This window comes from Caenorhabditis remanei, chromosome V (genome assembly GCF_010183535.1).
Source record: "Caenorhabditis remanei strain PX506 chromosome V, whole genome shotgun sequence".
NCBI classification, from domain to species: domain Eukaryota; kingdom Metazoa; phylum Nematoda; class Chromadorea; order Rhabditida; family Rhabditidae; genus Caenorhabditis; species Caenorhabditis remanei.
Window position 1 is genome coordinate 3,855,524 of NC_071332.1, and position 422,916 is coordinate 4,278,439.

Sequence of the window (422,916 nt, forward strand, 5' to 3'; positions counted from 1 at the left end):
CGAATTTCGGATTTTCGGACTTTCGGAATGTCGGAATATTCCGATTTTCGGACTTTCGGAATTTTAATTGTTTCTTATTATTTCTCGAGTTTCTTCCAATTAGCCGATCTCTTTTTTTTTCAACAGACTGTCCCATTTACCCATATCGAATGCTGAAAACCGTTTTTTTGTTTTAAAAAAGCACTGCGAAAAGATGAAAATTTAAAAAAAAAACCGCCTGAAAACTGCGGAAAAAAATCTGTTCGAGACCCGTCATGAAAAGTGCGCATGCGCCTTTAATACAGTACTTTCTCTTCCATTCCGAATTTTTTTCGGAACGTTCCGATCGGAATTCCATTCCGAAAATTTTTTATCGGAATATTCCGATCGGAATTTCATTCCGAAATTTTTATTTCGGAATATTCCGATCGGAATTTCGTTCCGAATTTTTTTTTCGGAATATTCCGATCGGAATTCCGTTCCGAAAATGAGCCGATTTTCGGAATTTTTCGGAATTCCGAATTCCGTTCCGCACACCCCTGCTGGAAAACTACCCAATTTATATGTCAGCGAACAAGTTTTCCGTTTTGTTTCAAACACAAAATGGAACATTGACGATAAACATAAAAACGATTAAAAGAGCATATATTTGGACAGAAAAAGGGGAAGTGCTGACTCAATAGTGAAAATAATAAGGCGTTTTTTGATACGGAGAAAAAAACAAAACAAGACGAAAAGTTCATCGAAAGACTGTCAACTGATCATTTGATCATTAGTTGATCTCTGTGGTTTCTGATTTCCCCCCACGTGAGTTTTCGGAGAATAGACATGTGGGGGGTAAAGTACAGTACAGGCAATTTTCAGATGAAAATTAACAAGAGAAGTGTTCCCAAAAACTTCACCAAGTCTTCAGAACAGTCCAAAAAGGCAGACTTGACACGGGCCGGGCCGGAAACATTTTGAATTTTTGAACTTTTTTTGGAAATTTTTTGAAAATTTTTTTAAAGTATAGTTTTGGACTAAACATTTAATATTCTATCAAAAGGTGAATATGTATGATAATTTAAGCACTTTTACTCTAAATTTTCGAAAATTTTCAGAGAATTGTGTTTAAACAATGAGTACCCATTTTTGAATCCTGGCCGGGCTTGGCCCGTGGCGGGCGCCAATTTTTCGTCGAAAACCGACCGTACAAAAAAGTTGCCAACTACAAATGACTTGATCTACAAGCCTGTTGAGCTCGTGTGAATTACTCAAAGTTGCTCATTTTCTACTTCATGGTATTTCTAGTTGGAAAATGTTCATCTTCTAATCTCTAAATACATATTTTTAGACATCAATCAGCTTTCAAGAGAATCCATTCTTGGAAAAGTGTACAAATAAACAACAAATAATAGTACAATAGGGATTCTTTGGTGCTTTTGACAACAAACACCTGGAAACCGGTTTTCAAAGAATGAACTTTGATGTTGGAACAGAAAAGGTTTCCCATGATGAACACAGAGCATACATATTCATGAGGAAAAATAGTTTAACAGGTTGATTCAAACCACCACAAGTTGAGATGTATTGAAGCGTCTGAAATAATGGTGACTTTTGAGAAGCTGACATGACTTTTCCAGGCTTCCCAACGTTTCGATTTTTATATGGTTGTGTAGATCAAATCTAGAACTTAATTTTTGTAGTTGAAAACTTTTTGATAGCTAATCACGCTTTCGAGATACGCGCCTTTAAACATAGATAAAGGGGACGGTGAGAGGAGAAGAGGGCGCAAAGAAGCGAGCGTGTCTGCTTTCTCTGCGTCTCCCTGTTACATTCTAGGCTCGCATGCATAAGTATTTAGGTTTGATCTATCCCAAGTAAGAGCGCGCACGTTGGTCTGTATGCGCGTCTCTCTTTCACATTGTTTGTAGTTTGGTCAGAGTTCCCTATATAAGGGACTGACATACCTCATTCTAGTTCTTCCTTCTTCCCCAACTTATCAGTGACTTCTATTCTGTTATAGTTTATCTCCCTTGAATAAATCCTCTATCTATTCATCCCATTGTTCTTTGGACTACAACCCGGCTACAGTATGCCGGATCCCAAGGACACAACACTCCCCTTCCCCTAACTTCAAACCTTCGTATCTCAAAAGCGTGAATAGCTAATTAAAAACTGTCAACTAGAAAAATGTAGAGCTAGGCTTGATCTACACAACTAATGTATATTTCAACTATTTGAATTGATTTATAAGACAGGAACAAGGTATCAAAGTTTATCAATTTTTGTAGATGAAAAACGTTAGTTTTGGCTTGTGAACCTTGTAAAACAAAACTGGATGGGCGGGTTATTTTTAAAATTTATAAATTTCCAAATATCACTTTATAAATTTACTTTAAAAAAACAGAAAATTACAAAAAAAAAAGATAATCGAGCGGGGAAAATGACCTGTTGTGATCTGAAAATGGTGAAATTTATGCAAAACTTGCGCTTTCAATGTAATTTTTTGAAAGAAATAACAAATAATTGCAATTTTAAAACTAGAATGCTGTTTTTCTGAAAATTTTGAGTTGAAAATACATGTTCTCGGGTACCTAAATTGTTCAAAAATTGGCCAACTTTTGAGGTCTGTCACTACATTCCTTGGTGTCTCTGTAAATTGCATTTAATAGTTTTTGTGTACATCAAATTTAGACCTTTATTTTTGCAATTGACAACTTTATTATAGAAATCTTCCCTGGAGAGTTAAGAACGATTGAATTGACGCCACTCTCCCCAACGCGCTCACTCTTTGCTAAGTTTGAAGGCGCATACCTTAAAATGCTGCATAGCTATCTAAAAGTTGTCAATTATAAAAATGTAGCCCTGGTTTTGATGCACATTTTTCTAGTTGACAACTTTTTTGTTGCTACTTGCGCTTTTGAGATATGCTTCCTTTAATCTTCTCGCCTACAAGACAGAGGGAAGTGAGAAACGCAGAGAAATCAGACACTCTCGTTTCTCTGCGTCTTCTTTCTCTCTCTCTCTCTGTTCTGCTTTTAATGGTCCTATTTACTGATAGATCAACAATCCAAATTGCAACAAACAAAAAAGTTAATTGCCACTCTCCCATCTATTTCTATCTTCCCTCTTTTCCCTTAGATTCACATTGTAAAATGCTCAAAGTAATTGGCGAGAGAGTACTGGATCCAGTGAGAGACACACGTTTTTTACACTTTTCTGATGAGGAGGGGATGTCGTTTACTCCGGGGTGGAGAAGAGAAGACTCATTTCATTGCTTGTTGATTCTGGTGGTCAACAAGGCGGAGAAATGAAACCGGGAACGATTGATCCGGCGTTGGCCGAAATTGGAAAGAAGAACGGGCTTCTGGTGTGGCGGATTAATGTAAGTCGTATTGAAAATGTAGAAAACGCGCCTTACAGCATTTCGGTAGAGCGCTGTTGCATACTAGCTTTAGATACTTAAAGAGTTTTCACTTATTAACCATTCGCCGGTGGCTGACCACTCGTTCAAAGTTCGGCCAGTGGATGAGGAGTGGGTCTCGTAGCGATATTTCGATTTACCGCGGATCTCTACCGTACTTTACCCATAAAGAAGTTTTAATACTACGGTATTCGCAACGAGACCCACTCCTCGTCCCCGGGCCGAACTTTGAGTGAGCTACACGAGAGTCATTTACTTCTATGAAGGTCTCTCGCTATATCTGAAAAAATTTACCATTACGTTGAATATTTGAACTTTGAAATGTGTCATCTCCCACTTGTTTGTGCCAACTGACGTGCACTCAATCATATTTCAACATCCCATATATTTTTGCAGAAATTCGAATTGGAGCCGGTTCCGGAGCGGGAGCACGGAATCTTCTTCATCGGTGACGCCTACATTGCGTTGAATGTAAGAGAGGGAACTGGGTTTTGCAAGGGGTGGGAGGATGGGAGGTAAATTGGACACCGCTAGGAATAAACTCGAGCCGGACATCATATCGGAGCTTAACGATGCTCCAAGAGTTAAAGTTGTCACGGATTGCACAAAATCCATCCAGATAGGTACTGTAGGCTTAGGCTTAGAAGATTTGATATGGGACACTTAGGCTTAGGTTTGAAAGATGTCTCTGTCTTAAATTTGAAACCTCAAACCGGTTTGTCCGGATGTCCACCCAGTAAATCCGTGTCTAAGTATGACAACTGCTGATAAAGATGATATGGTCAAACTCCGACGTGATGCGATACGGCTTGACTTACGCTGTTCACAGGAACGAGGCACAAAAGGCGGTCTAGAATCCGTAGACACGTTTGAATGGCTCTAACGGACTAGAATTACCCAGAACGTAGCTCACCGGACGGGCCCACGACACCTCTAACATGTGTGGACACTGAAATCGGTGACGATACTGATTTGACAAACCAGCGGTGTCATCGATGGTTCAAAACCTATAAGCACGCGACCGGAGTTGAGCGGAATACGGTTTTTGAAATGGCAAAAGGCGGAAGACGGAAGGCGGAATTCCGCTGCACCCTGCACGCAACGCTTCCATCGGCATAGACTTAGTTGACACGCGACGCGTCGGAACATCTGACGGTATTGGCCCGTTTCTATTACTCGTACGATGTTCTGAAATCCCATAAACTCCAATAATCCAGAGACACGCGACGTAATCGCACCGCATCCCACCAAAACCAAACTTGACTATATGACCGCCACACACCGATCGGTCAAAACTTTAATCGCGACGCCTCTGACAAGCTTGAGCCCAAAAAGTACAGAATTGACTGTCGACTGATGTCATCGATGATCCAGAATCCATAAGCACGCGACGCCTCCGATTGGCCGACGCTCTAGAATCCAGAAGCGCGCAAAGGCATAGATCTGACCGGCATGGCACGTCTCGGATCCTAAGACACGCGACGCAACCGCGTCGCATCCCACAGAAAAAAAACGCCAAAAACCGTATTTCCAGCAAAAGTACGAAGGATGCTGGGATGTCCACTTCTGGCTCGGAAAAAACGCCTCGACTGACGAAATCGGTGTGGCTGCTATCAAGACTGTGGAGATTGATGATGTAAGTGTCCGCTCCCTTGTACCTATCCAACCACCATCTATCAATTTTCAGTCCCTCGGCGGAATCCCGACTCAACACCGTGAGGTCCAAAATTACGAGTCGCCCTTGTTCCTCTCCTACTTCACCGATGGTATCCGCTACGTCGCCGGTGGCTACGAGTCTGGCTACAATCATGTGGAGGATCAGTTCAAAAACTGGAAACCGCATTTGTTCCATTGTAAGGGAAAGCGTAATGTGAGATGTACTGAGGTGAGAGGGATAGAGCACAAGACAGAGCAGCACAAAGAGCACCACAAATTGTAGGTCGAGTGCGAGGTGGCCTCCCTCAACTTGGGCGACGTCTTCATTTTGGATCTCGGAAAGGATATCTACATCTGGATGCCACCTGAGAGTGGAAGACTGGAGAGAATTAAGGGAATGGCTCGTGCCAAGAATATCGCTGATGTGGAGAGAATGGGCGCGTCGAAAGTGCACATTTTGGATGATGTTGAGTGGGATAATGATCCGACGTTTTGGAGTTATTTTGGAGGGGTTAATGCGGTGAAGAAGGTGTCGAAGGGTGCAGATGATGATGATAACTATTGGAAGCGCTTGACCGAACAGATCACCCTCTGGAAGTAGGTGTCAACGATATAGAAGTTGCGGCAACCACTGAAATTGAAGTTTTTCATAAAAACCCATACATGCAAACCGGGCGTAACTTGCTTAAAGGAGGACTGAAGTCATATTTTTTTATTTCAGATTCTGATACTTCAGAAAATTCTGAACAACTTTCATCATTGGAGCATATGCTAAAAATCGCTCTAAAAACCCTAAATTTACGTTTTCCCGGCTCAAAAGGAGCCTAGGTGGAAGAGTTTTCCCATGCGAATTTTTGCCCCCGTGTAGTCCTCTCGGACAAAATTATTTATTTTTATTTCTCGATGTTTCGTTTTCTTGCTTTTTTCAACAAAATTTCGTGTTCTTGTCAACTTATATCGTAAAAAAGAAGAAAAAACACGATAATTTGTTGAAAAAAGCAAGAAAACGAAAAATCGAGAAATAAAAAGAAATAATTTTGTCCGAGAGGACTACACGGGGGCGAAAATTCGCGTGGGAAAACTCTTCCATCTAGGCTCCTTTTGAGCCGGGAAAACGTGAATTTAGGGCATTTAGAGCGATTTTCAGCACATGCTCCAATGATGAAAGTTGTTCAGAATTTTCTGAAGTATCGGAATCTGAAATAAAAAAATATGACTTCAGTCCTCCTTTAAAACGCAATATTATAAGCTAAAAAATATACCAGAATGTAGATCTCGGCGAGTTCTATGTTCCTGACTTACAACGACCGAATGGTTCATCGTTAATATGCCGCGAGCCGGGAAAAAGTGCCGAAAACGCAAAATTGGCCAAAAAAGTCATTCTAGCCCAGTCCGTGGCAGGTGACAGACATAGAACTCGCCAAGATCTACATTTTGGTATACTTTTCAGCTCATATGAGGCATGTTGTACAAGACCATGTATTTTTTAAATAGATTATTAACGCTGTTTGTCAGATATAGGAAACAATGTCGGGGACACAGTCGATTAGATGTTTGTGATGAAAAGCAAGCAAATCTAAACTGATTCAAAATACCAGTTTTTTGAATACACTTGTCTAAACTAATCTGTTCTACGTTCTAATCCTTTTTCAAAACTTTATACTCTTTTTTTTGAAAAAACAGAGTAAATTTAAGTTTGAAAGGTTGTAGGTTCTTTTTACGCTAATGGAAAGCATATGGGCAGCACAGACAATGAGATTTTTCATGAATCTGATAGTTTTATGTTTTGAAAATTGGTGGAGACACTAAATCAGACATTACGAACTATAATATGCAATACATTTCATAAGTTGATGAGGCTGTTCGCAGGTTATGACGAGTTGTGTCAGAGATTCGATATGTGTATCATAAGTGGTGAGAATAGAGTTGTACTGACAATGAGTATAAGATTTCTCGAAAATTTATTAGCGAAAAATTTCAAATATTCGCAGAACTACTAAATAAATAGAATATACAAAAATTTCATAAATTGGTCGGCCTGCTCGCGATGATTTGCTTGAATGCAAGCCTTTACAGAAATGATAGCCCCGATTTGCTTGTAGTTATCTCATTACAGTGTTTTTCCTAAGAAACCGCATTTTCCTTGTTTTCCAGGGTCTCCGACGTCACTGGCGCCGCCAAAGTCTCCATGGTTGCTCAGGGTGAAAACTTGAGAAAGGAGCAGCTGGACTCGAAGGACGCCTTCATTCTCGACGCCATCAATGGTGGAATTTTCGTTTGGATCGGAAAGGAGTGTACCCTTGAGGAACGTTCAAAGGCTCTCATCTGGGGACAGAACTACCTTAAGCAGCATGTAAGAAAACTAGTGGGACTCTGGAATTTTGATTTTTGAAAACTTTCAGCATCTTCCCCGTTGGACTCAAGTCACCCGTGTCTTGGATACAGCTGAGAATACTCAGTTCACGCAATGGTTCCGTGATTGGGTTGATGAGAAGAAGAAGAACACTTTCGAGCCGCTTCTCTTCCAGGTTTTGTGACAATGGCCTAGAAAACTCACCTCGGCCACCTCCAATTTTTGTAGGTCTCCGACGAAAGCGGACTCCTTCACGTTGAGGAAATCGCCAACTTCACTCAAGAAGACCTCGACGGAGACGATGTGATGATTCTCGATGCGCGTAACTCGATCTACGTCTGGGTTGGAGCCAATGCGAACCCGAATGAGAAGAAGGAGGCGTTGAATACTGCGAAGGCTTACCTGGAGAAGGATAAGATGCCACGTCATAAGAAGACGTCCATCGACACGATCTATCAAGGTCAGGAGCCACCGACTTTCAAGAAGTTCTTCCCCAAGTGGGATGATAATTTGTTCAAGAATGTGAGTGGGATGGGGAGTGTATCTTTTAGACTGTGCGTCGCGTGTCGGCGATCTTAAAACATTTGAATGCGACGCGTATCTGTTAGTCCGGGCACAGGTAGTCTGAAAGCTCTGAACAGTGAATGGGGTGTCTGGGAGCTCCTGACCCCGCGTTTCGTGTCGGAAGGATCCGGTCTATATGTGATAACAGGTAGATGATTTTCTAGACTGCGTGTGACGGTGATCTACGGTGCGCGTTTTGTATGTACAAGCTCAGATACTAAGTGTCCCATAACGGGTGGCTTAGACACGTGGTGGTCCGATAATTTTGAACAGTGCGTAGCGGCCAATAAGGTGCTCTACACCGCCCCCCAGAGGTAGCACGTCGCGTTTTTGGAGGCTCACGGTCACGTGTCGCCTATCAGTAGGCTTTACTATTAATCAGTGCGTGAGGTTTAGGCAATATCAAGACTTTTGTCATAATTTAATAAAGCGTCACGTGTCGGTGATTTTGAACGGTGCGAAGCTGCTCGGTAAACTTACAGTCATGATAAAGTGGGCCTATAAGCCAAGGGTACATCGAAAAATGGTACTGTAACTCTTAGGGTACATCGAGGAGCTATGGCCATGGGGTACATCCATGGGGTTAATCGAGTCAGAATTTTCATACAATTTTGAAAGTCTTATAGTTTTCTTCCTTTTTTGAGAAAAGCTTAACAGACGGAGTTTCTCGATGTACCCTACCCTTCGATGCAATGTACCTTATGATCACGATGTACTCTTTTTCGATGTACCCTTGGATTATAGGCCGATAAAGTGTTGTACACGGTTCGCCTAGGTATGCCTAGGAGCTTCTGACACCGGACATCCCTTCCCTTAAACAATATTCAATCATTTCTCATTTCAGCAAGTCCGCTCCGTTGAGAACATGCGTCGTCTCCTGTTCCACTGATCCCTTTTCTCCTACCGGATGGATTCTCTCCGATTTTCTTTTTTTTTTCTTTCAAATCTGTAAAATGACTCATTCATTGAAATAAACACTGCCGCCATTTAATGATCACTCAATTTTTGTAAAAATGGAGGAGGCGACGACGTCTTCAGAAGTCTCAGAAAAAGAAGACCGTAGCCAACACAAGATTCTTATCGAATCGTTCGCCCCCTTCCATTTTCGCTTCTTATTTATAAAAAGTGAAAACACACACATCGTTTTCGAAACGGACGCCGTCATCTCGTTTTCATTAGGAGCCATCCAACAGATTTCCTTGATGACCTTGAAACGGTACCCCTCAGTTCAGAACACACATTAAAAGATACCGATCTGTATCTGATATGGCATGTAAGACATCTGAACATTTACACATTGGCAGAAGGAAAAGAAGAGGAAGAAGCTATAGACGGAAAACTGGAAGACGTGGGATGAAGGTACATATACGATGCTTAAGAAAGCTTTTGATGATGAAAATTGTTTAAAATTTCTAGAAATACTTGATTTCCTTGGAGAAGCTTTTGAATTTTCGAAATTCGACGGTTTTGAAGAGAGTTTGGGTGAACGGTGCAAGTGCGCTCCACTGAACTTTTGGTGTAACTTTGTGAAAACGCGCCCCAGTAGACTTGAAAGTTTCAATGATCATGTCTCTAACACAAACAAATCCCCTACTATGAGACCCAAGATCTCTGGTCACACCACACGAAAACTGGATTCACTTGGAAGGAGAAAACAGATTGTTTATGCAAATGAGATTGGCACGCAGGTATCTGATTTTCACAAAAAATGATTTTAAAAAAACGCTCCATTGCACACAAAAAATTCGGGAAAAAAAGTAAAAAATTGGCTATTTTTGACGATTTGTAACTCAATCAGAAATTGGTCACATTCTATGAATTTATGATTTTTATATTGATCAGACCTAGATCTGAATTTTTGTAGTTGACAACTTTTTGCTAGCTCTTCACCCTATTGATCTATGAGCCTTCAAAGATTGCAAAACAAAAAAAACAGTACATTTCGAGAACGCGGTACGGCGCATCACGTAGCACCAGTGCTTCAAAATTATAATAGTTTTGTAGATCAAATCTAGATCTTCATTTTTTCAGTTGTCAACTTTTTGCTAGCTCTTCACCCTATTGAGATATGCGCCTTTAAAGATTGGTAGGCAAGAGAGAGAGAGAGAGGCCGCGAGACGCAGAGAAACGAGACACTCTAGCTTCTCTGCGTCTCTCACTCCCGCGGCGGCACATACCAATCTTTGAAGGCGCGTATCTCAATAGGGTGAATAGCTATCAAAAAATTGTCAACTACAAAAATAAAGATCTAGATTTGATCTACACAACTAATATAATTTTGAAGCACTGGTGCCAGGCCGCGTTCTCAAAATTTACTGTTTTTTTTTTGCATTCTTTAAACTGTTATATCTCAAAAGCGTGAACAGCTATCAAAAAATTGTCAACTACAAAAATGGAGATCTAGGTTTGATTTACAAAATCAATACAAATTTCAAATATTTTGGCATAGTTATGGCATAGTTTATAACCAATGAAGAAAGGAAGTCATGCGTTCTCAACGATCATGTCGTTAAATTCAAATTCCGAATTCCCTTATCGAATTCTCGAATCTTTATTAACCTTCAACCCACCATTGTCCTTTTTACATTGTAATCCCCCCCTATACGTCACCAAGCCATTTATAGCCTCCTGGTCCCACCTCCTCGAAAGAAAATGTCCGGTTCACCTTCCACTTTTCCTCTTTTCAAACAGTCCGCTTCGTTTTCTGCCAATTCGGCGCAGAAGCTATGGTATTCAGATGCGACGCGAAGATAGTGGTGGCGTCAAAAAGGCTTAGTACATCTCTCCATTTCCTTCTTGCTTCTTTTCTCATTATTTTATCGATTTTTCCCTTTTCTACTTGTTACTTTTTCCAGAAAATGGAGCTCGACTTGGGTACGATATCAGCCTCACGGCTGTTCGCCATGTACACCTCTAATCTAGTTTGGTCTCTGTTTTTGACGTCAACCGCTCTTCACGCAGTGGCACTTATCACTAGTCCTGTGTAAGACTCTTTTATTTGGCTGCGTAGCGATTCCTGATACGGAACAGTTCGAAAATTTCGAATTCCAAGGTTTTAAGGATCCTTAAACATTTCTTTTCACATTTTCAAATTTTGAATCAGAGAGGCTTTAAGGGTCTTTAAGCAGCTCTACAGTTTCTTTTTAACTGGCGCACCTTTGACGTTTTTGACGTTTCTTTTCCAGACAAGCAGTCTACAAATGGATTCGACGCCAGAGCAGCGACAGTGACACCCCCATACCATATATTTGTGCAGTTATTGGGTAAGCGTTTTTATAGATACAGTAAACCAAAAATTAGAAAAAAAAAAGAAAAAATCCGATGTTAGATTTTCCGCAGAAGAAGGCTTTCTTCTACATAGATTATTATCTTTTTTTGCCATTCCTCACGTATTTTGCTTCGAAAAATGTATCAAAAAGAAAACAAAAAAGATTTGCGGTAGTAGGGAATCGAACTTTGGTTGCGTGCGTGGCGGTCTGACTTCTTACCGGGTAGGCTATGAGAGCAAGATGCGGCGCGGCGACTCAAGGTGGTGATAAAAGGAATGTTTCCCCGGCCGCCACCTCTTGTCCACAGTCTCTACGCGAACAACCAGGGTTCGATTCCCTATACCCCAAAAAAGAGGTTTTTGGCATTTTTTAATTTTTTGCATTACTTAATTCCTAATAGTTATCATATTCAGATCCTCCTTATGGCTCCGATACTCTATATTTCTCCGTGATACAAAACTGATTCTCCTGCAGACTTACGCAGTATCAATGCAACTCTTCTTCGTAGTTGCCCTGATTTTCTACAGGACTAAACGAGTAAGTCTTTTTTCGAAAAGATCAGATTTTTAATAAAAAATTAATTGAACCCAAACTAATTAGTAATTAAAAAATTAATTTTGTTATTATGTTCCAGCGAAAGCTAATCCGTTTAATGACTGGAATCGCAGCAGCAATGTCACTTCTCTTCCTCTATATAGACAATCTAAACGATGAGGACGGGAAGGAAGTAAGTGTCTGCGTCTCTCCATTCTCCCCACTCTCTTCTTTCAGTTCACTGGCCGCATCGCCTCTGGCGCTCAAATCGCTGGGTCTCTCGTCTGCCCCTACCTCATAGTAAGTCGTCGGTTACTCCTCGGCCGGCGGGGGTATAGCTCAGGGGTAGAGCGCTCCCTTCGCATGGGAGAAGTCTGGGGTTCAATTCCCCATACCTCCAAATCTCTTTTTTTCTTTTTTAGTATACTTTTGGTTTTCAGTATAAAGCGGTAACATCGAAATGCATCGACTTTGTACCCCTAGCGCCGGTGGTTTTCACATGGGTTATGGAGTTGCACGCGATAGTGTACAGTATTGGGATTGACGACTTTTATATGCTGCTTGCCAACGTGATATTCTTCTGCATGGACGGCTCACTGCTCTCCATGTTCTTCGTGTACCCGACAGAGAAAAAGAAGAAGAATCTGAAGTCACCGATTCCGACGGTCATGTAACAGTACTGTATTTTGTGTCTTGGTCTAGACATCTCAGGGTTCCAATCATTTTCTCTACTATACCATTTTCGTTTCGTTTCTCTCCTCTCGACTTAATGATTTTTTCGAAATAAACGGGTACCAGTTTTCTGTTTGATTGATATTTTAATCAATGAATTCCAAAGAATAAAAAGGAGAATTAGAAATATCAGAAAAAGAAAAAGAAGAAAAAGAAGAAGATGTGACACTGCACGTTTATCATTTCGTCGCGTTAATCGGTCATTTACCGCTTTGTTTCAATCAACCCCTCCATCCACTTCTTCTTTTCCCTTCCTTTTTTTTTTGGTTTTTCTTTTTGTGATCTACACATTCGTTATTATGAATTGCTTCGCCAATAATAAACGCCATAGTATTTGTAACGACAAGTTGTATAAGAAGTTTGGTTTGAAGGTGAGAGAAGTTTATTTTGGCTGTTGTATGATTGTAACTGCGCTGTGATTTGGTACAGCATTTCAAATTTACATTTGTTGTGTAGATGAAGAATAGAGCTACATTTTCGTAGTTCAAAGTTTTTAGATAGCTATTCACGCTTCTGAGATAAGCGCCTTTAAAGATACTAACAGAGGGAAGGAGACGCAGAGAAGCGAGGGTGTCTGTCTTCTCTGCGTCTCTCTCACTCTCTTAATTTTCATTGAATTCAAATAAAAAACAAGAGATTTGCTGTAATTTTCAAGGTAGAAATTTCAAAATGTTTGCAAAGAATTTATGAAAAATATTTATCGACTTTGCAAGGTCGCCACGTGGCTAGTACTTTTGCTACTGGTTCGAATTTACATTCTTTCTGTAGATCAAACTTAGACCTTCATTTTTGCAGTTGACAGCTTTTTGATATCTCTTCACCCCTTCGAGATACGCGGCGTTAAAGATGGTAACCGGATATAGGGAGAGGGAGAGGGCGCCGACAGTCAGACGCTCTCGTTTCTCTGCGTCTCTCCATTTGGCAAGCGTTACAAGATGCGTTATATCTCAAAAGCGTGAATAGCTATGAGAAAGTTGTCAACTGCAAAAATGGACTTCCAGGTTTGATCTACACACCGATTGAAAAATTTTGTAGTTAGGACTGTTTGGAACAGAGTTACAGAATGTAAAACATGACCAATTTTTCAGCTGAAAAGTATGAAAAACGCAGTTTTCAAGCTACATTTTCACACTCCGAGAAGGGTGAAACTTGTTCTTCCAAACCAACATTTCCAGAGATTGTTTGTTTTTTTTCCGCATTACTTCACATTTCCATTCTTCTGCATAATTATAGAGGTCAAAACTTTCCCTCCATTCTGCCATTCATCCCTTTTCCACATTCAGTTCCATTTCTCCTTCTTCCGTACTTTTCTTTTGTACGAATGAGCTGTTTCACCTCCACTAAACTATTCGTTTCGCATCAGGAGCAACTCGTTCGAACCACTTCATTCGTTTCCTCCGAGGAGCATCAGAAGAAGATTCCAGAAGCTCCAGAAGCCCCCAAACCACTATCGGTAGATCAAACCGTAGATCACAAAATGGCCGGTGTCACCGCTGTAGAGATTCCACAATGGATTCAAGATAATCAGGGAGACTTCGTGCCGCCTGTCTGCAATAAATGCATGTTCTCGGATCAGCTGAAAGTGTTCTATGTCGGCGGACCGAATCAGAGAAAAGATTTCCATTTGGAGGAGGGAGAGGAGTTCTTCTTTCAACGAAAAGGAGATATGGTGTTGAAGGTGATCGAGAAGGGACAGGTTCGAGATTTGGTCATTAAGCAAGGTTGGTTTGATAAGATACAGAAGATGCTAATTGCAAAAATTTGATTGGAAAAGTTTAAAAATAGTTGGAATGTGTTCGAATCATGATAAAAATCAGAAAATAAAAATTTGAAAAAATGTTTCAACTTTGAGGAGGTGCCGTATGGTTCCAGTAGATCAAATTTATATTTGGCTGTGAGATCAAAAATAGGGCTACATTTTTCTAGTTGACAACTTTTTGATATCTCTTCACGCTTTTGAGATACAACGTTTTCCGTAAACCGTGCTAGTCGCTTACAAGGGTACCCTATCTTTGAAAGCTTATATCTCAAAATCTTGTAGACGTGCTAAAAATGATTCAACTACAAAAATGTAGCTCGAATTATGATCTACATTTTTCTAGTTGAAAACTTTTTAATAGCTCTGCATGTTTTTGAGATATGCGCCTTTAAAGATTGGTACCTAAAACGGCGCGTGGAAGAGACGCAGAGAAGCGAGAAGCTCTCGTTTCTCTGCGTCTCTCTCACCTAAATTTGCTATTTTTTAGTTAAAACGCAAAGTTTAGAGTACTGTAACCATGAAAATAACTAAAACCGTCAAGGAGCGAGATAGTGAGAGAGTGCAGAGAAGCGAGAGCGTCTGACTTCTCTGCGTCTCCCTTCCCTCGATTTCTGCAAGGTACATATCTTTAAAGGCGCGTATCTCAAAAGCGTGCAGAGTTATCAAAATGTTGTTAACTACAAAAATAAAGCGATATTTTTGATCTACAAAAGCTATATAAATTCAAATCTGAAAGTTAACATATTGGACCAGTTATCATTCATGGAAGTTGACCAAAATCTAGATTTAAATTTCTCATTCTTTTTATGTTTCGTAGCCCTCACTTCACAAAGAGGTTTGTAGTTTGTAGTCTAGGCTACAGTATACCATAAGACACTGCATGTAGCCCAGGCTACAAAATGGCAAATTGGACAAAAACGAAATTCCATTCACCATAAAAACGAAAATGAAAATTAGCACGGTACCCTTCTTACAACCGCGCTCTACCGAAATTGAAGAAAATTTTATGCGAAATTGAGAGACTCAGAGAAAAAGAGACATTTTCAAGGACATTTCGGTGGAGCGCAGTTGTAAGAAATGCACCAAACTAATATACTACGGTGTGTAGTACCAATAATACCAAATGATTCCAGGCGAGATGTTCATGCTGCCCGCCCGTGTCGAGCACTCTCCCCAACGGTTCGCCAATTCCATCGGACTCGTCGTGGAACGTGAACGAAAGAATACCGAGTTCGATTGTGTCCGATTTCTTGTCGGCTCCTCAAACGTCACTCTTTTCGAGAGATGGTTCTTTTTGACTGATGTGGTCAAAGATCTTCCGCCATTGATAAAAGAGTTTTACAATTCGAATGAGTTTAAGACAGGTTAGTTGTTGAATGAAGCAAGTACGCTCTACTGAACATTACCGTGGGGCACGTTTGCGCTACATAGAACCATCTCAGAATGTACAAGTTTTCAGGTAAACCGGGAAAGGGAACATTCGCTTGTAATGCTCCTTATGAGGCGAGATGGACGGATTTGCCTGTGCCAATCAATCGGAAAGAATTCATTTATGATCATATCAGTGAAGTCAAGTAAAACATCTAAAAGCTGAAAATTCATCTGAAATTTTAATTTTCTTGTAGAAACGGCCCTGTGAAAATCTACGGCGCCCCGGAATACAAAACAGAAGTGATGCTGTTGGGAGAGGGGTCTTATGACTTGGAAGCGGGTGCTGTGGAACTGTTGATTTGGTTGCAGGTAATAGTTTGAAAACTGGATCTACATTTTAGTAGTTGACAACTTTTTAATAGATGTTTTTGTTTTGGAGATATGAAGCTTCAAACTTTGCAAAGAGTGCGCGGAAGCGCCCTTGAAAAAGTGAAAAAGTGGACCAACTTTGAAGATGTGTGACAAAGTTGTTTATTATCCAGTTGGTTCAAATTTATATTTGTCTTGTAGATCAAAAAGAGTACTTTATTTTTGCAGTTGACAACTTTTTGATAGCTATTACCGTTTTTAAGTAATGATGGCTCAAAATTTGGTAGCATTCGGCTGGGGGAGAGAGGGCGCAGACAGTCAGACACTCTCGCTTCTCTGCGTCTCTCGTCTTCTTCCCGCAGTTTAGGATTAAAACTGTTCAGAACTTAGAAATAAAGTGATGAGCCCAATTTCAGAAAGATACTGAATATTTCTGTTAAAAAAATTAGGCAACTATGATAGCCTTTCCTGAAGTTACTTTTTGTCTCAGTTTATAAAAAGTTATATGGATATGTAGATCACAAAATGGACTACATTTTTGTAGTTGACAACTTTTTCATAGCTATTCACGCTTTTGAGATATAAAGGCTCAAAGTTAGGTACCTCCAACGGCTAGAGAGTGGGGGAGGGAGACGCAGACAGTCAGACACTCTCGCTTCTCTGCGTCTCCTCTCCCCGTCGCCTAACTTCAAGCCGTCGTATCTCAAAAGCCTGAATAGCTATCGAAAAGTTGTCAACTGCAAAAATGAAAGAATAAATTTGATCTACAAATTCAATTCATTTTCAAACTTTTTGGCTTCCATAGAAAAAAGTTATAAAGCTGTAAACTTTATATTTATATTTTTGTGAAAATTTAAAAAATTTTGTTGCTTCCAGGAAAACACGTTCGCCGTCGTGGAGGAGAGCGGTTTCACCTACGCTCTCAAATCGGAGACCATGGTTCGAATAAAACCCAATACCAAGTAAGACACCCTCCATCTATTATAACGGCACCCTCCAACCTTTCAGATGCCTTCTCAACGTCAAGGGAGGCTTCGCCATCACCATCCGTATGCCCGGATAACCTTTGCCCTGTTTTCACGCCCCAATTACTGCCAATTTCTGAAATTTAGGTTGATTGAAATGATTGTCTCTCTGTTTTACCCGTGATTCTGAATTCTTCTCCTCTGTCTTCTTCTTCTATTTCCTATTTTCTTCTTCTTTCAATTTTGATTTACAATGAAATGAATGACATGTGTGTGTCTATCTCCACTGATAACACTTACCCAATTCCGTTTCGTTATCATCACATTTTTCATGAAAAACGTTTTCTAACAGAATTTCTGACAGAAAAAAGAGAAAAAGTCTTGTCTCCGGGACAGCGTCCGGGAACGGCTTCTGCATATATACGATGTATAACCCGATGTTTTCAAATTTAATATATTTGTGTAGATCAAAAGTAGTCCTACATTTTTACAGTTGACAACTTTTTGATAGCTATTCACGCCTTTGAGATACGCGCCCTTGAAAGTTTGTAGGCCGTATCTCAAAATCTTGAAGCGATTTTAAAAAGTTGACAACTACAAAAATGTAGTCCTATTTTTGATCTACATTTTTGAAGTTAACAACTTTTTGATAGCTCTTCACGTTTTTGAGATATGCGCCTTTAAAGATCGACCTCTTGGAATGCCGAGATGGATGAAGAGACGCAGAGAAGTCAGACACTCTCGCTTCTCTGCGTCTCTTCCACACGCCGTTGCAGGTATCAATTTTTAAATGCGCATATCTCAAAAGCGTGAAGAGCTATCAAAAAGATGTCAACTACAAAAATGTTGATCAAAAATAGGGCTATATTTTTGTAGTTGACCACTTTTTGGTTTCAATGCGAGATTTGGAGAAACGCAGCTTCAAAGAAAATGTCTGAAAAACTGAAATTTTACTTAAAATCCAAAGATTTTTCAATTTCCTAAAATACTTTTTTCATAGTTTGGAGCTCACATAATTCCGTTTGTTTGAAGTTCAAACTACCAGACCCCTCCCTCTATTTTCTATAAGCCCTGTCACATGCACTCGACACTTTTTTTCTAATTTTGAAAGTGTTTGAACTAAATTTATACTCTTTCCTTTTATTTTTCTTGCTGAAAATTTGAAAATAAAAATGTTTTTACTGGAAAACTAGTGCAATTTTCAAGAAGTATAACTATTTCCACTTTTACTCCAAAGTACTGAATTTACATTGGTTGTGTAGATCAAAAATAGGGCTACATTTTTGTAGTTGACAACTTTTTGATAGCGTTGTGGGCTTTTGAGATATGCGCCTTCAAAGATAGGTACCTAGAATAGCGAGGGTGCGAGACGCAGACAGTCAGACGCTCTCTCTTCTCTGCGTCTCCTCTCCCCGTCGCCTAACTTCAAGCCGTCGTATCTCGAAAGCGTGAATAGCTATCAAAAAGCTGTCAACTACAAAAATGTAGCCCTATTTTTGATCTACACAACCATATTAATTTTGGAATGGTGGGATTATTCAGGGAATCCAAAAACACTTTCAAACTTATCCTATTTTTCAACTGTGCTATGACCTATTCTTTCCTTTGTTCATTTATGATCTGTCCCCCTAAAATGACACTTTTTATGTTCAATAACCATCTTATCACCTCTGTACTTTCTCTCAAGAAGGATTATAAGAAACGAAACTTGATAAACCCCACCGTTACACTATCACATGGTCTCGCCTAACACGCTCCGGAAACCCAAACCAATTCCTTTTTTTAAAATTTCATAGCCTACACTTTAGAAGGACCATAACTATGTCTTTGGTGTCTCTTTATCTTATCAGTGTCTCCTTGTCCTCTAAATTGACCAATGGCCACAATGTAGTCCTCCGTTCTTATTGTTATTTCCTCCCGGTTTCCTCATTTTTCCACATATTTTTTTTCTTTAAAGTCATTTTCCAGCCTCTTCGAAAAAAAAGATGCCTCACGAGTCTCCATACGCACCAGTGAAGATTCCGGAACGTCCGTACCATGAGCTTCTTCTTGACGCTATCGATAAAACGATTGCGGAAGGAAAGAATAAGATTGCATTCATTAGTGGAGACAACCCGAACTACACGTTGAGTTATGAACAGTTGAGAAAAGATGCGTTCGCTATCGCCATGTACTTGCATAGTATTGGATTTAAGGTGAGTTACAGTTACAGAGAAAGCGTTTAAATTTTCTACATTTTGAAGTAAAGCTGAATTTTCTAGCTTAAAATCTTATCGAGATACGGGCTGAAAAGGGGAAGGATAACTTTGAAGAGGCATATCTCAAACATTAGTCTAGCTACTGAAAAATAAATAACAGCAAAATTAATTAACTTAACATTCTCTACATATTGGTATACATTTGCAAACATTGACTTAAAAACGGGGTGAGCTACGGGCGGTCGAAGTTTGCCTACCTTCATAAGAAGAAAACGTTTTCCAAAACAAATATCTTCGAAACTAGCAGGGATAATAAAATGTTGTTAACTGCAAAAAATATTTACATAAAATTTCCTATATTTTAGTATATTTTGCAAAACTTTAGCTGTAAATTGGACAGATACGGGCGGTCAAAATATTCGCTTTTGACAAAACCATTTTTGAAAGCGCATATCTCCAAAAACTAGATTACATATTAATTTTTTATATTTACAATTATAATCTACAAAAAATTTCCTAAATTTTGATATATTTCACAAAATTTTAACTGTAAATTAGACTGAGATACGGGCAGTCATAATTTTCACTCCTAAAGTAAAGAGATTCTGGCAAGACCATTTTTGAAAGCGCATACTTCAAAAACTAGATTACATTTCAAACATTTTATACCAACAATTATGATCTACTTGAAATTTCCTACATTTGGGTATAAAACTCGAATTTTCTAGTTGCACAATAGTAGGCAGTCTAACTAAGTCTTGCTTAATGCAAATTTTGAGCCAGTACCGTCTCTAATCTTGCAGGAAGCGTAGGTCTGAAATTTGATAAAATTTAACAATTTTATTTTTACAATTTTATAGAATTTAAAGTTTCCTGCATTTTGGCATAAAAATCAAGTTTTTACCTAAAATACACGTCGAGATAGAAACGGTCAAAGTTTAGATGTGCAACAATTTTCGCTACTAATCTTTCAAAACGGATATCTCCAAAACTATAAAAGTTTACAAAAATTTGTAAATTACAAAATCAATACGCGTAAAATTCCCTATTTTTTGGTATAAAAATAAATTTTCTAGCTCAACTAGATGCTGAGATACACGCTTTCAAAGTTTACCCCTACAAAATCCAGGAAAGGGAGGGAGAGAGGGGGTAAGAGGGCGCAGAGAAGGTAGACAGTCTGACTTCTCTGCGTCTCCTCTCCCCGCCGCCTAACTTCAAGCCCTCGTATCTCGAAAGCGTGAATAGCTATCAAAAAGCTGTCAACTGCAAAAATGTAGCCCTATTTTTGATCTACACAACCATTTGTCCGTTAGGGCGCGTTTGCGACATCTTTCCATTATTCCAGAAAGACGTCGCCGCCGTCGTCCTTCCCAACGTCTTCCACTACGCCTCCTTCTTCATCGGATGCGCGATCAACGGTGGCGCCGTGTCAGGAGCCAGCGCTCTTTTCACGGATTGTAAGTTATCAGTGGAGCGCGTTTTCTACTTATCGATGCTTCAGACGAGCTCCAACGCCAATTCGTGGATTCCCGCGCGAAAGTAGTGTTGACCTACGAGGACTTCCTTCCAAAAGTGTTGCTCGCCGTCAAGCAATCGCCCAACATCCAAAAAATCATAGTGATCCCGAAACCAACTGGCTCCAACCTTCCCGCTGGAGTCGTCTCATGGACTGAGGTGGTCTCTACGCCAGTCACTGCCCCACCACAAGTCCCTATCGACGTTCATAATGATTTGTTGGTGCTACCGTACTCCAGTGGAACCACTGGACCACCGAAGGGAGTCATGCTGTCGCATTATAATTTCACATCGATGATCTCTATGTATTTGGCGTGAGTTTTGACTGATAAGAAAGGGTGTCAAAGTACGAAGTATGACGTAGATGCTGGTTTGATGTCATAAACTGTGCGAAAGTGGGCGGGGCTTAAAAGCTTAAAGACCTGGGGGATCAAATAAAGGAAATTTTATCTATCAAGAGCTTACAAACTTTTAAAAAAACTTTAAAACTCATAAAAAAGTGAAAAACATTTTTTTTAATTTGAAAAAAAAAAGTCAAGTTTGAAAGTTTGTAACGGGACTCCTTATAGTTCCACAGCGTCAATTTTATATTCCTTGGATAGATCAAAACTAAAACTCCATTTTTGTAGTTGACAACTTTTTGATAGCTATTCATCCCGCTGAGATACAGCGTTTTCCACTTTTTCAGTCGTTTACAGGGATATTCCAACTTTGAGGACGTATATCTCAAAATCTGGCATAGCTACTAAAAATGTGTACACTACAAAAATGTAGCTCTAGTTGTGATCTACATTTTTGTAGTTGACCACTTTTTGATAGCTATTCACGCTTTTGAGATACGCGCGTTTGAAAATAGGGCACTGGAGCAGCGAGGGAAAGAGAAAGGAGACGCAGAGATGCAGGCATTCTCGCTTCTCTGCGTCTCTCATTATGGCGCAGCAGGCTCGTGTTGCGGAAACCATCGTATCTCAAAAGCGTAAAGAGCTATCAAAAAACTTAAAACTACAAAAATGTAGGGCTGTCTTTGATCTACACGCTCATATAAAAATAAAAACTGGCTGACAAGTTCTAGTGAATATATGCTATGTCAAAGTTTATGAATTATTTGGAAATTTTTGGTCAAATAATCATTCCAGCATCGACAAATCCCACAACTTAGACGTCCTCGACCCCAACTGGGATTGCTACAAGGAGAAAGCCCTTCTCTTCCTCCCATTCTACCATGTCTACGGATTCGGTCTGCTCAATCACTGCATCCTCAAAGGAATGACCGGAGTTGTCATGTCTCATTTTGAGCCCAACAACTTCCTGACCGCAATTCAAAACTACAAAATCCGGGTGCTCTGCCTGGTCCCGCCCATTATGGTCTTCTTGGCGAAACATCCGATTTGTGCCAAGTTTGATCTATCATCGGTGCAAATGATTATGGCGGGAGCGGCGCCTGCTGGAAAGGATTTGATTGAGGAGTTGAAGAGAAAGTACGCGAATCTGAGATATATTCAGCAGGGGTACGGTATGACGGAGTGCTCGATGGCGAGTCATTTGCCTGATTTGAGAAATGATCAACCATTTGGGTCCGTCGGAAAGTTGGCGTCAAATTTGGTGATGAGAGTAAGTGGTGTATAGTGGGCGGAGCCTCATTGCATGAGTTTTAGATTGTGGAGCCAGGCACCGACCGTGAGCAACCTGTCAATCAGCGAGGTGAGATTTGTGTTCGTGGACCTACAGTAATGCTGGGATACCTCGGAAGACCGGAAGCCACTGCGTCAACTATCATCGATGGATGGCTCCATACTGGAGATATCGGATATATCAACGAGGATGGAAACCTTTTTATTGTTGACCGTCTTAAGGAGCTCATCAAGGTCAAGGGATTGCAAGTACCACCTGCGGAACTGGAGGATCTGCTTCTGAGTCATCCGAAGATTCGGGATTGTGCGGTGATTGGAATCCCGGATGCGAAAGCCGGAGAGCTGCCGAAAGCGTTTGTGGTTAGAGCGGATAATACTTTGACGGAGCAGGAAGTGAAGGATTTTGTGAAACGTGAGTTAGCAACATTTGATTTTTGGTTTAAGATTGGTTGAGATCGGTTGAGATCGGTTGAGATCGGCTACAGTTGAGATCCCGTCACGGCCTCCCTTATTATTCGATTTTAATCAAAAATATGTAGATCAAATTCCGTTCTCCATTTTTGTAGTTGATAACTTTTTGATAGCTTCTCACCCCTTCGAGATATGCTCTTTTGAACTTAACTAGTTGTTACTACACTCTTCAAAATAGGGGTACTTTGACATCCCGCCACGGACTTTTTCTTACTCGATAATAACAAAAATTATATGGTTGTGTAGATCAAAAATGGGGCTTCATTTTTATAGTTGACAACTTTTTGATAGCTATTCACGCTTTTGAGATACAGCTGTTTAAAGATCGAACGTCTAACCACGACGCCTGTTGAGAGACGCAGAGAAGTCAGACAAGCTAGCTTCTCTGCGTCTCCCCCTTCTACCAGCCTATCTTCAAAAGCGCGTATCTCAAAAGCTAGAACAGCTATCAAAAATTTTTTTGCTACAAAAATATTTTACATTAAATTTTCAACATTTTGATGTAAAAATCAATTGTTTTACTGCATTGAATGTGAAGATACAAGCGTTCAAACTTAGCTATTCTTAAAATCCAGGATAGTTATCAAAAAGGGTAAATATAAAAATTTTCTGCTTTACATTTTCTATATTTTGGTATAAAAACCATATTTTCAGCTTTGTGCGAACCTGAGATAAACACGGTTAAAGTTGGTGCCTGATGAGCGCAAGAGTGTGGACAACTATTTTTGGCGCCGCCCATCTTGAAAACCTGTACAGCTTACAAAATGGCACAAAATACTAAAATGATCTGCTTTAAATTTCCTACATTTTGGTATAAAAATCAAATTTCTAGTACTACAGTACCCTAAGTTACAAGGGTGTGAAGTTACAGATCAGAAAAACTACTATATCTCCAAAACTTAGAAGGCAATTAAAAACTGTTAATGCAAAAACAATCCACTTAAAATTCTCTACAAATTGGTATAGAAATCACATCTCTAGCTGCAATAGCCACTGAGATACAACGCTTCAAACAAGCAGAGAGACGCATAGAAGGCAGACAGTCTGGCTTCTCTGCGTCTCTCTCCTCCTCCTACAACTTTAAAGACGCATAACTCAAAAGTGGGCGGTGCTATCAAAAAGTTGTCAACTACAAAAATGTAGCGCTAGTCTTGATCTACACGCTCATATAAAAATTTGTTATATATTAGGTTGTCCCATAAGTTTTCGAACATTATTGAAATCAAATTTATTCAAAGCCAGAATATTACAAAAATCAAACATAGTGACCACCTTTATCCACGACTGTTTGCCATTTAGTAGGTAGAGATTCAATACCTTTTCGCCAAAACTCAGGCTGCTTCGAGTCAAAATACTTTTGCACCCATTTCTGGACCTATGACTTTGTTTTGAAGTCCTGCCCTTCAAGGGATCGATGCATGTCGCAGAACAGATGGTAATCCGAAGGAGCGAGATCAGGGCTGTACGGAGGGTAAGCAAGGACTGTCGAGTGGAATGTATCCAGGAGAGACTTGGTCGTCTTTGCGGTGTGTGGTCTTGGGTCGTCATGGAGGTTGTGGACTCTGTGACCGTGTAGAGGGGAGGTTTTCAGTTTGGACTTCACCTTTTGTAATTGAGAAGAATAGTAGTCGGCGGTGATAGTTTTCCCCTCCGGAAGCAGTTCCCAATAAAGCACTCCATGAACAGACCACCAGACGGAGAGCAATATTTTCTTAGGGTGTATCACCTGTTTGACGACATCCTCTGGCTGTTTATCAGCATCAACCCACTGGGCTCTCCTGTGGTGGTTTTCGTATAAGACCCACTTCTCGTCCGACGTAACCAAATGATCCAGCCAGTTGAAATTAGGATGGAGGGTTAGAAGTTGCAGTGACATGTCCACTCGGTGCTCAAGGTCAAAGTTAGGCAATTTGTGTGGTATCCATCTTCCCATTTTTCTAGCTTGCCAAGAGCTCCCAGTCCTCTTTCTACCGCAGAGTGAGTAGAGCCCATTACTGTTGCCAGTTCACGAATGGATTGAAGTGGGTCACTTTCCACTACCTCCCGTAACTTGTCAATGTCGAACTCCACTGGTCTTCCAGAACGTGCTTCTTCGGCCAAAGAAAAATCATAATTTATGAAACGATGGACCCAGCGGCTAATTGTTTGCCGTTGAGGGGCATTATCCTTTTAAACTTCAACCATACGTTCTTCAATCTCGTGATTTTGGAGTTAGATAGAAATAAAAATAAAATGACATGACGAATATGAAGTCGGTCGGGGACAAAGATTGGTGCCGCGTTCATTGAGAGGAGGCAGCCAAAAGAAATGAATGTTATTGTTAATACACCCGACGTCTTATATAATGGAAAACATGTACTATTTGGTTTGATTCTTGCTCTCTGTCCTATAGAAGAACAGCAAAACTATGTTCGAAAACTTTTGGGACAACCTAATATAACAACTGCTAGTCAAGATATACTATGTCAAAGTTGTCAAATCTGACTTCTCTACGTCTCTCCCCTCCCTCTCAATAGAGCGCGTTTTCAACAGTAATCTACTTATTTTTTTCAGCCAAAGTATCCCCATACAAACAATTGGAAGGAGGTGTCGAGTTCATCGAGGAAATCCCCAAGTCGGCGGCCGGAAAAATTTTGAGACGATTCCTAAGAGATCGATCGAATGCTAAGCTTTAGATATGTCTATATATTGTGTATTTTTGGTTTATATACAAATAATTCATTCAATTTTTTTTAATCTTTTCAATAAATTTATCAAACAGGAGTTTCACAAACATTACAAGTGACTGGACACGCGTACTCAATTCTCAATTTATCATCGGTCTCACATAATCCGGTCAACTTGTATTCCCCACAATTCGACAGACGATCCACACAACTTCCCGCCTTTTTTCCACAGAATTCACAGGTTTGAGCACAATTATACTTCATGATGGGCTGTTGGGAGGCGGAGCTTGTGCAGAGGTCGAGGGTCTTGAAGAGCTCACAGTAGGGGTGTAGATCACGACATTGGGAGGTCGTGAAGGGGATCAGGAGAGGGAGAATGAGAAGAAGACGATGCATGTTTAGGAACGGTATGAGAAGTTTAGGTCTTCTTCCTGGTTTCCTATGAATGTATTTAATGACCCAAAAACAAATATTTGGTTGGTGGTGTTCAGAGCGCATAATAACTTTTTATGGTGTCATACAATAATGGTTGTGTAGACCAAATCAAGGGCTACATTTTTGCAGTTGACAACTTTTTGATAGCTCCGCCCACTTTTGAGATACGCGCTGTGAAGGGGAGGGAGAGACGCAGAGAAACGAGACACTCGCGCTTCTCTGTGTCTCTCCCTCTCCAGGTGTCTATCTTCAAAGACGCGTATCTCAAAAGCCTGCAGAGTTATCCAAAAGTTGTCAACTACAAAAATGGAGAGCTTGGTTTGATCTACAAAAACAGCTAAAACTTAAGGAACTGGAACTATCATGAGCCTTAGGATAGCCTCTCGAAGCTCGGTGTTTCAGGAGTGTCTCAGTCATTATTTTTGAGATTCTTCAAAAAAAAAATGTTTTGAACATCTGAAAGAGGGGAGTTGTATGAATTTGAATAGGGGGAGTATTACGGTTTATCCGATTAGTTTTGCAACGAGTCCTTTATGTAATATTGTGAAATGAAGAATTTTTGATTTTTTTCAAACATTTTATTGCGAAATAATTTTTGTTTCTTGCGAAAAACCCCCGTTTAATTTATAGATTTCATTCGTAGACCTGCCTGCACAAGTTTCACGTCAACAGATTTACTGACGCGTTTCCGGATCTGCTGACGCATAACTCGTTTTTGCAATATTTTATTGATAGAGTGGGAAATCCGCATTTTCTGTATTTCTAAAAGTCGATTTATTGTATTTCTGTGTTTCAAATGTCTGAAAAATCTAAGGAGAAAAAACATCCGGCTGATAAAATTAAGGTTTGGATTTAAATCGTTGGATTTTTAGTTTAAAATTTGCAAAATATAGTAAAAATTGCACTTTTTTATTGAAAATCAGAGAAAAGGGTTTGAAAAAATCTATAACACAATGCTAATGATTGATTTGCACCATTTTCTTGTTAAAAACTACATTTTTGAGACCAAAAATGTTTTTTTTTTCTAATTTTTTCTGTTCCGCACCATTTTCCTTCTTTCTAATTCAAATTTTCCACTCAAAAATTCCAGGAAACGTTCGATAAACTGAACAACGAGATCAAAACGCTCGGAATGATTCTTGGTGTCAAAAATAATGAGAATCCGGCACCGCCGGCGGCTTCTGGATCCCCGAAAGCGTCAGATGAGGCGCCGAAAAGTGAATATCATGTAAATTTCTTTAGAATTATTGATTAATGACAGAAAATTTGAAATTATAGAAAGAAGTGACTGCCGAGGACAAAAAAGCGCGAAAAGCGGCGAAAGCTGCGGAGAAAAAGGCTAGAGGTATGGGAAAATAGCGAATTTTTAGCTAAAAATTCAGTTTTTTCTTGAAAAACTACTATTTTCAGTGGAAAAATCTGATTTTTTCACGAAAAACTACCATTTTCAGCCGAAAAATCACAAGCGAATAAAGCGGCGGCAGCATCTGGCGCTCCTGCTCAAAAGCAAGAAAAACCACAAAAATCCGCTCCAAAACCGTCAGAAAATACTGAAAAAGAGCTGATTGAGGAGAGAGATCGTCTGAAAAAAGAGACGGAGCAACTGGATGCACAAATGGAAAAATTGATAATAGTTGAGGATAATAAAGTGAACGGAGATTTGAAATCAGCTATCAAGAAATCGAATGGAGTGGAGAAGAACGTTGGACACGTTCATAATGTTATTATGCCATCAGCTGTCACTTTTGGTGAGGGATTGAGCTGAAAAAAGCTGAAAATTCGGCAAAAATCGAGATTTAGACCATTTTTATGGACAAATTTATAGATTTTCAGCATATAATTGCTCGTTAATGAATTGGAACAAATATTTTTCATAAAAATCGCTCAAAACATTTGAAAATTGTCTTATTTCCTTGAAAATCTACAAAAATTGAAGTTTACTTTCCAAATTTTAGATTTTAACACTTTCAAACACGCTGATTTGAAAAATTCGAGCGACTTTTAGCGAAAACTTCGGAATTTCTCGATTTTCAGTTGTTTTAGCTGAAAATGGTTCGGATTTTCGAAGATAGCAAGCTGAAAGTGTCTAGCAACAGATTTTTAATGTTTACACTAAAATTTCAAAAATTTCTCCAAAAAATCGCAAAAAACATGAAAATTGACGAATTTTTTCGATATTCCACAAAAATTTTTTTTTTTTTTCTTCAAAATCTTCAATTTAGACACGTTCAAATACACGAAAATTTATCGCTGACAATGAACCAGATTTTTGAAGTTAGCGACTTGAAAAGTGTAAAAATAACGTTTTCTGAACAAAAATTCGCTGAAAAGCATAAAAAATCGTCGATTTTTTCTCGAAATTCAGTAAAAGATCGGGGTTTTTCCCAAAAATTTGGATTTAGACACATTCAAACACGTTGATTTCAAAAATCATATATTTTCATCAGAATATTCTAGGAATCGATACTGAGACTATTTCAGAGGTGAGATTTCTCGATTCTCAGATTTTCAGCTGTTTTTTGCTGAAAATGGTCCGGATTTTTTGGAATTGGAGAGTAGAAGACAAAGATTCATAAAATTTCTACCAAAATTTCCGTATTTTCCCATGAGAAATCGCTGAAAAACATGGAAATTCAACAAAAATTTGAGTTTTTCTGTCTTAATCGCCGAGTCAGACACTTTCAAACACGGGAATTTCCAATTTAGTGTGTAAATCCAAGATTTGGTCAGAAAATCTCCAATTTTTTGTTGAATTTCAAGAAAATATGACAATTTTCATGTTTTTGAGTGATTTTCCATGGGAAACCACCGAAATCTTGATAGAAATTCTATGAATCTTTGTCTTCTACTCGCTATCTTCCAAAAATCGGACCATTTTCAGCAAAACCAGCTCGCCTCTGAAAATCGAGAGATCTCATCTCTGAAATAGTCTCAATATCGATTTTCAGTTGTTTCAGCTGAAAATAGTCCGGATTTTTGAAGATAGCGAGCTGGAAAGTGTCTAGCAACTGAAACACCAAAATTTCAAAGTTTTCTCCAAAAAAAATCGCTGAAAAACAAGAAAATTATCGAGTTTCTCGAAATGCAACAAAAAATCGAGCTATTTTCCAGAATCTTAGATTTAAAAAATTCGAGTTTTTCTCAGCAGAATATTCTAGGAATCGATATTGAGACCTTTTCAGAGGTGAGATTTCTCGATTTTCAGATTTTCAGTTGTTTTTGCTGAAAATGGTCCGGATTTTTGGAGTTGGAGAGTAGAAGACAAAGATTCATAGAATTTCTATGAAAATTTCCGTATTTTCCCATGAGAAATCACTGAAAAACATGGAAATTCAACAAAAATTCGAGTTTTTCTGTGTAAATCGCGGACTCAGACACTTTCAAACACGGGAATTTCCAATTTAGTGTGTTTGAAAGTGTCTGAAGTCCAAAATTTAGGAAAATTTCGATTTTTAGTTGTATATCAAAAAAATCGACAATTTTTTATGTTTTTCAGCGATTTTTTCATGGGAAAACACGAAAATTTTGATGGAAATTCTATGAATCTTTGCAATTTACTCTCCAACTCCAACAATCCGGACCATTTTCAGCAAAAACAGCTCGCCTCTGAAAATCGAAAAATCTCACCTCTGAAATTGTCTCAATGTCGATTCCCAGATTCCTAGAAGAACCTGCTGAAAATAACTCAGATTTTTGAAATCAACGTGCTTGAAAGTGTCTAAATCCAAGTTTCTGGAAAAAACCGCCGATTTTTTACGGAATTTCGAAAAAAAATCGACAATTTTTTTTATGTTTTTCAGCGAATTTTTGTTAAGAAAACGTTATTTTTACACTTTTCAAGTCGCTAACTTCAAAAATCCGGGCCATTTTCAGCGATAAATGCTGAAAATCGAGAATTTTCAAAAAACTCTAATTTTTCTTTCAGATCTGCCCAAAAATCAAGTAAAAATAGTGGCATCCGCATCGGATTCAGATGAAGGCGTCGCTTCGGAAATCGAATCCACAGCCATCTCTCAACTAGACGATGCCACGTGTCTTGCACACATTCATCCCGCATTTTTGACACTTTTGGCGACAGCTGAAATGGAGAAAATTCCAGATGTCGAGACTGTCTGTATCAAGTTTATTCAAGCGTTTAAGGAGGTGATTATACCGAAATGAGCCGAATTTTCAGACTTCCAAGTGAAATTAGCACCTGAATCTGAAAAATCTGGAATTTTCAGCATATTTTGGAAAATATCGGCATGTTTAGATAGCTGGAGACGTGAGAATTCTGGACATGAAATTTACAGTTTTTTCGGTTTGTTTAAAGTGCGATTATAACGTGAAACTGATCCAGATTTGGTCAAAATCTCATATATATGAATTCTGATGTAATTTTCTGAAGTTTGTGAGAAAAATGAGTGGAAAATCAATTTTCCTAAGCTGTATACAGCTAGAAGCTAAAATTACCGTCTCTATACCGAAATTAACCGAATTTTCAGAGTTTTCCCCGTGAAATTAGCCCCTGAATCTGTTTCAGATTTGTTTAGAATCTCAATCAATCAACATTTATAAGTTTTCAGTGTGACTACATTATTTCTAATGCAAATTTCTGAAAATTGTGAGAAAAATGAGTGGAAAATCAATTATCATAAAACTGTATGTAGAAAGCTGAAATTACGGAGATTCTGAATTTGTGATGTTTTGAATCAAACTCCGTAATTTCAGTTTTCTAGTCATATACAGTTTTTGGGAAAATCGGTTTTCCCCACTCATTTTTCCTACAAGTTTTAGAAAATTGCAGAGAAGAAGTAATCACACTGAAAACTTATAAAAGTTGATTGACTCATATTGAGATTCAAATCACATCTGAAACAGATTCAGGTGCTAATTTCACATGCAGAAAATGAAAAATCTGAAAATTCGCCTGATTTCGGTATAGAGACGGTAATTTCAGCTTCTAACTATATACTGTTACACAGATCCCGATTTTCTAGTAATGTTTGTCGTAAATTTCAGAAAATTGCGTTAGAATTCATATAAATGAGATTTAGAACAAATCTGAAACAGTTTCAGGTCATAATCGCACTTTAAACAAACCGAAAAAACTGAAAATTCATGTCCAGAATCCTCATTTCTCCAGCTTACTAGAACGATCGATATTTTTCGAAAAACGCCGAAAATTCCATATTTTTCTTCGTAAATTACATACTTGTCAAGGCCCGGGTACTTGGAGCCAAATTTCAAAATTCAAAATTTTTCGAATTTTTTGAATTTTTTTGCAAAATAGTGAAATTTTTGACTTCGGAATAAGAAGAAATTCTGAAAAATCATTGAAAATGTGAACATTTAAATAAATTCGATAAAAAAGTGAAAAAAATTTCAAAAAATTGGTTCATTTTTTGAAGCCTGGCATTCGGGCCTTGCCGCGCCGGACCGAAAATTTGCAAGTATGGAAATAAGTAGTCACACATGAAATTCGCAAAAATTGACTGATTTTGAGATTTGAACCAAGTCTGAAACAGTTTCAGATCATAATCTTATCTAAAAAAAATGACCGAAAAAACTGAAAATTCATGTCCAGAATCCTCATTTCTCCAGCTACAAAAAAAAATACTGAAAATTTCAGTTTTTTCTTCTAAAATTACATACTTGTCAAGGCCCGGGTTCTTGGCGCCAGATTTCAAAATTCAAATTTTTTCGAATTTTTTGAAATTATTCGAGTATTTTACGCGAAAAAGTCAAATGTTCGACTTCAGAATTAGAATAACTTCAGTAAAAATCATTGAAAATGTGAAAATTTTCAAAAAAAATTTCAAAAAATTGGTTCATTTTTTGAAAGTTACAAATATTTCCATTTCCAGTTCCTTCGCGATTGGTCTGCCGAACGCGAGAAAACGCATTCGGACGTCTCGACGTACGGTCACGACCTCGACCTAGCCATCCGCCCGCAACTCGCCCATTTGACACAAAACGGTCATTGGCCCCTCCCATTTGCTCTCGGAAATACAGTAAGACTGCTGAAAAGAACCATAAAACGAGTGGAAGAGGAGACGACGGCCGATTGTGAAGAGGCACTTCAACAGTATCTGGAAGACACGTTGGCTATAAATTTCAGTCATGCTTATAAAGCGATCAGTCAACTTTTGGTCCGAAAAATTCGACAATTCAAAAAAGTTGTCGTTTTCGATTGGTGTCCCGTGGTGAATTATGTGCTTCTTGACGCGAAAACTCAGATTTCTGACATGCAATTGTCTGTAATTGATGCGAATAATGGGGGACGGGGTACCCGACATGTGAAGAGTTTTGTGGAGAGAGGATATAATGTGAAGTATGTGACGATGAAGGGAGCGTCGTGGGCTTCGCAGGATGTGAGTTTAAGAACAGGGATTTTTGATTGAAAATTGAGAGCTTTTAGCAGTTTTAGTCGGGAAATTCGGTTTTTTCACAGGATTTTTGCTAAAAATTGGTTGGGCGGGATTCCAGCAAACTGAATTTGTTTCAAAATCTGTGAGAAATATATGCGTTCCTGATACTGAAAAGCCCTGAAAAATTAGAAATTTCAGCCGGAAAAATGTCCAAAAGTGGTTGGTGGCCGAACTCTTTGTTTTTGTGTTCCTAGGCCATGGGAAGCTCGTCTCCCGGTTGTTTGCTATTATCCTTTAAACTTAGCCGGTTTTCAATACTGATAAAAGGACGAGGAAGAACTTTGTGTGGCCTATAAACACAAAATCAAAAAGTTCGGATATCATTGACCAGTTTTGACCATTTTTAGGCTGAAAACTTACTGTTCAGGATTATTTTCAGGGTTTTTGGGCAAAAAATAGGGAAATTCCTATGATAATACTCAAAAGATTCCCAAAATGCAAATTTTCAGCTCTTAAATGCTCAAAATTGGTCAGTGGCCGAAATTTTTCTGTTGGGTTTCTAGGTCAGCGATCTCAACTTGAGATTTTGAATCGCTGGCCTAGAAATCCAACAGAAAAGTTCGGCCACTGACCACTTTTGAGCATTTTTCCTACTGAAAATTTGTCCTTTTTGTATTTTAAGAGTATTTATCCGAATTTTCACTAAAAAAATTGTTTTTGTTTTAATCCACCCAAAACCTCAAATATCTCTTCCAGGGCGCCGTCCTGATACTCGGATGCTCTGCAATCTTCGCCAATGGAGCAGTCGCCGCACAAAAAGGAGCACTTGCTGCGGTGCTCTGCGCTAATCACTACAATATTCCAGTCATCGTTGTCGCTGAGCATTTCAAGTTTATTGATAAGGTTTGTTCTTGATTTTCAGACTTTTTCGCTTAAAAATTTCAACAATTCACTAATTTTTACCGAAATTTTTTGAAATTTTACGAAAATTTAGAGTAAAAATGCTTAAATCATCATGCAAATCATCAAAAACTCATAATTTTTAAAAACGGGCCGGTACGTTTCAATTCAACTCTTTTATTTTTTGCACTAAAAATTCAGTATTTTCAGGTTTTCAGACGTCAAAATGGATGAAAAAAAAAATCCATCAGAATTGTAGAAAATAAAATTCTCTATTTTAAGAGCCAGAAAACGTGAATTTTGGTCAAAATTTGACTTTTTTGATATAAAAATCTAGACTTTCAGAAAAATGAGATTTCCTGCCAAAAAAGTTAAACTCATTTTTCTGAAAATCTATTTTTCTGCATCAAAAAAAGTCAATTTTTGAACAAAATTCACGTTTTCTGGGTCATAAGATAGAGAATTTCATTTTCCACAATTCTGATGGATTTGACTTTTTTTCATCCATTGGGACGTCTGAAAACATGAAAATACTGCATTTTCAGTGCAGAAAATGAAAGAATTGAATTAAAACGTGAAAAACTTGGCTTCACGTTTCTTGCAGTTCTTTTTTGAGGACTGGGAGACCGTGCCTTCTAACTAGGGAAGGCCCTCCTTGAGTCAGTGTGGAGATATGGGACGTGATTTGTGTCATTAGAAAGCTGAGAAAACGCTGATTCCAAATATATATTCAGTTTTTGCCCTCGAGGTCTGGTATTCGAGAAAAACGAGGTCAAAGTTTCGAGTCCTAACAAGTCGTTTACATGAGTAAAATATCGGCAGCGTGGTGTAGGTGGTAGCATAGATGGTCAATGCACAACCACTTTTTGGTTCAATTCCGTCCGGTCACCAAGTTTTTTTTTTGGTTTTTTGAATTTTGTTATTTTTGGATCGGGAATTGTTTTTTTTTCAAAATTCTGTTCAAATAGATAAAAAAGAGAAATTATAAAAACCAAAAAAAAAACTTGGTGACCGGACGGAATTGAACCAAAAAGTGGTTGTGCATTGACCATCTATGCTACCACCTACACCACGCTGCCGATATTTTACTCATGTCGGTAAGATAACGACTTGTTAGGACTCGAAACTTTGACCTCGTTTTTCTCGAATACCAGACTTCGAGGGCAAAAACTGAATATATATTTGGAATCAGCGTTTTTTCAGCTTTCTAATGACACAAATCACGTCTCTCATATCTTAAAACTGACTCGAGGAGGGCCTTCCCTAGTAAGAAAAGCAAAGATCCCCCCTCTAATTAGTTTAATTGACCAATTAAACAGTTTCCACTCGAATTGTTCAATGATTTGATAGTGTGTATCTGAATGTACTCTCATCTGAATCACATGGTTTCAATTCGGTTGGCACCACATTGTTTTTGGTTTTTTGTTTCGACCTGATGTGTTATTCGATCAGAAATAATAGAAAAGGAGAGGAATTCCGTGTCCAGCCACCAGCCGACCAACCGGTCCGGTAGCAAGGTTATGACACAGAGAACGGATAGAATGGAGAGAAATATTAGTGAACTGATTGGTCTTTACGTGCAGAATTTAGGTGGAAAAAGGGTAAAAAAGAGACATTTTTAGACTAGAAATGTTGGTTTTTGAGTGGCTGGCGTGCAACTGGCGCGGTTTTTCATAGAATAGCCAAAAATCGATGAACTTTCTGGAATTAGAATGTTTGAAAGTGTCTATACCATATTTTTCGAAGAATTCTGGCTATTCCAGTGTTGAAACGTGCAGAATTGGGAAGAGAAAAATATGGTTTTAAGTGGAAAAAAGTGAAAAAAACGAGATTTTTTTATTGTTTTTTTAATAAAAAACTGACAATTTTAAGATCTGGGGTGCCTTTGGCGCGGTTTATCCAGAAATCGCATAGGATTTCTACTCATAACTTTGAAAGCGATGAGAAGTCTGGCGCACCTTTGACGCGTTTTCTGAAAATGTGAAAACAAGAGAATTCTTGCTAGTTTTCGGGCAAAATTCAAAGAGCTGGGGTGTTTTTGACGCGATTTTCGAAAAAAATTCTTTTTTTTTTGAAATATAGCCTGAAATTCTGGGTCTGAAACGCCTTCACTGTTATAAAATCCAATGTTCCGATATTTTTTGAGTTTTTGACCCCAAAACATAAATTTTTATCAAAAAATTCAACAAAATAGAAAAATTTGCAATGTTGCAGAGTAAAAATCCTAGATTCTGGGTAAAAAATCTCAATTTTGACAAATTTTTACTAAAAATCGATGGGATTTTGTAGAATCAGCATCTCTAAAAGTGTCTATATATCATCACATTTTCAGAAAACGCGTCGAAGGTGCGCCAGCCTTTTCAACTCTTTCAGAGTTATGAGTAGAATTTCTATGTGATTTTTGGCAAAAATCGCGCCAAAGGCACCCCAGCCTTCAAAAATTGTCAGTTTTTCCAGAATATCTCGTCTTTTTTCGAGCAAATTCTGGCAATTCTAGGGTAGATTTTAAGGAAAATCACTAATTTTCATCTATTTCTGACTGAAAATTCATTAAAAAATCTTCATTTTCAGGGTCATGTCTACCAACGCGTCGCACTTCTCGGCCGTCAAAATATCGAAGTGATTCAATCGGATCTCGTCTCGGCCGTCGTCACCGATTTGCGGATTCTCGGACCGACGTCGGCGCCGGCTGTGCTCAAAGCGAAGGCGTTGACTGATATGGCTTAGGGGGAAGGAATCTTGTTGGAATTTAATTTTTTTTTTAATTAGAGAAATTGAAATTTTAGAGACTTTTTTTGCTGTAAAAACGACGGGTTCCCTCTCACGTTATTGTGTTTTTTTTTTCGTTGCATGTGTTCATTTTTCCATTTTTCCGTTAATAACCTGTTTACTGCTCTTGAAAATCTGAAATTATGCTGAAAATGAGGTTGTTAGCTAAAAAGCAGCTGGTGGCCGAACTTTTTCATTTTTTTGGTTTCTAGGCCACGAGTCGAAATTTTCTTCCATTTTGAGGTTTACTGCATTTTTTTAACGAAATTTCTAGATTTTTTCGTCTGAAATTCCAAAAGGTGGCCTAGAAACCCAAATTATGAAAAAGTTAGGTCACCACCCGTTTTCGTCTGAAAATCGCGTTTTTTCAAATTATTTTGACATAATTTCAGTTTTTTTTTCCCTTTTTTCGTGCTCCTCGTTTTTGAAAATCTGGATTTTTGGCCAAAAAACGAGAAAATCACGATTTGCAGGCCAGAAATTTTATGTGGCCGAACTTTGTGAGTTTCTAGGCCACCAGAGCAATTTTCTCCATTTCAAGTTTTACTGAATTTTAACGGATTTTCTCGAAATTTTCGTCTAAAATTCACAAAAGTCCACTAGTGGCCTAGAAATTCAAGTTAAGAAAAAGTTAGGCCATCGGATTTTCAGATTTTCAATGTTCTTGTCCCCATACGCAATTTTTTTTCCGTGTTCACTCATATCAAGTTATAAAAGTTTATTGTATCAAAAAATCAAAAAAAAAAAGAAGAAAATAACAAAAAACCCGTAATGTTATAGAATAGGTAAATAGAGGGACTATGTACAAATACAAGTGGTGTCTAGAACTTGAAAAAATCTAAAATAGGAAAATCACCGGGATTACGGTAGCCAAAAAAATCGATAAAACACTTCCAGCTCTAACAAGTGGTGCCTGTACTAGTTTAGGGTGGGTGATCGGGTGATCCGCCACAATATTACTCTGAGCAACGACATTGTCGTCTTCTCCTTTGGGCGGAGCCGATGGAGTCGGCATACGGTAGGTCTTGACGTCAGCACAGACCTGGGGCCATTTGGCGACCGCATTTGTATCCAAAGCCATCTTTTCCATACTGGCAAAAGAGCGGCGGGTTAGGTCGATGACGAGTTGCGCGGTCTCCGAATCGCATTCATGAGCAATGGTTGGCACGTCACAGTGCAATGTGCACGTGATGTATTCACAACCTTGAGCCAAATACTGCTCCGCGCGTGTCGTATCTCCACTGAGCACCAGATTCTTAAAGTTTTCGGTCATTGAGGAAACGGCGTCGTGGTGAGGGGTACAGGTTTTCACGCAATCCTTATTCGGCTTCATTTTGATAAGGCAGGGGAACTTCTCGCGGATTTTGTCGAAATTGTAGACACAATAGTGGTCGATTATCTCGGAACTACGCATTAGAAGTTGGTGTAGGAAGCCTGGCGTGCATTTTGATTCGCAGCTTTGGAAGTTGTGGTAGATTCTGGAAGAATGCTTTCTTAAGAAAAATGATTTTTATTTGCGGATTTTGGAGCAAAAAAATTTGAATTTCCCGCGGAAAAGTACCGTGGAGCGAACTTGCAATCGCAAAATTTTGAATTTGGCGCGAAAAAGTTCGATGGAGCGAGCTTGCAATCGCAAAATTTTGAATTTCGCGCCTATCGGTAAAGCGGCGCGGTTGCGTAGCGATTTTTTTTTTGGAATTTTGGGATTTTGAACCTCCCGCGGAATTAAGGATTGAGGATGCGACGCGGTCGCGTAGCGGTTTTTCGATTTTCTGGCGATTTTAGTGATTTTTTGAAAATTTTGAATAGTTTTGAACGAATCTCTATAGAGCGCTATTCGAAATTCAACTTTTTTTTTTGAAAATTTTAAATTCCCGCCAAAACGGTAAAAGTCCAATAGAGCAATCTTGCATCTGACCGAAGTTTGAACGCAAATTTTAGAAAATAATAACGTTTTAAAGTCAGCAAATACGCTCCATTGGAAATGAGCGAAAATTCGAATTTCCCGCGAATTAAGGGTGCGAGGCGGTTCATTTTTTCAAACATTTTTTAAAAGTTCGATGGAGCGCACTTTCAACTTTTTTTTCAATTTTTTACAGAAAAATTCTGAGTGCAATGGAGCGAACTCGCTATAAATCTTTATTTTCAATGTTTTTTATTGTAAAATCGTGTATTTTTTGCGGAAAACTTGAAAAAGTCCAATAGAGCGAATTTGCATACAAACACAGCGAAAAAATAAAATTCAATTTTTTTTTGAAAATTTTTTGAAAAATAGTTTCCGATGAATTAGTGGAAAAATATACTCATTTTTATGGAAATTTCAAAAAAAAATTGAAGATTTTCATCTAAAATCACACAAAAATGGTAAAAAATGGAGCGAATTTGCGAAAAAAAAAATTCGACTTTTTTTTTCAAATTTTTTATTTATTCTTCACATCAATTATCAAACAATTTTCCCCAATTTTTCCTTCATTTCCCTCAAAAACACATCAATCTAGTTTTTGTTAAGAGCCGATGCACCATATTCGTACCGAACGCACCACCGACGCGCCAGCTCCCAATAAACTGATAAACTCACTTGCAGAACTTCTCAAAGAAAGTAGTATTCGAGAAAGATGTCAAAAAGTCGTTGAAATTCAGTTGCATAAGAGAAGAAGCACGGTCTTGGCCGATTTGCGAACGGATATTGTCCATGAATTGGAATGCACACTGACCGGCGCAAGAGTCGGCGGATGAGTCGGTGGTATGAGGTCTGGAAGTTAATTGGGTAATTAACTCTGAAGGTAATTAGTGATAGTTACTTACGCCACTGTCGGGATAGCTGGGTCCAAAGTGTGGGTCGCTTGGGGGTCGAAGGCGAATGTAGTGGTGGAGAGGATTAGGAGCAGTCCTAGCAGAGCGGCGGTTTTCATGGTTGGGGGGGTCCTAAACTGAAAAGTTAAGAATATCTTGAAAATCGACGTCTTCTTATTCTGGTTCAGAATCCCTCCCCTCTGTCATTTTTTCATGGAGAACGCCCACTTTTTTTCTCCTTCTCCCCCGCCGAGAAGACAATGGTCGAGAGGGAAAAGAAGAAGAAAAAGAAGACGTCTTCTTCTTCAGAAGTTGTGTAATGAGAGAAAGAGGACGATGATAATGATTACAAGGTTACACAAGACATCGACACAAAACCTCTTCTTCTTGTTTGTTCGAGAATTGAATGAGGAGGTCAAATGATAAGGGACACGGAAAGAGTGGGAGAGATGAAGCTTGTTTAGGAAAATGGACAAAGATTCTGAAGGTGTGATGTGACATGCATTGTTTCAGATTTAGGTGATTGATGTCAGACAACCAAGTAGCGGAAAACCAAAGGCTATCGCCTTTGGTTTTTGATATTGGTTGAGATCGGTTGAGATCGGCGGTTACATTCGAGATCCCGTCACGGTCTCCCCTTTTACTTCATTTTTATCAAAACTACATAATCTGGTAGATCAAATCCCGTTCTCCATTTTTGTAGTTGACAACATTTTGATAGCTTCTCACCCCTTCGAGATATACGGCTTTGAAGTTAACTACACAGTTGAAACCTCACTCTTCAAAATCAGAATACTTTGACATCCAGTTACGGACTTTTTTCTTTGTTTAACTATAACAAAAATTATATGGATGTGTAGATCAAAAATAGGGCTTTATTTTTGCAGTTGACAACTTTTTGATAGCTATTCACGTTTTTGAGATATGCGCCTTTAAAGAGTCTAGCTTCTCTGCGCCTTCTCCCCTTTCCTTCCAGCTACCTATCTTTAAAGGCGCATATCTCGAAAATTTGAATAGCTATCAAAAAAGTTTTAACTACAAAAATGTAGCCCTATTTTTGGTCTACACAACCATATAGGTTTCAAACCGGTGGCAATAAAAGAGAAGCCCGTGACAGGATGTCAAATAGTTGAAAACTCACTCTTCAAAATTGGAGTGCTTTGACACCCCGTCACGTACTTTTTTCTTTTTCAACTATAACAAAAGTTATTTGGTTATGTAGATTAAAACTAGTATTATATTTTCGTAAAAAGTTTCGATTGATTATCGGAAAAAATTGAGATAAAATAGTTGATTTGGGCTTCAAAAAACAAATTTTCTTTTAAAAATTTTAGTAAAAAATTGTCTAACTTTGAAGTTGTATTACAGGTTTTGCTTCAGCCCTAGCTTTTTTATTTTTAGTTAAACTTATAGGGCAGCTCAAGGGCTATACTTTTGTAGTTGACAACTTTTTGATAGCTATTCACCCTATTGAGATATGCGCCTTTAAAGTCTAGCTTCTCTGCGCTCTCCTCTCATTCCTCCTTCTAGCAACCTATCGTTAAAGACGCATATCTCAAAAACGTGAAGAGCTATCAAAACGTTGTCAATTACAAAAATGAAAATCTAGATTTGATCTACAAAAAACATATAAATTCAAAAGTTAAAACCTAAAATTCAGCCTGTGACAGAATCTCAAAGTTATTATATTTTTCATCAAAAACTCAGAACTTGACTAACTTCAAAGCTCCATATCTCAAGACTCTATCTACGGTGATACGATGAAATAATTAATTACAAAAATGTAGCCCTATTTTTGATCTATTCAAAACATGTAAATTTGAAAATGTGGGAAAAATTCTGATTCCGTGAGAATAAGTCAAAGCCAGTCAATTTTAGGAAAAAAAAATTATTTTAATTTTTAAATTTAAATTCTTAAAATTTTTAATAACTCTGATCATTTATTCAAAATCAGTGAAAACGACCTCTCAAAATACCGAATTCAAAATTTTCAAACACTTTTCAATAGAACGCGATTGCAAGACCGAGAAATATACTGTAAAGCAAATTTCCAACTAAAAACTCAATGGAAAAATGTCAAAAACAGAAAAGAGCTCCTCCTGCTTACCCACAAAAAACAACAAGATTAAAAGAGAGGATACCGTAATTACTGTTTTATAACGGCACCTGTAATAGAACGGCACCTGTATTATAACGGCACCCCATCTATACTCAGAATTCATGAATGTGATCATCCCGGTGTCTTTTTTTGGTTATGATTATAAGCAGCGTGATTAGTAACTTCTTGATCGGCCGATAGAACTCCCAAAAAAATTTTTCCGGTAAATTTTCAATAAGTTTCTGAAACCACAAAATTTCTCTGGGACCCGGTTGAAAAATATAACGGCATGCCGTTATAATACAGTATTTACGGTAATAATGAAATAGAAAAAGAAAGAAATTTGAATTGAAACCGACTAGTGTCTAACCACCCATGCCCTCCCTCCCCCACTCTTTCTTCTCTTTTTATAAAGAGAGAAACTGGAAATTCAGAGAAGCTTTTCGGGTCATTTACTACTTTCTCCTCATCTCTTTTGTTTGAAAAACAGCGACTAAAAAAGAAAAAAAATGATTTGGTGGGGACAAAACCTGAACCACCGACCTGTTGGGTGAAAAAGCAGCGCACTGCCGACTGCGCCACCGATGCACACAGCTTAGTGGATGGGGAGGGCGTATAGAAAAGCAGTGGATTTTGATGGTGGGTCGCGCGGCGAAGGTGCGCCAGTCCAGAAGTAGATGAGGCGAAAGATTATGAAAAAAGCCTTTATTATGAAAAGCGGAAGACGTGATTCGATTTCTATGTAATACTGATGTCATATACATTACTTTTTTGACTGACTGACAACAGGAAGAAGAAGAAGAAGTGGAGATCAAAAAGAGAAAGGAGAGGGGATCGATTCATACAGAAAATCTTCAATACAGAATCTTTTTCAATTATTCTCCTCCAAACATTTTGAAATATCCGAGTTTCACACATAGATGGACTCCTTTGTTGGCTGCCGAGACGTCACAGACATGGTCTTCTTCACAGAGACAGGAGCGGGTACGACCCACACGACACGGTTCGTTTTCTTCGCAGGCTGGAAGAAAAAGAAAAAAATTTGGAAGGTTTTGATTGATCATCGGAATTAATTAAGGTGAAATAGCTGATTTGAGTTTTAAAAAACACAAAAAATTAAAAAATTTTGAGAAAAATTGACCACTTTGAAGGTGTGTTACAGCTTCTCTTTCAGCGCCAGCTATATTATTTTTAGCTGGGCTTATAGAGCAACTCAAGGGCTACATTTTTGCAGTTGATCACTTTTTGATAGCTACTTACGCTTTTGAGATACAATCATTCAAATATAGGAACTTTCGAGGCAAGAAAGGGAGAGAGAGAGCGCGCAGAGAAGACATCCGCTCTCGTTTCTCTGCGCTCTCTCCCTGCCCCACGGTGGAGTTACTCACTTTAACCCTTCATATCTCAAAAGCGTGAATAGCTATCAAAAAGTTGTCAACTACAAAAATGTAGCCCTATTTTTGATCTACATAGCCATTTAAAAATGGAAATGCGGGGTTTACAAGGAATTAAGTTACAACCTATTGAAGTTGACCAATTTTTCAACTGGAAATCAATTTTTTAGGTTCACCAAAACCATTATCTTCTAATCTTTCTGTTCTTCAAGTCTAGACAACCATTTTTTCTCAAGTACAGAACAATCTGGACCAATTTTTTTTTGTTTGAAGGAAAAAACCTGTTTCAGCCAAGTGGTCTTTTTGACCAAAAGTAGAAATTTATGACTTTCGAAACAAAACATTGACAAGAACGTTCCAGAACACTAGACTACGGCTTATCGTGTTTTTTGGTGTCTCTTTTCTTCGGGAATGAAAATTATTTTTTTTGCAAAAGAAAAGATGAGTAGATCAAAAATGACGTGATGATGGGTTGCTGTAAAAAAACAGCAAGTGAACCAAAAATGGGAAACGTTGACTTTTATAAAGGGGAATTGTTAAATATTGGAAAATTGGTTAACTTCAAAGCAGTGCAGCAGACTTCGCTATATTTCAATTTTGAACATTTTTATATGAACTGGTAGATCAAATCTAGGGCTATATTTTTGTAGGTGACAATTTTTTGATAGCTATCTTGGCTTCTGAGATATGCGGCTTCAAAGATTGGTAGGTGAGAGAGCGTGAAAAATGAGGAGGCAGTCTAGCTTCTCTGCGTCTCTCACCTTCACTCCCCCTCTCACAGGATAGGTTGTCACCTTTAAAGACGCATATCTCAACAGCTAAGATAGCTATCAAAAAGTTGTCAACTACAAAAATATTAAGCTATTTTTGATCTACAAGAAAAATATAAATTTAAAAGCTTCAGACTAAAACTGAGTCTGTGGCAGGCTCCCAAAGTTGTCCTATTTTTCACCAAAAACTAATAATTCGACTATGTTTGAAGCTCCATATCTCAAACTCCTTAACCGCTACGTTAAAATTGTTAACTACAAAAATACAGCCCTGGGTTTGATCTACACAGCCCATAAGAATAAAAATATTTTCGGATAACAAATAGTGTCCTGGCACACTGTCAAAATTAGGCTATTTCCGCTTCCGCTAGAAAAAGTGAATCCAAAGATCTCTCAAATCGTACATGACTTTTTGCTTCAAAACCAATTCCGTGACTTTTCGAAACCTATCCGTATCACAAGATCAAACTAATTTATCATGTTTCGAAACCCATCTCTTTCCAAGTGGCCTTCACTTTTTTCACGTTCACCGTTTGACGGTCAGTCTTCTTGTACCCCCAACGTCATCAGTCACTTACTATGTACTCCGATAACTTCGTAGGCACTCCGTTTCTTATGTAGATTTGTTTGGATTAATGGTTTGAATAACGGATCATTCTTTAGAAGATGTTTAAGATTGCAGGCGACACTTTCCTCGATTTGGTCAGAGAGAATGGCGATGATTGAACCTGAATTGAGGGAAATTAGCATGGTTAATTGGCCATTTAACTGTATAATTTGTTTTGTTTTGTTGTTTAAAAAGGGAAGATTGAAACCAGGGGGTTTCGTCGAGTTAAGGTTGTAGGGATCGGTGGAGATCGGCTACATTTAAGATCCCATCGCGGTCTGACCTTATTCTTCCATTTTTTACTAAAATTATATGGTTTTGTAGATCAAATCGCGCTCTCCATTTTTGTAGTTGACAACTTTTTGATAGCTTCTCACCCCTTCAAGATATGCGCCTTCGAAGTTTACGGCCCGTTCAAAATTGAAATACTTTGACATCCCGTCACACACTTGGTTCTTCTTCTATTTTTACAAAAATTATATGGCTGTGTAGATCAAAAATAGGGCTTCATTTTTGTAGTTTACAACTTTTTGATAGCTATTCACCCCTTGGAGATATGCACCTTTAAAGTTAAGCTTGGAGATGCGCGCGATAGGGAGAGAGGGTGAGAGACGCAGAGAAGCGAGACTGCCTCCTCCTTTTGCACGCTCTCTCGCCGCTACAACTAGCCTATCTTTAAAGACGCGTAACTCAAAAGCGTGAATAGCTATCAAAAAGTTGTCAACTACAAAAATGTAGCCCTATTTTCAGTCTACACAACCATTTAAATTTTAAACAGGTGGCATAAAAGAAAACGTCCGTGACGGGATAGAGAGATTTTGATCTACAAAATGGGTATAAATTTGAACAGGTGTGATAATAGGAGAAAGTGTAACAAGGCTTCAAAGTTGACTAACTTTTGATTGTAAAAATGGTTTAATTGCCGATCACTGGATATTCTGCATTATATCTTAATACCGTATCCTTCTTTTGCCATTTCAAGTTTTAACTTTTTAACTTTCTCAACTCTACATTCTCATTCCCTTAGCTAATCCATCACCTTCTCAAAAACTGAAAAAAGTTCTGGGGAACTTTTTTTTTAAATAAAAAATTTCCAGTGACTCTCGCGAAAGATTAATCGAGCCCCAGGGAGCATATCGTCACTTTTAAAGAAAAAGAACTAAACTCACACTCAATTTCTTCCATCCGCGAATCATCAACGTATGAGCAGGAGGCAATTGTAATGATGGATAGAAGAATGAGCAGCAATTTCATCTGAAATTATTTTCAAAAATTGAAAAAAATTTAATTGGTATAGAGAACGAACAGAAAATGTGGACTTAAATGGAGGAAGGAAGGTCGAAAAGCAGGAAAAGGGGAGCAAAAGTGGGCGGAGCCTCCTATTTCCCGGAAAACGGATATTTATTATAACGGGGGAGTCGAAAATTGTGGGGAAAATGGGAAAAGATTTAAAAATGGAAAAAAAAAGATTTTGGAGTCTTGAGGGTGTGAAAATAGGGATGGAATTGAAAAATGACACCTCTCTATTCAAGGAGAGGATAGGAAGGCGTGGGTTTTGACCTTTATAGGAATATTTTGATGATATGGAATGTGCGCTTTATTGAGAATGCTCAGGGGGAGGTGGAAGCTATTTCAGTAGAGCAGATTTGCATAACCCGAGGGGTTCTGAACACAAAAAATGACAAACGTTGATAACCACGTCCCGTCGTTTTTTGTTATTAAATTTGTTTTAAAATTATATGACTGTGTAGATCAAAAATAGGGCTACATTTTTGTAGTTGACAACTTTTTGATAGCTATTTACGCTTGCGAGATATTCGACTTCAAAGAGAACCAAAAAACTGATTTTCAGTTGGGAAATTGATCAACTTTAACAGGCTGTAACTTGCTTCTTTGTAAACCCAGAATTTCCATTATTAAATAACTATGTAGATCAAAAATAGGGCTACATTTTTGTAGTTGACAACTTTTTTATAACAATTCGCTCTTTCGAGATACAACCGCTCAAAGTTTGGCTATTTGGAGCGGCGAGAGAGCGTGCAAAAGGAGGAGGCAGTCTCGCTTCTCTGCGTCTCTCACCTTCACTCCCCTCTCGCCGGATAGGTTGCCATCTTTAAAGGCGCATATCTCAAAAGCGTAAAGAGCTATCCAAAAGTTGTCAACTACAAAAATGAAGATCTAGGTTTGATCTACACAGCCATATAATTTTTTGTTGTAGTCGAGTAAGAAAAAAGTATGTTACAGGATGCCAAAGTACTCCGATTTTGAAGAATGAGGTATCAACTGGACTGGTTAACTTCAAAGCCGCATATCTCGAAGGGATGAGAAGCTATCAAAAAGTTGTCAACTACAAAAATGGAGAGCGCGATTTGATCTACATAATCATATAATTTTGATTGGAAAGGAATAATAGGGGGAGACCGTGACGGGATCTCAAATGTAGCCGATCTCAACCGATGTCTAAAAGCAAAGGCGGCAGCTTTTGCTTTTCTTTTTTTGCATTAAAATGTTAATTTCACAGTTTTTGCGGCAGGTACACATAAGACGGTTACAGTAAATATAAAGAATAATGAACAAGTATTATTTAGAAAGCAATGCAAAAATGTGAAGAATGCCGATGCAGGAGGTTCACAGTCCGCTTTTCGACTTATTCCTCGACCGACTCTTCGGCAGAAAGAGAAATAAGCCGTTTAGGTTTAAATACATCACGAAAAAAGTCAAAGACTCATGATAACAAAGTTAGCATTTTCAGCCAATGGGCGGTGGTTTAGGCTGCTCGTTTGATCTACATCATGTTTTGAGTCAATTGAGTGGGTTGGTTGACGTATACGGTTGCGTAAAGTGTCATTGACACAGGGTGTGACCATTTTTTGAATAATTTTGAAATGTTGAGATGGCGGAGCGCATTGTTTACGGTAGATTTTAAAAAAGTTAGTGAAAACTGTTCCGCTCTTACTAATATGTAACTGACGACGATAAAAATGTGTTTGGCAGGCAATAAATCAATTATTTTTATGATAAGAGAGGTGGATTATGTGTATTTGACATGATCATAGTACTAAGGTACAGTCTAGCAAAAATGAATTTTATAGAAAATTTCGAAAAAATTGGTCGACTTTGAAAGCTTACCACAGCCTCAAAACAGTTCCAGCACTAACAATTTTTTAAATGAGCGTGTAGATCAAAAATAGGGCTACATTATTATAGTTGGCAACTTTTTGATAGCGGTTCACGTTTTTGAGATATGCTCCTCTAAAGATGGCAACCTATCCGCCAGGGAGCGAGAGAGGGGGAGACGCAGAGTAGCTAGACACCCTCCTCTTTTGGCGCGCTCTCTCGTCGCCTCTCGCCGCCTCAACCATCCTATCTTTAAATGCGCGTATCTCACAAGCGTGAAGAGCTATCAAAAAGTTGTCAACTACAAAAATAAAGATCTAGACTTGATCTGCACAACCATATAAATTTCAAACAGGTGGTGTTGCGAGGAATTGAGTGACACGCTTTCAAAGTTGACTAATTTTTAGTAAAATTTTGAAATTTTTTATGGAAATTCGAATTTCAAACTAAAATTGTTGCACCTGACCACAATAGAAAAGCACAAACGTCTGCATCAAAATTTCAAATTGAATGTGAGCGCATTCGAAATGAAATGTGCATAATAAAAATGTAGTGTGCATAAATGTGTCAACCTAAATTTTTATTAAAGTGCGATGGAGCACGTTTGTAATATATTATGAAAATTCATGAGAAAGGAGCAAGTGCGCTCTACTGCACAGAGCTCATGCTACTTGTCATTTGATACCCAATAAGACTTCCACTTCAAATTTTTTTTATTTGGTAGGTCAAATAACTATTTCCGCTTTCACCACATTCCATTTTCTTTTTAAAATGTCCAATTCCAGCACGTGACTCACAAAATTGTTTGCAAGCTGTTATTTGCCCCTCTCTCTCTGCATTTTCAGCGTCATAAAGATAGAAAATTGTTTCGATTTCATATGTTTTCTCGTTTTTTCCCGCACACTGATAACAATGGACTGCCCCTTCTTACACTCACTTTTTTTCGACGGTTTTCGAAAAGGAGAAATTTCAGCAGTGCTTATTGATAACATATACTTAGTTTCAGCACTATGCACATCTCGAATCTTGTGGTCAGAGAGCTCGGATTGACGAATGTCACCGAGTTGGAGCCGTTTGCGACGATTAATGGGGTGACTGTGGTGGAGTTGGATGTAAGTAACTTCAAATAGTTATAACTTTGTAAAAAAATCACTTGAAAAATTTGCAGTTAAACGCATTTTGTAGATCAAATTCAGCTCTACATTTTTGTAGTTGACGGTTTTTTGATAGCTATTTTAGCTTTAGAGATATGCGCTGTGAAAGGAAAAAGCTAGCTAAACTTTGAGCCACCGTAACAAGATCATCTGCTCATTTGTCATTTTCAAAATTGCATTTATCTTGTAGATCAAATCTTGCTCCACATTTTTGTAGTTGACAGTTTTTTGATAACTACTCACGCTTTTGAGATATGCACCTTTAAAGTTGAGTCAGCGAGTGGAGAGAGGGGGAGAGGGCGCAGACAGTCAGGCACTCTAACTTCTTTGTTCGCTCTCTCCTCTTAACTTTGACCTACCGTATCTCGAACGCGTGAAGAGCTATCAAAAAGTTGCTAACTGCAAAAATGAAGCTCTGGGTTTGATCTACACAAAGAATCTAAATTTATCATTTTCTGAAATTTTTAAAGGTCGGAGAATATCTTCAAAGTTAGTATATCCTATTTGCACCAAATTTTCTGATCTTCGCTCCAAAAGGGTGTGCCTATACCTTCCGTTGATAAAAAAGCAATAAGAAAATGACGAAACAAATGGACTGACGTCAAATTGTTTATAGTTTTGTTGATAGTTTCGAAAAAGCGAAAAGTGAAATTGGTCAACTTTGAAATGATGTATCTCAGACGTATTAAGACGAAAATGATTATAGTTGTAATGACTGTGTAGATCAAATCCCGTTCTATATTTTTGTAGTTGGCAACTTTTTGATAGCTATTCAGGCTGCCGAGATATGCGCTTTTAAAGATAGGTGGATGAGAGGGGAGAGGGAGAGAGACGCAGAGAACGCAGGCGCTCTAACTTCTCTGCGTCCCCCTCTCTCGCATCCATCTTTAAAGGCGCATATCTCAAAAATGTGAAGAGCTATCGAAAAGTTGTCAATTACAAAAATGTAGCTCTATTTTTGAGCTATCCAGTCGTGTCACAATTTTTCTGAAACTCCCAATTATAAATACAAATTTGGTGGTCACAAAATGAAATTCCAGGCAGCCGAGGGTCACTTCCGAGTGCACTTGGTACGAGACTCCCAATATATGAATGTGAAATTGGAGGAGGGCAGCAAGCTGGCCGCCTACTACAATTCTCTCTTCTGGCATGAGATATCCACGGCTGAGAAGATCTCGGTGCCAAGTGGACACTTTATAAATAGATTCCGTGTCAGTGATGGGGATGTTCAGCACTCGGTGTTCATTACAAGAACCGATGGGAAAGGAAGTGTTCGAGAGAAATTGGGAATGGAGGAGTTGAAACAAGTGGCCACTCAGATCGCACACTTACACGCTGTCAACTCGCGTGTCGTCAATGAGCAATTCGCGATTAATGTGGAGGAGAACTATCGGAATATCAAATCGTTCAGGAAGAAGATTCAGAAGGATGTCGTCGAGGTTCTGCAGTTGGCACTAGCCAACGAGGTGTCTCAATTCTTTATAAATCCGGCGGCGATCCTTCAAAAAGTGGGAATTCTGACGCATCATTTGGAGAATATTCATGAGGATGAGAGGGAGATATGGAATAGACATCGTGTGATTACTCATGGAAGATTGTCAGCTGAGACGTGTAAATTTGATGAGGAGGGGAACTTGGTGGAGATCACCGAGTGGGAGGTGAGTAGATCAAAGTGAGAGCTTCATTTTTGAAGGTGAAAGTTTTTTGATAACTCTGCAGGGCTTCGAGATATACGCGTTTGAAAATTTGAAGAGACGCAGAGATGCGAGAGTGTCTGACTGTCTGCGTCTCTTCACTTTGCTGCTTGTCTTTAAAAGTGCATATCTCAAAAGCGTGAATAGCTACCGAAAAACTGTCAACTACAGAAATATAGATCAAATCTAGAGCAACATTTTTGTAGTTGACAACTTTTTGATAGGGATTCACGCTTTTGAGATACACGCCTCTGAAAATGGGCACTTGGAGCAGATAAGAGAGAGGAGATACTTTGATTTTTATTTCGATTTGTAGATCAAACCAAGGGCTACATTTTAGTAGTTAACAATTTTCAGATAACCCTTATAGCTGGGAAGTTATATTCCTATAAAGATATGTAGTTGAGACAATGAGAATGGGAATACGAGGGTGAACTAAAGCTTGGGTGTCTGTGAGACGGGCGGTATCAAAATTTTTGAATTTTATATATTCCAATAGAACAAGTCAAGGGCTACATTTTTGTAGTTGACAAGTTTTCTCTAACTTTAAACGCTACCGAGATATAACGGTTTGAAGAAAGGCATCTAAAGTCCCGAGAGAGTGAGAGACGCCGAGAAACGAGGATTCTTGAAGATGACAGAAGTTCCACTATATTGATTTTTATACCGTTTTGTAGATCAATTTAAGGGCTACATTTTTGTAGTTAACAACTTTTTGATAGCTCTTCACGCTATTGAGATATGCGTCTTTAAAAATATCAATCACGAAAAGAAGAGAGGGAGAGACGCAGACAGTCAGACACTCTAGCTTCTCTGCGTCTCCCCCGTTTTTACCACCCCATATTTAAAGCCGTTTATCTCAAAACCGTGAAGAGCTATCAAAAAGTTGTCAACTGCAAAAATGTAGCCATGTACATTTGCAATAAAATGAATATCATTTTGTCATGGTAGGAAATTTCAAGACTTGCGAAAAGCGATATTCTTTGTCATAAAAATGTTTTAGAACATCCATCTCGGAAACCCGGTGGAGGATCTGACCAACTTGCTTGTCACGTCAGCAGATGTGGAGATTCGAAGAAAGAAATTTATGAAAGTGAGTCAACTTTTTTGGGACCATATGCTATTGGGATCAATGAAACAAATTCCAGATCTTTCAAGTCTACTTCTACGCGTTGGTGGACCTTCAACCACCGAATTATCAGCTCTTGGATTTGAAAAAGTGGTTTAAGGAGTACGAAGCGGAGGCGGTGCTCAATGGGTAAGAGTACAAAGTGTATAGCTATACTACTATACATATGTATATGTGTACAACTACAAAATTCTAGAAACGGGAAAGGAAAAAACACCAATTTTCTCCTCCTCGTCAACCTATAATTTTCTTCCGTTTTCTTCCAGAATCGAGGCACTTCTCCTGACTCTTTCCGAGAACCCGGATGACAAAATCAAACGTGCGGCGGCTCACCGATGGGAGACGTCGCTGGACGACACCGTGGATTTTCTGACTGGAAATTATGTGTCGGATGATGAGCACACGTTCTTCGCGCATAAGGAGGATGAATAATTGGTGTACGGAGAATAAATCTTTCTTTTTTTGCTTTTTGGGGGATTGAGTGACGTATAAAGATAGGTAGTTGAGACAATGAGAGGAGGAACTAAAGCTTGGATGTCTGTGAGACGGGCGGTACCAAGTTTATAAAATTTATATATTTGAATAGATCACGTCAAGGGCTACATTTTTGTAGTTGACAAGTTTTCTCTAACTTTAAACCCTACCGAGATATAACGGTTTTGAGATAGGCATTTGAAGCCACGAGAGATTGAGAGACGCCGAGAAACGATGATGCTTGAAACAGAAGGGTGGTACCAAATTTTTCAAATTTTATATATTCGAACAGATCAAATCAAGGGCTACATTTTTGTAGTTGACAACTTTTTGGTAGCTCTTCACGCTTTTGAGATACGCGTCTTCAAATATAAGTCTGAGAACCACAAAGGGAGAGATGCAGACAGTCAGACCATTTAGATTCTCTGCGCCTCTTCCACTGCGGGTAATTTTTAAAGGCGCATATCTCGAAAGTGTGAATAGCTATCAAAAAGTTGTCAACTGCAAAAATGTAGCTCTAGACATTTGCAATAAAATGAATATCATTTTGTCATGGTAGGACAAAATAAAGCGTGGGAGACGTCGCTGGATTTCCTGGAAATTATGTGTCGGATGATGAGCACACGTTCTTTTCGCATAAGGAGGATGAATAATTGGAAATACGGAAATAAATCTTTTTTGGGCTCTTGGAGTGTTGGCGGGGTGACGTATAAAGGGGGAACGGGGGAGATGGATCATTTTGAGACGGGCGGTTGTGACAATTGGGCGGATGACGTGAATACGAATGAAGAAGAAGAAGAAGGCAAACACTTGAGAAATGGGGGTGGAGATGAGAAATTGAGAAATTGGTTTTTGGATTGGGATCTACTGCAAAAATGGAACATTTTTGGGCATTTATTGGAAGAGCCCTTGGAATCTAGTTTTTGAAAGAGGTTCTTACAGCCGCGCTCTACCGAAACCGAAGAAAATTGTGTGCGAAATTGAGAGACTCAGAGAAAAAGAGACATCTTTCAAGAGGATTGCCATGACGCTGAAGTTACGAGGAATCTGGATCTGGTTTTATATTTTGCACAAAGACGATTTGAGCCGAGATGCATTAGAATTATGATGAGCCTTATTAGTCATTTTTCCCATTTAATGCGTAGTGTTCAAAACCTGAAGTTTTTAGACATTAATTATATAAATGAAAGCTGAAATCACAAGGATAACAAATCTGTTTTCAAAATTTCTGTAACGCCAAAATTACCCAAGTTACGCTCCTTTACTAACACGGTAGGACACCAAAATTTTCAAAAAAGTGGTAAACTTTGAGAGCTTTCCATAGCCTCAAAAATAGTTCCAGCATTCAAATTTTTTAGATAAGCGTGAAGGTCAATCCCAGCTCACTATTTTTGTAGTTGACAACTTTTTTATAGCTATTCACGTTTTTGAGATACCCGGCTTTAAATATAAGTGCTTGGAAGGGTGAGGGGGGAGAGAGCGCAGACAACTAGAGCGTCTAACTGTCTGCGTCTCCTTGCGGTGACGTCATCAACTTGCAAGCTAACCTATTTTCAAAGACGTATAACTCAAAAGGGTGAATAGCTATCGAAAAGTTATCAACTACAAAAATGGAGAATTAGGTTTGATCTACACAAAAATGAAAACGTGGGTTTGTGGGACAATCTGGGACGGAGCTACAGTATGTCAAAGTTGATCAATTTTTCACGAAAAAAACCATAAACCACCTACATAACCCCTCTTTATTCATTTTCTCATATGCTACTAAAGTTAGAGAGAGAAAGTAAAGAGAGCGCAGACAGCTAGAGCGTCTAACTTCTCTGCGTCCTCTCCTCCTCTCCTTTACTTTTTCTACCTGCAACCACTATCACCACCACCTACCGATTCATTTTGCACAGGTTTCCATTATTTACGACAATAACCGCCCAGGGCTTTTTATGATCGAACCCATAACTTTTCCCTTCCATCCTTCCGCTTCTTTTTGTTTCAGTCCGTGTCAGAGACTATGACGTCTCTAACAATATTCCTTCTATCCTTACAACTAATATCTATATCTGCATTTGATTTCATGCAGAATTTCGAGAACTCATTCTTCGAAATCCAAGTGGATCGAGATCATCCTGACAATTTGTACAAAGAATTTGAAGAGTTTCAAGTGAAATATAAGAGGCAGTATAAGGATGAAATTGAGAAGAAGTTCCGGTTTGAGCAATTTGTAAGGAGTCATAATCAAGTTGGCAAGTGAGTACTGTAGAGCAGGAAACGCGCTCTAACGAAACTTATGCAGAAAAATTGAAAAATTGACCAAGTTTGACAGTACGTCACAAAATTTTCCTAGACTCCACCTGCCCAAAAATTATATATCTGTGTAGATCAAACCTGCATCTCTATTTTTGCAGTTGACAACTTTTTTATAGCTATTTACGCTTTTGAGATATGCGCCTTTAAAGATAGAGGAGAGGGAGAGAGACGCAGAGAAGCGAGAGTGTCTGACCTCTCAGCTTCTCTTCCTCGTCCCGTGTGTTTAAAGGCGCATATCTCAAAAGTGGGCGGAGTTATCAAAAAGTAGTAAACTACAAAATTGTAGGGTTAAATTTTGTCTTTATATCTGTAAAAAATGCGACTTTTCGGACGGCAGGGTTGCGATCGAAGTCAGCCAAAATACGCGACGCAACCGCTCCGCCTCCCTTTATTACAACTTTCAAACACTTCCAGAATGAACAAAAAGGCAGAAGCGTCCGGTCATGACACGAAATTCGGAATCAACAAGTTCAGTGACCGTAGTAAGGATGAAATAAGCGTAAGTTGGTATCCCCCAACTGCTCCCCCACCAATCATTTCTTCCAGAGCATGTTCTCAAAAGTCGGACCGTCCAACATATCACAATCGAATATTCCAATGTTCGATATGAAAAACTTTCGTGTTAAACGACAAATGGAGGGACTTCCGAAAATGTTCGATTTGAGAAATAAGAAGATTGGAGGGAGATATATCATTGGAGATATTAAGAATCAAGGTATCAACTTGAAATCTCTGACAAAGTTTCCTGAAATTATGAATAACTTTGCAAGTGAAAATTTATATTCGTTAAATAGATCAAATCTGAATCTCCATTTTTGTAGTTAACAACTTTTTGATAGCTATCCACGCTTTTGAGATATGCACCTTTAAAGATAGCAACCACAGGAGGGCGTCTCGCTTCTCTGCGTCTCCCCCTCCCTCTCTCTCTGGCGCGTCTACAAGACTAACTATAAAGGCGCATATCTCCAAAGCGTGAATCCCTATCAAAAAGTTGTCAACTACAAAAATGAAGATCTAGATTTGATCTACAAGAAAGATGTAATATCAAAAGAGTGGGACCATTTTTGCGACAGGGAGAGACGCAGAGAACTTAGGGTGTCTGACTGACTGCGTGTCTTCCCCACACTGCATAACTTTGAGCGATAGTATCTCAAAAGCACGAATAGCTATCAAAAAGTGATCAACTACAAAAATGAAGAGCTTACATTGATCTACACAACCATATAAAACATATAATGCTCATACCAAACTACAGCCTGTTAAAGCTTCCAAAGACTAACTAACTATTTTCCAGGCGAATGCTCGTGTTGTTGGGCGTTCGCTGCAACTTCCCTTGCTGAAGTGGCGTATTCGGTGCATTTGAAGAAACCAGTGGTTCTATCCGATCAAGAAGTATGTGACTGTGCTGCGAAAGAGAGGCCAGGATGCTCGGGTGCATTACCGACTGACGGACTACATTACATCAAAGAAATGGGATTGGCGAAAGAGAATGAATACGAGTACTCTCAAGAAAGATCTACTGAGTTGGGAAGATGTGATGCAGAAAAACATGAACGAGACCTGAATCCGTTGATGCTTGATTATTATTTCATTGATCCATTCAATGCTGAATATATCATCACCCACCATCTCGTTCAACTGAATCTTCCAGTATCTGTAGCATTCAAAGTTGGAGAAAGTTTGACAGTTTACAAAGAAGGTATTCTCGAACTGACGGATTGTGAGGACGCTAAAGAACAACACTGGCATTCTGCAACGATCATCGGTTATGGAACTACAATAAGTTCGACGGGACGGAAAGTGAACTATTGGATTTTGAGAAACTCTTGGGATACTGATTGGGGAGATTCTGGATACGCAAGAATTGTGCGCGGAACCGATTATTGTAGCATGGAATCTCATGGAAATGGAGCACGAATTCCTGATGAATAACTTTTTTTCAAAAGAGGAGATTTCCTTGTTGTGAATGATTTGATGAATAAAGAGATGCGGTTTGTTAAGAAAAATGTGTTAATTGTAAAAAGAAAACAATACCGAAGTGTTGGAAACTTTTTCCGAAGCAAATCTGTGAAGCTGAGTTGCGCGGAATTCCGACTTCCGACTTCTGGGCATTTTTTCATTTCCGACTTCCGACTTCCGCATAAGGAGTTTTACTTCCGACTTCCGTCATTTCAACACTGTGAAATTTAGGAAGAAAACATTTCGCAGAAATACATGAAAAGATGGTCAAATAGGATAGAAAATGGCTTTTCTACAGCCAAAAACCAATTTTCCAATGATTTTAGCGAGTTTTATGATTTTTCTCTTGGAGTTTGGAATATTTGCGAAAAAAAATCTACTTCCGACTTCCGACTTCCGACTTCCAACTTTCAACTTCCGACTTCCGGGCGTTTTTTGAATTCCGACTTCCGACTTCCGACTTCCGGATTAGAAATTTTACTTCCGACTTCCGTTTTAGAAAAAATCACTTCCGCACAACTATGATGTGAAGTAATTATTTAATCTACTTTCACAGAAAGTTGTGTTTAAATCTTTCTCAATGATTCTTGACTTTTTACGTTTTTCGAAGTTATACCCAGAAAGTAATCCTTTTTTAAATCTTAGAATTTGGTGTCTACTCCGAAAATTCGAAAAACTTTTTTCAGGCAAACAAACTCATACCAGAGTTGCATGGAAGTGATTCCGGAAGTCGGAACTCGGAAATCGGAAGGCGGAAATCGGAAGTGAAATGTTCTTATCCGGAACTCGGAAGTCGGAAGTGAAATAACGCCCGGAAGTCGGAAGTCGGAAGTCGGAATTCGATTTTTTCTCAAACTTTCAAAAACCATTTTTCCATGCATTTCTGCGAAATTCACTTCTCGAAAATTCCACAGTTATGGAATGACGGAAGTCGGAAGTGAATTTTCTTATCCGGAAGTCGGAAGTGAAATGTTCTTATCCGGAACTCGGAAGTCGGAAGTCGGAATGGAAAAAATGCCCGGAATTCGGAATTCCAGGCAACTCTGACTCATACTGACCGAAAATGTGTGAACAAAACTTTAAGATCTGAAAATTTGGTGGAAAATGAATTTTTAGCACGGAATTGGTAATGAAAAACGGATAGAGCATACAAAAACTATAAACTAGCACAAAAACATAAAATTATGTCATGAGTATACGTTTACTTTCCTCCCATTTCCCCTTTCATTATCTGTTCAGTTTTAAAAAAAATCGTGACCTTTCAATGCACCGCATGGCCCACGTGTTCGTAGTAGCAGTTTGTTCTATTAGGATTTCTTATTTATTTCGATTTATCCATGACTGCTGAACGGCTCGAAAGACGATTAGGGATAATTAGGGGTAAGTAGAGGTAATTGTGAACTCTATTGGGGGTGGAATCTCGGAGTAGTTCCACATCCGTTCGCCCACATTTTCAGCCTTTCAGTTTTTCGACAAAAAATTCCACACTTTGAAATACTTCGAAAACTGCATTTTCAGTATAAACATTCGAGAATTTTTTAAAACATTTGGTGTGATGCAACTGCGCTCTTTTGGACTTGGGTCATTTTTTCAGCTAATTAGAAATTTTGAACACCGTGAGTCTAGGAAAAGATTCAATAAAGTTGATATTTGATCTACCTTTTTCAAAATTGAAATCTCGAAAATTTTTCATAATTTTTGAATTTCGAAGAATTTGATCTACTTTTTAGCTTTCAAATTTGAGAGTATTTGTCATCATTTTCGAATGTTGCTTTTTTGGCTAGTCTCCTCGTCTCCTATTCTGCTATTCCCCTAAAATCTGCGACTATTGATAGAACCGAGGTACGTGTTGGGGTATGGAGATGGGATTGGGAAAATCAGTAAATTTAACCGGCGGTGCTGTCTTTGTTCAAGTTTCAGAATCCCTTCATATCGAGGAAGACAACATCGACTTCAGAAGAATGACGAATTCAACGATCTTCGTCGTTTAACGCGAAGGTTTTTCATGCCGAACATTAGAATATTCGATGGCGGTATGTTGGACGGTCCGACTTTCGAGAACATGCTGTGAATCGGATGAAACTTTCGGTGGTGCTGGGGGATACCAACTTATTGCTCGTGATGTCAACACGAAGTCAAATTGGATTCAGATGAATCGAACAAATCACAAGTTTCTCTCTTCATAAATGTCGGATGAGTTTCACCATATGGTGGAGGTTTTGTCCCGCCTCCTAGTCTGATAGCAAGTAGTTGAGAAATATTTAAAACCCAGATTATTTTATTGATATGTTTTGAGTGTTGGATGAGCAAAAGAGGTACACGATAGTGGAAAGACGGGCTGAGAAACCAGTTGAACTGGGAAGAGAGATCGGGAAAATTAGTGAGAACGAAAAATAAATAAACAACAATAAATTGGGGAAACGGACACTTTTCGTTTGATTCCAGCCCTTGCTGTCCATCCCCTTCCCCTTTTGTCTTCTCCAGCTCTATTGTCATCCCCACCACAGAAAGACAACGAGCTATTGAAAACAAAGTGGATAACAGCAAGAGGGGAATCAAACGAAAGGCCGAGTAGTACTAGTGACTTTCTGGAAACTAAATAATCCGTGGGGAGCTAGTTTTCTGTGGATCGATGTCTTCAATTCGATATCAGGGACCCGGATTTTCTACGAAAAAACGAATTGTAGACATTCGATTTTTGGGGTCTGAGGGAAGGGATCAGACCTTGGAATTCACAGAAAACAGCTCACCACGGATCAGAAGGAGACCAGAAAATTGCTAGGAAAAGGGGGAAAAAGGGGGAAATGACAAGAAATAAGACTAAAATGAAAAATTACAGAAAAAGAAGAGAAAATCCATGGAGAGAGGGGGGTACAAGAAAGGGAGAGGAACAGCACACGGTCTCTCAGCGATGCGAGTGGAGGAATCATCACGCTGTCTGCCCTCACCCCTCCTCGAATCGTCGGAATGGAATTGCGAGATGAAAAACGAAAATCGAGGAGGCGACAGCGACGATTGGCATCGAGAGAGGCACGTGAGTTGATGAATTTCTAGAAAAGAGGTGCTCCGTGCTAGACTGTTCGTCTGTGCGGATGTTATCAATTCGATATCAAAGAGGAGGATTTTCTACGAAAAAACGAATTGATAACATCCAATATTTCAAAGTCTGGGGGTGAGAACAGACTTAAAACCACAGAGAAGAGTCTAGCACGGAGCATCTGAATAATAGAAATTCACCAAGAAAAAAGAGAGAAAAGAAATTAAAAGACAAGAAGAGGAAAAAGGTACAAAACTCAACAGACAAGAAGGAAGAAAAGAAAACAGAATGTAACAGACAGAGAAGAGGAAAAAGGTACAGAAAAAAACACGGTCCCCTGCCGATTGTCATTCGAGATAACGAATCGCTGTCAGCCCCCACCCCTCCTTGAACTTCAAATAAAGACTACACAACAAAAAAAACGAAATGAAATTCAAGGAGGTGACAGCGACAATCGACAGGGGACAGTGGAATGGTGATACTCTAGAAACCAGATGCTCCGCGGAACGCATTTCTCTGTCAGGATGTTATCAATCCATTATCTGGAAGGAGGATTTTCTATGAAAAATGGAATTGATAACATCCTATATCTCAAAGTCTGGGGGTGGGCGCAGACTTGTTGACACAGAAAAAGCGTTCCACGGAGCATCTGGAGACTAGAGAATCACCATGGAAAAGGTGAGGAAAGAAGGGACGCAGGGGGAGTAATCACACAATGTCGGCTTCTGGTCGGATTGGCTCTGGTGTTCTAAAAGTATGTTTGATATGCATTTTTCAGCACAAGTGATTACACATACCTAATTTTCAGTTCCAGCGTTTGTATCAAGTACCAACAACTAATAAACACAGAAGAAAGGGCTATTCCAATGCTCCCCACATGCACCGAACACTCCACGAAAGTTATGAAGTCATAAATTACGACTGCCATTGCACATCCCAAGTATCCACTTATAATTTCCAATCCGCTTGCAAGCCAGTCCAAGTGGATGCTGGCTCTTGTTTGTCCCATACTTAAAAAATTAAGATGGCTTAAGTTGCATATTTACTTCCAATAATTTTTGAAATATGACACTCGATAACTACGATTTCTCCCACTTTGGGAGGTTTTGTGTTTTTTGAGAAAATCGTGTTTCAATGTCGGTGATTTTTTAAAAATGAGAAAGTAACGCGGGCAAGGAGAAGAAGAATTTGCCTTTTTAAGGGGATGCCATCTTGGTGTGTGTGCATTCGATGAATTATCTACACAATCTTTTCGAAAACTGTTGAGTTTTCAAGTTTGTTTATGGTACAGGTTTGCTGTAAATGTGAATTAATGAACTCAACTTACTATATAGAATTGAGTAGCCTGCATTTGTTCCAATGATTCCTCTACTTACTGCTCCGAAAAAAACAGCGACGAGGGCAACACAACACACGAATTTTGTTGTCCGGTCGAGGGAATGGACACGAATCCTTGGCTCACCCGCGATTTGGTACTGTAAGAGAGAAAAGTTATTTAGTGTTTGAATAAGTCACCAAACCTTCAGCCCCATCATCAACAAGGTGAGGAAGAATGTCGGAAGAGTAGAGGCTGAAGTACCACTAAACTTCAAGGTTGAATTATTTTGTTCTGTAAATTTTTAATCTTACTTTACGAAACTGGGATACTGCCAAATTGTCGGTGAAGTGGTGTTTGCAATATTCTCGTATGCAATACCCGTTATGGACACAATCGACAACACACTCCACTTTCCAATACTGGAAAAATCACGATTGGGCTCATTCATGTACTACATACGACACTCACGATAGAATATATGGAGCTAAAAGCATCAGCGCTCTCCTAAACATTTTTCCTGTCTCCAGAAAGTCATTCAACATCGATTGAGCCACTAGTGCGCGTATGTCTCGTGGTGGTTGTCGAAGATCCGCTACTACCAGGGGTAAGTTGTCAAATCCTCGATCCATTTTTTGTTATTTTTGGTTGAGGTAGTCTGAAATATTTGTGATATCAATGAAACCATTGTGTAGTGAATCAAATTAGAAAACCGAACCAAAATCAGGAAAAATAGCTAATGCGCCGACCAACAATAAATGCAGTACCGACCGAAAAGTGCCTGTTGTTTCCCATTCCCAGTTGACCAGGTTTGGATGAATATCACAATCTCACTAGTTGCTTCTAGTTCTCAATTCTCTCAAAATATGGTCAGCAAAATTGGAGCTTCATTTTTCTAATTATTACCTTTTATGTACAGTACCGGCTAGAATAACATCATATTTTGCCTTTTCAGTTGAAAATGTCCAACTTTGAGAGTATGTCATAGGAAAACTTACTGCCTTACAGAATAAGTTTTTATGGATCATACAAATAAAAAGTAGAGGTTCATTGTTGTAGTTATTCGCTTTTCTGTACGGTCACTCTCTAAAGAGTTATGGTCATTTTTATGAAAAAACGCACTATTTTGCACTAAAATGGGTCGATCTGATGAAGAAATTATCTTGTCGATATGTAACTTGCTAGGGAGCGTCCGTACAAAAAAGTTGTCAACTACACAAATGGAGTTCTACTCTTGGTCTGTTTGATATCATAAAGAATTATTATGTGGGACAGTTAATTTTACTATGACACACTCTCAAAGTTGGGATTTTTCAACGGAAAAAGAAAATATGATATCTTTTCGGCTGGTACTGTATACATATGTCCTTAGAGATTTCCGATAAAAAAAGTTTGAGTTTGAGTAGTGAACCACTTTGACAAGTAATTTACTAAGAAATTACAATTCAAAAAACTATCAGTTAGGAAAATGGAGTTCTATGTTTTTTTTTAACTTCTACCAACAACTGCAAACTATAACAAATTTCTTGTGATATCTACAGTACCCTGGCAACTATTTACAACTCAACACTTTGGAAAATTTTTTTCAACAAAGTGAAACATTCGTGATTTTAATGAAAAGTGCAGAGACACGTGGAGTTGAATTTTATCAGACTTGCAACGGGCTGGGCCGGAAGTTCAGTACTGAAAAATTCAAATTTTTGTTGAAACTCTTCCAATTTTTTTGAAAAATAATACTTTATTGTAGGTTTCAAAGGATTTTGAGTAATATACTTGAGAAAAATACAGAAAATTTTCAGAACATAGATTTTTGAAAAAAATTTGTTGTGAAAGTTTCGAAAATTCAAATCCGGGCATTAACTTTCCGACACCCGAAACAAGTCTGATTTTCATCCCAAAAGCTGAAAAAAATTCAATAGTTTTTCAGTGTCGACAGCCGAGCTTGACCAATAGAAACGTGGATGTATGTAATCTCAAACAGGTGTTTAATTTTCAACTCTTCACATTGTGTTAACTACAGTTCCGTTTTTATAGATTTTGAGAAATGTTTAGAAAACAAATTACTGTGAGAGTGAATAAGGGTTTTAGATTGCTCCATAAAACATCAAAAATGTTAAAATTGTTTTGTGGAAATCAAAAAAATGTTGGAAAATTTTTTTTTTTGAACCTTGCCGAGCCGGGCCTTGACAGTCTACTCCCTAGTGAGTTATTACCAAAGAATGTTTTGATCCGATCCACAAACGTCAGAGATATTTTACACTATGAAAAATCCGAGACGACAGTTGAACATTACATCGGAAGAACAAAATTGACCCCCTCAGTCCATAAGGTACTCTCAAAATTTTTAGATTTAGATTTTTTCCACTGATGAAATGGAACGATGATAACAAAATTGTTCATTAGAGGTACTACATTTCGAATTCAGAATCAAACTTAGTGTAATGTTGCCAGAGTTATGTGGATAATTTTCACAATAAATTCAAGGTAAGAAAATAATTGCCGTAAGAGATTATAGAAACAAAACAGTCCAGACCGACAATGTTCACTGCAAATAGATTTTTACATATGCAATATGCAGGTAGATCAAAAAAATTTTCATTTCTGTCTTGCCCGCCAGACCTTTTAAACACATATTCAACGTTCGACGGCCTCCGTTAGAGATATGCGAAGAAACATTTGATCTATCCTCACCAAACAAATAGATAGAAAAAATAGCAGGTCTACAAATTTCTCTCAAATAATAACATTTTCCAAATTTCTCTTAAAAATAACATTTTCCTGAATGTTACAAATAGAAACAACAAACACAATATCTTCATTTATTATACAGTATGAATAAAAGTTTTAAATGCCTGTGTATGGTAACAGTTCTCATTTTTGTTAATCAAAAATGCACATTAAATGTTTTGATAATGGTCATAAAGAATGCGACACGTGCAGTTTTTTTTTGAAAACGACCAACTTTGTGACGGCCTCCTGATGGTATTACAACATCAATTGTTTATCAAGTGTATAGAATACAAGAAGAGCTTCATTTTTGTACACTGCTCCATATAATGATACGATCAGTACTCAAAAGTTCGAAAACATCAAATGTTTCGAAATTTTCAAAAATCGTGAAATGTACAAACACCATATTCAGTAAGTCCATAAAAGTAAGGGGTATCAAAATTTTGAGAAGTTGGAGCCATACGAGAAAAATCGAAATTTGTGAAAATCGCTGTTTTTAAATTCCATACGATCAGCTGACATAAATTGACTGAAACCGTCCAAACTTATGTAAAAGTAAACTTTCAGTCGATTTTCAGATCAAACAAGCATTCTAAAACTCAAATTCTGTGAAAATTTCAAGCTCGTCCATTTTTTAATGAGCAGGTGTCAAACTCGGATTTGTGATGCATTAAATGACAGAATTGACAGTGTTGAGCTCATGAAAATTATTTTTTCCTAAAACACTTAGAAATTCCGATAGACAGTGAATTTTTACACATCTGACATCAAGTTTCTACTTCTCTCGCGTTTTTAAAGAAAGTGAGAACAGATTTCAGGATGACAAGCTAACACCAGTGAGGGGAAGAAGGTGATGTTTGGGTTCGTGCGGGCCTTTAACTCGAATTTTATGTTTGACCTCTCTATGAAACTGACCAAGAATGAAACTTTAATCATTTATTTACAAGTAATTCAATTCGGGAAGACAAGAGATTTCACCCAAACGATTGGGACAAATTTGAAATTTATCCGGACACTACGAGGTTTCGAGTGATTTTTGAAGATTCAAAAGAAAACTAGGCATTTCTAAAAGTTTTTTGACTGTTAAAAGTTTGTTTTAAAAAATGGAAAGTTGTCCTCTAACTGTCTTGCCTCATAAACAGTCAATCATCCAGGGATTCTTCGGACGTTATTTTAATTAAGTGTGAATGTTATGTTCTGAATGTTCAATTCCAAGTTCCCAAACATTCCACTTACCTTTTTGCCTAAATAAATGATTAAAGTTTCATTCTTGGTCAGTTTCATAGAGAGGTCAAACATAAAATTCGAGTTAAAGGCCCGCACGAACCCAAACATCACCTTCTTCCCCTCACTGGTGTTAGCTTGTCATCCTGAAATCTGTTCTCACTTTCTTTAAAAACGCGAGAGAAGTAGAAACTTGATGTCAGATGTGTAAAAATTCACTGTCTATCGGAATTTCTAAGTGTTTTAGGAAAAAATAATTTTCATGAGCTCAACACTGTCAATTCTGTCATTTAATGCATCACAAATCCGAGTTTGACACCTGCTCATTAAAAAATGGACGAGCTTGAAATTTTCACAGAATTTGAGTTTTAGAATGCTTGTTTGATCTGAAAATCGACTGAAAGTTTACTTTTACATAAGTTTGGACGGTTTCAGTCAATTTATGTCAGCTGATCGTATGGAATTTAAAAACAGCGATTTTCACAAATTTCGATTTTTCTCGTATGGCTCCAACTTCTCAAAATTTTGATACCCCTTACTTTTATGGACTTACTGAATATGGTGTTTGTACATTTCACGATTTTTGAAAATTTCGAAACATTTGATGTTTTCGAACTTTTGAGTACTGATCGTATCATTATATGGAGCAGTGTAGTTGACAACTTTTTTGTACGGACACATCCAGGGTGCTCCACCGATACTTCAAAACCGATTAAAATCGGTTAAAATATTCGTCTGTTTTTAGAAAAATAAATCGATTTTTCACCGGGGAAAAATCGGAAGAAATCGATTTTCTTCGATTGTGTTTTGAAAAAAACCATTCGGTTTCGGTTTTCATCGATTTAGAAACCGATTAAAAAACCTATTGTTAGGGACCGCAATGAACGTGGGCGGAGTTATTCATTTTCTTCTCTTGGGACGTCATGGGGAGCTTATTGAAATGTTTCAGACTTGCAAGATTCCGGGCCGGGCCGAGAAAGCTCCGGCCCGGCCCGGCCCGGTCGGCCCGGATTTGAATTTTTGAACTTTTTTCACTACAATTTTTTGTCCAAAAATTTATTTTCTGAAAATTTTTCATATTTTTCCTCAAGTATATTTTTCAAAAACCTTCGAAACCTACAAAAAATTGTTTTTAAGAAATATTTTTCAAAAAAAATCGGGAAATTTTCGAAAAAAAATTTGAATTTTTTTCAGTACTGAACTTCCGGGCCGACCGGGCCGGGCCGGGCCGGGCCCTGGAAATTTTCATTCCGGCCCGGCCCGGCCCGGCCCGGCCCGTTGCAAGTCTGAAATGTTTGACAGTCTGCCCTAAGAGCCCAGAACGCTAAAACAGAATGAAAACTTTTGACCCCTATGTAATCGAGTACGTAGAATCCGATGAACACACTTTCGTTTCACCCAAATGTTTAGTTTTCTCAGAAAACTCAAAAAACGTTTTGATTTTTTCAGAAAAATGTCACGTTGAGATCGTTGTAGGTCAGACTCGCATCGTTTTTTTACTGTTTCTAGTAGTTCTGGACATACCCTAATAGGTTTTGAAAGAAAATTCAATTTTCGTGTTGTAGAATTTTTTTGGGAGCCAGCTGAACTTCGAGGCATCACTTCAAAAAATTTACAGTGATTACCTATATATTTTTGGACATATTGTTTTCGGAAATCTCTTCAGGTATCTGGGGTCAAAATTTGGAAGCTCATTGATTTGTAAAATGTGATTTTTTCGATGTCAGAAGACAACAGATTGAAAAAGAAAATCAATTTTCCCGATAGTTCAGGTTAATGCAAGTCAGACTCGCATCGTTTCTCGACGGAATCAGAATCTACACAAAATTTCGATCTAGACCCATTTAGAAATAAAAAAATCCGTATTGTAGAACTTTAGATATTTGATGATTTATCTCGAAATATGCTGAAAACCCTTCAAAAAATTCTCCTGAATTAAAAAAAAATCACGTCAATAATATATTCTCCTATTATCATCGTCACTTTTGTGTTCGTTTAGTTCAGTGGATAACACTCGGGTGTTTTAATCAAAGGGTTTCTGGTTCGAACTTTCCTAAATTTTACAAAAATTCGACGGATTGAACGTGAAAACAGAAAATATTTTTTGCGTGGTCAGGAAAACGAAAGAATTCCTCAAGAGAATTCAGTAGAAACCATGGCTGACTAAAAGGTCCTGTAACTTCGGAGAGTGTGAATATTTTCGGGAAAAATTTTGGGAATGTACTTCCATTTACCTGAAGAACAGGTCAAGATAGAAATTTTTATGAAAAAATGAGTTTGAAAAAAATGTTGCGGTCTCTACCTATTGTTCTTCGATTTTTACCGATTTTCATCGGTTTTTTTGAAAGTTTAAGTTCTACAGTAGTTTGCCACGTTTCTATCATATTTTGCACTGTTCTCAATTTAGATTGTACGTTAAAATGGTTAATTTCTCATCTTTTTTCAATTATTCAATAAAAATAGAAAAAACGTATGAAGTTATTGAAACGTGGCAAACTACTGCAGAACTTGAACTTTCAGAAAAAAACCGATGAAAATCGGCAAAAATCGAAGATTAATCGGTTTTTTAATCGGTTTCTAAACCGATGAAAACCGAAACCGAACGGTTTTTTTTTCAAAACACAATCGAAGAAAATCGATTTTTCCGATTTTTGTTCTGTTTCAAAAGTCACGTCTATTCGGGAGTATGCATCGGTGGTTCAGTGGTAGAATGCTCGCCTGCCACGCGGGCGGCCCGGGTTCGATTCCCGGTCGATGCACCATGTTCCGACGAAATAGGGATTTTACCCTTGTCGGGATATGGAGGCAAGAACAGAACAGTAGAAAGGGAAAAACACTTTATTCAACAATAAATACTGACCAATGCGGGGCACTTGAGGCTTCGATGCCTTCGTAGGGACGGCTGGAGCGGACGACGCAATTGGCGGAGGTGGAGCCGGAGTGGAGGGGACCGTTGGATCCACTTCCATGGAGAGCTCGGTGTTCGACATTTCGAGAGGAGACGATCGGCTTGTGATTGACAAGAGTGAGATTTTCCGTTGATTCCATTTCCTTATATGCACTATAAGTAAGGCAGATTGTTATCGGAAGGTCAGATCGTTATCAGTAGGGGAACCAAGGTCACGTCTATTCTTGAGTATGCTCGAAGTTGAAGAAGTCCAAGAGAAAGGTTGAAGGGTCACGTGGAATCGATCAGTATTCTTATTGAATTGATGTAGTCTAGTGTAGACTGTTGTGTGTGAAAGAGAAGGAGTGTAGTGGCTTTGGTAATCTTGCAAGGTCGTGGATTGGTGTTCCACTAATTCCGCGACACGGTTTTTGTTTTTGAAAAACCGGTTGAATTTAATCGGTTGAGGAAACGATTTTCACCGGTTGAAAAAAACCGGTTTTTCTTCGATTTTACCGCCGGTGGAGCACCCTGGACACATCCTAAGCAGTTACATATCGACAAGAAAATTTCTTTTGAATGGGCCCATTTCCATGCAAAACATAGCAATTTTTGAATTGTCAACTATATAAATTCAGATCTTCTTTCGTTTTGGATAATCTATGTATGACAAAAGATACATTGTGAACCAATCAGTATTACCATGGCATACTCTCAAACTTGGACGATCTCTACTTAAAAATACAAGATATGATATCTTTTTATATATCATAATACGGATATCATATTATTTGACTCACATTATTTGACTCACACAGTCTTGCCTATAATCTTATTTTGCAAGAGTTTTTCAACCATAATTTTTTTCAAATTGACCGGATTGACCTAAAGCTTTTGGAAAACATTTATTTAAAAGTTCACAGTCTCCCAGACTCCGAGAAAGAACTGCAAGGAAACTTTTGATCTACCCTCATGAAACGAAATATTTGAGAAATTAGCAGGTCTAAAACGTTATTACTTTAATTTTTAGCGTAAAGGTCAAGGTCAGAAGAAAGAAAATTTCAGTTTTAGAATCGTTCTGAGAGCATTATCCAACCATTCAATCTAAAAAATCCTGGTTTCAGGTACTTTTTCAAGTCGAAAAGGCAATTTTTCATTTTGATTTCGGAAAAATCTACGGGATTTGTTCATTTCTCAATATTATCCAACGAATGATAGCTCAAATCGTTCTCCGGAGATTTTTACACATTTCTGTAGGACGGTTTTTTAATTTGTTCATTAGTTTTTGAGAAGTCGATCAAATTCCGAATTTCTTTCAGTTTTTTGTTATTTTCTCGAAAACTAATGAGCAAATTGAAAAACCGTCCTACAGAAATGTGTAAAAATCTCCGGAGCACGTTTTGAGCAATCATTCGTTGGATAATTTTGAGAAATGAACAAATATAGTAGATTTTTCCGATCTCAAATCAAAAAATTGCCTTTTCGAAAAATTGCCTTTTTTTCCGATCTCAAATCAAAAAATTGCCTTTTCGACCTTTTCGACCAGGATTTTTGGATTGAATGGTTGGATAATGCTCTCAGAACGATTCTAAAACTGAAATTTTCTTACTTCTGACTTTGAGCTTTACGCTAAAAATTAAAGTAATAACGTTTTAGACCTGCAAATTTCTCAAATATTTCGTTTCATGAGGGTAGATCAAAAGTTTCCTTGCAGTTCTTTCTCGGAGTCTAGACAGACAAGTCTGGGAGACTGTGAAGTTTTCGTTATTTTTAATCAACAGGTCGATTTGATGGAGAAATTACTTTGTCAATACGTAACTCTCTAGGAAGTGTCCGTACAATAAAGTTGTCAACTACAAAAGTAAAGCTCAAATTTTGATCTATATGATCCATCAAACATTTACTTTGTGGGACAATCAAAATTACTATGACACACTCTCAAAGTTGGACAATTTCCACTGAAAAGGTCAATGTTTGTAACCTTTTGACGGATACTGTAATTTAGGGCTTCCATCCAGATAGAAGTCTTACCAAAACGATGTTCTACATTTTTCTTAATATTTTCACGAATTTTGATACTGTTTTCTACAAAAATCCAAGTTTTACAGATGTCTGAAGATCAAAACTCGATATATTTTAACTACAAAACTTAGACAGCCCTGAAGATATGGGTAACAAGTAGATAGTAGTGGTCCAGTGGTCAAAAAATAAATAAGAGTGTTTTCATTAGCAAAATTAGTATAAACATCAATTACACGTTCTATTTTTGATACACCGGTCATGGAAATATAAATATGCGATTTCTCGAGTTTTCGTGATTTTCGAAAATTTAAGACTTGTGAAACATGATTTTTCACCTAGAATGTTGATTAAATATAACGAAAACGCTATAATAATATGTTTTCCCAAAGTTTCCGATCCGACCAATTTGAAAAAAGTTATGGCCCAAAAACCCTTGCGGAATAAGATTATGGCCAGCACTGTATTAGGTTGGCAAGAAAGTTTTTCCAAATTTGTCGAATCTCGGGCCGGGCTGAGATTTTCCTTGTTGAAAAAATGGTTGATGCCATTCGATCCGGCGTCTCAAAAAACCTATAATGGGAAGCTTTTTTGAAATTTTCAAATAATGTCATCTGCTCTATCACAGGTTTTCTGAGAATCAGCAGCGTCAAAATTTTAGCGTGTTTTTCGATTTTGTGGCTAGGAGCTCAAAAAAAATAAAAAGAAGGCGATTATAATCAGTTGTCGCTGACTTAGTTCTGATACTTACTAAAATCAAAATTTATCTGAGAAACAGATTTTCTCCCGCTGAAACAGCTCAATTTAGCAGACTATTCTATGTAAGACATTTCCATGATTGTTATCTACTGGTAATTTTGTAAAATTGGGAATCCGATACTGAGCACTTATCAAAAATACACTTCTGGACTTTGTGGTTCATATTAGTAATCAATCAACCACTTTGAGGGTCATTTTCCATCTACCTGGCTCGATCAGCGTGGCTCCTTGAGATATGATTTAGGCATCAGATGGGAATTATGGCTGACAGCGGAACAGACCTTGACTTTATGGAACAGAAGGGAGTTTGGATCACTTCTTCTTTCAGATCATTTCTCAAATTGTTTCTGAGATCAGCAGTTATTCCAGATTTATTTTTCTCGTTTGATTTGCAAACCCCTCAAAACATGCATAGACTGCCTTTCTCAATTCTCAATATATTCTCAACGGATGCGACAGAGCGCGACTTCCTCTGAGAAAGGAGACGGGTCCTCTTGTGCAGCCTCTTGTGTGTAGCCTCTTTCTTACACCATCTGCCACCACCGACACTCATCGATTTTCCCCTCTAGCAAGGCCATTCTCCCTCTCAACCATGCTCAATAACCTCCGTGTCGTAGAAAAACCGTCCGAGTCCAGAGACTTTATTGCTAGAATTCTGTCAGTGGATGTCTCGATAATTGTTTGGATGTTCATCATTGGAAAACAGTATCTGTTGTTTTTCATTTGCGCATATTATGCTTTTAACGTGTATGTTAGTGAGAATCCACCACTAGAAGAAATTCGATCGGTTGGCTATTATAAAAGAAAAATAAGAATCGCAATTATCGGATCAATTCTCTATATAATCTCCCATGTTATCATTTTGAATTCGCTAGATTTGAGTGGATGGGTTAGTTATTTTCAAAATTTTGAAAATATTTGATCAATTTATAACAAATTGCAGACTTATTATACCATATACTGTCTTCTCAATGTGTTTTATCCGGTATTTTATATTCGATACACGTGGAAAGTTGTGGTTTTCAGCGGATTCAATTTGAAATATGGATATGGTATTGGACCTGTCATTTTTGGGATAATCGCTATTGTGATTCTTTTTTATCAGGTTAGTGGTATGTTTGTGGATTTCAAGCTTTGAAGAAGCGTCTCTCCAAAACTAGCAAAGCTCTCAAGAAACTGTCAATTGCAAAATTATAGAGCTAGTTTTGATCTACGTTTTTGTAGTTGACAACTTTTTGATAGCTCTTCACATTTTTGAGATAACCGGCTCTAAAAATAGGTTGGCAGAGGCGGTGGAGCGACGCAGAGAAGCTAGAGTGTCTGACTGTCCGCGTCTCTCCGTTTGCGGCTGTAAGATCCATTTTTAAAGGCAAATATTTCAAAATATGTAGCCATAGCTTTGATCTACAACACTTTTAAAAATTTCATCTTTCCAGAATCCCCAAGGCGGGCAGCAAATCCATGTCTGCGCATTGCTTCATTGTATCTACGATTTCTGTCTCACTTTCAAATATTTCTGTATCGAATTACCGGGTCCTGAAGAAACTTTATTGCAACGAATTAAAACTGAATGATGCATTTTTTGTTGATTTTGTAGAATTAATAAAAGATACAGTAGCGAGCATAAGTGAGCACCCCTTCATACTTTTATGTGTAACTCTGCTCAATCGTGTCCGTTTTGCAAAAACTTTTTTTTCAAAGGTAGCCAAAGTATTCATCAATAGGGATATATGTTTTTTGAAAAATTTCCATCACTGATTTTTTCGATAATCGATAATTCCTGATCTTGATTTGAAAATCCGAAAAAAAAACTTTTTATTTTTCTCTTGGAGTTATTGAGTTTTTTGTTTCAAAATGTTGGAAATAATCAAAATAAAATAAAAAATTATGTTGAATCGGTTTCTTAAACTCCGACCATCGTGCCAGAGCTCCAGATGTCAAAAGTAGTGGTCACGGGAAAGTCTTTATAACTCATCAAAAAATGCTCCAAATGTGTCGAAACATGTATCAAAAGACGTGTCTTGAGTTTTTCTACAAACCATCATCAAAAAGTTTTAATTTTGGAAAAAATAATTTTTCTAATTTTTTTCACTCAAAAATGATTTTATTCTTATTTTCTGATCAAAATAATACAGATATGTGTTTTATTATGTGTGATAAAGCACTTTGTATGCAGTTTTTGAAAAGTGTGCTCGTTTTATAGTCAGAAAATATCGGGAAATGGAGAGAAAATAAGAATAAAATCATTTTTGAGTGAAAAAAATTAGAAAAATTATTTTTTCCAAAATTAAAACTTTTTGATGATGGTTTGTAGAAAAACTCAAGACACGTCTTTTGATACATGTTTCGACACATTTGGAGCATTTTTTGATGAGTTATAAAGACTTTCCCGTGACCACTACTTTTGACTTCTGGAGCTCTGGCACGATGGTCGGAGTTTAAGAAACCGATTCAACATAATTTTTTATTTTATTTTGATTATTTCCAACATTTTGAAACAAAAAACTCAATAACTCCAAGAGAAAAATAAAAAGTTTTTTTTCGGATTTTCAAATCAAGATCGGGAATTATCGATTATCGAAAAAATCAGTGATGGAAATTTTTCAAAAAACATATATCCCTATTGATGAATACTTTGGCTACCTTTGAAAAAAAAGTTTTTGCAAAACGGACACGATTGAGCAGAGTTACACATAAAAGTATGAAGGGGTGCTCACTTATGCTCGCTACTGTATAAACTTATAAGTTCGGTCATACCTACACCCTCAAACCTTCCAGCTTTTCTACTTTTCTAATGTTCTTCTATTTCGGTAGAGCGCGGTCGTCTTGTGTGTCTTCTATCGGACCATCTGCCACCATCTGCTCCTCATTGATTCCCCACCCAATTGTCTAGTACGACCCTTTTTCTTGACCCACAAAACATGTTCAAAAAAATATTCGACCACTTCGATAACGCTCAATTTTTGTCTCGAATTTTTCACTGGATATCATTTTGAGTGTTATGTTGTTTATGCCTTCTGAAAAAGTGATCGATGGTTATGGTATTTACTCGCTGTGGCTAGTGTTTGCATACTTTGGTATCAACGGATACTTGACATTTAGTATCGAAGAAAACGCGATTCGACCGGTGAACTATTATAAGAGAAATGTAAGAGTGGCTATAATTGGGACAATTATCTATTTAATTAGTCACTTTATTATTTTGTACTCACTCGATCCGGATGGATGGGTAAGTTATTAAGTTATTTATATGTTGTAGAAATCGATAATTAAGTTGCAGACCCACTATACCATATTCTGTCTACTCAATGTGTTTTATCTATTATTTTATGTCCGATACACGTGGAAAGTTAAGGATATTAGTGGATTCAATTTGAGATATGGATATGGTATTGGACTAGCTGTTATCGGGATGATAAGTTATGCGCTTTATTGTTATCAGGTTAGTTTTTCTCAAAATCTGGAAAAATTATCAAAAAGTTGTCAACTACAAAAATATAGAACAAGTTTTAAGCTACATTTTTGTAGTTAACAATTTCCTAGTAGCTCTTTTAGTTTTTGAGATAAGCGACTTTAACGGTGCAGACTTCCGTCAAGTGTGGTTCATTTTCAAATCGTCCTATCTCAAAAACGTGAATAGCTATCAAAAAATTGTCAAGTACAAAAATGTAACCCTTGATTTGGTCTATATTTTTGCAATTGACATCTTTTTGATAGTTTCTCTAGATTTCGAGATATGCGCCTTTGAAGATGCGCCTTAAAACCACAAAGGGAGAGACGCCGACAGTCAGACACTCTAGCTTCTCTGCGTCTCTTTCCCCGCTCACCGTTTCAAGCAACCTATCTTTAGAGTCGTTTATCTCAAAAGTGTGAAGAGCTACAAAAAAGTTGTAAACTGCAACAATGTAGCTCTAGACATTTGCAATAAAACCAGTATACACATGTCATGGTAGAAAATTTGAAGACTTGCTGAAAACGGTCGGAAGACGCCAACTAGAGAAATCACAGCTGTTTTTCCAGAATTTCAAAACTATTCACGCACTCCAATTCTACACATTGCTTCATTGTATCTACGATTTCTGTCTCACTTTCAAATATTTCTGTGTCGAATTACCGGATCCTGAAGAGACTTTATTGCAACGGATTAAGACTGAATGATGCATTTTTTGTTGTTTTTGTTGAATTAATAAAAGTTATAAACTTATAACAATTGTTCTGTCATACCTACGCCCTCAAACCTTCCAGCTTTTCTATTTTTCTAATGTTCTTCAGTTTCGGTAGAGCGTGGTTGTAGAGCTCTATTGTGCGTCTTCTATCGGACCATCTGCCACCATACAATCATTGATTTTCCCCTCTAGTGAAACCATTCCCCCCTCTCAACCATGCTCTATGTTGTAGAAAAACCGTCAGAGTATAGAGACTTTATTGCTAGAGTTGGCTCACTGGATGTCATATACGCTATTTGGACAGTAAATACCGCATACGGAAATCATGAAATAATGGGTTATTTGCCGTTCTTAGTACTCGGTTATCTTGGTTTCAACTTGAATCTTTCTATCAAAATGCAACCAGATACAATTCGATCGGTGGACTATTATAAGGGAAAAATGAGAGTGGCTATAATTGGGTCAATTATCTATTTAATTGGTCATTTCATTGTTTTGTACTCACTCGATTTGGATGGATGGGTAAGTTATCTCTATGTTGTACATAAAAATCGATAATTAAATTGCAGACCCACTATACCATATTCAACCTTCTCAATGTGTTTTATGCATTATTTTATATCAGATACACATGGAAAATTGTGGATATTATCGGATTCAACTTGAAATATGGATATGGTATTGGACTAGCTGTTTGTGCACTAGTCACTATAATTGTTTGCTGGTATCAGGTTGGTTTTTTTTTGCTTTAATCTTTGAAATCGGTATATCTCTAAAGCTTGACAAGTTATCAAAAATATTCCAACTACGAAATTATAGAGCAAGTTTTCAGCGACATTTTTGTAGTTGACAGTTTTCCAAAAGCTCTTTTGGTTTTACAGCTATGCCAGAGTTGCATGGAAGTGAAAATTTCTTATCCGGAAGTCGGAAGTCGGAAGTGAAAAAACGCCCGGAAGTGGGAAGTTGGAAGTCGGAAGTCGGAATTATATTTTTTCGCAAATATTCAAAAACTCCAAGAGAAAAGATCATAAAATTGGCGGAAATCAGTGGAAAATTAGGTTTTGGATGAAGAAAAGCCAATTTTCTCTCTTTTGAGACCATTTTTTCAAGTATTTCTGCGAAATATACTTTTCGGAAATTCCACAGTTAAATATGGAATGACGGAAGTCGGAAGTGAAATTCCTTATCCGGAAGTCGGAAGTCGGAATTCCATGCAACTCTGAGCTATGCGCCTTTAAAATGACATGTTTTGTCAAATGGCGGTTTTACCCATCTTCAAACCGTAAAAAACCTATGAAAGCTATCAAAAAGTTGTCAACTGCAAAATTAGAGAGCTAGTTTTTTTCTACCGTAATAACAAAAATTGCAGACAAATGGTTGTCTACCCGTACTCTAAAACTAACATGCATTTTCAGAATCTTCGAAAAATGCGCATATATGAAGTCTACGCATTACTTCATTGTATCTACGATTTCTGTCTCACTTTCAAATATTTTTGTATCGAAATACCGGGTCCTGAAGAGACTTTATTGCAACGGATTAAGACTGAATGATGTATTTTTTTTGTTTTTTTTTTGTTGAATTAATAAATCTTTGATAATTTATTGAAAATATCCGGGCTCTCGATGTAATCATTCGGTTTAAAGCCACAAGTTTCTCATATCTTGAAGAGAAACGCTGAGTTCACATTCCTTCAGAGCTTTTTGAAATTTAAAGAAAAAAGAAAAACTAAAATTCAAAATCCCTCGCTTTTATTTTCCTGGCCGAACGCCGTGGCCGAGTTTCCGACATCCGTGTACTCCTCGTGGACAACTGGTTTTTATTTTTATTTTGCATTTTTCATGGAGCCAATTCTATCAGAATGGGATGATTCTCAATCAATTGTCAAGTCAAAAATTACTAATCGAGTAAGAAATTATCGATTTTTAGAGAAAAATAGATTTTTTAAATAGATTTTTGCATATTTCAGGCTTCAATCCGAATTTTGGAGCGATATCCACTGAAAGAAACTGATGTGGAGACACTTTTCGAGGCGGAAGAGATGACCGGTGGGGAGCCCGAAGAGCTCTATAAATTGGTAATTGAGAAGAAAAAAGAAAATTAATTTTTTTTTGAAAATTTGGAAAAAAATTATTTTTCAGTGCCGACAACTTCTAAACGTGTGGAAGTACGCGATATTTTTTCAGCCGAAGCCGGAAAATTTTGTGGAATTGTTGCAAGAGGTGGGCGGAGTCGAAAAATCAAGAAAAATTGGGAAAAAGGGGAAAAATCGCTGAAAAATCACTTTTTTTTTCTGAAAATTGACATTTTACATGTAAAAATCTAGTTTTAAGTATAAATATTGATTTTTCGGACGAAATTCTGGTTAAAAATTGCTGGAAAACCTTATGTTTATATTTACTTTTTCAAATTCAAAAAATATGCTTAGAAATTACCAAAATCCAGCAAAAACTTCCCGAAAATCGCTAAAAATGTGCGAAAAGTCGATTTTTCTAGCATTTTATGCTGAAAATTATCAAAATTCTCTTTTTTTTTTAATTTTCGAGACAAAATTCCGGTTTTGGGACTCAAATTTGTCAAAAACGCTGGAAAAATCAATTTTTCCAGAATTTCACGCTTCTTACAACCGCGCTCTACCGAAACCGAAGAAAATAGTGTGTGAAATTGAGAGAATCAGAGAAAAAGAGACATTTTTCAAGGGCATTTCGGTGGAGCGCAATTGTAAGAGCTGTGTCGTGCTAATATATTATTTCAGCTACTTTATGCTCAAAAATTTTTACCCTAAAATTGAAAAAAATGATCGAAAAATCAATTTTCAAAGTATTTTATGCTAATAATCATCAAAATTCTCATTTTTTGACTAAGACCGGTTTGTTTGATAAATTTTTAGCCAAAAACGCTAGGAAAATTAAATTGTAATTTTTCTCGAATTAAGATGGTTTTCTCAATTTTTCAAGCGTTTTATGCTGAAAATCCTCGAAATTTTCCAATTTTTGGCATAAAATTCACTAAAACACGTTTTTAAATTAAATTTTTGAGACACAATTCGGATTTAAAGACTCAAAATTACCAAAAACGGTAAGAAAATTACTTTTTTTACGCTTTTATCCAGAATTTTTCCCGAAAAATTAATTTTTCTAGTATTCGAAAGCTAAAAATTATCAAATTTCTCATTTTTAGTGGTTTTTTTAACACAAAATTCAGGTTTTGACACTCGTATTTGCCAAAAACTCTGGGAAAATCAATTTTTAACGCTTTCATCCAGCTTATTTTTCTTGAAATAAGCTATTAGCACGACATGCCTCTTACAACCGCGCTCTACCGAAACCGGAGAAAATAGTGTGCGAAATTGAGAGACTCAGAGAAAAATAGACATTTTCAAAGGCATTTCGTTAGAGCGCAGTTGTAAGAACTGGGCCAAGCTAATATTTTTCAATTTTTCAAGTGTTTTATGCTTAAAATCTTCAAAATTTTCTCATTTTTTCCAGAAAAACTACCCGCCACCGGTTATCAAGGGTCTCCTCGAAGCGTACACATCCGAAACGACGGCAGAAATCGTCGAGCACCTCGCCACCGCTTCTCACTCTGCCATTCCACGTGTCTTGTCAACAGATTGGAGTTGTCGTACAGTAACCCGACGGAATGACGTGGCGACGTCCGATCGAGAAGCAATTTTGACGTTTTCCACTGTCGACGGCGTGAAACGAATCGAATTGAGTGGGCGGGACTTGGAGAAGTTGTATTGGAGTGTGAATCGAGTGCAGACGTCGTTGGATTCCTTGTTGGAGCGATGAGAATGGAGAATTATTGATAAACTTTTTGAATTTTATGTAAATTTCACTGGGGCACACTTTAATAAGCTCCGCCCCTTTTTGTTCCATTGCGATAGCTTGAAATATTTTTTTTAAATGTGTGAAATGAGACCCGCCTACAATTATAGAAATAGGTGAAAGGTCGAAATTTCTGATAGAAAACTCTCAAAAATCGAGAAAAAACTATGATTTTCGTTAAAAATCGCAGAAAAATTAGGCTTTTTGAAAAGAATTTCGAAATTTTCTGTTAGAATTTTCGATAAAAATTGCTAAAAATCGATTTTCTAGCAGAAAATTGTCAAAAATCGGGAAAAATATGATTTTCGTGGAAAAATCGCAGGAAAATCAGTTTTTTTTTTTGAAATTCTAGAGCGAAAATTAAATTTTTCGAAATTTTTCGTTAGAATTTTCCTATTTTAGATTTAAAAAATTGAAAAAAAAACGCTCAAATCGACTTTTCGCTCAAAATGCGTATATTTTTCTGATAACAATCATAAAAATCTCGATTTTCTACGATTTCCAGTAAAATTTTTCTAAATTTGGCTTCAAAAATTACAAAAAAAGACACAATTAACAACAAAAACACTCAAAAATTAACAAAAAACTACAAAAAAGTGAACTAAGAATTCCTCAAAAATTTATCATAAGCAACGGGGAACGTCTTCGCCGCCAACATCGCGAATCCGGCATCAGAAGCATGAAGAAAATGTTCCAGTTTCACTAAATCAACGTGGGAATCATCTGAATCCTCGACGATGACTTCAGAAGCATCTTTCCGAGATTCTTTTTTCTCTGCCAACTGGTAGTGAGCCCTTCCCAATCGATTCAAAAAGTCGTGACGAGATTTGATGACACTCAGCGAGCAACGGAGGATGAACGGGTGCTCCAGAATCGTTTCGTTGTTGATTCGCATCACGTCACGAACGTATTTGTAGGTACGGGACACTAGTTTGGCGTCTGAAAATTTTGAAATTTTTTTCCAAAAATCCGTTATTTTTTGCTTGAAAATGCAGAAAAATCCAATGAAAACTCTCGAAATTCCTGGTACGGTAATCTGAGCAAGCGCGCTCTACCGAAACCAAGCAAAAATTGTTTGGAGAGACGCAGAGAACACGATTTCGATGGAGCGCATTTGTGAAAAGCCGAACTTTTTTTTACAACTGCGCCCCACCGCAAATCTCGCGCGCCGACACAGTTTTTGACCAATTTTCGCTATTTTTCATAATAATTTACCGGAAAAAAATGAAGAAAATAGCAAAAAATAGGTCGAAAACTGTGAAAATCTGTTCGGCTTTTCACAAACGCGCTCCACCGAAATCATGCTCTCTGCGTCTCTCCACACACAATTTCTCTCAGTTTCGGTAGAGCGCGCTTGCTGTGTGAATCTCAGATTACTGTAATCCACCTCACCTACCCATCATAAAAAGCCGCGGATCTACCGTAACCAAAGTCTTCAACTGTGTCTGACTGAAATTCAACTCTTTCGTGAACATTTTCACCAATCTCTCCAATGGACCCGTTCCAAACATTATGATTCTCGGCTCTTTCACAATTATCTCTCGTGTCGTTTTCGCATTTAATTTGAACTGTTGTTGGAGCCATCCGAGTCGCGAATCAATCAATTCCACGTTGCAATTCAACCAGTATCGATACTCTTTCACGATCTTTCGTCGCTCCGGTTTCGTGAATTTCTGGAGAAAGAAAATCGGAGAATACATTTTTTTAAATAAAAGTTTTCGGATTTTACATTTTTCTCGAAATCTTGTGAATCAAAGACGGTGTTCTGGCCTAGGATTCGTCAACTCGGCCATCGTGATCAGGGTTGGGAAATCCCGGGCCGAGGAAATGTCCGGCCCGGCCCGGCCTGGTCGGCCCGGATTCAAAAATTGTGCATAATTTTTTCACATATTTTTTCGAAATTTTCAATAAAAAATGATCAAAATGCTCCAAAATTCTCGTACACTTCAGTTTTTATCGATATTCCAAAACATTGTCGAAAATTCGACTTTTCTGCGAAAAATTCAACAAATTTTCAACAAATTTCAAATTTCTACTGTAGCCGGGCCGGGCCGGCGGGCTGACCGGGCCGGGCCGAGGAAAATTTTTTGGTCGGCCCGGCCCGGCCCGGAATTCCCCAACCCTGATCGTGATACTGTGAAAAAATAAAGTTTCGACAATGATTTTCAAACAAATTTTCGCGGGCTAAAACGCAAGGGGGATCGTGGGGCGGAGCTTAATCTGCAAGCGGCGCGGATATAATTCCAGCTGATTTTTAAACGAACAACAATGAATTTCAAGATAAATTTGGGTTTTAATTGATGTTTTCAACGTTTTTTGCATCGACTAAAACCCAAATTTGTCTTGAAATTCATCGTTGCTCGTTAAAAAATCAGCTGGAATTATATCCGCGCCGCTTGCAGATTAAGCTCCGCCCACGATCCCCCTTGCGTTTTAGCCCGCGAAAGTTTGTTTGAAAATCCTTGTCGAAACTTTAACAGTATCTCGCCACATTGTGCTACCGTAATACTTTGAGGGAAAATTTGAATTTTATTTCATTTTTCGTTTTTCTGCGAAAAAATATGATGAAAATCGCTTGTAAATCGCAAACTACTGCAAAATTTCCCCCCAAAACATTAACTTCAACCCATATTACTTTCATCTCCAAATAATTGAGTCTCGTCCGCATATCATTAACATCTTGTATCAAAAAGAACGGATTTCTTGTCAAATACGAGCCGATCTCCTCGTTTTCGAATCCAATTTCCTCCTGCATCAACTCGATTTTCAGACGGACATCCTCCATTTCAAGTCGTAACAAGTGCCGTCCGATACTCGTTGTATTCTCAATTTCAGCCAAATCCACTCCGATATCAACGAGAAATCGGAGAAGTGGCGAATGATTGACGAATGGAACGAGAGTTAGAGAGTGAACAGGAGGGAGATCCGATGGGTCGAATGGATGAGGATTCGATGGAGACGGCGGTTCGGAGAGATTCGAATTCGACAGTTCTCCACAGGAATAGTCGATGAGACGGTATCGAGGATAGCCTGGAAAATGGGAATTTGCGAAAAACTAATTCGATTTTTTTCGAAAGTGAGTATCGGCTGGGGTGCCTGCGGCGCTAAAATCGGCTGGGGTGCCTGCGCCGCTAAAATCGGCTGGGGTGCCTGCGCCGCTAAAATCGGCTGGGGTGCCTGTGGCGCTAGAATCGGCTGGGGTGCCTGCGCCGCTAGAATCGGCTGGGGTGCCTCCATCGCAAACGAGAGAGTATCGGCGCAGAGAGACGCAGAGTTTTTTTCTTTTTTTCTCGCGCCAACTCTGATTTTCACAGTTTTTGGCCTATTTTCGCTGTTTTTCATAATTTAAAAAAAAATTGTGAAAATCTCGTTGCGATGGGGCGCAGTTGTAAGAGAGGGGGGGGGGCTGCTAATATTAAAATTCTCAATTTTTCACGGATTTTCCGGCTAAAAATCCCATTTCTCCTCTACGAACCGGTCTCCCTCTTCAACCTCCTGGCCTCTTCGAAGACTGGAGCTGAAATTGTCTGCGTCTCTCGCATCATCAACTCTCTCTCATCCTTCAGCTGAATCTCCTGTTCGAATCTCTCGATAATCTCTCGATTCGTCTCGTTTTCCTCTTCTGAAAGAGCATTCTGAAGACTCGTCTCACTCAGTGTCTCCACTTGTTTTGATGCATATTCTGGCGGTTTTTTGGGTGTCATCTGGAAGAGAATGGAGCACTTTTGGAGCATTTTGAAATGGAAAATTTGGAATTTTTGGTTAAAAATCATATACAGACTTCTTACAATCGCGCTCTACCGAAACCAAAGAAAATTGTGTGCGAAATTGAGAGACTCAGAGAAAAAGAGACATTTCTCAAGGGCATTTCGGTGGAGCGCACTTGTGTAGTTTGAACGGAAAAAAGGAATTTCATAGCGTTTCTGACCGAAAAACACAAATTTCTATGATTTTTATACCTCAAAATCAGTTTTTTCAAGAAATTTGAAGTTTTTCAATAAAAAATAAACAAAAAACCAATTTTTCCTGCAATTTCCGTCAAAAACTTTTTTTTCAATTCTGGTGTATTTTGAACGAAAAATTGGGGAAAAAAAAGGAATTTCTATGATTAAAGTGAGAAAAACACCTATTTTTCTGTCTGAAAATAAGATTTTTTGAAGGAAATTTAAGCTTTTTTCGCACTTTTTTTAATGCACTTTTTCGGCTGTATAGGTTAAAAAAGCTCAAAATTTCACATTTTTATCAACATTTTCCAGTGAAAATTCAAGGTTCTTATTGAAAAATAGAATTTTTTTTCAGTCTAAAAATGCTGAAAACTCCATTTTTGTCTGAAAATCAAGATTTTTTCGTGTTTCATTACCATGACTACACTCCTTTGCTGTAATAATATCATTGCATTCCTCCGGAAGCATTGGACGATTCTGATGGGTGTCATTTTGTCTGAAAACGCTTTTTTTTCTGGAAAAAAGTGAATAATCGATTAAAAATAGCAATAGACGATGAGAAATCACAATTTTTCCATCAAAAACAATGATTTTTAGAGTATTGAATCATTTTCATATTACACGAAAAGAGGGAATTTGGGAAGGCATTGTTATCACAATTGAAAAAATAAAATACATCGGGGAGCCAAAAAATGAGGAATGTCGGGGGGAAAGTGGACAAAAACCGGAAATTCTAGCGAAAATAAGGGGAAAACGGAAGAAATTAATGAATTTTAGTTTTTTAGAGCGATTTTGAATGAAAAAATGAGCTAAAAATCGCATTTTATGTCGATTTTGAAGGTAAAAATTGAGAAAATCAAGAAATTTTCCGCATTTCTAGATGATTTTTGGAGAAAAATGGAAAATTTAAGCGAGTTTCCAGAAAATATTGAGAAAAAAAGGTTACAATTGGGGGATTTAAGTGAAAAATGCATGATTTTTGATAGGAAAATGCAAGAAAATGGGTCAAAAATGCGAAAAAAAATTATCAGAAAACCACTCACAGTAACTGCGCTCCACCGAAATGCCCTCTTTTTCTCTGAGTCTCTCAATTTTGCACACAATTTCTTGGGTTTCGATAGAGCGCCGTTGTAAGAAGCAATTTGGGTGGAAACACAGTAAAAATCTCATTTTCAGCCGATTTTAATGGAGTAAAATGTGGAAAAATGTGGAAAAATCATGAGAAAATCAAAAATTTAATGAATTAAAGAACATCTCTATCCAACAATTGATCCAACACGAATCCGATGGCATAATAAGTGGTCGGAGGTCCAACCAAGTGTTGTTTGTACAACGAAGCCAAATCATTGAATGGAATTCGAATCTCCTCGACGTCTTCGTCCTCTTCTTTCTCACACACTCTCGCCTTACTCACGTCGGCAGTGTAAATGAATTGAGTGTCACCGGATTGTCCGATTCCTGGAATACATTTCGCCTGAAGGTGGAATGATTCCTCTGGGAGATCGTAGCCGAGTTGTTTGACGGCGATTCGCACGAATTTACGCGGGTCCTCGTAGTCGGGGACACGATTCACGACGAGTTCCAGCTGAAAATTGTACAAAAATTGCAAAAATTGCCGTTTTAAAATCATTTTGGAAGTGATTTTCACATTTTCTGATCAATTTCGAATATTAGCTCAGAGACCCCGATTCCGAGGAAGAAAAGTTCACGGGAAAATGGGCGGAGTTTCAACTGCAACATCGCCGCGCTCTTTTTCAGCGATTTAACGTTTTATTTCATGGACGAATTTCAGTATAGTTTTTTCCGCAAATATATAGAATCACCTACTAGAAATCTTGTAAAAACGTTTTCAAGCCTCTCACTTCAAGAAATCGGCACATTTTAGACATCTAAAGAACCATACGGCGAAATTGCAGTTGAAACTCCGCCCATTTTCCCGGGAATTTTTCTTCCTCGGAATCTGAGGGGGTCTCTCAGCTCGACACTGTTCTTACAACTGCGCCCCACCGAAATGTTCTTGGAAAATGTCTCATTTTCTCTGAGTCTCTCAATTTTTTCACACTCTCTCTCTCTCTCTCTCTTCGGTTTCAGTAGAGCGCGTTTGTAAGAAGCGGATAGTTTTGAGCATTTTCAAACGAATTTCGACAATTTTTAAAGTCAATTTGAAAAAAAAAATGATGCAGGTCCAGCTCGCTGACCGAACTTTTCTAGTAGGGGTTTCAAGGTCACGGAGAGTTTTTTATTTGAAAATTCACTCAAAAAACTCTCAAAAATCGTTAGAAAATGGTAAAAAATGCTCAAAATGAGCTAAAAAATCTCGGAATTGGATTTAAAAATAGCTCAAAAACATCCGACACCTACCGTATACGCCATATTCGCATCATATTTCCAGAATTGAATCTCCTCCAACGATTTTCCAGTGTTCTCAGGCATTGCACGGCTTCGACCAATGAATACCGCTGGAAATTGGGGATTAGTAATACATTAAGCTCCGCCCACTTTTTAAAGAACTTTTCTAAGGAATCGTCCAAATTTTGGCTGTGAAAATGAGGTGTTTGAGCTGAAATAGTCTGAAAATTAGGTAGAAACTCGGTTTTTCACTGAAAATCGAGTTTTGGGCTCAAAAATTGGCTAAAAATGCTCTGGAACTTCACGAAAATTTGGTTTTCATTTGAAAAATTTGCCGAGTTTTTGGACGATTTTTAGATGATTTTCAGCATTTTTCACTCTAAAAATAATATAATCTATCGAAAAATGTGAATTTTGGCTTATTTTTGAGTATTTTTCGATCTGGATATGCTGAAAATCGCAGAAATTCCTTCTGAAGCTTCGTTTTTTTCGGTCAAAAATCAAATTTTTCAGTCAAAAAACCAGAAAATCAAATTTTTTTTCAAGCAGCTGCGAAAAATGGGCGGAGTCAGCCATCTCTTCTTAAATTTTGCCATTTTTCGTTCTGGAAATGCTGAAAATCGCTGAATTTTCTTATGAAAACTCATTTTTTTCAGTCAGAAATTCGATTTTCGACTTGATAATCATATTTTTCAGTCAAAAAAACGTGCAATTTTTTGCACGATTTGCGAAAAATGGTCGGAGTCAAAAATCTCAAGTCTCTTTGAATTTTGACACTTACGAGCTCTCATTTTCTGCAATAAAACGAGATGCTTCTTGGCCATATCCACAAGAATACACGTGGTGGTATTCGGACATAATGCGAGATCCCAGTTTCGAGTTATTCCGTTCTAGAATTAAAATAATTCAAAATTTCCGATTTTTCCTTCAATGAGGGGGGAATACCATAGTGAAAGTCATCCGTTTCGGATTGAATCCGTACTTTTTCTTGTCGAAATCCGTTGAGAATTCGATGCTGTGAATGGGTTTCGGATTATACGGTTTCCACTCGTAGTCGGTTGGTGGGCGAGCGATGAGACCTTTCTGGAAATTGTTGGATTCGGTCAGTTTTGACAATTTTTTTTGAATTTTTCACTAAAATTTTTGTGAAATTCCGACGATTTTAAGACATTTTCATAGGATTTAGAGGGGGAAAACTGCGACCCGAACCTCCGGAACTCAGCTTTTTAAAATAGGTGAAGAAACTTCAATTTTCAGCGAAAATAAGCACAAAATCGGAAAAATCTCGAGAGAAAGTTGATTTCGAGGCGAAAAATGATTGAAAATCACATGCTTCTCGCGTTTTTTTCCGGCAAAAACTGGATTTTCGATGAAAAACCGTCTCAATATTACATTTTCTACCGAAAACTCATCAAAAAACAAGACTTTTCACTTTAAAATCGTCTGAAAATCATATTTTTCATTCAAACTTCAAATGAAAACTATAATTTTCGTTGAAAAACATTCTAAAAATCCGATTTTTCCACTCAAAATTTGTGAAAACTCAAGTTTTTGATTTGAATTTCCGGGAAATAGCACAACTTTCCTATTGAAAAGTATCTTAAAATATATTTTTGGTCTGATTTTCAGATAAAAACTCAATTTTTCCATTAAGAACAGTCTGAAAAACCCAAATTCCACCAAAATTCAGATAAAAACTATTTTTCGATAAAAATATTCTTAAAAAACGGATTTTTCCACTCAAGTTTAGTGAAAATCATGATTTTTTAATGAAAAACCGTCTAAAAATCACATTTTCCACTTGAATTTCAGATAAAACTCGATATTCCGATAAAACGGCTATTCAATGGAAAACTGTCTGAAAATCACATTTTCCACACAAAATTCAGATGCAAAAAATCGATGAAAAATTGTCTGAAAAACCACATTTTTCCGTCAAATTTCATGAAAAAATGTTAAAAATCTGATTTTTTCTTTGAAAATTTGTCAAAAAACTCAATTTTTCGGTGAAAAACTGTCTGAAACCCCATTTTCCACTCAAATTTCAGGGGAATGACACAACTTTTCTATTAACAAGTATCTGAAAAACACGTTTTTTGCCCGATTTTCTCAATTTTTCAATGAAAAACTGTCTGAAAATCGCATGTTTCAGTTGAATGTTTCAATTCCTTGATTTTGAGCTTTTTATCCGAAAATCCTGAATTCCACGGTCATTTTAAGCCAGAATTCGAATTTTTTGCCGATTTTTGAGCAAAATTACCCCAAAGTGCTTTATTTTGCTCAAAATTGTGCTAGAAAACTGCTTTTTGGCTCAAATTTTTCACTTGCTCTCACCTTGGTCGGATCCAAAATAAAAAACCACCACTGGAATGCGAAGATGACCCCCGGGGGTCCCTTGACCTCAGCGTGTTCTCCTCTTCCCGGTCTTGCAATTCTCATAGCGTCTTCCAGAGAATAAAATACTTTAGTGATGACTTCTCCATCCAGAATATTACCTAGGTTATTATTAATTACCTTATTATTAATTAATTAATCACTAATTACCTCCTCCCTCACTAATTTTCATCGTTTCATCAATCTCCGCATAGAATAAATGTTGAGAATTTCCAGATTGATGAGCGCCCACAATGAATGTGACAATATGAATGAGATCATCTGAATCCACTCGATATCCACATTCCTCTGAAATCTCTTCCGATGCGATCTGACGAGGTGTCAGACCCTCTTTATCGATTAGACCCGCACACAGTTCAATGGTGAAACCGACTTCTGTATCGTAGCTTGTCCATTCGATATCCGAGAATTCTTTGCCGTGATTCTCGGGAAGATTCGCGATGTGAGAGGTGAATATTGCTGGAAATGAGGGGATTTTTCTGGATTTTTAGAAAAATTTGCTGAAAAATCAGGAAATTTTTCAGGTGTTTTAGAAAAAATGCATGGAAATTGGCATTTTCTGAACGAAAAAATAGACTTTTTGATCGGAAATTGATAGTTTTCAAAGTAATTTTTACATTTTGGTCAGTTTGAAACGGAGGAGAAAACACGATTTTTTACTAGTTTTTAGTGAAATTTTCTGAAAAAATGAGCAATTTTCAATGTTTTTTGATGAAAAACAAAGAAAATTGCTGTTTTTCGCGTAATTCCTTAAACTTTTCTTTTGTAAAATGTGTGTTTTTCGTGAAAATATCTGGAAAATAGTTTTTTGTTTGTATTTTTAAGACAAAAATATCAATTTTAGAACAGAAATTGAAGATTTTTGAATGTTTTTAAAACAAAAATCAAGAAAAATAGACATTTTTTAATCGAAAATATATATTTTTCAAAGAAATTTCAACATTTTGGTCTGTTTTAAGTCCAGATAGCTGGAAAATGGGTAAATTTTCCACGTTTTTTAGCGAAAATTGGGGAAAAATGAGAATTTTTCAATGTTTTTCAAACGGAAAATTGAAATTTTTTATCAAAAATTGGCATTTTTAACTAAAATTCGAATTTTTGTGAATTTTTAGCGAAAATGGCTGGAAAAGTGTCTGTTCTCCGTTTTTAATGATAAAAATGAGAAATTAGACTAAAAAATCAATTTTAGAACAAAAAGTGCATTTTTAAATGATTTTTGATGAAAAATAGACATTTTCGATCGAAGAATGATATTTTTTAATAAATTTGATTTTTCCGCGCAAAACATTTTTTGAACAAAAAATCAGTTTCCAACCGAAAAATTGCAAAAGTGAGGCCACCAATACTATTTTCTGCCGATTTTCAGCAAAAGTCGCTTCAAAAATGATCGTTTTTCGCAATTTTTCGACAAAAATCAAGTTTTCTTCCTTCAAAAACTTCAAATTTCCTGGTACCTGGTCTAAACTGGCGAACCAACAAGAACTGATTCCTCTCCTTATGAAACAAAAGGATCGCCACACTTCCCATTTTTTGATTGAACTCGCACACTCTCGACTTCCCGTCAATCACAAATGACATTTCCATTCCTTTCTGATATTTCGAAACGAATTCAGAGATATAGGAGACGTCACTGATTTTTGGGGAAGATGATGATGACGACGTCATCTGGATTATGGTGAAAAATGGGGTAAAGGGGTTATAGAGAAAAGATAATTATAGTTTCATGGATAAAACATTGAATCAGAAAGAATAGAAATTACAGATGGAGAGAAATGGGAATGAGAACGTTTATACACGTTTTTCAGTGGAAAAAATACGAGGAACAGTGGGGGGAAATAGTGTAAAAAGTGAAAATTTTAGCTTTTTTTTGAAGAAAAACGAATTCAAATGGACTAAATGATATCAGAAAGAGAAGAAATGGATGCAATTGAGTTAATCTTCGTGTAGAACACTGAAAGTGTGTGTCCTCTCGTGCATTGTCTCGTCGAAGTCTCGTTCTTGTTCCAAGTCAAGAGTCATCGCCGCGAGGAACGCCGGAATCGAGTTGCGTTCGCCAATGTATCTGGAAATTAGGGATTTTGATAGAGAGTGTAACCACTTTCAGACCTTTTTCAGAGAAAACCCTTTTTTGAATAAGATTTAAGTAAGTTTCTCTTTTTTTTTCATTTTTTTTTCAGATTAACACCATTATCGTCGAAAAAGGTAAATTATCGGCTAAAATAGTCAAAAAAAATTGAAATTTCCAGCTGAAAACACGTTTTTCTGAAAAAGATCTGAAAATTGTCAATAATCTCTATGTTTGTATAAAACCATTTAACAGAAAGCAGTTTTCACAGTTCCAGAGAAAAATCACAAAAAAGGCAAAAATAGGAATTTCTAGCTGAAAACACAAAAATCGCAAATAACTTCTAACTTTCAAATTGCTGTGAAAAACGGAATGTGCTTTCAGATTTTAAGCTAGATTATTATCGAAAATGCTATATTTTTGGTCAAAATTACCATTTTTAACAAGTTTTTCACTGAAAACTGGTTTTTCTACTTAAAAAAAATATGAATTTTTCCTCTATTTCAGATTTTCAGATCGGAAATTCTGAATTTGCAGCTGAAAACACAAAAATCCCAAACTTTTGTAATTTTCAACAGATTTCGAGAAAAATGTCGTTAAAACTGTGAAGACTGCGGTCTTTTCAATGTTTTCATACCGAAAAATGGAGATTTTTGACAATTTTCTGATCTTTTTTATAGAAAAAGCTTTTTGAATGAGATTTGATAATTTTTTTTTTCGGATTTTCAGCTAGATTATTATCGAAAAAGCTGTATTTTTAGTCAAAATTGTCATTTTCCTTCAGTTTTTCATTGAAAACTACGGGTTTCCCACTCAAAAATTCGATGTTTCCTTTATTTTAGCTAGTTTGGGTGCTCTCCCCCTCCCCCTCAAACTCACTTCTTCATCAACGGTTCCCACTTCTGAATCATCTCCTCCGACGCGTCACTCTTCACATCCAACATATCAATTCTGGGCGTTCCATAGAAGTATTTGAACACAAAATGATTATCCGAACCCCCTTCGTACTCACTCTGCACCGTACAAATACCCTCATCAGCGTCTTTCAGTTTGATCTGAAGACCAGTGAGTGCAATACAAGCTTGGCGGAATTTCGAAGCCAAATCTTTATGGAGATTGTAGCTATCTTCCAGAACTTTCTTCTCGCGAGTCACCAATTCCAGCCGATCCTCGAGCTCTGCCATCTGCTCTTCACGGAGTTGAGCTGCTCCATCTGGAGCATCCGTCAGTTTTCGTTTCTTGCTCTCTTGATACTCTGCCCGAGCTGCTTGGAATGGATTCATAGCCATATGGAATATCTTTGTGTTATCACCAGCGTCAGTCTCTTTGTCTCCTGGAGCCCCCAACGTCGTCGATGAGAAAGTAGGCTCTTCTGCCACCTTAACCGTTCGATTCATCACATCTTCCAGCTGCTCTTTGAGCCGTTCCACCTCCTCATTCTGCTCCGCAATCCTATCAGCCAACTCGTCTCTTTCCCTTTCCAACTCTTGGTTTTTTACCCGTTCATTCGAAAAAGCGTCCTCCAATCGCTCATTTCTCCGCTCACAATCCGTACTCTCTCTCATTATCTTTGTCATTCTCGACGTCGCCGCCTCGAAATCCTTCTCCAACTGATTATTCTTCTTGATGAGCTCTGTGATACGGTCGAGAAGTTGCATTTGTTTCGCAGAGTTGTCCGATTCAGTGGACACTTTTTCGTCGATTTTGAAGATGTCGCGGGCTCGGCCGATACGCAACGCCTCGATTTCTCCCTGGAAAATTGAGAAATTTGGGTTTTACGGGGTCAAAATTAGGATTTTAATGATATTTTTAGGGCTTTTGGTCTAATAAAACAAAAATCGTTTTTCATATCAGTCGAGCATTTTTATAGAAACTGCGCCCCACCGCAAACGAGAGAGAATCGGCGAGAGACGCAGAGTTTTTTCTTGCGCTGACACAGATTTCAACAGTTTTTGGATCAATTTTCGCTATTTTCTTCAATTTTTTCGGTAAATTAATATGAAAAATGGTGAAAATAGGTCAAAAACTGTGAAAATCTGTGTCTGAACGAGATTTTCACAGTTTTTGGATCAATTATCGCGATTTTCTTCAATTTTTTTGCTAAATTATTATGAAAAACAGCGAAAATAGGTAAAACTGTGTCCTCTATTAGGGCAGTTTTACAGCGGAATGACCAAAAAAATAACAATTTTCAGCTCAATAAGACCATTTTTTGGCCAAAATAAGTGAAAACTTTAGTTTTTGACGAATTTTACAGCTAAATGACTACTAATGAGCATTTATAGCTGAAAAAAGCGATATGAATGCTAATTTTCCAGTTTTCGACACAAATTCTATAGATTTTCATCATTTTTCTCATCCAATTCTCTCTGAAAACTAACAAAAGAGTTATCCAACTGCGATTGAAGTGTCTTCTTCTCGAATTCCAACGTTCTATTCTTCTCCTCCATCAACATTGACTTCTCCGCTCGTCCCATCGACACATTCAATCGGTCTTTCAGCACACTGTTCTCCAGCAGAAGACGTTGAATCTTATCGTCCTTCTCGTAATCGATAAGCGATCGATTCGCCGGACATCCGTCGGTCATCATTGTCTGATCCTCTTGCATCAGTGTGTTGTTGGCGGTGTCATCGAGAATGGTTTGGTTGGAATCTGGAAGGAAAATGGACGTTTTTGAATGGAATATTCGTTGAAAAAAGCTGTTTTTTATTCTAAAAAATCAGGAAAACTTCCATTTCCAGCTAATTTTAGTCAAAAATAGTCATTCACTTCGAAGTAATCCAAATTCGATGATTCTATTAGCACGACACGCTTCTTACAACCGCGCTCTACCGAAACCGAAGTGTTCGAAATTGAGAGAATCATAGAAAAAGAGGCATTTTTCAAGAACATTTCGACAGAGCGCAGTTGTATAAAAGAAACACTTTTCCAGTTGAAAAATCCTGAAATTTTTCTTGAACTTTGAATAAAAATTGCGAAAAATCTGAATATTTCCACTTTTTGGCAATTTTCAGCCTGAAAATTCAGTTTTTCAATAAAAACGTCCGTTTTTGGCAAAATTTCAATTTTAGCTGAAATGTCCAATTTTCTGAAGAGTTTTACTTGAAAAATTGGGTTTTTGAGTTGAAAAACCTGATTTTTTGTCTTGAAAAACGCAAATTGTCAAATTTTTCGTGAGAAAAAAACAGTTTTTCCCGGATATCGCTTGAAAACCGGTTTCAAACCTAAACAAATCTGTTAAAACCACATTTCGACCCGAATTTTTCGCGTTTTTTCCTGAAAATAACTTACGAGGAATAGTAAAATTCGCCGCCGACACATCCGCCCTTCTCACCGCCTCAACCACAGCTTCCGGCGATTCCGCACGTCTTCTAACCTCAAACTCGACGCCATCATACTCCTGAACACTTCCAGCACCCAACATTTCCACAGTCTCCTCCTCAAAATCAAAATTCTCCAGTGTTCTCAACATATTTCTAGGCATTGAGTTCAGCCGATGAATTTCCTCTTCGTTATCGAATTTTCCATCCGATTTCACATAAGTTTTGACGGCATCTAGCTGAGAACTGGCGAGATTGAACCATGTATAGTATTTCTTGCCGAATTGTGTCCAAATCTCCAAAGATTGATTGTATTCCTGCGCTGTTTCGTCCTTTTCCTGCTTCAAAAGCTCACATCTCTCTTGTAAATCGAGAATTCTCTCTCGATTCGCCTCGGAATCTATTGATTTCTCCGCCAGTTTCGCTTCTTTCGCCTTCAACATCTCTTTTAGCCTCTCGTGCTCTTCACGAAGAGAATTTAGCTGTCTTTGAGCGTTTTCTTTGTCGCTTTTTGCCTTGATAAGTTCGGAGGGCTCTTAAAATCGAAAATTTTGATGAAAATTGTTGAAAATTGACAAAAATCGCTGAAAATCCACGTACCTGGTGATAAAGTGATGTCGAAATTCAATTTTCTGGCCTCTTTCGGTGCGTGCCGCCTAAATGCCTCCTCTTTCCGCCGTTTTTCGGTTTCTGCCTTCAATGGGAACTCCTTTTTGAACTGTTTTTTCATTTCTGCTGCGAATATCATTGTCGCCTCCGACTCCTCGTATGAGTCCTCCTCTTCGATCATGTCATCGTCGGAATTCATGGCTGGAAATTTGGAATAAAGAGTTTTTGGATAGAAGACAAAAAATAATAATAAGAAAATCGATTTATTGAAAAAAATAGGGATTTTGAAGAAAAAATCGAGACATTTAGCCGGAAAAGAGGAATTTACGGGTTTAATCAAGTATTTAGAACAGTAAGAAACTTTGATAGAACGTAAATTGAAAAAAAAAAACATTTTTCTGAAAAAAATGATAGAATATCGCAAAAAAAGTGATTTCTGCAGAAATTTCTGACAAAAACTTAACGCATTCCATCGGTAAATATTGTTTTAAACGATCTCAACAATTTTCTCTCAGATATTCATGGTTTTTCAGCGTTTTTTTGCATTTTTGCAACATTATGCAATTTTTGCGACAAAAATCTGCATTTTTTGTGATAAATCTATTAAAAAACAACGTAAAATTGATAAAAACAAGAAAAAAACCATGAAAAAACCGCCAGAAACCGTCAAAAACAAATATTTTATTGAGTGAGAACATCATGAAAGTGTCGCCCCGCCCACTTTTCGCATGCGGCATGGTTTATTGCAAGCCCACCGCACACTCTCTAAGGCGGGAGTTCGGAGCGTCGTACTGGTGTATTTTCAGTGGAATAAATCGAAGAATTGACTCAAAAATAGGTTTTATTCCGGAAAAATGACATTTTTACAGTTTCAGACAAATTTTGGGATGACAAAAATATAAATTATTCAAAACAGAGTATCTTTCAAACGGGTTGTAAAGCGCCAACACATCCGAAACAATTATTCCTTGTCTCCAGCGGTCTTCTTTGGCAACAAAACGGCCTGAATGTTCGGGAGAACTCCTCCCTGAGCAATAGTGACTCCAGCCAACAACTTGTTGAGCTCCTCGTCGTTGCGAACGGCGAGTTGAAGATGTCTCGGTGCGATACGAGTCTTCTTGTTGTCACGTGCGGCGTTTCCAGCCAACTCGAGCACTTCAGCGGCGAGGTATTCGAGAACCGCCGCCAAGTAGACCTGGAAATCATATGAAATAGAAAAAAAACTCTATAAAAAGTCAGCTTACCGGTGCTCCGGCTCCGACGCGTTGAGCGTAGTTTCCCTTGCGAAGGATACGGTGAAGACGTCCGACTGGGAACTGGAGCCCGGCACGTGATGAGCGTGACTTGGCCTTTCCTCCGGTCTTGGCTTTTCCTCCCTTTCCACGTCCCGACATTATCGATTGATTGTTGATGGGCTGGAAATATGGAAAGTTCAAGAGAATTGGTTCGAAATTTCAAAAATTGAAATTTTCCAGCGAAAAGATTACGAAGATCTAATGAAGATGATACGCATTTGATCATCTTTGCGTCAGCTCTGGGATCGGTATCAGATCACTGGGCTCCCGAAAAACTGTGGTTAAAGACGCATAGAGACTTTTCCGGATATCAGTTTTTTACTGTCCCCGCTGAAAAAATAGAAGCTGGAAAAGATATACAGATCTCGGCGATTTCTCTGTCTGACATTGTTCGGGTCGGATGACTGGGTCCACGATTCGTCATCCGGCTCATAGGTGCTCACAACCATAGAGCTTTCCGAGATCTACGTTTTGGTATATTTTCAGCTCAAAACTTTTAGTTTTGAGCGAGTTAGGCACGTTTCAACCATCGTATTTCGCAACCCTATGATAGCGTCTTGCCATCCATAGCCATCTAGCCTGACCCGTGACTCTTTAACGTTCTCAGAGCCAACCAGGGATCAGATGAGTAGACTTCTACGTTTTGGGGTCTATTTTCTAAGCGAAAATGAGGTTTGTAAGCGAGTTTCTAGTGAAAAATAAGAGGAAAATATGTTTATTTTCCCTGACACCTCGAACATGTGAGTTGGAAGCGGAAAACTGAGAACAAATCGATGCAAAACGAGGTACGCCACGCGCACGCGCGCCCCGCTATTTATACATTTCGTGCGGTGGGGGCGGGGCCTGTTCTCCGGTGGCCGAGGGCGTCGCCACCGCTCGCCAGTATAAAAGCGGAGGGGCACGCGACGCGAAACGCGTTGTGTGAATCTAGCACATCTCATCGATTTCTCTCGTTCTTTTTCCCTTTTTGACCCAATTCAACTAAACTCATCATGGCACCACCAAAACCGTCTGCTAAGGGAGCCAAGAAGGCGGCGAAGACCCAAAAGCCAAAGACTGACAAGAAGCGAAAGCACGCCAGAAAGGAGTCGTACTCGGTGTACATCTACCGTGTTCTCAAGCAGGTTAGTTGGAAGTTTCAGACAACTTGTAGAGCGGAATGATGAAATATTTGACGAAACGTTTCGAAAAGGCGCGTTTACTCGCTTCAAGATGTAGATTTCAATGAGTTGAGTTCCAAGAACTGGAACCACAAATCGGAATAGAGCGGTCCAGAGCCGGCAGCTTTTTGCGGACTCGCGACTTTGTACATCGGGTTCAATCCCTCTAGCGCGATCTGTGGCTCAATAGCGAGACTTGCATTTCAGCTCATAGATTCGATTTTAAAGCCAAATTCCAAATTCTCCATTTCCAGGTCCACCCTGACACCGGAGTCTCCTCGAAAGCTATGTCAATCATGAATTCGTTCGTCAACGACGTCTTCGAGCGCATCGCTGCCGAAGCCTCTCGTCTTGCTCACTACAACAAGCGTTCGACGATCTCGTCTCGTGAAATCCAGACGGCCGTTCGTCTGATCCTTCCGGGAGAACTCGCCAAGCACGCCGTCTCCGAGGGAACCAAGGCTGTCACCAAGTACACCTCGAGCAAATAATTTTGATGCTGATGATCTTCATTTTGTATTTATTTATTCTTTGTACGTTTTTTGCACAATAAAAAAGCTTTAAAAATGTTGTGAGTCAAGTGAGACCAGCGGGTTTCGGAACTTTTTGCAGGATGAATGTTGGGCTAGAAGGATCAAAGGCTGGGTTCAATCTTATCGGATGATGAAGGGCTCTGTTTAAGGTAGTATAGAACATTCTAGATTTGTAGAGTCTATTTCTGCGTGAACGGAAGTAAGCCTTTTAGCCCGACGCCTTTAGCCTAATAACGATTTTGAACAAGATTCGGAGTTTGAGTTTTAGAATTGAAAATCTAGAACAAGTCTGCAAAAACCGATCCTACCCTCATCCGCCCTGACAGGCCTTTCCCAGACTCCGCCCAGCCACCGCACACGGCTATATAAGCGACGTCGGCACACCAGTTGTGCAACCAGTTCGTTTCTACACCAACCGCTCTTGCAAGAATGCCAAAAAACACAAAGAAAGGAGGAAATAAGAAGTTGCAATTGAGCAACAAACAATTCGAGGACTTGCTCAAGGAGGTAACTTATTTAAAACATTATTTTAAAAGATAATTCAAATTTTCCAGATCGGCGGCGGTCTTCCAGAAGGAATGGCTCTGGACCCGGCGCTTCTCGCCACCCTCCGCGAAGCCACCAACACTGAATTCAATAAAGTCGCTAAGGAGAAGTATGGAGACGTTCAAGTGGAATCTGATGACGATGGGGAGGAGCAGAAGTCATCGGAGCCGAAGAATGGGGGAGAGGGCAGCTCGAATAAGGCATAAATATCGGATTTTTATCGATTTTTTGGCGTTTTGAAGATCTCTTTTATCATTTTTTACCGATTTTTTTTCTTCTAAAAAAACTCATTTTGTCTGATCCTCACTGTAAATCTTTTTTGTCGATTTTTTCAAAAATAAATCTGTTTTCACTAAATTTACAGGGTTTTCGCTCATTTCAGACGGATTTTTAGAACTTTCAACCGATTTTTTCCGAATTTTACCATTTTTTTCCATCAGTTTCCTTCAAAAAATCAATCCGCCACATTCAAACTCTTCAATTTCCCGCGCTCGCCTCTCCCCTCGGCCACCTCGCTATTCGCCGTCCGTTTTCTCTCTCGATGTGTCCCGACAGGGTGGTTCAAACTGACTCCGCCCACTCCGCTCACTATAAAAGCTGCCCGTGTGTGACGTTTATTTACGCCATCTGCTCGATATCTCTTTCAGTTTTTGTTTCCCACTAATCCCCATCGCTAATACAAAAAATCGATAATGTCCGGACGTGGAAAAGGAGGAAAAGGACTCGGAAAGGGAGGTGCCAAGCGCCATCGTAAAGTCCTTCGAGACAATATCCAGGGAATCACAAAGGTGAGAAAATCCCGGGTTTCGTGAGAAAATTAGATTAAAAATAGCCTGAAAATCGACTTTTTCAACCCAAAAAGAGGTGAAACGTGGCTTTTGGGTCTCGCCACGATTTCGAGGGTTACTGTAGTTAAAGAATTTTAAAGAAGATTTTTCTCGAATTTTTGCGAATTTCCTGCCTAAAATTTCAATTATCTGTTCAATTCAATGTAAAAATTGATTTTAACTCGAAATTTCATCGAAAAATGACTGGAAATTAGCTAAAAATAAGTTATTTGGGTCTCGCCACGATTTCTCCGGATTACTGTAATTTTTTAATATGAAATTTGGATTTTTAGCCTATTTTATCGTAGTTTCAGCGAAAAATTGCCATTTTTCTTCAAAAATCATCGAAAAACTCGAGTTTTCAACAAAAAAAACCTCTAAAAACTCGATTTTTACGCTAAAAATCTAAAGATTTCCTATTTTCCAGCCCGCCATCCGCCGTCTCGCTCGTCGTGGTGGTGTCAAACGTATCTCTGGACTCATCTACGAGGAGACTCGCGGAGTTCTCAAAGTCTTCCTCGAGAACGTTATCCGTGACGCCGTCACCTATTGCGAGCACGCTAAGCGGAAGACTGTCACCGCGATGGACGTCGTCTACGCTCTGAAACGTCAAGGAAGAACCCTCTACGGGTTCGGAGGATAAGCCTCCAAGTTTTGTATTTATTTGAATCTCCACACGCTGTACTATACTTTGTCATATATTAATAAATGTTAATTACCAAAATATACTAATTACATTAAACGCTTAAAAGCCATGGCTACCTTATATCACACCACACATACACCGATTGCACAGGAAGAAAAGTGAATTAAATGCGAAAATCAATAATAAAAAATAGTTAGTTTTAGACGGATTCCTCTGCCTCTCCATCTCTTCCCAGAAGTTTAATCTCGTCGGATTTCGCTTGACTCGCCGGGGATGCTCCAGAATTCTTCTTATCCATAACTCGCTTCTGGACATAGGTGTAAGCTGCGGATCCGAATAGCACGACGAAGTTAGAAGTCCACCAGAGCATCGTCTTCACTTCAGAATACCACATGACAGCCATCACAGTCTGAGCGGCGGCTTTCGCAGTTCCAGATATATTATGAGTCAACGGAGACGTCGCCTGAATCTGCCACCCGGTGACGTAGCCCATCATGAATCCGAAGATTCCACCGAACGTCATCAGAATCCAGAAGGTAGTGTCGAAGAGGTTGTCAAAGTAGAAGACGGCGCCGAATTCTCCGTTGAAAAGCATCAGAGGGAGGAAGAGGACGAGGGCGTTCAAATTGTTGTACATCGTCAGACGCCACAGACAATCGCCGACCGAGGAGAGCACTCTGGAATTGATTTTTTTTATAGTGAAAAGCTGGAAAACTCAAATTTTGGAGTAAAAAATGGGATTTTCAGGGATATCCCATGGAAAAATCTGAATTTTAGAGCGTTTTTATTACGAAAATAGCTAATTTTCATGTTCTTGATGCTCAAAAATCTGATTTTCAAGATTTTTTCACTGAGAAAACCGAATTTTTCTATCGAAAATCTTCAGAAAATCGGATTTTCAAGCTGAGCATTGCCAAAAAAGTGGAAAAATCAGAATTTTTCAACTGGAAAAGTGATTTTTACTGAGAAAACGCAATTTTTCAATAGAAAATATTCTGAAAATCGAATTTTTCAGCTAAAACATTTTTCCGAAAATTCCCAATTTTTCACATTTTCGGAGTGATTTTAAAGCTGGAAATCGGATTTTTCAAGCAAAAAATTGCAAAAAAAAGGGCAAAAATTCAGTTTTTTAACGATAAATCGCATTGAACAATCCAATTTCCAGCTCAAATGTTTGTTTTTCACTCCGAAAATTTGAAAAATCACGAATTTTCGGCTCAAAACCATAAAAAAATCCGAAAAATAACGAATTTCTCAAAAAAAAAAAACGGGAAAATTTCAAGTAAAATCCGATTTTCTGAAGATTTTAGATTGAAAAATTGCGTTTTCTCGGTGAAAAAATCTTGAATTGCCAAAAAAAAAATGAACAAATCAACTCGAAATTTTGCCGAAAATGTTTGATTTTTCAAATTTTTCAATTTTTTTTCGAAAGCAAAACTAGATTTTTGAACTGGAAATTAGATTTTTCAAGCTGAAAATTGCTAATGAAAAGTGAAAAAATTCAGTTTTTAACGTTAAATCGCAATTTTTATATGACATTAAGATAAAAATCAGGATTTTCCTAATTTTGCCGTTAAAAAATGTGATTTTAAATCTTTAAAATGAGGTTTTCCAGGCTTTTCATGGATTTTTTCGAGCGTTTCATCTTGAAAATTGCAATTTTCATGTTCTTGAGACCGAATAAAACTAAGAAAACACAATTTTTCAGTTGAAAATCTTCTGAAAAACTTTTCATATCAGTTCGGCACAGTTCTTACAGCCGCGCTCTACCGAAATGCCCTTGAAAAATGTCTCTTTTTCTCTGAGTCTCTCAATTTCGCACACAATTCTCTTTGGTTTCGGTAGAGCGCGGTTGGAAGAAGCGTATCGGGCTTATACGAAAAAATTGCGTTTTTAGAGAATTTTTAAACAAAAAACGGTAATTTTTTAAAACAATTTTCCACCTAAAACCACTTACTTTCTTGTATAAATCGCGTTGAGCGCAACCGACAAACTAGCCAAAACTCCAAAAATGACACCAGTATACGATAAAGTTCCGGTGGCACCCTCCTGATCGACACCCAAAAAGAATCCAAATATAATCAAAGCACAACAAGCAATTGCCTGTCCGGACGTCTTCTGTCCGAGAATCAGATAAGTGCAGACGACGTTAAAGACGGTCGTCAGACTCCGACCGACATAGTAGAAACTGACACCGACATACTTCAAACACAGATTATTGAAAGAGATCATTGCGACGAAAACGACGGAGAGCGGAAGCACTTCTCGACTGATTTTTGCGTCGATTGGCATCGAGGGAAACTTGAAAATACCGTAGTTTTTAGAGATTTTTGAAAGAGCGAGACATAGGAAAACGGTGACGAGACATTGGTACCAGGTGATGAAGAGTGGCGCGTCGAGCTGAAACATGTTGGGAAAAATTTGACAAATTTTTGGTGAAAAATGAACAAAAATATGAAAATTGAGGCACCTTTCGTTAAATTTTTGAGGGTTTTCAACTTAAAAATCGGAGATTTAAAACATTTTTGGTTGAAAATAGACAGAAAGGAACGAAAATTGGTTTTTTAGCTGAAAAATCAAAGTTTCTATCGAATTTTAAAAGATTTTAGCAGTTTTCGACTGAAAAATCCAACGATTTGAGCTAAACATCACAAAAATGAGAGTAAATTTGACGACTTTTTGGTAGAAAATGAACAAAAATGTGAAAAATTGGCCATTTTTCGTTTAATTTTTCGCAGATTTCGGCTGAAAAATTCAAACATTTTAGCTGGAAATATGGAGGTGTTTTGGGAAAAATTCACTGGTGTCTTGTGAATTTTCGAAGTTTTTAAACTCTTTAAAAAGACCGAAAATTTGAAGAATTTGACGAATTTTCGGTTAAAAATAGACAGAAATGAGCGAAAATTGATTTTTTGGCTGAAAAATCAAAGCTTTCTGTCGATTTGTTTGTTTTTTTTTGGGAAAAATCAAAGTTTTTATCGAATTTTAAAAGATTTCAGCAGTTTTCGACTGAAAAATCCAACGATTTGAGCTCTTCATCACAAAAATTTTACAAATTTTTGGTGAAAAATAAACAAAAATGTGAAAAATTGGGCATTTTTTGATGAATTTTTGAGGGTTTTTAACTTAAAAATCGGGGATATGAAAAATTTTTGGTTAAAAATAGACCAAAATGAGCATTTTAATGTTTTTTGGCTGAAAAAGTGGAGTTTCCTTTCAAATTTTTTTTGTTTCTATCGATTTCAAATCGATTTTAGCAGATTTCGATTGAAAAATTCAACATTTTGAGATTGAAAATTGAGAAATTTGACGAATTTTTGATCAAAAATAGACAAAAATGAGCGAAAAATGACATTTTTCGTCAAGTTTCATCGTTCTTTGACTAAAAAATCAAACTTTTCTATGTATTTTTCGCTTTTTTCAACGAAAAAATCATGTTTCTATCGATTTCAAATCGATTTTAGCAGATTTCCGCTGGAAAATTCAAAAAATTTAGATTTTTATTTAAAAAATGCCGAAAAACTAGGTGATTTTCACTTATTTTCACTAGATTTGAACCGTTTTCTGTTTTTTAAAATTGAAATTTTTCAATCAAAATCTGAAAAGTTCGCTTTCGGCTGAATTTTTGAAGAAATAAAAGCATTAAATAGCAGAAAATTTGAATTTTTGATATTTTTTCTAGTTTTGCCTTTTATCCGGATAAATTTTCAGCTAAAAACTTTTTTTTCTGAAAATGTTAGTTTTCTGAATCGTTTCTAAAAGTTCACTCACCTTTACACTAGACAACAGATATTTGTTCAGGAACACCAACCCGATCGAGAATACCCTGCAAAATTTTCAATTTAGTCTTATTTTTCCAAAAACCAAAATTTTCCCCTCAAAAAACGCACCAATATGCTGAAACTGCGGTGATAACCTGTTTATAACTCTCCCATTTCGTTGGATTCTCTCGGTTTCTCATAATTTCAGCGGGGGATTCAGGAGGAACGGAGGAAATAATGTTGGCTTTCGACTAGGGAGGAGAGGGGAAATACACAATGCAAACACGCAAATGAACGTGGAAAACGCTGGCGGTGGAAGAGGAAGAGAAAATGGGGAAATGACGGCCAGGAGGCCATTGTTGAGAAGGGGGGAATAATTGCGCTGTGTAGCCTCTTTACTACCATGAGTTGTGTACACCTTTTGCTCTCGTCGCTTTATCGGCTTTTTTCCGTTTTCAAATGATTGATTTTTTAAAATTTTAATTTAATTTTGTAGGAAATTTCGTAATATTAAGGATTTTTAAGGTTTTTTATAGTTTGTGTTGAAATATTTAAATAATAACCGGAATACTTTTATTTCCCGTACTTTCCGTATATTTAAAAACTTTTCATTTTTCAGGAAAACTTTCAAGTTTAAATTGTAAAACGTGCTTAAAACACTAACTTCTTAGTTTTTTATTCAAAAATTTGAAAGTTTTAGTAAAAACTTGAAAAAATAAGCGAAAAATCGGATTAAATTGTTTTAAAGCACTTCTTCTTTTGCAAAAAGTAGTTTTTCTTCTGGAATAATATTAATTTTCTTGAGTTTTTCACTTTTCGATCAATTTTTTCTTTAATTTTTCCCCAAAAAATCCAACAAAAACCATCAATTCCACGCTGAAAAACTCTTTTTTGAGACCCCACAAATCGGGGAGAAACGTGGTGCGGGAAACACGAATCGGGGAGAAACAAATCGGGGAAATACCATTCGGGGAAATACAATTCGGGGAGAAAGGGGCGGAGTCGCGAAAAAACTGTGCGGCAGTTGCAAAATAACTTGCTCATGGTAATTTTTCCTCTTGAAACTACTGTAAAAAAATTTTTTTGCAACTGCCGCACAGTTTTTTCGCGACTCCGCCCCTTTCTCCCCGAATTGTATTTCCCCGAATGGTATTTCCCCGATTTGTTTCTCCCCGATTCGTGTTTCCCGCACCACGTTTCTCCCCGATTTGTGGGGCCTCTCTTTTTTTCTGAAAAAAAAAGCTGAAATTAATTTTTTCTCGAAAAAATTCCACGTAGCTCCGCAAACACCACCACGTACAAATACAGATTTCAGGATCTACCGTAGTCTATTTGTAATCGTGGGCTGTCGAAAAATAATTTTGTTCCGATTTTGCTCATTATTTAAGTTTTTGCTCAAATTTTTCCGATTTTTTAATGAAAAACTAAGAAATTAGTGTTTTAAGCATTTTTTATAACTTAAATGTTATGGATTTCAGGGGGAATTTAGGAGTTTTTATGAGAAAACACAAAAAAAACATTTTCTGACAAAAATGCGGATTTTTATGAATTTTCAAGTAACAATCCATGATTTTCTGCTGTTATTCGGTCTTTAAGTTCTATAAATCACTAAATTTCTCATTTTCAGCCGAAAAATGTCATTTTTGTTCTTTTTTCCCCACATTTTCTTTCCCTTCTTCACACTATTTTGTCTCTATTTCTATTTATCTCCATCACAAATATTCAGAGAGCACTTGAACTTTGACGGCAGAGTGTCGATACAATAGTGTAATGCTCAATGGATTGGGGCAGCTGACTACGAGAGAGAAAGCGAACACACTCGAAAAGTTGCAAAACCAGGCGATTTGAAGTAGAGAGAGACAGGCGGTGTCATAAATCTTTTTTCAAGTGAGACACGGTCTCTAGTGACCAATTTAACATGATTCGAGTAGCCAAACTGGGGATTTTAGTCGGAAAATGTGTCAAATATTTGTAAAAATCCAATTTTTGTCACTAAAAACTGTCGGATTTGGACTTTTCCGGCCAAAAACTCAAAAATTCGGGTAATCTCTGCTCCAGATTTCACATTGACAATAGAGCACAGTTGCATCAGTTATTTCTATAAGTTTTGCAGTGGAGCGCATTTGCAACAATTCCCCTTTCCAGATTTTTTCAATAGAGCGCAGTTTCATATCTTGAAAGTCGTTGATTCTTCTGGACAAGTTTAGATCAGTGATTCTGTGCAATGGAGCGCGTTAGCTTCTTCTAAAGTAGTCGGAGTCTGAAAGATTGTCGGTGGAGCACGTTTGCTCTGCTCGAGCTTATGGATTTTTAAATCAATTTTCAGTAGAGCGCGTTTCCAACACGGAGATCAAAAAAAGTTTTTGCAACTATTTTTCAGCCAAGTTTTGTAGTTTTCTAAGTCAAATTTTCCATTTTTTGAGTTTTTCGACCTAAAATATCGTGAATTGGGGAAAAATCTTAAAAAAACCAGATTTTTAGTGGTTTCAGCTCAATTTTGTCCAGTTTTTGACTGAAAAATAGCAAAATTGGACTATTAGCACGACACGTTTCTTACAACCGCGCTCCACCGAAATCTCCTTGAAAAATGTCTTTTTTCTCTGCGTCTCTCAATTTCGCACACAATTTCCTTCGGTTTCGGTAGAGCGCGGTTGTAAGAAGCGTGCCGTGCTAATACAAAATTCTAGATTTGATCTACAATGTGCATTAGAGCTTGTTTTTTCTTCTTTTGCTTTTGTCTTTTTTCATTCCGGATGCCATCCAATCCCCCTTCCAACACAGATAAATAACACACGCCTCACTCACATTCCGGAGCAGTTTCTCTCTCTCTCTCTCTTCTCTACCCACTCTCTCAATTCCCCATACTCTCTCGCCTCAATTTTATCAAATCTTCTCTCCGTCCAACCACCCTGCGCCTCCACTTCCCTCTTTCCTCCGACGCCTTTCGTTTTCTCCGCCGTCGGGTATTCGTCTTCTCACAGTCTCCAACATATATCCATTTCCGTACGAAACCACCGTGTGTGTCATTACTCATTCATTTCAGAGAGATGGCGGGTATTCTACGTCGATTGCGGCGGTCTAGCAAGAAGGCGGCCAAGTTTCGGTTCACTGTCACGCTTCAAGTGGGTTTTTGGTTTAAAGTGTGGTTTTACGGGCGTAAATCTACACAGAAAATGACTTATGGGCGTAAATCTACACTAGAAGTAGTTATTACCTCCGTAAATCTACACTGACAGGGAGCTTCGTAAATCGACATCTAAAGCAGTGCAGTGTAGATTTACGACCGTAAATCAACTTTTTGGCTTTAAAACAGGTTAAAAATGTGGTTTTACGGGCGTAAATCTACACATGAATCGGTTCATGTAGGATTACGCTCGTAAATCGACATCTGAACAGTATCCTGTAAATTGACGGTTGTAATTCAACTGTAGTTTTACTGGCGTAAATCTACACTGTCTTGAGTGCTTCGTAAATCCACACTGGAAACATCTCTTGTGTAGATTTACGACCGTAAATCCACATAGAAATTGACTATGGTGGATTTACGGCCGTATCTCTACAGAGACCTTGATTATTGTGGATTTACGGGCGTAAATCTACAATGTCTGGAGAGCTTCGTAAATCCACACTAGAAACACATCTTGTGTAGATTTACGACCGTAAATCCACATAGAAATTGACTATTGTGGATTTACGGCCGTATCTCTACAGAGACCTTGATTATTGTGGATTTACGGGCGTAAATCTACAATGCCTGGAGAGCTTCGTAAATCCACACAAGAAACACATCTTGTGTAGATTTACGACCGTAAATCGACATTTCTGAGCCGATTTTCTTCATTTTTCCACTGATTTTCTCTCACTTGTTTCCAGGAGCTCCAACTGTACACTGATGAGAAATGGAAACCCGAGAATCTCGTCGTGTCATTCGTTCATCGGTAAGCACGAAGGGAGGTGTCAATTTTCGCTTATCGCGGAGAAAATTGAACTTCTAAAAGGCTGTCAATCGGAAAATAGAGGCAAAATAGATTAAAAATCGGAAATATTAGAAAAGAAAAGATCGAAAATTGCTAATTTTTGGAGGAGAAGCAGAAGTTTGCAGAAAATTTCAAGTTTTCCGTCTGAAAATGTTAAAATTTGAAGAATCTTCAAAAATGCTTTTTTTTCAGTATAGAAATCGAGCGAGTACAGCTGAAAATCCCTATTTCGATCAAATTGTTATGATTTTCGACGAGAAAACCCTCAAAACCGTCAAATTTTCGAGATTTTTCAGATTTGAAAATGCTTTTTTACAATTTTCTGGCATCAAAAGTCATGATTTTCAGCAGTTTTTCATGGAAATTCAACAGAATTCTCAGAAATTTTCACATTCGAAAATCCAACTTTCTTCATTTTCAAGGCAAAAATTTCATTTTCAATTTTCCAGACAAAAATTTCAATTACTGATTTTCAGCGATTTTCAGAGGAAAAATTTTCAACAAAAGCTATCAATTCTAAGCCAAAATTAACAAAAATGACAAAAACCCAACAATTTTTGCGATTTTTGGTCTAAAAATGTGAAAAATAGCTCAATTTTTTGATATTTTATCTGAAATTGTCAGATTCCGCTTTAAAATCATCTAAATTCTTGAAAATCAGCCGAAAATCGTTAATTTTTGCTTTTAATCATTGAAAAATTACGAAAAATTACAGATTTTTCGAGATTTTGGTTATGAAATCAGTCAAAAAACCCATCAATTTTTGTGATTTTTGGTCTAAAAATGTGAAAAAGAGATCAAAGTTTTCATATTTTCAAGAATTTTATCTCGATCAAAGTTCTAAAAACCCAATTTTTAATAAATTCCAGCCGCCGAAAAGTGTCGTCCAAAGAGCGAAAATGGGAGCAATCGTACTCGGACGCGAATAAATGTGTGATAATGTGGCCGGAGCAAATGACAGAGAACGTTGATATCTTGACAACTCTCTACCGTATTCAAGATGATGACACATTTGAGGATAAGGAATGGACAATTGTCATCGAAGAGCTCAATTCGAAAGGAAAACGGAAATCGATCGCCGCGGTGCCCATCAACGTTCGCTTATTCATTCTTGATCTACCCGATCATAAAAGTGAACTGAAACTCAAGCTCCGCCCACTCTCACCTCATCTGAAATCGTGTAGTCTCATTATCCTTCTCGGCTCCACACTGATTTCAGAGGTGAGTGCTGGAGATGACGTGAGCATCACGTCGTCGGCTGCAAACTCGTCGTTTGTTGAGAAGACGCCGGTCACTGATGAGACTGATGCGACGAGTGATGTGAGAGGTAATTTAGAGGCAGAATCTGACAATTTCAGATAGGGAAACGAGTGGAAAATGGAAAAATGGAGCTATTTTTCTTATTTTTAGATCGAAAATCGCTAAAACTGATGAATTTTCTCACATTTTTATTACCACGACACACTTCTTACAACCGCTCTCTACCGAAATTGAAAAAATTGTGTGCGAAATTGAGAGACGCAGAGAAAAATATACATTTTTCAAGGAGATTTCGGTGGAGCGCAGTTGTAAAAACTGTGCGGGGCTAGAACAAAAATCGCAAAAATTGATGAATTCCTTACATTTTAGACCAAAAATCGCTGAAATTAATGAATTTTTGACCAATTTCCGAGCCAAAATCGCAAAAATGGATAATTTTTTCACATTTTTAAACCAAAAATTGCTGAAAATTGATGACTTTTTGACATTTTTCAGTTGATTTTGCTTTGAAATTGATAGTTTTTGTGGGAAAAACTGCTTTCTCGCCATTTGGAACCTGAAAAATATAAATTTTTTTTTTAATCGCTGGAAAAACATGCAAATCACGAAAACTGATAAATTTTGGCTCCGGGACATTTCGCAGCTAGACGTTTCGCAGCCGAGACATTTCGCAGCCAGACGTTTCGCAGCCAGACGTTTCGCAGCCAGACGTTTCGCAGCCGTGAGCTCCACAGCCTCAAATGGACCGTTTTTTCAGTGATAACTTGACTTTTTCAGATAATTAATTGTTTGAGAAGTTATATAGAACATTTTTTTGTGATTTTGAATAAGGGGACCACGAGAAATTTTGCCCAAAAAACCACAAAAAAAACTTTTGTTGAAAAATATGAAAAAATAGGTTTTTCTCGTAGAACTAGTCGTACAAACGGAAAGTTTAGTTTCAGAAAATGACGAAAACCACTACTTTTACGAGAAAACCCTATTTTTTCATATTTTTCAACAAAAGTTTTTTTGTGGTTTTTTGGGCAAAATTTCTCGTGGTCCCCTTATTCAAAATCACAAAAAAATGTTCTATATAACTTCTCAAACAATTAATTATCTGAAAAAGTCAAGTTATCACTGAAAAAAACGGTCCATTTGAGGCTGTGGAGCTCACGGCTGCGAAACGTCTGGCTGCGAAACGTCTCGGCTGCGAAACGTCTGGCTGCGAAACGTCTGGCTGCGAAACGTCTGGCTGCGAAATGTCTCGGCTGCGAAACGTCTGGCTGCGAAATGTCCCGGAGCCTAAATTTTGACCGATTTCCGAGCCAAAATACCGGAAAATCGGTCATTTTTTCGGGATTTTCTAATGATTAAAAACAGAAATTAATCATTTTCGGATTTTCGACAATTGAATTAGCTTGGTACAGTTCTTACAACGGCGCTCCACGTTGAAAAATGTCTCTTTTTCTCTGAGTCTCTCAATTTCGCACACTATTTTCTTCGGTTTCGGTAGAGCGTGGTTGTAAGAAGTGTGCTGTGTTAATATGTTGAAAAATGTTCCAGTTTTTCGCATTTTTCGTTCAATTTTTCCAGCGAAAATCTCTAGAAATCGGCCGTTTTCTCCTTTTTTCATACTCAATTTGGCATTTTTCAGCCGCCAGACAACAAATCGACTCCACGGCCATCAAAATTAAAGAATGGGCAAAAGAGAAGAAGGAGGAGGAGCCTCCTGTCATTCCATCACATCGAAAGCCGTCGGAAGAGGGCGGAGAACCAGGGAAAGGTAGGGTTTTAGATGGAAAATCGAACGAAAATCGTGAAAACCGGAAAATTCGAGTTGAAAAACCATGAAAATCGGCCGAAAATGGCATTTTTTCGGAGTTTTTGAACCGAAAAAATGTGTTTAAAAACTGAAAAATTGATTAGATTTGTGAGAAAAAGGGCAATTTTCAACATTTTCAAGCAATTTTTCAACGAAAAATAATATTTTAAACAATTTTTTGACCGAATTTTTCGTGGTTTTTCCCAACTTTTAAAATTGATTTTGTTCGTGTTCAGCAGGAAAAGTACTAGAAAATCCGAAAAATTTGCCAGAAAATTTTTGTATCTCAATTTTTCCCAATTTTTGACGTTTTCAAGCGATTTTTCATCGAAAAATGTGATTTTAAACCAATTTTTGACCGAATTTTGTGATGTTTCCCAACTTTTTGATTTCATTTTGTTCGTTTTTAGCGCGAAAAGTACGATTTATGTCGAGTTTTTGAAATTTTCTCTCAATTTTTTTTCTGATTTTCCATCTCAAATTCTCAATTTTCAGTCCGTCCCCAATGGAGAGTATCAGCCGAGGAGGAACAACGGACATCGGGACCCACAACTCCATCATCGGCTCCAGCAGTCCCCGCCCCCATCACCACCAATCGTCACAGTCGTTCCAGCAGGGCATCGACAGAAGAGAAGACGACAACTGAATTCCGAGTGGACGCCCACTCTCGGCCTATTCCAGTTACGGAGATGACTCCGATCAGGGCAACGCCTGCATATCTTAGTGGAGGGTCTATGAGTCGCGGGTGAGCATTTTTGAAAAGAAAATCCGATTTTTCACCGAAAAAATATTGGAAAATTTTGGGTTTTTTGAGCTAGAAATCTCAAAATTTTGACTTTTTTGTGCTGAAAATCGCAAAATTTTGAGTTTTTTGAGCTTAAGATCTCAAAATTTTGATTTTTTTGAGCTAATAATCTCAAAATTCTGAATTTTTAAGCTAAAAATCTCAAAATTTTGGATTTTTTGAGCTTAAAATCTCAAATTTTTTAATTTTTAGAGCTGAAAATCTCAAAATTTTGATTTATTTTTGCTAAAAATCTGAAAATTTCAAAATTTATGAGCTGGAAATGAGAAAATTTTGGATTTTTTGAGTTAAAAATGTGAGAATTTTTGTTTTTTCGAGCTGGAAATCTCAAAATTTTTGAATTTTTTGTGCTGAAAATGGCAAAATTTTCAATTTTTTGAGCTAAAAATCTCTTTTTCCACTAAAACTATGCTGAAAATCAGTTAAATGACATATTTTCAGCCGCTCCAATTCGCCGAGAGCTCCATCACGAGACGCCGTCCCTCAACCAGTTTCTGGAGAAACTCTGCTATCTTGGTGTCAAAGAGTCACTAATGGATATTCTCATGTCAAAATTCGTGATTTTACGTAAGTTTTTGAGGGGGAAAATTGAAATTTCAAAGCTAAATTTAGCATACTTGGGTGATTTCCAATTAAAAATGACCCAATAAATTGTGTTTTCTAGCTTAAAAACACTGAAAACACCATTTTCAGATACATCGAATCTCAGAAGTCTGAGTATTTAGCGCTGAAATTAGGCTCCGCCCACAAAAACTGAAAATTCCATCAAAATCAACAAATATTGCTTAATTTTCCTTGAAAAAACACTGAAAATGTCTGTTTTTGGTGCTTGAAACTCCGAAATTGAACGATTTTTACTAAATCCCATTTTTTGACACCAAAACCGTGATTTTCAGCTATTTTTCATGATTTTTTGATGATTTGATGATCATTAGAATCTGAAATTTTACCACTTGAAAAATCTGGAAATTTCACAATTTTCAATTATTTTAATTCGAAATTTTAAATCATTAAAAAATTATAATTTTTATATAAAAAATCGGCTAAATCTGTTGATTTTTTCATCGAAAATTGAAAAATTTTCAGATTTTTCAGTTCTACAATTTCAGATTCGGAAAATTAGATTCTGTTCATCAAAAAATCATGAGAAATAGCATAAAATCATGGTTTTGGTACCGAAAATTAGGATTTTTCAATTGAAAAATAGTAAAAATCATTCAATTTTTGGAATTTGAGGCATCAAAAAGAGATATTTTCAGTGTTTTTTCAAGAAAAATTGAGCAATTTTTGTTGATTTTTACAGCATTTTTTTGTTTTTGTGGGCGGAGCTTCATTTCAGCGCTAAATACTCGGACTTCTGAGATTCGATGTATCTGAAAATGGTGTTTTCAGTCATTTTTAATAGAAAACCACCCAAAAATCGCATTTTTGCCTTCAAAATTTCTCAAAACCCCATCATCCTTCTCTATTTCCAGAAAATCATGGGCAAACGGAAAATCCTTCAGTATCGTTAGAATCTGAAATTATAGCACTGAAAAATCTGGAAATTTCACAATTTTCAATAAAAAAATCCGCAAATTCAGACGATTTTAATATAAAAATCATGATTTTTCAACAAAAATGCCTAATATCGCATTTCTGGCTTTCAATTTCTGGAAGTTTTACAATTTTTTCAATGAAAAATCAACAGATTCAGACGATTTTAATGTAAAAATTATGATTTTTAATTGAGAAAATGTCGAAATATGCCTATCTTCGCTTCACATTTTCTCAAAAACTCAACATCCTTCTCTATTTCCAGAAAATCGTTAGTAAACGGTCTTTTTTCATGCATGAAACACTAATAATTTTCAAAATTGGATGAATTTTGGCTATGCTAATCTGGAAGTTCGACGTTTTTCTACAGGAAAAAATGGACAGAATGAGCCGATTTTTATATAAAACCCATACTAGCTCGGTGCAGTTCTTACAACTTCGCTTCATCGAAATTCCCTTGAAAAGTGTCTCTTTTTCTCTGAGTCTCTCAATTTCGCACACTATTTTCTTTGGTTTCGGTAGAGCGCGGTTGTAAGAAGCGTGTCCAGTTAGTAATTTTCAATAATTTTTGAACGAAAAATGCCTAAAATCGCATTTTTGCCTTCAAAATTTCTCAAAAACGTACCATCATCCTTCTCTATTTCCAGAAAATCATGGGCGAACGGACTCGCCCTATGCGCCGTCATCCACACGTACCGTCCAGAATTGATTGGAGATTACGAATCTCTTGATATCTCCAACAGTCTAACCGATCAGAAATCAAATATTCAAAAAGGACTGGACGCCGCTTCAATGATGGGTCTAACCGACATTCCCACGGTTTATTCGTTCGTCACGCCGGATCGAAAGGATATCGAACGTCTTCTACACGCTCTACGTCGGATTTTCGAAGGATTCGAGGATGGGACGACGCCCGCTTCCTTGTCGGATCATCGAATCTCTCGGACATTTGCAATCAATGAAATGGAGCAGAAAGTGGTCGCAGAGATCGCTGAGCTCCGGAATCAAAAGGATCTGGAAGATGCGGTGGACTATTCGAAGGTACCGGAAGAGGTGGCTCCGCCCCCAGTGACTCCTATTCAGTTGGCCAGTCGAAATGCTGCATTGAATCAACCCATCGATGGAGATGACGATGATGAGACGGCGAGTATGGGATTCGAGAGAAGTAATGTTCGGTTGACAATGGTTACTCCGGGAGTTGGCACTTATCGATCGTCGGTGGGTAGTTTTGTAGGGGGAAATGGGTGTTTTCCTGTTGGAAAATTGTGTTTTTTTAATCGAAAAATCCAGATTTTCAGCCGGAAATCGAATTTTTCGGTTGAAAACCCTCAAAATTCACTTTAAAAATGGAATTTTCCGACAGAAAGATTGTCAGAACACAGATTTCCAAATCATTTTTTGAAATTTCAGCATGAACTCGACATTTTCCGATTAGACATCCTATATTTTTATGACAAAAAACTGACTTTCAGCTTAAAAAATGGACTTTTCTTGATGAAAATTTAGTTTTTTAGTCAAAAATTGAGTATTCCAGCTTGAAAATATTGTTTTTTATCTCAAAAAATCAAGATTTTCAGCCGAAAATCCAGTTTTCCAGATGAAAATTTAGTTTCTGAAGGTAATTTCTATTTTGAGTTTTAAAAAAACGAGGTTCCCATTATGAAATCGACACTTTCGGGCTTAAAAATATTCACTTTTCTTGATGAAAATTTAGTTTTTTAGTCAAAAATTTAGTATTTCAGCTGGAAAACCTTGTTTTTTTAATCGAAAAATCAAGATTTTCAACCAAAAATCCAGTTTTTGAGCTGAAAATTTAAGCTCTTGATTCATCTGTTGAGACCCAAAAATATTATTTTGATTTTTTCGCAAAAAAGTCGAATTTTCGACTATGTTTTTACATATCGATAAAACTCCAGTATACATAGGATTTTTGACTATTTTTGATAAAAATTTCAAAAAATTTCGAAAAATTTTGTGAAAAAATTGTGCTCATTTTTTGACTCCGGGCCGACCGGGCCGGGCCGGGCCGGGCCGATATTTTGCAAGTATGGTTAAAAATGAGATTTTCAGCTAGAAAACTCGTTTTTCATGTACTCAACAACATGAAAAACGAGTTTTATAGCTGAAAATCGAATTTTTATCCCATTTTTTGACAAAAATCGACTTTTCGATCCAAAAAATTAAACAGAAAAATGATTTCTAAATCATTTATAAAAGTTCTACGCTAAAGTCCAGTTTCCCAGCATAAAATCGACAATTTCAGCCTTTTTTGATGTGAAAAACTTAATTTCAGCGTTAAAAGTTGTCTTTTCTTGAAGAAAAGTTAGTTTTTTAGTCGAAAATCAAAGTTTTCTATCGAAAAAATCGAGAAATGAAAGTTTTTCATCTAGACATTAAATTTTTGACTGAAAAAAAACACTTTTTTTGTTAAAATTTCCAGAAAGTTGATTAAAATCTCTTTTTTGGAACTGGAAATTAGAGTTTTAAAGCTAAAATAGGCTTTTCCACTCAAAAACAAGAATATCTGCAATAAAATGTGTGATTTTTCCATCTAGAATCGAAATGTCCGAACTTTAAAACTCAATTTTGGGTTTTTTGAGTTGAAAATTGACTTTTTCTGACTTCAAAAAGTACATTTTCAGTCGGATTTCAACTCAAAATTCTTAATTTTTACCATCTAGAACCGAATAATTCCAGAACCGTGCCTCTCCATCAAAACGAGATGAACTGCGTCAACGTGCTCGTGAGATGCTCGAAAAATCATCAGCAGCTGGAGGGAATTCCAACCAAATCACATCAACACCGAATGGTCGAAAGGGAAGTGATGAAGAGAGGCGACGCGAAGAGGTCAGACGACTTTTGGATGAGAAAAAGTCGACGGGTACGGTAGATTTTGTGATGGGAAGATAGCTGAAGGCGTGAGGATTCAGAATCAGTTTGAAAACGTTTTCTAGGCGGAAAATGAGCGGAAATATGGCATCTTTTGTCTGGAAAATGGGTATTTTGGGTCATTTTCCCCCGGATTTTGAACGGAATCCGAATCAGTTTGAAAACATTTTCTAGGCGGAAAATGAGCCGAAATATGGCATTTTTTGTCTGGAAATTTGAAAAATTTCCCAAAATGCCGGATTCTGAACCCTTACCGACAGTAGCTCTTGTTCTGTTCGGGAGCTGAAGGCGTGAGAATTCAGAATTCGTTTGAGAAATTTTTCTAGGAGGAAAATGAGCTGATATATGGCGATTTTTGTCGGATATTTTGGGTCATTTTTCTCTCGGATTTTCATTTTTTAAGTTAAATTTTTTTTAACGAATTCTGAATCCCCACGACTTGAGCTCTTTGCTGATTCCTTTTGTTGTGCAGTACAGTGTGAGTGTCTCCATCCCCCCATTTCAGCCATTCCCTCCACTTCATCCTCTCCCTATCCACAATTCCGTCGGCTGAATGGATCGAATACCGATTTGCGTCCGATTGGTTCGTGTCTTTTTCTTGAAGTGGTGGTGTGAATTTTAAGGAAAATCGAGTTTTTGGACGGAAAAATCAATTTTTAGACGAAATTTCGCCGAAAAAAGTTTATTTTTGACAAAGTTTAACCGAAAAAATCCATTTTCAGAGGAATTTTCACCGAAAAAAACCATTTTTAGGCGGATTTCCACCGAAAAATTCCATTTTTAGACCCATTTTTCAACGAAAAAGTCTGTTTTAAGACGAATTTTCACCGAAAAATCCATTTTTAGATAAGTTTTCATCGAAAAAAGTCCATTTTTCACAAAGTTTCACCGAGAAAATCCATTATTAGATGAATTTTCACCGAAAAGTTCCGTTTTTCGACGGATTGAAACGAATAAAATCCTCTTTTAGACCAATTTTCACCGAAAATTCCATTTTTAGACGAATTCAGACGAAAAAATATCATTTTAGACGAATTTTAACCAGAAAAAAAACCATTTTTAGACCGAATTCCACCGGAAAAATCCTTTTTTAAATAATTTTCATTGAGAAAATCTGTTTTTTTGACGAATTTCACCGAAAAATTCCATTTTTATAGGAATCTTCACCAAAAAAATCTGTTTTTAAACGGATTTTCACGGAAAAATCCATTTTTAGACGAATTCAGACAAAAAAAATCCATTTTTCAAAATCGTCAAAAACCAGATTTACCGATCGATTCACACCGTTTTTTTTTGTGATTTTTCCCTTAATTGATATAGTGAGTGCGTGCAGTGTTTTCTCATTTATTTCAGGTCTCGATGTGCACAAATTCAAGAAAAGAGATCCATCGCCGACGCTCGTCCGCAAACAATGTACTGTGTAGTGATGGTCGTTGTGCAGTGATTTATAATTAAAATTAATTTTTGAGATAAAATTCTATTTAATACATTTTCAGACGATCCAAATGACACACCACACGTACCGGCGATTGGAAGACGGACGAATGGAAATCGGGTTAGTTGAGAGAAGAAATTTTAGGCACGATTCTTACAACCGCGCTCTACCGAAACCCAAGAAAATAGTGTACGAAATTGAGAGACGCAGAGAAATAGAGACATTTTTCAAGGGGATTTCGGTGGAGCGCAGTTGTAAAAACTGAAAATATCGAAAATCAAGATTTTGGATATCAAAAAGGGGCTCCAAATTGATCTTTTTGATACCTAAAATCTAATTTTTTAGCAAAATTTGACATAAGCGAAAATAATCTGGAAATGTCTAATAGATGTCACTCATTCAACTTCTCATCAACGTGTTTTTTAATCATATTCAGTTGTACTCTGTTGTGTTCCTGCTTCTTCTTCTTCTCCTCTTTATTTCAAATAATTGTTGTGACTACTGAGTGAAAACTGAGTGAAAAACAGGATTTTAACAAGAAAAATCAATTTTTCGACTCAAAAATTTCTGATTTTGGTCGAAAAATTGTAGTTTTATACAAAAACACTAAACCTCGACTGGAATTTATAGAAAAAAACCTTGTTGGAAAAAATTGACTTCTTCAGATGGAAAATGTGATTTAAAGATATTTTATGGTTCTTCGGTTTGAAAAACACCATTTGCAGAACTAAAATCCGAAATTTTGGCTCCGAAACTCGATTTTTCCATATAGAGCGGATTTTTTAAGCTAAAAAAAGCAGTTTTTGAAAAAAGTTGCGCGAACAATATGATTTCTGAAAATTTCAGCCGATTTTTAATCGTCTATAGCGTAGATCGCCGATTTTTGGCCGGAGAAGGCCGATTTTGAAACGGACAGTTATTCCTATCTGCTCCTTTTTTCTAATTTTCTAGTTTCCATGGCTACTGTACCGGCAGTAGCCTTCTTTTAGTTTGATATTCGAATTCAGCGCGTCGAGAGCTTTCAGAAAAGTACCCACAAGCCAACATTCTGAGCGATTCGGGTCTCGACACGATTTACGGCGGGATTACTGTAGTTTTCGTCGTGGGACCCAAAGTGAACGGAACCAAGGCTTGTGGGTACTTTTCTGAAAGCTCTCGTCCTCCTGATTCCAATGCGTGGACTAGTTTTGGTTTTCTAGGCCACTGGACAGTTTTTTGTTTCTGCGTTGATCTTGTCGGCATCAAAATGAGCGGTTCTTGCTAATTCCTTTCCCAATTGGATCCAGTTCTTTGACGGAATAGGTGTAAGGAGTTTTCTAGTACTTCGACCGTTTCGAAACTGGCGGTTCTAACTCGAAACGGTTCTAGACCGTAACAATTCTAACTATAGAAATCTCTTCTTCTTCTATGTTTCTTCTTGTTTGTCTCTCTATCTCCACTGTGTTCGTGCTCTCACCGCCCCCAAAACATTTCAGACCGACGCTCCGCCCCCTCCTCCTGCTCCATCCACATTTGACCGTGTCAAAAGATACGGTAGTATGCGAAGTGCCGAGCTGAAAGAGTCTCTGCAATTGATGGCGAAACAATACGGATATATGGTTTGTGATGTTGTACTTTTTTGTAGTGTTTTGTGTGGTTTTTGTGTGTTTTCAGCTTTCATCCTAATCAACCTATATAATGTCTGAAATAATATCTGAAATTCTTTCAAAATTCTAACCAAATTTTTTCTGGGAAAAAATGGGGTTTTCACCAATTTAAACCCAATTTTTCCTAATTTTAGGGCGCCGACTTCGAGTCACAATCTTCGCAAGACGCTCTGTCGACACCGAGTAAAAAGTTCTCGTCTCAATGGGAGAAGGACGTCGACGACGTGCAGGGAACCGCCCAAGAGCTTGTTCGCATCGATGAACGCATTTCGGATATCACCGCACAGGCTGATGTGAGTTTGAAAGAGGAAAAATTAGGATTTTTGATCGGAAAATTGAGTTTTTGGCTTCGAAAATGCAATTTTTACTGTAAAAACGGAATTTTAGAGCCGAAAAGTGATATTTTTCACACAAAAAATGTAATTTTCAGCTCAAAATTCACCTCTTTAGGTTCCAAATTTGGATTTTGATTCTACAAAACGATGGCTTTTAAGAAACGAATTTTTTAAAAGGAAATTAAGTTTTTCCGGTCTGAAAACACCATTTCCATTACAAAAAACTGAAATTTGTACTCCAAAACTCGATTTTTCCATATAGAGCGGATTTTTTAAGCTAAAAATCATGTTTTCCATCAGAAATTCGAGTTTTTCAGTAAAAATTGCCCAAAAAAAAAAGATTTTTGATCGAAAATTTCAGTTTTTGACAGAAAATAACCTGAAATCTATCTCGATTTCAACTTTCTTAATCAATTTTTGCTTAAAAATCACTATTTTCAGCCTGAAAACCGAGCAATTGTTGTAATTTTCCGTCTTTTCTTGAAATTTAAGTCGATTTTGAATCGTTTATACCTCAAATTTACTCCCAAACCTCAATTTTATGATTTTTGAGTGATTTTTAGTCTAAAAAGTGAAATTCTATCTGCGAAATTGAGCAAATTTCGCAATTTTGTACATATGGTCTTAGAAAATGATTTTCTGAAAATTTCAGATAATTCTGAAATCCACTATACCTCAGTTTCATTTTCAGACTTTTTAATCAATTTTTGCTTAAAAATTGATATTTGTCGTTCTTTATTTTTTCTGGAAATTTCAGCTGATTTTGAATCGTCTATAGCTCAAATTTTCATGGTTTTTGAGCATTTTAAGCCATATTTTCTGAAAATTTCAGATAATTCTGAACCGACTATACCTCATTTTCCCCATTTTCAGGTAATCCAAAACAAGATTCGGGAGACAGAAGTTGGAAGTTCGGAGGAGGAACAATTGACCAATTCGTATCTCCAATTGACAAATGAGAGAAATACACTCGTCCATCGACAAGAATACTATAATATCATTGAGACGATTCGACAGACGACGTCTGAAATTGATGAGTTGAGGAGGCAGATCGACGAGGTCACACAGATTGCCGATGATATTCCGAGGACGAATGAGACGAAGACGGCGACGGATCGGTTGATGGAAAGGTTGAGTGATGCGATGAAGATGAAGAGCAATTTGGTACAGAAGTTGTTCGCCACAGAGGAGGAAATGTGAGTTTTTGATGGGGAAAAGCTGAAATTCGAGCAAAAAAATGTACTTTGAATTGGGCTTCGGGACATCTCGAAACCGGGACATCCCAGAACCGGGACATCTCGAAACCGGGGCATTTTAAAACTGGGACATCCCAGAACCGGGACATTTAGAGACCGGGACGTTTCGAAACCGGGACATCTCGAATACGGGACATCATAGAACTGGACCAGTTAGAAACCGACACGTTTCGAAACTGAAAAGTCCCAATTTTCTAACATTTCATAACCGGGACATTTTATAACCGGGACATTTCGAAACCGGGATATCTCGAAACCGGGACATTTCGCAACTGGGACATTTCGAAACCGGGACATCCCCTGGACCAGTTAGAAACCGACATGTTTCGAAACTGAGAATTTGAAAAATCCCAATTTTGTAACAGTTCACAACCGGGACGTTTCGAAACCAAGTTTAGCCGTCTGGCGTACCTTTGGCGCGTATTACAGATCCGGATGGGAAAATTTAGTGTCTGGGGCGCATTTGACGCGTTTTGCTACGAATTTGGATGAAAATTTCCAAATTTACACCAAAAACTCCACGTTTTTCACTGGGTATCAGAACCGTGCCAGTTGGAAAACGGGTACAATTGGAAACCGAGATATTTCGATTTAAAAAAGAGGCACATCGGAAATTTCCCGCTTTGAGACGGAAATTCTGAAAAATACGAATTTCGAAACTGAGACGTTCTGAAACTGAACAGTCTGAAACCGAGACGTTTTGAAACTGGAACATCTCGCAACCGGGACGTTTCGAAACCGGGATATCTCGAAACCGGGACATTTCGAAACCGGGATATCTCGAAACCGGGACATTTCGAGACCGGGACGTTTAGAAACCAGGAAATTTTAGAACCACAAAGTTACCAGAGACATTTTGAAACCGGGACGTTTGGAAACCCAAAATTTTCAAATTTTCAACATTTTCTTTGCAGCGAGGAAGACACGGATCGCCTGAAAAACCTGACACTCGACCGGGCGACTCGCTTCGTTCGCGGCATCGATCAACCCGTTTCGGCGTCGAAACGACTCATTCAGTGGTGGCGGCGTTAGACTTCATTTATTAATTAAAATCTCCTTTTCCGACGGGTCATTTTTCCCCCTTTTTATTTGAATTTTAGAATGAAAATCTAAGCAATCGCGCTCTACTGAAGTTCTATTTCAGATTTCTTTTCCGTGGAGCGCGTTTACCCTCTCTCATCCCCGTGCGTCTTAATTAATTATTTTCTTAATTATCAATAATTGTTTCCTTTCCAATCAAATTTAAATTCCTAATAACCCGCGCTCTATTGCACTTTTTGCGGTGGAGCGCACTTTCCGTTTTCTTTTTTTTTCTATGTGTATATTTTTGTATTCAATTGTTTTCCTCCTCCTCCTCGTTCTGCTCGGTGCACACAAATGCTTTCAGCTTTCTTTTTATGAATTTCTTTACACGTGGATGGAAAAATATTAGAGATCAAAATACAGAGAGATGGGGGAGAGAAGCGAAGAAAAGCTCGAATTTTCAAAATTTGTTTTGGGTGGGAATGTGAAAAATATTGATATGGATTTTAGGGAAAAATGGGAATTTTTGAATTTTTACACGTAGGGAAGGATTCAGAATCTAGAATCCAGAAGTCAGGCGGTACGGTAGGAGATGTCGGCGAGATCGTCGTCGTCAAAAACTTCTTCGCACGCCAAGCTTACCAAACCGATTTCCTCGTCGGGCGTGCTTCCGGAGTGGCTGGAAAAAAAAATTGGCTCCGCCCACTTTTGCAATAGCGCCGCACGGTTAGAGAGTGTCTAGCTGTCTACGTCTCTACGGCGGCGGCGGCGCTCTTGATGTCATGAGAGACGCAGACAGTTAGACACTCTCGCTTCTCTGTGTCTCTTCTCCAGCCGCCTATCTTTGAGAGCTCATATCTCAAAAGTGTGAAGAGCTATCAAAAAACTTTCAACTACAAAAATGTTGCTTTAAGTTTGATCTACATTTTTGTAGTTGAAAGTTTTTCGATAGCTATTCACACTTTTGAGATATACGCATTTGAAAGATAGGTACTCAGAAGAAGAGGCGCAGAGAGAGTGTCCGATAGAGCGCACTTACTAGTATTCGGTGCTTTCCGACTGTGGTCGACAGTCTTTGAGCATTGGAGGCGGTGGGTTGAGACGGGCGGAGCATGTCGGCTTCGCGTCGGCGGTCGGTGACGTGGCGACGACGGCGGAGACCGTACGCGGACGAGACGATCTTCTAATGAATCTGGTTAGGAATGGGTGGGGGAATGCGCGCTCTATTGATAACGAGGGAGAGAGAGGGAGACGCAGACAACGAGAGAGTCTAGTTGTCTGCGTCTCTCTTGCTGGCGGCGTCTCTCTAGGCGATGGTGAGAGAGATGCAGACAGCTAGACACTCTCGTTGTCTGCGTATCTCCTCAAAGCTTCGAGAGAGTGTGCTAGACGGAGAGACGCAGGCAACGAGACTGTCTACCTGTCTGCGTCTCTCATACTTAGAATTCTGGATTTTAGGCCTTTTTGAACTGAAATTCGCATTTTTTTTCGGGTTTTTTACTGAAAAATTACAAAATTGTCTGATTTTTCACGATATTTCATCAAAAAACCAGAAAAAAACCACGAAATTTTCCATATTTCCGAACCACGAGAGACGCAGACAACGAGAGTGTCTAGCTGTCTGCGTCTCTCATCATTAGAGAACGCGCTGAACAGAGAGACGCCGACAGTTAGACACTCTCGTCGTCTGCGTCTCTCTTACTCAGGAAGTATGAGAAATTCCGGGTTTTTTTAAAACAGTAATCATGAAAAATCGGAAAATTTCACGTTAAAAAACCAAAAAAGATTGGAAATTTCAGTTGAAAGAGACCCGAAATCGAGAATTCTAAGTATAAGTATGAGAGGCGCAGGAAACTAGACGTTCTCGTTGTCTGCGTCTATCTCTCTCACTAACAATCTGAGCGATAAGGAGAGACGCAGACAGCGAGAGTGTCAAACTGTCAGCGTCTCTCATTCTTGAAATTCTGGGGTTTCGAGAGTGCGCTCTATTGATAACCGAGAACCGAGACAGAGACGACAAGAGTGTCTAACTGTCTGCGTCTCGATGGCGACGGCGGCGCTCTCAATGCTATGAGAAACGCAGACAGCTAGACGCTCTCGTCGTCTGCGTCTCTTTTCCAGTTGTCAATTTTCAAATGCGTATATCTCAAGAGAGTGAAGAGCTATCAAAAAACTTTCAACTACAAAAATCTTGCTCTAAGTTTGATCTACATTTTTGTAGTTGACAACTTTTTGATAGCTGTTCACACTTTTGAGATATGCGTCTTTAAAGACAATCAGCGAGGTGAAGGACGCAGACAGGTAGACACTCTCGTTGTCTGAGTCTCTCTTATCAATAGAGCGTATTTTCCTTCCTTCCTCTTCCCCTTTTCCATCCAAAAAACTCACTTGCAAGTACTAAACAGTTTACTCCTCACACTTCCCCTCGGCGACGATAACCACTCGGCGGCTTTCGTCAAATTGCTGGAACTCTTCCTCCGACACTCGGCCACCGCATTCGACTTACAGCAACTATGAACAGCCAGCCCACAGTCCTTACACTTAAATCCCTGCCTGAGTATTCCCCACAGAAGTTTATTACAGTGACTACACGTCGTCGGCGTGAGGAATGTGGTCTCGTGGAAGTTGTGTTTGAAACCTCTTCTCAAATCCTTCGTATTCTTATTCGCCGCCATAAAATACGTCTTCAACTCGTCCTTCGAAATCTGACCGTCCATATCCACGTCGATGTTCACAAAGGCGTCGATGAAGGGGAAATTGCCGGCGATTAGTTGGAATTCTTCCTGGGAAATGAAGCCGTCACGGTCGTGGTCGTAGTGCTTGAAGACGGCGTCAACCATGGCGCTGATGTGTTTGGATACTGTAGCGTTGTCGGGCGCCACGGACACGCCGGATGCCCATTCGGCGAAGACGACACCACGCGAGGGTTCGAACTGCAAATATAGACAGGTTACAGTAGGCACCAAACTACAGTAACCTGCTAAAGGTACAGTAACCCGGAATCCTAATATTTGAAATTACAGTAATCCTGGTTACTCTATTTACTATCGTAACCACTAAACTCTCGGATCCTGACTACAGTAAGCTTGATCCTGAATCCCAGAAATGTGTCTACAGTAGTCTGGGTGAAAACTACAGTAATCAAAGTACAGTAACCCGGATCCCAATGTTTCTGGATCTGATATTATCTACAGTAACCGGACTACTGTAACAGCTTAGATCCTGGATCCAGACTACAGTAATCCCAAGGATCCGAACTTTTAGGATTCTCCAAACTACAGTAGTCCATGGGAGCTACAGTAACCACTAGGATCCAATATTTTTAGGCTACAGTAACCCTCAGAACTACAGTAGTCACCTGGATCCTGGATCTCGACTACAGTACTCCCTAGGACCTGAAACATCTGGAATACAACAAAACTACGGTAACCTTCCGCATTAAAACGTCAAATTTTTCATATTTTTGAAAAGCTGACGTCTTCAAAATTTTCAACGCTTTGTATCTCTGCTCCCTCTAGCTCTATTCAAAATCTGAAACCATATTCAGAATTCCCACGTCTTCAGGTTCCTTACATTCATAAAAGTTTTCGGTTCCCTCCTCAACGACAGCTCATAGATATCATCATCACTATATCTGATATCCAGGGACACTTTCAACGTGTTAATCAAGTCCATATTCATCTCCGGCAGGTTGTGTCCTTTCTGATTGAATACCAGAAAATTCGAGAGCAAAGTGGCGAGTTTCACGAGTTTCTCACTGCTGATACATTTGGTTTTTTCGAAATTCGCACCCGAGCAGTTGATTGCGACGAGGTCTTTCAGATGGACACCTCTGAAAATATAAATTTAATATTCGAGTAGATCAAATCTAGAGCTTCATTTTTGTAGTTGAAAGTTTTTTGATAGCTTTTCACATTTTTGAGATACGGTTGCTCAAAGTTGTAGAGTGATGAAAAAAGACGCAGAGAATCGAGAGTGTCTAGCTGTCTGCGTCTCTTCTTCTGGGTACTTATCTTTAAAGGCGCATATCTCAACAGCGTAAATAGCTATCAAAAAACTGTCAACTGCAAAAATGTAGAGCTATATTCGATCTACACAACCAATATAAATTCGAACAAATTTAACGTTACTAGCATATCGAAACAGGATCTAAAAACTAACATAATAGGAATGCGGAACTTCTTGTTGCATGCCGCCAACGCCTTGCGATACTCGCTGAAATTGTGTTGAGCCGAGAGAAGACTCGTCAGTTGGTTCAATTCCTTCTTGATATCATTCGACAGCACCGCATAAGTCTTCGCCAGCCGTGCCACCGACGAGTGGGTGATCCCTCCGACCACTGACATCAATGTGTTGAAATTATTGATTTTTCGAAGGTGCTTTGCCACGTGGACGAACTTTACGAGGATTTCGGCCCTCTCTTTTGGAGTCGTCTTGTTGAGGATCATACATTGAACCCAGTTGGAGAGATTCTGCAGATTAGGGTTTTGATTAATATCAAGGAGATTAAGAGGAATTGGTTTTTGGTTGATTAGAGAGATCAGTTGGGAGGAAAGAGTCTATTTTAACATGAAGACGTGAGGATTCTGAATCCGTTTTCAGATTTTGAATAGGGCTAGAGGGAGCAGAGATACAGGGCTTTGAAAATTTTGAAGACAGATTCAGAATCTTGAAGATGTAGACGTCAGCTTTTCGAAAATGCAGAAAATTTGGCTCTGTTCCAAAATCGGAGGCCCATAAAAAAATCGGAGGCCCATGGCAGAATCGGAGGCCCGTAAAAAAATCGGAGGCCCATAAAAAAATAAGAGGCCCGTAGCAGAATCGGAGGCCCATGGCAGAATCGGAGGCCCATGGTAGATAGAGAATGTCATCGTTTATAAATGATGAAAAACTCCCTTATAAGCATCTGAAGTAGTGCAGAAGTCTGAAAACCATGTTGTAACTACATGATGCGCAAAGCTTATTTAAATTTTATTTTTTCATTCATTGCTAATTATAACAGATCTTTTTTAACACATTTATTTAATGAATAACATATATACAATTATTTACATGAAAAGAAATAATACATAATATACAAGTAAAAATACAATTATATACATGAAGTTATTCAGGTGTTTAAAAAAAAGAGTACTCGGTTACATCTACAAATCCTATTACACGAAATTGAGTACCTAATTTGAAGTCCATGCGATGAGAATAAAATTTGTTCCAGTAATCGTTTAAAACCTCCTCCACACCTCTTCTAACGACAAAAAACGACGTGGACACAGAACATCCGCTGTTCCCTCAGTCACAACCTCCTTTTCTATGACTCCATCGTTGTCTTCTTCCACATTCTCTCTTCCGCCAACATCTGCGACAACACTATCTACATCAAACTTACCCTCTCCGACAACAACTAGACGAAGTGGCTACAGATCATCTACTGTATCTACACCTACTATCACAACTCGATTGTCGTTTATATCTACATCCACTGTTCCATCTGCCGGCACATCTCCCACCACTACGGCCACTGCGTCTACATTTACTGTCCCTCTGTCATCCACTGCAACGTCAAAAGTTACACCAACAGCCACGACACCTTCCCAAACTACTACTAAGAAATCCATAATTCATAGCCCCACTAACCCGCCCACAAGATCAAGACATGTTACAACAGGTTGCCCCACAACGACAAAGAGAACGAAAACATCCTCTTCGGGTTTCAAATCCCCTACAACTCCGAAGCCTCCAAAACTTCCAAAGATGCATAAGGCACCCAAAGTACAAACTGGCAAAGGCGGATAGTTGCTTCCCATTTTTTTCTTTTAACAATTATTCACATAAATGTGTCACTTTCTTCGGGTAAACAAATGTGTTAAAAAAGATCTGTTATAATTAGCAATGAATGAAAAAATAAAATTAAAATAAGCTTTGCGCATCATGTAGTTACAACATGGTTTTCAGACTTCTGCACTACTTCAGCTGCTTGTAGGGGAGTTTTTCATCATTTATAAACGAAGACATTCTCTATCTACCATGGGCCTTCGATTTTTTTATGGGCCTCTTATTTTTTTACGGGCCTCCGATTCTGCCATGGGCCTCCGATTTTTTTATGGGCCTCCGATTCTGCCATGGGCCTCCGATTCTGCCATGGGCCTCCGATTTTTTTATAGGCCTCCGATTTTGGAACAGAGCCGAAAATTTGACGTTTTAGTCTGTAGGATTACTGTAGTTTTGTTGTATTCCAGATGTTTCAGATCCTAGGGAGTACTGTAGTCTGCATCCAGGATCCAGGATTCCAGAGGTTACTGTAGCCAAGCACCAATGACTACTGTAGTTTTGAGGGTTACTGTAACTTTAGAACATTGGGTCCTAGTGGTTACTGTACCTCCCATAGACTACTGTAGTTTTGAGGATCCTGTGGATGTTTTTGGATCCTAGAGGATTACTGTAGTCTAGTCTGGATCCAGGATCTCTGCTGTTACAGTAGTCCGAGGTTACTGTAGGTAGGATCGTAAATTCAGGAGATTCCAAAAGTATGAAAAAGATTACTGTAGGTTGAACGAGTACTGTAGTTTGGAAGATCCTATAAATTTGAAGATTTTTGGATCCTGGGGGATTACTGTAGTCTGGATCCAGGATCTCAGCTGTTACAGTAGTCCGGTTACTGTAGGTAGTAATTAGGTTACTGAAAGACTACAGTATTAGGGATCCCAGGATCCCAGGAACCCGTTACTGTAGTTAGGATCCCAAAAAGTACAGTAACCTGGATCCAGATTACTGTAGTCCTGTTTATTGTGTATCTCGGCACATTTTTAACTTTTTCAATATTTGAAAACAGATTCAGAATCCTCATGTCTTCAGCTTTTTAGTAATATAACTTTTTTGAAGAAAATTTTTATTCTATGCCACCCACTCACATTGAACACAGAAATACTCCTCTCCAGCATCGGACACGACTTCAAATGCCCATCTTTCACGTATTGTTTCAGTTCGGTTATCTTAAAATAAAATAATTTTTCAAAATCTCAAAAATAATTCAAATTCCCACCGAAATCCTCGACAAGACGCGGTAGTCAATATGGGATAGTGACGTGGAGATGTCGCTGGCCGAGGCTTGAACAAACGATAGGGAGAAGGCGGTCTGAAATTTTCAAGTTGATAACCTGTAGATCACAAAAAAATCGATTAAAAAAGTACGAGTGAAAATTTTTTGTGTGCAATGGGAAATGGTGGAGGGGTGCCTGGTGTTGGGAGGGTTTCGAAACCGATTCGTATGGTTATCTGAAATTTTTGTAATGTGGAGGAAGTGCGCTCTATTGATAACCAAGAACCGAGACAGAGACGACAAGAGTGTCTAACTGTCTGCGTCTTGATGGCGGCGGCCGCGCTCTCAATGCTATGAGAAACGCAGACAGCTAGACGCTCTCGTCGTCTGCGTCTCTTTTCCAGTTGCCAATTTTCAAATGCGTATATCTAAAAAGAGTGAAGAGATATCAAAAAACTTTCAATTACAAAAATCTTGCTCTAAGCTTGATCTACATTTTTGTAGTTGGAAGGTTTTTAATAGCTGCTCACGCTTTTGAGATATGCGTCTTTAAAGACAATCAGCGAGGTGAAGAGACGCTCTCTTTGTCTGCGCCTCTCATGGCATTAAGAGCGTCGCCGCCGCTGTCTGCGACAGCTAGAGAGTTATCAATAGAGCGCACTTACCATTAAATTCAGCAAATCAGGAAGCAACTTAACCAGCACACACCTTTCCACACAATTTTTTTTCACAAAACTTATTATTTCTCAAGCCCGCCACCAGACCAAAACGACCTACCTGCTTGGCAAGCGGATTTCTTACAGACACAGCACGAAGCCAAGCGAATGATGGTCTGAAAATCTTATTTTCAGTAAAAAGTTTTTTTTATCGAACAAAAAAAACTCACAGCGAGCTTACGTCCAACCCATTTCGGATGCTCTCGTTCACATCCTCGGCTATCGTTTTCAGACGGACGACTTGAGCACACACTTGTGGTTGAGCATCGAAGTGCATTGGGAACTTCTCGATCCAGAAGGCGACGGCGCGGCATACCGCCTCGCGGTGTTCGATGTCTCGGGTTTCCTGAAATTGTATAATTTTGAGGGGGCGTATTGGCTTAATGGGGAGTTGAAACTGGTTCAAAATTATGTTCATTTTGTAGATCAAAGCCAGAGCTTCATTTTTGTAGTTGAAAGATTTTTGATAGCTATTCACACTCTTGAAATACGCGTCATTAAAGATTGTTACCTACGAGACGTGGAGCGAGAGACGCAGAGAAGCAAGAGTGTCTGCCTTCTCTGCGTCTCATCTCCCCTATTTCTTGATACCGCCCATTTTTGACGTCGCGTATCTCTAAAGCGTGAATAGCTATCAAAAAGTGGTAAACTACAAAAATGGAGAGCAAGGTTAGGTCTACAAAAATCGATAAAATTTTTAAATTTTGGATCATGGAGAAAAAAATTAGACTGTTGCAAAGTTGAGCGATTTTCGTTTGTTTTTATATGCAAATGCGCGCTACGGCTACACTGATTACGCGGGAATAGTTAAAAAGAATTATAATTATATTTTCGCTGGAATTTTCCGGGTTCTCATGACATTTTTTGTGTAGAAATTTTCTTGAAAATACCTTTTTTGTTGACATTTCAAATTTTTCGCTGCCAATATAATTGTTTTAAACCTTTGGACGTTTTCAAGAAAGAGGTGCATTTTTAAGAAATGAAGAAAAGTTTTGGAAAATTCTAGAATTTTCAGACCGATGCACCATGTTGGGGTTTATTGGCTCGAAGCACATTTATCTCAACTTTCAAAATTGCAAAGCTGGAATAAATTTGATTTTTGAAATCTACGTGTCAAAAAGTGTCTATTCACAAGTTTTAGAAACTTTTCGGATAAGGAGCCGGGATTTTTTCAATAGCTTTTTGACCGATGCACCATGTTGGGTCAAAATTTTACATTTGCCATAAATTGAAAAAATTTGAAATGTTACTTGACAAGAATCAAAAAATGGTGCATCAACTTCGAATTTCATCAATTTTTTGCAGATAACGGGTTTTTTTTTCGATTATACTATTTTGGCCCAACATGGTGCATCGGTCTGAAAATTTTAGAATTTTTCGAAAATGTTCTTTCTTGAATAAGTTCAAAAGTTTAAAACACTCATATTGGCAGCAAAAAACTTGAAATTTCACCAAAAATGTCATTTCATGAAAATTGAATTTTCAGACCGATGCACTATATTGTGGTTTATTGGCTCAAAGCTCATTTATCTCAATTTTCAAAATTCCAAAGCAAAAATAAGTTTGATTTTTAAAATCTACGTGTCAAAAAGTGTCTATTCATCAGTTTTTAAAAAGGAAAATATTTTTTCAACAGTTTTTAAAAACCATTTTCAGACCGATGCACCATGTTGGGTCAAAATTTCAGAAATCGGAAAAATCTGCTAAAATTGATGAAATTTGAAGTGTCGACAAGTCATTTTTCAAAAAGAGAGCCGTTAGATTTTATGTAATTCGAAAAAATTGACTGTCGATGCACCATTTTGTGGATTTTCTTAAAGAGGGGGGGGGGGGGCTTCGGAAAAGCCGGAATTTGGAAATTTTTAATTTGTCACTCACAAATCAAAGTTTTCTAAATTTTCTTGGGGGCACCCAGAAAAATCAAGAAATCGCGTTTTCTAAATAATTCTGGGAAATTTCGGGAGTTTCATCAGAGATAACACATTTTTATCCAAACATCTATTTATTCTGTGCTCCACTCAATTCCTATTCATAATGAGGCAAGCATTATAATCACTCAACTCCATTGATACGTGAACTTTATTCGAATATCACAAACACAGAATCGGCAACTTCGCCAACTCTGTGAAAACAAATGAACTGGGGGAAAAATATAAAAACACGTGAACTACACAGGGAGGAAAAGGATTCCCAGAATCGGCAAGCTTGCGGCAAGCTTGCCGATACTGTTAATTAAAAAAGATATTCCAAAACATTTAAAAACGTGAACTCGGTGACAGTAGAGGGGGTACTTGGTGGATAGAATCATCGGTCTTCGAAATCGTGAAAACTGTCGATAAGATAAAGTAGATGCAGACGATATATATGAAATGGGCGTCATTCAAGTCTAAGTTGTCTGCAATGATAATGATTTATAGAAAACTTTGTTTTCTATTACGAACCTTTGTAAAGTGTTTTTCCAATTGTATCAAAATAATCTCAGTGATAAACCAACACTTATATTTATTGATTAAAAAACAGATAAGCAAACTGATAGATTGGGTCCTGCAATATGAACTTGTGTAATGTATATATCTTACCTGTCTGCGAGAAGGACGCTTTTCGAATAGTTTTCCATTCAAATAATACAGAAATAAAGAACATTGCTACCGCTGAATGAGAAATGAATTTTCTTCGACTTCAAGTGAGCATCAGGGAATAAAGATCGTTGGAAAAATATCAGCGTGCCCTAGATTTATAAAAACACAGTTCTAGAGCAATGTTCTTTATTTCTGTATTATTTGAATGGAAAACTATTCGAAAAGCGTCCTTCTCGCAGACAGGTAAGATATATACATTACACAAGTTCATATTGCAGGACCCAATCTATCAGTTTGCTTATCTGTTTTTTAATCAATAAATATAAGTGTTGGTTTATCACTGAGATTATTTTGATACAATTGGAAAAACACTTTACAAAGGTTCGTAATAGAAAACAAAGTTTTCTATAAATCATTATCATTGCAGACAACTTAGACTTGAATGACGCCCATTTCATATATATCGTCTGCATCTACTTTATCTTATCGACAGTTTTCACGATTTCGAAGACCGATGATTCTATCCACCAAGTACCCCCTCTACTGTCACCGAGTTCACGTTTTTAAATGTTTTGGAATATCTTTTTTAATTAACAGTATCGGCAAGCTTGCCGCAAGCTTGCCGATTCTGGGAATCCTTTTCCTCCCTGTGTAGTTCACGTGTTTTTATATTTTTCCCCCAGTTCATTTGTTTTCACAGAGTTGGCGAAGTTGCCGATTCTGTGTTTGTGATATTCGAATAAAGTTCACGTATTTATTTTATCAATGGTATGAAGTTTCAGAAAACCTAAGCTTTATATTAGGTGGAACTGGAAACATCTCATAGTTGTTATTTTACTGGAACTCCTCAACAGAATTATCTTCATTTGCTCTGATTGCAACTTTTTCTGTCCAAAAACATTGAATTCTCAGGTATAATACAATTTTTTGCAAAAAAGAAGTTTTCCTGTGAGCAGTCACAGAAATTTTTAAGTTTTTCGTATTTTGTTAATCAAAATTAAAAATTTCCAAATTCTGGCTTTCTTATATGCTCCAAAATGAGTTTTCCAATAAATTAAAGACAAAAATTCATACATTTTGGATTCAACAAGCAATTCAGAGAGATTTTTCTAGCCGATGCACCATATTGTGACCATTTTCAGAATTTCTTTCAAAATTAAAGAAAAAAGTGTTCCTTACCTGATAATAATTCACAAAATGTGTGATGAGACTCAAACTATCACTCAACCACTGGTGACTCAAGAACAAGGCGTCGGCGAATTGGATGTCATCAACCTCGTCGTCGGCGTCGATGTCTTAATTTCGGAATAAATTATCGCCTGGAATACAGAAACATTCTCTTACCAAAACATTCGACGCATCTCGCCACAAGTTGATCCTCCGTCAGAAGTTCTTGCTGTGGCTCCTCTTCCATCGTCGGTGGCGCCTCGACGTCGTCTGGAGCCGTCGTCTGGGAGCCGGAACGACTCTGGCGAGAGATCTGAAACTTTAAAAGTGAAATGAAATCTGAAAAAATTGTTCTTCATAAAATAAAATGAAATGGGGGGGGGGGGAGGGGGCAAACGAGAAGAGACTCTCTTTTTCTCTATTTCGTGTCGTCGATGCGCTGTCCGTCCCCCCTCACGCGCTCCTCTTATATGGTGGTAGAGCGAAAAAAGGGGAAAAAATTGTGGAGCAGCACCCGTAGAAGAAGAGAAGCTGAGAAATCGATAGCCTACGGCGAGAAAAAGCTCCGAGAAGAAGAGAAGAGAGACTCGGGGGGCACGACGCCTTCTTTCTTTTGGAGGCGATAGAGCGAAAAGGGGGGACGGATGAAGAAGTCCAAATTGGGAGAAGAGACTTGAAAGGAGAAATGGAATGGAAAAAGAAAATTGGGAGGAGATGGAGATGCACTAATATCAGATGCTAGGGAAAGTGCGCTCTACCGCACAACAGAAAACAGACAATGTGAATATCAGTAGAGCATACTTGCTATGGATACCAGAAGAAGATTTGAAAGACCCTAAGATGTACCAAGTTGAAAATTGATCATTTTGAACACGATGTAACTCTGCCAGTTTTGGTTAAAACTATTACTATTTACATTCAGTGTGTAGATCAAAACTAGGACTTCATTTTTGTAGTTGAAAACTTTTTGATATCTCTTTTAGGCTTTAAGATATAAGCCTTTAAAGCTGTGCGCGCCGACAAGAGGAGACGCAGACAATCAGACACCCTCGCTTCTCTGCGTCTCTCCTCTTTTATCGTTCTACGTACCCATCTTAGAAGCTGGATATCTCAAAAGCATGAATTACTATCAAAAAGTTGTCAACTACAAAAATGAAGACCTATTTTTGATCTACAAAATCCAAGAAAGAAAAATTGATTTCGACTTTTCCTGCAGCCATTATAAGCTCTCAAAGTTCACCTTTTATTTAAATATTTTTGGAACTGATCTCTTCGAAAATGGCTCAAATTGTGAGAAAAAGTGTGGAAACAATGAAATTCTGCACATTTTTAACTAAAAAAATATTTTTTCAAGACAGGTAACAAGAAAAACGAAGCCATTTTCCAAAATTTGAGATTTCTGATTTCTAACAAGTAAGGTCTTCTCTCTCTCCGCCTAGAAGAGGTGTCTGCTTGTCACAATAACTCAAAAATTAAATCGTACCTTGTTATTAGCCATCTCCACTGACCGAAAACCTAGAAATTTTTTCCTTGATTTTCGATCAGTGATTTAATAAATATGATAGTAAATGTTAGGTGGTGTCTAAGAAATTTCAGTTACCGAGACGGAAATTGTTGTTTAATTTTTGTTGGATTCTTATTTTGTATCCTGACGTGACTACAAATTGATGAAATTCGAAAATAATGACGTGAATAGGAAAATTGACCAGGAAATTCGAAAAATCGGTAATTTCAGAATTCTAAAAACATATAATTACTCTGTAAAAAGGCCAATTAACTCGATTATCTGACTTTCGACATGGAAATGATTGCGTTTTTTAAATTCAGCGTGCTTGAAAGTGCCCGTCCTTAAATTTTCAGACTACTCGGAGCATTTTTAGTCGGGTTTTTCGAGCCGATGCACCATATTGAGGTTTTTTAGATTCAATAGCATTTGAAGCCAATTATCTCGTTTTTTCAATTTTTGACAAGGAAAATATTGTGTTTTTCGAATTCAGCGTGTTTTGAACTGTCTATACTCAAAATTTCTGATAATTTGAAGCCGATGCACCATATTTTGCGATGGAGCGCGTTTACTGAGCCATAAAACTTCGAAAATTTTGAAAGCGCTGGTTTTGAAGAAAGTTAGCTGTGGAGCGCATTCACTCAAACCCAAAAATCTGGAAAATTCGAAAAAAAAATTTTTTATTTTTTGAAAAACTAGCCATAGAGCACAATTACCCTCCCACAAAAAAGCAAAAACACGAATTTTCAATGATTAGCGGTGGGGCGCGTTTGCCCAATTTTCGAATTTTTGGAAAATTGTCAGGTAGAGCGCGTTTGCTAATTCACAGAAGCAATGGAGCACATTCGCAACAATGTAAATTCTAACAGTATAGTGAGTATTCTCATTTTTTCAAATTTTGTTCAATAGAGCGCGTTTTCTTATTCCCCCTCCGAATTTTCCAGAGAATTTTCAAAATCGCGTCAAAAGCGCCCCAGAAAGATACATTTTCGAAATTTTTTGAGCAAACACGGCGAAAAATTCCAAAATTCCAAAAAAATTTGCATGAAAACGCGTGGGAGGCGCGCCAGACATGCCAAAAACTAACCAAAATGACTGATTTTCGAACGTTTTACGGACTACTGAAAACGCGCTGAAGGTGCGCCAGACAACGGATTGACTGAATTTTCAAACTTTTGGACATCTGGAGAAACAGATACACAAACAGACAGACAAACAAACACTGATGAAGAAAATGCGTCAAAGGCGCGCCAGATCTTGAATTTCCAAATTTTTCCAACGCATGCCCCATGACTAACGCTTTCGAAAATAAAGAAAATAAAATAAAAATTTGCATTTCCCCACCATCAATGTGTCGTCGTCTCAAATGCACAATAGGAACTTTTTTTCCAAAATTTTTTTTTCAAAAAAAAATTGGCACGTCACCCCCTCTCAAAAGTGCTTAAAATGGACCAACAAGGTAAAGTCAATCCCCGCCAAAAAATCCAAAAATCCGTGGCGTCGGGCGGCTCATCTGGGGGGCTCCGCCACACACCTGTGACGTCATCTGGAGTGGATGATGATGAGAAGATAGTGGTGGGGGGGACCGCCCGGAAATAGCCCCACCGCTTATTTTTGAATTCGTTCCCCCCCTTATTTGTGTGTGTCCTATTTCTCCGTCCCGTCCATTCCCCACGTCATTCGCAATGAAATTTGAGAGAGAAGACACAAAAAACGGGGGGCTAAAATGAAGAGGAGCATCGTCTTTTTTTTAGAAGAAAAAGATGGGAGAAGATTCGAATTGTGGAGCGGAAATGAAGTGGTGAAGGAGAAGAAAGGGGGCGTGGCCTAGGCAATCATGGAGAAGTTTCTAGTGGAGGGGTTCTTCAGACAGCCCTTGGTGATTTATAGCCTTTTACGTTTTTTTTTGCTGAAAAATTGTTTTTTTTTTGGGTGAACTTTTCGACTTTGGAAAAAAAACTGGGAATGACGTGATAATAATGATGATTTCGTTGGAGCACGTTTGCTCTAGGACTGTGATACTTGGAGTCGATGCTCAGCGAATTTGAAATTCTAGAAAAAAAACCAATATTTTGATGACAACCATCAAAATTTAAACAGTTGTAACTTTTTCCTCTGATGTTTATAATGTTCAAATTTTGTACCAATCTGTAGATCAAACCTAGATCTTCATTTTTGTAGTTGACAACTTTTTGATAGCTCTTCACACTTTTGAGATATGCGCCTATAAAGATTGGTACTTAGAACGACGAGAGACGCAGAGAAACGAGGGTGTCTGACTGTCTGCGCCTCTCCCCTCTAGGGTGCCTATCTTCAAAGCCGCATAACTCAACAACCTGTGAGAGCCAAATCATATTCCTGATTCCAAATAAAAACTGATTTTTTCAAAAATTTATAAAAATCTAAGAAAATAACTCCCAAATTTGAACTAGTATAACTCTGTCACCTGCTGTCATAAATGTTTGAATTTTATATATTCCTGTAGCTGAAATCTATATCTTCATTTTTGCAGTTGACAACTTTTTGATGGCTCTTCACATTGCTATGATACGCGCCTTCAAATAGTGACACTTAGAACGACTAGGGAGGAGAGACGCAGAGAAGCGAGAGTGTCTGACTGTCTGCGTCTCTCCATCTCTCCCTTCAACCTTCAAAGGCGCATATCTCAATAGCGTGAGCAGCTATGAAAAAGTTGTCAACTACAAAAATGAAGATCTAGGTTTGATCTACATGAAAAACATAAAATTTTGCATTTTCACAGCGGTTTTTAAAAGAAAAAACAGATGGTGTTTTTCGCGGTGCGATTGAGCTAATTTCTGTTAGTGTCCTACTTTGCCGAGGTTCTTTTCAAATCCATAAATTTCCAACTGATACACATAAGTATATGATGTCAACACAAAACACAAAACACATGACCTCCTCCTTGAATAACAGGAAATAAGTGGTAGTAATGGAAGAGGAAAGTTTCATGGAAATCCAATTAGTGTTTTTCTCTTCATGATATGTAGAAAACTGATGGAATCAGAAGATTTATGCAAGCAGATTGATATCGGAAACGGCGATGTGAAAAGGGGCGGAGCTTCATCTAAATACATGTAAATATATCAAAACTGGTCAAAGAAAAAGAAGAATTACAAAAAACCAGAACTTTTTTGTTCAAATTTCACATTTTCAGACATTTTAAGACAACTTTGTGAGATTTTATTTTAAAAATATTCAGAAGTTGTCGAACTTTGAGAGTGTGTAATGGCGTTAGGAAAAGTCGGAATTTATTTTTGTTTTTTGAATTCTGTAGATCAAATCTAGCTCTTTATTTTTATAGTTGACAACTTTTTGATACCTATTCACGCTTCTGAGATATGCGCCTTTAAAGATAAGTACATTTGATGCTCAAGGAGCGGAGAGAAGGAGACGCAGAGAAGAGAGAGTGTCTCGTTTCTCTGCGTCTTTCCGCTTGTTCTTTGGCTTCTCAAACAAACACCTGTGAAACAACTTGTAAATCTCATTTCCAATTCCAAATAAAAAATTTTCCAATTTTTTCAAAAGTTCATCAAAATTATAGGCAAAAACCCCTAGGTTTGAACTAGTATTACTCAGTCACCTGCAGTTGGAAATGCTTGAATTTTATATATTTCTGTAGATCAAATGTAGCTTTACATTTTTGTAGTTGACCACTTTTCAATAGCTATTCACGCTTTTGAGATATGAGTCTTTAAAGATGGACACATTTAATGTTCAAAACGAATCAAGAAGGAAACGCAGAGATGCGAGAGTGTCTCGTTTCTCTGCGTCTCTCGCTCTCAACGCTTAACTTTGCAGCGCTATATCTCGAAAGCGTGAATAGCTATCAAAAAGTTGTCAACTACAAAAATGTAGCTCTGCTTTTGATCTACACAACTAATATAAATTGTCGGTATTCTGTAAAAAACTGGAATGGATACACTGCTTCAAAAATGATCAATTTTCTACTAAAGCGAAGAACAAGGGATTCGAAATCCGAACAAAAACCAGTGGATAATGATGAGCTAACACAGAGTGAGACCCCTTAATCGAGAACGTACAAATACACAAACACACACACAAAGAAGGAATTCCATGAAAGAACATACAACAAGTTTGATGAGATGAGATGGGAGAAGGGAACTGAATAAACAATAATATATCTATGCACTCATATACCCTCAGGAGGATGAAAACGACGTAAATATTGGGAAGGGAGAGAGAGTGAAAAAGAGATGAAATTTGAGGATTTCTCTTCTCTCCTTTCCTCAAATGTGTTATGTTTATATCAGAGAAATTTGAGGCGAATTTGGACTCATTATAATCAAATTTTTCCCCAAACCCAGCAGGTTTGTGCCCCTAGATATATAATTGCATTTGTATCAATAGGTCACGGGGAAAAATTTATTGGGAATTCAGAAAAATTGAACCTTGAAAACCTAAATTTAGGAAAGTTTTGCTCCGTATCAACTAGCACCGCTTCAAAATCCGCGCTTCATGTGATTTTCAGTTAAAAGTGACCAACTTTGAGCGTCTGTAACATTCTGACCAAAAGACTCAGTTTATTGAATTTAATATCATTTTGTAGATCAAATCTAGGGCTACATTTTTGTAGTTGACAGTTTTTGGATAGCTGTTCACGTTTTTGAGATATGCGTCTTTAAAGTTAGACACCGGGAAGAGAGGGAGGAGAGAGTGAGACGCAGAGAAGCTAGAGTGTATGTCTTCTCTGCGACTCACCCCTTCTTTCTATGACGTAACTGTACATGAAAAATAGATTTAAAATGACCTGAAATTCGAATTTCGAAGGTTTTTGAGTAAACTCCAAATCTCCATAAAAATGCTAACTTCGGAAGAGTGTCCTGGGCCTAAAAAATGTTGCACCGTTTTGATTTTATATTGGTCATGTAGATCAAATCTAGCTCTCCATTTTTGCAGTTGACAACTTTTTGATAGCACTTCACGCTTTTGAGATACGACAGCTTGAAGTTAGGCGACGGGAGAGGAGACGCAAAGAAAGCAGACACTCTCGCTTCTCTGCGTCTCTCTCTCGCCCCCACCCTCTTGTTGTTTCAGGAACCTATCTTTAAAGGCGCATATCTCAAAAGCGTGAATAGCTATCAAAAAGTTGTCAATTACAAAAATGTTGCTCTATTTTTGATCTACACGCTCATATAAAAAGGAAACTTTATTTGAGAGATGAAAACACTATATGACGATCACTTTGCAGGCATCAGCCGACGTCTTGCCACCTTCTTTCTCGGGCGGAGCACCTGAAAATTAATCGATAATCTTTATTTTTGATTTTCAACTATCCCAAAAAACTCACCACAAACGAGCACACGAGTTGTCTGCTCACTTGCATCACCGCCGCCGCATTATTAAACTGTCCACAGTAGAACGGAGCCGAGAAGATAGTGACGAGACGACGATTCGCGAAAAACTCGTAGCCGTCTTGAACGACTTGATGAGCTCGAACGACCATGTCGATTTTCAGCTTTTTCAGCGTTTTCCATAGAGCGTGTTTGCCAAAGACTACGGAGACACCACGCGAGTTCGGTCCATAATCTTTTTCGAAATTCGATGGGTCACTCCAGAGAACATCCATAGCGAGGGTGCCGACTTGCGGGTTGTCGAATGGGCGGCGAATGATACGAAGGTCTTGAAGACTGTTCATCTGAAAATTTTCAGATTTTTATATGGATGTGTAGATCAAACCTTGATCGATATTTTTGTAGTTGACAACTTTTCGATAGCGTCGCTAGATTTTCAGATATGCGCCTTTAAAGTTAGGCGCTACTAGCGGCGAAAGAGAAGAGGAGAGGGAGACGCAGACAGCTAGACACTCTCGTTTCTCTGCCCGCTCTCTCGCTTCAGCTGGAATCTTCCAAAATTCTACTTTCACAACAAAACCATTAAGTTTGCACAACTTTTTATGGAAAAATAAAAAATTTTCTGGCTAAAAATTGGCTGACTTTAACATTCTACTGTGAAAAAAATAAAGTTTGGCCAAGGATTTTCAAAAAAAATTTTCGCGCCCAAAACACTTTAGTGCATTTGTGAACTAAAGTGTTTTGGGCGCGAAAATTTTTTTTGAAAATCCTTGGCCAAACTTTATTTTTTTCACAGTATAACTATCTAATTTTTGATCCAATTTTTAAAAACTTGAATGATTTTTGTAGATCAAATCTCGCTCTACATTTTTGTAGTTGGCAACTTTTTCATAGCTATTCACGCTTTCAATATATTCGTCTCTAAAGTTAGGCGCTTCTAACGACGAGAGTAAGAGAGAAGAGAAGTGGGAGACGCAGGCAGCTAGACACTCTCGTTTCTCTGCGCGCGCTCTCTCGTCTCGCTGTAGAAGTGGAAGGCTTATATTGTCGAAATAAAAAAAGTGATACCCGGTGTTTGCGTACTTAGTGGAAAAATTATTAAAATTAGCAGTAAGTCCGCAAACACCGGGTATCACTTTTTTTATTTTGACAATACGGCAAATAAGATACAACCTTATAACAATCTCAGAAAGTTATGCCGAGAACATTGAAAAAAGAAACAAAATTTTTAAATTCTGTTAATTGAAAAATGGTAAAGTTTGAAACGCTGAAACTATCTTATTTGTGATCCAATTTTTAAAAACTTATATAATTCTTGTAGATCAAATCTCGCTCTACATTTCTGTAGTTGACTACTTTTTGATAGCCCTTCACACTTTCGAGATATGAGCAATTGAAGTTAGGTACCTCCAACGGCGCGAGAGAGGAGAGGGAGACGCAGACAGTTAGCCACTCTCGTTTCTCTGCGCTTTCTTCTTCTAGCCCCCAATCTTTGAAGCTGTGTATCTCAAAAGCGTGAATAGCTATCAAAAAGTTGTCAACTACAAAAATGGAGATCCAGTTTTGATCTACACATCTAATTGACTCACCTGTTTCGAAATGCCTCCATGCATGCACAAAATCTTTCCCCCGACGAGAGCAGTCAACGGCATATGTGTGAACACTTGTTGGAACGCAAACCAGACACCAGGCTTCTTATAACGACGAACCACCTCATCATAGAATCCGTACTGCTTATTGATGTTGGGACATTCGTGATTTCCACGGAGAAGGAAGAAGTGGTTGCGGAAAATCATTTTGTACGAAAAAAGGAGGAGTATCGTCTCGAGACAATGTTTCCCACGATCCACATAGTCTCCAAGAAACAAATAATTCGCTCGATGCGGGAATCCGTTTTTGTCGAAAAGCCGTAAGAGATCACTGAACTGTCCGTGAATGTCACCGCAGATATTGATCGGTGCAGTGAGTTCAACCATTGACGCTTGCTTCCAAAATACCGTTCTGGAAATGTAAGTTCGCTCTACAGTCACAAAAAATGACTATTAGCTCAGGAAAGGTCTTACAACTGCGCTCTACCGAAATCCCCTCGAAAAATGTCTCTTTTTCTCTGAGTCTCTCAATTTCGCACACTATTTTCTTTGGTTTCGGTAGAGCGCGGTTGTAAGAAGTGTGTCGTGATAATAACTCACCGAACTTGAGCCAGAAAATTCATACATTCATCGGGCGGAATAACGCGAGTCAATTCGTTGTCTGGATGCTTTCCACTCTCTAGAACACGCATCAGGATACTGTAAGCCCAGCGGACCTGAAATTTTCAGGCTGAAAATCAAATTTTTTGAAGAAAAAAAAATTGTGGTCGAGAGCTGAAGTTATAAGATTTTTAAATCTGCTTTCAACTTTTGTCTGGGATGAAAATGATCCGAGATATACGCGATATGCGCCGCACGATTTTAACACTTCAAATAGACTTTTTTGGAAAAATATTTATATATTTGAGAAGCTGAACTTATGAGAATTTCGAATTAGTTTTCAGATTTGATCTACCTCTAAAACTGCCCGAGTTACAGCCCTTCAAAACTGGTCAAGGTCAGCGCCGCGCTGCAAGTCGTGTCTGTTGCAACAGAGCGCGATTTCAACCTTACGAATTTGAATTTCAAAGAAAAATTTTGTACGAATGGAAAGCTACAAGAATTTTGAATCTGTTTATAAATTTGATCTACCATCAAAACTGACCGAGTTAGAACGATTTCCGTTTTGTCGCTTCAAACCGCGCCCACAAAGAGAATCCGCGTGCGTAAAAGCTGTGTATCTCGGTCAGTTTTGATGGTAGATCAAATTTGAAACTAGTTTCAGAATCCTCAGGGTAGCAGCTTTCCAACAATATCAAATTCGCCTGAATTGGAGTAGAGTGCGACAGAGCGCAGTTGCATTTTTATAGGCATCGCGCTCGAACTTCAATATAGCGCATTTGGCACCACCCTTTCGTGTGACCTACATGCTTCTTATCCTGTTCACTCAAAACCGTCTTATTATTCTTGGTTCGTGTCGAGACCACCGTCGAACGGACCGTCGCCTTCGACTTGCTCGCTTTTGAGTTTTTCGATTTTTCTGAATATTTTTTTGGAATATTTTTGGACCTTTGTGAACTCACTTTTCTTCATAAACGAGGGTTTTCCCTTCATTACCATTCTCACCGAGTTGATACAATTTCTTTATTGAATTTTTTAAAATCGAAATCTTCGTATTGGCAAGCGAAGAAAATGTTAAAATGGGAATGAGAGGGAAAATCGGGGGGAGAGATGAGATACCGACAGAAAAATTATGGGGGAAAGATGGGGACACGTGGAGAAGACAAAATAATATTAATTATTGATTTTTCAAACAAAAAAAATGACGTGATACACAAGAAATGGGGGAGGGATATGAGATTCTAGTAAAGTGTCAATAGAGCGCAATTGTCACTACGGGAAATCAATCAATAAATTATCTACTCTGCAAACAAATCATCGAGCATTGGAACCACCAGATCCTCGTAGTTCTTCACCATATCTTCGAATCCTTCGCCTTCGACTTGATTCGCGTTGAACGCTTCTCTATAGGTGGAGAACACCAGATTACGGAGATCCGCCTCGGATTTTCCACTGATTGCTTGCTCGAGATGGAGTTTCAGGAACGCGAAGTTTACCTGGAAATTTGAAAAAAACATGAAAAAAATAAAATTTTCAGTTGAAAAATTGCCAACTTTGAAGCTATACAACTTTTTTCTTTGTTGTCACATCATAAATCTTTTTAGGCGGTTTTGTAGATCAAATCTAGCTTTACATTTTTGTAGTTGGAAGTTTTTTGATAGCTATTCACGCTTTTGAGATATCACGGTTCGAAAATTGACACCTCAAGAAGGTGAAGGAGAGACGCAGAGAAACGAGACATGCTGGCTTCTCTGCGTCTCCCCTCCTCTTCGTTAAAGTCACAATCTTTAAAGCACCATAACTCAAAAGCGTGAAGAGCTATCAAAAAGTTGTCAACTACAAAAATAGAGATTTAGTTTTGATCTACAAAACCATTGAAAATTGAAAAAGATTTATTGCAAACTGAAAAAGATACAGCAATTCAAAGTTGACAGTTTTTAACTAACCACTCATTTTCAAAGACGCATATCTCGAAAGGTTGAAGAGCTATCAAAAAAGTGTCAAGAACAAAAATGTAGATCTATTTTTGATCTACACACAAATTACAAATTTAAACACACTGCACTCTATATGTTTAAGCTACACCATGTCAAACTTGTATCATTTTTAATTTACTCACCTCCGCCTCACTCATTCCAATGACCTCTCCCAACAAGAATCTCTCTTCAAAATCAATCTCTTGACTCATCAAGAATCTCTTCGCAATCACACGAAGCTGATATACTTCTTGTGCAGTTTCCAGGTTTCTGTTGGCAATTATCTCCTCCGGAATCCCTTCGTCAGTGTTGTCGAACATTCTGAATGCACGTGGGATGCGTGGATCATCTTCAGGTACTCCAGGAATGAAGAGATGAACCCATTTTGCGCCTTCCTCGCTGAAAAATCATGATTTTAAAAAATGCAAAAAAAAAGTGGGCGCGGGGGCAAAACCGAACCACGATCTATCAGGGCGACAGTGGGGAGCGCAACCTTTGCGCCACGCGGGCAGCAAAGAGAGTTCAGGGTGGGGTGGGTATAGGAAACTGTTGGATTCGAGGATTTGAACAGGAGGTGGCGCGTCGCAGGCACGCCAGACTCAATCTAGACAAATAACGTACCGATAAAGAATAGGCCTCCGATGTGCGATAATTTCGCCGGCTGTGGAATTCATCGCCATCTCCGCCGGTAGATCCAGAAGACGTGTGATAAGAAGAAGCGTCAGAATCTTCGGTGGCGGATGCTCGGGCATCAATTCTGAATGAACACGTGGCTTACAGACACGGGGAATTAGGCGCCCACTCTTTGGCCCGTTCGCTGATTTCTTCTGTAGTTTGTGCTTCTTTGAATGCCTTCTGCCGCCACGTTTCAGACGACGGATTTGTGGGTGGAGCTTGACTCGGAGTGGGATTGGCATGGGGAGCTTCTCGGCACGATCCGCTTGTTCTTGAAGTGCTTGGATGAGGTCGTCGAGTGGGAGGATCTCATTGATCTGATCGAGATCCTCCAGGATTCTTGACATTCGTTGATTCTCGATCTCCTCCAGACGTCTCTCATATGCCGCGTGTTCCAGAGGGCGGAATTGGAATGGTGGTGAGAATTGCGATGATTTTTTGTGATTTCCGTTGAAAACCACACCGATTTCTGGGCACGGGACCAGTGGTGACGTGGAGAGCACTCGACGTTTTCGATGTGGTGTTGGAGCCGCGTTGTGCTTTTCGATCATTGTTTGAAGGGCTCGGTTGATGGTTGATGGAGTCATCTGGACATTAGAACATTAGAGAAGTAATAAGATAATGATAAGGAAAGTGAAAGTTACGAGAGCGAGAGCGAGAGAGACAAAAAAAGACAAAAAAGTGATAAGAAACACAATGGCCGTTGAACATGTGGTTGACACCAGGGGAACAGCCGAAATCAAAATCATCACATTTATATCCGCCCTGTGGTGTGCGCACCGGATTTGCCACAGATGGCTCAACTGGTAACAACCCAGGCTAGTAAAAAAATAGTCTGGGGTTCAATTCTTTTTGGTTTTATTATTTTTTGCATCTTTTTAGGAGCAGATTGGTATAAAAATCGTTGGGAATGGAGCGATTTCGGTTGAGATACAGAAATTCAATTTTTTAATTTTTCGAAATTTTTGAAAAAAAAATTATGAGGGGTTTAGAATTTAACAAAATTAAAAAAAGGTTCATGGGCATTAGATTCAAAATCTATAATAACAAAAATTTGTTGATTTTTTCAAATTTTTTTTGTTGTTTTTTTGGTTTTTCAAAATTTAACTTATTGTTAGAAATTTAGATATTTTTCGAATTCTTACTTCAAAGAATTCAATCGGAAATTGAAAAAAAAAATTTTTAAGAGAAAAATCTTTCGAAAAAGCCAAATTTCGAATTTTCCCGCTGAAAATCCGGGTACCAAATTCGGTGTTCCACCTCGCCCTTTATATCGGCCCTCGCCGCCGCGACTCGACTTTACCCCTTTTGGTGTAACCGGTAACAACTCCGTCCGGTAATCTCACCTCCGGGGTTCAATTCCCGACTACCCCAATTATTTTTTGCTTTTTAAAACAAGAATATTAGTACAGAAATTATTGAAAATAGACAGATTTTCGATGAGATATGGAGAAAATGTGTTCAAAAATGTGCAACGAGCTGGAATATCACTAATGAATGATATCTGACAAGAGAACACATATCGGAGAAAAAAGTAGTAATAAGTATTGACCGAATGAGAAAAGAAGAAGACAAACAATACATGTTGCACACACACACACACACACACACTGCTTATGGACGGGGCCCCCCCTACAGTGTCTCCCCTCTATCCCTTATAATGAGTCACGTGGGGAAAGTGATGTCATCCGATTCCAAAGGGCATTGTGATCTACCAAGGAATAGGAACATATTTTGAAATGTGTTATTCTGTCTAACCGGTATCTTGGATATGAATGCTTTTGTTGTTTGAAAGAGAGAGAGAGGGGGAGACGGAGAGAATTAGAGAAACAGAGAAAATAGAAAGTTCGAGAAGTTTCGGGGGGAAGAGGGGGTTCTGGGTACGAATGAGTGTTTACATAAATTTAAAATTTATTTGAATTCAAATTCAAAGATCCTTCATCCCTGACTGCCACCTCATTTATATCTGTCCTTGGGGTGAGACGCTGTTTTTGACTCCCGTGGCGCAGCTAGGTAGAGAAGTGGGTGGTGGAAAATAGGTTGGGGGTTCGATCCCGGGTGGGGTGTTCATTTTTTTTTTGATTTTTTAGAAATGGGTATGGAGGGATGGGAATAGTTTTGGAGGGGTTGGAGATTGGTTTTGTTTTTGCAAAAACATCGAATTTTCACAATTTGAATTTTTTTCATAAATTTCGGAAAAAAAGAAGAAAAATTCCAAAAAATACAAAAATGAGACTCGAAAAACGATAAAATATCAAATTTTTTGAAAAAATCTAATTTTGAAACATTTTTTATTTATTTTCCTGACAACTCAAAAATCTCCATTCTTGCAATTTTTTTTTGTAACTCAGAAATTTGAAAATTTATAAAAAAAGACCGGAAAAAAGACTACAACAACTACAACCACTTTATTTTTCAAAATTCAAAAAATTCAAATTTTTCAAAACTTTCAAAACTTTTAAATGTTAGGCTCCGCCCCTAAATTAGTAATGGTCCGGCCATTTCAGTTACATTTTGTGGGCGGAGCCTAAATTTCAAAACATCGAGTCTTAACCACTTTTTTTAAGGAGGTGCGCAATATCTGAAGCATAAGTTTTTCCAATTAAAAAAAAGCTTAGAATTTTTATTTTTTTAAAGTTTTTTTTCAAAAAATGTTTTCTTATGGAATGAAACTAAACCCATCATATCAAGTCCTATTATCACACTATACATATGACTCTGAGGAAATAAGTGGAAAGAAGAGATAACAGAGGAAAACTTTCATAACCCAGAAAAAAAAATGTGGAAAGGTGGGGAACAAAGGTCAATATCTTATCTCTTTTCACCTCTTCTCCACACAAGTAACAAATCAAAAAAAAAGAAAAAAATACGTGGCTTCCCTTAAAACATGATGTACTCTATAATGTTATTTCATGAAATTCCAAAAAAAAAAGTTTTCCGTGGAAAATCGAAAATCTCAAAAATTATGTACACAAGTTGTTGTCAATGTATGTTGAATGAATGAGGAAAAGAACTCGTGATCTATTCTAACTTTTTCTTTTTTTCCCGAATTGATAATAATAATATGGGGAAGCTGAGAGAAGAAAACATGAAAAGGTGAGATTCTTGTGATGATGATGATTAGTTTCTTTTCATGAAGAATATAAAGGTTTTGCTGGAAAAAAAAGATGTTTGGTGTTAGAGGGCTTACTTGGCACATTTCGGAGGAAAAATTTAAAAAAAAGAAGGTTTTTTTGGAAAAACACAACTTGTGGACGAAAAACACAACTTGTTAGAAAAAGTCAACTTGTTGAAAAAAACACAACTTGTTGAAAAATCACACACAAGGTGTCGAGGAAAAAAGAAAACACAACTTGTTGAAATAAAAAACTTGTGGAAAAAAAAACACAAGTTGTTCAAAATCTTCTGCAAAAAAACATGAAAACACATGATTTGAGAAAAAAACACAACTTGTGGTAAAACGCACACAAGGTGTCGAGGAAAAGAGAAAACACAACTTGTTGAAAAAAAAACACAACTTGTTGAAAAACACAACTTGTTGAAAAAAACACAACTTATGGATCCACAAAAATTGTGAACAGTGGTTTGGAACCGTATGTTAAAACTTGTGGAAAAAAAGCAACTTGTGGAAAAATCAGACACAAGGTGTCGGGGAAAAGAGAAAACACAACTTGTTGAAAAAAAACACAAGTTGTTGGAAAAAGACACAAGTTGTGGAAAATTTCCTAAACTTTTAGATTTTGTGGAAAAACAAAACCTTGGGATGACAAATTGCAAATTTATGGACAAAAACCACAACTTATGGTAAAAAACCCACGATTTCATTTTCCCACCTCAAAACTCTTCCAAAATCACATATATACAAGCCAACACATCAAAATCAGCATTTCATTATACTCGTTATCATCTTTCTTCTCTGGAATGACGAAAGAGAGCTAAATACCACCACCACCTCTTATCACCAACCTATCTCTTTTTACACAAAATGTGGGAGAAATGGAATTTTTGTTTTGTGGCACATGATGATAGCTCTGGTACATACATATGTATGAATGACTTTACAAAAAAAGTTGTTTTTCTGAAAAGATCTTTGAGATTTCAAAATAATAGAACTATATAGTAAATAACTCAATTACAGTGCTTCGTGCTCAGAAAATCTTTCATTTTGTCGAAAAACAAAATGACGAAATGAGTAACAGATTGTGTGGTGTTTATTATCAGTCCCCCTTTTCTGCTTTCCCTCCGTCTCTATGTTCGTTCAGGACACGACGGGATGTTGGAGGAGAAGGAAGAGGAGGGGGACGGACGGAGGTAAGCCATATACATACAAAGTAACAGGAAGAAAGAAAAAGGAATGAAAAAGAGGAGGAAGGGGAAAAGGTTATTGAGAAGAGGCTTGGATGTGAGAAACGTGAAATGGCCTATATAGGTTTCAACCTTGAAAGGTCCTATTCCTAATCAGACCGTATAATTGTCAATTGGGCCGAAACGGGCCGACACGGGCCGGCGCGTAACTCGCATCAATCGCACTGTTATGAGCTGAAACATATACCAAAATGTAGATCTCAGCGAGAGCTATGTCCCACGGCACCTTATTACTCCAAAATCTACTTTTAATGTGTAAGCGCAAGGGAAAATCGTCAGAAGCCCATCGTGCGCATAACGCGATAAAAATGCTTTGAAAATGTTTTCACCGGAAAAACCAATTTTTGGAGATTACAAATAAGTTTAGGGGCAAGGGGCATTTTCGAAATTTTATTACTATAAAACACAAAACCTTTACGGAATTCGGTAGAAAACGGCTGATTGAGTAATTTTTGTTTACTATATGAAAACTTTTTTTCTATGCGCCTTTAAGCTACAGTAAGAATTTGCGCAGCCAAAGCGTCAGCAATTCGTTGGGTCATTCGGGTGCGTAGGGTCTCGTGTGTCCGTGATTTACTACGAGCCAGATTCGTTAATGTACTGCGGGCCGAGATAAAGTGCCAAAATTGCGAAAGCGGCCAAAAAAAGCTTAGCCCGCAGTACATTAACGACTAGCAATCCGGCCCGTATGGGGTCAAAGACATAGAACTCGCCGAGATCTACATTTTGGTATATTTTTCAGCTCATAATACTCAGTTTGAAGCAAATTACAGGCCGGCCCGTGTCGGACCATAAGGTTCCAACTACTATCAGTTCTAAAACGGGCGGTTCTAATTCATAACAGTTCTAAAACGAGATAGGGCGTTTCCAGGTAAGCCTCACTTTTCTTACTCTCCATAAATCCTTTACAATCATAGTTTTTTTTAAATTTCTAGGGCACAGATGAGCATTGGAAAATTTGCTCATCTGTGCGTTCAAAACTATAATTAAACATCTCTCTATATTTCTGGTTCTTAATAAATGTAATCTACAATTTTCTATTTTTCTAGTACATATTTTGTATGATCACACATTTCTGCAATTCTAATACTAATCCTGGGACTACGGTACCTAAAAATTAAAACTACAAATCCTTATTCTGGGAACCGGCTCCAAATTCCAATTGCCTCCTTTTCAAGGCTCGGGGCTAATAATAGTTGGTTACGACGTCATTTTCTACATTCTTTCTTTTTCACAAGATTAGAATCTACATAGGAGGACAAATGAACCTGGGAAAACACGTCAGAATGTTCAGAAAGGGATTTGAATTGTTTGGTATTAAGAAGATCTCAAAAAATTATATATGGGATTCCTAGTAACCTTTTAAAGAGGAAAATTAGAGATTAGAGAAATAAGATAAACACTGAAAATTCCAATATCTTTCGGAGAGCGATTTAGATTTAAAGAGTGAGAGAAAAAGAGAGAGAGCGCGCAGAGAAGTCAGACACTCTAGCTTCTCTGCGTCTCCCCACTCCCTTCCTCTCGCGGCCAGCGGTTCCTGACTGTGAAGGCACATATCTCAAAAGTTATAATAGCTATCAAAAAACTGTAAACTGCAAAAATGTAGATCAAATCCAGTTCTTTACTTTTGTAGTTGACAATTTTTTGATAACAATTCACGCTTTTGAGATACAACGGTTTTAAGACGACAGGTTAGGTGCGCTGCGAAAAAAATCTTCTAGAAGCTGTAACTTTTTGGGGAAGAATGCTATGAAGAAGTTAACAACTATAGAAATGAAAATTAGTTTTTGATCTACATAGACATGTTACTTTCAAGAGTCTGTGACAATTTTTGAGGCCGTGACGGGTTCTCAAAGTTAGGGAATTCCGATTATGAGAGCAAAAATTGGATATTCTTATTTCAACCGATTTTTATTAGAAGTTATTAAAATGTTTAGCAGTAATGTATCCAATATCATAACCCTATAGAGAGAGAGACGCAGAGAAGTCATACACTCTCGCTTCTCTGCGTCACTAGCTCTCGCCCAAGCTTTAAAGACGCAAAATAGTGAATTGCTATCAAAAAGTTGTCAACTATAAAAATGAAGGTCTATCTTTGATCTACACAAATATATAATCCCAAAAAATTGCAACCAGATAAGCAGTCCTAAAGCTGACGGATTTTCATTTCTCTGATTTCTCTGCGTCTCTCCCTATAACCTTTACTGGGATTCAAGACTTAGCAAGATTTCGACACACGCCTATTACTTTGAGATTGTAAATGCCAAATGTTGAAAAAACCGGCAAAGCCCCGCCCCCAAAAAGGTGTAACCTCTGTATCAGATTGACTGAAAAGATAGATGGACACGTAATGCTGACAGGCTAATTGGGGGGACCGAAGAAAAAAAGTGAAAAAGAAGAGAAAATGAGAGAAAAAGAGATGGGGGGAGAGCAATGCAGAATCATCTTTATTCCTCTCCTAAACAATGTTGAATCATATATGTATTGGTGGAGAGAGAAAAAGGGAACAAAAGGAATGGGAATATGTGTATTTCGAGAAGCAAACACGCACCACATTTTGAGATGAATTAGAAAAAAAGAGAAAATGAAATAGAAAAAGGAAGAGAGGACGCACTCTAATTTCCTGGTTTTGGCTCCATGACTTTTGCAGACTTTCTGCTCCAAATTTATACTTGTTGTGTAGATCAAATCCAGCTCTTTATTTTTGTAGTTGACAACTTTTTGATAGCTCTTGTAAGTTTTGAGATACGCGCCTTTAAAGATTGGTGGCTGAGGGGAGAGACGCAGAGAAGGCAGACTGTCTAGCTTCTCTGCGTCTCTCCCCTCTCTCCCGTCCAAGTGACTTGTCAACTACAAACAAAAATGTAGAGCGGGATTTGATCTACAAAACTAATATAAATTCGAAAAGATTGGGATTTTTTTCGGACTTCAAAATTGGTGTAATTTCGTACGGAAAATTCACTTTTTTTGGGATGCAATATGGAAAATGCACGCAAAAAAATGAACAAAATAAGACACAAAACATTCAACATGAACAATTTTTAAAAAGCAGGGCTTCAGGGCAGATTGGCTTCTCAAACAGATTATTCCAGACATCAATATCTCAAAATCCGATAACTTTGTCAAAAATCTATCAACTACAAAAATGTAGATCGAACTTAGGGCTATATTTTTGTAGTTGACAACTTTTTGATAGCGTTTTGGGCTAGCGAGATACGCGGCTTCAAAGGTAAGCGTTCAGGAAAGAGACGCAGAGAAGGCATGCACTTTAGCTTCTCTGCGTCTCTCCATATTACTGTCTTAGACACCGATCTTCACAGGTGCATATCTCAAGAACGTGAGTAGCAATCAAAAAGTTGTCAACTACAAAAATGTAGATCAAAACTAGGGCTATAACTTTGTTGTTGACATTTTCTTGATAGCTTTGCAAGGTTCCGAGTTACAGTAGTCACAAAAAGAGCTAAAAGAGAGCGGACGTCGATGAGACAAGCGAGGAAGGAATGAAAAGAAGAAGAAAAGAAAAGAAGAAGGAAGAAGCAGGTGTTCTTTTTTTTTGGGCAGCAGCCAAGACTACTTGGATTCTTGGTCGAAATGTACACAAACATAAAAGATATGAAAGTGTCAGAGGAAGGGGTCGTCGTCGACAAGAGAGAAAGAGTATGGGGAGAGTGAGAGACGCAGAGAAATTCATAAGAGACGCAGAGCCCCTCAGTCTCTACCGTATAGGTCATTGGACCTTTTGGTGTGATTCAAGAAATATGCTTGAGGAGAGAAGGGAAGAGAGAGAGAGTGAGAAAAAGATAAAAAGTGAGAAAATGCACGAAGAATTGGGAAGGAAAGAAGAATGGATGGGTTTACACTAAATTTTTTGGATTTTTTCTTAGTTATTTGACTGTCTAAGGATTTGCCAAGGTTGCCAAATGACTTGGTTTCAAAACGTCTAGTTTTGAAACGTCCCGATGTACCATTCTAGGTGGTGCCGATGCACCATAGGGTTGAAATAGCAGCTTGGACACATTTGGACATTCGAACATACAGATTTGAGGACAGACACTTGAAAACCACCCTAGTTACAGTACTTGCCACAGAGATTGAGCTATCAGTGTTCCTTTCAACGATTACATTTTTTTAGTGAAAAAACTGTTTGAAAAAGTCAAACTTTGAAGCGTTGTAACTCACGAAGAAATGGTCCCACTCTTTCGATATTATATTTTTCTTGTAGATCAAATCTAGGGCTACATTTTTGTAGTTGACAACTTTTTGATAGCTGTTCACGCTTTGGAGATATGCGCATTTAAAGTTAGGCTTGTTGACGCGCCCGAGAGGGAGTGAGGGGGACGCAGAGAAGCGAGACACCCTCCACTTTTTGCACGCTCTCTCGCTCTCCAAATTTGAAAGCGCGTATCTCAAAAGCGTGAATAGCTATCAAAAAGTTGTCAACTACAAAAATGAAGACCGATTTTTGATCTACACACATAACCAAAAATTTTGCCCATATGACAATTAATAACAGCAAGAGAGATTCTCGAAATTGGTCATGTTTAACTGAAAAATGGAAATCTTAAGAGTCATACTGTACCTGAAATTTTAGAAAATTTAAAATTATAATGTGGCCTAACTATCTCTCAAGTGAAATCCTAGGCCATTCTAGAAAAATCGGAGCAGAGATGGTCCATTCCAAATTGTGTAATAAACTCATTGTCATCAAAGTTCACAGGAAAAGAAGATATGCTCCCTCTCCCAGGTGTCCCCCCCCCCCCCCTTTTAACACCTACTTTGTTTACAAAGATTCAAATTCTTGTCTGTGTCTCTCACTCTCTCGCTTCAATTTGGTCCTTTCGAAAAAGCAACAGGAGTATACTTACCTATTAAACAACTCTTGATAAAAATAAATTTTCAGAATTTTTTCAGAAAATGACTGGTACACGAATCGCTGAGCATAATGTGGGTTGTCATCAGTCTAGACATTGTTTGAAAGTTTGGAATCTGGTGGGAACAAGAAGAAAGCAACAGATGACACATTTTGAGATAAATCAAGGTGTTGATGTTTGAGAATCCGTTTCTATATGATAGATTTGGCTGATCAATTTGAAATTTTATTATTTGGTAGATCAAACCTAGATCTTCATTTTTGTAGTTGACAACTTTTTGATAGCTACTCACGTTTTTGAGATACGAGCCTTCAAAGTTGGGGAGCGAGAGAGTGTGCGAAAAGAGGAGGGTGTTTCGCTTCTCTGCGTCTCTATCACTCGTCCTCCAGGTGGCTATCTTTAAAGGCGAATATCTCGAAAGTGTGAATAGCTATCAAAAAGTTGTCAACTACAAAAATGGAGAGCTGGATTTGATCTACAAAAATACTTTAAATTCAAAATGTTTGAATAAGGTATAAAAGAGTTATCGATGTTTGAAGTAGGTGATTTTTTTGGGCAAAACTCAATTTTCCAGAATTTTTTATTAAAAATCGCAATCATTAAAAAAAAAAGAATCACCGTATTTCAAAGTGTCCACATCATCAAATAACAACTCAATTCTGAAAAAAGATTTTCTTTTGGTTCTCCAAAAAAAAAGTCGTACATGTATTATACACTTTCTAGGAAAACAAGTAGTGAATGCTCGAATGAAATCTTTCAAAAAAAAAAAGAGAAAAGAGAGAAAATAATAGTAGACTCACTCTCTCTCTTTCTTTTGGAAAACAACAAATTGGTTCATTATTTCGTATTTTCAAAGAAGTTTTCTTTTTTCTTGTTAGTCTAATCTCGGAAAACGAAAAAAGACATTCTTAGAAATGTTGCTTTAATCCTGAGGATAGTGATTTTATTTGGACATTGATATCCGGATTTTGGGACAGACAGACAGACAGGCATACTCTAATTGAATAGATGGATAAAGGTGAAACGGTAGCTACAGTACTTTCCAATTTTCAGGTGATTCCAGTTTTCAATTCAAATTGTCTGTGAACCTATCTGTGTGTCCGGATGTTCAGCACATTCAATTTTGTCAGTCTGTACATAGCTCTCTTTGTCCATATGTCTCAGCACCATAGTATTGAACATCAGGATTCCGGACACACAGTTTTGTAAGTAGGGTGTCTTTGAAGTCGCGTATCTCGAAAGCGTGAGTTTCTATCAAAAAGTTGTCAACTACAAAAATAAAGATCTAGGTTTGATCTACAAGAAAAATATAAATTTTAAAAAGATTGAACTGTGTTTAACTATGTGGGGAGTTCACAAAGTTAGCCACTTTTTGAAAAACGAGAAATTACGAAAAAGTGTGATTCAACAGGCAACCGTCCAAATATAGCAAACTTTTTGAAATGATATCAAAACTTGAGGTTCGCTTTTGACGTTGACGTTTTCTAAACATAGAGAGAGTGCAGACAGTCAGACACTCTGGTTTCTCTGCGTCTCGCTCCCTCCCACTCACTCACTCCCGTACCTACCGTACTTCAAAGACGCATATCTCAGAAACGTAAATTCCTATCAAAAAACTTTCAACTACAAAAATGTAGCCCTAGGTTCGATTTACAATAAAAATGTAATTTTTCAAAAGTTTGGCTATATTTAATGCTGTGGCGACCTCTCAAACTAAAGCTATTTTTTTAAATAAAAATCCGAATCAACATCTATCTTTAAAGGCGCATATCTCAAAAGCGTGAATTCCTATCAAAAAGTTGTCAACTGTAAAAATGGTGCCCTAAATTTGATCTACAAACATTACTATTCAAAAACCTCAGAAGGCTCTCAAGAATACCATCGGACACTCTCAAAGTTGCTCAGTTTCAACTGGAAACTGCAAATGTCGTGATCTTTATGACAATTGACACCTGGATATTTGGGTACGCATTGAGGACACTTTAAAGCCGTGACATTCTGAAACTAAACATTCTGAGCTCCCGGTTTCCAGCTGTTCCAGTTTCAAATCGCCACAGCCTCTGAAACCGAATTCTAGACAAAAAACATCTGAAAACAGCTGGAAAAACAACTCAAAAAGCGACTTTTGTTGCCAGGAAACCCATTGTAAGTCTTTCTTCTTTTATACATTTTTAATATGCAAATTCACTTTTTTTCAGTTTTTCCAGAAAAGGTTACTTGCTCTATTGAACTCGTGGGATACGTCTATATGTATATACGTGGCAACAGTACAATAGAGCGCGATTCCCTGTTTGCTTTCCAATTTTTCCACTGTGTGGTCAGTTATTATAATAATAAGCAAATATTCTCTGTCCCTCCCCTACTGTCAGGGCACACATTGAAAATACAGCTCATTTTTTTGTATTTTTTTGTTGGATAGACTTACTGAAGTCAGGATTTTATTTGGAAACCATAATAATATAATTTTTTGATTTTACAGTGTCCCACAGAGCGTCTTTGCAACATTTATATTATTAAAAACCTTTAAAACATTTTTGGTGAAGAACTTTGTACCGCCCATAAAGTGTCAATCAAAATAAGGAACTGATAAAACAGCACCATCATTATTGTCACCTTATACTGATAATTTTATGAAAAAAACGAAAAAAAAATGAAAAAAAAACGACTGAAAATCATGAGGCCTCTTAAAATAGTCGATTGTGTGCTCAATTTAATATTTTTCTATTTTTTTCAGTTCTCAAAGATACCTGAAATATACCAACTCTAAAAGTTTGTCACTGATCACAGTGGTGTCCGATTTTTATACAATATGTTTCAAATTGTAGATCAAATCTTGATCTTTATTTTTGTAGTAGAGAACTTTTTGATAGCTATGTGAGGTTTTGAGATATGAGCGTTTGAAGACATCCTACTTCAAAATTTAGTGTAAAATTAACCAATTTCAAGAAAGTGTCACGGCTTTTCTTTTCAACAAATACTTTCAAATTTACATTTTTCTTATAGATCAAATCCAGCTCTCCATTTTTGTAGTTCACAACTTTTTGATAGCTATTCACCCCTTTGAGATATGCGCCTTAAAAGGTGGGGAGCGAGAGAGTGTGCAAAAAGAGGAGGGTGTCTAGCTTCTCTGGGTCTCCCCTCTCTCGCCCCCCTTTCTGCGGATAAGTTGCTGTTTTCAAAGGAGCATATCTCAAAAGCGTGAATAGCTATCAAAAAGTTGTCAATTGCAAAAATGTAGGGCTAGGCTTGATCTACAAGATAAATGTAATATTAAAAGAATGGGATCATTTCTAGATGAGTTACAATGCTTCAAAGTTTGCCTTTTTCTCAAATTTTTCACTGAAAAAATGTCTGTGCGGCTTCAACCCAAAATCCGCCACAAACAGTTTATTCCTCCCGCCAGTAGATTCCAGGATCTTTTTAGATTACAGCCTCTGAGTACTTTTGGCACACAGGACACCTGGAGGGGCGGAGTCTGAAAAGAGGGGATTACTGTTGCCCTATGAACTTTCGCGCCAATCTTATCAACATGTTTGCATAACCCATATCATCATCACCTCCTGTTATAAGTTCTCTCTCTCTCTCTCTCTCTCCATCCCTCAAAGATCAAAAAACCTCTTTCCCTTCCGCGCGGCGCCATTCCTTTTCATAGTTCTCTCTCTTCTGCTCGCGGAGCACACCCAACACAAACATCCGCTTCCGCGGTGCTCTTGCCACTTACTGCCCTACGTGTGTATATTTTTGTATGTGACGCGACGACGACGATAGAAAGTTCCAGAAACTATGCTGCCAATATTTCTATTTTTCTTCCTCCTGGTGGTATCAGCTGAACTTGACTACGGCTACCAGACCGGACATATTTCAATGAAAGATTCGGAGATTACTATCCTGATTAACTCCACTTTTGAGATTATTGAGGATTTTGATGTAAGTTGCTTTACTCTAGGGCACCCTCTTATTTTTTGGATTCAGAATGATACCGAAGTCACTTCCACGACTACAACAGGAACCACCACGCCGCCTGCCAAAATCCCAATGAGAATGAAAAAGTAAAAAAAAAAGAGATACCGTACTCTACCGTAATCCTTTCCCACATTTTTTAGACTCCGCCCCTCGAACACAGGTGCTCCCTGCCAAAAATACTCAGAAGCTGAAAAATATCAGCTCTTGGAATCCGCTGGCGGAAGGAATCAATTGTTCATGGCGGATTCTGTGGAGGAGGCCGCGCAAAACTTCGCGGACTCTTTTACCATCTCGAATCCTATTAGTGCTACTTTAGAGGATGCGGTTTTTGTGGACGGAGTGCAACAGGTGGGTTTTTGAAATTATATTTTTTGTGTAGATCAAAAATAGGGCTACATTTTTGTAGTTGACAACTTTTTGATAGCTATTCACGTTTTTGAGATATGAGCCTTTAAAGATGGGAAGAGGAGACGCAGACAGTCAGACGCCATCGCTTCTCTGCGTCTCCCCTCTCCACGTTTCAGCTAGGCGTCTTTAAAGGCGCATATCTCAAAAACGTGAATAGCTATCAAAAAGTTGTCAACTGCAAAAATGGAGATCTAGGTTTGATCTACACAAAAAATATAATTTTGAAAAATTTGGCTAAATTATTACTGTGTGGCAAGCTTCCAAAGTTGTCTAATTTTTTGAAAAAAAGAAGGAATTTTCGAAAATCCAGGCTGGTGTAGTGCAGCTGGGAATCATTCAAATCTAGCCAATTTTTTGAGATGGCATAACAAATTTGAAGCTTTTTTTGTAGTTGATGTTTTTAAATAAACACAAAAGTTATAGATAGATCGCAGACAGTCAGACACTCTCGCTTCTCTGCGTCTCTCTCTCTCTTTTACTCCTCCCTTTCTGTGTCAGTAGGGAATCTTTTAAGGTGCGTATCTCAAAAACGTGAATTCCTCTCAAAAAGTTGCAAACTGCAAAAATGTAGCTCTTGGTTTGATCTACACAAAACATGTAATTTCTAGCAAATTTGATCAAATTTGATGCTGTGGCGAGCTCTCAAACTTCAGTAAATTCAAATTTTTTTCAAAAAATCAGAAATTTTGAAAGATTGTTGTAAGATTCAGGAAATCGTAATCCTAAAGCTTTGATGTCATTTTTAGTTTGAAACATTGTGGTTACAAAGCGAGAGCGCAGACAGTCAGACACTCTCGCTTCTCTGCGTCTCTTTCTCTTTCTCACCGCTCTCAGCGTCAGCAGGCTATCTTTAAAGGTGCATATCTCAAAACCCTGCAGAGCTATTAAAAACGTGTCAACTACAAAAATGTAGCGCTAGCTTTGATCTATAACTTACTATAAACACTTTTTGAAATTCAACTCTTCCTCACATCCTGACGCCTTCTCAAACTTTCCAATCATTTCCAGCCATCCCCCAACTGTGACGCCCGTTGCCAAATGATAAAATCCGCCTTAACACAAGAGATCACTCGTCGTTCCAACCAATCCTCCACACCCTCCACATCTCCACTCCGTCAAGTTTTCAGCCGAATCCGTGCTTCAGTTTTCAGTGACGCCCCGCCCACCGGCGGTTGCTCACTGGGGAATTTCATTCCGGTGGGAACATGTACTGACTTGGGAGAGAGTGTCGACGGAGGGACACATGAATCGTTGTGTTCAGAATGTCGTGGATTGTATATGTTGAGTGCAAACTGTTTTCCGAAGATTTTCAACACGGTTCAGTGTAATTCACAGGAGATGGGATGCATTTTTGACACGTTCACAGATAAAGGTAAGGGAGTCGGAGGAGATCGATTTATATATGAAAATGTAGATCAAAACTAGTTCTCCATTTTTGTAGTTGACAACTTTTTGATAGCTCTTCACACTTTTGAGATACGCGGCTTTAAAGATAGCCCTCCTCCTTTTGCACACTCTCTCGCCCTCCCCATGTTTGGAGGCGCATATCTCAAAGGGGTGAATAGCTATCAAAAAGTTGTCAACTACAAAAATATAGTGCTAGATTTGATCTACAAAACTATCAAAAAATTGTAAAATATAAACAATTCTCCGTAGAGTTACACGCAAGCAAAATTGAGCAATTTTCAAATATTGCCAAAAACTAACTCTTTTCAACAACTTGTCAGAATGCTAAAAACTAAGAAACCTAAACATATTTTTATATGAAATTGTAGATCAAAACTAGCTCTCCATTTTTGTAATTGACAACTTTTTGATAGCTATTCACACTACCGAAATACGACGCTTTTAAAGTTGGGTAACCGGAATTTTGCGAGCGTGAGGTCACAATGTTTAAAGACGCATATCTCAAAAGTGGGCGGAGCTATCAAAAAGTTATCAACTACAAAAATGAAGCCCGAGATTTGATCTACAATTTGCAATAAAAATTTTGAAAATCGGACGTGAACCCACTAAATTACGTTTGTACCTAATTTTTTCAATTAAAAAAATTATTTTTGCTAATTACCTTTATATCTCCACGCCTAAACCAGCTATCAAAAAGTTGTCAACAACAAAAATACGCCTCTAGTTTTGATCTACAATTCAAAACAAAAAGATGCACCCGCGCTCTAATGTACTCTCTTAAAGTTACTAAAAAATTTCAGCCCATGGCCAATGCGGCGTCCAAACACTATCATTCAAAGTTTTGCGGAATAACGGCGACGAGAATTGCGAAGATTGGATAGTGGAGCAGATTCAGGTATAACGATACAACTGCGCTCTATTGAGAAAACCAAAATTTTTTTCCATTTTCAGCTCCCCGTCGCGTGTCAGTGCTCGCTGAGCAAGAGCTCATTCCTTCGAGCCAAACCGACAAAGGAGTTGTGATGATTTAGAGCTGAAAAACGCTGAAAACAAAAAAAAAACTCACTTCGCTGACATTCCAACCTACACACACACAGAGTCGGGTTGTCTCTATAATTATTGTTATTAATAAATTTTTTATATTTGACATTGTAATGAGTGTGAGAGGGGAGGGAGAGAGATTTCTAGAACAAAAAAAATTACATCCGTTTTAAGAAAATTTCAGCACGAGGATAGGGAAAAGGGAGTTAAAACATGAGAATGGGGAAAATTGGTATCACATGAAAACGAAACATTGGGAGACAAAAAATCAAAAAATTTTGTAAAAATTTACAGAAAAATGGGGGAAAAGAGTATCTGTTAGGAGAGGGAGTGATAGATCTGAAATTAATTGATTCGCTTATCTTTCTTTTCTTTATTACGATTTATTTTGAATGGTTTTGAATGGTTTTGAATGATTTTGAATGAATGAGAGTCAAATTGAACTGACTAACAACAACTTATTAGATTGATTAAAAGAACGAATGGAGAGGAGAATGGGGAAGGAATAAAACGAAAGAAGAAGAAGAGCAATTATAAGTAAAGGTGATACAATAATTAAATTGCAGACGATGAAGTTGACGGCACCGTGTTTCCGGGACGATTTGTGGCGGCTCTCGCGGCGGCGCCTCCAATCACAGCTCTCCTCGCTGCCTGCTCTTCGCCAACATTCTTCAACTTGTCCAAGTCGATATCCAAGTCGAAATCATGAAGACTCGACATAACGGGCGGCTTCTTCATGCCCATTGGCTTGGCAGGTGGTGGGAGAGTTGACTTCGGAGCCGACGATGGCGCGTCTTTTCCGGCTTCAGACACTGAAAAATTGAAGTTTTTGGTGAAAAATAGACGATTTTCAGGGTAAATTAGAGCGAATGGCCTTGTTATATCGAAATTGGCGGCGGGAATTGATAAAATTATCATTTTCAGCGATTTTGAGCTAAAAATACTGAAAATCACGGAAAATCAGACTCCCAGCAGTGTTAAGATCTATTTTTTCTCTAAAAAATTGCTTGAAAATGTTAGTTTTCCTATTAAAACTGCACAATTCTCGGAGCCGACGATGGCGCGTCTTTTCCGCCTTGAGACACTAAAAATTGGAAGTTTTTGGTGATATTTAACCGTGGAAAAGGCGATTTTCAACGTAAATTATCAGTTCGGCACCGAAATTCCCTAGAAAATTGTTTCCTTTGTCTGAGTCTCTCAATTTCGCACACAAAATTTCTTCGGTTTCGGTAGAGCGCGGTTGTGAAAAGCGTGCCGCGTATGGTCTCAATATTCATAAAATATGAAAATTGGTCACTGAAATTGATAAAAAATATCATTTTCCGGGATTTTGAACCAAAAAAAGATTGAAAATCACGGGAAATCAGACTCTTAAACCTATTTTTTCCTCAAAAATTGCTTGAAAATTTTAGTTTTTCTGTTAAAACTGCTCATGTCTCTCTGAAAAAACCTACAATTATTATTCGACGACGCGGCGGACGGTTTCCCGTCGAGTTTCGACTTCGATCCCGACACTACACGCATTCCACCCTTCTTCCTTGTGAACGGATCGTCCTGCGAGCTCTCCTCAATCTTCAACTTTCCACTCAACACCTGATCCTTGATCTGTGTTCGATTTCTGTGATTGATGAATGCAATCGCTCGGATCGATTTGCTTCTCTCCTTATCCAGCTCATCCGCGTGTCGTTCGATCTCGTCAATCTCCTTTTGAACTCGCTCCGCTTCTCGAATATCACCTCTCTGCTGAGCCAACTCCTTTTGTTTCGATAGTCCAGCCTTTGTCATTGCAAAGTTTCGAGTGACTTTTTGGAATTTCGACTTTTCTTTTATCATCAGGTCGACCTCCTTATCCGAGTACTTGTGATTTATGGCCTTTTCTATATCCGAATGCTTCTTCTCCATAATATCAACAGTTGGGACGGAGCCCTGAGCCTTCGTGGCATTACGCCATTCATCGAATTCAACTTGTTCGAATTCAGAGTTTGACACGAATTGCATACGGAATGGACGCTCGGATCGACCTGAAATTTTCAGATATAGATTCTTCGAAAATCATGATTTGCACACCAACCAAACTGGCACTTGATGCTCTTATTCGTCTTCTTCCCCTCTAAATCGTAAACCTTATTCGTCTGCTCCACACCGATGATCTTCCAAATTCGATACTTGCTCTGCGATCCACTGATCATTCCCTGTCCGAGTCGAACGTAACATCCGACGACAGTCGAATCGAAGAACGGCGCGTGAATCATCAGAGCCAATTTGTGTCGAGACAAACGAGCTTTTCTCAATTCTGCCAACGTCTCCACCTCCTTCTTCACCACTTTCTCCTGATCGGCATTACGTTCTGGAGACGATTCCCGAGAGCTTGACGAGGAACGAGAACTTTCGCTGGAACTGGAAGAACTCGACGAGCCGCTGTTCGCTCCGAACACCGCGTCGATCGAGAGCGCCGCGTTCTTCGCGTTTTTCTTCTCGATCTCCTTTCGTTTGTGTTTCAGAGCGTCCATCGCATTTTTCTCCTTGTGTTTGCGGTTTATCTGGAAATTTTCCGTGAAAAAATGAAGTTTAGAATGGGGTTTTGAGGGAAAAGGTATTGAAAAGTATTAATTTTCTGTGAAAATTCAGATTTTAGATCGAAAAACAAACAGATTCTTGGAATTTTGGGCTGAAAATAAAAATTTCGCGGATTTCCTACTAATTTCAGTGAAAATTCCGTTGATTTATGAAAAAGTGCTGCATCTATCAGCTCGACACAGTTCCTACAACTGCGCTCCACCGAAATGCCCTTGAAAAATGTCTCCTTTTCTCTGAGTGTCTCAATTTCGCACACAATTTTCTTCGGTGTTTCGGTAGAGCGCGGTTGTAAAAGACGAGCCGTGCTAATAACACTCCCGAAGAGGAAATTGACAAATTCTAATTGATTTGAGTGATTTTCTAAAAAAAAAAATTCGTTTGGAATCAGTGTGAAACCAAAAATTTTGATTACTTGGGATGGAAATTGCTAAAATTTTGATAATTTAAGCACCTCCAGATCAAAAATTTAACGAAATCGGAGAAATCAACTAGATTTCGAACAACTTCCGCTGAAAATGACCAAGTTTTTGAGTGATTTTGAGCAAATTATCTAGTTTTTTATGTGAAAAATCTCAAAATTTTCGCAATTTCTCTGTAATATTCGGTAAAAATTTGCTGTGTATGTCTCTCCTGAGGAGGATTTTGACAAATTCGAAAGTGGTTGAGTGAATTTGTTGCGAAAATCGGTGTGAAATCAAAAACTTCCGAATTGCACTGAAATTTGCCAGAATAGACATAATTCGGACTGTTTCGGTGAATTTTCATCAAACATTTCTTGAAATTGGAGAAAATCAACTTAGAAACCAACATTTCCGACTATTCGCGCTGAAAATGACTTAGATGACTTAGGTTTTGATTGATTTTGAGTAATACTTCGAATTTCGGCGATTTTGAGCTGAAAAAACGGAATTTTTTCACGACAAACTAACTTCACTGGGGTGATGGAACTCAGCGTCCATCTCGGAATCAGAATCCGATGATCCCTTCGCTTTCGGCGATCCCCCATCACTATTCATCTTTCGCCGCTTCTCTGTCTTCGCACCCTTCTCCGTGTTTTTCTTCGCCTTTTTCGCAAGTTGTTGGGCGATTTCCTCGCGAGCACGAGCACTCTCACGAGCCTCCATTCGTTCGAAAATCTCACGCTCCTTCTCCAGTTCGCTCAACCCCTTCCATCTCGCCTTGTCTTCTTTGTCAGTGAACAAACTGTCGTCCACCTGATCATCGTCGCTGCTTCCTGACGCCTTTCGCTTTCGCTTCGTCAACACCTTCTTTTTCGCAGGTTTTGCTCTGAAAAAGTGGGAATTATTCGAAAAATCGAAAAATTTTTGAAAAAAAACTCACTGTGGTTTCTCAACATCAGACCCAGAACCCGACGAATCGCTACGACCGCCACGTTTCTGGGTGGTGGGACCGCCCGTATCCGAATCGGAATCGGAATCCGACGTGGCGGGAGCTGGCGCCGGTCTTTTTTCTTCGTCTGATGAAGCCGACTCGGAGGAAGACATTTTTGATTGAACTGACCCTGAAAATCACATAAAATTAGGTTTCAAACATCGAAACACGATTTTTAATGTGGAAATTGAAGAAAAATGACGGAAAATCAATAAATGTGAGGCGAAAATTTATTTTTCAAGAATAGAGGGCACAAAACCTTAAAAATCATTGAAAATATACTATAAAACCTGAAAAAATCCTTATTTCTGGCAAATTCCACAATAAATTTACGAATTTCAACGAAAATATACGGAATTAATCAGCAGAAACTGAATAAACTGAGAGAAATTGAGTTTTCGAGTTTCTAGCATGTTTATCATGCAAAAATTTATATTTTAGAGCAATTTAATAATGAAAATACGTATAAAATCATGTTGAAAACGAGAGAATACAAAGAAAATCGAGAAAAAACGGTGAGAAACGAGCAAAATGAGCAAAATGACGTGCGCTCGATGAGAAAAATTGTCAATAACAAACGCCCCGCCCATTTTTGCAAGTGGCGCGCGCTCTTTTCGCAAGAATGCCGCACGGTTCTGGGAATTCGGAATTAGCGGGAAGTTGAAATAAAAGCTTTTTTTTCGTACGAAATTTTTCTTTTAATGATATTATCTTTTGGAAAATAGATATATCATGATACATATATATGTATAATTTCAATGATAATTCTGAAACTTAGAATAATCGCCGAAATTCTCAAAAAAAGTCGTTTTCTGGAAGGTTTGAGATCTAAATTTTTTTCCCAGTTCACGGTCTCCCAGACTCCGAGTAAGAACTGCAAGGAAATTTTTGATCTACCCTCATGAAACGAAAAATTTGAGAAATTAGCAGGTCTAAAGCGTTATGATTATAATTTTTAGCGTAAAGCTCAAGGTCGGATGTAAGACAATTTCAGTTTTAGAATTATTCTGAGTGTATTATCCACCTATTCAATGCAAAAAATCCTGGATTCAGATATTATTAGGGCCGAAATGGCAATTTTTCATTTTGATTTCGGAAAAATCTACGGGATTTGTTCATTTCTCAACATTATCCAACGAATGATAACTCAAAACGTGCTCCGGAGATTTTTACACATTTCTGTAGGACGGTTTTTCAATTTGCTCATTAGTTTTCGAGAAAATAACAAAAAATTGAAAAAAATTCAGAATTTGATCGATTTCTCAAAAACTAATGAGCAAATTGAAAAACCGTCCTACAGAAATGTGTAAAAATCTCCGGAGCACGTTTTGAGTTATCATTCGTTGGATAATGTTGAGAAATGAACAAATCCCGTAGATTTTTCCGAAATCAAAATGAAAAATTGCCATTTCGGCCCTAATAATATCTGAATCCAGGATTTTTTGCATTGAATAGGTGGATAATACACTCAGAATAATTCTAAAACTGAAATTGTCTTACATCCGACCTTGAGCTTTACGCTAAAAATTATAATCATAACGCTTTAGACCTGCTAATTTCTCAAATTTTTCGTTTCATGAGGGTAGATCAAAAATTTCCTTGCAGTTCTTACTCGGAGTCTGGGAGACCGTGCAGTTTTAAATATTAGCAGAGCATTTTTGTTGCAACTGCGCTCCACCGCAAACGAGAGAGTATCGGCGAGAGACGCAGAACATTTCTCGCGCCGACACAGATTCTCACAGTTTTTGATCTATTTTCGCTATTTTCCATAATTTTTTCGGTAAATTGAAGAAAATAGCGAAAATAGGTCAAAAACTGTGAAAATCTGTGTCGGCACGAGAAAAAACTCTGCGTCTCTCGCCGATACTCTCTCGTTTACGGTGGAGCGCATTTGTAAGAAAAATGCTCTGCTTATATGCTTTCAGAAAAATTTGAAAAATCTCTCAATTTTGTATGAATGCAGCCGCGCTCTATTGAGAAGGATGGCACATTTTTTGCGTCACGGTGAATATTCGAATTTATATAGCCGATGTAGTAACACGATCAATCGAAAGCTTATCATTCTTATATATAAAAGACAAGTGGTGTTTGTCTGTCTGTCTGAGGCACTGTCCGCAGCGGTTTTGGAAAGAGAAGAGAAACTGAGCCAGCGGGCAAAACCGAACTGTCGTGCTTTGGACAGCGACAGCCGCTTAAGACCACTCGGCCATGCGGGCACGTTTGAGAGAAGGTGGCCACGTGAATGAGGAGAGGCCAGCCGACTGAATCGCCGAAGGCGAGGCAGATAGGCTGGTCAAACAAATAATTCTTTATCGAAAAACATTCATTAAAACAGTAGTAAACGTATGAACCGATTCATTCTATATTTCGATTTCGTTGTATTCCAAAAATCCAAGAACAAAACAGGCACCAATTGCCATGAAGATGCTTGTCATAGGAATAACGACAATAGCAGAAATTATCTCATCATGGTTGAGTTCTTTGATAGCCTCCATGGTGCCGTAAAATGACAGGGTCCATGTGTTCATTAAGAAAATAGACATGCTGATTATAATCTGAAAAGTATTAAAACGGTATTTAGAAAGTATTTAGAAAATATACCAGAAGAAACACACGATTGTCCAGTGTTCTGGCTTCTTCCTTCAGTGGCATTACTTCTTTTGAATAGAAATCCATGCATTTTTCTAATTGTTCGCTATAATCATCGTTCATCTTTTCTAAGACAACCTGTCTTTCCGGACCAAGCTTTTTTTCCGATTGTTTTTCAGCTCTGGAAAATTAGTTTGCAATCCGCTACTTTTCATAAAAACTTACATGATTCGTCGACGGAGTTTCAGAATGTTGAACAAAACAACCAAGGAAACAAGTATCTCCATGATAATAACTAATCGATACCAAGTGTAATTCACCGCTAGAATTTGTGAAAAACAGATTGTGTAGACAACACAGAGGAATGTTAATACCAATAGCAAGATAATTTTCTGGAAAAATCTGTTGTAACCATCATGTATTTCAAAATAAGACTTACAGCATAACAAACATAAACCTCTCTGTCTCCAATCGAATCTCTTTTCTCTTTCCATTGGGTATTCAATGTATTCCTTAGATTCTCCAATTGCAGACTCTCTTCTTCAGTTGGTTTCGAATCTTCACGTAGTTTTCCGAACTGTTTGATAAGGAGTTTCGATAATGAAACTACTTGCTGTTGACTTCCTATTCTGGAATCATCCAGTGGGACCCTTTCAAATAGCGTGAATATCAGACCAGGTGCTTCTTCCTTCGGTGGTATCAGAATTTTCATGACGTCTACTTCTGTAAGTTAGAAAATACGGTGGCGAGTCTTGGTAAGGTTTTTGTGTATTTGGCGAACAAATCGATAGAAGACCCGTCCGATGAATGCCCTCCTCCAATGACCTCTACTGTTGTACGCATTAGATGGTCCGTTCGATAAATAGCTGGAGGCCCATTCTTGGGTACACAATACACGGTATCCTCCTCCCTCGTTCCCGTCACAAGGGCCTTCATTAGACGGTCTATCTGTCGGAACGGTCTCCATTTTCCCTTTTTTATGTCACTATTATCCACGTCATCTTTTCTCCTCCGTTTTTGAACAATTTAGGAATAAACCTCGTTACTTTTTTTTGTATATCAGCTAAACCGTGCCCGATTGATTAAATTTTTGAAGATAACGAAACCCACCAATATTTGTCACAATATATTCTAACTTACAGATCTAGAAGTCATGAAAATTCTTATACCACCCAAGAAAGAACAACCGAATCTTATATCCACGCTATTCGAAGAGTTTTTGCTGGAAGATTCTAGAAAACGAAGTCAACAACAAGTAGTTTCATTCTCGAAACTTCTTATCGAACAGTCTGGAAAACTACGTGAAGATTAGAAACCAACTGAAGAAGAGAGTCTGCAATTGGAGAATCTAAGGAATACTCTCAATACACAATGGAAAGAGAAGAGAAGTTTAATTGGAAAAAGAAAGATTGGCAAATTAAATGAGAAAGGAATAATATGTATTTAACAAAATGACCAGATGAGATAATTAATTAAAACCGGGTAATGGCAGAGTCAAGAAGATGTTCAAATTGGGAAGGGGAGAGGAAACTACTAACATTGGCAACGATGGCATTCCAGATGGGAAGGATAAAAGAGAAAAAATTGTCGGAGAGGGGGGAGAGATAAATGAGGGTCATGGGTCTTCGTGGAGAACTTGACAGTCTGATAAAGGAATTGAGATTGGGAAAATGAGACGCGCCAGCTATAAATTTATACAGGAGGAGTAATTGAGCTTTGAGTCTACGGTGTCTTATAGAGTAGATAGAGAGAAGTTCTAGACGATGCGAATAAGATGAGAAAGCGATATTGCATCGTTGGAGAGTTTTCCTAGAGTAAGTTCGTAGAGTGGATTCAAGAAGTCTGGAGAGGGATGAGGAGGGGGCAAGACAGAAAATGACTGAAGCGTATTCAAGAATAGGAAGAACATATGTTTTGAATAGAAAAGAGTAAAATGCCGGATTATTAGACTTGAAGGATTTGAGGATTTGGGAAGAGCGAAGACGAGCTAGAGATACTGACTTTTTAATGTGGGCAGAAAACTTGAGGTCAGGTTCAAAGAGAATTCCTAGATCACGAACCGAGTTGGAAACCAGAATGGGTGAGCCAACAATGTGAAACTGGTAGTGGGGGTTGAGAGCACCCAAGCGGAGTAAACTAAATTTTATCATTATCTTGGAGATACTTGTGTCTTTGGTTTTTTTGTACCGTCTTCTGAAACTCCGTCGACGAATCATGTAAGTTTTTATGAGAAGTATCGGTTAACAAACTAATTTTTCAGAGCTGAAAGTCAATCAGATGTAGAGCATGGTACCGAAAAACAGATTGTCTTAGAAAAGAGGAATGAATCTATGCTGTCTTACACCGAACAATTAGAAAAATGCGTTGATTTCTATTCAAAGGAAGTATTTCCACTAAAGAAAACAGCCAGAGCACTGAGCAATCATGCGTCTCTTTGGGTATGTCTTCTAAATAATTAAGTTCACCAATTCACCAAAAACTCTAATATTTTTCAGGGTATACTCTGCTTCTCTATAATCATACTAAACGTGTCGATCTTTCAATTTTATTTCATCATCGAGGCTCTCAAACAATTCAACAATGAATCGGCCATCGCTCTCCATGCACTTGCAGATGCTTTCCCAATGCTTCTTGGAACGAGTCTCATCACTGCAATAGGTTTCATTTTTGTTGGTGCGTTTCTGAGTAAGAACGAAGTGGCACTGTAGAATGGATCGGTTGATATGTTTCCTTCTATTTTTTTGAATGTTTTATTTCTCACAAATTCAATTGATGTAGTAACATCAAAGCCAAAGTATCCAACTTTGAATTTGTTTTGTAAACTAAATCTAATGAGTATATATATATTCCAACTGTTAATAACGTTTCTTTGTTAATTCAAACATTTTCCCGCCGATTTTCAACGGATTTTGATCTCACAAGAGCGTTGAATTCTTATTAGCCACCGTGTTGAATGAATGGGTTAATATGTTTACTAATATTTTTATGAATGTTTTAATTTAAAAAAATTCGTTCCAATTGAAACATTAACAAGTTATCGAAACAAAATAAATCGTGATGTCCACTTTGTTATCAATCATCACTTACAGCCAAAACAAATCTGTCCAAAGATAAAATATTGGGGGGAGCCAACTCCTACCGATTCAAAAAACTTTAGCATCACCGGCGGTTACAAACGATTGTCAGTCCCTGAGAAAACAACGGCATGCGTCAGAATGCATGGAAACAAGAAAGACATGAAACAACCATAATCAAAGTTCCTGACATGGGATTGACCCAAAATGAGATTTCTTAGTTATTTTGGGAAATGATAGGTCTTATCCCAACTAGAACAAAACGAAAATCGGCTCAATTGGCAAAGAATGGTCCCAACCGCAAAGAACGGTCCCAAAAAATAAAAGAACGGTCCCAAAGAATTACATGGTCCCTACCGCAAAGAATGGTCCCTCAAAATTGATACGAAAAACTTTTCACCATTCTCTTAGGCTTAGGTTTCTTAGAAATTGGGAAAAAATTGACAAATACGATTAATAACCGATTTTGTCAATTTTTTCACCAATTTCTAAGAAACCTAAGTTTAAGAGAACCAGTCGGTTCACGTCGCCTAACGGCGACTAAACCTCCTTCTCAACACCACCCTTCTAGGTGTTACAGTGGATCGTAATTAATCCGAAAACAGACGACACGTTTGGAATCTCCTGTTTATCTGACTCTGACGGTGACAAAAAATCATTCATATCGCCTCTGTGGATCAATCCGGAAACGGACGACACGCTTTGAATCCTCTTTTTTCTATATATATATCTGAATATAAGAAAAAATATTCCATGTCCCAACATGGGTTTGATACAACTGACTACAGTCAACGTTGCCGAAATTGACAGATCGGGTTCTTGAACGCACCGATCTTCGCCATTTGAAAGTCGAACTTAGCTTTGAAGTATTGCCCCTCGCAATATGAACAAATTTGATCCATCCTTCTGGTATAGTGAGAGCTCCTTTCTTCTCGCCGTTACACCATCGGGCTTTTCTGATCGTCTGGCAGCTGCCCGGGAAGCTACTGAAACCCTTCTAGATTATCTTCGGACTTTTTTCGCTGCTGTTTCCAATTTTTACTGTTGGTTCTGTTGCTGTTCGACTTCTCAGTGTCAGACTGTAGAGATCGTCTGTCTGCTGTATCAGCTGCCATGATTTTTAACCTCAATTTTGTGTCACCCTGACAGCTTTTTGTTTGGCTACCATGCGATTTGAATCAGCAGCTTCATTTTTCTGAAGTTAGTAAAAGTTGATCTTTTTCTCTATAAGCGAGGTTATAATAATAATAATAATAATTTATTACGTCCGCAAGGGTACGTGATTGATACCAATATGCATGAGTTCAATTTGCCCGTGTTCCAGTTTCTTGTATTCGTAGCACTAATTCAACTTTTTCTTTTTCTTATTTCTTGGAACAAATGCTTCTTCGAGGATTATTGGAGATAAATTTGCATCTTTGTAACTCTTAAACTTGATCCCCAACAGTTCAAGAGATACTATTTGACAGGGAAATATCATAACGAACTCTCGGAAAATTATCCATGTCCTGCGTCTATGTCTCTTAGTTTTCTTCTTACGATCTTTCCGTTGTTGTTTGCGTTGTTTCAGCTTCTGCTTTCTTTGCTGTTCTGCCTTTGCCCGCTTTTCAACCCATTCTTGAATCTGCTCACTCACATTATCCTTGACTTGCTCTCTTAGTTCAGCTATTCTCATCCGTTCGTGTTGTAGGACTTGTTCGCGAAATCGGGGGTTTTCACGACACGCCTTTTCCATAGCTTTCACCATTCCTTCTGCGATACGTCTAGCGGCTTCATCGACAAACTTTTCTATATTCCAATCATCCAGTCCCATTTCGTTGCTCGTTTGATTCCTCACGTTTTGCTAACAAATGCTCGCAACATTTGCCATGGATTCTGGACAATCTCAAGTCCGGATAGCAGTGCCCGACGTCTTCTTTTCGTCGTTTTTCTTCACAGACTCCTGTGTCATGCGTTGAATGTCCTGTATCCCATCAACTCCTCCGAGCTTCAATCTCACATCTGATTCTGAGCGATGGAGCATGAAGAGTTCAAAAGAATGTGCTTTACGTGGCCCCAATGTCTGGACTTCATGCAACTTCTGCTTTTCACTGTATTTTACACGAAAAAAAGTAGGCGGAGCTAAAACCGTGGTAAGAAGAAAAAGTAAATGTTGGAAATGAATCCATCCCCTTTTAGCTTGAATCCATCCACAACTTATCCATCCCCTTTTAGCTGTCCCCAGAAAACTGCCCGTATGTGTATGATATTGATCAATCTGGAGAAAAACGATACGGCTGGAATCATCAACTTTTCTGAATCTTATGATACCAAAACATCTTTCACGTCTTCGCTTTTTCGAACGCGGACCGTATTTTTCCTTATTGGAAACAGACGACACGTTCGGATATCTCTTTTTTCCGAATAAAAAAAAATATATATTAAAAATCTTTCTTCGCCCTCTGGATCGAACTAATAACTAACTGTAGTCAACGACGCATAACTTGCCAGATCGGACGCGTCGACACGCCGCCCTCAACCACGCGGCCCACACAGGTGAACCGCTGGGGAACACATATGGAACCGCGCGGTAGCGTATGTGCGGCTAAAAAGAATGAGGGTTGGACCCTATATGTGTCTACGTGGATCACCGCGCGGTCGGCCGAAAACGTGGGGAGCATATGGAACGCATATGGATAGCATAATCAGCATTAATTCTACCAACCGTATTTGGTTGATTATTCTGTATGAAACACTAGAAAGGCCTAATTCATTGTTGTGATTGTTATATAATGCTATCATGTTGTTTCACTTTTCTTTTTTCCAACTTGTTCACTTCCCATTTCTCGGACTTGTATATTTTTTTCTATTTTTCTCGAAGTTCTTTCCTTTTTTAAACAGATAATGGCAATACTTTAAAAAAATTGAAAATCACACACGATTTCCTATAAAAATCATATGTTAGCTTGGTGATTATAACACAATCTTTGATTCTCAAGCTTTTCTTTGAGCTCTGAAAGAAAATGATACCCGTCGAAGAAATTCGAAGTCCGATATTTTGACTTTACTTCGGTATGACAAATACTTACCTTCTTACCTTTAAATCAATCTGAAAAAATATAATTTCTTATCATACCGAAGTGAAGCGGAAAATGGGCCCGGACTTATAGAAAAAAAATGTCGCGTCGATTTACGGTAAACAACACGCCCACGTGTAATTCCGGAGTGTCGTTGCGGCGGCCGGCCGCCACCCTCAAATATGGACCATACATATGGGAGCTATATGGGTGCACGCGCTGCCAGTACACAGAAAAGACGACCGCACATATGCGGCACACGCGCGATCCACTTTTCATTTATGGACACACATAGGGCGCTATTCTGGCACCTTCACATATAGGATTCCCAGCGGTTCACCTGTGCACTGAAAATGCAAGCCGAAGAAAGGAAAGAAATGACGACGCTTAGGTCGACAGTTTCACGCCTCTTTTTCCGTTTTTCATTCCCCTATGCTTTATCAGTGTTTTTGGCTCAGAAGGTGTCATTTCGAGAATTTTGAAAAAAGAAAAAGACGGGCATCATGCGGGGGAAATTTCTGATCTTTTGGTCCATCTTTGAAGGAAATCGGTCCAGTAGGAAAGGCTGTGGGATCGGCGACACACACACAAACATACAGAATCTGGTGTTTGTTAATAGTAAAGATGGTGAAAAGTTTTTCGTATCAATTTTGAAGAACCATTCTTTGCGGTAGGGACCATTATATTCTGAGTTTCCAGAAAATGGCAGACACATTTTCCTTTTTTTTTCGACTTTTTTGAGTTGAACCACTTCGAGACATTATAGCTCAGCCAATTCAAGAGCTATATTCCCAAACTAAAGTGCAATCGCAAGACATAGACCAAGGCTACATAAGAGGTAACAAATTCATGTTTCTAGCTGTGACTCCCGAACTACTACAAATAAAAATGTGAAAATTTGCACTTCTCATTAAATCAGAAAGTGGTAATTTTCGAAAAAAGGTATTTGGGAGACTATGCCTATCCGATTGCCAGTGTCAAATAAGGTGTACATATGCATTCAAATATATGTCTCGCCTTTCATTCCAGAAACTTATTTTTTCAATTTTCATGTTCAACTTCATGTATAGGGTTACGTGTGATTTTTCAACTGCTGAGTTGATCGTTCATTGAGATTACGGTAGATCGAAAAGATGCGTTGAGGACGCGTGCGTTATTTACTTCTTTTTTTCAAACTCAAACTTCTGACATTTTTCCGATTTCTTTCTTCGTATCAAATTTTCTAACAAGACGTGTCCCTGTGTTTACTGAGAAATGACTAACGGAATATTCTGTGTCTCACAATATCTCTACCGAAAGACCTTACTCGGTTTTTCCGTCAGTCTTATTACTTAGTTGTCCTACCGGAATGGACAACATAAAATATTGTATATATCTGATTTCTATTAAATGCTAATATTTCCATCTTTTCTATTATTTGATTGCCTCACTGAAATGATTGATCTCTGTATTTTTGATTTTTATTGAACTCATAAAGGTATGTCTCAACATTTTCATTTTTTAACTAGGAAATTTTTATTTTTTCCAGTTTTTTGCCTTCATTGAGGAATACCTTTTCGGTGAATTCCATCGAATTGAATGCCGACAAGATTGGCCCTATTTTATCTATTGTCTTCTCATTTTTCTAAAAATTTTTTGCGGTCGGTCGTACGGTCAGCTTTCCGTCTTCCACTGATTCCTTTTTGATTTCTTTTTTGAGTCCTAGTTCCTCCTGAGTTTAGGTTTTGCCTTGATTTTCTATTTCTATGTTTTTTTTCCTTTTTGTTGCCTATCGTGCCGCGTCACCTTATGCATTTATACGTCATTCAGTGGGAGAAAGAGAGACGGTCCCAATACATGGCCACGCCCCTTGGGGGCGAGTGCGAGATTGTTTCATTCTTTCCTACCATTCTCCACCAGAAGCTGGTATCAAAAGCTTCTCCCCTTTTTCTCCCCCTTTTTCCCCCATTTTTCCAATTTCTAGGAAGTTTCATCAAGAAGCTTCCTCTTCACCTCACATCCAATCTCTCTGTGAGACTTCACAAGAAGTCCTCACAATTCTCATACCTCATCACCAATCTGGTGAGCTTCTCAAGAAGCTCACATCCTATTGTTTTATCTTTATTGATTAACTCAAATCTCTTTATCTTTTACAATCATAATAAATGGTTTAATTATTTGATTGACAAAACGTGATCCAGGAGTGGGAGCAGAACACCCTTTGTTACAAGTAGTAAATATATGAACCAATTCATTCTATATTTCGATTTCGTTGTATTCCAGAAATCCAACAACTAAAGCGACACCAAGCATAGTGAAGATGATTGCCCCAGAAAGTACAACAACCACAAATGGTGAATCATTGTTGAATTCTTTGAGAGCCTCGTTGATGCCGTAAAATGTCACGGCCCATAGATTCATTAAGAAAATAAACACGCTGATTATAATCTGAAAAGTATTCAAACGGTATTTAGAAAGTATTTAGAAAATATACCCAAAGAAAAACACGATTGTCCAGTGTTCTGGCTTCTTCCTTCAGTGGCATTACTTCTTTTGAATAGAAATCCATGCATTTTTCTAATTGTTCGCTATAATCATCGTTCATCTTTTCTAAGACAACCTGTCTTTCCGGACCAAGCTTTTTTTCCGATTGTTTTTCAGCTCTGGAAAATTAGTTTGCAATCCGTTACTTTTTATAAAAACTTACATGATTCGTCGACTGAGTTTCAGAAGACGGTACAAAAAAACCAAGGACAATAGTATCTCCAAGATAATAACTAATCGATACCAAGTGTAATTCACCGCTAGAGTTTGTGAAAAACAGATTGTGTAGACAACACAGAGGAATGTTAATACCAATAGCAAGATAATTTTCTGGAAAAATCTGTTGCAATCATCATGTATTTCAAAAAAAAAAGACTTACAGCATAACAAACATAAACCTCTCTGTCTCCAATTAAATCTCTTTTCTCTTTCCATTGTGTATTCAATGTATTCCTTAGATTCTCCAATTGCAGACTCTCTTCTTCAGTTGGTTTCGAATCTTTACGTAGTTTTCCGGACTGCTTGATAAGGAGCTTTGATAATGCAACTACTTGTCGTTGACTTCGTTTTCTCAAACCTTCTAGCGAACATTCTTCGAATAGTGTGAATATCAGATTCGGTGTTTCGTTTTTGGCTGGTATGAGAATTTTCATGGTTTTAAGATCTGTAAATTAGAATATATTGTGACGAGTATTGGTGTTAGTGTTCTTTCCGTGTGTGTCTCATTTGTAACAACTTCACAAACAAATGTTCGGCAGATAGCTAGAGATACACTCCTCAATTGTAAAGAAAATAGAGAAAAAGACAATCCGATAAATAGTCCGTCTGATGAAGGTCTTCCTCCAATGACCTCTACTGTTTTACGCATTACATGGTCCGTTCGATAAATAGCTGGAGACTACTGCTTTGTTCACTACTCACGGCATCCTCCTTCCTCGTTCTCCCGCCACAAGGACCTTCATTGGACGGACTATCTATCGGATCGGTCTTCCCTCTTTCTCTTTTTTAATGTCACTATTATACACGTCACCTTTTCCCTCCGTTTTCTTACAATTGATGAGTGTAGCTCTTTATTTTTCTATCTATCTCACTATCCATGCCCGATTAATTACAAATTTTGAAAGAGAACTGAAAATTAAAAATAATAGCTATGATAATTTGACTTCATGATTCAACTATCTGCCAATGACATTGTTTGCAAATAATCTTGGTTTTTAACAAGAAACACACAAAATGCAAGCATAAATAATCAAACTTATAGATCTAGAAGCCATGAAAATTCTGGTAATACCGAAGAAAGAACAGCTGAATCTAAATCTAATCTCCACGCTATCCGAAGAATTTTTGCTAGAAGATTCTAGAAAACAAAGTCAACAACAAGTAGTTTCATTCTCGAAACTCCTTCTCAAACAGTCTGGAAAACTAGGTAAAGATTCGAAACCAACTGAAGAAGAGAGTCTGCAATTGGATAATCTCCGGAATACATTGAATACACAATGGAAAGAGAAGAGGGATTTGGTTGGAAAAACAAAGATTGACGTTTGTTACGCTGTGAGTCTTTTTTGAAATACATGATGATTACAACACCTTTTCTCAGAAAATTACCATGTTGGTCTTGACGACGATAATCTATGCTAGCGATACAGTATGTGTTTTACAAACTCAAGCGGTGAAATACATTACAGATTTTATTATCATGGGGATACTTTTGTCCTTGGTTGTTTTGTACAACCTAATGAAACTTTGCCGACGAATCATGTAAGTTTCTATAAAAAGCGCCGGATAGCAAACTAAATTTCCAGAGCTCCAAATAAACTGGATGTCGAGAATGGTACCGAGAAGCAGATTTGCTTTGGAAATATGGAGTTGTCTTTCATGGAACAGTTAGAAAAATGCGTGGGATTCTATTCAAAGGAAGTAATGCCATTGAAGGAAGAAGCCAGAGCACTGAGCAAGTATTCCTCTCTTTGGGTATATTTTCTAAATACTTGAGAAGGGCCTTTCACCAAAACTCAAATACTTTTCAGATCAAAAGCAGTCTGATTGTTTTCGTACCGCAAGCTGTGGCTATGACAATTTACTGCATCATCGTGGCTTTCAAACTACTTGACAATGAATCAATAATAGCCGCTCCCCTCTTACTTCTTGGGTATCCCTTCATAGCTGCAACAGCTTTCATTTTTATTGTTGCGATTTTGGAAACAGCTACATTTTACATAACGATTAGTGAGGGTGCAACGCTCATAATACTTTGATATTTGGTGGAAAAAACGACTGAATTAACAAGCAAACGTTATTAATAGTTGGCACATATGTATTAGATTTAGTTTACTAAATAAATTTCAAATTAGATATTTTGGCTTTGTTACAAGTATTCAGACGTTCGATGACAAAATCGCATGTATTAAAGCCAAAGTATCCAACTTTGAATTCTTTTTGTGAACTAAATCTAATGAGTATATATATATTCCAACTATTGATAACGTTTCTTTGTTAATTCCAACATTTTTCCGCCGATTTTCAACGGATTTTGATCTCACAAGAGCGTTGAATTCTTATTAGCCACCGTGTTGAATGAATGGGTTAATATGTTTACTAATCTTTTTTATGATTGTTTTAATTTTGAAAAATTCGTTCCAATTGAAACATTAACAAGTTATCGAAACAAAATAAATCGTGTTTTCCACACTGTTATCAATCATCATTCATAGGCAACTTAACTATTCAAAAAATAAATTATTCGGGTGAACCAATTTCCACCGATATACTTATTAAATCGTGTCGAGACCCAAACTTCTAAATTTCAGAGATTACGGTAGCTCTGAAAGATGCGTTGCAGATGCGTGACTTCTTTTTCAAACTCGAACTTCTGACCTTTTTCAACAATTTCTTTCTTCTCTTTCACACTTTCCACGATTTCTCCTTGTGTTTACTGACATGGGAATCAGGGCTGTGCGAAGTTAAAGGTTTTTTTGGTGGTTTTCGAAAAGTTTGAGGCGAAAAATTTTTCGTGCCAAATTTTCCGAAAAATTTTACGGTCTAAACTTTTCGAAAAATTTTGGAAATTTATACTGAAATTTCAAAATTTAAGTTACAAAAATAGTGATTTTTCGCTTTTTCCTGAAATTCTGTACTCAAAAGCGGTTTCTATCAGTCTTTCTTCGAAATACTTACTGTTTTCACACAAATTCAAGATTTTTGGCTCGAAAAACACATTTTTCGGACATTTTTCTGGAAACTTTTTTTTTCGAATTTTTCGGTCAAAATTTTTCGAAAAAAAAGTTTTTCGATTTTTTTCGGTCCGAAGTTTTCGAAAAAATAAGTTGTTCGGTTTTTTCAAAAACTTTTTCGCACAGCCCTGATGGGAATGACCCAGGGTGTCTGGGATTTCTTAGATATTATGATGATAGCCTTCACCCCAACTAGAACAAAACGAAAATCTTACGTGCCCCTTTTGAGTTTCCAGAGAATGGCAGACACAATTCCATTTTTTCGAATTTTTCATCGTAACTCGGTCAATTCAAGAGCAATCTTTTCAAACTGAAGTGTAATCGCAAAATATAGACCAAGGCTTTATAAAAGTAAACAGAGTCATGTTTCCAGCTGTGACTCCCGAATTACTACAAATCAAAGTATGAAAATTTGCACTTCTCATGAAATCAGAAAGTGGTAATTTTCAAAAAATGTATTTGGGAGACTATGTCTATTCGATTGCCAGTGACAAATAAGGTGTACATATGCATTCAAATATATGTCTCGCCTTTCATTCCAGAGACTTATTTCATCAACGAGGCTCTCGAAGAATTCAACAATGATTCACCATTCGTGGTTGTTGTACTCTTTAAGGCAATCATCTTCACTATACTTGGTCTCGCTTTAGTTGTTGGATTTCTGGAATTCAACGACATCGAAATATAGAATTAATTGGTTAATGTGTTTACTACAATTTTTTGTGAATGTTTCTATTTCTGATAAATTCATTTGATGTATAAACAAATTTCCAAAATAACAGGCATTTTTATTAACAGATAGCTGAAGTATAAATAAATGCATAAGGTGACGCGGCACGATGGGCAGCAAAAAAAAAAAAAGTAAAAATAGAAAATCAAGGCGAAACCTAAACTCAGGAGGAACTAGGACTCAAAAAAAATCAAAAAGGAATCAGTGGAAGACGGAAAGCTTATCTTACGACCGTGAGTGTAAAGCAGCTAGTTGAAAATAGACGGTAAAATGTTTGAATGACACAGAATTTTCCGTTAGTCATTTCTCAGTAAACACAGGGTCACGTTTTGTTAAAAAATTTGAAAAATATAGAAGACATTCGAAAAACCGGTTGGAAGTTTGAATCTGAAAAAAAGTCAATAACACACGCATTTGCAACGCATCTTTCAGAGCCACCGTAATCTCTGAAATTCAGAAGTTTGGGTCTCGACACGATTTAATAAGTATATCGGTGGAAATTGGTTTACCCGAATAATTTATTTTTCGAATAGTTATGTTGCCTATGAATGATGATTGATAACAAAGGGGAAAACACGATTTATTTTGTTTCGATAATTTGTTAATACTTCAATTGGAACGAATTTTTCAAAATTAAAACATTCATAAAAATATTAGTGAACATATTAACCCATTCATTCAACACGGTGGCTAATAAGAATGCAACGCTCTTGTAAGATCAAAATCCTTTGAAAATCGGCGGGAAAATGTTTGAATTAACAAAGAAACGTTATTAATAGTTGGAATATATATACTCATTAGATTTAGTTTACAAAATGAATTCAAAGTTGGATACTTGGGCTTTGATGTAGTTTTTTCACCGAATATCACAGTATTATGAGCGTTGTACCTTCACTAGTCACCCTGGAACATGTAGTTTCGTCAGAAAACGCAACAATTAAAATGAAATCTATTGCAGCTGTGAAGGGAATCATAAAAAGTAAAGGGAGAGCGGCTATTGATTCATTGTCAAGTAGTTTGAGAGCCGCGATGATGCAGTAAACTGTCAGAGCCACAGCGTTCAGTATGAAAACAATCAGGCTGCTTTTCATCTGAAAAGTATTTGAGTTTTTGTGAATGATTCATCTCAAGTATTTAGAAAATATACCAAAAAAGACGCATACTTGTCCCGTGATCTTGCTTGTTCCTTCAGTGGAAATACTTCCTTTGAATAGAAATCCACGCATTTTTCTAACTGCTCGGTGAAAGACAACTCCATATTTCCAAAGCAAATCTGTTTTTCGGTACCATGCTCTACATCCGACTGATTTATAGCTCTGAAAAGTTAGTTTGTTATCAGTTACTTCTTATTAAAATTTACCTGATTCGTCGAAAGAGTTTCAGAAGGGTGTACAAAACAACCAAGGACAAAAATATCCCCATGATAATAACAGATGAATACCAAACAAAAAATATCGTTTGAGTTTTAAAAACAGATACTGTGTCGCTAGCATAGATTATTGTCATTAGGACCAGCATGGTAATTTTCTGAAAAAAGGTGTTATAAGCATCATGTATTTCAAAAAAGACTCACAGCATAACAAACGTCAATCTTTGTTTTTCCAACCAAATCCCTCTTTTCTTTCCATTGTGTATTCAATGTATTCCTTAGATTCTCCAATTGCAGACTCTCTTCTTCAGTTGGTTTCGAATCTTTACGTAGTTTTCCGGACTGTTCAATTAGGCGTTTCGAAAAGGAAAAAACTTGTTCTTGGGTTCGTATTCTAGAATCTTCCAGCAATAACTCTTCGAATAGCGTGGATATCAGATTCGGTTGTTCTTTCTTGGGTGGTATAAGAATTTTCATGGCTTCAAGATCTGTAAGTTAGAATATATTGTGACAAATGTTGGTGGGTTCAGTTATCAGCCAAAACATGTAAACAATCTGGCATGGTTTAGCTGATAGTGAGATACAAAAAAGTAACGAGGTTTATTCTTCAATTGTACAAAAAAACGGAGGAGAAAAGATGACGTGGATAATAGTTACATAAAAAAGGGAAAATGGGGACCGATCCGATAGATAGTCCGTCTAATGAAGGCCCTTGTGACGGGAGAACGAGGGAAGAGGATACCGTGTGTCGTGAACAAAGCAGTAGTCTCCAGCTATTTATCGAACGGACCATCTAATGCGTAAAACAGTAGAGGTCATTGGAGGAAGACCTACATTGGACGGACCTTCTATCGAAGTGGCCTCCTCTCTTTTTCCTCATTTCTTTACTGTCAATACCATAGACGTCATCGTTTTCTCTTCTTTTCTTTACAATTGAGGAGTGTATCTTTATTCACTTCTGTGCGTATCTCGAATCATCTGAATAATGTCCGTTTTGACAAACGTTTTTGGACAGGTAGCAGAAATAATTATATCTGGAGTTATTGAGTTTTTTGTTTCAAAATGTTGGAAAGCCCCTAAATAAACAAAAAATTATATCGAATTGACTTTTTAAGCCTAGAGCATTGTTCTAGAGTTCCAGAAGTCAAAATCAGTTCAGCTTTTCTACAGACAATCAGTGAAAATCTTATTTAAAAAAATAAAAGTTGTCAATTTTTTCTCACTCAAAAATTATTTTATTCTCCTTTTTCTTCATTTCTGGTATTTTTTGACTATAACACGAACAAGGAATACATATGTAAATGTGTTTTATTATGTTTTAAATAACACTTTGTATAGAGTTTTTAAAAGGTATATTCGTGTTATGGTCAGAAAATACCGGAAATACACTATCTACATATAGAAACGGTCTTCATTTTCCTTTTTTTATGTCAATATTATCCACGTCATCTTTTCTCCTCCGTTTTTGTACAATTGAAGAATAAACCTCGTTACTTTTTTTGTATCGCACTATCAGCTAAACAATTCCCGACGGATTACATTTTTTGAAGATAACCTTTTTAAAGAAACCCACCAATATTTGTCACAATATATTCTAACTTACAGATCTAGAAGTCATGAAAATTCTTATACCACTCAAGAAAGAACAACCGAGTCTGATATCCACGCTATTCGAAGAGTTATTGCTAGAAGAATCTAGAATACAAACCCAAGAACAAGTTGTTTCATTTTCGAAACTCCTTATAAAACAGTTCGGAAGACTACGTGAAGATTCGAAACCAACTGAAAAAGAGAGTCTGCAATTGGAGAATCTAAAGAATACATTGAATACACAATGGAAAGAAAAGAGAGATTTGGTTGGAAAAACAAAGATTGACGTTTGTTATGCTGTGAGTGTTTTTTGTCTGAAATATATGATAATTAAAACACATTTTTCCAGAAAATTACCACACTGGTCCTAATGATGATAATCTATGCTAGCGACACAGTATCTGTTTTTAAAACTCAGAAGATAATTTTGTTTTTTTATTCATCTGTTATTATCATGGGGATACTTTTGTCCTTGGTTGTTTTGTACACCCTTCTGAAACTCTTTCGACGAATCAGGTATGTTTTTATGAGAAGTAACTGATAACAAACTAACTTTTCAGAGCTACAAATCAATCGGATGTAGAACATGGTACCGAAAAGCAGATTTGCTTTGGATATATGGAGTTGTCTTTCATGGAGCAGTTAGAAAAATGCGTGGATTTCTATTCAAAGGAAGTATTTCCACTGAAGGAACAAGCAAGATTACAGGGCAAATATGCGTCTTTTTTGGTATATTTTCTAAATACTTGAGATGGATCATTCACAAAAACTCAAATACTTTTCAGATCAAAATCAGCCTTATTGTTTTCATACTGAACGCTGTGGCTCTGACAGTTTACTGCATCATCGCGGCTCTCAAACTACTTGACAATGAATCAATAGTCCTTCTCCCCTTACTTTTGATGCTTCCCTTCATGGTTGCAGTAGATTTCATTTTATTTGTTGCGTTTTTTGACAAATGCATTTTACAGGGTGACTAGTGAAGATACAACGCTCATAATACTTTGATATTCGGTGGAAAAACGATTGAATTCACAAAGAAACGTTATTAATAGTTGGAATGAACGTATTAGATACAGTTTACAAAAGAAATTCAAAGTTGAATTCTTTGACTTTGACACAGGCGTTTAGACGTCCAACACAAAAATCGCTAGTGCGGCGCAGATAGTCGACGTCGACTTTGTTCCCCTAACTTCTGTAGGGCGGTCCAGAGAGCATCGACCATGTTGTAGGTGATTAGCCAGGAAAATGAGAGAAAGAATGACTTTTGTTGATTTTGAACTGTTACGTGGCCAAATCTAGTTGAGAGATAAAAAAGCAACAAAAAATTCTTCAAAACCAAGTTTTGGTAGACCCTGAGTTGATTTTCGCTTTTCTACTGAAAAAAAAACTAATGAAGTTCTACCGTCAGATGTCACCGCGGCCATAGCATCGCAGTTTTTGAAAAAAAAGCGGTCATGGTCCTAGTGACGTTCTGGGGACCGCACAGGCGATGTGGTCAATGTGTGTCTGAAGGCCTGTATCAAAGCGAAAGTATCCAAATTTGAATCTTTTTGTAAACTAAATCTAATGAGTATACATACTCCAACTATTAATAACGTTTCTTTGTTAATTCAAACATTTTCCCGCCGATTTTCAAAGGATTTTGATCTCACAAGAGGGTTGATTTCTTATTAGCCACCGTGTTGAATGAATGGGTTAATATGCTTACTAATATTTTTATGAATGTTTTAATTTTGAAAAATTCGTTCCAATTGAAACATTAACAAGTTATCGGAATAAAATAAATCGTGTTTTCCACTTTGTTATCAATCATCACTTACAGCCAAAACAAATCTGTCCAAAGATAAAATATTCGGGTGAACCAATTTCCACCGATATAATTATTAAATCGTGTTGAGACCCAAACTTCTGAATTTCAGAGATTACGGTAGCTCTGAAAGATGCGTTGCAGATGCGTGACACTGACTTCTTTCTCAAACACAAACTTCTGACCTTTTTCAACAATTTCTTTCTTCTTTCTCGAATTTTCCACGATTTCTCAATGTGTTTACTGAGAAATGACTAACGGAAAATTCTGTGTCTCGCAATCTCTCTACCCAAAGACCTTACTTGGCTTTTTCGTCATTCTTACCTCTTAGTTGTCCTATCGGAATGGGCAACGTAAAATATTGTATTTATCTGATATTTATTAAATGCTAATATTTATTTATTTCTATTATTCGATCGCCTCACGGAAATGGCTAGTCCCTGTACTTTTGATTTTTATTGAATTCATAACGGTACGTTTCATCATTTTCCTTTTTTAACATGGAAAATCTTCTTTTTTTCCAGTTTTTCATGCCAAATGCCATCGTCATCCAGGAAAAGAAAGATAATTTCATTGAAGGACAAGACGAACACGGCTATCATCATAGACCATTGATAAATTTTTAGAATTAAAGGTCAGAAAGTCGGCGGCTTTCTGGCTTGCGTGTGTAAAAAAGTGTTAGTAAGCACCTTTGTCCTTGCCGCTAGCTGCTTTACACTCCATCCTTATTTTATCTATACCCTTCCCCCATTTTTTTATGAAAGTTCTTGCAGTCGGTCGTACGGTCAGCTTTCCGTCTTCCACTGATTCCTTTTTGATTTTTTTTGAGTCCTAGTTCCTCATGAGTTTAGGTTTCGCCTTGATTTTCTATTTCATTTTTTGCTAGCCAACGTACTGTGTCACATTATACATTTATTTTTGTCTATGAAAAATCAATTTTCACAATTTTATGCACAAAACACGAAACATCTGTACCATTTTTCGAACTAAATTTATTGTTTTTAACCATATAATTTTATTTACAAAATGATCAGCAAAATTCGAAATGTACAGAAAAATAAATAAAACATTCACACAAACAGTTGGAAACATATCAATCGATTCATTCTACATCGCCACTGCGTTCTCTCTCAGGAATGTAACAACGAAAATGAAAGCTATTGCAGCGATGAAGCTTATCCCAGGAAGCATTTGCAATGCATTTGCAAGTATTTGGAGAGCTAATGTCAAATCTTTGTTGAATTGCTTGAGAGCTTCGATGACGCAGAAAATTTGGAATATCGATACGTTTAGTATGAATATAGAGAAGCAGAGTATACCCTGAAAAATATTAGAGTTTTTGGTGAATTGGTGAACTTAATTATTTAGAAGACATACCCAAAGATATGCATGATTGCTCAGTGCTTTGGCTTCTTCTTTCAGTGGCATCACTTCCTTTGAATAGAAATCCACGCATCTTTCCAACTGCTCGGTGTAAGACAACTTCATGGTTTCTAAGACAATCTGTTTTTCGGTACCAAGCTCTACATCTGATTGACTTTCAGTTCTGGAAAATTAGTTTGCCATCAGTTCCTCTTCATAAAAACTTACATGATCCGTTGACGGAGTTTCAGAAGGCGGTATAAAACAACCAATGACATCAGGATCTCTATGATAATAACAATTGGATACCAAATGTCATTCACATTTAGAATATGTAAAAACCCCATTGTGTAGCAAACAGAGACGAGTGTTAAAATGATCAGCAAGCTAATTTTCTGGAAAAATGTGTTGCAATCGTAATTTATTTCACAAAAAAGACTTACAGCATAACAAACGTAAACCTTATTTTCTGCAATCAAATCACTCTGCTCTTTCCATTGGTTATTCAATGTATTCCTAAGATTCTCCAATTGCAGACTTTCTTCTTCAGTTGGTTTCGAATCTTCACGTAGTTTTCCGGATTGTTCAATGAGGAGTTTCGAGAATGAAACGACTTGTTGTTGGCTTCGTTTTCTGGAATCATCCAGCAAAAACTCTTCGAATAGTGTGGATATCAGATTTGGCTGTTCTTTCTTCGGTGGTATCAGAATTTTCATGGCTTCTGGATCTGTAAGTTAGAATATACTGTGGCGAGCAATAGTGATTATATCAATGGAACATCAGTTGGAACTGGTTTATACAGTTAACAAATAATTTTGAAACAGGTGGTTTTCAAATAAATACGGTCTAAAAACTTCAAAACGGCTCCTTTCGTAATAATGTTTTCATAGTAGTACCTATCTGTTGCCCGCATAAAATCAAATTATCCAGGAAGGTCTCTTTGGTAATAACACAGGTAAATTGTCAAAAAAGAAGAGAAAAAGGTGACGTGTGTGGTATGGACAGTAAACAAAAGAGGAAAAGAGAGAAGGCCGGCTCTACTGCTCTACTCTACTCTACCTCTACTGCTGTTTGCATTCGATGGTCCGTACGATAAATGGCTGCTTCGTTCGTTCACTACACATGGTATCTTTCTCCCTCGTTCTACCGTCACTGATATTTCTCGTTAACACAAATACAATGTTCCGTGTCTACAGAACACTACAGCAGTAGAGGTCCTTGGAAAAGAACCTTCATTAGACGGTCTACCTATCGGATCGGTTTTCCCCCCTTTCTTTTTTTGCGTCATTATCTCATTATCTATTATATAACGTTCCATCTTTTTTTCCTTACAATGCAGGGGTGTACCTTTTTTAAATGTGCTTATCTCACAATCACCTAAATCATGTTCGATTGATTACATTTTTCAGTATATTTCAATTTACAGATCTAGACGTCATGAAAATTCTGATACCACCCAAGAAAAAAGCACCTAATCTGATTTCCACGCTATTCGAAGAGTTTTTGCTAGAAGGTTCTAGAAAACAAAGTCAACAACAAGTAGTTTTATTTTTGAAACTCCTTATCAAGCAGTCCGGAAAACTACGTGAAGATTCGAAACCAACTGAAGAAGAGAGTCTGCAATTGGAGAATCTAAGGAATACATTGAATACGCAATGGAAAGAGAAGAGAGATTTGATTGGAGAAAATAAGGTTTACGTTTGTTATGCTGTAAGTCTTTTTTAATAGATGATGGTTATAACAGATTTTTTCAGAAACTTGGCTTGCTATTCGTGTTAACATTCCTCTGTACTTTCACTATGGTCGTTAAACAAATTCTAGCTGTGAATTGCACATGGTATCCATTAGTTATTATCATGGAGATACTTGTTTCCTTGGTTGTTTTGTATCGGCTTCTGAAACTCCGTCGACAAATCATGTAAGTTTTTATGAAAAGTAACTGATAGCAAACTAAATTCTCAGAGCTGCAAACCAATCGGATGTAGAGGAAGGTACCGTTAAACATATTAGCTTTGGAAATATGGAGTTGTCATACACCGAAAAGTTAGAAAAATGCGTGGATTTCTATTCAAAGGAAGTAATGCCACTGAAGGAAAAAGCCAGAACACTGGACAATCATGTGTCTCTTTGGGTATAGTTTTTCAAAACTTGAGATAAATCATTTACAAAAATTTGAATACTTTTCAGGTCATAATCAGCTTTATTGTTTTCCTACTGAACGCTTGGACCCTGATATTTTTCGGCATCATCGAGACTCTCAAACTACTTAACTGTGATTTGTTATTCATTTTTTATATACTTCCTTCTGCAATCGTCTACACTGTAGCTGGTTTCGGACTTGTTTTTTGGTTTCTGAGAGAAAACGATGTTGCAATGTAGAATGAATCGAATGCTTTTATTTCCGACAAATTCAATTAATGTAGTAACAAATTATTGAACAAACGATTGATAGTTCCTGAGAAAATTGAATGAGATATAATGCAAGAAGACACATAGAATAGTTACAAACAATAGTTACACGTACTCCAGTTTGTGAACTTTTGGGTTTTGACGGTCATCAGGAATTGAAATGGATGTAACGATGAGAGTTGGTATCATGAGCTGCACCTCTCTACCGTTTGCCCCTCTAAAGACGGCTGAAATCACGCTATGGATGAGAGCGATCCACACAAATAGAAGGGATATTCGCGTTGCGGTTCTTTCCTGGAAATAAGATCAGTTTTTTTAAATTGACATTATTATGAAGCTGGGTCAAGCCTTCAAGATTTTCCCGGCGATTTTTGACAATTATGCCTTTCTCCCCATCGGTCACTCTCATCACCAGTATATTTGCTGAGGACAGTTGTTACAACTGCGCTCCAACGAAATCCCTCCGAGAAATGTATGTTTTCCTCTGAGTCACTCAATTGGGTAAGCAGTTTTCTTTGGTTTCGGTAGAGCGCGGTTGTAAAAAGTGTTTCGTGTTAATAAGTAGTATTACAAAAAAACTAACCCATAGGTACTTTTGATTATCCATCATTCTAATCTCTTCTTTCAAAATCGAAATTTCTTTTGATTTGGCATCGTTGAATTCCTTCAATTGTTCCTTATAAAATACCGAATATTTCTCATTTCCTGATTTTTCCAAATTGAAGACCACTTCTTTAATTTCTTCCCCAATTTCGATATTTTTATCATTCGCTTTCCTTTCTAATCTGAAATTGTAAGTTTATTTAAATCTGTAGATTCTAAGAATTAGATTCAGCTCACTTCTTTTTTAGTCGTCGCCATTCAAAATAGGACATTTGAAAAAGGAACATGAAGTAGAGAACGCAAAAAGCTGCTTTGATCGATCCATCCAGTCCGATACATTGTTCAACGGCTATAAAACATGTGAAGAACATAATAAATGACCAGCATATTTTCTGAAAATTTTGGTATTATAAACTTTAATAAAAAATCACAACTTACATCGTTCCGAAATTCCACTATCTCGTCTTCAAGTTCGTTCTTGTACTGCCTCCATTTCTCGATCAATTCTTTATTACTATCCTCCAACCGGATAATTTCTTTTTCCGTTGGTGTCCAAAATACAGAATTCAGGGGATTTTCGTATAGGGAATCATTTGAAAGCCGTCGATAATCATACATGGTTATTGAAAAGACTCTGAGAAATCGCAGAATGACAATACCGAACAAAAAGGAAAGATTGCGTTGCGTAGAAGAGACGCAGACACCTGGACCGCAAGATCTCTGGGCAGGTTTTCTATTTATACACTTCTTGAAGACGTCCGATACTGTATGTATACACGAGCGACCCCCACGGGGGGCAAAAGATACGCGGAGAGCGGAAGCAAATCTAATGGCAAAAAGGGGCGCCGGCCATAACTGTTGCCAAAAAGGTCGCTGAGGCCTGTCGCTACGCATCAGAAACAAAAAACCAGTTTTGAGAGTGTTTCATTGTAATACTGATTGCCTCATCAAAAATTGCACTATTTTGCACTGAAATGGGACGTTTTGAGAGAGAAATTATTTTTTCGATATGTAACTTGCTAAGGAGTTCCCGTACAAAAAAGTTGCCAATTAAAAGATGGAGTTATATTCTTGGTCTGTTCGATCCATAAAAATTTATTCTGTGGGACAGTTAGTTTTACCATAGCGCTCTCTCAAAGTTTGGCATCTTCAACTGGTAAAGTTAAAATATGATAGCTTTTTGGCCGGTACTGTACCATGAAGATGCCATTAAGACAAATATGTTATAACTATTCTTCAAACTGATTTTGAGACTCACAGCCGACAGAACATAGTCTACGCTATCGAATACAATAAAACGTGTTCTCTGTAAGACTCAAGCATCCCCTGTATGTAGGGGCGTAGAGCCCACAGGTAAGATAGTGTTTACCCAGTTTGTGTGCTTTACCCAGTTTGTGTGCGTAACCCGCTCTTTGCGTTTCTTCACCCTTTGACACTCTCTCGTCTAAACGGGAATCTCCCGAAAACCGTCTCCAAGTACTATATTCAGACCTGATTCCGTCTAGTTTTTGCGTCTCTTCAACGCATCCAATCATTTATTCTTGCCATCTATAATGATACATTTCCACTTTTTTTTTCGATTTTTTCAAACTATAATCATCAAAGTTTTCAGAACCAATGTTCGATTATCATCGGTTGACAGTTCTTGATTTACAACCTCTAGTACATCTAGATCCAAAGAAATTGACACCAATGAGAATAAAAATTGATCGGTTGGAATCTAGCAATGATAAGTTGGTCAAGGATTGGAAACGGTGCAAAAAAGAGGTTGGAGAGAAGATGCTCGATTTTTCGCTTTTGGTAAGTAATTTCATTTTGATTTGGAGGATTCAATTGCTGTAAATCCGCTATTGGGTCTGGCGCAACCAGGCTACATATTATTATATTTGGGGTCAGTAGGAGATTTGGGCCGATTTTTTTCCCGGAGCAACTTCCTTAGGATTAAAGCTAGAAGACTGAAATTTGGCGGGCATCTGATAGTGAGTTGGCCCACGATAAAACAACTTTACTAACAGGATTCTTTATGGGAGCCCCGCCAGGTAGGGAGGCGCAAAGTTTCCAGTTGACTAGAGTTATGTCTTGAAACTTTAAATGGGGATGGTGAGATAAGATTTGTTGTATAGTGTTCGAAAGCTATATTCAGTCGGCTGTGAGTTTGAAAATCAGTCTGAAGAGTGTTTATAACATATTTGTTCATGGCAATCTTAAAATTGCAGAAAATCTTCATGGCAGTCATGTTGCTATACACATGTATCGTGGTTACAGGAGAAGTAAACCTATGGATCAAAATAAGCCTACCGCGAATGCAAGCAGCTTTGGTTGCTGAGATACTCATTTTCCTTTTTCCAATAGTATATCTTATATTGCGCCGGCGACAAGTCAAGTGAGCTTTCATTATTAAAAAAACAATATTTGAAACTATTCCAGAGCAGCGATAAAAGCGAAAAATGAAAATATTGAACATGAAGGAGACATTTCAAGAATAATTTTTGATTCTGAGAGAGAAGATGATGAGCAATATATGATGTTTTATAAAAGACAATTGAAGGAGTTTAATTCTGTCAAATTGAAAGAAGTCAAGATTTTGGAAGAAGAGATTCGGCTATTGAGAAAAAGGAATTTCCTCTGGGTTGGTGTTTTTTTAGAACTTTTAGAAAAAAATTCTAACAATGGAAGTCTTTGGAGACGCCGCTTTCAAACGACCTAAAAAATTGGTTACAGGGATTTTCGACCACGAGAAATCCATTTCTGCAGTCAAAACCTGCTAAATGTCTCTGCAAGCCGAGTTATGAGCTCTCAAACTTTTCATATGGTCAAGTTTTTCACATGGTCAAGCCAAGTCGGCCGCATGTACATATGATACCGCGCTGATCCATTTGTGTTCCTCAGCGGTTTACCTGTGCTCGGGCGGTGCAAAAATGAGAAAATCTTGCGTATACTACTCGCCGATTTGAAATTGCATGTGGAAAAGCTAAACCATATGAAAAGTTTGAGAGCTTATAACTCGGCTCGCAGAGACATTTAGCAGGTGTTGACTGCAGAAATGGACTCCCCGTAGTTGAAAGTGCCTATAACCAAATTTATGGGCCGTTTGAAAGTGGCATCTTCAAAGACTTCCCTTGAAGTACATAGTTTTCTACTTTTCTTTTCAGGAAACTACCGGAATGGGAATACTCGTTTTATCTTTCCTGTTTCATGTCATTCATTTGGTAGTTATAGCTGTCCATACTGGCAAAGACGAAGACATTCTTGAGGTCAGGAGAAACGTGCCTTTGCTTTTTCCGATGTCACTTGTATGGATTGTTAGATCTTGCCCGTTAGTTCTATTTTCCCCTTGCTTGCTTTATGAGAAATGTTTTCATCGTCGTAACCGATATACTCATAAATCGGAGGTCGCATAGTTATTTTTTGTGATTATTTTTTTATGTTGTCATTAATTACGTCTCAGGGATTCATTTGTATTTGCTTGTAATAGATTGATTAAATAAAACTAACATTTTGACAGAAGGAGTAGCTGTATGAATACCGGGGGCTATAAAACAGGTGTTTTTTCAGTAAAAGGTTGACAAAAATGGTGAAATTTTGCGAAACTTTCTGATCCGGAAGTCGGAAGTTGATTTCCACGCAAACATTCAAAAACTCCAAAAGAAAAAATCATAAAATCCATGGAAAATTAGTTTTTGGCTGAAGAAACGCCTATTTTCTGATCTTTTACTAGGAAAGGCTCCCGAGTGATCGTGGAGTTATAGGACGTAACCGATATATTTGGAAAGCTGAGAAAACACTGATTCCAAATATATATTCAGTTTTGGTCCTCAACGTCTGGTTTTCGAGAAAAAAACTAGGTCAAAGTTTGGACCGTTGACAAGTCATAACCTTACCGGCGTGTGAAAAATATACGCAACGTGGTACCCCTTGACAGCGGTTCAAGCTTTGAGCTCGTTTTTCTCGAATACCAGACATCGGAGGCAAAAACCGAATAGATATTTGAAATCAGCGTATGCTCCACAGTTATGGAATGACATAAGTCGGAATTAACTTTCCTTATCCGGCAGTCGGAAGTCGGAAGTCTGAATTCCATGCAACTTTGTTGCTGGTGTTACAATGAATACCGACGATCATATTTGCTTGCTTCCGCCTCTGCGTCTCTTCACCCCTCGAAGCTCTCTAGTCTAATTGTATACGTCATTTCTCCAAAGAGGTCCTCCCCCCAAAGTATTTAATTCAAAGACCTCCCGGAGGTCTCGTACGCCATGTGTCTGCGTCTAATCTATGTCCAGCACTATTTCTTTTGTTGTTGCAACTTGTTATTATTATCGGTTCACGAATTCGTGCCGGAAAGTGTTAAAAGTGCATCTAGTTTATTGGGAAGTTCGCGGGATGGTCTCGTAGTTGAAAATGATCAAACTCTTTAAGCTTTGATGGTCTGAAAAGAACGGCAAATCAAGTTTTCCGTTTCGAGACAATTTCGTACAAATTAAATGCGTCTTTAACAACTAGATGCGCCTTTAATAACTCCGGACAAGTGTTAATTTACTACGATTATTCGTCTGCCAATCGATTTTAAAACTCTCAAAACTGATAACTTCGGCCAGCGTTGCCCGAGTTGCACCTCTTGTGCTCTCTGCGTCACCCCATCCCTCGGGAGCACTCTATTCTAAGGACGCCCTCCAATTCCCTCAAGACCTCGTGCCTCATGTGTCTGCGTCTCTTCTAAACATTGTACTATTTCTTTCGCAACTGTTTACAAGTTTACACTTTCCCGTAGAAATTTTCTACGAGCTTTTGTCTGTCATTGGATTTTTATTTCCAAAAGTCATACGATTTATTAAATAATTCCAAATTAAATCTTACTAAATATCTCACCCTCAACTTTCATAACTTCTAACATGTGCCCTTGGCATAAATTATAAACTTTTATAAACTTTATCTTGATGTAACATGTCAGTGTATTCCTCTTTCGTTTCGACCAACAAATAAATAAAAAATAAATTTCATATTTCCAGAGCCCATGTCTGATTATCAACGGCTCTCATCGGATGTTTCAGAAACTAAAAAGCCTCCAAATTCTGAAGAATTGACACCAAGGAAAAAGGAAATCAAAAAATTGGAGGAGAGCAGTGATGAATACATTAAAAAATGGAAAGAGCACAAGAAGGAAGTGGGAAAAATGACTGTTGATTTTTGGGGAGCTGTGAGTTTTTATGTTTTTTGTTTTTCAAAAACGAAAAGGATCCGAACCATAATTGTCAGGGTCCGGCCTTTGCCGGGAGTCGGTCCTTGACAAATATAATACAAACAATCTTGCAGAAAGTATACGTGTCAGTATGTATGATGGGCTTCTGTTGCATAGCTACAAAAGAAGTTTCCCTATTTGTCACCATGAGTAGCCAGTTGCGTTCAAGTCTTTTCGGCATCTGGATTGTCATTTTCCTATTTCCAATAATCTATCTTTTGATACGTCGACAACGAGTAAAGTGGGTTTTTATAGTTGGTATTCCTCATTTAACTTTTGAAAATTGTTTCAGAACAGAAAACAAAGCAAGAAATGAAGACATTGAGTGTGAAGGAGACATTGGAAAGGTTATTTTCGATTCTGAAAAAGAAGGGAATGAAGAATACGTGGTATTTTATATGGATCAATTGATGAAGTTTAATGATGTAAAATCGAAAGAAGTTTCGATTTTGGAGGAAGAGGTCCGGCTAATGAGAGAGAAGAATATCCGCTGGGTTAGTAATTTTGATCACTTTCTTTCTGAAAAATTTCAGAGATTTAAAATATTATGCGACTGAAAGAGTGTGTAGATATACAGTACCGGTCAAAAGTGTATCAAGTTTTCTTTTTCAAAAAAGTTGTTAACAACAAGAATGCTCTATCTTTCTTATGTATGATCCATTGAAAAATTAGTTTGTGGGACAATCAGAATTACTATGACAGGTTTTCAAAGTTGGCCGTTTTCAGCTACAAAAAACTATATTTTTGTCCTACACAAGCTTTGTGAAAATTAAAACTGTGTAATACAAAAAGACACAACCGAGAAATGTGATTTTCAGGAAATAACCGCAATCTCAATACTCGCGGCATCCTGCTGGATTTGCTCAATTCATATGGCTTTGATAGCACTCCACACTGGCAAAGAAAAGGACATTAAAGATGCGGAGAGTCAGCACGTAGCGACTGCTCAAGTTTCTTTATTAGCTTTGCAGAAAGTCATGCCTTACATCTCTTATATATGTTGTGCCCCTTGCTCTCTGTTCAGTGCTTGCAGTCGTTCAATTCATCGCTGCTGGACCCGTCGAAATCAGATAATTCACAAATTGCAGCATGTATAGTAACCTCATTATGCCATTTTTTGTAACATCATGCATTCTACCTTATCCAATATTCTACCTCATCAAATATTTTCTCAGGTAATGTAATTAAGACTCTCTTCTGTCTTTCATGATTTCTTACATTTTACCTCTTTTTCAATTTATTCTCAGGGACTATGAATCATTTGTATTTGTTTGTGATGTATTTTTCAAAAAATATGATAAAGTCTATATCCGTTAATTTTTTAATCTAAAATTGTTATGAACGGCCAAAAATGTTCGAAGACTATGAAGGCAAACCCTAAAATTGTTTTCCAGCAAAGCGTCGTGGTGGCCTAGAACTCCCAACGTTTTCGGCAAATGTCTAGAACCCACAGATCACAACAAGAGCGACCTAGAAATCATACTGAAAACTTTCGGCCAGCACAAATATTATTCAATTGTCATGAGAGACGCGAAGTTGAGAACTTCGGCCAGCATTGCCCGAGTTGTGCTCTCTGAGTCTCTCTAGCCCTTGGGTGCACTCTAGTCTATGCACGCCTTCCAATTCTTTCAAGACCTCGTGCGTCATGTGACTCCGTCTCTTCTACACACTGTACTCTTTCTTTTGCAATTCGTTACTAGGCTACACTTTCTACGAGCTTTCGTCTGTCAATCGATTTTTCAAAAGTCATACTATTCCATATTTTCAGAACCCATGCATGATCATCAGCGGCTCTCATCAGACGTTTCAGAGACTGAAAAACCTCAAAATCATAAAGAATTGACACCAAGGGAAGTGGAAATCAAAAAATTGGAGGAGAGCAGTGATGGATACATTAAAGAATGGAAAGAGCTCAAGAAGGAAGTGGGAAAAATGACTGTTGATTTTTGGGCATTTGTAAGTTTTTTTGTTTTTTTGTTCTTTAACAAAAAAAAATGTTGTGTAGGAACGCCTACGTAAAACCCTGGCCCTCTTTATTTTAAGTATTCATTTCCCGAATTTCTTCCACCGTGTAGTCCTTTCGGACAAAATAAATTCTTTTTATTTTTCGATTCCTCGTTGTTCAACAAAATTTCGCGTTTTCTCATTAATATCGTAAAAAAAAAGAGAGAAAAAACACGAAATTTTGTTGAAAAAAGCAAGAAAACGAGGAATCGAGAAATAAAAAGAAATAATTTTGTCCGAGAGGACTACACGGGTGCGAAAATTCGCGTGGGAACACTCTTCCACGAAGGTTCCTTTTGAGCCGGGAAAACGCGAATTTAGAGCGTTTAGAGCAATTTTTAGCACATTCTCCAATGATGAAAGTTACTCAGAATTTTCTGAAGTATCAGAATCTGAAATAAAAATATATGACTTCAGTCCGCTTTTAAAAAAGATATAAGTAAAGAACCACATCGAGCCGTCTCTCTTCGAATAGCAAAGTAGCATAATCCGAGCCAAAGTTGTCAAGGTCCGGTCCTCGACAAATATGATCCAAAAATTCTTGCAGAAAGCATGTTTTACATTCTGCATGATGCTCGTCTGTGGCATGGCTATAAAAGAAGTTTCCCTATGTATCACCATGAGTCCACGGTTGTTAGGAAACCTTTTGGTCGGCCAGTTTGTCATCAGCCTATTTCCATTTGTATATTTTTTAATACGTCGACGACAAGTAAAGTGAGTTTTTATAGTTGCTGTGCCAAATAAATCTTTTGAAAATTGTTTCAGAGCAGAAATTAAGGCAAAAAATGAAGATATTGAATGTGAAGGAGACATTGGAAAGATTCTTTTCGATTCTGAAAAAAAAGGGAATGAAGAATACGTGGTATTTTATATGGATCAATTGATGAAGTTTAATGATGTCAAATCAAAAGAAGTTTCGATTTTAGAAGAAGAGATCCGGCTATTGAAGGAAAAGAATATCCGCTGGGTTAGTTCTTTTAATCACTTTCTGTCTGAAAAAATTCAGATATTCGAGAATGAAGATCAAATCTAAAGCTCCAATATTGTATTTGACACTGGTGATTCCTGTAGAATTATAGTAACTCTCCAGGAAAAAAGATTTCAGCTACAAAAAAACTAAATATTTGTTCTACTCAAATTTCAAGAAAATTGAAACTGTAGGATATAAATATACCCAACCGAGAAATATGATTTTCAGGAAATAACCGTATACACAATATGCGCTATAACCTTGTGGATTTGTTTCATTCACGCGACGTTGATTGCTTTCCACACTGGCAAACAGGAAGACATTAGAGATGCGAAGGGTCTTGTCCTAGGGACTATTATGATAACTTTTATGTTCTTAATCAGAGTTGTTCCTTACATTTCTTGTGCTCCTTGCTCTCTGTTCAGTGCTTGCTGTCGATCAATTCGTGGGTACTGGACCCGTCGAAACCGGATAGCTCACAAATTGCAGAATCTATAGATATCCCTTGTAACCTCTTTATACGATATTTCTACCTTGTTCAATTTATTCTCAGGTTATGTAATTAAGACCCTCTTCTGTCTTTCATGATTTCTTACATTTTACCTCTTTCAATTTATTCTCAGGGACTATTTGTATTCAGTTGTGATGCATTTTTCGAAAAATATAATAAAGTCAACATTGTGAATGTATACATTATGCATAAAGTTAGGGCATAAAGTCATGCAAGAAAAAGCATGTATTTCAAGGGAGTATTACTAGAGAACAGACAATTGGACCATTAAAATATGTAAGATAAGAGATAGTTACAATGAAAAGACCGGGCTGAAAAAACTAAAGAACTGTGCCAGGATGACTAACTTTTTAGAATTTCATAGTTGAAAGAGTTCTGTTAATAAGAAAATGATTTAGTTTTTTAGTTTTGTTACATTCGTTTATTTTTCAATCTAAAATTGTTATAAACGGTCAAAACTGTTCGGAGACTTCAAAGCCAAAACTACAGGTATTTTTCAGCACAATCAAAACTGTTCGCGCCTCATTTTGCCTCACTATGTATCAGATTTACCCCCTCTTTTTGCGTATCTTTACCCCGCGGGAATCTCTCGTTTACACATTAAGTCTAGGATATCTCTAAGGTCTAAATGAATACAAAGACCAGTACGGAGACCTTCGTCTCCGTCTCTTCTACGCATTACAATCTTACCGTTCAATCTGGACCACTTGTTATTAGTTTGTATACGATTTCTCACAGTTTATTTCAGAATCCATGTATGATTATCGACGGTTTTCTTCCTCTTCTTTATCATCTAGTGTTTCCCAATCTGAAACTTCTGTGATCTCTGTATTTCCGACACCAACGGAGAAAGATTTCTTGTTGTTTCGCTTGGAGAATAGTAATAAACGATTGATCGAACAATGGAAACGGTGCAAGAAAGAGGTTGGCGAGAAGATAGTGGATTTGTGGTCGTATGTAAGTTTTTTCTCGAGGGTTTTATTGCTGTAATTAAAAATCCGATAATTGGCTTGAGTTACAGCTCGGGGCTGGGGGAGGTGACATAAGATGTGTTGTATAGTATTCGAAGACTTTATTATGTCGGCTGTGCGTCTCAAAATCAGTTTGTAGAATGTTTATAACATATTTGCCCATGGTATATTTAAATGATTTATGTATAAAACATGTATGCCAAATACTAATTACTAGGGAAGGTCATGAAGTCAGTTTGAATTTATAGAACGTGACCTATATCATTGGAAAGCTGAGAAAACGCTGGTTCCAAATATATATATTCAGTTTTTGAACTCGATTCCTGGTTTTCGAGAAAAACGAGGTCAAAATTCGGATCGCTGACAAGTCATTACCTGACTACCGCCCACACCACGACTTGTCAGCGCTCCAAACTTTGACCTCGTTTTTCTCGAATACCAGACATCGATAACAAAAACTGAATATATATTTGAAATCAGCGTTTTCACAGCTATCCAATGATACCGGTCACGTCCTAGAACACCACGGTTACCTGGAGCCCTTCCCTAGTTAGACACGGCTCAGCAAAGTATTACCTGTTTCTTGACTTCGCCATGTTGAAACACCATCCTTGTCAACAACTTAAAGTTTAAAATATTAAAACTTGCAGAAACAATGCGTAGCAATGTGGACGTTGTTCACATGTTTCATGGCTACAGTAGAAGTTTATCAATGTATCGAAATTCGCGGAATGGATGAAGCGTTACGAAACTCAGCTTTTGTTGTTGAAACAATTATTTTCCTTTTTCCAATTGGATATTTGTATTGGCGAGAACGACAAGAGAAGTTAGTGGTTTTTACTATAAACTCCCATGCTCTAAATAATTGTTTTAGATCAAAAATGAAAGGGAATAACAAAGATATCGAAAATGCAGAAGAAATTAAGGAAGTGCCCTTCAATTTGGAAGAAGCTGAAAATGAGGAATATTTGGAGTTTTATAAAGATCAATTGAAGAAGTTTAATTCGGTCAAATTGAAAGAAGTTTCGATTTTGGAAGAAGAGATTAGACTGATGGATAATCGAGGGTATCGCTGGGTTAGTTAATTGTAAAATTCTCGAATTCCCTGCCAAAGATTTTTTTCAATACCATTATATTAGCTCCGAGCAATTCTTACAACTGCGCTCCATCGAAATCCCTTGAAAAATGTCTCTTTTTCTCTGAGTCTCTGAATTTCGCACACAATTTTCTTCGATTTCGGTAGAGCGGGGTTGTAAAAAGCGTGTCGTGCTAATATGACAGTGTCTCGTTTCCAGAATATAACTGCGATGGGATTATTCGTTCTATCTGTCTGGATTGTCTTCATCCATAGCGTATTAATTGATCTCCAGTCACCGCCATGTGCAAAAGTCAAAGTGGATCCGTTGCCATTCTTCTGTCTAACTTTTGGTTTCACTCTTGATTTCTGTTCTAAAATTTGCATTCGTCGCTGCGGATACCATCGAAACCAGAAAGTTTACAATTTGGAGAAGTTTTAGTAATTAATTATTGCGGTAATGTAATTAAGATTCTCTTATGTCTTTCAAGATTTCTTACATTTGACCTCTTTTTCAATTTATTCTCAGGGACTACATATTAATCGTTTGTACTTTTTTGTAATGTATTTTTTTAAAGATACAATAAAGTGCTCCTCCGTTAATTCTAAAATTTCATGAGCGGTCAAAAATGTTCGGTGACGATAAACCCAAACCCTAAAGATGTTTTTCAGCAAAGCTAGAACCTCTAAATGGAATTTTCGGCCAGCAATTCCCCAGTTCTGAAAGATATAATGAAAATTTCCTTATATCAGCAAAATTCAAAAAAACTTTTTAATACGTTTGCAGAAAATACACGCAACAATATTCGGTCATGTCGAAGTTGAAGTTATGGAAGCCCCATGCTAACCTCTCACAAGGGAAGTTCATGACGAGTCGAGTTGAATTTTTTCAATAAATTGGCCCTCTGATACTTTCGACCATGCTGATTCCGTAACTGCAAGAAAAATCAACCAAATGCACACGTGGACCGGGTTATGAGCCGTCAAACTTTTACTATTGAAAAGTACTTGAAAAGTAATAAAGTATTGAATTGAAAAGTACTACATATTAAATAAAATTGCTATTCAAAATAGCTTTTCAATAGTAAAATTTTGACGGCTCATAACTCGGTCCACATGTGCATTTAGCCGATTTTTCTTGCAGTTTTGGAATCAGCAGGCTCGAAAGTATCAAAGGTCCAATTTATAGAAAACGTTCAACCCTCCTCGTCATGAACTTCCTTTGTCAGTTAACTTTGTGAAACTAACTAACCAGGAAACTTTACCGAGTCAGTGCAGAGATATGAAACGTGACTAAATTCATTAGAAAGCTGAGAAAACGCTGATTCCAAATCTATATTCAGTTTTTGCCCTCGTTCCCTGGTATTCGAGAAAAACAAGGTTAAAGTTCGGAAAACACACGAAAATTGCAAAAAAAATGGTTTTCGCGTGTCTGAAAGGTAAAAACTTGCCATTTTTCCTAACTTTGACCTCTTTTTTTTTTTGAATACCAGGCCTCGAGAGCAAAAACTGATTATATATTTGGAATCAGCGTTTTCTTAGCTTTCCAATAATATAGGTCACACTCTACAACTCCAAACTGACGCCATGACCTTCCCTAGTAAACATTGCCACATATTTTGAACCAGGATTTGCAACAAGGCATCTTCATGGTACAGTACCGACCAAAAAGGTATCATATTTTGCCTTTACCAGTTGAAAATGCCGAACTTTGAGAAAGCGCTATGGTAAAACTAACTTTCCCACAAGATATAATAAACCAAAAGTAGAAATCCATTTTTTGTATTGACAATTTTTTTGAACGGACACATTCTAGAGAGTTACATATCGACAAAGTAATTTTTTCCACAAATCCGATGTATATTTATTTTGATTAGAGATGAAGGGCATATCCACTGATACAACCGAAGACCCATTTCAGTGCATACTAGTGCTTTTTTTGAACTGTCCACTTGAAATTACTATAACTCTCTAGGGTGCGTCTCTACAAAAAAGTTGCCAACTACAAAAATGAAGTTCTACTCTTGGTCTATTTGATCTCATAAAAAGTTGTAAGGCAGTTAGTTTTACTATGACACACTTTCAAAGTTAGCTGAAATGGCAAAAACTTAATACATTTTTCATCTAAATATGGCAAAGCTTTATACATTTTTGGGCGGTACTGTATACCAAAGTTGCATGGAATTCCGACTTCCACTTTTGGATAAGAAATTTTCAGTTCCATGCAACTCTGAAATATACAAATCCTGGAAAAGGAATTTCACCCAAGAGTTGGAACAGCATAGCTGTAACTCTCCAGAAAAAAAACTTTGAGCTACAAAAAAACTCTATTTTTGTCCTACAAAAACTATGTGAAAATCGGAACTGTGGGATATAAAAAGACACAACCAAGAAATATGATTTTCAGGGAATAATCGCAGTCTTAATATGCACTGCATCCTTTTATATTTGTTCGATTCATATGGCGTTGATAGCATTCTACACTGGCAAAGAGAAGGACATTAAAGATGCGGAGAGTCAGCACGTAGCGACTGCTCAAGTTTCTTTATCAGCTTTGCAGAAAGTTATGCCTTACATCTCCTATATATTATGTGCCCCTTGCTCTCTGTTCAGGGCTTGTCGCCGATTAATTCGTAGCTGCTGGAAACGTCGAAACCAGATAATTCACAAATTGCAGGATGTATAACCTCATTATGCCATTTTTTGTAACATCATGCATTCTACCTTATCCAATATTCTACCTCATCAAATATTTTCTCAGGTTATGTAATTAAGACCCTCTTCTGTCTTTCATGATTTCTTACATTCTACCTCTTTTTCAATTTATTCTCAGGGACTACGAATCATTTGTATTTGTTTGTGATGTGTTTTTTGAAAAATATAATAAACTCTACATCCGTTAATTTTTTAATCTAAAATTGTCATGTACGGTCCAAAATGTTCGGAGACTATGAAGGCAATCCCTAAAATTGTTTTTCAGCAAAGCGTCGTGGTGGCCTAGAACTCCCAACGTTTTCGGCAAATGTCTAGAACCCACAGATCACAACAAGAGCGACCTAGAAATCATACTGAAAACTTTCGGCCAGCACAAATATTATTCAATTGTCATGAGAGACGCGAAGTTGAGAACTTCGGCCAGCATTGCCCGAGTTGTGCTCTCTGAGTCTCTCTAGCCCTTGGGTGCACTCTAGTCTATGCACGCCTTCCAATTCTTTCAAGACCTCGTGCGTCATGTGACTCCGTCTCTTCTACACACTGTACTCTTTCTTTTGCAATTCGTTACTAGGCTACACTTTCTACGAGCTTTCGTCTGTCAATCGATTTTTCAAAAGTCATACTATTCCATATTTTCAGAACCCATGCATGATCATCAGCGGCTCTCATCAGACGTTTCAGAGACTGAAAAACCTCAAAATCATAAAGAATTGACACCAAGGGAAGTGGAAATCAAAAAATTGGAGGAGAGCAGTGATGGATACATTAAAGAATGGAAAGAGCTCAAGAAGGAAGTGGGAAAAATGACTGTTGATTTTTGGGCATTTGTAAGTTTTTTTGTTTTTTTTGTTCTTTAACAAAAAAATGTTGTGTAGGAACGCCTACGTAAAACCCTGGCCCTCTTTATTTTAAGTATTCATTTCCCGAATTTCTTCCACCGTGTAGTCCTCTCGGACAAAATAAATTCTTTTTATTTTTCGATTCCTCGTTGTTCAACAAAATTTCGCGTTTTCTCATTAATATCGTAAAAAAAAGAAAGAAAAAACACGAAATTTTGTTGAAATTTTGTTGCTGTTTGCATTCGATGGTCCGTACGATAAATGGCTGCTTCGTTCGTACACTATACATGGTACCTTTCTCCCTCGTTCTACCGTCACTGATATTTCTCGTTAACACAAATACAATGTTCCGTGTCTACAGAACACTACAGCAGTAGAGGTCCTTGGAAAACAACCTTCATTAGACGGTCTACCTATCGGATCGGTTTTCCCCCCTTTCTTTTTTTGCGTCATTATCTCATTATCTATTATATAACGTTCCATCTTTTTTTCCTTACAATGCAGGGGTGTACCTTTTTTAAATGTGCTTATCTCACAATCACCTAAATCATGTTCGATTGATTACATTTTTCAGTATATTTCAATTTACAGATCTAGACGTCATGAAAATTCTGATACCACCCAAGAAAAAAGCACCTAATCTGATTTCCACGCTATTCGAAGAGTTTTTGCTAGAAGGTTCTAGAAAACAAAGTCAACAACAAGTAGTTTTATTTTTGAAACTCCTTATCAAGCAGTCCGGAAAACTACGTGAAGATTCGAAACCAACTGAAGAAGAGAGTCTGCAATTGGAAAATCTCAGGAATACATTGAATACGCAATGGAAAGAGAAGAGAGATTTGATTGGAGAAAATAAGGTTTACGTTTGTTATGCTGTAAGTCTTTTTTAATAGATGATGGTTATAACAGATTTTTTCAGAAACTTGGCTTGCTATTCGTGTTAACATTCCTCTGTACTTTCACTATGGTCCTTAAACAAATTCTAGCTGTGAATTGCACTTGGTATCCATTAGTTATTATCATGGAGATACTTGTTTCCTTGGTTGTTTTGTATCGGCTTCTGAAACTCCGTCGACAAATCATGTAAGTTTTTATGAAAAGTAACTGATAGCAAACTAAATTCTCAGAGCTGCAAACCAATCGGATGTAGAGGAAGGTACCGTTAAACATATTAGCTTTGGAAATATGGAGTTGTCATACACCGAAAAGTTAGAAAAATGCGTGGATTTCTATTCAAAGGAAGTAATGCCACTGAAGGAAAAAGCCAGAGCACTGTTCAATCATGTGTCTCTTTGGGTATAGTTTTTCAAAACTTGAGATAAATCATTTACAAACATTTGAATACTTTTCAGGTCATAATCAGCTTTATTGTTTTCCTACTGAACGCTTGGACCCTGATATTTTTCGGCATCATCGAGACTCTCAAACTACTTAACTGTGACTTGTTATTCATTTTTTATATACTTCCTTCTGCAATCGTCTACACTGCAGCTGGTTTCGGACTTGTTTTTTGGTTTCTGAGAGAAAACGATGTTGCAATGTAGAATGAATCGAATGCTTTTATTTCCGACAAATTCAATTAATATAGTAACAAATTATCGAACAAACGATTGATAGTTCCTGAGAATAAACTGACTGAGGTAGAATGTATAAAAACATGAAAGACGTGAAAAACCATAATTGCAGTTCCTGAGAAACGATTGAATAAGATACAATGTAAGAAAATATGAAAGACATAAAATATTAACAAACAATAACTACACGTTCTCCAGTTTGTGAACTTTTGGGTTTTGAAGGCCATCGAAGAATTGAAATGTATGTAATGAGGAGAGTTGGTATCATGAGCTCCACCTCTCTACCGTTTGCCCCTCTAACGACGGCTATTATCACGCTATGGATGAGAGCGATCCACACAAATAGAAGGGATATTCCCGTTGCATTTCTTTCCTGGAAATAAGATCAGTTTTTTTTAATTGACATTATTATGAAGCTGGGTCAAGCCTTCAAGATTTTCCCGGCGATTTTTGACAATTATGCCTTTCTCCCCCTCGGTCACTCTCATCACCAGTATATTTGCTGAGGACAGTTCTTACAACTGCGCTCCAACGAAATCCCTCTGAGAAATGTATGTTTTCCTCTGAGTCACTCAATTGGGTAAGTAGTTTTCTTTGGTTTCTGTAGAGCGCGGTTGTAAAAAGTGTGTCGTGCTAATAAGTAGTATTACAAAAAAACTAACCCATAGGTACTTTTGATTATCTATCATTCTAATCTCTTCTTTCAAAATCGAAACTTCTTTTGATTTGGCATCGTTGAATTGCTTCAATTGTTCCTTATAAAATACCAAATATTTCTCATTTCCTGATTTTTCCAAATTGAAGATCACTTCTTTGATTTCTTCTCCATTTTCGATATCTTCATTACTCGCTTTCATTTCTAATCTGAAATTGTAAGTTTATTTAATTCTGTAGATTCTAAGAATTAGATTCAGCTCACTTCATTTTTAGTCGCCGCCAATCAAAATATAACATTCGAAAAAGGAACATGAAGTAGAGAACGCAAAAAGCTGCTTTGAACGATTCATTCAGTCCGATACATTGTTCAACGGCTATAAAACATGTGAAGAACATAATAAATGACCAGCATATTTTCTGAAAATTTTGGTATTATAAACTTTAATAAAAAATCACAACTTACATGGTTCCGAAATTCCACTATCTCGTCTTCAAGTTCGTTCTTGTACTGCCTCCATTTCTCGATCAATTGTTTATTACTATCCTCCAACCGCACAATTTCTTTTTCTGTTGGTGTCCGAAATACAGAATTCAGGGGATTTTCGTATAGGGAACCACTTGAAAGCCGTCGATAATCATACATGGATATTGAAAAGACTCTGAGAAATCGCAGAATGCCAATACCGAACAAAAAGGAAAGATTGCGTTGCGTAGAAGAGACGCAGACACCTGGACCGCAAGATCTCTGGGCAGGTTCTCTATTTATTCACTTCTTGGAGACGCCCGATACTGTATGTATACACGAGCGACCCCCGCGGGGCAAAAGATACGAGGAGAGCGGAGGCACCGGCCATAACTGTTGCCAAAAGGTCGCTGAGGCCTGTAGCTACGCATCAGAAACAAAAAACCAGTTTTGAGAGTGTTTCATTGTAATACTGATTGCCTCATCAAAAATTGCACTATTTTGCACTGAAATGAGACGATTTGAGAGAGAAATTACTTTTTCAATATGTAACTTGCTAAGGAGTTCCCGTACAGAAAAGTTGCCAACTAAAAAATGGAGTTCTATTCTTGGTCTGTTCGATCCATAAAAATTTATTCTGTGGGACAGTTAGTTTTACCACAGCGCTCTCTCAAAGTTTGGCATTTTCAACTGGTAAAGTTAAACTATGATAGATTTTTGGCCGGTACTGTACCATGAAGATTCCATAAAGACAAATATGTTATAACTATTCTTCAAACTGATTTAGAAACTCACAGCCGACAGAACATAGTCTACGCTATCGAATACAATATACCACATCTTATGTCACCTACACATTTACAGCCTTGAGCCAAAAAAGTATCGAGCAGTCCGGATAGAAAAATATGACGGGGACATTTACTTTTAGCACCCCCCCCCCCCCCCTAATTGAAGAAGCACCCCCCAAAAAGCACCTTAGAATAGCCCCCCACCGCGAATATCAGAAAATATGACCTCAGCATAGAATAATAAGCCCCCATCATTGAACAATTGACCCCCACCATAGAATAACGGACCCCCACCATTGAACATTAGCCCCCCCCCTCCATTTTATTTTTGCAAAAACTGATTCAATATTCTCCAAATCTTCAGGCTTAGGTAAAAATACTGGAGAGATGCGTTCTGGGGGCCTGTCATTCTATGGTGGGGGCTTGTTGTTCAATGGTGGGGGCCTAATGTACAATGAGTGGGGGACGGATGTTTAATATTGGGGGACGGATGTTCAATAGTGGGGGCTGATGTTCAACAGTTCAATGATTACAGTTAAATGATTTCCTCACGTGGTGGGGGGCTCTAGGGGTGTGGGGGCTATAAGTAAATAAATAATACCAAATATGACCTTCCCAACTCAACATCACCTCCTTCTTCCGATAACCTGCGTTTCTTCACTCTTGGACACTCTCTCGTCTAAACAGGAATTTCCCGAAAACCGTCTCCAAGTACTATATTCAGACCTGATTCCGTCTAGTTTTGCGTCTCTTCAACGCATCCAATCATTCATTCTTGCCATCTATAATGATACATTTCCACTTTTCTTTTCGATTTTTTCAAACTATAATCATCAAAGTTTTCAGAACCAATGTTCGATTATCATCGGTTGTCAGTTCTTGATTTACAACCTCTAGTACCTCTAGATCCAAAGAAAATGACACCAATGAGAATAAAAATTGATCGGCTGGAATCTAGCAATGATAAGTTGGTCAAAGATTGGAAACGGTGCAAAAAAGAGGTTGGAGAGAAGATACTTGATTTTTGGTTGTTGGTAAGTAATTTCATTTTGATTTGGAGGATTCAATTGCTGTAAATCCGCTATTGGGTCTGGTGCAACCAGACTACATATTATTATATTTGGGGTCAGTAGGAGATTTGAGCCGATTTTTTTCCCGGAGCAACTTCCTTGTTAGGATTAAAGCTAGAAGACTGAAATTTGGCAAGCATCTGAGTTGGCCCACGATAAAACATATTTTCTGATGGGAGCGGCGCCCGGTAAGGGGCCTAAAGTTTCCAATTGGTTTGAGTTACGGTTTGGGGCTTTAAACGGGGAAGATGAGATAAGATTTGTTATTTAGTATTCGAAAACTATATTCAGTCGGCTGTGAGTTTGAAAATCAGTCTGAAGAGTGTTTATACAACATTTGTCATGCTATCTTTATGACATCTTCAAATTATGTATAAGATATGTATCCCTTGCAGAAAAAACTTTCATAGTCAAAATAGTTTTATCTTTGCTTTGTAGCAAACAATAACTTTAACTTGTCAAAAAGTCTATAAAATTGCAGAAAATCTTCATGGCAGTCATGTTGCTATACACATGTATCGTGGTTACAGGAGAAGTATACCTATGGATCAAAATAAGCCTACCGCTGATGCAAGCAGCTTTTGTCGCTGAGATACTCATTTTCCTTTTTCCAATAGTATACCTTATATTGCGCCGGCGACAAGTCAAGTGAGCTTTCATTTTTACTTCAATTTCATGTACAAAAATGTTTGAAATTATTTATTTCAGAGCAGCAATAAAAGCGAAAAATGAAAATATTGAACAGGAAGGAGACATTTCAAAAGTAACTTTTGATTCTGAAAAAGAAGGAGATGAGGAATATATGATGTTTTATAAACAACAATTGAAGGAGTTTAATTCTGTCAAATTGAAAGAAGTCAAGATTTTAGAAGAAGAGATTCGGCTGTTGAGAAAAAGGAATTTCCTCTGGGTTGGTGTTTTTTAGAACTTTCAGAAAACAACTTCTTACAATGGAAGTCTTTGGAGACGCCGCTTTCAAACGACCTAAAAATTAGGTTACAGGGATTTTCGACCACGAGAAGTCCATCTCTGCAGTCAAAACCTGCTCAATGTCTCTGCGAGCCGAGTTATGAGCTCTCAAACTTATCATATGGTCAAGCCGCATGTATGATACCGCGCTGTTCCATTTGTGTTCCCCAGCGGTTTACCTGTGCTCGGGCGTTGCAAAAATGAGAAAATCTTGCGTATACTACTTGCCGATTTGAAATTCCATGTGGAAAAGCTTGACCACATGAAAAGTTTGAGAGCTTATAACTCGGCTCGCAGAGGTATTCAGCAGGTTTTCACTGCAAAACTGCAAAAATGAGCGCCCCGTGGTCGAAAATACCTAAAACCAAATATATAGGTCATTTGAAAGTGGCATCTTCAAACACTTCCCTTGAGGTACATAGTTTTCTACTTCTCCTTTCAGGAAACAACCGGAATGGCAATGTGCGTTTTATCTCTCCTGTTTCACGTTATTCATTTGGTAGTTATAGCTGTCCACACTGGCAAAGACGAGGACATTCTTGAGGTCAGAAGAAGCGCGCCCATGCTTTTTCCGATGTTACTTTTATGGATTGTTATAATCCTAAATCATAGATCGCATAGTTATTTTCTGTAATTATTTTTTATGTTGTCATTCATTGCTAATTTTTATCTCAGGGACCACATACCACGTCTCAGGAATTCATTTGTGATTGTTTGTGATAGATTCATTAAATAAAACTAACATTCTGACAGAAGAAGTAGCTGTATCAATGCCGGGGGCTATAAAACAGGTGTTTTTCAGTAAAAGGTTGACAAAAATGGTGAAATTTTGCAAAATTTTCTGATCCGGAAGTCGGAAGTAGATTTCCACGCAAACATTCAAAAACTCCGAAAGAAAAAATCATAAAATCCATGGAAAATTAGTTTTTGGTTGAAGAAACGCCTATTTTCTGATCTTTTACTAGGAAACACCTCCGAGTGACCGTGGAGCTATAAAACGTAACCTATATAATTGGAAAGCTGAGAAAACACTGATTCCAAAGATATATTCAGTTTTTGCCACCGAGGTCTAGTATTCGAGAAAAAAACTAGTGTAAAGTTTGGACCGCTGAAAAGTCATTGGTATCCCTTGACCTCGTTTTCCTCGAATAGCAGATCTCGAGGGAAAAAACTGAATAAATATTTGGAATCAGCGTCTTTTCAGCTTTTCAATGATATAGGTCACATAATATAACTCCACGGTCACTCGGGGGCCTTTCCTAGTTAGACACGGCTCAGCAAAGTATTACCTGTTTCTTGACTTCGCCATGTTGAAACACCATCCTTGTCAACAACTTAAAGTTTAAAATATTAAAACTTGCAGAAACAATGCGTAGCAATGTGGACGTTGTTCACATGTTTCATGGCTACAGTAGAAGTTTATCAATGTATCGAAATTCGCGGAATGGATGAAGCGTTACGAAACTCAGCTTTTGTTGTTGAAACAATTATTTTCCTTTTTCCAATTGGATATTTGTACATTCGAGAACGACAAGAAAAGTTAGTGATTTTTACTATAAACTCCCATGCTCTAAATAATTGTTTTAGATCAAAAATGACAGAGAATAACAAAGAAATCGAAAATGCAGACGAAATTAAGGAAGTGCCCTTCAATTTGGAAGAAGCAGAAAATGAGGAATATTTGGAGTTTTATAAAGATCAATTGAAGAAGTTCAATTCGGTCAAATTGAAAGAAGTTTTGATTTTGGAAGAAGAAATTAGACTGATAGATAATTGTTTCTTGTATTTCTCCGATATGTATTCTTCCTAAATTCCACAGTTATGGAATGACATAAGTCGGAATTAACTTTCCTTATCCGGCAGTCGGAAGTCGGAAGTCTGAATTCCATGCAACTTTGGTGCTGGTATTACAATGAATACCGACGATCATATTTGCTTGCTTCCGCCTCTGCGTCTCTTCACCCCTCGAAGCTCTCTAGTCTAATTGTATACGTCATTTCTCCAAAGAGGTCCTCCCCCCAAAGTATTTAATTCAAAGACCTCTCGGAGATCTGGTACGCCATGTGTCTGCGTCTAATCTATGTCCAGCACTATTTCCTTTTGTTGTTGCAACTCGTTATTATTATCGGTCACGAACTCGTGCCGGGAAGTGTTAAAGGTGCATCTACCGTAAATACTGTAATATAACGGCACCTGTATTATAACGGCACCCCATCTATATTCAGAGTTCATGAATATAATTATCCCGGTGTTTTTTCTTAGTTCTGATTAGAAGCAGGGTGATTAGTAACTTCTTGATCAGCAATTAGAACGTCCAAAAAAGTTTTTTTGTTTAATTTTAATGAGTTTCTAATATCACAAAATTTCTCTGGGAAACAGTTGAAAAATATAACGGCATGCCGTTATAATACAGTATTTACGGTAGTTTATTGGGAAGTTCGCGGGATGGTCTCGTAGTTGAAAAAATTATGTTTATTTAATTTACTACGATTATTCGTCTGCCAAGAACTCTCTAAACTGATAACTTCGGCCAGCATTGCCCGAGTTGTGCCTCTTGTGCTCTCTGCGTCACCCCATCCCTCGGGAGCACTCTATTCTATGCCCTCCAATTCCCTCAAGACCTCGCGCGTCATGTGTCTCCGTCTCTTCTACACTTTGTACTATTTCTTTTGCAACTGTTTACATGCTTACACTTTCCCGTAGAAATTTTCAACGAGCTTTCGTCTGTCATTGGATTTTTTTTCCAAAAGTCATATTATTTATTAAATAATTTCAAATTAAATCTTACTAAGTATCTTACCCTCAACTCTCATAACTTCTAACCTGTGCCCTTAGCATAAATAATAAAATTTTATAAACTTTATCTTGATGTAACGTGTCAGTGTATTCCTCCTTCGTTTCTATAAACAAATAAATAAAAATAAATTCCACATTTCCAGAGCCCATGAATGATTATCAACAGCTCTCATCAGATGTTTCAGAAACTGAAAAACCTCTGAAACATGAAGAATTGACACCTAGGGAAAAGGAAATCAAAACATTGGAGGAAAGCAGGGATGAACACATCAAGAAATGGAAAGAGCACAAAAAGGAAGTTGGAAAAATGACAGTTGAATTCTGGGAAGCTGTAAGTTTTAGTGTTTTTAGTTGTCAGGGCCCGGCCCGGATAATCGGCGCCAAAATCCGGGTCTTGTCGGGCCGGTATTTGACAACTATGGTTCAAACATTCTTGCAGAAAGCATACGTGTCAGTATGTATGATGGGCGTCTGTTGCATGGCTACAAAAGAAATTTCCCTATGTATCACCATGAGTAAACAGTTATTTAAATACCTTGTGGTCCTCGAGATTCTCATCATCCTATTTCCACTTGTATATTTTATAAAACGCGGACACCTAGTAAAGTGAGTTTTTATAGTTGGTATGTCTTATTTAACTTTTGAAGTTTGTTTCAGAACAGAAAACAAAGCAAGAAATGAAGACATTGAAGCGGAAGGCGACATGGGAAAAATAATTTTCGATTCTGAGAAAGAAGGGAATGAAGAGTATTTGGAGTTATATATGGAACAATTGAAAAAGTTTAATGATGTCAAATCAAAAGAAGTTTCGATTTTGCAAGAAGAAGTCCGGTTGATGAGGGAAAAGAATATCCGCTGGGTTAGTTATTTTTATCCGTTTCTGTCTGAAAAATTTCAGACATTTAAAAAAATATGTATGTAAATATACACCAGAGTTTCATGGAATTCCGACTTCCGACTTAAAAGTCATATTTTTGACCTAGACAAACTTAGTGAAAATTTTAACTATTGGATATTAACCATCCGCCGATGGCTGATCGTTTGCTCAAAGTTCGGCCCGGGGACGCGTTCGGCCCGGTCGGTCTCGTAGCGAGTACCGTAGTATTAAAACTTCTTAATGGCTAAAGTACGATAGAGAGCCGCGGTAAATCGAAATTCCGCAACGAGACCCACTCCGCGTCCCCGGGCCGAAATTTAGCCTGCGGTCAGCGACCTGCGGATGGGTAATATGAAAAGACACAACCGACAAGTATGTTTTTCAGGGAATAATCGCAGCCGTAATGTTCGCTTCATCCTTCTGGATTTGTCAGATTCATATGGAGTTGATAGCACTCCATACTGGCAACAAAGTGGACGAGGAAAAAGCGGAGAATCAGCGCGTAGCGACTATCCCAGCAAGTTTAGTGGCCCTTCAGAGAGTTGCGCATTACATCATCGATTTTATATGTTGGCCCTTTTGCTTTCTGTTCAGTGCTTGTAGTCGATTAATTCGTAGCTGCTGGAAACGTCGAAACCAGATAATTCATAAATTACAGCATGTATAGTAACCTTTATAGGCCACATCATACAGTAGCGGTCAAAATATGTAAACCTTGACCGTTTTCAATTGTAATTGTCCAACTTTGAGAGTGTACTTGACAGCTCAAAAATCGCACTATTTTGGACTGAAATCGGTCGATTTAAGAGATAAATTACTTGGTCAATACGTAACTTGCTAGTGAGTACTTGTACAAAAAAAGTTGCCAACTGCGAAAATGGAGCTCCACCTTTGTTCTGTATAATTCATTAACAATCTACTTTATGGGACAATAAGAACAACCATGACACACTCTTAAAGTTGGATAATTTCAACTGATAACGGCCAAAGTTTACAACCTTTTGACCGGTACTGTACAAGCTACCTCTTTACTACTTTTTGCTTTTGTACATCCCACCTTATCCAATATTTTCTCAGGTAATGTAATTAAGACTCTCTTCTTAAGACTTCTTTCATGATTGCTTAAATTCTACCTCTTTTTCAATATATTCTCAGAGACTATGTATGAATCATTTGTATTTGTTTGTGATATATTTTTTGAAAGTTACAATAAAGTCTACATCCTTTCATTTTCTTAAAGCCAAACCCGACAGGTATTTTTCAGCAGGACCTAGAAACCCATACTGAAATCTTCGGTAAGTTTAATTGTATCACGTTCGTCAAAATCAGATGAAACTTCCGACCACGCCTCATTCTGTCTCACTATCAGATCTCTCATCAGATGATTCAGAAACTGAAAAATCTCTAAATCTTGAAGAATTGACACCAAGGGAAAAAGAAATCAAAAAGTTGGAGGAGAGCAGTGATGAAAACATCAAGGAATGGAAAGAGCACAAGAAGGAAGTTGGAAAAATGACAGTTGATTTTTGGGGAGTTGTAAGTTTCGGTATTTTTCTGTTTTTCAAAAACGAAAATAATCCAAACGTTCTTGCAGAAAGGAATCGCGACAGTCTGTACGATTTGCGTCTGTGGCGTGGCTATAAAAGAAGTTTCCCTATTTATCACCATGAGTAACCAGCTATATGATTACCTTATGGGTGCCGTGATTGTCAGCATCCTATTTTCATTAATATATTTTGTTGTACGTGAAAAACTAGTAAAGTGGGGTTTTATAGTTTTTTGTGTACTGCTTCATAGAAATCGTTTCAGAAGAGAAATTTGAGCAAAAAATGAAGACATTGAATGTGAAGGAGATATTGGAAAGATTATTTTTGATTCTGAAAAAGAAGGAAAAGAAGAGTATTTGATGTTCTATATGGATCAATTGAAAAAGTTTAATGCTGCCAAGTCAAAAGAAATTTCGATTATGGAGGAAGAAATCCGGCTAATGAGGGAGAAGAACATGCGCTGGTTAGTTCTTTTGATCACTTTCTTTCTGAAAAATTTCTAGAAATTTGAGTATGAATCGCTGTAACTCTCTTTAGAAATAAGTTTTAAACTACATAACAGAGAAACATGTTTTTCAAGAAATAACCGCAGTATTAATATTCACGGCATCCTGCTGGATTTGTCCGATTCATATGGCGTTAATAGCACTCCACACTGGCAAAAAGGAAGACATTAAAGATGCGAACAGTCAGCACGTAGCGACTATTCAAGCAACTCTTTTCACTTTTTTGAGAATTGTACCTTATATTTCGTGTCACCCTTGCTTTTTTTTCACAAATTGCAGCATGTATAGTAACCGTATAATGCCATGTTATCATACATTGTACCTCATCCAATATTTTCTTAGACTCTCTTATGTCTTTCATGATTTCTTACCTTTTACCTCTTTTTCAATATATTCTCAGCGACTATAAATCATTTTTATTTGTTCGTGATGTATTTTTTGAAAGTTAGGTATAATAAAATCGTAGTAAATCGGCTTTTGGAAAAAAGGAATTTCCACTGGGTTAGTGTTTTTTTTAAATAATTGTTAGAAAAATAAATTGTTTTCTACTTTTCCTTTCAGGAAGCAACCGGAATGGCCATATGCGTTTTATCTTCCCTGCTTCATGTCATTCATCTGGTAGTTATAATTATCGGTTCACGAACTTATGCCGGGAAGTGTTAAGAGTGCATCTAATTTAGTGTTTTTTGAGCCTTGACGGTCTGAAACGAACTGCAAGTCCTGATGATGAATTATGTTTATTTACTCGGCTTCTTTCCGCTACAGTTCCACCGCAATAACGACCAATCAGAACATATGCAACAGTTATGCAGCTTTCACGGCATTGCGACAGCACCCAAACTGAAAAACTTCGGCCAGCATTGCCCGAGTTGTGCTCTCTGCGTCTCCTCATCCCTTGGACGCCTTCCGATTCTTTCAAGACCACGTGCGTCATGTGTCTCCGTCTCTTCTATAATACTCTTTCTTTTGCAATTCGTTACTAGGCCACACTTTCTACGAGCTTTCGTCTGTCAATCGATTTTTCAAATGTCTTACTATTCCATATTTTCAGAACCCATGCATGATCATCAGCGGCTCGCAGCAGATGATTTAAAAACTGAAAAGCCTCTAAATTCTGAAGAATTGACACCAAAGGAAAAGGAAATCAAAAAATTGGAGGAGAGCAGGGATGGATACATCAAGGAATGGAAAGAGCAAAAGAAGGAAATTGGAAAATTAACTGTCGAGTTTTGGGAATTTGTAAGTTTTTTTGTTTTTTTTTGTTTTTCAACAGAAGACAGTGTTGTGTAGGAACGCCTACGTAAAACCCTGGTCACGTGCCCCGGTGATTCTAAGTATTCACTTCCCTTATATGGTTATTCACCTTCGGAAAAAATGTTTTTTCCATCAATTCATTCGCCGAAAAAACGGAAAAAAACAGTTTTTTCCGGTAAATGAATCGATGGAAAAAAACGTTTTTCCCGGAGATGAATAACCCCATTAGAATCTTAAATAAAGATATAAGAATACTTGCAGACCGCGTCAATCCGGGCCGACACGGGCCGTCTCGTAACTCGCGTTAAACTCAAAATTATGAACCGAAAAATATACCAAAATGTAGATCTCGGCGAGTTCTATGTCCGTGACCTACTACGGGCCGGATGACTATTCGTTAATATGCCGCGGGCCGGGCTAGAATAGCTTTTTTGGCCATTTTCGCGTTTTTGGCACTTTTTCCCGGCCCGCGGCACATTAACAAATGGCCATCCGGCCCGTAGTAGGTCACGGACATAGAACTCGCCGAGATCTACATTTTGGTGTATTTTTCAACTCATAATATTGCTTCGAGCCGTCTCTCTCCGAATAGCAAAGTAGCTATACAATAAAAAAATTCCGAAACTGTCAAGGTTCTGCCCTGTTGATCGGCGCCAACATCAGGGGACTTGCCGGGCCGGTCCTTGACAAATATGATCCAAAGCATTCTTGCAGAAAGCATACTTGACATTCTGCATGTTGCTCATCTGTTACATAGCTACAAAAGAAGTTTCCCTATGCATCACCATGAGTCAACGGTTGCTTGCAAGCCTTTTGGTCGGCGAGATTGTCATCTTCCTATTTCCAATAATATATTTTATGATACGTCGAAAACGTGAAAAGTGAGTTTTTTTAGTTGGTATGCCTTGCTTCAAATAAATTGTTTCAGAAAAGAAATTAACGCGAAAAATGAAGATATTGAGCGTGAAGGAGAAATTGGAAAGGTTATTTTCGATTCTGAAAAAACAGGAAATGAGGAATATTTGGAGTTGTATAAAGATCAATTGGAGAAGTTTAATGCTGCCAAACTAAAAGAAGTTTCGATTTTGGAAGAAGAAGTCCAGCAAATGAAGGATAGGAATATCACCTGGGTTAGTTTTTTGTGGGATATAAAAAGACACAATATGATTTTCAGGAAGTAAACGTAGTCTCAATATACGCTATATCCTTTTGGATTTGTGAGATTCACATGATATTGATTGCATTCCACACTGGCGAACAGGAAGACATTAGAGATGCAAGGGATCATGCCGGAATGACTATTTTCGCAACTTTTTGGGCATTAATTAAAGTTATGCCTCACATTTCTGACATTTCTTGTGCCCCTTGCTTCCTGTTCAGTGATTGCTGTCGATCAATTCGTCGCTACTGGACCCGTCGAAACCGGATAGCTCACAAATTGCGGAATCTATAGATATCCCTTGTAACCTTTTTATACGATATTTTGAAATATCATGCTTTCGACCTCTCACAATATATTCTCAGGGACTGTAATTAAGACTCTCTTCTGTCTTTCATGATTTCCTACCTTCTACCTCTTTTCAATTTATTCTCAGGGACTATGAGTCGTTTGTATTTGTTTGTGATGTATATTTTTGAAACAATAAAGTCTACATCCATTTTATACTAAAATTCTTATAAACGGTCAAAAATGTTAGGAGACAAAAAAGGCAAAGGTGTTTTTCAACAGGACAAGAGCGGCTTAGAAACCCATACTGTAATCTTCGGTCAGGATGGGTATTATTCACCCAAAATATGAGTAATTTCCGACCACGCGTCATTTTGCCTCACAATAAGATTTACACGATGAGGATAGGACTACCAATGCTGCTGCACTCTATTGACAAGCATGGTACATTTTTTGCGTCCCGGTGAATATTCAAACTTATGTACGTACTATACCGGGGCTATATAAGTTCTAATGCTCACCGTGACGCAGAAAGTGCACTATTCTTGTCAATAGAGCGCGGCTGTATTGGTAGCCCTGGCCTCATCGTGGATTTGCCCCGCTCTTATCTTTACCCCTCGGGGATCTCTCGTTTTCACATAAGGTCTTGGATGTCTCCAAGGATGAATAAAGAGACCTGTACGGAGATCTTCGTCTCCGTCTCTTCTACGCATTACAATCTTACCGTTCAATCTGGACCACTCGTTATTAGTTTGTATACGATTTCTCACAGTTTATTTCAGAATCCATGTATGATTATCGACGGTTTTCTTTATCTTCTTTATCATCATGTGTTTCCCAATCTGAAATTTCTGTGATCTCTGTATTTCCGGGTCCAACGGAAAAAGATTTCTTGTTGTTTTGCTTGGAGAATAGTAATAAAAAATTGATCGAGCAATGGAAACGGTGCAAAAAAGAGGTTGGAGAGAAGATAGTGGATTTGTGGTCATATGTAAGTTTTTTCTCGAGGATTTTATTGCTGTAATTAAAACTCCGCTAATTGGCTTGAGTTACAGCTCGGGGCTGGGGGAGGTGACATAAGATGTGTTGTATAGTATTCGAAGACTATATTATGTCGGCTGTGAGCCTGAAAATCAGTTTAAAGAATGTTTATAACATATTTGCCCATGGTATCTTCAAATGATTTATGTATAAAATATCTATACCAAAATACTAATTACTAGGGAAGGTCACGAAGTCAGTTTGAAATTATAGGACGTGACCTATATCATTGGAAAGCTGAGAAAACGCTGATTCCAAATATATCTTCAGTTTTTGTTATCGATGTCTGGTATTCGAGAAAAACGAGGTCAAAGTTCGGATCGCTGCCAAGTTATTACCTGACTACCGCCCACACCACGACTTGTCAGCGTTCCAAACTTTGACCTCGTTTTTCTCGAATACCAGACATCGATAACAAAAATTGAATATATATTTGGAATCAGCGTTTTCTCAGCTATCCAATGATACCGGTCACGTCCTAGAACACCACGGTTACCTGGAGCCCTTCCCTAGTTAGACACGGCTCAGCAAAGTATTACCTGTTTCTTGACTTCGCCATGTTGAAACACCATCCTTGTCAACAACTTAAAGTTTAAAATATTAAAACTTGCAGAAACAATGCGTAGCAATGTGGACGTTGTTCACATGTTTCATGGCTACAGTAGAAGTTTATCAATGTATCGAAATTCGCGGAATGGATGAAGCGTTACGAAACTCAGCTTTTGTTGTTGAAACAATTATTTTCCTTTTTCCAATTGGATATTTGTACATTCGAGAACGACAAGAAAAGTTAGTGATTTTTACTATAAACTCCCATGCTCTAAATAATTGTTTTAGATCAAAAATGAAAGAGAATAACAAAGATATCGAAAATGCAGACGAAATTAAGGAAGTGCCCTTCAATTTGGAAGAAGCAGAAAATGAGGAATATTTGGAGTTTTATAAAGATCAATTGAAGAAGTTCAATTCGGTCAAATTGAAAGAAGTTTCGATTTTGGAAGAAGAAATTAGACTGATAGATAATCGAGGGTTCCGATGGGTTAGTTTTTTGTGAAACTATTATACTCAAATGCCCGAATTCCCTGCTGGCTTCTTTTCAAACTTTTTTCAAAACCATTATATTTGCTCGGCGCAGTTATTCCAAATGCGCTCCACCGAAATCCCCTTGAAAAATGTCTCTTTTTCTTTGAGAATTTCGCACACTATTTTCTTCGGTTTCGGTAGAGCGCAGTTGTAAGAAGCGTGTCGTGCTAATATGACACTGTCTCGTTTCCAGAATATAACTGCGATGGGAATATTCGTTCTATCTGTCTGGATTGTCTTCATTCATAGCGTGTTGATATATCTCCATTCGCCGCCATGTGCAAAAGTCAAAGTGGATCCGTTACCAGGCTTCTATCTAACTTTTGCCTTCACTCTTGATTTATTTTTTAAAATTTGCATTCGTCGCTGCGGTTACCATCGAAACCGGATAGTTCACAATCTGGAGAAGTTTTAGTTATTAATTATTGCGGTAATGTAATTAAGATTCTCTAATGTCTTTCATGATTTCTTACATTTTATCTCTTTTTCAATTTATTCTCAGGGACTATGAAACGTTTGTATTTATTTATGATTTTTTATATAATAAAGTGAAAATCCGTTGATTTTTTAATTTATGACTGGTCAAAAATGTTCGGTGACTATGAAGCCAAACCCTAAAGATGTTTTTCAGCAAAGCAAGAACCTCCAACTGAAATTTTCGGCCAGCAATTCCCCAGTTCTGAAAGATATAATAAGAATTTCCTTGAACTTCAGCAAAATCCAAAAAAAGTTCGAGTTGAACTATAAATTGGGCCTCTGATACTGGCGACCATGCTGATTCCGAAAATGCAAGAAAAATCAACCAAATGCTCATGTGGACCGAGTTATGAGCCGTCACACTTTTACTATTAAAAAGTACTTGAAAAGTAATAAAGCATTATTGAAAAGTACTACATATTCAATAAAATTACTATTGAAAATAGCTTTTCAATAGTAAAGTTTGACGGCTCGTAATTCATTTGGCTGATTTTTTCTTGCAGTTTTGGAATCGAAAGTATCAGAGGTCCCCTTGATAAAAAAAAGTTCATCCCTCCTCGTCATGAACTTCCTTTGTCAGTTAACTTTGTGAAACTAACTAACCAGGAAAAGTCATCGGGTCAGTGCGGAGATATGAAACGTGACTAAATTCATTGGAAAGCTGAAAAAACGCTGATTTCACATATATATTCAGTTTTTGCCCTCGTTCTCTGGTATTCGAGAAAAACAAGATTAAAGTTCGGAAAAATGACAAACGACTGCCTCTTTAACACACGAAAATTGGTAAAAACTTGTCATTTTTCCTAACTTTGACCTCATTTTTCTCGAATACCAGGCCTCGAGAGCAAAAACTGAATATATATTTGGAATCAGCGTTTTCTTAGCTTTCCAATAATATAGGTGCACACTCTATAACTCCAAACTGACGCCATGACCTTCCCTAGTAAACATTACCACATATTTTGAACCAGAATTTCAACAACAACATCAAGAATATATTTTGTGCTCCCAGTTTCCCTGTTTTCATTGAAAATCAACACAGCCATTCACAATTCCCCCTCTATGAGCAACGTTATTGTCTTCTCTCAATAAATTACATTCATTTTGTACATTCCTTCTCCCAACACTGTTTACTCTCAGCTCCCTTCCTTTGTTTCAATCTGTACGCAGGGGGACACTGACATATGTTTCATCGAGCTTTTTTTTCATTTCATTCATATTGGAAATGACGTTTCTTTTTTTTCATTCTATTAAATAGAGTGAGCCCATCCCTAAACCAATTTTTATCAAATTCTGTGACAAGAAAGTACGAAAAAGTGGGGGGAAGTGGAATGCAAACAAGGTCGAAGACGTCGTTTATTCCAATTGATGGACGTCTTCCTCCCCTCTCTCTGCTCCCTCCATCTCCCTCCTTTTCATCTGTTTTCACACAGATCAATGCATAGAGAAAAGAGAGAGAGAGAGGTTGTGAGTGCCTGCGTCTCTATTAGAATACACACTCTCTCGGGGGGTCCCTGGCATTCGAGGGAGGCTCTAGTTACGTTGAAAGCTTGTGTTGGGGTCCCGAGGAACATTTTGATTTATTTCATCAACTTTTTTTGTGTCAGCGGGATAATTAGCTCATGTTTTCAAGGTACTATAATTTTTAAGCCGTATTTTTAATTTACACGACCCATTTGTTATCTTATATTCCAATTATATCTCATTATTCTAATTATATCTTATCAACTTTGGTTTACTATCTTTTCTAGAACCGTTTTATTGCCAGTTTGATGCCTCTGGCATACAATCTGCCAAATTAACGGTCCCATAATTCTGGGTCACACCGATTTTCCCCACATTTTTTGTATTCCCACAGTTTACTACCTTACCTCTCCAAACTTTTCCCATATTTCTTACCCATTTTCTTACCATTTGTTCCCACGACCCTTTGATTTCTTTTGCTTGTTTTATCATTCTCACTTTCATCTTCGAATCTTTTCACTCAATTCGAAAAATAATAGAGTCTTGTGGACACTGAGGGACAACAACAGGTGTTAGGGATTACTTTTTCTTATTGAAGTTCTCAAATATAGATAAATTTTGGTTTTTTACAAGATTTAGCTCAAAAAGGAACATTTTTAGCAAGTGAAAGCGCAGAGAAGCTAGAGTGTCTGACTTCTCTGCATCTCTCACCATCTCTGCTCTGGAAGTCTATCTTTGCAAGCTCATATCTCGAAAACGTGAAGAGCTATCAAAAAGTTGTCAACTAAAAAAATAGAGATCTATTCTAATACAATATTTTTGTAGTTTTTAACTTTTTGATAGCTCTCATAGTTTTTGAGATACGAGCCTTTAAAAATAGCTAGCTGGATATGCGAGAGAGGGCGCAGAGAAGCGAGAGTGTCTGACTTCTCTGCGTCTCTCTCTCTCTCTATTTTCTTTTTTTTGTTACAAAAATACAACAAATCGTGATTTTAGAGTAAAGTAACTACTTGTTTTTCTAGAAAATATCACATTTTTCGTAATTTTTACCGGAAAATGTATTTTTTGGTTTGAAAATTTATTGTTAGGGTTTTTGCATTTTTCCCATATTTTAACAATTTTACCAGTAATATCTCTAACTATTTCCAATATTGCCAGTACCATGTAATCGTGCTCCACCGAAACCCTCGCCAAGCGTTTTTCCAGTTTGAATGGAGCGCAGTTGCAACAACAGCTTTTTACAGTGAGACCCTGCAAATTCCGTGGAAAATGGGCGGATTCTGTTTTTGCAACTGCAACATAAAATGCGAATATTTTTTTATAATTCTGCCGGCATCTTAGCAGGTACACTTATTTGTAAAAAAATTATAGCGAAATCCCTTTGCATGAAAAAAACATAATTCGGGAGAAAACTATGTTGCAAAGCAAACTCCGCCTATTTTGGGATCTCAATGTTCAGAATCTTCCAGAAAATTGATTTCATTTTATTTCAATTTTGATTAAAAACCTTATTTTCAATGATTAAAGTCTGGAACGTTGTTTACATGATGTTTTCAAAGACCGCCCATGTTTTCTCGAATTCTTTCATACAAAATTCATGAAAACTGACCTAAGCCTGTCCCCTACGTGTTAATCCTTTCCGTTTACCTACTTCTGTTCTTCACCGCCGCTTCTTCTTCTTCTTCCCTTTGTTTGCTCTTTCTTTGGTCCTTCTCCTCGCCGACCGTTTCACTCTTTACATTTTTCTCAAGTCTCACTTTTTCTTATATATTTTTATATATTTAAGTATTCTTTTAGGTTATGCAGTTCAGTGGGACCTAATCTGGCACAAAAAAAAAGAATAAAAATTCAAGATGGTGTTGGCCGCTGTACTTTCCATGCTACGCTATGTAGCAGGTAGCGATGACCGTGATTTTGTCGATAGACTTCACTCGTATTTTACATGTAATTTGTTAATTGGGTTATCAGTACTAGTATCCTTTAAGGTTTGTTAATAACTTATTTAATTACCCACTAATTTCCATTCCAGCAATTCGGTGGAAAACCGGTGGAATGTCTGGTACCCGATATCTTCAGTAGCAGTTGGGAACAATACGCGGAGAACTATTGCTGGGCCAGTGACACGTATTATGTGCCAACGAATGAGCCGGTCGCAGGGCTCCATATCGATGAAAAGAGACAGAGGAAGATTAGTTATTATCAGTGGGTGCCGTTTTTCTTGTTGCTCGAGGCTGCCTGTTTTCGATTACCCAGTTTGCTATGGAAGTATTTGGCGGGGCACTCTGGTAAGTTTTGTACTTTTTTTTACAAAAAAGTTGTGTAAAAATAAGTTTCAAAGAAATTCAAACATCAATTTCACAATTTCACAGTGATGTTACGGTGTTTGCACAGTTGTTAGCTTCAAAAATATTTATTTTGTGTTAGAGACTTTTTTATGGGGACAGCACAAGGTATGAAAAAAAAAGAAAGTTTTCTTAAAAGTTGGAACTGGAATTGTTAGATTTATAACTGTTTATAACTAAATTTAAAAAATGAGGATAAAACGCGATAAATGACAAATTACTGAGTGCAGAACGATAATGAATGTCTGGCGCGTCGTTGAACCGTTTTGAGATGAGCAGTTAGGCTGTTGCTACTGTAGAAAAATTCCACTTTTTGGCATTTTCCGGTTGTAAAAAAAGGTCAACGAGAAAAAAAACAAGATTTTCTCTCTTGATTTTCTGTTAAAATTGGACAGTTTGGATGGTGCGTCCCGGCATCGCAAATAAACTAAATATCTAAAATTTTATATGTTTCATATTTATCAAATCTAGAGCTCCATTTTTGTAGTTGCCAACTTTTTGATAGCTATTCACGCTTCTGAGATATACGACTTTAAAGATAGGTACCTACAGCGGTGGACAAGAGGAGACGCAGAGAAACAAGAGTGTCTGCTTTCTCTACGTTTCTTGCCCTCACCCTCTGGTCTTAGACAGCGCGTATCTCGGCAGAGTGAATAGCTATCAAAAAGCTTTCAACTACAAAAATGTAGCCTTTTTTTGATCTACCCAACAAATATAAGAATAAAACTTTCCAATCAATCGTAAGAAAGTTACGGGGTGTCAAAGTTGAGTAACTCTTTCATTATGTGTTTCCAGAGCTTCGTTTCAAAAGGAATTGCTAGAGCTGTAATGTTAATGCTTGTGTAACGTCGTATCTTTAAAACTAACAAAGTTAATAAAAATTTGTCAACTACAAAAATGTAGACCTTGTGAGAGAGAGAAAGGAGATGTAGAGAAGTCAAACGTTCTAGCTTCTCTGCGATCTCCCCTTTTCTCGCTTGCAATCTTTGAAGGCGCAGAACTTCAAAACTCGAAATGTTGTTAAAAAATTGCCAATTACAATAAGAAAATTTAATCAAAACATTTTTCCAGGCATCAAAATCAACGAGATCGTAAAACTCTCCTCCGACCCGAACAACATCAAACCCGACATCAAACGAGCCAACATCAAATCCCTAACCGTCCATCTCCAAGGAGCCCTCCGATTTCACCGTCGTCTCCAGAAGAAACAAATCCGACCGCATCGTTTTCTATGGCTATTCAATTTACCGTACTCTGCGTTCTTCGTCACTTCCATGTACCTCTGCACCAAGTTCTTCTACCTTGCGAATGTCTGTCTCCAACTTTTATTTATGAATCGCTTCCTGGAGACCGATAAGTACAAATGGTACGGGTTGGGTGCTCTCGTGGATTTATTGAATGGCACCACTTGGGAGCAATCCGGAATGTTCCCTCGTGTATCATTATGTGATTTCGATGTACGCGTTATGGGAAACATGCAAGAGCATACGATTCAATGCGTGCTGGTCATTAATATATTTAATGAGAAGATATTCATATTGCTTTGGTTCTGGTACCTGGCTCTTCTAATTTTCACCTTTGGATCTTTCTTCTACTGGTTGATTGTCTCATTATGGGGACACTTAAACCAGCGGTTTATAATAAGGCACCTGGAAATGAGTGACATCCAATTTGACTCTTCAGAAGACGGTGCCCCGGAGAAAGTGACAAGATTCATTGATAACTATTTGAAAAGTGACGGTGTCTTTGTGATACGAATGATGACGTTACAATCTGGAGTGATATTCGGCACCGATTTGGTTCAAGAGCTCTGGCGGAATTTCCACGGAACAGAACCCCAATTAAAACGAAGTAACTCTGCGCCTCGAATCGAGGAACGGGAGCAATGGTGGCCAGCTCCCCCTTTAGTGAATCCAATCAACCCGTGGAGATATCGAGACGAGAATCAGGCGAACGCGTTGAGATGGCGACGGGCTCTCGGAGCAAACGTTGATAACACCATTGCGACGCAGGATTTGATGGAGAAGTTGTTGCCGCAGAATGCGCATTTGAGACCGTCCGACGATGAGTTGTTGTGAGTTTTTTTTTGAGCGGGGAGGGAAAAACAGACTTGCAAAATATCGAGTCAAAAATGTGCACAATTTTTAAACAAAATTTTTCGAAAAAAGTTTTTCAAAAAAGGCAAAAATCCTATGTATGCTTGGGTTTTTTATCGATATAAGACGGTCAAAATTTCAAAATTTTTTGCTAGCGATTATATTTTATTAAAAATTGAGAAACTCTGTACTAGCACATATTCATTTCTCAGCTTTGATTCCGTTGAAATATGTGTGAAAAATATCATGTAAGCACAAATCTGCTTCACTTTTGTCTGTTCACGTCATTTTCTGTTCTTTTTTCAAAGTTTATTCGAAAGTACAGAATCGGTATGGATACCGGTTCTGTACCAAGAAACTCCTCCAGAATTGGTATTCATACCTATTCTGTACTCTGCATAAAAGATCACGTGAAAAAAGTTTTTTCTCCAAGTTTATTCGAAAGTACAGAACCGGTATCGATACCAATTCTGTACCATTGTAAGTTCTGTATAAAAGGTCACGTGAAGAATTGAAAATCCACAATTTCAAAGTGTCAAATTTTATTTATGATTATTTTCGCTTACGTGGATTCAAATTTGATGTTCAACTAGTGGATAAACTGGCCAAAATGACAATTTTTGAGGAAAAGTTACCTAGATTCTGTAATTTGATTTTGATCAACTTCACCTTTTCTTATTCAACAACATTAAAAACGTCCTTTTAATGAAATTTGCATAAAAAGGTTTGAAAATGTGTTTTCTTTTTAAGTAAGAGAAGGTAAAGTAAGTTGATCAAAACCTAATTACAGAATCTAGGTAACTTTTCCTCAAAAATTGTCATTTTGGTGAGTTTATCCACTTGATGAACATCAAATTTGAATCCACGTAAGCGAAAATAATCATAAATAAAATTTGACACTTTGAAATTGTGGATTTTCAATTTTTCACGTGACCTTTTATACAGAACTTACAATGCTGTTGTTTGGTACAAAATCGGTATCGATACCGTTTCTGTACTTTCGAATAAACTTGGAGAAAAAACTTTTTTCACGTGATCTTTTATGCAGAGTACAGAATAGGTATGAATACCAAATCTGGAGGAGTTTCTTGGTACAAAATCGGTATCCATACCGATTCTGTACTTTTGAATAAACTTTGAAAAAAGAACAGAAAATGACGTGAACAGACAAAAGTGGAAAACTCTGTGCTTCACGTGCAACTTTTTCTAGCAATTGCCAGTTTATTGCAAAATCGTTCAAATTCAGGGAAATGCTGTATTTTCAGTACAGATTACTCACAGAAAACCATTTTTCAACTAGCTAGCAAAAAATTTTGAAATTCCAACCGTCTTATATTAATAAAAATATTCGAAATTTTGAATTTTTTGGAAAATTTTTTTACTGGTAGTGAGACCCGGTCCGTTGCAAGTCTGGGGAAAAATAATTTTTCAATAATGTAAGATTTTCAGAAAATTGAGTGTATTAGCTCATCATACTGATGTAAATAACCGAGATAATCAGTGTAAGGGATTCGATATGTGGAATGTTGTGGTGTAGTTGTGAAAATTAGGCTCCGCCCCTTTTTGCAAATTTTTCACACGGTTTTCAGGAAAGTTTCAAAAAAGTGTGCGTCGGAATTGCAAAAAGTGGGCGGAGCCTGAAAAAAGAAAATTTCTGAATACCTGTGCAACATTGTGGAAGCTGTTGTGCATTTAACAGAATTAGGCTCCGCCCCTTTTTATTTTCGCCCCACGGTTTTAAGAATTGATGAAAACAATGCGAAAAATCTCCTGTGGCGAAATTGCAAAAAGTGGGCGGGGCCTAAAAATGGAAATTTCTGAAAGGCTGTGCGAAGTTGTGGAAGTTGTGGTGCAATTGAGAGAACTAGGCTCCGCCCATTTTCGCCAATTTTTCGCACGATTTTAAGAACTGGAAAGCATCTTTAAAAGTGTGCATCAGAATTGCAAAAAAATGGGCGGAGCCTGAAAACTGTGAATTTTGGAATGACTACGACGTTGTGGAAGATGTGATGAAACATTAAAAATTAGGCTCCGCCTCTTTTTGCATTTCTGCCGCATGGTTTTAAGAACTGGAAAGTTTCAGAAAAGTGTGCGTCAGAATTGCAAAAAGTGGGCGGAGCCTAAAATGGAAAATTTCTGAATGACTGTGCCCTTTTCGTTGTTTTTGAGATCCCCTTTGTTATGTAAATGGCCTAGAATTCCCCGTCGTCAAATTCTAGGCCACCGATTTTGAATGCCCATGCATGCCCTCGTACGTCCTAAAGCATCTAAATTTTTTCAGAAGACGTTATCCGATTGCCGTGAAAGCGTCCTACATCGACGACGACCAGGAGAGTCAGAAGACGTCAACGGAGCAGAAGAATCAGAATTCTGGTCCGCCTCCTCAACAGCCACCGTCTAATCAATATTCCACTTATTATCGATCCCCCAGTTTTTCAAAACCCCCGGATAGCCGCCCGGTCTCCACGGCCACAGAAAATAACGACACCGCTAAGAAACCCCCGATGAGCACGTTTAAGTAATGCAAGTTTAATTTATGAGGAATTTGCGCTAGAGCGCATTTGCTAACATGACCCATTTTTTGATCATCTGCAGTTAGGCAGTCTAAAAACTACCTCACGTTTCCCTTTTTAGTGCCTTTTTGTTGTATTTGATACCTTTTCCCCGGTTTTTTTGTGTATTCATAATTCATAATCCGTTATTGATTTCATATCTCAAAAATTTTCACTTGTTAATATTTTATGCATAATAAACATAATAATAATTACTTGGATTGAAGTGACTTGGCAAATCCGACACGTTGGGTTCCAACATCGTAGATCTGAAATTAAAATTATGAATAAAGAAACCGCGGCTCTACATTTAGACGCCCCAAAAAAACATTTGGATGCCCCAAAAAACATTTGGACGTCCCGAAAACCACCGTTTAGACGTTTCAAAACCCGTTTAAACGTTCCAAAAATGTTTAAACGTCCAAAAATACATTTAGACGTCCCAAAAAACGTTTACAACGTCCCAAAAAACGTTTTGACGTCCCAAAAAACGTATAGAACGTCCCAAAATACATTTAATCGTAATTTTGGCATCCAAAAATGCTCAGAAAAGTTTAAACGTCCCAAAAATGTTTAAACGTCCCAAAAAACGTATAGTTCGTCCCAAAAAACGTATAGAACGTTCCAAAAAACGCGTACACGTCCCTTGAAACACTGAGACGTCCCTCAAAACATTCAACGTCCTTTGGGGTTCCAAAAATGGTCAGAAATGTTTGGACGTCCCAAAAAACGTTTAGAACATCCCAAAAAACGTATAGAACGTCCCAAAAAACGTATAGAACGTCCCAAAAAACGTAAAAGAACATCTAAACTGGAATAGAGTCAAAACCGCTTGCGAGCCCAAAAACTCACATTACAATACTGACGGATGAATGGATCTCCGAGAATCCATGATGGTCCGAAGCCTCCGCTGCTGAATGGGAAGATGGCAAAGATGCAATTGCTGCTTCCATCTCCCAATGGGATAATCGTATTGGAGGAGTCAATATTGTACACCTGCGCTCCGATAGTGATATCAACAGTGTTGATCTTGGCGTTACATGGGATGATGTACACTCCATAGTCGTCTCTCCACGTGGCTCCGACGGCGTCAGCGATTCCTTGCACAAAGGCTTTTGGTCCTCCGATCAAAGAAGTTCCGGTGTCGGAGATAACCTGCCATCCCTTAGAAGATCGATAGCTTCCTGATCCGATAGCACTCATCTTGAATTGATAATAAGTGGCACTGGACAATGGTTGATAAGCGATCACTGGTCCGCAGTTTGTTGTGTCAATACCTCCGTAGGTGTAGATTCCTCCTTTCACTCCGTTTTGATCTCCCTCATGCTCCAAGAAGACGGTGAAGACTGGAAGGTCGACAAGGTTTTGGTTGATGGCGTTGATGAATGGAGGTGTGATTTGATCTACAGCAATCGATTTGAACGCGAGTCCAAGGATTCCGTCGAGTGGTTGACCCTCGAAGAAGGCAGCCAAAGAGGTTGCTTGTCCGAAGATGGTGTTTGGCACGGCGAGTTGTGGCTCTCCGATTCCTCCGAAAGTGATGGTGTCCTGTCCGAGGAATCCTCTAGCGGATCCAGTACCGTACTCGATGATGAAGCTTCTTCCGTTGGATTTATAGGAGGTCGATTTGGAGGCGTCGAATTTCGCCTGGAGGAGACAAGAGTCGGTGTAGTTTGGTCCGGCTCCGCAGCATGCTTGGTCGTCGCACTCGAATTGGCACAGGACTGAAATAAATTGTGTTGTTAGTGAAACAGGAAAATCATTAGCTTCTTATCTTTACTATTGTAATAAAAAGTTTCGTGAACAGGATTCGAAAATTTTTATTACGACTGACCGAAAATACATTTGGGTGGGCAAATACGTCACTATCTACAAATTTTATCGTTAGAACCGGAGCTATGTAGATCAAAATGTCAAATTTTGATCAATTAATGAACAGTTAAATGGTCAGAAATCTCTTTGTTTTGAGAAAATCACAGTATCTGTGGAGACGCGGAGAAGCTAGAGTGTCTCGTTTCTCTGCGTCTCATCAAGTTGCCTTGTTGTCGGATAATTTGATATTCTGTCAGTGTACAGAACAGGTGTAGGTCTTTATTTTTGTAGTTGATCACTTTTTGATATCTCTACTAGCTTCCGAGATACAGGCCTCTGAAGCTACGCTATCGAGGCAAATAGAGTGAAGAGACGCAAAGAAGTTAGGGGGACTCGTTTCTCTGCGTCTCCTCGTTTAACGCTGTTGTCTGATAGCGTTATACTTGGTCAGTGTACAAAACAGGTGTAGCTCTTTATTTTTGTAGTTAATCACTTTTTGATATCTTCGCTAGCTTTCGAGGTACAGGTTTCAAAACAAGCACACAGAGAGGAGACACAGAGAAGTTAGAGTGTCTCGTTTCTCTGCGTCTCCTCAGGTAGCCTTGGTGTCTGTTGGTTTCATATTTGGTTAGTGTACAGAACAGGTATAGTTCTTTATTTTTGTAATTGATCACTTTTTGATATCTCTGCTAGTTTTGGAGTTACGGACCGTAAAAGTTGACTGACAGAGCACAGAGGGGAAGGAGACACAGAGAAGCTAGAGTGTCTCGTTTCTCTGCGTCTTTTCTCCTCTCGCTCCACTCTTCAATACCGTGTATTTCAAACCCTAGCAGAGTTATCAAAACGTGGTCAACTACACAAATGTAGAGCTATTCTTTATCTACAAACTCACTTCCATGGCAAGTTGGAACAGCGGAGCAGTTCTCTGGCTTTGTTCCACAAGTGATATCAGGAATCCACAAGTTGGATGATCCAGTATCCAAGATCACCTTGAACTGTTGTTGTGGGGTACCAATGGTGATGTTTCCGACGTAAGCCTCATCCTCATAATCGTTAACGTATTGTCCGACGGCGGCAGCGACTTGTTGCTTATCCATCATGAATCGACGGATCTCACGCTCCTTACGGTACTCAACCCATCTTCCCTCACGGATCAGACGGTTTCTGTATGGCTCGATTTTCATGAGAGGGATTTGGACGACGGCGGCGAGGGCGCATGCCACAAGGGCCGCTAACAAGATGAGGTTCTTCATACCTGGAAATATACCGTCTTGGATCTTAACAATATAAAAAAAAGAAAGGAAAAAGAAACCGGAACACAAAAAAAGTAGTAAAAAGAAAAGTGAAATCGAAATGAGTTGATGCTGAACTGAAATGAAATTGCATAACGCAAGCAAAATTGGTTATCTAAATTAATAAAGACGCTATTAAAATTGGTGATAAGCGCTTCATAATGTGTACGATAAGGGTGCCGATTCCGGTGTCTTACAAAGTACAGTGACACGCGAGGAATCATATTAAAATGATATCAGTTTTGGCATTATTGGTGGGTGAACAAATGTACATTAGGTTTGATGGCTTGTATCAGAAAGAGAAATTGTCGGATTTGAGAAATTGTTTGGCTCATTGTATAGGAATGATCTGGATATTCATTTTTGTAGTTGACAACTTTTTAATAGGTCTTCAAGATTTTGAGATAGGCGCCTTTAAAGTTAGAAAGACGGAGACGTGAAAGAGACGCCGGCAGTCAGACACTCTAGCTTCTCTGCGCTCTCTCTTTTGACCTGACGTTTCCAAACTTTGTAAGTATATAGTATTGATCCATATCTTTATTTTTGCAGTTGATAACTTTTTGATATCTCTTCTAAGTTCTGAGATATGCGCCTTTAAAGTTCGAGGGATAGAGTGAGAGAGGGTGCAGAGAAGCTAGTGTGTCTTTTTTTCATTTTTCATGACGGATGTTGGGAATATTGAATCACAGAGTTGTTTTACCACAGACTTCTCAAAAATCGGCTCGGAATCAAAGATAGCTACTAAAAATAAGATTTTTAACAATTTTGAAATTTATCGAAAATTTTGAGTAAAAGTGCCGGACCGGACCGGCCGGTGACATTTCTTGTTTTTTTACAACAAAATTCTTCTAAAACTACCTTACAATTAGTCGATTTTGAAGACATATAGTCAGATGTGTCCTCATATTCAAAATTCTTGACTTTGTATTTTTCAAGATCAGATCTTCATTTTTGCAATTTACAGCGTTTTGATAGCTGCTCTAGGTTTCGAGATATGCGCCTTTAAAGTTAGGCAATTTTAGGAAAGAGAGAGCAAAAGAGAGAGAGGGCGCAGACATCTAGAGTGTCTGGCTTCTCTGCGTCTCTCTGACACGTCTCAAGTTTCAAAGCGTTATATCTCAAAAATGTGAATAGCTAATTAAAAACTGTCAACTACAAAAATGTAGAGCTAATTTTGATCTACACAACCAATATAAATTTGGAGCCACTTGAAGATTAATGTTGCTTGCAATCTTTATATGAAAACTATTATTTTTAAACAACAACTTCAATTCATATGAGCCGAGAATCCCATTCTCTGCCTTCCCATATCATACAACGAGCAATATTCCCGATGGAACGGGTCTCCAAGAACCCAAGACGGTCCGAACCCATTATTCGACAGTGGAAGGATAGCGAACATGCAGATATATCCAGTTTTGTTGGCTGAAAATTGGAAATCACTGGTATAATACAGGATACAAAACTTACGATAAGGCACAATAAGATTTTCAGCAGTCACCGGGTAGATCGTCCCACCAATCGTGAAATTCACCATTTGAGTTGTGACCTTCGGCTCGCAAGGTATCCAGTAGGTGTCCGTGTAGGTGTCCCATTTAGCACCCACTGCATCAGCGATCCCTGCGATAACTCCAGCGGGTCCGGTGATGAATGAGTTTGCGGTGTCCGCCAAGGCAGTCCATCCTTTACTAGAGTAGTATTTGCCAGCGGAGACCAGTGTCAGCTGAAATTATTTATTTTAATTTTTAGTTTTTTGATTTTCCGGAGTATACTCTAGTCTCTTACATAAAACTGATAAGCGGCGTATGTAGTCATCGGGTGGTATTCATTGACCACTTTACAATTCGTGGTGTCACGTCCTCCATACGTGATTTGTCCGGCGCCATTAGGACCCTTCTCGAGGTACACATGGAATACAGGGGCTACGATATTCTGGAAACCAGAAATTCAAAGTTGTCTAGCCGTGAAAAGTTACATTTTCATAAGCATTGACAAAGGGTGGCACTATATCTTGTTGAGCGTTCCATTGGAAACCCAATCCCATGATACCATCGATATTGGTCTGCTCAAAAAACGTTGGAAAGCATACTGCTTGCGCTACAGTAACACCAGGTACCACCAGCTGGTTATCAGACATCCCTCCGAAGCGAACCGTGTCATAGCCCAACAAGCCATTGGCATTGTCCACGCCGTACTGAAAATAACTGTATCTGATCGGCAAAAGTCTTGCGGAAACTCACATCAAAACGGAATGAGTTCCCAAATTTCACATAAGAAGTAGATTTGGAGGAATCGAACTTGTTTTGAGTAGTGCAAGAGGCTGTGGTGTTTGGACCGCCGGGGACACAGTAACCTGTAGATCACAAATAATTTTATATTTTTGTAGTTTACAGTTTTTTGATAAGAGTTGTAGTTAGCGAGATAGAACGGTTTAAAATTGGCGGTGCCGCCGCGAAAGGGAGAGAGAGGGAGAGGGCGCAGAGAAACGAGAGTGTCTGACTGTCTGCGTCTTCACTCTCATTCTTCATAAAAGGGTTTCGTAGTTATAGATAGAATTTAAAAGAAAACGAAAGAATCACTTGTAAAAAATGTACTTCAGTGGAACGAATTTCCAGAAAAGGGTGGTGCGCTTTTAACAGGCCCTACATATATCCAGACTAGTATCGGCGGATTAAATTTATAATGACTGTGTAGATCAAATTGAGATCTTCATTTTTGTAGTTGACAACATTTTGATAGCTATCAACGTTTTTGAGATATGAAGTCTCAAAGTTTGGTTGGCGAGAGTGAGAGACGCAGAGAAAGCAGACACTCTCGTTTCTCTGCGTCTCCTCCTCCCCTTTTCTCAACAACCCAACTTTAAAGGCGCATATCTCGAAAGCGTGAACAGCTATCAAAAAATTTCCGACTACAAAAATGTAGAGCTAGATTTGATCTTCATACCTAACTGCAATTTTTGTCCCTTCAACTCACTCCCATAACAAGTAGCATCTCCAGACACCGGTCTTCCACACGACAACGGCTCCATTCCACATGTAGAATCTGGGATCCAGAAGTTCGACGACCCAGTATCCATCACCACCCGAAATTCTTGTTGGGGTGTGCCCACGGTAATTTTCCCAACGTATCCAGCGGTTTCATAATCGAAAAGGCTACCGGAATAGGCGGCGGAAAGGCTTCGAATTCTGTTTTTGAACTCCTTGTAGTCCTTCCATTTCCCTTCTCTCATAAGCTTGAATCTCAGGGATTCAACTTTTTCAAGCGGGATTTGAAACAAAGAATAAGCTGCTATAATAGAGACCAAGAGAATCAAAAACTGAAAATACATCATTTTGAGTTGTAGATCAAACTATCGGTCAAACTTTTATACGCAGTTTAGTTCACATAGATAACAATAAAAATGACGACAAATAAATTACACAATATGTGACAAATGACTAGAAAGTGTAAACTAGAGAAGAGTTATAGTTAGAGAAGATCAAAAAATTCCGGTGTGAATAGGCGTTTTCCGGATTGCGGGTACAGAATACTGTCGAGAAATATCATCTTGCGAGGCGAAATTCTGTGGAGAGACACAAATTTCTCTGATATCAATGAGCCATTCTGGAAGAAGTCACATATTTGGATTTAGGCCCCGCCCCTTCCCCTCTTACCCTCAACGGATAGTAATGATAGCCTGCTGGCACCTCTCTCATCTCACTCGGTCTAAACGGCACAAATCGATGGAGCCCATTTGAATCTCTAGTATCTGCTGGAAGAATCCCCATTGAAGCAAGACACCGTGCCATCCCACGGTCCTCCGCCCAGTCGTATGGACAGAGTTGCTCGTCGTGATAGAGGTGCTCTACGAATAAGCGGACGGCGGCGTTGGAGAGGATGTATCCGGAACCGCCAGAGTTGTAACCGCCTTCCTGGAAGAGGGTTGGGGATAGATTGGTTCGTTGGTATACGTTAGTTCTTCCCCGGGTTACTGTAGCTTCTATGGGTGGCTGTAGCTACGAAGCTACATTACTGTAGCCTACCCTGGTCTACGATAGCTAAAAAGGTTACTGTAGTTTTTTTTCTGATTACACTACGGTATGTCGGTTTTGAAACGATTTCCGGGTTATATAGATCTTGGCATTGCTGAAAAAACTTTTGGTCCAGGTTTGACTAGGGTAGGCCCAGAACTTTCAGGTCTTAAGGGTTTTCTTAATGATAGAAAGCTTAGATCACGAGGATTCTGAATCTGTTCTAGCGGTGGACGGAGCCGAGATACCAGGTAGCCAGGTTTTGCTCTGAAATTGTTGGTCCTTCCTTTTAGTTAATGAAAATTACATCATTAACAACTTGAAATCATGAAGATTCTGAATATGTTTCCAAAATTTTGAACATGAGAGAATAAACAGAGTTACGGGGATTTTTGGGAGAGAGGGGTGGGGCGTATTTAAGTGAAACATTTGAATTTTCCCCCAGTTGATTCATTTAGCCATTGCACAATTTTTCGAAACAAAATCTGAGTCTCCACACGGTCAGCAAACTAAACATACCGATCTTACTCCAGGTAGAACCATCTTTAACGGTTCTAGCCAAAAAATTAACTAGATTTTTGAAATCCTTATTAATTTTTGGACCTGTTCATCCAAATTTATTTCCCGGCGGTTCTGTTTCGATAGAGCGCGGTTTTAAGAAGCGTGTCGTGCTAATATGCCCCTCAATCTCAAATCAAATCAAATCTTTCCATTACCTACAGTACCGGACAAAAAGGTATCAACTTTCGCTGTTTTCAGTGGAAAATGACCAACTTTGAGAGTGTGTCATAGTAATTCTGAATGTCACACCATAAAAATTTTTATTCAATCATATAGATTGAACGTAGAGCTCCATTTTTGTAGTTGACAACTTTTTGGTACGGACGCTCCCTAGAGAGTTACGGTCATTTTAAGACGACAGCTCAAAAATCGCACTATTTTGCACTGAAATAGCTCGATTTGAGGGAAAAATTACTTTGTCGATATGTAACTTGCTAGGAAGTGTCCGTACAAAAAAATTGTCAACTACAAAAATAAAGCTCTACGTGCAATCTATATGATTCATTAAAAATTTTCTTGGTGTGACAATCAAAATTACTATGGCACACGTTCAAAGTTGGTCATTTTCCACTGAAAACAGCGAAAGTTGATACCTTTTTGTCCGGTACTGTAAGATATCCTAAACCTTACCAAAAAAGGTTTCATCCTATACCCTAAAAACAGGGGCTCCGTCGCATCCAGTGTATCCAAGTACTCTTTCAAATGATCCATCGCAAAATAGTTATCATCATCCGCCTTCAGATACCAATCGAAATCCTTTGAAATATAAGCATAAGAGTAGTAAAACCCGAGAAGTGTCTTCCGGAACAAGTCGTAATACGAGTCTTCCAGATTCCGATAAACCGTGGTAAATGGCATTTTAGGGTCAGGCAGTGGGGTTTTCGAGAAGAACCGCCCATTGTCACATCTGGAGAGCCACGTGGCGGCTACCGATGGCACACGATCCTTGTAATATTTTTCAGAGGTCTCCACAAAACATAAAAGTTGTCCAGTCTTTGGTAAATTATAAGTGGAAGCAGAGTTCTCAATGCCACGTGTCAGTTTGTTAACGTTACGGGATCTGGAATCATCGGACGTGTGGTAAGGATTACTGTAGGGGCACAAACCTTGGAAAATATTCTCTAAATGGATGAATTAAAGCGGGGAAATGAGTATAGAGATCGGCGGGGATTCTGAAAATTCTGTGTACTGAAAATAGTACCAGGAATTTAAAAAAACCTAAGGACTCACAAAAAATTATGGTGAAACGGAAAAACTATCAAATTCATCAGAGCTGCTCCCAATAAAAAGTACAAGGCGACTCGATCCAATCGATCTGCTTCATGTTTTCTCATGACCGTATATTTTTGAAGAACAGAATAAGGGTGTGTGTATAAGTGTCTTGAAAGAGAATACCGACATTTCGAAAAAAACATTTGGGTGTGACCACACTTTGTGAGGGAAGAAGGACATCAAGATATCCAAGCATCGGTTTCTCGGAAATGTTCATTTATGCAAACCTATTAAAAGAAGATGGATGATCATAATGGGGACTTGAAACGAAAAGTATATGGAGATTTGGGTTAAGTGGTGTTCAGAATAGATGTAGATGTCATATGTAATGCGTTGGAGGAGGTTAATAACTAGAATTCAAATATATACGAAAACATCTTTAAAAACTCAAATTGAGGTGCCATTAGCAAAGCAAATTTAACACATTATATTTTTTTTCTAAAAAGAGATATCAAAAAGTAGCCAACAGACAAAATATAGCTGAATATTTATAAAATATTTCTTTAGTTGGAAAAAATTTGATAGCTCTCAAGGCAGTTGAGATATTGTGCTCTAAACTCTTCCTTCTGCGGGTACCTCTATTAGAGGTTTTGCGGTAAACCAGAAAAACAAATGGGGTTTATTTAATCATTATCAGTTGAAGCATGCTGAAATTAAAGCCTTTTTTGAATGAATTAAATGAAAAATGGACCAATTTAACTGCAAAATTAACGAAGTCCCCAAGCGGCAGTCTTTGTGCAAAAAAATCATTGAAATATCTAAAAACACCCTCTGACGTCAGGTATAGAAAAGAAAAATTCTACTTTTTCCATTTTTAACTTATAATCTTCTGAATTTGAAGTCTCCCAACTAAACAACAAATGATTATATTATTACAAACTTATGCTAGTTGTATAGATCAAACCTAGATCTTTATTTTTTCAATTGACAACTTTTTGATAGCTATTCACGCTTTCGAGATATGCGCCTTTAAAGGTGGCCACCGATGCAATATGAGAGAGAGGAGGGCACATAGAAACTAGAGTGTCTTACTTCTCTGCGTCTCTCTCTCTCTCTCTCGCCCACCAATCTTCGAAGCCGCTTATCTCAAAAGCGTGAATAGCTATCAAAACGTTGTCAACTGCAAAAATGTAGCCCTATTTTTGATCTACGCACTCATTCTAATTTCGACACCGTGGGATAATTGGTGTTGACATAACCCACGTTCCAATCGAAGCTGTTATTAAAAACTACAATCTTCTGATTTATCTTCTGATTAACCCCAAGGGCTTCAAGTTCACTATACGATTTTCTAAAACGATTCCTTCGTAGATCACAAGATTATACTTAATATAATTATCTATTTCCGAGTAATTCTCATATTTCTAAAAACACGAAAACCTTAGGGATTACCCACCTATGTATATATAAACCCTGTCAACTAGACTGGAGGCGTATTCCATTTTTATTATATCATGGACTTGTCCGTCTTCTCCTCCTTCCTCAAAATCACTCAAACTATTGGAACATGTATTGCAAACCCTTTAAATCTCTTTTTGATCTACCTTATCTGTACAAGATCCCCAAAGAAAATCGGGAACTATAAGTATCTTATGATCTACGTCTCGTTCTATGAGATATTGTTTTCTGTGATTGCAATTGTGACGGAGCCGGTAAAAAAGTACCAAAAGGGAGGTCTGGAATCGAATTGTTTTAATTCAGCTTTTACACTCTTTCACGACTCGAGTCATAGTTATCGTCAAAGCGAAGGGATCAATGTTCAGCAGAGAGATATGCTCGATTTTGGATTGTAAGTATAAATTGTCAAGTGCGCTCCACTGAACAAAGAAAACAGTTCGGTAGAGCGCACTTGCTATTTCATTTTTATGAAATAGCTGTTACAGGTTTGATGTGTGCAATGTATGGAAGTTCTATGAATGTGTTTGCCCTTCATTTTTTATATCGATACGTTTCTCTTTTTCCGTAAGTTTTTTTAAAATTTAATTTTTACAATTTAGGTCGGTCCTTACTGGCCTGGCCTGCCACAAGTCTGCCGTCAATTGTTTATTATTTTAGAAAAGCGAGACGAGTGTTCGACGGAATGCGAATTATCTTCTGGCTTCTAATCCCCCAGGTGTATGGTGTCGTCTGGCTTGTCACCTACTATTTGGTGTTCCGTGAGACTCCTGAATACACACAATTCATTCGGAAAGCGATTCTGGAGAATTTGGATATTGATGTGGATGATGTGGTGTATGTCGGACCATATTATTATATGGAGGATAAGGATGGGATACATGACTTGGATTGGACAGCGTTCTGGTCGATGGCGATTGTGTGGTTTTTGATAGTAAGTTGGAGAAAGTATAGAAAAAGTTTGAAGCTACACTTTTGTAGTTGACAACTTTTTAATAGCTCTTCACGTTTTTGAGATATGCGTTTTGGAAAATTAATGAGAGCGCAGAGAACCTAGAGTGTCTGACTGTCGCGTCTCTTCTTCTATTTGTACAACTTTGAGCGACTGTATCTCAAAAGCGTGAAGAGCTATCAAAAAATTGTCAACTACAAAAATATTATTGAGATCTAGATCTCCGTTTTTGTAGTTGACAACTTTTTGATAGCTATTCATGGTTTTGAGATACAGTCGCTCAAAGTTGAACAGTGAGAAGAATAGACGCAGATAATCAGACCCTCTAGTTTCTCTGTGTCTCTCTCATTGTCAGTTGTTGCACAGCAAGCATTATTTAAAGGTGCATACCCACTTCAAAGATTGTGGTATGCGCCTTAAACGATTTATAAGTGAGGGAGAGAGCGCAGAGAAGCTAGAGTGTCTGACTGTCTGCGTCTCCTTCGCGAGGCGGCAACCCATCTTCAAGCCGTCATATCTCAAAAGCGTGAAGAGCTATCAAAAAGTTGTCAACTACAAAAATGTTATTCAGATCTAGATCTTTATTTTTGCAATTGTCAACTTTTTGACAGCTCTTCACGCTTTTGAGATGCGGTCGCTCAAAGTTATAAAGTGAGAAAAAGAGACGCAGCCAGTCCGACACTCTAGCTTCTCTGCGTCTCTGGATGCAACCAAAACTATAAAAAGGCTTATCTCAAAAGCGTGAACAGCTATCAAAAAGTTGACAACTACAAAAATGAAGCTCTAGTTTTGATCTACACGCCCAATTTAATTTTCGTACTATGGGTTCGTGGCACGTCTTCAAAAACTGACAATTTCCAGATGTCCTCAGCGTTCACCGTTTTCATTTGTGGCTACGGCTGCTACGTGAAAATTGTCATTGGTCTCGCGACTTCTACCAACTCCTCCCAAACAAAGTCAATTCAAAACCAATTATTCTACGCCTTGGTCATCCAGTCAGCAATTCCCTTCCTCTTAATGTACATCCCCAGTTCTATCGTCTTGTTCTGCACTTTAATCCAACAAAATGTGGGGAGTGCCAGCTTATTTATCAGCTATTCTATAGCTATCTATCCAGTAGTTGATCCCCTTCCCTCACTGTTTATTGTCAGGAATTATCGGAAAGCGATTACAGGTAAGAACAGGAAAATATTTTTGAAAAACTTTGGGCGTTTCAGAAATGTTCACCTGTATCTGTAGTTGTGGAACCAAGAAAAATGAGACCAAGGAACCAACAGTACAATTGGCTATTAGAAATCGGACACAGATGTCATCAAGGATTTAGGATTACTGTAGAATTTGGAAAGTGTTTAGCGCAACCACTAGATGACTTATTATTCCAAGTTTTGTAGAGTGAGTAGATCAAATCTAGAACTTTATTTTTGTAGTTGACAACTTTTTGATAGCTATGTATGCTCTTGAAATATGCGCCTCCAAAGTTAGGTGGCTAGAAGCGAGAGAGGGCAGAGAAGCGAGAGTGTCTACCTTCTCTGCGACTCGTCGACACCTACCAAACTTTGAAGACGCATAATTCAAAAGCGTGAATAGCTATTGAAAAGTTGTCAACTACAAAAATATTGTTGAAATCTAGGTCTTCATTTTTTTAGTTGACAACTTTTTGATAACTCTCCACCCTTTTGTGATATGCGCCTCCAAAGTTAGGTGGCTAGACGCGAGAAGGGAGAGAGAGCGCAGAGAAGCGAGCGTTTCTGCCTTCTCTGCGTCTCTCCGACACCTGCCAAACTTTGAAGACGCATAACTCAAAAACTTCAATAGCTATCAAGAAATTGCTAACTACAAAAATAAAGCTCTATTTTTGATCTACACACCCATTACAATTTCAAAGCGGTGGGATAACTGGTATTGCCATGGCGGATTTTTAAATTTCGACAACCTTCTCATCAATAACTTTTTTTAAACGATTGTACATACCCCGAACATGCATGTTTACTATGTTTATCTGTCTCCGTCTCTCCTTCTTATCACTATCTCTCCAATTCTCCGTATCATCAATTCTCTGACCCGACACGTTGTGTCCACTCGGTTTATTATCAACAACAACTATATATCGATCAAATCAATCGCTCCTTGTTTCTATCATTTTTAATACCAAAATATGCCGGATTGCTCTGAAAACTTGTCAGCTGTGATAGAGAATCATGTGCCTAGTTTGGAGGAGTTAAAGGAGGTAAGTATACTTTTTGATGACACAAAATTATAAATATCTTGCCTTTTCCAGGTTTTCCAAAAATCCCTGGACGCTAATTTCGAAACGGTCCAAGTGGACATCGTGGACTGCCCCAACCTGTCTGAGCCACCATTCCATCAAACATCTTCTGGCTTCGGTCAAAACCTCAAAATCGCAGAAGTCGGAGGACCAGGCAACCTCTACCCCGGTTTCCATACCGATCATCAATTTGATATAAGAACTATTGGAAAAGTATGTGAACACCCTGAGGCATCGGTCTTCGGACCAGGTGCCGGTCCATGGCCAGTGGTCAAGAAAAACTGCGAAATGGTGGCCGATGTCAATTTGAAAACTGGAAAAACTGCCACAAAAATCGCGGAAATCTATCAGGAAAAGTATAGACAAAAGATAATTGAGGAACCAAAGTTCAGTTTGATGGCTAACCTGGCGTTGTCAGATGCTGATAAGTCGGCCAAAGTTGGTGCGTATTTTTCTGTTTCAATGGTCGCATTAAAAATCAAAATGTATTCTTTTAGTTCATTTCAAAGCGTCGGTGAGGACTGGAGAGAAGAATGTGACGCATTGTATCAGAGATGGCTTGCAGGAACATTTTGGAGAGAGGTGAGTTTTTTGGTGGCCTAGAAAAGTAAAAAGGTGGAAAAGTAGTCCCTCAAGCGATTCGTGGCCTATAAACCTCCATCAAATCGACACACGGTATACTCCGCTAGAAACATAATGATAACCGATTTGGTGGCCTAGAAAACAGAATTTGGATTTCTAGGCCGCGAGTCGGAAAACTCGGCCATGAACAAAAATCGACTTTTTCAGTGATTTTCACGCTGAAATTTTTCATAAAAACGCTAATTTCAGGCTGAAAAATAGGCAAAATCACTCACTGTCTGGCGCACCTTTGACGCGCTCCTTAAAAACACAATTTTATAAAAATTGACGTATTTAAACACATTTTCATGTGTCTGTCGCACCTTTTACGCGTTTAGCAGTGAAATATTACAAAAAATCTGTATTTTACTTTAAAAATACCAGGTTTAACTATTTTAGGTGTGTCTGGCGTGCCTTTGACGCTTTTTCAAATTTGGGAAAATTTGAGCGACTTTCGACCATTTTTGGGAGGTAAAAAACACAATTTGGTGGAACTGTCGTACCTTTGACGCGTTTAAAAGAAAACCCGGCGTTTTCCAACTGTCTGGCGTGTTTTTGACGCGTTTTTCTCCAACAAACAAGTTACACTGACAATTTTTCTCTTTAACACTGACATTTTAAAAGTTGACAAATTTTTATAAAGTTACAGTAACTAAAACTCAGAAACGTTTAATGTTGGTTAAAATAACTGTAAATCCCAAATTTTAGAACATCTTCAAATCTGCCTAAGCTTGTTTTCCAAGCCCTGAGTTTACTAGATCACCCAACCCCCTCCACTTCCAAAAACCAAAATTTTGCATCCCAGTTCCCAAAATAAATACCCAATCCATCAGAACATTCCAGACCCGTCTCGCTCGCCGGTCAGTTCATAATCCACACCGGGCAAGCAAAGCTTCACGTAATGCCTCACTTCCCGGGGTGCCCGTTTGCAAACAACGAGGAAGTCGACAAATGGCTCAACTATTTTACGATGGATGCTCCTTTGGTCTGTGCCACCGTCATGCATTCTTATGATCCTGGGCACAATCTGAGATTGGAGCACACTCATTGTTATAGTGAACATGGGGATGCTGGACATTATCATTATGATGTGACACCTGCGACGGTGGCTTATGAAGGATGGTTTGCACCGGCTGGGAAGGTTTATAGAATTGATGAAGTCGCGAATAGATAATCCCTCTGATTTACTGTTTCCCACGTTCCTACTATGCATACAAATAACTTTATTTTTAGACAAAAAATATGAAAGCAAATAAATAAGATGTAAGTCAAGTCACACGTTTCAAAAATATCATGGAATCTCAAGTATGATCAGTATAATCACCGGGTGGCTTAAAACAATAACATTCCAACAGCTTCATCGCTGTCGGCTTCAACCTTCGCTTCATTTGAGGCGAGTAGAAAATGTACAAGTAGAAGAGGAAGGCGTGATGGGTGTAGAGGAAGACATGGGCACCCAATGAGATGGCGGTCATGAGGGAGTTCTGAGAACAAGATTAAAGGTTGTTGGCTTTTAAGTTATAAGGCACGATGAGGCAAAAGCTACCAATGCAGTCGCGCTCTATTGACAAGCATGGTACATTTTTGCGTCACGGTGAACGTTAGAATTTATATAGGTATAGTATGCACACAAGTTCGAATATTCACCGTGACGCAAAAAATGTATCATACCTGTCAATAAAGCGTGACTGCATTGGTAGTCTTGGCCTCATCGTGATAAGGATTACCTGCTCCGGGACCCCAAACAATATACTGGCGATTCTATATCCATAATTCGGGATGTTAAGCAGAATAAATGCCCAAGTCACAACCAACAACGACCTGGTCAACTGAATATCAGTATATCTTATTCCCTTCTTCTTCTTCTTTGGTGTCTTCTCCACGTCAATCGAGAATCTGCTGGAGATTCGCGTATAACTCTTTAACGTGCTGTTCGGAGCGGATGTCTGGGTAGTCAACACAATATCTGCGGTGTTGAAGGACACAGCAGGCGATCCGGGGTTCTTTCTGAAACTTTTTTCATCACAATTTTATCGCCTGAATACCAAAACTCACTTAATATGACTGTTCAACTTGCTGACCACTAGACAGTTGCACGCAATAATCAATACAGATGGTACGAGCATACAAACAATTGTCTCTACAATTGTCATTGTCTGGTACATCCCAACGTACTCCAGTTTGATGTCACATAACCCCCCGGGTTCAATATCCGCGACGAATAGGATCCAACTGTTGAAGATCATGGCAAAGCCGAGGAGGATGAAGACTTGGGCGCGGGCTCTGGAAAAAAAGGACGGTTAGGTGGTTTGCGTAGTTTTGTCAAGAACTCACGGAATCCTAAGCAGCTATGTTGTAAATATAGTCTAAGATTGGTATCATTGAGTTTGATCAAGCTTGGCTAAGACCTACTCGAGGAATGCCCTAGGTTCGGTAAGCCTTATCACAGATACGCGGAAGCTTGGCCTAGTCTTGCTAACACGTTTTCAGAGCAATATCCAGACAATTCAAAATTTGCTCAAAGATTGCCGGAGAGGCTTGCTTACAGCGTTAACAATGATTAGCTAAGAGTTGCCTTAAGCTTGCCAAAAGCGTCACATCGCTTGTCTCAGGCCTACCCAGTATAGTCAGAAAGATTTCGAAAGAAGGCCCGAAGCTGCTCCTAAGCGTGGCCAATTTTTGGCTCAGGTTGCTCAAAACTTCCCAATGCTTCCCTAAACCTTATTTTAGGGTACCGTAAATCTTAATTTAGGGTACCGTAAACCTTAATTTAGGGTACCGTAAAAACCTTCTTTAAAGCTTTCCCCATTTCTTGCCCAAACTCACTTCTCCACTGTCAACCCTCTTGTCTTCCTGTACAACAGTAGCAACCGCTCCATTCCAACCAACACTATCAACCATACCGACGCGAAATCGCAGACATGCGCCAAGAACGTGTTGAATATACAACTGTAGTATGAGTTCCGAAGTAGAGAGTCTTGGAAAATGTCCTGCAAACAAAGAAATATTAGTTATTTGATGTGCTGAACCGATGAGGAGGATTAGTTGAGATGAGTGCTTCTTCATGCCAGAAGGATACCGTACCAGAAGGGAATTGAAAATCAGAATAATCAGAAGGAAGATGTCGTGCTTATTAGTTGTGGAAATGCCCCGGAATCCGTGGAAAACAAAAGAGACGCAGACAACAGAGGAGTAGACTTTTTAGAAGAGTTTTGGATAGTATTAAGGGAGTATGTAAATCGAAAAGAGCGGTATATTTAAATAGCTGGAAATTTTTTCCAGGTTTTGAGATATGAGAGGGAGAGGGAGAGAGAAAGAGAGAAGCTAGAGTGTCTGACTTCTCTATGTCTCTCGTGTGAAGCCGCAAAATTAACCATGTTCAATGACTTACCACAGCGCCCAATAATGTCCGATTAAGAAAATTAAAAAATTTAGAAATATTTCAAATTTTAATTTATATTTTAACAGTTGGAAGTTTTTTGATAGTAATTCTGGGTTATGAGATATACGTCTTTAAAGATAGCGCACTGAATCAGCGAGAGAGAAAGAGGAGACGCAGACAGTCAGACACTCTCGCTTCTCTGCGTTGCTCACTTAACCCTTGCCTAGGCGCTCATCTTTAAAGGTGCATATCTCAAAAGCGTAAAGAGCTAACAAAAAATTGTCAACTACAAAAATGAAGCCCTAGTTTTGATCTACACAACCAATGTAATTTTGGCCTAGTCAGATTTCAAATAGAGCCAGTGCCAGGCGTTGGAAAATAGCTATCCAGAAGTTCAAAATGTCCCCCTCTTTTGTGTTTTGATTGTGGCTCTACAGCGAGGGTTCCAAGAATCAAAAAGAATAAAAAATTAGCGTGTTGTCCATATCCCTCATCCTCCAGAAAAATCTTCCCCCCGCCAATTTTTTGTGTCCTGAGAAAAGACAGGAAATCCGATTTGCCTTTCAATGCGCTTCTTCTTCTCAGCTACTAAACAGATACTAACTTATTTTTTTGAAATAGAAAGAAAATGGAATGGACTAAAGGTGTATCTAGGAAAGGGTGAATGAAAGATGGAAAGAGTTTTGTTGTTGTTTTGACCGGTAATCTCGGACAAACATGCACGTACATAGAAGTAGATATATGCGACCTCTTCTATCCAAAACACGAGTAACGAGAGCAAAAAGATGGATGACATTGCCGCGAGACACAACAGATACACGTTCGTCGGTAGTTTGCTGAGCATTCGGTTGCTTCTGAAAGAAGAAAAAACATTGAAAAATATTTGTTTTTGGACATTTTGTCATTCATGATGTATTGCCTCTTTTGGTTAATAATTCATTTGGGAAGATCTTCCCCGTCATTTCTTTTGAACATTTCGTGTGGGTGAGATTTTTTGTCACATCACGTATATCAAAAAATCTGTTATGAATAAGGTGAGTGCCACCATAGCAAACAAGGTTATGGCGCCGTGAAATTTGATTTGGGAACGAAAAAGCACAAAGGAAGACGTCATGGAAGAAGACTGCTCAAGAATCGCCTCTTACCATTCAAAATGCTTTGAAAAGTCCCTAACTTTGAACGCTTTTTACCCACTTAAATTTTGTTCAATTTCAAAAATTTTAAGTTTTCCTGATTTTTCAAATCGAGCTCTATATTTTTGTAGTTGAAAACTTTTTAATAACTCTTCACACTTTTTAGTTATCCGCCTTCAAAAACCGGTAAGTAAAGCGAGAGAGGGGGAGAGACGCAGAGAAACGAGGGTGTCTGACTGTCTGCGTTTCCTCCCTCTCTCTGTTATCGGTACCAATCTTTGAAGGCACGTATCTCAAAAGCGTGAATAGCTATCAAAAACTTTTCAACTGTAAAAATGAAGGCCTAGGTTTGATCTACACAACCGTAGCAATTTTGGGGCGGTAGGCACGGCGAACTTTTGAAAATTAACCATTTTCAGCTTACTATTAGACACGCTACAACTCAAAAACTAGGAATGCGATCAAAAAATTTTTAACTAGCAAAATGCACAAAAGTTTATGTAGATAATTTTCGTAGTTGACAACTTTTTGATAGAATCACTGGATTTTGAGATACGCTTCTCTAAAGGTAGGTACAGTGAAATAGGGGGAGAGCGCAGACAGAGAAGCGAGAGCGTCTGACTTCTCTGCGTCTCCTCTTTCTTTCTACTGATTGACTTTAAGTGGTCATAACTCAAAAGCGTGAAGAGCTATCAAAAAACTGTCAATTGCAAAAATGAAGCCCTAGCTTTGATCTACACAACCAGTATAATTTTGGCATAGTCAGATTTTAAATAGAACCGTGCCACGCGTTCGAAAATGAGCTCTCTTAGCCCTCTATTTTTTCAAAAGTCCTGTATAGTTTCGCTTTCAAAACTTCTAATCCTCATATTTTTGTTTTCCACTACCAAAGTCCGTTACGTGACATCCATAAGTTAGCCACCGTCCCCCCAATAGTACACTTTCCCAGAATATATTTCCCCTTTTCTGAAATAATTTCTATTCCGCATGAAAGGAGTGAGTGAGGCGGGGGAGAAAAACGGAAATGGACTTCTTCTCTCTCTCGAGCTGTCCTAACTAATTAAAATTCTTCTTCTTTTCCTTCTTCGTACCAACCAATAACCTCCGGACGAACCTGATCAAAATCCAGACCATCGTGTTGCCAGTGAGTCCGACGAAGACACAAAACGGCATGTAGAAGTAGTAGAGGTTTTGGATAAGGGATCTGGAATGTTTCTGATTTATTTCTTTTTTTTTGTGTCCCTGGTGGCATTGAGCAGAAAAGAATAACAAAAATTGTTTAGCTTCCTTTTTTCCCCTCCTTTTTTCATTCCAGTCACATAGACACATTTCCAGAAAAGAGGAAAGGGAAGAGGTAGAAATAATTAGATGTTGGATGAGAGGGGGGTTCAAGGAATTCTGGAATTCCAGCTAGAACAATGAAGGTGTTCACAGATCATTAGAGGTTTGACTTTTTATTTTTTATTTTTCAAGAAAAAGATATTCAATCCCCCCTCTGAGAAAAGAAAACCGAACACTAATTATAATAAATAGTATGAAATCATGGTGAGAAGGAAATATGATTTTTTCAGACAGACAGAAAAAAAAACTAATAAGCGCCTACACCTCTCCCTAATTAGCAGTTATGTTTTTGCAGACTAGAGACAGGAAGTAGATTTTTAGCAAGGTTAATGTATGTATGTTAAAAATGACGAATTTGGAAGGAACCAACATTTTAAAAACAACAAAATTTGACAAAACGTTGTAAAAATGAGATTTTGGGGTCTCACCTGTCGTCCCAAATGTTCAAAACTATATTATTTGTGTAGATCAATTCTAGATCTTCATTTTTGTAGTTGACAACTTTTTGATAGCTCTTCTAGATTTTGAGATACGCGCCTTGAAACATCGGTACCTATAACAGCGAGATTGAGAAACGCAGAGAAGGCAGACACTCTCGCTTCTCTGCGTCTCTCGGTTATACTGCTTATCTTTAAAGGCGTCTATCTCAAAATCTGGAAGAGCTATCTAAAAGTTGTCAACAACAAAAATGGAGGTCTAGATTTGAAAAATTGGAAAATTTAAGAATTTTTTAAAATCGGACATAAACTGGCCTTGTGACGCAACCTCAAAGTTCGGTGACTTAAAAAAAATGTTTAAGCCTAAGCCTAAATGTTATCTAAGCCTAAGCCTAGAGGTTATCTAAGCCTAAGCCCGCAGATTTTTTTCAAAAACAGGCAACTACAGCCAAAAAACATCAAAAAAACAAAAATCTCACCTGCCGGGTGTCGACTCCATCGCTGGAACTCCTTGTAGAAAAAACGAGTCGTTCAAATTCCGAAAAGACTCGACCTCGCTCAAAATATCCTTCACAGTCGCATTGACACCATCTCTCGCCGCTTCAATAAGACTCGCATTCAGATGATAAAGTAGAAGCGGATCGTCGACGTCTCGCACCGCCGAATCCAGTAGTAGTTGAGCCTGCGATGACATGTTGTCGAGAAAAGTGGGCGTGGCACACCGCCGCCGCTGGAAAACGCTGTGTGCACGCTCTCCGCTGATAACGTGCTGTCTCTCTGAAAACAAGATGGGATAGTGTGGGGACGGAGAGGAGACGGAGGAGAATTTGGAAGATGGAGAAGAAGAAAAAGAAGAGCCGCCTGTGACATACGGGGAGAAAGACGAGGAAGGACGGACATTCCTTTAGAGGATTGGTGGAGGCAAAAAGTAAAAGATTTCGGAGACTTTCGGGAATTCTTCGGTTTCGTCATTTGGGGACTAGGGAGGGAGGACAGACAGCTGTGTGAAATTGAAGAGTTGAGGAATGAGACAATAACATGTCAGGAAAAGATTTTTTGAGGAGTAAACTTTTTTTATAGTTTTTTGGGAGAGTAGAAGAGATCTCTGGTTTTGTCTTAAAAGGAAAGTGGTTGAAGGGACAAAAAGTTTGGGTAAGGTTGTCTACGGGAAAACTTCCGGAATGATCCCAGGAGGCGCTCCTAAGACTTTTCAACATAAAAATTGTTCCCGAGTCGTCCAAAATACGCATAGAAACTGATCGACATGCCCATAAGTCGCTAGGCTGGGGTGCCGTTGACGCTTTTTTCAATTTCACTTAAATCGGCTCAGAAACGTCTAAAATCTCGTCTTTGGTGCGTTTGTTTTCTGGGAAATACAGTAAGTTTCTACTAGGAAGTTCGCCTTTTAAATAGTTTTCAAAAAACTTCCAAATAGCTTTCAGTAGGCTCTTTAAGGCTCTCAAAAGGCTCAAGTCATGTTTCCATTAGATCCCATCAGGCTCATCCTAGGACTCTACCACAAAGTTTTGGAGCAAAGTTACCGGAAGTTTGTATTAGGCTCCCATGAAGCTTATAGGCTCACAAAGGTCTTTCAGAAAACTGCCCCATGTTTTTGTGAGGCTTCAAGAAGACGGTTCTCAGAAGGCTCGCGCTTCTATTTACAATATCTCACAGTGTTTCTAGAAAAACCTGAAAAGAATCTCAGAATGACTTCTTTGAGGTCCCCAGGACGTGAAACTGTTCCAGAAGGACCCTTCAGGGTTCTCACAGAGAAGGTTTCTACAGATCTTTTCTGTACGGTCCTTTTCCCCAAATGGCATCAAAAATCTTCCACACGGTTTCCAGAAGTTATCCTTAAGGCTCCGGTCACCAAGGATCTCAAAATGTTTCTGAACAACTCCTGCAATTCTCCTATTCCTTTCTCTCCAGACAACACTCTCTCATGTCTACTTCCTGATTATGCAAAAAGTGTCACATAACCTACATAATAATATCTCCTCATCTCTCAGAAAAACAACCCGAGGTGAAAAGAAATTAGAATTGCTAAACCGTCAAAAAAAGTCAAAACAAATCGTCATGTAATCCGGAAAAGGGTTCAGAAAAACTTGATCTGTTATGAGATACTGTCCAAAATATCGAATCTCTCCCACACAAGCAAGATTTTCAGAATTTTTGAAAATCTGAAAATCCGAAAAAAAAATGTTATCCCGGGATAAGCTAACTTAAGGCTATCAGCACTCTTGGGAGGAAGGATTTGGGGATAATGTGATTATATATGAGAAAAAACAAAAATGTTAATATCAGGGGAACATGTGATAGGGATATGAGGAAGTTTAAGAAGAAGGGACGAAAAATGCCCGATAATGCCTGATATTGAAATATCAAAAATTTTCTAAATTTTCAGCTCTATATTTTTGCAGTTGAAAGTTTTTTGATAGCAATTCTGAATTCTGATATATGAGCGTTTAAAAATAGGAAAAAAGTGGGAGAGACGCAGAGAAGCTAGAGTGTCTGGCATCTCTGCGTCTCCTCATTCTACGGCCTGACTTTGAGCGGTCACAACTCAAAAGCGTGAAGAGCTATCGAAAAATTGTCAACTACAAGTAATAGACATATGAACTTGATCTACACAACGAATATAATTTTGGGGCATTGATGAGTGATATATTTTGAGATAAAACATTTTAAAGACGCAAACAGTCATACATTTTCGTTTCTCTGGGTCTCTCTCCCTACCGCTAATTTCAAAGGCAAAAATAGAGTTCTAGATTTGAAAAATTGGTAAATTTAAGATCTTTTCAAATCGGACATAAACTGGCCTTGTGACGGAACCTCAAACTTGGGCGATTTTTAGATGGTTTATCGTTAAAGACTAAGCCTAAAGGTTACCTAAGCCTAAGCCTACACCACTTTTTTGTTCTTTATTCAAATCTACAGTAACCAACTTTTTTCCCTTTACTCGACCACCAAACAAAACCAACATAGAACTAAACTTTAAAAGTTCTCATCCCCATCTCATATCCATTTCTCTCTTTTTTCGAATGCCTATTAAAATTTTATGACCCCCCCCCCTCCTCATGTTTCATGCGTCAGAAACCATATTGTTCTCCTCTACTCCGATTCCCCTGCCACATCATTTTTCTTTAAATTTTTTCTTATGTTTGGCAAAAAGGAACCTATCCTCTTATTCCCATACTCAATAATATTATTCCACTTAACTACTCCTAGCATAACCACATTTTTTCGTGTGTTGACTGCAATTTTTCAGAAAAAGAGAAAAGCTGTTTATATCTCAAAGGAAAAAAAAGTTCGTCTAACTTTAATTGCTGTTTTATAATTCGATCTTTCTTTGAACTTTTTGTTTTTCTAGCTCATTTCCGTCCTCTTGCTCAATTTGTTTTGTCCAACTTGAGACGGGAAAACGATTACTGAGAAATTCAATTTCGAGGTGATATCCGTGTCTGACAAACGGAAACGGATATGAACTAGGTTCGGGCCGGAAATAAGTTGGGTAAGGGGATGACGACATTTTAGGGAGTCGTGTTCAGTTTACGCTCTGAAAATTTTTTTAGTGTACGTCAAAGGGCAGTGACTCTTCACTGATTATCAGTTTGCTAAAAAAGTGTTGAAGCGGAAGCCATTGTGACTTAGTAAACAACATGACGAAAGGTTTCAGTCTTAGGAAAAAGGGGATTAGTGGAGAAATAGTGCGAACACAAAAGTAGAGTCCTCGGTTTGATCTACGTACCCTACGTGATAGGATACGTAAAGACATTCATACAGTATGGCAGTTCAAGGCGGTCCGAATAAACTTCACAAATCATAAACTGAACCGAAATCTAAAAATCGGAATGTAAGAACGAATTTCAAATAAAGGATAGTGATGGTAATGGTAAAGGATAGCGAAGGCAAAGGATAGTGATGGAGAAGCTTAGTTCTCTGAATCTTCAGGTTGTGGTCTTGGAATTGGTCTCAGAATTTCAAATTTAAGAAATGAAGCGACTGTTTTCAAAATCTAAACTCAACTAATAAGATCCTATCTACCCTTCCACGCTTCCAAAAGTTTATACCCTAGATCCTGAACTTTGAGTACAGGGGTTTGAATCCTTCAATCTGGATTCCTAACTGAGAACCTAAAATTCTAACAAGGGAAGTACTCGAAGTGTCCTCTCTCAAACAACCCAAGAATTTGGTCCCTGGTACTTTCGAGGCTGTAGATTCCGAATCTGAAATAAAATTCTGCTAAATGTCTCTGTGAACCAAGTTATGAGCCGTCAAACTTTCCCTATGATTAAGCATTTTTTGCGTGACACGCGGTCTGCCGGAATGTCTACCCGAACATATCCTCCAATTTTCCAATCATCGGTGGTTCAGGGGTTGTGGGCGCGTCTTGTAGTCGAAAGGCTGTGGGTTCGTCTCCCTTGCAATGCAAAATTTTTTTCAATTTTTTATTGCATTTTTTGTGTTTTTTGGCTTTCTTCCCATTCAATAGATAGAACCCAGTGGCTTATGTACCATATTTTCCAGTTCTTGACGTAATAGTACAAAACTTGCAGAACATAAATGCATGAATAAAGTATGGAATGGAAAACAAACAAGTAATTGAAGAAAAAATTTCAACAAATTTTTCGAAAATTTTTCGCAGTCACTTGGTGGAGAAAAGTGGAGTTGGGACTCAAAAAAAAGTTGTTGCTTTCATTTGCTAAATCGCTTGATTTTGATCACATCTTCACCGAGTGCATAAACAAATTACTGAAAAACCATCTGGGAGCCAGATATGGAGCCACAAAAAATGCAATAAAAAATTGAAAAAAATTTTGCATTGCAAGGGAGACGAACCCACAGCCTTTCGACTACAAGACGCGCCCACAACCCCTGAACCACCGATGATTGGAAAATTGGAGGATATGTTCGGGTAGACATTCCGGCAGACCGCGTGTCACGCAAAAAATGCTTAATCATAGGGAAAGTTTGACGGCTCATAACTTGGTTCACAGAGACATTTAGCAGAATTTTATTTCAGATTCGGAATCTACAGCCTCGAAAGTACCAGGGACCAAATTCTTGAGTTGTTTGAGAGAGGACACTTCGAGTACTTCCCTTGTAAGTTCATGAACTTTTAACTCAACTCTATGAATAAATAATTCATTTTGAACCCTCAATTCTTCATCTAAAACCTCCTGATCTTTAAATCATGGGTTCTCCACAGCCACCACTAAGACCCCTCTTTTAAATCCTGTGCCAAGGTTCCTGATTCTGAACTCAGGACTCAGGGATTCAGAATCTATGGCTGTGTGCTCCGACAGAATACATAGATCCTCTATCCCTTTTCTTTTTACTACTTGACCATCTCCGGAAATGTTGCTTACTTCCCGTCCTAATTGACCTGATTACATTGTATATCTCATCTTAAGAAGCTTCTTATTATAGTTTTTTTGTTGCTGCATATACTGACATCATAGCCTAAAACGAAACATGTGGTCCCTTTCATTTTATATTTATAGAGGTGGTCTCGTTTATTTTGAGAACAATTTTCTAATTTTAGAACAGGTTACTTTAACTTTAGAACGTTTTCCTGAAGTCTGGAACTACTTAATTTTTATAAAATTTTATTTTTTGAATAGCTCACATCTAGACCTCCAATTTTGTAGTTGACCATTTTTTAATAGTTTTTGAATATTTTGAGATATGAGCCTTTAAACCCAGACGTCTTTAAAGGAAGAGAAAGGAGGGAGCGCAGAGAAGCGAGAGTGTCTGAATCCTCTGCGTCTCTCTACAGGCCTCGTCGTTAGACAACCGATCTTTAAACGCTCATATCTCAAAAGCGTGAATAGCTATCAAAAAGTTGTCAACTACAAAAATGTTGTCCTAGCTTTGATCTACACAATGAATATAAATTTGGAGTGGTAAAATAATAGGAGCGGGCGTGGCACATCTTCAAAGTTTGGCAGTTTGGCAGCTTTCACCGTTTTCAGTGATTCGCAAGAACGATGGCGTTTCAACAACTTTTTGCTTTTTTTTGTTGATTCTTGACTTACATACATTGTTTTTTGTTGTAGGCCGTCTTGTTTTCTCAAAAAGTTTTCTTTTCCTAAAGTTCAAAGATGTTCTCCTCACGAGTAGTGCTCGGAATTTCTAATTTCTAAAACTAAACCCGAGTATTCATTGGTTCAAAGACAGATATCAGAATTTGTTTCTAACTTTTTGACAAAAAATGATAAAAAACAATGATGACGCGTTGTTTTGACGAGCACAAGCGGTTATGAGGGGCAGAAAAAAAAAGGAAAAATGAGAAGGAATATGCAAATGACATAAGGAGATGGAAAGACTAAATGTGCAATTGACAACTAACATAATGAGGGAAAAATGAATCAACTTTTTGTCTGTCCCCCCTCCCACTCAATTTGGACCCCCGGCCTTCTCATCAGTTAGTTCTCGAGTAATTGAGTCACTTACTGGAACTAGAAAAGAGAAAAAAACGGGGAAAACACATTTGGTTGGAATGGAATTACCCTGTTTTGATCTCCCTTCCTGGCGAACATAAAATGTGAAAATTGCTGTTAAAAATTCCCGTTTTTTCTTAGAACGCCATAAAAATGAGTAATTGAGTTGTTCTATTACACTTTACCTTTGTTAGAGATCGCTATGAATATTAAATTTCTATTCTTTCCTATATATAAAAAAAGAACCGCATGTTCCAGTGATGTTAGAATAAGAAAATGTTCTCTCGTCATCTGTAGAAGTTTGACAGATTGTCCTGATTTTAATTGATGTCTAAAGTGTTCAAAATTATATAGGTTGTGTAGATCAAACCTAGTGCTTCATTTTTGTAGTTGCCAACTTTTTGATAGCTATTCACGTTTTTCAGTTATGAGCCTTCAAACATAGCAATTATTGAGCGGGCGAGAGAGTGTGCGAAAAGAGGAGGGTGTCTAGCTGCTCTGCGTCTCCCCTCTCTCGCTTCCTATGGCCGGATAGGTTGCAGTCCTTAAAGATTCATATCTCAAAAGCGTGAGAAGCTATCAAAAAGTAGTCAACTACAAAATTAAAGGTCTAGATATGAGCTATTCAAATAATATAATTTCATAAAAATTTAGTAATTCCAGACTTCAGGGAAAAGCTTCAAAGCAAGACGATTTTTCGGTTAAAAATGAAGTATAAAATGAAAGGAACCACAAGTTTCGTTTTAGGCAATGATGTCAGTTAATGCAGCAACAAAAAGCTATAATAAGAAGCTTCTTAAAATGAGATATACAATGTAATCAGGTCAATTAGGACGGCGCTGAAAACGCTTCCGGAATGGTAAAGTAGTGAAAAGAAAAGGGATAGAGGATCTATGTATTCAGTCTGAGCAAATAGCCGTAGTATATTCTGGAGACATTTTATACATATATGCACTTTACGCGCTAGATTCTGAATCTGTGAGCCAAAATACATGAGCACCGTCAGACTGATCATAGGTCTCAGGCGGGATTTAGTGCAATTTTCCAATGGTTTTTGGTTAATCTGTGTGTCCAGGCAGCCGGATGTCCAAATAACATCAAAATACAAAAAACAAAAAAAGTTTGACCCCAGGTGGGGATCGAACCCCGGTAGATTTCGTGCAGTGGTGGCGGTGTCTACATTCACTGGGGAACACGAGGGTTTTTGACGGAAAGCGCGGTATTTAGAGCATTTTTCGGGTTCTTAGGGGTGCAGTTTAGGAGGATTGAGGGATTTTAGAAAATTCAGAGTGCAAAAAACTTTGAGATTTGGCTCTAGGCCGTTAGTCTCGACCCTAAACCAGGCTCCGGTACCCTATCTCCAAAATTCTAGCTTCTAAGCTCCGCCCCTTCCTCAGAACCCATTTCGTCACCTAAAAATAGCCAAAAAAGTTGCCATTAAAGTTGTAAATACACCAATCAACTAGTCTTTGAACACCCTTAGTAGATTAACGAGCCCTTATTTGTCTGAATTCTCTAAAATGGGCGGCGCCAAAAGCTAATGGTCACTGATGACGAATGGAGACACAAAACACACAGAGAGATATGTGAATACATCATAACAAGAAAAAGCGACTTTTCGTATAAAAAGAAAGAAAAGAAAAGAAAAAAGGTGCTCGGCGAGCAAAACAATATCTGGATGAAAGTGAAATAGATTGGTAGGAAGGTAGTAGTAATCAGATGAAGGGAGAGACAACTGACACCAATTCACACGTCTGCGTCTAAAGTACACGTGTCTAGAACATGATATGTTATCATTGAAAGCTGAAAGACTTGAACACATTTTTGTTGCTCAAAAAGATAATCCTTGGCGTCATATGGAGAGGAAATTTGAATAGGGATTATGAAAAGGAGGAAACTGCTGATGGGGCGGGGCTTAGGCGCTTTTTGCAAGAGCTTTTCTTTGTAGCCATAGAAAATATATGAATGTGAGAAGAAGGAGCTCTTTTCAAATAATTAGAGACCGTGTCATGTTCACACGCTTTTCAAAAAACTTCAAAAAATAAAAAATTGACAAGAACTCGAGGGCCTCCTAGTGTTTACACTTTTGTTGAGAGAAAACAACTTGAGCGGTGAACGAAAGAAAGAAACACAACGGATCGGGGAGGTTTGGTCTTTGGAGAAGGTTTTAAACAGACTTGCAACGGGCCGGGCTAGGTTGGGCCGAAAAATCAACAAAAAACGGCCCAGTCCGCCCGGAAATTCAGTGCTGAAAAAATTTTTTTCGAAATATTTCCGATTTTTGTTGAAAAAAAATTCTCTAGACTGATTTTTTGTAGTTTTCAAAGGTTTTTGAGGGAAATACATGTAAAAAAATATGGAAAATTTACGGGTTTCACGGATTTTCGGGTTTTTACGTTTTAAAGTTATCAATGATGGTGTGTTGACCTTTTAGAAATTCGAAAATTCTATCATTTTGATATCCGTAAAATTAAAAATTGTGTATTTGTTAATTGAGTATTTATAAAATGGGTCACGAAGACGTGTGGATTCTGAATCCGTTTGGAATTTTGAGTCAAACGTTAAATGAAGCGAAATGTCGGGCTTTTAGACAAAAGCGTGGATCGAAATTAGGAAAACATTGCAAAACTTCAACATGGATTCTAAATCCTCGCGTCTTCTGCATTCTACTGAAAAGCTGAAGACTTGAGGATTCTGAATCCGTTTTCAAATTTTGGATAGAGGGGGATGAACCAAGTTATGAAGTTTTCTAACAAAAAAACCTGAAATTTTGACTGAAAATTGAAAATTCCGTGTCCTAAAAATACTTTGTCTGAAGGAAAAGTTGTTTTAATAGAAAGTTAAAACCATCAGGATTCAAAATCTGGTTTCGAAATATTTCTATGTCAAAAATCCACAAAAATCTCAATCTAGGTAAAAATGATCATGTATCTCGGCTCTAACCCGACCTGCCAAAAACTATTTAAACAGATTCAGAATCCTCACGTCTTCAGCTTTTCAGTCATATTGTAAGGTATTCGGATGAATCCCTTAGGCCTGCTCGGCTCTTTGTCTAAAGCCCACAGTTGTTTCACCAAATTTGACACTTTCAGAAGTCAATAATTTCGCGTCGAAACTGCTCGCCTCCGCTCACAGTCTCGTCGCCACAATTCCTAGGCCTGCAACTGTCATCGCCGCCGTCGTCGTGTCTGCTGCCTCTCTCGTCGCCAACGCTCTCTCGCCGCCACCGCCACAACGACACTCCGCCACCACGAGGACTGTTTGACCTGGCGCTCAACCGCCATGGCGCCAACCTATGGATTTACTAACTCCGCCCCCTTTTCACCACTATATAAGCTGAGAATTCCCTTTCTCTTGGCAGTTCTTACGGGTGAACTTGCACCAGTCCCTCTTTCTCCATGTAACTTGTTTTAACCCATTCTCTTGTAACATTTGAGTAACTAATAAACTAGTAGTTGAGTATAAAAGTCTTGCGTTGCTTACTATATGTACAAAACTTATGCGAACTACGCATACCTCTAGATCCCACTCTTTCTACGTCAGCGGCAAGCACCATACTGTAACCTTGAAATCAAAATCCCTGATGCGTACTTTCTTATTAAAACTCATTAAAATCAGCTATAGATGCGTGAAAAATGATCATAGTGTGTATACGTAGTCATATCTTTGCAAACTGAAATTTGTTTTAGAAAACTGAAAAAAAGGGGACTGTGAAAACAAAAAATGTTGGCAAACGGAATATATAAGTGTGAAAACTTATCATTCGAGAAATGAGATAGCTAGATGTTCCCCGTAGAAAGAGAAAAAGAAACATTCCATCGGAAATTTTTTCCAAATAAAAGAAACAAATAATGATATGAAAAAAAATCACATGCCACCATATCAGATCATACGTTCATTATGTTCATATCTTCTATTTTTTTTTGTTTTCGGGTAGATCAAATCTTTTTTATAGGTTTCAAGATATGCGCCTTTGAAGAAAGATTCTTAAGGGGATTGACTGAGAGAGCGCAGAGAAGCGAGAGTGTCTGACTTCTCTGCGTCTCTTCTTCTCACTGAGTAATTTTGAGCGACCGTATCTCAAAGGTGTGAAGAGCTATCGAAAAGCTGTCAACTACAAACATGAAGATCTAAATCTGAATAATATTTTTGTAGTTGACAACTTTTTGATAACTTTGCAAGCTTTCGAGATATGCCAGTTTGAAGATAAGTTGTTTTACAGCAGAGACGCAGACAGTCAGACACTCTAGCTTCTCTGCGTCTCACTCTCTCGCCTCTCGGCAGGCCATTTTCAAAGTCCCATATCTCAAAAGCATAAAGAGCTATCAAAAAGTTGTCATCTGCAAAAATGAAGAAATATGTTTGATCTACAATTCCCATATGAGAATTTGCAATTTGCATAACATCTAACACTCAATTTCACCACAGAGCAAAGGCTAAATTGAATTGCAAAATTTTAATATCTATCCGACATTTCTCATATGAAAGTTTCGGTGTAAAACTAAAGGAGAGAACTTTGCTCTCTCACTCTCCCTTGCTACCCAACAATTATATGTATTCCGCCTCGCGCAACTCTCTTGAGAATGTCAAAAACTTTTATTCTCTCTCTCCCTATTTTACTTCAGTTGTTCAGAGATTACTCACTAAATTTGTACTCCTATTTGGACTAGAAAGAAAAACTTCAAAGAATGAAGAAAATGGGTAAAGAACGGGATGTAACCCTTCTGCCTTAATTAAATATGTGCATATTTTTTGAAAAGTTTTTGAAATTTCAGAACAAAGAAATGGCACAACATAAAGTGCGTTACAGTATACATTTCTGAAAATCTGAAAATCCCAAAAGGATTCTTCAACACACAAAAAGAACTGAAAAGGTCAGTGAGCACAGGAAGAACAAGAATAGAAAATATGGACCCGACGACGCAAAGTGGCGATGAAAAGCAACGGGCCAACGGATGCGGAAAACGGGAAGAAGAGGAGAGAGAGAGTGTGTGATGAGGAGAGACACAGAGAAATGGTTAATCCACTTTTCGAGAGAAAAGACGAGGGGGGGGGCTCCGGATGATTTGTAGTGGTCAAGTTGTGTAGGAGATGGAACGTGACAAGTGGGAAAAGACTTTTGATATTGTATATGGAGGTGATTGGGTATAAATGGGCAATGGAGGCAAGAAGATTCTGAATCTGCTTACAGAAAGTATGAAAATGATCACTCAAATATCACTGTGGTGAGGTGAACTAGAAAATTTTTGTGTCAAGGAACTTTTAAAATATAACACGGGAACCAGAGTTGTCCGGATTCCGGATTCCGAAATTCCGGGTTTTTTGGCATTCCGATTCCGGATTCCGGATTCCGGATTTCGAAAATTGGATTCCGGTTCGGGATTCCGTATTCCGGAAAATGTAAAATCTCATTCCGGTTCCGGATTCCGGATTCCGCAAACTGAAAAATGGCATTCCGTACAACTCTACCGGGAACCGAAATCGAGATGATTGGAAAGGGTAAGACGTCAGGATTCAAGACTGTGGTAGAAAATTAGGTTGGATAGAAATTTCAGATTTAGTCTGAAATCTGTCCTTGACTAAAATTGGCTTAAATTCTTGCTGAGCAATATGAGATTTTGACTCAAAATATTCAACCGACTGAAACTTAGACTCTTAAATTGTGGTAGAAAGTTGGGTTGAATTGAAATTTTCAGAGGGAATTTTATATAGCCAGAAAGGTGAAGACGTCAGGATTCTGAATCTGCTTGCAAAATTTTTCTAGGAAGCGTTCTTGATGAGATACGTGACCTTCCGTTTGAGAATGCCATACAAGTGGAAATATAGTTGGCTAAACGGTGGTCAAGACATGGACAGGTTTAAGTTTTCTGAAAGATATTTTATGTTATCAAAAAGCTAAAAACCCGAGAATTCTGAATTTCTATTCAAAATTTTTCTAGGACCTGTTCTTGCTGAGCTATTTGAGATTTTGGCTCAACGTGTTAAACTGACTGAAATTCATATTGTTAGGCTGTGGTTGAAAATTGTATTGCTCTGGAATTTTCAAAATATATGTAGTATTTTCCGGAAGCTGAAGACGTCAGGCATCTGAATCTGTATTCAAAATTTTTCTGGGATGAAATTGAACCGAGATACACTACTTTGAACAAAAAACTCAATGGTCTTTTTCCTAAGTCGCGCTACTTTTTTTGTTGTTTTGTTGATACACATACGTTGTGACGCTCCGGGAGATTACAGAATCCAGAAATCTTAAAGGATTTGGATTAACCTTATTAGTATAATCGCAAACTAAGGTTTCCAGAGAGGAATAGATTATAGTGCTGGATTTTTTTTTGCATTGATGTTTGTACATAATGGAAAAGTCTAGTCGATAGTTTAGGGACAAGCGTTTTTTTCTTTTTTTATTGAAAAAATTGAAACTTTGCGTGGGGAATAGATAAAAGTGCATAATGATGTCAGCATTTTATTATTTTATATGGGAACGAGAGCTCAGGTGGCTGGCATTGTTCCAATTGTTACTGGGTTTATTTAACTTTAACAAAAATCTATTTTCGTTTCGATGTGTCAACTTTTTGGCTATTGAAACTTATCCCAGAGAGCAAATAGAGGATCCGACAGGTTTAATATTACCGGTAGCGGGAAATAACAAAAAAAACTTGGTACAGACTTTTCAGGGACAAGAATGAACCGAGATACACGGGTATTAATTGAAAAAATTACAGTAAATCTACACTGAACCCAGTAAATCGACACTGAACCCAGTAAATCGATTCAGATTTCTCGTAAATCTACAGAGCCCAGTAAATCGACACTAACCTCTGTAAACCAAAACTAACATCCCGTAAATCCACACTAACCTCTGTAAACCTAAACTGAGACCACGTAAATTCAAACTTACTCGCAGTAAATCCACATTAACCTCTGTAAACCGAAACTAACATCCCGTAAAGAACAGGTACTCCCGTAAATCCACACGCACCTTCTCTTATCCGAAATCTTTACTATTAACAAACACCAGATTCTGTATGTTTGTGTGTGTGTCGCCTATCCTACAGCCCTTCCTACTGGACCGATTTTCTTCGAAGTTGGACCAAAAGATCAGAAATTTCCCCCGCATGATGCCCGTTTTTTTCTTTTTTCAAAATACTCAAAGTGACGTCTTCTGAGCCAGAAACACTGATAAAGCATAGGGGAATGAAAAACGGAAAAATTGGCGTGTAACTGTCGGCCTTAGCGTCGTCATTTCTTTCCTTTCTTCGGCTTGCATTTTCTGTGTGCCGCGTGGTGATTGCCGGCGTGTCGCCGCGTCCGATCTGGCAAGTTATGCGTCGTTGACTACAGTTAGTTTTTAGTTCGATCGCGGGGCGATGAATCATTTTTTGAACTTTTTGATAGATTCGGAAAAAATAGAGATTTCCGAACGTGTTGTCTGTTACCAATGAGAAAAAATACGGGCCGCGTTCTAAAAAGGGATGACGTGAAAGATGTTTTGGTATTATTGGATAGTGGTAGTGTAGTCTTTTGGTTTTGGTATCATATGATTCAGAAAAGTAGAGGATTCCAACCACATTTTAAAAAGTATTAATAGCCAATCTGGCTTGCATTTCCCTTCTTCTTCTTACCACGGTTTTAGCCTACTTTTTCGTGTAAAATACAGTGAAAGTTGTGTGAAGTTCATACATGGGAACACATAAATCCCATTCTTTTGAACTGCTGATAACTATCATTTTCCTATTTCTTTCATGGCTTTACTACCGTTCCTACCGACAATTTAGTGGATGATTATGGTGCTATTTCTCCTCTTTCCGGTGAAGGTGTGTTGGAGCAATCGGATGGGAGATTGAAGCTCGGAGGAATTGATGAGATACAGGACATTCAACTCATGACACAAGCGTCGGTAGACTGCTATCCGGACTTGAGATTCCTCGGAATCCATAGCAAATGTTGTTGACCTATCGGCAGAAAGAGACGAGATGAATGTAGTAGGGATATCAGCTTGGATCAAGGGTGCCGTACGGCCCGCCGGGGCTTTCAGGGCCGTCAAGACCGCGTATTAAACAAATGGGCGGAATTTTTGCATATCGGCTAATCTTTTGGTCCTCTACAAGGCCGCCTGAAGAAACGAAAATTTTCCATGGCTGGGGGCATAGATATAAAATCGCCCAACGGCCTTTTTGACAAGCTTGGCTCGGATTCAGATATGAGCGTAGAGTTTAAGAAAAAACGCATAACCTCGCTTTAGAGAGAGAGAGAGATATCAACTTTTACTGAAAAATAAAGCTGCTGATTCAAAACCAACACCAAAAAATTGGAAGCAGCAGTGAAAAAGAGTCCTAAGATGATCTAGAAGGGCTTCAGTAGCTTCCCAGGCAGCTACCAGACGATCAGAAAAGCCCGATGATGTGACGGCGAGAAGAAAGAAGCTCTTTTCGGAGTAGCTACTACTGATGCGCAGCCTAATCTTCACTACACCAGAAGGGTGAATCAAATTTGTTCATATTGTGAGGGCTATACTCCAAATCTAAGTTCGAATTTCAAATGGCGAAGATCGGTGCGTTCAGGAACCCGTACTGTCAAGTTCGGCAACGTTGTAGTCAGCTGGATCAAACCCATGTGGGGATGGGAAATATTTTTTCTTATATTCAAATATAGAAAAAAGAAGATTCGAAACGTGTCGTCCGTTTCCGGATTAATAACGATTTACTGTAACCTGGAAGGGTGGTGTTGAGAAGGAGGTTTGGTCGCCGTTAGGCGACGTGAACCGACTGGTCAATGCAAAAATGGTGGAAAAAAACATGAGAATTGTGCCAGAACACTCATTTTATACACCAATAATTGTATGTTTAGAACATGTGATTCTAGAAATTTTTTTTACATCTGAAACTACATAAAAATTCTTTCAGATACATATAATATCTGTACAAACAACAAGAATGACGTTGGGCGGGGGGGATGATTGAAACCTATAACTAAATATATATATATATATATATATATATATATATAATTGCTGGAAAAGTCACAATAACATATAAATGAGAAAAATATAGCACTTGAGATGTACGATTACATAAATGAGAGATCGGTGCTCTTCACTAAAGTATTAGATTTCAATATATAAATATGAGAAGGGGTGAAAATTGAAAAAGAGGAAGAAAAAGTAAGCAATAAAGAGTGAAAAAAGTTTCAGAAGCAAAGCGTGACGAATTCTTAAAAAGTGTGGGAATGTCGTGTGCCCGGAGGCGACTTGGGTCTTTGTCTAGGAATTTGAAAAAGAGTAAGAGAGAGTTGATGCAATTTCAGATGGGAAGAACACACTGCTAAATTTCAAAAGGTTCCCATTTCTTTGCTGATGTAAAAAAGTAACATCTGGATTTGAATCCTCCAGACTCCCTTGCAACATGAGAAAAATGAATTATTTATTGAAAAAGTGGATGTTTATTCAACCTTTGTTTCTTATTGCAACGATATATAAACAGGGGGAGACGCAGAGAAGCTAGAGTGTCTGACTTCTCTGCGTCTCCCCCTCCTCTCTGCTCGGAGACACCTGGGTTTGAAGTCCCGTATCTCAAAAGCGTAGAGCTATCAAACAGTTGTCAACTACAAAAATAATCTTCAGAAAATTTCACACATTTTGATAGTTTATAACAGAGTTGCGCGGAAGTGATTTTTTCAAATCCGGAAGTCGGAAGTCGGAAGTAAAATTTTGAAAACGGAAGTCGGAAGTCGGAAGTGGAAAAATTTCCGGAAGTCGGAAGTCAGAAGTCGGAATTCCGCGCAACTCTGGTTTATAACTATTTGATAGCTCTTCACGCTTTTGAGATACGGGTCTCGAAAACTATCAGAGAGACACAGACAGATAGACACTCTCACTTCTCTGCGTTTCATCCCCTCTTTTTCTCAACTTCAACTTTGAAGCCCCGTATCTCAAAAGTGTGAAGAGATTTTGAGATAGACACTCAATTGACTCAGCACAGTTCTTACAACTGCGCTCCACCGAAGTACCCTTGAAAAATGTCTCTTTTTCTCTGATTCTCTCGAATTCGCTCACGATTTTCTTTGGTTTCGGTAGAGCGCGGTTGTAAGAAGTGTGCCGTGACGATAGCTTCTCTGCGTCCCCTCCCTCTTTTCCATATCAGATTATCCTCTGTGATCCAATAAATGTTACAAATTATTTTCCCTCCCCTTTATCATTCCGAACGATTGAACAAGCCCCCCTCTCATTTTCTCTATCCTCCGATCAAGGAAACTGGTCTCCCCCCACTATTCTGTAGACGTCGTCCGCGCGCGGCCCGACATGCGTTGTGTCACCGCGTAGTCACTCGTAATCCGTACTTCTTCTCTCTTTCTTTTCTTTTTCTTCTTCTCTGATTCTCCCGGAAAGTTTTCGGGATATCGGGGGTAACGGTTTATTGATTGGAGAGGAGATTTCTTGAGCTTCCTTTATTCGAAACTTTCTTCAATTTCAGAAAGTTTCTAGAAGTTTCTTCTCCGAATTAATGACTTCTCCGAATTAATGACTCATTAGGTTCAGCTTTTCTGTCTGTCATTATAAAACTTTCACTTTCTGCTTTACAACAAAATACAAAAAAACGCACGTCATTATGTTCTTTGTGGTGGTTTGTTCAGTTAAATAGCGCTAGTTATGCGATTCTTTATGGTTATGTCTAAACTTTTTGAAATTAAATTTCTTCTGTAGATCAAATCTAGATCTTTATTTTTGTAGTTGGAAATTTTCAGATAACTCTTCTAGGTCTTGAGATATGAGGGTGAGTTAGTAAGCGAAGTGGAGAAAATCAGGAGACACAGAGAAGCGAGTCTGTCTGACTTCTCTGCGTCTCTCTCTCTCTCCCTTGTCTCGTAGGTGTTAGTCTTTAAAGGCGCATATCTCAAAACTGTGCAGAGATATCAAAAAGTTGTCAATTACAAAAATATAGCTCTAAATCAGTATAATATTTTTGTAGTTAACGATTTTTTAATAGCTGTTCTAGGTTTTGAGATATGCGCCTTTAAAGTTCCGTAGCTCTAATTTCAGGGGCACATTCCTTCAAAGGAGCATATCTTGATAACTAAAAACGCTATCCAAAAAACTTCAACTATGAAAGTGTAGCCCTCAATATTCTCTACAAAACCTATATACTTTAAACCGCTTTACTCAACTTCAATAGCCGTATTCCATCCTCAAACTCCAGATTCCAGAATCCTTCCCCCACATCAGATGAGTTGAACCAAAAATGGGTTGGTTCGATGACAAAATCCATGAAGTTTTTTATGAAGTTGGAGTGAAAGTTCACAGAGTAAGTTTTTTAGTCTTTTTTCCAGATATTCATTTTCAAATTTTCCAGTTCCGCCACTACTTCCTACTCCTCTCTTTCGCCATCCTCACCTTCTGTTCATTTGGATTTCTTTGGTTTACAGAACAGGTAAGCTCCGCCCATTTTCCACTAATCAATGTATCTTTTCTAGACAACAAATGATCCACAATACGTGTTCTCCCCTGCAAACGCACCGTGGCGGTATGAAAGAGCAGTGCTCACCGAGCACTGGCCTCTGGACGAGGAGAAATTCTGGCCGGGAAAAAGTTATGACTTGCATGGATACGTAGATGTGATAGCGTCTGGAAAAGTGCATCCAGACTTTGGGAGACCCAATATTCTGAATATTCGATATTTGGATGAAGTGGCAAGGATTAATGATTATATCGTACATAATTTAACAGTGCCGGTGGATATCAATGGAAAACATTATGATGTGAGTGAACGTTGAGTTTGAAGAAGTGTCTTAGGGTGAAATAGGAGAAGAATGTGTGATAATTTTATATGAAAAGATAGATAAGGATCTGATCTTTATTTTGTTAGTTGAAAAATGTTTGATAGCTATTCAAGATTTCGAGATACAGGGCTTTGAAGACAGCGATCTGATGAGGCGCTAGAGAAAAAAGGGAGGGAAACGAGAGTGTCAGACTTCTCTGCGCTCTTTCACTCGCTATCTAGCCTTGAGATTGTATCTTTTGGGAATGATTGATTTATCTAGAGTATACAAATTTGAGAGACATAGAGAAACTAGAGTGTCTCGTTTCTCTGCGCTCTCTTCACTCCCCTTAATCTAACAAGCTAACTTTAAAGGCGCATAACTTGAAACCTATAAAAGCTATCAAAAAATTTTCAACTGCAAAAATATTGTACAGATTGCGAGCTTCATTTTTGTAATTGATAGCTTTTTGATAGCGCTTTTAGTTTATGAGATAAACCAGCAGAAAGATAGAGTCCTGAAAATCTATGGAGGAAGAGGCGCAGAGAAACTAGAGTGTCTGACTTCTCTGCGCTCTCTCACTGCCAAGCCGTGAACTTGAATACTTGAATACTGAGGAGTTAACACAGTCCAGTTCAGTTGTGAAGTGTGAGAGACGCAGAGAACACAGACAGTCTCGTTTCTCTGCCTCTCTTGCATCTATCAAGCTAACTTTAAAGGCCTATACCTTAAGACCTATGTAAGTTATCGAAAAATATTCAACTGCAAAATTATTTTACAGATTGTGAGCTTCATTTTACTAGTTGAAACTTTTTTGATAGCGCTACAAGATATCGAGATAAACGCATACTTCTTCCAGATCGCCTACACGGATCTCTGCATGCGCTACGACTGGGCGTGCTTCCTCAACGACCACATCACAATGCTAATGCCTAAAACTCGTTGGGGTAACTTCTCCGGTCCATTTGCCGAGTTTGCATCCGACATCATCAATACCCAAGTGAACATCACCTACCCAATCGGCTGGCGGGGAACTGAGCCAATTTATTTCGGCGCTCTAGTAGGTGCACCAAATTTGGTAGACGATGACGGCCACTTTGATTTCGCCACTGCCATCCGATTGACATATAATACAAGGGAAGGAAAAGTGGATGAGTATGGAATAGAGTGGCGGAGAAAACTAGCGAAATGGCTAACGGATAAGGAGAACCCGGTGTCAGAGCTCCTCGAGTTTGGAGTCAATCACAATATGACTCTCCCTGAAGGTCTTCAAGATGTCGCAGACACCCTCGCCCCGAAATTCGTAGGCACCTGTGCTATTCTCTTCACATTCTCCTTCCTCGTGTCTGTAGTTTTACGGAGACATAGTGCCGGGCAAGTAATGATCGACTGGGTTAGAAGTAAGCCTATCGTCGCAGCCGCTGGTCTGATGACTCCAGTGATGGCTACTGTAACATCATTCGGGTTGATTCTATGGTGCGGTTGTCTTTATAATGCAATCGTCAATGTCTCTCCATTCCTGATTTTGTGCATTGGTATCGATGATTTATTCATCATGTCTGCAGAATGGCACAGGACGAATCCAAAGGATTCAGCGGAGAAGAGAATCGGACACACGCTGTCAGAAGCAGCGGTGGCGATATCAATCACCTCTATCACGGATATAGTGAGTCATTTTTTCAGATCTGGGTTACTGTAGTTTTCGTGGTGGGGCCTCATGGTTATATTTTTCTGAAAGCTCTTGAAACGGTGATTTCAAAACTGTAAGTCTAATTGTCACAATGCCAAAACCGGCCAGGTTACGGTAGAAAACGTGACTTGCAGTTCTGGGTTACTGTAGTTTTCGTGGTGGGACCATCATGATTACACTTTTCTGAAAGCTCTTGAAACAGTGATTTCAAAACTGTAAGTTTTGTTGTCACAAAGGCAAAACCGGCCAAGTCACGGTCCTTTTTGTGGATTCAAGATTTTCGAAAGCTTCGAAAATCTTCAAAACCCTGTAACTTTCTCATTTTTCAAGTTATAAATTTGATTTCCGCCTCAAAATGTTCAGAATTTCCACTTCAAACTGACAGAGTTACGGTAGAGAACCTGACTTGCAGTTCTGGATTACTGTAGTTTTCGTGGTGGGACCCTCATGATTATACTTTTCTGAAAGCTCTTGAAACGGTGATTTTAAAACTGTAAGTTTTGTTGTCACAATGTCCAAATCGGCCGAAAAATTTCGAAACAATGTAACTTTCTCATTTTTCAAGCTATCGATTCGATTTCTGGCTCTAAATGTTCAGAATTTGACCAATTCCAGACCACCTTCGCTGTTGGATGCTACACAACGCTACCCGGTGTCCAAATGTTCTGTATGTACACGGCGGTCCAATGTTTCTTCTGCTACGTCTATCAAATTATATTCCTTGGTCCAGTCCTGGCATACGCCGCCGAAATGGAGCAGAACGATCAGCATGCTCTGCTATTCCGGAAGGCGGTGGACCCGGAGAAGACGAATAGCAAATTGAAATTATGGTTGTTGTCAGGGTCGGTAAATCGGCAGGTGGTTAGGAAGCGAGTTAGTAAGAAGGTGACGCCGGTGGAGGAGGAGGGAAGCGAGAAGAAATCAAAGTTAGGAGAGATGGTGGCGAAGTTGGAGCATACTTTGGAGCAACATGATGAGGTACATATTTCTTTATATAAATAGGATACCAAAATCTGTGAGGTTTTAGGACCCTGGACACAACGCTGAGGAGACATTAGTCAGTAAGATCTTCAGGGAGATCATTGGTCCGTTCATTTTGCAGAGGAGTACCCAGGTGAGTTAGGATTTGGAAATTTGGTTAACTGGGTAGATTGACTTTATTTTTGTAGTTGAAGTTATACGCCTTCAAAGTTACATTAGGGGGCAGAAAAGCTAGAGTTTTTAAAGGCGCATATCTCAGAAGGTGGTAGGAATGGCAAAAAATAGATAATTAAGAAAATGAAGCCCGATTTTCGTTTTTTTGAAGTTGGCGATTTTTCAATAGCTAGTCAGGGTTTTGAGATATGCGTCTTTGAATTCAACAGTCTTAAAAGGCTTGAGAAGACGTGACGCAGAGAAGTCAGACAGTATCGTTTCTCTGTGTCTCCTCTCCCTCAAGGCTATCTTCAAAGTCGCATATCTCAAAGCCTAGAAGAGCTATCGAAAATTTACCAACTACAAAAATGTAGCCCGATTTTTGTACTACATTTTTGTAATTGACAGTTTTTTAATAGCTAGTCAGGGTTTTGAGATATGCGCCTTTAAACTCAAGCGCCTTGAAAGACGGATGAAGGAGAGACTCCGAGAAGTCAGAGACTCTCGTTTCTCTGCTCCTCAAAGCCGAACTTTGCAGCCGTATAACTCGAAAGCGTGAAGATCTATCAAAAAGTTGTCAACTGGAAAAATAAAGCCCCTAATTCCAAAATTCCAGATCTGCGCTCTGCTCCTCTACCTTGTCTACATCTCCCTGGCTATCGGAGGCTGCTTGAACATCAAAGAAGGACTCGACCCGAAACTCCTTGTTCGTGAGAGTTTCTACCTCTCCAAATTCTACGAAATCATCGATGAAACCTTCTGGCGAGAAGGTCTCCAGATGCAAGTCGTCGTCAACAACCCACCGGATCTTTTCAACCCGGACACCCGAAAAGGGTTCGATGAGATGATGGCAGATTTCGAGGGCACCCAATATACAATGAATCCAAATGCCACAATGATTTGGCTCAGAGCTTATGAGACTCATCTGGAAACCGAAGTGCACGAGTTGAACATCCAGAAGCCAAATAGCTCGGAGGACTGGTACAGGCGGTGTCGGGACTGGTTGATAGTAGCCGGTGGGCGGAGACTATGGCAGATGGATATGGTTTGGGCGAACACAAGTTTCGAGGAGACACCGAAGATCACGGCGTTCCGATTCCAGCTGGGACTCCGTAACTACCGTACCCCCACCGATCACACGCATAGTTGTAAACTGATGCGAGCGATAGCGGAGAAGCATTCGAAGTTCAATGTGACAACGTTCCATGAGTACTACCCGTTTGCGGATCAGTACTTGGAGTTGACACCTTCGCTATTTCAAAACATGTTTATGGATCTAGGAACCATCCTTCTCGTCTCAATGGTCATGATTCCTGAATGGCGTTGCGCCGTTGCTATCGTCCTATCGATCGCCAGTATCAATGTAGGCGTGTTGGGATTCATGTCCTTCTGGGGTGTCAATTTGGATAGTGTCTCCATTATCACAGTAATCATGTGCATTGGGTTCGCCGTCGACTTGAGTGCCCATATCGCGTACGCCTTCTCCCAAAGTTACGGTAACTCGCACACCAGAGCTGTCGCCGCTTTGGAGACACTCGGTTGGCCGGTCTTCCTTGGCGCTTCCTCGACTGTGCTCGGAATTTTGTTGCTGACACTGGTAGACTCGTATATCGTGCAAATCTTCTTTAAGACAGTGTTCCTTGTTATTAACTTCTCGATTTTGCACGGTCTTATATTCCTGCCCATTTTGTTGATGAAGTTTGTCAGTGGTGTGAGGGTAAGTTGGTTAATGATGGGCGGAATCCAAAATTTGAGAAAAAAAGATAATTAAAAAATAAAATTTCAGACTCGAGACGGAGAGGAGGACAATAAAAAGAACGCGCTGGAAATGGAGGCTCAAGTCGCTGCATGATCTATAACTCTTTTTTGAAAATTTGAATGATACGGGTATTTTTGAAATTAAATTATTGACTTCTGGTAATTAGAAATAAATTATTTTTAAATGATTTTTTTGCCGTTTTTGCGTCTGGAAGATCTAGAAAAGTTTCAGGTTTTAAGAAAAATAAACTTTTTCGATGCCATTTTGTATAGAATTTAAACAAAGATAACGACTAGAAAGAGATCGTTGATAAGGGAAGTCTGGGGAACGAAATGATACAATAAAAGTAGGCAGTTTGTACAAAGAGGGCGAGGTAATGAGAACCCGTTAACAACCGAAATTTCGTGAAAAATCCGATAGTTTTGACATGATTTTGTCGGAAGTGGACGGTCGGATCGTGCGGAGGGCTTGGTCGAAGTCGGAGGCCTGGAAGAAAAGGGATTTTTGTATTGTATGGGAAATGTTTGGCGAGCTGAAGACGTCAGGATTCTGAATACGTTTGGAATTTTGAGTAAGACGAAAATTTTGATTGAAATTAGGAAAAATTGTAAACTTTTAGCAAACAAAATGGATTCTGAATCCTCACGTCTTCTGTTTTCTTTCGGTTTTTGGAATGACTGGAAAGCTGAAGACGTGAGGATTCTGAATCCGTTTTCAGATTTTGGATAGAAAAACCAAAAACCTGAAATTCTGACTAAAAATTGGAAAAATCCGAGTTCAAAAGAGTGGTTTTTGGAGAATCTGATATGAAAAGGACGCTGATGACGTGGGGAATCTGAATCCGTTTTCAGAATTTGGCTAGGAGCCAAACGTAATGAAATGGAGGGCTTCCAGACAACAATTTATGTAATTCGACTCAAATCATTCTTATTGTTAGATGAATTTCGAGAACGGATTCAGAATTCGCACATCTCCGGATTTCGATTCCTGACAGATTCTTTCAGAAAACAATGTTCAAATTGCTCGATTTTCAGTCAAAATTGCAGAATTTTTTCTCTAAAAACCTTGTATCTCGGCTCATTTTTCTCCAATTCAAAAATTTCAGGTAGATTCAGAATTCTGACGTCTCCAGGATTCAAGTCTTGTCCGATTTCCAAAAATCTATTATGCCTAGAACGCTGAAGAAGTGGGGATTCTGAATCCATTTTCAGAATGTTTCTAGGAGCAACATTTCTAAGGTTTTGATTAAAAACCTATTAGTTTCGCTTCAAACCAATCGGATTCAGAATCTTGACGTCTTCAGGCTCCAGAATTTTCAGCCGAAATTGAGATTTTTCAGAAAACGATATATGTTGCTCGATTTTCAGTCAAAATTGTAAATTTTTTCTCTCTAAAAACCTTGTATCTCGGTTCATTTTTCCTCGATTCAAAAATTTTGAACGGATTCTGAATTCTCACGTCTCCAGCCTTCTGCTCACGTCAGATTTTAAGAATCTGTTATGGCTAGAAAGCTGAAGACGTGATGATTCTGAATCGATCTGTAATATTTGTCTAGGAAACCGAGATATGAAGCTGCATAGACACTTCTCGGCTCATTTTCCTCCGATTCAAAAAATTCAAACAGATTTAGAATCCTCTCGTCCTCACGTCTCCGGCTTTCAATTCCTGTCAGATTCTTTCAGAAAACAATGTTTACAATTCAAATTGCTCGATTTTCAGTCAAAATTGCAGAGTTTTAACTGTAAAACTCTGTATATGTCTAGGCGTTCCTCCGATTCAAATTTTTTAGATGGATTCAGAATCCTGGCGTCTTCAATCTTCTAGTCATGTCCGATTTTCAAGAATCTGTTATGCTTAGAAAGCAGAAGACGTGGGATTTCTGAATCCGTTTTCAGAATGTTTCTAGAAGCAACATTTCTAAGTTTTTGATTAAAAACCTATAAGTTTCGCTTCAAACCAATCGGATTCAGAATCCTGACGCTTTCAGGCTCCAGAATTTTCAGCCAAAACTCACTCGAATTCTTCTCAATTTATCACCATCCGTCATCGACAACTTTGATCGATCTATCTCTCGAATCGGCGCCATCGCCGCCTCTTTGCACAACGCTACCAGATCCGAGTTGGAGAATCCGCTGGTGTTCGATGCCACGTATCTGAAAATGAATTTTTAGTTTTTTGGTTGAAAATTCCAGATTTTCAGCTCCTACCGTATATCACTCGACGTCAATCCCTCCATCATATTATGCCTCTTCAACGTCTTCGTAATCAGCTCTCTTCTCGCCTCGTTATCCGGCAAATTCAGCATAATTCTCTTCGGGAATCGTCTCAAAACGGCGTCATCCAATTCATACGGGCGGTTTGTGGCGCCGATTACGAGAATTCGATCGTCCGGAGATGAGGTGGCACCATCGAATTGGATGAGAAACTCGGTTTTCATACGACGTGACACTTCGGCGTCTTTTTCCGAACGCTCGCAGAGAATCGAGTCGATTTCGTCTGAAAAATGAGAGAATTCATAGATTTTACACGATTTTTTGAGTTTTTTTGAGCTCTTTTTCATTTTTTCAAGAGATTTTCAGAAATTCAGGGTATCGGATGTAATCAGACGCGCAAATCACTAAAATTGCATGATTTTTGATCATTTTTGAACAAAAATCGATCATAAACCCCATTTTTCGAGAGATTTTCAGAAATTTGGGGTGTCGGATGTAAAATCCCTGAAATTTGATCGAAATTCGATGAAAAATGTCTTTCAGCTCAGAATTCACTCATAAAAATGAAGTTTTGAACAGTGAGACGTCGATTCAGGGCACATTTTCGAAAATTCTAGACTTTTTCAGTCAAAACTCGTTTCAGAGACAGTTTTGCATGATTCACTCTTGATTTTCAGCAAAAATCACTCTGGAAGTCGCATAAAACATAATTTTTTGGATGTTTTTCATCAAAAGTTGCATTCAGAATCGAAAATTGATCAATTTCAGGACAGAAATCGCTTGGAAATTGATGTTTTAGAAACAATCTGACGAGATTAAGACTTTAGATTAGAAAATGTTAGAATTTTCAAAATTTTTCAGTCAAAGCATGTTTCAGAGTCAATTCTGCACAATATTCAGCAGATTTTCAGCAAAAATCGGCGTTTTGAATACATTTTAGTCTGAAAAACTATAATTTGCTTCAAAAACTCAAAAACTTTGAAAATCGCAGTTCCGAATGATAATTTTCGGATTTTCTGAAAATTTCAGCCAACATTTTTCAAAAGTCTCTGAAATCTTACGATATTTTGAGCATTTTCGAGCAAAAATCGAGTATAATTCTCATTTTTTCGAGAAATTCAGAAAATCACTAAAAAACACGTTTTTATAAAATTGAGACATCAAATTTTGATATTATTCAGTCAAAACACGTTTCAGAGCACAATATTCTATATATTTTCAGCAAAAATCGGCTGTAAAACGATACATTATGCTTTGTTTTATGGAATTTTGAAAAAATAGGAGTTTTGAATACATTTTAGTCTGAAAAACAAGTAAATTGCAGTTCCACATGCGATTTTTACTGAAAATTTTAGCTGAAAAGTGCTTGAAAACTCGTTTCAGCTCTCGATTTTCTTACCAATAAAAATAATCGATGATTGTCCATTCCTCGCAATCTGAAACAGTCCTCGAATCGTCTTCTCCGAGTCTCCAACCCATTTCGACGTGAGCGATGAGGCACTTATATTGAAGAACATCTGTTTCGACTCTCCAGCGACCGCCTTCGCCAGAAGAGTTTTTCCGTTTCCAGGCGGTCCGAATAGAAGAATTCCTTTGACTGGTTGACGGAGTCCTGAGAAGAGATTCGGGTTGAGAGCGGGGAGAATCACCGCTTCCTCGAGAGCCGCCTTCGCTGAGTGACAGCCGGCGACGTCGTCCATTCGGACACCTGTGTTGTCGAGAATCTGAAAATCAATTTTCAGAAAATGGTCAATTTATTTGATAGGAATGGGAATTGGCATGTTTTTGGGGTAAAAAATACTGAAAATAGCAAAATTTTCGGTGGAAAAGTGCTGAAAATCGTCAAAACCTGCTAGACATCAATGTTTTATATCATTTTAAAAGTTCAATTATCACATTTTGAGCATTTTTGTCTGAAAATTGAGAATTTAGTCGGTAGGAATGGGAATTGACACGTTTTTAGGGTGAAACGGACTGAAAATAGCCACTTTTCCGTAAAAAATCGTCAAAAATTTCTTATAATCAGTGTTTTATATCATTTTGAAGAGAAAATTTCCAATTTTTGCGATTTCCGACGTATTCCATATTCAATTCTCAGATTTTGAGCTTTTAATGTTCAAAAACTGCTAATTTCCCCACGAAAAAAAACGGCTGTAATCCAGAAAATCATCAGATTTCGAGTTCTATATTATTTGATGGCTGAAAACCAAGAAGTCCTCCGTTTCAATCATCTTCCAGCTGGAAAATTACTCTTCCAGATTCAGAAATTGCCTATTTTTGCTGAAAATCGGTGTAAATCAGCTCAAAAATGCTCAAAACTTGACTCAGTTCTAAAAAAATGTTGATTTTTTGCCATAATGACTTATTTAGCCGCGAAAAATGAAAATTTTGCTGAAAATTAGCTCTAAAACGATAAAATCGATAAAATGTTCATATTGGAGTTGATGCTGAAACTGGAAATCAGAGCATTTTCAGCTTTAAAATGATAGAAATTTGGTCATTTCAGCCTTTTCTTTAGCTGAAAAACGTGATTTAGAGAGTAATTTCATAAAATACAGGCTATTTTTCGGCTGAAAATTCGATTTTTCCAGTTTTTTCCACGATTTTCCGTCATTTTCCTCCATTTTTCGACTATTTTCCCCGGAAACCGTCACGAACCTCATCGAGCAACCTCTCCCCAATCACTTTATCGACTCCTTTCAGTAGGGCGGCTCGATTGACGGCTTCTTGTTGTGCAATGGCTAGTGGTGTCTGGAATTATTCTGATTTCCTTGATTTCGAAAAATTAGAAAAAGTTATGTTTTTAGGGACGCTGGGGACAATTTTTCATGCATTTTCACACAAAAAAAAACTCGTAAATTATAAAACTAAACACCTTGGACGCCACTTTCAGATTCTCTCTTATTCCTCGAGTATTCACTGTTCTCGCCGTGGCTAACGTCTTCTTTACGGGCGGTGCGGTCTTCGCCGTCGGCGGGTGATGCGCTCCGCAACGATCTCCGCGCGAGCAATGGTGTCGGTTTTCGTCGTTTGATGGTGGTTTTGGTGTCTTTTTCTCACCCTATACACAGAAACACGATAGTTAAGAAGTACAGGTTTTACAACTGCGCTCCACCGAAATCCCATTGAAAAATGCCTGTTTTTCTCTGACTCTCTCAATTTCGCACACTACTTTCTTTGGTTTCGGTAGAGCGCGGTTGTTTAGAAGCACAGGTTTCACAACTGCGCTCTACCGATGTTTCGGTAGAGCGAGGTTGCAAAATCTGTGATAAATTAGGAGGGAAGTTGGGGGAGAAATTAGAAGTAAATAGGAGGTAGAAACCAAGAAAAATGACGGTTTTCAGTGAAAATCTAGCAGGTTTTTGCTGAAAATCGAGTTTTTAAAGTCGAGATAGTGCTATTTTATGTGGAAAACTAGGAAAATCGTGTGATTTTAGAAAAAATTCGAAAAATTGGATCAGAGTGAGATAGTTTTCAGACTTTCGAAAATTTCTGAATGCTGCTGCTTCTATCTGAGCTGCTTTTATATATTTTGGTCTGAAAAATCAATATTTTGGTCTAAAAACCATTTTTTTTGGTCTGAAAACCATTTTTGGTCGGAAAAACCAATTTTTGGCGTGAAAAACATAATTTTAGCTGTTTTTCTAACTATAAATTAGAAAAATTGGCCCAGAAACTGACTTTTCTAAGTAAAAATACCGATTTTGTGTAAAAATTCGATTTTTAGACAAAAATTGAAAATTTTCGAATTTTAAACATTTCTTTGTCAAAATTTCGATTTTTCCAGCAAAAATTCATAATTTCCACCAAAAACCGTCATTCTCCTTCTAAAAATCCAAGAAACTCTAACCGGTGCCGTCGCTCTTGTGGGTCTCGGTGTGACTCTGGCGGCTCGACACGGCCCCGCCGTCTGTGCTCGTTTCATATTCGGATCAACTTCGTTGCCTAGAAAAAACAATTAAAAAATTTTTTTTGGCAAAAATCGATACAAATTTTAATGAGTCTCTCCTGCGCGCTCTTCTCCAAATTCAGCATTTTCTCTCGTTTCTCTCGAACTTCTGCTCGTTTCGACTCGGGAATATCCATAATATTGAATTCATTCGCCTCTTTCAGCATTTGTCTCGCCTGTTTGTATAATTCGGCTGTCTGCAGCTTTTCGTCTGTTGTGCCGTCTAAAAAATCAAAAAATCAATAATGTTTGAAATTTTTTATTCAGAATTTCAGACTTGTCTTTGTAAGCTCATCCATTTCGATGGCCGCTCTCAATTTATTGGATCCATCTTGAAATCGTTGTGTGACACGCTCGTATGTGGAATTTGCTGAGGGAGCCTTGGAAAAGACGAACATTTGGCTGGAAATCGAGTGAAAATCAGGTTTAGAGTGTTGAAATTATCAAAAAATCGAAAAAAAACTGGTGATTTGAACTGATAAGCGAAGAATTTCGTGACTAATTTGTGAAATCATCACGAGGTTGCGAAATATTGATTTTTCATCACTTTTTACAGATTTTTTCCGGTATGAAATGTGTTATTCATGAAGATTATGAGTTTTCTACTATTTTTCAAACAAAAAAAATCATTTTTTGATTGTGAAATCACCTGAAATAACCCGAAGAAAATCGAAAAAATGCGCTTAAACTCAGAGAGACGCAGTGATGCGCCAGTGGCGTTAGCGCGCTATGTTTAGCAGAAGTGGAATTTCGGAGTGTCGTACTAATGGAAAATCGTGTTTACGGTTTGAGTGGCAACTTTCCTCCATAATATCCGTTTGATTTCGTGATTTTTAAGATAAATTTTGAAGGAAGAAGATAACACAGCCTCCTGCGAGTGAAAAAAGTCGGAGAAAGTATCTGAGCGAGGAGAGAAGTCAAGAGGAAGACAAAGAAAAAGTTTAGGGCGATGGTACAGGCTCAGAAATTGAGCAAATGTTTTGAAACTTTGCGTTTGAATAGATCAATCCTTGTACTTTAATTTTGTAGTTGGTCGTTTTTTGATGCGGGTCTCCCCTGGACAGTTGTACTACATCGAACGTGTCTGAGTCTCTATAAGCTACAGTAACCCAGGGAGGGGTCCTACAAAAAAGTGACCAACTAAGAAAATAATATGTTAGGTTTCATCATTGTACTCACAAAATTTCATGTTTATGGGTCCATTTTTGAGCTCACGGCAAGTTGCAGAAGTGAGAAACGACTATTTCTCTATACATTATTGCTGATCGACAACTTACCGTGAGCTCAAACATGGGCCGGTAAACATGAAATTTTGTGAGTACAATGTTGAAACCTAACATATTATTTTCTTAGTTGGTCACTTTTTTGTAGGACCCCTCCCTGGGTTACTGTAGCTCATAGAGACTCAGTCACTTTCAATATAGTACAACAGTCCAGAGAAAATCACGAAATCAAACGGATATTATGGAGGAAAGTTGCCTCTTCAACCGTTAACCCGATTTTCCATTAGTACGACACTCCGAAATTCCGTTTCTGCTAAACACAGCGCGTTAATGCCACTGGCGCATCACTCCGTCTCTCTGAATTCAGCGAGTGGGAGGTGGAAAACCTTTGCGTATTAGTGGACGGATAGCCCGTGCGTAAAGAAGATAATATAATTGAATGCTCAACATTTCAAATACAAGGTTTTGGTACACATATTTGTGGTTATTATAGTCTTCTAGTTTTGAAAATGCTTGAAACTGGTGATTTTCAAAAAGTTGTGTTATCTTTAATTTAAATTTTGTTGAGTATCAGTTTTAATCTCATATGTTTCATGAGCGATTAAAATCAACAAATGAATTATTTGCAAAGAAGATAATGATCATTTGAAGTAGTCTAATTGTCTCTATCCAGGCGTGTTTAGAGTGTGACAGAAGGAGACTTTCACTTTCCGTCTCGAAATGTTTTGGGTTGTGAGCGAGAAACAGGTTGATCGAATGGTTCTCTTCCTTCCTTTATTTCAATCTGGTGGCTGTACATAGTAACTACACATTATATTATTACATTAGAATCGAATATTATAAGAATTGTTTATATTCCCTCTCTAATAGTTGACTATCGCTGTTAATATTTGTTTCGCTGCACAATTCACACGTACTTCTATTACGTAAATGCATTAATACACTACTTATTTTCAGGGGAATATATGAGGAAAATACTTGCCATTTGTCTCAGCCTTGCGACCCATTTACATGCAGGTATGACCACCATAATAATTAGAATAGACGGTTGCAAAGATGCATATGTCATGTGCTTAACTAAATAAGGTGTCTACATGAACACATACATACACTTGTATCTTTCAGGCAGCACCAACAATGCTACTTACTTCTCTACATCAACGGCTTCTTCGCTAGACAGCTCTATCTCCTTTCTAGAGGCGACCGCTCCATCTTCAGCCTTTGACATGGACGAACAGTTGGCTAAGATAGCTGATATCTGCCTGACCCTTCGAGAGCACGAGCAGCTAACGGGTGACATTCTTCGACACGGAATGGCGCGAATTTTCAATGTAAATTTGGTGAACGAAGCGCAAGCTGTCATTGGTCTTGAGGAGCTACGTGCTGTGTTAGGCTTTGCCCCACCCGGGAATTGGACAAACTATAAGGAACCCAGCAGAGAGGAAATCGCAGCCGCCCTCACTATCGAAGAGTACTACGAGCTAAGGGAACCACGCAGTAAGATGCGTAGCCTTAATAGCACGCTATTCTTTGAGAAGAACTTCCCTCCCGCCATAGCGTTCTTGGACATGCGAATGCCAGCCATTCGTGCCATTTATCGACTTAAGTTTGAAGAAATTCGTCGTCATCATGGTCCAAAAGGCATAGCAGACAGGAAAGAGATTGATCGCATGCTTGAAGATTTTCGTACCACTTCTCTCCGTATCGACCGTGCATTTCAACAAATCTTTCTTAGAAATTCTCTATGCCTGCTAGCTAAGGGAATGCTTCACAATTGATAAGATTGTTATATGCATAATACATTGTATATTGTTTACTAATATATTTTATAGTGGAAATAAATGCTTTTATCGAATTTTTATTTCTGCACGCATTAATATCAAAACTAAAATTGAGTCAAAGTAACAGATGGATCAAGTCATTCCTTGTCAGCTAATTACTTGCAAGACATGACATCTTCGCACACTTTCTTTATCTCCAACTGAAATGTATTGATTTTAATATTCATTTCAAGAGGTAGGAAATACCTTTCCACGGAACATTTTTCCAACGGCGCCTACGATTTCCACGATGTCGAGGAACTCAGAACGGCAGCTTTCAGGAGCACCAACGCACAGTATGTCAGCGGCTGCTTTGTTAAGCTTGTCAATCGGGTTCTTGAGAAGCTGAAAGAAAAAGAATGGATTTATTGACATCTTTTGACAAAAAAATATGCTCACCGTAATGGTAACGTTGAACAGCGTTTCACAACTTTGGCAACTGAACACGTTTCTCGGTAATTCGTGACCGTCTGCATCACTAAACACGGTACATTTTATAGGGATGAGAAGCACCGCTAATTGTGACAAACGACTTACCGATCTTCGCACATTCTCAAAACATGGGCGCATGAGAGTGACCTATTGACATCCTCTGTCTTTCTGGGAAATATCATGTCGTTCACGCTGTATGCGATGTCCTTAGCCGAGAGAAACAGTTTCAAACAGTTTATCTCCGTCTTAGAGTTCTGTGCGCAAATGTGATTAAAGAAGCGCTCGGCGGTCTCCCATGCGAGTCTCATGTCCTATAATGTTAAATACTTATAAAAATGTCCAAAAACAATTTCTTTATGACAATGCTCGAAAATAATTACCGAGCCGGCATCAGCAAGGGCTGCGGGACACTTCTCGCACTCCGGAAAACTAAAAAAATAATATTAAAATAAAATGATAGAACTATAGAAAGCGGAACTTACTCGAACCACGAGCACTGCGCTCCGACAAAGCAAACAACAAGCAGCGTCACCTTCAACATGTTTGGTTGGTGGGGACAACTGCCGCTCAAGCCTTTTATGAGCTTTCGATTGTGCAAAGGCTATTCTGTTTATACTGATAAAGTTTCTAGCTGTCCATCACAATGCATTCCAAAGTGCCTGTTAATCCAAAATGAGTCTCCTGATCGCCTGATTTTGGTCTTCATATGCAATGCTTCAATCATGTTTCAATCATGTTTCAATGCTTCAATCATGTACTTTCTCCTGCATCAGCTGTCAGAGAACCATCCATTGTGCTTGTTCGTACGTTTTCACTTCGATGACTATCAATATGACGAGCAATGCATAGAGTGCCAAAAGAACGCCTCTCCCTCTTTTTCTGCACGCCGAGACATTCTCCTCATCCTCCGAGATACCCTTTTGGAGCAGATTCGCCAAAATGAGACCATGCTTGTTGCAGTAGCAGCTGAAAGAGAAACATTAGACTGTAGTGTTGATTCATTGGAAGGAGAAGTTAGAAAAAAACTGGAAGAGCTTTTGAAGAGCATTGGCTGTGACTTGCGCACCTGGTACCAGCAGCTTACAGATAACCAGGCACGCTCACTTCTTCGCGAGGAAAATATTCAAAAGCTTCTCGACATTTTTCCACCGGATGCTTCCATCAACATCCAACCAATGAAGATTGTGATGCTCAGTTTGAGTAAGCTGATGAGTTGCGCAAACAACAAGGTCAAAAGTGATGAAGAGATTGAGGAGCTGGAACGTGTGTTGGACAATTTCGTTACCAACTTGAAATTGGCTCAGCCCAACGCTACAGTCACTTCTAAACTCCACATTCTCACTGCCCATCTGATCCCCTTCCTCAAGAAACACCGAACTTGGGGAAGCATCACGGAGCAGGGAGTGGAGCATCTTCATGCGATCATCAACGGACTCAACAGGAGACTGGCCTCGGTGCTCAACACTAGGTTCAAAGCTTCGTTGGTCGTCAAAGCTCTCTCCAACTACAATTTTATTTTTGACGTAAAGTCTATCTTGGTTTAAAGTAGATTAGACAAGACTGTTCATCTTTTTGTTTCTTTTTTATCCGATTTTCTCAAAATAATGATATACTTACTTATTTTTTGTTTCATTTTCATCCTCTTCCTTGTATTTTTGAATATTCGCTTCATTAGCGTTCTTCTTATAACTCCTTTCTCTTGTTTCCACTTGTCTCCGATTCGTCATTCATCTTTCTTCTTCACTGTGAATTTTTCGCTACCCGCTTTCTGTAAACAGATGCACTTTATCGTAGATCTCACTGAAATCGCCGAAGTTGGCTTCGATTCAGAGAGATTTTCAAATTAAGTACACTGTTAGACAGAAAGCGAGTGGCAAAAATCATCGGAATTCTTCTGTTTAATGTTTCTTTTGTTTGATTCCTCTTGTTTTTTGCTATAATCTTCTTTTTTCTTTGTTTCTTGTTAGATCCTTCTTCTTTCTTCTTCATTTTCCCCTGTTTCTTGTTAGTTTCTTCTTTTTGGCGATAAAGTTGACATTTCTTGAAACACCGCAACCTATTCTTCTTGAAACCCAGAAATATACAACGGAGAAGAATTTTGTGTTCATGAGCGACTAACCGCAAGTCGTGAGAATCCATAAGAATAATGACGCGAAGACAGAAGACTATGGAGTGATTGACATAGCTACAGCCCTCGAGAATCGTTTCAATCTGAAAATAATTCTTTCGAAAAATCATTTAGAATAAAAAAATACCACTAAATCTAGTCTTGATTGACAGCAAATGCAGACGGTGCCTTCCGGTGATGATTTTTTATATTGTTCTCTTACGAATATTCTATGTGTCCTGAAACTTATTTTGGCGGAGAACAATGTGTGTTTTTCGACAACGTTCGAATAATTATTCGAAAATTTATTCGAATAATTATTCGAACATTTTTCGAATACTGTTCGAATATTTTGTTCGAATACTTATTCGAATATGTTCGAATAATTATTCGAACTATTCGAATAATTGTTCGAACAGTATTCGAAGGCAATTTTATTCGAACAATTTTCGAATATCGTTTCTAATAAAATTTGAAAATTTTTACTGTTTTTCAAAAAGTATTGTTTCCCGACGGAAAATTTTCGCAAGAATTGCTAGTTTTGTGGATAAATTTCCCCACTCGTGGCAAAACTTCTTTTTTTTTTGTTTTTTTGTTTTTGACATTTTGGTACCAATCTGACAACCGGGGTTCGAACCCCACTCGTGGCAAAACTTTTTTGTTTTTTTGTTTTTGACATTTTGGTACCAATCTGACAACCAGGGTTCGATCCCCTCTCATGCCAAAACTTTTTTCTTTTTTTGTTTTCGATTTTTGACTTTTGGTAACTATCTGATCACCACCCTCCGGTGTCAAACCTTTTTTCATTTTATTTTTTGCTTTTTGGTACCAATCTGAAGCCATTTCAGAACCAATAAAACATTTTTAAACCTGTTCTAGATTACAAGTGTCTCTTTTCAGAACGGTCTTTCTCCGAAAAGGCAACTTTGGTCATCAGATTGGTACCAAAAACCAAAAAATAAAATGAAAAACAGCTTTGACACGAGTGGGGATCGAACCCTGGTTGTCAGATTGGTACCAAAAAGTCAAAAGCATATCAAGTCATGTTTTCAGTTTATATGCTAGAAAGCCGCGGCCGGCCGAGGCTTTTTGAGATTTTTAAGAAAAAGCCGCGGCCGGCCGCGATTTTCAGCAGCCTTGGTTCGAACGAATATTCGAAGGAATATTCGAATAGTCATTCGAATATTCGTTCGAAAATTCGTTCGAATAATTGTTCGATTAAAATTTCGAACAACTGTTCGAACGAATATTCGAAAAATTATTCGAATATCATTCGAATTTTTTTCGAAAATAGATATTTTCGAATAAGAAATTTCGAAAAACACACACTGGCGGAGAAGTATGTATCTGTTCAACCCACTAACCGCTTGTTGAAGAGAGAGAGAGAGAGAGAAGATTTCCATCGCATTGAACCGTCCTGCTGTTTGAAACCGTTGAAACGATCTGAAAAAATAATTTTTCTACACGAAAAACACGAAAGTGACGAAAAGGTGACGCAAACACGTCGAAAAGAATATTTCTGTACAGACGTTGTAAATAATCCGAAAGCCAAAACACAACGCAACGTATAAAAATGACGGAAAATTAGAGATTTGTTGCTTCAGAGATGATTTAGTGTTATTCCTTTGGATTTTTACCGCCCCGCATATAAGAAAAACACTAAATTCGCGGGAAAACGATTTATTAGACCTGAAAATTTTTTAAAAATTATTGAAAAACCAAAAAATATGAAAACGAGCGGTAATCATCGTTCCAATTTCATTATAATCAGCTCTAGTATTAGCGCCTTTCTCGTGCACGGTGCCGAGAAACGCGTCAGATACGTTGAAGGCGTATTAGTGGACGGATAGGCTCAGAGAGTCGCAGTGACGCGCCAGTGGCATTAACGCGCTGTGTTTAGCAGAAACGGAATTTCGAAGTGTCGTACTAATGGAAAATCGGGTTAACGGTGCGAGTGGTAACTTTCCTCCATAATGTCCGTTTGATTTCGTGATTTTTGTGATAAATATTGAAGAAAAAGGACAACGCATCCTTCTGCAAGTGAAAAAAGCCGGAGAAAGTATCTGAGCGAGGAGAGACGTCAAGATGAAGACAAGGAAAAAGTTTAGGGCGATGGTACAGGCTCAGAAATTGAGCAAATGTTTTGAAACTTTGCGTTTGAATAGATCAATCCTTGTACTTTAATTTTGTTGTTGGTCGTTTTTTGATGCGGGTCTTCTCTGGACTGTTGTACTATATTGAAAGTGACTGAGTCTCTATGAGCTACAGTAACCCAGGGAGGGGTCCTACAAAAAAGTGACTAACTAAGAAAATGATATACCAGGTTTGAACATCCTACTGACAAAATGTCATGTTTATGGGTCCATTTTTGAGCTCAGGGCGAGTTGTCGTTCAACAAAAATGTATTGTAAAATAGTCGTTTCTCACTTCCACAACCTGTCCTGAGCTCAAAAATGGACCGATAAACATAAAATTTTGTGAGTAAAATGTTCAAACATAGCATATCATTTTCTTAGTTGGTCACTTTTTTGTAGGACCCCTCCCTGGGTTACTGTAGCTCATAGAGACTCAGTCACTTTCAATATAGTACAACAGTCCAGAGAAGACCCGCATCAAAAAACGACCAACAACAAAATTAAAGTACAAGGATTGATCTATTCAAACGCAAAGTTTCAAAACATTTGCTCAATTTCTGAGCCTGTACCATCGCCCTAAACTTTTTCCTTGTCTTCATCTTGACGTCTCTCCTCGCTCAGATACTTTCTCCGGCTTTTTTCACTTGCAGAAGGATGCGTTGTCCTTTTTCTTCAATATTTATCACAAAAATCACGAAATCAAACGGACATTATGGAGGAAAGTTACCACTCGCACCGTTAACCCGATTTTCCATTTGTACGACACTTCGAAATTCCGTTTCTGCTAAACACAGCGCGTTAATGCCACTGGCGCGTCACTGCGACTCTCTGAGCATATCCGTCCACTAATACGCCTTCAACGTATCTGACGCGTTTCTCGGCACCGTGCACGAGAAAGGCGCTAATACTAGAGCTGATTATAATGAAATTGGAACGATGATCACCGCTCGTTTTCATATTTTTTGGTTTTTCAATAATTTTTAAAAAATTTTCAGGTCTAATAAATCGTTTTCCCGCGAATTTAGTGTTTTTCTTATATGCGGGGCGGTAAAAATCCAAAGGAATAACACTAAATCATCTCTGAAGCAACAAATCTCTAATTTTCCGTCATTTTTATACGTTGCGTTGTGTTTTGGCTTTCGGATTATTTACAACGTCTGTACAGAAATATTCTTTTCGACGTGTTTGCGTCACCTTTTCGTCACTTTCGTGTTTTTCGTGTAGAAAAATTATTTTTTCAGATCGTTTCAACGGTTTCAAACAGCAGGACGGTTCAATGCGATGGAAATCTTCTCTCTCTCTCTCTCTCTTCAACAAGCGGTTAGTGGGTTGAACAGATACATACTTCTCCGCCAAAATAAGTTTCAGGACACATAGAATATTCGTAAGAGAACAATATAAAAAATCATCACCGGAAGGCACCGTCTGCATTTGCTGTCAATCAAGACTAGATTTAGTGGTATTTTTTTATTCTAAATGATTTTTCGAAAGAACTATTTTCAGATTGAAACGATTCTCGAGGGCTGTAGCTATGTCAATCACTCCATAGTCTTCTGTCTTCGCGTCATTATTCTTATGGATTCTCACGACTTGCGGTTAGTCGCTCATGAACACAAAATTCTTCTCCGTTGTATATTTCTGGGTTTCAAGAAGAATAGGTTGCGGTGTTTCAAGAAATGTCAACTTTATCGCCAAAAAGAAGAAACTAACAAGAAACAGGGGAAAATGAAGAAGAAAGAAGAAGGATCTAACAAGAAACAAAGAAAAAAGAAGATTATAGCAAAAAACAAGAGGAATCAAACAAAAGAAACATTAAACAGAAGAATTCCGATGATTTTTGCCACTCGCTTTCTGTCTAACAGTGTACTTAATTTGAAAATCTCTCTGAATCGAAGCCAACTTCGGCGATTTCAGTGAGATCTACGATAAAGTGCATCTGTTTACAGAAAGCGGGTAGCGAAAAATTCACAGTGAAGAAGAAAGATGAATGACGAATCGGAGACAAGTGGAAACAAGAGAAAGGAGTTATAAAAAGAACGCTAATGAAGCGAATATTCAAAAATACAAGGAAGAGGATGAAAATGAAACAAAAAATAAGTAAGTATATCATTATTTTGAGAAAATCGGATAAAAAAGAAACAAAAAGATGAACAGTCTTGTCTAATCTACTTTAAACCAAGATAGACTTTACGTCAAAAATAAAATTGTAGTTGGAGAGAGCTTTGACGACCAACGAAGCTTTGAACCTAGTGTTGAGCACCGAGGCCAGTCTCCTGTTGAGTCCGTTGATGATCGCATGAAAATGCTCCACTCCCTGCTCCGTGATGCTTCCCCAAGTTCGGTGTTTCTTGAGGAAGGGGATCAGATGGGCAGTGAGAATGTGGAGTTTAGAAGTGACTGTAGCGTTGGGCTGAGCCAATTTCAAGTTGGTAACGAAATTGTCCAACACACGTTCCAGCTCCTCAATCTCTTCATCACTTTTGACCTTGTTGTTTGCGCAACTCATCAGCTTACTCAAACTGAGCATCACAATCTTCATTGGTTGGATGTTGATGGAAGCATCCGGTGGAAAAATGTCGAGAAGCTTTTGAATATTTTCCTCGCGAAGAAGTGAGCGTGCCTGGTTATCTGTAAGCTGCTGGTACCAGGTGCGCAAGTCACAGCCAATGCTCTTCAAAAGCTCTTCCAGTTTTTTTCTAACTTCTCCTTCCAATGAATCAACACTACAGTCTAATGTTTCTCTTTCAGCTGCTACTGCAACAAGCATGGTCTCATCTTGGCGAATCTGCTCCAAAAGGGTATCTCGGAGGATGAGGAGAATGTCTCGGCGTGCAGAAAAAGAGGGAGAGGCGTTCTTTTGGCACTCTATGCATTGCTCGTCATATTGATAGTCATCGAAGTGAAAACGTACGAACAAGCACAATGGATGGTTCTCTGACAGCTGATGCAGGAGAAAGTACATGATTGAAGCATTGAAACATGATTGAAACATGATTGAAGCATTGCATATGAAGACCAAAATCAGGCGATCAGGAGACTCATTTTGGATTAACAGGCACTTTGGAATGCATTGTGATGGACAGCTAGAAACTTTATCAGTATAAACAGAATAGCCTTTGCACAATCGAAAGCTCATAAAAGGCTTGAGCGGCAGTTGTCCCCACCAACCAAACATGTTGAAGGTGACGCTGCTTGTTGTTTGCTTTGTCGGAGCGCAGTGCTCGTGGTTCGAGTAAGTTCCGCTTTCTATAGTTCTATCATTTTATTTTAATATTATTTTTTTAGTTTTCCGGAGTGCGAGAAGTGTCCCGCAGCCCTTGCTGATGCCGGCTCGGTAATTATTTTCGAGCATTGTCATAAAGAAATTGTTTTTGGACATTTTTATAAGTATTTAACATTATAGGACATGAGACTCGCATGGGAGACCGCCGAGCGCTTCTTTAATCACATTTGCGCACAGAACTCTAAGACGGAGATAAACTGTTTGAAACTGTTTCTCTCGGCTAAGGACATCGCATACAGCGTGAACGACATGATATTTCCCAGAAAGACAGAGGATGTCAATAGGTCACTCTCATGCGCCCATGTTTTGAGAATGTGCGAAGATCGGTAAGTCGTTTGTCACAATTAGCGGTGCTTCTCATCCCTATAAAATGTACCGTGTTTAGTGATGCAGACGGTCACGAATTACCGAGAAACGTGTTCAGTTGCCAAAGTTGTGAAACGCTGTTCAACGTTACCATTACGGTGAGCATATTTTTTTGTCAAAAGATGTCAATAAATCCATTCTTTTTCTTTCAGCTTCTCAAGAACCCGATTGACAAGCTTAACAAAGCAGCCGCTGACATACTGTGCGTTGGTGCTCCTGAAAGCTGCCGTTCTGAGTTCCTCGACATCGTGGAAATCGTAGGCGCCGTTGGAAAAATGTTCCGTGGAAAGGTATTTCCTACCTCTTGAAATGAATATTAAAATCAATACATTTCAGTTGGAGATAAAGAAAGTGTGCGAAGATGTCATGTCTTGCAAGTAATTAGCTGACAAGGAATGACTTGATCCATCTGTTACTTTGACTCAATTTTAGTTTTGATATTAATGCGTGCAGAAATAAAAATTCGATAAAAGCATTTATTTCCACTATAAAATATATTAGTAAACAATATACAATGTATTATGCATATAACAATCTTATCAATTGTGAAGCATTCCCTTAGTTAGCAGGCATAGAGAATTTCTAAGAAAGATTTGTTGAAATGCACGGTCGATACGGAGAGAAGTGGTACGAAAATCTTCAAGCATGCGATCAATCTCTTTCCTGTCTGCTATGCCTTTTGGACCATGATGACGACGAATTTCTTCAAACTTAAGTCGATAAATGGCACGAATGGCTGGCATTCGCATGTCCAAGAACGCTATGGCGGGAGGGAAGTTCTTCTCAAAGAATAGCGTGCTATTAAGGCTACGCATCTTACTGCGTGGTTCCCTTAGCTCGTAGTACTCTTCGATAGTGAGGGCGGCTGCGATTTCCTCTCTGCTGGGTTCCTTATAGTTTGTCCAATTCCCGGGTGGGGCAAAGCCTAACACAGCACGTAGCTCCTCAAGACCAATGACAGCTTGCGCTTCGTTCACCAAATTTACATTGAAAATTCGCGCCATTCCGTGTCGAAGAATGTCACCCGTTAGCTGCTCGTGCTCTCGAAGGGTCAGGCAGATATCAGCTATCTTAGCCAACTGTTCGTCCATGTCAAAGGCTGAAGATGGAGCGGTCGCCTCTAGAAAGGAGATAGAGCTGTCTAGCGAAGAAGCCGTTGATGTAGAGAAGTAAGTAGCATTGTTGGTGCTGCCTGAAAGATACAAGTGTATGTATGTGTTCATGTAGACACCTTATTTAGTTAAGCACATGACATATGCATCTTTGCAACCGTCTATTCTAATTATTATGGTGGTCATACCTGCATGTAAATGGGTCGCAAGGCTGAGACAAATGGCAAGTATTTTCCTCATATATTCCCCTTAAAATAAGTAGTGTATTAATGCATTTACGTAATAGAAGTACGTGTGAATTGTGCAGCGAAACAAATATTAACAGCGATAGTCAACTATTAGAGAGGGAATATAAACAATTCTTATAATATTCGATTCTAATGTAATAATATAATGTGTAGTTACTATGTACAGCCACCAGATTGAAATAAAGGAAGGAAGAGAACCATTCGATCAACCTATTTCTCGCTCACAACCCAAAACATTTCGAGATGGAAAGTGAAAGTCTCCTTCTGTCACACTCTAAACACGCCTGGATAGAGACAATTAGACTACTTCAAATGATCATTATCTTCTTTAAAAATAATTCATTTGTTGATTTTAATCGCTCATGAAACATATGAGATTAAAACTGATACTCAACAAAATTTAAATTAAAGATAACACAACTTTTTGAAAATCACCAGTTTCAAGCATTTTCAAAACTAGAAGACTGTAATAACCACAAATATGTGTACCAAAATCTTGTATTTGAAATGTTGAGCATTCAATTATATTATCTTCTTTACGCACGGGCTATCCGTCCACTAATACGCAAAGGTTTTCCACCTCCCACTCGCTGAATTCAGAGAGACGGAGTGATGCGCCAGTGGCATTAACGCGCTGTGTTTAGCAGAAACGGAATTTCGGAGTGTCGTACTAATGGAAAATCGGGTTAACGGTTGAAGAGGCAACTTTCCTCCATAATATCCGTTTGATTTCGTGATTTTCTCTGGACTGTTGTACTATATTGAAAGTGACTGAGTCTCTATGAGCTACAGTAACCCAGGGAGGGGTCCTACAAAAAAGTGACTAACTAAGAAAATGATATACCAGGTTTGAACATCCTACTGACAAAATGTCATGTTTATGGGTCCATTTTTGAGCTCAGGGCGAGTTGTCGATCAACAAAAATGTATTGTAAAATAGTCGTTTCTCACTTCCACAACCTGTCCTGAAGTCGTGTTGCTTCAAAATTTATCTAAAAAATCACGAAATCAAACGGATATTATGGAGGAAAGTTGCCACTCGAACCGTAAACCCGATTTTCCGTTAGTACGACACTCCGAAATTCCGTTTCTGCTAAACATAGCGCGTTAACGCCGCTGGCGCATCACTCCGTCTCTCTGAGCATGACGCGCACGCGTAGCGGGCCAACAAAAATGCACGGTTTTTCAAATGGGATTTTTTGAATTAAAACGATTTATTTGTTTTAATGCTTCATAAAATCATTTTTCGAATGTACAAACACAGGAATTTATCGAAAAATTAATTGTTTTAATTCCTACAACACTGATTCCCACACTGTGCATAATTCGGTTGACACTGACAGCTACTCGAGCTAGCCGGCATACAAGACACAGTCATCGGCTGGCATTGGGTAACACAACTGGTTTGACAGGCCTGTGCGCATTGTTGGACACTTTGTTGTTGAGATTGACATTGGCTTTGACAAGTTTGCTCACATTTCGGCTCACATTGGGCACTATTAAGGACAGAGGAGTGGAGGACGATCTGAATTTTTGAAAAGAGCAGTGGAGCGAGTTTGCAACACAAAAACTTTGAAAACCTACTCGAATAGTCGGTGTAGCTGTAGTAGTCGTTGGCGCTTGTTGGAAACTACTGCAGGAGTCCATCTGGCACTGCTGCTGGCACTGTTGGCTCGCGGAGCCCATGCTCGAGCACTGAGATTTGCATTGAGATGCACATTGAGCACAACACTGACTACCACACTCCATAGCACACTGTCCGGATGACTGGTTTTGGGATACACATTGTTGCTGACACTGTTGTTGGCATTTTGGGGTGCAGACTTCTAAACGGATCACCGTTGGAGCCTTAGTCGTGGTATTGGCTCCACATTGAGCTTGGCATTTGGCTTGGCACTGAGTCAGACAGTTATTCTGAGAGTTACATTGCTGGGAGCACGATTGCTGACACGCCGGAGCGCACTGTTTGGTGGAGACTTGAATAGTGACGGGCTTTTGGTCACAGTTACAGTTGTTTTGGGTGGAAAATCCGGTATTCTGACAGGTGCAGGTTTGGGATTGACTGGCGGTGTTGCAGGAGCACGATGGAGCGCAATTGCATTGTTGGCGTTTGGAGCGAAGGGTGTTGGTGGAGGCCTGGAATGAAAGAGTTGTATCTCAAAACCTAGCAGCGCTATAAAAAAGTTTTTAACTACAAAAATGTAGAGCACACCTAGAACTATATTTTTGCAGTTAAAAACTTTTTGATAGCATTTTACGATCTGGAGATATGCGTTTTTAAAGCCACTTATCTCTAAAGACTCCTATATCGAAACCTGGAATAGCCATCGAAAAGTTGTCAACTACAAAAATGTACCGCTAATTGTGATCTACATTTTCGTAGTTGACAACGTTTTGATAGCTCTGCAGGCTTTTGAGATACGCGCGTTTGAAGTTGGCGCCGACGAGAGCGAGAGACACAGAGAAGCCGACACTCTCGTTTCTCTGCGTCCCTCGCTTTCTCCCCTCACAACTTCATAGACGTATAACTCAAAAGCGTGAAGAGCTATCAAAAAACTTTCAACTACAAAAATGTTGAGCTGTTTTTGATCTACACGCTCATATAAAAATAATTACTGTCTGACGGATCTGAGAGGTGTTATTAGCTGTTAAAGTTGATGATGGATTATCAAATTTTCCAACCTAAAAGTTCCCCCCAATTACCATTGACACAGCCACCATTAGAAGAATAGCAATAGTGCGGTGCTTCATATTCAGCGACCAAAAAATTTTTAGGTATCCGAGTCCCCCATTGCCTCTTTTATAAGATACCGGCTCTTTTGTCCATTCCTTGTTACTAGTCCACTAGTAACAAGGAATGGACTCTGACCGGTTCCCCCTTTCATAGCTACCTGTCATTTCCATAGAAAACTAACTAAGAGAGCAAACATTTGAGTTTTCCTGAAAACATTAGATACTTGTGTCAATAAGAGTGAGATGGACAACACGAGATGGACAACTTCGATATGAAACTGATAACATGCTGTTTCCCCCCAACAAGAACAAAAACCGTAGTTTCCCTGTTTTCCCTACAAACTAAATTGATCAAAAACTAGTTTGTCTTAACAGAAAGACCTCTTCTCATTGGTTTTTTCGAACGTGTTTTGCCTAGAAACCCACAAAATAATAGTTAACTTTGAAGACCCGCAACTGTGCCAGGTTCAATTCAAAACGTTTCGAATTTGTGTAGGTTATGTAGACCACAACTAAATCTTTATTTTTCCAGTTGTCAACTTTTTGGTAGCTATTCACGCTTTCGAGATACAACCGCTCAAAGCTTGATAGGCGACAACGCGAGAAGAGGAGACGCAGAGAAGCGAGAGCGTCTAGCTTCTCTGCGTCTCTCGGGGTAGCGCGGCTACTTTGAGCGCGTGTATCTCAAAAGCGTGAAGAGCTATCAAAAAGTTGTCAACTACAAAAACAAAGATCTAATTCTTATTTCTATTTTTCTAGTTGACCACTTTTTGATAACTCTGCTAGATTTTGAGATATGAACGCTCATTTCCTTTTGACCACAACTATTTTGTCATCCACATCAATCATGTGATTTTTATTCTCCTATTTCACTTCTAAACTTGTTTATTCTCTTCTCTCTCTCTGCAGTACACAAAATAATCCGAAAATTGCCCGGGTCATTCATCTATGAAATCGTATCGTCCTATTTTTGTCATAAAATTTTGTGGTCTTGTAGTGTCTCTTCTCTCTTTTTTAATCTTATCTTTTTTTTTGATTTTCTGGTCATTCCCCCCTTCCGTTCTCATTTTCTTTCATTCCTTTCATTCGCCTTGTATTTGCTCTTCTAGAATGCCGCCTGGTATATTTTTCAATGTGAATGGGAGAGACATTCATGAAGAGAATGTGGATCCAGAACTCACTCTTGCCTATTATCTAAGAAATAAGTGTAAGTTGTTACCTTCTCACATTAAATTGCTTTCATTTCCCTCAATTCCAGTAGGTCTGCGTGGCACAAAACTCGGTTGCGAGGAGGGTGTCTGCGGGTCATGTACAGTAGTCCTCGGGACGTGGGATGACGGAGAAAACAAGGCGGTGTATAGAGCAGTGAATGCATGTCTGGTACCTCTGTTCCATGTACATCGAACGTTTGTGATTACTGTGGAGGGAGTTGGAAGTCGGGAGAAGATTCACCCGATTCAGGATCGAATGGCAAGAGGACATGCGTTGCAATGTAAGTTGGAGAGTGTTCATGTCACACCACTAGAAAGTCAAAATGTCAAATTAAAAATGCTGAAATATGGAAGATTTTGAATTTGTTTATAAATCTTAGCGAATATGAAAGTGAACCGAGAAGTGAAAAAAACCGGGGAAAACAACTACGGCTTGAGAGCTGCCCTGCGAATTAGCGATTTTTGTTTCCCGATTCAAAAACTCTCCTCAATTTTCGTAGGGTAACAAAGTGTCACTTTGTAGTCCTTCATCATCTCACCATTCATCTTTTGAACACTGATTGAGAATCCTCACTATACCAGCTCCCCAGTCATATTAATCAGATTCTATGAAAGCTAATCTTTTCCAGGCGGTTTCTGCTCCCCTGGCTTCGTCATGTCTGCATACGCACTCCTCCGTAACCATCCAGACCCCTCTATCGAACAAATCAACGCAGCTATCCGTGCCAACCTCTGCCGATGTACCGGCTACCGTCCCATTCTGGAAGCTCTTTACAGTTTCAGTCCAGAAAGTGGAGGGTGTTGTGGAGGGAAAAAGAATGGAGGAGGGTGTTGCAAGGATCAGAAATCGAGTGATGACGATGAGGGATACGACGATAAGCTGCTGAGTTTCAATGACTTCCCAAAGTACGATTCGACGCAGGAAATCATTTTTCCACCGTCACTCAGGGTTAGTGGATGGAAACGGGGAAGTAATGGTAATAGTCAATTTCAGACATATGTGGATTCTGGTGACTTGGTTACCCTAAAAGGTGACCGAGTTGAGTTGGCGATTCCGAAGAATTTGGAGCAGTTTAAATCAGTGAGGGCTGACCGGAATGTAATCTCATCGGGATTGATAACAAGATTCGTGACATCCCGGAACCCAGCTGGTTTCTCACAGAAATGGATCACCACTAGATATGTGAAGGAGTTCAATGAGATCAAAATGAGCCAGGACCACATTGAGATCGGAGCAGCTGTGAGCATTCAACGACTCGCCGACACACTCTCCGCCAATCTTTCCGACAACATTGCTCCGGAAGTGGCTGCTTTCATCCAGAAGTTCTCTTCTCCACAGATTGCTAATTTTGCGGTAAATTGAATCTGATGACTTTCAGACAATTAAACATTTCAGACCTGGTCCGGTGCAATCGTTTCCGCTGCAAAGTCATCTATCTCTGTCAGCGACGTCTTACTTCTTCTGAATGTTCTCGAGGCTCAACTCACAGTCCTATTCTCTGATGGAAGTCTTCAACAAATCCCAATCGAAAAATATCCTCTTGATAAGCTCTATGAGACAGGAACAATTGTCAATGTGCAAATTTCCAGAAATGATGTAAGAAAGACCCCTAAAACTCTCATTTTGATAATGGAACAAATTTCAGACCCGCAGACTGTTCTGCTTGAAACTCGGGGAGACAAGTGAGGAAGACTCCACCAACTTCAATTTCGCAGCTTTAATTGGTGATAAGAAACAAGAATCTAGAATCTTTGTGGGATTGGGTGGCCAGCCGAAACGGCTGAAGGAGCTCGAGAAATATGTGGATTCTGGAGACTCTTATGAGTTGGAAGAGTTGTATAAGGTGTCTGGATTAGAGAGGAACAACAACTCGGCAGTTGCATTGACAAGGCTTATGAGTTTTTTGAAAGATGGGAGAAAAGTGGAGGCAAAGGAGAATGTGAATTATCTGCAGTATTTTAAGGTGAGCGATGGAACGTTGGAGCTTATTTCTTGAAGTATGAATGAGGGATCCTGAACTTAGACACGTTAAGTGCTCTGGCAGATCATTGCCAATTCAGCACCTTATATCTAGTGCTCAGCAATTGACTAACTCTGAGTTTGAGTACCCTCATCCGAGGTATCGAATTGTGCTACCTCTGAGTTTACCTACCCTGAACAAAGCACCTTCAATTAGTCCTTGACATCAAGATTCTGAATCCTACGCCTCTTCACCAACTCTTTTATTTTCCAGCCCACTACCAACGAGTCTGCTGGTCGACCCATCGCTAACTACTTCAATGAACGTGCTATCACGGGAGAAGCCATCTACGTCAATGATATCCCGGCTTACAGTAATACTCTTTTACTTTTTTCGTTTTCTAGACCCTCCTATTTTCCAGACGCCGTTCATCTTGGCTTCGTTTTGTCAACAGTCCCCCATGCAGATATTGCAAAGGTAGACTACACGGAGGCGCTGAAACTTGAAGGCGTAGCTGGCTACTTCGGTAGATTTGATGTTATTGGCAATAATAAACCAGGTCTTCAACAAGCAAATATGAACTTCCCCGATGATACAACAGTTTTTGCAGAGGGAAAGGTAAGCATAGAATACGGACTACAAACTACAAAAAATAACAAAAATAATGTTCAGGTTGAATGTGTCGGTCAAGTTATCGGAGTCATTGCTGCTAACGATGTGGTTCTTGCTCGAAGAGCTGCTAAACTTGTCAAAGTTGAGTATAAAAAGCTAAAGCCTTTAACCAATTTTAAAGAAGCCAGGGAAGCTGAATCTTATCTTGGACCTGTTCAACATTTCGGAAAAGATGAGAAAATTCTCAGGGAAGCGTTAGAAAAATCGAATAAAGTTTTGGAAGGAGAAGTTAGCATTGGTGGGCAGGAGCATTACTATCTGGAGACTCAGAGTAGCTTGGTCGTGCCAGGAGAGGGAGATGAGTTGTAAGTTTATAAGTTGTTGGAGGGATCTATTTAAACTGAAAATTGCAGAGTGGTGCATTGCTCAACTCAAGGTACAAGTTTTACGCAGTTGATGGTGGCGGAGTTCATGAAAGTTCCAGCTCACAAGGTTATTGTTAAAGTAAGTGTTTTGATGTTGGCAGTTATCGTAGGACATGTTTCAGACAAAGCGACTTGGTGGAGGATTCGGAGGAAAAGTGAACAATGCCTCGTGGATTGCATGCATGTGTGCCGTAGTGGCTCGGAAACTGAACCGCCCGACTTACGGATTCCTCTCCAGAGCTGATGACTTGGCTATCACTGGAAAACGTCATGGAGTATTTGCGAAGTATAAGTAAGGAGTTAACTAGACTTCTGTAAGTAAATCATACAATCTTTTTTGAAGAGTCGGAATAGATGCCGAGGGAAAGATTCAAGGAATTCATTATGAATCCTGGCTAAACGGAGGATGGTCTAAGGATCATAGTGAAGGCGTCACAATGGTTATGGGGATTATGGTGGATGATGTATACAATATGGGAGTGGTCCGTTTCGATGGGTACCCTGTAAAAACCAATTCGAATAGTAATACTGCCCTAAGAGGATATGGAAATCCACAATCGAAATTGGTCAATGAAGGTGTTATGAGAAGAATCGCCCGGGAAGTTAACAAGGATGTGGAGGAAATCAAGAAACTGAATTTCGCTTTGGAAGGAGATTCTCGGTTTTTGGGTGCCCGTATCCACAATGACGCTCTGGCGGAGTGCTGGGAGTACTGTACGACTTGGAGTGAATTTGAGAAGAGGAAGCGAAAAATTGAGCAATTCAATCGTACCTCTTCTACGGTAAAGAGGGGTATCGCAATGTCATCTGTCAGATTTGGATTACCACATCCAGGACCAGCAGGACATGGAATCGCGAGTCTTCTTGTAAATCTAGATGGGTCCGTACAACTCTCAATTGGAGGCACAGAGATGGGACAAGGATTGAATCAGAAGATGTTGCAAGTGTGTAGTCAGGCATTGAAACGGCCGATTGAGACTATCACCATAGTGGATACCAGTACTGATAAAGTGACAAATGCTCCAGAAACCGGTGGGAGCCAGAATGCAGATACAAATGGGTTGGCCGTCTTGGCGTGTTGCCAGAAGATTATGTCAAAATTCAAACCTATTCTGGATAAAAATGAAGGAGATTGGGAGAAGTCTGTTAGAGAGGCCTATGGGGCTTTTGTTCCATTGCAATGCACGGAGTATGGAGTGTAAGTTGAGATTGGCTGCCAAATTTGCTCTAGTGGCATGTTTTCAGTGTTGAGAGAAATAAGTTTGGAGTCGGCGACATGGAATCCCCATACAACACCACTGGCGCCTGTGCTGTAGAAGTTGAAATCGATACTCTCACCGGATACAACAAAGTGCTCCGTGTAGACATTGTGATGGATGTTGGTGAGAGTCTCAACCCAGCCATTGACATCGGACAGATCGAGGGAGCCTTCATGCAAGGATATGGGTTGGTCACTTGTGAGAAGATAACTTTCAACAACAGCACGGGATTCCTCGAGCAGAATTCCGCTGGGAAATACAAGATTCCAAAAGCAAGTGATGTTCCAAAAGACTTCAGAACCAAGCTACTCGGAATCAATAAGGCCAATGGAGCGCAGGTGTATTCATCCAAGGGAATCGGGGAGCCGCCATTGATGATGTCATGTGGAGCCGTGCATTCTGCTATCATGTACTGTGTGGATGATTGGAGGAAGGAGAATGGAATCGAGGAGTTTGTCGATACAATTTCGCCGTTGAGCGCTGACAAGATTCAGGAGTTGTGCTCGAAATGAACCTGTTTAAATTAGTTGACAATAAAAATTGTAATTATTTTTAATCTTGCAATATTTTAAATTTCAGTCATAATAAATTTTGTAAATATGCACTAAAAATTTGTTTCAAATAACACATATGTGTTTCAACTCCCGTGTCATTCATTTACTAAATTCTATTGGCCACCACACTACATTTTTTATGATTAAGGTATTATCGAATTATCATCTTGACGTAGTGTCTCTCTTTCAACGTTATCTATTTGTGAATTTATGGCTGGTCATTCACAATCTGTACTTATTTTCTTTCATTCGTTTTAATTTATTTAATTTTGCTCTTCTAGAATGTCTCCTGGTATATTTTTCAATGTGAATGGGATAGACGTTCATGAAGAAAACGTGGATCCAGAACTCACTCTTGCCTATTATCTAAGAAATAAGTGTAAGTTGTTACATCTTCACATCAAATTGCTTATTTTTCCCTCGATTCCAGTAGGTCTCCGTGGCACAAAACTCGGTTGCGAGGAGGGTGTCTGCGGGTCGTGTACAGTAGTCCTCGGGACATGGGATGACGGAGAAAACAAGGCGGTGTATAGAGCAGTGAATGCATGTCTGGTTCCTCTGTTTCATGTGCATCGAACATTTGTGATTACTGTGGAGGGAGTTGGAAGTCGGGAGAAGATTCACCCGATTCAGGATCGAATGGCAAGAGGACATGCGTTGCAATGTAAGTTGGAGGATGGTTCATTCAGAATTCTCCTTGCCCCACTCATATCAATCAAAGTCTGTCGTACCTAATCTTTTCCAGGCGGCTTCTGCTCCCCTGGCTTCGTAATGTCTGCCTACGCTCTCCTCCGTAATCACCCAAACCCCTCCATCGAACAAATCAACGCAGCAATCCGTGCCAACCTCTGCCGATGTACCGGCTACCGTCCCATCCTAGAAGCCCTCTACAGTTTCAGTCCAGAAAGTGGAGGATGTTGCGGAGGGAACAAGAATGGAGGAGGGTGTTGTAAGGATCAGAAATCTAGTGATGACGATGAAGGATATGATAAACTGCCAAATTTCAATGACTTCCCAAAGTACGATTCGACGCAGGAAATCATTTTTCCACCGTCACTAAGGGTTAGTGGATGGATACTACACTGCCTCCCACAGAGGCCCTCTCAAAGTACTGTGCGCAGTGCATTGAGAGGGCCTCCGCTGGAGGCCGTGATACTAGAAAGTACGGGTGATAGTCAATTTCAGACCTATGTGGATTCTAAAGACTTGGTTATCCTAAAAGGTGACCGAGTTGAGTTGGCGATTCCAAAGATGTTAGAGCAATTCAAAATGGCGAGAGCTGGCCGGAATGCTATCTCATCGGGTTTGATAACAAGATTCGTGACATCCCGGAACCCAGCTGGTTTCTCACAGAAATGGATCACCACTAGATATGTGAAGGAGTTCAATGAGATCAAAATGAGCCAGGACCACATTGAGATTGGAGCAGCTGTGAGCATTCAACGGCTCGCCGACACCCTCTCCGCCAATCTTTCCGATAACATTGCTCCGGAAGTGGCTGCTTTCATCCAGAAGTTCTCTTCTCCACAGATTGCTAATTTTGCGGTACCCGGCTCTTTTCCTAACTAAAAGAACCTATTCTTGTTCCAGACATGGTCCGGAGCTATAGTCTCTGCTTCCAAATCTTCCATATCTGTGAGTGACGTCCTCCTACTTCTCAACGTTCTCAATGCTTCTCTCGTTGTCTTATCTTCGGATGGAGATCTTGAACGAGTCAGCCTCGATACGTTTGTTTTGAATAAATTATACGAGACTGGAACGATTGTCAGCTCACAGTTTTTGAGGAAAGACGTACGTTCTGTCCTAGGAGCCTCAGTATCTTATTGGTGACAGTTTCAGACCCGCAGACTGTTCTGCTTGAAACTTGGAGAGACTAGTGAAGAAGATTCCACCAACTTCAATTTCGCTGCTTTGATTGGTGATAAGAAGCAAGAATCTATGATCTTTGTGGGGTTGGGTGGTCAGCCAAAACGGTTGGATGAGCTTGAGAAATATGTGGATTCTGGAGACTCTTACGAGTTGGAGGAATTGTATATGGTGTCTGGATTGGAAAGGAACAACAACTCGACAGTTGCGTTGACAAGGCTGATGAGTTTTTTGAAAGATGGGAGAAAAGTGGAGACAAAGGAGAATGTGAACTATTTGCAGTATTTTAAGGTGAGTGACGCCAAGATGACTGTCCAAGGCTCCTTTGGATTCTAGCCCCCAGCTTAGACACCCATGATCTGGTCGCCTAATTTAAACCTTCCTTTCTTCAGCCCACGTCCAACGACTGTGTTGGCCGTCCCATCGTTAACTACTTCAACGAACGTGCTATCACAGGAGAAGCCATCTACGTCAATGATATCCAGGCATACAGTAAGAATATTTTACTCTTCCCGATTCATAGACCCTCTTAGTTTCCAGACGCCGTTCATCTCGGCTTCGTTTTGTCCACAGTCCCTCATGCAGAAATAGTACATGTGGACTTTTCGGAGGCGCTGAAACTAGAAGGTGTTATTGGCTATTTTGGAGCTTCGGATATCCCTGGGTGCAACACACCAGGTCTTCAAAAGACAAATATCATGTTCCCTGATGATACCCCAATTTTTGCAGATAAGAAGGTAAATATAGGATTCATACTACAAACTATAAATATTTAGTTCAGGTAGAATCAGTTGGTCAAGTGATAGGAGTCATTGCTGCTAACGATGTGATCCTTGCTCGAAGAGCCGCTAAACTTGTCAAAATAGAATTCAACCTGCTGAAACCGTTGACAGATTTCAAAGAAGCAAGAGATGCGGAATCCCTACACGGACGTGTTCAACATTATGGGAAAGAGGAGAAAGAATTGGAGGAGAGCTTCGGAAAAGCTCAGAAAGTGTTGGAAGGAGAAGTTAGCATGGGTGGACAGGAACATTACTATCTGGAGACTCAGAGCAGTTTGGTGGTGCCAGGAGAGGGGGATGAGTTGTAAGTTTATAAGTTGTTGGACGGATCTGAACGGAAATTTGCAGAGTTGTTCACTGCTCGACTCAAGGTACAAGTTTCACGCAGTTGATGGTGGCAGAGGTTTTGAAGGTTCCAGCTCACAAGGTTATAGTGAAGGTAGGTCAAATTTGTATTGACTGTATTGAGAAAGTCAAGAGCTATATTTTTGTAGCTTTTTTGATAGAGCTGCTAAGTTTTAAGATATGCCTCTTCAAAGTTATGGCAGACACTTTCGTTAACCCACTACGTTGAGTGTTTTTCAGACAAAACGTCTCGGTGGTGCATTTGGAGGAAAAATTAGTAACCCGGCGTGGATTGCATGCATGTGCTCCGTAGTCGCTCGGAAACTGAATCGCCCGACTTACGGATTCCTCTCAAGAGCCGATGACTTGGCTATCACTGGAAAACGGCATGGAGTGTATGCCAAGTACAAAGTCGGGATAGATTCCAAAGGGAAAGTGCAAGGGATCCATTACCAAGCATGGTTGAACGGTGGATGGTCTAAGGATCACACTGAACCGATTACCATGATTATGGGGACTTTAGTGGATGATGCGTACAATATGGGAGCGGTCCGTTTCGATGGGTACCCTGTGAAAACGAATTCGAATAGTAATACTGCATTTAGAGGATATGGAAACCCGCAAGCGAAGATGATTAACGAAGGTGTTATGAGAAGAATCGCCCGGGAAGTTAACAAGGATGTGGAGGAAATCAAAAAACTGAATTTTGCTCGAGAAGGGGAGACTCGATACTTGGAGGATCGGATCCTCAATGATGCCCTGTTGGAGTGCTGGGATTACTGTATAAAATGGAGTGAATTTGAGAAGAGGAAGCGGGAAATCGAGCAGTTTAATCGCACCTCTCCTATTGTTAAACGTGGAATCGCAATGTCATGTGTAAGACATGGACTGCCTCTTCCAGGACATCAAGGACATGGAATCGCAAGTCTTCTTATAAATCTTGATGGGTCCGTGCAATTATCGATTGGAGGAACTGAAATGGGGCAGGGGTTGAATCAGAAGATGTTGCAAGTGTGTAGTCAAGCATTGAATCGACCAATTGAGACTATCACCATAGTGGATACCAGTACTGATAAAGTGACGAATGCTCCAGAAACCGGTGGAAGTCACAATTCGGATACAAATGGGATGGCTGTCTTGGCGTGTTGTGAGAAGATTATGTCAAAGTTAAAACCGATTCTGGATAAAAATGAAGGAGATTGGGAGAAGTCTGTAAGAGAGGCCTATGGGGCTTTTGTTCCATTGCAGTGTACGGAATATGGATAGTGAGTTTGTGATTTTATACTGGTTGTGTGACAAATGTCTTGAAATACATTTTTTACTACGGAAAAGTTGTCAACTACAACAATGAAAACTAAGACATTCTCTATTGAACGATACTAAATTTGATACAAGAAAATATTTTGAAAGTGGTTTTTTTTCAGTGTCGACAGAAAGAAGTTCGGATTCAGTGACTTTGAGCCTCCTTACAACACGACTGGCGCCTGTGCCGTGGAAGTTGAAATCGACACTCTCACTGGATACAACAAAGTGCTTCGTGTAGACATTGTGATGGATGTCGGTGAGAGTCTCAACCCAGCCATTGACATCGGACAGATCGAGGGAGCCTTCATGCAAGGATATGGGTTGGTCACTTGTGAGAAGATAACTTTCAACAACACCACTGGATTCCTCGATCAGAATTCCGCTGGAAAATACAAGATACCAAAAGCAAGTGATGTTCCGAAAGACTTCAGAATCAAGCTACTCGGAATCAATAAGTCTAGTGGAGCGCAAGTGTATTCCTCCAAAGGAATTGGGGAGCCACCATTGATGATGTCATGTGGAGCAGTGCATTCTGCTATCATGTATTGTGTGGATGATTGGAGGAAGGAGAATGGAATCGAGGAATTCGTCGATACGATTTCACCGTTGAGCGCCGACAAGATACAGGAGTTGTGCTCGAAGTAAATATATAAATCAGTTTTGTTGTGAATAGATTTTTTTTAACGTTTGGAATCATGCCATATAGTTTAGTAATAAATCTTATATTGGTTTTGAATCAGAACATCCCGTTTAAGAACTAGGACGGACTAGCATCTATAAAAAGATTTGCACAGAAATGTGATAGTTCCTGAAAATTGGTGGAACGTATTGGAGCCGCGAACCCCGACAGATTGAAGACCAAACGCAACAGTTTCAAATCGTACGGTTCTAATTTGGTCCAGTTTGAGTAAATTTACAGATTTATCATTTTATTGTAAATACAACTTGATGAAAAGAACAAAAAGAATACAATTATTCATTTGAAAATTCTCCAGCACCTCACGATCTACTCATCATGACGGTAGAAGCTAGTCGTCGATGTTCCACTCTTCGACACGAACTGAATCTCCGACTCGAACACCTTGATTTCTGTAACTTCCCCATCATCCTCTGATCTCAACGTATGCTTCTTCCAGTCAGTACCAGCCGCTCCGGTTCCAGAGCGCCACGACTCGGTGAAGTCATCGCCTTTAAAAAATTTCAATTTAGGCATTATCGTTACGTTACCTATAATAACTTACTATCCTTATCTTTCTTCTTCAGCCCATGAACCTTCCAATTATCGGTTCCAGTTGTGAACACTCCAGTATTAAAGTTCACCTTCAACACCGTCAGTTTCTGGTTCGGTTTCAGAATATGCCATCCAGAACTCTGGACCTCATGTCCGGTATATTGGTGCATGACTTCCAGCTTGAAAATGTGTCCCGACTTGTTCTCGAGTGCAACATTCGCCCATCGTTCCGTAAGTTTAGTAATATTTAATGATTGAAGGACCAAAGGCCGCTTATACATATCAAGGTAAAAATATATATAGGAAGTAAAAATACGAAACATTAAAAGTTAAAATTGTTGAGAATCAGAAAATTGTCAAAGTTATATGATGCAATATGGGATTTGAAAACAATAGATGAGGGACGTTGGGGGAAAAAGTGAGAAGGGAGGGCATTCCAACAACGCAAAGTTCTGTTAATGAGAAATTGGGAACCTATTTTAGAGGAATTTGACAGGAGAGAGCGTATATGGAAATTATGCCGACGTAAATTAGATACATTAGAAAATTTTACAAAAGAAATGTTTGGAATATTATAATTATTTCTTTGGAGACAAGGAGTTTATACATGAAAGAAAGATCTAATAATAGTCTGCGCCGCTCTAGCGACTCTAAGTGACAATGTAAAAGTGAGTCAAAATAAGAGGAGTAGTTGATATGAAATTTTTTGAAAACACGAAAAACGAAAGATTTTTGAAACGATTCTAATTTTCTAATTTGTTCTTTTGTGATAGGGGAGGAAATAATTGTGCCGTATTCTAAAAGAGGCCTAATATAGATTGTGAAACATTTAATGAAAATTTCGAAACAAGCATTTTTAAGGACATTAAAAAGAATATTTAGTTGTGGTGGTGGTGGGTCAGATGCCATTGCTTCCAGAACTCTCTGCACAGATGGAAATCGTACTTCTGTTGTTCTCTATAAAAAGAAAACAAAAGTGGGCGGAGTCTCACGGTGTTTGTGATTATTTTGTTTCAAAAGCAGTTAACAAAGATAAGAGAAACCTTTGATCTATGTTTTAGCCAATTTCTCGAGAGCCACATCGTTCTGACGTAGAGAGACCAATATGATGGCAATATGGGGCCACCGTTCTTATCAAAAATAAAACGAGAACTTCTGATCACAGGTTTGAACAAGGCTAGAATATTGTTGGGTACGAACTGTGTCGAAACATTTTGGAAATGAGAGAGAATAGAAGTGTGATCACTGAAATGTGTTTTGGTACGGTATATTTGGAATCAGGAAAAGAGAAGGTCCTCCAAAAGTTGAATGATTCAGAAATACATCGTACTTAATAGAAATATGTGGATCATATCTGAGTTTTGCAGCTCTTTGAGTTCAGAGTGAACGGCGGAGGATCATGTTTGCAGTAAAACTGCTTATCACGATGAGACGTGTTCGAAAATCCAATTTTTCGAGGGCACCTTTTCTTGTAAAATATTTGGATGTTTCAGTACAGTTATATGTTTGAAACTCTCCCGACGCCATGCATAATTCCAATTTTTGAAGGATTTAATAGATTAGACCAAGGCTGTCAAAAAGGCCTTGGGCCAATTTTATATCGGAGTTCCCAGCCATGGAAAATTTTCGTACTTGAGGCGGCCTTGTAGACGACCAGAAAGAATATTAGTCGATGTGCAAAAATTCACACCGTTTGGTTAATCCGCAGCATCGGCGGCCCTGAAATCCTTTCGTTTTTCAAACTCGGCTACTTCTTTATCAGTGACCTAGTACGGGCCAGATAGAGAATCGTTAATGTCCCACGGGCCGGGCTAAAATGTCGCATCCGGCCCGTAGTACCGACATAGAACCCGCCGATATCTACATATATTTTTCACCGGAGAACATGCTTGGAGCGAGTTATGAGCTGGGCCGGTTTTCTGGTATGTTTTATTTGTACGGGCCTTCTGAGAAAGTTAAACTTTTCGAAACTATTTATTATTGTCAGATAGATTTGAGTACTTCAATTGTAACTCTCTACAATGTGTCTTGCTCGAAAAAGTTGTTAGCTTTTTTAGTAACTTTCATTTCAACGACACAATTCGTACAAACATCAAAACTTCGAATTCCCTCCCCCACCCCCCCCCCCCTTTCGTTATCTCCAATTTGTTATCTCCATTACCAAACCACAAATAAACAAAGAAAAACGCAAAGATTATGGGAAGTATAACTTGAACTTGGTGACTCCTCCCCCTACCGAAATCAGTTTAAAATGTCTCTCCGTGTCCACTGAGAATCATCCATCTGCCTGAAAAGATGAGCTCCGATCCAGCACCGCCACAAGTCACTCGTCGTTCTGCCAAAATCGATATCGACAACCAGACTGGCACCAACTTCAGATTCAAAGTGCAACATCAGTATACAGGATGGGAAACCGATGTTTCGAAAGAAGTAAGCTACAAACCGAATGAGCAGAATACTATCTTTGACAACGTGGAGTACAACACTGGATTCCTGACAACCGGTGTTGACAACTGGATTGTAGAGGGAACGAAGCTAAATCAGGAGACCGGTAAGCCATGAGAAGTTAGAAGAAGAAGTTTTCCAAAATTATAATATCGTTTTCAGTAAACGGAAAGAAAGAGCTTGTCGATGGAGCCAAGTTTCGTAGTGGAACGGGGGCGTTGTCATCGTGGAAGGTACACACGCTGACTAGTGAGGATGATGGAAAAACGACGGTTATTCGTGTGTTCCCAACGGAAATACATTTCATTTCGCCGAGTGGAACATCTACGACTTCTTTCACTGTTGTAAAGGATTGAAATGCGTTAATTTTTTTGAATGGATAATGATTAAAGTTTCATTTTAAAATTTGGTTGAGATTTCATACTAACCGCTAAAAATTGAAATTTTTACGACCCTCTGGCGTACCGTTGACGTTTTGCAGCTTTTTGCATATTCTAGACACTTTTTACGCTCACTTGACGCTCTTTTACATCAAAACTTGTAATATCATGTCGAAAAAAAGCAAAAATTATGACACTTTAAGCTCAAAAAATGCGTTTTTCAGGTGATTTTGAGTCGGAAATCATGTATTTCTAGTCGAAATTGTTGAAAAATAAAACTTTTGCCACTCTGGCGTACCATTGACGCCTTTCAGCCTTTTGATTATCCAAGACACTTATTACGCTCCCTTGACGCTCTTTCACGTCAAAAATTGCGACATCATATCAAGCAATGACAATAATAGCTATTTCAGAACGAAAATGATGATTTTAAGCTCAAAAATGAGTTTTTCAGAAGATTTTGACTCGAAAATCATGTATTTCTACTCGAAATTGCTGAAAAATGACACTTTTGACTGTTTGGCGTGCCTGCGACGTGTTTCGGTCAAAAACCAATCCGATACGATATTTTTCAGACTTGCAACAGGCCGGGCCGGGCCGGGCCGGAATGAAAATTTCCAGGGCCCGGCCCGGCCCGGCCCGGTCGGCCCGGAAGTTCAGTACTGAAAAAAATTCAAATTTTTTTTCGAAAATTTCCAGATTTTTTTTGAAAAATATTTCTTAAGAACAATCTTTTGTAGGTTTCAAAGGCTTTTGAAAAATATACTTTAGGAAAAATATGAAAAATTTTCAGAAAATAAATTTTTGGACAAAAAATTGTAGTGAAAAAAGTTCAAAAATTCAAATCCGGGCCGGCGGGCCGGCCCGGAATCTTGCAAGTCTGATATTTTTCGATCTTCTGGCGTACCGTTGACGCCTTTCAGCCTTTTGGGTATTCTAGACACTTCAGACGCTCACTTGATGCTCTTTTACATAAGAATTGCGATATCATGTCAAAAAGTGACAGTAATAGCTATTTCAAAACAAAATTTCGGATTCGAGCTTAAAAAAAAGAGATTTTTGAGCTATTTTGACTCAAAAATCATGTTTTCGAGAAAAATCCTACCTAGAACAATTATTGATAAGAATTTCCTAAATCGGGACAACAATTTGTACCAAAAACTTACTGCACTAAAATGAATATCAGAACATGGAATCTACATAAATCAGATAGCTTCCAAGCGATTCCAGTTATAATGAGTTCAACCTACAGTACCCTGGTTACTGTAGCTTAATGTCTTCAGGACCATAGATCATACTTTGAACATTTTCGAACATTTTTGTGTTCATTATAATAAATTGTGTCGATTGTTTCAATCTCTTTCATTTTTTCATTCGAATTCCAATCGGTGTTTATATTTTAATCATCAGAAGAGGCGTTTAGTTTCTAGGGGATTAGCTGTGTGTCCTCCCCGCTCAGTGTCCCCTTTCTTTCGACACTTTTTTATTGATCCCTCCACCTCTCACATAGTTCATTTCATTTGTTTCAATTTGAGAATTCATCGGAGGCGAGACGACGACTGTGGGCTCGAAATGCTCCAATGAGTCAGCGTTGGGTTCTCTTTTTTCTTTTTCCCTTTTGTTTTGGCACTCAGAAATATGATATGCCAAAGAAGATAGATTTGTTTAATGATATTATTTCACAAACTACTACTCCAGCGGCGCCGAAGGTGAGTGGCTCATTAGGTGAACTTTAAGGCCTTGTCACCAATTAGTGAGACTTTGTATTGCTTGAAATTTATAATAGTTGTGTAGATCAAGTCACAATTTATATTTTTGTAGTTGACCACTTTTTGATAACTCTTATAGGTTTTGAGATACGCGCTTTCAAAGATAGTTAACTTAAACTTTAGAGGGGGGAGAGAGACGCAGAGAAGTCAGACGCTCTAGTTTCTCTGCGGTCTCTTGATTTTTACAAGATGCGTTGTGTGAGTATGCATATTGTGACAAATAATCCAGGAGATCTCAAATAAAAACTTAAACACATAACTCGATAATCTCCGACAAGTCATTTTTGCTTCCAAATTTCGTAAAATTGGTCAACTTTGACGTTCTTCCGTTGTTTCACGTAGAGCCCAAATGTGTCAAATTTATGATATTTGTGTAGATCAAGTCTCAACCTACATTTTTGTAGTTGACCGTTTTTTGATAACTCTTAAAGGTTTTGAGATACGCGCCTTTAAAGCTAGAAAGAGTGATGCTGGAGTGTCTGCCTTCTCTGCGCCCTCTATCTCTCCCCCAAGCTTTGAATCCGCTTATCTCAAAAGTGACGTGCTATCAAAAAGTTGTCAACTACAAAAATAAAGATCGATACTTTTTCTTGTCGACCAGTATAAATTTGATCCCTGGACACCCAGCGTTAAACCTCCCTCCCCGGCTTAAAACCAGACCAACACATTTCGAATGTTTGATCTCTAAATCCATTTCCAGTGCCAATGCCTGCCACCTTCCACTCCAACCACCCCTCCCAACTGTATTCCGTATGACTCCCGACTCCAGGCGGCAAGTCTCGAAGAAGCCATCGTCGCGTTTCCAGATCTCACCATAACTCGACAGGAGAAAACACAGTCAGCGGTACCCCTTTGGATTCTTGGAACCCATTTTTATAAAAAGTGTTTCAGATGCAGACAGCGACACTCAACAACTGCAAAACCAAGCAGTGTCGGGATTGCTATAAGGACTTGAGAAGTCAACTTCGAAAAGTGGGTCTTCTCCCTGGAACCATCGACCAAGTCTTCCATAACCAACGGAACTTCACGACGTGCCAGAAGTACAGATTTGCAAGACAGGATAAGGGAGTTTATGAGAAAAAGAAGAAAGCCAAACAACACTATGATTGGGATTATGCGGATTGTAAGGAACATTCGGCGTTCTCATTTTTTCCTAAAATTGAAAGGTTTCAGATGATAATGACGATTCGGATTATTTCTGGGACGGAATACTTTGGAGGGAGAAGGATAACAAGTTGAGGAACAGGATCAAGAGGGATGTGGAGGCGACGACGGCCATCTCGCAGCCGCCTAACAGTTCTGCGCTGAACTCCACTGGTATTATAGGTAGGTTGGGTAGAAAAGTACAAAATACAGTTTTTGTACTGATCAAAAGATCAAAATGTTTATTTTTTTGGAAATTGCGACTTCTTGCTAACCGGGTAAGCCGAGTTTAGTTTTGACAGATTTAACAAAATTTGGGACTGAGACACTTCAAAACTGGGACATTTCAAAACCGATACGATTTTGACAGCTGGACTTTTTTCGTGTCAAAATGACTTGGTTTTGAAATATCTTGGTTGCAAAACGTCTGGAAGTCTGAAATTTTGGAACCTATGTAATTAAGCCGGTTACTTTACAATTGCTGTCATTTCAACAAACGGAGATGAAGAAAAGATAAAGAATCGAAAACAAAGTTTAGACAGACAGAAAAAATGTCTATCTCCAAAACAACAGCCCACATTAGTGAAAAGCTGAAATTTCGTGAATTCTGAATCCCTGCTCAAATTTTTTTAACGTCAAAATTAAGGTTTTTCTGGAAGTCTGAATTTTGACATGCATCAAAATTAGCAGAAATTTACAAGATTGTAAAGAATGATATATTTTTGCAATCTGATGATAAACGAATAAAAAGCTAAAATTTGAAAATTCTGAAAATTCAAATCTTAAAAAAAATGTCCTAATCGCGCCCAAGGTGCACCAGACATTCTACTTCCAAATAGTTTTCCTTTTCTGATTTCCCGCTCCTTTCATTCGTTTCCTTCTAAAATTAATTTCCGGGTTTTCAGATTTTCACTAATAGTAAAGAAAAGAGAAACAACCTCTCCTGTTGGGAGGTCATCATCCCAGTGAAATTCCAATCTCTTCTCTCTTCTCATTCTGATGAATCAAACATTTTCAAATTACTGACACACCAATGTTCGATAACGGCATGCAACCTTGAGAATCCCTTCTCCGTTGTAACCTTCGTTAAACCTTTCGCCCTCGCCGCTAGTCAAACCAGATGTAACAAAGAATGCGCTTTTTTTGTTCCAGGCATCCGATTTCCGATCTCTTGCACAACTCGCGGCATCACCCCAGACGGTCTGGGCACTGTCTCATTATGCAGTACGTGTTGGGTGTGGCGACGTCTTCCGAGTACCTACTATCCGGCGTATCTCAACGAAGTGGTGTGCGATTATGCGGACACATCGTGTCTTAGTGGTAGAACACCGATCACATAAAATAGAAAGAGAACACAGTTTTTTTCCAGGATACGCGTCATGCCAAACTGGAACCCAACAGCTGAATGTGTTGCGTAATGATAGTGGAAAGCTGGTGCCGGTCTCGGTATCGGCTGGCATCAATTGTGAATGTCGATTGAGTGTTGGGTCGTCGTTGGAGTCACTGGTGCTCGGGAAGGGAACGTCTTCAGCGATGCCGCCCGTTGGCGGGACATCAAGTACAAATGCGCCACCGCCGACAAGTACAACAAGCCATCCGTAGTTTTGGGTTTTTTGATGAGTAGTGGATTTATTTATTCTTTTTTGTTAGAAACTTGTGAATAAATGTTTGATACACACTAAAATCACCATTTTTGTAGTTGACACCTTTTTAACAGCTCTTCTAGGTTTTTAGATATGCGCCTTGAAAGTTTCCAGTATGAAACTTTGACAGCGTATATCTCAAAAGCTAGATGTTTAATCGAACAACCGTAATTTACAAAAACAAAGTTTTAGTTTTAATCTACATTTTTGTAGTTGACAACTTTTTTATAGCTCTTCACGCTATCGAGATATGCGTCCGCCAAAGAACCGGAGGGTGCAGAGAAGCTAGTGTGTATGACTTCTCTGCGTCTCTCATCTCTCGGTATCTGAAAACGCCAAAATATTTGAATTTATTCTAAAAACATTACACAATTCAACTATCCTCCTTGTCCTTTTCTTTCCCCATTTCCTCCACTCAGCCGCCAAAAAGCGCGTCTCCCTCCGTTATTCAAGGTGAGATTATAGCGATAAATGAATGGCATTCGTGACAAAACCCTTATGAAACGAAGAGGGTGTTAGACACTCCGAAGACTTCCTATAGCTTCTGAGAGAACGACCTTGGCGGACCGGCGACGAAAACGATTTCTTCCCCGCTTGCCACCCCGGTTGTTTTTTGCTTCGCTTATCAACATCTGCTGAATTTTGTTACGTGCGTTAGGGTACCGCCTACTTTTACTATGGAATTCGACAAGAGACTGTGTAGATTGGAGAGACACTACTACCGGTGGCAGAAATGATTTGGGTGGTATAAAAGGGAAGGGTAGCGCCGTAGAAGGCACCAAGGCTTTCAGTCATGGAGAAGATTCTTGTAACCCTCTCAACCGGAGCTGCCTCCATCGCCGTTCTCGTCGTTCTTTTCACCATCCCATCCCTCTACAACACCATCAACGAGGTTCACGATGAGGTAAACTACTTTCTTATTTGGTTGGTTCAATTTCCTAACTTTCTGATTTCCAGGTTCTCGATGGAGTCTCTGTCTTCCGTGTTGAGACTGATTCCGCATGGACCGAGATGATGGACATCCAGATCACCGTCACCCCACCAACCAAGCCACGTGTCAACCCATTCAACTCGATCTTCCGTCAAAAGCGTCAAACCTTCTCCGGACTTCCAGCCTGGTGCCAATGCGAGCCAACTAAGCCAACCTGCCCACCAGGACCACCAGGACCACCAGGACAGCCAGGAGCCCCAGGAACCCCAGGAGCCCCAGGACCAAAGGGAGAGGACAACACCGCCACCTACGCCCCAATCACCTGCGCTCCAGTCTCCCAAGACTGCGTCAAGTGCCCAGAAGGACCAGCCGGACCAGCCGGACCAGCCGGACCAGCAGGACCAGCCGGACCAGACGGACAACCAGGAAACCCAGGAGCCGCTGGAAACCCAGGAGCCGACGGACAACCAGGAGCCCCAGGAGACAACGGACAAGACGGAACCCCAGGATCCGATGGACAACCAGGAGCCCCAGGACAAGACGGACAACGCGGATCCGGAGCCCCAGGAGGACCAGGAGCCCCAGGAAACGCTGGACCAGCTGGACCAGCCGGACAAGACGGAGCCCCAGGACAAGACGGACAACCAGGACCAGCTGGACCAGCCGGACAAGATGGAGCCCCAGGAAACGCTGGATCCGACGGACAGCCAGGAGCTCCAGGAGGACCAGGACTTCCAGGAAACGATGCCGCTTATTGCGCTTGCCCACCAAGATCCGCTGTCTTCGTCTCCCGTCATTAAGCAGCAGCTTCTTTCTTTTTACACTCAAAATAAACCATTTTTATTCCAAACTTTTGTTTTCCACTTGTTGACTCACCTTTCAGATTTTCAAAACAAAAGAGTCATAATGACACTTAACATTCAAAAAGCCAGATGAAAGTCTCTTTGTACCTCAGCCACCTATAGAAATGGTTACAACGGTTTTCGTGACGGAGAAGACACTTGATAGTGTAATTGAAAAATGAAGGTGAAATTTCCATTACAAAGGAATCGTGTCATGAGAGGGTGAAACCTGAAATGCAAGGTTTTTGATAGTAGAAGTATCTGTTTCTTGTTGATAATAGTTAGGGTGGTCAATTTAAATCGTAGAAGGTCATCTGAAGATATTGGTACAGGTTGGGTGTTACTGATATTGTCTTCAGTTTTCGGAACTGGGGATACTTTGGATTGTGTTTAAGGTCTCGTCGTCTAATTTCATGGGGGAACAGTTAAATCTATTGCGTTAAGTGCAATGGATCAGTTGTAAGTAAAACTAACTTTGGCCATGCATGTTCCTGGGGCGTGGTTAAAACTTTGAGTATGCTCATGCACTGATAAACAATGCGTACTAGAAAAGTCTGGAAGGGAAGTACAACTTTGATAAATTCCTCAGATTACCAGTAATTTGTCAAAGTTAAACACAACTCAGTAGACATGATGTTCCTGCAAACTTTGGTAATGCAGACAAACTTCTCAGATCTTAAGTTTCAATAAATCCAAAAATACTGCCATCCGAGTGTACACAGCTAAAAAGTATTATAATTTTGTTTGAGATTCCTGGCGACAAGGGATCAATGAATGTGGAGTTAACAATGGAGCATATACATGGACCTGACTCAATGACTGTTAAAAAGTATATGCCTCATTTTACAGTAATTCAACTCCATAGGAAACCACTTTCTCAAAAATTTTGAACAATTTTGAGCCAGCACGGAAACCCAGAAGACGTCCGCCATAGCAGACAGACCCGCTCACCATTTCCAAAAATTTGTGTTCGGCGAAATGAGTATTTCCATCAAAAGTTATGAATAAATGAGACTACATACAATAATATCAAGGCCAGAAATAACTATCTCGTTTCTTTTTCAGAATAATTTATCACAAATTCAAATGATCGCAACTTTATCACGCAGCAACTAGCGCCTCAAGACAGAGAAAGCTGCCAAGTGAGAATCTCCCACAGACTTCGTTTCCTCCTCACCTACTGCCCTATTCATCTCTGCCCGCTTACGCGCCCACCATTACTATCTTCCTCGTTTGTGGCTTCTGAATGAGGAAGTTGAGGGAGGGAAGAAGGAGGAAGAAGAATAGAAAAAAGCAAGTTCATGGAGACAAATGGAATATTGCATTACACATTTTTCAATGAGTAATGCAATAGAGATGGGTATAAAAGGATGGAAGTTGGACGAGAAAAGGCACCAAGGCTTTCAATCATGGAGAAGATTCTTGTAACCCTCTCAACCGGAGCTGCCTCCATTGCAGTTCTTGCAGTTCTCTTCACTGTTCCATCCCTCTACAACACCATCAATGAGGTTCACGATCAGGTAATAACTTTCTTTTTAGAAACCTTCATTACTTTGGTATGTTATAGGTTCTCGATGGAGTCTCCGTTTTCCGTGTTGAGACCGATTCCGCATGGACCGAGATGATGGACATCCAGATCACCGTCACCCCACCAACGAAGCCACGTGTCAACCCATTCAACTCCGTTTTCCGTCAAAAGCGTCAAACCTTCTCGGGACTTCCAGCCTGGTGCCAATGCGAGCCAACTAAACCAACCTGCCCACCAGGACCACCAGGACCACCAGGACAGCCAGGAGCCCCAGGAACCCCAGGAGCCCCAGGACCAAAGGGAGAGGACAGCACTGTCACCTATGCTCCAATCACCTGCGCTCCAGTCTCCCAAGACTGCGTCAAGTGCCCACAAGGACCAGCTGGACCAGCCGGACCATCCGGACCAGCAGGACCAGCAGGACCAGACGGACAACCAGGATTCCCAGGACAACGCGGAAACGACGGATTCCCAGGAGCCCCAGGAGCCCCAGGAGACAACGGACAGCCAGGACAACCAGGACAAGACGGATTCCCAGGACAGCCAGGAGCCGATGGACAACGCGGATCCGGAGCTCCAGGAGCCCCAGGAGCCCCAGGAAACGCTGGACCAGCCGGACCAGCCGGACAAGACGGATTCCCAGGACAAGACGGAGCCCCAGGACCAGCTGGACCAGCCGGACAAGATGGATTCCCAGGAAACGCTGGATCCGACGGACAACCAGGAGCTCCAGGAGGACCAGGACTCCCAGGAAACGATGCCGCTTATTGCGCTTGCCCACCAAGATCCGCTGTCTTCCTTTCCCGTCATTAAGTTTCCAATTTTTCTGTTTTTCACTATGCCATCCATGTCTTTCAAATAAACATTTTGTATTTCAACATTTTCTAAGCAGTGTAACACAAGTAACAGGAAAAAACAATAAGATAACATCAAGGGTCACTCTGGTCATCAAAACATTTATTGGGTTGTTGTCGCGGACAACAACAAACAACAATTCCTAAAATGGACTCCTTTTGGGAAGAAAGCCGTTCAAATTAAGATTAGTCGATCACAACAATCCAGTTTCGAACACCGCAGGTGGCAAATAGATAATGTTGCGGAGAAGAGGAAAGGGAAAATGATGAGATGAAAGTTTTGCGGAGAAAAAAAGTTGGAGAGGAGGATATTGCAAGTTTTTGGATAAAGAGAAATGGTAGTAATCAGATAGGGTTCCTTTTGAGTTCCAAAATTCAATGGCTTAAAAGTTTGGTGTGAGATCTAAAGAGCTGGTAGCCGGCTCAGGCCTTGTTAAGGGTATTTGCAAATTAAACAATTTATGAAGGCAGCAATTGAATTAGCTGAGTTTTTTATGAAGAGCCAACCCTGGTTTTGTTCCGGAGGTCTACACCACAAGCCGGCTGCTGTCCTGTTTCAGACTACCAGAGAAAAAATTCCAACTAGCTAACCATGATCCACTGAAATGAATTTCTAACAAGGCGCTTGTTCCAGTGATCTGGAATTTTTCAAATGATTCGAACACCCCATTTCGAACCAAAAATGTATAAACACTGTTTGACAATCTCCAACAAAAGTTAGTGGCCAATTTTCAGCATTCTGTAGAACTAGTCATCGAGTACATCGAGACCTCCAGATTCTTATCTACGTTACACAAAGAACACCATCCATGTCTTGTTGAAATTTCCAGAAGCACCATTGTCTCCGATGACGTAACCTCGATGTGTTCCATCGAAGCTTCTCGAATATATCTACGCAACACTCTATCTGATCAGGTTCAAACACTACATATATCGCGCCGTCCTTTTCAATCAACTATTATCCAATTTTTTTTAGTTTCTTTCTCCTCTCCCCGCTTTTTTTTCATCAGATGTCCTTCTATCATCGGTTTTCTGCCTTACAAGCAGATACCGCCCATATTACTAGCTGTGAGAGAGAAAAGAACATTACAAAATAGGTAGACGCATACATCACGTTACAACACATTGGCACGTCTGAAGAATGTGAGAGACGCAGCAATGACCTTAAGAATCTGGGCGGTCTGAGTAGATAGGTATAAAAGGGTTGAGTGAAGTGGGAAAAGGCACCAAGGCTTTCAGTCATGGAGAAGATTCTCGTTACCGCCTCAGCTACTGCTGCTACCTTCGCTGTTTTCGCAGTTCTCTTCACTGTTCCATCCCTATACAACACCATCAACGAGGTTCACGATCAGGTAACATTTGTCTTTTTGGGAACCTCCATTACTTTCTGATTTTCAGGTTCTCGATGGAGTCTCTGTTTTCCGTGTTGAGACCGATTCCGCCTGGACCGAGATGATGGACATCCAGATCACCGTCACCCCACCAACCAAGCCACGTGTCAACCCATTCAACTCGATCTTCCGTCAAAAGCGTCAAACCTTCTCCGGACTTCCAGCATGGTGCCAATGCGAGCCAACTAAGCCAACCTGCCCACCAGGACCACCAGGACCACCAGGACAGCCAGGAGCCCCAGGAACCCCAGGAGCCCCAGGACCAAAGGGAGAGGACAACACCGCCACCTACGCTCCAATCACCTGCGCTCCAGTCTCCCAAGACTGCGTCAAGTGCCCAGAAGGACCAGCCGGACCAGCCGGACCAGCCGGACCAGCAGGACCAGCCGGACCAGACGGACAACCAGGAAACCCAGGAGCCGCTGGAAACCCAGGAGCCGACGGACAACCAGGAGCCCCAGGAGACAACGGACAAGACGGAACCCCAGGATCCGATGGACAACCAGGAGCCCCAGGACAAGACGGACAACGCGGATCCGGAGCCCCAGGAGGACCAGGAGCCCCAGGAAACGCTGGACCAGCTGGACCAGCCGGACAAGACGGAGCCCCAGGACAAGACGGACAACCAGGACCAGCTGGACCAGCTGGACAAGATGGAGCCCCAGGAAACGCTGGATCCGACGGACAGCCAGGAGCTCCAGGAGGACCAGGACTCCCAGGAAACGATGCCGCTTATTGCGCTTGCCCACCAAGATCCGCTGTCTTCGTCTCCCGTCATTAAGCAGCAGCTTCTTTTGTCTTACAATCAAAATAAACCATTTTCATTCCAAACTTTTGTTTTCCTCCTGTTGACTCATCAGTTCGTCAAATTACACCAAAAACGCACACACACAGAGAAAAAAAACGAAAAATAGAAAGATGTCATGAATGATGATAAATTGCACAACTGAGAATTGCAGTAACATGTTTGCCCGCCTAAATTATTAGAAGAGCATTCCGTGTTCTGTAAAAAAGCGAGCGATTGGATATTCATTTGCTTGTGAAAGAGTGGAAAGTTAGTACGTCTTGCTTTTATGATATGTTTTTTTTCATATAAGAAATTTGGAGATCTTGCTCCTTCATCGGACCATAGGGTTGATGTTTTCGCACGAAAGGTTGTAAGAAAGAGTTTGTCAAAAATCGGTGACACCAGGGTGGAATCGAACCACCGTCTACAGATTAAGCCTCCGCAGCACTACCACTGTGCTACCGGTGCGCCCGAAATTCGACTCTCTCTTTCTTAACATTAACCTTATAGAGCACAGTCGACGTCCGGCAACGTTCGTTGATTCCTAGACGCGAAGCTCGAGTTTTTTTTTGTTGTTTTGAAGTGTGGAATTCCAGATTTGGTCCTAGTGATTATTTGAAGTATTATTCAGAAATGTTTTTTTTCGAAATTCAAATGAGAGCGTCACTGAACCGTGGAGTCTCTCAGTTTTCTTTCAGAAGGGATGTTGCGGGTTCAAAAGTTTCAGAATTACATTCGAGTGGTAAACTATTGCTGACTAGGGAGGGATCTCGAGTGAAGATGGAGTTACCGATCGAGACTTATATGGCCGGAAAGTAAATCGGCTGGGATTTCCAAGACTATTTTTGAATTTTGCTAAACGCATCCAGGAACCGAGAAAATTGAGCTCATTTTTCTCGATCCCCAGAGGCGTTCTGCAAAATTTGAAAACAGTTTTGAAATCCTCAGATTTCGAACTATCCAACCATGTTCAATGTGCCGCGGTTTCAGAATTACCCGGTTTTTTAGTATCTTGATTTCATTTTTACAGTATCTCTGCTCATTTTCATTTTTCAAAAATCTTTAATACTGATTTAGAATCTTTAAGTTATCAGCTCTTTAACCATACAGCCTTCTTTTTATTGGGCACCCTTAGACTGCACTAAACTCTAGAATTTTCCAATATTACTCTTTTCCTCATTTTCATAGCAAATATATTTACTCTTCCAAGAAATAAAATTCGAAATAAATTTGCAATAAATCTCACCCCAATAGCACTCTTTCGAAATTCCGAATTTCACGAAAACATTCTAGACGAAACTTCATTTTCCCTCAGAGCATATTTTGACTTCAGCTTTTCCTTATCAAATTTTAAATTCTAAACTTGTTTTGTTTTCCAAAAAGAAGTGAACTTTTTTAAAGGAGTGTATGTACTCTCAATTGAATTTTTGAATTTCCGAGCAATTGCAACAAGCAACTTTTTGACCACCCCCCTCATAGAATAAGATTCTGGAGAATTCCTGACTTCTCTTCTCCATAAAGTTCCCTTCTCCACTCGTCTATCCAATTAGACTCATCATTTGCATATTGCTTATTCAAGAGGGGGACCTGACAACAAGACGCAGACTGAAAAATAGGAAAAAGGAAAGGGCGGAGAACGACGTTTTGGCACCCCATGGAGGAGCTCAAAACATCTTCATGCCTCAACTCATTTTTTTTCTTCTCATTCTTTTATTTTTTCCTATTCTTACAGCAACACCACCTCTTGTTCTGGAAGACCCCCTACTAATCCATTATTCACGTTATTTTCAGTTCAATGAATTCATTGGGGAGGTGTTGGCTTTTTTTGCTATTCTTGGGTTTTTTTTGCTAGCACTTTCTTTTTGAAACAAATGGATAGGGTGGTAGGTTTTCAAAGCTTATTGTTTATTGTGACGTAATTTAATAATTAGGTAATTAACAAACTAGATAATTGTTTCATGAAATGTTCTAAATGCAGTTTCTGACTTGATGCTTCATGGTCTTTTGTATTTTGGTACCGATGTTTGTTAAAAATTTTTAATTGTCCAATTTTTAGGCAGCCTGACAATAAAAAGAGAGCAGGGAGGTCAAACAGTTTGGCTTCTCTGGGCTCTCTGTGCATTATTTTGACGTTTTTATGTTTTTACAGGCGCCGAACTATACAAAATTGTCAGTGACGAAACGAATTTACCATTTTGCTGAAAAAAACTTTGTATTTGAGCTATTTTCGAAATCTTTCCACGACTTCACAGATATCTATTCCACAAATGAGAGGGAGAGAGTGCGCAGAGAAGTCAGACACTCTAGCTTCTCTGCGTCTACTCTCTTCTCCTCTCACTCTCCCTCCCTGGTACCTAACTTTGACGGTGTGTATCTCAATACCGTGAAGAGCAGTTGAAAAGCTGCCAACTACAAAAATAAAGAACTATATTTGAGCTATACGATCGTATTAATTTTTTTTGAAATGGACTAATTTTGACTGAGATACTTAGGGTCAAATTCCTACAAGTTTTTTTGACTAACACTTTTTGCTTTGTCATTATCTGAGTTTCACCACACAAGTTTTTCTAAACTATCTTGAATTTCTGTCACAACCAGTAACAATCTTTATTTCATGACTTTAAATCTCGAAATGCATTTTTCACTTTTACTTAAAATTATTTAATTATGTTATCTTAACCCAATTCAAACTAATTACTAACATAATCTAATTATCTTGCATTCTTCAAAACAACGTTTTCCTTCTCGCCGTTCTAACATTTCTATTCATTTTATTTAATCTAAATTCCGTATCTCATTCCTCAAACTACTTGTGATTTTGACAACTCTCTTCAAAGTTCACTTCCAGATCCATTAAAGTGAAAATAAAAAGAAAAGGAAACAATTATGAGTCTACGAGTCCACCCTGTCATTATCTGTCTTTCCATTGTCTTTTTCATATTGCCGCCTCCAGCAACTTCAACGGTGAAGTGTTTTAAAGGTGAGAGAGCAACCATTCCATAAAGAGCAATAGTGGCGTGACATTCAATTTTTGAAGGGTTCTCTGGAGATGGGCGGCCGTTCAAACAACGACTTTGTCAGACGGAATATTGCATAAAGTGGGTTTTCGGGAAGAGAATATATTAGAAATGCTTCTCTTTTTTTTCTGCAGAACGACTGAACCAACTGGCGGAGCTACTTACGGATGTGATGACTTCACGCCTTTTTGTAAAGTGGGTTAGAGGGGAAGAGAACGCGGTTGAATGGGATGGAAGTATGGGGGGAAGAAGAATGGGAAGAGACGGAAAAGTTAGAAAATTAGAATGTGATTAGAAACAATTAAAAGTGAAAATGAGAGAAAAGTGTTTGGAAAAGTCCTGGTTCCGAAACATCCGGTTTTGAGATGTCTGAAAAATCTGCAATTTAAAAATTGTGATGTTAAAAGCAGGTCATTTTTGTCCTAGCGAAATTTTGAATACGTATTCAGAATCCTCATGCCGTCAGCTTTTGGTCATACAGGTTTTGTCAAATTTTGTTATTTGGTTTGTCAGGAATTTGGTTAAAGAGAGAAAGTTAGAAAGACAGTTATTTGAACTCTGAAATTATTGGATTATATATGATTATAGTGTTCAAATTTCAAATTTCAGCTAGGGACGAATAAAACAATCTGAAATTATTATTGAATTTAAAAATTATTCAGCTACTTAAGTGGAAAACATTTTTTGCATACTTGTCAGCCGAACCGAAACGGGCCGACACGGGACAGGCTCATAATTTGCTTCAAACTGAGTTTTATGAGCTCAAACATATACCAAAATGTAGATCTCAGCGAGCTCTATGACTGTGGCCTAAAATTGGGAAAATGGCAAATAAAGACATTATAGCCCGGTCCTCGGTACACTAACGGTCATGCGGCCCGTTATAGGTCACAGACATAGAGCTCGCAGAGATCTAAATTTTGGTATATGCTTTGTTATTTTCGGAAACAATCGAGTTTCCTCTAAGAAACTCATGAATTCTGCCAAAATCTGTTTTAAAAAATCTGAAAAAAAAAGCCTAGAATCCTACCTGTGACAAACCTTTCAATTATAAGAGACACTGAGAATCAAACTCATCAAGTTAAATCAATTAACTGTTAATTTTTGCGCAAAGTGTGTTGCAATACCATTTTTGAAAAAATTTAAAAATCTCTATCGATCTAACTAAATTTCATGAAAATCAACCCATTACAAAGCTAGTTGTGACGTAAACTCTGAAATGAAGCAATAGTCTTACAAATCCGAAAATAATTTTCCATTGTATTTGCCAAGTGCCAACAAACATTATTCTCTAAACAACACGTCATTTCCTATGAATCTGCAAAAAAAAAACCATCCAATTGTTTCCCCTAATCACCACTTCTCTCCTGTTTCAGGCCGACGAATGCGTGGTCAATTCGAAACAAAGCAAAGTGTGTTGCTGTAACACTGACCTGTGTAATTCAACCATCTCATCTCCACTCTCTTTCTCAATCAGTCTCATTCTCATTTGTGTATTTTTTATTTCATATTTTGTTAGTTACTAGAATGATACTTCCCTTCCAGACGGGTTCCTCTAATGATTCACCTTTTTCTTAATTCACTTTTTAATTTTATGTATAAACCAAATAAATATTGATGACCAATGTACCTAAATAAGTTGGCCAAACCAATTGTGAAAAGAAAAACGACTAATTGAGAGAGAAGACACGACGTACCAGTTGCTATCGATTGATCTATACACTTGTGTGATAAGGAAGTAAACTTTTGGTTTTCGTCGAACAAAGATTCATTTTCTCTCTTCTTTTTCTCAATTTGCTCTCAGTTTTCATTTTCAATAAATGAAATTGAATGAAAACTCGGTTAGATTTTTCTATCAACTGTTCTCAATCCCTTACTAATAAAAGTTCATCAAGAAAACTGTTGTTTGTATATAACACGACTAACCAGTTATGTATATTGTTTACCTTCTGTCCCTTTTCTTTTCTCCTCCTCAATTCTTTTTCTTTCCTATTACCGAACACATTTTTCAATTTCCGGTATCATGAGAACTGCTCTTCTACTCCTAACTCTTGGACTATGCCAAACGAATGCTCTTTTTGGGGACAGGTTGTTGAGAGCCAGGTTGGTTTATTTAAATTTTTTTGAAGGGTTTTTGGGTTTCAGAAAATTATTTTTTAGGTTTGTAATGGGGTTATTCAGGTCATGTAAAAATTTATTTTAATACATCTTATTCACGAACGGTGAAAAATGTATTTTTGAAACATGTTTTTTTCCCATTTTTATACAACTTTTTTCACCGTTTTTTTAAAACAGTTTTCCGTCATCAATTCGGCAGTAAACATCAAAAAGATGCCGTCTGCGTCGAGATATCCAAATTCAATAATTTAAAGTGTCTGTAAGTTTTTTGGGGTTCACTGACGAAATGATAACGGACAACTGTAGAAAAATAATGATAAAAGTGTTGAAAAAGGGAAAAGTAGTAGATAAATGGGACAAAAACTTGTGAAAAAGTACATTTTTACCGTTCGTAAATAGGGTAAAATATGTTTTTTCATGACTTGAATAACCTCATAACATTTCTGTTATTCCTGGAAAAATCTTGATATTAAGAATGTACTCTAATAAACTCTAATTTTCGCATTTTGTCTTTGTGTATATAAATTTCAAATACAGATTCAGAATCCGCATGACGTCAAACTTTTATCCATATCTGTTTTGGAAAATTAGAAATCTATACTTCTGGTGAGAAAACTGATCTCTTGACTAATTCTTGATTAACTGAGCCAAAAAATAAAAACATTTGAAATTCTTCCAAGTTGCATTAAAAAAAAGTTTTTTAAATATCTTATTTTTGAAAATACCGGCACTTGCCTAAGTTTCTAGAAGTGGAAAGTTCTTAAAATGGTTTTTTTGTTCTCAAGGACAGTTCTGAAACCAAAAATCATCACAAAATATCCGTCGAGAAACTATCATCACTTTTTTTCCAGAAATCCCGCTACCGGCCCGTGCACATTAAACAACGACGGATTAAAGTGCAATGAGAATGGTTAGTCATTCCCGCGCTCCAATTTTCTCATATTTCCCAATTTTCAGGATACTACGAAACAGTGCAATGCAACAAAGAATCATGTTATTGTGTGACTCCACATACCGCTCTGGTTGCCTATGACACAAGAACGAACAACCCAAAAACAGCGCCAAAGTGTGGAAGTAAGTGATCCACAAAATCTTTTGAAACATTTTCATATCTTTTATTGTTTCAGCCTGCCTTACCTACCTCCAAAAACTATTCGCTAATGGAGATCCACCAGAAAATAGCTTCGTGCCAAAATGTGACGTAGGCAAAGGGGACTTTGAGCCAGTGCAATGTGACAGTGCAAAGAATCAATGTTACTGTGTGGACACCAATACGGGAAGAGAGGTACCAGGGTCCAGGAAGCCATTGAGCAATACTACAAAGATGAATTGCATGAAAATTGGTAGGTCATTTTAACCGTACTTGCAAACCTGGCCGAATAGGGCGTAGCTCGCTCAAAACGCAACATGATGCGCTGAAAAATAAACCAAAATGTAAATCTCAACGAGTTCTATGCTTGTGACCTACTACGGACCGGATGGCGGATCGTTAATGTACCACCGGCCAGGAAAAGGTTCCAAAAACGGGAAAATTACCAAATATTGCGTTTTAAGCGAGCAACGCGCTGGCCCGTGCCGGCCCGGTTTTCAAGTTTGATTTTAACTGTGATATAAGCATGCTCAATCTTCAGACTTCTCAATCGACTCATTTGTTGACTTCCCCAAATTCGAAAAATCCGACGCTATAAAACCAAAAACCGACCAACCAATCGGAAAGCCATGGTGTGCAAGCAACAGAGACGCTGGTCACACTTGCAGTCAGAACAAGACCACCATCCGCTACTGGTTCGATGTCGAGACATTCCTCTGCTACCCATTCGAATATAAGGGATGTGGAGGGAATCAGAATAACTATAGAACAAGTAGCGAGTGCTCGTTTGATTGTGTCCTGCAAGACTACTTCTCATGTGCCATGCAATCGCAGCCAGCCAGAAAATCGAATGGTCAATGGTATACATGTGGAGATGGAGGGGCTCCACCACTACCACTAGGTATGACCACTACTACGACACCTGGACCGAAACTTACTTCTGATGGATGTCCCAAAGGATACTCCTGCATGATGGGCGCCTTTTTTGGAATGTGTTGTGAGGAGAATCTTACGAGTGAGTTAATGAGCAATCGATGAGAAAACACTAGAACAATTTCAGACCGATACTATGAAGCATTCAAACCAAAATGCAAAAACAACAAGAATGTATTGGAGACAAAACATGACGAGTACTCGAGTGCTATGATCGGAAAGTCGTGCTCCGATAAATTCTGCCCGAGTAGTCATACTTGTGAACGGAACGAATTTTTCGCGTTTTGTTGTCCGAAGTGATTTTCTTGCCCCTTCCCCCTTTTTCACGTGCCCATTCCAATTCAGGTTGTAATTAATAAACAAATCAGTTTTTTTGTTTACCAGTTGTAGTTGAACATGTGATGGATGTTGTCAAGTTAGTTTTAGTTATAGAATCTTCTACAAGTTTTCGTCTTACATTTATTATAACATGAAAACCATTCTGTTCCTGTTCGTTCTAGAAGTCTACTGGACGTTTGCACTGCGAAGAGCCAGGTAAATGATCATTTGCACAGGGGTGCGAGGCGTAAGGTCTGCAACGAAAACTTTTCAAGTTACTTCCCAAGTCGCGCTGCGTGCGCGTCGCGTTTTTCATTGAACGATAAGACAAACACACGCTAAAATTATTTTGGCACTCAAACAAGTCTTTTTTGGCACCATGTCAACCACTGTGCGACGGAGCGCTTTCACGCGATTTTAATCTTCGCATCCCTATGCATTTGCGGTCCAATGACACATGCCTAAGCATTTCAGAAACTCTTTGTACGGTCCATGCGCTTTGAATAATGATGGAGAGAAGTGTGATAAGAATGGTATGCCCACAACCCTCCCGATTCCAAACTCATAAGTTTTTAGGTTACTTTGAAATAGTGCAATGCAACTTGGAATCCTGTTATTGTGTGACTCCTCATACGGCATCCATTGCTCAAGGCACAAGGACTAATAGCTCAAAAACAGTGCCAAACTGTGGAAGTTAGTACTTTCCAACTATTTCTTTCCAACTACTTCTGTGAGACCGTCGAAAATTCTTAATTCCAGCATGCATTACTTACCTACAGAAACTGTTTGCTAATGGAAATCCACCGAAGAATAGCTTCGTGCCAGAGTGTGATGTAGACAAAGGAGATTTCGAACCAGTTCAATGTGACAGTGCAAAGAATCAATGTTACTGCGTGAGCACTAATACAGGGAAAGAAATCTTCGGGTCCAGGAAGCCATTGAGCAATACGACAGAGATGGAATGTAGTATTGGCATTGGTCAGTTTGATATAATATGCTTATGTACAGCATCGGCCAAAAATATATCCTATTTTGCCCTTTCCAGTTAAAAATGGCGAACTTTAAGAGTGTGTCATGGCAAAACTAACTGTGCCACAAACTAACTTTTCATGGATCGAACAGACCAATAGTAGAACTCCATTTTTGTAGTTGACAACTATTTTGTACAAACGCTCCCTAGAGAGTTATGGTCATTTAAAGACGACATCTCAAAAATTACTCTATTTTGCACCAAAATTGGTCGATTTGAGGGATAAATTACTTTGTCGATATGTAACTTGCTAGGGAGTGCCCGTACAAAAAAGTTGTCAAGTACAAAAATTAATCTCTACTTTTGATTTGTATGGTTTAAAAATAATTTACTTTGTGAGACAATTAGTTCTACCATGACACACTCTCAAAGTTGAACATTTTCAACTGAAAACGGCCAAAGTTCATAACCTATTGACCGGTACTGTATATGCTTCAGATACCTCCAACAAGACGTCTATAAACCACACACCACCATATCCAAACCCCTGGTGCACAACTAACAGGGACGCCGGGCACACTTGCAGTCAGAACAAGACCTCCATACGTTACTGGTTCGACCCCGAGGCATTCCACTGTTTCCGATTTGAGTATAAGGGATGTGGTGGGAATCGTAATAATTATAAGACTAGCGGGGAATGTTTGAAAGATTGTGTTGCTGGTAAGTTGAAGTTTGAAGTTCTACTGAAAAATCGATTGATACGGATTTCAGCGAACTACTCCAGTTGTGCTATGCAATCAGAGCCAGCTCGAAGGGAAAACGGAGAGCTGTACAAATGCTCAGAATCCTACGGATGCCCTCAAGGCTACTCTTGCTACATGGGTGTTCTTTTTGGAATGTGTTGTGATGACAAAATTACAAGTATTATAAGATTTTCTGTTTTTTTTTTCAAATTCTATATATTTTCAGACCGATATCATGCAGCATTAGAGCCCAAATGCCAAAACAACATGGATGGTAAGAGAGAGTATTCAGGACCATTGATTGGGAAGTCTTGTTCGGATAATTTCTGCCCGAGTAACTTTACTTGTGAAAGTAACGAACTTTTTGCGCATTGTTGTCCAAAGTGATGTGTTTATTTAACAGTAAAATTTCAGATGTACATAAGTAGTGAATAAATGTATGTGCTTAAAAACAATTATTGGAGGTCACCAATGTTTAATAATGTAGAAGGAAGTAAAATAGGAGATTTTCGTTGAACAAAAATCTTTCCCTTTTCATTTCTTATTCAAGTCTTTTACTTCGTTTTTGATTTATACTGATTTCCAGCAATTTCGGAATGCTCAACATTTTCCTACGTTTGATTCTTTTTCAGAAAAAAGCTTTTCCAATTATGTCCCTTAAAAACTTTTTATTCCCATTTTCTCATTTTCCGATATTCCCTTGCTTTAAAACGAACGTACCATTTGGAAATTAGGAAAAAATGGGAATAAAAAGTTTTTGAATGAAAAAAAACCGAAAAAAATATTTCGTCTGAAATTGTAATTTTTTAATGTTGGTTTGTAGAAAAATTCAAGATACATGTTTTGTTACATGTTTCTACTAATTTGGAGCATTTCTCTTGTTTTTACAGCTGGATTTTTGGAATTTGCTGTTTTGAGATCATTTTTGACCCATGTTTCCTATAATTTTTTTTCTTCACTATTTCAAAAATGTCCCTGTTCAAATCATGACAAAACATATTATGAAAAAACCTCTACCCATCCAGTTCTATTTCTGTTCCTTATTGTCATTACTCTCCAACCAGACAAGTCGTCGGCGCGCTCTCTTTAGTTTGGTTTTCTGTTTCACAGGTGCGGTGATTATTGATGCCCAAGTAATAGGTGGCGTGTCTATAAATCAGGTATGGCAGCTGCAAGGAAACAAAGTACAAGAAACCTAACTAGATACAACTTTTTGTGTTTAAACAAATTCTCGATGAATTAGCGACATGTCCCTGATTAGAACGGATGTTTCAATTCCAATGAGATCATAGTTTCCATTCCAAAAAGTCAAATATTCTAGACAGACAGTCTCGTGTAGACAAGATGATCGTAGATCAAGAAGAAAAATGCAAAAGTTGTCGAAGAGAGATGATGAGAGAGACAAGAATCTAGTGATGATCTGATGACCCGTTTTGTCGTTCTTTTTAACGAATAAGATTGATTTGGGGTACGGTATGGCGGGGGTACCTAGAATTGACTTGATATGTACTTGACGAATCAAAAATTAGAAGATCGGCGGGGAAAAAAGATTTTGAGAGAGAAAGGAATGACGAATTAGGAGAAATGGTTCGGTGAATTGGGAAGATGAGGTTAAAGAATTTTAAATTAGTCGAGAATCGCTTCAAACTCAATATTATGAGCTGAAAATTATACCAAAATGTAGATCTCAACGAGTTCTATGTCTGCGATCTACTGCGGGTCGGATAGCAGAGCGTTAATGTGACGCGGACAGGGCTAAAGTACAAAACATGGGAAAAAAACCCATTCTATTCCGACCCGCGACATATGACCGATTTGATCTTCTACCCGTAATAGGTCACATACATATATCTATATTTTGGTATATTTTTCACCTCATAAGGTTGAGTTTGAAGCATGTTACATCCGGTTTGCAAATAAGGAGTCTGCCGATCCACCTCGATCAAAAAAGTCTAAAAATTTCAGTTTCAGTACCATCATCTAAGTGTAGATAAGCCATGAATCGTGTCCATACAACAAATACAAATTAAATTGACAGGCTTACTGTAGATATGTACCACTCCCAATTCGTCATTCCTATATCGTCTTTTCCTGATCAAAGTATTTCTGATCAAGATCTTTCCATTAATAGTGCAATTTTTGATTCTTTACATACAAAGTTTTTGTTTCGGAAAAGAAGAAAATCCCATGATAAACCACATCCCAGCGCATTGATATGCATGTTGTGACGATTGGCTAGGAGGACGGCACTATGGATACAGTATACCACTGGTGGTGGAGGAATTGTGAAGGGCTTTTGGGGCGGGCCGGGCCGGGCCGATTTCCAAAATTTCACCAGCCCGGCTCGGACTCGGGTAAAGCAACTTTTCCCAAAAAACATGTTTTTTCAGCAGTATCGAAAAGTAGTTTTTGGGGCATTTTGTGCAAAAATTTGATTGAATTGACGAGTTTAAGTAGTTCGACAGTGAATTTAGGGATTAAAAGTACTTGAAAATTATTTTTGTGCTGTAAAAATTCAAAGCAATTGACAAGTATGGTGGGAGAAGATTGAAAAGTATGGTGGGAGAGGTTTCTAGATAATTATGTTGCTCAAGGTATATACTGTTGAGTTTAGAAAGTTGTAACTTGCAAAAACTAATCAAAATTTGAAAAATTGTTGGAATTGAGTTAAACTACTAATATTTTAAAGCTGGTGTGTGCCAACATGTTCAAACTTTTATTAGTTGTGCTTATACTGGTTTCAAGCTAAAGGATAGGTTTAGAATGATCAAAATCAACATAATCTGCGGCTCAAAAACTGCACAAAATTACCTATCATTCACTGAATATCAAGAAAATTCTAATTCGCCGGGAGCACAGAGTAATCCTTAAAATCTATAGTTTCAAAGTGTCAAGGAATTTATTCAGCTGGCTAAAAAGGTTTTTTGAAAGAAAAGCTGTGATTTAACCTAATTTTTAATAGAGCATGACATTTATATAATTGAAAAACTGGCGCTGTGAAGGTTCTGAATTTATTGTCAAACTTGATAAAACAAACAACGTAAAATAATAAAAGAAATATGTGCATTGAAATCCCTTTTGACTGAAATTATAACTAAACTCTGTTAAGATCTGTCTGTACTAAAAATTCAGAACGTAGTCAAAAGTCTTTAGATTTTGTCTACAAATTCCAATTACAGAATTATCCAGTGATTCCTAGAACATTTCGAAAACTTTCACAGCAATATACAATCGTTAAGCAGAATCGTCAAACTTTTTTTTTTTCGAAATTTCGGCCGAGACAAGCCGACACGGGCCGGCCTGTAACTCGCTTAAAACGCAATGATATGAACTGAAAAATATATCAAAATGTAGACCTTGGCGAGCTCTACGTTGCTGATCTACTCCGGAGTTTTTTTGATAATTTTTGTGTTTTTTCGCACTTTTGACCGGCCCGCGGCACATTAACGGGGAGCCATCCGGCGTGTAGTAAATCACAGAAATAGAGCTCGCAGAGATCTAGATTTTGGTATATTTTTCAGCTTTTAATATTGAGTTTTAAGCGAGTTACGCCGCGGCCCATTTTGGTGCAAATTGCAATTATGGCTTTTTCAGACAGTAAAGAAAGTCTATATGCAATTGGTAAATTCAAACATTGAGTTAGCAAAGCAGACAGTATATGCTCTCCGAGTTCCTAGAAAGCGGTTTAATTGGTATCCCAGATTTATATGGTTGGAACTTTCTGGAAAATAAATGACAGTTGTTAGTAAACAATCTTGACCACTAGATGAAGTACTGTAACTTTATCTCTAAAAATTTCCATTTTTCACAAATTTAACTACTTCTGGTTCGAACCTCTACCAAAACGCCTGGGTACTGTAAAGACCAAAAACCATTAAAAATCGAAAAAGGGAGAAGAAAAAAAACTGACAAAGACGAAACTTTCTTTTCTCAAAATTGTAGGTGTGTGTTTTGTACTATTTTAAGGCAAGACATCCAAAACACACTGGCATTGCAAAAAGACTAGATTAGAATCTTTTGTTCAAACTTATTTCAAAGTAACATCTTTGGAAATTCGTGGGAATTTGTGTGAATTCAAATTCGAAAAGTGCAACTGATGTGTAATGTCAAAGATGCAAAACTCTTGATGCTTTGATTTCAAAGTGTGCATAAAATGTTGCCGTGCATTTTCCAGAGTTTTATTGCCTGTTCAAACTAGAGACACATTTCTTCTTTGCTCTCTCTCTCACTTTGCGAATTTGTTGTTGATGATTACTCTGATTACTGTTTAAAATACACACAAATGGTTTGGTTTTGCAAGAAGATTCTCCTTTTCGGGTGGCGATACTTGGTACCACGACGTGAAACAACAAGTCATATGGTGGGAAGGGATGACACCGAACAACACTTAACCGCAAAACAGGAAATATGGTATGCTCAAATCATTGTTTTTCGTATTTAGTTTGATCAGTTTCTGCTTTGTGTGTTTCGAAAATAGTCCGGTTCTTCTAGGTGGCTTGATACGTGATTCGCTGCGACAAGTGTCGAAAGTCCTCTCCGTGATAAATGAGAAAATAAATTGCTTTTGGAAAAAAGAAATCCACAGTTTTTGTGGTTGATCTTGTTTCGTTGCTGTTCAGTTGGAAGTGATAAACCGTCTCTAGTATGATTCTCACTGACACAAACTTTAATGGTAGATGAATTGCATGCATGTGGCGTTAAAAACGCTTATCACTTTTCCGGGTTAGATAAAAGAAATGGAAAATTAAACAATCAATAGAAAATTGTGGAGAAGTCAGGATATCTTCGAGATATCCTGGCAATGAAATCCGTAGAAATGAAACGGATTTCTGAGTGATATGAATCTTTCCCTGTCTTGACCAACGATACACATCCATAAATAATTATTCGATTGGTCAAGCGAAATCCTGAATGTATTTGTACGTACATATCTATAGATTCTATAAATCTATTTCAATCTTTAAAAAATTCTCAGTACCCCAGTTCACGTCAATAATTATTACGGTTACGAGGTGATGTCATTTTGGGGGGAAGTCACACGATCTCTTCATCTTTTTTTTTTTTTTTCATTTTTTCAATGATTATATGATACTAAAAAGGAAAAAAAGGTGTTCGCGATGTAGCAAGTTGTTTCGATAGTTTTTTCTAATAATTATCAATGTTCTTCAAAATTTGCAATTTGAAATGACATGTAATGGTCAAAACTAAGCCTCCCTCATTGCTCTGCTACAATTTCGTAAGACGCGTTTCCGGTAGACGTTGAGCACAGTTAGATACGAATTTTCGAGAAGTGCACATATGTATGACATCGAGTACATAGTGGAAGTGATCAGCACCAGGAATCAGAAGATTAGAAAGGGGGGAGGGGTGCTTAAAATAGGTATTGAGGAGAGGTAAATTTGCAGAGAAGTACAGTAATCTGTAGCTGATACGTACAGTATAGTAATAAGGCCCAGAATATATAGAACTGGTCAAAAGGTTGTCAACTTTTTCCGTTTTCAGTTGAAAATGTTCAACTTTGAGAGCGTGTCATAATAATTTTGATGGTCACATCTAACAGATTTTTAATGGATCGTACTGAACAAATGTAGAGCTCCATTTTTGTAGTGAACAACATTTTTGTACAAGCACTCCCTAGCAAGTTACATATCGACGAAGTAATTTCTCCCTCAAATCGACCAATTTCAGGGCGTCTTGAAATGACCAATACTATTTAGGGACCGCCCGCACCAAAAAGTTGTCAACCACAAAAATGGAGTTCTACTCTTGGTCTGTACGATCCGATAAAACGTTACTTTGTGGGACAATCATAATTACCATGACACACTCTCAAAGTTGGACAATTTCTACTGACAATGTTTACAACCTTTTGACCGGTACTGTATATGGTATAAATTATTTATAATTGAAACCAAGATCTGAACTTTTTTAGTTGTCAACTTTTTTATGTACTTTATAAATTTAAGCTCCACAAACTGCGCCAGTCTCTAAAAATGCACTTTAATATCTCCCTAGGGAAAATCTCTGCAAAACGATTTTAACGAAGAAATTGTTCATCAGAAACCACTAAAACTTGTACACCAATTTCTCAGATTTTTGACAAACGCAACTTTTAAAAGTAACCCTTAAAATAAATTACAGATAACTAAAACTACAGTACACCGAAACAATTTCCAATTAAGGAACAAAAAAGTAATTACAATTAGTGACACAAAAAACTATACAACATTGATCTTTGTTGCTAGACAGTCATCAGGCAAATACAGGCGTCCTCTGATCGAAAGTGCTTTTGCAATTCGAGACAGACAGACACAGTACGAAATGATGAATTATCTTCTGCAAGCATCTCAATTTGCAGGTCTTCATTGTCTTCCCCCTTCTGAATAGATAATAATCTCATTTTCTTCTTCTCCGCAGACTTTTCGCTCTTAGAATTCGGGGATAGGAGAGGTGTCCTCTTAGGAAATCTCTTCATCAAAAGTTGGATGCTGAACATTGAACCGATTCGGAAGACGTCGTGACGTCGTGAAAGGCCCTTCATTTTCATTTCACATCAACCTTTCTACAGTATGACATGTTTCCTACGAAAGGCGGAGTCTCGCGCCGCCGATCATACTAGATACATGTTCAGTCACAAAATATGGTATGGTGCGCTACAAAACACTCTCCATTCTATACACTATTTCCAGGAGAAGTGATAAGTGAAGTGTTTGATAAGAATGGAAAGGAGGAGGGTCGAGGATGCCTGCTATCATCTGAAACACACATACGCGTCAAATTGGATTCCGCCTCTTTTGAGTAAGAAGCTATATAATGGGTTGAGTGGAGAGGCACTTTCATCATTCTACTTTTTGAGTTATCACTTGGATAATATTTATTCGTTTTTATTCATAGTCCTCTATCTATTCATACATAACTGTTATCTATAATTCCAGATCATGGAAGTCCTAACCCAAAACCTTTACGTGGCAAAAAACCTCCTGGTAACGGAGCTTCAAAAATACAACCCGATTGCTCTGGTTGCCACCACATTTTTTGTGACCTATGTGCTTACTAATTTGCGACATATGCAACTTGATGATATGGGTAAGTGTCTTATCAGTACGGACCCTTTGTAGTTTGTAGTCTCCATAGTCCTGGTAGTTTCAAACACAAGACAATAAAAGGGCATATCCGTGATATATTCGGGAATATTCAGGTCACAAACAATTGGTCAGACTGATCTCTTTTTCGTCTCTAGTTTGATTAGTCAGCCTCAATGATCACCCCTTACCCAGACTGATAAAGTAAAATGTCAATGATTAAACTTTGTTCTTTTCTATTCCAGGCATCCGAAAACGCATCAGCACATGGTTTTTCACCACAGTCAAGCGAGTACCTTTCATAAGACGAATGATTGACGTGAGTGAAATAAAGCATAAACTGATAAAATGCTGCCATTTATAGAAACAACTCGACGAGGTGAAAGTGGAACTTGAGAAAAGTTTGCAAATCCCGGACCACACTACAGAGTACTTCCGCACCATCCCAGTGAAGTCAGTTGGTAGAGAAGAGGTTCTCCGGCTAGCAACTATCTATGACCACCTCGAGGGACCCGCTTTCTTGGAGGGAAGAGTGTCCGGTGCAGTCTTCAACCGTGAAGACGATAAGGATGAGAGAGAGATGTACGAGGAAGTGTTCGGGCGGTTCGCGTGGTCTAACCCACTCTGGCCAAAGTTGTTCCCAGGAGTAAGAATTATGGAGGCAGAGGTTGTTCGCATGTGTTGTAATATGATGAATGGTGATGAGGAGACGTGTGGAACCATGTCTACCGGTGGATCCATTTCGATTCTTTTGGCGTGTCTGGCTCATCGTAATCGTTTGTTGAAGAGAGGAGAAAAGTACACCGAGATGTAAGTATCAATGATTATCAGACACAAATCACAGCAGCTAAACCTACACCCATTGGACTTTCGCAAACGAGAATGATAATGATGAACATTAATTTCTTCATTTCAGGATTGTCCCGTCATCCGTCCACGCGGCATTCTTCAAGGCTGCCGAGACATTCCGCATCAAAGTCCGCAAGATTCCAGTCGACCCAGTCACCTTCAAAGTGGACTTGACTAAAATGAGAGCTGCGATAAATAGCCGCACTTGCATGCTCGTCGGATCCGCGCCTAACTTCCCATTCGGAACCGTTGACGATATCGAAGCAATCGGACAACTTGGTCTAGAGTACGATATTCCAGTTCATGTTGATGCTTGTCTCGGTGGTTTCTTGCTTCCCTTCCTTGAAGACGACGCGATCAGATATGACTTCCGTGTCCCAGGAGTGTCCTCGATCTCGGCAGACAGTCATAAGTATGGGCTAGCACCGAAAGGTTCCTCGGTCGTGTTGTACAAAAACAAGGAACTCCTTCATAACCAATATTTCTGTGATGCTGACTGGCAGGGAGGTATTTATGCGTCTGCAACAATGGAGGGATCCCGAGCTGGACACAATATTGCTTTGTGCTGGGCAGCTATGCTATATCACGCACAGGATGGATATAAGGCTAATGCGAAGAAGATCGTAGAGACTACAAGAAAAATTCGAGATGGATTGGCTGGAATTAAGGGGATTAAGCTGCAAGGACCAAGTGATGTATGCATTGTTAGCTGGACTACAGATGATAGTGTGGAGTTGTATAGATTCCATAATTATATGAAGGAGAGACATTGGCAGTTGAACGGGCTTCAATTCCCATCGGGGTAAGTGAGCTTAGAACTTTTTTCTAGATTTTTTTTCGATCTTTCAAAATACTTATTTTTCTTTATTATAGTGTTCACATCATGGTCACCATGAATCATACCCACCCGGGGCTCGCCGAGGAATTCATTGCTGACTGTAAAGCCGCCGTCGAATTCGTCAGAACGAAGCCAGTATCTGAATCCGATAAAAAGAGTGAAGCAGCCATCTACGGCCTGGCACAAAGTATTCCGGACCGTTCATTGGTTCATGAATTCGCACATAGTTATTTGGATGCGGTTTATGCTTTGCCGGAGCAGTCGAAAAAATCATTTTAAGCAATTTTATTCGAAATTTTTTTTGTATGTTTCCCCGCCTACCTCTCTCAGCCGGTTTCTCGAAACGGGTACCTTTTGAATGTGACATCGAACCGATTGATTTTTTTTTTGAATAATTATTATGTGTATCTTTTCTGATATTATTCGGAAATAAATATTGTCTAAATTGAAATATTTCATTTTTCAACGCAAAAAAAAACCGATCCAAAACATCAAAAAATGCCCCCAAACACATATTTTCCAAAAACGAGTCAAAGGCGCGCCAGACTTTTTGAAAATTTGATAAAACGGTATTGCATTATTTTCAACAAAAAATTGTCTTTAAAAACGCGTCAAAGGCACGCCAGACATCATAAAAATAGAATAAATAAATAGATGACAGTCTGGCGCGCCTCGGACGCGTTTTTGGAAAACTACAATGGTTACGTTCTGGCGTGCCGTTAGCGCGTTTTTAAGATTTTAGAAATGTCCCGACATCCAGACATCCGGAAATCCGGACAATCAGACAAACTGGCGCGCCGTTAACGCGTTTTTCGGGACATTGAAAAAGTCCGGACATCCGGATATCCGGACAATCAGACAAACATGAAATTTCCAAGAAAAATATTTTTTTTAAAGTGGCTGGCGCGCCTCGGACGCGTTTTTGAAAAGTTCCAGTTTTTGCGTTCTGGCGCACCTTCACCGCGTTTTTCAGGATTTGGAAAAATTCCGGACATCCAGACTTCCGGAAATCCGGACAATCGGACAAACATGAAATTTCCAAGAAAAATCAAAAAAAAGTGTCTGGCGCGCCTCGAGCGCGTTTTTGAAAAAGAAAACTCTAATGTTTGCGGTCTGGCGCAGCGTTAGCGCGTTTCTCGATAATTGGAAAATGTCGAGACATCCGGACATCTGGACAACCCGACACACCTAAAGTTGAACGAAAAAAAAATTATTTCTGTCTGGCGTGCCTTTGGCGCGTTTTTAGAAAAACTTTTCTGCCGTGCCTCGGACGCGTTTTTGGAAGTTTCCCAGCTTACATATGGTTTCAGTTGATTATCAATTCTTGTGTTGAAATTTTCCTTTTGTAAATAAGGACTCAGGGCACCCTAAACAACGCCTTACACAACAACTCCCATTGTTTGTCCAGACTGTGTGTACTTTTTGTTTTTGTCGATGACACCGAACCATGTATCAAGGTCATCTCAAAAGTGCACACCTTTTGCAGTGTGATCATGTTTTTCGACCTTTGGACTATTTATCGCAAAAAGGATATGAATAGTCTATTCCGTTTTGTTGTTTTCTTCTCAGTCATCCACACAATACGCATTCTTTCGGATATAATGCGATTGAGATATGAGTGGAAACCCATGATTGTTGAACATCATCACCACTCCCCACTAATTATTCTACAGAAACAAAGAAACACAGTATCACAAATGCAACAGATCACATCACTGGGAGGGGAAACCCGAATCGGTTTGCGTTTAGTTTCTCCTCTCCCCCCATCATCTTATTTAGGGGGTAAGAGGAAGAAGAAAACCAAAAAAAAAGTAGAGAAACGTGTATTTGTACTTGAGATTACACATCTGTATATAAAGACATCACTGTTAACATTTTACGAAGATCAGTTGATAGTCTCCGGTCACAAATTTCCACAAATTGGAGCAAGAGAGCCGAAAGTGACCATCGGAAAAGATTCAAGTGTTTGCATTGCACGAAAAAGGAAAACAGGGTGGAGTTGAGGCACAAGGAACACAAAATTTCGACAAAAGAAGAGAATTTGGACAATGGAACACATTCCAAACTTATGATTTTGGTATATTGAATTCGAACTTACTTTTTCTGTTTTTTTTTCTGGAAACTGGGTATAAATCAAGGGTTGAAAATGGCAAGTCTTCCTGTTTAGTCGTTGCAAGTTCTTTGAGTTTCCCTGAGCATTTAATTAAACTTTTTGAGGTTTTTGTTGATTTCATCCACGGATTTTGGACGCAACGTGCAAAACATGTGGTAATTGAGATTCTTTGCGGTAAATTTTGATAGTATTTGAGAAACCGATGGGTTCAGAAAATTCTATGGCTCCAGAATATTTTTAAATTTGCTTTATTTATAGTGTTTTTCTTACAGCACCTGTTTTTCAGTGTTTTTTTTTAATGTTTTCTGGAAAAATGTAAACTTTAAAAATTTGTCACAGTACCATTTATTGTCAAGTGGATTTCAGTTTAGTACGACATGTATATCAAATCTATAAGCTATAAACAGACTTGCAACGGGCCGGGCCGGGCCGATTTGAGAATTTTCACCGCCTAGGCCCGGCCCGGTCGGCCCAGGCTACAAAAATCTGAAATTTTGACTACAAAAATCTGAAATTTTGAAATTTCTAAAAAGTTTTTGCTTTTTTTTTGCAAAAAAGTCAAATTTTGTCTACGCTTTTGAATATCGATGAAACTCAAAAGTACATAACATTTTTGACTATTTTTGAAAAAAATCGAAAATTTTGGCACATTGTTTGACTCCGGGCCGATATTTTTCAAGTCTGACTGTAACTTTCCCGTGACCACTCGTAGAAATAAGTTGTCAACTACAACTAAATGAGATCTACATATTCAACGAATGACAGTCTCCTATAGTTTGTTATACTTTAAACCAGTACTGTAAATGAAATTGTGTCAAAATCCAAAATGTACCCCATAGTTTCCAGTCGTGATTTTCCAAAATGTCACAAATTATCCGATAGCTAGCAAAAGTGTGATTAGTGATGAATGATCTTTTAAACCCCCACTTTTGATTTCTTGATCTTCTTCATAATCTTTAAAAGAGGCCACGTCTATCAAATTCATATCATATGGATCAAGGAAGAATTTCTGATTTTCTGATATACTAATCAGAGAGTGATCGTACAAAAAAAGATCAAGTATAAAAATGAAGATCAAAAATGGGTACGATTTACGAAAAATCGGAGTGATAGAAATACACAGTACAGCTCAAAAGGTTATCAACTTTTTCTGTTTTCAGTGGAAAATCACCAACTTTGACAGTGTATTTCGGTGTCACCTGATTGTTCGATGAACTCAATTTTGTATGGGCTGAACTGAGTCAAAATATCACATAATTTTTGTAGTTGATCATTTTTTTGTATGAACACTACCATGAAAGTTACAGATTGTCAAAGTGAAAAGCTGAAAAAGTATTCATAGCTATCCCTGAAACCGACTTTTTTAGCTTTTCACTTTGACAATCTGTAACCTTCATGGTAGTGTCCCTACAGAAAAATGATGGTCAACTACAAAAATGATGTGCTATTTTGGCATTGTCTAACCTATACAAAATGAAATACGTCGGACTTTTAGGTGACACCGAAATACATTGTCAAAGTTTGTCATTTTCCAGTGAAAACAGCCAAAGCTGATAACCTTTTGAGCGGTACTGTATCTGCACAGGAAAAACATGGAATTTTAAAAACTAGTTCTCAAAACTTTTGAACTTTCCTATAAAGAAAACAACCATTAAAAATTTTATTATAAAAACCAATTCCATACATAAATCCCCCTATTGACATAGTCAGCCTCAATAAACAACCTTGTCTGTTTTTCCCCTTGCCGTTCAACTAGTTGAATTATCCGCATTTCCGTATCCTCTCCTCCCTTCATGCTCTATAATTTTGCCGAAAAAAACACATTTACTCATCTTCTTTTCCCATCGTTCTTTTCTTTATGTTAGTGTAGAGCATGAAAGAAAACAAATTGATATGTACATACAACATATCGGGAGAGGGGGGTATTCCGATTGTGTGTCTGTCTTCTGTCTATTTGTTGCATTCCTTTAAAGACCTTTTTATCAGTCGTATGCCTACACAAACTATGATTCCGGCATACACATGATGATTCAGTTCATTTATGATCTATGCATGTTGATTCGATCAAATTATATTATAAATGAAATGGAAGACTGGTGACCATGCAGGAAAATATACATTAAAATGTGTGTGTGTTTTCAAAAAATAAGCAATAAAAATAATGGAATAATATAACGGTATAACATGATGAAAATCTTACAACACAATGTTTTTATAATAGTTTTTCTATTTTTAACTTTTAATTCAGCGTAGACACTCCAACTTCTCATAGTCCTAGTACATGAAGCTATCTTCTAAGGCTTATATCGAAAAACCCTGCATAGCTATCAAAAAGTTGGCAACTACAAAAAGAAAGATCTATTTTTGTACATAATTTTTGTGCTTGATTAGTTTTTAATAGCTACTTATAGTTTTGAGATATAGACGTTTGAAGATGAGCACTCCACAGTTCAAGTTGACAGTCTTTGAAAACTCATAACTCTACAATTTCTAGCATGTCAAAAAAAATTGTCAACTACAAAAAAAGTGATAAAAGTATTAAGAACATTTTTGTAGTTGACAAGTTTTTGATTGCTCTTAACGTTCTTGAGATACGCGCGATCAAAGAAAGGCAGGTCTTCCGAAACGCGTCAAAAGCGCCCCAGCCAATAATCATTTTTTGAACTTTACATCCAAGGTTAGTCAAGATGCCCGGATGTGCATGTTGCCCGTTTCTAGTTCTCAAAAACGCGCTAAAGATACGCCAGACACGTTTGAAAATCAGAGATTTGTTTTCCTAAAACGCGCTAAAGGTGCGCCAGTCCATATGCACTCGGATTGAAAACATAATGCGTCAGTGGCGACACATTTCTTTCTATTTTTGATCGTGTCTGGCGCACCTTCGACGCTTTTTGATCTTTATTTGACTACTGTCCATTTGCTATCAAAAATTTCTTATGGGCACGGCACGATTTTTACAACCGCGCTCTACCGAAAGCGAAGAAAATTATGTGCGAAATTGAGAGACTCTGAGAAAAATAAACATTTCTGAAGGGGATTTCGGAGGCGCGCAATTGTGAGACCTGTGCCAAGCCAATAACTACAAAAATTGAGAGTGACTTTGTACTATTCAAAAAAAATAAATATTTTTATTTTTTGACAGATCATATATCCGTTCCAAACCTAATCCCCTCCTCCCCCTAATCCTCAAAAATTTACCACTTCCGTACCCCGGAACGCCTTCTAAATCATGATTTCTGACTAACCTACAGAAAACGTCACTTTCTTGTTCGAAACTTTCAAAACAAACTGGTTCTTCTTCGTTTTTATTGTCAAACAATTCTGATCTTTTGTATATTTTTCAAAGACACTCTACTCTTTCAGTTGATCACTCGATTCCTCTTTTCATCACAATCGTCACTTTTTAATTTTCAATTTACAAACACATGTGAGACACGAAGACCTCCTAATAAACTTTTTCCTAATGGTCTTCGCCTAAACTATCAAAAATCGGCTTATCATCATGTCGCCTATTTACTTTTTGCTGCTCACTTTCGCGTCACGCATTCTATGACATCTCCTCTTCCGAATAAAACCACCCGGCGACCAACTCTGTTTGATATAAATGTCACAGAGAACTACCATTTACTTGTCATGACAGAAATAGACGACCACTTGTTTTCTTTTTGATCTTTGAAAAAAATCATAATTTTTATTCGTATTTTCATAAGTTTCAGACATGGACACCACAACAGCCCTGTTGTCTGACATCACTACTACGGTCGCAAATTTTGATCAGGTATAATATTCATATTTTTACTACAGTAATCTTTTTTCGTTTTTAGAGCTCTGTACTATGGGCGCTTATCGTCGGTATTATCTTGGCGTTCCTGCTGGGAGCGGGTATGGGTGCCAACGATGTGTCAAACGCGTTTGGTACTTCTGTTGGATCCGGCGTGGTCACTATCATCCAAGCCTACATAATGGCGTCGATATTCGAGACTCTTGGATCGGTACTAGTCGGGTGGAGTGTGATCGACACGATGAGGAAAGGTGTCGTTGATACTTCACAGTATGCGGATGATCCGAAAGAGTTGCTATTGGGACAAGTCGCGATTCTTGGAGGTATGATGCCTGGATACATCAGGGTTGAGATGACTCAGAACGGGGTCTGGTTTTTAAAAAAGTGAAGAGTTAGGAGTAATGACGTCAGAGGGTCGTTTATATTTAAAGTACCGGTATTCAATTGAAAATTCTGAATAGGATTCAGAGGATAGAGGAAGAGTACTGTAGTTGAGTCATTCTATCCATCCAAATTATTGATATGTTGTAGAACAAACCTAGATCTTCATTTTTCTAGTCAACAATTTTTTGGCAGGACGCCACTCTAGCCAGTTACAGTCCTCTTGACTCCAGAAACTGGGTTCATAACATTTATCAAGTTTTTGATACCTACTGTACCTCTCAAAAGTATATTGAGCTTTGCCTTTTTCAGTTGAAATTGTCCAACTTTGGGAGGGTGTTACGGTATCAATAATTGTTCCAAAAAGTAAAATTTTTTATGAATCCTATAGAACAGAGGTAGAGCTTCATTTTTGCAGTTGACTACTTTTTTGTACAAGCGCTCCATAGAGAGTTAAAGTCATTTTAAGACGACAGCTCAAAAATCTTACTTTTTTGCACTGAAAGTAGTCGATTTATGGGAAAAATGATTTTGTCGATATGTAACTTGCTAGGGAGCGTCCGTACAAAAAAGTTGTCAACTACAAAAATGGAGTTCTACTCTTGATCTGTTCGATTCATAAAAATGTATTTTGTGGGACAGTTAGTTTTACTATGACACACTCTCAAAGTTAGCCGTTTTCAACTGAAAAATCAAAACTTAATGTACTTTTGAGCCGTACTGTAGCTTCCTAAAACAGTTTCAAACAAAAAAGTTGTCAACTATGTGCAAAAATGTGGAGCTGTTTGCCATTTTCTATAAAATCTCTTCCAGGATGCGCCGCCTGGCTTATGATCGCTACCGTATTCCATATGCCAGTCTCCACCACTCACTCATTAGTCGGAGCCACAATCGGTTTCTCCGTCGTTCTTCGTGGATTCAATGGTATTCAATGGATGGTTATTGTCAAAATTGGTATCCATCATTCCTCAATTTCTAACAGGATTCTAATTTTTCAAATTTCAGTGGCCTCCTGGTTCATCTCCCCAATCCTCTCTGGAATCATCTCCTCTATCATTTATATTTTAGTAGACCACACTGTCTTGAGAACGGCCAACCCAGTGAAAAGTGGTCTCCGGATTCTCCCAGTTTTCTATTTTGTATGCCTTGCCTTCAACGCGCTCATGATCTTCTGGGATGGATCGAAACGTAAGAATCTGCATTTTCAATTCTTACAGTAATCCTGTTTCCTTTCTAGTGCTGAAGTTCGACCAGATCCCAGCTTGGGGTATTGTTATCATCGTCATCGGAGTGGGACTGCTAGCTGCTGCCTTTGCTCATTTCGTCTTAAAACCCCGGATCCGGGCAAAGATCCAGGATTCAGAAGTGCCACCAACTCCACCAATCTTCTCTGATATTGAATCCGGTCGTGGGACAACGGAGCTCAAGGAATTTGCAGAAGGAGAAACCCAACCGCTCCCACCAAAACCTGAATCCGAGCCAGGAAAGATCAGAAAGTTTTTCATGTGGCTCATGCCAGACAGAGCTCGAGTTGACAGTCGTAGCACTACACAGTTGTTCTCTACTATTCAAGTGTTCACAGCGTGTTTTGCTGGATTTGCTCATGGAGCAAATGATGTCAGCAATGCTGTCGCACCATTGGCAGCGTTGATTTCAATTTACCGGTATAAGTCAACGGAACAGAAGGAATCGGTGAGTGGAGCGCCCTTTAAAAATGGTCAAATTTGAGATGTTCTCTTGGTGTCACAAATATGTCCCGAATGTTCCAATTTTATATTTTCTTATAGATCAAGTCTAGCTTTACATTTGTGTAGTTGACGACTTTTTGATAGCTCCGCCCACTTCAGTGATATGCGTCTTTAAAGAGGACCGGACGAGAGAGTATAGCTGCTTTGCGTCTCTCTCCCTCTTGGCCGCCTATTTTTCAAAGCGCATATCTCAAAAGCTGACGTGCTACAAAAAAGTTTTCAACTACAAAAATATTTGTCTGTATTTGATTAACATTGTTGTAGTTGACAACTTTTTGATTGCTATTCTAGTTTTTGGGACACGCGTCTTTAAAGAAAAGAAGTGAGAAGAACGAATGAGACGCAGAGTAGCTAGGCACTCTAGTCTTCCTCTTTTCACAAACTCTTGAAAAACCCCACGTTTTCAACTATTCTTTTTTTCAGGTCCCAATCTACGTCCTTCTCTACGGAGTCCTTGCCATCTGTGTCGGTCTCTGGTGTCTCGGCCATCGCGTCATCAAAACCGTCGGGCAAAAAATGTCTGAAATCAACCCAGCCAGTGGTTTCACCATCGAGTTTGGAGCTGCTATGACTGCTCTTCTCGCCAGTAAAATTGGTCTTCCAATTAGTACCACTCATTGCTTGGTAGGTCAAAAACATGTTTTAGATCAAATTTTCCTTCAAAATGTTTCAGGTTGGTAGTGTTGTCGCCGTCGGTTCGATACGTTCCGGTGAAGGAATCAAGTGGTCGATTTTCCGAAATATTGTGATTTCTTGGGTTGTGACGTTACCCGTTGCCGGTCTGATATCAGCGGGAATCATGTTGCTCATCAAATGGATTGCTCTGTAAATAATATTACCTGGTTCACTATCAGTTTTTGATCTCTTCTTCAATTTTCATATTTTTTCCCTGCATTATGTGTCTGCTTTTGACGAATTGTAATATAATGACATAACTGAGTAATAAAAACATGAGAGCTTTATTTATAGAAAGGAAAATTTCAAATTCATAAGATTCGCACAGGGGTGCAAACCGCAAGGTCGCATAATCGCGCTCCGTCGCTCAGCGGTTGGCACGGCGGCAAAAAGGACTTGGCTGAGTGTCAAGTTCAAGTTTAGCGTGTGATTGTCGTATCTTTCAATGAAAAACGCGATACACACGTATCGCGACTCGGCCGGTAAAATCAAAACTTTTCGTTGCGGACCTTACGCCTCGCACCCATGTGGATTCGTGAGCTCTTGGGTTTGGATGGTTGGGATTTTAGACATTACAAGATTTTTTCTAAAAAAAAAATTAAACTTTAAAAAATTAATAGAATAAAATCCTTCAAACATTATCAACGTTCCAAATTTCTTCTTGATACCATTTATTGTCCAATTTCAGCTCGTCTTCACATTGCCATCCTTCCGGTAATTCTTTCGATTTTTCAACGTTTCTTCTAACCACTACATGACAAATGATTCCATCAATTGGTAATTCAGTTTTCATCTCGTATTTGAATGTTCGGTGCTCGCATAGCATATATGTGTCAGTGAAGAAGCACGAATAAGCATCAATACAAAATACGAATGAAGCGATTAGAAGTAGTATACAGACTGGCCAGATTTTCTGTAAGAATAATAAGAACTAGTGAAAGAAACACATTTCTCTAGAATTACCGTAATGTAAACCGTTGCAACGCCAACCATTGTATGAAACACTCCGAATAGAAAAACGTAGAGTTTGAATCCAGAGAAAGGTTTGTTTTCCGAAGGTAGACGAATGTACAAATTGGTCAAAAAGTTGCAAAACGAAATGTAAGAAAAATACATAGCAAGTGTAAAAATGTGATAGATAAAGATGGCAGCCTGAAAAACAATAAAATTATATAGGTACTCAAAACTCACAAACAAACCGTCTTATAAAACTCAAATCTCCATGCAATAAGACATCCATACATTACCCAAGTTGATAGGATCATTCCGAATAGTCCCAAAATTACTTGATCCATTGTTTGAACTTTCCCTTTGAATTTCGTCAGAAATATTTGAGATATAAAAAAAAGAACTACCAAAATCATGAAAGTCACAAAAAAACAGTAAAAAACTAATAAGTTTTCTGACTTATTGTAGTTTTCCATAATACTGAATATTATAATAGAACCATAAGAGAAAATTAGTGCAATGTGAAAAGTGGCAAAGTTTGTTAACCAAAACGGAGAAAAATTGGTATATCGACTATGTAGCTCAATGTAAAACCAGAATGCACAGAAGATGAATTTCAGCAACATTCGAATAATATCCCATGGATTTAGCTTTTCTGACGTATTTGAACGGGGCATTTATTGATTTCCACAGACAAAATTAACGAGAAGACAATGGAGGGTGCACAGGAGAACACTGTTCACTAAAAAGAGACGACAGAGAGACAGAGCAAAATGTCATCCTCGGATTACCACTGCTGGGGTGAAGGGTAAATAGCAGAAGGATTGAATTGTCTCATTATTTATGTGCGGTAATTGTAATTTCAATGAAGACATCGCTCATCATACTTTGAAAATTTTGGCCAGGTCCAAACTGAAAAAAAAAACATTGGTTCATAAAAATTGTTTGAATACATTTAAATAATCACCGAATGCCAATTAATTAATGTAAAAGTCATGATAAACGTCAGACAAACATGTGAAGCAAGGCTGTGCGGCAACAAGTTGCCGGTTGCCGAATTCGGCTACTCATGTTTCGAAAACTCGGCAACAATTTAAATTTTTTATTTATGACAAATTTTTGTAGTTATAGGAAAAAAACTGTGAAAAAAAATCTTGTTTTTGACGAAAAACATTAAATTCATGGAAAATAGTAGATGTTTTCACATTTTTATTATTTTTTTTATTTTAGTCTGTTCTATATTTTCACAGTTTTATTTTGTCACAGTTCTATTCTTCCGAGTTCTAAAGTCAAATACCCCTTGCAGGAGGCCTTGGATATTTTCCGGTCTATCACTTTTTCAAAAATTCGCGAAATTTTTTAAAATTTGATGTGATGCAACTGCGCTCTTTTGGACTTTTCAGCGAATTGGAAATTTCGAATACCGTGCAGGGCGACACGTCCTTCACATACGCGCTGCAAAGATATTTCACCTTTCTCCTTTTTCTCAGAGCAAATTCATGCAAGTACCCGAGATAAGATAGGTATGATCGATTAAACTATAAAAAAGGGTCGGTCATAGCAAACATCGTTAATCTGTCTAATCTGAGATGCATTGTAGTGTGACACATCATTCATATACACACACTGCATTAGTCACATACACACACGGCATTAGTCTTCTTTTCTTCATTTCAGCGAAATACTGTTATGCTATTTTTGAAGTTTCCGACTCTGGTTCAGAAAGAAATACTTGTGTATCTCAAATTGGAAGATCTTGTAATACTATCATCATGCTCTAACCGGACCAACAATCTAATCCGAGCAATCCAAACGTCTCGTTTGAGTAAAATCAAAATTATCAGGTATGGTTTATCAGATTCTGAATCAATCGATATCTGTGCCTTTTCTGACACTGTTGAAATGTATATCGGTATAGGATATGATACCTGGGAAAGGCTAGATCTTTCTCCAATGGAAGTGTTTGGAGTTAGCCGAGTAGACACGTTTCGGTGAGTTTTCTCAAATTATTTGTTTTGGTGCTAACTGCTAAAGGCTCAGAAAAAGCTAGGCATAAAGCCTGAAAAATAATGTGGATCAGGAGCTAAAAACTTATGAACAATAATCTTTAAAAACTTTCAATTGAACTGTTATTTTCTCAGGCCGAACAATTTCTCTGAAAAGGAGGAATTCGATACAGTACGGAGAACAATCATAATCGAAGGAATTCACAATTGTTTACTTGATTTATTTGGATCTTCTGTGAATTACGAGCTCAGATCATATGATCGTCAATTGCCACCGAGTCTGAAAAATATCAAGTACAGTCATATTGCATCACTTGCTGTAACAGATGCAGAGAAGTTGGAAGCATGTTTCAGAAAATCTCCACATCAAGAATACATTGCACTCGATGGAATGGGTCCACTGAAGTTGTGTCGGAATTCAGTGATTAATCAGACTGAATATTTGATTGTCTCTTGTTTCGAAACTTGTGGAGATGACATTCTAAGAAGTTTCGAAGGGAAATCTCTCAATTTGATATCAGTGCATCTTCAACAATCTACAATTATCAAGTTTCTGTACGACTGGAAGTCTGATCTCGGATTCCGAAACTTGAAATTTCTTTATATTTGTCATTCTTATAACGAAAACTGGGACATGGCCAAAATAATGGAAGATTCTGGTGCTCGACGATTGCTAGACTATACTGTCCTCAAGTGGAAAGAAAGGTTTGATTATGTTTGATAATACTTCAATGAAGAATCTCTTCGTTTGATTTTTGTAAAATTTGAACATTCGAGAATTACTTACTAGTAAGTTTCACAACGATTAATCACGGATTCCAAAAGTTGAAATTTTTTTCAATACTTTTTTCTGAAGGCGCAAATTTTGACATTCTGATGTTCTGAGATCTCGAATCATTTTATTTAAGAAAATAATTAATAAAGTTCCATTACAGAAGATTGTCAACAGTATCAAGTGGTCATAACGAATGGAAGGAGAGACGTATAGTTACTCGCAAGTACGTGGATAGAGATTCCGATGGAGAAAGAGCTTTTGTTCATAATTCCCCGAGAGAATTCTATTTTATTGTCGGGAGTTCAGCCGAAATTACAAACGGACGTTGATTCAACTAGCGATAGATTGTGTCTCTGTATTATTTAAAAAAAAACTTAACTTGATTGATTTTCCTTGTTCTAAATCTTGTTATAACTCTCTAAAATGAAAGGTGAGCCATATATTTGAACATGTATGTGTACCTCACTCAACACGGGAAATCGAATAGACATGGTCCCCCAATACCTTTTTTTCGAAAATGGCAACTTTCTGATTTCATGAGCACTGACAATTTTCACATTTATGACTCGTATCTTTATAGGTTTTAGTTTTCGTAATAGTCCAGTTAGCTTTTTTTTAGCCCACATCTTTTCCTTTTTATAACATACTGAATTTTATAAAATCCTTCAAAATGAACAAAGTTACGATGTCTCAAAGTGACTCGACCAAAAAATTTCGAAAAAATGAAAAATGTTTGCCATTCGCTGGAAACGAGTTACTTAGATTTATTTATTTATTTACTTTAAAGTATAAGAGACTATAAGATACAAAGAAGACTTGAAACATATCCCTCAGTTTGTTGCGCTTAAATCATATAGTGTTGTTCTAGTCTCGGTAAGGCCTATTTTTGGTGAAAACATCGTTGAGAAACTCGGGTCACACTCAGGGTCATTCCCTTGTTAGATCCTTTTAAGTCAGTTGACTTGGTTGTATTGTAGTAGGGATAGCAAAAAATTCAAAATGAATTAATGTTTTTCATAAGAAGAGGTTTAAACTTGAAAGGGGGAAAAAGCAAGTTTTGTTGATTTGAATAGATCACTGAGAAATTTTCTGGATAGAAAAAACATGTATATTTTGAACAAGTAGCATTGGAGAGAGTTGGACTCAAATGATTTCTGCAGTTTATTACGCCACCAGAAAGATAAGACGAGAAACAAATTCTTCTAATAGTGAAAAGCTTGTCATTCACCAACATTCGTACAAAATAGTCTCAATTTTTGGCTCAAAAGTGTTAAAAATACTCAAAAATATATAATTGTTATTATCTAATCATTGAGTCGGTAAACCAGCCAGTGGTTTCACCTTTGAAAAGTTTAGAAAACATGGAGAAATTGAAAAAAGTGCATATTTATTTATTTACTTCAGGAAAAAAGTTGGAATATTGGATTTGTGGCCTTAAAAAAGGCCGTTGGGGTTCGGTGGGTTGGTCTTAAAGAAGACCGTTGGGTGTTTATCAAGTTCTGATAAACTCAGTACTTGATAATCAAATGATCTCCTCGAATTCTCCTTGCCAATTGCATATCCTTGGGGAGAATCGTGACTCGTTTGGCGTGAATCGCACAGAGATTCGTCAGCTCGAAGATCTCCACGAGGTATGCTTCAGAAGCTTCTTGCAACGCCAGGATTGAAGCGGACTGGAAACGAATGTCGATCACCCATTGTTGAGCGATTTGCCGGACGAGTCGTTGAAACGGCGCCTTTCGGATGAGTAGCTCCGTCGACTTTTGGTATCTTCGAATATCTCGGAGAACGACAGATCCTGGGCGGTAACGATGAGGCTTCATGACTCCTCCTAAGGCAGGTGCGGACTTCCGGGCAGCTTTATTGGTAAGTGGCATTGACATCATCGGACGTCGTTGAGCGATTTGTTTGGTGCGCATCGTTGCAGAACTTCAATTGGATTGAAATGACGAGAATGAGGGAGTAGGGTGATCCTTTTATACTTTTCTCCGGTGGCGGGGCGTGGCGTATCAAGACTCCGCCTCGCCACAGCAGGATTGAAGTGGGTCAAAAAAATATTTTCGATCTATTATCGAAATAAACAAGTTCCGACATTTTTTCCTCGTCGGTGTTTGCGGACTCAAGCCAAAATTATCAAATTTTGGCTTGAGTCCGCAAACACCGAGGGGGAAAAAATGTCGGAACTTTTTTGTTGCGACAATACTGTCTCCGATTAAAAATTTTCCTACCGCCCTTCCTACTGAACCAATTTTCTTCAAAGTTGGACCAAAAGATCGGAAATTTTCTCTTAATGATGCCCGTCTTTTTATTTTTTCAAAACGTTCAAAATGACGTCTTCTGGGACAGAAAGAGCGATAAAGCATGCGGGAATCGACAGCCGAGAAGGAGGAGAGACGGTCGGCAAAGCGTCGGCTCTTCTTTCCTCGCCTCGGGCGCCGTTTCCCTTGGGTCGCGTGGTTAAGGTCGGTGCGTCGCAGCGTCCGATCTGGCAAGTTAGGCAACGTTGACTACAGGTAGTAGGTTGGAACCCATGTGGCCACATGAAATTTTTTTTTGATACCATATGATTCAGAAAAAATAGAGGATTCCAAACGTGTTGTCCGTTTCCGGATTGAGCCACGTCATAAAAAGACACGGGCTGTTCTCTAAAAAAAACGAAGTGAGAGATTTTTTAATATCAATGGATTCAGAAAAAAATACAGGATTCCAAACGTGTCGCCCCTTTCCGGATTAACAAAGATTTACGCCGTCAGGCGACGTAAACCGACTGGTGTTTTGAAAATAGGATTTTTTGGATTTGTTCCCGATGGGTTCTGCGGATTGGTCTTAAGGCGAATATTCTTCGAAAAGTTCAGAAAAATGAAGAAATTGAAAAAATATTTATTTTTTTATTTACTTCAAGAAGAAAGTTGGATTATTCAGATTTGTGGCCTTAAAGAAGGCCTTTGGGGTCGGTAGTTGGTTAGAGAATTGAAACGGTCTTAAGATCCAAAAATGGAAATTCAAGCACGCTCTCCTCGGATTCTTCTCGCTAGCATCATGTCTTTAGTCATGATTGTGACTCGTTTGGCGTGGATGGCGCAGAGATTCGTTAACTCGAATATCTCGACCAAGTACGCCTCAGAGGCTTCTTGCATTACAAGAATGGAAGAAGACTGGAATCGGTAGTCGATCAAATAATCTTGAATGATCTCTCGGACAAGCCGTTGGAATGGGGCTTTCCGAATAATAAGGTCCGTGGATTTTTGGTACCTTCGGATCTCCCGGAGAGCGACAGTTCCTGGGCGGTATCGATGAGGCTTCATAATGGCTCCTGAGGCTGGTGCCATCTTGCGAGCACATTTGGGTGTCCAGATGAGCATCTGGGGAGGACGATGTTGTGCGACAGGCTTTGAGCGCATCGTTGTGAAGTTCAATTGGATTGAAATGATGATAATGAGGGGGAATAGTGTTCTTTATATACCGGGTTCTGGTGGCGGAAGGGGCGTGGCCTCTCCGCCCCGCCACCGCAATGAAGAGAAGGAAGAAGGAAGATGGGGATATTGAGGTAGTATCGGGTAGTAAAGAGAGAAAGAGAAGAACTGAGAACTTCAAATTTAGGAGGATACTGTATAATGGATGCTTGGCACTGTATACTGGATGCTTTGGCCGGATACTGTATACTGGAGTTTAGTTGGCGGAAACTGGAAATAGGGTTATCAGAAAATTGGGAAACGAACCTTTTCAAACAACAAAAGTCGCATTTTTGAATTCCTCAACAAAGTTCAAAAAAGGTGTATTTCCTAGGGAAAGTTTCCGGAATACTGTAACTTCTGGATTACTGTAGCAGACGATTTCATAGGTCCTCAGTGATGGCGTTGTTGTCCAGGGGAAAACTTTCTAAAAAGATCAGAAAACATGGAGAAATTGAAAAAAAAAACCTATTTATTTATTTACTTCAAGATAAAAGTTGGATTTTTGGTATTTGTGGCCTTAAAGAAGGCCGTTGGTGTTCGGTGGTTGTCTAGAATCGCTCTCCTCGAATTCTTCTGGCAAGTTGAATATCCTTTGGCATGATTGTCACTCGCTTGGCGTGGAGGGCGCAAAGATTTGACAACTTGAAAATCTCAACCAGGTAAGCCTCCGAGGCTTCTTGCATTGCCAAAAAAGCAGAAGTTTGGAAGCGTAATTCGGTCATATAGTCTTGAACTATCTCCCGGACAAGCCGTTGGAATGGTGCCTTGCGGATGAGTAGTTCCGTTGACTTCTGATAGCGTCGAATCTCTCGGAGAGCGACAGTTCCTGGGCGATAGCGGTGAGGCGGCTTGACTCCTCCTGAGCATGGTGCAGAAATCCGGGCAGCTTTGGCGTATAGAGAAGGACGATGTTGAGCGACAGATTTCGAGCGCATCGTTGTGAAATTCAATTGGATTGAATGATGAGAATAGGGGGGTAGTGATCGTTATATACCATCTTCCGGTGGCGGAAGGGGCGTGGCATATCGGAGACTCCGCCCCGCAACCGCGCGCGGAAAGTGGGCGAGGCTAGATATGTACATAAGTTATGCTTGGAGAAAAATTGTCGGAGAACATTAGGTGATACTATCACAGAACGAAAATAAAAGAGAAATATAGACTTGGCTTTATCTGATTAAATTGATAAAATAGGAAATGTCAGAGATCACTGTTTATAAGTCGTATGGATTTGTCCGCAGCTAATCGGCCGTCCGCCGTACGGAGAATTCTGCTCGTAGTTGTTGTAGGCTGGAGGATTACTGTAGATTGGAGCACTTGGTGGTGGTCCGAATTGCTGGAATCCTGGTGGTGGAGGGGGTCCTTGAGTGGTATAGCTATGGGTGGTTGTGGTGGTGGTAGCGATGACCGGGATTCCAGTGGTAACTACGGTCTCATTCTGGCAGTAGCCCTTTTTGTTGCACCAGGAGCACGCGACAATGAGCAAGACAATTCCCACAATTATGACTCTGAAAAAATAAGTCAGAAGGGAAAGGTGAGTAATTTCTAGACGCTTACATAATTGTTATCCATGTCGAGGAGCTGGTACAGCACTCCAGTCCACAACAAGATTCTGAACTTTTGCATCCAAATGTGAGAGTTGTTGGTTTGGTGCCATTTGAGAATGTCACCTGAAACATAATTATAGTTTATCGAGTTTAAAAAGTGATGTTTCTCACATTTCTCAACTCCTGATCATCATCTGTAATCGTGTACTCGCACTGTTGAGGTCTCTCGGGTGTATGCACATAGTGACCTCCCCAGTAATAATGATAGCTGCCAAAGCTGAAAACGGAGACAGGTGTTGTTTTAATCAGGGTAGCAAACTCACTAGAGCGGTGTGACCGGAGAAATGATGACGTGAGTGTGTGTCAGTGGGGAGTAGGAGAACATAGTCGTGGTTGTGGTGGTATGGAACACATTTTGACGGAAATTGGTGTTGTATTGGGCGTTGCCGGATCTGGAGAAATAGGAAAAGTTGATAGTGAAAACTATTGGAAATCACAGATAGAGACGGACGGATGCATACCTATAACTGCTAGTCCCAATGTTTGGTCTAGAATATGATGAAGAAAAGCTTGATCCAGAAATGGAATTATGGGTCCCGGAGCTAAATGAGAAAAGTACTAACTCAGAATAGACTTGGGCAAATCTACGTACCTATAAAGGTTAGTTCCGGTACTTGGTTTAGAAAAAGAGCCTCCGGATGATGATGAGAATGAAGAACCGGAGCTACGGGACCCGGATCCGGACCCAGAGCTAAAGCGAGAACAAAACAAAATAAGCCTAACCATAAACCCACTTACCTATAACTGCTTGACCCGACACTTGGCCTGGAATACGACCCTCCTGAAGACCCGAACGATGAGCCGGAGCTTCGTGAGCTCGAGCTGAACGAGCTGCTACTCCTGGCTCCACTTGATCCACGACCTCCACCAGAACTTCCCTTGGCATCGTATTGATTCAGAAGAAAAGAGAATAGGAGCAAAGAGCTCCAAAAAAGGCGACGACTCATTCAAAAGAGAGGAAATGAAAGCGGGAGCCGGAGCTTTTGAGCAGCACAAAAAACGGGCGGCGTGATAGTTGTCTAGGCAACGGGGAGAGTTTTCTCACGTGCACAATGAGAGATTGGTGATAGAGAAATAGAGACTTGAGTGTAGTTTAGACAAAAAGAGCTGGATGGCGTCAATGGGAGGCTCGAGAGGAGGACAGTGAAATGGGAAAGTTTGTATATTACGTAAGAGATGAAATGTATTTTTGAATAGTCTAAAAACAGAAAAATGAAAGGATTAGAGATCGAAATGTGATCGGTTTAAAGTTTGAAAGGGGAACAGGAACAAAACAAGAAATAAATTTTTAGACAGACATCAACGGTGAGTCATGGAAAAAATTGGAACGGTTTAAATTAATGTTTACCTTTAACAAAAATTGAAAACACAGGTATAAGTAATATTGAAGTCGAAATGTCAATATTTTGATATGTATCAGACTTGTCACAGGCCGAAATCAAAAATAGTTAAATTTTGAAATTGTTTTGAAAAAAAAGTAGTTTTCAAAAAATAATTAATATTCAGTCAAAAGGGAATGTGTATGATAATTTAAGCACTTTTACTCTAAAGTTTCAGAAAGTTTCAAAAAATTTTGTTAGAAAATTAGTTCCCACTTTTGAATTCGGGTCGACCGGGCTTATTTTTGATATATATATATATATATATATATATATATATATATATATATATATATATATATATATAGAGTCGAGTTTTAGCACAAAAATAGGAAATTTTGACTTTTTTGCGTTTTTTTTTTCAAAAAGTCAAATTTCCGATTATGATTTCAAACTTCATCTAGAAGTCGAGTGTACAATGGATTTCTGAAATTTTGTTAAAAAAATTGTGCACAATTTTGCATCCGTCCCGACGGTTCTGAGCGTGTTCAAGACCGGTCCAATTTCAAATTCCATCCCATTATTTCCTTGTTCTTCATATTCTTGTACCAGCTTCAATTCCTCTCCTTCTGACCTCCAAACTCCATTTTCAAATCTTCTCATGAAGAAATGACCGTCAAAACTTCAGAATGTTTATTTCTCATAAGTTTTTCTTTGGCGGCAGGTGTCCAGTCTCCCAAACACTTCTATGTTTTTCTTCGGAGACACACTTCTTGGGTGTCTATGACGCAATAACTGAGTAGGTTGTCTTCTTGATATTCTGTGGAAATTGGGATAGGGGTCGCCGTGCATATTGCTGTTGCGCAACTAAAGCGTGGAGAAAACTGTTCGGTTTCTCTCACCTCTTCGGGGAGAGCAACAGGATGGGAAGGAGGAAGAAATCGGGGAAGGGAAGATAGAGGGAAGACACTAAGATTAGAAGGGGGAGTCATTAAACAAGGCAAGTTTTGATCGATTGACTGAAATAGCTACAGCCATAAAAATTAGACTCGTTCAAGTTTTAGAGGGTGTTGAAGTTCTGGGATGAGTATTGCAAATTATCAAATGTTAATTGGTTGTAATTGTCAAAAGTAGAGCTTTGCTTTTGCAGTTAACAACTTTGATCCTTAACTAGTTACAGCCAGGAATATGCGGAACTAAAAATATTGGAAATCGGAACTTTTTGGCCGGTTTTGCAGCAATTTCTTTTGAATCTGCACAAATTCCTTTTTTATCATCATGACAATATACGAAGTTTCGGAAATTTCGGAATCGAAATTTTTTCGTAAATCAGAATTTTTCCGACGGAAAACAGTTCCAAAAAAAGTCGGAAATTTTGAAAATTCAGGAAACTTTGGATTTCTCGATAAAAAATATATAGCTTTAGGTTCTTTTTAGCCGACGTCTTCTACCCGTTAACCACGTAGCACATTCGTTACTTTCAGCTCACTACTGTAAATATTAACGTTTCTGCGTTTCTGTTTGCTATCCCCTTTTTCATTACCTGCGCCCTCATTATGGACCATCCGACACCTAGCTAGCTACAGTACCGGACAAAAACTATCAATTTTCTCCGTTTTCAGTTGAAATTGAACTTTGAGGGTGTTTCATGGTAATTCTGATTGACCCATCAAGTACATTACTAATAAATCGTAGAGATCAAAAATATAACTTTATTTTTGCAGTTGACAACTTTTTTGTACAAACACTCCCTAGCAAGTTATGTATCGTCAAAGTAATTTCTCCTTCAAATCAACCCATTTCAGTGCAAAACGGTGCGATTTTCGAGCTGTCGTCATGAAATAACCATAACTCTCTAGGGAGTGTCCGTACAAATAAGCTGTCAACTATAAAAATAGAACTCTTCTTTTGATTTGTACGATCCGTTAAAAATCTAGTTGATGGGACAATCAGTATTAGCATGACACACTCTCAAAGATACACCTTTTCAAAAGAAAAAAATCAAAACGTAATATACTTTTGAGCGGTACTCAAATTTTTAGATTCAAGATTAGCTAATTTCAGTTTCACATTCTTTTTAATTGCCCTTTTCTGCCAGTCCAAGCGATCCGTAAAATCCGTAACATATATTGCTCTCCCCTCTCTCATTACCTGCGCCCTCATTAGGGGGACCATCCGACACCTAGCTAGCTAATTATCTGCGTATCCTCATTCTTTCAATATTTTTTGACACGGGCGGGCTGATCAATACGATCACGGGATAGGAAACGTTTATGTATAACGCTGATACAGGGAAAGAGAAAATGATGGAAAGAAGACGGGACAGAAAAACAATTATGAATTAAAAAGTTCCTCTACCAGTTCAATAACCATCTTGGAATAAATCGTGCACGAAAGAACAAGATATTGGTCACTCTGAAAAATCTTATTAAATTTCAATCAATAATTTATCACTCACATCACAATAAGCAGCTTGATCAGTTGAACGGATAAACAATCCTCATCGTCATCTTCTATTCTCACGAGAGCATATTTAGAGTTCGGGGAGTAAAAGTTTGTAAAACTAATGAAGAACAGGAAGAAAATAAGGACAATTATTTCGAGTATGAGCATGATGGATTTATAAAAGAAAAAGTTTGGATTCAAGGGAAGAGAGAGTGTATGCGATAATTATAGGGTGGGGGTAACCAGGGCAACCGGACATTGAACGATGTTTCTTTATTCAAACAACTTTTCAAGGAACTCAAAAAATAGAAAACATTTAGAAGCTAATCAATATTTCACCGTCGCTGAGCATATAGACGCATGTTTACGTATAAAACCAGAAGAAATCCAAATCTGAAATTGTAGTTTGTAGTTTACCTCAATTCCTAAAAGATTTGAAAACTCACATTGCAAAATACCTCTGAATCTTCATATGCATAAGACTTTCTTCAAGAGCTGTATTAGAATCTTTTTTCTCGTTTGAGTGAAAATGAGTATCACTTACAGTGTTACTTGAATTGCAGTCGTATATTATTGATAGCACTATGAGAAGCTTCTGGAGCATTTGCACTTCTAGGAGGTCGGATTGGATAAGCATAAGGGATGAAAAAGAAGTAGGATTCAGTTAATTATAGATTATAAGAAGGGTCCCTAGGTTAATAGCAGGGTGGGCGTTGTCTTGACAACATGGTAATAAAATGCGAGAAAAATTGATTCCCAGTATATGATAGCACAAGTTTTATGTAAGGAATTTTGTGTTTTCATCGGCAGGCTCATAGCTAATTGTTAGGTTCACAGTTTCCACTTGAATACTAAATAATGATACCTCCTCCTCCTGGTCCTACTGGGATTGCTGCTCCTGGTCCTACTTGGATTGCTGCTCCTTGTCCGGGCAAGTATTCTGAAAATTTAGTTGGTACTATTTTTAAATAGAACACCGCAACTCACGCATTAAACCAGCAAAGCCTGGAACTTTCGGAGCGTATTGAACGGCGTGGACGTCGAGCTTGTCGACTGGCAAGACGTAGAGTGGCGCGTTTTTATATTGGAGCTCTTTCGTAGTCTTCTGTCTCGATTCATGACGTTGTCCCGTTGATATATCCACGAAGCTCCGATGTTGTCGTAATCCGACATTACTCATCCACATCAACTTGTCTTTCAATCCGCCAAGAGGAACGGCATTAAAAAAGTCGGTTCGGCATCTTTCACAGTCCTGATAGATGTGGTCGTACCATGCTTTGATACCAACAGCCATCGGAATGATGTATTTGTGTGCAGTTTCTTCCACTCGCATGTTGTGAGCATGATTCCGGTGGTTGGAACTATCAACGACGCTCAACGCCATTAAATCCGCGAAGGTGACGTCCGCGTCAATAGCATCGATTGCAGCGTTGGTGATGGCGTCGAGTTCGCTGAAAGATGTGAAATATTCCAGACTTGAATGAAAATGGGGTTTTTATAGAGTGTTTTACAAGAAAATTGATTTTATTTATAACATATTGGAATCAAAACTAGAAAAACTCACTCAAAAGTGTGGTTCGGTCCGAGAAGTTCGAATTGATTCTTGATGGTGTGAATCAACTGCATGAGTTCGACAGAAGATTCTTTCTTTTCGAACGCACTTCTGTCCTGATCCTCTGCACGTACCGATACACTTAACATCGATCCACTAGCGACTGTCGAAGTCATCTGGAAGATGGGTTTTGCACAGATTCGTGTCGGATCCGGATATTTGTGGGTGGAGTTAGTTGCTACTGCTTGAGGCAGATGGAGGCTAAAAAGAACATTCAGATTCTCCAAAAAGACGGCTGGATTGATGAGAAGGTGCGGCTGCATCAACTGAAGCTGCGAGACTGGGATTCCATTCCCGACGGCTGCTCTTAAGACTGTTTCCATCATTGTGAAGAGTTTCTTATCTCCCAGTTCCAGTTGACCCATCATCGCTCGAAATTCTGGATGCTCGAACGCTTCATTCTTGTAGACATCCTTGAAGGACTGGAAGTCGCGTACCTGAAACATTGAATAATAAATATACAGCAAAGACAAGCTGGCGCTAAGTGAGTTGAGGGCACTCAAATTTCGAATGTTTAGGCAAATACAAAAACAAAAATTGACAACTTAGTCGTTTTTTTCCTCATTGTAACGATAATAATTTACAATTTCATCGGTTTTTCTTCAGTTTAACGACAACAATTTACAATTTCATCGGTTTTTCTTCAATTTAACAACAAAAATGTACAATTTCGTCGGTTTTTCTTCAATTTAACAACAAAAATTTACAATTTCATCGTTTTTTTCTTCAGTTTAACGACAAAAATTTACAATTTCATCGTTTTTTCTTCAATTTAACGACAAAAATTTACAATTTCATCGTTTTTTTCTTTAGTTTAACGACAAAAATTTACAATTTCATTGTTTTTTCTTCAGTTTAACGACAATAATTAACAATTTCATTGTTTTTTCTTCAGTTTAACGACAATAATTAACAATTCAGTCGTTTTTTCCAATTCGGCAACAAATATTAACAACTTCATCGATTTTTCTTCAATTTAACGACAAAAATTGACAACTTAGTCGTTTTTTCCTCATTGTAACGATAATAATTAACTCTCTTAGCGCCGAAAAACTCAAAAATGAAGCAAAATGTCTTACGATCTGAAGTGGCGGTGGTGGGAGAGCTTGTTGAGCTTGCTGAGCTGGTAGTGGTTGTTGAGCTGGCTGCTGAGCGTCGATGTCATCGTCAGATGAGTCATCCATTTTTACTGAAAATGAAAATGATTTTGAAAAAAAGCGAAATGTTTAATATTCACGTGTTAATCGTATTAAAAATAATTAAAAAATATCTTATTTAACAAACATTGCGGTGTTTGCGGCCGGTTGCGTACCGCTGCGTACCGTACTCCGTCGCGCCCCTTATTCATTGTTCAGTTCATCGGCAAAGTGAACAGCGCCAATTTTAGCCAACCGACGAAAGCCGACGATTGTAGAGTAATAATCTGAATTAATATAATAATTATAATATATCTTTCGCTTGGCTGTGTTAACTGTGTGAGCTTTCGCTTGGCTTATAGTTTTACTACTGGATTCTACTGCAGTAGTGGATTCCACCACAGTTAAACTGAAGAAAAAACGATGAAATTGTAAATTTTTGTCGTTAAATTGAAGAAAAAACGATGAAATTGTAAATTTTTGTCGTTAAACTGAAGAAAAAACGATGAAATTGTAAATTTTTGTTGTTAAATTGAAGAAAAACCGATGAAATTGTAAATTGTTGTCGTTAAACTGAAGAAAAACCGATGAAATTGTAAATTATTATCGTTACAATGAGGAAAAAACGACTAAGTTGTCAATTTTTGTTTTTGTATTTGCCTAAACATTCGAAATTTGAGTGCCCTCAACTCACTTAGCGCCAGCTTGTCTTTGCTGTATATTTATTATTCAATGTTTCAGGTACGCGACTTCCAGTCCTTCAAGGATGTCTACAAGAATGAAGCGTTCGAGCATCCAGAATTTCGAGCGATGATGGGTCAACTGGAACTGGGAGATAAGAAACTCTTCACAATGATGGAAACAGTCTTAAGAGCAGCCGTCGGGAATGGAATCCCAGTCTCGCAGCTTCAGTTGATGCAGCCGCACCTTCTCATCAATCCAGCCGTCTTTTTGGAGAATCTGAATGTTCTTTTTAGCCTCCATCTGCCTCAAGCAGTAGCAACTAACTCCACCCACAAATATCCGGATCCGACACGAATCTGTGCAAAACCCATCTTCCAGATGACTTCGACAGTCGCTAGTGGATCGATGTTAAGTGTATCGGTACGTGCAGAGGATCAGGACAGAAGTGCGTTCGAAAAGAAAGAATCTTCTGTCGAACTCATGCAGTTGATTCACACCATCAAGAATCAATTCGAACTTCTCGGACCGAACCACACTTTTGAGTGAGTTTTTCTAGTTTTGATTCCAATATGTTATAAATAAAATCAATTTTCTTGTAAAACACTCTATAAAAACCCCATTTTCATTCAAGTCTGGAATATTTCACATCTTTCAGCGAACTCGACGCCATCACCAACGCTGCAATCGATGCTATTGACGCGGACGTCACCTTCGCGGATTTAATGGCGTTGAGCGTCGTTGATAGTTCCAACCACCGGAATCATGCTCACAACATGCGAGTGGAAGAAACTGCACACAAATACATCATTCCGATGGCTGTTGGTATCAAAGCATGGTACGACCACATCTATCAGGACTGTGAAAGATGCCGAACCGACTTTTTTAATGCCGTTCCTCTTGGCGGATTGAAAGACAAGTTGATGTGGATGAGTAATGTCGGATTACGACAACATCGGAGCTTCGTGGATATATCAACGGGACAACGTCATGAATCGAGACAGAAGACTACGAAAGAGCTCCAATATAAAAACGCGCCACTCTACGTCTTGCCAGTCGACAAGCTCGACGTCCACGCCGTTCAATACGCTCCGAAAGTTCCAGGCTTTGCTGGTTTAATGCGTGAGTTGCGGTGTTCTATTTAAAAATAGTACCAACTAAATTTTCAGAATACTTGCCCGGACAAGGAGCAGCAATCCAAGTAGGACCAGGAGCAGCAATCCCAGTAGGACCAGGAGGAGGAGGTATCATTATTTAGTATTCAAGTGGAAACTGTGAACCTAACAATTAGCTATGAGCCTGCCGATGAAAACACAAAATTCCTTACATAAAACTTGTGCTATCATATACTGGGAATCAATTTTTCTCGCATTTTATTACCATGTTGTCAAGACAACGCCCACCCTGCTATTAACCTAGGGACCCTTCTTATAATCTATAATTAACTGAATCCTACTTCTTTTTCATCCCTTATGCTTATCCAATCCGACCTCCTAGAAGTGCAAATGCTCCAGAAGCTTCTCATAGTGCTATCAATAATATACGACTGCAATTCAAGTAACACTGTAAGTGATACTCATTTTCACTCAAACGAGAAAAAAGATTCTAATACAGCTCTTGAAGAAAGTCTTATGCATATGAAGATTCAGAGGTATTTTGCAATGTGAGTTTTCAAATCTTTTAGGAATTGAGGTAAACTACAAACTACAATTTCAGATTTGGATTTCTTCTGGTTTTATACGTAAACATTCCTCTAGACCACTGGAAGATCCTCTAGACCCACTGGATCCACGACTGCCACCAATGGTTCCTTTCGCATTGATAGTGTAGAGGGATAGGAGTAAATATGCGAGGAAAAGTTTAAGAAACATGGGGGAAATGGGAGCAAACTAAAAATATGTGCTGCTTTGTGAGTAGAGTGTTGTCAAGACAACTCACGCGCACGGGGGATTTTAGACCATTGATTTTTATATGTAATCACTTATAAATTTGATATACTTTTTAGCACGTACAAAAAATCCAAAGGTTTAAAGGGAACAGTTTTGGTCAAGAAAAGGAAAAAGAATTGAAAAGTTGAAGAGCATCATGAGTCATTTTGCAACTGGACATCTCGTAACTGCTCTACAGACATAATTAACAATTGAGCTGCTCTAGTAATCATTGCCAACTTTAAAAACATGATTGTTTTAAATTGTATACAGTTAATGTTGATCCCACTACCAGCGATGTACATGCTTTACTGGAACTGAAAATTTTCACGAGATATTTTATATTCTGTTAAATCTGTCTTTCCTGGTCCAATAACTCCGAGTATCAATTTCAGATGACTTGAGAGCCCTTAATTTTTCCTTTTGCAGTCCTTTTTGCAGTCTTTATTCATTGACGGTATTCCTCGTCTTCCTTTCTTTTCTATGATCTATTGCGTATATGTTTCCGACACTCTTTTACTACCGTTCAACACTGATCCACTGTTTCTTCTTACCCCCCTCATTACGTCATAATCCGTGTTACGTAATAACTCTGGGTTTCTCAATTTCCTACACACTCTAATCACCCACCTGTGAATCTTCGGGACCAGTTGGCCCTTCTTTTCACCGTTTTTCTTGCGGTCTCTTTCTCTCTCACTTGGCAAATATGCGGTGTCATCGATATAAAAACAATTGACTTTTTGAAGGGATAGGGATTTATGTCATTATAGAGATGAAAAGAGTAGGGTTTTTTCTCAAAACATGTATTTTTCTTACGTTACAGGACTCACTATCCATATGACACGTGTTTCCCTACAGTTCAATTGCACATAAAATCCAATATTCGAATATGAACAAGATTAGAAGAACTAATTTCGAAGCCAGGATCCTTTTGGAGAACGTGGATGAAATACGAATGATTTTTGTAGTCAAGGTGACTGAGATTTCAATTGTTGCTTCTCGTTATTGAAAAAACATTTAATTAAATCCGTAAATCCACACAAATCTTAAAGGCGCATGCATTTTAATTAAGATATCTCGCCACGATGTGCACTTTAATTCGCTTTTTAACGCAGATTAATTCGAATTAAAGTGTTTTTTATGCACATTAAAATGCATTCGTGAATAGCATTAAAATGCAAAATGTGGCATTTTAATTCGCACTTTTTCTTCGTGAATAGGTGCATTACAATTCACAAATTAGAATAAAATGACTTTTGGTAGTAATAGAAATGGAATACAGAGTATTTCAGTTACAAACAGTAAGGCAATCTAATAAAACTTGAAATAATCTCAATTGAATTTTGAAGTAAAACAAATTAATTTGTAGTCGACACTATGAATTGACGGAAACAGCTCATCGCCGTCGATTGGCTCTAACTCTCCCACGCTCCTCGTCCATCTGCGCTCTATTGTTGTGCACCAGGAAATTGACGGTTATTACTATTCTGTAAAGTTTAACATACTTTACTTTCCAACATTTTCTTTCTTACATCGTAGTGAATATTACCAACAAAAAATCGCTCAGCACTCCATCTTCTTTCTCAACATTTTCAATCTTAGAGTTTGATGGGTTATCCATTGGATAGGAATAATGGAGGAATAAAAACAGTATAAGAATCATTTTATAGAGCATATTTTTCTGTGGAAACAGATTAAACAAACAATAATTTTTGAGAAAAAAAGAAGGAAATTTTTTAAAATGATATATTTGATAGTGTTGCTAGGGGCAACAATTCGCGGAGAGAAGGAAAATGTTGGTAATGTTTTCTTTTTCAAACGGACTCATATGTATACTTTTTAGAGTTACTGATCGGGACCAAATCGATGAGTAAAATCGTCAGAACCTAGATATAATTAGAGTAACGTGTCGATCGCTATGATCATCGATAGAGTCGACGATAATCGGGAAAATCATGTCGATTTGATCTAACTTTAGTTTAGTCGATGACCAAAAAATGAGTTGAGACTCGACGATAATCAAAAAGTCATGATTATCATCTCAAAATTATCGATGACTATCGACGATCATAATCACTCATGATTATCGATAATTTATCGACCGGCGATTATCGATAGTCGGTCGACGATTATCGATAATCGTCGATCGTCGCGGCGATCGGCGATTATCGACGATTATCGACGATTATCGACGATAATGAGCAAAAATAAAAAACTCTGGAAACGGTTTTAAATGGCTCAAACTGGTCAAAAATGGTGTTTTGATAGTCTTGTTAGAGTCCTCTATTGATTCCATCCAAAAAATTTAAAAATGAAAGAAAATTTTTTTTTCAAATTTTTCAAAAAAAAATGAAAAAAATAATTTTGTTTAAAATTTTTTTTCTTGGTGTAAATTGATAGAGTAGCTTCAGAATTCTATCAGAACACCATTTTTGACCAGTTTGAGCCATTTAAAACCGTTTCCATAGTTTTTTATTTTTGCTCATTATCGTCGATAATCGTCGATAATCGTCGATAATCGCCGATTGCCGCGACGATCGACGATTATCGATAATCGTCGACCGACTATCGATAATCGCCGGTCGATAAATTATCGATAATCACCAGTGATCATGATCGTCGATAGTCATCGATAATTTTGAGGCGATAATCATGACTTTTTGTTTATCGTCGAGTCGCGATTCATTTTCTAGTCATCGACTCGACCACCTATCGACTGTGATCTATCAATTTTCGATTCAAAAATCATCGAAAATTCGGTCGACACGTTACTCTAGATATAATTAAAAATTTACTTTAGCTGGAGATAGGTTAAAAACTTGTATACAATAAGTTACTGTTATTATGATGTATAAGAAGAATCGCCTCAATCCCACAAAAATGAATTTCAAGCTCAGCCTCGGATGATCCGCAGCAACCAACAGTTGAATACAGATAGGGTTCTGAAAAACAACTAAAAGACATTTTCACACCATTTGCATTCTGGAACTCATACATTAATATGAATGCAGTCCACGCATTTCCGCTTGCCTGCTGGTGATGTTTTTGCTTAGATTCATGTACTTCTAGTTTATCGAAACAATATAGAACAACGTATGTAAAAATCATCAATACTTGAAGTAATAGGTCAATCATTTTCAGAAGAAATGGAGGAGGAGAGCCTGGATTCTTTTCGGACTGTTGCCAGGGCAAAAAATGGGCGAAGAGTTGGAAGAGGAGTTTAAGCTTTCAATTTTCATCTACTGCTTTAGGAAAGCGCATAATGATATAAATAAAGTCAAAACCAACATAAGTTCAGCTTAGATTGAACCCATGACATTTCACTCTAGGAAAATCAAAAGAATTTTTGATTAAAAGTCTGTGTCTCCCAATCCCTCTCTTGATTTAGTACTCCGTTCTATCTGAACACTGAAACTACCCGTATTAAAACCGATCAGAACCACCTGATGGAAAAAAAAACCGTTCTAAAACGGGAGGGAGAAAAAAACTGGCTCGGAAAATTACAAGCTTATTTCATTTATTCAATAAAAACTATTTAAAAATTATGTATTATTAATACCGTTTTCCGAAATATCCAGTTTCTCTTTTACTGAACCTTCTTTCCTGTCATAATTTATCCACTCCGTCTGCACCCATAAATGCATGCAAATGAAGCAACAATAGAGCGCAGGTAGACGAGGAGCGTGGGAGTTTTAGACTCAATCGATGGCAATGAGCTGTTTCCATCTATCTACAGTAACGACTACACATTTATTTCTTTCATTTCAAAATTCAATTGTGATTCTTTCTAGTTTTATCACATTTTTTGAGATTCCAAACTGATTGTGAGAAATACTCTGCATTCACTTTATTTAGTATCTAATTCCATTTTTTCTAATGGTGAATTGTATCTGAAAATATGAAATTTCGAATTACCGCCCATTTTCTTATCTGGAAATCTATGATGACAGAAAAATGACAGCTGTTTTTCAATACTCACCCAATCAGAAAAATGCATGGCAGACAACTTTTTTTTCAAAATAAGGTACGCTGAATTAAAACATAGCTAACTGATCAGAGTTGAGCGGAATGCGGTTTTTGAAATGGCGGAAGGCGGAAAGCGGAAAGCGAAATAATTTTTTTTGGAGGAAAGCGGAAAGCGGAAGGCAAAATCGAAAATTTTTCGGCGGAAAGCGGAATGAAAAAAAAGCCAAAAGGCGGAAGGCGGAATAAAAAAAATTCGGCGGACCTATAATAGTGGTGCACTCACCAGCAAAAGTTTTAAGCATAACATCTCGACTTGTTTTAGCTGCAACATTTTTTAAATTAAAAATATATTCTATAAAAATCTAACAATACTTTGTTAGTTGACAACTTTATGTTATCGCTTTTGGGAATCAAGAGGTAGATGTTTGAAAATTGTGGGACCAAATCATAATGACGGGCCAGGACTGAAAGAATATGCAGTTTTCCGAAGTCAGAGCACATAAATTAACGAATCAAAAAAACAAAAGAAAACAATTTGACCTTTCATTTCTACCTCTGCTACACTTTCCTGACAACTCCCTGCCCTACTACCCCACATTCAACATTTCTTGTTCATTTTTAACATTTTAATCCAAATTATTGATTTTTCTCTCGAGATTGTTATCAGCAAAGCTAGAGGACATCACATTCTGCAAACTGGTCTTTGACCCGCAAAGTGTTCATAATGAGTAAGTAGACTGATGTGGAAAACACACTTTTATTATGAATTTCAGAACCAATAAATTTAATAATTTTATTGATATTGGTCGGGAAAGGATATGGACTGGTTCCAGTGTACGGGAGACAATTAGTTGGGAATTGGTCTCGTTTTCAGCGTGCCATTCATGGTAAGTGGCTTTTATCTGTTGGAAACTAAAAATTGAAACTTTCAGAAGAATTTGCGGTCTCTCTCAAACAGATGGAAATGATTGCTCATATTGCTAACGGTATTTACCTTCAACAAGGACTGATGAAAGGAGCCATTCCACCCGCTGAACTGATTTCCGAGATTTTAAATTTGGGAGCTGTCAGACCTTCTGATATTCATAATATGAACAATGGAAAGCTGAAAGAAGTTGTGAATACAGTTGAAGGTCTACTGAAGTCTTTGGACGGTACTGTCGGCGCAATAGAGGACAAACTTCTGAAAATACATACTGTTGTGGAGAGATCGAATGGAGTTGAGAGTTTGAGCCAGTTGGGTAATGAGTACTTGGGAGAAGTGGTGAAGATGAAAAACTTAAAAAAGAGCTTCAATAGTTATTATATAGCTAAATTGGGAGACTTTCTTCAAAGTTCACAAGTTCTAGAAACGCAATTGGACCCCGGACTTGTTCAAAACAAGTTAGAAGTGATTAAGGCCAGTATAACAGTAATTAAAAGTAAGAAGTTCGCCGATCTTGTTAGCTTGACCGGATCGAAAGTGATGGAATCTTCGATGAAAACGTTCACACCTCTTGTCAATTTCCATAGGAGTGTAAACACGTATTTTGGTGATGTTCAGATTCTGCAGAAGAATGACAGTGTTGATGGAAAACTTAAACAAATGATTGCCAATGCCCAAGCAATTGGATCTCTGATTGACGCTGTGAAGAACAGTTCGTTGAAATTCAACCATTTGAAACAAGTGTTAGTTTCACGAAAACAATGGAGTGCCCAGACGCTATCAGCTCACACCCCTGGATTTCCAAATGGGTATTCGGGAATCGTATCTCTCACTGACGATCTGGCTGATAATTGGACAAAAAACATGGTTGCGGGACAAGCTGATAACTTGATTAAAGCCCTAGAATCGTTGAAAAACATTGGGAATATTGCGAAAGAAGCGGACAACTTGTTAGGAAAAAGTTATGAAGGTCTGGAAGATGTCTCCGATACGTTTTTAAAACTTTCTCAACTCTCTAGTGCTAATACAACTGCGCTGGCTTCGAAGCTATCTGAGATTCATGCAGCAATTCAAGACAAGACAGTTATTCCGAAGAATACGGAGAACTATGTCAAGCTCCACACAGATATCCGCCTATTGTTCCAACAATTGAATGCAATAGCCGAAGTCGCTGCTGTTTCAGTCGTTCTCACTTCTCAGGAAAACGACAAAAAGTTAGAAAACATAATGGCGTTGGCAGAAGTTGTAGATGGCGACGAAATGCTACAAAAACTATCAGAATTGAAGAAAAACAAGGACTATCAAGATATTTGTCAGGTTTTGAGGAATATTAGTAAGTCAGTTGAACTACTATCGGAAGGAGACGTTGTTGTGACGCCTGCTGAAGACATTGTCAAATCTTTTGGAGAGATGGAAACGTATGTGAAGGATTCGGATCGATTCTTGAATATGTTGAAAGCATTGAGAGGAATCAAAGAATTTGAGTATCTCGCTTCTTTTGTGAATGCTCGGAAAAGTTTTGACCTAATCGATACGGATAAGGTGAAGAAGTTCAGTTCGGTGTCCGATAACATTGAAAATGCTAAACCGAAGTTGAAAGAGTTAGAGAAGGCAATGAATGATATGAATGGGTTTACAAGTTTCGAATCGAATGCGTTGACTCAGTTGGGAGATTTAAAGAAAGATTCAGATACTCTCGGATCGGCGACACGTGGAATTTTAAAGATTAAAAAAAGTATCGATGAGAAAGTTGACACTGTACCGCTGGATTTCGCTGAGATAATGCTTCCAGATGCGCTGGCATCTACCAAAGTAAAACTTTCTATTGATGAAGAAAATAGTGTAATTAAATTGAAAGGATTGAGCGACCGGCTAAAAACTTCATACAAAACGATTGAGGATTATATAACTTCATTCCAGTCTTTGAAACCTGACAAACTTGCCGATTACTCTGATATTTTCACAAAGGCTTCTTCTCTCCCAGATATTTCCGAAGACTTTCATTCTATGATATTTTCAACCGAGAAATTAGCTTCAAGGGCTGACCCGTTATATCAAGCTTACCTGGTGGGTACTGTGAAAACCCTTCAAAAACTTGATTCTCTGCATTTGGACTTTTCCAAACACAGAAAAGACTTTGCTCTCGCCAAGGCTTCTCTCAACTCTCTGGATCTCACATTTGCAAAACTCCCTCAACTCTTCACTCCAACTACAACACCTGCAACAATCACAAAGGCTCCGAGTGGAGGTCGATCGAATCCATCGAAACCAGGTGGACAACAATCCGGAGCACCTGGTGATCCAAATGTACCAGGAAGTCAGTCAGGATCAGAAGAGGAAACAACTACCAATACAACGCCTACATGGTGAGTTTTAAAGCTTAAATCTAAAATTTATTTGTATATTTTTAGGCTAATAATCTTATATATTCTCATTCCTTTTTTCATTATCGGAGGGATTGTATCGATCGTAATTTACTGTTGTTGCTGGGGAAAAGTTTGTTGCAAAAAAGACATTCCACCTCCTCCAGACGATGTTATTGTCGATGGCAAACATAATAATTCTAACAAGAAAGTCCCAAATAAACCAGAAGAAACGACCAGTCAACCAGTGAAAAAGACAAATACAGTACAAGAAAAGAATGATGGAAATTCTAAAGATAAGATCATCCCGAAAGAAGATGACAAATCGGAGAAAAAGACGGGCAAGATCGAAGAACAGGTACCACTCCCTCGTAAGTTGTGGTGTTTTGAGAATGTGTCAACAATTAATCAGAAATTTTTTTTGATAGAAATCTATTTTCAGCTCCCACGATACTCCCAGAAGTTGGGTTGAAGTGGATGCTTCGGTGTCAATCGCAAATAGACAAAAGTGTTTATAAACCCCCTGTACCCTTGGACATCCAGTATCAGCAGGAATTCTTGGAGTACGATTCGGCAGGCATGAAACCATCTTATCGTGAACCGTCTGGAAGTGAAATATTTGACATGATGCGGTAACAAAAATTCATTTATTCTCCGAATAAAACTATCAGTCAAATTTCAGAATGGGTTTGGAGAAGCCTATTGGACACATGCAAAACACTCTTAGTACGAGTGACTTTGATATCGGCGAGGGCGAAAAGTACACAATGGCAAATGCTATCGGACCTCCTTGGGAAGGACGCTGCTCCGACGGATTCGGTGATTGTACAATAGGAACTCACTTCCGGATGTTGCAGCAAACAGGTATTCGACGTATCTGTTGGACCTTTGACACTTTTCGAGGAGGTGAGACAAGATTGAGAATTATTATGACTTTATTATATTCTTAGATTGGAAATCCGGCAAGTCATTCATTTCAATACTAGTTGGAGATGTTAAGGAGCATAAGGAGTAGCAATCGACAGTTGAATACAAATAGAACTCTGAAAAAACAGTTTTTACTCAATTTTCACTCTCCGATGCATATATCAATATAAATGCTGTCCACATACTCTCTCTTGCCTGCTGGTGATGTTTTTGCTTAGATTCATGTACTTCTAGTTTATCGAAACAATATAGAACAACATATGTAAAAACCATCAATATTTGAAGTAATAGGTCAATCATTTTCAGAAGAAATGAAGGAGGAGATCCTAGATTCTTTTCGGACTGTTCCCAGGGCAAAAAATGGGCGAAGAGTTGGAAGAGGAGTTTAGGCTTTTAATTTTCATCTACTGCTTTAGGAAAGCGCATAATGATATAAGAAAGCCGGAATTTGGAAATTTTTAATTTGTCAGTCACAAATCAAAGTTTTCAAAATTTTCTTGGGGGCACCCAGAAAAATCAAGAAATCGCTTTTTCTAAATAATTCTGGGAAATTTGGGGAGTTTCATCAGAGATAACATATTTTTTCCGAATATCTATTTATTCTGTGCTCCACTCAATTCCTATTCATAATGAGGCAAACATTATAATCACTCAACTCCATTGATACGTGAACTTTATTAGAAAATCAGAAACACAGAATCGGCAACGTCGCCAACTCAGTGAAAATCAAATTAACTGAAGGAAAAAATAAATAAAAACACGTGAACTACACTGGGAAAAAAGGATTCTCAGAATCGGCAAGCTTGCCGACACTGTTATTAAAGAAAGATTCCAAAACATTTAGAAACGTGAACTCGGTGTCAGTAGAGAGAGTACTTCGTGGATAGAATAATCGGTCTTCGAAATCGTGAAAACTGTCAATAGGATAACGTAGATGCCGAATATACATATGAAATGGGTGCCATTCAAGTCTAAGTTGTCTGAAATAATGAGGATTTATAGAAAACTTTGGTTTCTATTACTAACCACCTTTGTAAAGTGTTATGCCAATTGTAATCAAAATGATGTCAGCGATAAAACAACACTTCTATTTAATCATTCAAAAACAGATAAGAAAACTGATAAATTGGGTCCTGCAATATGAACTTGTATTATGCATATATCTTACCTGACCGAGAGAAGAACGCTTTTTGAAAAGTTTTCCATTCAGATAAACCGAAAATAAAGAACATTGCTCTAGAACTGTGTTTTTAAAAATCAAGGGCACGCTGATATTTTTCCAGCGATCTTCATTCCCTCATGCGAAGAAAATTCATTTCTCATTCAACGGTAGCAATGTTTTCATTTTTGGTTTATCTCAATGGAAAACTATTCAAAAAGCGTTCTTCTCGCGGACAGGTAAGATATATACATAATACAAGTTCATATTGCAGGACCCAATTTATCAGTTTTCTTATCTGTTTTTGAATGATTAAATAGAAGTGTTGTTTTATCGCTGACATCATTTTGATACAATTGGCATAACACTTTACAAAGGTGGTTAGTAATAGAAACCAAAGTTTTCTATAAATCCTCATTATTTCAGACAACTTAGACTTGAATGGCACCCATTTCATATGTATATTCGGCATCTACTATAAATTATCGACAGTTTTCACGATTTCGAAGAACGATTCTATCCACGAAGTCCTCACTCTACTGACACCGAGTTCACGTTTTTAAATGTTTTGGAATATCTTTTTTAATAACAGTATCGGCAAGCTTGCCGATTCTGGGAATCCTTTTCTTCCCAGTGTAGTTCACGTGTTTTTATATTTTTCCCTCAATTAATTTGTTTATCACAGAGTAGGCGATATTGCCTATTCTGTGTTTCTGATATTTGAATAAAGTTCACGTATTTATTTTATCAATGGTGTCAAGTTTCAGAAAACGTAAGCTTTATCTTAGTTAAAACTGGAAACAACGCATAGTTGTTATTTTACTGGAACTCCCCAACAGAATTATCTACATTTTGTCTGATTGCAACTTTTTCTGTCTAAAAACGTTGAATTTTCAGGTATAATGCAATTTTTTGCAAAAAAGAAGTTTTCCTGTGAGCAGTCACAGGAATTTTTAAGTTTTTCGTATTTTGTTAATCAAAATCAAAAATCTCCAAATTCTGGCTTTCTTATATAAATAAAGTCTAGACCAACATAAGTTCGGCTTAGATTGAACCCATGGCATTTCACTCTAGGAAAATCAAAAGAGTTTTTGATTAAAAGTCTGTGTCTCCCAATCCAACACACTCTCTAAACTTTGTTATATCTGAACACTGAAACTACCCGTATTAGATCCCATAAGAACCACCTGATGGAAAAAAAAACCGTTCTAAAACGGGAGGGAGAAAAAAACCGTCTCACAAAATTACAAGCTGACACATTTATTCAAAAAAATACGATGTGAAAATTATGTATTATCAATACCGTTCTCCAAAAATTCGAGTTGCTCAGCTACTAAACCATCTTCGCTGTCATAATCCATCCACTCCGTCTGCACCCATAAATGCATGCAAATGAACACCCTGTAAGATTTTTCATATTTTTTCTTCCCAAGATAAATGTTTGCTACATCATAAAAATAGTGAACATCATCATCACCACTTGACCGTTTCCACTGAAATAGTATAGACCATAGCCACATAACAGGAATAAGAACATGACCAGAGTAATAAGAAGCTTGAATTTCCAAGTCATGTTACTTGAAATGTGTCGGAAGAAGGTTGGGGAGCTGACTAGTTGAGAAAAACCTTTCTCACGCTTGGTATGTTATGTTGAGCTTGTAGTGCACAACATCAGTAGCACAACTTCAATATTAAATTGATTTTTGCGGTGGTGTGAGACTTGATTGTCATGTTTAGCCTTGCTTATGTACGGTACCGGTCAAAAGGATGTAAACTTTGGCCGTTTTCAGTAGAAATTGTCCAACTTTGTGAGTCTGTCATGGTAATACTGATTGTCCTATCAAGAAGATTTTTAATGAATTATACAGAACAAAGGTAGAGCTTCATTCTTGCAGTTGACAACTTTTTTGTACGAACATTTCCTAGAGAGTTGTACTAATTTTGAGTGGACATCTCTGTTTTGCACTGAAATGGGTCGATTTAAGGGAGAACTTACTTTGTCGATATATAACTCTCTAGGGAGTGTCCGTACAAAAAAGTCGTCAACTATAAAAATAGAGTTTTACTCTTGGTCTGTTTGATCCCAAAAAAATTTCTTTTGTGGACTGTTAGTCTTACCATGACACACTCTCAAAGTTGGACATTTTCAACTGAAAAAGGTAAAACATAACATACTTTTGACCGGTACTGTAAAAAAGGTAACGCAGCTTTAGAAATCGGAACTTTTGATTGAAAATTCTGTGAAAATTTCAGAAAATAAATTACGTGACCCGGCACATCAAAAAGCGAAAACCGACAAGAAAAAAACAAAGAAAAACAACAATTTCCACGTGGCAGCGGGGTAGCCCAGCTTTTGTAAAGGTTAGTCTAGTTCACTCTTTTTCTCACCTTTCCCCCCGGGAGAGAATTTATTCCCTAATCACAAGGCACTAGTTGCTCATTCTTCCGGAAGATATATTCAAAAGGTAAGTTGGGGGATTCTGTAGAGAGTAAGAGGACCAAAGGGTATCTGTAGAAGAGAGCGCAGTGAGAATTTCGGCTCTGGGACAGCGAAACCAGACACTTGGCAACTGGACACTTGGCAACTGGACGTTTCGCAACCGGGCGTTTCGAAACTGGACATTTCGAAATCGGTACTTTAAAAAATAAACGCCCGGTTTTGAAACGTCCGTTTTCGAAACGTCCGGTTTTGAATCGTCCGGTTTCGAAACGTTCAGTTGCGATATGTCCGGTTTCAAAGACTCGGAAACGGCCTTTCGAAAAAGTTAATTTCTCGAGAGATGTCCGACAGATTGCTCAAAAATCTCTCGAGAAATCTTTCGAGAAATCTCTCTAAACGGTCTCGAAGATAAACACTGGTTTTGGATAGAATTTCTAGCGCCGCGGAGCTCTAGTGACTAACTCTTTTTTAAATTTCAGAAATCATAATGGTCAACGAACCTCTCACCGACACGGCTAAATTCATCCATCGCCACATGAAGGTGACGAAGTGGACCAATTATCGAGAGGTAAGAGAGACAGTCCCATTGCATCTAACAACTCTCATAATCATTTTCAGCAATCCTATACCAAACAGGAACTGATCAATTTGGCGTTGGATGCCAGAGGCGAGTTCAAACGAAACATGGACGAAAGCGGGAAGGTACTCGCCCTCGCTGAGATTGATCCGCCTGTATTGGTGGTTGGAGACATTCACGGACAATACGCTGACTTGATGAGAATACTCAACTCAAGTCCAACTAAACCAGCGGAGAAAAAAGATGAAAGACCAGCTCCAAATAACCAGAAGGCCGGTTTCTTCAACAACAGATTCGTCTTTCTCGGCGACTACGTGGATCGTGGAAGCCACTCGGTCGAGTGTATCTCGTTGATGTTTGCTCTCAAAGTCCACTATCCGAAGCGATACGTTCTGCTCCGTGGAAACCATGAGACCAGAGCAATCAATTTGAAACTGACACAACCCAGCAGCTCCAAGACCAAAATTTCCCCGAAATGAATGTATGAGTGAATTACTAAAAATAAAAATATTGATTGTGAATTTGTCTTTGTCTTACACAACCAGATAAGAGGGGCTCTTCAATAAAAGGTAATTTCAATTCGTCTATTTGTAGATGAGCAACAGAGGTCCATGAAATTCCGACTTCCGGATAAGAAAAGATACTTTTCTCTTCCGTTTATCACAAAACTGTGCAATTTAGCAATTTAGCAATACAACAGTTTGCAGAAATACATGAAAAAATGATCTACAGTTCCATCCAGTAAGATATGCAATTTGACTTTTTTAAGTTGAAAATGGCCAACTTTGAGAGAATATTACGGTATCACTGATTGTCCTACAAAGTAACGTTTTTATATGAAACACAGATCAAAAGTAGAGCGTTTTTTTTGTAGTTGACAACTTTTTTGAACAAACTCTCCCTAGATAGTTATGGTCAATTTAAAATTTGCACTGAAATGGGGCAGTTTGAGGGAGAAATTGCTTTGTCAATATGTAACTCTCTAGGGAGTGCTTGCACAAAAAAGTTGTCAACTACAAAAATGACGCTCTATCTTTGTTCTGTACGGTTTATACATAATTTACTTAATGAGACCATCAGTCATACCGTAACAACCAATCAAAGTTGGTCATTTTCACCTGAAAAGGCCAAGTTGTTTATCTTACTGAGCGGTACTGTAATTGGCCAGAAAATAGGGTTTTCTTCAACCAAAACCTAATTTTCCCCTATTTTTGCAAATTTTATGATTTTTTCTTTTGGAGTAGTACAAAAAAATTTGAAAAATCACTTCCGACTTCCAACTTCCGAAGAAGACATTTTCACTCCCATGAAACTCTGACTCCTTTATTTTGCTCATTCGTTTTTTTCCTTATAACTTCTGATTCTTCATGTTTGTCTTCAGAAGATTTCAGATCCCCTGTGACTTCTCTAAAATTGTAGATTTTGCTCCCAAAAGGTTATTGGAGGTTCTAGGAGCCCTAGATTCAGAAGCTATTTGTTTCAGAAAAAAACTAAGAAGGCCAAAAATGTAAGTTGTTTGAAACATGGTGGTCTCTTTCTGAAAATCGTCTTTGAAACTCCTAGGATGTTCAGGATTGGACAAAAAACACGAAAATGAGGCAAACTTAAAAATATGTATATACACAAAAAAGAGAAACCATAAATCACTTTTATTTGAACCCAAATCATCAAAATTCGAAGGGACAAGAAAATTAAGCAAAATACAGCTTTTGTAGCTACATAATGAAAATAACAAAACTTCAATTATCAATAACTTAAGGTACTTCAATTAGGTGCTATGCACAAAATAGCCGAGAGTATACACCTGTAAAACACAGTACTGGCCATAAAGAATGCGACACTTGCAGTTTTTAGTTGAAAATGGTCAACTTTGTGACTGTGACACGACCTCCCTGATAGTCCGACAACATTTATTTTTTATGGAGTGTATAGATCACAAATAGAGCTTCATTTTATAGTTGACAACTTTTTTGTACCGACACAACCTAAGAAGTTACAGGCAGTCTATGTTAAAAGCTCAAAAATTTCTCCTTTTAGCACTGAAAAACGGTAAAAATTGCGAGAAATTACTTTGACGATTGATAACTTCTTAGGATGTGTCCGTACAGAAAAATTGTCAACTACAAAAATGAAACTCTATTTGTGATCTGTACAGTCCATAAACAATCAATATTGTAAGACTATTAGGAAAGCCGTGTCACAGTCGCAAAGTTGACCATTTTCAACTAAAAACTGCAAGTTTCGCATTCTTTATGGCCAGTACTGTATATGAGTAGTCCGCGGTGAAAAAATTCAGAGCCAGTAGGCTAAAAAACTCACATCGTAACGCTTGCCCACATCAACGACTCTTGTCGTTTTTCTTCAATTTCTCTCTGAGCAATTTCTCTTGAGCTTAAAGGGAATTCGGAGGAGAAAGGGAACGCGTATTGAATATAAAGAAATAATAAAACACTGACAGTCAGAAATGCCAGAGGGTAGTTCATTATAGTATATTTGAAAGTTTGTAGGAAATATAAGTAAGTTTGATTGACAAAATTGATTTCTCACGGCAGGTACACATGAGTAGAGATGTGGGTGTGAGATTAGTTCCAAGTCTCTAAAATTGACATGATACTAAGTGTCATAAATTGAAGTGGGATTATAAGAAACGAGACTTTTCGAGATACCACATAAGTCTCATGGTTCAGTGCACATGACTTGTTCTAGAGTTTTACGGTAAGAGTTTATTGTTGACAGAAAATTGAAACAAATTAAAGTTAGCTCATTAGTTCGAGAAAACGGAAAACCACCGAAAAGCATACTTGTCATCCGGGCCGAAACGGGCCGACACGGGCCGCCGCGTAACTTGCTTAAAACGCAACGTGATGAGCTGAAAAATATACCAAAATGTAGATCTCAGCGAGTTCTATATCCTTGATCTACTCCGGGCCGGATGGCTATTCGTTAATGTGCCGTGGGCCGGGCTAGAATGGCTTTTTTGGCCATTTTCGCATTTTTTGGCACTTTTTCCCGGCCCGCGGCACATTAACGAATAACCATCCGGCCCGTAGCATATCACGGATATAGAACTCGCTGAGATCTACATTTTGGTATATTTTTCAGCCCATAACGTTGCGTTTTAAGCCAGTTACGCGCCGGCCCGTGTCGGCCCGTTTCGGCCCGGATGACAAGTATGCCGAAAAGATCATTCTGTAAAATTTAAATATTTTAATTGCAACTCAAGGGGCCTAAACTTACAGCAACACACAAGTCAACACCAATAACTCATTTTGACTCTCTTCAACAAAATACTGCAGATGAGATACAGTACTGGCCATAAAGAATGCGACACTTGCAGTTGTCAGCTGAAAATGGTCAACTTTGTGACTGTGAGACGGCTTTCCTAATAGTCTTACAATATTGATTGTTTATGGACTGTACAGATCACAAATAGAGTTTCATTTTTGTAGTTGACAATTTTTTTTGTACGGACACATCCTAAGAAGTTATCAATCGTCAAAGTAATTTCTCGCAATTTTTGTCGTTTTTCAGTAAAAGGAAAAATTTTTGAGCTTTTAACATAGACTGCCTGTAACTTCTTAGGTTGGGCCCGTACATAAAAGCTGTCAACTACAAAAATGAAGCTCTATTTGTGAACTATAAATTCCATAAAAATCAATGTTGTGAGACTATCAGGGTGGCCGTCTCACACTCACAAAGTTGACCATTTTCAACTGAAAACTGCAAGTGTCGCATTCTTTATGGCCAGCACTGTATGTCAGGGAAAATTTCATGACATTTAGCAAAAAAAAATAAATATAATGATATTTAAAAAATTTCCGTGGGGAAGTTTCTCACGGTGAGTAATTGTAGTATGTCAAGCAGTATATTTCACTCTCAGTTCCCCCCTAGGCCCATATTCTGGAAATTTCCGAGCGCATTTATAGTAGAGATACAGAAAGAGAAATAGTATCATAAAGAGAGCAATGATAAGGAGCCATCTGGAAAATTTTTAGTTTTGAAGCGGCTGTTGAAAAATTAATTATTTTCAAATCTTACCCAATGAAATGTTTAGTTGACATAGGTTCGCTGAAATTATTTTATCCTGTTGAGCTAACATTATGGACGACTAACCTATAAACTTTTTGTCTATCAGGCTCTGAAGCCATTGTGAATTTGAATGAAACCACTATATTAAAAATAAATAATAGAAACCGCATCGAACGGAAGGTAGATCAAACCAAAAAAATAAATCAGAAATCCGAAAAGCGGATGTAACTTGTCATGGAGACACGTCAAAGTGCCCACACACACACACATTGATGTTTCAAAATCACGCTATTTGTTTATAACATGAAAATCAGGCAAAGTTCGAAACATAACTAGAAAAAGAAAAAGAAAAATCATAAATCTCTTTATTTGAACCCAAACTCCAGTTTATTTTGAGATTATCAAAATTCGAAGGGAAAGGAAAAATTTTTATATAATACGGCTATAAAACTGAAGTGAAATATTTGATACAATTGAGCGAGAAGATAAAAGGAGAGTCTGACTATAAAACATTTCAAGATCACACAATATACTTCACACTTTTTTCAGCAGTCTCCAGTTTTTTCTCACTGGCAACCCGACAAAATCGATCTTTTATCTTCTTCTTCTTATCCCATAAACACTTGAGAGCTATAACAATTCCAATAGCTGAAAAGCAAATGAAAGTAACTCTGAAATATAAATTATGTTCTTCAATAAAGTCAAAAACTAGCTTACATTAAACATTCAGACACAGACCTTAGTGGTCCCTTCGAAGCCATAGAGTTTCCTCCCTTCTGCATGAAGAGAAACGCAATTCCTGCATTGGCAGGTCTAGATGATAGAGTTAACAGGAGGAAAAGTGTGAAAATTGTAGTCATAGTTTAAAGAATAGATGGGGGGTCAGAAAAATCCACACCTGGATGAGAATCAGCACAAAAAGTTTATGTGATAAATATATCCTCTCGTGCGTAAGTCGGTGAAATATCAAAGATTATACTTTATTTCAATACTCTTTCTACTAAAAATAGCGGGATGACGTGCATGAATAACAAAATGATTATATTCTCCGATATTTTTAAGTATAGAATCTCTGTGATGATATCATCCTTATCCGGGTAACACTTTTACACCGTGTACTGAACACTTCTTTGAATATCCTGTGACTTCTTCCCTCCACAATATTCAGCTCTCAACTTTTTATTGCAGCAACATCCGATAGCTAACATTAATCCAACAGCTAGACAAAAGAAAAACATGATTCTGAAAATCTTTTAGATATGAATACAATACAGAGAAATGCTTACAAGAAAAACCAAGAAATTGGTGGAGCAGGGCCTCTGAAACTTACGAAAATTTCAATTAGAGTATAAAAAAATGGTAACTTACTTCGAATGATGTCCTCCCATTATCATGGCAACCGACTGGGCAAGTCCAATTAATAATTGGATAAGAAGAATAGTCAAAGCTGCTGGAAGCATTTTAAGACACTTGTTCTCAAAAAATCTTATCGCTGTCGTTGTGTGGTTGTCTAGGAGACAGCTTCCAGCTGGGAGGAATGATGTCATTTGAGATTATATTGGTCAGCCAGGAGGGAATTTTTGCATTTATGTTTAATCTGAGTGACCCGGACTCCAGATAAATTTCATAGTTGTCACCGGGCCGGCCCGGGCCTTGGGCGTGCCTTGAGATAACTCGCTTCAAAATGACAATTAGGAGTCGATCAACCTGTCAAATTATCATAGTTGTCAAGGCCCGGGCCGGCCCGGCAAGGCCCGGCAAGGCCCGAAGGCCCGGGCCGGGCCGGGCCGGGCCGGTAGAAAATTTTCAAGGCCCGGCCCGGCCCGAAGGCCCGTCTTCAAAAAATGACCCATTTTTTTCCAATTTTTTTTTCGAAATTTTTTCAATTTTTCATCGGAAATGTGACCATTTTTGACTATTTTTCAGAATTTCTTCTAATTCTGACTGATAGTCGAAAATTTGACTTTTTCGCGAAAAAATTCAAAAAAATTCAAAAAAATTTTTAAAAAATTTGAAAATTTGACTTTCGCGCCAATTTGCCCGGGCCTTCGGGCCGGGCCTTAAGCCCGGCCCGGGCCGGGCTTTGACAACTATGCAAATTATAGATCTCGGTGAGCTCTACTCGAGTCTATTTTCATTTTCACTTTGAGTTTAGTGAGAGCGGCTGTAAAATCTGTTAAGTGTCCGGGCCTTAAACAGCCGGGCCATCTATTTAGTGGCGGGGGCTTGATTCAAGGCCCGGCTGTTTAAGGCCCGGACACTTAACAGATTTTACAGCCGCTCTCACTAAACTCAAAGTGAAAATGAAAATAGCCTCGAGTAGAGCTCACCGAGACATACAATTTGACAGGTTGATCGGCTCCTAATTGTCATTTTAAAACGAGTTACCTTAAGGCCAGCCCAAGGCCCGGGTCGGCCCGGTGACAACTATGATAAATTTAGTAAAATACAAATTACATCAACAAATAATTCTTTATAAATTTCAACTAAAATTGTATCAAACTTTTGGTTGAGAATCCCTTTCTTCCGGAGTTGCTCTCTATTACATTTCCATTCATCCCTTATCTCTTTCTTCGTACAGTATCCAATCCAATACATGATAGCTAATACAAGACAGAAGAAGAACATGATTCTGAAAAAAACTCGTTTTGAATTGCATTTTAAGATATTCCAGACACTCAGATAGTGTGGGTATATTACAGACAACATGGTATTCAGACTCACACAAAGAACATCCATAGCGGGAGAGGTTTACCACTGAAATTCTTTCATTTAGTTTATTTTCTTCTGGTTTTGAAATCTTCAACTCACTTTGATTGACTTCCTCCCATAACTGGCATGAACACGGCAGTGTTGACAAATTGAATCCAAGAAATTAGGAGATATATAAAAATAGTAGAGTTTTTCGACATCGTGGTAGACTTTGTTAAGTAATGAAACTCCTGAAATTAAAAAAAGAGAGCTAAGAGAAACTTTTTTGATCGTTGTCAAGGAGACCACTCAAGACATTGAGGGCAGCTGGTTTTAACAGGCGGAAGTTTGACTAAGGTTCAATATGTTTGTGTGTTGAACTTTGGTGACATTGTTTCTTACATTCGGAACAGAAAAAAAACGCAAAGAAAGAAATCGAATTTTTTAAATTTTAATTCTTGAAACGGAGGAGCAAGTCACTAAATTAAATAAAGTAAGATGAGATTTTTAATTTAGGCCGAGGGTAAGATATTTAGATAGAATTAATTGGAAAATATTTAATCTGAAACATACTTGCAAACCGGGCCAAAACGGGACGACCCGGGCCGGCTCGGAACTCTCTTTAAAGTGAATCTTATGAGCTGAAATATCTACCGAAATGTAGATCTCGACGAGTTCTATGTGACCTACTACGGGCCGGATGGCTATTCGTTAATGTGCCGCGGGCCGGGAAAAGGTGCCAAAAAACGCGAAAACTGCCAAAAAAAATCATTCTAGCCCGGCCCGCGGCACATTTACAAATAGCCATCCGGCCGTTGTTACATCAGTGACATAGAACTCGTCGAGATCTACATTTTGGTATATTTTTCATCTCATAACATTGCGTTTGAAGCAAGTTACGAACCGGCCCGGGTCGGCCCGTTTCGGCCCGGTTTGCAAGTATGATTTGAAACAATGAGAAGAGATTTTAACAGAAAAGACATGTTCAAGGAGTGGATTCTAGAAATTTCCTGTACGGATTCCAATAAATTGTAAGAGTTGATGTGAATGACGTCTTTTTGAGAGAGCACCGAATATAATGCTTAAATTGGAGACATTTGGGTTATACGTACGGAGATTATCATAAGGGAAGATTTCATCAGATATGAGAAATTTATATATGCACAATAGGTTATTGATAAGTCTTATATATTCTAGCAATTCCCGCTTCTTAGTATTCAAGGAATCGAAATACCATTCATATTCCATAAAAAGAATTTCTGAAAGGATTCCATCTTCCAAACCATAATTTTCAAAATGGGTGAGAACACTACAGTCGTACATTAAATAATTAGCTGAATATACATATATTAGAAAGAAATTCAAAATAACTTCGATGTTTGAATATGTTAGAATTTTTAAAAGTATATTAATACGTATGTGACACTTTCTAATTGTGATGCTTCGAAAAAATAGTTACAAGAAGGTTCAGCAATTTATTATCAAGGATATTAACAAAAAAGTTCAATCACACTCGAATTTTCTGCTCTTTGTCATTCTTCCAATACTGCTTTACTTTTCTGATGCAGAGCCCGACGCAACTACAAATCGCAGGAAAGAACTTCCATCTGAAATCTTTATTTGTTTTTCATACTATACATTGATAAAAATATAACTTACAGGGAATCCCAATTAAAATGATATCCCCCAAAACTCTTTACATCCAATTTAACATTAGGAAATGGAGCAAGACCGTCAAGTTGAGAACGACCGGGAAGAACCGAGAAGGTGATGAGGAAGAAAATAGGGGTTTGAAGAAACATTGTGTGTCTTGAAAGTACTAACAGACGGAAATCTTTCTTTTTATACATTAAATTGTTGTAGTCATGACGGATAAGATCACAGAAAACACGTGTAGCAGATGGTTATGAATTTGACATGCGCAGGTAAAAGTCATTGTAGTTTGGACAACGGGTAGTCTTGCAACACAGGTCTGAGTTGTATCATGAATTGACATTGAATCCAAGAAATTTGAAGGTATATAAGAATGGTAGAGTTTTTAGGCATTGTGATAGTTTTTGTTAAGTAATGAAACCCCTAAAATGTTTAAAAGAGAGCTGATAAAAACTTTTTGATCGTTGTCAAGGATACAACTCAAGACATTGAGGGCAGCTGGTTTTAACAGGCGGAAGTTGAACTAAGGCTCAAAATGTTTGTGTGTTGAACTGTTTGTGTGTTGGAACAGAAAGAAGTGAACGGGACGTTTCGAAACAGAGTTATAATATGTAGTTACAAGAAGGTTTAACAATTTATTATCACAACGAAAAAAAATTCAATCACACTTTGTACTGAACAGTTTGTATAGTTTGCATTCGTTGCGCTCCCTCATTTTTGCAATCCTGTATTGCTTTTCTGATGCAGAGCCCGATGCAGGCTCCGATGCAACAACCAAATAACCAGGCAAGCTTATAGCTGAAATTTTTTAATACTATAAATTGATAAAGACAGAACTTACATGATATCCCATTTAACCGCTTCTGATATCGCAAGAACGGGAAGAACTAAGAAGGTGATGAGGAAGATAATAGGAGTTTGAAGAAACATTGTGTGTCTTGTAAGTACGAAAAGAAGGAAATATTTATTTTTAAGTAATACATCAAATTGTAGTCATGGAGAAAAAGATCACACAAACCACGTTGAGCAGATGATTTTGAATTTGACTTGCGCAGGTAAAAGTCATTGGAGTTTGGACAACGGGTAGTCTGGCAACATAGATCTTAGCAAGGACAAAAATAGAATACTCGAAAGCTGTGTCATGAGCACTCTACTAGACCAGGAGCATCTTTATCAATGGAGCGCGGTTGTAAATCCCGTGGAGTTCCCATAAGATTTTCTGTAATTGCATTCTGCGTACCCTTAAAGCGGATGAGAATGAGCGGTACCACTTGTATGACAGGTTAAGGTTCACTTTTTTCTGAACAAAGATTTCAACACTATTTGATATAAAAATATGGAAAACTAGTATAAAATTTTATATAAATATGGCACAATGAGGTCAGATTTTTACATAATTATTCAATAAACCCGTTTCATCAATTCCTGAGATGTATGCATCTACATATTATCATATTCATTTCGGAAGTAACGGCTTCGTTTTTGCCTTCCTCTTGACATGCCGCACAGGTACCGGGTCTACACTTTTCGTAGGTCCCTCCATCTCTCGTTGTTTGGCGTACCAAGCGATGAGAATGATTAGGGCGATGAATCCGAACACGAAGAGTCTGGAAATCTGATTTTGTACCTAGAAGTTATAAAATTAGAAAGCTTACAGCTCAAACCACTGTCCAAAGTCATGACAGCAGTACATTCCACAGCAGTCCACTTTTCCTTTGCATCCAAAGAAGATGGATCTGACTTGGGTCCCATTTATGAAGGTTACCTAATTGAATGGTAAAATTTTTGAGCGTACTTTATGAAAACTCACATTCTGCAGTTCTCCGTCGTCTTCTCCAAACACATATTCACAAATGACACCAGGGTGAGTTTCATTGTTAGTGGACTTTGCCAAACCGTAGCTCCAGTAGTAGTTTCGGTTGTCATAGCTGGAAGTACAATAGTTTTTCACATTGGTGTTTCGATTTACGCCGTAAATCTACAAACTCACAACAAAGGTTTTGTCGCTGCAAGGATGACAAATGGGTGTCCAGGTCGAACTTGAAGATCCGCGTTATGGTAGAAATGTGTGGAGCGGAACGATTGGGATCCGAAGTTTGAATAGGAGGACGTTTTGGACTGTCTGGAAATGTAGTAGGTTTAGATTTACCAGCATTTCCTATTTTTTTGGTTTAAATATTTATAAAACGGAAAATTGTGAAAATGAGGGACTTTTCAAAACCAAACGTTTGAAAACTGAGCCGTCTAAAAACTCAGACTTTTTATAACTAGACGTCCGGAAACCGGGACGCTTCAAAACTGTGACAAGTTGATACTGAAAATAGGAAAGTAGTCAAAAACAAGACAATCATTTTGTCATTATTTGATTATTTTCAAATTTTTGGTGTTAAAAATGTCTCAGTATTAGGGCTGTTAGTTGCGGCAATCACCGGCAAGCAGGCGCCGCTTATTTTCACGTTAATTGCCTAAAAAGCAATTTCATTTCCGAAACTTGCTTCCATTGCCGGTTTCATTTCCAAACCGGCGTCAAACGCCGTTTTCATTTCTGAACCGGCGTTATTCGCCGGTTTTCATTTCAAAAAACGGCGTCAAACGCCTGTTTTTTTCGTAGAAAATATACTGGAAATGAATAAAAATGCTGAAAAACCGGCGTCATTCGCCGGTTTTTATTTGAAAGCGGCGGCAATCGCCGGTTTCATTTCCGGCGTGTGTGACAATCGCCGGTTTCATTTCCGGTGTTTGCCGCAATCGCCGGTTTTATTTTCGGCGTGTGCGACAATCGCCGGAAATGAAACCGGCGTTGCCGCCCGAAAACGCCTGTTTTAACAGCCCTACTCAGTATTAAACCGTCATGTTTCGAATTGTTCCGGAATTAAAATTTTCTAAAATTGACGACTTTGGGATATTTTGTTGCTGTCACGTTCTTTTCACAACTAAAGACTTTCAGCTTTATTTCAGAACTATGACGTTGTAAAACTGAGTCGTTTTGAAACTTCGTCGTTTTGAAACGTTTGGGTTTGGAAGGGAATCGATTTTCAGCCGATTTTTTCAATTACCAGATCGATAAAAAAACCCACGTCTTATATCCATACGCTCCAGACCGTACACCTCCCGAATACGAACTACTGCCCCGAATTCCACTTCTCATCGACGCCTTCCCTCGGGATCCACCATTTCCACGTGAGCCACTATGTCCTCTGCCGCGTCCGCGTCCTCCACGTCCGCCGCCTCCTCTTGCCAAAGTGTCATCGAATAGTAGTAGTAGTAGTAGCAAGAAAAAGAATTGCCATGTGACTTTCATTATAGACAGGGAATATTGCTAGTTTGGAATAAATGAAAATGTGTCGAATTTATAATAATAATAAAAAAATAAAATATCGGATTAAGAAAGCATGTTTTTCTAGAACATTAATGAATAATCGCTGGAAGTTGTGATAAACGAGAGCAGGCTTCTGTTGAGGCGAGTGACGAATATTCGAGAAGCGAGAGGCTTTGAGCAAGAGAGACGCAGACGGTTAGAGAGGGATGATGAAAGGAGCCGAGTAGACGTGAGGGGACACAGAGAGGAGAGAGTATTTTTCTGGAGTAACGCAACACAATTGCCGTGGCATGCATTAATGTGAATTAAACTTTTTTGATCATTGGTTATCCATGAAATTGAAGAGTGACAGCATTCCTATCCTGAAACTGACCGGGAGTAAGCTTCGTTAAATAAATTTGATTGTTTTTCAGATTTTCAGGGTTTTCAGACAATGAATCATGTTTTTGAAATTCGCCATGATTTATATGATTATATGTTATTGCTCAGGTGAAATTGGAGTGAAGCACTTTTGAATTGGTTTCTTGGAAATAAGTTATAAAAATGAAACGATGAATAAGATTTTTTAAATGTAGGAAAATAATTGTAGCGAAGCAGAGGGGAAAAAATTTTCCGTGGCCTAGACTCACAAAAACAAAAAGTTCTGCCAGCACTGATTTTTTTGAAAAATTGAGCATTTAAGGATGGCAATTCACGGCTTGTCATAGGAATGTCTATATTTTCCTGCAAATTTTGAAACATACCCACCTCATGTAACAATTTCCTTCTCTAACGTGCACATAAACATTTCAAGCAACACATAAATATCCATAACGCTAAGAACAAAAACACCGTCGAAAATCTGGAAAAAAACTTATTTCTTATTTTAAAAACCAAATATAAAACATACGCCTTGAGGTAATCCACAATATTGCCCGTATAAATCATGTGAAAACATGACATTCCACATCATCTTTCATAACTTTCACATCCAAAACTCAGAGACTTTGGGGATGTTCCATCAGCAAAGAATACTTTGGACAGATCCCCATCGTTCTCAGTAATCGCGTACTCACAATATGTAGGCTCTCTAAAGCTCTTTGAAAAAAGAAAGTAGTAGGAATTACCTCTTGATCTGAAATTTCAAAGTAGTGTATTTAAAGCAATTTTCGCGGGGCTGTGAATTATACAGTAGCGGCCAAAAAGATATCATATTTCCACTTTTACTACTTTTTTGTACGGACACTCCGTAGCAAGTTACATATCGAAAAAGTAATTTCTCCCTCAAATCAACCCATTTTAGTGCAAAATAGTGCGATATCTGGGGTGTCCACTCAAAACTGCTATAACTCTCTAGGGAGTGTCCGTACAAAAAAGTTGTCAACTGCAAAAATGAAGCTGTACCTTTGTTCTGTATGGTTTACACTCAAAGTTAGACATTTTCAACTAAAAAAACCAAAATATGATATTATTTTTGCCGATACTGTATTTAGTCTAGCTATCGAAAAATTTACTGAATTGGAGTCGCCGGATCTTTGATGATATAAGAGTTACCGTGGATTCCACCGCGTGTGAAAAACAATTCCATTTCATGAGAACTGAAACCATGGACATGTGATGAACTGGAAATATGAAGAATTTAAAAAGGAGTTTTGACTTTAAAATATTTAAAACCTGTGATGTAGATTATGTAGATTAAGCTTTTCATGAGAATAAGTATCTCTGATGTGACTACTCGCTTCATTGTTCTTTCTCCTGTGTTTTCTCCTGTGTTTTCTCGCATCAGTCTCGGAGAATATGAATATAAAACACAGAACTATGAATGAAAAAACCTTCATTTGATAGAAAAATTCACCGATCTCTCTGTTTTTCCTCTAGTTTTATATACCCTTTCGGATTAGTTAATTTGAGAAATCAAAGTGACATAATGCTTCGCGACAATAACCAGTTTTTTGATATATCGTAGGACCCAAATGAGTAATATTGCTCATCTTTACTTACTTTGTTTTATTTCCTGCGGAAATGTATAAAATAGAACTAATTTGTTTATTTATAACACAAAAAACACTCGAGATTGTTTTATACTTTTTTGTGGTTTCAAGAATGATTTCCTCTTCTCAAGTCCATTCAGTTCTTACAGCAGCACAACCAAATGGCCACGCCAAACATCGCAAGCCATATTATTCTGAAACAAATACAAATTAATGCATTACTCAACCTCCCCAGGTTTACTCACGTTCCAAGAAAATCCCCTAGCATACTACAACACGTCATCCCGCAACATCTCTCATAATGTCCACATCCAAAAGTAAGAAATTTCGGAGATGTTCCATTCGCAAAAGTGACATTTCTAAGTTCTCCATCTTCATCTCCTATAGCGTATTCACAATAGGTTTCTTTCTCCGGACGGCTTCGATAATAACCGTGCCAGTAGTAGTGATGGTTGTCGTATCTGGAATGGGAATAAGTTGAGATAGGTTGGAACAATCTGTTTTTACTAGGGAAGACCATCAAGTGACCGTGGAGTTATAAGACGTGACCTATATCATTGGAAAGCTAAAAACACGCTGATTCCAAACATATATTCAGTTTTTGCCCTCGAGGTTTGGTATTCGAGAAAAACGAGCTCAAAGTTTGGACAAGTCACTCGGAGGCCTTTCCTAGTTAGTTTGAATCATGAAACATATTATTATGGTAATTGTAAAGTTCAACAATATTTTAGTTACTCAGCTAGACCTTATTGAAACCACTTACATTATGGGAGTCGCCGGCTGACTAATAATATAAGTGTTCCCAGTGGTCCCTCCAGTCGTGAAATATGTACTCGATCTCGATGGCGTGAACACATTCGAACGGAACGCAGATGAGTCGAAATTTTGGTATGTAGTTTGACTTGAGCTGAAATTGAGTAGATCCCAACTTAAATTCTTGTTCTTAGATAGAGCAGTATTAAATTTTTTGAAGTTATGGAAATTCCCAACTATTTTTAATTGAAAACTAGAGACTTGATTCTTCTAGGTTGAGATTTACAAGGTATCTGCTTTTCAAAAAAGTTTTCAAAAAACCATAGCCGATAATTTCAGATGTATATGGGATAGCTGTGAGGATTATAAACCTATTTCTTCAAAACTTATGTTGTACCTTACCCAAACAAGACCTTATTATCTCAGTCAGTTCTGAGGTTAAGCATAATTTGTAAACGGGTTCTGAATCCCAACGCTGTCAGGTTTACAATGATATAAGATAGGTATTGATAACTTCATATTAAATAGCTCGGCACAGTCCTTACAACTGCGCTCCACCAAAACGGCCTAGAGAAATGTCTTTTTTTCTCTGTGCCTCTCGATTTCGCACTCAATTTTCTTCGATTTCGGTAGAGCGCGGTTGTAAGAAGCGTGTCGGGCTAATAGTCACTTAAACATTTTCTTAATCGACCCTACCACAAAATGAAATTCACCTTGAATGAAACTTTCCACCTCCAGAAGATCCAGATTTCGAAAAAGATCTGCTCGAACTTCTCGCTCCGCTGCTCCCCCTCCCTCCACCACCTCGTCCCCCTCCACCACCACTTTTTGCATTGATTTCATAAAGAAGAAGTGAAGAAAACAATAAAATAAAAGAAGAAATGTTCATGATTGAGAAAAAAAACAAGTGATCTTATTCCCCGACGGGTCGTTTAGAATCATTTAGAAATAGGGGAAATTGAAGTGACGCAGGGTGTTAGACAGTTCTAATTTGTGTTTTAATCGAATAAGAAGATAGTGTATAGGTCATGTCAAAAGAACGAATGCCAGAATTTATAAACTGAGTATCATATATCCGATCAAATCTTCTTGCTCCTCCCTTGTCTTCATACAGCAGGTAATCAACGCTACGAACAGTAGTATCCACAGGAACCTGAAAAATTTCAAACTTTACAGACATCTTTTTTTTAAACTTACAAGGTAGTCTTCCAACCACTGAAAACATTACAACACGACATTCCACAACACTCCTCAAACATTTCACATCCAAAACTGACAGATTTCGGAGCTGTTCCATTGGCAAAAGTGACATTTCTAAGTTCTCTATCGTCCTCACCAAAAGCGTACTCACAATAGTTGTTTTGTCCTATAATGCTTTGGTAGTAGCCGCGCCAGTAATAAGGACGGCTGTCGTATCTGGAAACATTGAGGTATTGAGAAAGAGCTAGGTGGATTAGGGGTAGGACTGGTCCAGGAAATATCAGATATTATCCATCCGCAGGGGGCCGACTCAAAGTTCGACCAGATATGGTTCTCGTTGCGGAATTTCGATTTACGGCGGCTCACTACCGTACTTTAACCATAAAAATTTTCATACTACGGTAGTCGCAACGAGACCCACACCTCGTCCCCAGGCCGAACATTGAGTGAGCGGTCAGCCACTGACGGATGGGTAATACTTCAAATCCGGTAAAAATCAACTTTTTTTGTTACCCAGATTCTTCCCTCAACATTTCTAGATAAGAAACTTCAAAAGACTTACATTATCGGAGTTTCCGGTTGCCGAATAGTATAACTTTTCTCATTTGACCCTTTATAAGTCATATAAAAATTCGATGGATCAAAAACAATTGAACGAAATGCCAATGAATGGAAAAAAGCGCTTCGAGATCTGCAATGAGCTTTCATAAAATATCAACAAAAAAATTATTAACACAAACCTTGAACGGTGGTAAGATCTTCGACTTAAAAATACATATGTATTTCCAGAATACCCAGAAAATCCTATTGATGAACTTCTTGCTCCACTAACTCCTCTACTAAAACCACCGCCTCCTCCACGTTTTGCATCTGTTTTATTTATAAAAACAGTTGAAAAAATCAATAAAATGGAATATAGAATCTTCATGTTAATTTTGAATGAAAGATGGCGTCATATCGTTTTTTAGATCAATTGGCAGCGGGTGAGAAAACGGGATTCTGCGGAAACGGGTATGCAATTAATAAAAATCTGCATATTGTCCTTTTCGACCTTGAAAATTGCTGACTCATTCTTTACAGCAAGCATACAAAATTGCCACCGTAAACACTACGCACCAAATAAATCTGAAAGAGAAACTTCATAAATTTACCTCAATTTTGAAAAAAATAAAACTCACAATCCAACCCAATTGCCTGTCGAACTACAACACGTCATCCCGCAACACCTCTCATAATATCCGCATCCAAAACTAATCAGTTTCGGAGATGTTCCATTCGCAAAAGTGACATTCACAAGTTCTCCATCGTCCTCACCAATTGCGTATTCACAGTAGGTTTCTTTCTCCGGACGGCTTCGGTAATAGCCGTGCCAGTAGTAGTGATGATTGTCGTGTCTGGAAGATGTGAGGATTGAGGTAGAGTTGGGCTTAACCACGGCGTAAATTTTTGAGAATAGCATTAAGATTACAAGGGTTTTACTTTAACAGTCAAAACCAGCTAAATCCTAGCAGGCTAACTAGGGAAGGTCATGTAGTCAGTATGGAAATATGGGCCGTGACCTATATCATAGGAAAGCTCAGAAAACGCTTATTCCAAATTTATACTCTGCTTTTGACCCCGAGGCCTGGTATTCGAGAAAAACGAGATCAAAATTTGTTCTTTTTCTACCGTCATGAGGGTAATGTCATTTTTTCTAACTATAACCTCGTTTTTCTCGAATACCAGATCTCGAGGGCAAAAACTGAATATATGTTTGGAACCAGCGTTTTTTCAGCTTTCCAATAATATAGGTCACGACCCATATCTCCACACTGACTTTATGACCTTTTCTAGTAAGTTGGAAGCCCGTTTTGTACTTCTAATGCAATTGGAATTTACAATATCGCATTTCGCTGATCTATAACTAAAGCTCTGTCAAACTTTGGACAATATTGATTGCAAAAATGAAACCCACATGGTCCAAATAGTATGAAACAACAGTTTTGAACAATAGCGCCTAATTTTTTTTTAAACAAAGCTATGAATGGTTTTTTTGTTGTCAGAGGATTGATAGTTGAAAAACTTAAAGATTAGGCTGGGTAAGGCAAATTTAGTTCTTAACATTTAAATTGTTATCAAGTCTAGTGGAGCAAGATTTTTCACTCCCAAAACCTATAAAAACTCACATTACCGGAGTCGCTGGCTGACTAATAATAAAAGTGTTCCCAGTAGAACCTCCACTGGTAAAATAGGTGTTTGACGTGGATGGTTTGAACACATTCGAACGGAATGACGAGGAGCCATGACTCACGATTGAAGAGCGGCTCCTTGAGCTGAATATTAAAATGTATTTTATGGAAAACTGGCGTTTTAAACCTCGAATGATGTTTCGCACTTCCGGATCCGCCGGTTCGATGCTTTCCAGCACCTCCACTACCAAAAAAACCTTTTCCAAGCGAAGATGAAGACCCGATGGAACCTCTCGCCCCACTTTTTCCTCTTCCACTAGAGCCACCACCACGTTTCGCACTTATTTCATGTGAAAGAATTAGTAAAGAAAATAATAGAATAAAATAAGAAATTCTCATGTAAAAGTGGAAGAATTGTAGGAGGAAAAAGTGGCGCTTTTCTTATACTATCAACCATCGAAATGAAGAGAGATGGAAGAGACGCAGGGACAGTTTTAGTTATCTAATCAGCGGAAATGGAAAAGAAAAAGGAAACTTTCATAAGAGGAAATTAGTCATCACGGATAGATTCCTTTTTAGAAATGCTTATTAAACAATATCATTAATAACTGGAAGTCATTATTTTTAAACTTTAAATGCATTTTTAACATTACTGATTAGTACCAATTTGAATTTTTGGAATGTTGAGCTTTTATATTACCTATCTGGATAGCGCCTTGGTTTGTTCTAGATATGTCATAGTTGTATAATTATTTATTAAAAATCCAGAAAAGTTGAGCAATGGCAAGAAATGTAAACATTTCAAAGACAAAATCTTTTAACTGCTCCAACACCCATATGCCAAGGCCACCACAACAAAGAACATGCAAATACTCCTGAAAAATTTCAGTTTTTTCTCAGTCAGTCACATTCCCACTCACACTGCAATCCATGTGCCTAGCGTACTACAACACGTCATCCCACAGCACGTCTCAAAACTTCCACATCCGAAAGTTATAGATTTGGGAGAGGTTCCATTGGAGAACGTCACATTGAAGAGCTCCCCGTCTTCCTGACTGATTGTGTATTGGCACACCAGCTTATGTGAAGGATGGCTATGATAATACCCATGCCAGTAATAGTAGTGATTGTCGTATCTGGAAAATTTGACTTTAAAAACTTGAAAACTTGACAAAAATTGAATCCAGCAGGCTTACATTATTGGTGTGGCAGGTTGACTAATAATATAGGTGTTTCCATGGGTTCCTGAGGAACTAGAAAAGTAAGAGTTAGAAGTGGATGGCTTGAATACAGTAGATCGGAATGCTGAAGAGTCATGATGTATATATGAAGAGTGGCTGGAGCTGAAACTTCAAAAAATGTTTTTTTTTGTAGATCAAATCTAGTTCTCCATTTTTGTAGTTGACAACTTTTTGATAGCTATTCACGCTTTCGAGATATGCGCCTTCAAAATTTGAAGGGTGAGAGAGGAGAGACTCAGAGAAGCTAGAGTGTCTGACTGTCTGCACCCTCTCTCTTTCACCGAATTTTTTAAAGGCGCATATCTTAAAAGCGTGAATAGCTATCAAAAAACTGCCAACTACAAAAGTGAAGGTCGAGATTTGATCTATACAACCAATGTTATTTTGAGCAATTTAAAATTGCTCGAAGTTTCCCAACTAACCTGGAATGAAACTTCCCACCACCGGAACTATGATACGACGATCTCCCTCTCGCTCCTCCACCACCTCTACCACCACTTCTCGCACTACATTTCTCCTTGAGAATAAGTAAAAGTAAAATAGAGAATATCGGCGAGACGTTCATGATGAAAACAGAAAGGCAACACAATTATGTTGCCTTCTTCATTTCGTGTTCTTCGGTGAGAGAGTATGGGGAATGGAGAGACGCAGGTTTTCAGACGATTTGTTTGTTTCTTGATCTGTCGTCAATTTTCTAAATTTGATATTGGCTGGACAAAATTGTTGAAATTTTGAAACTTCATTTGAGAACAAACGAGTTATTTATGGATTTCGATGAATCATAGACACGGTAATTCCTAACCAAAATAAAAGACCCCGAGTACAACTAGAAACATGAATGCAATACAACCCATCATCACCAGGAACCCCTGAATATTATTACAGCACTTGAATCCACAACATTCATCCCATTTGCTGCATCCGAAGCTTATTGCTTTCGGACTCGTGCCATTTTCAAATCTGACATTTTGAAGTTCACCATCTGCCTCTGTTATTCCATATTTACAGATTTTCTTAGTGGTTTCAGAAGTTTTTTCGTAAAACCCATGCCAGTAGTAATTCAGGTTGTCGAATCTGAAAATTTTAAAAGTAAAGTTAGAAGTTGGAGGCTATGGGCTTACTGAACAGGTGTTGAGGGTTCCTTTATTGTATAAGAATGAAAAGCAGCTCCTGGCTCAAAATATTTCGACCAGATATCCGAGGAGCCAAACAGGTAAGCCCGGAAGTCGGTTGTATCGTACCGAACTTTATGAGAGCGCCTGGCAAAGCAACCGTCAAGGATTACAAGGAAATATGGCAGGTAAGTGTACATTCTTTTTAATGGAGAACAGAAAAAAACAGATTTTTTTCTTTTTCTTACACCATCAAGGTTACGTCATCAAAAAAACAAGAGACATAGACGTTGTGATTCAATGTAAATGGGAGATGGTCAAGTGGTAAAACATGATCTTTATTCTATTTGAAATAGGTGTTTCTTGAGGGCAACATCTAAGAAAATAGTTACGTATACTAGGTAAAGAAACAGTTCCAAAAGGGATCGATGAAAAAGTTTTTGATTTACATTAGCTACAACTAGGAATCGATGTTCAACGAATTGAAAAAAGGCGGTAAAAATAATTTTATCATAGATCGTACTGGGTAAAATTGTCTTACAAGGGAACTTCTTTCACTAAATGTGTGAGAATTCACTGCAATTTGGCTCGTAACTAATTTCGACCGTTCTGAACACGATAGTAACAAAATCTTTTGCCCATTCCAGCTCCTGAGCTCTCAAAAAACGATTTAAAAACTAACAAAGCAAAAAGTTTTGTTAACATCGTAGTCAGAATGGGCGAAAGTACCTATAAGCCAATTTTCAGCAAATTCTCAAACATTTAATAAAAATGGATTATCTTTATTCATTCATTCATTCTTCATTTACATTCATTATTCGCAAGAGCTTACGGAATTTGGGGAAAATAAGAAGATCTAATATACAAATTATTATAGCAAGAAATTTAAGCGAGGAATCTGGGGTGAGGCTTGTTTAGCAGGGAAGCGGAAAATTGGAAAAATTTCAGAAAAAAGATACTTAGACAGCATGAACTTCAATATTTGTGTCATCGAGCAAGGGTTGCAAAGCACTATTTGTGGTGGCCATTGCCATCTCGTCGCTTTTTTTGATCTGGTATCTTTGGTACTTTTTATAACCGACACAGGAAGCCAGGGTGACCAGGAAGATTCCACTGTAAAAATGTGTTAAAGTTCCAGTCCTTAATACATTTTTTACCAAATAAGTACAGTAGAAGTCCGACTATCACCACAACACTCCAAACCACAGCAATCTTCATAGTTGAGACATCCGAATTGCAGGGATGGTGGCTTCGAGCCGTCCGGATAGGTGACGTTTTGAAACTCTTTGTCAGCAGACAGGTCGATTGGATATTCACATTTCAGTGGGTGACTCGCGTCGTACACATAGTTACCGTACCAGTAGTAGTTGATGTTGTTGTATCTGGGATTGTTTTTAGATTCATTAGGGTACTGTAGCTATACCTGATAGGAAGGGATGGCGTGATGATAACCGCTGCCCGGGTTGATTGACGGAACACGTAGGCTCTCGCATCCCGGGTGTACAATGAGTAGCGATGGACGGAGCTGAAGACTTGGTAGATCAAATTTCAATTTGGAGTACGGTAGGTTACCTGACTAGCCGAGTCGCTCTACGGTACTGGTCCTGGATACTTTGGCTTTGAACCCCCACGATGAAAAGGGCAAAGAGAAACAATATAACAGAAGACTTCATTATTATTGCGTGATGAATTGAATAAGGGTTGGGACAAATGTCGGATGATGTTGAATTAGACACAAAAAAGTGGGGTTTCAAATATAAAATGGGTGAGAAAAGAATAAGAGTGGGGAGTCTTCTAGAAGACGTTTTTGTGGATTTTCTAATTTCCGGGGAGGTTTCTGGGGAAAGGAAATTATGGTTAGGAACAAGGGGAGACAGGGCATTTATAATTTTCAGATGAATTAGCTGGAAGGAGATAGTGGAAAAAGATTAGGTGTGTACATACGAATATCTGTGAATAAAATGGTCTGACTAATAACTGTCGTCAAAGTATAAATAGTTATTTGAAAAGTATATTAAAATGTAGATCTCAATGATTATATTTTTAGAATCACTATGACCAGCTTTTCACATAAAAGTTCAACGTTTGACACCGTGGTGTCGCTCTAGACCTTCAGAGGTGACGAAGAGAGAAAGAGGATCTGCACCGAGGGTAGAAAGGGACCAACTACAGAATTTCAAAAATAAGCTGATCTAAAATTATCCGACCCCTGAAGAGAAGAAGTCATTTACTTGTGATCTAATACATATGAGTGTCATGGGTCGTCTGTTAGAGTTGGACAGTCTGACATAAGAGTGGATTTCTGGAAAGAAAGTGACGCCGCAAATGATGCTATAGAGGAGAACTAATTGAGATTTAAGACGACGGTGACGGAGGGAGTACAAGTGAAAAATCTCGAAACGGTTTAAATAGGAAGTATAGGGAATGTTACATCTTTGAAGGACGTTCCTGGTGAAAGATCGGAAAGGTTTTTCTAGTTTATGAGAGAGCAAGCGGACTTCTGGAGGCCTGGCGCGCGACTACGGTATCAAACTTTGATTTTTTTTGTGAAAAGCTATTAGTTATGAGCAGGCCCATCGTCGTTTTCAAAAAAATTCATAAACATCCGGATCGCGATCCTGAAAATATCCATGTGTTATTACTAAATAAAAGAAGGATCTTACAAAAGCACTATTGTTGCCAACCACATTTTAAAATTATCTTCTCTCTCGAAATCTCCATGATCATAGTTTTCGTTTTCAGAGATCGACAAGGTGTCGCTTGAATAGGATTTACAGTAAAGAAGGGAGAGGAGAAGGAGCACTTTTAGAAGCATGGGGAGACTACTCGTGATGAGAGTAAAGTTGGTTAATGAATGAGAAACGAGCAACACGCGGGGTGATACCTAATTCAAATGCAAATGAGGATGCGTTGTCAAGGTAACAAATAGATGGAAAAGTCGAAAAGATAAGCTTTCCATTCATTTTATTTCGAAAGTCAATGTGAAACACAACAACAAAGTTTATTTCTTCGTATTAAGTTTTGCTCTGATCACATCCTTCTTCACCCGCGCCAATTCACTCAGTGCAAGTTGTCCACCGTACCAGTCACAGTCATCACAGAAGCAATCGAACTCGGATTCACAGACCCACAGGTTGCACCCCTGGAAAATAAACAGATATTTGAGAAGATAAAAGTTATATGATGTGGAAGCTGAGGGCTCTGAATCTGTATTTTGATTTTGTCCAGCATCGAAATGAACCAAGTTACAGTGCCTTGAACATTCTTGAGCGGCATAAATCAGTTCATTTTCACATTAGATAAATTCTAAATTCAGAATTATCACGTCTTCAGCTTTCCAACAACATATGTATTGTTTAGAATAGTTTTGATCTACATTACAATGCTTTGAGGATGGCAATGTAGATATTTTCAATGTAGATGTGAACTTAATTGAGGACAATTTTCAGATTTCGGCTATAACATTTTTGTTTAAAACTCACTAGAAAATCAAGATGTATAAGACGGCGACGTTTTAAAGCCAAACGTTTTGAAACTATGTAATTTTTACACTAAATGACAAACCTTTTCAAAAAATAGCCGTGTGTAAAAACTTGAAGCTTAAATCTAGAAAGTTTTACTACTGAAAATCTCTTTGTTCCAAAATTTATTTGTTCTAAAACGGTTCAGTTTTAAAACGCCTTTGTTTCGAAACGTCTCGGTTCCCTGGATTCCCACCAACTCACACTATCAATACACTCCTCTGGACAATAATCGAGACACGCAGTGACGTATCCGACGATGAAAACAAAAAATAGAACAGTTTTGAAATTCATGACTGAGCGACTGAGTAGGTCTTACTCGATGACCTACCTATGGTTTTTATATTCAAAACTTTTTTATGACAGGTTATAAAAATGACAACTTCAAAATGTATTATGTAAACACATCCGATGAACATTAAACTGAAATAAAATCTGTGTTGTGTGGTTGGAATAATATTATGACAAATATGTAGTATTATTATTATCACTTTGTTTGTGACTCAACCACGACGCCTCCACCGGGCGACTGGCAGCAATCGGAACTCATTTCTCATGAAATGTTCGATTTCGAATCCCAAGAGACGTCTTCTGTTGAGGCACTGGTCTCCTAGAAATAAATATTTTCAATATCTACTAGCTCGGCACAGTTCTTACAACTGCGCTCCACCGCAATACCCTTGAAAAATATATCTTTTTCTCTGAGTCTCTCAATTTCGCACGCAATTTTCTTCGATTTTGGTAGAGCGCGGTTGTAAGAAGCGTACCGTGCTGATATGTAAATGAAACTAACGCAATCTGTTGTATTCCTCATCGCTAAGTTCTTTTAGTATAATTCGTCTGACGAATGGAACAACGTAGGAAATTATAAGGCATCTGGAAAATAAATTAATTTTGAATTTAAGGGGACAAAAATCTACTATCTTACGTAACAAAAAACCAAATAAATGTTTGTTGAGTTGAAAGAAATTTCTGAAATAAAAAAGTCTAAAATTTTCCGCCCTTGAACCTCACCTTAAAGCTAATCCATTTCTCCAGAACATATCCTTTGTAAGTCAGTTTAAAACGGATTCCCACTCTTTCAGTTTTTCTGAATTTTCGCTTAAGTTTTATATTTACTCATCTAGTATTTAGGCTCACTTCCCATCCGGCCCTTCATATAACTCTACAAATGTTATAGAATCATAATCCTCGTTACTTATGAGATCCGCGTCTTCTTGAGTCTCGCTGAAAGTTCATGGTTTTATATGAGTCATGGGCGGTCTGTTTTTGAACTCGCCGCCAGGTTTCCAAATCAACTAAACATTTCCAGCCAATGATGAGAACTGGTAGTAGAAGAGCGCAGGTCAGGCGGGAATACATTTTGGCAATGGGAGTGAAAACTTTAGAAAAGGGGATGAGGCTCAACGTAAAGAGTCGGTAGCTTGGCAGCGGTTACTAGGTACATTTAAAAAATGTTTGTTTTGAAGGGTACAGGAAAATTTGGAATGGGAAGTTTGACGTTTGACAGGTACCTGACTAAGAATGTTATTTTATTGAAATAGGAAATAAATTATGATTACAAAATGAATTGCTAACTTGGAACTGACACAGAGAGATATTTCATGTGTTATACATAATTGAGGAGCTGAGGTTTCAGAGGTCTGGTCAAAATGAGAAATGATATAGAATACAATGCTTGATCAACCACGTCGCCGCCATGGACCGTACTGCCGACGATACTCATTTTCTGAAATTATTCAATAAAAACTGAAATTTTATTAAAAAACTCACCCTCCAAATCTTCTTCAACATCTTCCATTTCTCTAGGTTGATGTAATTCTAGGTATCTAATGTATAGTGGGTAGAATATGAGGAAAAGGCTGAAAATATTATAGAAGAGGACGTGAGAAAAATAGGAAATAAAATTAAACTTACAAATAAGGAATCGTTACTTTTCTGAGTAGGTTTACAATGAGTGCCTGTAAAAAAACCGAGGGATTTTTGGTGTTTGAGAAGAATTCCTACCTTAATGGGACCCGAAGGAGCTTCAACACTGTTCGAATAATAGTTAGCCCAACAAATGCATAGAAAAAGTGTTATCAGAGCAACACTCTTGAGGGAAACCATCACAAAACGGAAATTAGAGTTTAGAAGGAGTGAAAGGAGAATATATAAATGAAGAGAGGTGGTCGCATGGCAACGGCACTCAGATTATGGGTTTAAAATGTTTTAAATAAATATGAAACCCTTGTGAAAATAGGTAGAGAAATGAAACGATTGTGTTAAAGTTTGTTGTTGACAATTTAAGGCCGTCGCGCCTCGGACGCTCTATTTTTGCGACTTTTTGGGAAATAAAGTCAAATCTGGAATCAACCACGACGCCGCCAAAGACCACCGCCCCTTCGTAGTACTTGAAATCTCCTCCGTCGAAATAGAGGCCTGATCTCCTCTGTATAAATCAAAATCCTAAGTTTATAAATCTTGATAATCTAACTTACGATCATCTCTCAAATTGTATTCGTACTCTAAAACTCGTTGATATCTGATATCTCGCCTGGATCGCACCGATCTTATTCTTCTAATCGTGTCATATATGCCATAGGCAAATATGAGAAGTCTGAAAAAATAAGTTGAAACGGAAATTTTTTTTTTTTTAAAAACTCACACAACAGGAACGCCGCTCCACCTAATGATTGTCTGAAAACTTTGACGAAAATTTTGAGACTTTCAGTTCAAACTACAGTACCTTAACATAAGGCCATACTGCTAACGTGTTCACTGCAGTACTGAATTCCAGATCTTCTTCAGTATCGCTGTAAATTCAAGACTGCACTCATTTTCAGCATTTTCAGACTCACTTCCCAACTGCCAATTCTTCTGAATTTACCCAACTAACAACAAGTAGTAGTAGAGAAAAGTTTATAAGACGAAACATTACAAAATGGGTATTGAAACAGAAAAGGGAAGAAATGCTAAAGGGGGCAGTTACCTGGCAGCGGTTCCCAGGTACCCACGGCTAAGGGAGAATGTTTTCTAACAAATGGAGAGGTATAAAATGACTGACTACATTGTAGTTACAAGATTGCCTCATTATATAAGAACATATACGATATAGTCAATGAAACCGATTCCTTCTCCTCTGAATCGCGGCCATCAATTGTTGAAGATCTTGTCTCTGGTTCTCGGTGTAGTTGTCTAAAACAACAAATCACACTCAACGGTCTGCCTAAAAAATTAAACTTACCATTAGCAAATCTTCGGAATTCCTCACGGATTCTTCTTACTCGAACATTATAGTGAATCAGGTATACCATAAAGATCATTATCATCAATCTGGAATCAAAAGATATGGAAAATGTTGGAAAACAAAAAAAAAACTCACGTTGATAAGAGAATAGTCAATCCGAGAGTCAATGAGAGCTTTTTCTGAAAATTCAAAGTATGACCGGATAGCTAAAACCCTGAGGACAAAAAAATGACTCACTTAATGGTTGGAGAAATGCAACATGATATATACCTCCGGAAAGCTGACGTTTCCCTGATTCAGAATCTATATTCAGTTTTTGCAGCGGCCCTTTCAGTTTTGAGAAATTCAGCTTCAAAGTTTCGGGAAAACCATTCAACCGTTGATTTTTCTATCCCAATGGATTTACGTCTTGAGGCAACACGCGGGTTGGTAACGTTAGTTTGCACTAAAATTTACTCAAACTTTGGAGCTGAATTTCTCAAAACTAAGAAGGCCACTGAAAAACTGAATGTAGATTCGGAATTAGTGAAACATCAGCTTTCCGGCAATATATATCATGTTGTGTTTCTCCAACCATGAAGTGAGTCATTTCCAGGTAAATATGGTTCCAGAATTTTCAAAATTTCAGAACTAGCCGAGATAACTCACCCTAGTATCCCTCCAATGAGCCGTATTCAACAAACTCTCTGCCTGCTCCGCTTCGAAATCTCTATTCTCTACTTTCAGGTGTTTTAGCCTGAACTCTAGCGCCTCCATTTGGCTGGAACACTTTCTTATCGTTTTATCTCGAGTATCCCAAACTTACTATCCCAGTGGAGATCGGTGGGAATCCGCAAAGTCGAACCGGATTATGAATAAAAGACATAAATGAAGAATAAACCTCATTGATGCCAAAGGAAAATCGAAAATGAAATAAGGGGACCGAGAGGGAAAGAGAGTTAAGCGGAAAACAAAAAAAAAAACTCTCGGGTTGCCTAGCAGCGGTTCCCAGTGGGTATGGGAAAGAGACCACGTCAATGAGAATGTCAGAAAATTATTATTTATTGAAACGAAATAAAAACGACTAATAATTACAAGAGTTATAACAAAGAGCGAAAGAATGCTTGGCAGTTTATGTGATATAAAATTCATAAAATTTATAAAATTCATAAAATTAATTTAAAATATAATTTGTCGATTCATTTTATCGAAGCTCACAACATTTCACTCTGTCGTGGTGTTTCGATGGAGAAAGCGCTTGTCGTCGTTGGCTCCGCCCCTTTCGCCTAAAACCAAATTTTTAGTTGAAGATCGTTAAAATCTTTATACCTGCTTCTCCTGAGTAACCTTTGTCACATGGAAGTAATTTCCGGGATTGGCGCCTGGGGGTCGGACCACTAAGTCAGCAGTGGATCGGGCTTCTCCAGCGATATTTTCAGCGAGGCATGTGAATTGTCCACTATCTGCACCCTCTACTCGAACGATTACAAGAGAATGGTAGCCGTCGCCGTGCTGAAAAAAAATGAAAAAAAATGAAAAAAATGAATGGGCCGAACCGGGGATTGAACCCGGGACCTCTCGCACCCAAAGCGAGAATCATACCACTAGACCATTCGGCCACAAATTCTTATTAATCTGGAGAACTTACATCAACAATCCGCACCTCCTCGCAATCCGGTATCTCATATCCATCACGCATCCAGATGACCTTGGGCATCGGGTCTCCCGTCACACGCACTGTCCATTTCAATTGACTTCCTTCCTCGATCTCCTCACTGATTAGTCGTTGGATAAAGTCCGGAGCGATGGTTTTTGCTGGAATTTTAAGATTTTTGCTTCCTAATGAGGCCCCGCCCCCATATCTATAACTTACGTCTCACTACCAACTGCGCACTGCTCGTCGCCACTCCACTATTATTCTTCGCTGTGCACATATACTTTCCAGCGTGTGACAACTGGCAGTTCAAGAAATTCAACGAAACCCGTCCACCGATATTCGACACCCTGATATCCTTCAAATCAAGGGGCCGCCCATCAATAGTCCATTCTACCGTCGGAGCAGGCCACCCAGTGACAATTCCCTCGAAAGTGGTATTCTCCCCTTGAGCAACTACAGTAGACACCAGGGTTTGTGTGAAGTGAGGGGGATGTCCATTTGTCTTCTTTCCTTCCAAGTCATACGTTTCCAAGTGCTCCTCATCCTTCTTATGCTCCAACTCGATTCGTTTGGCAGGTGGTGGAGTGGATAGCTTGGATGCTTCGTGCTTCAAAGGTCTCCTCTGCTCATATTCGAACATTGCAAACTCCTCCTCCACAGTGGTGTATTCTGTTGGAGCATTGCTACGGGCGGCTTGTTGTTGTTGGAGTCTTGTCTCCTCTTGTCTCTTCTGCTGATAAGTTTGGAGAGATCTCGGGCGGACGTGGAGTACGGTGAGGGATTCGGTGACTCCTCGCTTGTTCTCAGCAATCATTTTGTAGTAGCCAGCGTGTTCGAGTCGAGCAGGACTGATGATGATAGAGTAGGTGTCGTTGACGTGGCAGATCTGGAAACAATAGTTTGACAGTGTCCATTAAGTTAACAACTTTTTGATGACTTTATAAGATTTTGAAATACAGCAGCTTGCATTCAGCAATCGCAATGACAGAAGAGACGCAGAGAAATGAGAAACTCTAGCTTCTCTGCGTTCTCTCCTTCGCGAGGACTTTGATGCCATTTATCTCGAACTTCATAAAAGTTTTCTAAATTTTTTCAACTACGAAAATGTTCATCTGTATTTTTGTAGTGGACACATTTTGGGGTTATCTTAAAAGGCGCATATCTCGAGAACGTGACTAGCTATCAAAAAGTTGTCAACTACAAAAATGTAAAGCTTGAATTAATCTACATTTTTGTAGTTAAATTTTTGATAGCTCTGCTAGTTTTTGGGGTATGTAGAAACAAATCAGGCGAGAGGGGAGAGGGGAGAGAGACGCAGAAAAGTTAGACACTCTAGCGTCTCTGGGTCTCTTCCTCTCATTTTTACCAGTCTCACCTTCAAAAACTCGGACTTCTCCGTCACTTGCTTATTGTTAAAGAAGAATCTCGCCGCTGGTCTTGGATTTCCCACCAAAATACACTCAATCGCTATCCTTCCTCCTTCCTCAACGGTATACTCTCTCTCGAACGCCTTAATAAACTCTGGCTCAGTAGTAGTTCTTGACAACCCGATCCTCTGCATGTTATCCTCGGCCGTACTTCTATGAATCGGTTGGGGTGGTGGTGTTGGCGCAGAGTCCGTGTAGGCACCATCAGTCCAGAATCCTTCGACATCTGATGCTTGAATGAAACTGTCTCGTTGTCGGACAGATGACTCCTCATCAGTCTGTCTTCTATACTCGTTACTAATCGGTCTAGCGGTTGTCTTTTTCGTCGTCTCTCCATCAATACCTAACTTTTTCACAGTTACAGTAGAGCTATGTGGGTGTGCTGCATCCATATGAGTGTTCTGCACCCATCCCTCTCCAGAAGTCGTTTCAGTGACAGTGGTAGTGGTCTTCGGCTCTCTTCTAACAGGAATTCTAGACTCATTCTTGATTCTTTGGTTTTCCTCTTCCTCTTTTTTTGTGGTAACCACTTGCTGGTTTCTTGTCTGCTGGGTGTCATGCTGCACATGTTCCCCTCCTTCAATATCAAGCCGTTTTACAGTAATCGTGGATTGCTCTGGTCTCCTCATGTCCTGATGAACATCCTGCACCCATCCTTCTCCAGAAGTTGTCTCAGTTACAGTAGTCATGGTCTTTGGTTCTCTCTTGATCGGGATCTTAGACTCATTCTTGATTCTCGACTCTTCCTCTTCTTCTTTACGTGTTTGAATGGTTTGTTGCTGTGGCTGTTGTTGTTGGGCTTGGTAATTCTGTAGCAAACTTTCTTATAAACAAAAACGTATCGCAGGGAACTTACCACATGATGTCCCTCATCAATATCCAATCTCTTCACCGTTGTCGTTGAGAGATGTGGGTTCTGGAAGTCTTGATGAGTGTTCTGAACCCATCCCTCTCCAGAAGTCATCTCAGTCACTGTAGTAGTAGTCTGGGGCTCTCGCTTGACAGGGATTCTAGATTCCCTGTGGATGTCCTCCTCGATTTTCTCGGTGACCACGTTCTTCTGTTCCGGTTGGGCCGCGAACTGAAATAAAAAACTCTTAGGTCAGGAAATCCCAAAAAGAGAAATAAGAAAGAAAAAGTTACCCTCTGCTGATTAACATTCTGCGACTCCTCAATATCCAACTTCTTCACCGTCACCGTCGACTTATGAGGCTCCACAAAATCTTGATGTTGATGCTGAACCCATCCTTCTCCAGAAGTCGTCTCAGTCACCGTGCTCGTGACTTGTTTTTGCTTCTGTTGTTGTTCTTGATACTTCTTCTGAAACTTAAATATCTATCATGCTAAAAAATGTAAGAACTTACATCAACATCACTTGTGATAACCTCTGTCTGCTTCACTACAGTTGTCACTTTCTCCTCACGGGGAACTGATTGGATATCATCGATTCTGTCGATTTGTGGAGCTTCCTTGATGATCGCCTGACGGTCAGGTTGAGTTGGCGCGTGGACTTGCTGAAAATATTCAGAATTTTTAGAGAAGATTCATTCTAGAAAAGCACTTACAGCAATATTAGCAACCGGTTGCCCACCAGACATTGTAGCTTGATAAGTCTCTGGCTGGGAAGCCTGTTGGTACTTGGCAATGTTCTCCACTGACGGACTTCTCCTGGTGAGTGTAGATCGATGAGTCTCAGGAACTGGTGACTGTCGGATCTTCGCAACATTCTCCAGGGATGGTGCCTTGGAGATCGAGGACTGATGGGTTTCTCTAACTGGAGTCTTTCTGATAGTTGCTACATGCTCCGACGTTGGCCCAGGAGTGGTTCTAGCTTCATGAACTTCTCTTTGTGGAGATTGTCTGATAGTTGCGATATTCATTGTCTTCACTGTCTCATTAGATGACGTGGATCTTCCCATAACTGGTTGAATTGGTTCGTGGGATTGACCGATGTGAGAGATATTCGTTGTGGTAGTAGTAGTGTGGTATCCTTGTGGACGTGGAGATGGCTCATGAACATTATGAGAGCTATACTGATCCATTCCTGATACTGTTCGAGTCTCGGTAACTTCCACATCCCTCACTGGTGACCAAATCTCATCAATGGTATCTATCCATCTCTGCTGGGACTCGGTCTTCCGGACTTCTCGGATTTGTGGAACTGGAGAGATGGAACGTTGGGAGAGGTGCTCCTCGAAATGTTGCTCCACGAGCTCTACCCATCTCTTCTCATCAATAATCTTCTCAGGCTCACGGGGTTGTGGAAAATCTTGGCGTTCTCTAGTCTCCATTTCCTGGTGCTTCTTGGTAATGACAGTTTGTTGAATTGGTTGTCCGATGTGTTCATTCATATCCTCTTGCAAATGATGCTCCGTGGTTACCACTCGTTTAAGAGACGGCTGCACATGAACAGTGGCTCCAGTCACGGCTTCTCCAATCTCATTCTCAGCAACTACCGTATACATACCAGCGTTGACAGGGGAGATTTGTTGGATGGTGAGTCTTGACCAACCATCCTCCTGCTCTGAAATCTGCACTTGACTATTCGTTTGGACAGGAGAGTCGTTGAATTTCCAGTGAACTCTTGGCTTAGGCTCTCCATAAGAAAACACTTGGAGTGTCGCTGTCTCTCCTTCCTGCCATGTTGTATTAGTAAGCGCTGGCTGGATAACCGGAGGTCTTTGGATCGGAGTCCTTGGCTTTGGTGGTGTTTGTGGCGGAGCTTGTTTCTTTGGTACAACTCTCAACTGACAGAAGTTTGCAACCTCTCCATGAACATTCTTGGCACGAACTGTATAGACACCGGTGTCCAATGGAACAGTCTGATCGATGACCATTTGACAGTGATCCCCGGAGAATGTCAGATGGACTCTTTGGCTTTCTTTGACAGCAGTTTCCTCCTTGAACCAAGTCACTTCTGGCTCTGGTTTTCCGACGACTACGCAATCCAGACGGGCGGTTTCACCCTCGTTGACTTGCACACTTTGCATTTGTTTCACGAATCTTGGTTTGTCTTCTTCAAGGATAGCAGATGACATGGCGCTTCTAGACTTCACAATCAAGTTAGCACTACTTGACGCTGACCCTCCCACATTTGTAGCCTTCACGGTGTACTCCGCAGTGTCCTCAATAAAACTCTCCTCGATAACCAACGTGGCGACACCATTGACATATTCCTGACGGTAGTCCATGTTACTTTTCACGTCGATTCCATCCTTGAGCCAAGAGATTTTGGGTTCAGGTTCTCCGTTGATTCTAGCGGAGAACTCATAGCGGCAGCCTTCGTCGACCTCATCATCCTTCAATTGAGTCAGAATCTGCGGGGCTTGAACTCTCTGCCGTTCTTCTTCTTGCTTCCGAATCACAATGTTTTGAGAGGCGGCCTAAAAAATTATGTGTGACTCAATCAAAACAAATGTTTGACCTACCCTTTCATGAAGCTCCTTGACCAACTGTTGAACTTGCTGCTGCTTTGTCATCGTTTCCTGCACTGTCTTCGTGAATGTCTCATCTTTGGTGAACCTCGACGCATCCTCAATTCTTCTAGTCTGCGCCTCCACTGTCTGATGGATCTCGTTGATTTTCTTCACAAGAGTCTCGGATTCTTGAATTGTTTTTGGAGTTTTGTCAACCAGACGGATAATCTCGATGGTTTCCTCTTGCCACATTTGAATCTCCCCAATGATCTTTTTGAGAATCTGAAGTTCTTGCTTCTCTTCCGGAGTCAATGTAATCTGAGTTTGCTCTAAACTAGTCAGCTCAATGGTTTTGGTCTCCTCGATAGTTTGCTGTGGTTGGGAAAGCTCGAATGTGGCCGATATGGCTTTTCGCTCCAGATTCTCGGCCATTTCTCTGATAACCTTTTGTTGCTCGACAGCTTTTGCAATCTGAGTTTTAACTGAGATTTCCTTCGCTTTGGATACCACCTCCTCGATTTTCGGTTGCTGAACTGCAATTGCTTCCTTGACAAGCTTCACCTTCTCCTGGAGTTCTTGGCTTTCCTGAAACCATTTAAATTAGTTTTGTTAGTTTTATCTGGTCTCACCTGCACCGTCTTCATTGGAGTGCTATCAAACATCTTGATAATCTCAACCATCTCTTCTTGCCACATCTGAATGTGCTCTGTGACTTTCACTAGTTTCTGCTGTTCCAACTTCTCCTCCAGCTCTACAGTAAGATGCTTCAACTGCTCCTGCACATGCTCAACCTCTTCCATTTTATGAACGAATTCCGGTACTTGCGACATCTTTTTCACCTCTTGAATCCTCGAAGACTTGTGCTCAATAGTCTGTTGTAGATCATGGACCCGATCGATCAACTCATTGGCCTCCTGGATATTAGCCGGTTGGGTTCTATCTAACATTCTAATAATCTCAATAGCCTCCTCCTGCCACATCTGAATCTCTTGTACCACACGGATCAGTTTTGATATCTCCAGTTTTTCCTGGAGCTCAATAGTGGTAAGACGGATCTGTTCTTGGTTTTGAATGGTTTTGTGAAGTTGGGTTTGGAAGGTTTCGTCTGGAATAATTGAACGTGAAAATAAGTTTTTTTCTCCAGTAAACTCACTTTGAGAAAGTGTCTTGCACGCTTCCAAATGCTCACTCTTCTTCTCCACTTCCACTTTCAAGTCTTCAATCTTCCGTCTCAAATGCTCAAACTGCTCCTGATTATTTGATTGTGTGGTCACTACTTGATTCATATTCCTGATAATCTCCACCATTTCTTCTTGCCAAATTTGCACATCCTCCACAATTTTCAGAAGGGAAGTGAGCTCAACTTTATGGCTGAGCTGGTCAAGACGTGTTTTGATGTAGTCGTTCTTATCGATTAGCACATTAATACGACTGATTTGTTCTTCGTTCTTGTTTTCTTCTTTGAGGGTTTCCAGAGTGGTCTTGTGCATGTCCGCAGCGTTTTTGAAGGAGGAGATTCTCTTCTGGATTTCTTCCACTTCCTGAAAAGAGAACTGGATTTACTATACTTCTGCAAGCCATGCGCACACCTACCTCTTTTTTCGTAACGCTGGAATTATCAACCCTCCCGATAAACTCCAACACATCTGTCTGCCACATCTGAATCTCCTCCATCACACTTTCCACTTTCGTAGTTGAATTCTTATCCATCTGCCATTCAGTCCACTTGTGTTGCACATACTTGAATCGGTTTTCATGATCGGTTATCATGTTTCTGACAGCTTCCTGTGCACGCTGGATATTGAGCCATTCATCAGATTTTCCGATTTGTGTGGCGTTCGAGATGAATTTCTCGCCTTGATGCTTCTCCTGACTCAATGTCTCCAGAATCATCTGGAACACATTTGAAATCTGTGCTGCCACTTTGTCATTTGTATACTCCTGATTGTTTTCCAGTAGTGTCTGAAGAGCATCGAAAGATCCTTCGAGATCCTTTCCGAACACGTGAACTTGTTCATAAGTAGTTCCGATTTGGATGCGATTCTCCAGAATCTCCTTAACCTTCTCGTACTCCTTCACGAACTCTGTCAACTGTTGCTCCTCATCTGGAGACATTTGTGGCTTTCTAGAAAGGAGTGTCATAACATCAGCGTCTCTGTTGATAAGCTCAGTGGCGAATTGCTTGTGAGCCACAACGAAGTCACGGGCATCGTTGAGATTTCCTCCGAGATCACCTTTCTGGGCAAGGAACGCGGCGGCTTGACCGTCGAGCCAGGCTTTGATGTTGGAGAACTGTAACAAGTGGTAATTTTTATCAGTGTACAAGAAGGGGGGGGGTTGAGAGGACGCAGAGAAGATAGACACGGTTCTAATGATACTAAAATGTTTTGGCTGGGGTGATTTTTACGCGTTTTACAGCGGTTCAAAGTCTAGGACTCCCACAAGGAGAGATTACTTCTTTAGGACCTCCTCTTCAAATCAAGAACTTGACTTTTCAAATATATTCTAATACCAGCAAATAGCTCTTTTTTAGACGGTTCTAATAAGACCACAATTTCCCGGCTGGGGTGACGTTGGCGCGTCTTACAGGAATTTCAAACTATGAGGCTGACCCAATTGTTACCGAATCCGATTCACAACTCGTCGAAATAAAAAAGGTTTCCACCCATTCTATAGCTCACGAACCCTTCAAAAAAACTTACATGAGACGTAGTTTTTCCAGATTCCTTCCTCTGTTTGGCAAGTGACTCGATCTCCTTCAACTTCTCCGACAAGTCCTCCACATACTGTCTCACCAGTCTCTGCTCTTCATAGCTCAACACTTCCTTGGCTAGAAAATACAAATAATTCACAATAATTAAATTCAGAAACTCACAAGCAATATCTTTTCCTTCATGAATCAACGGTGAAGCCTTCTGTTTGGCGAGCGGCGCCAACTCTCCAGCCATCGCCGCATTCGCACTCTTCATATCCTCAGCCATCATATTCAACTGAGATAACATCGATTTCGCTGCTTGGAGGAAGCCGTGGATACGTTGAGAACGGTTCATTCGGGTTTTTAGGTAGTGCAGGAATTCCTCAATTCTTCCGGAGAGATGGGAGATACGGCCGCCATCGGAGGATGGGGTGTTAGCAAGTTCGCGGAGGCGGTGCACGTGTTTCTGGAATATTTTCACTAGGTAAAAACAAAAACTAGATACTTACATTTCCCTCTGAAAGCACATTCTTCTGTCCAGCTTCATTCAACGCCTTCACCTTCTTCTCTGCATAACTAAGCCACTGCTCAATAACTACCAACTCATCCTCTGTAGTAGTTGTAGTCCTTGAGACCCCCGACTTCCTTTCTTGCCACAACTGCTCAGATCTCTCCCAATCGGATGCAACTCTCAACATGATGCTCTCAATTTTTACAGAAGCATCTAGAATCTCTTGTGGTCTTTCTGGATTGTCATCGAGCTGGCCTAGCGTTCGGATTTGTGAAATTACAGAAGACCCGAGGTCCACAACAGAGGCTGTGGTGTCGATAATGTCTGAAAAGATACAATTATATAAAAATGAGATAATGAGAGTTGAAAAAGGGAAAAAACTCTACCATTGATAAGCTTATCGATTGATGATTGAAGCTGTTGTGAATTCTGTTCATTTATTTGTTGCACGATTTCAATGGTTTTTGTGGATAGCTGAAATTTGTTCCATTTTTCAGAGGGAAATTTTTTAACTCAAAAATACCTTCTCATGACTCTCAGCCAACGTATAAAACTGCACGGTCTCTCTAAGCATGTAGCCACGCAGCAGAAGTTGACGATTCAAGGATCTCCACGTCTGAAGATGCGACATTTTGTGTATAAGTTTGACTAAAATCTATCCGGTCGGATCTCATTCCTACACTACTACGCATTAATGTGATAATTTATGTGCAGCTGTGTAGAAAAAATACTAAAAAATACGCATACAAACCTCCCGCAAACTCTTCGCCATCTCGTCGTAAACAATCGCTTCGTTCGGATTCGTTTTCTCGGCTCCAAGGCTGTCGGCGCGGCTCAGTAGAGCCACGACTTGATCGTCTTTTTCCTGGAGTCGTCGGATCAGGTCGTCGTGGATATTCAGTAAATCTTTCGCTTCTTGTGATGAGTTTCCGATGGAGAGGAGTTTCGGTTGCATCTCGTCGACACGGAGTTGGATGTAACCGGCGCTCTGAAAAAAAAGGGGGTTAATTAATTCAGGAAGCTTTGAGCCAGGATGGAACCCTTCATTTGCTTTATTGGCTTTTGACCGTGGCTCAATTTTGGTTGAATCGCTAAGGAGTTCGGCATCAGCTAAGCTACTGGGCATGCAAAGCTTTATGTTGAGCATAATTCCTGGAATTCAGGGAAAAAAGCTTACCGTCGCGAGCTTTTGAGCTTTAAATAATAAGATTTAAGGAATCAGAATTATATGCTAATTATCCAGAAGTTTGACACTAGTTAACTATAGAAGGATCTTTCCTGTGGGGCTTCTCCTCTGTCAATTTTGGCTATTTCGCGATGAAATAGACTTTTTGCTCCCTTTTCGGGCGGTCAAGATTCAGCGTACTCTTTTCTTGGCCAAAATCCTTTGATTTAGTGTTAAAAAACCAAAAAAGTATGAAAACCTTCAACTCACTTTCAGCAAGGCCACAACTATCGAAGCATTGACACCAGCTTTCACTGCAATTGTTGAGAGTGTCGTCGTTGATTTATCCGGCTCCTGACCTCGCGCCATCTCCGTGAGATTGGCGTCGTTGGGCGCCCCTCCTGGCGCCATTTTTCAGATGGTATAGTTGATCTTCTGAAATTTGAAGGAATGTCAGAAATATATGTAGGGAAAAAAAACAACTCAAAAACTAAAAAGTAACAAGTACAACAAGACAAAAAAATTAGTATAAAAAGTGCCGCCAACGCATCGTCTCTCTTCCTGCCGGGTGCTCTCCTACTATTACACACGTTCTGGAGGATCCCCCTCAGAGGAGGAAGAGTGTAAAACATCGAGCCAAAGCACATCGGGAAGACGATGAAGAAGAAGCTGAAGGGACGGAAAAGAGAGATAGAGATAACAACAACACAAGCAAATGCGGGCGGAGAAGAGGTGATGAGGATCGAAGAGGGCGAGAGAAGGAGCAAGATCAGATCGATGTGGGAACAGAGAAGGAGGGTGATGGAAAAAAGAGAGAGGGGGAATGATCACTTAATTTGATATGTTGTGTGTATATATATTAAATATCGAGGTTTCCAGTGATAAAATTGTGAGAGAAGGCGAGAAAGAACGGTTTCCCAGGTATGAATCATGGGAAAGTTGGTTTACTGCAGAAAGTTACAGAAAAAAACGGTTAGAAGGAGAGGGAACCTGTGAAAATGAGAACAACAATTGGGTTTCAGCATCAAGGAATATAATTCTATAAAGTAACAAAAGGGTGTCAGAAACGGAACCTCCGCTTACTAGATTTTTTCGAAAGGTAAAAAAAGTGTTAAAAAATGCAAAAATTACGTGTAAATAACTTCTAGAGCTTCACTTGTAGTTGTCAACTTTTTTGTAGCTTTTTGAGTTTTTGAGGCAGAAGCCGTTAAAGATAAGTGAAGAAAAAGTCGAGGTGCAGAACTTTCTCGGTTCCAGAAACCTATTTTTGCAAGCACATATCTCGGTGGAATGAATCTTTATAGAAAATTGGCAACTTTTTGATAGTTATGTTAGCTTTTGAAATACGCGCCTTCAAAGTCTGTATGCGAGAGTTAGAGACGCAGAGAAGTCAGACACTCTAGCTTCTCTGCACTCTCCCACTCTCTCTGTTTCAGTACTTTAATTTCAAAAGCGCAAATTTCAAAACTCAAGATGTCAAAGTGATAGGTAACTGCAAAAATGAAGACCTGGAATTGAATAATACATTTAAACTATTTAAAATGTTGAAAATTGAAAAAGCTGAACTCCATGAGATACTGCCGAAACTTGGTGGAAAAATAATGCAAAATAGACTGAAAAAACTAAAAATGGCAAGCAGTTTCATTCACTTATTACGCGAAAACTATAAAAATCCTTCTTTTTTTTATAAAACAATTCAATTCACACATTTTCTGAACAACTATTCAGATTTCAAGCTATTTTGAGAGTCTACCAGTAGAACCCGCTTAAAATTTTTTACACTTAACACTCAAAAGCCGAAAAAAAACAAGTAAAAACACCCCAGATGTGTTTTTATCGGTTTTCCCAGAGCTTTTTATACCACAAAACTTGTTTACAAACTAAAAACCGCAATATGATATTATCATGAGTCAATAATGCATATTTCTCAATAATGTTTTATAAACAATTCCATCTGACCAATGACCTCCGGAAATGTGAAAACATTAAAAAATATTTCTTGAAAAAAGAAAAGATGCACTCTATCCAGACACTTCGGAGGCGCCAATAGTTATTGGGTGTCTTCTGGCGGTGGGGGTGATTCGAATGGTGTGTGGTCGAGAGATATACTTCTTCTCCCCCGTCCGGTTGTTTCTTATCCGCCCCATTACAACGTATTGGAACACATCTCAACGGGGGGACCCGGGTTAGCTGGAGAGCAGCTTCTTCATCTTTTGCTTCTACTTCAGCATTTGTTTGGTGCCAAGTTTTCTTCTCTGTTACAGAGATATATCGCACCGACCAGGAAGATATATCGATATGAGTGCCGATGCTTGGATTTAATATGTAACTGGAGATTGATGAGGAAAAAGAAAAAAAAGCTGGAAAGAAAGAAAAACAGGTGCTTCCGGGGAGTAGTCTGGAATAGTTAGAATTTTAGTAGGTAAACTTTGAGAACACGTTTCGACGCCCGAGTTTTTCTTGACTTGGTTTGCGTGTTGATTGTTCTGAACCATAAAAATATAGCAAAAAAAGAAATTCCTTACAGTATTTAGAAGACGATATTCTGAAACATGACTGCTGTATCAACTTTGATTGCGCGTCACAAACAACAGATAGCTTACTTGCAAAAACTTCAATATAGGTGTTTTACACAAGTTTCGGCTTTTTTTTGTAGTTGATATTTTTTATAATAACTCTTTTAACTCACAAGGGAAGTCTTTGGAGACGCCACTTTCAAACGACCTAAAAATTTGGTCATAGGTATTTTCGACCATGAGGAGTTCATTTCTGCACTCAAAACCTGCTGAATGAGTCTGCGAGCCGAGTTATGAGCTCTCAAACTTTTCATATGGATAAGCTTTTTCACATAGAATTCGAAATCGGCCGCATATACGCCACCGCGCGGTTCCATTTGTGTTCCCCAGCGGTTTAACGGTGCTCGTACGTTGCGAAATGAGAATATCTTGCGTATACTATTTGCCTATTTGGAATTCCAAGTGAAAAAGCTTGACCACAAGTTTGTGAGCTTATTACTCGGCTCGCAGAGACATTTAACAGGTTTTGACTGCAGAAATAGACTCCCCGTGGTCGAAAATACCTATGACCCAAATTTATAGGTCGTTTGAAAGTGACGTCCCCAAAGACTTCCCTTGTCAAATCAGAACTCTGCCTGAATGGGAACAATTGCCCAAGTAAGAGTCATCCTAATCAAAAGTAAACTCAGCTTTTTAGTCAGTTCTTATTCGAACCAGTTCTCATTTGGGCAACGTTCTAATTCAGTACGGTTCTGATTCGGGCAGTTCTCATTACGGTGTAGCAGCGCCACAGAGATACAGTACCGGTCAATAGGAAATGAACATTGGCCGATTCCAGTTGAAATTGTTCAACTCGAGTGTGTCATGGTAATTCTGATTGCCCCATCAGGTAGATTATGTATAAACCATACAGAACAAAGGTAGAGCATCATTTTTGTAGTTGACAACTTTTTTGTACGGACACTCCCTAGAGAGTTACATATCGATAAAGTCATTTCTCCTTCAAATCGCCCATTTCAGTGGAAAATAGAGAGATTTTTGAGATGTCGTCTTAAAATAAGTTTCTAAGGAGTGCTCGTACAAAAAAGTTGTCAACTACAAAAATGGAGCTCTACTTTCAATCTCTATGATTCATTAAAATCTACTTGATGGGACAATTAGTATTCTCATGGCACACTCTCAAAATTGGACAATTTCAACTGATATATCTTCAAAGTCTCGTAGTCCAAACACTATGTGAGCCACAGCATTTACTAAACTTTACAATTTTTTTAAACCATATTGTTGCACAAACCCCTGAAAACAATTATCTTGTTAAAACGCTCAAAATAAGATATAAAAGTGAAAGAATTTATTTTGAAGCAATGCAGGCAAGAATACTTATAACGGAACAATCGTTGGGATCTCCAGTCTCACTTTACTTCTTTCTTCCATAATACTGTTGTTGTTGCTGTGTCTGTTGAGTGCTCATCTGCTGATTATTCGACTGTTGATTTCCAGCATTTTGTCCCATCGACTGGTTACTAGTCTGCTGATAGTTTCCAGTCTGATACTGCTGATCGTTCATCTGTTGGTTGCTGGTTTGCTGGTACTGGCTGTTTTGATTCTGTCCGTTTTGTTGCTGGAATTGATTATTCTGGTTCTGTCCGTTTTGTTGCTGGAACTGGGTATTCTGATATTGTCCGTTTTGATTCTGCTGGTACTGAGTGTTCGAGTTGATCGGGTTTCCATAAGCATCCCTCTGCGGTGTGGTTCCAATCGTGTTGGTGTTTGTAGTGTTGCCACAATTTTGAGCGCTGCACAAACACGGAGCCTACAAAGAGTAAAGCGTTATGATCTGATACTTGGTAGAGATGTTTTACCTGTGGCATGGTTGGCATAGTGGGGATATTTGGGAACGAATTGTTGACAGATGGCAGGGTTTGGAACACGGAATTGATCCATTGCCCAACCTGGAAACCAAAAATGTTATTGACTCAAATTTTAAGACACTTGACTTACATATCCATTAACTTGATTCATATACTGATCAACACTATCTCTGTACTGTTGAATCTGTTGGAGCTCTTGTTGAGTGGCCTGACGAGTCTGTCCATTCTCAACAACTTGTCCATCCTTATACTGACAGTTTCCATTATTGAAAGAGTAATCCATAAGGGAGACACTGCTGGTTCCGCTGGACGCTTGGCTCTGTGACATTTGGGAGTTCTGGTTGGAATATCCATTGTTGGAGTATCCCTGCACTTGACCGCCCATCTGGTTTTGGGAAGCATCGTATTGCGGTTGGGTACCGTAGTTTTGTCCTTGCTGGTATTGCTGGTTATTACCTTGAGTAGAGTACATTTGATTGTTGTTGTACTGCTGATTCTGCCCGTATTGCTGAGTGGTTCCATACTGCTGGTTTTGGTTATACTGAATCGGTTGGGATGTCGCTCCATTATTATACTGAAGAGTGCTCTGGTCGTTTTGGACACCTTGTTGGTATTGATTCGTAGAGTAGGCTGCTGCAAACTGGTTAGTCGTCACGGTTTGCCCATTATTGGTATCTAAAATTAAACTATGGGAACTAAGGGTTATAGGGACTAAAAATGAAAACTCACATTGCTGCTGTTGCTGCTGAGCGGCCACCGCAATAACACAGACAGCTAAAATCGCTATAAAGTTCATTTTCTTCGGAAATACCTTATGTCCGACCGTTTCTCTCTTATATACTCAATGATCGGTTGCCAAAATGAATCAGAGTAAACAGTCCCCTCTTCTATTTGACTTTCCTTACTTTTAGCTACTAAAAAGAAAAGAAAAAGGGAAGGAAGATTCGAAAATCCAAACAATCTACACACTTTGCTGTTTACTAGAGGGGGGAATCGAGTGACAGTTAGTTGCCACTTGGGGAGGAAATAATAAAAATGATGATGATGAAGTTTAATTTTGATAAAAAGTGAAATGATTGGTCATCAGTTATGAAACACTTAACTTAGAGCTAATTATTTTGAGATATAGTTAACAAAACTAACTTTGGCTAATTGTTTCGATGATTTATGGGTTCAGAGATTACACATTGACAAATATTTGTTACAAAACTATTTGTAGTGTGAAGATTGAGCTTTTAACATTTCTCGTAGTGAAATATTTATTTTTTAAGTAAAATTTCTTAATGATTATTGTAAGGGTTATAGTAATTGCTGTTATAAGTGTCCTCCCAATTATACGGATAATACGGGTAGTATGGGTTGTAAGGGTTCTGGTTATAACCATTGTTTGTCGAATATGGATCATATGGGTTTTCGATTTGACCACTGTTGATTTGACCACTGGATGATGGAACGACACCGGTGCCAATTTTATAGGCTTGTGGGGTATACCAGAGTTTGAAAGGTTGTTGTTGGTAGTAAGGGTCCGTTTGGTAGTAGGGGTCTGAAAATTTGGTATCTGAAGTAACAATCTTCAAAATTTGAAAATTTGAAACTCACATCCCATTACAGCAGAGATAAAAACAATCGTCGAAAAAATAAGAAAGCGCATGGTAGAAACGTTGTGACCTGTCTGTCTACCACAGCTCCCCTTCCTTATAAGGAAAACTTTGTTCAAATACTCAGCGCAGGGTTATTATTATTTCCAGATGTTTGCCTTATGGATAAAAGGGTATGATGCATATAGTTTGAACCACTTGGGTTGCAATCGTCGTGCTAAAAAAATGTTTGGGTTAGGGTAGGTGTTGCACTCGATTTGGTCGAGAAAAGGAAGTGACGCGGTGATTTGAGTGACCTAAAATAAAGGAAATGATGTCATGGATAGCTACAGTTGTGGAAAAAGTGTTTCAAAAGCTGGTTTTTACAACATCAAAAAATTGTTAAGACTGAAAATGAGTCAGTCAGGTGCAAATCTAGATTTGTATTTTGTACTTGATAACTTTTTGATTGATATTCTATTTTTGATATCAAAAACTCCTAGTATGGAAAGAGGAGGAGGCCGCAGAGAAGCTAGAGTGTCTGACTTCTCTGCACCTTTCTTTTTCTTGGGCGCCCACTATATTGTTGACTTTCAAGGCTCATATCTCATAAACTGGAACAGCTATCAAAAAGTTGTTAACTACAGAAATAAAGAAAATAATTTCCATACAAAAATAATGAAATATCTTAAAAATTGGTAATTCCGAAGTCTGTAAAAAGGCTCTAAAAATTCAACTTTTTGTGACATATCATAAAGTAAGTGTACTCATCACTCTGCAGATTCTTACTGTATTCTAGTTGGTACTATGCGATTTGGACAATATACCAATTAGATGATGTTTACACACTCCGCCTTACTTAATTGAATAATTAATTAATTAAAGGAGGACTGAAGTCATATTTTTTAATTTCAGATTATGATACTTCAGAAAATTCTGAGCAACTTTCATAGTTGGAGCATGTGCTAAAAATCGCTCAAAACGCCCTAAATTCACGTTTTCCCGGCTCAAAAGGAGCCTAGGTGGAAGAGTTTTCCCACGCGTATTTTTGCCCCCGTGTAGTCTTCTCGGACAATATTATTTCTTTTCATACTTGTCATTTGACGGGCCAGGGCCGGGCCGAGGAAAAATTTTGCCGGCCCGGGTGGAAAATTTTTTAAAATTTTTGCACCCCAAAAATAATTTTCAAGTGCTTTTTTTTCACTAAATTCACTGTAGAATTTATAAAATCATCAATTCAGTCGAATTTTTGAAGAAATTTTTCAAAAATTAACGCTGAAAAAACATGTTTTTCGAAAAAAGTCGCTCCACCCGGGCCGACCCGGGCCGGGCCGACCGGGCCGGTGAAAATTTGGAAATCGGCCCGGCCCGGCCCGTGACAAGTATGTTTCTTTTTATTTCTCGATTTCTCGTTTTCTTGCTTTTTTCAACAAAATGTCGTGTTTTTTTCAATTTATATCGTAAAAAAAGAAGAAAAAACACGAAAATTTGTTGAAAAAAGCAAGAAAACGAGAAATCGAGAAATAAAAAGAAATAATATTGTCCGAGAGGACTACACGGGGGCAAAAATACGTGTGGGAAAACTCTTCCACCTAGGCTCCTTTTGAGCCGGGAAAACGTGAATTTAGGTGGTTTAGAGCGATTTTTAGCACATGCTCCAATGTTGTTCAGAATTTTCTGAAGTATCAGAATCTGAAATAAAAAAATATGACTTCAGTCCTCCTTTAATGCTCAATAAATTTTTACTTATATTTTCTGGGCATCTTTATAAAACAAAATCGCTTTCAAAATAAAAATTCCCATCTTTTCCATTATTTCATCTTTTGTTCTTCTAAAATGTCTCCATCCCAATAACAGTGGCTAATTAGAACCCCTTAAATGCTCGTTGGTCACTAAAACTGTCAAAAATGTATACATTTTTCAGAGAAGAGTCTTTCATAGAACAACAAAAATCTCATCAATCTAAAAATGTACTTTTCTGTTTTCTCAGAATCATAATCCTGTCTGCTTGTGTGTGTATGTGTCTGACGCATAATGCATTTATTGTCTTGTCTCAGGAAGAGATAGAAAATAAAAATAAAAAGATATTCATAACATTACTTCACACACTTTCACGTTTTCTGATATTTCAGAGCTGGATCAGACATGTTTTTATTTTCTATTCTTTGTTTTCTTCACCCAGCCGGACCATCATCATCATCTCATTTGGTTTCCAATTTATTTGTGTTTTGAGCCTAGACGTCAGCCTGGAAATTGATGGATTTCATTGAATTCATAAGTTTCCTGAAACCTTGCTATTCATTAATTCTGAATAGCAATTCGGAATTTGCTCTTCTAATTTTAGAAACCAAAAAGACCAGTGCAGACATCTCTCTTCCTTCTCCTAAATAGTTCCTTATGGACCCTCACCTCACAACACAAAATCGGTTGTTTTGCTCTTCGGAGTGTTCCGGGTGAAAGGCGGATGGGAAGGGGGAGGAGAAAAAAAGTTTCCACACTTTTCTTCCCTTTCAATTCAATCAGGCTTAGCTAACATAAGATGGCTCGATTTCTATTTCTCTGAATTTTTTGGATTCCCTTGGGATCCACTTACACTTTCGAGAAGTCTTGATGTCTTGTGGAGTGCAACAATGTTCGATTCTATTAGGGGGAAGAGTGATCAGAGGTTGTTTTGTTGTTGTTAGGCTTAAGAGTTGTCAACAATTCCATAATCGCTCAAAATTGCTTTAAGAAGGACTGAAGTCAGATTTTTTAATTGCAAATTTCGATAGAGGTGCATTGGTGGAAGAGGTTTTTTGCGCTGCCGTGTAGTCCTCTCGGACAAGATTTTCGCTTTTTTATCATTGATGAAAGTTTCTTAGAATTTTCTGAAGTTTCGGAATCTTCAATTTTAAAAATATGACCTCGGTTCTCCTTTAAGATAATTTCAGCCTTATAGGAATTATAACAATTGACCAAGCCGTATTAAGTCAGCTTGATCCTTTTCAAAAACCCAAAAAAAAACTTGAAAAATTTTTTTTGACTTTTACTAAAAATGTACATCTTTGCATTGTTGAGAAAAAACATTTGGCTGAAAAGCTTAATCTGTGTTCTAATTTTAATAATTGTCGAAACTCACATAGCTTTTCTTACCAGGCCAGTAAAAACTTTTATCCTTTGCTTAAAAATTCTGAAAGCATCACCATGAATTCTGCTTCCCAACCATTTCAATTCTTACCTAAACATTAATTTTAAATTACGCTTTTTTTAAACTATTATATCTTGGTTCTTGTTAACTAAAAAGTATAACCTTCAATTCCAAACATAAAGTGCCCAGGCCTTCTATCAACAGAACTATAAAATATCAAAGAACCGAAAAATGCATATATAATTTTTCCCCTAATATCCACATCTATCCGATGACACATTACCCAACTCAAGTGTTTTTTTTTCTTTATTTCAACAATTCCGCTAATTACTGCTAACCGCAGTATCATATTTTTGTTCGTCTCTTTCCTCATCATTTTTTGACAATTATGATTCATCAGAGTCATTTTTTCATTTGTTTTCTCTTTCTTTACGGAAAGAATCATTTTAATAGTGTTCCCTTTCTATTAAGATATTTCAATATTTAGTTTCAGTCTGCTCCTTTGTGTTTTAATCTTCATTATCTCCGCCTATAATTAAACAATTCACAATATATGTTTTAGTCTGGAAGCTTGTCTGAAAAGCCATAAAAGCTCAACACTTTCTGACTCACAGATCTTCTTTTTTCACATCTTACTTGATGAGAACTCATTCTGACATACAGACCTCCCTTTACGTTCCATCTAAGCTTTTCCGCCTAATTCAAGCTTTCTTATAATCCGAAAGAGAGAAAATCTCATAGTTTATGTAACAAAGATCTAGGATTACTCATGAAACATTCATTAAAAAAAAGCAAAAAGGTTTTTTTCTGGCCCTTTTCCCTTGTTATTCACAGAACATAACTAATCTGTTTAAAAAATTACATACTTTTGGAAGTGATTCTCCCTAATCTCTAATAAAAAGGTCTTTACGCAATGCATATTTTTTCTTACTCTCCATTTTATTCCTCCTCAAAGTTTAGGGTGCAGAAATTGTGCACTTCAAAACTCAAATATCACGTTGAAAACTGAAAAGCGAGTGATGGAAAAAGAATATGAAAACATAAGATTTACGAATTTTTTTTGCTTACATGCTTAGGTTTTGTGAAAGGGAGGATAAGAGTATTCCTGTTTTTTGCAGTGTTCTTTTCATTTTTATTTTTTGTGTTCGGAATTTTTCGGTTGTCTTGTTGCTCAGTTTAGACTAGCTTTCAGCAATGAGCTCAAAGAAAAATGAAGTTTTTAGCAAGTTTGAAACTTCTCATATAGAATTTTAAGAAATGAAAATTCCAGTTTTTTACAAGTTTTTTCCTATGTTACAATTTTTTGACAGGTTTGTCGACGTCGCAAAAACAAAGCATTCTGAAACCGAGTAATTCCGACAATAATAAGTTAAAACATTATTTTTCGACATTTTTAATTTCAAAGTTGTCTCAGTTTTGAAATGTTTGGTTTCAGAACTTCTCGGTTTTAAAATGGCTGGTTTCGAAACGTCATAGTTTCGAGGATTCAAAGTTTCACGGTTTCAAAACCATGTTTTTGAATTGTCTCGGTTTTGAAACGTCATAGTTCCAAAACGTTCTCAAATCTTTATTTAAACTTTGAAGTTTTCAGAAGCACTTTCATTTTCACTTACCATTTTTCAATTAGCATCATTTTGAGAACCTTCGAAAACTCCGTTTCAGAAACCAAAAAATCTCGAAATTTTTGATTTTCCAGACATAAATTGTTCTTGAAATTATATAAACATTTCCAGAATTTATTTCGAGTTTTGAATTTCCCACTTCTTTTTCCCACAAAAAACGCTCCTCGCCTTTCAGAAGTTTTTTTCTCGTTTTTTTTTTCAATATCATCATTTCTTTTCAAGTAAGTAATTAAACTTAAACTTGAGTCTAGCCAAATAATTAATTAAGAACGTCTGAACCAAAAACTTCTAAAAGTAATTTCCCCCTATCTTTGACCACTCTCATTTTCCCAACCCAAAATAGTTTAGCCTATTCAGAAGGCAAAGTCTTCCTCTTTTCCATGAAACACCACACATTTTCAGAATTCATTAGAATTCCACTTTCTCTCCTTTTATAGAAAAAGATATCCAGAAAATTAAAAAAAGATATTTGATGTGACATCATGAAAAAGTTTCAATGAACGTTTCTCACTCAGTTTACACTATTTGAAGCATTGGACGTGCCATTTTCAGTTGTGGCGGTTTTTGCTCACATATACAAATACATAAATACGAGAGAAGCGTATATGCGTACAAACAAAGAAATTTCTATTTGTTAGTTTCTCATTATTTTTCGAGAGAGAGAGAGAGAGAGAAAGCGGGTTCCAGAAAATATTGGCGTGCGGAAGTTGTAAAGGTCAAGAAGACTCTGGTACGTGGATTCTCAGAAATTTAATGTCCATGGTTAAACCCAGGACAAATTGTGCAGTGTGCCAATTAGTAGGCTTCAATTTTTAAGTCTATCACTTTGACAAACCTTAATATTGGACGGTCTGCCACTAAGTTACACCTGATCTCATAATTTTGAAATTATAATAATGTTGTAGATAAAACTAAGGGCTATATTTCTTCAGTTGACCACTTTTTGATAACTTGTCACGCTTCTGAGATATGCGCCTTTAAAGTTGGGTTGTTGAAAAAAAAGGATGAAGAGAGGCACCGAGAAGCTAGAGTGTCTGACTGTCTGCGTCTCTCCTTTTCAATGAACTTTTTGTTTCAAATTTAGCTTCAACAAACAGATCACAGCATGAACTTCATTTTTGTAGTTGACAACTTTTTGATAGCTATTCAAGTTTTCGAGATATACGTCTTTAAAGATTGGTAGCTGGAAAAGAGGCGAGAGAGAGAGAGAGAGCTCAGAGAAGCTAGAGTGTCTGATTTCTCTGTGTCTCTTTTTCTTGTCATCATTTGCAAAAATAATAATTCTGGCCTCCTACGACAACACTTAACCCCGTGACGTGCTGTTCACAGACAAAAAGCTTCCATAACCCCGCCTGGATCAGATTCGTATCAGGAACCAAAAAATAAATACAAAATCCTCCTTTCTGACTTCTAAACAACCCCTCAAGAATCATAACTCCTTGATCTTTAACTCCTCGTTTCCTTAAACTCGATTTCTCGAAAAATTATTTGTGCATTTATGTGAGGTTACAAATGTGTCACCGCTGTTCTTTCAGACAGATTGAACCAATTTAGGGTCTGTCATCGATGACGTTTTTTTCACTTTATCCTGATATGTCCTTGACCCTGACAGAATTTCAGATGTCTGTTGTAAGATGTAAGATGAGTCTGCCATAAAATATCAGTTTTTTTCCAATATGCTCTACATCTAATCCAAACTGAAACTTTGACCATTCCAAATTCTCCAAACAAATTTTTGAAAAAGTTTTTCCGCCACAGCAAGAAAATAAAGAGGTC

The 422,916-nt window shown here is 38.5% G+C and overlaps 101 protein-coding genes across 101 annotated transcripts; 49 read left to right on the forward strand and 52 right to left on the reverse strand.

Moving 5' to 3' along the window:
- Positions 1–3,271: 3,271 nt before the first annotated feature.
- Positions 3,272–7,973, forward strand: GCK72_017102 (uncharacterized protein; the record flags this gene model as incomplete). The annotated part of the gene is made up of 8 exons (XM_053731889.1): positions 3,272–3,346; positions 3,782–3,856; positions 4,920–5,021; positions 5,073–5,270; positions 5,325–5,638; positions 7,196–7,394; positions 7,444–7,569; positions 7,623–7,973. The coding sequence occupies 8 exons, from the start codon at positions 3,272–3,274 to the stop codon at positions 7,971–7,973; spliced, it is 1,440 nt and encodes a 479-aa protein (XP_053580802.1).
- A 2,843-nt stretch (positions 7,974–10,816) lies between these two features.
- On the forward strand, positions 10,817–12,435 carry GCK72_017103 (uncharacterized protein; the record flags this gene model as incomplete). Its single annotated transcript, XM_003093666.2, has 6 exons — positions 10,817–10,941; positions 11,144–11,221; positions 11,641–11,764; positions 11,862–11,954; positions 11,999–12,061; positions 12,202–12,435. 6 exons carry the CDS (start codon positions 10,817–10,819, stop codon positions 12,433–12,435), a joined length of 717 nt encoding a protein of 238 aa, XP_003093714.2.
- A 1,379-nt stretch (positions 12,436–13,814) lies between these two features.
- GCK72_017104 (uncharacterized protein) lies at positions 13,815–17,055 on the forward strand (the record flags this gene model as incomplete). The annotated part of the gene is made up of 6 exons (XM_003093674.2): positions 13,815–14,214; positions 15,386–15,616; positions 15,712–15,826; positions 15,878–15,992; positions 16,869–16,954; positions 17,001–17,055. 6 exons carry the CDS (start codon positions 13,815–13,817, stop codon positions 17,053–17,055), a joined length of 1,002 nt encoding a protein of 333 aa, XP_003093722.2.
- Positions 17,056–18,942: 1,887 nt separating this feature from the next.
- GCK72_017105 (uncharacterized protein) lies at positions 18,943–25,447 on the forward strand (the record flags this gene model as incomplete). Its single annotated transcript, XM_053731890.1, has 6 exons — positions 18,943–19,152; positions 20,501–20,612; positions 20,657–20,984; positions 21,807–22,281; positions 22,326–22,713; positions 25,326–25,447. The coding sequence occupies 6 exons, from the start codon at positions 18,943–18,945 to the stop codon at positions 25,445–25,447; spliced, it is 1,635 nt and encodes a 544-aa protein (XP_053580803.1).
- A 78-nt stretch (positions 25,448–25,525) lies between these two features.
- GCK72_017106 (uncharacterized protein) lies at positions 25,526–25,834 on the reverse strand (the record flags this gene model as incomplete). The annotated part of the gene is made up of 1 exon (XM_053731891.1): positions 25,526–25,834. One exon carries the CDS (start codon positions 25,832–25,834, stop codon positions 25,526–25,528), a length of 309 nt encoding a protein of 102 aa, XP_053580804.1.
- A 1,171-nt stretch (positions 25,835–27,005) lies between these two features.
- GCK72_017107 (uncharacterized protein) lies at positions 27,006–35,850 on the forward strand (the record flags this gene model as incomplete). Its single annotated transcript, XM_003093665.2, has 7 exons — positions 27,006–27,101; positions 27,152–27,218; positions 27,325–27,621; positions 29,799–30,016; positions 31,720–32,226; positions 32,980–33,126; positions 35,695–35,850. The coding sequence occupies 7 exons, from the start codon at positions 27,006–27,008 to the stop codon at positions 35,848–35,850; spliced, it is 1,488 nt and encodes a 495-aa protein (XP_003093713.2).
- An 880-nt stretch (positions 35,851–36,730) lies between these two features.
- Positions 36,731–38,804, reverse strand: GCK72_017108 (uncharacterized protein; the record flags this gene model as incomplete). The annotated part of the gene is made up of 3 exons (XM_003093672.2): positions 36,731–37,370; positions 38,471–38,644; positions 38,698–38,804. The coding sequence occupies 3 exons, from the start codon at positions 38,802–38,804 to the stop codon at positions 36,731–36,733; spliced, it is 921 nt and encodes a 306-aa protein (XP_003093720.2).
- Positions 38,805–41,658: 2,854 nt separating this feature from the next.
- On the reverse strand, positions 41,659–43,697 carry GCK72_017109 (uncharacterized protein; the record flags this gene model as incomplete). Its single annotated transcript, XM_053731892.1, has 2 exons — positions 41,659–41,804; positions 43,526–43,697. 2 exons carry the CDS (start codon positions 43,695–43,697, stop codon positions 41,659–41,661), a joined length of 318 nt encoding a protein of 105 aa, XP_053580805.1.
- A 3,984-nt stretch (positions 43,698–47,681) lies between these two features.
- GCK72_017110 (uncharacterized protein) lies at positions 47,682–51,080 on the forward strand (the record flags this gene model as incomplete). Its single annotated transcript, XM_003093679.2, has 5 exons — positions 47,682–47,783; positions 48,866–49,483; positions 50,523–50,612; positions 50,668–50,777; positions 50,915–51,080. The coding sequence occupies 5 exons, from the start codon at positions 47,682–47,684 to the stop codon at positions 51,078–51,080; spliced, it is 1,086 nt and encodes a 361-aa protein (XP_003093727.2).
- A 2,110-nt stretch (positions 51,081–53,190) lies between these two features.
- GCK72_017111 (uncharacterized protein) lies at positions 53,191–55,355 on the forward strand (the record flags this gene model as incomplete). Its single annotated transcript, XM_003093678.2, has 4 exons — positions 53,191–53,363; positions 53,838–53,922; positions 53,970–54,138; positions 54,718–55,355. 4 exons carry the CDS (start codon positions 53,191–53,193, stop codon positions 55,353–55,355), a joined length of 1,065 nt encoding a protein of 354 aa, XP_003093726.2.
- A 3,772-nt stretch (positions 55,356–59,127) lies between these two features.
- On the reverse strand, positions 59,128–60,366 carry GCK72_017112 (uncharacterized protein; the record flags this gene model as incomplete). The annotated part of the gene is made up of 7 exons (XM_053731893.1): positions 59,128–59,167; positions 59,217–59,429; positions 59,663–59,715; positions 59,796–59,894; positions 59,940–60,000; positions 60,049–60,156; positions 60,206–60,366. The coding sequence occupies 7 exons, from the start codon at positions 60,364–60,366 to the stop codon at positions 59,128–59,130; spliced, it is 735 nt and encodes a 244-aa protein (XP_053580806.1).
- A 9,579-nt stretch (positions 60,367–69,945) lies between these two features.
- On the forward strand, positions 69,946–70,927 carry GCK72_017113 (uncharacterized protein; the record flags this gene model as incomplete). Its single annotated transcript, XM_003089764.2, has 3 exons — positions 69,946–70,242; positions 70,297–70,458; positions 70,790–70,927. 3 exons carry the CDS (start codon positions 69,946–69,948, stop codon positions 70,925–70,927), a joined length of 597 nt encoding a protein of 198 aa, XP_003089812.2.
- A 1,436-nt stretch (positions 70,928–72,363) lies between these two features.
- GCK72_017114 (uncharacterized protein) lies at positions 72,364–73,511 on the forward strand (the record flags this gene model as incomplete). Its single annotated transcript, XM_003089763.2, has 3 exons — positions 72,364–72,582; positions 72,634–72,795; positions 73,374–73,511. The coding sequence occupies 3 exons, from the start codon at positions 72,364–72,366 to the stop codon at positions 73,509–73,511; spliced, it is 519 nt and encodes a 172-aa protein (XP_003089811.2).
- Positions 73,512–73,735: 224 nt separating this feature from the next.
- Positions 73,736–75,072, forward strand: GCK72_017115 (uncharacterized protein; the record flags this gene model as incomplete). The annotated part of the gene is made up of 3 exons (XM_003089310.2): positions 73,736–74,041; positions 74,089–74,250; positions 74,935–75,072. 3 exons carry the CDS (start codon positions 73,736–73,738, stop codon positions 75,070–75,072), a joined length of 606 nt encoding a protein of 201 aa, XP_003089358.2.
- Positions 75,073–75,360: 288 nt separating this feature from the next.
- Positions 75,361–77,313, forward strand: GCK72_017116 (uncharacterized protein; the record flags this gene model as incomplete). The annotated part of the gene is made up of 4 exons (XM_003089308.2): positions 75,361–75,426; positions 75,489–75,596; positions 75,661–75,741; positions 77,008–77,313. 4 exons carry the CDS (start codon positions 75,361–75,363, stop codon positions 77,311–77,313), a joined length of 561 nt encoding a protein of 186 aa, XP_003089356.2.
- Positions 77,125–77,400, reverse strand: GCK72_017117 (uncharacterized protein; the record flags this gene model as incomplete). Its single annotated transcript, XM_053731894.1, has 1 exon — positions 77,125–77,400. The coding sequence occupies one exon, from the start codon at positions 77,398–77,400 to the stop codon at positions 77,125–77,127; it is 276 nt and encodes a 91-aa protein (XP_053580807.1).
- A 550-nt stretch (positions 77,401–77,950) lies between these two features.
- On the reverse strand, positions 77,951–81,083 carry GCK72_017118 (uncharacterized protein; the record flags this gene model as incomplete). Its single annotated transcript, XM_053731895.1, has 4 exons — positions 77,951–78,288; positions 78,746–79,022; positions 79,985–80,379; positions 80,825–81,083. The coding sequence occupies 4 exons, from the start codon at positions 81,081–81,083 to the stop codon at positions 77,951–77,953; spliced, it is 1,269 nt and encodes a 422-aa protein (XP_053580808.1).
- A 1,453-nt stretch (positions 81,084–82,536) lies between these two features.
- On the reverse strand, positions 82,537–87,701 carry GCK72_017119 (uncharacterized protein; the record flags this gene model as incomplete). The annotated part of the gene is made up of 7 exons (XM_003091005.2): positions 82,537–82,878; positions 83,655–83,752; positions 84,424–84,532; positions 84,588–84,725; positions 85,977–86,137; positions 86,187–86,495; positions 87,491–87,701. 7 exons carry the CDS (start codon positions 87,699–87,701, stop codon positions 82,537–82,539), a joined length of 1,368 nt encoding a protein of 455 aa, XP_003091053.2.
- A 267-nt stretch (positions 87,702–87,968) lies between these two features.
- GCK72_017120 (uncharacterized protein) lies at positions 87,969–92,230 on the reverse strand (the record flags this gene model as incomplete). The annotated part of the gene is made up of 5 exons (XM_003091006.2): positions 87,969–88,098; positions 88,981–89,852; positions 90,483–90,754; positions 91,394–91,957; positions 92,023–92,230. 5 exons carry the CDS (start codon positions 92,228–92,230, stop codon positions 87,969–87,971), a joined length of 2,046 nt encoding a protein of 681 aa, XP_003091054.2.
- Positions 92,231–92,992: 762 nt separating this feature from the next.
- GCK72_017121 (uncharacterized protein) lies at positions 92,993–93,425 on the reverse strand (the record flags this gene model as incomplete). The annotated part of the gene is made up of 2 exons (XM_003091002.2): positions 92,993–93,226; positions 93,276–93,425. The coding sequence occupies 2 exons, from the start codon at positions 93,423–93,425 to the stop codon at positions 92,993–92,995; spliced, it is 384 nt and encodes a 127-aa protein (XP_003091050.2).
- Positions 93,426–94,318: 893 nt separating this feature from the next.
- Positions 94,319–94,977, forward strand: GCK72_017122 (uncharacterized protein; the record flags this gene model as incomplete). Its single annotated transcript, XM_003088387.2, has 2 exons — positions 94,319–94,450; positions 94,741–94,977. 2 exons carry the CDS (start codon positions 94,319–94,321, stop codon positions 94,975–94,977), a joined length of 369 nt encoding a protein of 122 aa, XP_003088435.1.
- Positions 94,978–95,448: 471 nt separating this feature from the next.
- GCK72_017123 (uncharacterized protein) lies at positions 95,449–95,771 on the forward strand (the record flags this gene model as incomplete). Its single annotated transcript, XM_003091003.2, has 2 exons — positions 95,449–95,526; positions 95,574–95,771. The coding sequence occupies 2 exons, from the start codon at positions 95,449–95,451 to the stop codon at positions 95,769–95,771; spliced, it is 276 nt and encodes a 91-aa protein (XP_003091051.2).
- Positions 95,772–96,257: 486 nt separating this feature from the next.
- On the forward strand, positions 96,258–97,035 carry GCK72_017124 (uncharacterized protein; the record flags this gene model as incomplete). The annotated part of the gene is made up of 2 exons (XM_003091004.2): positions 96,258–96,353; positions 96,820–97,035. 2 exons carry the CDS (start codon positions 96,258–96,260, stop codon positions 97,033–97,035), a joined length of 312 nt encoding a protein of 103 aa, XP_003091052.1.
- A 202-nt stretch (positions 97,036–97,237) lies between these two features.
- On the reverse strand, positions 97,238–100,999 carry GCK72_017125 (uncharacterized protein; the record flags this gene model as incomplete). The annotated part of the gene is made up of 4 exons (XM_003091007.2): positions 97,238–97,715; positions 98,996–99,438; positions 100,810–100,864; positions 100,929–100,999. 4 exons carry the CDS (start codon positions 100,997–100,999, stop codon positions 97,238–97,240), a joined length of 1,047 nt encoding a protein of 348 aa, XP_003091055.2.
- On the forward strand, positions 97,481–97,837 carry GCK72_017126 (uncharacterized protein; the record flags this gene model as incomplete). The annotated part of the gene is made up of 1 exon (XM_053731896.1): positions 97,481–97,837. One exon carries the CDS (start codon positions 97,481–97,483, stop codon positions 97,835–97,837), a length of 357 nt encoding a protein of 118 aa, XP_053580809.1.
- Positions 101,000–103,846: 2,847 nt separating the features above from the next.
- On the forward strand, positions 103,847–118,774 carry GCK72_017127 (uncharacterized protein; the record flags this gene model as incomplete). The annotated part of the gene is made up of 15 exons (XM_053731897.1): positions 103,847–103,921; positions 104,673–104,737; positions 105,646–106,103; positions 107,673–107,801; positions 108,336–108,585; positions 109,087–109,212; positions 110,829–111,399; positions 112,879–113,062; positions 113,576–113,653; positions 114,424–114,483; positions 114,567–114,625; positions 115,981–116,103; positions 116,286–116,444; positions 117,360–117,682; positions 118,657–118,774. 15 exons carry the CDS (start codon positions 103,847–103,849, stop codon positions 118,772–118,774), a joined length of 2,778 nt encoding a protein of 925 aa, XP_053580810.1.
- A 564-nt stretch (positions 118,775–119,338) lies between these two features.
- On the reverse strand, positions 119,339–124,380 carry GCK72_017128 (uncharacterized protein; the record flags this gene model as incomplete). The annotated part of the gene is made up of 6 exons (XM_053731898.1): positions 119,339–119,444; positions 119,805–119,945; positions 121,154–121,698; positions 122,339–122,597; positions 122,927–123,237; positions 124,210–124,380. 6 exons carry the CDS (start codon positions 124,378–124,380, stop codon positions 119,339–119,341), a joined length of 1,533 nt encoding a protein of 510 aa, XP_053580811.1.
- Positions 124,381–124,963: 583 nt separating this feature from the next.
- GCK72_017129 (uncharacterized protein) lies at positions 124,964–130,510 on the reverse strand (the record flags this gene model as incomplete). Its single annotated transcript, XM_053731899.1, has 9 exons — positions 124,964–125,084; positions 125,142–125,253; positions 125,306–125,339; positions 125,674–125,754; positions 125,805–125,897; positions 126,579–126,633; positions 126,688–126,863; positions 130,276–130,391; positions 130,441–130,510. 9 exons carry the CDS (start codon positions 130,508–130,510, stop codon positions 124,964–124,966), a joined length of 858 nt encoding a protein of 285 aa, XP_053580812.1.
- Positions 130,511–136,986: 6,476 nt separating this feature from the next.
- On the reverse strand, positions 136,987–140,288 carry GCK72_017130 (uncharacterized protein; the record flags this gene model as incomplete). Its single annotated transcript, XM_053731900.1, has 6 exons — positions 136,987–137,040; positions 137,097–137,444; positions 138,690–139,101; positions 139,290–139,405; positions 140,096–140,208; positions 140,252–140,288. 6 exons carry the CDS (start codon positions 140,286–140,288, stop codon positions 136,987–136,989), a joined length of 1,080 nt encoding a protein of 359 aa, XP_053580813.1.
- Positions 140,289–140,587: 299 nt separating this feature from the next.
- On the reverse strand, positions 140,588–142,527 carry GCK72_017131 (uncharacterized protein; the record flags this gene model as incomplete). The annotated part of the gene is made up of 3 exons (XM_003091499.2): positions 140,588–140,785; positions 141,409–141,664; positions 141,887–142,527. 3 exons carry the CDS (start codon positions 142,525–142,527, stop codon positions 140,588–140,590), a joined length of 1,095 nt encoding a protein of 364 aa, XP_003091547.2.
- Positions 142,528–154,959: 12,432 nt separating this feature from the next.
- Positions 154,960–157,977, forward strand: GCK72_017132 (uncharacterized protein; the record flags this gene model as incomplete). Its single annotated transcript, XM_053731901.1, has 6 exons — positions 154,960–155,103; positions 155,149–155,225; positions 155,280–155,487; positions 156,556–156,919; positions 157,755–157,849; positions 157,906–157,977. 6 exons carry the CDS (start codon positions 154,960–154,962, stop codon positions 157,975–157,977), a joined length of 960 nt encoding a protein of 319 aa, XP_053580814.1.
- A 573-nt stretch (positions 157,978–158,550) lies between these two features.
- Positions 158,551–162,077, reverse strand: GCK72_017133 (uncharacterized protein; the record flags this gene model as incomplete). The annotated part of the gene is made up of 5 exons (XM_003091503.2): positions 158,551–158,807; positions 159,450–160,016; positions 160,067–160,535; positions 161,502–161,859; positions 161,914–162,077. 5 exons carry the CDS (start codon positions 162,075–162,077, stop codon positions 158,551–158,553), a joined length of 1,815 nt encoding a protein of 604 aa, XP_003091551.2.
- Positions 162,078–164,324: 2,247 nt separating this feature from the next.
- GCK72_017134 (uncharacterized protein) lies at positions 164,325–165,520 on the reverse strand (the record flags this gene model as incomplete). Its single annotated transcript, XM_053731902.1, has 5 exons — positions 164,325–164,519; positions 164,566–164,734; positions 164,779–164,945; positions 164,993–165,276; positions 165,385–165,520. 5 exons carry the CDS (start codon positions 165,518–165,520, stop codon positions 164,325–164,327), a joined length of 951 nt encoding a protein of 316 aa, XP_053580815.1.
- Positions 165,521–165,706: 186 nt separating this feature from the next.
- On the forward strand, positions 165,707–167,261 carry GCK72_017135 (uncharacterized protein; the record flags this gene model as incomplete). The annotated part of the gene is made up of 4 exons (XM_053731903.1): positions 165,707–165,808; positions 166,714–166,769; positions 166,814–166,991; positions 167,049–167,261. The coding sequence occupies 4 exons, from the start codon at positions 165,707–165,709 to the stop codon at positions 167,259–167,261; spliced, it is 549 nt and encodes a 182-aa protein (XP_053580816.1).
- Positions 167,262–172,918: 5,657 nt separating this feature from the next.
- Positions 172,919–173,859, reverse strand: GCK72_017136 (uncharacterized protein; the record flags this gene model as incomplete). Its single annotated transcript, XM_053731904.1, has 4 exons — positions 172,919–173,110; positions 173,157–173,325; positions 173,370–173,536; positions 173,587–173,859. 4 exons carry the CDS (start codon positions 173,857–173,859, stop codon positions 172,919–172,921), a joined length of 801 nt encoding a protein of 266 aa, XP_053580817.1.
- A 619-nt stretch (positions 173,860–174,478) lies between these two features.
- GCK72_017137 (uncharacterized protein) lies at positions 174,479–177,124 on the forward strand (the record flags this gene model as incomplete). The annotated part of the gene is made up of 5 exons (XM_053731905.1): positions 174,479–174,757; positions 174,804–174,964; positions 175,009–175,177; positions 175,234–175,432; positions 176,979–177,124. 5 exons carry the CDS (start codon positions 174,479–174,481, stop codon positions 177,122–177,124), a joined length of 954 nt encoding a protein of 317 aa, XP_053580818.1.
- GCK72_017138 (uncharacterized protein) lies at positions 176,983–179,012 on the reverse strand (the record flags this gene model as incomplete). Its single annotated transcript, XM_053731906.1, has 4 exons — positions 176,983–177,097; positions 178,330–178,482; positions 178,527–178,693; positions 178,740–179,012. 4 exons carry the CDS (start codon positions 179,010–179,012, stop codon positions 176,983–176,985), a joined length of 708 nt encoding a protein of 235 aa, XP_053580819.1.
- Positions 179,013–180,151: 1,139 nt separating this feature from the next.
- On the forward strand, positions 180,152–181,105 carry GCK72_017139 (uncharacterized protein; the record flags this gene model as incomplete). The annotated part of the gene is made up of 4 exons (XM_053731907.1): positions 180,152–180,424; positions 180,475–180,641; positions 180,686–180,854; positions 180,911–181,105. 4 exons carry the CDS (start codon positions 180,152–180,154, stop codon positions 181,103–181,105), a joined length of 804 nt encoding a protein of 267 aa, XP_053580820.1.
- A 1,937-nt stretch (positions 181,106–183,042) lies between these two features.
- On the reverse strand, positions 183,043–184,013 carry GCK72_017140 (uncharacterized protein; the record flags this gene model as incomplete). The annotated part of the gene is made up of 4 exons (XM_053731908.1): positions 183,043–183,255; positions 183,313–183,481; positions 183,526–183,692; positions 183,741–184,013. 4 exons carry the CDS (start codon positions 184,011–184,013, stop codon positions 183,043–183,045), a joined length of 822 nt encoding a protein of 273 aa, XP_053580821.1.
- A 721-nt stretch (positions 184,014–184,734) lies between these two features.
- Positions 184,735–185,434, forward strand: GCK72_017141 (uncharacterized protein; the record flags this gene model as incomplete). Its single annotated transcript, XM_053731909.1, has 3 exons — positions 184,735–185,007; positions 185,052–185,215; positions 185,260–185,434. 3 exons carry the CDS (start codon positions 184,735–184,737, stop codon positions 185,432–185,434), a joined length of 612 nt encoding a protein of 203 aa, XP_053580822.1.
- Positions 185,435–185,811: 377 nt separating this feature from the next.
- On the reverse strand, positions 185,812–186,927 carry GCK72_017142 (uncharacterized protein; the record flags this gene model as incomplete). The annotated part of the gene is made up of 4 exons (XM_003096448.2): positions 185,812–186,000; positions 186,290–186,491; positions 186,547–186,701; positions 186,748–186,927. 4 exons carry the CDS (start codon positions 186,925–186,927, stop codon positions 185,812–185,814), a joined length of 726 nt encoding a protein of 241 aa, XP_003096496.2.
- A 4,393-nt stretch (positions 186,928–191,320) lies between these two features.
- GCK72_017143 (uncharacterized protein) lies at positions 191,321–192,642 on the forward strand (the record flags this gene model as incomplete). Its single annotated transcript, XM_003096454.2, has 4 exons — positions 191,321–191,503; positions 191,620–191,786; positions 191,838–192,039; positions 192,364–192,642. The coding sequence occupies 4 exons, from the start codon at positions 191,321–191,323 to the stop codon at positions 192,640–192,642; spliced, it is 831 nt and encodes a 276-aa protein (XP_003096502.2).
- A 676-nt stretch (positions 192,643–193,318) lies between these two features.
- GCK72_017144 (uncharacterized protein) lies at positions 193,319–197,518 on the forward strand (the record flags this gene model as incomplete). Its single annotated transcript, XM_053731910.1, has 8 exons — positions 193,319–193,501; positions 194,097–194,263; positions 194,315–194,516; positions 194,748–194,964; positions 195,779–195,987; positions 196,652–196,827; positions 196,876–197,077; positions 197,372–197,518. 8 exons carry the CDS (start codon positions 193,319–193,321, stop codon positions 197,516–197,518), a joined length of 1,503 nt encoding a protein of 500 aa, XP_053580823.1.
- A 2,917-nt stretch (positions 197,519–200,435) lies between these two features.
- On the forward strand, positions 200,436–201,932 carry GCK72_017145 (uncharacterized protein; the record flags this gene model as incomplete). Its single annotated transcript, XM_053731911.1, has 4 exons — positions 200,436–200,618; positions 201,365–201,505; positions 201,550–201,713; positions 201,758–201,932. The coding sequence occupies 4 exons, from the start codon at positions 200,436–200,438 to the stop codon at positions 201,930–201,932; spliced, it is 663 nt and encodes a 220-aa protein (XP_053580824.1).
- Positions 201,933–202,373: 441 nt separating this feature from the next.
- Positions 202,374–203,504, reverse strand: GCK72_017146 (uncharacterized protein; the record flags this gene model as incomplete). The annotated part of the gene is made up of 4 exons (XM_053731912.1): positions 202,374–202,577; positions 202,867–203,068; positions 203,124–203,278; positions 203,325–203,504. 4 exons carry the CDS (start codon positions 203,502–203,504, stop codon positions 202,374–202,376), a joined length of 741 nt encoding a protein of 246 aa, XP_053580825.1.
- Positions 203,505–204,963: 1,459 nt separating this feature from the next.
- GCK72_017147 (uncharacterized protein) lies at positions 204,964–207,961 on the forward strand (the record flags this gene model as incomplete). The annotated part of the gene is made up of 5 exons (XM_053731913.1): positions 204,964–205,146; positions 205,664–205,830; positions 205,891–206,092; positions 207,515–207,690; positions 207,739–207,961. The coding sequence occupies 5 exons, from the start codon at positions 204,964–204,966 to the stop codon at positions 207,959–207,961; spliced, it is 951 nt and encodes a 316-aa protein (XP_053580826.1).
- Positions 207,962–209,095: 1,134 nt separating this feature from the next.
- Positions 209,096–210,491, forward strand: GCK72_017148 (uncharacterized protein; the record flags this gene model as incomplete). Its single annotated transcript, XM_053731914.1, has 4 exons — positions 209,096–209,278; positions 209,387–209,553; positions 209,605–209,806; positions 210,210–210,491. The coding sequence occupies 4 exons, from the start codon at positions 209,096–209,098 to the stop codon at positions 210,489–210,491; spliced, it is 834 nt and encodes a 277-aa protein (XP_053580827.1).
- Positions 210,492–211,153: 662 nt separating this feature from the next.
- GCK72_017149 (uncharacterized protein) lies at positions 211,154–217,117 on the forward strand (the record flags this gene model as incomplete). The annotated part of the gene is made up of 7 exons (XM_053731915.1): positions 211,154–211,370; positions 212,929–213,116; positions 213,846–214,012; positions 214,060–214,261; positions 216,233–216,408; positions 216,457–216,658; positions 216,896–217,117. 7 exons carry the CDS (start codon positions 211,154–211,156, stop codon positions 217,115–217,117), a joined length of 1,374 nt encoding a protein of 457 aa, XP_053580828.1.
- Positions 217,118–220,496: 3,379 nt separating this feature from the next.
- On the forward strand, positions 220,497–225,603 carry GCK72_017150 (uncharacterized protein; the record flags this gene model as incomplete). Its single annotated transcript, XM_003096455.2, has 4 exons — positions 220,497–220,628; positions 220,673–220,928; positions 222,057–223,059; positions 225,363–225,603. 4 exons carry the CDS (start codon positions 220,497–220,499, stop codon positions 225,601–225,603), a joined length of 1,632 nt encoding a protein of 543 aa, XP_003096503.2.
- A 242-nt stretch (positions 225,604–225,845) lies between these two features.
- On the reverse strand, positions 225,846–228,698 carry GCK72_017151 (uncharacterized protein; the record flags this gene model as incomplete). Its single annotated transcript, XM_053731916.1, has 3 exons — positions 225,846–225,902; positions 226,486–227,357; positions 228,338–228,698. 3 exons carry the CDS (start codon positions 228,696–228,698, stop codon positions 225,846–225,848), a joined length of 1,290 nt encoding a protein of 429 aa, XP_053580829.1.
- A 1,306-nt stretch (positions 228,699–230,004) lies between these two features.
- GCK72_017152 (uncharacterized protein) lies at positions 230,005–234,642 on the reverse strand (the record flags this gene model as incomplete). The annotated part of the gene is made up of 10 exons (XM_053731917.1): positions 230,005–230,162; positions 230,208–230,460; positions 230,523–230,669; positions 230,713–230,931; positions 230,978–231,090; positions 231,711–232,053; positions 232,391–232,648; positions 233,939–234,368; positions 234,415–234,480; positions 234,539–234,642. The coding sequence occupies 10 exons, from the start codon at positions 234,640–234,642 to the stop codon at positions 230,005–230,007; spliced, it is 2,091 nt and encodes a 696-aa protein (XP_053580830.1).
- Positions 234,643–236,034: 1,392 nt separating this feature from the next.
- GCK72_017153 (uncharacterized protein) lies at positions 236,035–238,251 on the forward strand (the record flags this gene model as incomplete). Its single annotated transcript, XM_053731918.1, has 5 exons — positions 236,035–236,232; positions 236,282–236,369; positions 236,578–236,909; positions 237,789–238,101; positions 238,145–238,251. 5 exons carry the CDS (start codon positions 236,035–236,037, stop codon positions 238,249–238,251), a joined length of 1,038 nt encoding a protein of 345 aa, XP_053580831.1.
- An 831-nt stretch (positions 238,252–239,082) lies between these two features.
- GCK72_017154 (uncharacterized protein) lies at positions 239,083–240,988 on the forward strand (the record flags this gene model as incomplete). The annotated part of the gene is made up of 4 exons (XM_053731919.1): positions 239,083–239,154; positions 239,206–239,635; positions 239,691–239,775; positions 240,658–240,988. 4 exons carry the CDS (start codon positions 239,083–239,085, stop codon positions 240,986–240,988), a joined length of 918 nt encoding a protein of 305 aa, XP_053580832.1.
- Positions 240,989–241,115: 127 nt separating this feature from the next.
- Positions 241,116–246,801, reverse strand: GCK72_017155 (uncharacterized protein; the record flags this gene model as incomplete). Its single annotated transcript, XM_053731920.1, has 7 exons — positions 241,116–241,298; positions 241,542–241,821; positions 241,870–242,097; positions 242,641–242,804; positions 243,924–244,050; positions 245,444–245,533; positions 246,587–246,801. The coding sequence occupies 7 exons, from the start codon at positions 246,799–246,801 to the stop codon at positions 241,116–241,118; spliced, it is 1,287 nt and encodes a 428-aa protein (XP_053580833.1).
- A 16,983-nt stretch (positions 246,802–263,784) lies between these two features.
- GCK72_017156 (uncharacterized protein) lies at positions 263,785–268,977 on the forward strand (the record flags this gene model as incomplete). The annotated part of the gene is made up of 8 exons (XM_053731921.1): positions 263,785–263,847; positions 263,896–263,973; positions 264,017–264,301; positions 265,161–265,967; positions 266,607–266,969; positions 267,019–267,105; positions 267,742–268,842; positions 268,912–268,977. The coding sequence occupies 8 exons, from the start codon at positions 263,785–263,787 to the stop codon at positions 268,975–268,977; spliced, it is 2,850 nt and encodes a 949-aa protein (XP_053580834.1).
- Positions 268,978–269,271: 294 nt separating this feature from the next.
- On the reverse strand, positions 269,272–275,444 carry GCK72_017157 (uncharacterized protein; the record flags this gene model as incomplete). The annotated part of the gene is made up of 10 exons (XM_053731922.1): positions 269,272–269,370; positions 269,949–270,062; positions 270,899–271,037; positions 271,092–271,380; positions 272,497–272,821; positions 273,756–273,848; positions 273,973–274,158; positions 274,948–275,042; positions 275,087–275,269; positions 275,324–275,444. 10 exons carry the CDS (start codon positions 275,442–275,444, stop codon positions 269,272–269,274), a joined length of 1,644 nt encoding a protein of 547 aa, XP_053580835.1.
- GCK72_017158 (uncharacterized protein) lies at positions 269,398–271,391 on the forward strand (the record flags this gene model as incomplete). Its single annotated transcript, XM_053731923.1, has 4 exons — positions 269,398–269,455; positions 269,504–269,577; positions 270,888–271,033; positions 271,085–271,391. 4 exons carry the CDS (start codon positions 269,398–269,400, stop codon positions 271,389–271,391), a joined length of 585 nt encoding a protein of 194 aa, XP_053580836.1.
- Positions 275,445–277,495: 2,051 nt separating the features above from the next.
- On the forward strand, positions 277,496–278,047 carry GCK72_017159 (uncharacterized protein; the record flags this gene model as incomplete). Its single annotated transcript, XM_003087575.2, has 1 exon — positions 277,496–278,047. The coding sequence occupies one exon, from the start codon at positions 277,496–277,498 to the stop codon at positions 278,045–278,047; it is 552 nt and encodes a 183-aa protein (XP_003087623.2).
- A 158-nt stretch (positions 278,048–278,205) lies between these two features.
- GCK72_017160 (uncharacterized protein) lies at positions 278,206–279,062 on the reverse strand (the record flags this gene model as incomplete). Its single annotated transcript, XM_053731924.1, has 6 exons — positions 278,206–278,250; positions 278,297–278,434; positions 278,489–278,567; positions 278,627–278,832; positions 278,902–278,950; positions 279,004–279,062. The coding sequence occupies 6 exons, from the start codon at positions 279,060–279,062 to the stop codon at positions 278,206–278,208; spliced, it is 576 nt and encodes a 191-aa protein (XP_053580837.1).
- A 235-nt stretch (positions 279,063–279,297) lies between these two features.
- GCK72_017161 (uncharacterized protein) lies at positions 279,298–279,939 on the reverse strand (the record flags this gene model as incomplete). Its single annotated transcript, XM_053731925.1, has 2 exons — positions 279,298–279,487; positions 279,626–279,939. 2 exons carry the CDS (start codon positions 279,937–279,939, stop codon positions 279,298–279,300), a joined length of 504 nt encoding a protein of 167 aa, XP_053580838.1.
- Positions 279,940–285,059: 5,120 nt separating this feature from the next.
- On the forward strand, positions 285,060–285,701 carry GCK72_017162 (uncharacterized protein; the record flags this gene model as incomplete). The annotated part of the gene is made up of 2 exons (XM_053731926.1): positions 285,060–285,373; positions 285,512–285,701. The coding sequence occupies 2 exons, from the start codon at positions 285,060–285,062 to the stop codon at positions 285,699–285,701; spliced, it is 504 nt and encodes a 167-aa protein (XP_053580839.1).
- A 235-nt stretch (positions 285,702–285,936) lies between these two features.
- Positions 285,937–286,793, forward strand: GCK72_017163 (uncharacterized protein; the record flags this gene model as incomplete). The annotated part of the gene is made up of 6 exons (XM_053731927.1): positions 285,937–285,995; positions 286,049–286,097; positions 286,167–286,372; positions 286,432–286,510; positions 286,565–286,702; positions 286,749–286,793. The coding sequence occupies 6 exons, from the start codon at positions 285,937–285,939 to the stop codon at positions 286,791–286,793; spliced, it is 576 nt and encodes a 191-aa protein (XP_053580840.1).
- Positions 286,794–286,951: 158 nt separating this feature from the next.
- On the reverse strand, positions 286,952–287,764 carry GCK72_017164 (uncharacterized protein; the record flags this gene model as incomplete). The annotated part of the gene is made up of 2 exons (XM_053731928.1): positions 286,952–287,604; positions 287,713–287,764. The coding sequence occupies 2 exons, from the start codon at positions 287,762–287,764 to the stop codon at positions 286,952–286,954; spliced, it is 705 nt and encodes a 234-aa protein (XP_053580841.1).
- Positions 287,765–289,060: 1,296 nt separating this feature from the next.
- On the reverse strand, positions 289,061–290,523 carry GCK72_017165 (uncharacterized protein; the record flags this gene model as incomplete). Its single annotated transcript, XM_053731929.1, has 3 exons — positions 289,061–289,297; positions 289,357–289,908; positions 290,476–290,523. The coding sequence occupies 3 exons, from the start codon at positions 290,521–290,523 to the stop codon at positions 289,061–289,063; spliced, it is 837 nt and encodes a 278-aa protein (XP_053580842.1).
- A 1,092-nt stretch (positions 290,524–291,615) lies between these two features.
- Positions 291,616–296,485, forward strand: GCK72_017166 (uncharacterized protein; the record flags this gene model as incomplete). The annotated part of the gene is made up of 13 exons (XM_053731930.1): positions 291,616–291,712; positions 291,764–291,997; positions 292,346–292,665; positions 292,711–293,070; positions 293,113–293,313; positions 293,363–293,680; positions 293,951–294,050; positions 294,099–294,295; positions 294,350–294,654; positions 294,703–294,793; positions 294,837–295,006; positions 295,058–295,912; positions 295,960–296,485. The coding sequence occupies 13 exons, from the start codon at positions 291,616–291,618 to the stop codon at positions 296,483–296,485; spliced, it is 3,774 nt and encodes a 1,257-aa protein (XP_053580843.1).
- Positions 296,486–296,809: 324 nt separating this feature from the next.
- GCK72_017167 (uncharacterized protein) lies at positions 296,810–301,470 on the forward strand (the record flags this gene model as incomplete). Its single annotated transcript, XM_053731931.1, has 12 exons — positions 296,810–296,906; positions 296,958–297,191; positions 297,273–297,589; positions 297,713–298,072; positions 298,118–298,318; positions 298,367–298,684; positions 298,786–298,885; positions 298,934–299,130; positions 299,175–299,479; positions 299,524–299,614; positions 299,761–300,785; positions 300,945–301,470. The coding sequence occupies 12 exons, from the start codon at positions 296,810–296,812 to the stop codon at positions 301,468–301,470; spliced, it is 3,771 nt and encodes a 1,256-aa protein (XP_053580844.1).
- Positions 301,471–301,831: 361 nt separating this feature from the next.
- Positions 301,832–302,337, reverse strand: GCK72_017168 (uncharacterized protein; the record flags this gene model as incomplete). The annotated part of the gene is made up of 2 exons (XM_003096429.2): positions 301,832–302,013; positions 302,067–302,337. The coding sequence occupies 2 exons, from the start codon at positions 302,335–302,337 to the stop codon at positions 301,832–301,834; spliced, it is 453 nt and encodes a 150-aa protein (XP_003096477.2).
- A 2,014-nt stretch (positions 302,338–304,351) lies between these two features.
- GCK72_017169 (uncharacterized protein) lies at positions 304,352–304,857 on the forward strand (the record flags this gene model as incomplete). The annotated part of the gene is made up of 2 exons (XM_003089383.2): positions 304,352–304,607; positions 304,664–304,857. 2 exons carry the CDS (start codon positions 304,352–304,354, stop codon positions 304,855–304,857), a joined length of 450 nt encoding a protein of 149 aa, XP_003089431.2.
- A 1,667-nt stretch (positions 304,858–306,524) lies between these two features.
- Positions 306,525–309,395, forward strand: GCK72_017170 (uncharacterized protein; the record flags this gene model as incomplete). The annotated part of the gene is made up of 6 exons (XM_053731932.1): positions 306,525–306,590; positions 307,351–307,494; positions 307,542–307,773; positions 307,824–307,976; positions 308,946–309,113; positions 309,163–309,395. 6 exons carry the CDS (start codon positions 306,525–306,527, stop codon positions 309,393–309,395), a joined length of 996 nt encoding a protein of 331 aa, XP_053580845.1.
- Positions 309,396–310,111: 716 nt separating this feature from the next.
- Positions 310,112–311,733, reverse strand: GCK72_017171 (uncharacterized protein; the record flags this gene model as incomplete). The annotated part of the gene is made up of 3 exons (XM_053731933.1): positions 310,112–310,309; positions 310,690–311,098; positions 311,684–311,733. The coding sequence occupies 3 exons, from the start codon at positions 311,731–311,733 to the stop codon at positions 310,112–310,114; spliced, it is 657 nt and encodes a 218-aa protein (XP_053580846.1).
- GCK72_017172 (uncharacterized protein) lies at positions 310,230–311,167 on the forward strand (the record flags this gene model as incomplete). The annotated part of the gene is made up of 2 exons (XM_053731934.1): positions 310,230–310,340; positions 310,394–311,167. The coding sequence occupies 2 exons, from the start codon at positions 310,230–310,232 to the stop codon at positions 311,165–311,167; spliced, it is 885 nt and encodes a 294-aa protein (XP_053580847.1).
- An 885-nt stretch (positions 311,734–312,618) lies between the features above and the next one.
- On the forward strand, positions 312,619–313,550 carry GCK72_017173 (uncharacterized protein; the record flags this gene model as incomplete). Its single annotated transcript, XM_053731935.1, has 2 exons — positions 312,619–312,729; positions 312,777–313,550. The coding sequence occupies 2 exons, from the start codon at positions 312,619–312,621 to the stop codon at positions 313,548–313,550; spliced, it is 885 nt and encodes a 294-aa protein (XP_053580848.1).
- Positions 313,058–315,801, reverse strand: GCK72_017174 (uncharacterized protein; the record flags this gene model as incomplete). The annotated part of the gene is made up of 3 exons (XM_053731936.1): positions 313,058–313,481; positions 315,275–315,626; positions 315,786–315,801. 3 exons carry the CDS (start codon positions 315,799–315,801, stop codon positions 313,058–313,060), a joined length of 792 nt encoding a protein of 263 aa, XP_053580849.1.
- GCK72_017175 (uncharacterized protein) lies at positions 314,833–315,763 on the forward strand (the record flags this gene model as incomplete). Its single annotated transcript, XM_003087958.2, has 2 exons — positions 314,833–314,943; positions 314,990–315,763. The coding sequence occupies 2 exons, from the start codon at positions 314,833–314,835 to the stop codon at positions 315,761–315,763; spliced, it is 885 nt and encodes a 294-aa protein (XP_003088006.2).
- A 5,868-nt stretch (positions 315,802–321,669) lies between the features above and the next one.
- GCK72_017176 (uncharacterized protein) lies at positions 321,670–323,227 on the forward strand (the record flags this gene model as incomplete). Its single annotated transcript, XM_003096397.2, has 5 exons — positions 321,670–321,814; positions 321,862–321,978; positions 322,032–322,247; positions 322,536–323,009; positions 323,055–323,227. 5 exons carry the CDS (start codon positions 321,670–321,672, stop codon positions 323,225–323,227), a joined length of 1,125 nt encoding a protein of 374 aa, XP_003096445.2.
- A 169-nt stretch (positions 323,228–323,396) lies between these two features.
- On the forward strand, positions 323,397–325,345 carry GCK72_017177 (uncharacterized protein; the record flags this gene model as incomplete). The annotated part of the gene is made up of 7 exons (XM_053731937.1): positions 323,397–323,461; positions 323,720–323,778; positions 323,822–323,938; positions 324,005–324,223; positions 324,714–324,935; positions 324,987–325,136; positions 325,185–325,345. The coding sequence occupies 7 exons, from the start codon at positions 323,397–323,399 to the stop codon at positions 325,343–325,345; spliced, it is 993 nt and encodes a 330-aa protein (XP_053580850.1).
- Positions 325,346–331,896: 6,551 nt separating this feature from the next.
- On the forward strand, positions 331,897–334,006 carry GCK72_017178 (uncharacterized protein; the record flags this gene model as incomplete). The annotated part of the gene is made up of 5 exons (XM_003096443.2): positions 331,897–332,044; positions 332,286–332,359; positions 332,405–332,850; positions 332,957–333,691; positions 333,763–334,006. 5 exons carry the CDS (start codon positions 331,897–331,899, stop codon positions 334,004–334,006), a joined length of 1,647 nt encoding a protein of 548 aa, XP_003096491.2.
- Positions 334,007–339,558: 5,552 nt separating this feature from the next.
- GCK72_017179 (uncharacterized protein) lies at positions 339,559–342,579 on the forward strand (the record flags this gene model as incomplete). The annotated part of the gene is made up of 7 exons (XM_003089478.2): positions 339,559–339,618; positions 339,665–339,944; positions 340,816–340,956; positions 341,008–341,190; positions 341,240–341,694; positions 342,174–342,374; positions 342,424–342,579. The coding sequence occupies 7 exons, from the start codon at positions 339,559–339,561 to the stop codon at positions 342,577–342,579; spliced, it is 1,476 nt and encodes a 491-aa protein (XP_003089526.2).
- GCK72_017180 (uncharacterized protein) lies at positions 342,420–342,998 on the reverse strand (the record flags this gene model as incomplete). Its single annotated transcript, XM_053731938.1, has 2 exons — positions 342,420–342,573; positions 342,940–342,998. 2 exons carry the CDS (start codon positions 342,996–342,998, stop codon positions 342,420–342,422), a joined length of 213 nt encoding a protein of 70 aa, XP_053580851.1.
- Positions 342,999–343,056: 58 nt separating this feature from the next.
- Positions 343,057–343,720, reverse strand: GCK72_017181 (uncharacterized protein; the record flags this gene model as incomplete). Its single annotated transcript, XM_003096410.2, has 3 exons — positions 343,057–343,338; positions 343,389–343,577; positions 343,625–343,720. The coding sequence occupies 3 exons, from the start codon at positions 343,718–343,720 to the stop codon at positions 343,057–343,059; spliced, it is 567 nt and encodes a 188-aa protein (XP_003096458.2).
- A 1,555-nt stretch (positions 343,721–345,275) lies between these two features.
- Positions 345,276–346,483, forward strand: GCK72_017182 (uncharacterized protein; the record flags this gene model as incomplete). The annotated part of the gene is made up of 3 exons (XM_053731939.1): positions 345,276–345,364; positions 345,515–346,084; positions 346,315–346,483. 3 exons carry the CDS (start codon positions 345,276–345,278, stop codon positions 346,481–346,483), a joined length of 828 nt encoding a protein of 275 aa, XP_053580852.1.
- A 1,179-nt stretch (positions 346,484–347,662) lies between these two features.
- GCK72_017183 (uncharacterized protein) lies at positions 347,663–348,073 on the reverse strand (the record flags this gene model as incomplete). Its single annotated transcript, XM_003096438.2, has 1 exon — positions 347,663–348,073. One exon carries the CDS (start codon positions 348,071–348,073, stop codon positions 347,663–347,665), a length of 411 nt encoding a protein of 136 aa, XP_003096486.2.
- A 1,083-nt stretch (positions 348,074–349,156) lies between these two features.
- On the reverse strand, positions 349,157–349,555 carry GCK72_017184 (uncharacterized protein; the record flags this gene model as incomplete). The annotated part of the gene is made up of 1 exon (XM_053731940.1): positions 349,157–349,555. One exon carries the CDS (start codon positions 349,553–349,555, stop codon positions 349,157–349,159), a length of 399 nt encoding a protein of 132 aa, XP_053580853.1.
- Positions 349,556–350,157: 602 nt separating this feature from the next.
- GCK72_017185 (uncharacterized protein) lies at positions 350,158–350,544 on the reverse strand (the record flags this gene model as incomplete). Its single annotated transcript, XM_003096463.2, has 1 exon — positions 350,158–350,544. The coding sequence occupies one exon, from the start codon at positions 350,542–350,544 to the stop codon at positions 350,158–350,160; it is 387 nt and encodes a 128-aa protein (XP_003096511.2).
- A 269-nt stretch (positions 350,545–350,813) lies between these two features.
- On the reverse strand, positions 350,814–352,099 carry GCK72_017186 (uncharacterized protein; the record flags this gene model as incomplete). The annotated part of the gene is made up of 7 exons (XM_053731941.1): positions 350,814–351,114; positions 351,164–351,276; positions 351,325–351,430; positions 351,477–351,605; positions 351,665–351,755; positions 351,806–351,904; positions 351,952–352,099. The coding sequence occupies 7 exons, from the start codon at positions 352,097–352,099 to the stop codon at positions 350,814–350,816; spliced, it is 987 nt and encodes a 328-aa protein (XP_053580854.1).
- A 12,925-nt stretch (positions 352,100–365,024) lies between these two features.
- GCK72_017187 (uncharacterized protein) lies at positions 365,025–368,603 on the forward strand (the record flags this gene model as incomplete). The annotated part of the gene is made up of 7 exons (XM_053731942.1): positions 365,025–365,028; positions 365,074–365,187; positions 365,233–367,591; positions 367,637–367,959; positions 368,031–368,220; positions 368,271–368,494; positions 368,539–368,603. 7 exons carry the CDS (start codon positions 365,025–365,027, stop codon positions 368,601–368,603), a joined length of 3,279 nt encoding a protein of 1,092 aa, XP_053580855.1.
- Positions 368,604–372,601: 3,998 nt separating this feature from the next.
- On the forward strand, positions 372,602–373,170 carry GCK72_017188 (uncharacterized protein; the record flags this gene model as incomplete). Its single annotated transcript, XM_053731943.1, has 2 exons — positions 372,602–372,682; positions 372,733–373,170. The coding sequence occupies 2 exons, from the start codon at positions 372,602–372,604 to the stop codon at positions 373,168–373,170; spliced, it is 519 nt and encodes a 172-aa protein (XP_053580856.1).
- A 4,070-nt stretch (positions 373,171–377,240) lies between these two features.
- On the reverse strand, positions 377,241–377,580 carry GCK72_017189 (uncharacterized protein; the record flags this gene model as incomplete). The annotated part of the gene is made up of 2 exons (XM_003096446.2): positions 377,241–377,391; positions 377,438–377,580. 2 exons carry the CDS (start codon positions 377,578–377,580, stop codon positions 377,241–377,243), a joined length of 294 nt encoding a protein of 97 aa, XP_003096494.2.
- A 246-nt stretch (positions 377,581–377,826) lies between these two features.
- Positions 377,827–378,267, reverse strand: GCK72_017190 (uncharacterized protein; the record flags this gene model as incomplete). Its single annotated transcript, XM_053731944.1, has 3 exons — positions 377,827–377,962; positions 378,007–378,039; positions 378,089–378,267. 3 exons carry the CDS (start codon positions 378,265–378,267, stop codon positions 377,827–377,829), a joined length of 348 nt encoding a protein of 115 aa, XP_053580857.1.
- Positions 378,268–381,726: 3,459 nt separating this feature from the next.
- On the reverse strand, positions 381,727–381,994 carry GCK72_017191 (uncharacterized protein; the record flags this gene model as incomplete). The annotated part of the gene is made up of 2 exons (XM_053731945.1): positions 381,727–381,862; positions 381,906–381,994. 2 exons carry the CDS (start codon positions 381,992–381,994, stop codon positions 381,727–381,729), a joined length of 225 nt encoding a protein of 74 aa, XP_053580858.1.
- A 526-nt stretch (positions 381,995–382,520) lies between these two features.
- GCK72_017192 (uncharacterized protein) lies at positions 382,521–384,365 on the reverse strand (the record flags this gene model as incomplete). Its single annotated transcript, XM_003096459.2, has 5 exons — positions 382,521–382,671; positions 382,720–382,829; positions 382,875–382,992; positions 383,055–383,186; positions 384,142–384,365. The coding sequence occupies 5 exons, from the start codon at positions 384,363–384,365 to the stop codon at positions 382,521–382,523; spliced, it is 735 nt and encodes a 244-aa protein (XP_003096507.2).
- Positions 384,366–386,489: 2,124 nt separating this feature from the next.
- Positions 386,490–387,995, reverse strand: GCK72_017193 (uncharacterized protein; the record flags this gene model as incomplete). The annotated part of the gene is made up of 4 exons (XM_003096453.2): positions 386,490–386,547; positions 386,599–386,814; positions 387,117–387,260; positions 387,820–387,995. 4 exons carry the CDS (start codon positions 387,993–387,995, stop codon positions 386,490–386,492), a joined length of 594 nt encoding a protein of 197 aa, XP_003096501.2.
- A 164-nt stretch (positions 387,996–388,159) lies between these two features.
- GCK72_017194 (uncharacterized protein) lies at positions 388,160–392,280 on the reverse strand (the record flags this gene model as incomplete). Its single annotated transcript, XM_003096415.2, has 8 exons — positions 388,160–388,259; positions 388,304–388,522; positions 388,869–388,997; positions 389,485–389,700; positions 390,472–390,618; positions 391,395–391,610; positions 391,671–391,817; positions 392,138–392,280. 8 exons carry the CDS (start codon positions 392,278–392,280, stop codon positions 388,160–388,162), a joined length of 1,317 nt encoding a protein of 438 aa, XP_003096463.2.
- A 232-nt stretch (positions 392,281–392,512) lies between these two features.
- Positions 392,513–393,027, reverse strand: GCK72_017195 (uncharacterized protein; the record flags this gene model as incomplete). The annotated part of the gene is made up of 2 exons (XM_003096409.2): positions 392,513–392,789; positions 392,837–393,027. The coding sequence occupies 2 exons, from the start codon at positions 393,025–393,027 to the stop codon at positions 392,513–392,515; spliced, it is 468 nt and encodes a 155-aa protein (XP_003096457.1).
- Positions 393,028–393,786: 759 nt separating this feature from the next.
- On the reverse strand, positions 393,787–394,500 carry GCK72_017196 (uncharacterized protein; the record flags this gene model as incomplete). The annotated part of the gene is made up of 3 exons (XM_053731946.1): positions 393,787–393,940; positions 393,985–394,209; positions 394,400–394,500. 3 exons carry the CDS (start codon positions 394,498–394,500, stop codon positions 393,787–393,789), a joined length of 480 nt encoding a protein of 159 aa, XP_053580859.1.
- Positions 394,501–395,828: 1,328 nt separating this feature from the next.
- GCK72_017197 (uncharacterized protein) lies at positions 395,829–396,642 on the reverse strand (the record flags this gene model as incomplete). The annotated part of the gene is made up of 2 exons (XM_003088576.2): positions 395,829–395,969; positions 396,553–396,642. The coding sequence occupies 2 exons, from the start codon at positions 396,640–396,642 to the stop codon at positions 395,829–395,831; spliced, it is 231 nt and encodes a 76-aa protein (XP_003088624.2).
- A 209-nt stretch (positions 396,643–396,851) lies between these two features.
- Positions 396,852–399,265, reverse strand: GCK72_017198 (uncharacterized protein; the record flags this gene model as incomplete). The annotated part of the gene is made up of 9 exons (XM_053731947.1): positions 396,852–396,958; positions 397,142–397,224; positions 397,277–397,320; positions 397,363–397,438; positions 397,489–397,575; positions 398,825–398,947; positions 398,996–399,027; positions 399,077–399,143; positions 399,189–399,265. The coding sequence occupies 9 exons, from the start codon at positions 399,263–399,265 to the stop codon at positions 396,852–396,854; spliced, it is 696 nt and encodes a 231-aa protein (XP_053580860.1).
- Positions 399,266–399,445: 180 nt separating this feature from the next.
- On the reverse strand, positions 399,446–400,333 carry GCK72_017199 (uncharacterized protein; the record flags this gene model as incomplete). Its single annotated transcript, XM_053731948.1, has 4 exons — positions 399,446–399,525; positions 399,575–399,663; positions 399,713–399,756; positions 400,226–400,333. The coding sequence occupies 4 exons, from the start codon at positions 400,331–400,333 to the stop codon at positions 399,446–399,448; spliced, it is 321 nt and encodes a 106-aa protein (XP_053580861.1).
- Positions 400,334–400,770: 437 nt separating this feature from the next.
- On the reverse strand, positions 400,771–410,838 carry GCK72_017200 (uncharacterized protein; the record flags this gene model as incomplete). Its single annotated transcript, XM_053731949.1, has 20 exons — positions 400,771–400,842; positions 400,886–401,068; positions 401,205–401,371; positions 401,430–402,099; positions 402,589–403,449; positions 403,497–403,721; positions 403,784–403,960; positions 404,005–404,154; positions 404,206–406,023; positions 406,069–406,641; positions 406,686–407,161; positions 407,210–407,597; positions 407,650–408,348; positions 408,759–408,886; positions 408,932–409,217; positions 409,261–409,586; positions 409,649–409,736; positions 409,786–409,878; positions 410,014–410,250; positions 410,698–410,838. The coding sequence occupies 20 exons, from the start codon at positions 410,836–410,838 to the stop codon at positions 400,771–400,773; spliced, it is 7,758 nt and encodes a 2,585-aa protein (XP_053580862.1).
- A 3,522-nt stretch (positions 410,839–414,360) lies between these two features.
- Positions 414,361–415,610, reverse strand: GCK72_017201 (uncharacterized protein; the record flags this gene model as incomplete). The annotated part of the gene is made up of 4 exons (XM_053731950.1): positions 414,361–414,756; positions 414,806–414,895; positions 414,945–415,489; positions 415,544–415,610. 4 exons carry the CDS (start codon positions 415,608–415,610, stop codon positions 414,361–414,363), a joined length of 1,098 nt encoding a protein of 365 aa, XP_053580863.1.
- Positions 415,611–416,094: 484 nt separating this feature from the next.
- On the reverse strand, positions 416,095–416,420 carry GCK72_017202 (uncharacterized protein; the record flags this gene model as incomplete). Its single annotated transcript, XM_003096428.2, has 2 exons — positions 416,095–416,357; positions 416,414–416,420. The coding sequence occupies 2 exons, from the start codon at positions 416,418–416,420 to the stop codon at positions 416,095–416,097; spliced, it is 270 nt and encodes an 89-aa protein (XP_003096476.2).
- Positions 416,421–422,916: the final 6,496 nt, after the last annotated feature.